The sequence below is a fragment of the Sarcophilus harrisii genome, chromosome 5 (assembly GCF_902635505.1).
Source record: "Sarcophilus harrisii chromosome 5, mSarHar1.11, whole genome shotgun sequence".
Classification (NCBI taxonomy): Eukaryota; Metazoa; Chordata; class Mammalia; order Dasyuromorphia; family Dasyuridae; genus Sarcophilus; species Sarcophilus harrisii.
Window position 1 is genome coordinate 224,169,785 of NC_045430.1, and position 541,815 is coordinate 224,711,599.

The window sequence follows — 541,815 nt, forward strand, 5'->3', positions numbered from 1 at the left end:
TGCCAAAATATATATTTATGGAACTACTTGTTAATCCTCTAGAGAGTGTCTCAAATCCACATAGTACTCCTAAGTGCTTATGTTCCATGTTGAGGACTAAATAGTCAACAAATCATAGCCACTTTACAGATAGGTCATCCCCAAAGAGGTGAGGCCTGATACAAAGCTTCATCTGGACTGAGGAAGACCTTTCTGGACCTCTAGCTATGGCTTTTCTCAAGAATTACTACTACTAAATAATAATTCTCTCATACAAATACAAGGATAGCACCTGGCCCTGGTAAATGGGTGCCAGACCAGGGGTTGGAAAGATTTTCAATCAAATTTTTCTTTAGATGCTTTCTAGCTTATTAAGCATGTTATTTAACTTTTGAGTCTGTTCCCTTATCTGTAAAATAGGAATAATAATAACTTTTCCCTCATAGGGTTGTTGTGAGGATCAAATAAGATAGCATATGCAAAAACACTTTGCAAACCTAAATAGATGTTAAAATAAATATGTTTATAATATATTTATATATTAGTATACTTCTTATTATATATAAGTGTATATATTATAATATATGTGATATAAGAATATAATAAAATAATTATAAAGTTATATAAATATTGTAGATATTTGTTTATACAACATAAATGTTGGCTATTATCATTAAATGAAAGCTTTGAAGAAGGGACAGGTTGGAGAATTTATTTTGTCCTAAACCTATTTGCCATCTTGTGTTGTTGTTATTGTTTGTTCTTCATTTTTGAAGAAGACCAATGACATCATGATGGACTTGACTTGCATGTGAATCGGATTTAAGTGAGGCAGAGTTGTGCAGAGCTGTCAGCCTCACTCTCTCTTCCAGAATCATCAAGGTCCAATGGCAAGACAAAGTCCAGAGTGCTGGCGATGGCCTGGGATGCAGTGGAAGACTTTGCACCTTCCTCATCTGACCAAACTCCAGATGTGCCAGAGCACCTGCTTTCTCGGAGCATGTTGTTCTCATCCTTCCAGTTCGCCTGGAGATCTTGCATGCTTGGGGGGGGAACATCCCCCCTCAACCTGGCTCAGCCCATCTGCCAAAATGGCTCCTATGCATGACTCCTATGCATGCTACAAGTCACAGGTGAAAGCTGGGCGAGGGCACTGAAGGACAGTGATCAGTCTTAAAAAGGGCTGGGCGCTCTTCCTCCCCGACACCCGATGCACCTGGAAGGACCCTTCCACAGCAGGCTGAAATATCTTGCTTTCTCTGTGAAGAAACCTTTGGGGTTAATGGTGCATCTCAGCCTAGGCACTTTTGGGAAAATCCCCATATTATAGAAACTATTGCTATAATGGACACTAAATGGCCTCTTGATTGACAGTCGAAGAAAGAATTTGGGACCTAGAAAGTAAGTGATCTGCTGGCTTCTCCAGGGGCTAACACTTTAGATAGAAAATTGAGTGGGGCTACCCAAGCTTTTGTCCCTTCTGAGAACATAAAAAGAATGCCTTGGACTCCCAAAGCTGTCGGTGTAATAACTTTCCCCAAATAATTCATTCTGGAACAATCAAAGGTGGGCACAGGAAGTTACAACGTGCTAAGCTGAGCCTAAGTGTGTTTCCATGCTAAAATTCTCTTAAACTTATAATCAGGGAAAGAAACCGGTGAATTACTGTTGGTAGAAAATCGGATATGGTAGAAAATGAAAGAGCTAGTTCTCCTGATGGGAGACTGCTTGACTGTATTTCAGGAAAGGGGGCTGCCTCCTTTTCCTGCAAGTAGGTGGCTATAGGATGTTATTTTCAAGGACCTCATTAGTCTTAAGTAAAGCCAGTAGTTTCTGCCATGTTGTGATGTTTAAATTAAACCTTTCACAACTCCTACCTGCCCACCATCTGAATCACAGCCAATCGATTGCTAATACCTGCCAATTTCCCACTAAGTGCAATCTGGCATTACTGCCTATAAATCCAGGAGCACACTCTTAATTCATCTCGATATTTTCTGTCAAGTCTATCAGTGTTGAGGAGGAAATGTTTTAAATGGACAGTTCTTTCAGTAGGTGATTAATATAAGACATACACCAAAGAAGATCAGCAATGGGTGAAAAAGTCTCCTTGAACCCTAAAAGTAGAGGAGTTCTCTCCCCTTTTACCACACAATCTCCCTCTCCCTCCTTGTGGTTATTGGGTCCCTACTCTCACCCCCAATATAAAAGTAATCCACTGGGTTTTCCTTTCTTACCACCAACACTGCAAGATGCAGAATATCAAAAGTTGATTTAGTGGCTGTGTTAACCACATTTAAGACACTTCATGTAAGGATGCCCTAAAAGCAAAATATTTTTTGTCAAAAATCCTGTTCCCTTTATTTTGGGGGGTGACTTAACTCATAACTGTTATTGTCTTACTTATCCCCAACTTCACTACTTGAGTCTAATCCCTAGCAACATTCAGAATAATCCATGGATCCTGTAGGACCACAAGTGATCAAAAATTTAGTGGAATGGGCCAGTCAATGGTCTGATTGTTTGGATGAGGATAAAAATAATGATCCAGGGATTGTGGATTCTAGTATTTGGTGAAACACCAGATTATAGCCTAAATAAAAACCAGTTCTTATTTAAATAATAGCTTTGAGTTTGCAAAGCACTTTTATATACTTTAGCTCTTGTTGCCTTCACAATAATCCTATGAGAGAAGTGCTGTTTTTATAGACATTGTAGAGAGAAGAAAATTGAGGTTTAGATTGCTCAGTGATTGGTCTCGGCTAGTATCTGAAGCAGGATTTGTACTCTAGGCCCAGTGTTCTTATCCATTGTCCAGTACTGCCTAGGCTGCTGCTTGACTCTAGGACACGGAGTCCTAGAATGTTGAATTCTTTCTTCATTATCCAACAATGAATCCCTTGATTACTTTTTTTTTTAGTATAGAGGCAGTGTTTAGTGGTTCTTTTAGGGCTGTACATGGTTGACTTTGACTAACTAGGAAGAGGGAAAGGGGAGAGAAAAAGAAGAGAGATGGAAGGAAAGAAGGAAGAAAGGGGGGACAGAGGTAGGGAAGGAGGAAAGAAGGAAGGAGGGAAGAGAGGAAAGAAAGGAGGAGGGAAGGAAGGAGAAAGGGAGGAAAGGAAAGAGGGGAAGGAGGGAGGGAGGAAGGAAGGGAGGAAGGAAAAAGAGAAGGAAGGTAGGAAGGAAGGAAGGAAGAAGAGAAGGAAGGAAGGAAGAAGAGAAGGAAGGAAGGAAGAAAGGGAAAATTAGTTGAGTGATGTGCTTGGCTGTAGTAGTGAGAATAAGTCTAAACAAATAGGGTTGGTGAATTACTTAATAATTATTTAGCACCTGATATACTAGGTCCTCTGCTAAGTGTGATACAAAAAGAAACAAAAGAATTCACAATCAAAGAAACAATGAGTTTATAATCTAAGTGTCAGATTGTGGAGGATCTTGTATGTTATCAATCAACACTCATTTATTTAGCACCTACTATGTGTCAGGAGGCATTGTGCAAGTGCTGGAAATATAAAGACAAAAGTGAAACTCCTTGATTCAAGGCGCTTATGTTGGCAAGAGAATTTGAACTTTGCTTGGCGGAAGTGGAAACTACCGATAATTTTTGAGGAGAGTGATATGCCGAGATCTGTGTCATAAGGAAGAACATTCTAGCAGAGGCAGAGAGGACAGATGGCAGAAGTTACTGCTGTAGTCAGGGTGGGCGGTGATAAGGATCTATCCATGGGAGTGGCAGCAGAGGGAAGAGGTGGAGAGATGTTAGGGTCAGAATCAGAGGGCTCTGGGCATTGTAAATGAGAGGTGAGGGAAAGGGAAAAGGCAAATTCCAGGGTTTCGATCATAGGAGACTTCTAAGAAACAGAGAATAACATAGAAGAGCAGGATGGGGGAAGGTGGGGAGGAAGAGAGAGGGGAAATGATGAGTCCTGCCATAGGGCATGTTAAGGTTCCAATAGAATGTGAATTAGAGAGAGCCTGGAAGTTCTAAAAGATATGGGTTTGAAGCCTGGGAGAAAATGTCAGGGCTATTTTAGAGGATCCCAGAATCCTAGACCTAAAAGGAGCCTTAGAGATCATCTAGCTTTTTAATCGTAAGTCCATCTTTTCTGAAGGAATCAACTAGAGGAGGGGTTCTTAACCTGAAGGCTATGGACCTCTCCACAAAACCCATAATTTTGTTGAGAAAAAAAATTGCATTTTTATTTTCACCATCTTTAACTAGAATTTAGTTTTTCCTTCAGTTTTTAAAAGACATTATTGTCCATGAAATTCATCAGACTGCCAAATGGGTCTATGACATTAAAAAGATTAGGAGTTTCATAACTAGGGGATATATGATTCTGAACTAGATTTTCACCAACAAGGAAGAGAATCATCATCATTGATGATTATTGTCATTATCATTGTCATTATCATCATCATCGTCAACATCATCATTCCTCCAAGAATGACAACAGCAACATAATTCAAACAATAATGTGTCCACAAAGAAACCTCAAACAAATGCTGAATTCAGGCAGACTTATTCACGGAAGCAAAGAAGTTTTGAGAACAATTTAGGAATCAGATCATTTCCACACAAAAAAAAAAAATTACAAAGAAAAGGTAATTTAAGGAGAATAAACTTACAGGCTGATGTCGATGCAAGGAAGTACTAGGAATAGCACAACTTATCACAGCATTTGTGGAAGGATTTAGTACCTGCTACCTAGACAGACAAGATCAAGGGGCCAAACACATGCCAGAGGCCTGCTACCTTTCATATGCTATGAGACAACAAATTGCCTGTATTATTGATACAGATCCCCAAATAGTCTTGCAATTCAGCGAATAAACTACCCTGTAATATTTTCATAGACAGAACTGTTGCTCATAATCTTTCAAACATAATTTTATTCATAAAATGTAAGTACACATTTTGATATATGTCAAATGGAAAAAATCTCCAAACAAGATGGAATGAAAAGCTTTCAGAATATAGAAAACCCTAGGAAGAAATCAAGCCAAAGAGATAAGGTATCCATCCACATGTCATCCTATCTACTCCTGAAGTTGTTCCCAAAATGCTTTCAATGAGCCTACACAAAATGTACTCATAATCTAATACTGCTATTGAATGACTAAAAATTTTAACATTTTCTCCTCTTGCACAATAATTTACAAAACAGTCAACATAAGGATCAAAAACTTAACAGGAGAGCAATGTATTCTAGGACTGTAGAAATCTGAATTCAACTGAAAAAGAAGGAAAAAAAAACATTTAGAGAGCAATTTGCAAAGTTTGCAAATTACTTTCTGATGATAATCGTAGGAAATATATAGTGTCAGTGTAGTGCTCCCAAATGAGAAAATTAAACTGTTGAGAAGGGAAATGTTTTACTCATCATCCCATCACACAGAAATGATTGAGGTAGGATTGTAATTCATATTTGTTTGGAGGGATGTAACTCCTTCCAGCTTAGGAAATGTGGTGCAGGAGAGGGAAGTGTGGTTAGAGATGTACTCTAGCTATTTGTTTGTGATGGGAGCTTAGTAGATTTGAAAAAAATAATTTTGAAAAAAAAATAGATAGGGAACTCTGGACTAGAATTCACTAAGAATCACTCCAGGACAATGCTGAAGTCACATGGAGAAACTATTCCAAAAAAGAGGAAAAGAAGCAAGTGTTGAAAGATACCAACATAAATGAACAGAAAAGTCACCAATCAGCTTAGAACCAGTTAGAAGACATATGTGGCCAGTAGATCAAGCTCTAGGTTGCCTTAGATCAAGTTTAGTCTTAAGGAACTTCACACAAATCACTCTTTAACTTGTGTTCCCAACAATGTAACTTTTTGTAATAGGAAGCCAGATGGCACAAGAATTAAAGGCAAAACAGCATTCAATGAAACAGAATACCATGGTAATTACAAGGAATTGAATCACGTATTAAATACTCTTGGCACCCTTCCCCAAATGACTGCCATCTCCACATTATCTCCTGGGAACATTAGTTTCAGTTCTCAACTAATCACTCTATCTCCTCAATACAAGTGGATGAGGAAAATAATTTCCCCCATGGAAAGGTGGTGAGACTCTAGTTAATCATTTCTGCTTCCCTCCCAACACAGCAGCCACAAGCTAGGATGCGCTGACTGATCTCTCTGAGAATCTGTGTGTCTCCCCATCTCTGGGCTGTCACTCCTTCCACATCCTGCACTGGACCTGGTGTGGTCTTGCCGATGCTATTTCCTTTTCATCTTTCTCTCTCTCTTCTTATTCCTAATCTTGTGAGTATCTCATCCTCTTTTTAAACATTAAAAGTATGACCACCCAACCTGGAATCACAGAAAATCATACCCCCAGCTATATGCATAAAAGAGGGTAACTAGGAAAAATAATGAAAGAGGATTACAAAAGCATCGTTGATGCTGTCTGATGGATGGATATCAACATTGTGTAAGCAAAACAAAGTAATGAAGCAATTACTTTGTTCTGTAAAAATATTGATGGAAGTGTGGATGTTCTGAAGTAGCTGAGACTGACAGGTGAAGAAAGCTAAAAGGAAAAAAAGTAGTGTTTTGTTTTGTTTTGAACTATATTGGGAAGAAGAAGAGGATCAAAGAAGGATTAATATGATTGATTGTTTGGAATGAAATAGAGATAATGGAAAACAGAGAAGACAGAATTATTCACATCTTATTTTGCTCCTGTTTTGTCTGCAAAGAATAACCCCATGTCTAGGTCAAGCAGACATATTTAATCTAATAGGGAGCTAAATGCCTTAGTTAAGCAAAGAGATAGTAGAAACAGAGAACCCAACTTCTTTTGTATGAATTTAAGTTACCACACCCAGATAAATCATATCCCACTGAAGCAGCTAGTGTATGATTGCCAAACCACTGTCAGTGACCTGTGAGAGGCTGAGGAGAACAGGAAGGAGAAAGGCTGTATAACCCATGAAGGGCCAATGTTGTTCCAATTTTCAAAAAAAGGGAAGGGAATAAAGCATGCAAATTATAATGATCTTAACTTAGATTCCTGGTATAATTCTAAGACATGTTATTAAAAGGCTGGTCAGTGAGTTGCTAGAAAAGGAAGCAGCAATCACAAAGAATTAGCTTGGCTGCATAAATAACAGATCACATAAGTCTGACTTAATTCCTTTTACTATGTTCAAAAGCTCTCCACCTGAGCTCCATTGCTATGTTTTTTTTTTAGTTCCCTGGGGTCACCTTCATATCACAATAAGACATGCTAGGACTTTAGTCAAGTTCATTAAGCCTCTGCAAGTAATCAGTCTTTTGTTGTGTGTGAATAGATACTATTATTACTACTAAATACATACCATTTTTCTGAGCTAACTACACTCTCTTCAATCCAAGGACTCATTTACCCTGTTACTTTCTGCAAAGACAAATACAACAAATGTAGAGTTAGAAAAACCATGCATAAGTGAAACACCAACCTTCTTCTGTTTTAATCCCTGAACTGATTTCTACCAAGTCAAAGGTTGCTATATAATGGGATTAAACATGTGGATCATCGAAACATATAATTTTGCAGGACAATGAAAGTAAATGCATTTCAGGGTTACTGATACAAACCCATGCAATTCTACAAAATAAAGAGAGTTCTTGCATCCCCCCTGCTCCAGTCACTGGAGAGCCATATGAGAAAATTAGTGCTGCTTGTGATTTTTAGAGACACTAACTGTAACCAGGTCAGCTAGGAGCGCGCACAGGACAAATGGAAAATTGCCGATAGTGATTTATTAATGGAGAAAAATTTGGAATTGAACTTTACCAGTGGGATTTGCTTGCATTAGGAAGCAATGATGTTGGTAGTCTGTCTTTTGACACAGAGTGGGTTCTCCAACATTTTTACATCTTTCTGATGAATTAAGAGCTTATATAAGATGAGAGATTGAAAACATTAGCAACTGCAGCTCGTGGTATGTCTGCTCGGCAGATTTATCTGGATAGGAAAATACGGAAACCTATTATAGACCATTTCTATAGCAATTCATATCAACCAGAAATGCTGATTCTTTTCTAATCCTGCAATGGGCAGATAATATGAACTCCTTGACCTCCAACTCTGGGAACCATTTGGAACAAGGTCTGCTAATTGAATTCAGTTTGCAGTTAAAAATGTTCAGTGTTTTCTCTGAAGCAAGAATACATTACAATCACTAAGCTCACTTCATCTGTCACCTAAGAAGAATTAGAGCTTGTGTGTTTGTTTCCTGCTGCCTTGCATTCACCTTTATCCCAGATTTTATTTCTTTGAAATATCCACAATGTAGTAGAAAAGAATCCAGTTGAATTATACATTTTGGTCAGTCCCTCTTTTTTGTTTTGTTCAAAAGAGATGCCTAAGGTGCCCTCACTGCCTTCACCAGGGTAATTAATTGTAGGACTGCCCACCAAGAGCATTTTGTAACTTAACAATTCCAAGATATTATAATTATGTGTTCTCATGCTTTCCAGCATGGAAACGTAACACATGATTGTGAGGCTTGAATAATTTGGGCCTCTTAGAAGGGGCCTGGGCTTGGAAACAGGGTTTCTTGCAATGTGCCCCTCCAGGGAGAGCTAGCATCTAACTCTTGGAGTCAGAACCAATTAAACTCATCCATTCCTACCTTTCCTTTCCTCCTCTGCCGCGTTTAGATGAGTCACATTTTTCATGCAGCGTTCAACCGGGCTTGTCAGGTCTACAGGGCTCAATGCCTCCTGGGCTCCACAGACCCACTGTCAGCCATGAAAAATCATTCCCTTGGTGCAGTTACATACTAAAGCAAGAGAACCATAAATCGAAAGCAAGAAGGGGAAAATAAGGAATAGTGCTGCTATTTCCTCAGCCCTGGAGCAGGTCTGGGCCTAGTTCAGAAGGGGACCAGCACTGACAAAGAAGGCTTCTTCAAATTATTAACCCCAGTCCTTTTTCACCCAATGTGAGAGGAGAGAAACAGAACCGAGATAGTTTGGCTGCTCTTTTATTTTCTCCAGTTAACACTCGCCTCCTTTTAGCTAAGGGCAGAACCAGAACCTTTGAGCACATCCACTGTCAGATGGGAAGCGAGCAGGGAGAGAGAGGCCCTTGCATCAAAAACTTTTTATTAACAGCCAAAACAAAAGTTCATCCCAATGCCTCCACTGCCTATGTGGACAGAAAAGCCATTCTAGGGTCTGATTTCTTTTTCAGAAAAATTAACGTTTTCATTTCTCAGGTAGTAGAACACCAGCAAAACAAAGGCTATCTCTCCCATCCTTAACGGCGCAGATCAGTTGTCAGAAGCCTTTGGCTTCCATTTTCCTCTCAGGATGTTAGCTAATATGTTTGCTTCCCAAAAAGTTGATATTAAGGAGTTGACTGTGAGGGGATTGGAGTGTTATTTTTGGAGGAAGGGGCAATACTTTTTGTTGCCTTTCCCAGACTTTCAAAGGGTCCTGCCTTGAAGTGGAAGATAGATACCAGACTCTGCTAAGTCTAGAAAGCAATGGAATCTTCAGTGCCCACTGACAGAGTAGGAAAAAAACATGAATGGAGTCATTATAATACAATCTGAAGTAGCTTGTCATTCACCATTCAAGTTAATCTGCCACTCATGACAGCAGATTTCCTGGTATCCTTCTACTCTTCACTTGGCCACTTGGAGAAACAGGATGTGTTTCAATAAACCTTTAAACTTACATCTAAATCTTTCTAGATGGTTCCCCCAAGTCCAGCAAGAGGTGATGTGGAAGAAAATTGATTTAAAAAGCTGTCAGCTAATTCTTCCCAATGGATATCCAGTTGCTTGTTACTCAGAATGAACTACCCTACCTCCCTGTGGTTTCTTTTACTTGCCTATTGATGGAATTTTAATTTCTATTTCCAAACTAATAGTGGACTAGCAGAGATTCTAGCTTACCACTCCCCAGGCCAGTCTTGGAGACCTCCTGCCTAGACATGCTGGAACTCTGAAGACCACCCAAACTTTGCCTGAGGGTAGGAAGAGGCTGTACCAGCAGCTCTACTAAATGGCCCCATAATAACTACTCCTCTTGGTTTGGGTGTCCCAATTGAGAGTGCTCCTGAGTGCATAATAGCCACAGAAATGTGGCTACCTCAGCAATGAGATGCCCAAACCAAGACTAAAATACCACATGAGAGTCTGGGACAGCAAGCAAAGTAGAATGGAAATAATTTAAGCAGCCAAGAGAGCTTAAGTAGGTAGGCTATAATTTCTTAGTATAGAGGAGGGAAGCTTTAGATGGAAGAAAAAACCTTTCTGGGTTTTCAGAGATGCCCCCAAATCAAATAAACTCATTATCAGATCTCTGGTTTTATATCTCCAAGAATTCCAAGAGTACCCTGTTTTTAACGCTAGGTAGGAAAATTGGCTCCCTGTTCATGTGAATGATTTCCTCAGTTACTTGTGTCCATTTGAGTTTGATGTGTAGGTATACAGGTAACTTTATACTTGCAAAAAGCATGAAGCCAGTTCCTTCCAAACAGCCTTTTTTGGAGCATCTGGACGAATGGACCACCTCTGCACCCCTAGCACGGACTGTTTTCTCCTCTTCTCTGCCCTTGGCTCATTGTTGGAGGGAGTGCCCACACTGTGGGAATCTGTTTTGTGCCACAAGGAGGATTTTGTTCCATTTGACCCATTTGAATGAATATAATACCAGAACCAGAGCCCAAAGATCCGGGGTAACTGCAACCCAGCAAATAGGATAAAACCCTCTGGAAAATGATGGATGGTCCTTATGTAGACTACAGTCTCTGTGAATGTGTAGGTCTTTCCAGCTAAATTTTCTCACTTATTAAAATGGGTATAATTCTGTCCTTGGTGTTCTAAGACCCACACAGTGAGATGCAGCATGTGAGCAAGCATCAGGGAGTGCCGTGGTCCTTGTGATTCACTGAAAAGAACAGCGGCTCTGAGGGCCTGAGTAAAACCCAGCTCAGATGTTTGCTACCTATTTGACCCTTGGCAAGGTATTTAATGGCACTTGTGCGCGCACACACACACACACACACACATACACACACAAACCATGCCAAGGTGCACTGAACCCCAAGCTGTTTTCAAAGATGAGGAATCTTTGCAATAACACAAAATCCCCGCCATGACACTTTGGTTGAGAATCTCATTAGGATTTTTGAAGCCCAGGTCAATTTATGGCTGAGGAGGGCACAGATGAGGCAGGATTCAGCTGTTTATTATTGCTCCCACCCCCTCACCCTCATACATCCCATTAGATCGCGGTGCACAGGTTTAGTCTGAAAGAGCCATAGACTGCCCTGAAATGTACCTTGCTTGGGGCCTGTAAAGATAAAACAGAATTTAGAGGCAGGGCATTTTCTGCTGGGCAGCCTTATCTGAATTGATTGTGCCGGGTTTCCAGCTAAGTGTGAATGTGAAGGATAATTACTATCATGTGTTACCTGAGATTACAGGCTTGCTTTCCAACTAATGACGCCGGCAGAACCAAGCAGTTGTTAATATTTAATCAGACTCTTGGCTTAACAATTGGATAAATGAGGTGTGTAATTACACAATTATAAAAGACATTTCAGATAGAAAACTGTACTGTTATTAATGCTGAAGGTGAAAGCTAGTGGAAAGAGGGTTCCTGGTCATTTCAGCCCAGCTACCCAAGGAAAAGCTTTTGGAGCAGCATGGATGGATGCTCCTTATTAAAGGAGAAACAAAGGTTTCTAAGAACTGATCAAATACAGGGCCCGTCCACCTCACCCCAAGAATCCCAGACCGCACTTCAGACAAGACTAGGGATGGATAAGGGGCAAAGGGAAGTGACATTAAAGGGAGATCTGACAAGACACTGACTCCACAGGCTTCCCGTTTGTGCTTCCAGCATCACCCTTTCTGAGCAATCTCACACTTCATTTTCTCAGGCCTTTTTCTCCCTGCATTCAGGAGTGTCTGAGAAGCTCATACTCCAAGGCAAGGTGGTCCCAGTAGGCGCCTCGCAGCATGGGGGCCATTCCACCAGGGCCTGCATGGAGTGCTGCCCACCTGACTCTCATAAGCATTTTTTGTTTGCTAAGTAAAAATCGGGGGTCTATTTATTCATTCATTCATCCTACAGTGGTTCTGTCTAGGAGATGCCGTCGGCGCTCATGTCATTGCTTTTATTGCTTGATCTTCCATCTTCTGGGCACTTGAGCATTGTGGTGTGTAATACAATTTTCAGATTGGAAAGACCTTGGCAACAACATTAGCTGAATGCTCTTTGACTGTTAACGCCTAGATAATACAGTCAAGAGTGCATTAGAGGGACACGGCATGTTTTTAGCACCCAAACTGGAGAAGTTGTTGACCAGGATGATCACAGTTCAACTGCAGAAATCAGAATAATATTCTTGGAGGTTATGACAGAAAACTACATATCCTTCAAGAGCTACTTGGAAAGTGATAAAAGCAGTACTTCTTCTTATGCCTTTAAAATGGATGATATTACAAATTACCTTAACACAAGAATAGTGTCCTTCAAAATATCCACTTTCAGTAAGGACCCCAGCATACATCCCTTTTTCTAACAGTCCTGCCCAGGCTTTACAACCTTTGTTCCTTCCCAGAAAGTCAAGAAAAATTATTCTGATTTACTCAAGTATAAAGCATCAGGGTCTCTCAACATTTGTTCTTATTGATCAAAAAAAAGTTGTTCAAATCTTTACGAAAATCAGTAATCCTTCTTTCCTTCTTACCCTGGTGATTATGATGCATTTCAGAGAGTAAATAGTAAGGGGGGCAGGGGACGGGTGAGGACAGATAAAGTTTGTACATTTTTACATTGTTCTTCATGGCTCAGCTTTTTGTCTCTTCTCGAATGGATATTTAATTAGTCTCCTAACAATTAGGCCCAGAGGACAGAAATAAGAGAAATGGATGTAGGCTGCAAAGAGGTAGACTTGGGTTCATTACAAGGGAAAACTTGCTAATAATTAGAGCTATCAAACTATTGAACTCTTCTTCCAAAGAGGTCTTCAAGTAGAAACCAGATGAACATCTGCTGGGGTTGTTTCTTAACACTTTTATCATCTATTGGTCAACTTCCTTGTTGCCTGGACCAAAGTTGCCTGGAACGGACAATTAGAAAAAGGGGTGGGTCATTACTGAAAGTGGGTATTTTGAAGGGCACTCTTCATGTTAAGATGATTCATAATATTATCCATGTTAAAAGCAAAGGAAGAAGTACTGCTTTTGTCACTTCCAGACCAGCTCTTGAAGAATATGTAATTTTCTATGATAAGTTTCCAAAAAATGCTCTCAAGGATTTAATCCTTTCATCTCTAAAACTCCTGTCCTTAGGTCCCAAACCCCTGATTTGTGGACCACTATCAGATTTGGGGCAGCTGGATGATGCAGCTGGTAGAGTGTTGGCCTTGTAGTCAGAGAGACTCATGTTCAAGAGTTCAAATCTGGCCTCAGATGCTCAGTCGCCGTGTGACCCTGGGCAAATCACTTCACCCTGTTTGCCTCAGTTTCCTCAGCTGTAAAATGAGCTGGAGAAGGAAATGGGAAACCACTCCTGTCTCTTTACCAAAAAAACCACATATGGGGTCATAAAAATCACACATGACCAACAACTGAACAACCATTAGAGATCTTCCAGTGCTGAATAAGCTCTTGTTGGAAAGGTTATGGGGGTGATTTCTGTTGGGTTATAGGTTGAATTAGATAAGCTTTGGCATTTCATCCAAATCTAAAATTATGTGATTATAAGCATCTTGAGGACAGAGCTTGTGTCTTAGCTACTTTTGCATTCCCAGGGCTTTACATAGTAACAACTAAGGAGTGGTATTGAGCTTAATATAATTGAATTAGAGACTGGAAATTTCACTTAGTTCTGAATTGATGCGATGGTTAGACTCAGAAAGGGTTTTTGATTCAACTACCCCAACCTTCCCATGGTATCACTGCCAACTTTACAATATTTATAAACTAAAGACAAGACAATTAGTCATTAAACTGAAATTGGTTTTGCTCTGTTTGCTCGATGAGAACCTCACAATCATACTCCCCTCCATGACCAATAAGACTGAGTTATTGGTACATTGGGAGTATAACACAATCTTAAGGAAATTGAGACCCAGAGAAATTAAATGTCTTGCTCAAGGTTAAATGGTAGCAAGTGGCCAGACTGGGATTTAAACTTGGGTCCTCTGATACCAAATACAAAGGTATTGTGTCAAACTACTCCTCTATACAAATCTACAGTTTAAGGCAAAAGGCACTGGCACATCAGAATGAGGAAAGTTAGCCAGAGACTACAATGAATGGGAATTTAGTTTTGTGTATATCCCATAAGCTCAACAATTTTGTGTAGTTTCAATCACCCCCCACTGGCTTTGCTAGAAAAAAGGAAGCACTTTATTGAGTAGCTTATTAGGCGTTTAGGACCTGGATGTCTCTTAACACATTTACGCTTAGTTCCGTCTGCTGGCAGCAGCAGGTATTTAAAATATAATAATCATGATTAACTATTTGGGGAAAAAAAAAAGTAAGCAGGTGCCTTGAAAAGCTATGGCTACCTAATATTCCTGATTCTAGGTCTGATTATGTCGAACTTTAAACTCTCCAAGTTTGCCCTTGGCTTCAATGAGAGTTCTGGGGCCCGATGAAAAATACAGTATAGAATCATGTTCAATACCTTTTAAATGAACACTTAAACTGCCCGTGGCCTTCTTCTACCACTGTACCAATGCATATTCTCTCTGGCCTTTTTCACTAGGTTGGTGTTGAAAAGCAGTTCTGTGCAAGGTAAATCACCTTGATGTGATCCTTAAGCCCTGGGAAGTGAGCTCATTTGTTCCCCTACTAACAACCTCCACATTCTGGGTTTGTTTTCCCATCTGGTCTTTGGGTCTTTTTCATAAATGTTAATGGGAATAACTCACTTTGGCCAGCACCCATAGAGACCCAACTGTCTGGAGGTGATGGTCACACTTGTTAAGGACTAACTTCCTTTGGGAACATCAATAGCTGACCAGCCCAGAAGTTGATGGTGATTGCTATCTGTATGTATACATCTCTATGAATGAAAAGATTTTACATCCTGGGCATGTGGCCATTGCATCATTTGTAGCCTTGCTAGAATTTACAGCTCATTCTCTTAGAGTCAAGAGCTTCTGTAAGCCTTTGTTAAATAAATAATTTTATTATGAATTCACTTAAATTTAGAAAAAAGCTACTTTATGTAAATAGTTTATGTTTAAGCAAAAATGTTGTCCTTTACATCTTATTTCAAGCTCTGACTGAATATATACATACATGGATCTGTTTTCAAAATTTTGTCATAGTTGATGTAGCTCCTTTTTTTCCTCTTTATATTATTTTAAATGTTTTTTTATATTTGTGACTGACAATCTTAAAAGCAATATAATACTGCATCGCAGTAATCGTTTGAAATCCACTTAAGCATTCAGCCTCCCATCTTCTCCAGCAGATTGTCTCTATTATCATCCCCACTCTCTAATCTTCAATCATTCCGTCTACTTATTGCTTTCCTGAGTTTTCAGTCACATATATGTCTTTTCCTTCCTTAAACAACTTCTCACTAGATGCAACCATTCTTATCATCAACCTAAATCCTCTTCCCCTTCTGCCTAAGGTCTTTGAGGAAGCCATCTTTCCTCTCCCTTACTCACTTCTGCATCTTTGCCATTTGGCTTCCAGTCCTATCACTCAAAATAGACTATTCTCACTAGAGTTATCAAAGATCTTTTTCACTGCCAAGTTAAATGGCTTTTCCTTGATCCTCATCTTCTTTACTCTCTCTGCAGCCTCTGACATTGTCCATTAGCCTCTCCTGGATTTTCTCTCCTCTCTAGAGTTTCCTGACATTGTTCTCTCCTAATTATCCTATCCAACAGCACCTCCTCAGTCTGCTTTGCTGGATCTTCCTTCAGCTCCTATCCACCAACTAAGGATATTGCCCGAGTCTTTTCCAGGGGCTCTTCTATTGTCATTCTAGAACATCTCACCATCTCCCACAGATCCAAGGGCCATCTCTATGTAGATAACACCCAGATCTGTCTATTCAGTCCTAACTTCTTTCCATTGCTCCAGTCCGGAGATCACCAACGACCTTTTGGACATTTCTAATTGGATATTCCCCAAGCACATCAGACTCAACATATCCAAAATAGAACTTGCCAAATCTTCTCGTTTCCCCAACTTTGCTATTATTGGAACACCCCGACTCTTCTCATCATCTGAGGTCCGAATCTCGGTCATCCTTAACTCTTCACTTAACGCTCATCCCATGGTTTCAGTCTGTTATCAGGTCCTTCTCCACTTGGACAGGCTCTCCTCACTTCTCACCTGGACTATGTCAATAAATCAGCCCTATAATATAATATATCCTTGCCTCATTAAGGTATCCTAAGGCAAGGTTCTTATTCCAATCCATCCTGCATACAGTTGTCAAAATGACTTTTTCTAAAGTACACAACTGACCATGTCAACAGTACTTCCCCACACTCTCCCTCACAAACACCTACGCTACTCAACAAATTTCGGGCTTCCCTTTGTCTATTACCAGAGGTAGGACTAAGTGATGGTAGATAGAGAGAACCTGAGTTCAGCTGTGGTCTCAATCACTAGTTGTATGATCCTGGGCAGGTCATTTTATCTCAATTTGCCTTATCTGTAAAATGGGAATAATAGTCACACCTACTTCCCAGGGTTGTAGTGAGGATCAAATGAGACAAAAATTGTTAAGTGTTTCATATAATTTGTGGCATATAGTAAATACTACTTAAATGTTATCTATTTTTTATTGTTATTATTATTTAATCTTGACCTCAGTTTCCTAATCTGTTTAATGAGGATAATTATAGCAGCTACATAGCAGGGGTGTTGGGAGAATAAAATAAGACTATTTATAAAGTATTTTGAAAACTTTAATGTGTGATACAAATGCTAGCTGTGGTTATTTTTATCATGTCTAGGAACATGTGCATCTATAGATTATATATTTTGGCCTATATCTTTCTAGAGATAATGATGACAACAATAATTATATCTATGCACATATACATACATATTTAGGAGAAAGAATGAGATATTTACACAGAGACCAGCATACTTTCTAGTTAAAATCTGAAATATTTTCAAACAAACACTTCATGCAACAGATTGGCATTTTTTCCACATTTACATCATCCAGAAAGTTATTTTCAATGGGAAAATTGCCATAATTGGATCTCTGCTTAAAAAACAATGATGATGCACTTTTGTACCAGCCAGCAGAGAAGAGCTTGCGTTTTCCTTACTTTTCTTGGGTGGCTTGAACTTATGGCACTGATTAATATGAAGTGGGTTTTTTTTCTTCTGTGTCCCTTCTGTGATTTTAAAGCTCAAATTATAGCCAAGGACAGACCTTTCATTCTTGGTGCTTATAAATGAGATTACTCATGATGAACATAGAACTGAGTCATTCCACAGATGGTTATTGACTATCTATCTTGTGCAGGGAACTGAACCAAGGCTTCTGGGGGATAAAAGGAAGGTTTAGACATTGCCCTCATGAAGCCTTGAAAGCTTGTGGCAATCACAAGAACCATATCCAGAAATGGAAGAGGCCAGAGAAGTCCAACTTAATCATTTTGCAGATGAGGAAACGGAGGCAAAAGGCAATCAGATAACACCCAAAATCACATAAATGATAAGCATTAGTGGTTGGATTCAACTGATATATTTGAAGAGGGTTTTTAGGTTCCAGATCTAAGAGGCAGGAAAAGTGGAAGGAAGTTTAGGATGTTATTTGTTCAGTGTTTTCCAGTTTAGTTTTTTACTCTTTATGACCCTATGGGTTTTTTCTTGGCCATGATGCTGAAGTGGTTTGCTGTTTCCTTCTCCAGCTTATTTTTTAAAAATGAGAAACCGAGGCAAACAGAGTTAAGCGATGTGGCCAGGGCCACCCAGCCAGTAAATGTCTGAGATCAAGTTTGAACTTAGGAAGATGACTCTTCCTGACCTCAGCCTTGGCACTCTACCCACTGCTCTGCCTCAATGCCCTGTGTACACTACACTTTGCTGACTCAATCCACATTCACCAAATTGCATTTTACCAAATTAAAGAGAGGCGTTTTTGACCACTTCAGGATGCATGGGTGAAGACTGAGGAGAGAGCCCAGTCTCCCAGTAGCCATCCACAGGGCACAGGGTTTGCCTGGGAATCGGGAGGAAGGAGGGATTTGGAAAGTTCCAAGGAGAGTGTATGTATAGTTTGGTTCTGGTCATCAGTAGCAGTGGAAACCCCCCCCCTCCAGATATCCCTGTCTAGGAGGGGCAGCAGTTAGACTAATGAAGTTCCCTTGAGGGAGAATACCCTACAATGTGTCTGTCAGAAAGCAGTGGGACTTACCCAGCTCACAGCTGCTGGTGGCTGAGATCCAACCTCTTGGCAGACTTCCATCCCTTACTCCACCTGTTGGATGCTTTTCCCTCTCAGTTTGAAATATTCATTAAGCTTATCAAAGACCACTGGGGCCTTTTGAAATTCCCCCCTAGATCTCTGTACCTTGACAAAGCCCCTTTTCTCCGGGGGTATGTGTATGAGGCCAGTTTTCTGGCTCAGGGCATGTTCTCTGGGGCAGAGATCATACCAAAGCATGGAGACAGCATCTGACGCTTACGCTGGAGCTGAAAGAGGAATAGGGTGTGGTGGGCACCGAGAGCCAAGTCTATGGTGGGGCGGGAAGATGGCACAGCTGGGTATCAGGGCACTTACATCCCGGCAGAGATCTGTAAATCATTATTGTCCTGCAATTCAACAAGCATTTATTAAGCACCTATTAGGTGCAGGGCACTGTGCTTTGGGGATATAAAGACAAAACCAAACTAGTTTCTGCCCTCTAAAGCTTATGTTCTATTTGGTAGGGTGGGTGAGTCTCCAGGGTGTAAATAGATAAATTTCAGCATCATGATTTGAGGAAGAGAAAGAGAGGACCGATAGCTGGGGGTTTTAGAAAAGGCTTCCCCTACGAGCTTGTGTCTGAGACAAGCCTTAAAGCAATCCAGGATTCCAAGAAGTCTGGGCACATTCCAAGAATGACGGGCAACCGAGGCAAAGGTACAGAGATGAGAGCTATCATGTTGACCTGGTACCTAGAATTCAGAAACCTGACACAGAGGCCACAAAAGGGCATAATGTAGTCTAGAAAACCAGGCTGGATCCAGATCGGGAAGGGATTTCAATGCCAAACTGGATTTTACGTTATGCTTCGGGCAATAGGGAGCAATTCCTCACCTCCTGATGCTCTCAGTATCACCTGATTTCCCTTAGGCAAAGGTGCCATCTCAGTCCACGCTTGTGAGCAAGCTTGCAAGGGAAAGGGGCAAGAAAGAAATAGGCAGGAGGCAGCTTCATCTTCCCTACTCTTCCTCAATTAGTTCTTGCTTTGACTTTTCATCCCCAGAGTTTAGCCAGGGCTGGGTAGACAATAAGTGCTTAATAAATGTTTAGTTTGATGGAGGTAATAAAATAATAGAAATCAATGGACTGGTTCGGGGATTACTCTAAGCATCCTTGTCCCTGGCCACCTGGCTCATTCAGTTGTCAAAAAGATTGAAAATGGGTCTAGTTTTTCCATTCTTTTTATTATGGTAATTTTTTTTTTTTTTTTTTTACATCAGTTCAATTTTTCTTAAAAAGGGTGAGATTGGGGCAGCTAGGTGGCGCAGTGGATAGAGCACCAGCCATGAAGTCAGGAGGACCTGAGTTCAAATCTGACCTCAGACACTGAATACTTCCCAGCTGTGTGACCCTGGGCAAGTCACTTAACCCCAATTGCCTCAGCAAAAAAAAAAAAAAAAAAAAAAAAAAAAAAAAAAAGGTGAGATTTAAGATCCTTTACTTCTGTAATTCCCCCCTTTTTAATAGTTGACAACTTATTTTTTTCTTGAATTGGAAATTCAGGAGTTGCTGTGGTCATATGTGATATCATCTTATCTCTGTTGTTCTTTAGTTGTTTTTGGTCATGTCTGTTCTTTGTGAGTGATTTAAGGTTTTCTTGGGCAAAGACACTGGAGTGGTTTGCTATTTCCTTCTCCAGCTCATTTTATGGATGAAGAAACTGAGGCAGACAGGCTTACATGACTTGCCTTGCTTAAGATAGCAAGTAAATGTCTGAGGCTGGACTTAAACTCAAGAAAATGGATCTTCCTGACTCCAGGCCAGCATTCTGTGCATTGTGGTGCTACCTACTAATTTGATATTTTCACTTACTTTTGCTCTAACTGCCAGAGGATCTGACACCATATAGACAGCAAATTCTGTGCTGTTACCTCCAGAATCAGGAGTTTCCTGTCCATTGATATAATAATTTCCATCTTTCACAATGCTTTTTTAGTGCTCGCCACTTCTAATAACTTCTCTTTTTTGTGTTGTGGTTGAAAAGGAAAATATTTGTGTCAAGTAGGTAGAAAGCTTCTCAGGGATACATAACTGCTGTGGCCTCTTGCATCTCTTGATCCCTTGATTGACTGTGCCTATTTTCACAATGAATAACCCAGTATAAAGGTGTCTGTTAACTTATACTGGAAGATCTTGTCAAATTCTTTATTCTCCATTATGAATGGTATCAGCTGCCATTTTCTTCAGGGTCCACAAGATAAGTTGCCAACATTTGCATAATTCTTGAAAGATTTGCAAATCACTTTACATGCATTATACCCATGTGAAGAGGTAGGCACTAGGACTCTCATTTTACAGATGAGAACACTGAGGCTGAACTCAGATATTAAGAATCTAAGGCAGAACTTTAAAAATCAGAGACCATATAGTCTAACTGTCTCCTCTTACAGATAGGAAAAATAAGGCTAAGCCAAGTTAAGTGACTTGTCCAAAATTATCCAGGCACACCAGAAGTCTCAAGGGTAGGATTTGAACCCAGTCCCTCCAACTCCAGATCTTGTGCTCTTTCCTGAATAGCCCTCTGGTGATTTGTCTAATTATGCTCATGGGCTCTACAAAGTCAAATAACCCAGGCTATCATAACATAGTGGATGGAGATGTAGGGAATCCAAGTCTTGCCACTCCTTCATTTGGCACTTTTCCACTGAGCTGAAACTTCATGTCTTCATTTGTTGCAATAAAGGATGAGATTCTTCCATCAGAGAGTGTGCCTTGAGCACCACAGTGTCCAGAATGTCCCAAAACTATATGATTCTTTATATCTTCTCGGGCTTTTTCTCCACTCTGGTACTTTCACTGCAGAAACAAGATGGTACCTCACAGGCTGAGGGCAGCTGTGAGTATTTAGCTTAGGCTGCCAGGCTTGGGTCATTTATCTCTCAGGGAGCCATCCTTCCATAAAGGAGCTTTGCTGGGCTTAGCTGGGCTGCTCTTGGGGAAGCAGACCAGTCTTTAGTCGAGATCTTTTCATCCTGGTAGCTCTTGTAAGAGCTCCTGATAAGTAAGTGCAGGACACTCAGTTTACCCAAGCCTTTTGTTGGTCATCCTGGATGTCGGAAGGACATTTTTGTACCTAGCTTCCTGAGTGAGAAGGGGCCTTAGAATACAGCTCCTACCACGTGCATATTATCTCATACAGCAGTTATAGTGGTAGTATTAGTGTTTACCTTCAACCCTGGAATTTGGTTGTCTTTGTATCTATTAGTTGTGTCTCAGAGAAGGAAAAAAAAAACGCTACATTGATCAATCTGGGAATGTAGTTAGTTAGAATCAAATCAGGATCAGAATTCCTCCAAAGAAAATGGTCCTTATTTTCTGTCCATTTCCTCTAGGATTATATGTAAATGAAAATCCTATATATATTATGCATATACTACACATATTAAAAAGAAAATATGTCACAGAACTGAGAACTAGACTTGGATCTGGATTCAAATTCTGCCCTTGATTGGAACTACAATACAATATTTATTCTGTGATTTTGAGGAAGTCACTTAATCTCTCCCTGCCCCGAAGTAACTCTAAAGGCGTGAATGTAAAGATAAGTCCCCTTAAATATTCCTGATATGAGTATATAAAGTGAGAAGTCCTATGTTTTTGAATTATCAGATCCAGAGCAGAATAAAAGCTAAACACCAGTACCACCATCACCACCACCACCAACTACAACCACCACAGCAACTCCACATATACAGTGTATGGACACAACAATCCTCAAGTCTTACAAAGGCAGTAGTTAGAGAGCATCTCTTCATCAGCAAGAGAAGGATGTCATCTCTCAAGGCTGTGCTCCTCTCAGAGCAATGTGAAAGAAAGATCACTCTTCCTTTGGAAGTCTTCAGGATGGATTAGAGGAAGGAGAAATGGGGATCTGGGAGCTATGCTGGGAGGCCATTGCACTGGCCTATTTGTGTAATATAATAACTCATTCTGATTCTTTTTGTACAGCAAAATAATGTTTTGGTCATGTATACTTATTGTGTATCTAAGTTATATTTTAATATGTTTAACATCTACTGGTCATCCTGCCATTTAGGGGAGGGGGTGGGGGGGGGTAAGAGGTGAAAAATTGGAACAAGAGGTTTGGCAATTGTTAATGCTGTGAAGTTACCCATGTATATATCCTGTAAATAAAAGGCTATTAAATAAAAAAAATATATATATATATATAATAACTCATTAAAAGGTTCCATGACTCAGTTTCCTCATCTGTAAAATGGGGATAATTATATTCACCCTATCAACCGTCTAGAGTTATTATGATCAAACAAGATTATACATACATACATATGTAATACACATTACATGTGCATATAAAATCTATGTATGGAGAGAGAGAAAAAGAGAGAGGAAGGAAAGAGAAAAGAAAGAAAAAGGAAGAGAGAGAATAAGTGTACACACAGGCATACAAATTTAATTTAAAACAAACTAGTTATAATGAATACTAAATAAATTATTAAATAACAATTTCGCTGCCTCTAAGAATATTTACAGGGATTCATAGAGATGATTTGAACGAATTATATCATAAAAATAAGTTGTTCAAGAAGTTGGAATTGTACTTTTCCTTTCTATAAATTGCTTCATAAACAAACAGAGGAATTGACCATTTGTGTGTGTGCATATACAAAATGTCCATCACAAGACATACATGACTGAAGTCTTTGCTCAGGACTTAAGTCTTGAGAACTTAGAGAGACAAAGATCTGAAACTATCTTAAGCAAAATTGTTTGGGCTATCAAAATTGTTATTTTTATTTTAAGAGAGTCATGATCCTCTTCATCATTTTTTTTTCTTTGCTCTCTCCTCAAATAAAATATGACATTTTAAGGGGGAATAGAAGTTATAAAAGGACATTCTGGGAAATGGGAGTTAGAGTAAAGTGAGGTAGTTGGACAGGGAAGGAAAGAACAAGTTGGTGGTTGCTTTCATTTGTGGGATAGACATGGGGGGAAGGCTGGTTCAGTAGACAGAGTGCAGAGCCTGGAGTCAGGAAGATCTGAATTCAAATTCTACCACAGGTACTTACTATGTGGTTCCAAGCATGTCATTTAACCCTGTTTGCCTCAGTTTCCTCAACATTAAAAGGATCTGGAAAAGGAAATGGCAAATACTCCAGTATCTTTGCCAAGAAAACCCCAAATGGGGTCATGAAGAGTCAGATGGGACTGCACAAAAAGTCAAAGGCTGAATTTATTCAATTATCCTTTAGGCTTTTGAAATGCCATCAAGTAGCAGGAATTCTTTCCTCCTTACTCTCCCTTTTACTGCCTCCTTGAGGCACTGCCGACAGAGTCCTGCTGCAGAAGGAGTGGGCAAAGAGACTTGAGAAGAGAAAGAAGGGGAACCTGAGCTTAGCTGTAAAATGCAAACTGTCCCAAATCGAGGGGCTGTTTGTACTTCTCATACCCCTCAGAACCCCAGGAGTATCCAGCAGCTGACCAAAGGATGTTCATGGCACAAATGCATAAAACCTGTATTCAGCTGAAAAATGGACACTGTTTCAAGGATGAGGCTTCCTGTGTTTCTTGCTGGTTGGGCAGGGGAGTAATTTATCCTCTGTCTGGTTTTGCATGTTATATGTGGCTATTTACTTTTCATTCGCAGCAAGCTGCATAGCAACCCCTTCATTATTTATGCTCCTTCTGAGATACAGCGTCCTTCCCAAGGAAACCCACAGAGTCACAAATGTGGCAGGAGCACGGCTGCTCCCCAGACAAAGGGAGGTTCAAGGTTGGGCTCCACAGGAGGAAAAGATGGCAAACAGCCAGTGCTACCTTGAAACTGAGGAGTAAAAAACAAGGACAGAGCCTCTTCATGGATGGATGGAAAGACAAAATCTCCACTCCAGACTGGAATCAGTTAGGCTTGGATTTCATTTTCTGTTATTTCTTTTTTGTCATTCTTTTCATCCTTTCATCTCTCCCTGATCCTCTTCCTCCTCCTCCTCCTCTTCCTCCTCTCTCCTTCTCCATCGCTTTTTCTCTTCCCCTCTCTCCCCTCTCTCTTTTTTTCTCTCCCACTTGACTTTTCTCTTTTTCCTTTCCCCTTTCTTTTTCCTTCCTCCTTCTTTCTCTTCCCTCCCTCTCTCTTTTCCTCTCTTTCCTTATCTCTTTGCTTCCTCTCTCTCTTCTTCTCCCTCTCTTTTTCTTTCCCTCTTGATTTTTCTCTCTTCTCCTACTTTCTTTCCCTCTCCTCTTCTCTTTCTCTTCTTTCCTCTCCTTCCTTCCCTCTTTCTTTCCCCTTTCCTCTTTTTCTTCTCTTTCTTTCCCTTCCCTCCCTCTTTTCTCACTTTCTTCCCTCTCCATTTCTTTTCCTCTCTCTTTCTTCCTATTTCCTTCTCTCTCTTCCTTTTCTTCTCTTCCCCCTCTTTTCTTTTTTCTTCCCTCTTCTTCTTTTTTCTTTATCTTCTTCCCTCTTTCTCTCTTTCCTCTCTCTTTCCTTCCTCCCTCAAATCTTGGCTCTGCCACTTACTCCCTACAAGACTTTGGACAGATAACTTTAACTCTTTAGTCCTCAATTTCTTACTCTTCTGCCATGCTATGAAAATGTTTAGGGAACCTATTTCTGTTGGGACATGCTGACATGAGATGGAAAGATCCTATGTGAATTTAGCGCATCTGCAGATGTTCTGTGACTATATTATATTACATGAAGAAGAGCCTTTTTGTTAGCTGCTCAGCCAGATCTGAGGGTGCATACAAAAGGCTCCAATAGAGAAACTCATTTCCACCCCCTTTCCTGCTGGCCATGAGGTTCAAGGATTCCTCTCTGAGCTCCAAAGGGTTAGTAGTACACATGTCTGCGACAGGGCTGCCTCCTCCTCTTTGTGCCTTCTTTCCTTAGTGCAGGGCTTTGTGGGGTCTCCAAAGATGAGAAGAGCTATTAGAGGTCTCGTGATGACAGAAGCTGCTATAGAACCGGGTGAGATGTCAATGCAACCCTAAGGAGTCACCTGCTTGACCCAGCCCAGCAGTGAATTGACCCTTGAAGTCAACTAACATGCTGTGTTCTACAATTTAGGTAAAGACTACATTTCCTGGCAACATCACATTCAGAAATAAGCTTAGTGAAATAAATGTTTTTATTTAAAGTCTACTCTCCTCAAGAACCAAAGTTATTTAGAAAAGAATATTGCTTGCTTCTGAGGGATGTGGTTGTATTTCTAATGTTGCTGTATCCTTTCAGCAAATATCCCTTTGTAGAAGTAAATTTATGTAAATTATCAATATTAAGGAGATATCACCTGGCTAAATTGTTAGTGGAACTAATCACTGGTATCAATGATAATGAGGAAATATTGGATAGTGACCGATAGTGGGAAAAGCACACCGGAATGAGGCTAATGGTAGTATTAGAAAAGAACAGCAGTTATCTCTCCAGGGTACCCCTAGATCTCAGAGAGGAAGGTGTCAACAGCCAAATTGTGAAGACTTGTATTAGAGTGCATTGCATTGGGAGAGCAAGTCCAGAATCTTGCTACATCTATAAAATAAGAGATTTGGACTGGATTTATTAGGTTCTCTTCCAGCTCTGAAGGCTATCATCCCTTTCTCCCCATGTTCCCTGTCTTCTCTTCTTCCCATGTCACATTCCGTTCCTCTCTCCCTCTTTCTTATTGAAAGAAATCTGGACATATGTACCTTCATACTCTCTGGTTTGTCCTAGAGCTTTTTACCTGATGATCATAGATCTTGAGTCGAAAGAGACATTTTATAGATTAAGGAGCTGAGTTGCCCCACAGTCACAGATAATAAGTAGCAGAAATGTGATTGTAATTCACATCCTCTGCCTCCAAATTCAGCCCTCTTTCCCACTGTATCACTCTCACTCTGTTTGTTGATTTTCAATGACAAACATTAGAATTCTTCTCTGTTTAGTAGAAAAGGTCCATTGTCCTCTAGGACATAATGGACTGAGGGTTTGATTCAGTGTCTTTCTTATGACTTGCTCTTCAGACATTATGTGAGTCACCTTTTCTTCCCCAGGACTAGTTACAGAACTTTGCTAAATACTTCCAAGATCCCTAGTTTCATATCTGTAAGGCAATGCCTTCCATTGATGCAGCTGCCAACCTTTCTATTCCTTAGAATATAGGCCTCAGAATTCTATTGCTGAAAAATTCACCCCTCTCTAATGAGTCTCATCACACTTAACTAATCTGCTCTTTAGCCAATAGACATCCATGTAGCTAGTCATTTAGTCTCTTATCTGAGTTTACATTCATTTGGCATAAACTTTGAGAAGGTAGGATCAACTTCACTTTATTATAAAAGCATTGGAAATCCACAGCTGATAAATGGTCAAAACATATGAACAGGTAATTGTCAAGAGAAGAATTCAAAGCTATCAAAAGTCATATAAAAAAAAATGTTCTAAATCAGGGCTTCTTAAACTTTTCGCATCCCCTTTTTGCCCAAGAAATTTTTACATGACCCCAGATATATGGGTATATAAAATAAGTGTATAAATCAAACAGTTACTGACAGCAAATCAAAATTTCATGACCCCCACATTCAATTATGAGATCCTAAATGAGGTTGTGAACCACAGTTTAAAAAGCTGGGCTTTAAATTATTGATTTAAAAAATGCAAATTTTAAAAAACTCTGAGAAGACACTTCTTACTTATCACAGTGGCTAACATGACAATAGAAAAATGACAACTATTGAAGAGGAAGTGAAAAAATATAGATCCTGATGCACTATTGAAGTTGTGAACTGGTTTGGAGAACAATTTGGAACTCTTAGCATGAAAACTGCATACTCTTTGATACAGCAATACTACTACTTGGTCTGTATCCCAAAGACATCAAAGAAAAAAATAAAAAGGATCTGTATGTATAAAAATGTGTATATCAGCTCTTTCTGTGGTGGGAAAGAGTTGGAAATTGAGGAGATGGCCATCAATTGGGGAATGGCTAAATAAGTTGTGGTATATGATTGTGATGGAATACTATTGTACTATAAGAAATGAGGAGCAGGATAGTTTCAGGAAAACCTGAGAAGACTCATATGAACTCAAGCTAAGTGAAATGAACAGAACCAAGAGAACACTGCACACAATAACAGCAATATTGTAGGATGATCAATTGTAAAAGATGTTATCTACTCTGTTCAATACAATAATGCAAATCAATTCCAAAGGGCTCTGATGAAAAATGTCCTCTCTCCAGAGAGAGAGCTAATAAACTTTGAATGAAGATTGAAGCAATTTTTTTCCACTTTGTTTTTCTTGCTTTTTTTTTAAACAACATGACTAATATGGAAATATGCTCTGCATGAAAAATCAATATGTGAATGAATGAATTGATAAATAAATAATGACTTTTTAAAAAGCATTGGAAAAGCACTTAATCGACATAGGTGCTCAGTAAAAGATGGTTGAATTGAATTTGTTGTTCAGCCAATATCTTTTTTTCCTGATCTTGCTGGAGATTGAAGGGGAGAAGCTGACACCTTAATCTCCCATAAAAAGCAAAATCAGTTTGTATTAACCCTTTTAGCTGTTCATGCTTTGGAATTCACCTCATTACCCTCCTGTGGTTGGACAGAAATATACTTGGCAATGCAATGTATGAGTGTTTGCCAAACATCTGCAGTACATTCAACGGCCATTAACATGCCACATTTTTAAAAAGTTCATTCTGGGACCTCTATAATCACTCTGAAAACTTCATCAAACTTTAAATAGAGAAAGTCCCCAAAGAGAAAGGGCATAACTTTTGAAATCACTCAAGGGTTTGATTACTAATGTACAGGGAGACCTGCTAATGGGACCTTATTGATAGCAAAAAGTTTTGTTCCAGTCTCTTTGGTCATGTTCCTAGAATAACAACATCAAAGTTCAAAAAACAAAATCCTATAGTTCATATAAGTAAAACTCTGGAACAAAAATCAGTCTATAATAGCATCAAGCAAAATAGAATCAATTTCTGGTCCAAAGGCTGGAGGCCATACCCAGAGAGGCAAAATGGGAAAAGTGAATTTCAACTGGTACAAACCTATCCCATTACTGATTGCATCTTTCTTTGACATAAACTGATAGCAGAATAAGAGCAAGTTTTAGAACTCGATTCCCCTACCATGAATCAAGGGGTAGTTTTATTAATCTGACTTTCAATTGTTTATAAATGGGCAAATGTGATTCTGTCAGTCTGGGGATTTTTACATAATGCAACTTTTATTTAATAATCTAACTATAGAAAATGAGCTCATAGAATTTCAGAGTTAGAGACCTCAGAAGCCATCTAAGTCAACCCATAAATGAAAAGAATTGTCACCATAACATACTTAACAAGCCTCTTTTGAAAGCTCTCCAAGGAGGGGGGATCCCATAATACTTCAAGGCATTATAGTCCATTTTTAGACAGCTCTTATGGTTCAGAATTTTTTCATGATATCAAACCCCAATTTTCCTCTTTACTAGTTCCATTCATTGCATCTGACACTAACTAATTCCTCCTCCACCTGACCCTTCAAATGCTATGTCCCATCCCTATTCCTGAATCTTTCCTTCTTCAGGACAAATACCCCCACATCTTTCAACTGAAACTTATGTGAGGCTCTTCACTATGTTGCTTGTCCTCTTATACACACTCTCTAGCTTATGCTGTCTATCAAAATGTAGTGTCTAGAATGGAAATACGGTGCTGCAGGGGAGACCCGACATGAGCAGAGAACAATGGGATGATCACATCTGGTGATATGTTAGACCCACCTCAAATGAGACTCAAGAGAGCCACATAATCAGTTGTTAAACATTTATGAGCTCACCCCTAGTGACTCCCCCTATTCCTGAAAAATCTTCCCCTCTTAATATAGCTGAAGATTATTTGAGGGGGTTTTGGCTGTCATATCAACCTGCTGACTCATATTGTACTCAAATTCTATTAAAAGCCCCAGAGTTTTTTCAAAGAAACAGTTACCTATCTCTTCCCCATCTTTTTTTTTGAAGTTGATATTTTGTACTTAAGTGTCAAACTTTTCATTTACCCCTACTGAATTTCAACTTATTAAATTTAAGCCGATTCCCTAACCATTAAAGATTCTTTTGAAGCTTGCCTCTCATCTAGTGTTAGCTCTCTCTCCTACTTTATGTCTTTTCCTCTATACCTTTATCTACCCCATTGATCAAAATAGCCAAGCACAGCACTCTGGTGATATTCCACAGGAGGTTTCCTGCCATAATGATATTGAATAACTAACAATTAGTCTGAGTTTGACATGCAACCAATCCTGAATCCATCTGATGGTAACATAGTTTCAGCCTTATTTCTCCATCCTCTCTATGAGAGTAACATGATATATACTGTATCAGTAGTTCTTTTAAAATTTAGTATATAAATGAGAAATAAAATTAATTGGATGGGTACCCAATCAGATCATAGATTTTTGAGATGGACCATAGGTTTTGGAAGGGAATTTAGAAGTCATAACCCCACAATTTATGGAGAAGTTAAATTTCCCACTGTCATATAGTTAGTAAGTGGCAGGACCTGAATCCACATTCAACCCTTTTCCTATACCAAGCCTATTAAAACACAAATACAAGTAGATGTTTAAAAATCTTAATTGGGAAGGTAAGATAGTAAGCCTTTTAAATGGATGTGTTAAGAGGAATGGGGAGGAAATGGATTTTTTTTAAATGCTCTAATATTTCAGAGCTGTCAGTCATAAAAGCCAAGGATTTTCTTTCAGGGCTTTCTGAAGTTGGAAAGTATGAATTACATGTACTCATTAAAAACTTTTTCATGTTGAACTCAAAGAGCGAAATTAGAAGCTACATTAATGTTCCAGCCACGCAACAACTGGGCAACAGATGTTGGCGGCTTTATGGGGAAAAGATTACACGGTCCAAGTTGACCATTTACTGTATGTTTGCCTGGCAGAGAAGAAGAGGAACAAGCATATTGTCCAATTACAGAAAATGTGCTGCCTCTGAAAAGAGAGAAGGTTGCAAAACTGGCTGTGGTCATTTCTGAGCTGCACATTTTTTTCCATTGAGCTGTTATTTCAGAGGGTTGGGTGGTTTGGGGTTAGTTGCCTCCCCCCTCCTTTTTTTTTCCCTTAAAGAATGAAGAGATGATCTTGCCCTAGTCCACCGAGCCAGAAAGCTGTCAAATGAAATCCCAGGGAAGACTAGCATTCTTTCCAGTTTCCTTGCTCACATGGTGGGTAAGTTTTCCAGTGATCCACATGTGAACCGGCTGGCATTTAAATTAGAGCCGTTCCCCTTATTGCTGAAAACACTGGAATGCCCGAGCTGTTTGGCTTCCAGGGACTTGATGATAGGATCACAGATTTCAGGCTGGATCGTACCTGAGAGGCCATGGATTCCAGCCCTCTCCTTTTCTGGAAAAGGAAGCTGAAGCACAGAGAGCATTAGTAGGTTTGCCCTGAGTCACACACATGGTTCTAGTTTGGGTCCTTGGTTCCCTGGTATTTGCTGGGGACAACCTAGTGGAAATTCTTCCTTTCCTTTCTTAGAACTGGGGAGTAACAAAAAGTATTTTAGTATGTACATTGTGGGCGACTCTACTGGGGTGACTAGCTGTGTGGTTTTGAAATGTCATTTTCTAAAGAACCAGGTTTATAATGCTGTAGGAAAACCTGAGTTCAATCCCTTCTCAGACATAAGTTGTGTGATCCTGGACAGGTCACTTGACTTCCTTATATCTGCAGAATGGGGGCAGAGATCTGGAGGCCCCTAAACCTTTTCTAGGTCTAAGTCTGATCCTAGGAGCATTCATGAACCCAGGAGATTCCTAAGGTGTTAGATCTCTAGGCAAACTTTTCTGGTGGAGTTAAAGACCTCAAGTACCTGTTTTCTAGATAAAATAAATTTTGGGACATTCTGAAAAATGGAATAAACTGGAGAGTCTTGCACAGGTCATTAACCAAAACCAGGGTTTAATGAACCAGTTGCAGGAGTACTTATTTAAGCCCAATACCTCAAAGGGTCTTTTGCCTGCCCACAACATACTAAATACAAACTGCAGTAGCAGCTTTCTCTAGTTTCCTTCATCTCTATTTTTTGGAATGGCTCCCATTCTTCCTACTTTTCCATTATCTGGAGTATCAGGAGCCTGGGAAATTACCAGGGCCACCATTTTGGTTTGTCATTGCTGCCCTCCCTTGACTTCCCCCCCATGCCACATTTCTTTGGGCTCCTTCCTGCTTTGTTTCAGGCCCTCCTTCTTAAGACTTCTACCAGTTTTTAGAGCTTTGCTTTTTAATTAACTCCCAGAATTCAGCAAGAACTACAAACCACAGTGAACTTGTTAAACATTTTCCACTTGATGAAGCAATCCAGCCTGAGACAATAACTAGTTGTTTAATTCTGGGCAAATCCCTTAGCTTATTTCTGCTTCAGTTTTCTCATCTGTAAAAGGATCTACTTCCCAGTACCATCCTGAGACCTGAATGAAATGGGATTTGAACTGCAGTCGTCATCATCATCATCATCATCATCACCACTATCATAGATTTGGAGCTGTTATTGTGGTTCAGCCCTTTTCAATCACACATAGCCAACTCTTCATTAACCCAGTTGGCAAAAATACAGGACTGGTTTGCCATTTCTTTCATTTTACAGATGGTGAAACTTCAGCAAGCAGAGTTAAGTGATTTGTCCAGGGTCACAGACCTAGTATGCTTCTGAGACCAGAGTTGAACTCAGGTATTTCTGATTCAGTTTTGGCAAAAAGAGCAAAAATGGCAGGTAGGGTAGCCAATGAAGTACCCAAATGTTATCCAAGCTCTATCCAATAGTAGATAGGCAGTGGTCAGTTCTTTTCCAAGTTCAGTACTTGGATCAGGAATGTGACCCCACTGACCACTAACCATACATTTGCTTGCTTGCTTTTTTCTAGGAGTGGTGATGTATTTGTACTCTCTTGTCCCGTCTTGTGATTGGGGATACCAAGCTATGAGAACAGGGCCAGCCATGGAGCAGGAGCCCAGAACCTATCCTCATAATTCAAGGCAATTCAACAATCATCTGTTGAGTGCCTGGTACATAAAAGGCATTTTAACAGACTAATTTAAAAATCAAATATTAAAAATAAATGCCTATTGACTGACTGTACAAAGTCCTAGTGTTAGTGATATGTAGACAAAACTAAAGATAGTATCTGTCTTCAAAGAGCTTCCATTCTATGCTGGGATATAACATATAGCACAGTATCTTTTGGGATCAGAAAAAGCATTGTATTGGAAGTGGGCATCTCAGGTGAGCCATGAAATAGACATCTCCTGGTTTGCCTAAAGGCTCCAGCTTTGTGTCTGAATTATTCATTGGTTTGACACATTAATAATCATATCTATTTCTATTTGTTTCACTTCCACATCACTCTCTATTCTGAACCAAAGCACTTTCTCAGTTTTCCATGGGCCTCAGTCATCATTTTGGCAGGAACTCTCTACACTTCTTCATCTGAATTGCTTTTCCTAATCCAATGATAGCAATGGCCTAAAAGAGTTGGTAAAACTGCTAAGGGAATCAAGACAAGGCAGGTTAAAATGTGGACACAAATGTGCTAATAAACCTTGACACTTCTTGTTTCAATCCCAAGTCCTCCCTTAATTTCAGGTCAAAATTATTCTTCTTTTAACAACACACACCTAACCCTGAGGGTTCCTTTGGATTCTGCTCATTGGATTTCTTTTATCAACTTTCTGCCAAAGAGCCTGGAAAAGGTCTAAAAGAAGGTATTCTTTCCCTGTCCCTATCAGTCTCCACTTACTAAATCCTTCTCTATGTTCTCTGATCTTATTTTCTCCAAAAGCTTTAAGGCTTTTCATCTCCAAATGTCACTGTTTACAGAGCTAGTAGAGACTTCAAGGTCCCATTTCTAGAGGGATCCTATTGTTTTCTTAAACCTCATCACAGAGTACATTCAGGTGTGATACCCCAAGAAAGTCAAAGAGAGAAAGAAAGGGCTAATATTTAACAAAATATTCACAGGAACACTATTTTTGGGATCCCTCGGCATTGGAAATAAAGTGGTTGCCCATGGATTGAGAAACTAATGAACAAATGATGGTATATGAAGGTATTGTAATTTCATTGTGCTAAAAAAGACATTATGACTATGGGAAGTACAGAAAACCATTATGAAGATTGGTATGAATTGAGGTTATGGCATAAAGGCAACCAAGGAAATAATATTCACAGTGATTAAAATAATAAAAACATAAAGAACACTAAAAGGAATTCAAATGATGTATAATTGTAGTGACCAATTTTGACACCAGAGAAAAAAAATGAGAAAATACAGCTTTCTCCTTTCACTGGAGAGGTGGGAGACCAGGGGTGGAGAATGCTGCATATGCATATAAGCAGTCTGTCAGTCACACTAGTTAGTATTGCTCAGATGTTTTTTTTTTGTTGCTACAACAGATTCACTGGGTTGGAAAAGTAGGTATGGATCCAAAAGAAGCTATATTATCAAAATGGATAATAATTAAAATTTGAATTTAAAAGAAACTCAAGTCAGACTGGGGTCACTTTTGATTCACATGTGACTTGGGGAAAGAGTGTTTTAGAAATCCCTGTAGCCTTTTGGAAATCTCTTCTAATTAAATTAAAATGCCAATTGATAGTGCTAACATGCACATGTCTCATTATTTTGGGAATATGACTACCCAGGTTTCCCTTTGGACACATCTTATCATTAAAGTTCCTTTTTTTATCTCTCTTGCTGGGTTTTGTTAAAAAAAAAAAAAAATCAGCTCTCATTTTCCTTCTTGATCTGTTTTTCATTTTTTCTTGGAGTCTTTAGCGTCTTGCACATAGTAGGACTTTATTAAAAGCCTCCTAGATTGGATTATAATGGGTCACCCCTCCCTTTTAGTGTTAAGAGAATATTTCATAATATAGGGCAATTAAAGCTGACCTGTTCCTTCTGACAGTTCTTTACTCTGACAAGCTCCATTCACTGAAGAGACCCTCAGACATTTCTCCAGAGCTTTTGTGCTTGGGAGCAAAGAAACCCTTCCAGCTATTTGTTGGGAAAGATGGAAAAGCATCTGTTTTTGCACAGATGTGTGTTGCTCTCAGTTTCTTTGACTTTGTGGCTTTGAAGCCATATTCCATGTAAAGGAAATAGAAAGTTTTACATTATTAATAACTGACCTACTTGCATATGCAGATGGCATAATGTCTTCTTGAACATTAAAAGGTCAATTAGTTCCCTATTTCGGGTTAACTGAATTAGTTCTTTTATCTCTCTCATTATCAATAAAACTTTTTAAGTTGTACTTTGGAAACAGCTCCAACTAATATCATCTAGTCAAGAAAATTAAATACAGTATTTAGAATCTGAGGAGACAAATCACATCTGGAGAAGGAGGGAGTAGGATGAACAAAAACTACATATGTTCCTGTATTACTTTTCCTTGCCTGCTTTTGTTATGCTACTTTGGGCAGTGCTTCTGAGCTGATTCTGAAGAACTAGCAAAAATCCTGCAAGCTATGGAATGTGACCTGTGAAGGGAAGCATTTCCTTTGAAAACAACCAACACCTCTTCAGCAATGTGGGCTTTCAGAAGGGGCCCCTTAGACAAGTGGAGATGTATAAGATGGACCTCGAGATATTCATATTTGAAATTGCTTCCTTGACTCCTTCCTCACCCTCCCCAAGAAAACATAAAAAGAAATCTTTCCCCAAAAAAAGATCCCCAATCCTAATGGCATCCTCATCCAATGTATTCTGGTTTCCCAGACTTTAAGAATAGGAAAGGACCATGTGAAGTAAAAGAATTAGCAACTGACTAGGCTCCTCTTCCTTCTCTTGGTAAACAGGTGATCCAGTAGAAGTAGAAAGGGAGAAGATTCGGCCAATATGTTGATTTGTTTTACTGGACTATACAAATTTGTTACAAGGAAGGGCTTCTACTTAGTGGGGCAAATAGAGGCATGATAAAAAAAAAACCCTTTTTAAAATTTAGCTGAAAATATTAAGAATTTTTAAAATCTCGTCTAAAACCCTTTCTAGATTTTTTTAGATCAAATAATATTTGTAAAGTATTTAGCTCAATACCTAGCACATGGTAGGCATTCAATAACTGTTTATTCCTTTCTCCCTTTCCCTTCCTTTTCCTTTCCTTTTCTCTTTTAGGAGAATATGTTAAGGTAAAAAAACAAACTTTTGTCAATCAATCAATAAACATTTATTAAATGGGATCAATTATTGTCTTCTATACCCACTGAAATATTTGGGCTATTGATACATCTAAGGGCAATTTCCTCTTTCCCAGCCACTGCATTACTATAATCCACTTTCTCCAGAAGGGATTAGATTGTGAGCTTTTTGAGAATAAAGACCGTCTTTTGCTTCTCTCTGTATTCTCAGCTCTTAGCACAATGTCTGGCTCAGAGTAAGTGCTTTATAAATGTTTATTGACTGACTTACTAAGACTTTAGGGCACGTCTCTATGTCTATGTTTGTAACTACCTTATATATTGTATGTGGTAAACTTTAAATTATCAAGTGATGAGTGCTCACAATCTAATTTCCACACCTCTTACACCTGTTACCTTCTCTCTACTCTAATTCAGAGGCAAGCCTTCTTATTGATTGGTCTTCTGACATCCAGATTCTTCCCCTGTCCAAACTGACATCACTTTCATGATAATCTTTCTAAAGCATGGTCTATACTCCCAAACTCATCATTGTGGCTTCTAGGATAGGCTAGCAAGTCCTTACCCTCCCCCAATCTGGTTCCTTCTATTTTCTGATAGTATTTTACATTTTTTTACCTTCATCCATTCCACATTACACCCAAACCAGAATACCAACATTTCTCTGAACTTGCTGTATCTCCCTTCAGGTCAAATGAAAGTCAAATCCTTTGTGGCCAGAATAAACTCTCTTTTCATCGCTGCCTACCTTTTCCTTCAAGGCTCAGTCTAAGTGTATTTAGAAGGAATGAATCCTCCCCTCCATCCTGGAATATGTTCTCCCGCCTCCAATTTTCCTAGATCATCTTGTGTGTCTTTTCTTTATACCTACCTATGTATTGCCTATTTACATGCATGTTATATCACTCCAATAAAATATAAGATAGTCAAGGACAAGAGAGGGTATCTCTGTTTGTCTCTGTAACTTCCATATATTGAAGTGCCCTCCTATTTTGGATGATACTTAGTAAGTTATTGCTGAATTCAACTCAGAATATTTGGACTTTCCAAAGAAATTTCTGAAGTTTGGTACGAGTCAGTATATTCTACAATCACAAAATTTTAGAACTGGAAGGGATTACTTATTCAATTGTCATGGTTTTATGACTGAAGAAACTGAGATTCAGAGAGGGCTAGTTAGTTCCAGGAGGAGGCTAAATCATTAAGGGTTTTCCCTAAATCAGTGAAGAAAAGAGCCCCTCCTTGCTTTCTCATTCTTTATGTCATGACTTTCTATACATCCTCTATTTGCTGTAGGACTCTCCATTAATTATTTTTAGTATTGGTAATTGGTCGTTATAATCTTGAGAGATATTTTGGGATTTACAAGCTAGATTTCTTCTTTAAAGATCATGCCTTAAATCTAAATCATTATGGCTCTCATTGATTGGCCAACAATAAGTCCCAGGCTTGGTCAGTGTTTGACCTGATTGGCTCAGAGTGAGCTTAAATAGCAATTGTTTCTGTTTTGGCCAAAAACCCTGAAAGTGTTCCCCTCTCTGATTGGATTTTTTTTTTTTTTTTTTTTTGTAAAAGAAACCATTCTTGTCTCAGTCCTTACCTAGCTTTTAATTACTGAATGGTAAATGAATTATGAATATTGCATTAGTCAAACTGAGATCTGTTAGAAACCTTAGCTTAAAAAGGCCATGGTCTCCCATTGCATCCAGGGCCATTTTCAGTCATCCTGATCTACATCTGGCCACTGGACCCAGATGACTCCGGAGGACATTGTGAGGCTGGTGACTTTGCACAGCCCTCCCTCACTTAAATTCAACTCACTTGCAGGTCATGATACCACCTTTCTGATGACATGGTCTCTCTTCAAGCAGGAAGGACAAACAAGGAACAAGTACTGATATCAATGTACTACTTCTACCATCCATCTGTGGTTTCTAATTCTGGATCACTTTTCCCCACACTTTCCCCCTTAGGAATTAAGGCATTCATTGATTTAAGTCTCAAAATCATTGGTCAGGACACTTTCTGGCATTAAGTTGTTTGAAGACCAGATGTCTAAAGGAAACATCCCACAGATTCTGTGAAACGACAATCTCTTTGGATTGTGAACCCTAAAATAGGGAGTTCAGGGTTATGGATTCTCCACTCAACATTTGTGTTCTGATTATAATGATTAAATATAAATTGCCCACCAGTTTCACCAAATGTACCAACTTACAACTTGTATGCAATAGTAGGACGCTCAAAAGGAACTATAATTCATAAAAGGAAAAAAGTTCCTGATCTCACGTGAGAGTCAATAAGTAGAAGTAATGAGCTCCAGAAATAGAAGTTTTGTCTGTTTATGAATATCCTTTAAAAAGAATGAGGAAAACACAGACCACTGAGGCCATGTAAAAATATGTCTTTCTAAATAAAATGCCCTCAACGTTTCCATAAAGAAGCAAAGAGGTCATTGTAAGGCCAGTTACCCAAATGTGGATGTTGATTCTTCCAAGTCAGCAAAATATATAAATATAAAATTCATGTTTGGGAACAAAAATTTTCTTGCTTTGTAGCCAAAGAGGCTTCTGCCAATGTAACCAACCCCAAATTTCTTGAGTGTGGGATTTTTCTTCTGGAGTGAATGGCTAATGTCTGCTAAAAAAGATTCCCAAATTTCTGAAAATCAAGGGGCTTGAATAATTCTAGATCCCTTATCAGGGCCATCAGCAATATTTGCTGCTTTCCTACCCCACTGTTTAACTACTCTGCCTTTCAGATTATGGTAACTAATGGTACCCATTTTGATAGCATGTCCTTTTCCCTTTCCTTCCTAGAGATTGAAGGTAGAAGAAGATGGTGATCCAATTTCATTGAAATTAGTTGAACCCTGAGGAGAGCTTTGTGTGGTTATATCCTTTTTGGTGGGGGCAGAAGAAAGGTGGTAGGGAAAACTGAATTCTCTAACTGACTCAAACTTGATTCCAGTATTCTGGAGACCTATTTCTGTCCCAGTTTCCCTATATAATTTTCATATTCTGGAATATGCCTCTTGTCTCTGTTTTCTAGACATTCAGCTGTAGTTATTTCAATTAAAATTGCTGAATTTCTATATATATGAAGTGCTATGATAGCTTGCTAATTTAAGTCCTTTCAAAATAAGATTTCAACTGATTTTTCCCACCCTATTGGCTGAATTCATTTTATTGAAGTCTATTAGGTCAGTATCAATAGCAAGCAATTGATCACCAAACTTATATTAAGCATTTATTTTATGCCAAGCACTGTTTTAGGCACTGGAGATAAAGTCACAAATGAACAACCTTTCTCTCAAAGAGCTTCCTTTCTGTAAGGCAGTGATGTCCAAAGTAGGATAAATGCCTTCCAAGAGATATACAAGATAATTCACTGGGATATGGGAAGAAAATATTAGAATTTTCATCTATATTTAGCTTTAATTATGTGAATTAAATAAATTTCTTTTACTAAATATTTTATTTTTACTAAAGAAATTAAGATTTACTAATATTTATTATATGAATTAAAACTAGCACTCTCCTTTGGTCTGATTGTCACACTATTATGTAGTCAAAGTATTCCAAAGAAAAATTAGAATTTCTATCATATTGAAGGGTTAACGGAGGCACCCTCATCCACTTGTTTGCTTTCAGTCTAGTACAATATATTGCATTTGAACATGCCCCATAAAAGGGTTTAAAGTTTTTGTTTTAACAGATATTTCAATCTACTTAAAATTCTTCCATATGGAAAACCTCAATGTGTTTTGAATCCATTTGTTAAATATATAAAAACATGATACATTTTAAGCATTTTGAAAGAATGGCTGTTTGACATCAGAAAAGATGGAAATTTACTAACAAAATTCCAATAGAAACCTTTGTATAATTGGTGGATAGGACTAAAAAAATGAGCATCGTGATTAAATGGAGCTGACCATTGGACTGAAAGGTCTTTGTGAGGCATCTTTTCAGATGTAACAGCCATTTTTTTAAAAAGTACCAAAATAAATTGAACTGAGAACCAGCCCTTGTAATTACTACATGAAAAAGTGTTAAAGCAAAAATGTCAGCAGTGATAATGTATATTCTGCTCTCACAAAATTTTTTATCAGTAATGTTTTATTGAAAGCAGAAATGTTTTCTATTAATAAATAAAATGAAATGATTTATCAAAATGTTGTCAATTCATTTTCATTTCATTCATTTTTATGTCTTTTCATTTTCATGCATTTCATACATTTCTAGTGTATATAACATACCAATGCAAAAGTATAGGTTATAGTTTCTAAGTGAATAAACTTATATTACTAGTATATGCTAAGAAAACTTTTACAGAGAGAGCTATGAACAATCAAAAAACTTTGAAGACCACTATTATAGAGGAGACAACATGTAGATATTAAATATATTCACAATAAATGTACATAAAATATTTATAAAAGCAATTGAAGGTAATTTTGAAGAAGAGGCACCAGAAACTGGAGAGATTAAGACAGAAGTCATGTAAAAAGGTACATTTAAGCTCAACTTTGCTGTTTTAAATGCAATTTAAAAGTGATTGTATAAGCATTTATAATCATCTGTCCTTCCTACAGCATGCCTCTCCCCTCATTGAACAATAAAAACCACAAATAAAAACCTTCATTATCAACATGCATTGTCCAGAAAAAAAATATTCCCACACTGGACATGCCTGAATATGCAACTTTCTGTCTGTTTCCATTTTAAGTTCATTGCCTCTGTGTCAGGAGGTGAGTTGGAGTTTGATATTCAGTTTTCTGGAATGCACTTATCATTGCATTGATCAGAGTTCTTAAGTCTTTCAAAGTTGTTTTTCTATATGATATTGTGATATAAATTGGAATCCTATTTCTATTCTGTCACTCATTATCAGATCATAGTGTTCTTCCCAATTTTCCTTGAAACTCCTTTTTGTCATTTTTATGACATCATTACAGTCTGTTATGTTAATCCTTCCCATATAGATGAACAGCCCTTAATTTACAATTTTTGGTTACCATGAAAAGAAACTACTATAAATATTTTTGTATAGAGAAGCCCTTTTCCTTTTTCCATTATCTCTTTGGGAATATTGGTGTAATGCTTGGATAGCCAATTCAAAGAATATGCAGTTTGGTGACTTTTTGATTCAGTTGCTTTCCAGAATGGCTTGGATCTATTCACAGGAGCAGAATTTTGAAGGAAACTAGTGATTTCAAGAGAAAGATGTAAGGAAAGGCATAGGATGTACATGTGCAAAGATAGGGAGATAAGAGATGGAATTGTTTTGTGTAAGGAGCTGCATGATGACTGGTTTGACAAGATTTAAGAGTGTATAAATGGAAATGTATGTAATAAGATTGGAAAGACAAATCAGATTAGGTTATAAAAGGTTTGAAATGCAAGGAGTTTGTGTATATTCCTGGGGTAAAAGGGAGCCACTGATTTTTTATTAAGCAAAGAAATGAAATTCTGATGACAGTAAGAGGTATCCCTAGAGCCAGAAATCCTACCTGGAACTACAGGAGTGGTCTTTCATGCTCCATTAGAAAACTTGCTCTTTTTTTTTTTTTAAAGAGGTAATTGGTTGACTTGCTTAGGGTCACAAAGCTAGTAAATATGTGAGACTAGATTTGAATTCAGGTCCTCCTGATTCTAGGGCCAGTGCTTTATCTACTGTACCACCCAGATGCCCCAGAATTTACTCATTCTAAAGTTCAATTCCATAGAGGCTTTCAATGTTTGTTCATTCCAGTCATTCAGTAGTGGAACAAAGTATTCAATTCAACTTAACCAGTATTTTTAAAGTTTCCATTAATGCTAAGCATTATGATAGGGATCAAAAAACAAACAAAAAAACAAAAATGAGACAACTTCTACCCTCAAGAAGCTTATATTATACTGTGTGTGTGGAGGGGGGGGATGTAATACAACATACTCATGTATGTGCAAAACAAATGCTAATAAATTGACTTTAAAAGGCACTAAAGGGAACCTAAACACTGTATACTTATAATGATCAATGTTGGTGCTGAGGGACTCTGCCAACTGAGGAAATCCTACAGAAAGCATCTGAGTTAATCTCAGAAAAGAGCAAGCAGAGGTGAGGAGGGATAGTCATCCAGGATGGAGGTTGTGCAGAGATCCTGGAGGGAGAAGGAAACAAGTAAGCCTGTGTGGTCAGGGGTAATAATATGACATCCATCCATAAAGACTTGGTTGAACCTAACTGCAAAAGCCAGACAAAGTCAACTTAGAGGCAATAGGAAACCATCAAAATTACCTAAATGGTGGAGTGACATCAGTCAAATCAATTTGGCAGTCAGGGAAGGCAACCTGTCGTCTGGATGGCTGAAGCAAGGGAAACCTGGGACCTGAACCTTATTCTGTAATCAGAAGCATCCTCAGAAAATCTGACCGATAACTTTCCTTCCTTCCCTGTGTCTTCCTTCCCAACATCAGTGTAGAAGCCATATTGCAAAGAAACTAAAGTTTAGTCATAGATAGTCCCCCAGAGGCGCCATCACTAAAGACTGCCCAGTTGTTACATTATCGATGACAACTCTTTGAATACAATCATCCAACTTAAGGCATCTAGACCATTGTCTACTTCCAGGTCTGTAATGTTGGAATGGAGACAAAAGTTCAACTCCACTTGCTAGTCCCAAGAGAAATTTACCCACAAGGACAAGTTTATGATGATAATAAAAGGAGTTTTATATCATTTTTGCTCCAAGAACTCAGTATGTTACAGACATGATCTCATTCATCCTCACATCATATTCATGTGGCAGTGGTGGTAGGAGGGGTAGATATACTATTTCATTATTCTCATTTTATTGCTACTGATCCCCCAGGAATGGGATAGATTTTGAGGTACTCTTCAGGAAGACAGACCTCTCTCAAAGGAAAGAGCTCCATTCTGCAGAGGAAACTCCTATCTTTTACACAGGTGAAGGAAATACACTTAGTGATACAGATCTGATGGAGTTTTCCCATTGTCCTGGGACAAAGAATTGACCCTCACAGCCCAAAAGGGACTGATGTCCTTGTTTTGGAGCACTGGAACACTTGTTAGTTATTCCTGTTTTATTAATAGTGAATATCAAGGGACAAAAGATGTTTCTACCAAAGTTTCTCACTGAGCCAATCTACAGAGGAACTATGAACCAATCAATGCAATCGCCTCCTTCCAACTGGATGATGAAGGTGAAGGTAGAAAATCAGAACTTAAGAGTTCTGGTAATGTGATACAAAAGAAAGACTATCTGAATATACACAAGAACTACAACAATGTTGGTCAAAAGAACAATATTATGGATTGAATGGTATATATATAATGACCAAGCATAACCCTAAAGAAGAGATGCAAGAATGTACTTCCCTCACTTCTTTGTAAAGGTGGTGGACTGTGGATATGAAACATGGCATATAAGGTCAGCCTTGGCTGGTATGTTGGTAAATTTTGCAATCTGTCTTTTTCCCTTTTTTATTTTTTGTTATAAAGAATGACTCTTTAAATGGCAGCATGGGGAGAAATAAATTGGGAAATGTCAAAACAAATGATATCAGTATTTTTTTTTCAAAAAGCACTGGATATGTGCAATATCAACTGTGAAAGATTTGGTTCTTCTCAGTGATTCAGTGATCCAATGCAATCCCAATAGACTTTGAACAGAAAATGCCACCTGCATCCAGAAAAAGAACTATGGAGACTGAATGTAAATCAATGCATATCATGTTCATTTCTTTTTTTTCTGCTTTTTTTCCTCTCTCCCATGGTTTTTCCCTTTTGTTCTGATTTTTCTCTCCCAACATGATTTATAAAGAAATATATATGGAAATAAATTCATTAATTAAAAAAGAAAAACAACCCAAAGAGCATTGAACTAGGAATCATGAGGTGCTTGTTCTAGTTCTGGTAAGAACAAGTTAACCCAGTTAGGCTGTCTTGAGCAAATCAATGAACATTTCTGGGTTTCAGTTTCTTCATTCCCTAAATGGGGATAATCATATTCACATAATGTACCTAAGCTTTGGGACTATGAGAGAATAGATAATATAGTTTATTCATTCATTCAAAAGGCACTTACTGTGCATCAGGCACCATGGTTGACTTAGAGATACAGAAAAAAAAAGTAGGTCTATGCCCTCAAGAAGCTTACATTCAACTTGAGGAAGCAACATGTTAACTATTTTGAAAGGCATAAAGTGTTCTATAAATATGAAATATTATGATAATTTCTCAAGACACTAACTCACCCAGCTTTTCTTTCCACTGTTCTATAGCCAAATGAGGTAACCCTCACCCCCATTCCACCTGCTCAGTCTTCCCTCAATCCCTCCTCCCCCCCAAAAAAAACATGCACACAGAACAACTGCAACTGAGATCATCACCCACTTAAGTCCAAGTGGCCACATGCCAAGGTCTGTATCATGGCTTCCATAAGCACTCCTGGAGCGGCTGTGAAAAACATCTCCATGGAGCTTCTTGATGTAGACCAGATGCTGAGTGAATGTTCCCTAAAGTTACTCCTGAGGCAATTGGAAGATTGGGCCCCACCAGCCTTCCATGGCCCCATTGCCAGGCCATCTTGGGCACCCTGGGGAGGGTGCCAGGGATGCTTGGAGATTCTATTTCCTTTGCTCTTCAGGCCCCTCTGCAGCTTAGGCTATTTCTTGGCTCTGCTAACAATTTGATCTCAGTTTAGTGACTTGCTCTTATAAACAACAGCAGGGGGGAAAATGGAAAATTTATGGAAAGCAGCAACTGAGAATTAGGTCACACTAAGAAATTCTCAAACATCAGCAAAGCTCTTGTTTAACTTGATTAATTCAGTGACCCCTGACCAAAAACCGAACCTTGAATCTGCCAGCAGAGGATGAAAGAATCAAGAACTGAATGGGTAAAGAAGCTTGCAAGGTCAAGGTCAAAGAACTGGACCAGCACAGGAAGACAGCTTGGGAAGAACCACTTTGTGTTCTGATGCACGTGGCCCATTCCCATGGCTGCTGGAATATTAGGCATACTTATGTTCTTAGGGACTGAGACGCTTTGATTCTGAAGCCAGCTAATGTTCTTAGTCTAATTAGGTACCTGACTTTTCTACTCACAGATCATCCAAGCAAGGAAGTGAAATGAGACATCATTGCCCATCTTTGTCAATGTCATCCCATGGTTTGATTGTCCCAATTTTAAAAGGAAGGTATTATTTTTCCAGGAGGAGGAGCCCTGCTCCATCTCTTGGATTTGCCCTGGAAAGTCTACCTCTAATAAGGAAGTAGAATCTTCCACCCTGGTTCTAAGACATTAAGCTACTTAAAGCACTATTTTTACAATAAGCACATCTCTCTGTAGCTGGTCACTAACAGTCAGAGCACGATTACATTTTGGAGCAATGGAATGGATTTTTAATTGAGTTTATAAGAATTGGATGCAAATGAAGGCAGGAGTTTCCCTTTGATACTAATTGGAAGGCTGTTACCTCTGCACAGGACCCAGTGACTGGGTGGTATGTAGGGCACCACAAGCTTTCAGAGCAGGAGCACTGGTGGTTGCCAAGGGGAGGGGCTGGGTATTACACATTCAGGGCATAGAATGTCCACCTGTCTCTTAGCAGCTGAGGATTTGGTAGGGAAGAGGATTAAGAAGAGGCATTTGGATTTAAGGTAACAGGGAAGCATCCAAACAGCACAAAGACAGGTTAATACCCAATATCAGGAGAGCTGGACTATCCATAGAACTCGGCTATTTGTTCAAGGCAGCTAGATGGCACAGCAGATCGTGTGTCGAGCCTTGAGTCAGGAAAACCTGACTTCAAATCTGACTCCAGACACTTACTAACTGTGTGATCTTGGACATATCACTTCCCCCTGTTTGTCTCAGTTTCCTGAACAATGCCTCCCTTCCAATAGTGGTAGTATTGATCTGAATACTATTCCCAGAACCAGAGCTGGAAAGAGTGTAGGGTAATGTGAGTTGACATGGCATGAATTTGGTGGGTCTGTGTCCAGCTATATAAGGATGTTGCTCATCAGTCAGACAGAGCTAGAGTTGGAGAGGAGGTTGGAGGTGGAGGATGGAACACAAGAACATAACATGAAGATGATTAGGGAGCACTGTATCTATACTTAAATAAATACATGCACAATAAAGTTCACAGTGATCCTTTGCCCTTTCCAGTCACCAGAGACCTTAGTGATGTCTTTACCATCCCATTTTGGTAAATAAAACTTGGGAATCTACTTTGGAGCAAGAGCAAATGAGACACCAACATTAACACCTCTAATGTATCTTGAAAACACAATCTTAATGGTGGGACATGGTGGATTGGGGATGGACATAGTGGAATCAGGGGCAAGGTCTAGGTTCACATAGAAAGGCTGATTTTTTCCTAGCTGTGGGACCCTGGGCAAGTCACTTAACCCCAATTGTGAAAGAAGAAAGGAAGGAAAAGAAAGAGAAAGAAAAAAAAGAAAGAAAGAAAGAGAAAGGAAGGAAGGAAGGAAGGAAGGGAGAGAGAGAGAGAGAGAGAGAGAGAGAGAGAGAGAGAGAGAGAGAGAGAGAGAGAGAGAGAGAGAGAGAGAGAGAGAGAGAGAGAGAGAGAGAATGAATGAGAATATGTATGTACTACCACTCCATGAACTGGAGTCAAGAGGTCCACTGTTTAGAGATCTCCAGAAAGGTGAGTTGAAAGCCTCTCTCCACATTTTAGTCTAAACATCACTGAAGTTTAGCCTTTCTCTTAATAGACATCACTGTCCTGATGTCATTGGTCCTCATCAAGAACACAGGATAAACAACACAACCAGTTTTCCTTATGCCAAACACAAATGCCTCAGGTTGTAGCTTAAGCCCATTTCTCTTCTCCAGAGCCCAGGATAGAAAGTACCTGGTCACTGCTTCCTGAATTAGAACTAAATGAAGACAAGCATCCCGAGCCTTTTTTTTTTCCAAGTTGAATAACCCCATCAGCATTTCCTCATAATTTTTTTTAAATTGTGGATCATCAAATCAGAACAAAATATTCAAATATGGAGCTGTGTCTGAGCTCAGTGGGAGGAGTCTCTCCTGGCCCTGTTAAAGTACTGCTATAGATGTACTATACTGCTATGTTTGCACAAAAAGCAATAGTGTATAGAGGCTAGTTCAGTCATTCTTAACCTTTTTTTAATGCTAGACCTCATTGGCAGGCTGGTGAAATCTATGGATTCCTAAGAATAATGTTTGTTGCCCACAATCAAAATGTAAGGAAAGGCTAAATTACAGTTAGAATGTAGTGAAAATGAATATGTAAATTGTTTTCATCATCCAAGTTCATGGATCCTCTGAAATCTATGCATAAATCCTCTGGGGCTCAGTGGAGCCCATTGGGCCAGAGGGACAACTTTGGAGTCAGGAGGGCCTGGTTTAAATTATACTTCTTAGAATTGCTGGCTGTGTGAGTAAATGGGCAAATCACTTAATCACTCAGTGCTGTAGACAATTCTCCAAGACTGAACATTGCCGACAAGTTGGTCCCTATACAAATGAAATCATAGATCTGGACCCAACAATAAAAAAGTCTGTATCCTAGTTTCAAGCTGACTGCTTTCCCCTTAAACAACAGCATTAAATTTCCAGCTTCTCCATTAGGACACTTAGATTTCTGTTGATTTTACTAATGGCCCAACATTCTCCATCTTGTCTTAGAAGAAATCCTCCAGCCTTCATCAGGAGACAAAGCTGACAGCCAGAATCCCACACCTCAAGATTTAAGAGGGCAGTTAATCTACTTAATGAACTCAAGGTCCCCTTCTTCCTTTCTGTCACGGGCAAAGGTCTATGTCAGACCTCAGCTCGGCCCCAGAACAGTGATGGTTCCTTCCCTTTCACCATCTTTATTCACAGCCCTTTTATTCAACACCAGCAGGATTCAGACACTTTATGGCTTATAGGATTGGGGTTAAATGTAGCTCTCTGATCAGTTACCAAGATTTGGTGACTTTAGGATCACAGATTTAGTATCAAAAGAGACTTTAGATGCCATCCAGTTCAATACTTTTGTTTTACAAATGAGGGAATTGTTGCCCAGGGAAATTAATAGACTTGCCCAAAGTCCCATGGATAGGAAGTGGCAGAACTGAGATTTGAACCCAATTCTTAATCTAAATCTAGCTATTTGCTCTGTGCTACACTAAATCTCCACATTATCTTTTTCATTCATCATTATCACTTCATTCACATCGCCACTGCCATAGTTCATGCCCTCATTACTAGTCTTACAAGCCTCCTAGGTAATTCTACTGACTCTAATGTCACCAAAATAAGTCAGCCCAGGTCTATGTCATTCTTCTGCTCAAAAACATTCATATGTTCTACAGAATGAAATTTATCCTACTGAGCGTGGAATTCAAGGCCTTCCATACATGTACTCCAACCAGTCTTTCCATTTTATCCCACTGCAGTCACAGAATTATGAAATCTCTTTGAAGGATCACAGATTTAGAACAAAAAATAACCTCAGATATAAGTTAGTCTAATTCTGCTCCTGAACAGAAACCTCTCCAATGTTTTCAACAAGCAGCAATTCAACCTCTGCTTTAAGACCTCTTGAATTCCCCTTGCCACTTGAGTTAACCCATTCAACCTTTGGAAAGTTCAAATTATTGAGAAATACTTACTTATATTGAACTGATTTTTAATATCTTTCTGTAGCTTTTACCTATTTGTCCCAATTTAGAAGGTACAAATTTATAATATCTATTCCCCCACAAAAATATTTTTCTCTTTTCAAGCATAAATATTTCCATTTCCGTCATGTGATCCTCCTATACTGTGCTTTCTAGTCTTTTTTTCTGATCACCATCTCCTGGATGCTCTCCAGTTTATTAATGTTCTTTCTATAATTTAGAACCTAGAATTGAACCCAGATCCCTAGGGATAATCTGGCTAGAGTTCTCTATGTCCACATTGGGAAGATATCATTTCCCTCATTTGGAATATTAGATTCATGAGGTCCCTGGGCAAAACTATTGATTTAGACCTTCTCATAAGAACTCTTACTACCATGCCTAACCCATCCTGTACCAATGAAGGAGATTTTTAAAAACCCAAATACAGAACTTTACATTGAATCCTTTTAAAATTTAATTTCATTATACGTGCCCAATGTTACAGACTGATTTCATCAACCATCATTAGACATGTACATCCATTCCTCACCAGGGACTCACTGATTTTTGTATCACACTTTGTGGTTTAGAAATCCAAATCCCATTCACAGACATCATATTCTTAACAAGCTGTTCACTTCCCACATCTCCATTTTACTTTTGAAACCCTTACCTTCCATCAGTGAGTAGTTGTAATGGAAGTACCATCTGTGCCTCTTATGTCTTCAGTTTCTTGCCCAGGACATTGGTAATTCAATACTTTTGGCTTCCTTCTAGTCATTTAATCAATCCCTGAATGAATTGTTAAAAGCAGGTATTGGTTGTTTGGTTCAACACATCTTGAAAGCCTCAATCTATCTCATCATGTTTCTCTCTCTGTCTTTCTCCTTCTCTCTCTCTCTTCCTGTCCCCCCCCACCTCTCTGTCTTTTCTCTCTCTCTCCTCTTCCTCCCTCTCTCTCTCTTTGCTCTCCATTTCTCTGTCTCTTTCTCCCTCTCTCCTCTTCATCTCTCATCTTTCCCTCCTTTTCCCTCACCTCTCCTCTCCCTCTCCTTCCTGTCCTTCCTTTTCCTCTCTTTCTCCCTCTCTCCCCCCTCTCTCCCTTCCTTCTCCCACCCCCAGGAAAATAGCATACCATCCCCTGGTTCATCTCAGGGCTGTATTAATTTATCAAGAATTTATTAAGACTCTATATTTCAGACACTGTGTTAAGTTCTCAGGATTTTTATTCAGTCATTATTCAGTCATGTCTGACTTTTTGTGATTCCCTTTTGCAGTTTTCTTGGCAAAGATCCTAGAGTAATTGACCATTTTCCTTCTCCAGCTCATTTACAGATGAAGAAACTGAGGCAAGCAGACTTAACTGATTTGCTTAGGGTCACACAGCTAGTAAATGTCTAAGGCCAAATCCGAACTCAGGAAAATGAGTCTTTTGATTATATCACATAGCTGCCCCTATTTCTGAGGACACAAGGATAAACAACAAGAATAATACCAACCCTCAAAGACATATTTTACTGGGGAGTGAAGAAAAGCATCATGTAACTAGCAATGTCATGCAAAAATATGCAAAGTAAAGTGCTTTCTGGTGGAAGGGTACTAGTAGCAGGAAGATAGGCTTTCTATTGGAGATGGGACTAAAATTGGGTTTAAAAGAAGCTAAGGATTCTAACCATAGTCTATGTAAATAAATGAAGAAATGAGATTGGTGCTGTATAGGGCACAGTAAGAAAGGAAGGCAATGAACAATGATTCTGGAAAAATAAGCTGGGATGCCCCTGGAGAGATCTTGCACATTTAAGTATTTATTGCATTATATTAAATTTACTTTCTACTCTGAAAGTGATTATACTCTGATTGGAAAAATCAAATTTATATGACTTATGTAGGCTATATATATATAATCATTTAGAGATGAAAAATGCTTTACATATATTACCTTATCTGCTATTCACAATACTACAGTGAGCTATGTTACATAAGTATTAGGATTCCCATTTTATACACAGTAAAGTTGGGATTCCAAGTTAGGACATGGAGATTTATCTTATGGCTCTGAGTCCAAGCCTGGTGCTCTTCCTATTGCAGCACACGCCTGCCAAATAAAATTTTTAAAAAATCACATGAAAAAAACGACCGTATTGTATATTTCTTATTCATTTTATTAATATGTATAAAACAAACTGCTCAAAGATGGAAGGATGGGATAACAGGAAAGGAGTAAGCAGGAGTGAGATTAAAAGGAAGAGGACAAGGATATTCATAATGTGGCTTCAATTAAACTGGAGCTTTGGTGAGAGCCAAAATTGAAAGCTAATTCCTGACTGCCTAGAATATTTAATTAAAGTCAAATCCCATAGGCCACCTGTTATTTTAACCATTTGTCTCCGCTAGGGACAGACTCTGGGACAATTTGCTTTAGAGAAAGTTGGGTAATAACCAGTGATTTGATTTTGATGAAAGAAACGTGAAGATGAAATGAATGATAAATATCTTGTCTTCAGAACATCATAAAAATTTCAATACTTGGCCCAAAGTGATTAGATTTTCATCCTTAATTTGAATTCAGAAAAGCTAAGAACAGCACACTCCAGCTTGGATTCCCCACATGTGTGTTTTATTTTCTTTATGGGTTCAAAAAGGAAATCTGGGAAAACCTATCCCTGACTGTTTGCATCTGCACAATGTAACTGTCAGGAGGGCTTTCTTTGATTAAAACATTATCTCCTCTCACTTGGCTTCACCACACAACCTAGAGGCTATTGGGACACAGATCAAGTTTTCCAAGCTCTCATAAACAAAGTGAGAATTGCCTGTGGACAATACTTTGCTCTTTTCTCATCTTCAACAAGCCTGTGTCACAAGTGAAATGCTCACTACAGGTTGGGCCCTTTATGTCTGAAGTAAATAGATGGAATGAACACAGTGCAGATGGCTTTCCTGGAAGTGAAAGTTGGTGCCGTATTGTGTGACATGGTGGTACAATTTGTATTCTCCGAGTGTGACACCATCAACCAACAATTACCGAGTTCCTCCGAGAAAAGGACACTATGTTAAGCATTGTGAGTGTTACAGAATTAAGAGTCAACTCGCTAGAATTCCTAGAATTTACAAGTGAAAATAGCAGTCAAATGATTATTACTCTTCATAATTCTCAGGTGCGGATTATGATTTTGACTTAATCACAAATATCATGAATGTTACTGCAAACATTTCTTTCCCTAGTGTATATCAACTCAAAGGAGAAATCTGGCTCCCCTGGACCCCCTTACATGCTTTGGGGAGAGCCTTAGGGAATTTCAATAGTTCTATCCTGTTGCCCTAAAGAAATTCAAGAGAGTGGGACCAATTAGGAAAGGACTAGGATGCTCTCCTGAACCTCTAGACCAATAGTGTCAGATTCACTTAAGGATCCCTACAGGTCTCATATTGACTTGTTGTTTGGTGATTTCAGTTAAATTCAACTCTTTGTAATACCTCGTGAGATTCTCATTCTCTCTCTCATATTCTCATTCATTCTCCCTCTCTCCTCTACTTCCACACCTAGCTTCTCTATTGTAAGATTTTCTTAGCCAAGGCACTGTAGTATTGCCATTTCCTTCTCCAGCCCATTTTACAGATGAGGAAACTGAGGCAGTGAAATTACAAATCCTTCAAATATCTGAATATTCAGTCTAAAATGGTATTTACCAACTGATTTGGTTATTGTAGCAGATTATAACCAACTTTACTGAACTGATCATCATGGAGAGATGGGATCTTCTTGCTCCTTGCTTTCTTTGTGAATTATCCTCCAAAGTTTTGAAGGAAATGTCCCAGACCCAAGAAAGGTATCTGCTCATCTCTCCTAAGGGTTCTTCAACAACAAACAGTGGTTCAAAGAGCACCATTTCTTTGGCCTGTATCCCCATGATTAGAGTTCTGAGGTCAGTGATTTGTTGGAATGATACCAATGATTTTAAAAACAGTAGTGATACAAGGCACTTACAAATAGCATATCAAATACTGTGACATATTTAACATGAATAGGACTGCTTGCCATCTGGGGAAAGGAGTGGTGGGAGGGAAGGGAAAAGTCGGAACATAAGTGAGTGCAAGGGATAATGTTGTAAAAAATTACCCAGGCATGGGTTCTGTCAATAAAAAGTTATAATTATGAAAAAAAAGAAAAAAAAACAAATAGCATATCAAATTTGCAAGATATAAGGGGAAAACTCATGTCTATTTATTTCTCTTTGTCAGTTTGACTCAATTATTTTTCTAACATGAAAAGCAAAGAAGCAAGTTTTTTTTTAACCTGGGATCCATTCTAACTGGAATTTAGTGAATGTAAGTTACAAAATATGATTCTGAGATGGGATTTCATCAGTCTTTTAGAGGAGTCTATGACATAAAGGTTTAGAACTTATTAATTAAAATGTAATAGAATCTTATTGTGCTATAAGAAATAACAAGTAGGATGTTTTCAGAAAAATCTGGAAAGACTTATATGAACCGATACCAAATGAAGTGAGAAGAACCAGGGGAAAAAAACTATGTTATTCATAGTATTAGCCATATTGTAAAAGGAAGAACTGTGAATGAATTAGCTATTCTTAGCAATACCATGATCCAAGACAATCCCAAAGCATACTATCCAACTCCAGAGAAAGAACTGATATTGTTTGAATACAGAATTAAGCATGCTATTTTTCATTTACTTTATTTCATTCTTTTATTTGAGTCTTTTTCTCCAAATGATTAAGCTGGAAATGTTTTATATGATTATACACATATAACCTATATAAATACATGCTTACTATCTCAGAGAGGGATAGAAACTGGAACTCAAAACTTTAAAAAAATGTGGAACTTTTAAAGAGATTCTTAAAGATTTCTTCTATTTCTTTTGATTTTTATTTATCCTGATCTGTGACAGAGCCTTCTGAGCTCATATTAGTCTGATCAATCCCAGCTGGATGGTCACACATAGTGGGGTCATTTTGGATCTCTTTGAGAATGAAGAATGATAATTAATCTTTATTGTATGCACAAGGCACACAGAATTTGGTAAAAATGCTGCCTGGAAGCCCCTTGAAAGAGACCAAATGGAGATATCTTCTTGTATGTGTATATACGTGACTTCAAGTGCCAAGCTATCTGCATTTTTTACTTTTCAATTATTTGGTTGCTTTTGTGCATCCTGACTCATGACTTTCTTCAAAACACAAATGGGTGAACATGAATCATAGAATCACAAATCATAAAATTTGAGAGAGACCTTTACAATTATTTAGTCCAACCTCTTCCTTTATTACAGATAAAGAAACTGAGGATTAGAGAAATGAGATTTGCCAAAAAGCCACATAACAGTTTGTGTTCAAATCTAGGCCTTTCACAAACCCAAGAATACTATGGTAGAGTGGAAGGGTGGGGGGAAATTGTGTTGAAATTCTTTTATCAGAGGTCCTGGATTCAAATCCTCACTCTGTTGGTTACACCTGTGTGACCTTGGACAAATTGTGCAGCCTGTGACTCAATTTCCTCACCTGTAAATTGATAGTATTGGTCTACATGACCTCAGAGGTTCCTTTCCAGCTCTATACATATGATCTGTGACCCTCAAAACCCTGACTTTGGAGTCAGAGGACCTGAATTCAGTTTCTAGATTTCTAACTATAGGGAAGCTCCCTAATTTCTCTGTCTCATTTACCTCATCTGGAACATGACAGAGTTCTAGCTCAAAATCTTTAGACTCTTGGACTATCGTGCTTTAGAGTAAAGGGATCCAAGCCAGAAAACACACTTCTGTCATTCTCTTTGAATCTGGATTAAAAAAAAAAAAACAACTTTATAAATTTTGCTTCTTATTCACTCAGTTTGGTAACTAAAACAAGCAGTCATAAATATACCATAAGGTACTAAAAGAGCGAGCTCATATTTTTTATTCTTGAAAAATGTTTGCCTCCCTTCCTCCCCTCCTTCAAGCCTACTCCACAATTCAATCCAAGGGGCTCAGCTTCCAAAGGAACCCCTGTGGCTTTCATGGATGACAATGCATCCCCAGGAACAAAACAGCAGGGGAGAAAACACAGTGAAAGCAGCGGGACACAAAGCCCCCGAACAGCTCTTAACAACCACTAGAATTTATTGTGTCAATCTGGAATATGGAGATGTTAATGAAAACAAAACATTGTAACTGGTCTGATTTATGGGGCGAGCTGTCTGAAGGCTTGAATAAGCAGATCTTTGACACAAAACATTGCAATAGCCAGTTGGCTCTGTTGCAGTCCATCGTGACGCCCCTTCGTTGGGAGATGTTACAAAGCTGTTATGGAAACAGTCCAGATTCTGGGTTTACAAGTTTGTTGCCTAGATGTGCAACTGTGCATTAGCTCTGCTGATGCTCATGTTCAAGTCGATGGTTTTAGGTGGGGGAAAGATTAGTGTGACTATAAAACCACAAACTAAGTTCTCGGTGTATTATTGACTTAATTTGACGGCTGGATTTCCCCCTCCCCTTTTCACACACCGATTAAGAGACAGTAGTTTGCAGAATCGCCTGCTGTTTCTGTTTAATGCTTTGCCCTCATCTTTCAAAGGTTTTGTCTGTCTTCTCAAAGAGTTGTTTTCCCTCCTAACTCTCTCCAGTGGTGCTAGTCTAATGCCCTTTCTGGGCCTCTCTCGCTCCAGAGACTTGGGGGTGGACAGCTGTAGCCTTAACCTGGCTATTCAGTCTCTCAAGGTCCAGCCAGTGCCAAATCCCATGTCATCAAGGTGTTCAAAAGCTATTTCATTGATGCCTTTTGCCTTTATATTATAGTTATATCCTATCCTGCTCCCAGAATGGACCTTCTCTTGTAGAAAGAATAAAAAATTAAGTAAAAAGAACCAAAAGAAAAACTTTACTTCCAATATTCTATACTAAATGTCCCATATCCTTCCACTGGGAAAGAGGAGGTAGGGATTAATTATCTCTTTTCAGGCTTTTACTGATTTTTCCATTTTTCAGTGCTTTCTTTTAGGGATGTTTTCATTTATCTAGTGGTGTATGTCATTGTGTATGTGCGTGATTTTTTTCTGCTTCAATTCAAATACATCTTCCCACATTTCCTATTTGTTACTTTCATCATAATAGTTTATTACTTTCATGTACCATTTATTGCTCTTTCATCATTTTTTTAGTTGTGCCCAACTCTTAGTAACCCCATTTGGAGCTTTCTTGGTAAAGATACTGTAATAGTTTGTCATTTCCTTCTCCAGCTCATTTTACAGATGAGAAAATTGAGGCAAGCAGGAATAAGTGACTTGCCCAGGGTCACAGAGCTAGTGTCTGAAGCCAGATTTGAACTCAGGTCTTCTTAACTCCAAGCCTAGTGCTCTGTCTACTGTGCCATCTAGCTACATTTCATACAACCATAGTTTGAAAACAAACAACAACAAACCATCCTCTAATAGTGAATGGGAAAAACTAAACAAAGAACTCTTATAAGGATGTGACTTCAACCTATGTCCTAATTATGACTTGAGACCTTGCAATAACAAGTTGAGCTATTGCTTAAAAAGCTACAGGTGTTCAATTGTCTTGAATGAACATTTCCCTCCTGTTTCCCCCAACTCTTAATTAACTATTTCTTTTAAAGGCAATTAATTCTTTTTTTCTGGGACAACTTTCCAAGTTTAGAATGTAAGCCTGAACTCCCCCAAACAATAGAAGGAAAGGCCAGGCAGGGCTGGGGGCTTTTGTGTTCAAGGACAAAATCTTGTGTTTTGCAATTTGTGCTTTGTACTTCTTTACTGACAAACACCTTGTCAGATGGGAGTTGCCCTTTCTCCTGAGGTACTAATAAACTACTTTTTGCTTTTCTTACTCTGAGAGTCTCTGATTATTTTAATGGTAGCTATTGTCCCACACAATAAGGACACATATTCTTTCCAGCACTTTGCTATCACAAGGAATGCTTCTATGAATAATATGGGATATATTAGATCTTTGTTTCTGTCCTTGAACTCCTTAAGGTATATGTTCAATAGTGTGATTGCTGAGTCAAAGGATCATTTTTTAGATTAATTCACATTAAAATATAAAATGTTTACCTCAAACTTCATAATTCTGCCATTATATAAGTAGTATGTCTGGCTTCCCACAGTTCTTCCAGCATTGATCATTCCCATCATTTTTCTTCTTTGCAAACTCTGTACAGAATGAAGTGAAAATTCAGCATCATTTTATTTTGTATTTCTCTTGTTATCAGTGTTTTGAGACAATCCAAGAAAAGACCTTCATTTACCCCAAAAACATTCTTGTGGAAGGATTCAGAACATGGGAGATGTCAATGATGACCAAGGAGAGGTGAGTATCTTTGCTAGTCATATCCACATATATAGATCTAGGAATGTAATTATCCAAGTAAGAGAGATAAGGAAACTGGCACCCTGCTCTTTGTTTTGTTTCTCTGCCTACTCATCCACACAGAAAATGGGAAGACTTGAAATTAGGAAATTTACAAAGAAAGAAGGATGGAAGGGAAGGAAGAAGGAAAAAGGAATAAGGGAGGGGGAGAGCAGGGGAGAGAAGAAGGTAGGGTGGAAAAGAGGAAGGGAAGAAGGAAAGAAAGGAGAGCCTGAGTCCTTGAGTTATTTAGAAATTAATGGGGGAATAATTTAATTTACATGGATAATAACTGAGTAAAATCTGGCCTTTGTTCTGAACTTATTGTATTCTCTGAAAAACCCATTGGCTCATGGGCTAATTTAGTGGCTATCTATCTAGGCAGTTTCTCTGGAGGGCTGGTCCTTTGAATTGAAGTGAATGCTCAGGAAGTATGGAAACAAGAAATCAACTGTGTTTTCCTGATATATTATATGGATACGTATTTTTTAAAGATCAACACAGATCAGGAATGAATGGGAGAATAAGCTTTGCATTTAGAATCAGAAGAACTGATTTTGAGTCTGGATTCCATAGAGGAATTCTGTAAGACTAGAAGATTCAGAGAAGGTGTCTACTTACACTGGTAAAGAAAGATCCTCAGTAGGAGTTCATTGACTGATGAAATCAAAGGGTTAGATTTTTTTTTTGTCCTCTGCCCCTGCCTTCATATTCCAAAGTTTCTGTTTCAATGTTGGTTATTATTATTATTGTGATATAGAATTTGCTCAAATTAGGGTGTCCTGTTAGCTGCTCTAAATGTGATTATAGCAAATCAGTCTCTAATTCTGGGTTATCACATAGTTATCCTTTTTTTAAAAAAGTTAAATTGCATGATACTTCTAAGGTTCTTGCAGATTAAAAAATGTGTTGGCATAAGTTAGATCCCGTTTTAATTAATTCTAAGGACCTGACTGAAGAGAGCCAGAGCTCTGGAAAAATATACTTGAAACAAGGTGTTAACTCAGGGAGCTGCTCATACTGGGCATTGCCCTTCTGGTGGGTTATACAACCTGTCTGCCCGAGCCAGTGCATCTTTAGTGCAGGAAGCATGAGAGCCACCACGAGGATGATCAAAGATAGAATGTCTCTCTTCCAGTCCTTCTTAGCCCTTATATACCTTATTATAATTATATCATTTCAGCACACTCTATGTATGTGTGAACTTAAAGAACCATTACATCACCATGCTAAGTACTAAGTATATATGTGAACTAGATAATCATTGTCTCATCAATTCCACTAAGTTAACACCTTGTTTCAAATACGCTTCTCCAGAGTTCTGGTTCTCTGCACCTGTCCATATTCATTGGTTGTACCAGAATTCTGTCATGGGTATTTGAGTGGATCTGAAACCTCTCAAATATGGGTATGATCTCTGATGATGCAGAGCCCAACATATCCATATCTTCCTGCCTTGCAATTCTTATCTATGTCTTCTCCAAAGAGGATCTGTCCAACCTTCTGGACAGATTCATTTAAGGCTGTTTTTAAAAAGTACATTCCATGTAAACCAGTGCAGAACTTGAGTGTCCATCTATTTATCCCTCCCTCTTACAGGATGACTGGTCCTCCTCTTTTCCTAATGATACATTTCCTGGAAGGACTTCTTGTGCTTCTGGAGCCAACTTTCGCTCATGTTGCATCTTTCTGTCCTTTTGGTCAAATTTCTTTTGGAGGTTCTGATGTTCTAGAATTTGCTGACATTTAGCATCATGGAGAGAATAGTGATATTGAAAAGAGCTTACATGTCAAGAAACAGTTTGGATTGTGAAAAGTATTCTGTGCTTCCTCAAAAGCAACCAATCTCTTCAATTCTGGGCTTATTTCCAGACAATGACATGTGGTTGGGTGGGCAACCCTTTCACTTAGTTCATCATCAGTACATATCTCTCAACAGATACTATAGATGGACATTGGAATGGCTTTGATGGTTAGTTAGGTCATCATCTGGGGATGTGGATATTTTTTCCTATAGAGTTTTTTAAAGTATAATTGTTGCAATGGAATTTGGCCTGTATAGAAATAATAATTATATGATCACAGATTGAATGATAAGGGATTTTACACACCACAGTCTAACACCTTCATTTTACAGATGAGGGATCTGAGACTCAATGGGGTTAATGAGTTCCCCAAAGTCCTACAAATAATAAGCCTCAAAAGTTGAATTTGAACCCAAGACTTCTAGCTGTAGATAACAATGCTCTTTGACTTGGTCCTAGGATGGGCGCGAATTTAGGTTAAATGACTATTCTTCAAGTCCCAGTGCTTCTATGTTGTAACTTATGGAAAGCCTAGGTACTATCAGAAATAAAAATATTGGAGTTGTTGAGAATATGAAAAGTCATCCATTCAGACTCCCTTACATTGTTTTTGTTCAGTCATTTCAGTCATGTCTAACTCTTCATGACCCCATTTTAGGGGTTTTCTTGGCAGAGATGCTGACATGGTTTGCCATTTCCTTCTCCACCTCATATTATAGATGAGGGAACTGAGCCAAACAAAGCTAAGTGACTTATCTAGGATCATACAACTAATAAGTGTCTATGACCATATTTGAACTCAGGAACATGAGTCTTCCTGACTTTAGAACAGATAGTCTATCCACTATGTCACCTAGCTGCCCAATCCATTACTGAAGAATAAATTGAGACCTTTTTATTTGTAATTGGATAGCTGTTTTTTATCTTAAAATAGCATCCTCTACCAGAGTCCTGCCTCATCTACTAAAATGACCTTGGTTTTGATGAGGGACACTCATTCAATTTCAAGATTCTCTATTCTGATTCCAGCTCAAACTGCTCCTAGCCCCCACCAAGAGCTGCCCATAAAACAAGCTTCCTTCAGCTCAATCTCTTTCAGAGGACCTAATCATGCCATGGAACCTCTCTCTCTCCCCTTGGCATAGCTGCAACTCTCTGCCTGCTGAAAAGACATTCTCTTTTCAGTGTCCCTCTCTCTTTATCTCTCTCACCTATTTCCCTAACAGGACCCTATCAACCTTCCTGTTGGGATTTCTCTGCTAGAACCTTTCTCTGCTAAAGAATTTCTCTGTTATCCTGCCACTAAGGAAGTCAATCTCCTTAGCAAAAGCTGACTTCCCAGTGCCAATAAACTTCTTTTGCCAGTTTAACTTTTTGGATTCGTAAATTCATTTATGAAGGACCTGCGCCAGCCAGAAGGGGGTTCCCACAACTCCATGCCCTGCGCCGAACCTCATCAGTTTCACCAAGACTGTACTAGTAGAGAGCAAATTCTGCTAAGTTATACTAAACATAAAGGGACTTTGATTATGGGTCCAGAATGGGCTGTCTGACTCCTCTCTGAAAATCACTCTAGTGAAGTTCTGAAAGGCTCATCATCAGCTTTGCCCCCAAGATGATGAATTTTTCTCTCAAAGAAAGTTAACATAAAGTCAGTCTCAGAGGCATGAATCCCTGCATCTTGTTTATAACATGTATTAGTTATGTAAACCTGAGAAGCTCTAACCTCTTCGTGTCCCCTGGCAGTTCCGTAAGACTAAGTTAAAAATGGTCTGCATTTGTTGAAGGAGTTTCCACATCAGAAGACATGTGAGATCACGTCTTGATTTCACTGTTTAAAAAATAACACAAAAACAAATCCGTCCACTAGAGCACAGAAAGGTTACAGTCTTTCTTGGCTCAAGGAATAGTACCAATGAAATTATATTTGTTTGAAGTATGAAAAAGTGTAATCAGGGCTAAGATGACAGGAAAAAATAACGATGATTGTTGGAGGGGATGTGGGAAAACTGGGACATTGATGCATTGTTGGTGGAGTTGTGAACGAATCCAACCATTTTGGAGAGTAGTTTGGAACTATGCTCAAAAAGTTATCAAACTGTGCATACCCTTTGATCCAGCAGTGTTACTACTGGGCTTATATCCCAAAGAGATTATAAAGAAGGGAAAGGGCCCTGTATGTGCATGAATGTTTGTGGCAGCCCTTTTTGTAGTGGCTAGAAACTGGAAACTAAATGGATGTCCATCAGTTGGAGAATGGCTGAATAAATTGTGGTATATGAATATTATGGAATATTACTGTTCTGTAAGAAATGACCAACAGGATGATTTCAGAAAGGCCTGGAGAGACTTACACGAAGTGATGCTGAGTGAAATGAGCAGGACCAGGAGATCATTATATACTTCAACAACAATACTATCTGATGACCAGTTCTGATGGACCTGGCCATCCTCAGCAACGAGATCAACCAAATCATTTCCAGTGGAGCAGTAATGAACTGAACCAGCTACGCCCAGCGAAAGAACTCTGGGAGATGACTAAAAACCATTACATTGAATTCCCAATCCCTATATTTATGCCCACCTGCATTTTTGATTTCCTTCACAAGCTAATTGTACAATATTTCAGAGTCTGATTCTTTTTGTACAGCAAAATAAGTTTGGTCATGTATACTTATTGTGTATCTAATTTATATTTTAATGTATTTAACATCTACTGGTCATCCTGCCATCTGGGGGAAGGAGTGGGGGATAGGAGGTGAAAGGTTGGAACAAGAGGTTTGGCAGTTGTTAATGCTATAAAATTACCCATTTATGTAACCTGTAAATAAAAGGCTATTAAATAAAAAAAAGAAAAAAGAAAAAGTGTAATCAGTCTACATGTTGCCCTTTCCTTGAGTAAAAACTACATGTCAACCTCAGAATCCACCCTGTCCTTCATGATTTCTCATTAATTTATAGTGTACATTTTAATCATGGGAAGCACTATGGTTGAATCAAAGGTGTTGTGTCAGCCCAGTGGGCAGAAGCCAGTTCTACCCTTAGTCTCTTCCTTCACCTAATGACTATAAAGACTTTTTTATATGTTTCCCAATGTGCCATATGGGAACTAGATCCTTACTCCTTCCTCTGGGCATTCTACCATGCTGTTTTTTCCCTTGCCTTCAAAAGGTGTCAGTGATCCAGCAATTCTTTGCAAAGACCATAGCATACCACTTTTACCCCATTCTTCTAAATTAAAACATGGAATAGTCTTTGGACACATTATTTCCAACCTGGTTAAGGCCTGTCCTTTCTACCATTACCACTATTCCCTGTGGCTTTCTCTCCTCCCTCATCTTCCTGGTACTTTCCTCTACATACCTTGATATCCAGCACCAAATATTCCTCAGCAATGCAATGAGTATTTCATGTGCTGCAAAGCAGTATACTCTCCTGGCTGACTTCCTGTATCATTAGAAATTTCCAAGGCAACTCCTCAGGAACACCATTTCCAGGAACAACTTGCAGACAACATTCCATATGCCCTAGATTTTGTACTGGAAATATTCTATCTAAACTTACAATTATTCTAATAATCGCAGTAAGAGATGTCAGATACCTAACTTGGATAAAAGTAATTTTGAATGTAATTACTTGGCTTATTTCATATTTTTTGATGACAGAATAATTGTATTTTTCCCTGCTTGGCCTTTTTTTATATTTATTTTTCTTGAGGAATTCTTGTTTTAGATTATAAGTTTCCAGAGGACAAGAATTTATTATTGAACTAATCTTATAAAGGATTTGGCATAATACTATGTAAACATGTGTGCTTCATAAATAGTCTTTCTTTTAAAATGTGTTGTTTATTATTTGTGATAACATATTAGTTTAACATTCATATCATAACCATACTTTCCACCATTTCTCCATATACATACTTCATTCCAACCAGACTTTTCTAGTCACTGTCCCAGAAAACACTACATGCTTTCTTGCTTCTATTCACACTTTATCCTAAAGTTTACACGTCATCTTCTTAGGAATTTTCTCCTCACTGAACAAAACCATTACTTACAAAGCTATGGACCCAAGGCAAAAATCAGAGGTTGGGCTCTCTGCCAGACATACAATAGTCTGATGTAGATGAAAGTTGGTTAAAATTAGCATCAAGGATGCCTGTGAAAGAGGGGGGAAAGTCACAAAAGAAATGATAGCTTTAGGACACTGGAAAGTAGAAGGGGCAATAATAATGACACATTTGCATAGCACTTTACAGTTTTAAAACTTATTTATAGGCATCTGCAATCAATTAAAAATACTTGTGAAGTTTCTACTGTAAGATAGTAGCTGTGCTCAGCACTGGGGATATAAAAACAAAAAAGAAACAGTCTTTACCCTGGAGGAGCTTCCATTTTGTACTATGTTTGCACAGTTTCAAAATTGCAATTTGTTACCATCTAATTGGGGGAAAGAAAGACAAATGTAGTTTTAGTTTACTCCTTAATGAAGTGGCCCAAATGCAACAAAGTAAAAGGCAACAATGCTAGTTTAAATGTTATACATTATAACACTAAGAAAAATTCATCAGGATGTGAGGAATTCAGAGATACAGGAAAAATGTATAAACTGATGCAGAATATAGTAAAGGTGGCCAAGAGAACAATACACAATGATGTGAAAGAAAACACCATATTGAATTGCAATCACTAATCTTGGTCCCAGAGAATAAAAGATGAAACATGTCTCTCTCCTCTCATACAAGGCCCTATTAGCAGTAGTGCTAATGAGTGTTTCTTCTTCTTCTTTTTTTTTTTTTTTTGCAAAAAGAAGATTGACTGGCATAGCAGTTGGACACAAACAGTAATATGTGGGGGGAAAATTAACAAAACTTAAGAAATATGCCATTGTAGTTATTAGTGAAAATGTGCAATGAAGACTTTTTAATGTGTTTCTTGTGAAGATAATCTATTTTCTTGGATACGGTAAATTTTTTTGTCATTAAAACAAAGAAATTCTATATTGGTTACCAAATGAATGACTAAAAGGATCAATAATATAACTATAACTGATAAGAAATAAGCTGACCCCTTTAAATTTTGCCTTCTTCATCCTGTTCCCTTCTTGAGAACTGAGTATACTCTTATTCTGTGCTATTCACTATCTTTTTTTACAATTTGTCCTTGGAAAAGACTATATCAAATTCATTCACATAGATGGAAAGAGCCATCCACATCTAGAGAGAGAACTATGGATCAAAGCATATCATTTTTACCTTTTGTTGCTATTGTTTGTTATCTTGTTTGTATTTTCTTTCTGGTGTTTTCCCCCCCTTTTGATCTGATTTTTCTTGCACAGCATGACAAATGCAGAAATATGTTTAGAAGAACTGCACCTGTTTAAGTTATATTGGATTACTTGCTCTCTGGATGAAGGAAGAGGAGGGAGGGAGAAAAATTTGGAACACAAGGTTTTGGAAAGATAAATGTTGAAAACAATCTTTGCATGTACTTGGAAAAATAAAAAGTTATTAAAATTCATTCACATAGAGATGGACATGACTGATTGAGATAAATAGGTGACCTTTCTCAGGGGTTATTTTGCACTTTTGCCAAGGAATTAAGGCTGAATCAGCAAAGAATGTATAAAGAAAGAATTATATATACATACAAAAATATTTCTAGCAATTCTTATTATAGTAGTTAAAACTGGAATTCTTATTATAGTTCTTATTATTATAATTCTTATTATGTATTCTTATTATATATATATTCCCAATTTCCATTGGGAAATGGGTAAAATTCTAAATAAATGATGATGTATTTATCATGTATTGGACTACCTACCATCTAGGGGAGGGGATGGAGGGAGGAGGGGAAAATTTGGAACAGAAGGTTTTGCAAGAGTTAATGTTGAAAATTTACCCATGCATATGTTTTGTAAATAAAAAAATTTTTTAAAAGAAACTAAAAAAATAAAATAAATGATGACATATTAACATAATGGAATATTATTGAGGTAAGAAATAACACAATGAATAGTTCCATAGGAAACTGGGAAGATTTCTGTGAATGAAGATAGACTTCCTTCATGACCAGAGCCAAGAGGACAATACATACAATGACAACATTAAAAAGAACAATAACTCTGAAGGATTAATGAAATAACAAAGCATGATTTTAGAAGAATGAAGATGAAGCATGCTGTCCATCTCCTACCAGAGAAATGATGGACGAAAAATGCAGAATAAGACACATATTTTTGAATTTGGCCAATGTGGGTATTTGCTTCCTTTGATAATACTTTGTGTGTGTATGTGCATACATGCTGGCAATTGGGGTTAATTAAGTAACTTTGCCCAGGGTCATACAGGTAGGAAGCATTAAATAAGTATCTGAGGCTGGATTTGAACTTAGACTGCAAGAGCAGTACTCTATCTACTATGCCATCTAGCTGCCCCTGATGATACATATTTTTAACAAGGTTTTTCGTTTTCTGTTTTGATGTTTGGGAGAAGAGAGAAGAGAGAGAATAAAATAAATGCTTGAGTTAACTGGCGGGGAATAAAAGCAGAAGAAAGTTTTTTAAAAATAAATTTCTAATTTTGGAATTTCTAGTTAGGTATGGAGACAAAGTTAGTGAGTCCCTAAAATTTCACCAAGAAAGTCCATGGATCTGGAAGTAGCTAAAATCATCATAATTCTAAAACTATTTCTGGATATATTTAGTGAGAAGTCATCCTGGTCACTTTAGCTAGATGATATAGGATTAATAACCACTTCTTCCCAGTAAAAATGGAATCATGAAAAAATCCAGATTTCTTCTTAATGAGGAAAGGAGATAGAGGAAACTTTCCATTCAATTAGAGCAAAAATAAATAAATAAATAAACAAACAAAAAAAAAATAGTTAAGTCCCTGCCATCTTCTCTCTGTTTTCTTTCTTTCTTAGCAATTATGTGACATCTGGAGACATATCCATACACACGGTATACTGATTAAATGAACACTTGCTCCCTCCCCAATCTCTCCTCCCCTCTGCAAGAAGAGAGAAAGAATTCAATGGATATAATCCTCATTTATCCAAACACCATTTGCTGTTCATGCAGTTGGTTTCTCACTGATGTTAATCTGAGAGCAGATAGTCTGAATAGCAATCTCTTCTCTTAGCTTTCTCTGAAATGAATGTTCTAGACAAGTGGTCTCTATATCAAAAACTGTAAGGAAGAACTTTTGCACCAGGGGAAAATGGAGGTAGGGTGTGAAGGTTTCCCTTGGCTATGAAGTTGTGGGGAAGCAGGTGCTAGGCCTGTTGTTGGCAGTCTGTCTGGGACTTTGCCCCAGTAATCCCACACTAGTTACAGATTTTGCTCTGAGTACAGTCTGACAATAATTTTCTATTACTGGCAACCTAATTCTTCATTTATGGATCTCTCTCTGATATTATGAATTGATGTTACACTGGGCACATCCTCTCCTGAGTCTGTAGGACCTGGGGTTGATCATTACATGAAAACTCATTCATTAGAGCCTTGTGAAAACTACCAAACCCAAAATAGATTTCTAAATTGAAAGGAGCTCTGGGAGGAGAGCAAGCCTGGACAGAACTTGTACATTTTAAAAGGGAGAAAACAAAAGATGATAGGGAGAGGTTTTTTCTCAACTCCCTCATTTACTTCATTATTGAAAAAGAGATCTGACCTCAGTCTTCTATCACCTACTGAGTTTTATTGCTCCTCCTGCTTCAAAGTTGTCCCCAGGTGATGGCTTGGATGGATGACACCGTGGGTGTGTGATAGCATCTATATTGCACTGGTACCACCAAAGAATTTTCACATCCATTGTTAGTGCATTAGCTAATTACAATAACCCTATTTAGTTGGTAGGGAAGCAGCTAGATGGCTCAGTGGATAGACTGCTCAGCCTGAAGTCAGGAAGTCTCATCTTCACATCAATCACCACCCTGAAGCATTCACCTTCGGTTCTAATCTGAACTGCCTCATCGCTGTCCCATGATACCTCTTCCTTCCTTTCTCCTTCTTCTTTTGTTCTCCTCTCTCCCTTTTCTTTCCCTCATTCTTTCTACTTCCCTCCCTTTCTCATTTTCCCCTCTTCCTTTCTCTCTTCCTCTTCTTTCTTCTTCACTATCTCTTTTTCCTTTTTTCTTCTCTTCCCTCCCTTCTTTCCTTCCTTCTCTCTTCCTTTCTTCCTCTCTCTCTCTTTTCTATCTCCCTTCCTTTTTCATTCCCCCTCTTCCTCCTTCCCTCTTTTTCTTTTGTTTCTTCTTCTATCTCCCCCTCTTCCTTCTCTTCTCTCTTCCTTCCTCCCTTCTTTCCTCCTTTTGTTACTTCCTCTCTTCCTTCTTTCCTGTACAAATCTGGCCATTCCTTAAAGCTCAAGAACTCCTTTCTTTGTAAGATTCTTTCCTTTCCCTGTGAAGAGAAGACCAATGGTAAATGTAGCCAAACATGGAGTTCATTTAGATGTAATGCCCAAGAGGCCCATTCAGAATCAGTCATTTTTAACAGAATTCCAATGTCTCTACTCATTCCCTCTTGGCCTCCTTTTATGACGGGGCGGGGGGAGGCAGGGAGGTAGCATTTCTTAATTTTTCCCTGTGCCATTTCATGGGGCTTCAAGGAGAATGAAAATGATGAACACACTGCAGTTCTTCTGGAATAAATAGTTCTTACACAGCCAAACTCAAGTGAAGTGATTTGCAATATGGATTTTCTCCTCCAAGTTATTAGAATAAATTTGGTCAGCACATTCAGCCTCCGTCTTCTGTGATGCATTAAGTTAACACAACACTTACTTCTCTCCTCATTTAAAATTTTGGATGGAACCTTGAGTTTGTCTTGGCAACTTGAGCAGAGAGAAGTGGGGACACTGAGAGAGTAATTTTGGGATTTGTTTTGTTCAAGTGAGATGATCAATTTCAATTCCCCTGTCCAGTCAGAGGCTGACCCTGGCAGGAGACAGGATTTAAGTTGGATTTTGAAGCCACTGGACTTTTAGTAGTAATGATAGTAATTATCTTTTGAGTATGGAGTTGATCAGAGAACTCTTAATCAATAGAGTTCCCTCCCCCAATTCTTTTCGTGAACTTACGGGACATTACATCAAAATTATGGCATTTCCCTTAGCACTGAACATACACCCTAACTCAGGGCTAGAAGATAATGTACTTTGAAGGTGAAACAGCAATTCCTGATTAGTCTCCATGAACTAAGAGACTGAGTCATCCTATGGGGATAGAGTCAGAAACAATCTTTTCCTTTGGTTATCCATAAGAGAGTCCAAAAGACTTTACCATCTCCACTTTGGGCCCTGCCTCTTTTTGGATGAATCCAATGTTTCCTCTCCCTTGTAATTCCAGAAGAATGGGTAGAAGGTGTGTGTGAGAGAGAAAAAGGCATTTATTAAGCACTTACTATTTGTCGAGCATTATACTGATCACTTTACCAATATCATCTCTTTTGTTTCTCATAATATCTCCTGAAGGGTAGATACTATTATTATTCTGTTAATAGGTACTATTAATTTTATTAATATCCAGTTAATAGTTAATATTATGTTCAACTGAGAAAACTGAGGCAGAACAAAATTAAGTGATTTGTCTCGGGTCTTAACTCCAGGTTTGGTAGTCTGTCCTTCTACTCTATTCACTGCTTCCCCAGCAATTTCTATTCCTCCTCTCCTCTCCCTCCTAGTGGCAATGATAGCAACAACAGCATGGCAACAAAAACAGGGGCTTGTCTAGGAGAACTTGAATCTTTACCACTTGTTTTTGGATGTCAAAGTGAATGTCAAGGCAAATGTAAAACATCCATTCAATATTCCCACTGAGGGATTTAACTTTTTTTTGGTAGGGGTATGAGGGGAGGAGTATTAATACAATGGGCTAATTGAGATAAGTTTACATTTTTGTACTTTTCATGTATTCTTATGAGTGTTTTGTGCCAAGTATATTCAGTATTCAAGGAAACAAACTGCCATCCTATCCGGGACACCTGTGATGTTCAATGCTTACATTTTCTAAAAGTAACCTTGTGGGGATAGCTAAGTGGTGCAGTGGATAGAGTACCAGCCCTGAAGTCAGGAAGACCTGAGTTCAAATTTGATCTCATAGACTTAACACTTCCTAGCTGTATGATCCTAGGTAAGTCACTTAACCCCAATTGCCTCAGGGGGAGAAAGGGATTTATTAAAAGTAACCTTGTTTGTCCCTTTTGAGGCTAGGTGTTGTGTTAGAGATTTTCTCTGGAATCATTGTAGGGTGAGGGAGCAACAAGCTGGCACAGAGAGAAAAGTGATTGGAGGGGTGTGGTGGATCATGTCTACACTCAAAATGAGCTTGATTCTGTTTGATCCAATTGGGCATAGCATTTTGTGGTAAGGAACCTCCCTGAGGTGGGGATGCCATCATCACCATCATTTTCATCATCATTATAAATGAGATCATCATAGTGCTAATAATGATAATAACTGACATTCTTATAGCATTTTAAAATCTGAACATACTTCACATATATTAAATCACTTGATCCTCAAAACAAGCCTGTGGGAGAAATGTTATGGGCACCATTGTCTCAATTTTTAAAAAATTTAAAAACCAAGTATTTCTTAAGTGAGATGAAGTGATTTGTCCAAGGTCACTCAGTTAAAATAATGACTCAGGTAGAATAGAAACCAAGTCTTCTTGCCTGCAAGTTCACTTGCCCTATCCATGGTTTTCATTTGGATTCCCAGTGACTTGAATAGAAAACAAAGACAACAAGCAGGAGGGACACAGATGTCACCCAATAACTTGAAAAGTGGCTCCTTGTAAAGTCTTTATTCAACCTAAGAAGTCCCACTTAAGTGATTTATGTCCTATCTTTTATACATTATGTATACATTATATATTATGAGTGTTGGCCACAATGCTGTAAATAAACAATTTAGTGTATTATTTATACATGTCAATGAGAATCCCTGTATTACTGGAGCAGCTAACTATGGCCCATTGGTCAAATGTCCCTGATCCCTTTGGTACAGCAAAAGTTAAGAATTATTTATACATTTATGGCTACATTTAGCACTGGGTCTTAGTTTTCCGACTGACTCCTGTCCTAAGTTACCTCATGTTTATTTCCAAATGAACAAATAAAAAATATTAAGCACCCACCAACTGTATACCCCAAAACCACACTGTTTGCTGATTTAGAAGATATGCCATTGCCTTTGAAAAGTTTAAAGCTAGTTGGAAATAAGGGGAAAAAGCAGCTAGACACCCAAGCTATAATACAAGAATACAAAGATGTAGAAAATATTATTTATTATAAACACTGTAGAAATTTAGAAAAAGGAGATATTAATATGAATTTGAGAATAAGGAAGATTTTAGGAAGATAGTGAGATTTTTATAGAATCTTGAAGAAAATTTGGATTTCTGAAGATGTCATTCTAAGAGTTAATATGAAAAATACTTTCTCAGCCTGAGGGATGTTGCCTTTAGTTTTGCCTTGTTGATATAAGTATAGTGTGGCCTATAATGTTCTTATACAAAACTTCCCAACTTATTTACAATCAAACTCTAGATTTCTTATTTGAGTTTACCTAGTATTGATCCAAAACCAAGAGCATTCTCTTTGTCCCATGAACTTAATACATGAGCTGAGGCCAGATTGTAGTTGTTGAAAATGGAAGCATTTTGATGTGCATACATCATTAGAAGGGACAAACTTTTATTAAATATTTCTGATGATTGGTTCTATATGCTAAATACTTCAGAAAACAAATATAGAAAATAAGACAATACAAAAAATTCAAAATACAATGAGACACAAGATCTCTGCCTTTCAACAGTCTAGTAAAAGGATCAGGACATATATGTGAGCAGATATGGTGTGTTTTGCCCAGGTAGGTGTGTCCACATATGTCTGTCTAGTTATGGTTCACAGAGAGGAAGGAATAGCTGTTTCTAGAATCTCTTCTGTTTGCTTTTCTCCAAGTGAAACTGTGATTTTTCCAGGGGAGGAGGCAGAAAGATTGGCATCAGAGATTGGTTATTCTACTCTATTCAAAGAATTATACCTATCCACTCTACTAAATATTATAAGTCTTGTGGGGAAGGGGAAGAAATCATTTTTAGCTACTGATTACTGAGCTCCTAATCATTATCCCTTAAAAGGAAAGGGGTGCCTCAAGCTACAGACCCAGGGTCTTATTCCCTTTTTACTAAATACAGTTCTACCATAAACATACATAGCAAATCGCAAATGAACCCATTAATCTAAGATGATAGCAAACAGAAATTAAAGAAGGTATACAGATGAAAATATGTCAGATAACACACAGAGCAAATGGACTCTCTTTTGGGGAGTGAGATATCTGAGCTCAACCAAGAGAGAGTCCTAGAACTTACCCCAGAGAAAGTTTCCTGAAGTTTAGTTTAGTAAGCTGAGGAAAAGAACTTGATCAAGGTGCCAAATCCTCTTCATAATGGCTTCTCAAGTCCTTCTTTCCCTTTAAGGAACCTGAAGAGAGTATGGAACTACATGTCTTCTTTCTCAAAGCTGGAAACCAGAAGACCAGGATTTCTCTTCTCTTTCACACAGGTGAGGAGAATTGAGTAATCAGTTGCCAGTAGTGAGGAGAGTTCAAATGAGCTTTCAGCTGTGGATTACAAATATATAAAAAGACAAATAAATGAGCTTAAAAAAATTCAATGTTAACAAGGAATTCAATACTTTATAACTTAACTGTTTCTATTGTTAGACAATAAAATTGCTGGGAAATTCTTAGTTGAATTGAAATGTTTTTCTGTAACTTCTCTCTGTTGGACCTAATTCCTCTGGAGAAAGACAGAAAAAGATGATCTTTCAAGTATTTGAAAATAGCTATACCATTTCCTTTTGGTTTTCTTAAGGCTAAACACACTAGTTGCTTTAGTCATTCTTTATATGAAATGGTTTTCATCCAGCTCTTTCACCATCCTCTTTCTTAAGGGGTTCTTAATCTGAGCCCATTAACTATATATATATATATATATATATATATATATATATATATATACATACATACATACATCAACTATATATATATATATATACACACACACATATACACACAACTATATATTGATAATTATATTTCAATATAATTGGTTTCCTTTGTCAAATCAAATCAGTTATCATTTATTAAGCACCTACTATATGCCAGACACTGTGCCTGAATGCTAAGGACATAATCCTATATATTTTACACACTAAAAAAAATTAATCAACTGTACCAAGCCGAGAGCCTCTCCAAATATTATGGCTCCAAATCCTGAGCCAGGCAGCTCAAAATCAGGACTCTTTACATTATGACTAAATCATAACCATGATGTCACGAAACTCTACTATTAATGTCACGCTACCGATAACCTGAGACATGGCTCCTATATAATTATCTTTGGCAACAGCGTTTCACATAATGTAGACTTTTCATGGTATTTGTTTATCCCGTCGGTGGGTGGGGGTAGGTCTGAGCAACAGTAATACCAAAAGATCATTACAGACAGAAAATCCTAAAGGTGGTCAGATCACCATGCTTGATTATATTCTTTTCAGTTCTTGGTTATCCATGCTAATGGAGGAATCAATAATCCCAAACTGCCTACTTTCTTTTTTACTTTGGAATCTGTAACAAGATTATATCTGTTCTTTAAATTTGTCTTCCTAATTCTATTTTTGCACAGGTCAATATCAAAATGAGTTTTTGTCCTCTGAGCACAGATGGTAGGGAAAGACAGCCCAGATAAATAGGGAAGCCAGTTTGGGATTTAAGCATTTACTGTGGAAAATTCACATCTGACTAATCAAGGGTTAATCCCTTTCCCCTCTTTCTTTCCCCCCCCCTCCCCCTTGGATCCCTCCCATCTCTTTCCCTCTTCTCTTCTATCTCTCCCTCCCTCCTCCTTTCCCCTCTCCTTTCAATCAGACATTTTGTAGAATGTCAGCTAGCTTATGGAATGGCTAAAGGTAGGCAGCTGAGTACACAAAAACCTAAGTTTTGTAAAATGAAGGCCCTCAATAACCTTGATAATCAAGTTCAAATTCAAACAAGATCAATAGAAAAGAGAAAGCCCAAAACATTGCCCCTCTTCTCTAACCTACTCACCCTTGGGCAAAGTATAATCAACCCCACATACCTCTAGATAACCACATGCTTTACTTAACAAATAGCCCATAATACTTTTTTTTAAGTCTTTTTTTTTTTTCTGTTTTTCTGTCATGCCCATTTCCAAACGTCTCCTGCCCTGTTCCTCTCCCCAGCAATCTATCCCTTCCAGCAAAGATTTGATTTACAAGAGAACTAGAAAGCAGTTTAGCCAAACCAATCAACATAACAATTTGTGACTCAGTATTTATACTCTCTACACCTAATTCTCCCTCTCTGAAAAGAGAAAGGGGAGAAGCCATACCAGATTAGAATTACCCGGCACCCCCTCTCTTCTCTTTGCTCTCTCTCGAGTCCTGTCTCCATGTATGTTCTACTTTTACATGTGTAACAGTAGAAACTCAAACCAGTGGTGGTAACAACCCCTGGATAAATTTCAAGAATCCAGGGTTCTGTCTCCAACTATCTCCATGTGTCACCTTGGGAATGGCTTGGCCTCTGGGGCTCACTTTGCTCTAGAGGTGGGACTAGAGGGCCCCTTCTTGCTCTTAACTTCTGTTTTTTCCCCACTGCTTTTAGACCTTGCTGAGCTGTTTTGAACAATCTGTGTTTGGAGCGTAGTTTTGATCTTAGAAACTACACTCCATTGACAAGCAGGGCAATAAAAATTCACAGTGTATTTTTTTAACCTTTGCCTTCCCTTCTCCTCCCATCCTCCAGTCTCTCTCTGGTACATGTATGCATCTGGTTCTGGTCAAAGGAAAAGATGCTTTCCATTGTTCAGTTTACTACTGTATTTTTTTCTTGCTGATGGAACTTACATCTTTCTCCTTTCCAGATGTTCTAATGCACACTTCCCATCTGGAGCCGGAAAGGAAAAGGGCCTCCTTTAGACCAAGTCCTCAAGGTGGCTGACTGGGTGCATCCCCCCAAACCTCTCACTTTCAGCTGCCTGAAGTCTGAGAAAACTTTCCACTTTGATTCTGCAAAGGAACACCTCAGGAAGGAAGCCCTGGGGTCTGGAAAGGATCTGGGAACACCGAGGCAGAATCACCATGGTGATATGTCTCCCAGTTCTGTTCCTTTCCCACCTTTGCCCAAGCATCCAATTGCACTTTGTGGTTGAGGATGAGTGTGGGGGTGGCTCAGGAGGGGAGGCTCTTAGTGCTAAATCATTCCCTTAGAATGGGAGAGGTTGGGGGAAGGGAGTGAAGATGCTGGACAAACGTGAAGATCGAGGCTGTGGCTATCTACAGCCATTTGTTTTACTTCCTTGGGGGGGGGGCATTTTAGGGGGAATGGAGTAACTTAGCATTTTTTAGTAACTGTTTTTCCTCTTGTATAACTTTATTCAGTCATTTCAGTGTGCAACTCTTTGTGATCCCATTTGGGGTTTTCTTGGCAAAGATCCTGGAGTGATTTGCCTTTTTCTTCTCCTGTTCATTTTGCAGATGAGGAAACTGAGGCAAACGGAGTTTAGTGACTTGCTCAGGGTCACACAGCTAGAAAATGTTTGAAGCCAGCTTTGAATTCAGGAATATGAATCTCTATTCACTCCTCCACCGAGTTGCTCCCTTGTATAATTCTCTTGTGTATTAGTTTTACATGTTCCCTCTCCTTTCTACTCAGGAAGGGAAGATAATTAATCAGAAGTCTCTCACCCCTTCAAGGAAACAGTAGGTCCTGGGCTGGTAGTGGTCTTGTGTCTGTGACAGAGAGAAGGGAGAAAGGCAGGGAGATGCCTGAGACTTCTTCCAGCTTGTCTAGAAAAGGCAACATAGTCCCTTCCACACTGTGAGGGTTAGGGGTGGTTCAAAATCAGGTCTCTTTAAAAAGTCAAGTGATTTGATTAAGAAAAAGAAACCTGCATGCTCCTTGCCCCAAGGAAAACAGCCTAGTGTTGAGTTTAGAAGGAAATATACCTGAGGCCAAAGACCTATGGTAAACGTTGCTCCATCTTCCCAGCTTCCAGCTAGGAAAATGAACTAAGTATTGTCCCATAACAGGCCTTTCTTGGAGTCTGTTTTCTGGTGACTTAAAATTCTATGTCACGAGTGTGCTAATACTAAATATTGTTCATATGCATATGAACTTTCAGATCATCAAGATCTTGTGGAGAACCATGATACATTCATGTACACAAACATAAAAATACACACACAATATGTACAAACACATACATACCACCTCTAAGTAATTCTGCAAACCAAATATCACCGTAACTCTGGGAAGCTGTACTATGTTATTAATAGCACAAAAGGTCTTGCACTGTACAGGCGGGGTCCAGATTGTCTAGCCATTCTGCAAAACATCCAATTTTGAACCCTCCTCACAATACACATCCAGAAAACACATTACAGAAAACTGTAACATAATACGAGCATACGTTAAAGTGATCGCATAGATATGTATCTTGTTGTAAGTGGTCCTCTAAGAGTTGGCTTTCCTCCCCCCCCCCTTTCTCCTGGGGATACTTTAGAGTACTGAGTGTAGGGAGCATTATGTACAGTGATCTCTGGGAGAAAATAGATTTCCTTCCTTTTCTATCAAGAAAAAAAAAGAAACTAGAGAAATCAATCATTTTTAAAAGAGATTAAACTTGCAAGCTCACTGGTGACATTTGGGTAGTTCTAGAGAATTAAAAAGAATCAGAATGTCTTTCTGACATGCTTAGAGCTGGTTTAACAGCTCTGGAGACCATAGAAGAGGAGGTCAAGGTGTGGGGAAGGCTGTCCCTTCCTTAGCATCACACTTCCTTCAAACCTGAGTAGGGGGGAGCCAGTGGGATCCAGGATCCATAGCATCAGAAGCAGTGGTTTCTGTTCTTTATTCAGTGAGTGGACAAGTCTGTGGACTTGGGGCTGCTACTATAGCACCGTGTAGCTTAGTTTTTACCATCATTAAAATGCTCTTTTAAATCTATCAGCATGATGACATCTCATTGTTGTACAACATCCAGATCAAATCTATCGCTGGTGGAGCTTCCTAGGGTTGTGGCAACAATCTTGGTCTAATATTTTCACTCTGAAATCATCCCCTTTAGTCCTGCAACAGAAAACTTCGCTCCCACCCAAAAAAGGCAAAGCACATTTCATGAAATAACCCGTCCCAAAGAAATCAAGTGTTAGACTACAGAAGTAAGCCCATTCCCCTTTTTAGCCACAGGGACTGGAAGCAGTTCTAGTAGCTAACATGCTAAATGCTTGTTGCAAGACCCACCCCAAGACAAATGATGCAGTTAATCCTCATTGCTCAGGTGATCCCTTCTGCCTCCAGTGACCCATCTCTTCGGGTATACATGTACCCAGCCAACTCCTCAGGCTTCTCAGAGACAAGAATCCTCACCTCTTCTGAGCAACAATGGGGCTACCCTACCCAAGGGGAGAGTGGATGGACGCCCACAGCGTGCATATTCATAGTTAATTGAGTGTTATGAATATGGATGCCATTACCAATTTAATAATGTAGAGAGGTCTTAACCTGCCCTCTGTGAAGAGGGGCAGAGCCAAGGACTTTCCTCTCTCATCTTTGTCCATATTAGAAAGCCTTAAAGGGCTGTTAGGAACCTTGCTGTGGGTGTGGCCACTGATCCCATCCCTCTGAGCTGAGGAAACATTTATAATGGCCTCTTGCACTAGGTCTAAGTGGCCCTGCCTTCTATCAGCCATTATCAGTCATTTTAATTACCAGACAGGTATGTTCCCCAGCATCCAAATTGTAATCAGATTGAAATGTAGCTGCAATGATATCTGATCTGGGAATATATTCTGAAGCTTTCCTTTTCCACGATGGTTTTCATTTCCTGTAATTTAGCGCTGGAAGCATTTATGGAATATCACATGGTTTTAGTTTACACAGGAAACCAGCTGCAGTTGTGAGAAGATACTGACTTTATATTTTTTTAAGGGAGGGAGCAAGAAGAACTTGCAATGCTGGGGTTTTTTAGTTATTTTTGTTGTCCAGAACCTGTGTTTCTGCAGAGGGATCTGCGATTATGTAGAAACCAGCAGTTTATTTCGGATGTATGGTAATCAGTCTGCATGTGCAGAAAGCCTTGTTTGGGGAGAGGCCCCTGGGGAAAGCAAAGGTGAGAGGGGAAAGGGAGATTGCACATCTGGAATAAAAGATTCATATTTGGAGATGCGAGAGATAGTCTAAGGACCACGATGGCAACAGGGCTTAGAGAGACCAAACTGGATTAAAAACAGAAAGACATGTTTTTCTGACTTTCTTTTTGGCCAGAAACAGCTATCAGGATCTCATATTATCACAGTTCAAGGAGGAAACCAGGATCGGTTGGCAGAAGCTGCCCTACAATCAATCATGTTACCCCAAATCTTAAAACAAGAGTATCAACTCCTCCCTTTCCAAGTTCTCTGCCCACTCAAAATTTAGTATACATCCTCCCTCTTAGGAATTCTTAGTCACCCCTTTCTATACACATGTACAAACACTGAGAAATGGTTTTCATTGTGGGATTTTTTGAGTATTTTAATTTAGACCTTCAGGGCTAAAGAAAAAATAGATTCTGTGTCCTGCTTCTTGATCCTAACCAGCCAAGTATGGAAATCTTCTAGGTTACAAACACGTGATTTCCCAACATTCCTCACATGTGAATTTGGGGAGGTTAGTTTTCTGGCTCTCATCCCAACCTCCTCTACACATTGGAAAATAAAACAACCAAGCTGTCCTTGCCTAAAGACGCCATCTTATGGTCATCCCAGGGAGCCATTCGACTCAGTATTCCGTTCTTAGACCTCTAGTTCCCTTCTCCTATGAGAGATATTGAGGATTCATATGTTCCTTTTTCACCAATAATGGCTCTACTAATTCCATTTTATACAGCCTTTCTTGGATTATAGATTTAGAAGTTGAAGGAATCTCAGAGGCTTTTTTATTCATTTATATAAGTAATTAATAAATATATAAATATAAATAAATAGATATAAATATTCATTTAATAAATGAAACTGAGATTGATAGAGATTGAGAGACCTGCCCAAGATCACTCAGGACATATCTTAGTCAGGATTTAAACTCAGTTCTTTCTAAATCCCAGCCCAGCACTCTCTCCACTATACTACCTAATTATTTCTGCTACACATCTTCCTTAACTGCCCTCCCTTCTCCCCCTCCTCCAGTTCTTATTCCAAAGAAGATCTTTTCTTTACTTTTCTCACCAAAGAGCCTCAAATGATCCTAATTCTCACCGATAAATCAGACCTATAGGATTTTAAAGTTCAAAAGAACCTTTGAAGTCATTTAATCCAATCCCCACATTTTATAGGTCAGGAAACTGAGATCCAGAGTGGTTAAATGAGTTGCTTGTGGTCATATAGGTAGTCCAGTGCTAAAACTACCATTAGAACCTAGGCTTTAACTCCAATTCCAGGGCCTTTCACTTTGTCTTCATTTTAGAAATGGGTCAATGATATATAATTTAATCAAGGATATCACTTTATCGGGGAACAGTAAAGCCATAAATGAAGTTGGATAAAACAAAAACACGTTGTTATTGTAGAATGAATATTAGAAGAGATCCTAGAGATCATCTATTATATTCCAACTCTTTCATTTTGGGGAGGCAGAAACCAAGGCCAAGAGAAGTGAAATGACTTGTATGTAGTCACAGAGGCAGATCCCAGATCTCCTAGGACATAGAGAGAATTTAATAATTGGTGGATGATCAATAATCGATTGATGTCCGGTTCAGCACCCATTCCATTATACCATTGTTGCTTGTAGTCAGGAATGACTTTAGTTATGCTTGGATATGACTTTCAAAAGTTGACTGTTATATTTTCAGGGTGAATATTTAAACATCAGAAATTAGCAAAAGAAGTCAAACTGGAGCTTGGTTTATTGTTTTGCTAATTGTATAGACTTAAACAAAGTGATGTCGCAAACATTAATAATACAGATAAAATTTAAAGAATATGTCCTGCATACATTTTTCCCTCCTCCAGAGAGATGATTGTTAAACATTTACCAGCACATCCCTGCTTCTAAACCTCTTACTTTACATGGTTTCAAAAAGGGTAGTAAGGTTGCCTTAACAATGACAAATGACAACAACAAAAATTAAATCCAAAGTAAAATTATACACTCCATCAATGATGCATTTGTACTGGATACTCATCAATTTGAGAATGGCTAAATAACTTATGGCATATGAATGTAAAGGAATATTATTATTCTAGAGGAAATGATAAGCAGGTTGATTTCAGAAAAGCTTGGAAAAACTTACATGAATTGATGCTGATTTAAGTGAGCGGAACCAGGAGAACATCATATCCAGTAATAGCAAGATTATGTAATGATCAACTATGATAAACTTAGTTCTTCTCAGTAATACAGTGATCTAAGACAATTCCAATAGACTTGGGATGGAAAATGCCATCTGCATTCAGAGACAGAAACATGATGATTGAATGCAGATCAGAATACCCTATTTCCACCCTTTTTTTGATTTATTTTTTTCTCATGGTTTTTCGCCTTTTGTTCTGATTTTTCTTTCAAAGCATGACTAACATGTAAATATGTTTGAAATAATTGTAACTGTATAACCTATAATCAGATTGCTTACTGCCTTAGAAAGCAGGGAGGTAAGGGAAGAAGAGAAAAATATTTAGAACTCAAAAATCTTTCAAAAATTAATGGTGAAAACTATCTTTACATGTAATTGAAAAAATAAAGTACTATTGAGAATTTTTTTTAAAACAATGCATTTGCATCTGTAAAATTGTGTGGAGATATGTACATATATGTTTCTAAAGCAAATGTATGTGTATATATATATGTGTATGTATGTATGTATGTTTTGTGTATTCTACTAGATTCATGATACCTAGAATTATTTAATTAAAGCAGGTTCTTTAACTAGGGGAACCTGCACTTTTAAATATAATTTTGAAAACTGCATTTCAATATAATTGTTTTCCTTTGGAATTCTCTGTTTGGCTTTTTATGAATTTAAAAATATTATTTTGAGAAGGGATCTACAGGTTTCATCAGACTGAGTGACACACACAAAGACGTTAAGAAACCTAGAATTAGAGATTCATTTTTTACCTTAAAGCTTAATTTTCAGTTAATTTATCCCTGGAAAAACTTACAATTTAAGCCTCATTCATCATTCATTTAATAAGTTTACTAGATTTGCTTCTGAGATAAGATTTAGAGGTGGGGATTAAGGGACTTCCAAAGACATGAAGACACTGGATACCGTGAATGGGGAGAGGGCTGGAAAGGCACAGAAGGTGACTTCCAAGAAAAACTAGTTCCATATACCAGGCCTGTAAGAAAGCCTTTCATTGTCACCAAGATCCTGTTTGTTAAGTGGGATCACCACTTCTACTAATAAGCCTTAGACTGGACATGATGATAGTGACTGCTAACAATTTTTAGCTACCAGTACTGCCTCCCTTGTTTGGACAGGGTTCCTCAAATCCCATTCACTGTGAGTAAAGAAAGCTGACTTCCAAGGAGTCTTCTCTCTCTGCTCCCACAAAACAGCATCCTAAATATTTTAAAACACTGATCCCATCACATGGATGTTCCCTTTAATGGCTCAAGTCCCAACTCATCCAAGAATGACCATCCCATTGAGAACTTTTGAGTCTCATACAGCAGTGTATGGTTAACAAAACCCAGAAAATTACAGTGTTACATGGCCTTTTCAGACAATCCCCACCCTTCCATGTATCCTTTCTGGCCGACCACACCTTGCTTCTCTTAGTTCATTCCTCACAGTCAGCCCAGATAGGATTGGCCTGAAACCATTCCTGTGCTTCTATCTGTTTAAAGCTGAATGGACAATTCTAGCCTGACCTCAGACTCCATCCTCTTCAGAGAAAAAGTCACTGAAAATAGTTAGGGTCTTATAGCCCCCCCCAACCACCTCATTCCTTCCATCATGGAACTCAAACATGACTTTTGTATTCTTCCAAATGTGAGCCCTCTCAGGCTCCTCCCACCATGGTTCTTATCTCGGTCCTTATTCAATGCTCTGTTCTCATTAGTTAAATATTGCTGACAGGTAAGGAGCGAAGTTAAACTAGTATTCCTGCGGGGGGGCCCCCCCGGGGGGGCCCCCCCCATTCGCTTTAATACTTTCGCTTTGATTCTACTTTGATACTTTTGCTTTGATACTACTAGATTTCACATTGATTACAGAAAATATTTGGGAAATCACATGTTGATTTATCTCCCATAGCCCTCCTGCTAGTAGACAAGGCTGGTGTTCATCATCACATAAACTCTCTACAACATATTAGGGGTCAAGCTTTCTTGTAATCAGAGAGCTTTTGAAGGGTAAAGAGTTGGGGCTTTCCACGTCATGGCCTGAAGGTGAGAACTCTTTGCAAATTCCAGCTTGGAGCCTGACTAGGGCACTGGTACTGGCCCAGAGAGTGTTGCTCTAACTTCATCAAATGGGTCCAGGTCATCATATGTATCACAGGATGTCAGCTGGGCCTTCCAGCTCCATGAAAGGCTCCCTGTTCCTTCCCACAAAGGCATTGGGAATGTCTCAGAATCCCTTCTGTTTTTCTCCTAGGATTCTACATTGACTTCATGTCACTTATTACCTAATTGATGAACTATTTGAGTTTGTTTGGTGCTATTTTGAGATTTCTCTGCCCTGGCCCATAAGTAGGAATTATTTTGCGTTAAGGATACAGAGGAGAAGAATACATTTCACAGTGTAATGAATACTCTTGTTTAGCATGCTTGAAGATCTATTCTTTCCTCCCTCTGTTTCTGTTCCTTCCTTGTTCCTATATTCTTTCTCCATTCAAAGCAGGCAACATTAGTTAGCATAATAAGCAGAATCACAATCTTGACATCAAGAAGCTAATTTCAGATACTTATTAGCTATTAATCCTATAATCTCTCTCAGGTTCAGTGTCTTCATCTATAAGATGGAAATAAAAAATAGTACATCTGTTTCACAGGGTTGTTATAAAAATGAAATCGATCAAAAAGGAATCTATTAATCCCTGAACTATAAAGTCCTGTCCTAGGTACAAGGAACACAAAGATGACAAATGAAACAATCCCTAATCAAAAACTGATGAAGTGCTCATTGACAAGAGGACAGGTAGGGAATATTGTGATCTGTTTACTGGAATTGGTATTAGGAAAACACCCTGTTTTTAATCTTCCTTGGACACTTATCAGTTGTGTAATCCCAAGCAAGTCACGCCTCTTCCTCATGGATAAGATGAGGAGACTGAACTTCCTGCTAAGACACTTCTAACTCAAAGCCTAATCATATAAAATGTGTGTGTGTGAACACTTATCCCTTTCCTGTTGCACCTTTCCCCATCAGGTTTCAATATATCATGATTCAGCATAAGAAATTAAATAGGAATTCTGGGGAAGTTTTGCAGAAGCCACAGATGACATAGAAAAAATTCAAAAACTCAGAAATGCACAAAATTTGTGTATAGTATCACATCATATAAATATATTTTGCTTCTTAATACCATAATCATTCAAACATCTTCTCTGGTACAAAGAGAGGGCCAAAAAATTTATGTGAATTTTTCCTATCATGGGAGTGGATGATGTGGAAGGAATAACTCTGTATGTGTGTATATAAATATAAATTTATGTATATACATTTATACATGAATAAAGTACATATGGATATACGCATGCATGAATGCATACATATAGGCATATATAAACATATTACATATACACATAGATAGATAGATATGCATATATGTATTATATTTGTAAGTAATGTGTATGTATATGTATTTGTGTGTGTGTGTGTGTGTGTGTGTGTATCTGAGGCCATTTGAACTCAGGAAGACTGATCTTCCTGAGTTCAAATGTGGCTTCAGGCACTGATGAGCTGCGTGACCCTCATTTTCCTCATCTGTAAAGTGAGCTGGAGAAGGAAATGACAAACACTTCCATTTCTTTGTACAAGAAAACCCCACATGAAATCACAGAGTTGAACATGACTGAAAAATGACTGAGCTGAAAAAAATATTTATATATGTATGTGTGTATTTACATATGTATACCCATGTGTATAAACATAAAGATAATAAATCAAAAGTAGGAAAAGCAATAGGAACTGGGAATTAAGAAGTGAGGAAGAAGTGGGTTCCAGACATTGAACATAGCGGACTGAGGTAGAGAGAAGGAACATGGTCTATTGTGTGGAAGGAACAATGTGATAGCCTCTTTGGCTGGCCTGCAAGATGGATGACCAATGTACTCTCTGCCAGGGGGTCTCTCTTGCTCATTGGCTGGTTGGTCCAAAACCCTCCATTCAAGGGAGTTTCCCAGGGCAGCCTATTCTCTGGATATGTCCAACCCTTTTCCAGGTACTATGTTACCTTCATAGAAGACCACTGAGACTAAGAATTTAACTCACTTGCTTAAGGTCACATAGGGAAAGTCTGAAGCAGGATGCCAAGTTCATTGATCTATCCATTGCACTATTCTGCTTCTCCCAGACAAATGTCTCTTATGTAAAATAACTACCTGTGCAATCTTAAAGCTTAGCCCGTTAGGGACACCAGCATGTGATCTGGATTTGAAAGAAGATAGGCATTCTGCGCAAAGGTCAGAATAGGGAACAGCTAGCACACCTGGATGTCTGGAACAGAAAGCACATTGAGGAAAATGAGAGGAAATATAACTACAAAATATTGTGGCAGGGAGGGAGGGGATGAGCCAAATGGTAGAGGACTTTAAATGTCAGACTGAGAATTGTGTGTTATTTTAAGGGTAACAGGGAGCTCTTGAACATTTTAAAAGGGAAGAGTGACCTCATCAGATCTGTGTTTTGGGAGCATCCATTTGGCAGCAGTATGAAGGATAGATTGGTTAAAGGGGCAACTGGATATGTTATGCTTCAGGACTATAAGGGAGCCCTTTTGGGAAAACGTGGATTTTATTTGTTTGTTTGTTTGAAAGGAGTATCCAAAGTTGAGCTCCCTGCCATCTGCTCTTAACTCCTGCTCTCTCCTGGGATGCCTGGCTAGAGTACTCCAAAAGGGCAGGAATTCTCTGCACAGATAGCGAGCCTTTGCCCAAAAGCCTGGCCTGGCTGCTGCCTGGGTCAGGAGAGAGCTCTATAAGCAAGTGTCTCTGGAGAGCTTCAGTTCTGTGCAGATGTATTCCCCATTCTGAAGTAGATTTTAAACAAACTGACATTTTAATATGCATTTATTCCAGTCGCAATAGGAAAAAAAATCCCTAACCAACCTGCTGGTAATATGCCAGAACGCAATCTATAATGATGGTGTTTAGCAGCAACTGTGTCATTTGGTGTTGTTGACAGCAAAATAAATTAACATAATAAACACAATTTGCTCCAAAACAGCTAAGTAAAAACAGATGGTTAAAATACTTGGGCAGGACCTGCTGGTCCAGGCTCCCGCGTCTGTTTAGACGTGCGCACGATGTGCAACATATGCTGTTTCACGGCATCCCGTGCGACGCGCCCACCGCGCAGGAGCCCAGGCACCTAGAGAGCATCCCTTAATGAGCCGGGGAGGTGAGCTTGCAAGCGCCTAATTAAGGAGAAGCTTGCCCGGGGCCCCGCTCCTCCCAGGAATGGCCGCAGTGACTCCGGGACAGATGCGAGGCAGAGGGCAGGAGTCACGGCGATCTGGGCAAAACAAACAGCCGCCAGGTGGGTCTGCCCGGCCCATTTGTATTCTGACCGTCGCGGCTCTATTATTGGCTGTCGTGGCTGGGCTGGACAAACAAGTGATTTGTTGTCGCCTCTCCTAACCAGATTACAGTGCGTTCTCCCCGCCAGCTCAAACATTGTGTGTGTGTGTGTGTGTGTGTGTGTGTGTGAGGGAGAGAGAGAGAGAGAGAGAGAGAGAGAGAGGGAGGGAGGGAGGGAGGAGGGAGAGGAAGAGAGAGGTGGGAGGGAGAGGGAGAGAGGTGGGAGGGAAAGGGAGAGGGGGGGGGAAAAGGAAGGGAGGAGGAGAGAAGAGGAGAGGGAGAGAGAGAAGGGGATGGAGGGAGGGAGAAGGTGAGAGAGAGGGATGGAGAAGGAGAGAGAAAAAGGGGCGGAGGGAGGGAAAGAGAGAAAAAAAGGGAAAGGGAGAATTCCTGCTAAGCTCTCTCATCAGCGAGCCTCGGCCACAATTAGCATTCACATCTTGCCTTCTACCTAACACCTACCCCTTTGTGTGTCCTGGAACAAGGGCCCTTTTCTTCCCGGGGAGAAAAAAAAAAGCGGAGGATGGGGGGAGAGAGGCCAGACTGCATCCTGGGACTCAGCAGAAGGGGCCCGCGCTCCTCATTGGCCAGCGCCTGGGGCCTGGCATGCCAACGTGGACACTGGGGCAGCGTTTGGGTGTATTTCGGGGCAGGTGCTTGTGTCAGCTTGAAGGCAGGCGGTGAAAAAAAGTGGCTCCTGAGTGCATTTAGGGTTAGGGTTTAACCCTAACTTGGTGCAATGTGTTAAACATCCATGTTAAAGATTTGGGAAAAGAGATCTCAGAGGGGCAGATTTCCATTTCTTCCCAAGCTCTAGAGCAGGAAGCGTTCCTTTGCTGTCAAAATCCCCTTTTGACAGAATGCTAAAGCTTTAGATTTCTTTTCAGAATAATGGTTTTAAATGCATAAAATAAAATGTATTGGATTACAAAAGAGAACAATTATTTTGAATTTTTTTAAAAGAGAAAATGCTAAAAACCAAACCAAGTCCCCCAAAAAATCAAGTTCATGGATCTCAGATTTAGAATGAGTTTACATGGATATGATGATATATCTGAAAGCCTGATCTGTTTTCTACATGGCCTTTTGGGATTCTGAATATGCTCTCTGCTTTCAGGAGTCATTTACCTCTTTTCTGTTCTTTCCCCCTGTCTCTTCCTCACCATTCCCATGCACTCCCCACCATTCCCCCAGTAATCTCCTCCACTTTTCCCTTTGCCCTTCCCCTACCCTTCACCTGCCATTCCCCTGTCCCTTCCCCATAATTCTTCATATAGCCTCCCCCACTATTCTCTGTCCCCCCACCATTCCCTTTGTTCCCTCCTCCACCATTCTTACTGTTCTCTCCCCACCATTCCTCTGGTACTCTTTCCTTCCTTTCTCCACTCCTAACTTTTCTTAATTTCAGTGCCTTCCCTCTGAGATTGAGTTCAATACAATTTATATAGATCTTATTGGTACCATTGGCCTGTGAGCTCCTGAAGACAAGAGATTTTTTTAAAATCCCCTTTGTCTCCCCTGTGCTTAGCTTAATACATGGCTTAACAAATGCTTGTGGCAGTAATTTGACTTAACTCCCCCCCAGAAACTGTCTTGTTTGATCTGGAATCAGGCATCATCAATGGTGAAGCTTGATTGTCTCTGAGTCTGTGCTCTTTCAAAATGAAACAGGATAGAAGCTAGTCAGAAATGGGATGGTTCAGGCTCTGATTCTGTTATTATTCGGTCATTTCAGTCATGTCTGACTTTGTGACCTCAAAGACACAAGGATGGTTTGCCATTTCCTTCTCCAGCTCATTTTACAGCAAGGAAACTGAGGCAAACAGGGCGAAGTGGTTTGCCCAGTGTTACAGACAGAATAGTCTTAAAAAGATAAGTCTTCCTGATTCCAGGCCTAGGGTTCTATCCATTGTGCTGCAAGCTCTACTAGGAAAATCCATTTCATCCCAGGCAGAGATAAAATTATACAGGAGGCTGGGAGACTCCTGACAAGAAGGAAACTTTATTTTCAAAGTTGCTAAAATTATAGAGTTATAAAGTCCCTGTGACAACTAAATTCTCACTAAGATATAGGACCCAAGCTAGGGACTGGGCTGACAGGCCTGAGTGGTCCAGAGAGCCTCCCACTGTTGCCTGGACCCCTGGAGGAAAACATATGTTTCGCTCAATCCCCCCTTCACCTGCCAAGCTGGATAGGAGGCAAAAGTGGGAGGTGTCAGAGGGACAGCAGAATCCTGCTATATTTTCAACTAAGACACAATAAAACTGGTGTTAAAAGTGATACACTTAGTGTATCACTAAGCCACTGGATTACAGAGGCTACAGTGGGTGGGTGAATTCTGTGAGTCCTAACTAAAATTTGGAACAAAGACATAATGTCTAAGGTTCGCCTCCATTGTTACCCAGCCTAGTTAATTTATTAATTACTATAGGAATAATTAATCTAAGAAGCTTCAAGATGATAGCCCCCACCATGGCAGCTCCAACAGAGATTTGTACCAGTGGTCCAGGATCCATGGCTCCCCATGCCATCCCTATTATTCAATTTAGAATATCCTTATCGCAGGCACAAATATTCTTGGCCATGGTTCTGAACTAGATTGTGGCTTTCTGAGAACAGGGATTGTATTTTATTCATTTTTTGTATCCCTACAATATTTAGAAATACCTCTCATACAGTATGTGTTCAACACATTTGTTGAGTGAATTAATGGTTCTATTGTAGTATGTGTTCAGTCAAATCCAACTCTTTGTGATCCCACTTGCGGTTTTCTTGGCAAAAAAGCAAGAGGAGTTTGCTATTTCCTTCTCTAGCTCATTTTACAAATGAGGAAACAGGTAGACAGGGTGAAGTGACTTGCTCAAGATCACACAGCTAGTAAGTGTCTGAGTCCATATTTGAACTCAGGTCTTCCTCCAGACTTAGGGCTCAAACCCTGTGTCACCTAGTTGCCCTTCTCTGTCATATAATACAATTTTAGAAACCTTTTCTATATTTTTCTCATTTTTATAACTGAGAAAATTTACCTTGGAGGAATATTAAAAATGGGGCCCTGGCGATCTGGTTAGCATTATGGAGGAAACAGGAATAGAACACAAATTTCCTGTCCAAGGGTCTTTCTTGTACGATTTGCTGTTATCTTCATTGTCTGTCTCAGAGATGGATTCACATGGTAGAAATATAACTCAGAAGGGAAACTTGTAGGAGCTACCCTTGGGCAAGCAGTGTTCCAGCACCCTTCCTGTATTCAGGATTCAGTTTTGTGTGACTTAGCACAAGCCCAGGTACATGGCAAGCACTTAATCGTTTCTTGACTGACTGCCTGACCTAGATGATAACCTGGGTGATGAGAGCTTCATCCCTGCAGCTCTGAGGAAGAAATGTTTGAAAGGGCAGCTCTCTAGGACTGTCCCCATTTCAGGGGCCATACTAGCTGAGCTCCCCTATCACCACCTGCATGGGCCACATTTCGGTCTCATTCCCCAAAATTATATTTTTGCCGTAAGGGATGGGCTATGTGAAAGAAAGGTGAGATAAAGTTACAAATTCCTTCTCACCACTTGCAAGTTTCAAAACAGATTTTTCTCATCAGTGCCCCACCTGGTAATCTTCTCCCCACACTGCCTAGAGAAACAGCAAATGCCAATTATACCCAGTCCTTTTGGCCTGGCAAAATAAGCCCTTCTAAGCAGAGTACATACTGTACGAAAAATCATCACCAAACTATTTACAAAAATCCTCTTCCCAAACTCAGGCTGTGGCAGCTGAGGCGCAGATGTTCAGGACAGCCGCTAACGTGTTATTGAGTTTCACTAAATACTTAATAGGTATGGGATATGAAATATGTGGTGACCACGCCAGCGATGATGATGATGATACAGAACAATCAGCAAGTGAACATTTTCTTTTTCATGTATGATTTTTCTTTCTTATGAACTTAATGATCATTAGCAAATGCCAACAAAGTAATATACAAACCCCCAAAAGAGTGATTCATAAACCTGAGTAGTATAAAAACCTTGTAACATAGTTCTTTTAAATGAATATTAAATTTAATTAAAGTAGTAATAAAACTGCCCCATTTTGTGAATCAATTTAGTATCTTCTTTTTTAAAAATTCAGTTTTTTCAAATGAAAATCCACTTTCTCTCCCCCTCATCTCATCCCTTTCTCCTTGAGAAAGCAAGAAAAACATCTCTGTTACATACTTATATAGTCAAGATCTGAACTGGTCACCCCCCAAAAAAAAAAAATCATGCCTCAATTTTCACCAGATCTATCATTTCTCTACTTGCAGTCCTCTGGAATCATAATTGACCATTGTAGTGCTCGAAGTTCCTAAGTCTTTCAAAGTTGCTCATCTTTATGATGTTGGCTGTTATTGTATCCCAATTCTTCTCACTTCACTTTTCATCAGTGAATAATAGTCTTCCCAGGTTTTTATGAAACGATCCCTTTCATCATTTCTTACAGCAAAATCATATTCCATTACACTGATATACCATAACTTATTCAGTCATTCTCCAGTTGATAGGCAAACCTGTTTCCAGTTCTTTGCCCCCCACAAACAGCTGCTATAAATAATTCTGCACATATGGGTTCTTTTCTTCTTTCTTTGATTTCTTTGGGTATTAGACTTGGTAATGGTACTGCTAGGTCAAAGGATATACACTGTTTAATAGGTTTGGGGGCATAGTTCCAAATTGCTTTCCAGAATGGCTGGACCAGTTTGTAGCTTCACCAGAGTGCATTAATGTACCTGTTTTCCCATAGCCCTTCCAACAGTTGTCATGTTTGTGGGGGTTTTTTTGTCAGCTCTCAACTCGAGCTGATCTTCAGAGCTGTTTTAATGTTCATTTCTCTAACTACTAGTGACTTAGTTTTTTTTTTTAATATGGATATGAGTAGCCTGAATTTCTTCTCATGAAAATGCCTGTTCATATTCTTTGAATATTTATCAGTTGAGGTTTCAAGTGAATATTTTTAAGACTAATCCTCCAAAATGAAAGATTACATTTAATACAGTGTTAATTAGGTGTCTGGGCCCTAGTGGGCCACAGGTTTCATCTGAGTGCTAGCTGGTCAAGTTGCTTGTGGATATTGGATGTTGCTCACATGCTAAACCAGGTCAACCCAATTTGTGTTCTCCCAATCAGGGAACCACTCTCTGGCATTTCTTTTAAACAGCTGCCTCCTCAGATTGTGCAGTCCTGGTGGAACTCTGAGGCTGCTCCAAACCAGCTGTGATCAGCTCCAGATGTTGTCAGCTGGTCACAGCCAATTTAAACAAAATAAATCCCAAACTACATATAAATCCCCTGGGGCACCCAGTTAGTGCCCCCCTTTATGTCTCAGTCAGAACAAGCTCATCTATCAGAAAATACAAATCAGGTAAACTTAATCTGACTCACAAAACTCACCCCAGGGGTTTCTGGAAAGGAAAATTATAGAGTTAACTTTTTAATCCATAGAAGCACAAAAAAGAAAGGGGTGAAACCAATTTCAATGTGTCACAGAATCATGGGATTTTAAACTGGGAAGGAAAGTAAGAAATCCTCTAGCCTGATTCCATTTTTTTCCAAATGAGGAAATGGAGTCCAGAGTTTAAGTGATTTGCTTATGGTCACAGAGTGATTACTGTGACAGAATCAGGTCTAGAACCCAGATCTGATTCTCCGCCAAAGTTCGCATTTCATTGCTTCATCTAGCACTCACATACCAAATATTAGCACTGAAACTTCAATTTAATCACGGCTTGATTGTTCGCCATTCATTTAAAATGGTTCTCATTTGGGGTTGTTTATTACAGGTAATTATGTAAATCATCGATTCAAGAGAAATTCTACCAGTAACGTCTAACATTAAAACAAATGCCAAGATATTGTCTTCTAATGTAAACATATTTTCAGGGGGTACTTAAGGAATTAGATTACTAGCTCAGGAAGCTGATTCCTTAAATTGCCTGTTGGGTCTGTGCAGCCAAGGGGGCAGAGACTTCTTGTGAGTTTTATAAGAGGGGCCTACAATTAAAGCACTGCCAGTTGGAAGCAAGGCTTTGGTCATTATGATGTAGCCAAGTATCGGGGCATGTGATTGGAGTTTGAGAGACAGAGACTGGACTTCTTGCAAGCACGAAGAAGATGGTAACCTGAGAAGTCCTCCTCCATATATATATATATATATATATACACACACACACACACACACACACACACACACAGATAGATACAGATATATCAATATATAGAGATATAGATATTATGGAAGGATTCACTTAGTTCAATAAGACATCTGGGAAATGCGATAAGGGCAAGAGTGTCTTGTCTGGAAAGCTAATTGTTCAATTTTTGTGAACTTTTATACATTAGAAATTGGCAAATAATGTTTTTTTTAAACATATATTGGATTACTTGCCATTGAGGGGAGGGGGTGGGGAAAAGGGGGGAATTTGGAACACAAGGGTGTTTTGCAAGGGTCAATGGTGAAAAATGATGCATGTATATGTTTTGAAAATAAAAAGCTTTAATAAAAAAAGATAAAAATTTAAAAGAAAAGAAATTGGCAAATATTACAAATTACTACTTAGATTTTATTATTTAGCTGATTGTCAAGACTTAAGAAAGTGATGGAAAAAAGTAAACATTGCAAATGAAACTTAAAAGTATGTCCTGAGTACAGCTTCCCTCTCAGAAAACCAGTTGTTAAACATTCACCCAAGGGAGGATGTCTCTGTACCTGTGTCCCTTGGGAGAATGGCCACTGGTACTCTGTAAGTAGTCTGTGCATCAAGTTCTCCAAATCCAATGGTAATAAGACTGTCTACCCACTGGCCTGCTTATGGGTTGAGGGATCTTAGGGCAACAAGGGCAGCAAAAGCCTCAGGCCTCCTGACAAAATGGCAAAAAACCAACTGGGTTTAAAGGAGCTGAGTTTGAGATCGGCTCTGCTCACGCTCTGTGTCATCTTGCCCCCAAGACCAAAGATACAGAGCTGAAAGCCCTCCTGTTCTACTTCTTCATTTTATAGATGGAAACCCGAGGTCCAAGGAGCTTTAGTTACTTGTCAGAAGTCACGGAGGTATCATTACTTGTCGGATTTGGATGACAACTTTCCAGTTCCTGGGTACTTTTCATTTAACCCCACTGCAACCCCTTATTTCTCTGCTCCTTAATTTCTTTTTCTGTAAGTGAAAGGCTCAGATGTGGGCAATCTAGGGTTTCATCCAGCTTTGCGGAGTTAAGCTCTCAGGTTTCCTGGGAGTAGTTCTTAGGTGTGGCTTTTTAAGGGGGAGAGCATCGCGTGGTAGGTTGGTGGCTATGGGATCACAGCAACACGGATTTAGCATTGGAAGGGATCTCAAAGGGCATCTCCTTATTCTGCAGGTGAGAGACTCAGATATACACACGTGTGTGTGTGAAGGCATTGTGCACTATATAATGTAGGCACTGTGCATGTTATACTGCTGCTGTATGTGATATACCATACACACATGGGCTTGTGTTATTTACCTGTTGTGCAGCAATATAATGCACATGTATGTACAAATACCCACAGATGCATACACACACACACACACACACACACACGTTTATTTTCACTAAATTCTGACATCACCCCGGAGACATATCTGGTCCTAGCCTGTTGCAACCCCTTCTCAACACACCCTTATTTTGAATTAAAACTCAGATTTGGTTCCAAACCTGTGAATTTAACACATGGTCGACAAGTTCCCTCCACTCATGCAAATCAATAGCTCCTCCGACTGAAACTCTGAGAGAGCTGGATGAGGTACCGGGAAGTTAAAGGGCTTTCCTGGGGAGTCACACAGCTGGAATGTGCCAGAGGAAAGCCTCGAGCTCCCACTGTCCCAACTTCAAGGATGGCCAGGCTCACTCTGCGTTACCTCGCCCAGCATCTCAGACTCCAGGTGGAGGCTTATGATGATCAATACTTTTCCCTTGTACAGAGCATTATCCCTTTGCCCAGGATCTCTTTTCCACACAGCTCTTTAGCTCTAAAGAAGAGAAAGCCCTCAGTCTGGTCCCAGCCTGGTAGAACAGCCAAGGGGGAGAGAAGTCTGGGTCAACGTCCAACAAATACGGCACCCATCGATTTCTCTCCTTTGGAGAAGTTGTCCGGCATTAATTATACCTGATCATTCTTGACAAGTCTTCTAAGGGATGCTGCTGTGGTAGTGACTGGCCTCCCTTGCCCATCCCCCAATCTGATATTAAATCTTTGCTGAAATGTGGAAATGAGGCTATTGGGAGTTTTGTTTTATTTTGTGTGTGAGAGAAAGAAAGAGAATTACAGGATTTGCAGTCAGGGAAGGGGCGATTATGCAAAGTTCCTGTTGTAGAAAGAAATCACATTCCAAAGAGGCTAAGTCCCCAGTGGCCGTGGGAAGGTGGTTCCTGGGCCCAGAGAACCCTGAGAGCAGAATCCCAACAGCCCTGAACTTCAAGGATTACACACACACACACACACACACACACACACACACACACACACACACACCAAAAGAAATAAATTTGGGGAATATATATATATATATATATATATATATATATATATATATATATATATTGATGTACATATATCAACTCTCTCTTTTCATCTCCTTACCTTTTCCTATTTTGGACCCAGCAGTCTTTAAATATAGAGCTCAAATAAGAGGGTTTTGAGGCTGATTGGAATGAAATGGATCTTTACTGAGAAATCAGGGAAGCTGAACAGTTCTGCTGTATCTTAGTGACACAAAGACTGAAAGGTCACTGTACCCAGTATGCAACCCCCTTCATTTGTCAGCAGCTGCATGGGAGGGAGTGCAGAGTGATAAGGAGAGGGAGGGAGGGAGGAGAGAGAGAGACAGAGAGAGACAGGGAAGGGGGGAGACAGAGAAACAGAGAGAGACAGAGGGAAGGGGAGAGACAGAAGGAGACAGACAGAGAAAAAGAGAGGAAGTGACAGAAAGACAGAGAGATAGAGACAGAGAGGTAGAGAGGAGAGAGACAAACAGAGATACAGAGAGACAGAGACAGAAAGAGACAAATTGCAGAGAGACACAGAGAGAGAGAGAGAGAAAACAGAGATAGAGACAGACAGAGAGAAAGTGAAAGAGGAAGTGACAGAGAGGAGAGATTCAAGGAGAGACAGAGAGAGTCTGTGTGACTTTGGCTAGGTAAATTACTCAACTTCTTTAGGTCTCAGTTTCTTTATCTGGAAAACTGAAAAGGCTGGACTAGAGGAGCTCTCTGATGCCTTCTAGCTACAGACTTAGGATCCCATGGTCCTGTCTTAGGGACAAGAAAGGGACTTATCAAGAGCAAAATCAGAATTCATTTTTTTTTAAAAAAAAGACCAGGAGTAATTGGTCAGTAGCACTGTGTTTCTACCATCAGGTAACCTGAGTAGAGGCCAAGATAAAAGATAAAGAAAGGGGGTCTAAGGTCACAGCATCCTGGATAATCTTTAGCGAACATTCTGCCAAGGGACTGTCAGGGGAAAGCTTCAGCTTTCAGGGGAAATAATGGAGCCAAAGCCATTGTTGCTGATAACATGTGGACTGGTAGCCTGTATGGAGCAGAGCATGATGGAGCAGAATCCATTCTGTCTGCCTGACCTTGACCCTTGCCTTTCCTGTGGTAAAGTATAAGTGTGTATACTATGTTAGCATCCACTTCTTAGACAGGCTGGGAACACTGGTAAGAATTAAGAAACTGTGAATATGTGGAGTTCAGAGAAAGACTAATAAGAACTGATGCAGATGGAAGAAAGCACAATCAGGAGAACAAAATACATAATTGATAATGGATGATGATAATGGAAATGAATGCAATAATGAAAGTTAGCTAACCCCTGATTAATTGTAATGACCACTGGTTTTTTTTCTTTTTAACTAGATAAAAGAGACCATTTTCTGCTTCATTTCTTACCCAGCCTTAATGACTGATTAGACATTGCCTCAGTCAAACTGAGAACTGTGAAAGACCATTGCTTGGTCTCCCACTGCATCCAGGGACATCTCCAGTCTTCCTGATCTTGCCACTGGATTCAGATGGCTCTGGAGGGGAAAGTGAGGCTGGTGACTTTGTACAATGCCTTCTCACTTAAATCCAATTCACTTGCAAGTCATCAAATCAATTCTCTGATGTCATGGTCCACTTTGAAAGGACAAACAACCACCTCTGGATTATGTGATAATAAATGAAGGTCAGGATTTCACAGAATCTGTGTTGAATCCAAATCATACCTGAACAAGAATCACCTCTCTCACACACTTGACAAGTAGCCAATAAATCTTTCTTTGAAGTCCTTTAGTAAGAAAGAACTTTTGTCTCCAAAGGAGCTCTCCTTTTTGGGACAGTAATCATCAGGAAGTTTTTCTTTATAACAAGCTTAACTCCTTTTCTTTAGAACTATTACCCACCATTCCTAGTTCTTCCCTTTAGAGCCAAATAAAAGAAATCAAATCCCTTTTCCAGATGTTTAAGGACAACTATCATGTCCACTTCTCCCATTCTATTCAAATCTTCTTTTCTCTAGACTTAACATCCATATATTTCTTTAATCAATCTTCACCAGACATAGTATCACAATCTTTCACTGCCTAGTTGGGAACCTTGCCAACTAGAACCTATGTAGAACCTAGATTGCCAATCTAGAATCAGACAAGTTAAAGTAACACAGGGTTATGGATGTCTTAGCTTTTCTAGATTCTCCAATTTTAGACTCTTAGAACGGGAGTTCTCCAGTTAAGAAATATCCCTCATCACTGAGTAACTGCTCAGTAACTGTACTCTACACTCAGACTTACAGAGGTCTGTCTATCGAATGAGATGAAGAAGTTAGTCAAGGTCATGCTATGGCAGAAATGAAATGAAGTTGAGAATCCAAGGCTCTTGACTCCCAAAATCTATCCACTACACTATGAAACCTCCCGATGGGCCAATTAGAGAATGGCACAGGAGGATTATAAACAAATATTAGAATGACAAAGACAAAGAACATAATGATAATGGATTTACTGCTTATCTCCTACATGATGGTGGAGAAGCCATTGCTCCTTTCTGATCCTTTCTTTTTAAAATTTAGTTTATTCTGAACTTGAGAAATAAAGCATTTCTATAAGTGTAACATAGAAAAAAGATGATTGTACATGAAACTGCAAATCTATTATATACAATTTGCTATTACTTATATAAAGTTTTCACATAACTTTATTTTTTCCTTTTCTTCCCTCTCCCTTCCCCTACCCTAGAAATGGCTACCTAGACACAAATGTGTGTCTAAAACCATTATATTTATACTAATAGTTATAAAGTCTCTCTAGATACAGATATGTCCTTTGTAATTAATTTGGGTATCTATAATAGTCAAAATGACTATCCACTCAAAGTTGCTCTTAAAACATTATTCTTGTTACTGTATACAATGTTCTCTTGGTTCTTCTCATTTTGCTCTTTGTTATTTTGTGCAAATCTATCCATGTTTTTCTAAGATCATTGAGCTCATCATTTCTCATAGCAATTGTGAGCAATATTGCATCACAATTAAATTAAATTTTTTTTGTACAAATAATACAAATGTGGCCCAAATCAGAAGGAAAGCAGAAACCTGAGGTGGGGGAGGATTTTATAAAGATTCTAAGATAATGATCTCATATCTCAAATACATAAAGAACATTGTCAAATTAAGAATATGAGTCATTCCCCAACTGACAATTTCTTTCCAATGAAGAAATCAAAACAACTTATGGTTATATGACAAAGTGCTGTAAATCATTATTGATTAAAAGGCTAATCTTTCTGGTGACCAGTCTTGGAGTGAAGAATACTTGGGTTCAATTCCTGCTTTGACAGTTAATTAGCATCTCTAGGAAAGTCACACCCTCTCTCCATTAGTTTTCTTATCTATAAAGTAGGGATAACAACATATGTGATACCTACTTTATAGGGTTCTTGTGAGAAGTAAATAAAATAGTCAGTGTAAAGTTCCTTGTAAATTTAAAGAACTCTTTTTTCAGTTATTATTATGTAGGGTATGGATTTTCTCCAAAGTCTAAGAACAAGCCTCATGAACATAAATAGTTATCCAGTCTACCTCCTCCCCTAGAAACTGATTCTTACTAGCTGTGTCACCTCAGGCAAGTTGGTAAACCTCCCTGAGCCTCAGTGTTCTCATATATAAAATAAGAAACGCATATTAGATTGCTTCTGATGTCTCTTCTAGCTCTAGCTCTATGATTCATTATCTATTTTCCAAAAGAGAAAAGGCAGAACCAAAAAAAGTCAGAGTTGGAAGGAGACCTTACAAGTCATATTTAATCCAGATTCCACATATTTTACATTTGAGGAAACTGTAACTATAACATTGTACATTGATCAACTGGGAATGATTTAGCCATTCTCAGCAATAAAATGATTCAAGGCAATTTCAAAGAACTCATGATGAAAGATTCTATTCCCCTTCAGAGAAAGAATTGATGGAGTTAAAATGCAGATTGAAGCAGCATACTTTTAAACACTTTATATTTATTTAAAATTTTTTGTTCTGTTCTCTTTTGCAATAAGGCTAAATGGAAATATATTTTTGCATAACTGCACATGTATAATCTATATCAAAGTACTTGCTTTTTTCATCTTGGGGAAGGGGAGGAGGGAGAGAATTTGGAATTCAAAAATTATTTTTAAAAGTAATGTTAAAGTTGTTATTACATGAAATTGAGAAAAATAAAATAAAAACATTCTTTAAAAAAAAGAAACACATTCTGCTATTCTTCGCCCTGACTTGACAGAAGTGGAAGACCAAACTTCATTCTTAGAGCTCTCAGAAAGCTACAAATCAGTTTGCAATGATCAGCTGGCAAAGTCAGGATCCCCAAAAGTGACCAGGAAAGATCGGTGAATTAAACTGCACATGATGAAATGTAAAAGGGGAAAACGCAGAAGATTGACAGTTGCATTAAAAACAATCATCTTCAAAAGTACAAAGTGGGAAAGGCACAGTTGGATATACATGGATGGTTATCAGTTCACCTAAAAATAGCATGGATACCTCCATGGAGAGGTTGATGTTATCCTGAGCTGCATGAAAAAAGGCAATGTCCAGAATAAGGACACCCCGGAATAAGGGTGGTGATTAGTCCTGTTGGGTACTTTGTCCTGGTCAGGCCACACCTGGGATACCATGTTCAGTCTTGAGCACTATATTTTCTGAAGGATATTGACATTGGCTCCAGAAATAGGTAGGTAACCAAGATGGTGAGAGGACTGGGAACCATGTCAGAGGAGGATTGCCTGAAGGAAATGCAGATGTTTATCCTAAAAAGGAGATTTGAGAGTGATGTGGCATCTGCCTTCAAGTATCTGAAAGACTATCATTTAAATGACAAAGGATTTAGATTTTTTTTTTCTGCTTTTGTTCCTGCCAACCTAGGAGCAAAGTGTAGAAGCTGCAAAGGAGTAAACTGAGTCCTGATATGTGGCAAAAGCAGCCTAATAGAAGTTATCTTTTCCACATCACGGAGGTTAGGGTTGCAACACTTCCATGATCTATATAAAGTCTATATAAAATTTTTTGACCCTCCCTTTGTATCAGAGAAGAAGTCTAGTTTTTTTTTTTTGGGGGGGAGGAATGTTTATAGTACCTTATTGTAAAATTTGAGTATATTTATAGTATTAAAAATTAAAATATATGGATATTATACAATACTATACATATATTTTCTGCACATCTGAGTTTCTAAACTTTTTCTGTGTCATCTGTGGCTTCCACAAAACTTCCAAAAAATTCCCATTTATTTTCTTATGCTGACCCACAATATATTGAAACCTTGATGGGGAAAATTGCAATGTGGAAAGGATAACTAATTATAGCTGTCCAAACAGGAAATAGACTGGCTAAGAAGGTAATGAATTTCCTTTCCCTCAAGTTTTCAAGCCTGGGCTCTGAGAACTACTAACCAGAGCTGTCATAAAGGATGTAAAGGTGGTGTTGTGAAGGGTAGGGCTACTTTATATTTATATGTTATATCACCTAGGCAGCCAGGTGCATTGTGGATAGAATGCAAATCTGATTGTGAAGAACAATAAGACTATTTCCAGTCTTCCTGATTATATCTGACCAGCAGACTCTGGAGGAGAAAGTGAGGCTGATGATTTTGCGTAGCCCTCTTTACTTCAGTCTAAATCACTTGCATGTCATGGCATCCCCTTCTTGATGTCATGTTCGTCTTCAAGAATGAAGGGCAAACAACTGCAAATCCTGCATCAAGTTAAATTCCCATCAACGTGTAAATGACTGATAGCAGATTTTTTTCCTTGGAGAAGATTAAAAAAAAAAAGGAAAACCAGAGAAGGCTTTGAGAAGACAGAGGGCACTGGACCACTGAAGAGTGGGGAGGAAGAAGAAAGGAGAATATACCAAAGAGATCATTATAAAAAGGGAAAGACCTACATTGCAAAAATATTTATAGCAGCTCTTTTTTTTGGTGGCAAAGAATTAGATATTGAGGGAATGTCCATCAATTAGGGAATGGTTGACCAAGTTGTGGCATATGAATGTAATGGGATACTATTGTACTAGAAGAAATGATGAGCAGGTGAATTTCAGAAAAACCTGGAAAGACTTATATGAACTGATGCTGAGTGAAATGAGCAGAATCAGGAGAACACTGTACACAGTAACAGCAACATTGTATAATGATCAACTATAAGTAACTTAGCTCTTCTCAGCAATACAACGATCTAAGATAATTCCAAAGGAATCATAATGAAAAACGCTATCCACTTCTAGAGAAAGAACTGACATAGTTTAAATGCATATTTTCACTTTGTTTTTTTTTTTGATAGTTTTCTCCTTTTGGTTTCTTCCCTTTCAATATGACTACTATGGAAATATTCTACACGATTGAACATATATTATCTATATTAAATTGCTTAACATTTTTGGGAAGGAGAAGTAACTATAAGGGAGGGAGGAAATTTGGAATTCAAAAAAATTTTTTTAAATGAATGTTAAAAATTGTCTGTAGATGTAATTGGAAAAAATAAAATACAGAGGAGAAGGAAGAGTATGAAAAGCAGAGACTTGGAGAATTCTGAGTTTATTTTCACTTACTTTAAATCTCACCTAGAGCTAATCCCTGCTTTCTATAGATTCAAAGCCTCATTGAGGAAACATGTATCCCTCTTCAGGAAGTAGCATCTCTTCTCCATATTAATGTGTGATTCCTAGATTCCTTTGCAGTGGATGCTTACTTAGCAAATGGGGTTACTAAATGAATGAAATGGGACTTCCTCCTTGGGATTCTCCTTTGTCATAGGATTCTGCCTTTTTCCTATTCCCAAAATCAGGATATGTTTCCATAGCTCCCTAGGCTGTCCCAGAATTTAAGAGGATTCCAATGAGTGATCAGAATTATCATTATCATAAAGAATCAATTGAGAACACAGAGCACTGGGCTAGGTACTTGGGATGTATTCCTTTATGCACCCCTTTCCTAGTGCTATATATATATATATATATATATATATATATATATATATATATATATATGTCCTTGGATCATGGGGGACCCCTTGGAGAGGGGAAAAAAGGGAACTTCACCCTAGTTCTGTTTGCTCAGTGCCTAATTGGATTCATGGGATAACATTCCTTCCTGACCACAGTAGAAAAACATGGGCTTGGAAACCTGCAATTAAAGTAGACCCACAAAGGATTTGTAATTTAACCCTAATTGGATGCAGTGGCTGCTGCTCAGCATTGCTCTGTTGGTTTCATAGCTTTTGCTCATTGCTGCCATGAATAGTTTCACTAGGCATAAGTCTGTGGAGCTTCCAGATTCTGGTTTCATTTGGGGTCATTAGCCAACATTCAAGCTCTTCTTCAGAAGAAGAATAGGCTCTGCCATGCTCTTTAAAATGCTCAAGCTTTCTATAAATTTTAGCACAGAGAAGCCCTTAATATGCTCAGCTACTGAAGTTTTGTTTTTTTTTTTTTTTTTTGGGGGGGGGAATCTCAGAAACTTCATGGTTTTTCTTTTACCTATTTCTTTCAGAGCTTTACCAGAACAGAATTTCTCTAAGAATTAGGAAATCTGAATTCTACATCTGTCTCTAGCCATGAGACCTTGAACTCTCTCTGGTCTTCAGTTTTCTCAGAAGTAAAATTAAAGGGTTACAACGGATGACCTTTAAGATCATCTTAAGCTCCAAGCTTTTGGATAATCGCTCTGCAAATATTGTAAAGGATTTCTGTTTAGGTTTGTACTGGCTTAGATGACCTTCAAAATCTCTTCCTACTCTGAAATTCTGGGGTTCCAAATGAGCCTCTGAGGTTAAATCAATTCATTTCTATTTGTATTTTGCTCCCCAAAAGTTTATGGGAATTTCCATGCTCACCACCCAGCATGCTTTTCTGCCTATGAGCTCTCCATCTAGAAGGCTGTCTCTTGGCTCATTATTATCAGATCATGTGCTCGCTTTCCCAACTTGACGGTGATGCCTTGGTTCATACTCCTACTTCCTCTCTATCTGTCAGACACCACTTTGAGCTGCATGCTGTGTCACAGCTAGGGCTTAGTTTAAGATTTAGCACTTGATTGGCAGTCAGAAGACCTGGGTTCAAATTACAATTCTGCCACTTTCCAGCTGACTTTGAGTCACTCTCCACCTCTGTGTGCCTCAGGTTACTCACCTGCAAAAGGGCGATAATGCTTACCTACTCAAGAATTAAGGATCAAATGACATCATATACACATACAGGCACTCATGATACTGTGGGATTATTTGTGCATGTCTGACTTCCTTGCCCAGAATAAGCTCTAAGGAAAAAGATCATATCTTGTGCCTCATTGTACCCCCTACAAGGTCAAGCATATACAGTCTTTGCTCAGTATGGGAGCAAAATAAATGTTGAATGCATTTTCCAGAGAAAAGCTTACTGGAATCCTACTAATTTGTTTCGTTTGAGCAATCAACCTCTCTCATTTAAATTGGGCAATTAAAGCAAAGTACAAACTCTCCTGGATCCTCTCTTGCCCTCCCCCAGTGCCTCCTCCCCGCCCCGCCCCCTAACCTCACAAAAACACAAACCTCATCTCTGTTTCCTTCCCCTCACTGTGGAACAGTTTCTGGCCCTGCACTCAAACAGTCATATACACCTTGTATGGGGATCTAAATAATTAGCTTGGCTGCATTCTTAGGGTTTACAGCCCAGATTTAAATGTAAATGAAAACACTGCAGGTTAACCCGTGGGGTCCACAAATAATCCGTCAGCACTTCAGTTAGAAAAAACCAAAGTCTGGACTCCCAGGGATTAACAAATCAACAGCATTGCAAGGGAAAAAATAAACAATAGCAGCAGTAATCAGATTCTGAGCTTCTGTGTTCTTTGCATAAATTCCTTGCCCTCCTCTGGGGATCTTAAAGCACATAAAAAGAGACAAAATGGTAAAGTGGAAAAAGCGCTGGAGTCAGGAGACCTGGATTTGGATTCTAATTCTGATTTAACCACTAACTAGTTAAGTAATCCTGAGAGATTGCTTCATTTCTCTGGGCTAGTAAGTGTAAGAAGGCTGAACCCTGTCTGGGGGGCAGACTGCTGAAGCCCGCTTCTCAGAATATTGTTATTAAATGCACATAGCAAAAAACTAGAATTGATTATAAAGGAAATCAATTATATTGAAGTAATTATATCTATCCATCTATCAACTGTCTATATAGCTATCTACATATCCGTCTATCTATCTATCTATCTATCTGCCTGTTAATCTATATTTATCTGTCTGCCTGTCTAGCTGCCTATCTGCTCCTCTGTCAGACTAGCTGCTTACCTTTCTGTCTGCCTATCTGCCTCTCTGCCTTTCTATTTATCCATCCATCCATCATCTGTCCATCCATCCATCCATCTGCCTATCTATCTGCCTGTTTGCCTGATTATCTATCTAAATTAAAAAACAAGTTCATGATCTCCAGGGAAGAATCTCTGGACTACATTGTCTATCTTTAAGGATGGTTCCAACAGAAGGCAACATCTCTGTCTAATAATAGACATGCTAAAGTCCTTATATATCATTCCCCCCCCCATGCAAATTTGTCTGAAAGTCTATCAACAATAATAACTTTATAGTAAGGGAGCTGAAAACCACTGGGAAGGAATATGGCTGGAGCCATGGCTGTTGAGGAACAGATTAGGGCAAAAGGGACTTCTAAGCTATCCCCGTATTATCTGCAAATACTGTCCAATAGGTAGTCACGTGCAGACACAGGGAACGAGCCACATTCTGTGACAGCGGCCTATAGTTCCACATAGAGAAACGAGATACGTCCTGGAACTATGCACACAGTCAGTCTCCTAATAGCCTTGCAATTTCTCGGATCCAGAACCAGGGCAGAGTAACTGGGGCTTTGCTCCATCCAGCCTGTTTCATTTAGAGGGTGCTACTAGCACTTGAAATCACAGGGCAGCTAGGGGTTAAAGAACAAAGGCCTCAGACTTGGGGGGGGATCCCATGGGCCTGTCATACTCTCAAGTACCACTGAATCAGATTAAAATGTACTTGAGAAACATTTAACAAAATAAAACAAATTACAATCAGACAAAATATTAATTTATATTTTTCTAAGTCAAGATAGGGATCCATATGTATGAGTTAGTGGCCTTGGCCCAGTAGAGCTAGTGAATAGAACATAGGGCCTGGGATCAGAAAGGATCAGAAAGATTTAAAGATTTTTTAAATCCAGCCTCAGACACTAACTGTGAGACCCTGGACAAGTCACTTAAGCTCTGCTTGCCTCAGTTTCCTCATCTGTAAAATGAGGATGATAATAGCACCTCCCTCCAGGGTTATTGTGAGGATCAAATGAGATAATTGTAAGGCACTAAACAATGCCCAGAACATAGTAAACACAATATTAGCTATCATCATCATCGTAGTCATTTCTATTTGAGTTTAACATCACAGTATAGAGGATAGCGTAATATACTTGGACTCAGGAAGATCTGAATCCAAATCCTGCCTTGAATACTTAACTAGTTGTGTGAACCTGGGTAAGTCTCCCTCAGTCTAACTTCCATCTATGAAATGGGAATGATAATAGTATCTACCTCATGGTGCTACTATAAAGATCAAATGAGATAACCTATGAAAATTCTATTATTGTATTCTTTAAAGCTCTCTATAAATGGTACATATTATTATCATCATAAGAGCTACACCTTTCTTTCACAAGAATTTTCAGAAAGTTAAAGTGGTCCAATACCTTCATTTATAGAGGAGCAAACTTCGATCCAGGGCAGCCAATTAATTTACCTTCAGTTGTATAAGGAGTGGGTATCTAGTGCTCCTTCCAGGTAGCCTGCTGTCTCCTCAACTAACATAAAGACAGTGGACCTTTGTGTGTAGTGGCAAGAATAATCTGTGGAAAATGGAAGCTATAACTCTTTTTGTCGTGGCAAGGAACTGGACTGAATGGATGCTCATTAGTTGGAGAATGATTGAATAAGTTATGATATATGAATGTGATGGAACATTATTGTTCTATGAGAAATGACCAGCAGGATGATTTCAGAAAGACTTACTTGAACTTATGCTAAGAGAAGTGAGCAGGACCGGGAGAGCATTGTATACGGCAAGAACAAGATTATACAATGATCAATTCTGACAGACATGGCTCTTAACAATGAGATGATTCAAGGCAATTCCAATAGACTTGTGATAGAGAAAGCCATCTGTACCCAGAGAGAATTTTGAAGACTAAATGTAGGTCAAAGCATAGTATTTTCACTTTTATTGTTTTGGGGGTTTTGGGGGCTTGTTTTTCCCCCTTTCTCATGTTTTTTTTCTTTTGATCTGATTTTTTTTGCTTAATATGATGAATATGGAAATGTGTTTAAAAGACTTGTATAACATTTAACTTAGAGCAGATTGCTTGCTCTCTTGGGGAGGGAGAAGAGAGGAGGAGAAGGAGAATAAAACTGAAACTTGTACAAAGTTTTGTGACGATGAATGTTAAAAACTATCTTTGTGTGTTTTTGGAAAAATAAAATACAATTCAAAATAAAATAAAGTAAGTGGAAGCTAGTAGATCAGTTGTCGAGGGTTAAGGACTTCTAGCAACAGCCCTCTTCTCAGTTGAGGTTGCACTTAATGGTACCTGCCCTGAACATATAAAGTCCTAATGATAGATCTGGGGTCTGCTTTTACTGGTAGCTTAAAAAATATCTAGGTTTTCTGTCTTCATTACAGCTTCAGATGGATGTCTCATGTTTTTATCCTAAAGAGTTATTCTTATTTTAAAAAATTGTGTTGAAATAAGGCAATCGGAATTTTACTATTGGGAGATGACTGCACAGTCTTATAAAAGTAAGAACTCTTTTCCCCCAGAAGTTCTTTTCTCCTGTTAAATGATTTATATTTGGGGTTTCAAAAGGGAAAAAAAGAAAGAAAACAGCCTTTAAATCACTTGGCCAAATTCATTATGTTGTCACATAATTATAATTGCCTCAAGTTAAACAATAAAAAGTTTTACTGTTTTTTACAATTCAGTTATAAGGGAGAAAATAGAGTAAAGCAGACCAATGTGAGTTTGGAAATAAGGTTCCTTTGGGTGTGAAAGCTGTTGTCAGGCCTTCAGTTGATAGCCACAACTGTGATTCTCTATTGTAGAAACATGACAACTGATTGCTAAGGCAACAAAGACTGAGAGAGGCTGGAAGGGAGAGGATGAGGGAGGAATGGAGGAGGGAAAGCCGACTCTCACTCGGTATGTGCGTAAGAATTGGCTGTGCGGCAAAGTCCTTATTTTTTCTGGATAATTTTTTCCTAAATGAGCCCAAGCCCTGCTAGAGAAATGTCAAGCATTTTCCTAGTGTCTTTCCAGGTAGAATCAGTCAATTTGCCATTCTGAGAAAGCACTTAGATCCCAAACTTTGGGATGTCAAGGTTTCTTGGATCTGTCTGGGTTCATTAAAGATGCAGGTGTCTGGCTGGTGTGAGGCAAAGTGCCTGGGCAAATAACTGGCACCGTTGGTAGGTCTAGCAACTCATCATTTCCCCCAAAACACATTAATGAAGGAGAGTTGGGGAAAGATGAGGCATAAATTTAAAAAATACATATTTCTTAATCAAAATTAGGTGTGAATTCCAGTCATAAACAGAGACTAATAATCCCAAACCACGGACGTTACTTCATTCTCATGTGTAATGTGAGTATCTGCCAGATATAACATTTGGGGCCAGAAATAGTGTCTCTCGTTGTTTCACAGGTATGAAGCTATCCTACCCTGCTTACTTCCCCTTTTCCCCTAATCCCTCAATATTCTCCCTTTACACTTAGAAGCTTCTGCTACTTTGAGTTATGGCTCATGGGAGTGTCCGGTCCATAAGGCCCTTTGCACTGACTGATCCCCATGCTTAGAATGCTTTCTCTCTTCATATCTTGCCCTAGAATAACAGGTGATGAAAAGGCTTGGTGAAGAATTTTCAGCAGAAAAATCAGGCCTCCTTGGACTCCTAGTCAAACTACATCTTAAAAAAAAATAAATAAAACAACACAATAAAAATTGCTTCTTCCTCGGTTTTAGTTTCCTGATCTGTAAAATGAAGAAACTGAACTAAATGATTCATAGGTCCCCTTTGAGATTCCATGAAGCTTTCAAAGTACATTTTAAAACCTCCCAGGAAGACTGAACCCTTTCCCCAATTTGTCTTCCTCATGGATAGAAAATGGAATACTACTTGGGACGAGCAAATGTAACATGGATGAAATCTAGATTCTGTCACAGATAAGATCTAGGGCAGAAGGGACTCTAGAGATTTTCTGTCCCCAAATCATTTTACAGATCAGTAAATAGAGGCTGAGAGAAGGAGAACAGTTTGTTCCAAAATCACAGGATTATCAGGATCTCATTCAAATTCAGTTTTTCTAATTGTTCTTTTCATAACATTTTTTTCAGTTAGTCAATAAATTATGTTATTTAAATATCTACTACATTTGTTAAGCACCTACAATGTTTCAGGCTCTGGGAATACAAAAAAGAGGCACAAGCCCAGTCCCTGTTCAAGAAACTTGAAATAAAATGGTGAAGACAACAAGTAAATATGTTCAAAGAGGTTACATACATAATAAATAAGAGAAGGAAGTATGAGAATTGAGAAGAGATAGGAAAGGCTTCCTATAGAAGAGGGGATTTTAGATGGGCCTTGAAGGGAGCCAGAAAAACCTGAAGGTAGAGAAGAGCAGACATGGGATACAGCCAGAAAAAAAGATGTCAATAGATTATTAGAATGCTGGAAGGAAAACACAAAAGGAAGCAGTTTTTCATTTCCAAGTGGAAACGCAGAATTTTGGCCCTTTCTCAATTCTTGTCAAAGAATGTGACCCAAAAAAAGTCTCACTTTTTAAAAAAGTGGAGCCATCACCTAATGAGAAAATGGTTCATGACACATCTCCACCCACTGCTTCATAATCCCACCTGCTTCTCAGGTGCTCTGGTGTGTCTGATTATTCATGAACTGCTAATGAGCTAAAAAGTGAAGTTAGAAAAAGTAGACCACACTCACTACTGCTGAACTTAAGATAAACTCTACTGGGATGGTCTGTGGTCTACTTTCTCTCAGGACCAAGATTCCATGATTTGTCTTGTTCTCCGAGGCTCCATCCTGCCCTGTAATCCCTGCTCAGGTCCCCCAAACCAACTTTAAGTATTTCCTCTTGGTATTGAAGGCTTCATCACAGGAAAGTTACTTTACCTTTGTGAATCCTCAATTTCCCCACCCAGAAAATGATGGGATTGAACTAAATAATTTCTAAAGTCCCTTACAGTTCTATGGGAGTTTTTAGGATACTTACTCAATGATTTTGTAAATTTATCTCATAACTTGGAAATCCTCATAGGCCTTCCTTGTGAAGTATCATGTTATGGGCAGGATGTTGAATTTGGAGATAGTTATATCTGGGTTTAAATCCCAATTCTGATAGTTATTAACTATATTACCACATAGCCCTGACCCATAGGGTCCCTTTTTATCATCTATAAAGAAGGAGAAGTTGCCACCATGATTTTCCTGAGGCTTAAGTCTGGCCATCTTATCCCTACCACTCAATAAATTCCAGTGGCTCCCTTTTGGGGCTCCCTTGAGGAACAAACATGAATGGTGCTAGTTGGCATTTAAAGTCCTTGATGGGCCATTTTCTCTTTATCCTCCAGTTTTCTTATACTTTATTCTCCTTCACATACTCCATAATCCACTCGTACTGCTTATTTATAATTCCTCTTACACAAACTTCCATCTGTCATCTCTGGGTACTGCCTGTCCCTCAAGCCCTGAATGTTTCCTCTCTTCCAAGTCTGCCTCTTAGAGGGTGCTTAAAAGGCTCCCTTCAACCCTTATAATTTCAAATATGGTGCTCCAGATATTTCCTTCCCCACGATGATTATCTTATAGCTATTTTGAGTGTGTCTTACGTACCTAATTACAACAATATGTCTCCTCTATTAGAATGAAAGCCCTTTGAGGGCAGGCTCAGTTTAACTTTTATCTCTGTATTCCCAAGTGCCAGATGCTTATTGAATACTTTTGATTGGTTGATTGATTCTTGAAGGTACAAATTAGATAAGGGCTGTAAAGTATTGTATACATTTTAAGAAACTATACAGATCAGTCATTATTTCAGGAATGCTCTGAGGCTCACTCTGTCAATCATATAAATCTGGCAATCACCCTACAAATTAATCTCCTCCCCTCTTGGGACACATTTCTGTGTGCAAATGTGAAAATTTTCTTAATTTTAATTAGTGAGATGCAGTTCTCAATTGGCACCCTTTTTTGACATGAGTATGACTTTATTAGTCTAATTAAGAAGATCCTAAAAGCGGTTGTCTATTTTTAAGCATGCAGCCTGGAGAATTTTAAGAAGAGCTCCTCCCTCTGGATTTTCTAAATCTCTCCTTCTGACCATCCTCGATCTGGCATTTCGCCAGGGGGCAAAGAGATTGAGATTCACAGCCTGGAGACAAGGTCTAGTTCAGACTTTGCCACTTACCAGCTATATGATCTCGTACAAGTTATTTAAATCTCCCAGGTCTTTTGTTTCTTCATCTGTTCAGTAGGGACAAGAATATTTGGCGTATCTCAGGGGGATTATGAGGCTCATATGAAATCAAATCCATGAATGTTGCATAATTTGAGGGGAATAATGCAAGGAGCAAAGTAAGACTAGAGAAAATCACCAGCAGCATATTGGGACAAGCAATGGAATTGGATGGTTTGGGATTAAAACCAATGCTGACTGACTACATGTCCATGAATAAATCACTTCACTTGTCAAGGAGTCTACATCTTCATCAGAGGGCAAGAACAGAAAATCTCTATGGTTCTTGCTGGCTCAAGATGCTTTGAGCATCACAAAAATTTACCAACAACTAGATCTATCTAAAAGTGGATTAGACTCGGTTTCCCATTCTGGGAGGTTTTCAGAAGTTTGATGACCACTTGCTGGGGTACATTGTAAGGGAGATAATTGTTCCAGTTTGTGTTGGACTGGATCAGAGTGTCACACAGGCCATACTCCTGACTGCTGCCCTCACAGTTTAGTTAAGTTGGGAAATACTGTTCAAAATAAAATTCCAATAGAACATAGATAATGTTAACATGTGGTTTTCTAAGTTGATAAGCAACTGCTTAAATTTGTTTTGTGGTTCTGATTCTCTCTAATTTTGACTCCACAGGACTAAATGACCCCTGAATCCCTTCAATTATGAGGTGCTATGAGCTTGTGATTAAAATCATCTGTGGCTGCTATTATCATGATTATATCTTACATTCTGCCATTCTAAATTTGCAACAAAGATATCGTATATTTTTGTGATAAATAGGACAAACGAATGCATATTTTCAATTGTTCCCCAACCCCACATCAAGCTTCCTGATTTACATGCATTGCTTAGATTTGCCCAGTGTTTTGCTTTCTTGGTTTTCCACTTGACCCCATGGGGTCATTTACCAAAGGGTTTCCTTTTTGTTTTTAATCCTAGGGTGAATGGGGAGGAATTAATGAATGTGGGATATGTTAGAAGCAGATATGTGCTGGAACTATGTTGAGAGAGGTAATTTTTAATTTTCATTATGAGCATTTACATCTCAGAAATCAGCAAAAGCTACAACCGGATCTTTTTTTTTTTTTTTAATTATTGCTTTGTGGATTACCTAAACTTAAAATAATGGAGGAAATGTCAATAATGCAGATTAAATTTAAAAGTGTGTTAGCTTGTACATTTTTTTTAATCAGACAGCTCGGTGTTAACCATTGATTGGGAACTACTAGTTAAAGGACTTATTCTGTAACCTTGATTCCTCAATATTTTATGAATTCTCCAAAGATAGGAGAATCAGAACCAAAGTTCTACCTTGCATCCTCAAGTCTTTTTGTACTTTCTTTCTGTCAATAAATTTCCCATTTACTCTGCATAGAAATTGTACGTACTAGTTTGCTTCTTATTGATGTCATTTGATTGTAAGCCTCTTGTGAGTAAAAATTGTCTTTTACCTTTCTTGGTATCTCTAGCATTTGGCAAAATGTCTGACATATAGTAAGCATTTAATACCTGTTTTTGACTGATAGTGTACATGTCATATTCTTCTTCTCCTTAATCCATTACACTGTAAATCCCTTAAAGACTTGGATTTAGCCATTTTTTGCCTCCCCTGGACACTGCAGAATGCCTTGAACATATCAAGTATTGAAAATTGTGTTGAACGGAATTCTTAAAATGGAAATGTTTAAAAAATGAAGGCGGCCCATACAAAGCATTTTTTTTTCACAGACAATAATCACATGTCAAAGTAATAGGGCCGCATATTCTATACATTTTGGGCAAAATGTTGGTCTTCTTTCAGGAATTCCAAGGCTATTCCTTTTGTCCCATACTAATTGCATCTGAGTTTGCTGCTTTGGACCCTGTGGAATAGAACTGAGATGTCTTTAATTATTGGGAACAGAAGCAAATGTTTAAAATTGTTTCCTATGTAATTAGGGAAAAACAAAATATTATTTTAAATATTTGAGGCAGGAACTGGGTCTGGAGTTAGGAAAATCTGAATTTAACTCCAGACTCAAATACTTACCAGTATATCACCCTAAGTGTGTCATTTAAGCTCTGCCTCAGTTTTCCCATCTGTAAAATGGAATTCACAGGGTTGTTGTGAGGATCAGTTGAGACAATATTTAGTACTTAGTACCAAGATAATAAATATAATATATATGATTATATATGTAATATAATTATATATATATTATAATTAAAGTAATATAAATAAATAATAAATATAAAAATAATACTTAGATAATAAAAAGCACTTAGCAAAGTGCTAGGCACATAGTAGGTGCCAAATAGATGCTATTATTATTATTTGAAAGATGGTCATGAGGAAGAATGATTTGATATAATCTGCTTGGCTCTGTAGAGCAGAGCTAAAAGTGGTGGTAGAGAAGTGGTCTTGATGTAAGGAATAACTTCCTAACAATGTTAACCAAAGGCCAAGGGGGCTTTCTCTGCAGGGTGGTACGCGCCTTTTCACTGGTGTTGGAGCAAAGGCTGGATGACTACTTGTTGGGCACGTTATTAAGGGTATTCTTGTTGGGCTGTAGATTTGTTTAGATGAACTTTAAGGTTTTTCTACTCAGATTCTGTAATTCTTCAATTCTTATTATTTTGATTTCACTTGATCCCGTTTCTTGATTCATTTTGGCCACTATTATCATTCACCTCACTCCCATAAGATGGATTCTCTTTCCCAATTAAAGCCTATGAAACTCACCTCTGGTTCAACTGCCCATTAAAAAGAAGCAATGTAAAGATCACTAAGTTTTAAGTCAGATTTGAGCTCTGATGCTATCTCTCCAGGTGTCAAATAAGCGGTTAGATCAATGATCTCCAAGGGCCTGGGCAGCCTGAAATCTTGTGATCTTCACATTTAGGATCTGGATGTTGTCAACAAGTTGGGGGAATTGGAGGGAATTCTTAGTGAGGGAATTCTTTGTCCTTTTCTGCAGCTTAGACTGAGTTTTAGAAAGATATCAGAGGCAGGATTTAAATTCAACTCTCTGACTTCAAGGTTGGCTCTCTACTATACGACACTATTAACAAGTAAACATTTTCTCCTGTTGTGTGAATAATAAATCACATGGGGGAAAGAATTTCCTAGGAGGAATAATGCAGTGATAAAAAGATGGTGGAGTATTGTGCTTAAAAAAAATCTACACCCTGGAGAGATTCGTTATAATAATCCCTTAGAAATGGGCCATCTAGTCTAGAGATTCTTAACCTGGAGTTCACAAAAGAATCTAGGGAATCTTAACTTGGGGTTCATGACCTTTTTTCAGACATAGATCGATAAATTTATATCTGTGTGTTTATGTATATACATATATAAAAACTATTTTAATATAACTTTTTATATTTAAAGCAAAAATTTCTTAAATTTGGTTTCCATGAACTTAAAAAAATAGTATGACTATTTCAATATAATTATATCTTTTAATTTTCTATGTATTTTATTTTCAGTTTTTGAATTCAATAAATTTGTGTGTGTATGTATGAGTGTATACATTTACATATAACTATTTCAATATAATTTTATAAGCCTTTAAAGCAAAATTTCTTAACTTGGTTTCCATGAACTTAAAATAACATTATGATAACTCTATTTCAATATAATTATACCCTTTGGTTTTCTCTATATTTTGTTTTCAGTTTTTGAAAACTTTATTCTAAGAAAGGGGTCCTTATGCTTTACCTGACTATTTCCACAAGGACTCACAACATAAAAAAAGTTAAGAATCCTTTTTTTCTTTCCAGAGGCTATTTAATTTGTCCGTTTCCCATAGTTTCCCTGGAATATAAACAATGATCATTAAAAATCAATCTGGGGGATTGAGCTTCTAGCCAAGAGTTCAGGGTTGTGACCCCATCATTCACAGATCTGGGCAATATTAACAATACGGGAGAGGTTCTAAGTAAGATCAGGTTGGCTCATTGGGAACCAGTAGTCGTGGAGAACTCTGGCGAAGTAATTTGAAAACCGTCCTTTGGGGGTCATATATTTTAATGTCAAGATCTTAATACATGAGAAAGTTTGTTTAATAAGGAACAGCCATGGGAGATACTGAATTCCACTGAGCTAAGGAAAATTGTCCACTTTGCCAACTAAACCAACTTTGTATACAAAATACTCAGTGTGGTTCAGGGGCTGTGTATGTTGGGTCCAGAAGAAAGCATGTGACAGCTTTACTGCTTGCTTTGGGTATGTATAATTGGCAGTGGGAGGGGAGGAGGGGATGCTTGCTTCTGCTTTCACTCAGCTTGATTGATTTTTATTTCCCTCCATAATTATTAAAAACCTCATGTGAGCATTTTAGAAATTCTGGGGCTCAAGACTGTAGAATATGAAAACCCTTGAAGACTGAGTAGGGAATCCTTCCCTCCATTCTCCTCTCCCCAAGCAATTATTTGTCCCCATGAGGGATGAGCTTCTAGATGTGGCTGTAAGGGAGCAGGCAAGCCCACGGTAGTTAGAGTAAAAATAGACCAAACCAGATTGTGTTTATGTTGGCAAAGAGAACAGGAAAACCTCAGAGATGGCAAGAAAGGATGGCAGTGGGGGAATGTGAGCAGAATTTTCATCCCCATGGCTAATTACAAAGTAGAGTAGTTCACTTAAAATAATGTTCATAGGATCTTAAGTATAAAAGTTACAACCCAACCAAAAGCCACTATCTTTGACCTTTGAAAGCCAACTGGAAGGCAGTTTCCAATAGCAATCCCAACCTCAAGAGGTCTCCAAAGTAGACATATGGCAAAGATCTGTATGTGTCTGTCTCTATGTCTTCACTTTTAGCATTCATTCTTTGGCAAACTAATCATTCAGAAAACAGCCTATTTCTCGGTTATTACTTCAATCTTATACCTTAAGTATTTCAAGTAGAGATTCTATGACTCTTTTAGAGTTGGAAAATTCTATGACCCTTTTATGGAATCAGAAAGATGTCAGCTTGAAGACAATGCTTTGTACCCATTTTGTGGATAACCCTAGTTCTTAATTGACTGCTGGCAGATCTTGCTGGGAATGTAGGATTGAGACTATAATCCTCAACCATTCTCAAAATGGACACACTCAAAATGGCAAGTTCCTTGTTCCTCAAAATTTCTGAGTGGGTGGAGGGCTTGGCCAGTGACAGGATAACTAGTGACTTAAGGACCATATTTAGTAGGGATTAATATGCAAAGAATAGTGACCAGCTGTTCCCTATTTGCACCAAGAGCTAACTAAATAAGCAGTAACGGACTTAAGATTCAGCATTAGTGCTTTCAGACAAAAAACAAGAGGTGACTCCCATGCATATATTAAATTCATATAAAACTACTCAAAAGAACTGAAATAACTTTGTTCAGTAACCCATTGATTATTGATATTAAATGAGACATTAAAAAAGACATATATTTTTGAACCGTGTCAGTCACTGTCATGGAAGGTGCTTGGTCCAAAGTACAAGTTGAAGGTTCCCTAAAGATATTAAGCTGCTTTCAGATGCTCCTATTTTTGCAAATGACACCGTGGTGATTTCATCATAGTCCCAAATGCTCCAGAACTTCCTAAAGAAGAGTCATTACTGTACTAATCTCTAAGTAAAATTTAATATTTCCTTCAATTACTTAAAAATATCATTCTGAGAAAGGGTCCATAGTCTTCATTAGACAACTAAACAGTCCACAAGTGTTAAGAACCCCTGAATTTGGTGGACAATGCACAGAGCTTGTTTATCAGTATGTCTGTATGAATGTAATTGCATCTATTTATTTAAAATTAGATCTAGAAGATGGACAATGAACTAGGCCCATAATTGTAGAAGCAGAGAAGAAAGAACAAGATAACTTCAGGAATATTGAACAATTATTTTATGACCCTCAGGCTTCTCCCTGGAACAAAATCCCAGCTTTATAAACACAGGCATCCATTCTCCCAGTAATGTGTGCCTGTGAGTCATGGATTATTACAGTCTCTGAAGAATTGATATTGAGCTTAAATCAAAGGGCACTGGAGAAGTGCATGATGGATATGAGCAGGTTGCAAGACATTACAAACAAGAAAATGTATAGGAAAAACCATATAAAGATGTTATCAGAGAAATGTATGACTAGAAACAAAAAAGATGGGCTGGTTATGTAGCGAGAGTAAGGGATTACTGATGGACTGTCTGTGTTTCTCTGGTATCCACATCCTGTCAATAGAATGAGCAAAAGGCCCCCAGAATGCTGGCTAGATTCTTCTTTTTAGAGGACAGAAGTTTCACAGAATGGACACGTGGATGGAATACAGTCCGCATCATGGGTGGGAATCCTTACAGTAGAAAGATCATAGGGTCATCAGAATATTATAGAAGATCTTTAGAAGGACTGGAATTTAAGAATATTTGGAAGGACCAATCTGCTCAAAGGACCAATGAATCTGCATGAACTAGAATGGTTGGATGAACAATGTTCATAAGTTATATCTACTTGTAATTATTTGTATGTAAGGTGCATTTGTACAGATAAGAGAAATTGTAATAAGTTACATAGTAAGTAGGGTAAGTTGTCAAGTTCCCAAATCATGGTTTCACTGTCATATTTTTAAATTTTTGCAAAAATTGACACAATTACTTGGTCTATTTAATTTAAATATTAAGACCACTGAGGAAGGTCTTAAAATTCCTTCCTAGGAGAAAGCTCAAATCCTACTTTGAAGAGATATTCTCTGAAATCCAATTTCACTCACTTATTCATTCAATCAATAAACACTTAGTAAGTGCCTGCTCTATGCAATGTATTGTAACAGGAATAGGGTTAATATGATGAAAAGTTAGATACAGGCTCAATTGTTAAAATGCTTATAGTCTATCCAGGGAAACAAACATGTGTATGAAAGGACTATGAAGATTGTTAGGAACAAGAAATCAGGTCCAGTAAAGGGGGGAAAGGAAGAACCACCAAGAAAAGAAGGTGTCCCTGAAAGCTGTGTAAGATGTCAGTAGATATCCATGACATAGAAACAACATGGGCAGATGTAGAAAGCAGCATAAACAAAGGCACAGGAGATCTCTTATCATCTAGTTGTTCTGAAGTATAGAATGTTATGGGAGATAGCATAAAAGAGTGGGTGTCTACCTCCTCCCTCACATTTCTCTCCATCCCATATTATTGAATCAGATTATAAATGACCTTGATCGTTAGGCTTCAGAGTTTTGATCTTATAAAGGAAGCAGCAGGGACTCATTGAAGGTTTTTGAGCAGGGGAGTGCAGTGGTGTAGTGTGGAAGTAAAAGAGCCTAGAAAATGAGAGTGGAAAGATCTTGAGAGGTGTAATGTGGAAGGGGAGGAGAGCCTGGAAAATGAGAGTGGAAAGATCTTGAGAGGTATAATGTGGAAGGAGGAGACCTTGGAAAATGAGAGTGGAAAAATCTTGAAAAATCATCTGATTGTACTTATGGCATTTATTGTCTCATATTGTAGTTGTTTGCATAACTGCTTTGACTGGCCCTTAAGCTCTAAGTTCCTAGTAAATAGGAACTTCATTTATGCTTCTTTGTGTTCCTGTACTGAATTTTGAACATAAATATTTGTTGAATGGATTTCCTTAAGGCTTGAGAGCTAATGACTCATACTCAAAATTGTGCTCATGCCTTCTGTTTCACATGCATAATTAATAAAGGAATTATTCTGAGGACAAAACTAAACTCAAAACAAGGAAATTCTCAGACTTCTGCTAAGCTGATGAGTCTAATCACATGAAAAGAATTAACAGAAAAACACAAAAAGATAGAACCCAATATGATACTATCCCCAGAGAAAACATTAATATTTTTGGAAATAAAAATATCTTCTCAAATTCCCAAGTTATGGTTTCAATGTCATATTGTCTTGTTGGACTAACAACAAAGACCTTCCCCATGGTTTGTATTCATGTTTTGGTGAGTATCAATCAACAAACACTTAAAGGGGGACTATGTCCCAGGCACTATGTAATAACAATTATCCAAATGACAGTCCAACTATGTCGACTCATCCCGTGGGACTCACTCTGACCTGCGTATAAGAAATTGGCAGAGATGGGACTTTAACAGACTGAGCACTGCCAGTAAATACAAATCCTGACCTCCAAGGGGTGCCAAGGGGTGATTTAGGGAACATGGGTGGAATTCATTCAGTGGCATCTTACAATTATGAGGCTGATACCTGTCTCAGAAGAGGGGAGGGATCCCAAGTGTGATTGTGTTGGTTGTCACAGTGAAGGTGGGAGGCAATCTGCCTTTCCCTCTTCTGTATGGTTGATCATACAGTTCTTAGGGTCAGGGCAGGGAAAGCCAGAATACATTTAGAGCATCAATAGACTGCACATGGGTATAGCTTTTGGTATTGTGGTATAGCTTTTACACGTGTGGCTCTTTTCTCCCTAAGTGATAGCAATATCACATTTATGCAGGACTTCAGGGTTTACAAAATACTCTCCTCGCTCCAGTCCCGGGAGGTGGAGATTGCAAGTGTTATTAATCCGCATAATATATGTGAGGGATCTAGATGATAAGGTACTCAAAAGGCTAGAACCCATGTCTTCATCTTTTTTTGGATCCAATCTCAGACATGGACCACAAATGAACCCTCACTCTGGCAGGAGAATCAGGACTTTGTCCCAGAGCACTGAAATTATAGCAGAGGGTCCACCCAAATTTAAAATATTTATCTTAAAAGGTTTAAAAGAAAAATGTGAATTTGTTACATTTATGTTCTAACAGTAATTATATTTCTTTATCAATGTAGAAATGACTGTTAGTAAAAAATAATTAGTTAAAACAGTTGTTTGCTTAGTCAAGCACTCTTTCATACAATGGAGTTCCTTTCTCCCCTTTCCATCCCAGATTTTTTTCCCCCAATGGGCGCCATCAGGTTTTCTTCCCACCTAGAGGTGACATTTCAGGGTCTATTCTATCTTGTGTACTAGTACTCCCATAATTGTATATGTTGTAGAAACTTTTTATAATTATTTTCACATGACAAATTACAAAGTTAGTTTGAGGGCGTGTTTCATTTCTCTTGCCCCAGGCACCAGAATTTCTAATTATTGGTCTGCACAGCTACCATAAGGGAACAGTGACTCTTAATCATAATTAATTATATGCCTTTTTTTAATCAACTCTTATGACTGACAGCAGGTGTTAGATGCTCTTTAGCCTTTAGATAGCAGTTTATATTTCCTAATAGAATGTTTAATACCAATGTTTTTAGAACACAGAATGAACTGTGATTAATCTTTTGGTTGTTCTGACAACTTCTAAGCATGAGCCATAACAAGCTACATAAAAGCATAGAAATACAATTATTAATTATTCAGGATAGCTAGGAGGCACAGTGGTTAGAGTCCCAGCACTGGAGTCAGGAAGCCCTGGTTTCAAATCTGGCTTCAGACACTTCCTAGCTGTAAGACAGCTTGCCCTAGCTGGGCAAGTCACTTCACTATTTGCCTCAGTTTCCTCATCTGTAAAACAAACTGGAGAAGGAAATGGCCAACCACTCCAGTATCTTTGCCAAGAGAACCCCATATAGAGACACAAAGAATCAGACATGACTGAAACTGACTGAGCAACAATGTAATTAAGTGAGCAGAAATATAGTTATGGTACATTGGGAATTCCCTTAAAGGAATAAGTATTATACAATCCTCCTGCATGCTCCGTCCAAGCCCTTCGCTTCTCCCACCAACTTAAATGAAATGGCTTTGTTCCTGAGCATGGCTACAAAAGTTTATCTTCTCTCTGTGGCTAGGCTCCCGGCAAGATTCTTCTTGGTTTTCTCTGGTCCAGAGTTGCAGGATCTGAACCAAGCTGGTGGGACTTCAGTCCTTTCAGAGGCAGAGTTCAGGATATACTGGGATTTTGAGTGACTGGCAGAATTCTTGGAGGTCATAAAGCCCAAGGCCTGCTAATGGACCATCACTTTGTGGAAGTTCTAATTTTGTCATTTTGGAAAGCAATGAAACATAGAAGCAAAGCTGTTCTAGTCCTGTCTCTGACACATACTGGTTGTGGGACCCTGGGCACACCTCCCAGTGCTTTAGGTAGTTATCTAAGGCAAGTGGCTCTCTGGAGCAGTAGAATGCATTTCCTTGCCTTGCTGTTTTTCAGTCATTTTTCAGGCATGTCCAATTCTTCTTAATTCTCTTTGGGGTTTTCTTGGTAAAGATACTGTGCTTTGCCATTTCCCTCTCTAGCTTATTTTACAGATGAGGAAATTGAGACCACACTAAATGGCTTGCCCAGGGTGACACAACTAGTGTTTGAGGTGAGATATGAACTCAGGATGATGAATCTTTCTGACTCCAGGCCCTCCCTCTATTCACTGCACTACCTGGCTGCCTTCATTTCTTCACTAAGAGTTCCCTACACCAGTGAAATAATAAATCCAATTCAAAATTTCCTCATAAAAATACAAAGAATATTTGTTATGGTTATTTCTTTTGTTGGTGAGCATAGTCCTTAGAAATATCAGAAAATGTTAATCCATATTTCACAAACTTGATATCTCATCCATGTAGTTATATATACCAACAACACAGAGTGTTATCTCTTACCCTCTCAAAAGTCTGCCACAGAAGCATAACCCAACATGAAGGCAGACTTCCTCCATCATATGACAAATAATGTTATTTTTACTGGATCCAAATTTCATTGGGATATTCCTTAGGAGGTGATACCTGCCCCAGAACCTCTAATAATCTTAGAGAATTGGCTAAATCACCAAGAAGTTAAGTGATTTGCTCAGTTTACAGCTAAAATCCTTGAATTCAGATTTTTTTGCCGTCGCAGCTTTTTCTTATGATACTACATCAACTCATATGAGTTGAAGAAAATTATCACAATAAAAGAATCTATGTTACTACTCTTAGGCAGTCAAGTGCTCAATGATGAGAAGGATTTTGTTTCAGTTCAGTCAAAAATTTTAAAACAAAGATTCTTTGGAGATCATTTTATCCCATATCTTTAATTCACATTTGAGGAAACAGATTCATAGGGATTAAGTGAACTGCTCAAGGACATGCATCTGTTTAATAGCAGAGACAGGACTAGAAATCAGTTTTTTCTGAGTCCTTGCCCTGAGCTTTTTCCTCCTTTCCTAATTAAGATAATTAAAAACCATCACTGAGCTAAACAAAATAAACAAGACTTTGCTTTCAACATCAAAGCATCCTACTTGTCCTCCAAAGTCATGAAAGTTCTCAAAGTTTGAATACCACACAAGTATTCAATGAGTTCACAGTTTATTCTGCTGATTGTGCTCGAGAATCCAAGACATAGGGTGGAAGAGCTAGAAGGGACCTTGGAGAACTTACAAGACCTTGCTTTCAACATCAAAGCATCCTACTTGTCCTTCAAAGTCATGAAAGTTCTCAAAGTTTGAATACCACACAAGTATTCAATGAGTTCACAGTTTATTCTGCTGATTGTGCTTGAGAATCCAAGACATAGGATGGAAGAGCTAGAAGGGACCTTGGAGAACTTACAGACTAGGTCTCTCATTTTACAGATATGTACAAGTGGGAGTGGAGTGGTGAAAGGTCTGGGAAATGGATCAGAACTCTCCCCATGGAACCAATTGAGGAACCAGCTCCATGGGGGAGTTTCATAGATAAGGAAAATTGTCATTTGCATCACCATTTGCAAAATCATCAAGAGTGCTTTTTAAGCTGAAAGTAAATGAGGTATCATTTAAACAGGTAATGGTTGAGCAAATTATGGCATATGAATAAAATGGAATATAACTGGCACAAGAAATGGAAAATGCATTTATATAGTATTTATATAACACTTCCTATGTGCCATGCACTGTGCTAAACAGTTTATAAATATCTGAATTGGTCCTCACAAAAATCCTGGGAGCTAGGTGATATTATTATTCCAGTTTTATAGTTGAGAAATCTGAGGCAGAATTCCCTACACCTAGGAAATCAGGTCCATACCAAAAGCAAAAAAAAAAAAAAAAAAAAATCCAAAAAACTAAACTAAACTAAACCTTCCTCTTTCTGTCCAGAGCACTACCTCCCAAATTTGCAACCAAAGAGTCATCCTTGACTCTTCCCTCCCTCCCCACCCTAGAGCCAACCAGTTGTCATCTGCCCCCACAACATTTCTCACATCTCTTTCTGTCCACTCCCACTTCTGACTTTTAGCACCTGTTGCCAGGACTGGTTCAGTAACCTCCAAATTAGTCTTCTACTCTCCCCTATTCAATCCATTCTCCACATAGTTGCCATAATTATTTCCTTACAGCAAAGATCTGAATCTGTCACTCCTCTACTCAAAAACTTTCAGGGGCTCCCTATTGCCTAAAAAACAAAATATAGTCTCCAAAGTCTGGAATTCCAGACTCTCTATAATTTGTAAATAAATTCTATCTGTTTTTCTAGTTAAAAAGCATTTATCAAGTATGTTCTGTGTGCCAGGAAATATGCTGAGTATTTGGGATACAAAAAGACGCAAAAGACAATTCCTTCTTGTAAGGAATTCTCAGTTTGAGGTAGGGAGACAACATGTACAAACAATATAGAGACAGGATAAATTGGATGGAAGGCCCTAAGATTAAGAAGGACCCAGGAAAGCTCTTACAGAAGATCTTTCTCTTTCACCCCAGCCCACTTAAAACTGGCCTTCCTCCCTAGAACATATTCCCTCCTTATCTCTACCCTTCCAAGTCTAAGCTCAGTCACCACCTTCTGAGAAGCTTTCCTTGATTCTACCTTTCCCCATTCCCTAATTTTTAGCACTTTCTTCCTCCTCAATTCTTGTACTAGATACTTATTTGTACTCTTGAAGGCGGGGTCTTCATATGATCACATATATCATTTTCTGCACAGCAAGAGTTTAATTAATAAATAAAGAAAAGAAAAATAAGTGCTGGTTTTGCTCCATTAAGTTGAGCCCCAGCATCTAGTCTGGAAGAAATAGGTTCTCCCAGGCGGGCCACCCTGGTGCTTTCCCCAAATCTTAAGCAGGCTGGCACCGCAGGCAGGACAAAATCAGCCCCACATGGGAGCCGTGAGGTATGCTGGCCGGCCCCTGGCTGGAAACTGCTGTGATGTCAGCCGCAGGCCAGCTCCATCAGGCCCACACCTTCATACACATGAATGTTCTCCTGGCTTCTTTGGAAAGTAATTTTATACCAGTCCATCCAAGCCCAGTGATGGAGTTGAAATGTTAATCCAGGTCCTTTGGGAAATAGTGGGGAGGAAAGATCAAACGGCCTGGGATAATATACTTTTTACCTATTCCAATGTTGATTACATGGCCCACAGCTGAGATGTGTAGTGTGTCTCGGGCAGTGTACCCTCAAACAGCTGGAACTTATAATGGATAACATTTTAACCCATTGGCTCCAGGAGTTGGGATTTCCTGACCCAAAACACTAATTACTGCAAATTTTTTACCTTTCCTTTCTGCCTTTTAAGGGAATAGGGAGTATGTGTGGGCAGGGAGTCGGCTTGGGAAAGAGTAGATTGAGGCTCCATTTGCTTCCTGCCGTGAACTCAGAAGGCAGGAGAGAAAGGAAAATACAATTTAAATAGCCCATTTGTTTATTGTTCCTGGCAGGTATGTGTGGTTGCCATTACAACAGAGGCCACCATTGGCTTGTCCAGTCCAAGACTTTGCCTCCAGCCTTCCAAAAACAAAACTCTGAATAACATCGGTCCTCCCGCCCCACACAGAACCTGCCCAAATAAACATGAGTGTCGTGAGGTGAAGGGAGAAAATTCCTGCCTTCCCAGGAGGGCTGGTGAAGAAGTAGGGCAACAGAGGGCTAAGCGGGGAGCCTCCAAGGTATCTACAAGGACAGCCTATAAGTCAAGACCCCAGGAAGCAGATAATCCGACCTTACCGGTTCCTAGAGCCAAACCATAATTCTGAGCAGGCAAAGATGCCTGGCGAACAGCCGGCCAACTTCTGCACTTTCTGTCCATTAGCTTACTCCTTTTGTCTCCATTTCAGAGACCAAACTGTTGAATTGATTCCCCTCTGGCTGCTAAGCTTGTAGAGCAAAGAAGTCTGGGAAAGAAATCCCAGATGAATTGAATTGGAATTCTCAGCAGGTTAAAACTGTCTCTGGTAGCCTCTCCAAGCTCAGGGGATAGCCAGGAGCCTTCCAGGCTTATACAGGCTTTAGACAAAGGCTTATGGCTCCTTAGTACTACTAATATTAACACTAATGTCACCGTCACCACCGTCACCACCACCCCACCCCCAGGTATTGAGCACCTTTTTTTGTGAAAAGTCCTTTGCTTGAAGACTGAAGGAGAGAAACCAATAAATCAATCACAAGACCTACCTTCAAGGACCTATAATCAGGGCCATGCAAGTCACCATTGTTTAGTTCTGATTCTTCCTTTGCAGGAAAGCTCTTCAAAGGCTAAAGGGTGGCTAGATGTGCCCCCAACACTTCTCTTATCCAGGCTAAACATCCTTAGTTGCTTCAGTGGACTCTCTCAAGCCATGATCTCCAAGTCATTGGGAGGCAATAGGGCATTGGAGTTGGCCTTTGGAAGATCTGGATTCAAACCTTACTATACTATTTTACATATATATGTATGTATATATGTACACATATATGTATGTGTATATATACTATACTTACTATATAAACTATATAAAGCATATAAAATATGCTTATTATACTATACTATATTATACAAACAGATACACACTAGTTGTGTGACTCCAAACAAGTTCCCAGAAGCCCCCTCTCAGTTTCTTCACTTCCATAAATGAGGGGGGTCCCTCTAGGAACCCTCTGTTCCTACAGCTGCTTTCGTTCCTGGCTTTTTCCTGGGCATGTACTTGTTTTTCAAATAAGCAAAACACCCCTAAAATAAGACACCCCAAAATAGGACACGGTACTCCAGATGGGCAGAATACACCAGATTATCACCTCTCATTCCTTTTTATTTTTCCGACAACAACAAAGAAGGACCAGCAATTTGGGGAATTTTAGTTTGGGACTTTTAAGATTTAGGCCACATGAATGAGTGATGACTCCTGGCCAGAAGGATCTTAGAATCATGGATTTAAAGCTGGAAGTCATAACCCCTTCATTTTATAGATGAAGTTACCGAGGCACAGAAAGCTTGTGCCTTGATGTCCAAGTGAGTATCTGAGATGGAATCTTGAGTCCTGGTTACATCTCTAGGGAGCGCGCCAACATACCTGCCATCTCGGCGGGCCACCTGGCATGTATGTAAGTAATTGGGACGGGGAGGGACCTTCCAGTTGGGATGGGAGCATCCCCGAGGTGGGGAATTACAGTCTCTGTCTGAGGATGAAGAGAGATTTGAATATGGTGGGAAGTCCATGAGGCAGCTCAGAGGGGAAGGTGAGGGCATGTGGAAGGAAGAACAGCATCAAAGGCAAATACATTTGGGAGGAAGCTGGAGAATGAGGAAAAGCACATGAAAAGCGGTTTGGCTGGCCACTGACAGCAATATTTTTAGCTTTTGGACCATGATGCACTCTGGGTACATAGTGTCAGAGAGTTTCTCTGTGATTTACTATGCAGGAATGGGAGATTTTTGTTTGATCAGTGCCTGAAATCCTAACATTCTTGATCTGTTCCTATCATCTTGAAAATAAAAATATCTCTGGGAGGAGGAATCCCCTTGATCCAATGTGTGAATTAATTCTATTGGTCCCCTTTTTAAAGCATAAAGCTAAGTGTGATGGGAACAGGACTTGAGGGAGGGAAAAAGGCAGGATTCATTAATTTCCCATCCAACATTTTGCCTAGAATAGGGTCTTGAAACTCAGGGCAATAGCTAGGAATTCTTGAGACAAGGAGGTCAGTACTACTAGAAGTGCAGTCATACAGAAAGAGGGGGTGATCAGTCTCCCACAGAGCCCAGTCTGTTCCTTCTTGGAGTTTGGGAGATGGGTCCCAGAAGAGGAAGGGAGAGGATTCACAGAGATTGGATCCTGGGTTGGTGGCCCAGGGCACGGTGGTGAAGAAGTACTGAGCCTGGCATGGCTCCATGGCAGAAAAACCTGAGTTGAAATCTCTCTCAAACTTCTTAGTTGGATAACTCTGGGTAAGTCCCTTAACCCCAATTTCCTCGCCAAAAATAAATAAACAAGTGAATGAATGCATGAATGAACAAATAAATGATAAAATAAAATGGGGGTGTGTGTTAAAAGATGGTCTCTGTGGTCCCTTCTAGCTAAAATTATGAACCTAGGTTAAGATAAAAATATTGTTTTAAAAGGGCCAAGTCACTTTATGAAAGGACGTTTTAGGTAGAAAAGTTGTACCTTTTGAAAGCTAAATAATGAAGTGAGGAGCCAGAGTGGAAATTCAGGCTCTGCATCAAGAGCTGGGAGATTTGCCTGGAAAACAAATGCAGACTGAAGTAATCTCTGCAAGGCCTACAGTATCACAGGAGACAAAGTCAAAAAGCAAGGCAGGAAGGTCAGTGTGATGATGGAGAGAGACACACAAATGCCAACAAATTAAAAACCAAATCTGGGCTACCTCTTACAAGGTCTCAGTGAGTGGCTATAACTTCTAAAATATTACAAGCTTTATGGGCCTGCTGCGCCAAGGAGATATCTTGATCTTCCACAGAGAAGAGAGGTAGGGAATATTGAATTTCTGATTAGACCCGCTGCCTGGCGCTTATTGGGCCAGCTCAGATTCCTCCAGTGGGCCTGGCTGGCATAGAAATGACTGTTAGGTATACATAACCACACTCCTCCCGAAGGATTTGACCCGCTGACAGGGCTGGGCAGGTGGGCTGACCAGCCATTTTGCCTTTTGGAGCAATTCCTGAGCAGTAGATATCACCAGAGCTCATGTGAGTGGGTGCAGTGGTACCCGTGAGCACCTTTGGGGAAGGCCCTTACGTACTACAGGTGCTGCTGGGGCCTGGAACTTTATGGCCTCCAGCTGACCTATGGAGGATCCTAAGATCTGATTTGGAGAGATACGAACACATATACATCTTTTGGGGCACAGCAAGGGGGAATGTCTGCATTTTTTAAAAAAGCTTTTTTATTTTTAAAACATATGCATAGTTTTCAACATTCACCCTTACAAAACCTTGTGTTCCAAATTTTTCCCTCCCTGCCTCCTGCCTCCTCCCTTAGACAGCAAGTAATGCAATATATATCGAACATGTGCAATTCTTCTATACATATTTCCACAATCATCATGCTGCCCAAGAAAAATCAGATCAAAAGGGAAAAATGAGAAAGAAAACAAAAATCAAGCAATTAACAACAAAAAAGGTGAAAATACTATGCCATAATCCACACTCAGATTCCACAGTTTCTCTCTGGGTGTAGCTGATTCTCTTCATCACAAAATCATTGGAATTGGGCTGAATCACCTCATTGTTGAAGAGAGCTGCATCCATCAGAATTGATCATCGTATAATCTTGCTGTTGCTGTGTACAATGTTCTCCTGGTTCTGCTCACGTCACTCAGCATCAGTTCACGTAAGTCTCTCCAGGTCTTTCTGAAATCATCCTGCTCATTCTTTCTTATGGAACAATGACATTTCTTCTCCCTAACCCGGGAGAGCAGCTCTTCAGGCAAAAGAGATGGATGATATTCGCCACAGGTAAGGTGTCTACAATCCAAAACTTGGTGCCTTGGTGAAAGGCTTCTAATGGCTTTAAAGGTGGCTCCCAGATCTGACCACAATGTGAAGGCAGGCTGGAAAAATGGATTAATAAAATGAGGGGTTTTGTTTTTTTAAGGGACTTTCTGAATAATATGCTATTGAATACATAGCCTTCTTCCCTTAACTTACAATGCTTGTTTCGTTTGTTTGCTTGTTTTTGGTTTATTTTGTTCTGGTCTTGTAATTTGCATAAATATAGAAATTATCTCCACAGATGCAGGTAAACAACTCAGCTGTTGACTCAATCTTACTGTACACACCGAGTTAGACTTGTCCTTGATCACACTTAGCTATTATGTGTATAGAATTTGAATCCAGATCTTGTTGCCTGTGAGATGTGATTTTATTTTTTTATTTATGCTGAGACAATTGGGGTTCAGTGACTTGCCTAGAGTCGCACAGGTAGAAGTATTAAGTGTCTGAAGTCGGATTTGAAATCGGGTCCTCCTGACTTTGGGGCTGGTGCTCTATCCACTGTGCATCTAGCTGCCCCTGATGTGCAATTTTAAATTTACCTGGAGAAAAGAGAGATTTGATGATCTGTTTTAGTGTTGGAAATGGACTAGAATCCCTGTGTTTAACAATAGCTAACATTTATGTAGTATTTACTACATTCCAGGCACAATATTTCCAAATGTTATTTCATTGGTCCTCACAACTACCTTGGGAGGTAAGTACTCTAATGATCCCCATTTTACAGATGAGGAAACTGAGGCAAACAGGGTTTAAATGATTTGCTTAGGGTCACGTAGCCTCTAAGTGTCTGAAGCCAGACTGGAACTCCCGGTCTTCTGGCCTCTGAGCTGGTCCCAATGATCTCTCTCTCTCTCTCTCTCTTTTTTCCCCCTCCCTTTCTTCTGCTTTTTTCACTTTTTGGTTTTATTTATTTTATTTTTTGATGTCTCCTTTTAAACCCGCTTATTACATAAGGGGAGAACAACGGCCGGAGTCCCCCTTCGGTTTATGACCTCCAAGCGCACCATCTGAAGCGGGAAGCTCGCACCCTTCCTTTCTTTATTGGGCTCGTTTCTGCCGGGCCCAGGTTGCTTTGCAGCCGGAGCCACAGGAAGGAAGAGGTGCCAATACTGACCAAATGCAGCAAACATCTGGGATGAGGTCACATTCCATTTGTCTCTGGGCTCCTCGCTGAGCGCAGCCCAGGGGAAGCTTCCAGGCTCGGCCGCCCTCCTCCCTCGCTCCTTCCCACTCCGCCAATGACTCCTCATTGTGAAATCAGTGACCCAGCAATCAATTAATTGGATGAAGTCAGCAGAAAAGTTGCCAACTTGCCGGGCGCTCCTGGAACCCCTTTCTTTCCCCACCCAGGAGCACGTGGTTCGGGGGCTTTCGGGAGGAGGGACTACACGGCCGGATCCTCAGCCCTTCCTCGGAGGGAGATTGGCAGTGAAGCCCGAGGGAGGCAAGGCTGCAGGCTCCCCCTCCCGCCTCCGTCCTCCCTCCCCCCCCCCCCCCCCCCCGGCCGGGCATCTCTGACCGCGCTGTGCCCAATCAAAATCAATACTAACTAGCTCAGAGCCAGGCTCGCTCCCGCTCCCTGCCCACCTCTCCCTCCATCAGCGTCTTGCCGTTTTCTTCCTCTGGCTTCGAGGCTCGGGCAGCGCCGGCCACTTTCCATTGTGTGGGTCATAACGGGGGTCTCTGGGCGTCCCCCGGCCAAGTAGTTTTCTGATCAACTCGATCCCTTCTCCCGCTTTGTGGAAGGGCTGGAGCAGGCGGGCCATTACTCGGGCTCTGTGAGCGGCCGGCCGCCTCCTTAATTAGCCTGAGGCACCATCTGCTGGTGGGAATTGTGAGCATAGGGTCCCCAAAGTTACTTGACTTTTTATTTAAAAAAACAAGGTGTCCCCCAAATAAGCGAAAGATGGACAGGAAGGTGGACAGGGTGTTCCTAAGGGAGATGGCACAACTTGGTAAAAGCAGAGAAACAGTTGGACTTTGGGAGACCCGGCAAGTGCTGAATGATGGCAGAAGTCCGCTCAGAGGACCTGGGTTCCAAATTCAAAATGGAAACCACACTGGGATTTGATCGGTAACCTTTCACCTTATCGTACCAGGATCCAAGTCTCTCTATTAATTCCTTTGGGTGTCTCCATGCCAACCCATTATCTCTACTTTCTTCCTGCCAGAACATTAGACTCTGCTTTTGGAGACATCCTGAGTCCTATTTAGTGAGTTTTCCCTTTATTTTGCCTAGGTCTTAGGTCTTCACCTCACTTCTTCCACCTTCCCTTCTCCCATTAGAATGTAAGTTTTTGGAGGACAGGAATTGTCTTGAACCTTATTTGCTTGTATTTATATCTTCAATTTTTAGCTTGGCACATAGTAAATATTAATAACTGTTTTTATCTAACTAGTGCATCTGTTTATCTCCATCTACCTATTTACATACTGATGTATGTATCTACCTCTCTCCCTATCTCTCTCTACCTATTTATCTATTTACTTATCCACCTCTCCATCTATCTATCCATTCATTTATCTATCTATCCATCTGTTTATCTGTTGATCCCTCCATCCATCTATCTATTCATTTATCTATCTATACATCTATCCATCCATCTGTTTATCCATCTATTTATCTATCTATCCATCTGTTTATCCATCTATCTATACATCCATTTATCTATTTGTACATCCATCCATCTATCTGTCTATCTATCCATCCATCTATCCATTCTTTTATCTATCTATCCATCTGTTTATCCATCCATTTATATATCCATCTGTTTATCTATATATCTATCCATCCATCCATCTGTCCATCTGTCTATCCATCCATCCATCCATCTATCTGTTTTTCTATCCATCTATCCATCTGTTCATCCATCCATCTATTTATCTAGCATGAATATATCACAATCTCCATAGGCTTCTTTCTTCAGCTGTAAAATGAGGAAATGTTCCAGATGGTCTGGCAGTTCTTCCCATAATCTTGCTTATGTTTTCTGTGAGCACTGGGCAGCTTTGCCTTTGGGCACAGTTTGGTCTCTATCTACTGCCTCCAGGGCACTTGATTGAAGTTCCAGAAGATCAGACTTATTACAACTCCCTTTCATTCCAGCCCCCCACTTATCACCTCTCCCAGCCCACAATTCCCTCATGGAAAAGTCGATGAAGTTCTAGCTTCAGAATCACAAAATTCCAGTCTCATCTCTGACACTTACTAGCAATGGGAGAGAGTTGGCTTTTAACCCCTGTAGGCCTGACTTGTGAAACAGATTCAATAATACCCCGACTATTTCCCCCACAGTTTTGTTGGGAAGCTACATAAACTTCGAAGAATTATATAAAATGTCAATTTTTGCAAGTGTCCAAAGTAGAGATTGTCCCACAAGTCACCAGATAAATGCTCGGTTGCCTGCTGGGTAATGTGACCTTGTGCCTCTGATCTTTACTAGTAGCTTACAATGTAGAATCACTGATTTAGAGCCTATGAGAGGTTTTTTTTTTTTTTTTGCATTTTGCAGATAAGGAGACTGAGACCTGGGGTAACTCAGACAGTAAGTGACAGAAGTGAGATTTGAAGTCCCTGACTTCAAAGCCAATCTTCTTTCCAATGTACCACAATGCTTCTCTTTATTTAAAATATAATTTTCTTCTTCTGACCTTCCTCCATTGAAATTTTTTTAATCAACATGAATTGTCAAATAAAACTAATTTCCACATTGGCTGTATCCAAAAAAAAAATTAGGTCTCATTTTGTACCATGAGTCTATTGCCTCTCTGTCAGGAGCAAAGTGACCCTTTTCTCTTTACAAGTGGTTTGCTTAAGGGATGGGGGTGAGGTTGCCCAGATCTCATTATCCTTATTTTACAAATAAAAAGATAGTAACTCATAGGAGTTAAGGTTGGTTTGCCCAAGACAAAGCAGTTGCTAAGTGGTGCAGCTGGGACTCACCCTTGGGTTTCCTAAGGTCGGTCTCAGTTCTTTCCATTAACCCCCACTTGCCTGACCTTTGTGGGCAGCTGGAGCCCATGTCCGAGCTGGGAGATGGAAAAGCTGTTCCACAAAAAGACATTACATGTATCCCCAAAGGCTTCCCAGGAACCAAACACTCAAGGACCAAACCAGACAAAATGACCAGAGCTACCTTTCAAAAGAAGACACTGAATTTACTCAGGCTGGGGAAAGCACAAAACAATGACTAGGAGCCATTCACACCAGGAAATCCTGACTTTTCCCAACAGTGAGACAGATGAAAGCAAATTCCACCTGTTATAGAAGCACTTAAGAGGAGAAATATGTAATTAGCAAAGAGGCTCCTTTGTCTAGTAATTTTGGCTGCTACCGATGATAATGCAGCATTGCTAGTGCCCATCATGGGCAGAAAAGACAAAGCTGTCGTCTCTGGCGGGTGCTGGGAACGGAATTTGGAGAACTGCTGGGATAAAGTGCCCTCAAAACTTTGAGGTGTCATAGAAAAGGAATCCCTCAAAACTAGTGCTGGGGGTACTGGCTCGTAGGGCAGATCCAAAGGGGAAAACTCCTTCTCCCTTCCCCTGGTTATATCCAAATCACTTTATATGTATGTGTGTGTGTGTGTGTGTCTGTGATTTCCTTAGTAGGATATAAACTCCTTTGTTTTTGCTTTGATTTCTCCAGTGCCTTGAATAGCGTAACATCAAGTAGTCACTTATAAAATGCTTATTGATTGGTGATACACATCCTATAAATGAATCAACCAAACAAGAACATGCAGGCATATTCCAAATATGGGGTTTGTTCATAGCATTTTCTTTGTGATGATCTTGGTTGCTGGAAGGTATGGCAAAAATCACTGATTCCCTTGATCTTAGATGTGGGGGTACTACAGCCATAGTGCACTTAAAATTGTTCTGGCTAATATCATTTCACAAAAATGACAGCATATTACTAGTCCTAAACCCTACTTCACATCAGAGAAGTTGCCCCATCTTCCACCCACAACATTCAGCCAATAGTCTACTTAGCAAAATTATTCCCATGGAAATTGCAACCCTGTAACATTTTTTTTATCCAACAATGTTTTTTTTTAACAGAATTAATTAATGATTTTAGCTAGATTACACTCATTATATTCTTTGATAAAGGCCTCATTTCTCAAATATGTAGGAACTGAGCCACATTTATAAAAATAAGAGCCATTCCCCAGTTGATGAATGATAAAAGGTTACGAACACATAGTTTTCAGAAGGAATCAAAACAATCAATAGCTATATTAAAACATGCTCTAAATCATTATTGATTAGAAAAATACAAATTAAAACATCTCTGAGGTATTACTTCATACCTACCAGGTTGGCTAATATGACAGAAAAAGAAAAAGACAAATGCTGGAAAAATTGGGACACTCATGCAGGGCTGGTGGAGTCGTGAACTTATCCAACCACTCTGCTCCAAAGCTCTATGGGAGAGCAAAAACAACAGTTACCCAAGCACAATATTGGCTAGACTCAGAAGAGTGATAGTCAAGCAAATCAACCCAACACTTGCTGGGAAACCATGGTTTTCATGCAATAGCTTCATGTAAAACTTCTAGGATTATGCTCCCAAATGTAATGGGAAGGGGTTTGGGGACCCTTTGGGAGTAAAAGGACAGGTCAAAAAAGTGTCAGAGCCATCCCAGTGCAGCTGACAAGGTAATCAAGGTCAAATGAACTAAGAAGACTCATGGGCATGTCTCTTCTATTTTTAAAGCATTAGGAACAAGTCAAATTGTAAAGGCTTGTCCGTTGTGGCCCAGCTAGCTATTAGACAAATAATTGCTTGTCTCTATTCATCATTTCCCTTTTTGTTTGCTCTGTTTGCAAAATAAATCTAACATTTGTCTTGGGAGAATATCTGCAAAACTGTCCAAGATACCCTTATGAAATGGATGATGGGAATAGCCCTCAGCAGACCTATGTGCATTTTGTTTGAGTCTCTAAGACTAACAGAATTAACAAAACTCAGTGTTTGAATTACACTTAGGCAGTAACCTAGTCCTTTAGCTAGGAAAAAACATCAGTCCAATGAGAGAATAATATATTGTCCAATCCCTTATAAATAAAATAAGCCAGATCAGTTTCTCTTCTGCCTATGAGTGATGACCAATTTATCAAATACACAAGCAACAATGATTTTCCATGGAGACAGCATCTCTTAGGATAAGTGTTTCTGTACTTGCTACATTATTATAAACAACATCCAATTTATGGAGTTAGGGAGCATCTGCATTTCTCAGTCATGTGTTACCATTATCTAGAATGGGCAATAAAAATTTAGGATGTTTTATTTTTTCTGGCTTCAAACTTTAAACAATTAATATTCTTATAAGGTCATTTCAGCCACAAGCACAATTTAGAAATTACTTGTTCAATATGATGATTAAATTCCTGAGCTGGAAGCAGAGATTTTTGGACAAACTTCCCATAACTTAAAAAAAAAAGAATGGATGTAAGGCAGTTGGATAGAAACATTTTAAAGGCGACTCCTTCACCTTAAAAGACAGTTGTATTCACTCTCAGTCATATGGAAGATGAGATTCATCATCATTTCCCTATATTCAAATACATTAGGAGTCCCAAAACTCTGAGTCAGCCTCAGTGATTGAAGACAGACCTGATTCCTGTTTAGAACCAGAATGTTACCTCAATGGACTGCAAGAAGTTTGAACCATTCCTCACCACCTGAGGGACTGAAATGAGTCAGGTTGCCCTTTAATTATAAATAAATCTTAGAGAGATTCTTAAGACTTTGGAATATTAGGTGACTTGCTCATTGTCACAGAGCTATTTAAGTGAAGAGATGGGATTTGAATCCAAGTTTTCTTGCCTGCTACTTAGTTGGTTCTTAATAAATGCTTGTTGATTAATTAATTCCTGAGTTCAAATTCTTGATACAATTTTGTCTCATTGTAATGTCAACAAAATTTTAAAATAGATTAGTTGGCACAGTTAAATAGAGCACCAGCCCCGAAGTCAGGAGGATCTGAGTTCAAATCCAGCCTCAGACACTTACTACTTTCTAGTTGTATGATCCTGGGCAAGTCACTAACTCCAATTGCCTCACCAATATATATATATATATATATATATATATATATATATATATATATATATATATCAGCCAAAAAAATAAAAATAATAAATAAATAAAATGTAATAATAAAATAAATATAAAAATAAAAAATAAAATGATAATAACAATAAATAAAATAAGATAAAACAGTCATGGACAAATCAAGATATGGAATAACAAAACTCTACTCCTTATGTTTCCCTATGTTTCCTAGAATCCTTCAATACCAGCTGAAGCAGTATGATGAGAGTAAGAAAGAATAGAGAAATTCAGTCAAGAGGCAGAGCCACAATCTAAATCCTTTTCATGTGTCAATAAAAACACTAACATCCAAAGCTGTAGTAGGCCTAAATCTATTGCAACTTTCCTTTCATTTTTTCACTCAAACTTGTTGAGGTAGTTCCCTCTGTCATTTTCAAAAGGCTGCCCTTTGGGTCTCCATAAGTTGTTGAAGGATGATAAGATATCATTCTGGGATTTGAATACTGGATAAGTATTCTGACCTTGAGAAAGAGTCTTTTAAAGGCATTAAAAGAGTCATTTTTATTTTTTAATATCTTCATTAGCAGTAGCAACAGATATTTATTGAAATGTCTGTTTTATGGGTCAATGAGCTCTTGAAGGATACCACAAGTAGAATGAAGAGCCATACTATAGTGGTCTAGATATAAAGCTACCCCAAGGATAAAACATTCCCTTAAGATGAGATTTTTTTATAAGGGAAATAAAATGTAGGCATACATTAAAAATAATAATAGTATTTATGTAATGAATGATTGTTCACTGACTACTACAGAAGCATTTTAGAATTGTGCATAAAGTAAACATACCTAGGTTCTGAGAGTTTCTTTCATAAGCAAATATGTTTTCTAGTTCCTAGCTTCTTAAATTGTGGTTTGTGACCCCCTTTGGGATCTCAGAGCTGAAAGGGAAGGTTACAAAATTATGATTTATTATCAGTAAATGTTTTACTGGTATACCTGTTTTATATACCCATATACCCAGCATCACTTAAAAATTTGTTGTGTGCAAAGGGGTTGCGAGTGGGAAAAGTTTAAGAAGCCCTGGTCTAGTGTGATGAATGATGATGTCATTGGAGGACTGTTTAGTTATCTCTTTTTAGTGATTTCACATCTCTGTTCTTTAGGAGGAGATTGCTAGAAAGATAAGTTCCAGATAGGTAGTGGTTTCTGTACTTAGAAAATGGAACTAATTAAGAGAGTGACTAGAAAAAGATTCTAGATTATAAAAGGCAATTTAATTTCTTGTTAATTAATAATACTTATTTTTCTTACATAATGGAAATATATCTTTATTTCTTAAGTCCATCTTTAAATTCTGAACTGGAAAAGTAGAGTGTCTAATTACTTAGTGTGAACAAGACCCCAAAGAAATCAAAATTAATCTAATGAAAAAAATTTGACAGAGGGCCCAAAAGAAATGTGATAGATTTTAGTCCATTCCCCTTTCATTTAGTTTCCTTTGACAATAGTGTTGATAATGGTGTTTTGAATAAGAACACTTGTTCTTTTAGGTTAGTTGTGTGTGTGTGTGTGTGTGTGTGTGTGTTTTATTTTTGCAAAAGGGAGAGGGTGATACTGATAAATCAAAGGATGGTTAATGCACAAGTAGACTAAAATTTTTGTAGTCTAATTTGGAAAAATATTTGCAATGCAGAAAAAATGTCTGTCTTAGAAGATGGGGATATTGAATTCTGGCCTAACTCAGTCCCAGTGGTTCTGAAGGATTTTGGAATAAACATCATATTATTAATCAAATGCCAGCACTGCATTGAGATATGATTGGCAATGAACGGGGCCCAGAATTGGATGAGAGGAAGATGTTGGTCTGAATTACATTTGGGAAATTACACAAGGCTGTTAACAATCTCAAGGCTATTGCCCGACACAAAAAGCCATCCTCTGAATGTGAATGTTATCCCAGGGATGCTGTTGCGTGGTGAATCTTGAAATGCTACAATAGCCCAAGAATCGAAGGTGGCTAACTCAAAGGTAAATGCAGAGATGCATGGAAGGGTGCAAGAAGGCTGGAGGCTTTTTCTAGTGATGACTTATGGGTGAGAAATGGAATCAAAGATCCAGGAGATGCATAATTGATAAAGGAGGTGGGTATCAAGGTATATAGTGAGGAATAGAACAAATGGCTATGGTATTCCTGAAATTAAAGAAAAAAAAACAACTATTTAGATTTCTTGCTTGAGGGACAGATTCTTTTTGGAGGATCTGTAATAAAATATGGAAGGGAATCCCATAGGATGAGAAGGCAGCTCAAAACGACTTGTTTTTTAAGGAGAAAACAGATGAGTTTCTACTCAGGATCCCAAGTGATAAAAACAGTGTAATTTGCACTAATGGAATGAGTACTTACATTAATGACATCATGATCCACTGAGGTATTAATTAATTGAACATAAGCATCTATATGCCAGGCATTATGCTGAGTGCTAGGGACACAGACCCCAGTCACAAGAGTGAAACCGGTCCTGCCCCAAAGGACCTTGTATTCTAATAGGGTGAATTACATACATATATAATTTTAAGAGCAGGGTAGAACCCCTATTTCAATTAATTTAATCAGAAAAGGCCCAGATGCCTCAATTAAATCAATTACCTTTTAAACTAGACATTAAGGAATTTTCCTACAACCTGACCGTAATGTATGAATAAGTCATTCATCAGTTTGAGAGGATTGTAGGGTTTTAGCCATTGTATGAAGGTAGATGACATCATGCTGAAAACATGTTGTGATTCGCTGAAAGAATCAGATACACTGCTGCACCCTTATATAAACTAGCAGCCAATAGGAACCAGTTCCACAATGGACTAAGTCTGGGGGTTGAAGATTCCAAAATTGGAGATGGGCTGCTGAGAAGGAAGGATGGGGAAATGGGAGGAGTCTGTCTGTCTCTATTTCTATTTCTCTGTCTTTTCACACACATGCAGAGTCTCTCAGTCTCTTTCTTTGTTTTCTTTCCTTCCTCCCTTCCTTCCTTCCTTCTCCCTCCCTAATTACCATATCTTTAGAAAGATAGGGCTGCTTCCTGCTAGTGAATGGGAGACTGGATGAGTAAAAGAAAACATTTCTAGCCAGGAACAAAGTGGTACAAGGAGGACAAACAGAGGTAGAATGCTATTCATTCATTTTTTTTATTTATTCATTTATTTATTTTTATTAAAGCTTTTTATTTTCGAAACATATGCCTGGATAATTTTTCAATATTGACTTTGCAAAAAACGTTGTTCCAAATCCCTCCCCCCTTCCTCCTACTCCCTCCATTAGATGGCAAGTAATCCAGTATATGTTAAACATGTTAAAAATATATGTTAAATATTTAACATGTTTTGGTCAACCTGCCATCGGAGGGAGCGGATGGGGGAAAGGAGGGAAAAATTTGGAACAAAAGGTTTGGCAATTGTCAATGCTGTAAAATTACCCATGCATATAACTTGTAAATAAAAGGCTATAATAATAAAAAAAAGAAACAAACAAAAATATGTTAAATCGAATATATGTATCCATATTTATACAATTCTCTTGCTGAACAAGAAAAATCGGATCAAAAAGGAAAGAAAATGAGTAAGAAAATAAAATGCAAGCGAACAACAAAAAGAGTGAAAATGGTATGTTGAGATCTATAATCACTTCCCACAGGCCTCTCTCTGGGTATAAATGGCTCTCTTCATCACAAGATCATTAGAACTGGCCTAGAACACCATTTATCGAAGGAGGGAGGTAACTTTAAGGAATATGTACCCTTGGACCAGAGAAGGAGATCAGATAGTAATTCAAGATAGATTTCTAGGCCACAATGTGCCAGGAATTAAGTTTCTCTTTTGCCCCAAATGTATTTTGCATTAAGTACCTTACTACCATTGTGTTATATATTTAAGCCCACTTTTCCTATAGACATGTAGTTTTGTGCAAAACTATACCTTAGTCTTTTTAGGAAGTGTTTTGTACCATTTGCTCTTACTTTGTCATTTTAGGAAATACCTTTGCTGGAGATTACAAGAAAGTCATCCTCAGGATAATTACACTATGACCAAGTAAGATTTATACCAGGAATGCAGGGCTGATTCAGTATTAGGAAAACTATTAGCATAATTGATTATATCAATAACCAAATTAACAAAAATCATATGATTATCTCAATAGATGCAGAAAAAGCATTTGATAAAAAACAATATTCATTCCTATTAAAAACCTTTGAGAGTATAAGAATAAATGGATCAGTAGCATTTATTTTAAAACATCAGCAAACATCATATGTAAAGGGGACAAACTAGAACCATTCCCTATAAGATCAGGGGTGAAATAAGATTGCCAACTCTCACTATTACTATTCAATATTGTATTAGAAATGCTAGCTTTGGCAATAAGAAAAGAAAAAAGAGATTAAAGGAATTAGAGTAGATAATAAGGAAAATTATCATTCTTTGCAGATGATATGATGGTATACTTAGAGAACCCTAGAGAATTAACTAAAAAATTATTAGAAATAATCTACGACTTTAGCAAAGTTGCAGATTACAAAAGAAATCCACATAAGTCATCAGCATTCTTATATGTTACCAACAAAATCCAGCAGCAAGCGATACAAAGAGAAATTCCATTTCAAATAACTGTCAGTAATGTAAAGTATTTGCGAGTTTATCTGCCAAGGCAAAGTCAGGAACTTTATGAACACAACTATAAAACACTTTGAACACAAATAAAGTCAGATATAATCAGTTGAAAAAATATCAAGTGCTCATGGGTAGGCCAAGTGAATATTATAACAATGACAATACTATCAAAATTAATCTACTTAGTGCCACACCAATCAAACTCCCAAGAAATTATTTTACAGATTAAAAAAAAACAACAATAAAATTCATTTGGAAGAACAAAAGGTCAAAAATGTCAAGGGAATTAATGAAAAAAAAAATCAAATGAAGGTAGCCTAACTGTACCTGATCTAAAACTATATTGTAAAGCAGTGGTCATCAAAACCATTTGGTATTGGCTAAGAAATAGACTAGTTGATCAGTGGAACAAGTTTGGCTCACAGAACAAAATAGTCAATAACTATAATGATCTAGTATTTGACAAACCCAATGACCCCAGCTTTTGGGAAGAACTCACTATTTGACAAAAACTGCTGGGAAAATTGGAAATTAGTGTGGAAGAAACTAGGCATTGACCCACACCTAACACCATGCATTAAGATAAGATCAAAATGGGTTCATGATCTAGGCATAAAGAATGAGATTATAAATAAATTAGAGAAACATAGGATGGTTTACCTCTCAGATCTGTGGAGGAGGAAGGAATTTGTGATCAGGGTAGAACTGGAGTTCATTATTGATCACAAAATAGATAATTTTGATTATATTAACTTAAAAAGTTTTTGTACAAACAAAATCAAGGCAGATAAGATAAGAAGGGAAGCAATAAATTGGGAAATCATTTTTCCATTTAAGGATTCTGATAAAGTCCTCATTAGAAATGAGAGAATTGACTCAAATTAAAAATAATTCAAACCATCCTCCAACTGATGAATGGTCAAAGGATATGAAAAAAACAATTTTCAGATGAAAAAATTTAAACTTTGTAATCATATGAAAAGATGCTCCAAATCACTATTGATCAGAGAAATGCAAATTAAGAAGACTCTGAGGTACCACCACACACCTCTCAGGCTAAGATGACAGGAAAAGATAATGATGAATGTTGGAGGGGATGTGGGAAAATTGGCACATTAATATATTGCTGGTAGAACTGTGAAGGGATTCAGCCATTCTGGAGAGCAATTTGGAACTATGCTCAAAGAGTTATCAAACTGTGCATACCCTTTGATCCAGAAGTGTCACTACTGGGCTTATATCCCAAAGAGATACTAAAGAAGGGAAAGGGACCTGTATGTGCCAAAATGCTTGTGGCATCCCTGTTTGTAGTGGCAAGAAACTGGAAAGTGAGAGGATGTCCATCAGTTGGAGAATGGTTGGGTAAATTGGGGTATATGAATGTTATGGAATATTATTGATGTGTAAGAAACGACCTGCAGGACGATTTCAGAGAGGCCTGGACTTACATGAACTGATGCTGAATGAAATGAGCAGAACTAGGAGATCATTGTACACAGAAACAATAAGATTATACAAAGGACGTGGCTCTTCTCAATAATGAGATTATCCAAGCCAGTTACAATGATCTTGTTATGAAGAGAGCCATCTGCATTCAGAGAGGACTGTGGAACTAAGTGTGGATCACAACATAACATTTTCACTTCTTTTGTTGTTGTTTGCTTGAATTTTATATTTTCTCATTTTTTCTATTGATCTAATTTTTCTTGTGCAGCATGATAATTATATAAATATGAATACCCATATTGAATTTACATATATTTTTACCTGGTTTAATATATATATTGGATTACTTGCTATCTGGGGAAGGGGATGGGGGAAAGCGGGAAAAATTGCAACACAAAGTTTTGCAAAGGTTAATGCTGAAAAATTATTCTTGCATATGTTTGTAAAATAAAAAGCTTCAATTAAAAAAAAAAGGAAATACCTTTGGTAAAGATGATTGAATCTGGCTGAATAACTGTTAATGAAAAGCATACCAGTTGGGGCTTGAGTGACAATACTAGAAACCTATGGAGCAGTTAGGTAGTACAGTAGATGGATAGAATGCTGAGAATAGAATCAGGACAAATCATCTTCCTGAGCTCAAATCTGACACTATCTGAGTGATTCTGGGCATATCATTTAGTCCTGTTTTCCTCCTTTGTAAAATGAACTGGAGAAGGACATGGTGAACCTCTCCAATATCTTTACCAAGAAAATCTCAAATGGGATCACAGAAAGTTGGACACAACTGAAATGACTGAACAACTAGAAAGTTAAGTCTCTAGCCCTAAATAGGGTGCTACATAATCAATGAATCCACAGGCATTTAAGTCCTCTATGCTAGAAACTATGGTAGACTCTGAGCATACAAACAGAAAAAAATGAAGTAAACTAATGCTAAGTAATTTGGGGAGAGGAGGTACTAGAAGCATTGAAGTTCAGGAGAACAACTAAGGATTCCTGCAGATCCTCTCTCCTACCTGGCTTCCATTTCTTCCTCATGTTTGCCTTGGAGAATCTTTCTCTTTCTTCAAATCCTAAAGTCATTTTAAAAAAATTCTCTGTATCCCTACTTAGTGCTTATTATAATATCTTGAATATGTTCTTAATAACTGTTTAATTGAATTGAGCTATATGAATCACATTCTCATAGGAAGAAGTCAGGGGGAGGGACTCCTCTTAGTTTCAGTTTCCCCCAGCAAACATCCCATCAAAGAAATGGAAATAGGAACTTATTCCCAGAAACTTCCCAGAGCCAAATGGCAGTTTAAATCCTCATTTAAATCAGGCAGGCTTCATGGGCCAAGAAATGGCTGAGGGGTTGGTTCAATTCAGGTGTTTATGATAGAACAAAGGGATGAGGTGGATATTTCTCCCCAGTCTTACTATATCTGAATCTAACAGGAATCAGGTCTAGGGGGTGATAGAATGATTTCTGATTTGGGGTATTGTGCAAGGCAAAGTCTAGGTTGATTTCTACAGATTTCCAAAAATAAGAGACAAAGACTCGTATTAGGATGAGCTAACTCTGAGGCTTATTGATAATATGTAAAAATAACAAAAAAATGGAAGAGAGGAAGGAACCTCTGTTCATTTGGTTCAGCTCATGTATCCAAGCATCTCCACATAGGTAGTGACCCATCTCTCGCTTATGCTCAGAATCCCCAAATCCATATCTCTGTCAGAAGTGATGCAATCCTATTATACCACAATCCCCAAACAATTTGGGGATTATATAGTTGATTATATGTGATTATATTTCCCAGCAATGAATTCTAAAATTCTGAAAACCCTCACATGCAGATTAGCTGCTGGGAAACTACATTGTAGCCAGTATAATCAATCAGGACTTTTGTCTTTGTATTGCTTTCCCTCTGGTCCTCTCAGGATTTTTATCTGAGGGATTATTTTCTCTCAGGTTCTTTCATCATCATTTGCATTTCTTCAAACTGTTTTTCTCTGTTCCACAAAAAAAAAAAAATGTCCTTTTCATGCCCTTTTCCACAGTTAAAGTGTCCCTATAAGAAAGCAGTAATATCTTCCATAAATGTCTATCATTATTATTCTCCTTTCACTCTCTCCCTGTCTCAAATCCACTCTCTACTCAGCTACCAAATGAAAATTTTTCAGTCTGACCATGCCCCTCTCCAGTACAAATCTCATCAATTGCCTCTAGGATAAAATCTTTAAGTCCCCAGCCTCAATCCCACCCATGTTTCTAGAATCATTTCTTATTACTCACCTTCACGAATACTTCATTCCTGACAAATTGATCTAGTGGCTATTCCCTGAGCATGCTGGGATTGCATTTCCCCCTCAGTTCAAGGATCAATTCAGGTGTCCCCTCCTTCAAGCTTTTGCTATGCCTTGCGTTTGCCACAGATGATGGTATTTTCTCGATTCTCTTATTTCCTTATCTCTATCCTCCAGTATAAGATAAACTTCTCTTGGACTGGGGAAGGAGTGGGGGGGGGGTTCATTTTTTGTATCCCCAGCACCTAGCTTCAAATCTTACATTTTGTATGTTTTTTTTTAATATTTGTGGAATTCAATGGGGAACTTCAGGGTAAAGCAAACTTATTTTGTCTCCTGCTGGCAGGCTGCAGCAGGAAGATTCATTTAAAGTAAAACACCCGATCGAGATGAAAACAATTAACCAAGAAATAGAATCAACACCCTCCATTTGTACTCAGCAGATTCAAATCTCTTCACTGAGGAATAACAGGGGAAACTCTGGGGACACATTCCCCAGAAAGGCCGGCTTTCTTCAGTCTATGGTGCAGCCGAGCAGTACGTCTCCTGTGGTCCTTGACCCTCTGACTATTAGTTATCTCATTCAGCTCAGGATATTGTCTGTCTCTCAGCTCCTTAGTTTATTTTTAATAACAAGCAATCAGCTCCCAGCATCCTGTACCGCGCTGCCGTGAAAGCTGCTTTCATGAAACTCTGCTTCTAATCATGTCTCCCTCCACAACGAGAATCCTGGGCTTCTAACACCTGCATCTAGGTACCCAGTCCCCTGCAAAAAGGAAGTCCTGGAAGTACCTCCCAGTGATCATTGTGCTCTCTGGGAGCAGACGTTATGGAACAAGCAATCAGATCATCTTTTCATTGGTCCATGGACTTGCCATTTTAATGGATACCAAGTATGGTGTCACTATACAGCGATTTGCTTTAGTCAGTCTTTGTTTTCTCCCTTCTTCTAAATTATATTGTTATTTGTCACACTGAATTTTTGCATTTAATCATATACTTGCCCTATCTTGTTAGGGGTTTCTGGGTGTTTGCCCTACCTTCCCAGATAGACTATAAACTTTGTTGGGGTTTTTTTTTGGGGGGGTGCTTTTTCTCTTTTTTGAAGCAAAACAAGTTAAATGACTTGCTTAGGATCACATAGCTATTAAGTATCTAAAGACTGGATTTGAACTCAGATCCTCCTACTCCAAGGTTACTGCTCTATCTACTGTGCCATTTAGCTACCTCTAGGCTACAAGCTTCTTCAGAGGCAGAGACTATAACTCCTACTTCCTTATTATTCTACCTAGTATATACCCTATATACCCTATATACTATATACCCTAGAATATATAATAAATACTCAATACTTTAAAAAATATATATATATACTTTTTTCTTTTTTCCAATAACATGTAAGAACAAATTTTAATATTCACTTTAAAAAAGTTTTCAATTCAAAATTTTCTCCCTTCTTCTCTCATATCTCCCTTCCCTAAAACAATTTGATATAGATTATATATATTGAACATATGTAATGTTCAATCATGTAAAATATATTTTCACTTCAATCATTTTGTAAGAGAAGAAATGAACCAAAAGAAAAGAACCATGAAAAAAAGAAAGTGGAAATAGCATGTTTCATGCATTTGGACTCCATCAGTTCTTTCTCTGGATATGGATAGCATTTGAATCCTGCTCTGCTAGCTGCAAGACCTTACCTGTGTGTCGTTTAGTTCAATCCTTTTCAATCTTCTCTGACTCTTCATGATCCCATTTGGGGTTTTCTTGGCAAAAGATTCTGGAGTGGTTTGTCATTTCCTTCTCCCGCTTATTTTATGGATGAGGAAACTGAGGCAGACTGGGTGAAGTGACTTGTCCAGAGTCACACAACTAGTGAGTGGCTAAGTCAGCTGAGCTGTATAGAATACTGCATTCTCCCAGTAGAATGCAAGAGCTTTGAGGGCAGAGACTATCTCACTTTTTGTGTTTGTATTTCCAGAACTTCATACAATATTTGGTAAATAGTAATCGCATAATTATTGCTTTTTGGTTGATCAACTGATTTAAGTGCTTTCTGTGTGCCAGCCAGCTAGACAGCTCAATGGGTGTATCAGGCTTGGAGTCAAGAAGACCTCAAATATGGCCTCAGAGACTCACTTAAGCTCTGCTTGCCTTAATTCACTGGAGAAGGAAATGGCCAACCCCTCCATTATCTTTGCCAAGAAAATCCCATGGACAGCCTCAGACACAATTAAACAACTGAACAACTACGTGCCTTCTAGCACTATGTGAGTTGCTGCTGATACAAATACAAAAATGAAAAGACCCTTGTCCTCAAGGTGCCCCCTTCTGAAGGGGGTCAGGGGCAACAGGAATATATGTTTATATAAACTATATCTGGGGATTAAAAAGGCTTCATGTAGAAAGTGAAACTTGGGCTGAGTCTTTTTTTTTCCCTCAGTAGTATTTTATTTTTCCAGTTATACACTGTATTGCTGAGAAGAGCTAAATCTGTCATAGTTGGTCATCATACAATCTTGCTGTTATTGTGTACAAAATGTTCTCCTGGTTCTGCTCACTTCACTCAGCATCAGTTCATGTGAGTCTCTCCAGGCTTTTCTGAAATCAGCCTGCTTATCATTTCTTATAGAACAATAATATGATTGTTATGATATGATATTATGTTCTATATGAATATATAACATATATATTATGGTATGATATTAAGTGTTAGAAGTAATATTATATATTTATATAATATAGTCATATAACATAACTTATTCAGCCATTCCCCAATAAATGAACATCCATTCAATTTCTAATTCTCTATTGGGCTGAATCTTGATGAAAAGGAGGATTTACAAGATGTTTCAGCCCAGAGCAATGAAAGTAATGATAGTTAACGTTTATATAGTTCTTTGTAGAGAGATAAGAGAGTCTATTCCCGTGAGATAGGTGATGGAATCTCTGTGGATGAAAAAACAATGAGTGTGACTATATGTAAAAGGGAGTAAGTAAGGATCTAAAAAGATTAGGAAGGCAGGAAGGGGCCAGATTATGAAGAAATTGAAATACTTCTTGACTGGTTCCTAGATAGAAGAAATCCCTGATTAGAAACTCTATGTCATCATCTAAGGGGCAGACTGACATCACAGCATAGTAGGGAGTTAATCTTCTCTTTCCTGCTTTTCCTACCACCCAAACCGGCGTCAGACTACTCTCAGAATCCCCAGCAAGTTCTTTCAGTTGATTTCCTAGCTTAACTTTCCCTACCATGCTCATAAATTGTATTCATGATAATATTCAAAAGTTAATAACAGAAATGCTTCATTTGAGCTCAGAAATGCCCTGTGTGCTTGATACACAAGACTCTGTATATGGTATAAGCCTCTGCCTTCAGAGGAGAGCACAGCAAATGGGGCTTAGAGCCCTGAACCAGGAGATAACCAGTTTAGGGGCTGTTGTTGCCTTTGCTTCTGGCTCATGGAAATGTCTTGAAATTACCTTCCAGTCTGTGTTTGTGTGGTACCCTACACCTGAGAAGAGCACCCGGATGGCTCCCAGACATGACCTCATCTCTCTTCACGACATCCCCAGGGGCTGAGGGGCCAGACATTGGTCAGGCAGGAAAGTGAGGGGACTGGGGTACAGTGGGGATGAGAAAGTAGTTGCCAAACTGGAAGAGTGAGTCAGTGACATAGCATAAAAGGCCCCTGCCATTCACATTGGCACAGGCTTCTTTTTTCCACCAGACATTGCTACCCAGCTGTGAATAAATTCCTAAGAGGGGGTAGAATCCACATGGGACAGATGACGTCTGGGTGCCTGGAATTAGATTGGGGGCCTTTGTGAGGTCCCTCAGCCTTGGGTGACACATGGAAAGTTTTTTTTTTCTCTTTTCTTCAATCTTGGGAATTCTTTTTTTTTTTAAACAAAGCTTTTTATTTTCAAAATATGCACATGAATAATTTTTAACATTCATCCTTTCAAACCCTTGTGGTCTAATTTTTTCCCCTCCCTTCCTCCCCCCCTAGATGGCAGACACATGGAAAGTTTTAAAAGCCTAATTCCCCAATCATGGCCATGTATTCTATGAAAATCTCTGCCTGTCATAAGGTAGATGCAATCGATTTATTCCTCCTGATGGGTTATTCAATAGCTCAATAGGAGATATAGTGTTGATGAACCATCCCCAAATCCGGCTAATTAAACGTTGGATAAACAGAATTGCGCACTTTTCATCTGCAGAGAGCTTTACAGACAATTAATTAATTCTAAAGTTCTGAAATAGGCGTGTTCTCCATTTTGTAGATGGCAAAGCTGGCAGTAAGATGGGTTCAATTAAGGAAAGCCAGGGCAGGGAGGGGAGAAGGAGCTTCCAGGAAGGGGATGATGTGGAGCCCGCAGCGTGCACAAACCCTTGGCCAGTTTCACCTGCTCATGCAAATGGTTGCTGCGCCTCTCCCCGCAATGCAGAGGCCTCTGGGATGAAGCATTACCCGTGATTCAGCTCCCGGAGCTGCACTTCCCAGCTTAAGGTAAGCAGAGAGGAACAGCCTCCTGTGCAGGACTGCGGCAGGATTTAATCACCTCTCTTGGAGGTGAGCCAGAAAAACCAGAATCACTGCTCCCTTCTCCCAAAGCCAATCTGAAAGGAAAAGGGTGCCCGGGACCCCAGGCGCCCAGGCTCGCTCAGCAAAGCCGGGCCTGGGGGGGGGGGGGCTGCCCGCCGTCCCAGACACTCGCCTCACCTCTTAGGGGCTTGGCGGAAAGGCCGCCGTGGGGGCCCGAGAATGCGGCAGATCCGGGGATCTGTCTCCCACCCGGGAGGGGATGGAGGCGCAAGCTGGCGTCGGCCGCCAACGGCCGCATCCTCCGTCTAATGGGCTTGCTGGAAGGGGCGAGCAGCCCAGATGCGAGCTGGGGTGGGGGGAAGAAGGGAAGTCTGCTTGTGGAAGACCTTGAGCTCTACATGAAGACAACCGTGGGCATAATAAGAGAGACCCTTATTGGAGGTGTTAGCCAGCGGGATGAAGATGGCGCTTGGGCCAACTGGCCCGATCCCCTTCGGAAGCACCTGCTAAAATGTAGCGTGACATTTCAGCCCTTCACGGCCCCGCCGGCTTCGGGAGCTTCCTCTCCTCCGGTCTCACAATCCCGCAAGGCTCCCTTGCTTCTTGCCCACACGCGTCACCCCATCTCTCTCTGACTCAGTCCCTTCCTTCATGCTCTAAACGCTTCCCTGTTCACCTCAAGGCTCACTTCAAAACTCATCTTCTGTAAGACTTCTCCCAGCCCCGCCAAGCTGGAACCTTCCCTCTAAAACTAGCTTAGGTACAAGTAGGTACTGTGTGTATAATATATATATTATATATGTGTATATAATATATATAATGTGTATTACAGGTGTGTATATACACATATATGCAAACATACACAAATGGTAGTGGATAGAGCACCAGCCCTGAAGTCAGTAGGACCCCGAATTCAAATCTGGCCTCAGACACTTAACACTTCCTGGCTGTGTGATCCTGGGCAAGTCATTTAATCCCAATTACCTCAGCAAAAACAAACAAAAAAACATACACACATGGGCATATATACATACATGTGTATATAAAATATAAGTGCACATTTTATATATGTATATTTATTCATATTATATGTACACATGTATATGTATAATATGTGTATTGCATAATATATATATGTTTGTATATATAACATATACATATTTATATACATTGTGTGTGTGTGTGTGTGTGTGTGTGTGTGTATCACTTAGGTGATATAATGAATAGAATGTTGAGTCTAGGGTTATTAGGAAGGCCTGAGTTCAAATTGTTCCTCAGACACTTATTACCTGTGTGATTCTGGACAAGTTTTCTCATCTGTAAAATGATTGGAGAAGGAAACGGCCAATCATTTCAGTATCTTTGCCAAGAAAACCCCAAATGGGGTTATAAAGACTCAGACATAACTGGAAAATGAATGGACAACAAGATAAATACATACATATAGATTTATGTATGCATTTATAGAAAGACTATGACATCTAGACTATAATTACATATAATATATGTATATTTATGTATATTAATAGGTATATTTAGAAACTATTATATATAATATATGCATATTATGCATATATGCATGCAGTCTCTAAATATGTATGTCCATAGAAATGTAAATATTTATGTACATACATAAATATGTATGTAATATATGCATGCATATATATGCATGCAGTCTCTAAATATGTATGTCCATAGAAATGTAAATATTTATGTACATACATAAATATGTATGTAAATATGTATGTACATAGTCTCTAAATATGTATATACATTATGATCTATGAACTTCAAATATTAGAAATAATATATATTTATGCATATTAATATCTATTTAGAAATTATTATATAGAATATATATGTATTCTATATAATAGTCTCTAAATATTTGTGTATGTATGCAGAGAGACTGATATATATAGACTACAATTATTATATATGTATATTTATACATATTAATACGTGTATTTAGAAACTATGATTATTAAAAAGAATATACATGTGTTATATGTAATTGTAGTCTCTAAATATGTATGTATATTTAGACTAAGATATATATAGGCTGCAATTATTAGATATGATATATGTACATTTATATATATTAATAAGTATATTTAGAAACTATGATTATATATATATAATATGTACATATTATATATAATTGTAGTCTCTATGTATGTATATATAGAGACTACAATTATTAGATATGATATATTAACATTTATACATATTAATAAGTATATTTAGAAACTATGATTATTATATATAATTGTCTTTAAATATGTATGTATATAGAGAGACTATGATATAGACTGAAAATATTAGATATGATATGCTTATACATAATAATTATATTTAGAAACTGTGATTATTATATATAACATACACATTATATACAATTATATATAACATATAAGGCATATATATGTATGCATGTAGATCTATATAAACATAGCTATGTGTATACACATAGCTATGTATATAGAGCCAAATATATGGTATCTGTAGTATATAAATATATATATAATATCTATATATGTATAAATAAATAGATCAATATCTAGTTATAGTAATGTATATAGAGATGTGAATGGATGTAGACAGTTGTTTGCCATTAGGTCTTCCTCCATCCTCCTCCTACTCAGGTTCTTGATGTTTTTCTGTTTCAATTCATCCAAGAAAGTGCGTCCCAAATTCATTCGCCCTTAGGCACTTGTGACAGAGTGGAAAGAGGAGGCAGACAGAAGGTGTAATCCCGGATTGATCACTGGTGCTGAAGTCAGGAAGTCTGAATCCTGCCTCAGACATTTAGTAGTTATGTAACCCTGGGTGAGTCATTTAACCTGTCAGCCTCATAAATGGGCTAATAAATGAAAGACTTGAAATTGGGGATAATAAATAAAATGGGGTTACCAACACCACCTGCCATCCAGGGTTGGGAGGGTCAAATGGGATAATATATGCCTCATAAATCTTAAATGCCAGTAACTTAAAGAAATTCCCCTGGAAGGCAAAGAAAATGAGAGAGAAGGGAAACTCCCGTAGCAGGGGGCAAATTGGTATAGAGTTGTATTTTTAGGGAGGCAGAGGCCTTCTCAATACCCTCCCGATGACATCTTAAGTTGATGAAGGAGGATCATCAGTGGACACTTTTTGAATTTCTTATCCTACTGCTAACTTGAGACCTGTTCTCCGTTTCCCAAGTTTCCTAGACAGGTGTATTTTTGGTCCATAACTTCATCATCAGCTCCCTTCCCAGACTCCCTTCCCTTTGCCACAGAGAGAGCAAAGTCACCATAAGCCACATTCTGGCGCTCCGTTAGGGAACACAGGATGTTAGTGGAATTTTACACATATGGTACAGCTGACCGAGTCAGTTCCCAGCTCAGGGGCAGCCTCATGGCTACAGGCCAGCCAGCCCGCCAGCCTCGATGAGCCAGCCTCAGCCACAGAGGTCAGAGAATCTATAAAACTTGACTAAAAGAAGAGAAACAAAAGAGCAAAACAATTTCCAAAGAGAGAGCGGGTTGAAGTTCCAATTTTCCTTTTCACCTAGCAAGGAATGATTGTCACAGCTGGCAAGGTTAAGCCAGGAAGGGAGCTGTAGGGAAGCTGCTGTTGCCTCTCTGGCTTGCCTCCGTCTGTGCCATATGTGCCACCCAGGGTCGGGTGAGTCAGGATGGCATTCGGAGTCAGCTGGCAGAGGCCGGCCATCTCACAAGAATGGGCTTGTTGTGGCGTGCAGATGACGGGAAAGCTGGGCCAGCTCTCTCATCAGGGACGGGGGGCTGGCGCAAGAAGGCGGCTGTCATCTCAAGCTGGAGAAAGCCTCCTTGTCCAATCCGTTTCTACACGGATTCTTCCATTGCAATTCAAGTTGGTCCCTGGTTATTGATTTTAAGCTGAGTTTGAATACTGACTTTTTGCAGCTGGTGAGCAATCATCTTGAAGACCAGTGATCACTCCCTGAGACCACTGTTCCTGATTCTTCTTTTAGTAGATTTGAGGAATTAAAAAAAAAATAAAAAATAGTTTACCCCCACTTACATGTAAAGATAATTTTTAATATTCATTCAAAAAATTTTTGAGTTCTAAATTTTCTCTCTCCTTCTTTCATCTCCCTCCCTGAAACAGTAAGCATCTGTTATAGGTAATACATGTTCAGTCATGCAAAACATATTACCATATTAGTCCTTTTGTAAAAGAAGATATAGACCCAAAAGAAAAAAAATGTAAAAAGTGAAAAATAGTGTGCTTAGATATGCACTCAGATTCTACCAGTTCTTTCTCTGGAGCCGGGTAGCATTTTTCATCTTAAGTCCATTGCAGTTGTCCTAGACACTGTATAAGTGAGAAAAACTGAGTTAATCCTAGCTGGCATCACACAATGCTGCTGTTACTATAATGTTCTCCTAGATCTACTCACTTGACTTTGCATCTGTTTGTGTTCAGACTGCTCACTATTTCTTATAGCACGGTAATATTCCATTTCAGTCATATGCCACAACCTGTCCAATAATTTCCCAACTGATAGACAACCTCTCAATTCCAATTCTTTGCCACCATAAAAAATTACTATAAATGTTTTTGTACAAATAGATCCTTTCTGCTCCCCCCTCCTTTTCAAAAAACATCTTTTTGGGATATAGACTTGGTAGTAATATTTCTGGATCAAAGGATATACAGAGTTTGATTGCCCTTTGGACATAGTTCCAAATTGTTTTCTAGAATAGTTAGATCAGTTCACAACTCCACTAACAGAGTATTCCTGTTCCAGTTTTCCTGAGAGCTAGAGTTCTTGACTGCTTTGTAGCATAGGACATCTGGGCAGTTTAGGGAAACCTATGGACCTCTTCTCTAAATAATATTTTAAAAGGCATAAAATGAAATACAGAGGTTTACAAATGAAATCAATGACATCGAAATAATTATGAAAACCTTAAAAAAAGTTCATTGACTCTAGGTTAAAGAACTTTTTTCTTTTTTAAATATTAGCTTTTTCTTTTCAAAGTACATGCAAAGAAAAATAACTCTATTTTAGGAACTCCTGATGCAGTAGATCTCAAAATTCAGTTTCCAACTGCTAGATTTGGATTCCTCTCTGTAAAATGGTGATATTACCTGCCCCACTGCCCTCAGTCATCAACGAAGGCTAAATGAAACATATGAAGGTGTTTTTATAAATGACCAATGACAAAGCCCAATACAAATCATAATATCATCTATTTAGTGGTCTGGTATGTGTGGATCTTGAGAAGTGCTTTTTCTTTGGAGCTGGCTGATCTGGGCATGAAAATATACTTGGTGTGCCCTGGTATCCTTACTTCAGTTCCCCCACCTGTAAAATACATGAAGATAATAATATTTTCTCCATTTGCTTTGAAAAGTTAACATGAGGTAAACATTTGTAAATTTGAGTTATTTCCTTATGTACCAGGGAATCTCCCCTATTCCTCCCTGTGGATGGTCCCTCATCCTAGAAACACTTCAGTTTTCTTGCTTCCCATCAAATCTGTCAGGTGCAGATATTATTCTGGAATTAAAAGCCTCTTGATTTGTGGCTCAACACAAAAGTGCTTTCTTTTGTTTAGTTACTACCCAGATCTGCACGTATCATTATAGGCTGTACAGTGAAAGGGTGCCATTAGATTGAAGCTGTTTGATAATCTAGCAAGATTTAATAATTGCTAAATATCCATATACAGTACATTTGGAAGATAACTGGAACTTCAGCTATTATTAATTTTCAAGACTGGGAAAACCAGATGCTCCAGATACAGTTTTCTGCTTTTATAGTTGACTTTCTGAGGAGTTGTCTTTGGGCATTATTGTACAAGAGGGTTCAAAAGAAAGCTGGACAGAGCATGGTATTGTGTACTTATAAAACAAGTCAGCAGAGAGGCTTAGGCTGGTGGATCTCTTGAGCTTGGGAACTCAGACCTGAGATGGGCTAGACTATTGGGGGTCTGCACTAATTCTAACAACATAGAATGAGCCCCTGGTGGGGTTTGGGAGAATAAGGGTGGGCTAGGGTGCAAGGTTATCTGAGGAGGGGAGAGATGATCTAGATTTGAAATGAAACAGGTCAAAATGTTGATCAATAATGGGTTTGAGCCTATGAATAGTCTTAGCACTTCTAGGCTGGATGGGATGGAGAGATCCAGACTTTATTTAAAAATAAGTAAACAAATAAATAAAAAGATGGCAATTTGTTATTACAGAGGATGGTTCCGATCTTCTGAAGTTAAGGGTCCAGACCCTTCAGCTGATGAAGTGATTGGGTTGGATCAGGCTCTTCAGCTATCATCCAAAACCTTGTTTCTCTCAAATGGTTCCTACAATTAGGACTTGCTGGAATCTACCTAAAGTGGAATAAAGGAACTACAGTCTATGCTTCTGAATTTTTATCATTTGGTCATTTCTGACTCTTCATGACCCCATCCGGGTCTCCTCAAAATAGACCATCCTGGTGAGGGCTTTGTATTTGAATGTTATTAAGTGCCTATTATATATCAGGCACTATGCTAAGGACTAGGGGTACAAAAAGAGCAAAAGACAGTCCCTATTCTTAAGGAACTTCCAATTAATTCCTAAAGCAGCAAACACTCCCATGTTAAAATCAAGTACCCAAAATAGTCTTGGTTTCTGGGATGCATTTCTGTTTTGGTGTTTATGAAGAATGAGGCTGCAGGATAAGAAAGGAAAGGGTGGATAGTATTAGAGGTAACTTGAGGAACAGGGGAAAATAGCAGCTCTGTTACTCCTCCTTAAGTTGGTTATGGGGACCTAAGGGATTTGGAATAGCCAAGTGTCCAAATATCCTCCCCAGGAAGTCAACAGCTTTCCATTTTTTGTGTTGCTTGTGAGAGGACAGAGTAAAAAGAATTCTACTCCCCACCCTCTGAAGTTATTTTAAAATGAACCAGCCAAGTGCTTAGAATACATACAAAGTCTGATCTCCGGAAAGACATTGCTCAGCAACTTTAATGGAGATGCCGTTCCCTAAATGTCCATTCTCCCTTTTATCAGTGAAGGAAGGATTCTTAGTTCCCCAAATTCCAAAGTTCCAAAATAGCAAGCCTAAGAAATATCAGTGACTCGATGTTTGTTGTTCAAAGAGCTCTCTAAATGTGGTTACTCTGGGAAATGACTCCGAGCAGAGAAAGGGAGATATCTTAGGGGTTGATATATTCATAATTGGCTAAGTTTTTAGAATTTGCCAAATTCAGCAAGCGATGCTCTTTGTGGTTGGCTGAGACCTTTCACAGCAGCGCAGAATAAATAGCAACTAAAGAAAGGATAAGTATCAGCAGAGAATAGAAAAATAAGACCCACAGTTAGAATACTTGTGTTCTTTCCTTTACAAACTGCTTAGAAAGAAGCCAGCCCAATAAGTTAACTAGTCCAGCACCAGTATTTCTAATTCTACTTTTTCCCCAGAATCAAATCTCGCTATTTTGGAATCCATGATTCCTTTTGCACTACTTATGAGAGAAGGTTTGGGAGCAAAAGGGAATGAAGGAAAGAGAGGAAGGCAGGGAAAAAAGAATGGATAGGAAGAAAAAGTGGGGGAAGGAAAGATGGAAGAAATGAAAGGTGGAAGGGAAAGAAGAAAGAAAAGATGAGGTAAGGAAGGTAAAGATAGGGAGGAAAAAGGAAAGAAGGGATGAAAAGAAAGGAAGGAAAGGTGGGAGAAGAAAGGTAGGCAGGAAGAAAGGAAGAAAAGATGAAGAAAGGAAGGGAAAGGGAGAAGGAAAAAAGAAAAGAAGGGAAAGATAAAAAGGAAGAAAGAAAATGGAAAGATGGAAGAACAAGGGAAAAGGAAGAGGAAGGAATATTTGACACTTGAATTTTCTTGGTTCTCTTCTCTTTCTCCCTCATGAAGCCTTCTTTTCTCTTTTCTTTTAGCTATGGGCCCCAAGTTCTTGACCTTCTGCTCTTTTCACATTTATTTCCTTAAAGAGCTTAAACACAATGTGGACCACAACATAGCATTTTCACGCTTTCTGTTATTGTTTGCTTGCATTTTGTTTTCCTTCTCAGGTTTTTTCTTTCTAGATGAGATTTTTCTTGTGCAGCAAGATAACTATATAGATATGTATACATATATTGGATTTACCATATATTTTATCATATTTAACATATATTGGACTACCTGCTGTCTAGGGGTTGGGGTGGGGGGAGAAGGAGGGGAAAATTTGGAACAGAAGGTTTTGCAAGGGTCAATGTTGAAAAATTACCCATGCATATATCTTGTAAAAAAAAAAAAAACTTTATTAAAAAAAGAGAGAGCTTAAACACAATCCTAGCTTTGACCATCATCTCAGAATGGATGACTTCCCAATCTAAATGTTTCTTTTCTTTTCTCCTGTTCATATTCCTGGTTGCATAATTATCATTATATGTACCTTTATAACATGTTTACGGTTTTTCAAGGAATTTTTTTCTTGACCTGTACAGTGTCCCTGTGAGGTAGACAAAGAAAGCTTTGTCCTTATTTTGTTGATGAGGAAACAGGTGCAGAGATGAGCTTGCCCCCAGAATTACACAACTAACAAACGATGGAAGCAATGGAACTGAGTCGGGTCCTTGAGATAGCTGTCGTTTCAGCCTCTGTGCAATGAAGAGAAAAGATCATGATTTTGTTTTATTTGTGCATGGGTCTGAAATATCCAGTGTGGAAAAGTGCAATGGGAGCCTGCACTAATGCTGCAGGAGCTCGTGTACCACCTAGAATATAAGCACTGGCACCCAACCTGAAAACCTGATGAACCTGTATAACCATTCCCACATGTTCTTAGAAAATTTGGCAGTAAATTCTCTCTCTCCCCCTCACCTCATTTCTCTGTGCCAGGTCCCCTAAAAAGTGAAAGCTATAATAGTTAACTGTGGGATGTTGGTATCATGGGGCACTTAAACACAAGGAAGGACATTTCAGAAGCGTATTTTCTTGTAATTAAACAAAGGCCAAACAACTCATTGCCAAAGTTTTATTCTGAAGCTCTTACTTTGGAATCTTATATCACAAAAAGATGTGTTTACAAGTATTATAAACTGAGATGTTTTGTTTTTTTTTTAAACCTCGATCATCGTAAAGTAAAATTGTAGATACTGTTCCAAACCATCTTCAAAAACGCAGACCCAAACTTTTTTGTATATAAACTGTACACAAAACAAGGCACTATACATGTTTTTGTTTGTTTTTGGATATTAAGGTATGAAGGTCACAGAGTTTCTCCAGAGTCTCCAGCCCTAAGTATAAAAGTTTTGTTCCTTTAAGCACCGGCGGTACTCCTTAGAATAGCCCCTTGCCCATTGCCAAAGGAAACGTTTCAGAACGTGTATAAGATACATAGACTGTGGGATAGATAATTCAGTAGAAGCAACTCCATCTACTTCTCGGTATTGTTTTGACACCAAAAAAAAATTTTTTTTTAAGTGAATACATATTTTGTTTTGTTAAATACATACTTGAACTATATGGTGTTTATATAAATATAATTTTTTTTTTAATAATCCACAAGCTAACAAAATAACACTTTACAAAGAGAGCATCTTCAAAAAAGAATAGGCAAAGGCTGGATGGAGTCAGGAGGGCTGAGCAGCAGCTATGAGGTGCTACTGCTTTAAGTGCACGGGAGAGCCAAGTTTACAAACAGGAAATACCCTCTGAGTTGGGGGGGAGAAAGTTTTCAGAGAGTTCTCTTACACATTTACAAAATTACACAACTCCAGCTCAGGCAGTATCTAATAACTTCAAATCATTTCTACTTTGACTTTTAAACAATTTGAAGACCAGGACACATAGATGTCCATCTTCCTGGCCCAACGGTATTGAAAGTGACCACAGAGATTTCTCCAGCCTCATCTTCCACTGGCAGCATCGATGCTTAGAAGAGCCCTTTCGCTTTCTTCAGGTTCACCTGTTTCCAAGATGGCAGCATGTTATATTCTTCTCTGGTCATCTCTAGTGCAATCTGAATGAAAGAAAGAGAAAAAACCAATTCAGAATAAGAAAATCTTGTCTGGTTTTACAAAACTTGGCTAAAACATCTTCCACAAGAATTTTCTGATTAAAAACTTCTGCATCCTGGAGAAGAAAGGAGAATGGGAAAAAAAAATGTTTTTGAGCATATAAAAAAGGAAAAGTCAAGAACCAAAGCTTAAAATAAAAGCTGCTGCAGGGCCTGCCCTATGGGCGAAGACATTCCAAGTACCCACATCAGTTCCTTTCTTTCATTTGCTGGGACACCCCAAAGTAGTCATCCAACTTTGCAATGGATTCCAGGAGACACAGTGTGTCTGTATTCTCTTTCTGCTGAGGGCACTCTTAGACTTCTCATTTAGGTTTGCAACCTCAAAGGGTCCAAGCATCCAAATTTTGTCATTTCAATCTCTATAACTTCCCTCCAGATGGTCACATAGATAACATCCCAGTTCAGTCCTTTATGAACTCTTGCTTGGACTATTATTGCAAGAAGTTACTTTTTGGACAACCTTTCTTCCTCTCTCTCTCTTCCCCAAGCCTTTTTCCACTCTAGTCTGTCATCCATGTAGCTGCCCAAGTGATTTTCCTGAAGCAGAAGTCTCACCATGTTTCCCTCACCCTCCATAAATTCTGATGGCTCCCCATCACCTTTTATAATCAAATACAAATACTTGTGTGTTTGGCATTTAAAACTTTAAAATGTAGTCCTTGGCAATCTTTTCTGCGTTATTGTCTGTCTGCATATGCACTAGACGAATAAAACTGGCCATTTTGTTATTTCTCATTTGGGATGTTTCATCCCAAATCTCTACCCTTACAAAGCCAGCAAAATTCCTCTCTCTCCTCCTCTCTATTTCTTGGACCCCTGGTTTTCAGTTCAAGGGACTGAGGTCCCTCTACCCCTCCTCCAAGTACTATGTAGATTTTTAATGCATATTCTCTCTCCCATTTAAGCTCACTGAGAGCAGAGATGGTATTATGTATCTCTCCAAACACTGAAGCCGATTCTTTGTTGTTAATCAGTCATTTTCCAGTTATATCTGATTCCTCATGACCCCATTTGGGATTTTCTTGGCAGAGATAGTGGAGCAGGTCGCCATTTCCTTCTCCAGTTCATTTATACACATGGGGAAACGGAGGCAAACAGAGTTGAGTGACTTGCCCAAGGTCACACAGCTACTAAACATCTGAGATGAGATACTTTGAAGTCATAAAGATGAGTCTTCCTGCCTCTGGACCAGTGCTCTGTGCACCAGGCTGCCCACTGGCACTCAGTATATACTTAAACGCTTGTCGACCTACTTACTTCAAAGTCTTCGTCAGTAAGGTAGATTTCAAGCTTCAGAGGATCCACTCCTTCAGGGAGGGGCCTGGCTAAGAGATCAGCCAACGGATAAACGGTTTTACAAAGCTTGGCTAACACGTCTTCCACAAGAATTATCTGATTAGAAACTTCTGCATCCTGGGGAAGAAAGGAAAATGGAAAAAAATGCTTTTGAGTATATAAAAAGGAAAAATCAAGAACCAAAGCTTAAACTAAAAGCTGCTGCAGGGCCTGCCCTATGGGCGAGGACATTCCAAGTGCCCACATCAGTTCCTTTCTCTCATTTGCTGGGACACCCCAAAATAGTCATCCAACTTTGCAACGGATTCTAGGAGACACAGTGTGTGATAGACTGTGATAAATGCTGGGATTTTAGCTAGGTTAGCCACTTATATAATGATGTATATGTGTAACATGTATATATTTATGATACACACATAAGTATATTCCTGTACATACATGTGTGTAAATAAGTATAAGTACAGATATTCAGACATATAGGTGATCAGAGAAGAAAATATAGCTAGATTCACTGTGTGGAGACCCCGATAAGGTGGGAATAGGTTTCATTTCATACAAAATTTTGGGGGGTAGTGGGGAGGACAAGGGCCTGATGGGTTTTTCAGTGGTACAGAGAACTTCTTACATCATTGGCAAAAGCCACTTATCATTTGCCAGGGCACTGAGAGGTTAAATGATGTGTCTCCAGCATCCCACCATGTCAGAAATAGGAGCTAGATGGGAATCTCCTTGCTTCTCAGGCCAACCCACTATCCAGGAGATTTTCCACTGACCCTCCCAGTTTCAAAATGCAGCCCAGTGAGTTCCACTGAAAAAAAACTTGCAGTGGCAGATGGGTACAGACAGTAAACACTGCAGTTTTGCTGGCCTGTGTCTACCTTGGTCAACTGGTATATAGGTATATGCATAGGTAAATGACAATAAATGATGTTTGTTCAGTGCTTTTTAAAGTCTGCCAAGGGCAAGATATATAAGCGCAAAGAGTCAAGATAATAGAGAGAACCCTCGGAATTGCTGAGCTCTCCCCAGTTTCCCTTAGAAACAACATTAAATCAAGCCTCTAAATGGGATTCTGAAGTGACAGAATTCACAAAAAGACTGAGGGTGGAGAAAAAAAAACCACACAATGTGACTGTTAGTGTGTACAACATTCTCCAGGTTCTGCTCAAAATCACTCAGTAATAGTTCATTGCTCTCCAGAATGGCTGGATCAGTTTACAATTTCACCAACAATGCATTAGTGTTCAAATTTTCCCACAGCTTCTCTAACATTTATCATTTTCCATTTCTGTTATGTTAACCAAACTGATAGTGCATTTCTTTAATCAATAGTGATTTAGAGTATTTTTTACTATGCCTAGAGATAGATTGAATTTCTTCATTTGAAAACTGCCTATTCATAAGCTTTAACCATTTATTTATCAATTGGGAAATGATTTGTATTTATAAATTTGACTCAGTTCTCTATGTATTTAAGAATTAGGTAGGACCTTTCATCAGAACACCATCCCAACTTTCTGCTTTCCTTCTGATCTTGATTGCACTGATTTTGTTTGTGCAAAATCTTTTTCAAATTTAATATAACCATAATAATCTATTTTACATTTATTTCTCTCTCTCTCTTATATAGTCACAAATTCTTTCTTTCTCCATGTATCTGGTAGATAAACCATTCTTTGTTTTCATAATTTGCTTATTGTATCACACTTTATGTCTGAATCATTTTGACCTTTTCTGGGTATAAAATGTGATATGTTCGTCTATGCCATACGATTTTCCACTTTTTTGAGTTCTTTATCCCAAAAGCTGGAGTCTGTGGGTTTATCAAATAGGTGATTTTTAAAGTCATTAACTATTGTCTCATATAATTAACCTATTTCACAGTTACACCACTCTATTTCTCAGCCAGAAGCAGACTGTTTTGATGATTCTTGCTTTAAAACAGTTTTAGATCAGATATGGCTAGACTACTTTCCTTTGCATTTTTTTTCATTACTTCCCTTGATACACTTGACCTTTTGTTCTTCCAGATGAATTTTGCGATTATTTTTTTCTAGCTCTATAAAATAATTTCTGGTAGCTTGATTGGTATGGCACTGAATAAAATAATCTAGGTAAAATTGTCATTTTTATTGTATTAACTCAAACAACTACTCACGAGCAACTGACATCTTTTCAATTGTTTAGATCTGACTTTATTTAGGTGAAGTGTACAGAATTGTTTGCAATTGTACAGAACGGCCTGTACATTTTTGGAAAAAGTAGGAAAGTGAAAATTTGTTTGTTTGACTATGTAAAATTGTTTACAAAGGTGTGTATTTTTTTTTTTTTTTGATGGGGAGGGCATGTAGGGAGAAAAAATAAATGCTTATAAATTGGAAAAAAAAACTATCTCAAATGTTAAAGTCAAGAGTGTAAAAATCAAACCAAACACTTTCTTATATAGACTTCTTTTACATTTTTTTCAATCTAATTTTCCTCAGTAAGTGGCCTATAGGTATAGAAACCAATATATCACAGATTTCCCAGATATTTTTCTGATTTCGAATATTTTGTTCCATTCACAAATCAGGTGAAGATGCCCTTTATCAGACCAGGTGTCCTGACTTTTTGTTTAGAAAATATGGTGACTGTGTCTATGGCCATCCTGAAGAAAGTTAGAGAGAAAATTCAACAGAATAATTGGTATTTTCAGCTGGGATTAATATTCTCTTAGAGGGGAGTCTTGAGGGAACAGGATTGGGTTCTCAATTCCCTGTGTCAGATTTAGAGTAAACTGAAGCATCTTATATGTTATCAGCCTCTTTCAAAGTATATTATCTCCTCCTATCAGAACAGAAACTCCTAGAGGGAAGGGATTATCTTTGTTTTTGAATTTTTATCCTTAGTGCTTGCCATAGTGTTTCATACAATAGGAGTATAATAAATGCTTTTCATTGTTTCATCCATCCATCCATTCATTCCGTGAGCCACCACACTTCCTAGAGAGCCTTATTTTCATATTCAATATGATTTGGAAATGAAACAGCAAAATCTAGAAAATGTGAATGGAACTTCATTCTTGTAGAACTATTTTTTTTTTTAAACTTTTGGTAAGCAGGTGAAAAGAACCTTAATATTCAAAAGAATCTCTATAAATTTTTTAAAATAATCAGGCTTTCTGGGTTCTAGGAAGCTGAGTTACAATTGAAAATGAAGATGATAAAAATGATAAACATTTAAAAAAATTAATTCAGTATCATCCCTATGGGCTTTAAGATTTTTTTTCTGCAGAAGTTTTGTGTAAAGGACTGCCTCTGTAAACAATAAGTGTCACTAAAAATGGACCTCTTCTCTTTGAACTAAAAATTCACCCCTTACTCTTCAAACTTCCCCATTCCCAAGCCTCCTCCTCCTTCCCTGTGAACAACATCCCCAACCCTCATAAAGGGAAAGTACACATACCATTTCTGTGATTTCAGCAATGTCTTCTCTATGTTCCCAACTTGGAAACATATTGGTGAAGGTCAGAGGTTCTAACCCAGCATGAAGAAGGTAGGACTTGGGGGGTTTCTTAACATTTTTTCCTGTAATGACCAAAGACAAAAATGTTAGTAGATACTTCACAGAGTAAAAAGCATTTGTTTACTTAGTCATTTATTCTTAATCACTGTTGCTCATTAATGAAATATTTAAGGGAAAAAAGAACACCTTCAGATATGGGATTCCCGCCAAATGTCCATTGCTGTGTACTTTCTAGCTATTTCTCTAAATAGGGTATTAGCTGAGTCTCTGACTTTTCTGCCCCACAAAATCTAACATGCTCTTGGGCCTGATGGAGCCATGAAAGGGAGAAGGTTTCTGTTACATTCTCCAGTGCTTTTATAAATCTGGGAAGGGTTTCCTGTTATTCTCATCTAGACCCTGAGATTTAAGCTGTCCATTAAGGACTAAAATAAATGATAATGCTGCACAAATGCTTCTTGCATTTGAAACATGGAGTGATAATCAAATGAGTTCACTGATGTGGATCTCCTAGGAAGGAGAAATCACAATGAACAATGCAAATCAAAAGATCTTTGAGAGACTACCTCTTTTCCAACTCTACATAAAGGACAATGAAATGAGAAACATCTTACATCTTAGGTCAGCGGTCCTCAAACTACCGCCCCTCACCCAGGGCTATGAAGTTTCTTTATTTAAAGGCCTACAAAACAAAATTTTTGTTTTTACTACAGTCCGGCCCTCCAAAAATAGTCTGAGGGACAGTGAATTGGCCCCCTATTTAAAAAGTTTGAGTGTACTGGATCTCAGGTCAAGGAAACCTGAGTTCAAATTTGACTCTAGATACTAACTTGTATGACCCTGGACAAGTACCAACTTTTCTGCCTTAGTTTTCATATCTATAAAATAGGACAGTAATATTATATACCTATTTCCCAGGGTTGTGATGAGGATAAAATGAGATTTTTGTAAAGTTTTTTTGCAAACTCTGAAACTCTACTGAGACACTATTATTATTGTTGATGTTGACGGTTTAATTGTCACATAGATGATTTAATCCTGAATGCACAAAGGTCTTGACCACTTCAGAATACCTTACCATATGGATTTTGAATCTCTAATATTACAAATTGGATGCCCTCATTCCACACAAGAATAAATTTAAAATTCACAATCATGCTGGAAATATGGAATTCTCTAATCTCAAGAGAAATAAGCCTTAAAAAATGTAACAGAAAAAGTATTTTTTTTTTTTTATCATCAACTGTCAGATCTTATCAATGGTCTAACAGATTTATCCTCAAAGGAACTGAATAAGCCAATGAGAAGGAAGTTGATACTATGGACTGGTACCATGACCCAACGTTCCATAGAGCTGTTCTGGGATATTAACCAATAATTTTCACAGCTGAAGCATCGTTTCAGAAAGGAGCCCACCTTTGCAGTAGCGAAGCACCGTCTCCATGGCACACTTTCGGTCGTTGGCCCAGCGAATCCTGGCAGACCCCGTTATCTTGTTCTCAATTGGCCACCACCCTTGCCAGAGATACACTTCATGGTGGTTGTCGACGAGGAAAAGTGCTGTGGAGGAGACAAAAGGTCACCTAATGCATTTTTGAGGGTACAATTGATTTGCTTCCTCCCAAAATATATGATGGTTGAGAAGGAGAAGAGCATCCCCTTAGCAATGAGCGACAGAGGAGCCTCCTATGACAGGGTACAGCTTTTGCAGGGGTCAGGTAACTTAAAATTACTGGTGGCAGTCTATCAGTCCCCACCATTACTGCCGGCCTCTCCTCTGTTTCTTCCTTCTTCATCCAGTCTTTTCCTCTTTTTTTAACTGTGCTTTAGCCCTGTCAGTGGTAACCATGAGCAGTGCCAATCTACATTGATGGCATTCAGGGTTAAAGGAATTGCTGACTCCAGTTCTAATACATGACAGGGCCATTAAGATTTATATTCTGGGCTATTCTTAAGCAGTCTCTTTTTTTCCTTTTTAAACAAGATTGAGACCATGCAGGCCAAAGATATATTTTCAAAAAATAGTCTTTATCTTGCCCATCCCTTCCTTGCCAAAAACCTCCTCTCTCATTTCTCCTCTCCTTGCCCTCCCCTCCCCTTTCCATTAACAAGCTACTGAACTAAAAACTTTGCCTTTTCATTTTTTAGACAAAGAAAAGAGCTTATTCTTGTTGGTTCTGTACTTCAGGGATCTGAATACAGCTCACTTAGGATAATAGGTGTAGGGTTAGAATGGAACTCAAAGGAGAGCTGGTTTTCCTCTCTTGTCAGTCCAGACTGGGGAAATCATTTGTCCCAAATCACACAGGGAAGATGGGGCAAAGGTAAGTTCTGAATCCAAATGTTCTACCTTCACTACTTTGTGACTGGCTCACTTAGAATTTAGTTCTCCCTTAGATTTTTTTTTTTTTTTTTTTGCTTTGGATTGATTTTTAGTGATCTCTCCTAGGTCCAAAATCCATCCTGAAGAAAAAGAACAGATTTGGGAGGGGAGGGAGCGTAAAGTCTTTTTCTTTTTTGGACCCTCAATCCAAAGCAGGATTGGGAGGGTACCTTCTACTCACTATCTTACAGAGGTTCAATGTGTTAATGCTTCTGAAGAGTAGGGTGTGGGTCTATTTATGGATGTAACTTTGGGGAATGGGAGTGGAGAAGCGGCATGAGGTGGAGATCAGAGGAAAAGAAGTTCTTCCTGCCCCTTCCAGGAAAATAAGACTGTCCAGTTCCAACCAGATCCCAGGATGTCCCACCTTGTGGCTCTGTGACTGCCTGGACTTTTTTCTTTCCTATTGCTCTTCACAAATAGGTGGAGTTCCCACATTATCGTACCTGGCTGAGGGGCACTGTACAGGTCTTCCTGTAAGAAGGGCATGGAATTGACCACAGAAGGATCCCGGGCAGGATACATGAATTCCGTGGCTGAGAAATCTCCAGATGAACTACTGAGGATGAACAGGCGGGGCGTGAAATTAAACTTCCCAGGATCTTTGAAAGGAAAAGAACAACAAATGAATTAAAGATGAGAGATAGATATTGACCATTTCTGACTAATTTTCCCCCATCAGGGGACACCAGAGAGAGCCTAAGGCAAGAGGAACTGGCTCAGGCTGGCAGATCAAAGTGGAATCAGGTTTGTGAGAAGCCCCTGCATTCCAACTTGGGCAAGATGGGGGGGGGGCAGTTTTAATAAAATAAAATAAAAGGAAATGATTTACATTTCCTTTGAGTTTCAATAATCCTGCAAAGGAATTACTATACATTTTATCATGTCCATCTTGAGTAATGAGTAAACTAGGGTTCAGGAAGATTAAATGACTTGACTCAGGTGGACTTGAACCCAGCTTCTCCTAAATCCATATCTGATTCTCTGACCCTTAAGTTGATTCTTTTATGACATGGCTGATGTTCTTGAAAATATCATGTGAGCAAATGGGAAAAGCTCCACAAAGCCAAGTTGAATGATGAGCCTTAACAGAGTATCAGTGGTCCTAGAAGGCTCAGGGCATGAAGAACTCTACTCAAGCCCTTCAGGGGGTCCTGTCTGCTTGAATCTTTTGGCAATAATGAAAAATTATTGTGATAGATGGTAAGACTTGGGGCAAGGCTGAAAGTAATAGGAGTAAGAGTTTGGGTCAACTGCTTTATTTTGCTTTATTGTGTAATGCCACCCAAATTTTCCATTCTTGTTTCACAATCAATTACAACGCTGGGCACAGGAGGGGGCAGGAATACTGCCATCTTTGCTGCTGCTACTACTTCACCTAAAAGACTTTTCTTGCAGACAAGCCCGAGAGGTAGGGAGAGAAGGCTCTCCCCAGTTTGCTGACCCGGACACTGAGGATGCACTACCTTGTAGCATGCAGTCGTAGGCCTTCCGATCTTTCCTGCCTAATGCATCCCAGAATCCCAACGGCTCTGACCCTTCATCACACTCATGGATCGTCACCTTGCTGCTACTGTGCAATCCTGCTTCCAAGGGACATCTGTGGGGGGAAAAACCAACACAATTTTTATATTCCTTGTATGTATCAATAGCACCAATAATCCCCAAGTCCAAACCTGAGTTTGGTTTGACTACATCCTGGTCAGTCACATGATCCAGTTTTCCCTGACGAAAGGAATTATTGATCTATTTTGAGCTAACACTGGCTCTTGGACTTCAGCTTAGAAACGATGGTGAAACCTAAGGGAGTCTTTGGAGTATTTTATTCAAACCCTTCTCACTTACTTTAAAAAAAAACATTTTTTTTTAATTAAAGCTTTTTATTTTCAAAACATTTGCAGAGATCGTTTTTCAACATTGATCCTTGCAAAACCTTGGATTCAAAATTTTCTCCTCCTTCCCGCCACCCCCTCCCCTAGATGGCAGGTAGTCCAATACTTTTGATCACTTTCACTAAGAGATAGGGTTATAAGATAGAATAAGGTGTTAAAATGAAATATTTAGGGAAAACGTGTTTCATTCCATGTGACACCCTGAAAGAACAACAGCTTTAATCCTTCTCTCCCAAACCTGTCCCATGGAAAGCTAAGCTGCTTAGGTGTTCCTGGAAGAATGAAGCGGATCAGTCTCCTGCAGAGCAGGGTAATTTGGAAGCCTCCCCACTATCCTTTGGTCTGTAAAATCCTCTGGGTTCCTCAGCAGGTGACCATGACTCATCCTGGTTGATCCTTATTTGGAGTCAACCCTAATTGCCGTGCCTCTGTTCTTTTAGCCAGAAAAAGCAATTTTTTTCTTGGAAAAGGTTCATCTTACTGCCTGACAAATAAACTAGTTGCTTCATACTCTCTAGTGGGTGAAATACTTTCATGGCCCTGCTGCCTGAGAAAAGCTAGACGTTTTAAGGGCCTGAGCAAAAATCTTAGAATGTGATCTTTTCACCTCACTAAAAAAATAAATAAATCTCCAGTACTGGAAATGGGCATCCAAATGGGAATGGGTCTTACTCAAAAGACTAATCCCCAGAAAAGGTTTACTCTTTGTAAGTTCAGAGTGGAAGTTCTTTGCCTTTCTTTTGTGTGTGTATCGTGGAACCCTGTGTAAGTCTGGTAAGGCAAATGGACTGCTTCAGAAACTGCTGCTACAACTCCTACATCACTACCACAACAATATCTACTAACTCATATTGCTGCTGCTGCTGCTACTAGCATTCCTCTTCCTACTCCTACTAACTACTACTACTGTTATTACTATTCCTCCTCCTAAAACTAACAACTCTTCCTTCTCCTTCTCTTACAACTGACTACTCCTGGTCCTCCTCCTCTTCCTCCTATTACTACTATTACTAACTACCACTACTAATATCAATAACTACTACAACTATTCCTCTTTCTCTTCCTCCTCCTACTAACTACTACTACTACTACTACCACCACTAACTACCACTACTACTACCACTATTATTACTACCACCATTAACTACTACTACTACTATCACTATTCCTCTTTCTACTCCTCTATAGAAGTAGAAACTCCTACTATTACCACCATTAACTACTACTACCACCACTAACTCCTACTACTACCCCCATTAACTACCACTACTATTACCACTAACTACTACTACTAACTTCTACTACAACCACCACTACTATTACTACTACCACTATTCCTCTTTCTACTCCTCCTCCTACTAACTCCTACTACTACCACCATTAACTACTACTACTAACTCTTCCTCCTACTACCATTAACTACCACTACTACTATCACTAACTACTACTAACTCCTACTACTACCACTACCATTATTACTACAATCACTATTCCTCTTCCTCCTCCTCCTCCTCCTAACTCCTACTACTACCACCATTATCTACTATTACTACTAACTACTACTACTGCTACCACTACCACTATTCCTCTTTCTCCTCCTCCTACCAACTCCTCCTCCTCCTCCTGCTATTACTATTACTAACTACTCCTCCAGCTGCTACCAGAGCTTACCATCCATATGCCAGGCAACAACCTAAGCCTTTTATAGATAGTGTCTCATTTGATCCTCATAATTATCCTGGAAAAAAGGTGCTATTATCTCCATTTTTAAGATGAGGAACCTGAGGCACTCAGAAGTTAAGTGCCTTGTACAGGCTCAGAAAGCTAGTAAATGAGATCAACTTTGATCTCAGGTGCACGGCATTACCAGGATGCCCAATATTATTCAAATTCATGAAATAGAATACATAAGACCACAAAAGAAAATAACTGTAAAGACACATTGCTATCAAAATATGAAAAAGTTCAAAGACCCCAGGTCAAGAATCCTTTGTTTAATGGCTACAAATGAACCCTATATTGTTCTTAAAATGTAGGATTTTACTGAATTGCACAGGTCTTTGAAAGCACGCTGTCAATGTCCCTTGTTGAATATAAAAATAAACCCCCCCAAAATAAAAACTAAATTTGCAAGCAGAGAGGTACCAGCTACATCAATCTGAACCTGGGAATGTTGAGCCTGAAGAAGAGAAGCCTTTGAAGACCATGAAAGCTGTTTCTCTAAGGATCATTAGAACTATTATGGGAAAAAAAGGATTAGGCTTATTCTGAGACCTGACCTCAGAAAACTGAACCAGGAATAGTGGTTAGCAGTTGCAGGGAGGCAAATTTTTTCCTGATGTCAGGGAAGACTTTCTAATAATTAAGGCATCCATAAGAAGAATGGTCTATTCCAGGAGGTAAGAGATTGCCCATCATTGGAAATCTTCAGATGCGAGAGGACCTCGATGGGGATATTTTTTCAAGTGTGATTAGACAGCTTCAGAGGTATTTTTAACCCTGAAATTCTGAACTAGCATGGGTGTACCCATCAAAGTCTGTGGGCTCTCAGGTTGTTTTCTTGGGAACCCCCTCTTCCTCTCCTCCCTGCCCCAGGTTCAGGCCCACTAAGGCAACAGTTAAGCCTAGATACTCCACCAAGACTTTCATTTGGATAGATTCCTTCCCTCTCTCTCCTTCTCTCCCTCCCTCCCTCCTTCCTTCCTTCCTTCCTTCCTTCCCTCCCTCCCCCCTCCCCACTTCCCCTCTCTCCTCCCTTCCCTCCCTCCCCCCCTCCTTCCTTTCTTCCTTCCTTCCTTCCTTCATCTCCTCTCCTCTCCTCTAAAATGAAGTTATTAATTACTTACTGTTCTTTGATTTTATTTGCAGCAGTTCTCCCAACATCCTTTGTGTGGGCCTGTGCTTTGCACCCATGCCAAAGGTACATGAGTGCTTTATTGACACTAAGAACAATCATGGAAGTCCTGGATCTCAGGCTGCTACAGTGACAGGCAACTTCAAGCAAATTTCCTTCAATGGGAACTTCTCCTCGGACACAGTACAATCTCCAGTCACCTGTAGGGGACACCATCAATACCAAGTTAGCACTGGCAAAGTAATGAGTCCCAATCCAATCTCTACTAGGAGGTCAGCAGGAAATAACCATGGGCAAAGATGACAACTAACTGATGAAAGGGAATGTGGGACTAGGACTGGGCTCCTGTGCCTTTAGCTCATCTGGGGCTCTGAGGTTCTGTGTTCTCATTGGTCACCTGGCCAACGACTATCACTTTCTGGGGCTCCAAACAAAAAAAACCATAAAACGGAGAAACCATACTCATCCAAAAATGCTTAAAGGCATAGTATAATATATCATAAGTTTTTTTTTTTTTTTTTAAAGTACCTAAAATCTAAACAAAAAAAGGTAGAATGAAACGGAACTCTCATAGTAGTTGTTGGGTTTTGGGGAGAGAAGTCTAAAAAGGTATTGGTAAAGTAACTTTCTTACATCACTAAGCCCATTCCCAAACTTCACCTTCCCATGTAAACTTTCAGGAGAATGTCAAGTTTCCCATAAAGATGATTTTAAAGCCAAATTTTGTGAGATTTTCCATGGCAAGCAGGATGTTCCAAAATTCTTAGGGTAGTTTTAAGCTTTAATAGCTTAAGACTTGCCCTCAAGTCTCCCTTTCTTATAAAAAAAAGCTTCCAAGAGAAAAAAAAATCTGATTTCTAACAGTAAAAATGATTTACTTTGTGCATTTTCTTCTTCTTCTTCTCGCTTCCCTGCGTGTACAACCATTCCTCCTTGAAAGCACTGCAGAAAACATGGTGGCTCCTTTCCCTGAAGCACTTGAACCTGAAAATTAAATAAATTCTTTAACAACAACAAAAGAAGCCCTCAATAATTAGAATGACTGACTGCTAATTTAACAATTTTAGGGGAAAAAAAGTTTCTGTATTCATCACTCCAGAGGCCTGCATGCAACCGTATATCATCCACAAGGCTGCCTTTCCTTGCCTGTTAATGCAGTCCCTTCGATCAGGCATTAGCAGCACCATATATAATGTTCAGCTTGAGTCAATTCATTCGTGATTTTTGGCAAGGCTCTGCACACTTAAGGAGAAAATTGTTTATTGAGCCTGGGGGGCCTGGGAACCCTAAGATGGAGGAAGCATTTCTCACTCTGTGGTGGCTTATCAATTGCTTGCACCATTTTGCATAATCTAATGCTACTCTGTGGCAGTATTTAATATATCTGAAGTCTGATTCCCAATTCATGTAATTTATCAAAAACTAACACCCAAACTACAGTTTCGCATTCAAAATGTAAAAAAACAAAACAAAACCAAAAAACCAGTTAAAATGATGAAGTTGAGGGCATAAGTAAAATATTCAATTCTATTTCTCCCCAATACAAATCACCATCATCATCATAGCTAACATTAAGGTTTGTAAAATGCTTTACATACATTATCTCATTTAATCCTCACAGCAGTCCTGATCATAAATACAGTCACTCTTTAACACTATGATCAAAACCCTCCAGTGCAGGGAACAAATTCAAATGCAAACCCCTGCTAAAAACTATTTTTCACATACATTTTCTCAGTGGGAAATTCTCATCATTTTCAGCTTTCAGGGCACTATAACTTGCACATATGACTGCTGTAATCTAATGATGGTTAGGAGAGATATTCTTGGCTAGATCTAAGCCTTTAGAAGACAGGATGTACTTGCTAATCTACCTTGGTGGAAAATTCCTTTTCCCTCTTATTTCCCAGAAATGCCCTTCACTTGGCTACATATCTGTGATAGGAAAAAACATTTGTTTCATATTTTCCAATATATATATATAGGATTCACTTATAGGATACATACATATATGGATACACACATATATATGTATATATATAGAGGATGGAGATATATATATATATACATATATATATATATATGTATATGAAGTTGTTTTTTTTTTTTTTTTTTACTAGCACTAATGGTTGTGACTATTCCAAAGGGCATTTTTACTTGATTTTGCAACATATTCTGTGACTGAGGTCCCTTACAGCTCTAGTTCTGTGATCCTACTTTGGAGATTGATTTATTTCTCTATATTTATAACAGAAAATATGGATCACACATGGATAACAACATTAGCTTTACACATGGCTTGAAGTGTCCAGTTTGATCCTCCCAAAGTGGTATTCTCTTCCCCATTTTAGAAATGAGAAAATTGAACCCAAGAGAGGTTAAGTCACATAGTAAGAGTCTGGGAAAGGGATGAGGGGGTGGGCATCCCCCATACTGCCTTACCACAGTGATGTCAGTATTAAAGAGAGGAATCCTCTCCATGTGGAAAAGCTGGGTCACAGTCAAGTTAACAAGCATTGATTAAAGCTGTTATTATGTGCCAGGACTGTGCTGATCCTGGGACAGCTAACGCAGCTAATCGCAGGGGTATCCCGGGTGGGCTATGGGTAGCTGGTCCTTTGGGCAGACCCTTTGGGGGGTTTTTAGGGAAAGGCGCCGTAGGTTCCCAGGGGACGGGGCAGAGGAGAATAGAAGAGAAGAAGAGAACACTTTATGTGTCACTTTAGCATCAGGGCAGGTAGAAATCATCCTGGGGGCTCACCTGGGCCCCCCTCTCCTCGTCTAATTCCACAGTCATCAGCGCCGACGTCCCTTTCTCACTCACAGTCGAATGTCTGCCCTGCCAGAAAAAGTAGACGCACTTCTCCTTGCCGGCCGTCCTGACCGGGTGCTCGCCTTTCTGCCGACTCCCCACTGCAAATACACAGAGCAGAAGAAGTTCAGATTCTCAGCTGGCTGCCGAGGAAAGGGGAGCAAATCAATCGCCCCCGTCTCCGGGAACAGGAACTGATGACAAAGCCTTCAGACCCAGAGCTGGGGAGAATTCATTTACAACTGGAGGGAACTGTCTCTATGCCCAAGAGAGAGTATAAATCATAGTGTGGGGGGAAAAGCACCTTTTTTCTTGCTAAGTCACCCAGAGCCTCTAAACCCAAGAAAAATGATTTGGATGGCTTTCCTAATAGTCAAAGAAAAAGACCTGACATCACTTGAGGGGATCAGCACATGTACAAAATCCAGGCTCTTACCACAGCTCCAGCACTGTCCAAATAGATAGTCTTATACCCCCCTCTGGCAAAAGCTAAGCTAGCATCCAAATAACACTAGGAAGAACAAAAGCTGGGATGGTTAGAAGCCCAAAGGAACATCATCTATCCTTGAAGATGATATTAATAAAAGCCAAAACCAGAAGAAGTTTCCAAGTTCTCATCAAGAGGGAACAGTTATATTACTGATGCCATGATTTCATTAAAAGGTCCAGGATCCTTCCTTTGTAATAATGTGATTTTAAAAAATTACACAAGTAGCATTTAAACATTCATTTGAAATGGCAGTCATTACAACTTCACCACTTAGCAGTTAGTAAGAGGCTGCTGAGAATATATATATGTATATCTAGATATCTATATATATTCTATATATAGATATCTATATCTATCTATCTATCTATCTATCTATCTATATCTCAGCATTTCAGGCCTCCAGATCCCTCATTTTAATGAGGTCTTTAACTGTGCATTCCTTCTCCTTGGTGACACAGCTTCCTCCTCTCTCTTATTCAAGATCCAACCCCTGACAATAGAGGGGTGGGGGGGATGGGAAAGGAGACTCAAGCCATGTCCCTTCCCCTTACTACTCCCCACCCCGGAAATGTTCCCCTTTCTCATCTCTGCATCTTGGATACTGTGGCTCTCTTCCTTTGCATCTCCTACAAATGGCCTTTCCAGATTTCCTCAACCACTAATTCTGCATTTATTTTGTGGCTATCCTGTTTTTACTTACTGCTGGACGCATAATCTCTCAGGTAAAATGTAAGCTTCTCCAGGGCAGGGATCATCACTTTTGCATTCAGATTTCTAATGTCTAGCAAAGCTCTTAACACATACAAAGTACACAATCAATGCTTGTTGATCAAAGGATTGACAGACTGGTAAATGGTAGAGCAAGAAGATGATTGCATCTATGTGTTTCCATTATAAAACTAATAATGAAAAGTTATTTTTTTCATGCTCTCTTGTTATAATATTTGTACTTCTTCCCACCAATAAAAATGCTGAAATAGTTAAATATGCTATCTCTGTTGAGTTTTCGGTGAGAAAGTGAAGAGAAGTCCCATTTTACTGTAGGCTCCTAAAAAGCATATATCACAAGGGCTATCTATAAACTGGTGCTTCATAAATGATCAGAATGATGCTTTCTCAGAGCACTTAAAGCATGAATGAAAGATTAAGTAGTGCCAAGTGTCAAGAATCATCGGGGGGAATATGTCGATTTTTGTAGGCCAGATGAAACAAACAGCCCAGCAAAGAACTGACAAGACGTATTGCTGACTCTTAATAACCTGTATTTACTTCACTTGTTTGTCATTTCTGAATGCTTGGGTGGGGCTGTGCTAAAGTTGATTTAGCAAACTGTCTATTTATAAAGTTGGAAAATTGAGAATGTGTCAACAATACTGATATGGGGGTATTCAAAACAGGATTTTTCAATCGACCTCAAAATTCCAGAAGCAGTCATATTATCATTATCTTCATCATCATAAATATCTCTCATGTCAAAAGCCCTTTCATTGGCTCACATTTCTATAGCATTTTGGGTTTTTCAAAGGTTCCTCCTCCACATTTCTCTGAGAGGTAGGCGGGACAAACTTTATTATCTACTTTATCTGTCTGCTTATATCTGCATCTGTTTTATATATAGATGAAGAGACAAAAACTCTAAGAAAGAGCTAAGTGACTTGCCCCAGATGACAGGGCAAATACTGAATATATTTGGGACCGCAGTCTAAGTCCTAAAAACTTCAATTCCAGGGCTCTTTCCACTGTATATAATACAAGGGCCTTATGCCCAGGAATAGTTGGTTTGCTAAGTAAGGAGAGCATTAGAATTGGAATCAGGAGAATTCTGTCTCCCAACCATAGCAAATCACTTAATCTCTGTGAACCTCAGTTTCCACATCTGAAAACCAGAGATAATAATGTAGTACCTTACCCTCTGAGTTTGCTGTGGGAATCGAAGTAATGTATAGCTAGGGTTCAAAATGCCAGCTACTCCTTGGAGGAAGCTTGCCAGAGTGGGCATCTGACAGACATTGAACTTAGGAACAGGAATACCTAGATTCAAAGCCTGCCTGTAATGCTTATTAGTTGGGTAAACATGGGAAAGGCAGCTTTACCAGGCTCATCTATAAAACAGAGATGCTAATGCTTGAAGGATTTACACCTCACAGAGCTCCAAAGGAGACGAATGATGTATATGTATTGTCCTGCAAACCTTGAAGTATTATGTGAATGTATATTATTATTGTTGTTATTGTTAATAAATTAAAATGATTTTTATTACTATTCAGTGATACTTTATTAGCTTAGTTTGAGTTACTGAAATAAAAGTACTTTAAAAGGAAGCTTCTATAATTCAGAATTTTCAGTACTTCTAAATTGCTTCTCTCTCAAACACAACAAAACTTAGAGCTCAGTGTGAATTTATTCCTGATGGTTATATTTAAATATGTCTAATTTTATCAAATTCTTCAGAGGCAGACCTCCAGGATGCTCAAGATCCTTTATGGCAGGTTTTTAGTAGGATAGGAACCTTTAGTGGGGTATAGGATCCCTTTAGGGATCCCTGTAAGGAGGATCCTCATGGATGAAATCACAATTCCATGGAGGACATATGTAGGACTGAGCAAAACTGAATTTTAAAAGTTTTATTTTTTTTTTTAAATTAGGAAGTCATAACAATTACCATCTTTCCCAATTCTTTAGCACTTTAGGATTCACAAAGTCACATTTTCTATAATCTTGGGCCATAGGAAGGCAAAGTAGTATTATCCCCATTTTATAGAGGAGAAAACTGAGGCTTAGAAAGGCAGTGTCTTTTTGTCCATAATCACAATACTGGGAAGTGTGTATCAGGACCAAAATTCAACACCTTCCCTCTGGCACTCAATACCTTACTTCTCAAGAGTTTCAGAAAGGCTCAAATGATAGCAAAAAATAGTTACCAGTAATTTAAGCTATCCAAAAGGGAAAGGGGCTGCCTCAGGATAAAGTGGGCTCCCCTCCTCCAAAGATCATCAGGGGTATGTGGAGAGCATCTTCCGAGAAATAGAAATTGGTCTTGGAGGTCCTTTCTGTGGCTCTATGGATGTCCAGGGACACCCAGAGCACATTTTTAAACATGGATTAGAAGAGACAGCCTTTGAGGTCCCTTCCCACTTTGGGATTCTCTGATCATCCCAAAGCCATCGAGAACTGTAGGACAAACTTTATGGCAACAATCACATGTGTACTTGCAGGCTTTCAAATCATCATATGCATTTTCAAAATGTCTTCTGGGAAGTTTGATAATAATGGTAGAAAAACAGAAGCAACAGAAAGAGATGATGAATTACCTAGAGAGGTAATTTAGGAAGGTTTTAGGAAGGTCCTGGTAAACTGGAATTGTGTCCAGAGAAGGGTCACTAGGATGTTGAAGGAACTGCAGAACATTGGATAAGATCAGTTAAAAGGCACACACAAAAATCCCTTTTCTCCCAGCCCCCAAATCTTCCTAATGGTCCAAACAGAAATGTTTGGCCTGGAGAAGACTTGGGAAAGGAGAGAGGTTGCATGCTTGCTGTCTTCAAATATTTGAAGGGCTGTTGCACAAAAGAAGGATTAGATTTTTTCTGCTTAGCCCCAGGGATAGGAATGAGGGACACTGGGTAGTAGGGATGCACAGAAGCAGGTTTAAGTTCCTGCTTCAAAGCGGGATGGATTCTGAAGGAAGCTGTGGGTTCCGCTTCATTAAAGATCTTTGGGGTAAGAAGCAGATGGCTGCTTATCAGGGCTGTTGGAGAACATAGGTTTTTAACCAGGGATTGGTGAATTTGTTGTAAAAGATATTCTGACAAATGTATTTTTCAGTATAATTGGTTTCCTTTTAATTCTTTATATGTTACTTTATGCATTTAAGAACATCCTGAGAAGCTTGTTCTTCTAAGTTTCACTAAACTGCCAAAGAAGTTCATTTAAAAAATAAAAAAAGTGTAGTAGTATAGTAGAAATTCTCTAGTGTAGCAGAAATTCCTGTTCAGGGATAGAACAGATGAGACTAGATGGTATCTGAACTTTCTTCTCAGGCCTGAAATTTTCTGTGACCTGGGGAGTGGCAGAATTTGGCTATAATATTCCTGGGAGTTTTCATTTGGGGGTCTCTTTCAGGAAGTGATTGGTGAATTATTTCTATTTTACCTTCTGGTTTCAGAATATCAGGATAATTTTCCTTGATAACTTCTTGAAAGATGATGTCCAGGTTCTTTTTTGTTTTTGATCATGACTTTCAAATAGATCAATAATTTTAAAATTATCTCTCTTGGATCTATTTTTCAGGTCAGTTGTTTTTTCCAGTGAGATATTTTATTACTTTTTTCTCCCATTTTTTTGATTTTGCCCTGAAATTCTTTAATTATCTTCTACTGCTCCATTTGACCAACTTCTACCTTGCTGGAACAAGGAATCCTATTATCTCTTAGAGGAACCTAATGTCAGCTGTATTTTTTGCTATGTATTTCATTTAGTAAAAGAATAGTATCCCCCTGGATCCCTTTGAAAGAATATTGAACTTCCAATGAAGTGCCTTTGGCAGTGAGTGGATGATCCAATTATACCCTCTCCTTCCCCCTCAGATCCTAATGGCCAATATCAGCCCAAATGGATGGAGTGGAAGAACAACTGCTGCTTTCTGCTGACCCCTAGCAGAATTCTGTTCTCCCAGAAGTTACTAGAGTAGAAAGATATTGCTAGAACCATCTCCAATTGCCTCCACATGAGGGAGAGAGTCGATCCAGTGAATCAGGATTCCCCTGATGGTGAAATAGTCTGCAAATGCCATATAGTTGAATTTTGCTGTCCCCCAAAGGCACTTGTGGAAATCTGGATGCTTCTTGTTCCAAGTGAGTTCTCTAGCACCTGGAAATTTTCAAACTTGTTTACTGCTATGCAAAAGGATTTTTTTCAGACCTGGCTCTTTATAGGTGGACATCTGGTCCACTGAGAGGTGATAAAACTGGTCTGGGATGGAGCAGGTGGGATAATCAATATGGTTTCAGGTTGGTCCCCAACTGAATTGCTCTGATGGTCTGTGGTTATGCTGGAGAGCTTAGCTCCTTTCCTCCTCATCTGTCTCTACCGGGTAAGAGAATCACTACACATCTACTTATATTGCCCATTTATTTCTTTGTCATGCTTGTATTTATACAAACCCCCCCACACACATATAAATTTTATATTTGAGATTTACTCATTTGCATGGTGTATTCTTTAGTTTCCCATGCATCTTATAGCTCCAAGAGTCACCCATTACTTTCACATTTCCCCTATTTTCTTTCACTTCAGCAGACCAGCACAGAACACAATCTAAGATGAATCTCTATTTGGATAAGGGTTTGTTTACTTTGCTTAGCACCAGACAAAGCTGATGGGTTTTCAATGGCTGTCAATGGGTCCCCCAAGGCCCATCTGGCCAAGGGAAGAAGGGCATGTTTGCAAATGAACAGCTTTCTCTACACGGGTTGTAAGGAATATATTACTAGAAATCACATTCCCAACCTGCAGGACCTGGAGATTAAATAGAACTCAAACCTAATCTCTCTTAAGTAAATTGTCAAGTGAAATTATGTGTTCTAAAGTCAATGGGAGAGAGGCATCATATCCACATTTCTTTCTTTTTCTCCTCTTAGGCCTCAGATTTCTGTTTTCCCCCAGACTTGGGGAAGTTTTAGATATTTCACTTTAGATTTTCATTTAGATATGTGAAGTAGGGGGTCCAAAGAGGACAATAACTGAGGTGACATAAAAAGATTTAATCTTCTCTTCATAAAATTCTAAGTTTGGATTTTGTTACTATAGCTTTTTTTACTGGTTTCTCAAAAAATTATTAAAGCATGTATTCTTGGAGATGATCGCAACTAAGTAAAAGCAGTCATTGTACAAAGAATTATGATACCTAATTCCATATAAAAGCACCCCTAAAGAGAAAATTCAGTGTAAGTCTTCTTCCTTATTGCTATTTGTAGAACATAAACTTCACTCCGTACCTCCATTGCTTTTCTTCTTCCAAAGTCTGGGATTCCATTTCAACCTCACCCTCTGTATTTTGTTATTATTATCTACACATTTCCAGGCCCTTATCCCAACTTTTTCTGACCCCTGGACCTCAAGTCTTCCCCTCTCTCTATCCCAATCCCTGCCATCATCCTTACTGCTAGAAAAAGGCATGAATTCAAGCAAATTTTAACCACCATGAATTTATGTCACAGCACAGTGGATGGTGAACTGAGCTCCAAGTTAAGATGAGCTGGGTTCACCTGCTACCATTGACATCACTGGCTGAGCAACTGGTCACTCATCTTCTCAGTTCCCTCAAATCTCTAAGACTATAAGTTAAAGATCAGCTGCACATATGGATTGGTAGAAGATATTTTCTTCCTCACTGGGAACCTCCCTACAATGATGAAATGACAGGTCTGGGCGAGATAAATAAATTACATTTGTAACTTCATCTGGACCTTCTTGGATGCCCTGCAATCACCTTCAGGCAAGCGGACACAACCTCTGGCAACTCTCTGGCTCTGAGATTTTTAGCAGCAGCAGCCATTCTCTCCTCCTCTCCTTCTTCCTCAGAAAGGGGTATCTCTATACCTTTTAGGTAGCTTTCTAAGGCTAACTCACTTTTAGTTGTACTGTAAGATCTAATCCTCTGTTACCTCCTTCTAATCCTTGCTGTTGTAATTTTTACATAACCTCAACTTCTTTTTTTCTGTTGACTTCTTCTTTTCTACCTGGAAATGTTCTCAAGGTATAAAGCATTTAACATTGGCAAACAGTAGGTACTTGATAAATGCTGACACTGATTCCCTTTTTCCCTTCAAGTCTCTCCAATGCTTTAAAAAAGTTCCGTCTTTATCTTTTTACTCCATTCAGATGCTAATTTTCTATTTCTCATTTTTTCTTCTTTATTGAACTTCTTGTAAAAGCTGTTGACACTTGGGATTGCCCCTTCACCAATCATTCTTTCCTCAGAAAGTCACTTGCTGGTTTTGTTGCCCCCCACTATTTAGGTTGTTCTTTGGAGGTAACCCATGAGCCAGCCCTGAAGGCCACACACACTGGTCCTCATCCTTCTGAACACCTCAGAAATATTTGACACTGTTTATCCATCCCTTGCTTCTGAATACTCCCTCCTAATTTGGCTCCCATGTTTCTTCCACAATGGGACTCTGACCCAGCTGTTTCTCTTATGTCTCTGTTGGTTCTTTCTTCACTTTCCAAGGCTCTGAGGTCATCCACAATTAGATACCACCTTATACTTCCAACCATATTTCCTATTATGCTCTTCCATTCATTCTACACTACAACCAGATCTGACTTTTCTTTGCCCTAAGAATATGTCCCATACTGTCCCTGCGTGTCTATATTTTTTCCTCTTACTTTTCCTAAATCTGGAATGTCCTCTGTCTGTTTAATTCCTACTCAGTTCAACTCAACTTCCACCTCTTCCATGAAGCCTTTCTTCATCATTCCTTCTGCCATTCCACCCCAGTCCATAACCTTAGTCCTTCCATAGCAATTTGTTTCACACTTCTTTGATGCACACATCCTGAGCTATTACATATTATGGCTATGAGAGGTAGTGTCTCATTCTTTAACTAGATTGCAAGCACCAGGGCAAGGACCATGTCTCAAATCAACTTTGTGTTTCTTCTAGTATCTACCCCAGGAGGCATTCAATACATGTTTCCATTAAATGAAAGAAATAAAATGGGGAAAGATGACAAAAGTTTCAAATAATTGCTTCTGATGGCCATGAGCAAGTTACTTAACACTGAGCCTCAGCTTCTTTAGCGGTAAAATGGGGATAATATCTATAGAATTTATACCTCATGGGGTTATTGTGAGATTCAACTTAGATAATATACATGAAACATTTTGTGAACTTCAACTTGCTAATAATTGGCAGCAATTTTTATTGTTATTATTTATGTTTATTATTTTATTATAAAAATAACTATTTAGCAAAGCAACAAAATGTTGATATTATATCTCATCCTGAGAAAGGAAAATAGCACTATTATCCTTTTTATAATAACAACAATAAAACAAACTAGAAGTTATCATTATGCATATCTATATATATAGAAATGTGTGTAGTGCATGTACATACATATATGTATATATACATATACACACATGTTTATAAAAACACGCCATATAAGCATGTATTTATCCCTAGGTTTTTCTTTCACACATATTATTTCATTTGTTCCTTACAATTCTGAAAGTGAGATAATGAAAATACTGTTTCTGCTTTATAGATGGAGAACCTGAGTAAGTGATCACACAGGTAGGAAGTAGTAAGTTAGGACTTGAACCCAGAACCAAATCCCATGCTTGCTTTCCCATCCTCCTGTAGTCTTCTTCATCTGCCATGTTACCTTGCTCACAATATAGTTTCAATTTAAAATGACTTGAGTTTGATTTATCTCATTATGCTCTAAAATCTTTCTAGTAACAAACATGTAGCCACAAAATAAAATTCAATGATACATAATTTAAACCACATACAGAAATCCAGTGTTAAACAGAAACAAGAGGAGAGCCAAATACACAAGCTGAATTCTGCTTCAAGAGGGGCTTTGGAATAAGATCTTTGGCTCTGCCAAACTGCTGGAAATTTCACCTTCTCTGCTTTTAAGAGGTGAGGGAATGGCTCTCTACACAAATGGTAGGATTGTTACCCAGGATCTATCCAGTTTGGGATAGGATATCACACAAATCAGAAATTTCACACCCAAAGGTGCTATTTTCAACATCCGTGTTAGAGTGAGGGGACTTGAACAAGATGGGACAATTCACTAACCTGCAGTGCTCACCATGTACTTCCACTTCACCACATACGTATCTCCCTCGTGGAACTGCCCGATGCTCTGTTTGGGGAGCCTACTGTAGTCAAATTCCAAGATGTGCCAGACGTCCACAGAAACACTGGCAATCTCGAACTGCCTCCTGTCATCTCCTTCGATAAACCCATAGCCACGGCCGACGTTGACTCCATCCAAGATGGTGCCGACGGTCACTTGGGGCACGGGGACCATCAGCATGATATCGTAAGCCTTAACCTCAGACCTTGGCTCTTCCTGCAAGAGCAGAGACATTTACTTTCCTTTGTCCACATTTCTACAGAAAGTCACACTCAATACCATTTCACCTATTCTTATGCCAGTGTCTGAAGACATTTTCATACTTCATTCTAATATATCTGTTGTGCTACCTTGGTCTTTAATGAGGGAAAGCCTGGAGATGCATCCAACTACTAAAGTGCAAAGAGATAAAGCTCCTGAAGCAGTTTTCTCATTATAAGCTGAGAGAGCCCAGCAAGGAAACAGATTTCATCTCCTAGAATATGTACATAATTAGGAGCTGTTCTGCAGTTCTACAAGGATGGTCTGAGAAGGAACATTTTCAGCTTCAGTGCCCTCCCTTCCGCAATGCCAAGTGAGGACAAATGGAATACCTTCTGTGGGGTGAGTTCACTTGAGTTCTTTTCACAAGGCTTCTTCATTTCAGTCCAATCAAGAAATTTTTCTTTGAAGAGAATAGTCTCATTGTGCTCAGTAAGTCTCCCAAATATTGCCCAATCAGGTCGCCCTTGTCCTTTTCTGTGTAAGGAAGACAAAAAATGATGGTATGGGAGGAGGGAAAGAGGAAGAGAGGGAGAAAGGGAGGGAGGGAAGGAGGGAGGAAGAAAGAAAGAGGGAGGAAGAGAGAGAGAAAGAAAGAGAGGGAGGAAAGGAGGGAGCGAGAGAGAGGGAGGAAGGGAGAGAGGAGAGGGAGGAAGAGAGGAGGGAAAGAGGGAGAAAGAGAATATTCACTTAAAATACAGATTAAAGAAATCTTTATACCAATAATCCCACATCTGGATAATAAAAGCAGTCATACCCATATATAAACAACATTCTAAGTGTATATTTTCAAGACCCTATTCTACAAAATAAGAATTTGCTAAGCTACCATGTTTAACTTTTGAGTTTCTATAGAACAGTGACTACATGAAAGGCAGATGTCTTTTCCAGGAAGGGGGCCCTTTGGTTATAACCTAAAAATAGATCCAGTTTATAATAAATTCCATTTTCTATCATATTATACTTTAGTGATTCTCCAATGTACTTAAGACTCTAAAGTCTTTCCTTGCAGCTCTAATGCACTGTTTCACATTTTACAAAATGGACTTTTAAGGATTAAAATATTAATTTTAAAGGTCACAAGAAAGGCAATTTAAACAATAAGAATAGAGAGTTAAAACTAAGAAGAAAAAAAAAGATGGAAGTGAATTTGGGCAATTATAGCTTTCTTGGCATTTAAAAATTTGTTTTTCTTTACTTTCTTACCTTAACATGGGAAAGAGTCAGGCTGGGAAAATAAGCACTAACTCTCTCTTGAAAGTAGTAATTTTCCCAGTCTGATTCTCCCACATTAGAGCAAGAATGTAGATAAAGGACTGAAATATATGATGTGATAATGTGCACACTGGGTGATTTTCATGGCAAAATCAATGACCTGGCTTTAAAAAATTAGAAAGTCAATTATAGATATTTCTAATTCTTTTTTTTTTTTTTTTTTGGCTGAGGCAATTGGGTTTAAGTGACTTGCCCAGGGTCACACAGCTAGGAAGTGTTAAGTGACTGAGATCACATTTGAACTCAGGTCCTCCTGAGTGCTCTATCCACTGAGCTACCTAGCTGCCTCCATATTTCTAATTCTTAAAGCCAGGTCTTTGCTTAAGGCAAAAAGTGACACCTGCCTGTCTTCAATTCTTCAAAAGAGCTGGGATTTTATCCACTGAGTCAGATCTTAATCTCTCATCTTGGTAGATGGTTGCATGAATTCCCTTAGATATCAATAACCTGGTGACCAGGCTTCTGGTGAGGAGTTCTCTTCCCTTAGCTAGGCTGGCCTTCTCAAAGCAGGTTAAAATTTAACATTTTAAATAATATCTCATAAGCCCATATTCTCGAGACTTTCCAGCTTGATAAGGTTTATCAGATCTTATTTTTCTTTGGAATTCCTTTGAAATTTTTCCTTTGAAAACCTGGAGTCTCTAATTTTCACTATCTCACAAGTATAACTAATATCATATTGCTTGCTTTCTTGATGGATGGGGAAGGGAGTGGAAAGAGGGAGAGAATTTGGAACTCAATATTAAAAATAAACTATTAAAAAAAAAAAAAAAGAAAAACAGAAACCAATCCCAGAACATAATAAGGGGCTTCTGGAGAGGACTTAAGGGGACATCACTGATTCTGATGGTCTGTTTGAGATGGCTTGTGTCGCTACTGTGATATGGCATGATCAGTTTCCATTTGTTTCCAAACCTAATTTTCACATTCTTAGTGAATGGAGGAGACAAGTCGACACACATCAAGTTACCTGGGAAAAGAAGTCTTCAGAAGGAACCATAACTCATGTGTGTGGGCAAAAACAAGAATGCCAGAAGGGCTATTTTTTCATTGTAGTAATGTCCTTCAAATTTAAGATGTTCTGCAGACTTGTTAGATTGGCTCACTTTTTTAAAAAAAAGTGGCAAAGTTGTTTCTTAATATTTATTTCTCAAAGTTCTGCACTTGAAGCAGGGAAGAAATCACATGGTATGGTAGAATGACCCATTACAAGGAAAGAAATCTGGGTTTCAGTCTCAAACTTGCCAATAGTTAGATCTGTAACTTGGAGCAAGTCACTTAAGTTTTCTTCTTAGTTTCCTCATTCATCAAATGAAAGATTTTTATTAAATAATTTCTAAAAGTCCATCCTAAAAATGATATGTGTAACGGAAAAATTCAAGGTTAATTTTATTTGTAATTATAAACACAGTTTATACTGAAGGAGCCTACTTCTTTAATACTCCAAATGACTTTTACCCATAGGTTCATCACTTTAGGATATATAAACCATCATTTATTTTGTAATCCAAATTTTAATCTTGGGGGGAATAAAATCATAGTCTATACATTTAAATTAGGTCTCAATGTGATGCATGGATCACAGTTATAGGAATCAGATAACAGTGTATAAATAAGGAAAGTTGCAGATACATCTGTCACAATTTATCATCTTATTGTTGGGGTGATAGCACAAAAATAAGCAGCAAAAATAGAATGGTGAGTAATGTGTTGCGATGGAAAAATTGCTTCATGAACCCTTCTGAAATGACCTATGGAAATGGAGACTGGGGAACATGAAGTCACTTGATTCACAGACAAATTTAGTTTTTTCTTTAAAATAAAGTTAAGAGGAGTCATCTGACTCCTCCTATGCAAAGAGTAGGGTCCCTAAAAGTTTCTTCTTAGTTTACATAGCAAAAATGGAAATTATATTGGCAAACATAAGGCACAGCACTTATTGGTTATACACTGATGGATCTGTATAATCTTATTCTCTCTTAATGCAGGTAAAAGTCAGTTTATAACTTCTTGAATGAGGTTCATCTGTTACTTTTCACTATGGAGAATCCCCCTAACATAGTGGAAGCTGATACCTGGATCTCTTACAGGGGGTCTCTGAAAGTCTTATCATAATTTTAGGCTTTAGTAGCTTAAAATTATTAAAGTATTAAAACCACTAGATTTTAACCTGTATTCCGTGGATTCCAGTGTGGCATTCAAGCGAGTAGCACTGGCTATTTTTCCTTTTTCAGTCTTACTGTCCTTGATAATGTGCTTTTTGAAAGCCATTTTTCATGAGTCTATTAGCAATAGTCTCATTCTGCAGCTTCCATTGCCCTTTGGAAAAACTGAGATTTACTTCTCTAGGAGTGAGGTTTTCTATGATTTCTAGCCATATGATTCCACCAGGAGAATTCTGGTGGGTAAAACCCAAGGAGCAATGCTGGCCACTGAAAGTCCTTCAAAGTTCTCCACGTGGTATTTTAGTTAATTCTCCTCTCAATCCTATTTAATTTTGAGCTTACTGATCATTTTCAGTTCTAGATTATGCTCTATTTTTTTTCTCCAGGTGTACATTGTCTTTCTCCAGTGAGGCTGTAAGTATCTGAAAGGCAGGAAGCATCTACAAGAGCCAGTTTCTTTTGTGCTCCCAATTTAGGCTCACTAAAATACTTAAGTGGCATCACCTGCTGCTCCACGCTCTTTGGAACTTAGCTAGCACTTCTCAGTCCTCTACAGAGCTGTGATGCAAATGCCATTGGTGGAAATCATAAGTGTCCAGTCCTATGGCAATTTTCTTCAGGTTTTCATAGAGAATTCAAAACAAACAAAAATTTAACATTTTAAATAATATCTCTTAGGGGGAAAACCTCAATCTCTTGCAGTCTCAATTCATTACATATGGACACATGTGCATCTTCACACATACTTCTCTAGGTGCCAAATTTAAGAGTACATTTCAGCTGCTAAAGATGTAAAATCCTTGACTAACTTGACTAACTTTAGAAGACAATTTCCTCTTTAACACAATCTGGACAGCAAATGGGACAGATATGTATACTGAAAATAAAAATATACTTTACTTGATTTACTTGCTTATACCACATGCAAGTCTTATTTTTTTTTAAAGATCAAAAATATAGATGAAAGACATTAGAGGAACCCAGAGAAATCAGAGACCTAAAAGGTGGTCCCAGCTATCTATCTGTATTATCGTGAGAAAATTGTACCCATTCTCTGGTTCTCAGTGTTCTCATCTAAAATAAGAAGTTGGATTAGATCAACAATAATATTTTTCCTCCTCCTGCACCAAAATTTTATGGTTCTAAAAAACTTTGTTTTTTCCCTTTAAGATGGTATAAATTAGCACCATGAGGAGTAAATAAACTTGGGGGGAAAGAGTGATATGAAAGTAATATCTTGAGATAAATTAAAAAGAATATGTTTAAGAGGAAATTTACTTTTAAATTATAATACTTTAATTAAAATGATGTGTTGAGATAAATTGTTCTGAGATCAGAGCTAGAATTCTATAGAGGCAACAGAAGCAAAGTAAGAGAATGCAATTGGAAGTCTGAGAGCAAAAGGCTCAACGTGGTGTGGGAATCATGTGTACAACTCAAGGTACAAATGAAGCAAAGTTAGAAAATACTACAGAGTATGTAGTAGTGTGGAATAGTCAGTGACCGACAGTCCATCCCATTATAAGAATCAGGCAAAGACTGTGGCTGGCAGTGTTAAAGGAATTTCCTTGCTCACTAAGCTGAGGGCTTTGTAGCTGCAGGCTGGGGCAGATCGGCTCATCCAAATGGCTTTCTACTGTCCAGTGTTCACCAAGACAGAAAATGGTACTACTGTAAAACCAAAATAACTCATGGTCAGAAGGTCACTTGGTTACACTGAATCTTAAGTATACGAACAGGCCAGCTCTCTAGCTTTGAAGGCAGAAAGAATATTGTTAAACTCTCTCCTCTCTCTTTCCTTTTTATTCTGTTATCAAGGGTGACTTTGAAGGAGAGGGGAGGAGGAGAACACAGTAGAAAATGTCGATGATCATCTCATGTGAATAAAAAAATATGCATAAAGATTTTTTAAAAGGAATTAGAGAGAATCTTGACTTAGAGTAGCTTGTACTTCAGATAAAGAAGTCACAGTCACTGAATCCCAGATGCTGGAACATTTTCTTATCAGATGTGTTTAACCAGTACTATTCCCCGGCCTTCTTGACATCTGGAAAGCTGCAGGTGGGAAAGGCTGGTTCATTTCAACAGACTGAAAAGAGGTCATTAAACATCTTCCAGAAAACAATGAGAAATGATTGCCTGAAAACAGTGTTAGTTTTTAAAATCTCAAAACAATGCTGCCGCATAGTGATCAGGCTGTGATTTGCATACCACCTCCTGACCAATTGTGGGAAGGGATTGATGCAGAAAAATGGAACCCACTCATGACTGCATGCCCCTCTATAGCCAAGTCACCATGCTGCCACAGTACCTGGGTATACGAGGATTGCACTCTCCAGGATCTAAAGGATTTATGTCACAATTGGCATAGTCGAAGGTTCCATTCCACAAGTGTTTTGCCAATTGGAATGCTATTTTTCTCTGTGCTAATGTGACTTCCTTTCCATGCCATACATAAACTTCACTGCCAAAATCAAATACTAAGACCTGTGAAAATGAAACAGAAGATTCTGTTGACCCCTTCAGAGGACTCACTCATTCAGAGCTAAACCAATCATTTTCATTGTGTAATGAGACATAGTCTGGATGAACAGTCTAAACAAAACCCTAACTACTGAGAGCTGTTGTTGTGGGGCTAAGCTTATTCCCTCCAATGCACCCTATGTTTTCTTCTGACTCATCCCTTTACTCTCTCCTCCCACATTTACAAGTCATCTTCTCTTTTTTCAACCCCTATTTGACTTCACTTTGTTGCATCATGCTGATGGATGCATATGTATTTTTACTTTTTATCAGTTTATTTGTATTATTCTTTTTTCCTACTAGATAGGTCAGGAACCAGATCTTAATTTATCTTTGGATTTAGTAGAAGTGTTAGTTTGATGAATGAATAATGTATAAGTGAGTGAATGAATGAAAGAAATAACATGTGAATTGACATCTCTGTTCTACAGACTCATCCTATAAGCTCTTTTCTCTTCTGACATTACATACCCTCTTTCATTTTTAACAGTCTAAACTTTGCCCTTTATCATACTCTGTTCAAGCTACATTTCCTCTTGGACACTATTCCTGACTACTATAAATCACCCTGAGTATTCCGTTCTTTAACTCCTTAAGGTATCTGTATAATCAGGTCCCAATTAGTGTGAATAATGAATCCCATGAAGTGATTGCATGCATTTGGATTTGTACTATTGGAAATCATAATTTTTGCAAAATATGGTCATTCATTCTGGTCCAGTGGAAATATGCAGTGTGATTCTGAATAATATGACCACTTCATAGGATTCATTATTTGCATTAATTGGGAGCTTGCTACATCCTCCCCATATTAACTGACTTATCTTGTTTCTTAGCTCTTAACTTATCTAACTTCTGTATTCCTTCACTATATTTAAGGTTTTTGAGGGAAGGGACTGTGTATTCTCTAATAGATATCTGTTGATATGAAGGGGAAAAAAAGAGGAAAGTTGATAAATCAATTGGTCACACACATACACACACCTGCACATATACATATATTCACATATATGTGTATAAACAGGAGAGGCACTAGGTCACAGTACATTGAAAGCTGACCCTGAAATCAGGAAGAACTTGATTCAAGATGTGTCCCTGACTGGGATCAGCTGTATGATCATGGGCAGATCATTTAAACTGTTGCCCCAGGCAACAGTGTGAGATTAGAAGTTACAAATAGTTAGCCTTATATAGCACTTGAAGGTTTATAAAAGGCATTCCATATGTTATCCCACATGTTGATCCTCATAGCAACCTTATGGCACAACTGCTGTCATTAACACCATTTTAAAATCAAGGAAACTGAAGCAGAAATAGGTTAAATTAACTTGCCCAGGGTCACACAGCTAAGCTAGTAAAACAGAATTCAAGGTCTTCCTCATTCCAAGCACAACACTCTATGTACTATGCCACGTGCATCAGTGGACACTGTTTCAATATTAAATTTTCTACACTGATGAATGATCAGTGTGGCTGCTACCTCCCCAATAAATACATACATATAAAAATAAATATATATAATAAAATATATGTTAATAAGATGTATTTGTGTATATATTTAGTGCATGTATATGTATGTGTGTATATATGCACATGATATGTTTTCTGCCATTTTCTATTGAATAAAATATACTTTAGAAAATATTATATAAGCTGATAGCTAAAACAAGGAGCTAAGCTGACACATAATTAAGTCTTAGCTGAGTCAGAAAAGGAAAACAATTTCTCTTCTACTTCCCTGCAAAATAATATTCTTGGTTTCCTCTGCATTGGTTGTTAGAATCCAGAGGAAAACAATTCTGTAAGAAGTTTAAACATCATTTTACAAGCTGCTGATCTGGCCTATACAGATGGCCCGGTATTACTCCCTGTACCTCTTTTGGCTGCAGAAGAGAACATTTTGGTATTTTGCCCCAGTAGTAGTCATCAGGAACAAGTTTATCTTCCACTAAGCGATAAACACAATTAGTTTCTGTGATGGCAGTTTCATACAATTCATCTTCTTCTGGATTTCCGGCAGCTTTAGAAGGAGAACACATCATTGAATGGTAAATTTCAAATAAGAGTTATTTCAAAGAGAAGTTTGGGAGGATTACTGGGTGGCAGAAGGGGGAGGAGGAGAGAAGGGATTCCAGTCTGGTTAGAGTCTAAAATAGAATTAACACTTACACTGGTAACTTGTCTGGCCACCCAGGAGTTTCCAGAAGTCTTTTGCTGCATGGGTATGCGTATTTATTCCTTCTTCTATGGTCTGAATATAAGTAGCTCTACAGCCGAGTTCTCTCCTCGTCTGAATTAGAGTTGCAAGCTCTGATGCCTAAGAGATTAACATAATTATCCTGATAGAATAGGTCATTCCTATGGGTAATTGTACACACTGAGATCAGACCAAAGGCGAGCGTGTGAAAGGGCAATCTTGAGAGCAGAGAGGCCCTAAGAATGTTGGTCATTTAAAGCTATTTTCACTCAATACAACAAAAACTGGAGGGGTGGGGGGAGAAGTACCAGGTGTCCCAATTCTTTGGATTGATAGACATGCGTATTTCTCTTTTACACTGCAGTAAAGAGGAAACCCTACAATTCAGAATCCTACCTTTGGCATGAATGTGGAACATTTTTTGGAGGATGTCCTATTTATCTTATAACATTCCAGCTTTCATGCCTCATGGAAAGGGTTCAGGGAAACAGAACTTATCAAGCCTTTTCTGACTTAATGGGCCACTTTGTATCCTGGAAGCATTCTCATGATCCTACAAGGGCCAGACAATTCTACCTATATAAAAGAGATGCTTTGTTAGGATACTAACCTTAGCTTTCTCGATGACATTTGCAAATTCTCCTACCCACAAGAAGCAATAATGGGGAGTTAACAGGAGAAAGCAATCGCCGCCATTCAACGAGGAAGCTCGTGGCTCCACTAATCTTGTCTGCACGTTTCTTCTTCCTAAACATGAATTCAAAGTTCACTGTGCCTTCATAAAACAATATATCTTTGCAACGAAAGCATTCCTGATTATAAACATTCTTAGTTTTTTCATTGCCCATTAGTCATTGCCTCCCCCCACTCTCCACTAGAGGAGTGGAAACATGATTATATTAAAATGGCAGCAAGGTAGAATTGCAGTTACACTACATTATGTTCACCTGCGCCTACTCTATCATATGCTCATTTTTATGAATATCAGCATTTCTCTTCTGGAACATGACAGGAACATCATTTATGGGACAGTGCCATTTTCAATGGAGGTACCAGTCTGGCAGAGAAAGCCTCCGACTGTCTTCTCCGTTAAGGTTTTTGCTTCCTTTCTTTTGCAATTCTTTTAGTTGCCCCTCCATCACCACCTTTCCCTCAAGAAAACAAGCACAAAGTCTCTTTTCTTTCAGGGACAATGTAGCATATACTATCAGCAGTTAAGAGAATTGTTTTAAGAAGGAGGGGTCTGAGATGCACTGAACATAGAATCCCACATTCCTCTCAATTGTGAAGTTTCTCAGGAAGTGCTACTAAAGTATCAACTTCAGCAAGAAAGTAATTTCAAATCTCACTTCCTGAGCACAGTTAGTGTTTTGGCAAGAGTCAGGAGCTGCCTTCTCCAGGAAGCCCAGCTCCTTAATCAGCAATAGAACTGTTCCCTTCTCAAATTTCTCAAAGCACCTTGAACTTCTTCTTTTTAATTTTGCCTTGATTTATGGTTATGTGAGTAACTGCTTAAAGTTATAGTGAATGGATGTTTTACCCCTCTTTTTACTTTGTAATATCCTCAAGAGGAAGGACTGTTGAGATTTTTCTTCTAATCCCAAATATCTTGTATACAATAGATTTTAAATAAATACTTGTTTGATTAAAAATGATCAAATCTTAATTTTAAAAATAGTAAAAATTATGCTAATAATTTTAGGAGCAGGAACTCAGGAACAAAAGTCCCCTATCAAGGGCTGTCATCATGTCAGTTAGGCAAACCAAGGTGATGGTAATTGGGAAGAAAACAGAACCATTATAGATAACAACAATAATAATAGAGTATAATATATTTATCACATATATTATGTCATATTTATCATTTATCACAAATATATAAAATCTATCATATTTAATAAAGGTGATAGCTAACTGCCTATTTCTAGTAGCTAAAATTTCATGCTTTGTGGTTTGCAAAATGCTCTCTCTACAGATTATAGGAGATGATTTGGTGGAAAGAGGCCTGGACTTGGGGCCAAGAAGATCTGAATTTGAATTTTCACACTCTAAAGATACTTTCAAGTATCCTGGGCAAGTTGCATATCCCTTTCCATCTAAATTTCCTTATCTATAAAATGGGATTAATACTAGCACCTATCTTACATGATTATTTGGAGAAACAAATAAAGATGTAATATTGATGTCCCAGTTTAAGTTTTACAAAGTGCTTCATGTGCAATCTCATTTGATTCTCATAACAATCCTAGGAGACAAAGGATTGTCTCATCCTCATTTTATAAACCGAAAGGTGACTTGTCTGGAGTCACATAGCTACCAAGAATCATGGGGATAATTCAGACTCTAAGTGAGTCCCTCCATCCACAGCATCAGCTACTTCATGACATAACCATTCTAGACCCCTTTGGAAACCTTGAAATCTTATAGAAATGTTAGACATTAACTTATTTTTACCCTGTGTCCAACTGGGGGGAAAAAACCCCCAGACAAATCTTTGTGAGGCATTGGATAAACAAATATGCAAAGTATTTTACTTTATATTAGGTATGATGTTCTTCAACAGAGAGTATTTTTTCCCCATGATTTCCCTACTTCTTCAAATAATACTCTAAGAAGACTTTAAAGATTACAATCCTACTGACAGAAATACCCTTAAGGTACACCTCAGATTCCACAGCAACTACCAACGTTTTCTTTGCTATTGATAGTAGAATACTTTGGTCCTTCCTTTCCCTATTCTGCCATTTTACTATAATGACTAATACTTCCTATCCCCTTGCTGTGCCTTTCTCCAGATACTAGAACAGCCATTTGAAGAGAAGAGCCATCTAAATCTCCCTGGAAATTCAATCAATATTTGCTGACCTGGATGACAGCTCCTGCCTTGTTACAGATGAGAAGTAACTTCCTGAGGGCAGGCAAAGATTTGTAATACGTAGGAAGACTGACAATACAATTATCTTTCCAGGCTCACCATAGATACCTAGGTCCACCTACCTTTAATTTGTAGCAACATAAGTTTCTTGTAGGGCACAGCACTATTGTTGGAGTTTTGCTCTGTTAGGTTGACACTCCGTAGATTGACGCTGCTGAAATTTTCTTTACTAGCTAAACCAGCGAGGGCCACTTCTGAGAAATTTGAGTTGGCAGACACTGGAGGTGGAACATTAAAGAGGACAAAATGAAGCAAGGTTGGTGGTGGGTAGGTGGGGACGGGGCCATTTACATTTTAAAATCAAGTTAACATTTAGAAATGGTTCCCATTTAAGTCACTGCCTTTTTCTTTGAGTGTTGTCTCTGAAAAGCTGCCATCTCCATCTGATGGACTCTCTATTCTGATGTTCGACTATTAAGTTAAGAACTAAATAAGGTTATGAAAGCCTATGCTGCTGGTTGACAAGCATAACACTTCACCGTGTACGGTCAAAATCGAGTGCCGTTATTGGCCAATCACTACAACATAAAGTGGAGAGGGGCTAAAACTAATCTGCTCCAATTTCCCTGAAAGCTGTCATAACCATTGCTAATGGCTTTTAGATGTTGGAACAACATCTACAGGAAAGCTGTTGAATCTTTTTCACTGGAAGGCTTTTTTAATAGGAATTGTATCGGACAGTTTACTTGTGCTCTTTCCCAGAGGCAAAAGAATAGAATGATTTACCTTTTGAGGTCCTTTGTAATCAGACCCGAAATTTTAGTTTATAAGATGCTGAATTTTCTAGTGGAAACCAACACATTTACATGCCAGATATCACAGAGCAAGGGCTTATTTTAATCTTTTTTTTTTTTCCCTTAATGTACAGAATGGGTGCCAAGAACGCCTTGATTTCCCAACTCAGCATCATTGAGAATGACTTTTCCAATGTGTAATTCAGAAAAATACTTCCCTGGGATTCATGTCTAAAATTGAGGGAATATAGTAGTACTTGGCAAACAATCTATAGCACAAGCAGTTTTGAAATTGGCTTTCTATGCAGTTTAAAGAGAAATCTCAGCTCTTTCTCCTAATAATTTATTCTATGAAAAGCTTCATAAAACCAGGCATGTGAGCTTCAGAAAAATACATATACATCGAGAACACAGGCATGATGGGATGTGGTCCCCTCATTCTCTCCACCTGGACTGCCCATCCCACACCCCACCCAACAAACTTTCTCTAACCTTTAAGAACTAGCTCAAGTCCCACCTTACTGAGCATTATAGCTAGGAACAATCTTCTAAATTCTGAAGCCAAATATTTCTTTTTTTTCAAATATTTCTTATGTCAATTACTTTTGTACTGATTCGAGAAAGGAAATAATGTATTTTCATGCCTATCTCTTTTATCTCCCTGAATGCAATCTATTTATAATCAGGAATCATTTCTTAGCAAGTCTTAGCACACCTACCAGAGTACCTTGCATATAGTAAATAGTTGGTTGTTTTATGATTTTTTTTTGGTGGCAAATTTAAGTTCCAAGCTGGTTTCCCTTCCTTGCTCCCTTGGCAAGTTTATACCTATTTCATCCTTGCCCTATTATCAGTTAATATGTACTTACAGAATGCAAACTCCTAATCATAACAATGCTAAGAAAAGGCTATGCATATGTTCAGATGGCCAATAGATGAAAAACTGTATTCTATATAAGAAAAGGTAACCCATATTATCCTTCTATTCCCAGATGGTCAATAGATGACAATTGTATTCTATATAAGAAAAATCCTTTTACTCCATTTATCAAATAACTAAGACTATTAACTACAATAACCTGTTTCTCAAAAAGAAGCAGAAGTTGCATTTTTGTCTAAAGAGGCCCTCCTCCTTGCTAAAAGTTAGCTTCCCCACTTATGTGTTCAATTGCACCCCCTTCAGTCTTTTCTGACTGTTTCTACCCAATGTTCATTTCCCTTCTGTCTCACCTATTTCTCCCTCGCTACTTATTTTCTGCTTTGCAGCAAGTGCTTTTCTCTTTTATCCTAAAAATTCCTTCCCTTGAGATCCTGTCACTATAAATAGTAATTGACACTACTTTGAATTCATCACCATCTTCTTTAATTCTTCAAAATCTTACTTTCAGATCCACTATTCTATTCAAACAATTCTCATATTCAAACATCTTTGGCTGCTTTATTGGTATATATAATAGCATTTTTTTTTTCTCTTTCTTCATCCTCTTTCATCTCATGATGGTAACAACACTAAACAATCACATTTCTCTGGCTACTCCCTCTGCTTTTGGCCTTTTCTGTTCTGTCCTTCCTTTGCTAAGTACCATAATTCAGTACCTAAACTTTTCTCATTGCCAATTTAATAAAAAAAATTCTTCAGTGGTCTCCAGTCAATCCCATCTATGTTCGGCACTCATAGACTTGCAAACGTCATTTTCCTAATGTACCACCCATGATCACTCTTTTGAAAAACCTTGGCCCTCATTACCTAATTCCTGACCCCCATATTCAGGGCCCTCTACTACTTAGTTCCACCTAAGTGGAACTTCTTCTTACTTCTCTCTTACTATTCTCCTATCTCTTACTGGTTTGCTTTATGGCCAAATTGTACCACTCCCTGCTTACTCTTAACTTTCAGTCTACCTTCTTGCCACCTAGCTGCTGAAACCTCTTCTTTTAATTAAACTTGGTCAGTCAATTAAAGTGCTCAATCATTTCCTTGTTAAAGTATATTCTCTCAGGCCAGGACAAAATGTCCTATTACATCTTGAGTTTCTTATTCTACTTCACTTGCTCCTTTCACATTTTACCTCATACCACATGGATTCGTGTATTTTTCATATCCCCTTCTAATAGATCATGAACTGTACATCAGTTTTGAGCCATATTGTGCCATTTTTTTTCCACTTCTGTAACTCCATCATGTAATGGGGTACCTTAAAAATGGAAATTTAAGGAATGATTGTCGCATTGAATTAAACAATGTCAGTCAGCTACTTACTTTTTTCAACTTTCATCCGTTTTGACTCCATGAAAGCAACATTTAATCTCTGTTCAGTATATTCTTGAAGAATATCTTCTCTTGCTGCCAGCATTTTCAAGGGATTTCTTGAAGACTGAACCCTGCGCATAGGTCTAACAGCACGTTTGTGCTCTGCCACAGAAGATGTCAGCCTAAGAAGCAGAGGAGATGGAGCTATTTTGTTTGCAAACTACTATCACCCTCAATTTTTAATCAGGAAAACAATCTATTGAGGGTTAATGGCTTTACAAGTGGTATGTGTCTACCCTTTTGCTTCCTATCTTTCTTTTATAATTCCTACAATTTGGCTATTTTCCTGGAGCCATTTTATGAAGTAGTAGGATTATGGCATCATAAGTCTAAGCTACCAACCAATGTAGGAAAACCTTCCCTGTCAATCTTGATAACTAGTTCTTCATGTTCTGCTTGAATACAGCTGGTGAAAAGGAAAATACTATCTCACGAAGCAGACATGTTACTGTTGAACAAATTGGGATGAATATCCTTCTATCTTCCATGGGAATTATATTACTTCTTATGCTTAGGAGTCTGGGTTCTGATAGCTTGAGATTTATTTTAGATCTGGAACTACAAGACTCTAGCTCATAACTGAATAAGGAATTCTTTAAGGATTTCTAATTACTTGATTAAATCTGGTTTCATGAAATCCACTTTTTTCCTCTCCTACAAACAGAGACAGCATAGACTAGTGGGTAAATGGGTAGTGTCAGAAAGGCTTTGATCATATCCTGCCTCAGACCCATATTGACTGTGTGACCCTGAGAAAATCTCAAGATCCCTGGTTCTGAGGCTTTAGGTTATAGGCAAGTTGCTGATCTGCATTGGTAATGGGAATATCCATACTGGGAGTTCCTATCACTGATGAAATCACAGCATACAATATATCAACTGAAGATACCTTCAGAAAACTGTTTATTCCCAACCCCAATCTGAAAATAAACAACAAAGATCCCACAACTATGTGAATAATATTAGAAAGAACTCCCTTCTTCTGTTGATTGGTGCCAAGGAATGGGACTACTCTCCCTGGCTATCCTAAGTTAGGTAATATAAGGCTTTTTTTTGGCGTGTAGTTTTGTTTTGCCCATGCTATTATCACATACCAAGAAATAGAAAGCCATGTTACTAAAAGATCCTATTCTACTTAAAAGATTATCTTTTGATATGGTTATTTAAAATTCTTCATCCAGGGGAAGGGGCAAGAATGTGAAGAAGGGATAAAGAGGAGGAAGAGACAGAAAGAATGAAACTCACTTGGGAGCATAAGGATCAAAAATTGCATCAAAATCCTCATCCAACTCCACTCTTCCTAGAGGCACAGAATCCACGCTGCGGTAAAATTTGGAAAAGGTCTCATAGTCATCCAGTTTCATCACCTCTTTCACAGTTTTTCCAGTAACAGTGAGAATGGTTTCTTGCATACCACCGACTAAAAAGGCAAGAGTGGAAGTAGAGTTGATAAAGCGTAGAAGAACCAAAATATTGTTGGTTTAAAATTTTAAAGACTTTTTCCCCCTAAGATAAAGAAAAAAATGGATGTATGAAACCAATAACTAGCATTTATAGAGTACAGTATAATAAAGATATTATTATCTCACTTGGTCCTCACAGCAATTCTGAGAGGTAGATGCTATCTTTACCCCTATTTAACAGATGAGGAAACCGAGGCAGGCAGAGGTTAAATGTCTTATTTAAGATCACACAGCTAGATCTGAAGTTTACTTGCACCCCCTGAAACCTCAGATGGGGACAGATATGGGAGTGAAAGCTAAGGGCTTCCCACTGAACCTCTTTTACTCACCTTTGTTATTCAGTCTCCCCAGAAATGATTCTAACCTATCTAGCTTCAGATCCGACTCTAACTGCATATCGGGTTTGGCTTCTATATCTGAGAAAGGAAGAAGAAGGCACAGGTAAGAAAATATTCTTTGGCTGGCATTTTCATTTTTAAAAAAATCAGCAAATTTTGGTTCCTTACCTTCAAGGGGTTTGGAGATCGGTGTAGTGCCCTTCATTCGACTGCTAAAGGGGGAGCTTACTGGAGTTATGGCAGTAGGTGATGCTAAACCTAGTAAACAAGCAAATATCATTTTAATTTGATTAGCTTGATTCTTAGGAACTTATATGCATCAGTGACCTAATGGCCTGAGGCTGGATTGGAAGTCAGGTCCTCTGGATTATCCACTGTCCAGAAAGCAGCAGTGTGGTATGAGGAAAAGAGTGCTGAAGTCAGGAGACCTTATTTGTATCCTGGGTCCGGCACCTATTCCCTGGGTTAGCTTGGGTATGTCACTGAACTGTGAAGAATGAGGGGGTTAGTTCAATGATCACTAAGGTCTTTACTATCTATGTCTCCAACATACAAGTCGGCTTTTCCTCAGCAGAGACATGACAACATATAGAGAAAGATTAGTAGCATATACACAGAGAATATGTCTATATATATAGACATACATATACATCTATAGGGAATAGACTTTTAAGAACTTCAAGGGTCACAAAGATTCATAACCAAAATAAATGCAATTTATATAATTAAATAAAGGGCTATATGGATGGAGCTCATCTGCAAATGTAGCACTGTTTATACTTCATAAATGGCACTTACTTTTAAAATATTTAAAAAAGAGAAAACAGCCCCTCAAATGATTTCTAGTTCTTTATTGGACTGAAACCTACCATCAGCTGCTCTCATTTTATCCCTCCCTGACAATCCGGAGAGCACATTCCACAATTCAACTGATGTAAAGATGATTTCTGTTTAAAGGTTTTGTTCGCCCTCTCATGAAAGCATTTCTTCACATGTAAATATGTTCATCTGATATATTCAATACAAATCTAAAACAATACAAACCTTTTCCAAGTTCTAAGAAGTGTAAAGTACTTAGTTTACTTGGGGGGAGGCTGGGGGCAGGGGGAGAGAAGCTTTCTGGAAGGACAGGAAGGACCAGGGACCTTTAGAACTCTAGACCTGTCATATCCTGTAAATCTCTATGCCCCACGAGGAGGAAGTTTAGAAGATAATCAAAAGTGTTAATTAACGGGAAGATCATTAGCTTTGCAAATTGATAGAGAGGGTTGAGTTGAAAAGCAGATTTCCAGAGCAGCTGGAGAAATCTGTTCATTCTGAACTTGTATGGGATGAGAGAAAGTAAATCTAAACTGCTGATCTACCTCCCCCTACTGTCCAACTCACAAGGAAGCAGCTAGAAGGCACCAGCTGGTGGGTGTAGCCTGCTTTTCCAGCTGGAGATGAGAATTTTGTAGACAAGGGATAAAGATTAAAATTGTAGGATTTTTTTTTAAGAGAACAATAGCACAGATTAATAAGTCTTTAAACACCCCCCCCCCCCCCACACACACACACATACTGGTCTCTAACTTGTAGCATTTCCACACATTGTCTTATTTTAAAACCTCTCTTTATCCTTACAAATTCTGGTACACCTCCTCTCCCCTGCCCACTCTGTGTAAAGACTTTGGTCCCTATTTTACTGAGAAGATGTCTCCTACCCAGTGAATAATCACCAATGGTTGCTGTACCTGCCCATTCATATCTGACCTACCTTTACTACACTATAAGCCTCTTAAGTGTCTTATTTATGTCTTCTGTAGTGCTTCTAACACCTTATTACTCATGGTCAGTGCCAAAAAAATGAGTGGAAATTTTCTACTCTCATACTTCAAAACCTTCCCTCTTCTATACCTTATGTATTTCCTATTACATCATCTGTACTTCCTTCCTGTCTTATAGGAAGAGAGAACTCTTCTTCTAGCCCAAATAACCTCCTCTTTATTTGTTCCTAACTCACCCCTTTCAGTTCCCACAAGAGGTGCTTTATCAACAATCCCTTTGTTTTCTTGTAAAGTCAATCTCTTCTTCACTAGCCATTCACTAGTTGCTTTGCTTTCATTTACAAATATCCTTAGGTCTCTCCTAACCTAACTTTCACTTAACTCTAGCACTTTCTTAAGCTACTGTACCAATTTTTTCTCCTCTTATTCACTGTTAATTTTCAAAAAAGAGTAGTCTATATTCATTGCCAGTTCTTCCTCACTACCATCTTAGCATCAGTCTTTTGCAATATAATTTAACACTTCAATGAAATTGCTTCTTGACCTCTTTTTCTTTAAACACAGTTTCTAAATACCTGATTCTCTTCTTTTGAATGCTTCTCCTTTGTCTCCTATGCTAACTCCACTTATTTAGACCCCTAGCTGACCGTTATCCCTATACATTCTGTTTTGATAATATCATTTACTCCCAAAGATTGTATCCACCAACTCTAGGCAAATTATACAAAAATATACAAATATACAAATATTATCTATCTATCTATCTATCTATCTAAATATAAACACCAACTCCATCTGTTGTGCTGAAGGACCACATTTCTAACTATTTACTAGATCTCTCCTTACCTGGAGAGCCTGTGGCAATCCCAAACTCAACATGTCCAGGCCTGAATTCATTATCCTCTTCACAAAACACAGTATTCCTTTTCATTTTTCTGTTTTTGAAAGTAGTATCATCTGTCTCAGAAGCATGCAGGTTCAAACCTCAATGGTCTTTGAATCCTTATGTTCTACTGATGCTTCACAATTTGACTAAATAGTCATCAATTCCAACTTTATAAAATCTCTGTCGTTAATAAGTATTAATTGTATCCCAGTGCTTAGTATAATGCCTCCCATATCATAACCACTTAATAAATGTTTATTACACTGAGTATTTCTAGCTCTCATTTCCAATCTGTTGCCACAATAGTTAGGCTCTCATGATCTGTAGAGAAAGGGGGTAGGGAATCAGCATTCATTAAGCACTCACTATATGCAAGGCATTATGCTAAGTGCTCTACATTATTTTATTTGCCCTAATGGAGACTTCTGAATGAACTGCTATAATCTGTCTTGTATCTAGTCAGTCTCTCTTTCAATTCATCCTACAAACTGTTGTTAAATTAGTTTCCCAACATAAAGCCCTGATCACGACATATCTGCTAAAACAAAAACCCTCCAAGTGATGCTCATTGCTTACCAAATACAATCCAAATGGCTTTACCTTGCAAAATTGCAACAGTTTTTCTCACCACCTAGCATATTTCCCTCCCTCACATACTATAAATTCTAGCCAAATGGGACTATTCCTGGTTCTCTGAATATTTTCTCCATTTCTGAAAATTCTGATGTATGTGCCATAGTGACCTCCTTCAGAGGAAAGAGGAAGGTAACAGGGAACACTGAAGGTGAAACATTTCTCTGCACTGCTATGATGTTCAGAGAAGCTGGTTCTATCATTTATTTAGAAATAGGGCATGAATGATCAGTACATCACAATTACTCAATATAAGCAAATGTAGAAATAACCCACACATCCCACAAATGCACACAGTATCCAGGCGGAAGAGTAAGCATATATTTATTAGAAACATGGCAGGAAGATCCATCATCTGATGATGGACATCTTGCCAAACAATGAGGGGTTATGGCAAAGATCTTGATCAAATCTGAAATTGTGGAATATAGCACTGTTTCTAAACGGGCATCTTTTTTTCCCCTTTTCTTTAGAGGGACTTAATTCCATCTCGTGTGTTGATTCCAAAACTAATTAAACTTTCATTCAGAACTGGTTTTCAGGAGCCAATTCACTGATACAATCTAGATTACATTTATGTAGCTTTAGTTATGGGAAGTGGGAAAAAAGGAATTTATTTGAATGAACAAAGGGCTTCCTTCCCCACTGACCTTTCTTTACCATCCTGCCAGCAACGGTAAACTGGGTGGAATCATTGGCTGCTCCTTTTCCTCTGGTCTTCCAGGCTTCTTCTCTTACAGTAATAAGATGTTTCCTCTCTTCAATTGTCATTTGGCTTTCATGACTTTCTGCCATCCTCTGCTTAAGAGTTGTAAGAGGAAAAGGAAAAGGAAGAAAAATGAGTGCCCATACCAGCCTATAGAGTTAGCTCCCTAAAGCCATTCCCAACAAGGGTAGACATCTGGATATGGGGTTAGATTATGGAACTAGACCACTAGTAAAAGTGCAATGTCCTATTAAACCTTTGCTCTGCTTCTTACAGCTTTCTTCTAATTCTATTAGATTAGCTTTATCAAAGAGATCCTAAAATATTCAATGGATCTGCAATCTCAATGTGGAGGATTCTTGCTTCCCATGATGAAAGATCACAACCTAGCTCTGACCCAAAATGGAAGGGGCCACCTTTATGAAGTCTTCATGTTGTTTGGGCTATTCACTGGTTGGTCCTCATTCTTGATTGATTTAAGGCTGGTTCATGTATGAAGAAGCGTATCACAGAATTGAATTCATGATCCCATGTTACTCTTAGCAACTTTGTAAGTTTAGACACTGAAGATTTTTTTTTAACCATCCTAACCTAACCTAACCTGGTTAAGTTTGGCATTAATTTACTCCAGCCCAAGATAGGGAATGGATAAGATTAGACTTCGGATTCCATTACTATAGAGAACTCCCTGGTGAACAAACTCCTAACAGTGCAGGCTGGCACTGTCTCTGCAACAACAGTTACTTAGAGGATTATTGAGCTTTTTCCACTCATGACCCCTTTTTGTTGAGCTTTTTCTACTCATGACCTCTTATCACCTGAGAAATTTCTACATGATCCCATATATGTAAAATAGGTATACAAATAAAACAAGTACTGATAAAAAGTCATAATTTCACAAATCTCACATTCAGTTACACGACTCTATGTTGGGTTGCAACCCACATGTTTAGAAGCTTTAACTCAAGGTCCTCAAACTTTTTAAATAGAGGGCCAGTTCACTGCCCCTCAGACTGTTGGAGGGTCGGACTATAGTAAAAACAAAAACTTTGTTTTGTGGGCCTTTAAATAAAAAAACTTCATAGCCCTGGGTGAAGAGGATAATCGTCCTCAGCTGCTGCATCTGGCCCACGGGCTGTAGTTTGAGGACCCCTGCCTAATGCAGTTAAATATTAAGTGGTCTGTTCAGATTAATACTGCCAGTATGTGTAAGGGCAGAACTTGAACCCAGATTTTTCTGGTTTATTCAAGGCAGCTTGGCTGCCACACTGACTTCTCAGCATCATTTAGAAAGAATTCAAAGCATCAGTAATCTCTAAATTACAAAAAGTGCAAATTTTAAAGTTCTGTAGATCAGTTGTTTGGAATTAATGAAACATTTTCCCACATAAACAATGCCCCAATGGTGATTAGGGTCCTTGGTCAGCCCACAAAAACTTATTTATCCAAATGTATCGGGAAGGAACATGTTTTCTCCTCCCAGCTCCTAGGTAGCTCCAGCAGCAAGAAAAGGGCTGTTCTAGTTCAGTTACATGGTCTTATGGCCTGGGCAAAGGACCTGGCTAGGTAGGGACTAAAGAACCCAGCTTTTAGGATGAGGGCTCTGGGACAGAAAGAGGATAAGGGACTCTGGGATCAGGAGTAAAGAGTAGAGGGGGAAAAGGGGGTGAATGGTAAGTAAGATAAGCAGTGATGAAGGGAAGTGATAAGAGCTGGTGTGGAGGAGAACCCAAGACAAGAACTATAGGGATAGTAAAGGATTCCAGAAATGGGAAAGGGGGAGGTGGGAAGCATCAGGGGAAGACTTGAGACATCCATAGTTCACCACTCTCCCTCTGTGTCTTTCAGTTCCAATGGTCATGGAGAAAAGCAAATTAATTAGGGTACCAAGTATGGGATGTGCTCTCTTTTTGTCCCTATGCCTTTAAATGGGGGTAGGGTATACATGGGTAAGAAAAAAGGTGGCTCAGGGTGACTGTCCACAAATGACCTCTATCATTTTGGTGGAAAGATGAGTTGGCAAGAATGGCACTGAGACAAAATGAGACATGGAGACTTGGTAGTAGACTTAATGGGACAGAGGGAGCTGAAAACCCCAAAGCAGTAATACAGTTCTGAAGGAAATCATTCGTATTTAAAAGATATTGGATAAATTAGATGTACCCAAGTCAGGGTCTTGGGCAGCTAAATGACTCAGTAGATACAAGTACCAGCTGGAATCACAAATATCTGAGTTCAAACCTGGCTCAGACACTTACCAGCTATGAGACTCTGGGCAAGCCACTTAACCTTGTCTGCCATAAGCCACTGGACAAGGAAGGAAATTGCAAAACTCTTTAGTATTTTTGCCAAGAAAACTCCACTGAGTCTGCCGCATGGGGTCACAGACTCAGACAGGACCAAATAAATTCTAGCTCTGCCCATCCCCAATTGAGTCTCTATTCTTTGTCCTGCCCAACCTCTTCCTGAGCCCATAGCTTCCAGGCTTTCCACTCAGGAGCAGTTTTGTCTAGAACAGGTTCCTCGGAGCACCAACTGCTGCAGGAGATAGAATGTTGGACTTGCAAATCTTCCAAACCTGCCCCTGACACTTACTAGCTATGTGACAGCCATTTCCCCTCCTTTAGCCTCAGTTGTCTCATCTGTAAAAAAGCTTGACCCTCCCAGGGTTACTGGAGGATCAAATGAGATAAGATACATATCTTATATCTATATCTTTCAAACCAGAAAGCAGTATTTAAATGCTAGCTATTATTGTTGTTTTTGTTATTTTGGAGGTATTATAGTTTGTCTTTTTCTTTCAGCCATTATGAAAATGCTCCCAGTTTTTTATTCCTTTTATGTCTCATTTTTCTTTGGATGAAGGCAAATCTAAGAGTAATACTCAGTACTGAGTCAAATGATTAAAATGCCTTGGAGTCACACAATGAAAAGGAGGGAAATTCAGCGGCTACTGGGATGCCTGTGGTCCTTTTCCTTCCTAATATACCACCCTGCTGAGTCAAGCTAATTTCCCCAAATTAACTGAACAGGAAATGGAATTGAGATTTCTGGATGTGTATTTCATGAAACACAAAAGAACAACGGGACTAAAAGGTGGGGCAGAAGTTTTTTTGTTTTGGTTTTTTTTTTTCTTTTTAAAAGAGAAAGGCATTGTCTACTGATTTTTCTAAGTCTACAGGAAAAGGGTGGCTTGAAGAAGGTCCACCTAAGGTCAAGAATTTGGAATATCCCAACTCTTGCAACCTATAAATCTGCCTTTTACAGCTTCCTTCTACCCACTCCCATTTTGAGCATTCCATCTAAAAGCATAACAAGATGATATATCAGCCAGACATTCTTCATATACTGAGAGAGTCTTGGCAATTCTGATAGAGTCCAAATTTTGCCTTGCTACCCATTACAAGTGAATGGATCCTTTTCATTTCAAAACTACCCAGGATCTGTACACTTTGAAGCATGGGACCCCCTAGACACAATGCAGGAGAATCATCTTAGGGGATGGGGATGGCAGTGGTGTGGGCAGTTTGAAAATATACATCTAAGTTTGTAGTAAGTTAAAAAAAAAAAAAAGGTCTTTTCTCACTGACTTTTAGGGATTCAACTTAAAATCCAAGAAAAATTCAGATTCCTCTATCCCATTAACCCCACTACCAATGTCTAAAGTTCATCACAAAAGATCAAGATGTTTATTCTTTTTTGTTATGTAAAAAGTAATATTAATGAGTATCATGTCTCCCAGGTCCTAAGTGGGATGGTTATTGTGGTTGATGACTAAGAAAAATGACATCTATGGAGGCACAAATGTCCTTTTCTGGAGCAGGTGGATTTCCCCAGAGTTCTTCCATATGGACATGACCAAGTCTGAAGATATGTAGGTGACAAGTTAACATCAAATGATATTTAAGTATCCTGACTATAAAGAGAATCCAGAATTTTTAGGAACATCAGGTCTGACAGGGAATTGATCCATTTTAAGAGGGAAAAGTGTTTTGTTTTCCCTCAAGTAACCAGCTAAAATTAACTTTTAGACCACATTAAGATTCTTTTTTTCATTATTTTGCTCCTTTCTAACTTGTGATTTTATCCACATGAAGCATTTCTGCTAAGAAATGCCCTTTTCCAATCCAGAGCTGATATGTTTCTCAGGTTTTAGAGAACCTCTGGAAAATTTTACAGGCTAAGTGATTTACTCATGGTCACACAGCGAGTTTGTATCATCTTCCTGACCTCAAAACCAATTATCTATTCATTATGCAACCCTAATGTTGTTTATTATTATTTTGTTACCATCTGTTTTTCACCTGGAACTGTAATTTCTTTCATCCATGTGGGAAGAATTCCTTGGTCCACTAGGTCAACATTTCAAATATTCCTCTGGTAGATTGTAAGCTCCTTGAGGGCAAGAATTGTCTAGTTTTTGTCTTTGCCTCCCAAAACTGAGGATAGTTTCTAATATGTAGTGGTTGTTTAACAAATATTTATTGAATTAAATTGGGCAAATTTCTTTCTAGGAGAAAGTTTCAGGCCATACAATCCTAAAAAGCATTCTTCTAGAAATATAAAAACCTTGACAGTTTCCCCAAAATGCTTTAGCAAAAATCAAATGAATAATTTATCCACCAGCATAAAGTGCCATGTATTTTTTTTTTTTTTTTTGCCAATCTAAATCTATTATTATATTAGCATAGGGCCTTTCCTATGAAGATGCTCCTACCAATGGAGATCTGGAATTGCTATGTATTTATAGGTTTAGGGGGTTACCTGAGGCACATAGAGTAAATGATTTACTCAAGCCACATAACTGGTATGTATTTCAGGCAGTACTTGAATCCAGGACCTGTGCCTCCAGGTCTACCTATTGCCCTTCAAGTTCACAGGTGATGAATACAACCTATTGTTGCATCTAAGTAGACACAACAGTATGATGAAACCTCAAAGCAAATATAATTTGTATTTTTTATAAACCATGAGCATCTATGATAGAAAGAAAAAATGTGGGGGAGTTTATGAACATCTTGGGGTACAGACAGCAAGTATGGAATATTCTTTAGATACAGGGGTCCTCAAACTACGGCCCGTGGGTCAGATGCAGCAGCTGAGGATGATTATTCCCCTCACCCAGGGCTAAGAAGTTTCTATATTTAAAGGCCCATAAAACAAAGTGTTTGTTTTTACTATAGTCCGGCCCTCCAACAGTCTGAGGGACAGTGAACTGGTCCCCTATTTAAAAAGTTTGAGGACCCCTGCAGAATGTTCTTGCTTAGCACTATATGCACTAGAAACTATATATTTTCTTCTTCAAGGTTCACAATGGTGTTTTCTTAATAAGCTAATATTACCATAGAAAAGAAAGCAAGCTTTGTGTTCCTCTTGCACAAATTGACAATGTACAATCAAATGGGTTTTATCAAGATGACATATGTGAACAAAGTGTTTTGTAAATTTAAAGCACTATATGCTTATTATTATTAACAATAATAATAACTAGGTAAATTATTAAGGAAAATATTAACTTCTTTATGAGGGAAAATTTTTGTTTTGAAATTCTTGACAAATTGGAATAGATTTTATGACAATCCTCACAGAAGCCATAAGAAATTGTTTTTCCTGACAATTTTTTTAAAGTTGGGTAATTTGAAGTTTTTTTTAAACTTAATTTGCCTCTTTGGTATTCAAACTGGACTTTTACATATGATTTTATCTTCTATCTTTCAAGGATGACACTTCTAAGAAATCAGAGGATCTCTGTCCCTCAGTTAGTACTATTGACTCCATTAGAATGGCAACAAAAAGCAAAAGTCAAAGAAATCTCTGTGGGGCAGAGAATGAGGAAAGGAAATAGTTCACTAAGTTACCTTTCAGAAAGTTATGTAGGAATACTGAAGAGGAAACACAATGGGAAGGAAATAGCACCAAATCCATATGTGTCACAGAGCTGATCTTTTAAAAGCCCTCATCATTCATCCAAAAGTTCTATAATTTCTGCTTTTAGGACAGAACTTTTGACTTATTGAAACTATTTCTTGGACCATGAATTTGTTAATAAGCTGTTAATTCCTTGCTATATTAAACAATGTTAAGTCCTATTGGTGGGACACAATGGCTTTTACTTAACCTAAAAAGCTGAGTGATTAACATGGGGAAAAAAAACTGATAAAAAGTTCAGTACATACAAGTTATATTACCATCCTGCTGAAAGTTTTAGAAATAAATGAAGAGAAATAAATGGAGGCCAGAATACACCGGCAGAACTCTCACCCGAAATATCTGTGGAGCAGATCTCAAGAAAGAACAAACAACAAAGGAGAATCGCTTCTCCAAGTAAAAGAAAAAGAGCTTTCCTACTGGTCAGAAATTGCAATGAGATTTGTTGAGTGCGTGTCAGTTTTTCCTCACCTGATTAATGGGTACAAAAGACTGGTATTTATGGACAGCAGGCATAGCAGGAAAATAAGTAGAAGCGTATACGGGTTCCTATAGAGCAAAGCAAGAGGATTAGAGGTGAAAAAAGAAAAGAAGCAAAGGAAGAAAATCAGTTATTTTCTATCAGGAAGTTAATTTACTCATTGCAATTCCCATCCTCTTTCCAGGAAAGAGTTCTTCATGTTTAGGGAGAGAAAAAAAGAAACAGCTAAAAATAATTCCACACAAGCAGCCCAAATTTACCTGAGTGAGTATGTATAGTGATTAAGTGAGTTAAAGTCACTAATATTGCAATTTAATCATACAGTCAAATGGCAGAGAAAGAAAGGAAAAAAAAAAAAAGACTGGCATTGAACTGTTCAAGATGTTAAAAGTAGAACAATCTTGCTCTGAATGAAGGGGAATCTAGCAATGGTGTAAGATTGGCTCCTTATCACCACTGCTCTGGGGCTGGAAGGGACCTCCAGAGCCAATGAACTGAGCTTCTCGTTGGACAGATCAGGAATCTGAAGGTGAGGTCATGAGACTTGCCAGCGGATTCATTGATAATGAGCCATCAGAAGGAGGATTTGAACCAAGAGCAGCTGCTTAGGGGAGGCAACTAATCCTGCTTCCACCTTCCTGGGAAGCTGCCCTCCTCCAAGCATCAGCCCCAAACAGGAAAGGATTTGAAAGGGAAAAAACGAATGCACAGGATGTGAAAGGGAAATGGGGGACCTTTTGGCTAAAGCCTACAATTAACACCTCGGTTAGAGTTAGGCTTACCCAAAGCAGATTAGAAATGGCATTATCATCTGTAAATCCTCCTTCTTCCTACAGGTTAAAACAAATGGGAAACATTGCAGAGGGTTGGAAAAGAATAGTTCAGTTAGAGCATTGCATTCAATCTCTTCATTCACCAGTGCCTGGGGTCAATTAGCAATGAGCACAAGCAAGTACCCAGCAGGGTGGCTGGAACAAAGATTTGCAAAGGCTAGTCTCCCAAGAGTACTCTACCATTTTAATTAGAGGTCAACCACCCACCATTCTCCTCTCCTCCTCCCTTTGCTTCTCTCCTGTCTCCCTCTCTCTTCATTCCCTTCTCTCCTTTCTTCCTCTTCTCCTCTCTCCCTCTCCTGATTTTATCTCCTTCTTCTCTTTCTCAGTCCCATGTATGTCTCATCCTTCTCCCCTTTCCTTCCTTCTTCTTCTCTTCTCCTTTCCCTCTCTCCTCCTCCTTTGCCCTTCCTCCCTTTTTTAGGCCCTCTCCTATCCTCCCACCTCCACTGCTCTAAGCCATTTTACACGTACCACCCTCAGAACAATTCGGAATCTCAGGGACAGTGGGCAGTCCCAGCATGAACACAACAGATGTGCTGTCCTGTCCTTGAATTTATAGGCGCTTGCTGTGGGAATGTCATGGTGCTCAGCTTGATTCACTCTCCTAATGGCATTGCAGCACAGCTGGGGATCAGACACTAATCTGGGAGTCATAAGTAGGTTCGGGTTTTTAATGGCAAACCCTGTTAAGGGCTGATGCATTTGGTGACCGTCTTAACTAGAAAGAATGTGAGTCACTCGATATGCTCAATATGCATGAAAGCAAAGCAACTCATGCTTTCATGCAGAAGAAGCAAACGCCGGGAGAGGAACTTAAAGACTGGAGTGGGGTTCAAGGAAGCAGCAAATCCAGTAGCCACAGGCAGGCAGCTGGGAAGTTGCTGATGGCAGACATCCCTTCCTTTCTTGTCTGTCTCACTGACCCTTCTGAAGGAAATCCTAGGACCAGAGCTCATGCACCGAGGCACCGAATGTAGCACAGCACGTACCAAACTGACAGACTCAACAGCATCCCTTTGTGACTACTTTGGGGAGCTAAGAGGCTATTCTATCAAAAAAAAAAAAAAAAAAAAATCAAATGCTTCCCATTTTTGGCATATCTCTAAACAATAAAAGAAAGAAAGAAAGAAGCCCAGACTGTTATTCCAAGGGAATGCTATTAAGACAGCTGGACAAATGATTAGTCGTGTCCTTAAGCCCCAAATCCTCAATCCTACATTTAAAAAATGAAACTGGAAAGCAAACAGCTACCACCACATTACACATTCTCTTTAAAGTGATAGATCTCTTAATACTTGAATGGAAAATCTAACTTTGGTTCCAAAAATGTACTCATGATCCACAGAACTTTTTTCTTCTCCCCTGGACTGAAACTGAGGCTTGTCAAAGGAACATATTTTATTTGGAGTTGGGCTAGCTTCCTTGCCAAGATTTTTCTTTTTCTTTTTTTTTTTTTTCAATGCTATATCAGATTTCCTTAGTTCTCTTGGTGAACTCATAATGATTATAAAAGCTTAAGCAAACCCCAAAATTAGCTGCAGTGTTAATGATATCCCCTCAATTTCCCAAGGGTGTTTGGTGTTTGCTACCTTTCACATGATAGATGCTCTTTACCTACAAAGAATAATAAAATTCAGCTGATAAATAAGATATTATCACATTTCAAGGACTTAACCTTATCTATACCAGCAACATGAAGTATGGATGAGAAGTAACAGTGCTAATATACGGTTGTTGTTTTTTTTCAGGATTTATTCTGCCAACTTTGATGGCACTGGTTCATAATAACTAATGATAATATTTTAAAGTAGTTCCCTCATCTATTTGTTTATGTTAGTATATGTGATTATTCCTTATGGAATAATCCCATATCACAGTAATTCTATATAATGAAAATGACCTTTCCTCTAATTCTACATCTAAGAACTTCCTATTTAAGCACTGAGTATGGGGTTAGTAAGGAGCTATATGATTCCAGACCAAATCTGAACTTTCCATGTTCGATGTTTGTCAGATACTCGTCATGATAATTTATGTGGGCTGCTGGTGTTTGACTGACTTTTATTCTTTCTTTTCCTTCATCTCACTAGTATCTTGTATAATCAATTAACTATCATTTATTAAGCACTACTATATGCCCAATACTGTGCCTCCTGTTCTATAGAGGGAACATATAAACTGACAAAGATTTCATGATTTTTCACTTTAGATTTTCAGGTAATCACCAAGATCATAGGTTCCCAAACAGGAAACTTAACACCCTCTGGGCATTATATGGGCTCTTAAAGTACTGTGACCTGGAGTTGGAATTTTCATTCCTGGCTATTTCCAAGTTTTCATAAGTGGTCAAAATGGAAAAGTATGGGACCCTGTTTCCTAAATAAGAAAATGTGAAGGAAGGCATGAGGCAGCAAAAAAAAGCTTGGGGCTCCGGATGGGGTTTGGAAATGGTGGATCAGATAGCAAACCAACTCTTAATCCCTCGACTGGGAAGCCGGGCTATCTGTTCTGGAAAATGACGCGTCCCAGCCAGCACCTGTTGTGGGGAACAGCTTGCCATCCACTGGTGTAGCTCCCATGGAGTCCCCAGCAATGGCCAACACTCTCGTTTGGAGGGATCGTATATCACAAATATCATTTCTTTTGCTGGATAAATGGGGCCAGGTTTGTTATGTCCCAGCATGGGATGACAACTAAGTCCTTCTTAGGTGTTTCTCCTTCGGGGTTTGCTGGGGAAAGCCCAGATATAAGCATCTTCACAGGTCCTGTCTCAGTCCACAGTACGGCTGCCACAGGTCCTTCTGAAAGCACCGTGCCCATCTGGCAAGGGTGCCCGTGCCCGGGCAGGTGCCATCAGTTAGCTCCTTGTCCTCATAAGAACCTAACAACTTCCAATGGCTCCTACAATTGACCAAAATAGCTCAGCCTATTTTAACTTCAAAGCAGGGTTAGACTGAGTGGGGTCCACGTGAATGAGGTCTCTAATGAGCGGTAGGAATGGTGTGTTCACTATTGCTACAGAGTTAGGTCAGACGTTCCTGCCCTCGTGGATATAAAGCCCTGCTGTCCTGTCTGGCCTGAGTTGTCTCTGTGCCCCCGCCACTCCTTTCTCCCCATTTAACCTGATTCTCTCCATCTACCTAGAAATCTTAGCCCTTCTCCTGAAGTCACCTTGAGCCATTCCCAGCCAACATGTCCTTAGGTAACCTTGCACCCTTCTCGATTTCCTGGAGTAGTTTTCATTTGCTGAGATATTTTTCACTATGTAAGTAATGACTGGTGGGGGTCTTTCCTAGTTGTTTTAAGGCCACAGGGCTATAGAAACAGACACTTTAATCTCAGAGGCTACATTGGCCAACCACCTCATTTTACAGATGTGGAAACTGAGGCCAAAAGTAGCATGTGGCAGAACCCAGGCGTCGGATCTCTTCAGAGCCATTCTTTCTCCATCTCTTGTCCTGTCCTTCCCAGGGCTGCAACCAGCACACATCCCACCTCCCACAGGTGGGTACAACACTATCTTACACACAGCTAACTGCTATCTTGTGATGAATGGACTGAGCACATGGCAGATATTTGCTTTTACTAAAGTCTTGCCACTAAAATCCTGCTCCTGAGGAAGTGGAGGTGAGCCCTAAATTCTTCAAGTCAATGGGGTTCTATCAGGAGGGAATGACAGAAGGAGTATACCTGTCGGCTGTTGCTGAGCCGAGTCTAGTCTGAGCTCATCTATAGGCTAGGCTGGTTGCAGGTGATGAGTTCTTTAGCTATAGCTACTCACAAATTATGGAAGGGCTGTGAGCGGCATCAGTGAGGGAGAATGCAAGATAATGAAATCAGTAACTTGAGATACAAAATATTGGAAAGACAGAGATGTCAAGAAAGTGTCTTGGGAATAAGGAAATTTAACTCAAAAGCCTTAAATTACTTTCCCTAGGTGGCAAAAGGAGTGGGGAACCTGACAATCAGAAGAATCCCACATTTGATTTCATTATTGATAGAATGCTAATTCTATTTGAGAACAATTGAGTTAACTTAAAAAAAAAGTTCATACCTTTGGCAAAACTTGCACATGATGACTCAAAACACTTTTCTTTATAAATTTGTTGAATTTCCAATTTTATCAAATGGTTGACAATTCTATGTGAGAACTATTGAATTAACTCAAAAAATTATAGCTAGCCTTTATAAAAGCAATTTAAGATTTGTAGAGTGCTTATATGTTACCTTATTTGATCACAACAACCTTGATGAGCTAGGAACTATTATTATTCCTCTTTTGTAGATGGGGGAAACAAAAAAGGGGATAAGTGACTACCCTAGGGTCACACAGTTAGGTTGTGCAGTGAATAGAGTTGCAGGCCTGGAATCAAGAAAATGTGACTTCAAACCCAGTTTCAGACACTTGCTGACTGTGGGACTCTGGGCAAGTCACTTAACCCCATTTGCCTCAGTTTCCTCCTCTGCAAAATGAACTGGAAGAAGGAAATAGGAAATCCCTCCATTATCTTTGCCAAGAAAACTCCCAAAAGGGGTCATGAAGAATCAGACGTGACTAAAATGACTAAACAATAACAACACAGGAAACTGTCTGAGGCAGGATATGAATTCAGGTTTCCCAGACTCCAGGTCTATCACTATAGCTATGGGACCACTTACAGCTCAGACATGTTAGCCATTATCTTTGATCCTGTACATTGCTAAATGGACCTTCTCAGGCTAAAAGTTACCTTCCCAATTTACTAGTGAAGATACTGAAGATCTTGGCAATTGTTTTCTCTATGAATTTTCCTGATGCAGAATAGTTGCTTTCATACCTATCCCTTCATTGAATAATTTTTTTTTATTTGTTATAAGAACTAGAAGAGACTGTTGAGGTATCACTGCAATTGGAAATACATCCATGATCTTTTGTCTTAGAAAACTTATTTTTCCATATTCTCTCTCTCTCATCTCATATCAAATAATTGCCTCAGTTAGGAGACTAAATCGCTCCTTGGTGCTGAAGGTAGCCATGAAATATTAAAAAGCACAAGTGAATGATTAGTCTAATTTAAGCTTGTGGGAAACTGCCTCCACTGATGAAGAAAAGACTTCATAGTTTTCAAGAATTTCCTTAGCACAGAGACTAAGTGATTGGAAGGGTCATACAGTTGAACAAGCTAATTAACCATACAGTATTTAAAAAAAAAAAAAAAAAAAAAAAAAAAACTTGGAAAAAACTATAAAGAAGCTGTGATTAGTTGCTGAGTAAAATATATTTATATCCAGGTTTCTCTGACTCCAAGTCTGGACCACAACTCACAACTCCAGGTTGTCTATTTTCATAACATGTGAAAATGTTGCCTCTAAAATACTTACAGGTGTTGACATCTATGTACCGGTCCACTTCAAAATAACTTTATAGACATTTCACAAATCTCAGTACAAGGTAGGAATATAACTGACTACCCAGGAAGAAACCCATTAAAGATCGAGCTAAGTACTAACTGATGACAACTTTCTTATCTTGCAAGCTTTAAACTCAGGAGAAGAATTCCAAGTCCAAAGCTTTGGTAAAAGGTGCACATGATGACTCACTAACACTTTTCCTTATAAATAATTTATTGAAATTCCAAAGCTAGCCTTTTATGAAACAGATGCCGAACATCAAGGCCATTTTGAAAACTTCCAAGCTTGCTGAAGCGTGATACGATGCTCATACGGAATCCAGAAAACCTTAATGAGGCTACCTTTCTAGCTTAGTCAAAAATAGCTATTGTTGGCAGCCGGTGACAAAGTTGTGCTTTTCCACATGGGGCCCCAAAGCCAAGATGATGTGAATGCTTCTCAGAGCAGCAATTAGTGAGATTAGGCGTGCTTGTCTGCTTGATGCATTTCCAAGCACAGTCCAAAGCAGAATGCCTTTCCTAACTTGGACAACTTACCTTCTTCTTGAAGGACTGCTCTGCCTCTTGCAGCCGCGTGCTTCGTTCGGTGACACACACTTTGTTGTAGTCTTGCTTTTTGCTAATCCGGGTTTTCCAGTCTTCTTCTCCACTCTTTTTCAACAGTGCCAACCTAAGAGAAAATATACCATCTATGAGACTTCAACAGAAATTTTTTTGAAAAATTTTTTTTGAATTTTTGAAATTTTTGAAAATTTGAAAAAAAAAACACCTCACTCTATTTGCCCAATTATCAGTTACCCAATATTCCCCTCATTCTCCTAACATATATATATATATATATATATATATATACATCATAATTATCCTGTTTATACTTTGGACACAGGATACTGAAAAAGGTAAATCTTAAACTCAAACATCTTCTGTCCTACAGCCAGATATACATTTGCAAACACTTTGTAAACTCTCCATTTTTCTCCATTTTCTACCCCACTTCCCCCATTTTCTGAAAATGGGAAGATAAGAAATTAGGGAATGCATAATCCTATCCCCAACATGCATTACAAGATTTTTAAAATTTTTGAAAAAAAGAAAAGCTGGAGCTTGTTTGATGCACTTTTCCAGTTGTATCATAGAATTAGGCAAATCGTTAAGTTCTTTCATTGGCTGTAGGATGCAAATAGGGTGGAGGAAGTTAAAGTCTCCCCTAGGAGCGATGAAGTCCTTTAGTGACCCCTTCTGGCCAAGGAATGACACATGGTTAGGAAGCAAAGGCACGGTTTTCTGTTTAGCAGAGAATGCTACACAAATGAACTAATAAAGGAGGAATTCTTTCCATTTTTTTTACTAGTAGATAGCTATTAATGCTTCCTCTAATATTAATATTATCATTAAAAAATCATCACCTTTTAAGATTGTATTTTTCTTTCTGACCCCAGTCCATCTGTAGCCCTTCTGCCATTACCTACAAATATTGGTCTTTCATATTGATCTTTTCTCTATTAAAATCATTCTCCATAAATCCCCCTTTTTGTAAATAGTACCATGAAAAATATCTGTAGGAAAATCCACTGAGATGATCACAAGATCCACTTTGATCTAAAGTGGACAAATATATATTTGCATATAGGTAATGACAAACCAATCAACTGACAAAATAATTTTAAAGGTATTTTTATTAGCTATACTTTGTATTGACTAAACAACCAAAAAAAGCAGAGATTAAAAATTAAAGAAACTCAAGAAAGTCTTAGGCAGGAAGTTAAGCTCATTGACTCAAATCTCATCTAAATCAGGGCTTGAAATATTGATAGGGGAAAATATTTAAAACTGAAATTTTCTCCTTCATACCAAGTCTGTATGTTCATATTTGATAATGTCTTTATATGAACTTCATGCATTTTTAATTTATGAGCAGCTTCTTGGAGTAAAAAGATGAAAGGGTGAGGAAATTAAGAAAGTAGACGCTATTCTTAGGGTTTGTCGCTGACTAGATAGATGATTTAGAACTAATCACTGACTCAGTTACCTCATCTGTAAACTAAAGAAGTTGTAAGTAAGTGATCTTTCAGGCCAAAGAGTCTTTGATTCTATGTTTGAATGTGAATGGAACTTAGACTGGAATTTATTTTTATCCTATGATAACAACAGTGTTAATAGAAAAACAAAAATGTACAAATAAGATTTCAGGGGGTAACTTTTGCTTATTCAAAAAAGCAAAACATTTGTAAACTCTTAAAAAAGTATGCATTTATCCACTCACATGAAAACTTACAAATCATTTTTCCTTAGTCCCAAGGCTTTATAATACAATGTTAAGAGCCTCCTGCAAGGGGCAGAAGACCTGAGCAATAGTTTGATCTACCAGCTTAATATTGGTTACCTGATCCTGGACAAATCACAAAAAGCCTCTGGGACTGAACTTCATTATCAGTAAAATAAAATAGGGACTCAGATTCACTCTTTAAAATTCTATGATTTCTGTGACTCATTAGTTGGGAAATTAGAATTTGAGAAAATCACCAAACAACTTTGCAAAGGCGACATGATCTTGATGTCTTTCCCTCTTTGAGCATTTTAACCAAGACTGTTAGCTAGAAGGGAGTCATGCAAATAAAAATTTGGAAAGATTTTCATTCCTTTGAAAGCATTTATTTTATGTTTCTGACTTTTACTAATGCAGACTAACCTTCCCTTCAGTTAATTTGAATTAATAAAGCTTAATTCTTAGGTAGAAAAAAGAAGGGAAGAGCCTTTGAAAAGCACATAGTGAGTCATCATTGCTTGACAGTACTTTTCAGATTTAGAAGCCTTTTCTCATGGGAGGTATAATAATGCTTAAAAAAATGTTTTCTAGTTCCAAGTTTTAAAAGTCATTTCTAGTTTTTAAATGAATCTAAATGAGTATTGCTAATTAAGGTTACCATACCATGCGAAATTATAACCTTGTTCCAATGGTACTGCCCTTACTCCAAACCTACTTAAAACACTTTTAGGAGGCACAAAAAAATTGGCTTTAATATTCCTTTAGATCTATCCAATCTTGTGTGTGTATACACATGTACACACAGACACACATGTATGAATGTATGTTTTTGTGTTTAACTAGTGTTACATAGCTTGATAACTTACTTCATCAAATTGGCCTAAAAATGAAATTTTGGTTATTAAAAAGAAAAAGAAAATAACAAATTTTTCTCATTTGGGGAAAATGGAGGTATGTATGTTCAAGAACAATCCAAAGTATTTCCAAAAGACTTTTAAAATCATTCTAAAAGAGGAATTTTCTTTAAGGGAATCAGGGTTAAGTGATTTGCCCAGGGTCACACAGGGTCTGAGGCTGGATTTGAATCCTAGCTGCCCCATGACAACTTTTTGTGAAGATAACATGTATTTAAATAAAGAAGTTCTGACATGTAGTTTGATGTCTACATTTAGTCACATCTTAGTGGTAATAGTGTTTGATTTTCTAATACCCCATAATAGATTTTAAGTAATTTAACCAAAATTACATAGCAAGTGGTAGAGATGTAATTAGAATTCAAGTCTCCTGATTTCCACAATATGCTTGAGAAACTTTATGGCAAGGTGAAAAAGTTTTGGCCACAAACCCAGCAAAGTCCTGAGTTGAAATTCTGCCATTGTTACTTGTAATTTGTTTGAACATGTTCAAATCACTTTAGCATTTTTAAATGCTAAATCCAATTTTCTCATTTGTAAAACCAGGATAATACTGATAGTGTTTGCCTTTAAGATCAAATGAGATAATAAAGTGTTTTACAAACCTCAAAGTACCACGTAAATGTTGGTTATTATTGTTAAGACCATATTTTGTATTTTGTCCATTAGCAGTTATAATGTTCTGATTAGTTCATGTTTATAGATTAAACCAATTCTCAATGTAAGACTTGTTTCAGCCGGCTGACTTCCCCTCCCTCCTTTTTCTTGGAACGGCTTTCAAAGAATGCAACCCTTCCAAATGTTTTAAACATTCACTTGTGAATGTTCTAGCTAGGTTGTCACCACAGACTTCTAGGGCTATATCATAACTAAAATAACGTGGGGGAAACAGTGCAGAAATTATTAAACCCACATGGTTCTTTTTTCATCTATTTCTCACTAGCAGTCCCAACATGCAAGTGCAAATGAGGAGTTATTTTAAAATAACATGCACAGAAAACCCTAAATGTATTATTGCTGTCCCTTTAAATTTCCTACTTGTGGTTGAACAAGACAAGAAGAGGGCAGATCTTTCCAAATGTATTCATTCTTCTTATGATCTCCCTCCCTCCCCTCACCACAAACAGGAGAGGGGTGAGAACATCTCTCCCCACACATGAGATCCATTACTGCCCCTGCAATCCCAGCAACTGTCAGGGTAGTTGAGCCAGGCCAAATTTAAGTACTTGTTTGTGCATCTTGGGGTTAGTGAAAAGGCTGACTTGTCTGGGGCTGGGAGCGCCAGTGAATGACCTCTGAAAATCATGTCTAGAAAAGGGCTAACATCTCCTATCCCTTGTGTCTAATCAGGGATTAACTGGGCCTTTTTAAAATTTTATTTTTAAAATAACTATCCTCATCATTCTCATCATACTAGCATTTATATGACCCTTTAAGTTTTGCAAAGTGCTTTTCATTTTGTCCTTATAACAACTCTGGGCAGTGGATGTTATAATTATTTCCATTTTACTGAGGCAGATGTTGTGCCTTCCCTGGAGTTACAGAGTGCTACTATATGTCTGGAGCAGGATTTTAACCTGTGTCTCTCAAACTTGTAGTCCAGGGCTTTAATCACTATGCCATTTCACAGGCTCTGACGCATTTCTGCACCTGTTGATAGTTTACAAAACCTTTTCTTCACAACACCTTTGAGAGGCAGGTGGCAGAATTACATATCTTATTCTAAAGATGAGGAAATCAAGGATCAAAGAGACACTGAACATAGCTAATAATGGTTGAAGCTGGGATTTCAAATGCAGTCCCTCCTGAGTAGTGCACAGTTTTTCCCTGGCTCTTTGACAGTATATGAGAAACATTAAAGGGATAGAGAGAAGAGGTACCTTCAAAGAAAAAGAATGTTTTTATTTTCTTTGCTTTTCATCCTACTTCTGTGGAATATGTTCTTCTACTATCAGAAAAGGAGAAATGCTATGCTGCTAAGAAGGGTTGGCCCTCAGCATAGGGAAGTCAGTATGATTTATTCTCAGTTCTATCTATCTATCTAATATTTGTCTTTTTATCAGCCTGTAATTTTCCAGTTAAAAAACTACACAATCACCTGTCTGAAGGCTCTGTTTGAGCTTTAGTCCAATCATTGGAATATGCTTGCATATCAAGACTAGGTCAAGTGTGTGGTAAGTAAAACTCTTCAGTTAAACACCATTCCTTTATCTTTCCCCTTTCAAAATGTCCTAGGATCCCATTCAACAAAGGGTTCAGTTGGGACTGCAAAGCCTTGAATTTTATCTTAGCTTTGGGTGCTTTGGGGAGGAGGGAACAGGTGGTAGTGGGATGATTTAGTGTCAGTTCATGAAATAGAGAATGAAATTGGGCTCTAATTTATTATTATGCTAATATGGGGCCCTCTAGTGGCAGAAGGATCCAGTTGTATTACAATTCCTAGAAGCCCTATTTTATTCTAAGGTCATGTCCTCTTTCTTGATTCTAGGGTGTAAAGGGAGAAAGAGAGTTATAAAACCCAAAGTATTATCCAGAATTCCAATCTGTATCTATCATTTTGAATCCCATAGGTTTCCAAGAGCTAAGGTCAGAATGAGGATATAAGGGAACTTGAAAAAAGTTCTCTCTTATCCCAACTTTCCCTCCTAAAAAAAAGGATAGGTACATTGTCTCTTCTGTCCATTTAAAAAACTAGAAATGCAACTGTTTTTGGAGTCTTGAAGTTTCTTAAAAGCCTATTGTAACTTTAAAAATACTTTGAACACTGTCCAACATTAAATAAGTTAGAAATGTTTTCTTATATTATAGTGTAGATATCCTGGGATGGTCTACATTTAGGAAAAGAAAAAGGATTTTTAATATAGTTAAGCAAAAGAGACTTTATCAGATCATGGGCCCTGACTTTGGGTTTTAAAAATGTGATTTTCCTAGATATTTTTCAAAAAGTGTCCTATTTGAATTCTTACACACACACACACACAATTTGAAGAAATGAGAACTTAAAAAGGTTTTTAAAAATGATTATTCATTCAAGGGAAACAAAGTTAGTTATTTTCTAGCTGAAATTATGTGCCAGAAGTTGTTATTGTCTAAAGGTGAAAAATGAATAAAAAGGGACTATTGTTGGAAAATTACTAACACACAGCAAAAAGTGCAATTTATTGGACCTAAGTGGTAGATAGGAGGCAAGGGCTGGAGTCAGGAAGATCTGAGTTCAAATCCAGTCTCAGACACTTACTTACTAGCTTTGTGACCCTAGGCACATCATTTACTTATGTTTGCCTCAGTTTCCTCATTTGTAAAATGAGATGGAGAAGGAAATGGGAAACTACCCCAATATTTTTGGCAAAACCCCCCGAGGAGTCATGAAGAGTTGGACATGACTGAAAATAACTAAACAACAAAAAATTAGTAGATTCACATTTATCAGGTAACAGGAAGCTAAACCCAGACAGTTAACTCCATCTAAGGGCAGCAAATTGATCAGAATAGGGAAGAGGAGCAAAACTGAGCAAGTACTGATCAAGCAGTGAAGCCCAATAAGTTAGCATCATGGCTGCTCTCTTAGAAATTTGGGACCTGTAAGAAGGAAGTGCTACCAGGTCATTTGAAGACCTGATCACAGTCAGTGGGTTTTTCCACCATGCAAAATTCTCAGAAAACACTACCTGCAAAAAGTGATGTTGGGAGTTCACTTCCCAAATTCCGAATTTACTTCGTTCTCACCACTGACCTTTAAATTCACAAAAGGTAACTTCTAGAAAATTATAGTTTATTCTGCCTTTGATTACACATCCAAAATCCATCATCATTTCATTCTAATGCTTGTTTGGGGAACATTGGACTGAGAGGAGAAAGGCTCCAGTCTTAACTCTGCATAAATCAGTGCCTCATAGATAGGGGGCAAGGGGAAAGAATGAAGAATTGTTACTTTCAAGTATGCACACATAATACCATAGAAGGAGGAAAAGCTGGCTTCAGTAAAATAGGTAAGAATTAATGGCCACCCATATCAACAAATGTTTATTAAATGTCTATAGTTGACAAAGTACTGCCCTAGGCTAAGAGATATAAAGTATAATTAAGTCAGGGTTGATTAAACGCTTAATGTAACAGAAACACAATTATAATTAGAATCAGAAACTGTGGGTTCAAAATTCAAGTTTATGTCACTGCTACCCATGTGATCTTAATGAAGTAATTTCTCTCTAGGCATTTGTTCCTCATTCATAAAATATGGGCCTGGATTAGATGAGTTTTTAAGGTATTTTTCAACTCTAGACTTTATAATAGTGTGATTGGCCAAGGAGATTTATTATTGTCAGCTTTTAGGGGTCTGAATTGATATGCTTTTATTTGGAGAGGAGAAGAAAAAATGGCTTCTATTTGATGTTTTTGTGTATCTGATGTTAAAAGAAAAAAAGACCCATGAAGAAAGAGGTTTTCCTACCTTTTGAAAAATATGAACAAAAAGAAAAAAAAAGAAAGAAAAATAAGACCAGGGCAATCTGAAATCTGTCTAAAAGAAAGGAAAAGAGACCAACATGATTGACAGAGCCAATGAAAAATTCTGAATGGTGGGCTGTGATAAGAAAGTGTCCAGACTGGCAGAGCCATGGGAACAGAGGATTGAAGTATTTCTGATAATCACACAGCGAAATTAACTTGACCTTCTTTCACCCAGTACTTTTATCGCTATTAAATCTTCTGCTGTTTAATTCTACTGTAGCTGGAGGTTAAAAAAGGAAATATATCCAGAAAATGTTTAGCTCATTGTTCTCGATAACTGCCACCTTTAAATATATCCTCCTCAATCCCATTTTATTCTTCTGAATAAAATGAGGGTTTTGCACTTTTGCCACTTAAATGTAATCCTTCAGAGCTGTTGCCTGGAATAAATTGTCACTGTACACTACAGAAACTCATTCGCTCTACTGGCCCCCAAAATAAACAAAACTGAGGGTCTGATCCTATGTGCTGCATTTCTCATTAAGGATATAGAGTCACTGCCCTTTTATGCACACATACTTTCCATAGAATGAAAACAAAGCAGTGGGCGAATCCAGAATTCAAGCACCTTCCACCAGTATTTATTTAAGTGCTTACCACGTGCCAGGCAATGTGCTAAACTGTGCAACTTGGCTGTATTTTTGAAATATGCAAAAAAATTAAATTAAAATAAACAGTATTTAAATCACACAAAAATAGTAAGTCTTTATTGAACAAATTGTGCCCCTCTTTCCTGCATCAGACTCTTTCTAGGTCTGGCACTCAACATGTGGTTATTAGATCTACCATTGGGTAAATGTGGTTCGCCACTGAATAACCCCATCTCCTTAAAACATGCTAATATGACACCACATTTTTTTAAGTGATTTAATTGGTTATTTTAAACAATACCTCTTCATGAAGACAATCCAAGTAAATAAGCTCCAAACTTCTCAAAGGGTGGAGAGGGATGGGAGAAGGGAAGAGAATGGCTAAATCAGTAGATTGTTACCTTTCTTTGATGGACATGGTTTTGCTAGATGCATCAAGGGCATCCTCCGATAGTTTGCTCTCTCCACCAGCAAACATCCTACATGGATTCTTGGAAAGTCTTTCCTCCGACTGCTCTGAAGACTCTCGTCTACTGGAGACCAGGGCTGTGGTCTGAGAAACAGTTTTTGTAGCTATCGTGCCAGGAAGTTCGGACGTGGGCTCAGCAGGCTCTGCTCATTGAAAAGGAGAATGCAGCATTAGCACTTATGTCTTCAGGCTGGCATTCTCAGACCCATTAACTCTGTAACAATCAAGGGTGGCAAACTCAGACCACAGACATCACGTGGGAGACTGCCCAGCCAACTTTAGGAACTGATCATTTAATTCCACAAGTACTTATTAAGCTCCTACCATGTACTAGGCATTCAGAGACAAAAATGCAAAAGTCCCTGCTTTTAAAAGTTTCCATTCTACTGTGGAGAAAACAAAAGAGAAATAAATATAAAGTCAGTGGGTAGTTAAGGAGGGAGTGTGCACAAATCCCAGAAAGGGCTTCATAGGAAGTAGGACCCGAGTTAAACCCTTAAGGGCATTCAGGATCCCCAGAGGCCACAGTGAGAAACTACTTAGCATCAGGAGCTGTTTCTGTAGTAAAAATATTAATATAAAGCTTAAAGGTTTGCAAAGTGCTTCTTATACATGATCTCATTGCTTCCATGATCAGAGGTTTCTGTTTCTGGAGACATGTGATTTCACTGGTGAAGGACGCTCTCAGGAAGAAACTCTTGTTACCAGAGTAAATCAGCACCTCTGCTGCACCTAATAGTCTTAGAGAGTTTGGGGAGAGGGGAGAGGGGCAGTGCAGAGGGGCAGGAGGAGATGGGAAGGTGGTGCTAGCGGTGGGCTTGACGGGTGAAGGGAGAATCTGCCATATCTGGTCATAAAGCCTAGTTGCCAGGATGTCTCTTATTAAGGCAGGTCACATGGGATTATTATTCTTATTTTGGCATACAGGAAATTGAAATTTGGAGAAATGAAAAGATTGGTTCAGGATCACATAGCTAATAAATATCAGAAAAGGACTAGAACTCTAAGTCCAGCATTCTATCTACCACATCAAGCAGTCAGCTCTGTCTATGTTGAGCTCTATGAAAATATGCAGCCAATCAGGTTTTAAAAGCACAAATAAACTGCAGGACAAATACTTAATGACAATTGATACTATCCTCATAGATAGCATACAGGAAGTTAAAGTTAACTCTGGACCCTTTTAGATTTTCCAGGAGCAACTCTTTTGGCTTTGTAATTGATAATGTCAGCAAATGGGGCCATGTAACAACTAACAATAATAACAGCAATTAAATATGCCTTTGTTGTTTTGTGGTATTGCTTGAAAGGAAGAAAATCGCCAAGTGAAGGGGGAGTTTGAAGATAGGGACTCTTGAGCTCAAACTCTTGCTCTACTGGACTAAATAGAGTCAGTCAAGCTGTTATTTTTTTAGAATGGCTATTTTTTTTTTAAATAAAAAAAGATAAATAGCCTGCCCTCTGATTCATAGAATATTAAAAGGAGAAGAATAACAATGTAGTAAAATACTGACTAAAATTAGGAAATACCTTGTGGAATTTCCAGTATTAGTTTAAGAACACAAAGTTTTGCTTTTTAATACATTGAAAAATTGGGAATAAAAAGGAGAAATCTGAGTTGTCAAATCTGTTATACAGATTTTTAAAATCTCTGCTAGTTATAAGTACTTGTGATTTAAGAGGCAAACATAGCAAATCAAGTGAAAAACAATTGAACAACAACTAGTTTATAAAAGTAGAGGAGGAAAACCAAGTTTATAAAAATCCATTTTACCTCGTAGCATGAACCTGCTTTTTGCAACATTCTCCAAATCCATCTTTTCCTCCAAGGCTTGCATTTCCTTCAGGTCCTGTTTGCTCTGTCCAGTGCTTTTGGAGACTGAAAACTCCCGTATTTCTTCATGACATGGCACTAGGAGGTCAGCATGTTCCATGCTGCCTTTTCTTGGAGTATATTTTCTTTGGTTGTCCCTTTCCCCTGTTTTATTTAGGAAAAGGCAGGAACTCCCTTCTTCCTCAAAGGACCTGTTCTTTCTCATCTCCCTCTCCTCTTGAGCTAAGACTCTCTCAGTTTCCATCTCCCCAAATTCCCTTGATCCTCGCTTGCTTCTGATATCCTCCCCCAAAGGTTGCCACCCTTGTGGCTTTAGGATGCTCTTCACTGAACAGTCTGTATTTTCCATTGGTGAATGGAATCCAAGGTCAGCAGCACCTGCATTTTCTTCCACCGATGGCTTTGTTCGTAGATCCCCTGCATACATTGGAGCAACTGTCGATGCCACAGTAGATACAGATGTGTTAATAGTAAGAGAGAAAGGAGTGAGTTTTCCACTCTGAACCTATAAATGATTAAAAAAATACAGCTCACATAAGTCCAATGTACATATTCATACAAAAAGCCTTCATTCAGTAATAGCTTTCACAAGTCTTGACGAGAGGATAGAAAGAGTGTTTAAGGACTGGTAAAAACTACTTAATATAGTTACATAAAGTCTTCTTAAACAGAAAAAGGAAAGTTAAAGTTAAAGTTAAAAGAAAGGACATCCTTTTGTCCCTCTACAATGGGAAATTCTCTAATTTATTTTTGAAGAATAAAGAGAATAAATAAAAAGGAACTATAACTGGCGGCCTTCTTTCTTGGGATAAAATCACGGAAAGACCGACATTTAGAGGTAGGTCACCTAAACTCTCTAAATTAATAGCCAAAAGAAAACATTGAGCTCCTTTGTATTGTGTCTAAGGACAATCAGGGCACGTACACACCTGTTCCACTTCTCCAAGGGTGACTGGTTGAGTTTGGTAACGAGAATTCATCCTCCTCTGCCTAGCGTCCACTCTGTTTCGGGTAGAAATCGCTTTTGAGACTGGCTGGGACAATTTGTTAAACAAGGCCAGCTTCTCTGCTAAGCTCAGAGTGGAGGAATCAGGTTCACCTTGTTCAGCAGAATCTTTGGCCTCATTTGCCTGCTCTCTAGCTAGTGCCTTTTGGTGTGCCGATGCCTGCAAACTGAAAATAACACAAAGTCAGGTAAGAAACAGAAGGGGAAAACCCAACATGCCCACCTGTTTATGTTTAATGCCCCCAAATCACTGGTGTAAAAAAAAAAATTTAAGCATTTGCCATTTTCTTTTTGGTCACTAAACAAAGAAAGGGCAGGGGTAACTGTATGTAGTCATTCAGCAACTAAGTAGAACAGCCAGTGAAACAGTGATGAAGCTGACTTCTTCAGAACTCCAGGGCAACCCCAGGTAGACAGCAGAATTATCAAGTCAATGAAGAGCCCGGAGTGAGTTATGACATGATTTGTCCTTAAAACAATAAACAAAGAAACAATTCACTATCAAAAAAGGTAAAGGATGCTTGGGCTGCCCAGTCTTGTTTATAAGAAAAATTTGCATATTTCTAAGTGTCAGTAGCAAATTAGGACAAAGAAAACATTTTGTAAAATGCACACATTATAATTAACTTTTCCTCCCCCAGTTTATTAAAGAATGGACAACAGAGTAGTCTTGTTAAATATGGCCTCGTCTTCAACACCACAGACATGAGGATATTCACTAGGATGGCTCAAATGGATTTAGTTTAGCGGTTCTTCTCAGCTCTTCATCAGAATAATTTCTCCTTATAGTTTCTGTTAATATTCAGAATTTACATATATTTGAAAGGTCCAGTAAATGCTTAAAGAAGTTTTTAAGGAAGTAACATATTTATTTCATTTCTACCTGAGAATGGGGATTTATGATTTACATAATCACCCTCAATTCAGGAGTGTGTTCATAAAAGTGTTTGCCTCCTCTGCAAGACATTATCCCTTGACTATAATTAGTACAACTTGGCACAGATTAAATTAACAACAAAATCCTAAAGTGCCCAGACCCCAAAGCACTATCTCTGTTCTTAGTGAAGAATCCAGCCATTAATGGGAGTGTTGTGACACGTCTTTTTGGTTCAGGATGGCTCTAACTAGAGTCTTCAATACCCAAAGGGAGTCCTGATTCTGTACAGGTTACACCAGTTACATTTCTGTATCAGCATTTCACATTCTTTGATTGTTCTTTCCTCTGACTTTTACCATATTCTACTATCATGTGTTAACTGAAACGAGGAGACCATTTACAAAAACTTGAAAGTCATAGAATACAGTTTGGAAAACAGTTAAGGGTAAAAGCTGCCTATCTGCCTGTGGTTAGTATCACAGGTCATTCTGTCATATTGCAAGAGGTTATGAATTGGAAATATACAACAATCAATATATATATATGCTACCTGAAAAGGAAAGAGCTACTTTTTGGATTCAAGATCAAAAACAAAATAAAAATCAGGTGTTGCCATTAAAAAAAAAAAAAAAAAAAAAAAAAAGCAATCATGCAAGATTGTTAATTCCCTTTATTTCTGGGGAAGATACCAATGCAATTCTTTTGCACTGGGTTTCTTTATGGGAAACAAAAATGGTAAGTGAAGTTAGAATGATCCTAAGCCCAACAGTTAACATAAGCAAACAGGCTAAACTTCCTCATGCAAGACAAAATGAAGTTACCCGTACCTTACATTAGAACAAAACAAAATGCCACACGTTTCTAGAATTACTCATTGCACTGACTTGACAAGCATATGAAAGACATTCAAGATTTGAAAGCTGTGTCTGTTGCCCAGCACTTTGCATTCAAAGCCACATGCGGGTATTTCTCTCCAGTACCTGGTAGGTTGCACAGGGCTCTTAACTACAGTGGGATTAGGAATTCTTGCCATGACATTGTGGCTGGTCACAGAATGTGAAGCAGGGATAGATTCCCTTTAAAAGCAATTGCCAAAGATGGAAAATTCACAAGGAGAGAGAAGAAAAGAAGCATTAAGGAAAGCATGATTTTATGCACAGAAAAGATAAAACAAATAAACAGTTTTACAAAGCTATTTGCTAAGAACTTTTGTAAAATTACAACAGAATTTGAAAAGAAATAAATTGAAGACACAAACCCACAGATATGGAATTTACTTAAAAGTTATACTGCTGTAAACCACATTATTTGTAGAGATTCTTAGTCAGTCAGCCTGTCAACAAACATCTATCAAGCACTTACCATGTGCCAGGCACTGTGCTAGACAGTGATGATACGAAGAAAAGCAACAAACAGTCCCTACCCAATAGGAGCATACATCGGAATGGGAATGGGAACATTCTAACAGTTAAAGTCCACGAACCGCCAAATATCAATCATCAATTAAATAAATACCAGTGAATTAATATATTGTATCCTGGTCAACAGTTTTCTTTATCTAACATAACTTATAAGTCACTGCTTTATTAACTACATGGTAGAGGAATAGCAAAAGAAATGTTTCTCAAATCTTCTCTCTTTGATCTTTTATGCTTGAATTTACTTTTTCTTTCCAGAACTAATACCTGATTATTATTATTATTATTTTCAATACAAACCACAACATGTAAGAGAGTTTGAAGATAACTTAGTCCAAGACCACATAATTTTAATATATGGAAAAATAGGGGTATTATGATTGTCTCATTTTATGGCCATGAAGTTCATTGACTAACACATGACAAGAACCATTTAAATGTATCATTCACTCAAGTGTTCTATACTTCTATACACCAAATATCAAGAATGGTTTGCATAGGGGGCTAAAGTGGACAAATTTACAAGAGGCAACAACAACAACAACAACAAAAACCCATAAAATATTTTCTCAGGAAAAAATAACTCCTGAATGAATTAAAATTGTTGCTGCTGTTGTTAAATTAAGGCTAAATATAAGATCAGAAAATACTTCAAATTTTCAAGATCTGTTTTTTCATCATGGGTGGGAGCCTCCCTTCACCGATGCAGATCACACTTCCAATCCTTATTCAATTGCTCTCATGACCAAAAAAGTTTCCTCAGTGTCCAACCTTCTGATGAGTATATCTAGAATTGGTTAGTCTGGTTACACCATCCATTGCTATCCTCTCACTTTAAGCCCTTCCCACTTGGGAGGGCCTGCCAGAGTTTGACAGGATCTTCAGGTAACACAATGTTAAAGTTAAGAATTTAGTGAAGGAAGATCTGGTGACTGAAAAAACAAACAAACCAAAAAACAAAACACCATCCTTGAAGGAAATGAAATTGAAATTAAAGCCAATTTCTTGTATGCTGGGGTACAAATTACCTCAAGATTTAGGACCAAATCCCAAATTTTCCATTATACAAGAAGATTCCTGCGGGGTAATATTTCAGGTTTTAAATCCCTTTGGAAAAAAGTGCTATATTTTAAAAGTCATGGAGTAGAGAAAAGAAAGTCATTGGCTAAGCCATAAACTTTTACTTGATGATCTTCCTCACTGGCTCTTCCCTTCCAAAACAGGATCTTAAACCAAGTCCGACACAGGAGGGAGACTTACGTTGCTGCAATGACCACTTCCTCAGTGGTGATGGGCTGTGTGTGAGATCTGTCCTGCAAACGGCGCAGGCGTCGGTCCACGGCTGCATTTCTGGAACGTGGCTTTGGAATATTTTTTTCATCAAATGATTTTTCCATTTCCTAGGAATAGAAATATGTTTGAATGTCTGACCTGGGGAGGGAGGGATGGGGGGAAGAAGAAGACTGCCCTAATAAAAAATGTGTCTGTCGAGTTTCTCCCTGGTGTTTGTCTTCTTGAGATGTAGTCCTCATTACCAATGACATACTTTCACTGTGAAAACTGGCACCACAGAGGGAGTAAAAATATAGCCCCTGAAAACTCTTCATGGGGCACAGTTGGAACGTTAGAAAAAGACAGGGCTGCTTTTGAAATCTTGCATTTGACATTAATTGTAGACACCCATAAGCTGTAAATGGAAGGCTAAGTAGTGCTTTTAATTAAAGGAACTCAAACAGGGCCTGAATGTTGCAGATGGGGATTTATGCTTGGGGTATATGTTCGCCTGGATCACCCCGAAACCTCTTCTAATGGTAACATCTGTGAACTCTCTGTACTAAGATTTTTAGAAACATGCCCAGGCCTGGACACTTACCCTGAAAAGGAGCCTTTTGGCAGCAACACTCAGCTTGGCGCGTTCATCCAATTTTTCTTCATCTGCAAAAAGCAATGAATTAAAAATCATATTAAGTTTTACATTTAAGATATTTGGTCCTTTTAAACTACAATACTGTTTACTGAGAAAAATAACAATCAGTAACATTTTCATCTGGAATCAAACTTCAACAAAGACATTTTTATTTAAACTACAATACTGTTTACTGAGAAAAATAACAATCAGTAACATTTTCAACTGGAATCAAACTTCAATAAAGACATTTTTATTTAAACTACAATACTGTTTACTGAGAAAAATAACAATCAGTAACATTTTCAACTGGAATCAAGCTTTAATAAAGACATTTTTATTGCTGTCACAAGGAATAATAATACTTTTCTGGCTTTCTTAGTTTTCCTCTAAATGACTCTGAATAATTGTGCTTTAAGGATGGATACATTTTCCCAGAGGTACCAAAAATATTTATAACAGCAACTTTTGTAATTTGGAAGAACTGGTAACAAAGTAAATGTCCATTGACTAGGGAATGAGTAAATAAGTTGCAGTACATGTAATGAAAAATCAATATGGCATAAGATGTGGTGAATATATAATGACTACAAAATAACAAAACAAGAGTTTTATGAACAGATGCAACATGAAGGAAGCAGAACCAGGAAAATATACACAATGACGACAAAAGAAAGAACAATGACAAAACAACTGAATCCTGGAAAATTATGACCAAGCTTCCAAAAAATAGTTTTAAGAAGGTGCCTATCCCAATCCTCTTTGCAAAGGTGGGAAATTATGAATGTGGAACACTATGACAATGTTCCTTTTTTCTAGGATGTTGATTAATTTGGCTGTTTTTCCCCCTTTTTAAATTCTTTGCCAAAAGGGATGTTTCCCTGGAAGAGACATGGGAAATAGCACATTGGGAAATGTAAGTGATAAAAATCAGAATACATCAACAAAATTTTACTTTTGAAAAGAGAGATGAGCTTTATGAAAAGGACTGATAAATGCATTAATCACTTTCTTTTTTTTTTTTTACATCAACAAGAAAAACATCTCTTTTGTGTTTAAATCACCTTTTCTATACTGCTCACTAAAAATACTTCTGAAAACCCATGTCTAAGAATTCAGTGTGGGGAAGGGAATCCAAATCATTCTAAGTCTGGCAACTTAATTCTTCATTGTGCTGAAATATGTATCTGATAAAGAAAGCAGATAGGTACCTAAAGTCATGTGACAGTTTGTAATTATCATTTGTTCTAAAACTCAAATACTTTTTTTAATCTAAAGTTCAAAAAGAAAACATTATTATCAGTAACAGTATTATAGACATTCTTACCCTCAGCAGTTGGCATTTCTGAATTTGAAGTGGATCTAAAATAATAATAATGAAAATTAATTAGTTGGGAGTGGATGATACAAATGAATCACCATTTTAAAGTAAAAAGAAAAAGATTGTATTCTGATGAGGGAAATAATCCTGGCAGCATTTGGGTTGTGAGCAACTCATTTGCAGTCACTGTTGATACAGCAGCATATGTGGAAGCAGTTACAGCAAAACACAAAATTTGTGAAGGAAAATGAGGACCGAGTGCAACTTTTGAAACGTGATTAACATTTCAGGTGGGGGCCAATTCTCACCATTTCTGTCCAGCAGACTGAGGATATAACAACAATTTATTCGTTAAAAAAACTCATCAAAATACTACTAATGGCAATAGCTTCAATAAGCTGTGTTTTACTTTAAATGGAATAAAAGGTTTGACTATGACTGAGTTTATGTTATTTTTATAAAAGCATTACTGTCAAAAATTTTTACAATCCTAAGTAACTTCAGAATTGTATAATTTGTATTATTATTTTACTAAAAGAAACACTCAATCTGGAGCCCAACTTTCTTAAAGAAACATATTTAACATATCAAACAAATTTCACTCAAATTTTGTTTTGTTGGTTTTACTGGCTATAGAGTTAATAGAAACAATCAAAATTCTGTTTAAGTGATTTGGGACTATTGCTATTTGCACAATGAACTAAAATTTTCCCTGTTATCTCAATAAAACTCCACACACACATGCCTACCTATCCATCTCCTTTCGTTCTGCTGAAGTTATAGGTTGAGTTCTAAATCTCTCAGAAGTTTTTCTACTTTCGCCAGGAGAAATATACCGTCTTGGCTTCCGGGACCCTCTCTCCTGTTCCGTTTTGGTAGGCAAATCAATCCCTGTGGTTGACCGCTCAACCCGTGATTGACTTTTACAGTCAAAGGACAGAAAATGCACGGAAAAAGGAAAACAGGAAGAAAGAGAAATAGAATAAAAGCACAGACATATCATCCATTGATACTGTTAATTCACTCTGCATGCCTCTATCATGCGTAGAAATAAGGTAAAAAAGAAAACCACCAATTCCAGCTGATCAATATTATATTTGTTCCATTAGCAAGCAGAAGCAAAAGAGTAGGTTTGGGGCTACTTCCTTATCCAATTTGCCCTATATGTGTCTGTGAGCTAAGCTATATGCTTCAATGCAGGACACAACAGATGTTGAGATTGTGGGGGGAAAACTGCCAAGAACGTGCAAGTGACACACCAGGAATATTTTTCAAACGTCACCTACAGTTCAGATTTCTTGTTGGCACTGACAGACTCCAGAAAGGCATTTCGGAGCTGGGCAACAGAGACCTTTGTGTTCACTGTGCCAACTTCTCCAGGCAGTACCTCATCTCCTGCATGCTGAAATGGCAGCTCTTTCTTTGAAACAGTTTCCATACATTTGAAGACTTCTGGTTTGGGGTCCCCGGTGTGATCAGAGAGCGATCGAGTGAGGAGTTTGTGTTTCATTGTGGACACTTCCTGCTTCTGATGTTTGGATGAAGCAGCCTCAGAAACAGGTCGATTTTGCACATACATCACTGTTTCGTTTCTTCCAATTTTCTCAGGGGGCTGGTACTGGGCTTCAGATAGTTGGGCTTGGCTCTCGAGGTTCTGCCAAGGTTCCAAGGCACTGGTTCTCTGCTTGCTTGTGATAACGGAGCTAACTGTTAGCCTCCTTTGGTTACTGCTTTCTGAAGAGTCTTCATCATTCTTCACCTGTTCTTGAGCCTCAGGGTAGATTTTCCTGATTTTCCCAAATGCTTCTGTTCTAAAGGTATCTTCCTTGGTGTCAGATTCATAGATATGAAGCTCAAGGTTCTCATCCCTTCCTCCCTCTGCTATGGCACTAGGTACGGGAAATTTTGTTAAGTCAGGAGCGGCTGGTTCCACCTGGGTGCTGCCACAGAAACTCTCTAGTTTTTCAGAGGCTACCAGCTTAGCAGTGTGAGTGTGACCAGCCGGCTGAATGTAGCCATGGATTGGCTGGCGGGTGGAACTGACCGGCTTGCTCATCACCCTGTCAAAAGCAGATGTTTCTGACTGCAGAGACATGCAATGGCCTGAAGTTGGCTGGTGTTTCCTCTGAGTGAAAGGATCTGAGGCAATTTCAGGGCTGCTGCGAGCACTTTCCTCCTTCACCAATTTCTCTCTAACTTTTACTCTTTAAGAAAGAAAAAGGGTGAAAACCGTAAAACACAGTCACTCTTGGAGGGAGAAAAAACATGCATCAATTGTGGACCATAAAGTTCAAGAAAACCAACCCAATATTTTATGCTTCTGAATTTGAAGACATAAAGGGTAAAAAACACAACAGGCTGAATCAAAGGAACCTATTAAACTTCCAAGTTATTATATACTTCACTCCAGTGACATGTTTCCCAATTTCCCAGTAACCCATGCAAAATATTTTGTTTTGTTTCTGAATCTTTATAACAAAAATCCAGAAGTGAGGGTCAACAATTCTAAGTGTAATTCCAGGGTGCAGAGATCAGCATGCCTTTAGACATGCATGGTCTTAGCATAGGTGTTAACCAACATTTTTATACCAACACAAACTTCAAATAAACAAAATCATTGTCATTTAGAAAAAGATCCTAAATTTCAGGACTATTTTCAGGACAAAACAGCAAAGAGGGAAAAACTAAATTGTCTTTGGGAACTGCTTTTGCATGAGCTAACTGTTCATATTTTTCAAAGGATGCATGCTAAGTTTTAATCATTTCTAAAATAGGGACATAAAAATTCCTCTTCTCCAATGGGAATTGAAGGCAATAAAAAGCACAAGCACTCAGAGCGTGAGAGCTGCCATTTTGGTTTTGAGTGAAAAAATGAGAAAGGAAAATGATTTAAAAGACTATTGCTATATGATGGCACTGGGTGAAGAGAGCTATCATCAACTCTGCCACTAAATAGCTGTATGATGGGTCTCTGTTTCCTTGTAGGAAAAAGGAAAGGTTTGACGAGAATCTCTCTGTAGAATACATACTTGTGGGTTCTGATAAACTAAGAGTAGGAAAGAGAGGTAGTGTGTTGTAGTGGCAGCAACAATTTAAATGTCAGGCTGAGACAATCAGACACTTAACCCAATTGTGACACTTGTTGCTGATCTTTAAAGAAGTAGAAAAAAAGTGGCATTACAGTTGGCAAGAAAAAAACTCAATTAAAACAATAACAATAACAACAATAACAAACCTTTTGAAATATACCACCAATTTCTATGTTTCAAAATCTACTGAGGGTATGGCTACAATTTCTTTTGTTGTTGTTGAGGCAATTGGGGTTAAGTGACTTGCCCAGGGTCACACAGCTAGGAAGTGTTAAATGTCTGAGACCAGATTTGAATTCTGATCGTCCTGACTTCAGGGCTGATGGTCTATCCACTGCACCACCTAGCAGCCCCTACAATTTCTGAAATCATTTAAATGACCTGGAACAGTACAAAACTATTTTCTAAAAGTTACTAAAATCACTTCAAGTCTATCCTTTGTTCAAATATTCTGCATTAAACCAGAAGGAACACATACACATATGCATACATATACATCTACAAATAGGTAGAAAACATGCTTAGTTGCTTGATATTGATTTATTTTTTAAATGAAGAATTGGGATGACAAGGGAAAAAGTAATTTTAAAAAACAAATGGAAGAATTCATCAATATCAAGATTAATGAGCAAGGCCACTTTCAATTGCAACACATATGTTAAAAAATAGATTTTGTCTCAATAACCTGATTTTCCCAGCTGTGATTTTTTTTTGGACACAGGATGTGAAATGCCCATGATTACAATGTGCCTCTTCATTTTTAAAAAGCAAAGGCACACACAAAAGGCTATTTATTCCCCAAAGCCTTGGAAACAAGCACGGTCAGCTATTATTTCCTCCTAGAAAAATAGGCAATGTTGGAGGTTTTCATATTCATAACATTTGTTAATCAAAAAATGGCTGCAATGGGGCTTAAACTTCCCAGTGGAATGTGTGCTTCTAATTAGGGATAATTTGGATGCTGTCACCAGACTAGAGCATAGAGATTGCTTGAAATTTTGTATATGGGAGCTTTGTCTTTCTTACTCCTTCTCCTAACTTAAAATGGAATGATAGTGGATTTTAAAAATCTGTTTTTCAAACCACACCTTGAATTTGTCATTTCGAAGAGCTACTGAAAACAAACTGTTAGTTTGAATGGCAGAGGAAATGCAAACAGGTTAAGTTTGGGGTAGACAAGATGAGAAACATTAGTTAGTCTCAAGGGAAAACAACAAGGAGGGGGAAAAACCATTTAAAATGGTATTTAGTTCTTCACTAAACATGCAAGTACTTTATTAAATATTAGAGGGAGAAGGAGAGGAGGAACAGAAAAGGAACAACAGAAATAAAAAAGGAGAGAGGGAAGGGGGAAGAGAGAGAAAGGGAAAGAGGAAAGAAGAGGAGAGAAGAAAGAGGAGAGAGGAGAAAAGAGAGAGAGGAGAGGAGAGAGAAAAGAAGGATCAAGCAGACTTTTATGGAATGACTTCTTGAAGCCATTTATTAAACACACACTTTTCTAGAGCACAGACATTGAAGAACAGGAAAATTATGGGTGAGAAGAACCAGAAGCAACAACTAATCACACAGTTTCAAACTGAGAGATACCTGGAAGGCCAGTTGATAAGTGAAGGTGTGTCTCCTTCTGAATCTTTCTGGAGAAACCACTCATGTTTGGGTTTCCCTAGGCTACCATATACAAAAAACAAAACTTCAGATCATTTTCTATTAACAATTTTGAAAAACAACACAAAGATTTAAAACTTAATTGCCCTCCTCCCAGACAAACAAATAACAGTCCATAGATTTCAGTGAAGAAGAGAATTCCTAATTTTTGAAAAAAGGAAGAACTTTTCAGCTGGGTTGGTGCTGACATCAGCAGGGATTCCTGAAATAGAATCATCAGTTCCTAATCCCTAACAGCAGATTTAAGGAGCAAACGTCTTTGTTCCACATACAAATAATTACAAGAACCCCCCAAAATTCTACTAGAGGCACTGCTTGCCATCAGACATTAGGTATATCCCGAATATTTTTATGGTTAGAAAGCAGAAATATTAGCTACAGATAAATATATCTGGAAACTTGCATTATTCATTTTGCCAAGTTGAATAGGCAAACATCAAACTACTTTACACATGAAAGAAGTATGACTAATTTCTAGAAAGTGAAAATGATATTAAAACAAGTGGCAGAAATCCATAAGGCCATTCATTATCTGCTATGGTAGATTCTTGAGAGATTTTTTTCGATCTATAGAATTTTGGTGCTGGAAGGACTATTAGTAATCATTTAATATGAGCTCCTCATTTTGCAGATGAGTAGATTTAAGTTGGGAGGGAGAATAAGTGACTTGACGAGAGTCACATAATTAGTTAGATGCAGAATAGGATTAAAATTCACATCAGTAGGTATCCCAGCTAATACTCTTTCTCCCACATTTATTTTCCACCAGAATACTTTTTTCATTTACAAGTGGAAAAAGGATTATAATTTTTTTTTTAGTTCTACAGAAAAAGACGAAGACTAATGGATGGAAGCCCAAAGAGACAGATTTTGGTTTGATGAAAAGAAAAACTTGGAAATGATTAGAAATAGGCAAAAGGGAATTATATAGACCCAGCAATCAGGAGCCTCTCCCTTCACTAGAGGTTTTTGTTTGTTTGTTTCTTTTTGTTGAGGCAATTGGGGTTAAGTAACTTGCCCAGAATCATACAGCTAGAAAGTGTTAAGTGTCTGCAACCAGATTCGAATTCAGGTTCTCCTGACTTCAGGACTGGTGCTCTATCTACCACACCATCCAGCTGCCCCTCACTAGAGGTTTTTAAGGAAAGACTGGATGACTATTTTGTCAGGTCTATTCAAGAAAAGATCCTTTTAAAGAACTGCTTGGACTGCTGAGGTCATTTCTAAATTCCCAACTCTAAGATGTTGGTTAGTTCTATAATAAGGTATCAAGAAGGCACAGCATGAGACTAAGTGGGAAATGGGGAGGGGTAAAAGAACTGCATACTTCACATTATACTCAATTCAATACCCCCTTTATTAAAGACCTACTATGTGCCAGGCCAGATCCTAGGGATGCAAAGGCAGGAAAGGAATGGTCTCTTCCCTCGAGGAGTCTCCCATGAATTTTCTACCTAATATGATTTAGTCTTTTAAAGAGAAAATACAGCCAAGATCTTGTCAGCAAACAAATAATCAGTATGATCTTAATCCCAGAGTTCCTAGGACTGCTTAAAATCACCTTATTCTAAAAGTCTGGATTAACAACACTTCCAAAAAACTGGTAGAGATTTAGAACAGTTGTTCCCAAAGTTAGCTTGTATAGTCCTGAAGATTATCTGTGGGCTGGTCCAAAATGCATGGGAAGGTGTCTGGGACATGGGAGGAGTCTATTTATTTTAACTGTCTCCATCACAAGGAACCAAACCAGTGTACCATGAAATGATGGAACTTGGCTAAGAGGCATCTCTTGACTCTAGACCAAAGGAGGTAAGTTTATAAAAGCCTGCAATATTTGAGCTCCACCCTTTCTCTCTCAATTCCTTAAATGACTATTCACTGAGAATCCACAATGCCATCCCTGAGTTACTGGTTATCCCTATGCCTGGAAGTAAATCTCTCCTCATTTCTGCCTCTCTGAACCCTTAGTCTCTACAATCCAAGCACCACCTTCAACAGAAAGCCATTCTTGATCTCAGCTATAAGTGGTTTCCTCTCTAATTCACCTTCTGTTTACTATATACATTATATATATATATATATATATATATATATATATATATATATATATATATATATATAGAGAGAGAGAGAGAGAGAGAGAGAGAGAGAGAGAGAGAGAGAGAGAGACAGACAGACAGACACAGACACAGACACTCAGGTGGGCATCCTGTCAAGCTTGGTTAGACTGCAAAGTTCCCAAATGCAGAAAACTTTTCCCCTTTTTAAAAAAATCTGGCACATAGTAGGCATTTAATAAATGCCTGTTGATTGAAAGATTGAACTTTGATTTGAAATACCACATCTATTGGGCTCACAGCTCAAAAAGGAGAGGATTAAGTAGGACAAGGATAGTTTTGGTGAAAGTGTTAATTCTACAGAGAAGTTGTCCTTGCTTTGATGGGTGGGAACCAATGGCATACTTTGGAGGTCCATGGTATTTTTGGCCCCAAGGAAGTGGCTAACAAACAACCCAAAAGAAACAGTGGGAAGGGGAAAATTCATAAGAAACAAACTATAGGCTGAATAAACCAAATAGTTTTGTATTTTCATCTGTCCCTTTGATCCTATGTAAGGCAAAACTCATTTTATTGTGCTTCACTTTATTGTACTCCATAGATAATGCTAAAAAAAAAAACAAAAACAAAACAAAAAACAACAATTGAAGATTTGTGGCAACCATGCATTTAGTACATCTATCAGCACCATTTTTCAAATAGCATATCCTCACAACATAGCTCTTTGTCACATTTTGGCAATTCTCACCCTATTTCAAACATCTTCACTCTTATTATATCTGTTTTGATGAGCTGTGACCAGTGATCTTTAATGTTACCATTATAATTAGTTTGGAATGCCACAAACCGTATCCATATTAAACAGAGAACTTAATTGACAAATGTGTGTGTATTGACTACTCAGTAATCAGCCGTTTCCCATTTTTCTCCCTCTTGTTGGACCTCCAAATTTCAAGACGTATATTATTGAAATTAGGACAATTAATAATCCTATAATGGCCTCTAAATGTTCAAGTGAAAAGAAAAGTCAATCAATGTGGCCAACTTGATTGCTGTTTTAGTTTAAGAAATTGCCACAGTCACCCCAACTTTCAGCAACCATCACTCTGATCACTCAGTACCCATGAACAGTGAAGCCAGACCCTCCATAAGCAAAAATATTACAGTTTACTGAAAGCTCAGATGACTAATGTTAGCATTTCTTAGCACTAGAGTACTTCTTAATTAAGGCATGTACACTGTTTTTTAGACATAATACTATTGCATATTCAATAGACAAGAGTATAGTGTAAGCATGATTTAATATGCTTTATATGCACTGGGAACCCAAAAATGTGTGTGACTTGCTTTATTGCTATATTTTCTTTATTGCAGTGGTCTGGAACTGTACCCAGAATATCTCCAAGGTATGACTGTATTTGAACACTGCATGGGAAATGCTGTCGATGCGCTAAGGCAAGAAGAAAACATTTTGGTTGGTCTACCTGATAGTCTTGCATTTTGCACAGAAAAGGGGATAATGCAAAATGTGTAATGCATTTAGCAGTCTTGTAGTCTACCTGCCATTTCAGGAAAATTACACGGCCTCCAGGATGAGGGATTTTTCCTTCCAAGTTCACAATTCATAAATTGTCAATTGTTTATAACTCTGGCCCTCCTATTGTGATCACTATATTACCACAGGAAAAAAAAAAAAGAACAGGGTGGAAGATGGGTGAACCTTAGCCCAGGCGCTAATTGTTGATTAAAACACTGCAAAACTCTTAATCTAGTGTCTAAAAAAGCATTAAGAAGTTCAAAAAGAAAGAACAATATCATTATCTAGTCTATCCTGACTATTCCCAAACACTTCTGAAATTCTAAGTCACACAAATGCCTTGGAATACACTCCCAGACTTTATATGTTCAAGATTAAGTCAGTCTTCCTTTCAGTCCCTAATACATATTTGCTTAAACTATGACACTGGGTTCCCCCTCACCACTTTAAAGGTTCAAAAAGAGAACTTTTCTCACACTTTTTTTTTGGACATCACAGAAGCACAACATTTGAAGAATTTTTGATCATTAGAAAGAAAAAGATGTCTTGGGGCCCTTCCAAAGATCTTCTATTGTTAAGATGAATGTTTTGATTTTTCATTTACAGTGGGCAAAAGCAATTGTCCCAGTTAAAATCCTTGGGAACTGGGTGAGGTCCATGTTGAATCTGCTTAGCTAGGTTTAAAAATTAAAACATGTCAAACTTTTATTTTCTTTCAATGGACCACACACAATCAAGCAATCTGTCCCAGATTTTTTTCCCCCAAAAGTCAAATTCAACCCTTCTCCCACTGAGAAAAGCCCAAAGTGGTCAATCTTTGAATGTTTACATTGGTAGAAAAGCCAAAGCTTCTTTTTGAAAGCTGATTAAAAGCATATCTTGGCTCCCAGGAATAGTAAATCAAAATACAGAACTGATCTGGCTAATTCACAGGCGCCTAAAAATTGGGGTATGCAATGGAAATTCTTGGTCAGGCTTTTCCCCAGAGCTACAGCCTGAGTATAACTACTTAGGGGTGGCCAAATTCACCTCCGAGATTCAGATGAAAGAATATTTATGTCATTTCATTAAAATAACAATTTTACTTTTGGAGCTTTGGGAAAGGATTTGGAGAAGTTATACATCAGGTGAGTTTCCAAACTTATAAGCAAAAAAATGGAAACTCCTGAATGGGAGACAGAAAGCTGAGGTGTAAAGCAATGAGAAAGGCAGTGTCTCCCTGGAAGTGACCAGTTCAGCATCAGATTAGATTCTGAGCTCTGTAGGGGACAATTGATGCTCAATTACAGAGTGGAGGTAACAAGGGCAAAATGGTCCATTACATTTTATTGAGTTTAAAGGATGCTCTCTCCTTAGCCAAACCAAAAAGAGTGGAAACATAGAAACCCAAAGGGACTTAAAAAGGGTGTTTGGGGCTGCTTAAGTTGTGAGATCACCCAGATTTCTTCCAGCCTCTTTTTGAAGTGTCTGATCAAGGAATTTCTGTCTTAGTGTTATAATCTGAAGTCCTTTAGGAGGATTAGAATTGGGAGTGAGAGAGGACGTGTGTCAAGGAATAAATATGTGAGAGAAAAAAGGACTGCTGGAGGGGAGGAGAGAGGGTGTGGGAGCAGTCCAGACCTCAGTCATGTTGACTCTGAAGACTTTCCAGAAGGCCTGGGTCATTCTTGGGTCACTTAGAGGTTTCAAGTTCTTTCAAATGAATTGGATTTCCACGTACTCTGCTGAGATCTTGACCATTATGGGAGCACCTTAGAAGCTATCAAAATTACCTCAGATAAGGTAATTCATGGGACTAGAATGGAGCCAGACAGGCCTTTAGGAGTGAGAACATAGCATATTAGTTCTATAACCCCACAATGCTTACTTCAACAGGGGCAGGATGCTCTGAGATCCAATAGTTAGTTATCTGAATCACATAATTACATAATTAAAATAATTATTGGATTACAGCAGGGATTCTGAGGGTGACGGTGTTTCTCGGAACAGGTAACTTAATGTCCTTGTTGAAGGGATTGTGAAAGGGAAAGCAAATAATTGGGAAGCTCCTGGGAAATACAAAAGCCAAATGTCCAAACATAACTCATATAATCATGGAAACATAGACATTGGGCTAAGAAAAACAAAAAAAGGCACATGCAAGGAATGAACAAAGAATTTCACAACTGATCCTCAAATTAGAATATCCATCTTTCTTATGCTGCCCACTTCCATAAATACTTATAGGAGGAAATGAACAAAAGTCAATTAAAGGCATATTAAAAAGGAGGCTTATTTCAGTGGAGCTCAAATCATATTAGAGTACCACAACAGATCATCATACTATTAAGCCTACCTAATTAACAGATAAGGAGAAAGACAAGGGTTATACTTACAAATTCTTTAAGAGCAAAGATCAGAGCTAAAATTTGCTTCTCCCCCCAGGGCCTAGTAGACTGGCAGGTAAATCAGGCAACAAGCACTTAATAGTGCTTATCATTTTGCCAGGTACTATGCTAGGCAAACGACACAGAAAAAAATGTACATATAAAATATATATAATATAAACAAGATACTCTTAAAGGTAAGGTGTGAATGATGGAGTTGGGAAGGGAGGGATTTTAGACACAGGAGATATTAAATAAATATTTATTGTGTTGTGTTGAATAATAATTTGTCATAGTTCAGACGTGAAGAGCTACCCAGAAACATCACCAAGTTGGATAAAATCCCTAAAATTTTTCCCCAGAAGGGGAACAATAGGAAATCTCAATTTAACAAAGTTTGAGAAGAATATAGGTAGTTATAGTCAGCCTACCTAGAGGAAGAAGGGAAAAAGGAGTGGAAAGAGTTTTCTTGTTTATTCATTTTCTCCCCTTGTTGCTTATTTTATGTATATATTCAGAAACAGCAAAATAGAAAAGTGATTTACAGATATATCACTACACTTATACTAGCAGGCATAGCATAGGGAAAAATAGGGAAAGGGAAATATTTGAATGGGTAGGACAAATTTTATTTAATTGCCCATCTGGCCTCTACCTTCCCTATCTGCAAAAGGAAGAATTTGGTTAAACATATTTCAAAAGACCCTTCTAGAACTAATATTCAATAGTTCTAGGAAACTAAAAAGAAACCTTCAATATAAATACAGTAACTCTGTAGAAGCCCATAGTTTTTACTTAACTTCCATAAAAAGAGAAAGAAAGGAAGGAAGCTCAGTCAGTATCACAGTCAAGAGGAACAGCAAGGTTTCTTAAGATTTATTTTATAATTGTCACTCAATTAACACTTTATATTTTTGACTCACACAAGGAATTATCTTTCTCCAAGTTATAGAAAATAGCTGTGCCCCCTGCTTGGCAGCTACATTAGCTATTAGGATGATTATTAGAGAACCACAAAACAACAGAAAAGGCATTAGTTTTTAGTGAGTGCTAGAGTAGCCTGGAGAATGACAACGAGCTTATCAAGTGATGCACAATAGAGGAAAGTGTAATAACAACTGCTTAGAAGGATGCTCTTGAAAGAAGCAATGTTCCAACAGTGAAGATCATTGTCTTAGACAATCTTAACTGATGAAAATAAACAGAGCATGCAGAATAATGAAATACTACAGGATCAATGAGTAAAGAAGAAGAAATTCTCCCTATCTAAGGTGCTCCTATCCCTTTCCTACCTTACCACGTTATAGGTCTCTAGCTTCCTTGGCTATGGTCCCATGCTTGCATGTCCTTCTTGTCTCCAACTTCCTCCTCCACTCCCTGTCCCCTTCTTAGTTTTTGGTGGAGTGGGAAGATGAGGTTTTACATTCTAGAATCCATCTCCACACTACTCTAACAAGATCATATTTTCAAAATCCTTTGCATAATGGCAGGTTTAGCCCAAAAGTCCATTCCACCAGGGGGAGAACTAGAGCAACAACTAAGAGCATCTTGGAGTGAAAACCAGAAAACATTGTGACAGTCTTCTTTGTTTCTATCCCCAGCTTCCAATTTTGGAAGCTTCAACAACCTACAGGATTCACCTAGAAAAGGAGCAAGATGAAATGAGTGCCAGATTTGGACTCAGAGGAATTTCTGTTCCAGTCTTGTCTCTGTTAGTACTTCTTGTATAATAATGGATAAATCCTTTCTGGGACTTCATTTAAAATGAAGATGTTAGATGAGGTGACTTAAGGTGAGATCTTTTCCAGACTTACATCTATGACCGTATAAGCTAAGAAAAGAGAAATCCTTTTATTTCTATTCCCCCATCCATGTTGGATTTCTTCCTTAAATTGGTTAGAGCTAGAAGTGTATTCTAGGTCTTTTAAACCACAGAGCTTCCTAAATTTTTTCCATTCACTACCCCTTTTCATCCAGTATTTTTTTTGCTGTGACCCTGAGTATATAGGCATATAAAACAAGTATACAAATCAAACATTTACTGATAACAAAATATAATATTGTGACCTTCATATTCAGGTATGAGACCCTATATAGGGTCATAACCTATAGTTTAAGAAGCTGGATTCCAGACCATGTGGCTAGCAGAAAACAGTCAGTCAATAAGCATTTATTAAATATCTGCTATGTGCCAGACCCTAGAAATCCTAGACTCATGCTCTTTCTTAGGAAGAGTAATGTTTCACTATTAAACTAGTACCTAAGGGGTAAGGAGAACTTTATTAATGAAGATGCCATTTCCTAATGAGCTTTAGTAGTTCTTTCATTACAAAGGAGCCATAAAAAAGTAATCAAGATATAGAAAAACAACAGAAGAGTCTTAAAGCTCTATTTCCCATTGTGTGTTTATAGTCACAAACAGCTATAGCTTCCTTGTACTTGGATTTTGTAGGGCAACTAGTTTCACGAAAAGAAAATGTACTTTTAAGATTTTGCAAAAGGAATATAACCTTTGTGGGACATGTGAACTGGCTTTTTATTCTGAAAATATGGTCATTTTATACAAGACCTTCAAGAAAGCAAGTCCTCAGAAGCAAAAGATTATTCCAGACTATTAAGAGTTTTATTTATTTATTTTTAATTGCACTCCATTGGCTCTTTCTCAAAGATGAAGAGTAGAATAGGACATTGATAATAGTTTATAGCTACAAAGCTGATTCATTTTACCTCTTCCCCTCCTAGTTTATCTTCATTGTACTACATGAAGAGACTGGGAGTGGAGAAATAATAAGGAATCTCTTCTAAGCCAGCACACAAATGTGGCTTCCACACAACTCAACAATTAGATATTCACAAACTCCCCTCTTAAAATTCAAACATCCCGTAGGAGGATTAAGTTTTCAGGTCATACCTAATATAAATTATTTTAATTCCCTATTTTAGAAATCTAGGAAATGCTTTTAAACTCATGTTTAAGATGAGATTTTGGAGTGAGGTGGTTGTGCATTAGAGTAAAGAACATTAAGCAACTAGGAAGAGAAGGAAAAGTATACCACAAGAGCATGGAAAGACAAAAAAGACAAATTTTTAACTTGGGTTCCAACTAGTTTTGGAAAATTACAAACTTTACTCCACTTCAATTTAGTTCTAAATTCCTCTTGGGAGGACAATAAGTAGAGAGAAAGAATTCAAGAAGGGGAAAAGAGAAGAACTTTCATTCATGCCTGTCACTTTTTTTCCCCTCTTTAATTTAATTGATAAGTATCAATTACTACAACACAATCAGTATTTGTGGGATTTCCTAGTTATGTTGGTAGGGAAATACCTAAACTGCAGAATGAGGAATGTCTATGAGTTGAGGCAACACAGCACAGGGGTGAATGAACTACTGAACTGTGAGATTTGGGATAATTTGAAAATAGTATAAAATAAACTTAGTAGAAAAGGTGATAGAAGAGGAAAGGGCTCTGTCCTAGGTCCTGTCCTGTCTTCATTTCACTTCACTCACTCATTTGGTGACTTTATCAGCTTCGATTGTGTTTAATGATCAATTCTATTCCAGTTCAAGTATCTCTCCTGAATTCCACATCGGTCACCCCCTACTTGTTGGTCATTTCAAATTCAAGATCCAATATTTAATTCAATCTCAATATGTCTAAAACAGGAATTCACATTTTCCCTGCCTCCTGTTAACCTCAATCTTCCCTCTCTTTCCAAATTTCCTATTTCTGACAAGGGAACTCCTGTCTTTCCATTCTTCCAAGTCTGAAAGATCTGTGTATTATCCTCCACTCCTCACTCTTCTTCAACCCACATATCTAATTCTGCTACCAAATCTTGAATTTTTTCCTTTGACATCATTCCCCAACAGCTCCCTTTCTCACTAATCTCACGGCCAAAATCCTGGTTTCAGGCCCTCATCCCCCTTTGCTTGAACTATTGCTTGAACCTTCCAATTGATTCTCTTAACCCAAGTCTCTCTCTACTCTATTTTATGTCCACATAGCTCCTACACCCATTTTCCTTAAGCTTAAATTTGACCATGTTACCACGGAGGGGAGAAAATACTTGATAATTTATTATTGTGGTTTGAACCTAGTTTTATGTGGCTAGAAATTGTCTATTCCAAAACCTTAGGTTCATGTTGTCCTCAGATATTCTCCAGGGAAACTGGAGTGTTTGTTTTAGGTCCAACCATCCAAATAATATTTTTTCTTGGGGCTCCCCAATAGCCTGTGTTTTGACTTTATCCAAATTTTATTGAATATTTACATTTACCTGTTGACATATATCAAGCAATTTTGCCTGGCAAATGCCCCTTTCGGGAAACTGCCTAAGTGCCAATGTACAGCAGTTCCCTTGTTTGAACTCTATATAATGTGAGCCAGCATAGATTCAAGCAGAGGAGCCACTCCTCCCTTTTTCCCCCCTGGCTCTAATTCTTCTGCTAAAGGATTTGATGAAAGTCTTCCTAAATTTTTTTCAGGCTTTGTGTTTTCTTCTTGACCAACAAACTTCATTTGTCACCAATTGTCAGGCAGCTCCAGTCATGATTACTTCATCACCTCTGGCTTGATTCACTCTGCATTTTTCTACTTTCTCCCTGCCCAAAGATACCTTCATTCTGAGATTTATCCTCAGAACTGATGAATCCCCAGCCCAGATGACCATTTCAGAAGGGGTTCAGAAGAGCCCCATGCTCATTGTTCCTTTGGTTTGACTTACTCTCTGTATTCCTCCACCTCTTCACCAGCAGTCTTGCCCCAGGGTGGAAACCATCTCCTTCTTCCTTCTTCTGCCCTTAACGTGTTGTCTTCGCCCTTTAAAATGTAACCTCTTTGAGAGAAGAGATTGTCTTGCTTACTTGCCTTTCCATCCACACTGTTTAGCACATAGAAAGGGTTTAATAGATGTCCCATCTATTTATTAACTCTACAATAAAAAATAAGTTCCTTTAGCAGACTTTTAAAAGCCTTTGCAACCTGACCCAGATCTACCTTTCTAGCCTCTTTATAATTAACTTCCCTTCCAATAAGCTCCAGTGCAGCCAAACTGGCCCTTTGACAGCTCCTCCCAGCTGACATTTTAGTGCCCTTCATCCTGTGCCTGGAATGCATTTCCTCACCTCAGACTCTTCTTCTAAGCCTTTACATGCATCAAGCACCAGTGCCTTGCTACATGAAGCTTTTCTTGTTCTCACCAATGACTGGTACCTGCCTCTCTAGTCAGAAGATTATGGGTCCTGGTGAGGTCCTTGAGAATAGGATAGGTACTTTATAAATACTTGACTGACTGGAAAGGGGAAGGAAAAGAAGGTGCCAAAAATAAATGTTATCTGGATTTGGCTTTGCTTCTAACTGTACCCGGGGGCCAAGGCAGCTGTCATTTAAAAATAAAATACACATGTGGTTTGTTGTCTCATAGCTGTAAATACCACTAAGTGAAGACTTATTTGGCTTAAAAGGTAAAGTCAAGTGGATGTGACCCACATTCTACTAGTATTGGAAGTATGAGAAAATGATTATTAAAGTACCCAACAATTCTAAAACCAGTTTCCATCCTGGGAGGTGGGGAGGGTTTCTCTTAAATCGCTTTATCCCACCCATTTTGATTACTTATAATAAGCATTTGGAACTTCCAGGAAGATGGAGGAACCAGAGTCCCTTTGAGTCCATATCTCATAGTATTAGGAAGGGCTTTGGAACAAATTGCAGCTCCATTCAGTTCCCTACCCACCATCTATTCTCCTCATCTGACCCCCGGAGCTGCTTGGCTTCTTGTGTAAAAGTTATAGCGATTACTGTAATTTATGTGAATTGACTATCATTTATGTCTAATTATAATGCTGCAAAATAGTGATTATATATTTCATTAAATATGTGTCAATGAGAGAGGAAGCATGGTGTTGGGCAGAAAGAGAGAGCTGGTCCCAGTCAAGAAGTTCATGCTGCCTCACACTTATTAGTTATGTGGCCCTGGAAAACTCACTCTTTTAGAATCTCAGGAAGCTCTCTAAAACAATAAATGTAAATCACAGGAAAAGTGCTAATCTGCATTGATAGATCCTGTTTCCCTAACCTCAAGCATCACTGGCAATTTCCTTAAAAGTTGTATTTGATAATGATGATCAACCATGAAAGACTTGGCTACTCTGATGATCCCAGAAATTCCAAAGAATTCATGATGCTTCCAGATTCAGAGACAGAGAAATGAGAAATTCTAAATAAAGACAGAAGCATACTTTCTTCACTGTCTTTTCTTGGAGAGTTTTGATGTGTTTTCTTTTATAAAATGGCTAATATGGGGGAGAGGAAGAGATTCCATTTGATAAAACAATAAATTCTGTTCATTAGCTTAGTCTTCTTATTCCAAAATTAAAATAATTAGGAGGATTTAAAATCAGAATTCCAACTCTAGACAGAGTGGACGCACCCCTCCAGTTTGAACAAATTGACTTTAATTAGAACTCATACGTCAGAGTTCATTCAATCAACAAATACTGCTTTCTATGAAGAACTGTGATTTGATTTTATCTTGGTACATCCAGTGTCTAACATAGCACCTTGCACTTACTTAATGGATGATTAATATTTAAATACTTCTTGATTATCTCAAAGGTTTTTTTAGCTTTAACATTGACAACTTCTGACTGCCATAGGTAATTGACCACTAGAGATTGCTTTGGAGGATATAAAGAATGGTTTCTTCCTTCATTTAAGTGCTTTCCAAAAAAAAAAAAAAAAATGGTATTGTTTAGAATGAATTTCTATGAAGAAGATAGCTAACAGGTTTTGTTCCAAACTCCTGGTAAATTCCTTTCTAGGTCATTTAAAATTTTAATTAGTCTCTCAATTCAGTCATCCTTCAAAGTCACTGAAGTACAGATTCTAAGAGGTAAAGCAATATTCATGGCACTTCACTTGGCTTTGCTTTGTGTTTTGACCCAAGGGAAATAGGAGATGCCACTTTTAGAAAAATTGTTACCTTTCCAACTAAATGTCACTACTCTCTGGCTCCCAGCCAATTTTCAACTTTTGAACTTTTCTAGGAAAATGACCATCTTTTAAATCACAGGAAGAACAGAGAAGTTTAAGAAAATAATTTTATGTACTAAATGATAGTGAGCCAACTGAAAATGGCATAAATGTTAATGCTGGAAAGGAATGTTCCTCTACTGGTCAAGTGGAAAAGGATGACTCTTATGCAAAAAAAAAAAAATAAATAAAATAAAATAAAAGATGGCTTTGTTCTTATTTAGTACAATGAACACAAATTGCTTGAGACACTAAATTTAGGATGAGTTCTTAGAGAAAAACTGCTGCTGCTCCCTAGCATTCACACAGTGTTTTTTAGTTTGTAAAGTGCTTTACCAATTTCATCTCATTTGATCCTCACCACAACCCTGAGAGATTAAGTTCCCTTATTTTACAACTCATTGACGAGAAAACTGGGTAGACATAGGTTAAGTTACTTGTTTAGGATCATGCTATAAATTAGCTAAGAATGAAATCTTCCATAATACAGGTTGTCCAACACTTTATCCATTTCTAGTAAAATGTAGTCAACCATGTTGATAGAATTAAGCATTATTATGAAGGGAAAAAAAAAGAGCCTACTGAAGAGAGCACTGGGATCAAGAAAACTGGTTTTGAATCCCTCTCTTCAGTCAATAAGCTATGTGTATTTAGACAAGTTCTTTTCACTTTCTAGAACTGTTTCCTCTTTTGTAAAATAGAAGAGTAAATTGATTTCAAAGAACCTTTAATTATTTTACAAATCTTTGACAGATAATTTAACTCTCTTGATTTGAAAATAGAAAGCACCTCCTAAATTATCATTTCTTAGCTGGCTATTTTCTTGTACTTCATGATCTCTACTCATCCTTCTGGAAGAAGTCAACCTTGAAACTCTTACTTCCTCAACTCCCTCTGGTCCCTTCCTCCCTCCTCCCAGATCCTATGCTAGTTTAAGTCAGGACAATCACCTCATTACTTTCCACCCAACTGATTTTCCTGAATTCATCATCTCCAGAATCTCATTTTCTTCCAAGATAAAATCAACTCTATAATTCACACCTTCTCAGATCATTTGCCACCTCAGTTATCAGACTTCATCTTGCCCTCTTTTCAGCTTCTTTTTATGTGTTGTCTTTCTCAGATTGTATGCTCCTTGAAGGCAGGGATTTTCAAGCCTTTCTTTGTATCCCCAGAACTTGGCTCAGTGCTAAATCTTTATTGACTCTCTCACTCTTGATTTCCATCACATGGTTGGGATAGGACTTTGTTCTCACTGAGAAGACCATGCTGTTAAGTGCTCTACAACAATGACAGATCATTGCCCTTCAGATTCTGTGTTTTGTTCCTGGGTCCACTGTGCAGAGCATTTATGAAGAGATAACTGATTATAACACTTAGGATACCTTTGAGTCAACATATTCAAATCTATTAACTATTACAAAAGTAGAATAGAATAAATTTTAGTACAATATTTTTAATTGTGTGAGTGATGAAACCCAATTATAAAATTAATTGGGTTCTTTGTGATAGGAAGCACTGATTAGTTTTCTCTTTTCTTATTGTATATATAATTAATATGGATGACTACTAACCTGGTGCTGCTTCTCTCACCAAGATTAAAATTTAATTTCCTAAAAATCTGTCTGATGGGAAAACTATTAAACAGGAAGACATTTCTGCATGTTGTCTGACTAACTTCATGTTTAAATATTAACTTCCTGCAGCTTATAAATGTTTTGAAATTCATGCTGACAAAGAAAATTTTGTATTTATATTTTTTCTCAGGATAGAAAAAAATATTTTATTGAGGGCATGAATGACTTAAAAAGGTATATTGATCAATGATAATGAGAGAAGAGAGAGCCTGTGTTTCATTGTTTATTTCCCTGGCCTGGAGGAAGACCATAAGAGTTTTGGAAAAATATGGCATGGAGAATTTATGGAAGGACAAGGGTGAGAATTGAAAAGAATGAAAGGATATTATATGTTGTAATCTGCACTGTGAAAAGGAAATGATTCATGCTGATGAGACCAGAAATTGGTTACCCCTTCCCCCTCCCCCCAAAAAAATCACAGTCTGAGTCGGAATATTTTAGACTTTATAGGAAGTTATTTTTGTAGGAAGATATTTAATTTAGAGAAACAGGAATGGCAGATAAGGATCATGTTAAAAAGAAAATGAACTTGGGGGAACAACTTTCAATGTTCAGAAAAGAAAATTGATCATAAAACCAAAAGAAAAGTGTTCTTCGAGAAAAATAGGGCAAAAACAAGAGAAGCAGTTTCTAAAGGGCAGAGGTGAGAGGTTCTCCAACAGTAACAAACATCAAAAGGTAGGCTTCCCCAAGGACACTTGGTCAAGTCAACAGAATAGTTGAGCAAGAAGACAATCCATTCAACTTCTGCCTAAATACCCCATTTATAACTAACACTGTTAACATTATTTCCTCTTCTATAGGGCCAACTCCACTGTAGACATATGGCAGCCTTCTAATAATTCAGTCCTTATGTAGTGCCAGGAGAAAAAAAAAACACCTAAATATTTGAAATCATGAGCCTGAATTAGAAGTAGTTGTGGTCTCATTGTTGGGTCTGTATTGTAGATTATGTGTCCATGGACTTCACATGCCCAGCAGGTCAGATTTTAAATGTGGGAAAACATAAACATATACACATAACATGCATGTATACAAGCACACACATTTTTACTGATACTCTGCATGTGGACATGTCTATATTTGTATAGACAGTCCTTCAGATGAAATAAACACATTATATGTGTGTGTGTGTGTGTGTGTGTGTATATATATATATATATGAATACTCATACATATTTGTGGAGTTTGTGGAGTCATCTGGTAATGATAGATAAGAGAGCTTGGCTTGGAGTCAGAAAGAACTGCATTCAGATCTCACCTCAAGTGACTCTGAATTCTCCTATTTACTAATTTACCAAGGTCATAGTCTCAGAGATGTGTAATAAGCACTTCATAAATGCTTCATTGGTCACAGATCTAGACCTCAAAGGGACCTCAGTGGCCACTGAATCCAAACCCCTAATTTTGCAAACAATGAAGCTGAGACCTGTGACCTGTTTAAGGTCATCTGGGTGATTGTGATGGGTGTGGCGAATGGCAATTTGGTGAAAAGACAGATCTATCTCATATTCTTGCATGTATATGTATGTTTATACATGTGCCCATATATAATCTGTACTACAACATATGACTGAATGCTAAATCACTTGGCGAACAAATCTTCAATATGTCCTGCAGACAGCTTTTATGACAAAAACAATGGCCTATTCCAGTTCTTACTTAAGAAATAGAATTGCTTGGGCAACAGATAGTGAATTTTTTACAGAACATACACTGTTTTAGTATATAACCATGAACGTGAAATGAAAACTCTGTCAGATATTCAACTATGAATGAATATAAAAGTTCATCTTATGATATCCCAAGAATTTCATTCTCAGGAAAGATTTTCATTTTTGTTATATAACCCTTCCTCCTGCTTTCCCTCCTACACCTCTGCGTACTTCAGAAAATGCATTATATGTTTAGCTTAGTAATTATAGATATTTTAATGCAAATCTGACAGTAAAATAATGCCCAGGGAAGACTCGCAGTCTCGAATTGAGTGGCGTGGCTATGTTCCATATGAAGACTAAGGCTGGGGGTGAAAGCTAGTGAATGACAGAATGTCCCCCTAGGAATTGGCTTCTTAGGAATACTTGTAAAACTAACATGAAGTTAGTTAGCACAGAAGTTCACTGTCCTTCCAGAAAGGTAGGTAAGACAAATCCAAACCTGTGGATACTTACAGGAAGGGGAAGTTATTTCATCAAGTGTTATTTTAGTATTTTTAGATTATTTTTTGGCAGCTCTGATGTACTTTTGCTTTCCCTTTCTCTTTCTCTCTGATGGGTTGCTCTCAGGTGGGTTTTAGGATCTATCATCCCTAAAAGTTGTGGGGAAACTTCTTTGTGCTTGCAAACCAAAAGTAAAAACTAACAACAATAGCTAGCATGTATATGGCAGTTTAGATTTGTAAACTAAAGATTTATTTACTTATTAACTTATTTGATCCTCATTTGACCTAAACAATATCAGAATTACTTCCTAAGCCAGATAAACATTTCCCTAAATGATGCTATTTAGTTCAACAAGTTCATACTCATGGTTAGACATAAGTTCAAAGTTAATATTTTATTTAATTTATTACAGTGACTCTGAATTTCTCTCCTTATTGTATTATTTTATTCTTCATTTCTACAATATGTTTCCCAGGTTATAAAATGTTCTTTAAGACTTCAACCAGGAGCATTAGACTCACTGGCTCCACATGGGAGAGGACCCTTGAAATTGGCTACTCTGTCAAGTTACATAATTAGAATTTATGACTCTAAGATTTCTTGGCTCTAGATAAAGGGCATCCACAGTAGGATATAAATGTATTTTTATATCTGTTTTTTAGAACTGAACAAGCATACAATATAAAATTACTCTCAATTTATCTGCTGTCATAGGCTGGTCATCCTCTTGTATATAAATAATTCTGGTAGGGAATTTCCCTCGTTATAAATGTAATGTCTTTGTTTTTCTTTATCTGCAAATAACAGAACTGTAGAACTTGAAGGTACTGTGAGATCAAGACTTCTGCCTCTTCAGCAGCACTTTTGAAATGACTTCTTATACCAGGTCATGTTCAAGTAATTTCTAAAATCAGCGTGTCTAGAGTCAATGACGTTGAAAAGAGACATATTTACTAATTTTTCTTGGTTCCAGAAAATCTTTTATCTAATAGAGGAATTTGAAATGCTTTACGAATTAACAGTTTGGTTCTGTTACTAATCTGAACAAGCTGGAAACACTCCCATCCTCTCCTCCCCTTTTAAAGGGGTGCAAGTTATCAAACATTTTTCAGAGACTTATAGAAAAGGTTTTAAGATGAAGAATGTGTTTTACTGTCCTCTGCTTGTTGCATTAAAAAATATTCTTCATCACAAGGACCACATGTAGTGAACTAGATGACACTCAAAAAGGAAAAAAAAATTCTAAAAATTCAGCACTGTCATATGATGAAAACCCTTTGCAGTGAAAACTCAGTCCACAGAAATTAGACCTCATTTGTTCTTCAAAGGTTAAAGGCAACATGGAGTATCTTTGAATGAGTCACACAGAGACAGTGAGATTCCAACACTGTGACTTATAGCAGTCATGTGATCTGGAGTTAATCCCTTTACCTGTCAAGAATTCTAAGATTTCAAGTCACAGAACCAGGGATATTTTTTGACACCAGGATTTAATAATAGTAAACATTTATAGGATGCTTCTTATGTCCCAGATTCTGTACTAAGCGCACTGCAATTATTATCTCACTTGATCAGTTTTTCCTCATTTTGCAAACTGAACTGGAAAAGGAAATCCATTCTAATGTCTTGCTAAGAGAACCCCAAATCGGGCCACAAAGAGTGGAACCTGACTGGAAAACAACTGAATATAACCTAAGAGCATCATCTCCAGTCTTTTCTGCTGAGACAAATTCTATAATCCATTTCCCTCTATCATGTAATGTGACATGTGAAGAATCTGCTTTGCTAGACAATAAGACAATAACTAGACCAAGAACATTTTTTCCCCCCATCTCTGTGAGGTAATGCAAATTTCCCATGGAAAGACTAATCCTTTACTGGAAAATATGTAATACGACAATTTTGCTTTATATAGAACTCCTAGTACTTAAAATTTAATGGGCTAAGCAAAAATCTCACTAAAACTCCAACCTGATTCTTCAGTTTTTTTCTGTTAGAATAGCAAACAAGGGATGAAGGACATGTATCTAACTCGGTAAACTTCATTTCTGACTACCACGGTGTCTTTGGCATGTTTTGTTGCCAATTGGGGAGCGCCTCAAACATGCTGTAGCATTCTATCTGTGCCGGGATCAGTTTGACTCCTTACCGCCTGGTCTTGGAAGCTACTACACAGATGAAATGAAAAATATACCTTAGAAAAACTTAATAGCTAATTATATCATATCTTGAAAGAGGATGATTAAATAAATAAGCTTTAAATACACTCACCACTCATTCAAGAAACTCTCATCTTCAATGAAAAATAAAACCGGAAATCCACAGTATTTCTAGGCTAAAATTTTTATTTTACGGCCAGTTTTCCTATACTACCTCCTGGGTCTCTGTTTTAGCCGATTTCACAAGAAATGACTGTACTTGTTGCTTTCCCTCTTCCCTCCTTCCCTCCATAATAGGTTTTTCAATCAGGGACCACCAAAGGAAATGCTCTCCATTCCATGAGGTCCTAGTGGACCCTCATTAACATCATCATGCAATTTCTTTTTCCTCATTCACCATATCCCAGCACAAACTATTTAAATGCCAAGCCTTCTGTTTTGAGTGAGTGTGTGTGTGTGTGTGTGTTAAAAACACAGATGAGAAAAGCAAAACAAATAGCATGTGTCAAGAAATACTGTTGGAATAACAAAAGCAAGGAAAATCTTGGAAACTGAAAAAACAGAACCTGCTAAAAAGGAAATCTGAGAATACCAGAGTCCAATAATGAAACTTATTCCAGTTACTATTGGACTACTAAAAAAGCTGCATTTCCCCAAATGTATTTTGTCTTTCAGAATGTTCCAATTAAGGTGGGTTTGTATACTGCATCTCCAAGTCACAGAAATAAAAACTTGGAACTTTAGGACCTCTTCATGACTCTCACAGGATTTCTCTGCTACAACTGTTGATTTTAAAGATGCCGAGAATGAAGAATGGCATTATAAAAGACAATGACTACTATAAAAATATAACAACTCCATCTGCCTAGTTTGAGTGTGTGCAGACACACAACTGTGTTCCCACTCAGTTGGCTCCTTTTGTCACCTGACTCATTAGTACACTGATTGGCTCTAGATCACAAGTGTTCCTTTACATTGAGGTTTGTTTATGTGGGAGATAGGAGGAAGATGGAAACAAGGGAACAGATACCCATCATGAAGTAATCTGCGCAGCTTCAAGGACAGATGTGGGCAGGAGCTGATCTTTACCAGTTATGGAAAAGGAGTTGCTTCAGTCGCTTCTCTAGGGTAATTAGAATTCTTCCATTGGCCTGCTAGTAGATGGTCCAATCCTGTAGGGAATCTAAACTGCACCCTTTCCACAGAAGACCAAACCTTCTTCAATAAAGCAATCTCTAATTTCTTTGTGCTGGGTGACTCCTTCCCCCACGCAGATCCTAACCCTTTAAAGATTTTTTGGATCGACTTAGAGAATCACCATAGCAGAAAACCTGGTTATGAGTCTAAGCTTGTCTTTGGAAAACAAACATCACTGGGCTTATATTTAGAAAACCTATTATCACCATCCATACCCACAAGGAGATATAAGAATAAGATATAGTCTAAATTACAAAAATCTAAGATCAAAGATTTTGTTGTTGTTTTGGTGGACATGAGAAAAGAAACCTGAAATCTTACTTCTGACTTACATGAGAATGGTTAGAGTAATAAGATATCCTCTTCTTACAAGTCCTAGGAAAAATCAAATACTTACAATCCCCTTCTCTCCCCTTCAAAAAGGGGGAGAGAATTTAAGAAAGGAAACTTTAGAAAAAGTGATATTGTTTGAAGTAGGGTCCATAATGAGACATTCTTCTAAAGGCTCTTTTTCAAACCTATTTCCTCATTATTTCAGAATAAAAGGTAATACTTCTCTTTCCCCACATTGAGATTTTTCTAGTACACAGTGATACTATTTTAAAAAAACAGCCTTTCTTATTATCAATGAACAAATTCTTGTATCAAAAGACAAAGAAGAAACACTAATCAAATCCTATTAAAGAAGTAGCTGTTGTAAGACATGGAGTTGTGTGCTTACCTCGGTCTGGAATCACCGTGTAATGATGAGTCAGTAAGTGAATGACTTGGTGATGCTGGCTGCTTAGGTGAAGAAAGGGATACTCTGCGGGTCTGCTTGGGAGACCTTGGCACGTCACTGAATGAGGATTCTCGTCCAGAAAAGGAAAAGGAGGGGGAAGCATCAGCTGCAGGTGGCAAGTCATGGATCTGGCCAATTGCACTCAATTCTTGGGCTCTTCTGTGGTTTTCCACATTCAACAGTGCCTCCTTATCAATAACACCATCACTCCCATGAAAGCCATAGTCCTTGGATTCAGCTGTGGTGCTCCTGGGCTCCACAGTCTCAGTCCTAGAATAATGATAAGTCAAGTCTTTGCTCTCCTCCTCCTGCTTCTCACTTTTACCTCCCCTCCTCTCGACATCATGATCCTTTCTGGTCTTAGTATAACGCGACAGATATTCAGAGTCTGCATCGGAATCTAGAGTCAGCCCATATTTTTCAGCAAGCTGTCTCCTCCTTTCAGCCTTATATCTGGCTATTCTCTCAGCTTTGGAGTCCAGTCCCTGGGTGTCCATCATCACTGGGCTGTAGGATGACTCTGTATTGAGGGTGGAAGTTTCTATGCAATATCGGGATCGAGGTTGCTTCTCAACAGAAGAATCTGAAGTTTCCTCCTCTTCATTAGATCGACCTATAAGATTGACACATAACATAAAAATGATAAAAAATTCATGGGCAAAAGGCTATTAGAAAATTACTATATACAAGTAAAGACTCCAGTGGATCAAAACTATGATGTGTGTGAAAGAACACTGAAGCTGATTAGAATCCTACTTCTGTGTTCTTGAGACCATCACTTCATGTGTCTGTACCTCAGTTTCCTTAATTGTAAAATGAGGGGATTGGAACACATGACCTCAAAGATCTCTTTAAGTCCTAAATCCTACCTATCTCATTTTGGTTTCCATGTACCACTCCAAAAGTACAAACTCCTGAAAGGTTTCTTGCACCTAGAAATAGGCTGAATGGGGTCATGGAAAAAGAGCTGGATATGAAGCCAGGAAAAACTGAGACCTGAATCCTACCCCCGAACTCATTAGTTGGGTGACTTATGGAGACAAAGGATTTCATTTTTCTAAGCCTCAGTTTCCTCCTCTAGGAAACAAGATCAACAACATCTGGAGATCCAACCTTGGAGGGTTTTTGGAAGGACCAAATGAGAACATACATGTGAAATGGTAAGAAAATGTTCAAGTGCCACATAATTGCCAGTTATCTTCTTTCCCATCATTACATATGCATTACAAGTTCAGTGGGGATGCTTTCAGGATAATGGTCAGGATTTCAAAGAAGAGAAAAGAATGAGCTCATGCTCCTGGCACATTTCTATCCTCTCCAGATCCTCACCCCCTCACTCCTATATCCTGATTTACAACTCATGAAGAGATCAAGGAGATTTTAAAGAGGGAGGCAGACGTGAAGAAAAATAAAAACATGTGACTCATGGCAATAGGGAAGGAAGATTTGGCAAGATGTTTCACCATTTAAATGTTTAGTAAACATTAAAATGTAGTAGACATTAAAAGTCTACTACATACAATGTCTGTGGGTAACTGCTTGAATATTCTAGTCAAAAGAGAGAAAATGAGGTTTTATTTTTGAGTAAAATTTCTATTCTGAATCAACAAATTAATTTCTTTTTAGAATTTTTAATTCAAATGTCTTTATTTTTTATAACACTAAGAATAAAATTTTTTAAGTGACATATCTGGGGCAACTAGGTGGTACAAGGGATAGGACATCAGCCTCAAAGTCAGGAATTCAAATGTGGCCTAATACTTACCAACTGTGTGATCCTGATGGGAAAGAGAAAGGGAGGGAAAGAAGGAAAGAGGGAAGAAAAGAAAGAGGGAAGGAAGAAAGGAAAGAGGAAAGAAAGGAAGGAAGGAAAGAGGGAATGAAGAAAGGGAGGAAGAAGAAAAGCAAGAAGGGAGGGAGGAAAGGAGGGAGGAAAGCAGGAAGGGAGGGAGGGAGGAAGGGAGGAAAGCAGGAAGGGAGGGAGGGAAGGAAGGAAGGAAGGGAGGGAGGGAGGGGAGGAAAGCAGGAAGGGAGGGAGGGAAGGAAGAGAGGGAAGGAAGGGAGGGAGGGATGAAAGGAAGGAAGGGAGGGAGGGAAGGAAGGAAGGAAGGGAAGGGAAGGAAGGGAAGGAGGGATGGAAGGAAGGAAGGGAGGGAGGGAAGGAAGGAAGGAAGAGAAGGAAGGAAGGGAGGGATGGAAGGAAGGGAGGAAGGGAGGGAGGGATGGAAGGAAGGGAGGGAAGGATGGAAGGAAGGAAGGATAAGAGAAGGGAAAGAGAAGGAAGAGAAGGAAAGGGGAAGGAAGGAAAAGGAAAAAGGAAAAAGGAAAAAAGTAAAAAAAAGGAAATCTTTCATTTTATTTATAAGAGAGACCCTCAGACCTCCCTCTGAGTTCCACAGATTCTAAGGTTACAGAATTCCTAATCCACAATAGATCAGAAGCTTCCAGAAACAGCAAGAAAAACTAGAGCTGTAAAATATGTGAGGGAAGAAAAAAGAGAAAAGAAGCTCCAAGCTTATAAAAAGCAGATTCCCCAGGTGGCAGTCTGAAGGCAATTAGCTGTCCAGTCCCCAGCCACATTCCCTTAGCAGAAGGGGATTAGAGAAGGAAGGTCATGTTTGTGACTTAGTGTGGTACAGTAGATGGAGAACTGGATGAATCAATCCTGGCTCTGCACTAATTAGCTATAGAAATATAGGCAAATCATGTGAAAGTAGGAGAAGGAGGTGAGTTTGAAACATGATTTCTAAGGACCTTTCCACCCCTCTGTGCTGAAAAGCTGGTCACTCTATTATGGAAAGGACAGTACCTGGTGTCCATAAGGATGGCATGAGTCACTAAGAAAGTTCAGCATCATCAAATGAAGAAGTTATAAAAGAAATTAGGGGAAAGAGTGTCAAACATGGAGTCTTGGGTTCTGAGTTTGAATCCCTATGTCAGCCTGGCTTTAATCATTTCTATGCTTCTTTTTCCCTATGTGATCTTAGATCAGTTACTTAAGCTTTAGTTTCTTCTTCTATTCAATGAAGACATTAAATTAGGGAACCCATGAGTTTTCTTTTAAGTCACAGGATCACCTTAGAGGCCATATCATCCAACCCCCTCATTTTACTGATGGATAATGTGTCTAGTCTGAGTGTCTTAACTCCAAATATTTTCCCCTTATAACTGATCCTATGATATCTCTTAGTTTATTTAAAAATGGGTAAAAAAGATTTTTTTTAAACATTTTGTTAGCTAAAGGGGGTGAGCTATATTTGCCTTGGAAGCATATTTAAAATAAAGCACCTCATTCCTTAATAACATCAGAAGGGGACGTGTTGCCTGATCTGATAAGACAGCCAATGCTTACCAATATGGGGGCTGTAGGGGTCTGTAGCTCGCGTATATCGGGGAGTATCTTCTTCTAGTAATCGGTGGGTAACTAATCCTGTACAGCTCTGCAAGAGTATGGGCTGCGAATCATTTTCAATTCCTTCCAAGCGTCTGGCAATTCGTTCTTTTCTGTGAAAAACACACATACATACACAAAAAGCATAAGTAGCATACAACAAGGAGGAAGTAAACCCATGCCCAGATATTCTATCTCCTCATTAAAATGCCACAAAGTCTTACCTCTTCATTTCTAAAACTTCTTTTCTCTTTGGCTCAAAGAGTTTTCTTAGTTCTGCAACTAAAAACAGAAAATACAACTAAGTTCAATCTTTAACTCTTACTGATTACAGGATATGTGTTGAGATTAGGGTGACTCCTTGTTATATTATAGCAGAGATTTAACCATTTGGGGAGGGAGAAATCTTGCTTTGGGATGGAAGTACAGCAGTCGTACGCCTGACTCCACTGCTCATCAGAATGGAAGCTTTTGGACCTGGTTGGTTCACCCCCATTGGGCAGCCTTGTGATTGCCTGCTCCCAAGCAGCCCCCCATTTTGGTGCCAGACTTGATGTCCTCATAGCTTCAGACCTACCACAATTATTAGCCTCAGCCTCCCCAGTAGGAGGGATGGCAGGTATATGTATCACCATACCTGGTGAGAGTGCTTAAGATTTAGTGCAGGAGATGCAGTGATTATCAGCTATCATCATCCAATCAGCCTTGATTCTCTACATTATCATGACCCTCTGATTGGAGGATGGAGCTATGAACTCCAAAAACTCCACTGAAATTGGAAAACCAGGTCAGAACATCTCATTTCTCTCCTTGTCATACTTCTCTGGAACCTTCCTGGCTACGTCTTCATGCTATTCCCACATCAGGTATCTTCTCACAGCCTCGCCAACCCTACCTGTCCCTTCCCTCTCCTTTTAGCTTCCTTTTCTGTGTGGTTTTCCCACAATAGAATATAATTTCCTTGAGAGAGATTTTTTTTTTCTTCTTTGTATGTCTACTTTTGAGGTTTCAGATATTTATAAATGTTTATGGACTATCCCTTTGCATTCATTCATTCAATTATTCAATCAATGCAATGCAAATGCCTACTGTGTAAAGAGTACTATATTCAGCATTGGAGTGGAATAAAAGTTTAGATTAGTTAAATAGTTCTTTTTGATGATTACAGTATAATAGAAAGAGAATGAATACATACCAATGACTCATATACACAATATTACCTAACAAGTACATTAAAAGGTTACAAAACAAAATGCCATTTGGGAGAGAAAGATTATGTCCATCTATGGAGAGGGCTCAGTGAGGGCTTCATGGAAGAAATATTATTTAAGTTGAGGTTTAAAGATAAAATATTGCAGATAAAGATAATAGGTAGACAAAATAGTGCATTTGGTACTGAACAACATGTTAGGAGGGGAATAACTTGAGATAAATAAATATATAGACAGAATGAAAAGAGAACAGATGGAGAGAAAAAACAATACAGAGACAGAATGGATGCAGAGGTAAACAGAGGATAGACAGAATGGATAGATGGAAAGACAGACAATGGATAAATAGAACAGATAGAGAGGTGGGACAATGGATAGACAGAATGGATGTAGAGATAGATAGAGCAGAAGGATGTATAGATAAATATGGCACTTACTAGTCACTCTACTGCAAACAAGCAAGACAACTACTTTTCTCAAGAAGCTTATATTCTAAGGTGGGAAAAGGGAGACAACATAGAGGAGCTAGAAATCAGGAGTGGGTCAGCCATGAAGACAAAATATAGAGATGGCTAGCCAATACTTTGGGGGTGGTTCCCCATAAGAGAAGGTTGAATCTCATCTAATAAGACCCAAAGAGGTTTCAGAAGCAGAGTCTGATTTTACAATAAGAAGGTAGAGATGAGGGCTTGGGAGATGACCTCATGGTGCAGAGAGGCCAGGAACTGAAGTGACTTGTTCAGGATCACACAGGTGGCGAGTAGCAGAGTTAGAGGCAAGCCCAAATTTTTTGTATTATAAATTGAATGCTTTGAGCTGTCATATTGTCTCTTTAGCAAGTACTCACACATAGCAGAATGGCTATCAAATACCTCTAGTCAAACTATCAAATACCTCTAGTCAAACTGTCACAAGGAAGAATATTAACCTTTATTTCTAGCTTTGACTAAAATAATTGCCCATTATTCAAAACCCTTCACAATAAAACAGCTCCAAACCTTTCCAAATTTATTTTATGCCTACCCATCTCCATGCCATGAGATCTCTGTCCACACCCTCATGTCAACCTCCTCCATACTATTAAATTGGACTATAACCCTGAAATCACTCTTAGACCTTGATAGGTGTTCCAGCTTCATCTTGCCAGGATTCAAGTCTCCAAAGTATTTCCTAATTAGCCAGCTTGTAATGTGGCCATGTAATTACTGAACATTAGTAAGTCAAATGCTGATATTATATTAATTCAATGTACATTGAGAGGTGCCTCCAAACTGTTATCTAAATTACCCAGGAAATGGCCAAATTCAGTTAGAGTGAACTGTTGTTCATGTTTGGTTTATAAAGATGGATATATATCTAAGGCATCTCAAATTTGGAAAGTTCTTTAATGTTAAATGTAATGGCTGTCACAAGAGATTAAGGAAAGAGAGAGAGAAAAGAAAAAAAGAGAGAGAGAACCCTGACACAATCATTAATCTTGAAGGAATAAAAGCCCTGGGAATAAAAGCCACAGAGTATATTATAGAATATACAGGATTTTCCATTTTCATTTTGCTCTTTATTTGTAAGTACTCATTTTTAGAAATAAGCATCTCACTAAATACATCCACACACCCTCCCCCATACATCCATCTTCCATCCCCCACACTATATGATAACTTTCTGACTGTATACACAAATATATAAGACTCAAAAAAATTACCCAAGATTTTGATTGAATTGGTCATTTGTTAGTAAACTGGTTAGCAAAAAGGATCATTTTTTATTTACTTTCCTAGGAATTGGAGTAGTTGAAGGAAAGGAGTGTTTTCTCATAAATATACTGTTTATGTTCCCAATTAAGGGGAAAGGGCACAATTTGGCATTGTGGTGCTTTTTCCACAGGGAAGGGACTTTTGGCTATTGCATATACGGTTAAGGCTGGCAAAAAATTTAATGACTGGTAATTTGAAAACAAACTATTATTTTGAAAGGCCAAAATAACAAAGCCATATGATCTTAATTAGATTGTTTTAAAACTAAAGCAGGACGTGGTAAGAGTAATATTTTTAAAAATACTACAACTAGCTCTCCCCATCTCTTCCAGGCTGGAATTCAAGGGGTCCATGAGTAGTCCTCATGGACCCTTTCCCACTATTGATAAACAATGGTTTGAATATAATATAATAATGGTTTGAATAATATAAGACAATTATGATTCCAGAAAAATTTAGTGCCAAATAGTTCAACTTTAGGGCAGTTCATGTTGTGAAGCTTTGCTTTTTAAAAATATAAATAAAATAATGCTTTCTATTTGATAAGCAATTCTATGCCGGTGTGCAATTCCCTAGACAACTTCAATCTATCCACATCTACAGATAAGAAAACTGAGGCTGTGAGATCTGGCCAAGGTCACAGAGTTAATAATTGAACTTGATTCTTCCTGACTACAAATCTAGAACTCTATCTTCTCTACCACTTAAACTGTTAGTTATGAGCAAAGAGCTTGAAAAATCTTAAAGATCTTTATAAATGTGAACACAACCCTTGTTGGTAGTAATGGTAGTAATAAAACATTATTAATGATATGATCATATAATTTTTACCTCAGGTTGCTATAATAAATGAGTGTGTGTTTAAAGGGGATCCTCAATGATGGACAGAAGCAGCTACACCCAAAGAAAGAACACTGGGAAATGAATGTAAACTGTTTGCATTTTTGTTTTTCTTCCCGGGTTATTTTTACCTTCTGAATCCAATTCTCCCTGTGCAACAACTGTTTGGATCTGCACACATATATTGTATCTAGGATATACTAGGACATATCCAACATATATAGGACTGCTTGCCATCTAGGGGAGGGGGTGGAGGGTGGGAGGGAAAAATCGGAACAGAAGTGAGTACAAGGGATAATGTTGTAAAAAAATTACCCTGGCATGGATTCTGTCAATAAAAAGTTACTATAATAAAAAAATAAATAAATAAAAATAAAGGGGATCCTATGTTGAATTTGTTAAAGCTAAAAATTCTCTTGTAGGGCAAATATTCCTCATGAATCTTGTACATCTTTAGGTTTGCTTAAATCAAGGTCCATTTGTAGAAGAATGAGCAGAAAGGAACTGATTTCTCTTATTATCACTGTTAATTATCACTTCGATCAGGCCCACCACTTGAGCTTGGCTGATCAGGTTGTTGAGAAGTTAAAATTAGGCAGCAAGAAACAACTTTTCTGGTTTTGAAAACTGTTTTATTCCTATTATTTATTTCCTTTAAAAAAAGATAAAAACATAGATGTGATCTATTTATTACTACCATCTGCCACTCTGTCAAGGAGCAACCTTTTGGATATAAATTCCTTATTGTTTGGGCTTGATTTAGATTTATAAAGAAACCTACAGTAACAGTATTAGTGAATACTGGAATCTTAAATCTGAAATAACATTTGTGTTATTTATCTATAACATAGTATCAGGTTCTTCATAACAACATACTTAAATGGTTGAAGGCAAAAAAGAGTAACATCACACTCAAACTTGCTAGGCAAGTGTCTGCTTAAAAGGTCCAGTGGCTTTCATTTTCCAGGTGTTCTAAAATGCATTGAAATACACTGACACAAAAGGATCCTCCCTTCAAATGAAGCCCAAAGGTTGTTTTTAATGTAAGTGACAGCAGTGATAGAGAAATCAATTCCACTCAATTAAAAATTTTTTTTTAAACAGAGGTTTTTATTGCATCTTTTGTTTTTATATTCTTTAGATTTGCCCCTGAAAGAACAATTCCTTATAAGAATTTTAAAAAGAACAAAGGAAGAAAAGAAAAAAAAATCTGGTAAAAATGATCAATACTTTGAAAAAAATCTACTCTTCCATGTATTCTGTGTTCTACCCCCATGGACTCTCACTGGTCTCTGGAAGAGGCTAGGAGGGATCATCTCATGCCTACTCATTAGAGTCAAGTTTGTTTTTTCACAAAATTTTTCATATTAATTTTGAATTTCAACAAAAATGAAACTATTACTATGTGTTAGGCCAAACAGCTTTGAATAAAAAGACAAAAAATGAGATAGTCCCATGTAATCAAAGATAGTCACTTGTAGGAGAGGGACAGCTTTATTTGGGTAGAAAGGTACTGGGACTTGTCACATCTGGCATTTTATTGGCAATTCAGATGAAAATGTCCTCACCACCAGAGTAGTTTTGCACCTTCACTGTTCTGGGTCTCAGAGATTTGCCAAGGAAGCTAAGACTTTAAGTGAATTATCCAAAGTCACACAGTCAGTATGAATCAAAGACATGGCCCAAACCCAGATTTTCCTGCCTCCAGGGACAGCTCCCTGTTCACTACTACACAATTCTGGCTAGTGGCATGGTATACATTAGGTGCTTATTAATTGCTTGTTGATTAATGACATTCTACCAAGGTGGGAAGGGGAATATGTTTACTGTGTGCTAGACATTGTGCTAAATAAATCTTTTATGAACATTGTCCTACAATAATTCTCGGAGGTAGGTGTTTTTATTATTCCCATTTTACAGCTGAAGAAATGGAGGTGGACAAGAAGTTAAGTGAGTGTCTAGAGCCAAGTTAGAACTTAGATCTTCTGATTGTGAGCCAAGCACATCACCCACTGTATAATATAGTTGTCTGGGGGCCATGACTCATACATAGATAAGAAAATTTAAAATATGTTGAGAATAATATAAAGTATACATTGAATTGCTTGCCATCTAGGGGAGGAGATGGGGAGGAGGAAAAAATCTGAAACACAAGGCTGTGCAAGAGTCAATATTGTCCGTGCATATGTTTTGAAAATAGAAATAAAAAGGTTTATTTTAAAAAAAGAGAGAGAGAGAGAGAATAATATAAAGTGATTTCCAAATGGAGAGAAACTAGCAATTGGCAGGATTACAAAGGACTCAAGTAGGAGGCGGTTTCCTCTTTCCCATCAGAAACCCAGAATCTTAGTTTTGGAAACATTCTCAGGGATTACTCATGCTAACCTGTACTTGCAGGCACTCACCTAGCCTTGGCTTGAAGATCTGCAATGAGAGGAAAACCCACTATTTCCTAAAGCCGTCCAATCTTCCTATAATTAGGATGCTAATTGTTAGAAATTGTCTTCTTACACAAAGCCTAAATCTGCCTCCCTGTACCTTCTTCTCCTGACTTTTTTGATTTTGATTATATATCAAAAATTGAGAGGGAAAAATGTTGCTTTAAAAAAAATGAGTGAACATGTTTATATTCAATCTTAAAATGAAAGAAGCCATTTAATCAATGGAAGGAAAGAAAAATATCTCTCCTGACCTTTTCAAAATTCTACAAGACTACAGCAATTGCTTGTTGTAATTGAGAGGATCATAGGAGCACAGATTGAGAACTGGAAAGGACCATACAGGCCATTTAGGTCAAAGCCCTTCTCTCTACAGATGAGGAAACTAGGGTCCAGAGATTAAGTGATATAAATATCATACAGGTATCAAGAAAGAGAGATAGGTGCTCATTGTGGACAAACCCCTATCACCTGACTCCATGTCTGGTACTTTATCCACTACTGCAGTTGGAGTCAGAGAACTTTCATTTCTACCATTTCTCACAAAATCACTTGCCCAGCCTACAATCTTCCCCTTCTATATGATTCATGAAGGTCAGAGAGGGTCAATTCCCAAATTTCCAATTAAAAGATTTTTTGACTATCAAGTTTTTTTTCAAATTCTTCTACAGTAAGCCATGGACTACCAACAAAGACTTCTTAGCAATTCATAATAATGCAAAACAGATAACTCCATCTAAATTAGGAAAACAAACTAGATTTTAAAATGCACATGACCAAATTATTACATACAGCTAATTGGATAATTAGTGAAATCAGCCCCTCAATATGTGTTATCTTGGTCAGAAGCAACAGAGCTAATGAGAAAAGGCAGCATTCCATTTGGGTTATTGCTCAGTGGTCCCAGAACCCTCAGTTCTGCAAAACTCTATCATTTTGATACCAACATGGAAAAGTACATGATGGATATAAGCAGTACATTATAAATAATTTATGTGTAACACATAACATAAAAGGCAATTTTAGAGTTTAGATTTGGGAGTCTGGACACATAAATATAGTGAGGGAGGTGAAACAAAAACCCAAACAAAACCAAAAGCACATTGAGGTACTAAAGGAAGCAAGGCTTTCAGTGCCTGAAAGTATAGATAAATATTATATAAGAGATACAGGCATTTCTGTGTTTATTTTAATGTATGGTGGGTTGTCAGTGAAGTGAGCTAGGCGGTCCCTTTGTTATCTCTTATTTTCATTTTGTGATTATCATTTTTTTTTTACACAGTTTCTTACGTGCCAGGCCAACTTTTAGTAAATGTCCTGCAGACCATTCATTTTCACCAAGCCTGTTTCTATTTGTTCTTTGGGTCATCTGTTTTTATATTTTATCTTCTGAGATCATGGTGCTACATGATTCACCATTACATTGGAAAATGACTGATGCTAAAAAGATGGGCTTTTGCACTGAGGCGCATGTAGAGATCATTGAAAGCACAGCATCATTTTCCAAATGTCATCTGGACCAATTTCTTCTTCCTGTTTAATTCTAGATGTAGCTTATTAACTACCTGAAGAATTCGTTTAAGAAAAACATATTGATGGACTAATTCAGTTGCTTTTCTATCTATAAAATAATTTGAGGAATCAGTATTTGCATCTACTTTGTTTTTCCCTGCTTAGGGCTCATTTCTTTCAAATGACAGCATTTCACTGAAGAGCTTTTTGAAAAACCTACTTACTGATTTAAAAAAAAAAATCAATTCTACCATATGGATTCCATCCAAGCTACCCTCTGTGACTCTGTGAGCACCTAAGGATAACTCCCTATTTTATGTCTCAATGTTGGGTTACCTCTTATCAAAGATTTAGTCTGCTGTACTCTTAGTTGTCATTTAGTTTGGCAAGAATATTGAGTATTCACTGGCTGAGGCAATTGCTTTTTACGAGTTAAATTTCTCTAAGAAAAGGCAATGGAGTCACTGACCTCGCTTGTGTTCATTTTCTCATTTTTTTGGACGTGACTGCTTATTACAACCAGTCATGGTGAAGCCCGCTACAATTACATGCAATACCTTCTTTCTCCTTATTGACACTGACCTTGACCTTTACACTAATCAAATCATGCTATGACTACACAAAGCTAAATCTATAATGATTGCTGTGTTGGTAACTATTCAATTTCTGTCTGTTCAAATATAGTCAAATTCATTTTTTGTGATGTTCAATGCTTGCCAAATTCAGTACTTTTCTGAATGTTTTCTTTATGAAAATATTCATCCTATACGGATGAGCTTTCCAAATAACTAGTAAGCCTTTGGTCTCTTTCCTTTTACAATCCAAAAACATATTTTTCAACATTTTTTTTATACTCCTAACTCATGCCCATTCTCATACTGAAGTCACCAGGTAACAAGCTACATGTTACAATTCAAATCTGAATTCTATTTAGATTAGAGATCACCTTAGGAGCCCCAGATTCAAATCGTGACTCTGCTACTTACTACCTGTGTGATCTTGAGCCAATTAGACAATACTATGAGCAAGAAGACAACAGTCTATTTGCTAATGTCTTTCCCAGCTCTAAATTTATGATCTTGTCAATTTTTCCATAGCACGTATGGATATGAATATGGATAGAAAATGGTCTGCAAGTTCTCTCCATGGTAGTCTCCTTGTTTGTGATCTAAATGATCCTAAATATTGTAAGGTAAGATGACCAAGAGTCCCATGAAATGAAATTCTTGTTGTCTCTAAATACAAGCTGAAAATCACTCCAACAAATTTCTCCACCAACTTCTTTGATAAGAATTTACAATGTCATTCTTCCACTGAACTGTCATGTTTTTATGACTTCTTGGTTAATTGATAGCAAGATATCATTACTTAGATGGGTTTTGTTAGTCCAGGAATGTGTGGACAAATATTATACATTATGATGACCAAAAGTTAAATTAATGTTGGTAAAAACCTAATAGAGCTTCTCGGCCTGGCAATAGTACAAAGGAGTTGTGCTGGACTGGGGTCTGTTTTGTATTTTCATCTGTTTTATAGGATACTGCAGCCCCAAACCATCCAATTCTTAGAATCTAGAATTCTGTAAACTGCTTAGCTTGTAACATTTCTAAGTGAAAACTGACAGAGCTAGAGAAATGAGGGTTATCTATTATTATGAAGAAGTAATAGGAATTACAAAAAGCTAAATGTTTGTAAAAGAAATACTGGACTCCTCACTCCTCTTTACCGAGTAGAGAAAATCCCCATCCCATATTGTCTTTTCCTAGATAAAGCAGTTTAAAAAAAAACAAACCATGGAGAGATCATAAAACATTTATTGCCTTACAGTGGACTAAACCCAATCGTAGAATTAGCTGGCTAATGGGGGTGAAAATCATTACATTTCCATGTGGATAAAAATTTTTTCTCAATGTTATGAAAATTATTGAGAGATTTTCTTAAAGTAAAAGTTAACATTTTTCTTATTACTCCCATGGATCAGAAAGTGATAAATAATTCAGTGGGAACTCACCTTTGGGAAGTACAGTTAAAAGATTAGCATCGATATCTCTTCTATTATTGACAAGTTGTTCCTTTTCTTCAAGTGAAAATTCTCTCTGAAAACTAAAAATTATTCAATTAATCAAAGCCAAGAAAATTCTGAAAACCAAGATATTTGTGACAAAATGTCCAAAATTGTCTCTAGTAGGTATCAGCAAAAGTACTGGACAAAGATGTGAGAAAGTCCACAGTTTGTAATGTTGGACTTTCCTCTACCTGGTCATTTAATCAGAACTAGAAGTACTAAGTTCCTTTTAACCACTTTGGTCTTCAGTTTCTTCATAAACACAATGAGCAAGATGAGCAAGTTGGATTAGTTGGATACTGTGCCCTTTAAAAATAGGATCCACTTTTCTAGAAACTATCATTATAACCTGATGAAAATGTTAATGAAATAGGAATACAAGAAATAAAAAGAATATCCTATTCCTGTATTTTTGTCCCTAGGACCTAATCATATAATAATCATTCTTCTTTCAGAAAACATTGACTAAACATCTGCTATGTAGGAGGTACATAGACCTGGAAGAACAAAACAAAACCAAAAACAATCCCTGGATGGAGCTGACATTTTGCTGGGGATGAATTGACAAGGATCACATGACCTTTAAAGCTACAAGCAAATAGAGAAAATAAGAAGAGGGAGGACACACTGATTGCTAAGGGGATAAGCAAAGATTTCCAGAGAAAGGTGATACTTAAGATGAGTCTTGAGGGAGCTAAGAACTGGAGTTGATGAGAATCATTTATCTAGATAAATATCCAAAGGATCATTTATATAAAGATGGAGAGATTTGCTACAACTAAGGTCCAGGAAGGCAAAAGGATTGGCCTGAAGCCACAGAAACAGAAAGTTATAAAGTATTCCAGTTCTTTTAACTACATGTTTAACAGAATTTTTATACAACCTGTAGTACATTTGAGGAATATAGGACAGGTGGGAGAGAATTTTGAATTTAGGGAACTGTAAGAGATCCAGTATTGGCTGGAATAGTTGATGTCAAAAAGGATATAAAATGAAATAACTATGGAAGCCATTTGGTGATGGTCTTTAAATAACAAGCTTATTATCGAAGAGATAAGAAGTAAATAATGGATTTTTTCAGCAGGGGAAAGTCATAAGCCTGAAAAATCTTCCATGTAAAATTCTCTTTATATGTTCTATTTTTTGGTCTTAAATCTAACTAGGATGCAGAATACTTCTCAAAGGTGAAGAAACTCTAAGTGTTCTCTATAAATTGCATCCAAGTAAGACATTAAAACAATCTAAATATACATCAAAAGACCTCTCCATATTTCAGAATACTTAGGCAAAGAAATTATTTACAGCAAAGATATTAAATACAAAGGCTCCTGAGTGTTGCCCAAACCAGATTAAAATGTGACTTGGAAACATAAAATATGAATACAATAAAACAATAACATAAATATGCCATTTTCTAAGTCAATATGCAGACTGAAGGTCTGCAGGTTTAATTGTAGGGTTTAATTGTCCTTGTTTCTATTCGAATTTGATCTACAAAATTTTTTTTTTCTGATCTACTGCATTTTTTCTCTTCTAAGCACATAAAAAATCTGATTATTACATTAAAGAAAAATAAAAGATAAAGGCTTAGCTCTTGCCTATAGAAAAAGTAAAATTAGTGGTTATAACTGCTGGTTTTTAAAGTGTCATATAAATATAGCTAATTACTAACAATGAGAATGAATTATTATTAAATACTGTGCTTTATAGAGGAAGGGATAAGGTTTGAAGTCAAAGATTTCTGAAAAAGGAAAAGAGAATTTCTTGGCACTATCTCCTCACCATTAAAAAAAAAAAGCAGCAAAGATCCCTTTTAGATGCCTGACAGACCACAAGTGTTTTTTTTTTTTTAAAGAAAAAATTATAAAAAAAAAAATGTGTATCATTGGTAAAACTAGGTGTATTGTAACAATAATTTCATTTATCACACATATAGAATAGAGTTGAGATAATCAACAGAAAATACCCAGAGAGAAGCTTTCTATCTGACTCTGGAATAATAAGATCCTGTCTGGGAATGTTTTCTGTATTAAAATGAAATTCTTCCACCTCTAAAACATTGTACTTCCCACATCATTCATCTTCATAGTACACGCGCACTCATCTCAGCGTGCTGGCTGCTTACCCAGAAAGGAATTTTCAAAACCAAATGTCTGTACTTCTCCATCTCAGGCCCTCCCTTTCCTCTCTGTTCTTGAGAGGGATAAACAACATTTAAAGGACCACAGGAGGCAGGGGGCACCTCATCCCCTAATTGGACAATCTGCTGAATCTTTTCACAGCAGTATATATACTGGTACACTCTTTCACCATTCTAATATCTCACCACTTTCAAGTACACTTATTCCTGGAAAGCACATCAGTGTTCTTTACAAGTCATATTCCTAAGTATTATCATATTGGGAATGGCGCTAAATATAGGGCATTGATCTATAAACAGAAATGAATATTAACCCAAGATAAAAGCCTCAGGATTTAGAGCTGAAAAGGCACCTTGGAGATGATCTAAATGGAATTCTTTTATTTGGCAGATAAGGAAGTCAAAGTACAAAGAGGGAAGTAACTCAGACAAAACCAAGACCCAGAATTCAAACTCATGTCTTCTGTTCTTTTTCTTATACTAATTAGGTAAACCCTTCATCATCTTGAACGAATTAGACTGTAACTTCATTTTATATTTCAATCTAAACATTCACAGTTGTTCAGGGTATAATTTTTATACTGTCAATTGGATTAAAGTAGCAAAAAACAAATATTTCAATAATCACCAATTTCAATGATGCAGCAAATACTTATTCATTAGGCAAATTACTCTACTGTATATAGGTAGTGTGGATAGTCAGATGTTTTACTGGAGCTTTGATTTCATTGTTATGGACCATTGTTTCAATAATAGAAAGATAAATGGAACTCTCCCTGTCTTTAATTCAACCAGAAGCGGCAGCTTAAACACAGATTTTCAAGTCTGACATAGGTAGGCAGAAAGCAGAGCTCTGAAAATCTGGAAAATGTCTTTGCAGGCAGACAGCAGCAGGCACAGGATGACAGAAAGAGGCTTCATGGAGAAGGAGGCACAAGGACTTAATGGAACACAAGGATTTTAAAAGGCAGAAAGAAGATGGTATGCATTTCGAGCAGGAAGGACTTTTTATCCAGATGCAGAGGCATGAGATGACACATTCACTTGGAAAAAGCAATTAGTCAAATATGGCTGGAAACTAGAGGATGTGAAGTGGGAAGTGGAGATCTGAGATAGGTTACAGAGGCCATTTAATTTTAGGCTAAGGAGTTTGTACTTCAGCTTAACCAGCTGGGAAACAGTGAAACTTCTTGAGTAGAGGAGTAACACAACCTGTCCCTTAAGAAGATGATTTTTAGCAGATTTTTTTAGCAGGAAGATAGATTAGAAAGAAAAGAGCTTGTTGGTGGGAGTCAATGGGGAGGCTATTATTCCAATTCAGGCAAAATAAAAAAGGCCTGAACAGGGTGGAAGACTATACAAATAGAGGGAAAGAATAAAATACAAATAATGTTGTAGAGATGGAATCAGCAGGACTTGGCACTTGGACTTGGACAGGACATGTGGGGCAGGTAGGGTACATGGAGAAAAGAGTCAAGTATGACCCTAAAATTATGATCCTGGGTGATTGAGAGGATGGCGATCCCCCAGCTTTCAGCAGCTGCCATGTTGAGTTTGAGTCTGAGGTGCTGATCTAGACAGAAATGTCCAACAGGCTGCTGGATATATGGGACAAGAATTTACAAGAGATTGTGATTGGATATATACATCAATACATATATTGTGTACATATGTACATATATACACATGTTTGTGTATGTATATGCAAACACACATATGTCTATTTGAGAATCATTTGCAGAAAAACAATGAAATAACTTTATCCAGGGGAATAGATGAGATTATAAGGAGAGGACGCAGAGAGATAGGGGGATTGAAGATATGATCCTAAGTCGGGGACTAGAAATAATCTAAGACTAGAAACAAGATGATCCAGCACAAGAGAATGAAAATGGGTTAGACATGTAGGAGTGAACAGTGTTTCAGAAGTCAAAGGAAAAGAGGTTGTCTAGAAAAATGAATAGTGTTAAAAGTTGTAAAAAGATCATTGTGAGAAAAAAAGGTCAACATATTTAACAATGAAGAAATGCCTGTTAACATTTCAGATCCCAGTTCCAAAAAGTGGTGAGGAGTTCAACTTCAAGGGACTAGGAAGGGACTAGGGAAGTAGAAGTAGCAGAGGTGACTTTTTCCTAGTTGATCAAATAATAAAGAGACAGAGACAGAAGAAAAGAGAGAGATAAAAGGAGAGAGAAAGATAGGAGGGAGACAGAGACAGAGAGAAGAAGAGAGACACATAGAAGGAGAGAGAGACAGAGATAGGAGAAACAGGCAGGAACAGAAAGAAAACAAAGAAGATAATAGCTTAAAGCAATCATAGCAGGATCAAGTGAAGGATTATTATCTTAGGGAAGATCTGAACATCTGTATAGGAAGTAGGGAAAGAGGCAGTAGTTTGAAAAAATTAAAGGGAAAAGAGAAAAGGGAATGGTTGATTTCCCTCTCAAAGTGTAGCTAACTCTTAATTTAAAAAAAAAAAATCTAAACAGTGAAGGAGAAATTAAAATATAACTCAGGTCATTTGAAATACTTGATAACTCTGGATGACTTTTTGTTCTTTATTATCTCTATCTTCTGAGTAACCAATCTGCTTCAGTGATGAGGAATTTTTTTTAAAAATATATGTCCCATTAACCTACTTACATGCTCAGCAAAAGCAATAGGGGGCAATTTGATTCAAGTGCCAGGAGCAAAAATATTCTGCTATTATCCTGATTTGAAGTCTGGGGTCATTATTATGATTATAAGAAATATTAACCATGCATGTCGTGCACTGAGCTGCCTACAGTCTGATCTCTCATCTTGGATATTGTATATTAAAGGAACTAGGGAGAGTAAAATTATGGTACCTTCCTTTTCCAGCTTCTCTATGCAGAAGTGAAATACATTTGTAGTCAATTTTGTTCTTGGGTGTAAATTCCTATTTCTCCAACCCATTTTACATTAATAACATGAAAAATAAGTCATAATCTTTTATTTATATGTGTATGTGTGTGTGTGTGTGTGTGTGTGTGTGTGTGTGTCTGTGTAAATTCATATGTAACGAGTTTTGAAAAGTAACTTTCTTCATCAAAGCCTTTGTCCTCCTCTCATTATTTTCTTGCTTTGGAAAATGACTTGATTTTGCAGAAGAGAATTATAGAATCTTCCCTCTTTCTCTCTCAGTATTCCCAATTTTGGACAGCTGTCACAAGTCAGATCTCCTAGAATTAACTTGTTTTCTCCAGTGATTTGGAACTCAATGGACTAAAATTGCCCCATCATAACTGCAAAATTTTAGAAAGTGTTTCCTAAGAAGCAGGAAAGAGAAATTTCTTAAGATTCAGCTGAGTTGTATAATCTGCAGTAATTCTATCATGCTATTTTGTTTTCCTTTTTGCTTCTCTTGTATTGAGACAGTGAACATAGGACACCAACTCTTACAATGCAAAGAATTTTTTCATTCTGCATCTGTCACAATATATAAGTATAATTTAGCCCAGTGGAAATGAGTATTAGGCCTCCTTGTTTTCCTGCTGCCCAAAGCTCATAATGTGGAATTGTGGACAAACTCTCCCATAACTTTGTCTCCATTCATGCTTAATTGAGAAACCGGGCAGAAAACTTTGCCAGCAATATCCCCAAACAGACTAATCAATAGAAACCTACTAAGGTCATCTCTGTTTTTTTTGTTTTTTTAAATAAACCTGCTAATGCTTTAGCTTTGTGACCACCTAGATTTGAAGGTGCTCCATGGTTTTTCTCTCTTGGGATAGGTGGCTAATTATATGGTGGGATAACTGACACTACAACTTCAAAAGGACAGTTCTGAGGCAGACTAGACATGTTCCCCAGACTCAACAACCAAGAAAGGGAACACCCCAAAAGGAAGCATTTGCTGACTTAGCTATCTTTCTTGGCAGGAATATCTTTAAAAAAAAAAAAAAAAAATTTAAGAGCAGCCATTAGAATTTTAAGAACTCCAAGAACTTGACTGGAGATTTAAAATTCCTCTGGGATAGCACTGTCTACTCCCCTTTTTACAGATAAGGGCCTCTGGAGGACAGAAAGGATAAGTAGCTCCTCTTGTAAGTCAGAGAGCACCACTGTGTTCTCAGAGCTCATGCTGTCAAAGATTTGTCTCCTATGTTTCAAAGGCTTCTATTAAGCTTAATATCAAATAAGTTGAAGTGTTATGATCATTTTACCTTGATATTCTTCTTTGATGTGGTAGTTGGAAAAGGTCTGATCTTTTCTTGCTGAAATCTGTGAGTAAAAAAATAGGGTGATATTGAAATGAAAATAGAATGGGAAGTAAAGAAAAAACAAACTAGTTTAGTCAATGCATTATAGAAAACAACTAAAAGTCAAGTTAGCCTTCTAATCCAAACATGTCAAACTACACAGTGTCTAAAGAAGATATTTCTGTGGTGGAACAGAAAAGTAACAAAAAGTTCCCCCCCCCCCCCCACATGTATGTATGTATGTACTATGTATGTATAATTTCCAGTTTCAAAGCACTCTGATCACATAACCTAACAATCTAGGTACCCAGGGTATTAGCAAACTCATTTTATAAATCAAGAAACTGAGACTTAATAGTAATATTCCTGTGAACAAAAAACTCACCCCTAACCAAGCCTTTCAAAGAGAGTCAAAATAAAAACATTCACAAGAGTCATATATAAGATGACAGCATTTCCAGAAACCAATTTTATCCAAACATTTAATATTACTGCAGTTTTGAGACAAGACAACTTCACATTTGTTCTAGAACCAGGCAGTATTTCTCAACAATACACTGACAAGTTAGTCAAACCCTTGTAGAAATTTTAGTACACCTTCCCTATTTAAAGAGAAGAAAATGGACTAATAAGGAGAATGGCTTTATATAGTTTTAAACTTATGCCAACTTATACTTAGAAATGATTAAGTAAATTTTGGTAAAGATAGTTCAGAAATTCTGAAATCCCTTGTCTGCTAGGAAGTCCTGTTCCCATGAGTTCTGCTACAGTTTCTTTAGATTTTTTTTCCTTTTTAAAAATTAAACCTTAATCATAAAAGATTATCCTGTTAACCAATTACTTATTTTTGAAGATGAGATATACATTATGTAAGAGCAGCTGGTAATAATTCTTCACAGGAAAAACACATATATAGAATGAATTGGTTAATAAAAACCAGGCATGAGTAAAATTTATAACCATTCTAATGGTATGTAACCTATTTCACAGCTTTTGGCACAGTGATCATTGTCCACCCAGAAAACCACAAATAAACCACTTACAACAACTTTATCCCTCAGGAGATGAGCTTTTACTACCTAAAATTTGGGGGGCAAAGGGTCCGATGGGGAAAGAGATACAAGATGGAATAAATGCTGACACTCCATTGTCCATCAAAATATATACTTAAATCTGGCGTTTGTAAACTTTTCAATTGAAAAGGAACACAAAATTGAAAAGTTAAAAGCTTTTTTCTTCTCTTTTGCTTTGTGTCTAACACTTAATACTATTTTGACTATGGCTGGTTTAGGACTTTTTTTTAGCTGTTTTGTCTATGCTTTTGTACAAATCAACTGAGACTCCCAGCACAAAATGTTACCAAGGACAGTATAATACACGATAAAAACTAGACAGATGCCTGTCACTTCCAAATACTGAAGTTCTGTTAGGGGTCATTTTTGATAAGTGAGTCTGAAAGCCAAGTGATTTCAAGAGAATCTACACATTTCATTTTTGTTCAAGCAGTGAACGGAGTATTTAGTATATATTTCAGCAGTTCAAATTGAAAGCACATACTTTACTGTAAACTGAAAAAGAAGGCAATGAAAATGTAAATCCCTGCTCCAAATCGTGTTATGGGAAGATTTAATCAAAACAAACAACACACACATTGTAGGTAATTTAGTAAAGAGCATTGGGTCGACAAAAATCTGCTACCCAACTGATTCTCAATTTGATCAAAAGTTTAATTATTCAGGGGTCCGCAAATATCCTTGCTGAAAGATTTTAGGAGGCAGAAATACTTCTAATTCTTTAACAGGAAAGAAAAATCCTAAAATATTCATCCCTACATTTCCCACCCCCATTTCCCCATGCTTTAAATTGTGTTAAATGTGTTAAAACACATTTCTAAAATAGACTGATTAAAGGACTTGAATATTTAAAAAATATATATCTCCTCTGAGAGAAATATAAACCTACACAGCTTACTGGATACAGATAACTAGAATTTCTAGGAGAAAGTACCCTCATCAGAGATGTAGCAACAGAGCATTCAGACAATCAATGAAAAAAAAAAAAAAAAGTAACGGCTTTTTCTGTAGAATCTTTTGCCGCTTACCTTGCTCCTCAGAGAACTCAAAAGCTTCCACAAAGCTGGAAATCCAAGGATTTCTGAACATGGTTGCAGAAACAAAGGATTCGCTTAACAGAACTCCTCTAGCAGCTAATTCTTAACCAGACACAGCCCTAGGCCCATCTAAGCAAAACTGTGTTGAGATTTTTCACAGCCCAGGACCAGCGCTGTCAGGCACTCGTGTCCTGGGGAGTACAGTAAATGCACAGCAGCCGGCTGCAAGCTGCAACAGCTCAAACCAGTAATCAGATTACAAGGAGAAATTAGGCACATGAATACTAAACCAGACTGGATAACAGTGATTGGGAGATTTATAATATTACCACTTCAAAGCCGAGGCCAAATGACAACACAACTTTCTGGCCAAGTAGCCGAAGCAGCGACCCAAGGCTAACCATCTTCACAGGCACTGGAAAGCAATCCCTAGGCTCTCTCCCCAAAATCCCAAGGATTGCTGGGAGAATGAGGGAAAAGCAAAACCGTTCCCAGGCTCTTAACTAATATCATGAAATGAAGCATTTCACCTAAAAGGCAGCCAAAAAGAACACTGAAAATTCAAGATTTATGGGCCACATATGAATGAAATTGTGGGGGGGAAACAGCTATGACCACAAGCCCCCAAAATGCTAATCTGGGACAGAAGGTGTTTGCTAAGTTTTGTTACATTTGTCCTTTGCTGTTTTGGGCTCCAGTTCATTTAAAGAACAAATACAGAAATACTACTACAACACAAGGAGAAGAATACCCCTGAGAGAATCCCAGACGCTAAGAGTTGGAAGGACTCTGGGAGCATCCAGGAACATCACCGTGATTTTACAGACAGAGATGTTGAGACAAGAGGCTCCAAAATGCTCTGTCCATGGATAGGCTATGGCAGAGCTAGAGCTTTACTCTCAGTGTCCACAGGCTGACGCCAGTCCCCTTTTACCAGATTCCTCTCTCACTACCATGCTTGGACCTTGAGCAGGACTATGGCATGTGATTCTACCTAATTTAAATTTAAGGAGGATAACCTCAGTAGTTAGATGGTGCACTGAAATTCCCATTAAACCTGGAGTCAGGAAGTCCAGCCTCAGGCACTTTCTAGCTCTAAGCCCCTGGACAAATCACTTACCCAAATCTGTAAAAGGGAGATAATATCAGCACCAACTTCATAGAGTTAGGAAGATAAAATGAGACATTTGCAAAGCACTTGGCAATCTTAAAGAACTAAATAAAAGCTAGTTGTTGTTATTCCTAATGTCTTGAATGGGGCTTGTGTCATTTTATTGCTATTCATTTGGGACAATATTATCTGCTTGGCTCTTCATTTCAACTTGGCATTCCTTCAGCTCTACTCATTGTCTTTCTATCCCATTCCTCCATGGTGGGCTATTCCAAACCCTCATCCCTCAGAGGAGTAATTCCACATTATAGCTGATGACAGCCTACTACTTCGGTAAGAAGGGGCCATCAATGTGGAAACCCTCAGCTCTGCTATTCCATTCCCCCAAATTTCTTAGCACAATGACCTACTCTCACTTCTTCTCTGGCCATAACAAAGAGTTATCTCTCTATTCTCTAATAAGCTAATTCTTTTATAGGAATTCTTGAATTCTACTCTCTCACCTTTCTCAGGATCCACCTCTCTATTCCCTCCCCCTTCGTGCATCCTTAATCACGCTGGCCTGGAATTCTCTCCCTTCTCATTTCTACCTCTCAGATGGCTATACTTCCCACTTCTACAAGAAGCCTGATTCTCCTTAATATTAATTTCTCCTAATAATTTATTTGTTATAAGAATACATTGGAAAGCAATCAATAATTTATTCTCTCACCCTTTATTTTATAGTTATTATGTAGGACTAGTCGGTGTGTGTAACCTAGATATCTTGTTGGACATAGTTATTTACATATGTTCCCTTTAGAGAAGGCTTTTTTTGGGGGGGGGGGGGGGGGGTTGTTGTTGTTTGTTTGTTTTTATTATTTTGCCTTTCTTTGCATCTTTGGTGATTATACTGTCTGGCAAGTAGCAGGTACCTATATGCTTGTCTCATTGATTAACTTCCATTTCATCTTCCTCTTCAAAAATATTCAAAGGCTTCCATCGCTTTTTTGGATAATAAAAATCTTTAGCTTGCTATTTAAATCCTTATATAATCTGGCTCCTCCTTATCTTTCCAATTCTGAACTGATCCCCTTCCCAGCCTTTCCATTATAGTCACATTTAACCAGTTAGAACAATACTCCATTTCACTATCCCCAAGTCTTTACATAAGCAGTTCTCATGTCTAGTATGTATTTCTCTTGTTATCTCATCAAAGAATCCCCAAATTCCTCAAAAGCACAGCTCTTGTATTACCACATTTTCTGATTCTCTCCAACTCTTCCAATTAATTAATGCTCTTCCTCTAGAAATTATTTTGTATTACTTATTTACTTTGTATCAACTTATTTGAATATGTCTTATATCCTCTGAATTAAATATAAGTTCCTTGAAGGAAGAATTGATTTTTTTTCTTCTTTTTTAATCTTTAGTGCCTACCACTGGAATAGTAAGTTCTTAGCAGATATTTATATAGTAAAATTGATTACACATTAGTGTCCTTAATCCTATTTCTTTCATTCTCTTTTTTTAAACTTCTAAACTCTCTAAAAAGTTGTCTATAGTTCATAATTCTACTTCCCATTTCTCATTCTCCCCTGAAATCTGGTTTCCACCTCCACTATTCTATTAAAACTGCTATCTCTAAAGCTAATTAATCATTTCCTAATCATCAAGTCCAAGGGCCTTTCCTCCAGTCTTTATCCTACTTCATATATTGCAACATTTGACACTATTAAGTGTCTTCTTCCTTTTAGGCAACCTCTATCTACTGGCCATGGACATACCACAATCTCCTGATTTTCCCATTTAACTCTTTCCTGTTAAAATGACTATTTACCAAGAGTTTGAACTTTTCTGTCTCTCTTTATATTTTCCCTTTGGAATCTGATTTCTTAACTCAGACTATTAATTCTCACTTTCATACAGATTAGGGTCAAATCTATAAGCCCCTCTCTGGACTGATGTCTCTTCCCTGTCTATAGTCATTGCCACAATAATGTTTTATGGGCACCTCAAATCAGGACCATTGGGTTGTCCCCAAACCGGCTTCTCTTTCTGATCACCATTTCTATCAGTGGCACTCTCCTCCCCTCTGTCTCTTATATTTGAAACTTTAAGGTTATCTTTGACTCTTCTCTCTCTATCTCTTCATAATCAAGTTACCATTTCAATAAAATTTAACAAATATTTGCCAAGTAACTTTTGTATTCTAGATACAAAGACTGCAAATATAAACTTAACCCAGATTCTGCTTTCAGGTTTACAATCTAAATGGAAAAGGATGGAAGAGCGAAGAGATGGACACAGATAATCATGACAGGAGAGTATGATGAATGCCAAGGAGAACTCTGTCTTGGTAAAATATCATGAAAAATGTAAAGAGATAGAAATCTCTTTGTGGCTAATGGAATACTGAGGTGGTGGTGAGCAAGATTTAGGAAGTCTCTTACATCTGCTCCCTCCTCTTTTTCTCTCTCTACTGCCACCACCCTGGCAAAATCCTCCCTGCCAATTCTCTGGCTACAATAGTCTTCTGACATTTCTATTTCTTTTGCCCTTCACGTCTTCCGAGTTTCCAGGCTTAATTTCCTTATACAAAGATTTGGTTGTAGATTCTTCCACTTGCCTTAGAGGACCTTTATGATAGCTCCATCCTGATTTCATGCATGACTCTCCATAGACTCAACACTGTGGCCAAAATGGACTGTTTGCTGTCTCCATACCTGACCCACCATTTCCAACTTTGGTGCTTTTGCTCATACTCTTTTTTAAATAATGGAATTATTCTCCCCTATTCCTTAAAAACTCAATTTTCATCTCCAAAAAGTTTCTCAATTCTTCTCCCCTGCCACATACACACTTCACACAACAATCTGTTTTTTTCTGCTGTGATAGACTTATGGATTACTGTGCATTGCAAAGTCATATATCTACCATAACCCCCTCTCCCCTCCAGTCTGTAAGCTCATAAGGAAAAAGTATTTATTAAGTAGTTACTCTATGCTACAAACTATAAGGACATTTCCTTATTTAAATAGCATCTCCCCCAGCCATAGTGCTCTGTACCAAATGTTTCTTAAATGGAATGAAACCTCACCTTCGTGATGTGGAATGGCCCCTGAATTTGAAGGCTGATATTTGGATTTGAATTCTGCCTTTTTTCTAATCAGTTATAAAAGGATCACTCACTTCACATTTAGTTCTTTAAATGAAAAATCAGTGGGTTTAATGAAATGATTTTTTTCTAATTCTACAATATATATCTTTTAAAAAAGGAAGCAAATTCAATAATTATGTATATATCACCAGCAGTCCACATTTTCAGCCTCATTTTGATGATGAATTCAAATCCACAAGTATTTACTATCTACTATGCGCCAGATACTCTGGTGACAAACAACATGAGCAGCATCCATGATGGTTATGATTACTAACTTAACATGTCAGACGAGAAAAGAAGCGGGGTGGGGAGGCATAAGAATTCTGACTAGTTCAGTTGGAAACTCATTTCAAGATCAGGACTGATACGGAATGTTTCTAGTCTTCTTTTCTTTCTTTTCCAATGATGTTTGGTAGAGGGGGGGCATGTTTAGGGTGAAAGTAGCTGACTCTGACAGAAAATCATGAAATATGACAAAATAATTCAGCATCACTCCCACTTCTGTACCCTTACTCTGGAAAATGACTGTGTTTTGGCAGAAGTGATCACAACCTGAATAAACAATGTTTCCTTTCAATTATATTAAGCCTCCTGCTCCTTTCTGAGCAATATTCATTTTGATGAAATTCCAGCATAGAGAAAAACATCTGACTGTTCCATTAAAGTTTGATATGATAAGACTTTACCTGAATTGCTTTCTTTTAATCCTCCTAGTTGCTCTATGCTGAAGAAATAAAGCAAGCAGCAGATTTAAATGCAGTCAAAACTACCACAAGAAATTACTGAAATGCATCCCCAACTCCTGCCAATACTACTCCAAGCTATGGCTATATCATTTAATCTCCCTGCTTTGGAATCTTTATCCAAAGGAAAAACATAGTAGTCATGTGGAGAAAGCTACTTTATGTGGCAACAGACGGTTTCCAAATAGTTTGATAATGTTATTGGAAAGAAGAAATCTGAGCTCCTACAGAGAAGGAATCTGTAGAACAACTACCTACATGTCTCTTGACACTCACCTATGCTTTAACACCTTGAATTAAAAAGAACTTTAAGGAATTATTTGGGGTTCCCTCAAAATCAGGAGAAAATGTAGTATATTCACATATTCCCCTTCTAATAAAGTGGAAAAATGAGGGACACAAAATTCACTGCCACTGGGTTGACTAAATAGCATTAACATTTTCCACTTTAAAGAAACTATAGAGTCTTCACTGTGGGATACAGAAGAAACATTTCAAAGGTTTCATTTTTAAAAATGTTTTAATCATCAAAATTAACAAAAGCATTAAATGTTACTAAAATTGCTTTGGATGGAATAGTTTTCTTGCCATGAGACTTTTAAGAAATTGATGACTTCCTTCTGAGGTTAGATGCCAGAGGAGGCTAGGTGGAGTTACTTATTTCTTGCTTCTAAATCATATTTTGCAACAGTTTTTGTTTTTTTTGTTTTTTTTTTTACACTTGAGGGGGATGGTGAATCATAGTTTCCCTCTGCCCACTTATGAAATGAAATCATTAAATATCAAACTGTGTATAAATTAGTTTAGAAGAGTTTGTTGAGTTTTTCATAATACTTTTCTCCTGCATCTTCCTCAATGATTTCTGGTATATAAGGTACATTATCTTTCTTTTAACCTGGCTGCTTATTGTCCAATATAAGCAATGGCCAATGAATCCCATCCTGCCGGCATTCATTCTATTAGTTTTAACTTTGAAAAAATTAGTATTTTATTTTTTCAAAGATATTCAAAGAAGATCCTGCAAAACCTTGTGTTCCAAAATTTTCTTCCTCTCCCCCCTTCCTCTTCCTCTAGATAGCAAACAATCCTATATAGGTTAAAAGAATTCTTCTAATAATATTTCCATATTTGTTGTGCTGCACAAGAAAAGTTAGATCAAAATGGGGAAAACACAAGAAAAAAACAAACAAACAAACAAGCAACAACAACAAAACAGGTGAAAATATTATCCTTTGATCCAAATTTGGTCTCCATAGTTCTCTTTCTGGATGCAGATAGCACTTTCCATCACAAGTCTATTGGAATTGCCTAATTGTTGAAAAGAGCCAAGCCCATCACAGTTGATCATCATATAATCTTGCAATTACTATGGACAATGTTCTCCTGATTCTGTTCACTTCACTTAGCATCAGTTATGTAAATCTTTTCAGGCTTTTCTGAAATCAGCCTGCTCATCATTTCTGTACAACAATTTTCCATTATATTCATATATTATAACTTATTCAGCCATTCCCCAACTATGGGTAATCCACTCAATTTCCAGTTCCTTGCCTTTCTTTTAACTTAAAAAAAAAATTCTGTGTTAATTTTTATCAAGGACGTCAATATTTTTATGGTTTGGTTCCTCTCGAATTGTGTCAGTCCTGTGATTCCTAGACAAGAATCACGTATTACATTCCAATAGAAACAATAAAATTTCCCCTAGAATACTGGGTCCACAACATTTTCTTGAGGCATAAGGACTCTCAGACTTATAAAAATTATCCTCATGAGCTTCAAAGAATTAAATTAAATTAATGTAACCAATGGTAATTAAAAAAATAAAAAGCAACCCAAAAGCTATAGTGAGTCAAAGGAATTGTAACATGCTACCAATAATGGTTTCTGTGGGAACAGAGTGAAAGACATTCTTGAGAACACACATATACGTGATATTTTGAGAATGAGAAGCATCAAATAGAGCACATCTTAGCACTCACTAGACTTTATAAGGAAAAGGCTCCAGGATGTTGGGCACCAGCTCTTCTGGTGACATTTATGGTGAAATATGGATAAAACAGAGATGAAAGGCCAAACAAGGATTGTGGTCCACACTGGTAGAGGAGAACACATATTTACCCCAGATGCAGTTTTGTATCGTCAAGCCAATATAACATAACAGAGTGCTGAACTTGGAAGCAAGAAGATCTGGATTTTAATCCTGCCTTTTCCTAACTGGAAAATAAAGGAGCTAGACTTAATGACTCTGAAGGTCTTATCCAGTTCTGAATCTAGGATCCTACAAAGATAGGTTCACAGAGATGTAAATAATAAATGTAACAAATTCCAGGATACTACAGGATCCAAAATCATTTCTCTTTGATCCTGAACTTAGATCAACATATGAGCTCATTTCTTAAATGTGTAAAACAAAGGGAAGATGCACCTAACACGTAGCACACAAATTTCCTTTTCTTTCCTTTTCTAAAGACATGCAGGTAGAAAAAAAATAAATAAATGTGGATAGAATCATATAATGTGAGAATCAATATATATATATATATATATATATGAAGGGGATTTCCATTGTTCTAAAATATTATTAGTAATTTACAAGTAGGAAAAAACTATTTGAACTTAAGTATTTTCTAATTCCTGAAAGAGTGAGATAAAAAGGTATAGAATATTATGGCACAAAATTTTCTGGGGCTAGGAGCCTGGACCCATGGTGGGCAAACATAGTGATGCAACCATTTTAACACCACTGCTCCTCAGTGCAGCAAGAAACATTGAAAGAACCCCTGCAATGGGAATCAGTAGGAAACAATCATTATTTGGAGGAAGAAATGGAACAGAGAGAAGATTTTTGAGTGAAAATAAAATGATGAGGAAATAGTACAGGTCTAGATAGAATAAAGCACCTTTAAAGAGCTCACATGCCAAAAAAAAAAAAAAAAAAGAAAAGAAAAGAAAAGGCTCACAAAATCAAAAGCTCCCAAGCATGAGCTGGAAAACAATTGTAAATTATTCATCATAAAAATACATGTCAGCTGAACAAGCCAGCACTGGAAAATAAAAACAAAATCCCACAGAGATATCCTGACCCACTCTTAATGGGCACTGATGTCACATTAACAGACCCTGGGGGCCTCAGGGAAAGCAGACTGACCAGTATACTTGCACTAAGTTTCTCAGTAAGGCTTCATGCCATTGCCAGACTCTAGTTAGCAACTGCCTATTCAATTATTTCTAATTTTTTGAAATATGGGAAAAAACTTGACAGGGCCAGCAAGGCAGTACTCCCTAAAGATTAAGCTATTGATTGTATATATGCCTGCTACAGAAGAAAGATGTTCCTTGACTTTATACATTATCTGTCAATAAATTTCAAAAATTAAAAAGTGTCAGAGTCAATTCAAGTTACAATAATCTACCAAAAAACTTGCATGATTGAAAATTTCAGAATGAAGAATGTATTTTATAGTTCAGCTCAGAGTCGTGTATGTATATGTGTGTATAAGAGATATCTTTTTATACTCAGAATGATCATAAGTGGTATTCTCATTTTTGTCACTGAATGCTATTTATGCATGTACATTCCTAACATGGGGCAGAAATGGCTGACATTACACTATCCCTCCAGTGGGAAACACATTTAATCCTTTTGTTTCCCATTTATCACGTTATACAATAAATTCCAGATTCCTAACTTTACCATAATCTTTTTCCTGTGTGGACCGTGAAATGCTTCGTGCATTTGGGGTAGTGGTGATATTTTGGACAAGTCTGCAAATAAAATCTTTGGTTGTAACACCCCATAAGGTAATCTAAAACAGGCCAAGTATGTGGAAAGATTAAAAAAAAATCTTCAGCAGAAAGTGCTATTGCAAGTCTACAGCTATTTTAATATGCAATGTAGTGAAAAAAGGATATTGCCAACTTTGATGCATGGAAACAGCTTCTTTTTCAAAAAGGGAAAAAAAAAACTTACAACATCCCCTTAAAATTCTCCCCCACAAATTTAAAATGCATGTATGAAATTGTATTCATAACATTTCAAAATGAGAACCACATCTTGCTTCCCAGCACAAAGTGCAAATAAACTTTGAATATAACTAATAATTCTTAAAACGATTCAATTACTTGAGGTCTTTCTCAGGGAGGGAGATTACCAACAATATTCCAAAATCTAAATGCAAAAAAACCCATTTGAAACATTTAACATTTGAAAAATATGACATATTAAATTATAATAAGGCTGAACATTCATCCCAGAATGTAACAGTTGGGTCCTGCATTGAGTCCTTTAAGATGGCTAGAGACCTAGCTGCAGCATGGTATTTATTTATACTTTCCTCACACATCTGGAGAAGTGTTAAACTACTTAGAAGTCTTTTTAAAAAATTCACTTGTCCATTAACCACCATCACAAATATTTACTATATAGAATCAGCAATGTTCTAAACTGTCATAGTTTTTCTTTCCCAAAAAATGTTTTTACTTTATAAAAATCTACTTTTGAAATAGAAAAACATTCTAACAATTAACATCCATTAAAATTATGTAATGTTACCTTGATTCATAAGCAACTGTTCACATAGTGTAATATTCTTCTCTAAAATATAACCTGCTCTGAGAAAACATTATATTTTAGAGATTTCTTCTAGAACCAGGAAGTTATATTAGATGGCAAAAAGGTAAACATTATAAATTACCAGTAAATGATTTTTCAATTTAATGGAACCATAACCTTTTGTTTCTGACAAATATACCAAATCCCTTCGTTTGCTTTGTGCAATTAGTCAGGAAGCATGATGAGATATGAATGGAAACAGAAGTATGAGAGGGCAGTCTTCAATTTCACCTAGTTTTTCTAAGAACATGTTAGCCTGCTAAGAGATGTTAGAAGGGGTCTGAAAGAGAAATGTGGTGGAATTTTTAACAATTTTCTTGATAGTGACATTCTCATCATTTATTCCATTATTCCAAGAGGCATCAATTAAACAACTACTGTATTTATATTTAGTATAACTATATACTAAGTATAGCTAATGTTCAAAGAGCTTTGGGAGGGGAAAAAATAGATAATGAATCACAGAATTTCAGAATTGGATGGGACTTAAAAGGCTAACTATTTTCTCTTTAATTCTTAATAACAACCCCTTCTACAATATATGCAAAAATGGTCGTGCACAGTTAGATTTTAAATGTTGAACATTTGAGATTGATCTAATTGTTAAGAAACTTTTCCTCATATGATTACTTAAATTTCTCATTTGTAATTTCTGGCAATAGCAATGATCCTTCACTTTGAAGCCTAGCAGAAGAAATTCAAGACACTGCCTTTTGAGTAACCTGTGGCTTAGAGGGAGGAGAAAGAATGAAGTAACTAAAGATGAAAAAGACATAAACAAAAAATAAATGCATAGCAAGCAAAAAGAGATAATGACTAATAGAATTCTCAGAAAGGTAGAATGATGATGAAGATAGATAGATGGATAGATAGATAGATAGACGGATGGACAGACAGATATAGATAAATAGATGGATAGATAGATAGAACCTAGTATGTGCCAGCCACTGAGCTAAGTGCTTTCTAAATATAATCACATGTGATGCTGCCTCTTGAACTGGCCATAAGGATGAGGAGAAAGAGAAGGAGATGAGGTTGATGTTCCCAGTTTGGAAGGCTACCACCTCCTTTTGGGTAAACATACCTTTTACAAAGTCAAAATTAGCTTACATAAGTTCATAATAACTTTTTCAAACATCAGAGGTGCCATTGTGATTAATAAAATACAAATCTATTTTAAGAGTTATTGAATTAATAATGTATCACAGGGGACAGAGAGCCAGTTTCAAAGTCAGAAAGATCTAGGTCTCTTAAGTTCCCTCTGGGTGAATTAGGCAAGGAATTTAGCCTTGAATTGATCTAGGCAATTCTCAGATTTAGTTTCAGATGCCAGCTTCCATGGTTTGAGCCAGTTTCCTCACTCCAAAAAATTTTCCATACCAATGAAATCCCAGATGCAGTTTCTATCCCTTATCAATTCATAAGAGTATTTTTTCATGATGGTAGGTTTTTAGATGGAATCCAAAGTACAATGTAGGAGTCTGCCCCATCTTTTTTTTTTTTTTAATGCTGAAAGAAATTTAGAAACCACTGATGTAAGCCAGATGAAAGGAAGCTAAAATGATGAAGGCATTCTGTAAAGAGTAGCAAGGAGAGAGGCTCTGCCAGAGCTAGAGTTCAAAATTAGTAGAAACCCAAAAGAATGTTGAGCTACAGAAAGTATGTATATGGATTGGATTATTTTCTATCTAGGGGAGAGGGTGAAGAGAAGGGGAGGAAAAATTGGAACACAATGTTTTGCAAGGGTTAATGCTGAAAAATTATCTGTGCATAGCTTTTGAAAATTAAAAAGCTTGGGGCAGCTAGGTGATGCAGTGGATAGAGCACCAATCCTGAAGTCAGGAGGACCTGAATTCAAATCTGGTCTCAGACACTTAACACTTCCTAGTTGTGTGACCCTGGGCAAGTCACTTAATTCCAATTGCCTCAAGGAAAAAAAATAAAAATCTTTAATTAAAAAAAAAAAGAGCTCCCTATGCACATCAAAAAAAGACAGAAAGAAAGAATGTATATGGGAAAAGTGTCAGCTAATGGAAGATTTACACTGAATAACAAGGATGACTGGCAGTTGCTAGTAAAAACTTATATTTTTTTTCTAGATCTATGATTTCATCTACACAGATTTCACCTACACAGAAGCAGGTACAGGAATTCTCTCCAGGACAGAAAGGAGCAATATGCAACTTAAAGTATTTAAGTCTTAAGAGAGCTGCCTGGGCACCATTGAGATGTCGGGTGACTTACCAATATGAGTCAGAGATAGGTTTTGAACTCAAGTTGTCACAGTTCTTAGTCTGGCTCCTTCATTACCTCATTCTGCCTGTTTGAAAGAAGGCATTTCAAAAATCATCCCGATACTTCTGAGATCCAACAAGCAGATGGTGTGACACGGACGAACCTTCGTGTTGTAAGCTGTGAGGCAATGCCATTTATTAAAAGCAAAGGCTTTCACTGCAGAGCTAACCCATATTAAATATGAACAGAGATACAGAACAGCACTGGCTGGCAAAAGAGCTTGTTTATCCATGCGTCAACATACAGAATGATCTTGGTGATCTCCAAACGTGCCCAAGTTCGTGTTGCTGGCCATGTGGCATGAGGAATAAACTCCAAATCATGCCATCAATCATTTATGACAGAAGGCAAGGAGAATGTCACCCGAGAACCAGTGACAATGGTTCAACCCAACACAAGAGTTATGGGAGAATTCAAAGGGAAGAACGATGACAAGAACAGTAGTAATGGCTACCATTTATATAGCACTTTAAGGTTTGAAAAAGGTCTTACATATTAACTCACTTGATCATCATAACAAATCTGTGAAGTAAATGATATGATTGTCCCCATTTTGCAGGTAAGGAAAATGAGGCAGAGGGAAGTGATATGTCCAGAATCACACTGGTACTAAAAACCAGTGTTTCATAACCATCTTACAGGTATGGAAATTGGAGTAGAGAGAAGTGATTTGCCTGGGCTCACAGATGCCTGACTGTATTTCATACCCATTTTACAAACAAGAAAACTGAGGCATAAAGAATTGACTTGCCCAGGGTCACACAGGTAAGTATCTAAAAAGTTCAAACTCACATCCTTCTGACTCCAGGCCCAGTGTTCTATCTATAATGTTATCTACCTGCCAGAACAAGATTCATTCTTTAAACTCACTTCTCCCACTAATAGCAGAAATTTCTAGCTGGACTTCTTGAGTCCAGTAGAGAAAAGCCAAAATGTATGCCTACCAAATTTCTTTCCTCCCTTCTGACTGTGTGCTTCCATCTCATTGTCCTGTCCCTTGTCTTCATATCATGATTTCCTCAGTATTTGTTCAAGCAGGATGGAAGGTCCTTGGAAAGAAGAGATTCTTTTTACATCTTTATGTCACTAGGCTACTATCACAGGGCCTACCACATAACCAGTATTTAAGACATCTTTGAGGAATTGAATTAGATTTTTAAGAGGGCACACTGATCTGTTAAACATTTTCTTTTGCAGCAATAAAGTTCCCCATGTTGCAGAGAACTAACTTAAGAAGTCTTTATCTCTTTGCCCTCTTGGAGTTTAGCACATAAAAAGCTGTCAGCAGAGTAGTGAAAATGATGAAGATATTATGATGATGATGATGGTGATAAGGAGAAAAGATGGAAAAAAGAAGAGAAGGTCCACTCTTTCTCCTGAAACTCATCATACAGTTGTTCAATTTATTCTTTTTATGTTGTGGATTCTTGACTTGGAAGTGATAAAGATGAGTAGATAAAAGTAAAGTAAGATAGTATAGAAATGGGGAGGGAAGGATCAGGGAATGGGAAAAGGAAGGAAAAGAAAAGCAGAAAGGAGAAGACTAAAGGAAAGGGCAGTAATTGTCTGCACAAAGCTGGTGAAGGAAATCTAATGTAACGGCATCACACATAAGTGGTTTATTTGGTTAAGTGCTTGCACCTATGGAACAGCCAATAACCTTGCTAATAACACCACCAACAAAAGATTAATGAAAGGCAAAGAATTCAGGTATGCTATTCTCTCTCACCTTAGATATGTGTAATTAGCACAGGTTCAAGACTAATTCCTTGACCTAGGCTCAGGAACACTAATGTCAGTGAAAATACAAGGGACAATTTAATTGGGTAACTGGTGGACTGAAACATAATCATGAAATTTTTGAGACATGGATTTTCTCACTGAGCAGGACTGGTGCCATGTGTCATAAGAATTTAGACCTATCTTGAAAACACAGGCAAATAAATATACTTGCTCCTTTGTGGGGAATAAGAAACACCTGAATTCAGATAAGTCTTTTGATATATCCTCTTCCATCTGTTCCTCTGAAACAAAGCAACATCTGAAATTTCAGTTCAAGGATCTTCCTAAGAAATAAAATGAAAGGAACTGAGGGAATCGGAAAAAAGACAGAAGCTTTCCCTGACTTCCAGCAGCTTTCTAGCAATTCTATCATTTAGCCAGGGGAAGAAAACCTCCAGGGAAAAAGATGGATTCACAGTTTTAAGGATACATCAATAAAGTGCTTTTGCTTCAAGTGCTAAGTTATGCATTATGAACAACAAACTGCTCCCTGAGCTACCTTTATAAGAGTTTTCTATTGATTGACTACAGGAAAATAAAAGGGATAAGATAAAATGAAAAACTCAAAGCTCTTTAAGCCTATATTTGAGCAAAGAATTTTAAATCTTACTAAACACCATCATGATATGGCCAGAGCTTCTAATCTGCAAAGGAGAAAGCAAATGTATGCACAGAGAAGGTAGCTGAGAAGCCCAACATCACACAGCTCATATGTACCAGGCCAAAACTGGAATCCAAGGCAACCCATCCCAAAAGGCATCCCCTCTAACCCACCTTTCCCAGTGTTTCTACTCCTTTCCCTCTCTGCTACATATATATACACATTGTTAAGAACTAGTTCTTGGAAAATACTTTGTTACTAGAAGTCTTACATTTTAAAAATTATCTTAATTGTTCTGTTCATTTCCTAAGATAATTTGAGACATGGTTTTATATGCCTTCCCTCCCCACTGGGCTCTACAAAAACAGCACTAAAAAACAAACAAGAGGAAGGGAAATATCATTGCTTCCTTGGTCTAAAAGCAAACAGTCCTATGTTTTCTCTTACCTCCCCAACTAAACTTCAGCCTTCAAATATTATATCTGCACATGAAAATTCTAAGTGCAAAGCCCTCTCATCATAATGCATTATAATGAATGTGCCAGTATTGGGTCATGTCTCCCTGGGTTTGGACTCCAGCTCCCAGCAGCATGTTAGGTTTAGCTGCCATCCGGCAATGCTTGTCCCCGGACACCAATCTCAGCTACTTACCTAATATGGCAATGTACAAGTTGACTGGCTGGCTTATAGGTCACCCAGTGTTTACCTTGCAAGCTGTGAGCTTGCAAGACACCAGGGAGCCTACCTTTTGGCAGAGGAGAGATTACCCATTGCCAAAAAACTCTAAAAGGCTTTACTGTGAGGATATTTACATCATAATAGAAAATTTGGGGTTTGCAGTGATGAGCCAGACAGCAGCCACATATTCCCGGTTTAAGGCTTAGTCTGAGAAAGAAATCTTAATTGCAGCAATGACCTAGAACATACTAGGCGATTAAGGCAAATCTCTTTTTTATCCTTTTTTTTTTTTTTCAGCTTCAATACAGAACTTGTACAAAGTCACATCTTTGAAAGAGTTCACTTAGTATGCAAAATACTTTCCCCAGGTTCAAATTCAAAATAGAAATGTGCTACTTCCAAATAAATCCACTTTCTACATGATCACAAGTGATCCCCCGGTCAGATGCAGTCAACACAGCCTCAACATCCCACATGTTAGGTTATGTGCCAGCCAATAAATACACAGATAAAAGTAACTGCTAGCTCTCCAGCCAGAAGTACAGCTTGTTGGCTAAAGTCTGCTTGAGGAAAAAAACATTCATATTTTTTCTTTTTAAAATTCCATTAAAATCCAGGCACTGAGACTCCCAAAGTACATCCCCTCCCCTTTACATATAAGGAGGACAGTTGTGCAGAGATTAATTGCCAACTCATTTATCACTGTACAAATCTCCCTCTGCTTTTGTCCATTTTCTTATTGTCATTCAAAAGGCTTTCCCCCAGCAGGATTTCACCAGAATATGATACTTTCCAATTGAATTTTAAACACTACCAGCCTCTCCATTTTTTTTTAAACAATAGGCTAGTGAGATTGAACCAGAGTAAAAACCAGAGATTAGATAAAAAAATAAACTGATGATTTTAAATACAATAGGATGGAATTAACTTTATTTTTGGTGACCTCAGTCTGTCCTTCCTGACAACCGTCTGCTTTCCTTTCCCCATATGCTCCCCTTTCCCTGTGTACCATTTTTGATTGCTTACAAAAGCTAATAAAGCATCAACACAGCGCTTGAAGGGGAGCTCTGAATTTGGACACCAAAGTCCCAGGTTAATATCTTAATTCAGCCACTTACCACTTGTGATCTCACAATCGCCTATTTGTGATAATTTTGCAAATGGAGACACTGAGGTCAAAAAAAGGTAAGACTTGTCCAAGCTAATAGTATTTGCTTAATAAATTAGTTCATTGATTGTCTCCATTGCTAATGATTGGAACTCTGAACACATGAAGTTAGAGTTGTAAGAAAACTTTGTGTGTGTGTGTGTGTGTGTGTATGTTATATGTGCAATGAATAGAATTACATGACACTAAAGGTCATGTAATTCTATTCATTGCACATATAACACTGATCTATCCATGCAGCATTTTTAGATATCCAATTTAATGGTCAAGATTTCTCTCAAATCTAGTCTAAAAGTTCATGGTCATGTAAAATATGGGAAAAAAAAGATGTAATATTAAATATTCATTTCTGGTTCTTTAATTCTACTTAATATAAGTAAAAAATTTTTGGAAAATAAAAGTTACCACCTAAATTGATATTTTGCTGATTTTCTGTATAAATAGTGTGAATAAATAACCTGATTGTGAACCAAGCCCACCTGGATTCAAGTCTCACCTCTGACACATACCTGGGAGGTTACTTGCCCTCTTACTTCTTGGTATTCTAAGCAACTTGCTTTTGGTTGCAGAGAAGTTCCCAGGAGCTCCCTATATCAAGAAACCTCAGGTCCTATCCCCTATACCTGTCCCTTAGCCTAGCATCAAAAGAAACTAGATTCCTGTAGAAGGCCATGTCCAGACGGCATTGCAGCAGAGCTAAGATTAGCCTCAATAGTAACACTAATAACAGCTGACACATGTAGTGTTTTCCTGTTTATAAAATACCGTACACACAGAATCATATTTGATCCTCATGGCAAACTTATCAGGTGTTACTCCCACTTTACAAACAAGTCCCACAACTACAGGAATGGGTCTAAGCCAGATCTCTGGGGATTCTGAAGCCAGCACTCTTCTCCAAGCTCACCCTTCCACCCATACCCCATCTGAGACAATGAAATGGTTGGAACGCCAGCCTGAGACCCTCACGTTACAGGCAAAGGAGGAGGGAGGGTCCACATGTGGCAAACAGGTGCAGAAAGCATTTAGTCAGCGGGATGAGGGTTCTGCCAACTGGAAGGAGGCAGGGGGAGGAACCTACATACCAAACATTTTGTTGCTTTTTTTTTTTAACTGAATCAGAAGAAAACTACACATTACAGCTCCCAGTAAGCTATATCTAAATGGCTTTCATTAGCTAGTAAAATTAAAAATAAATAAAAAAATAAATATTCTTTCTTCCACAGTACAAACCCACCCAAGCTGTCAACTGTCCATTATTCAAGGTCTGGTTATCTAGTTTGTGCATCTCTCCAATTCTTGACTCTCCTCTCCCACAGCCCAGAGTCTTTTGACTGCTTCCTCGCTCATTAGCATCTTCAGAGAGAAGGCATGGGAAAGGGAAGGAGGTGAGACCATGCAGTCAACTGAGCTCTAAACTAGCAGTTTTTGCTAACTAGCTCTGACTGCTAATGGAAACAAAAAAATAAGGAATGAAGCTTGGAGTTAACATGAAGATCTGGGCATCGTGTTGGCACTTAACTGAATTCTACTAATCTCAGTTCCATGGGGGCTGTAATTTTAAGAGGTGCAGCTGAAAAACAAAGCAATTCTAAAAATAGTACCACCAAGAGCTACAGTTCATAACTTCATATGAATCAAGAAAGTAAAATAAATAGTCAAAAGGAAACACCATTTTACCTTTCTTCCTATTTCTCTGTCCCCAAACACAGTCTAAAAGAAACACTTATGAAAATGCTAAACTTTATCTTCTTACTGGAATTTCTTCTTCCTGAAGCTAGAAAGTTTCAGCATAAAATGGTCACTCTTGGCCTCTGTAATTATAAACCAGGAATTAAGGCACATGGTATGCAGTTCTGAAGATAGATATTGAGTCAACATCCAGAACCATAACTGTCTATTTTTGCATCTGAAGCAAGCTGGAGTTGATGGAGGGATACTTACTTGAGATTGTAAAACTTTGGGAGAAAAGGCATGCAGGAGTCACCAGAAGATTTTTGAGCTGTAAAGTACTCCCTGACACAAGGTTTTCCAGAACCCTTTTAATTCTTGCATCCTGGAACAAAGCCCTAACTTCCCCATCCAAGTTATGGCAATGTCAACATGGTAACATTGCAAAGTTAAACTCTGGAGCACTCAGCACTCCTGCTCTCATCCCTTGCTCCTGACAAATGCACATCCTATCTTCTTTCCTGTCATGCAATTTAAAACAACTAACGGGGGTGGGGGTGGGGTGGGTGTAAAAGTGAAAATCACAATAAAGAAAGTATCAGCTTGCAAAAGACACTTTGTATTTCCTAAGGTAGCATGACCATCATTGATTTGTATCCCAGGTTACCAACTCTGACATGATGCTTTTGTTCCTTCTTTCCATAGTGGGTTGTGTACCTGGAGATCCCCTGTGTATTTAGATTTTCATTATAGCAATCTCACTCTGACTCTCATAAGCTTCCACTGGGCACATGAGAAACCTGGGCAGAATTTAAAGCAGGAATAGAGGAGAGCCTACTGTGACTGGGGTCAGGTCTGTCACTCCAGCTTAATTGAGTAGCACTCCTGGGATAGAATCCTCCTTCCTCCAATTCATGTATGTTGCAAAATAATTTAAATGGCTTTACTGTCTTAATATGTGACACGAGAATGCAATATCGGAAGCACATGATTTTCATTTCACCAGAGTTCAAGAAATTTTTAGTGTAGGGCTAGACACCAAATGAAAAACTGGCCAGTCCTAAAACTTCCTAACATAGTGAAGCTCAAAGAATTGGGGAGGAAAAGAACAGCTCAGAGAGAGGAAGCTGAATAAACTTTAGTTCTACAAACTTAGAATTATAGGGAACACAGACTTAAAGGTGAGAAAGTGAAATAGTGACGGATTCAAAACTTCTCTCAGTCTCAGTTTGCTCATCTGTAAAATGGAAGTACAGACTAGCACCTACTTCACAAAGCTGTTGTGAGGTCAAATAAAACAATATATGAAAAGTGCTTTGCTTAAAATGCTATATAAATGTTAGCTATAGTTACATCATCTCACGCAAGGTCATAAAGGTAAAAAGAAGCAGGGAAAGGATTCAAACTGAGCTTCTCTGATTCCAGGTTCAGCACTCTATCTATTATATCCCACGCTACCTCTCATAATTTGGGACACAGCAGTAGTGTCTGTCACACAAATAAAAAGGAATTCTGCAGCTGTACAGACTTAGAAAACCACAAATTAATATTACCTATACTGCAGTTGGTATTTTAGTAACCATTTCCCAAATATATTTCAATCTGCTTCAGGCTTACTCAGAAATTTTTCAGGTGTTTCTGCAGCTCAGGTAGCAAATTTGACATTTCTGGTTCACATCATAGGAAATTCAAAGTATAAAAAGTACCAAAGGGAGAATTAGTTTAGTGATTCATTTTTATGTGTGAAAAGTTACCCTTTCTTATACTTTAAAAATTTTAATTTTGGCCAATATTGATGGAACAATACAGACTGGTACCTTCTCTGCCATTTTCCCTTCTAGAAAGTTGCTTTAGGTTTGAAGACTTTTTTTTTATGTATTAACTTCTCATCTAGACTGTGTTTTCACATTTACCTCATTTTACTTGATCATAGCCAGTCATACACAATTAACATTTCAGGAAGATAAGTTTCTTTATAAATATCAATGATTTTTACAGAATTACAGGACTAGGAACACGCTGATTTTACTCTGAAAGACCCTATTGAGCTTCATTCACTACTAGGAATTTGGAGGAATTCTAGAGAGGTCATTTATTCATTACTTTATTTATTGAGTACTTATAAACCAGTAAGGGCTATAAAACTAGCATACAAATATAGAATTAGGTGAAAAGACAACTGCTTTAAAAAAGAAATATAGAGTTATGAGAGTCTAAGGAAGGGGGAAAAAACTACATCCATTTGATATACTAGCAACTAGGGCAATACAACTGAGGCTTTATCCCAAGGCATTTAATTTAGAGAGCCCTTTAGTAGCACAGAAACAAAAATGAGCATGCTTACTTAGCCTGGACTGGCTCAGAACTGCCATATGCGCCCTTGATCTTGACCTCATTGTGTGTGTGGGAAGGGGGCATCATAAAGGGAGGCCATCCTTTGACTGTCCGTCCTAATTACCATAAGCATCTTGAAGGCAGTTTCACCTGTAAAAGCTGTTTGCATGATATGTACTTCTGCATGACCTCTGAACATTTCTAACTAAGGCTCCAAGTTGAGGAGAATTAGGGAAGGCTGTGAAGAGAAGGGAGCATCTGACCCAGATAAGACAGAATTGGGGTAAGGGGTATTCTAAGCAGAAGTAAGCAAGAGACCAGACTAGGAGTCAACAAGGCATGTGTCTAAATCCTAACTTGGACATAAGTATATAAGTATATAAGGATACCGATTTCCCTTAACTCTGTTTCCTCATCTATAAAATGGGAATAAGACTACCAGGAGTACTTAAATCCGAGTGATGGTGAGCTCAAATGAATTAGTGGATCTTCATAATAAGGTCATGGATTTCGAGACAGAAATGACTTTGGGAATCAATTAATTCAATCCCATTTTATCAATGAGAACTGTAGGGTATAGAACAGCCATTCTCCAGTTGATAAATGGTCTAAAAGATATGAACAGAGCTTCCAGGAAAAGAGACCAAAGCTTTATATAGCCTTATTTTAAAAATGTTCCAGCTCATAAATAATTAAAGAAATGCAAATTAAAGCAATTCTGAGATTCTACCTCATACCCATCAGAGTAATAAAAATGACCAAACAACAACAAAAAAAAAGATAAATGTTTGAAGGACTATGGGAAAATAGGCACATTGACACACTACTGGTGGACCTAGGAATGGATACATTTTGAAAAGCACTTTGGAATTATATATAAAAGGTTACTTAATAGTGTATATCTTTTGACCCAGTTGTAGCACTAGTAGGTCCATAATCTCCCAAAATAGCAAAGAAATAGAAAAAAGGTCCTTTATGTGCAAAATTTTTTATTGCAGCTCTTTTTATAGTGGCAAAACCCTCAGAAACTAAAGAAATGGCTGTTGGTTCAGGAATGGCTAGTGGAGTCAGCTTTACCTGGCTCTGGAGAGCAAATTGTTAAAATTTCAATGTAAGCATTTATAACCTTGGAAATCAGCAAAGGCTACAGGGTCACGACTTGATTTATGGTTCTGTTGAATATCTAGATTTCAGAAAGCGCTGAAGACATTAATAATGCAGATTAAACTTAAAAGTAGTTTGAATACCATGTCCCTATTTCAAAAAATGCAAACACACTATTAGAAAGCACAGTGAAAGGAGCACTGCAAGTCACTTAACCCTGACCTCCCTACCCCCTCCCAAAAAGTGGGTTGAATGCCATTTTTTTTTTCCTTCAGGGATCTTGTTGTTAAATATTTACCAGTACACCACTGGGAATGGCAGTTATATGTTATATAAATATAATGAAGCACTATTTTCCTTTCAGAAATTAGAAAGTAGATGATTTCAAAATGATAATTAAAGGCTGAATTGATAAACTAATGGCAACATGAAGTGAACAAAACCAAATAAGTTTATACCAGTATCTCAATATTATAAAAGTAAACAATTTTGAGGATTTTTATAATTATTAAAGAATGAAATGAGTAGAAAGAGGACAACTTGGGGAGTCAAGAATACTATAAAAACAAACAACTCTGAAAGCATAACAACTAAAGTAAATAAAATAGTTGTTTATGATTTCAGAGAACCAATGATGAAATCTGTTTATCTTCCTCCAGGCAGAGGTGATAAATAGGAAGGCAGAATGAGGATATATATTTTTGTATACAGTCAATGTGGGAATTTGTTTTGTATGACTATATACATATTTATTACAGCAAATTTGTTTTTCTTTTTCTGTGGGATGGGGGTGGGGTGAGAACAAGAGAAAATAGATTTCTATTAATTTTTTTTGAAAGGGGTGTGTGTGTGTGTGTGTGTGTGTGTGTGTAGGATGCTATACATGTGAAATATTGCTTGTACTTTTAAACAAAATCATTTATTAATAGTAGTTTTACTTTCTTACAAGAGACCTCTCACAAAGTGAGAATGATATATAAAAGTTTGCATTTTAAAAACAAAATGTACTAATAAAATTAAATTTTAAAACCCAACAATGATAAAAACAAACCTATATCCAGGAGAATAAGAGATTGAAAGATGGAGGGATTTAGATACTGTAAGGATGCTGTATGATATGGAACAAGGGGGTGACAATCTGATGCTAGTCTGACAGAGGATTGGAGAGGAGAAAGATCAGAGACAAGAACAACACATAAGAGACTACTGAAATAATCTATAGAAGAGGGAGAATTATTATTATTTTTAATGACAGCCTTTATGTTCTCAAAATCTTTCTCTCTGTCTCTTTCTTTCTCTGTATCTCTGATTCTCATTCTATCTGAGTCTGTCTCTATGTCTGTCAATGTTTCCTCTCTGTGTGTCTATTTTTTTCCCCTTCTCTATCTCTGTCTCTTTTAGTCTCTTTCTCTCTGTCTTTTCCTCTCTGTCTCTATCTTAAACTTTCTGTCTCTTTTTCTTTTCTCTGTCTCTATCTTATACTCTGTCTCTCCTTTTCTCTGTTTTTTTCTCCTTTCTCTCTGTCTCTATCTTATACTCTTTTGGTCTGTTTTTTTCTCTGTGTCTGTTTTTTTCCTCTCTCTCTGTCTCTGTCTCTCTGTCTCCATCTTAGACTCTTTTTTTTCTCTCTTTTTTTCCTCTCTGTCTCTTTTTTAAACTCCTTCTGTCTCTGTCTTTTTTTCCCCTCTGTCTCTATCTTAAAATCTTTCTGTCTTTTTCTCTCTGGTGTCTTTTCCCCCCTCTCTCTGTCGCTATCTTAAACTCTTTTTCTCTCTCTCTGTTTTTTTGTCCTCTCTCTCTCTCTGTCTCTTTCTTAAACTCTTTCTGTCTTTTTCTCTCTCTTTCACTTACTCCCTCCTTCCTCCCTCTTTTTTTTTTTTTTTTTTTTTTTTTTATGCCTTGTCTGTACCACTCAAAATGTAAACAACCTTGCAGGTAAGAACTGCCTTTTTGCTCCTGTGTAAATTTCTAACACAACACAGACTTGGCACATTAGAATTGTTGTATTGACTTGACTACCGATGAGTTGCTAATGAGCCAACCCATTGACTATACATGGAAAAGGAGAAGCAGCAAGCAGTGAGGACTCCGACATACCGAGTTCTCCCCTTCCCCCCAGCTGAGATTCCCCCAGGCACAAGAATTCCTAGTTAAAGCTCTGCACAGACACATAAAACTGCCTGGTATTTGAAGTATGCTTTGTGTGACAGTGAGCACACAGAGGCTCACATTATGTAGAAGGTAGAGGCTAGCCTCTTTCTGACTGTGACTGATGCCTGCTTGTCTGCCTGGCTCTCCCAAGAATCAGGGGACTGCTGAATTGTATTTGGTAAGGACTCTATGTCTAAGTCTGCACGATGGCTCTCCATAATACAGCAGCTTTAAACTAAGATTCATAGCTGGATTCAAAGCTGGAAGGGACTTCAGAGTTCTCTGGCTCATCACATTTTACAGATGAGGAAACTGAGGGACAGAGAAGCTATGTGATTTGCCCAAGACCACAGTTTTAGAGATGAGAATTCAAACCCAGGTCTTCTGGCTCCAGAGTCCATGTTCTTTCCAGTGTTCCCAGTTGCTTCCCACATCTGTACATGTCCAGCCCCCAGAACAGAACCAGTTAATAGAACCCAGAATCACCAATTCCAATAACAGAAATTACTTTAATTAGGTGACATGTTGCAGTCATAAAAATGGCTAGAACAAGGATCGAGGACTCTCACAGTCTTGAGCAAACTACCACAAGGGGAAGAAAGTCCTTGGCAGAGCACTCAGTCCCTGTCACATGATTGCAATCATGTCTCTCTTCTCAAGCTATTAAAGTGAGAGAAACTAAGTTGTTTTTTTCTCTTTCTTTTATTTGTATCCCTATCACCCACCCAGAGCCAAGAATGATGCATTATGCTTTAAATAATGATTTAATTCTGCAAAATGGAGCAGAACACTTGAGAAGGGTCATGGAGCCAGCTCTTGAAGCTGGGCACAGGACCCAAAATTTCATGTTTACCCGGACAGTCAGAATATATAGTCTCACTGCTTTGATAAAATAAACCTTTCTAATACGCTTGCTCTAACACTAGCATTCCATCAGGGGACCCTCTGTCCCCAGACAGAAGAACTGACATTTGTTTTCTTTCACACTTCCAATAGAATATATTATGGGTCTCAGAATTTGTCATCATTATTTCTTTTCTTCTCCAGATTTTCTTTCCTCTTTGAATCATGGACTTCTATAGACACAACACCCTCATGTCATAATCTCCATGGAAGCTAAGAACACAAGCAGACTTGGCTGTCCCCAGGTTGGTCCCTTCCCTCTTGCCCTGATCAGCTGACTTGTTATGCCAGGATCCAGTAATATATAACTTAGGATCTGCCAAAGAATGTCTGTGATTCTTAGAGACTGTTACTTCATTTCTTATCATGAAGGACATGAAGATCCTTTTAGTCCTAAACAATAGTTTTAAAATAAAATCAGAATCATTAGTTAACTACATAGAAGGTAGATTTAAGCCAACTGTAGAATGAATTGAGAAAGGAGACAAAATTGAAACAAGATTCCCAGTACATACTTCTACAGCTTGGGAACATGAGATCATGCTCACACTAACCCAGCCAAAGTAGAACTGCTATCTGCAATCGCCTTGGGGCATCTTCATTCCCCCGTCTCCACCCTAAACCTCTCAGAAGCTAACTTCTTCATGAGGACATGCATTCTTTGGAGCACTCTTTGCAAGCCAATCTGTCATTCTGATTCGTTCCATAAATATTCAATGATGCTGATTTGGCAGGAGTACTGCTCTTCCATCTGGGCTTTGGCCCATGGTCAGGTCACCTAAGATGGAAGCAACCATGTGAAAGAGTTGGAGGACTTTCTTCTGGAAGAAGGCAAAATCTTTCAAAGGGGCAGAAGAAGCCTCCTTCCATGAACCATGTGGCCAGATTCACTTGCATAGTGAAAGCTAGCAGATTAGGGCAGTCTCTCTTACTTTTTCTGGAGTTACCCAAGAACTCCGCCCCTTGTACCTAGAACTGAAAATGCCAAATGAAATATGACCAAAGTGCCCAAGTACTTTCCAATCGTGGGAGGGCAATGGGACCTAAAGGGAAGGGGAAAGCGGTCCTTCTCCTGCCCTGCCTATTGCACTGCATAGTGCTATGAGAAAAAGAGATCTTCAACTCAGGATGGCAAAGGGGTGAAGAAGCAAAGGCCTTTCAAGCCTTAATACTGTGTCTATTGGTCCAGCACACCTTGTAAGGAGAAATTTCAGGCTAAGAGACTGGCTAACAGCTTATTCCCCTTCTCTCTCCAGGAAGAAATCAGAGCAAGTTCTTCATTAGGCAAAGTGGTTTTGTTGTTTTTCTTTGTTTGTTTTAAACTCCTCCTCCTCTTTCTTTTGATTTTAAAAAGCATGTTCTAGGCTCTCAGGGGAAATAAGACAACAGCTCAAGGCCAGGAAGAGGTCAGATAAAGGAGATTGAATGTTCCTGTAAAATGCAAGAACTTTGGCTGCAGTCCTTTACTGATACATTTTAAGCCTGAAAGATGTTCTTCTAGGATATTAAGAAAGGAAGAATCAATCTGACTGAAAAATCAAAATAGAAATGGGAGGAATATGGGAGACCAAGCTGTGAGCCATGAACACAACATACCTGATCATCACATCACCTGAGCTATTACTTCCCTACCCAAGAAAATCATAATCTAAATAATAAGTGTGAGCAACATATACCAAGCCATTGACTAGAACTAGAAATAAAAAATGCCAGGAGATTGGGACCCAACTCAAATATAATAGAACAACTGGGCAAAGAGCAGTGTTTTAACATTTCTTAAAGTTATCCTATGGGATCCCCTCCCCAAAGCCCACAATTCTCACACCTATTTCATATGTGATCCTATGAGGTGCAGAACATCTTCTACATTTTTTAATCTCTGCAAAGTAGATATCCTTTCCCCTGGAAATGACAGAAGAAAATGATGACAGGGGAACTGATACGCAAGATGTGTACAGGGATAGCGAGAAAGAATAATCAATCAATCAATATTTGTTAAATGTCAATTCTGTGCTTAGTACCAGGACACCAAACTGCCCCTGATGAATCCAAGACCTCTAAGATCAGAAGATGGACCTATATCTTCAGGCTTTATTAACTGGCCACTTTATACTATGTGGTGTGCTCAGGCACTAGAGATGCAAAGAAAGGCAAAAACAACCCTCACTTGAAGGAGCTCACTTTTCAAAAGGGAGATGATGAGTAAATCATGGGGGACAATCTCCCAAGGAGGGTACTGGTCCCCCTACTCTCAGTGCCTCTCTCTTCTCTACCTATGCTGTGCATATTCATTGACAGTACCCCAAGCTTTAAATGCTTTTCCTTCTCAATTCCTGGGAAAATTCTACAACATATCATTAAAAAGATGATTGCTGAATTCTGGAAAAGGAAATGGTGACTATAAAAAGCCAATGTGGGTCAGGTCAGGAAGGTTACATCAGACTAACTCATTTCCTTTTTTGACAGGATGACTAGATTAATAGATAAGGGAAACACTGTTAGTATAATTTATCTAGATTTCATTAAAGCTTCTGATAAAGTCAGAAAAGAAGGAGATATAGTTCAGACAATAATACACATATGGATCCAGGACCAAATGTACAATCAGCATTAACATACTCACAAAGTAGTTAATAATAGTTCAATGTTAGCAGGGAAGGGGGCTTACCTTGATGTTGTTTAACACTTTTACAATGAATTGAATAAACAAACGCAAGGACAGTAGTTTGCAGATAACACCTCGTTAGAAGGGATGGATAGCTAACACACAGAGGCTGACAGGATGCAAAAGGACTTTGAGAGGTCTTTTCAGCACTGGGCTGCATCTAATAAGTCAAATTCATCAGGGAGAAATATAGAATTACCTGGCTCCAAGACAATAAACTTCACAAATCTAAATGGGTAAGGTATGGTTAAACAGGAACTGTTCTGAAAAAATGAGGGAGTTTTAAAGAACTCCAAGTTCCATGAGTTGGCAGTGTGGTATAATGAGATCTTGAACTACAGTAAGAGGGTATTTAATATACAATGAAATCCAGTACAAGTTAAATATTATTCCTATAAAAATCCCCAGCACAATAAAAAAAAGAATACCACCCCATGATCATGGGGATCCACATCCTAGGACCAAATTATAAAGTGGAACACCTTCCAGGGAGCTCCATTTGGTATTTTAATAACTGAATTTCCTCTAGACCATGCATTTAAAATCCATCTAATACTGAATCCAACTTTCTAATGTTATAAGGAGGTGCCAGGATATTTCCAGTCCCCAGATGGTGGGCTAATAATTAGTTCTAGATATCTGAGACCATGCTATTTCAGTATGAACAGAATATTTCAACACCCCTTGGAAATCTGCTTAATGTGATTTATCTCTTCCTTAAAAAAAATAAATAAAATCTCATTGATGAAGGAGTATATAGACCACGTGCTAACTAAGAAGATTGCTATTTTGTTGAGATTTTGTTTCCAAGACATGTTATTAGAGTTAAATAAATTTCTCATCCAAAGAAAATAATGATACACACATAAGTAAGTTCCTAGAGAAAAGATTTACAAAACATTTCCCTGGAAGCTTCACTAATTCTCTGTCTGTTTTGCAGAATGCCAGATCTCATGCTCTCACTTAAAGGAATTAGACTTTAAGCCCTCTGAGCACAGGGACAGACTGTCTTATCTTTCTTTGTATTCATGTCCAGGACTTGGCACAGCTCTTGGCACATGGCACGCATTTAATAAATAAATGCTTTCTGACCAAAGCTATGAGACCAGGATAAGCCAGTAAGGTAAAATTAACAGGAGCAAAGAAGAGTCACACTGAACAAAATAACCTTCCTTCATATTCCCATTCCCTGGCTCCAGCCTGACCAGTGTTCAATCCTATTTATTATTTGGTGACAATGAAACTAAAGAGATGACATTTCTGATTCCAGATTACCCAAACACACACATACACACGACTTTATCACTTAATCAGTCTGTACAGCCACCAGGATTCTTCACTCTCCTTTACTGTCCACTTTTTGATATTTTCAGGGCAGCTAGGTAGCCAGTAGATAAAACCTGGGCCTGAAGTCAGGAAGGCTCATCTTGGTGAGTTGAAACCCAGCCTCTGAGACACTTATAGCTACTATACGACCCTGGGAATCCTGTTTACCACAATTTCCTCATATGTAAAATGAACTGGAGAAGGAAACCACTTTAGTATCTCTGCCAAGAAATCCCCAAATGGGGTCATGAAGAGTTAGACATGACATGAAAAATGACTTTCGATATTTTCATTGTTAGTTAAAAGCTCACCAAAATCAATGTAGCAGATTATATGAATAGAATTAGTAAAACATATATCCTACTACCAATCGATTTCCAGGTTTATCTGATATACTTCAAAAAGTCCTTACTTAGATTCAGAGAGATATGGGGAAAGGGCTCCTTTCCCATTAAAGATCTATTTATAACTAGCAAGAAATAAAGGGAGTCACTTCCCAAATTTCCCAGAGATCAAAGAGCAAGAAAATAATGAAATCTTCCATTTCAAGCTCTGGTATATGATGTATTTGTTCTCCACTGCCCCATTCTCCATACACAAGAGGAAGAAGATTTCTCCTGAGCCTGCTGTTGCTCCACAAAAGTGGAGCTTTTTAATACCATAATCATTTCTGGAAGCAAAGTGTAATGTGCTCATACAGGACCCGAGGACAAACAAACCTGCTGAGGGCATTGCTGGTTACACGAGCAAAAACTTGTGAATTGGGAAACAGCACTAGTTAATGAATCTATAATGGATCTAATTTTAAACCATAAAGCTCTTCAACCTGCAAGATATTACTATTTAAAGACTTCATCTTCTAAGAAATAACACAAACATAAAGGCACCTTTGCCTAAAGCTGATTCATCCCCAATCAGTTCCCAGCAAGTCTGATAAGTGGAGGTAAACAAGTGAGCTTCCCCAAGTGAGCTTCGCATTTATTGAGAGACTAAGCAGAAATAAGTCAGTGTGAGGCGCTAGGAGCCAGCTGTTTTCATCAACTATATTCAGTCACAACTTTGTCAAGGGACTGGGAATGCAAATAACACAGCTTCTCTTGCACACTTGTCACACACATGTGAATTCATGCACAGTCAGCAACTATTTGGAGCTCTGCTTTGTTGACTGACAGGGATAACTGGGCTAAGATGAAAAAGGGAGAAAGAAAGAAAGTGAGATTTATTCCTGTTTTGGAAAGACCCTGAAGATGAAAAGCATATGTTTTTGTATAAAGTAGGAGTAAATCAGGCATAGTATCAAGTAAATAATTTAAAGTAAAAATGAAAAAGTAGTTAAAGACTCCCCTATGAAGCTACAGGTGCTTAAAGGAACACATTTCAACCAGCTCAGAGCTCCAGATGTTTTGATACAGAAACACACAATACACATACTCTCCAAAGGAGACAAAACATCTTTCACAGACAGGTGGTTAAATCAAATTTTATTGCCTGTTGTTTTAAAATATACAAAGCATTCATGTTAACTGAATAAAGAGCCAACTTGGGAGGAACAGGAAAGACTGACATAGGAATACCAAGAAAGAGACACAACACATTAAATTATAAAATTATGCATTTAGGTTCTATGCAGATTATATTTTGAACAAAATGTATATTGAAAAGGAAATTTAACGAGTAGTTATAGATTATGTTTTCAAATGACTTCATTGTTATTCTTGGATTCTTATTCCTTTCACATAAAACAAGAAAAGTACATTAAACTGTTAATAGTTCATAATACAAAAACCCAGGGCTTAGGCTCTCTGAGTGTCCATACATTCTGATTCTGCAATGGAGTGGTTGGACTTGTACGCTTGCTGAGACATAATCCTGCCTTGTGAGGGTATTTGTCCAAAATGTGGCTACCACTTTTATTCTAGGGTACTAATGAGACAAATGATGACGCCACGCAGAGAGGGTAAGACCAGTAGTATAAAACCCTGGGTGGCTAGGAATGCGGGGCAGCCATAAAGATACAAAAGCAAACTTGGGGAAGAAAAAATCTATATTTTCTTTTTGCTATGCACATCTGCAGATACCTTCTACCTTTTCTGAGGCAGACAAATGTTCTCCAAGGGATGAGGACTCTTTCCTTTATCTGGAGACTTATCTTGAGTACTGCAGCACATATATATCTATCTACTGGAAATGCTGAGAGCTTTCAAGAAAGGATTTCAATTAAAAACTGATCTTGGGACTCAAAAAAGCCTAGTCCTTGAGGCCTCCAATCAGCGTCAGGGACATACTTCCATTAGAGAATTATTTCTCTTCACTACTCTCCCACCCTCACTGATCATGCCCCTCAAACTGTGAATCCTTGGGATAGAGGCTAATTTTTTCTATCAGTGTCCCCATTGCTAAGCACAAGTTTAGCACAAAGCAAGCTCTTACTAAATGTTTTTTCATCAAACAATAGTCATTTATTAACCGCCTGCCATGTGCTAGACATAAGCCTAAGTTGCTGGAAACACACAAAAAAAGGTAAAAACAGTCTCTCCCTCTCAAGGAATTCTCATTCTAATGGGGAAGACAACATGCAAACAACTATGCACAAATTTAATATATATGGGTTTAACTGGAGATAATCTCAGAGAGAGGCCATTAGCTTTAAAAGAGACCAGGAAAAGCTTCTTGTAGAGGGTGAGATTATAACTAAGACATGAAGGAAACCAATCTTCATTCATCCATCCATCCATCCATTCATCCATAAACAATTATGTACAAACAAAATATAGATATGCTTAATCGGAGATAATCTCAGAGAGCAGGCAGCAAACTTTTGATTTTTTCTGCAAAAAAGCACTGAAGGATGGATACCTGATCTGACAGCAGGTATATATCTGGATGAGCCCATCTCTATATTGGAGAATATTAGTTAAAAGTATCCCACCCATTTCAGCATGGTATAGTGGCTAGCTACCTACACTTGGATTTTATTACATATTGACTACCATTATGACCTTAGATAAAACACCACTCTCCTATCTGGATCCTAGTTTCTTATCTGGTAAAATGAAAAGGTGAGACAGGAAGAGGTTCTTTGATTCCTAATTCTGGATCCTTTCAGTTTATTAAGGAAAGAAAATGTCACCTATCATCCACCTTGTCCTTTAGGACTGGGAGGTTTCTCTAAGTTCTTATTGGAATGACATCTGAAATTTCTTTTCTTCCCTAGCTTTAGATAGCATACACAAACCCAGTCAGAACTAATTTGCCTACTTAGAGAATAATTCAGATACAGCTTCTTGTCTTGAATAAAAGTGAGATGGGGTGAGAACAACTTCCCCAAGCAGTGTAACTGATTCCAAATACTTCCAAACCCAGGGGGGGTTTGATAACTATCTCTCTTTTATCTGTGGCAGGGCTGAGGGGATGACATCTTTTCTTCTTAAAAATATAAATAAATGGCCATTTTACAGCCTCCTCATGCAATTCCAATGAGGAAGGGGAAAGGACCTTTGCCATGTACTTGGGACACCTTTGGGTAAGGACAGCGGTTAAAGGCTCCCTTACAACAAAGAAGTTTAGGGAATTGAGAATTGAAAAATTCTAGAAATCCTACTGAGGAAACAGGGGAAATAGGAATTCAGAATAAAATAATCTACTCAGAGTCTTACCGCCTCAAGCTTATCAGCCCTTCATTGATATGACTAGAGGATAAAGGATCCCTTAGAAATGTATCCTCTGGTCTACCTGAAGGTCCAAAGCCTTCTCATGGTCAAACAGAGAAGGGGTACACAGGATTGCAGCCAAAATTATAATCTATCATTAGAGGCTTGGTGCTTGGCACGGGTATCAATCAAAAAGTTTACTGTTTTTCTCTTTATGTTTTTCTAGCACAGAAATATTGGTTGGGACAATTATAAACTCAAGGCTCCCTTTCTTTCTGGGTCTCTTCACAAATATAATGTCTATCTTTTTTTCAAGTGGATAACTCAAACATCAGTATATCTTGTCTCTTAGGTTACCTTAGGGAAATCAATACCTAATTCTTATCCATTAACAAATCAGAAGAGAATCTGTTTTGACTTCAAGAGATCTGTACATACCTAGGGAGCAGACAAGGTAATCAGAGATAGATCTCTAGGGAACCTATTATTCTATGTGGAAATAAAGAAATCCTCATCAGTTACTAGGGATCTTATTTTCTCATTTCTCCCCTATGTTTAAGCCATTTTTTAAGCAGAATTTTTATGGCTCCTTGCCCATTCTTCATCCCATAGTTGGTCTTTAGGAGATTATTAAGTAAATAATTCAACATAATGACTTCAGCATTTGATAGCAGTAATATAAATGGAATAATTTCCTCTGAGAACCAAAGTGTGTGACTGCTGAATTATTTGCAAACTATTTAGTTATTTCTATATGAAATAGGTGGTAGATTTGCAGTCCCCTAAATTTCTTCTTTCCAACTTGATTTAACACATAGTTCATAGTTCAAAAGAGAAGCTCAGTACTTTAAATTCTTCTGAGGTATACAAAGAAAATGTAAAGGGTTGTCTTGGTTTTCAAAAAGATAATCTATGTGATTTATATTGTATATAGGTAAGTTTGTTGTTGTTTTTTAAAGCCTCCTCTTTATGTTTACAGAAAACCCAACTTTAAAAGAGATGGACTAGATTACCAGACCTAAAGGATTCTGTTTAATCATTATATCTTACAGATAAATTATTTGGTCGAGATAACACATGAAATATAGCAGTAGAATCAGAACTAACACTCACTTTTCTTCAATTGCCATGTTAGGTTCTTCCTACCATATGATCCTTACTATTAATTCCCTGGTGATAAATAGCTATATACATTTTGACATGCCTAGAATAATTAGAAGTATCTTTCTTTAAAGTATCTAAATAAAGTAGTAACCTAGATTAGTTCTTCATCATCTTACTTTATTATTTTTTTAAAATGGCAATCTAATTTTTTAGGCAACTCTTAAATTTGTAACAAGACATATTGTACAGTTAGATCCTGATAAGTGTGAAAAATGAATTTAGGGAAGTAGTTGCATTATATAAATTCACACTAAATATCTCCAATGGATTACATCCATTGACCATATTTTATATAATCACAACTTCAAATAGTGATAATTCAGATTCATATGACCACTTCACGGGACCTATTATTTGCACTATTTGCCTATTTCAAAGGTGAAACACCTTCAGAATATAATGAACTCTCGATTTTATATATATATATATATGTATATTTCAGGATCTCTTCTGGTGAAATACTTGCCTTGGTCCCATCCTTTAATTTTTGTATATAGCTATAGCCAGGTAGGGGAAAAAGGGAAATCCTTTTAAAATCCTTTTAAAAGCAAAAACATTTAAGTACTTTCTTTCCATTTGGGTGAACATCATATCTTCAATCATTAATCAGAAATGGTGCTTTCTCTTTCTGGGTTGAAAGAAGATGTGGACAATGTAAAGATGGGGAATTGAAACAGCATTCTAGCCTTTCCTCTTCCCTGACCACTTCTCAGGGATGCTTCACTATTTTGCTTGAGGCAAATTCCCAAATATCAGATTTGACCCATCTCTAACTTACTTTCTCATATATTACTGCTCACCCTACCATCCCAGCTCCTCTTCTTCCCCAGACCCTTGACTTCTCTTTACCACAAAAATACTATATTGAACATAATTTTTGTGAGGGAAATGCATTCCAAACAACTTATATACCTGTATATCTGCATTCAAATGTAAATATAGAAGCAAATTCTATAGCCAAATGTTTTTACTTCTGCCATTTGAATAAATACCATATCCTTACTTCAAATAAGGCAAAAGCATCATTATTTTCAAAAAGATAGTACTATCTGGACAGCCAGAAGATACAATGGATACAGTATCAGGCCTGGAACCAGGAAGACAAAAGTTCAAATTCTGCCTCAAGTACATACTAGCTGTATGACCCCAAGTAAGTTATTTAATTCTGTTTGTTTTGGTTTCTTCATCTGTAAAATGAGATAAGGAACCATTCTAGTGTCTTTGCTACGAAAACCCCAAATGCGGTTGTAAAGAGTCAAACGTGACTGAAAATGACTAAATAACAACCAAATACCACCAGCAGCTCTCAGACTGCTTAGGGTAGATGTTGGGTTAAATTTCAAATGATTGCTTCTATTAACTTTACTTGTGCCCTCCTTCAAGAAGAATATGAGCATCTAAGAGTAGGTTTTTTTCACTTTCTTTATATCAAATCCAGCACCATGCCTTGATGAAACAATAAATGTTGACTGAATTGAATTAAAATGACTTAATAACAGATAACTTTACCATAGTTTTTTTTTTTTTCTTTAATTGGCCCAGTTTATTATTTAATAGTGGGTCATTTGGTCCAGGTTTATAATTTCATTGGCAGATGGAAATTCTCTCTACTATATTCATCTATAACTTGGGGTACAGAGAGCTGACTAGCCAATGATCACACAACCATTAGTTCTTGATTCCAAGACCATTCTACCATCCATGGCATCCTGCTGATCCTAAAGAGATCTTTCAAAGTATCTAACTACTTTGGTATTTAGTAATTAGTAACCCAGATTAGCACTTCATCATTTTACTTTGTAATTTTTTTTAAAAAGCTAATCTTATTTTCTAGGCAACTAGGAGGCCCAGTCTATTATTTAATCAAAACCATACTCACAGAAAGCACTTCATAAAGGTGGGTTAATTGAACTAACAAGTAGCTGCTTGAAACATCCTGACTGCTCTTTTTAAAAAAAAGTACAGAATCCTATCTGTCAGGCCAAAATTGCATGTACAATTTGTTCAAGCTACTGTAAAATGCAAAGTCCCTTACAGGGACTTCTCTTGTGTTTGCCTAGATTGCCTGATGCCTCAGTGGACTGATCAAATAGATTGATCTGGACCTGGAATTTCTTTGGTATAGTGATCAACCCCATGAAGAAACTCCTTCTGCCAAGGTAACTTGTCAATGAATCAATTAATTGATAAACATTTATCAAGCACCAAAATGTGTGGCACTGTCCTACACACTGAATTTATTATCTTATATGGCTGAGATTTCTCTGGTCTTAAGAGGTTTCTGGATCACAGTGAAGACAAGTGAGTGATTCACCCAGAAATTCAAAGTCAAGACAGGTAAGAAAAAGGTAGACCTAGAGACCAAGGTTTTTGACGCAGAAGTATACTCTTCATCTAGTCTTGCTGTCATACTTAAGAAATGATTATTGAGTTGAATTAAATTGTTCCATTTTAACTGAAGCACACAAGAAATCGGTGCATAAAATACCAAATAAGATGCATTGTGATGTTTTAAAATTTTATGTTAAAAGCATATGACGCATAATTCATACTGGCCATCTCTCAGGAAAGCTCTTAACAGGTACCTGAGGTAGGGGAAATTGTGGGGGAAAGAGCATGGAAGGAGAAGGATTCTTTCCTTAATTCTATTCCTAACTAAAAAATGTGAGAAATTCCTAAGCCCACCTCCTTCTTCAAATCTGACTATAAAATCTTATTGGTTTTGCTTATTCTTATCTCTGCAAGGGGCAAAAAACTTGAAGAGAAATGTCTTAGCATGATTTATTTACACAGCAACACTGAAATGTTTCTAAAGGAGCATGTTTTTGCCTGAATAGTCTGTGCTCTTTAAAAAATTCATGTCTTTTCAATAAAATACTATCCTGGTGATGACCAAGGCCAACAATGCTATCATCATCATCTTCGACCATCTTAAGTATATTTTTCATCCTGTAGCTCAGTTGCATTTGTGAGATAAGTCAAAGTACAGTTATTATTAAAAGCATTAGCCTGGAGAGCTAGGAAAGCTGGGTCTTAGTCCTGATTCCGTTTATTAACTAGCTGTGCAACAATCACCAAGTCACTTGACTCAATCAGACTTTATTTGAAAAAGGGGCAGTTTAAATTACCTCCAGAGTGCTTTCTTAAGGATACTTAGTATGTTGAAATTTTTATTTTTATGCTCATTTCCCCCAACCTGAAAATGTGAGAAAAGACATGTAACAGTGACTCCCAAATAAATTTTTTACTGGAATAAATGCTTTTCTCTACAAGATTTCACTCCCCTGCTCACTCTCATTTGAAGGGCTCCCGTGGGCTTTGTCAAAGGCAGAAGGGAGACTCTACAAGATGCTAACTCTGCCGGCTTGGACATCTCTTTGCCAAGTCCGTGATCCAGGTCAGGTCATTTGATCTCTATGAACCTCACTTTCCTCCTCCTTGACTTCTTTAGCACTTCATTAAGAGCAGAAAACCAGGTTTCACTCTCTGGAATCAACAAGTCTTCATATAACTCCTTTATCCGTGGCCAATACAATGACACAAAGATCTGGACACTTGGCTCAGGGAATTCTCATGGTGAGTATTGGATAAGCTATTTGCCATCTGTAAGTATCCACTGCCAAGAAAACTCTGGACCATCTCGTTAAAAAGGAGGTTCTATTAGAATGCAAATTTTATTTCTTCCTTTGGGGACAGTCTAGCAGCCAATCTATTAGTTGCTAGTTTATAATGAAATTTCCTCAATGAGGAATATGCCTAAATTCAACAGAATAAGCAGTTCCCCTGGGCCACTCTAGGAGATATTTTGGGGGTTCCCCTAAGAGTCTGGCTCAGAACATCTTCTAAAACAGCAAAATTATTCCAAAGCTGGATGATGACCTTTTCTAGAGCTGAGAGAGAACTGGGATGCCCTCCATTGCACTGAGGGGCAGCTAAGTGATACAATGGTTAGAGAACCAATCCTGAGTTCAAATCAGTTCTTAGGCACTTCCTAGCTTGTGACTTTGAGGGTAAGTCACTTACCCCTGTTTGCCTTAGTTTCCTTATCTGTAAAATGGCAAACCATTCTAGTATCTCGGCGAGGAAAATACCAAAGTAGGGTCATAAAGAATCTGAAATGATTGAACAACAAAGCATTTAAACAGCACATAAAGTTTATAAAATACTTTACATATGTTTTTAATTGACTTATGCAATTTAATTTGACTGAAAACAACTGAACAACTACCACTACCGCAACAGAATGAGATGTTTAAAAGAAAAAGAAAATAAACATTTATTAAGTGTCTACTTTGTGCCAGGTACTGGGCTAACCATTTTATAGATATTCTCTCACTTAGTGAAGTCATAATAGTCAGAGTCTCAAGTTATCTCAAAGGTATTATAATGCAGTAGCTTTCAAACTTTTTGATTTCAGAAATCCTAAAAATCATTGTTATATGTGTTACATCTATATTTATCATATTAAAAATTTAAATGTCTTTAACATGAAAATAGTTCTTATCTTGCAGACCCCACATTAAGAATCAGTTTCACTTGGAATAAAGATATAAGATCAACTCCAACCTTTGTTTAGATATCTGTGTGACTAAGGGCAATCCACTTAGCGTGCTCCCAGATTCTTCATATCTAAAAAGTGGTGGTTAGATGAGATAATGTCCCAGCTCCCAGTCTAGAAGCTTATATAGCTCCAAGATTGCCCTGGCTGTCTCTTCGCTCTGGAACTTCCCTAACAACCAGAGTCTTCTCATGCTGAAACATCCCTCTGTTCCTCTTTTCCCATTGCCAAGTTTCCTCCTGGAACTTCCATTTTGAAGAGGATCCAAGATAAAGCTCTTCATTTCCCTCCAAGTTGATTCTAACTCTTTGAACTTCATTGCCTTAAAGTGGCTGCCTTCTCACCATCAAAGTTCCCTTCCCTAGGTGCTACTGGCCATGAAGAGCTCTTCATGGTTAGGGAGGGGGGAAGAAAGCACTTCTACCCCTGGTGAGTTTTGAGATAATTTGGGGTCACATCTAGGCATTCCTCATGTTCTTACAGGTTTTACTTGTAACACACTTAAGATTTCACCAATGCCACCTTATTCAAAGCAAGTTCCTGCCTGCCGCATGTTCCCCCAAAATCTCTTCAGCCCTTTTAGTTCTTATTTTATGTGTGTTTTCAGACACAAACTGTATGGCCCTAATCAAGTTATTTAACCTCTGTCTTGGTTTCCTTCTCTGTAAAATAGGGATGATAATAATAGCACTTACCTCCCAGAGTTGTGAGGAAATCAGATACTATTTGTAAGATGTCCAACATACATTAGGTCCTTAATAAATGATTGTTCCCTTATCCATTAAGATGTAAGCTCCTTCTGTTTGTATCTGCACTTGCATAAATATTTGGTGACTGACTGGGAACTTCCACCAAAACAGATCCCAACTTATCTCTAAGTTAGATACAACTATGTAACTTATAGACAGAGCTCCCCAAAGCTCACTAAAGATCAACAATCCCTATCCTCAAGGAACTCGTATGTACCTAGTATATAGATTCAAGCTTTATACAAAATAAATACTCTGTAATTTTGGTAGGGCAAAAAGAGTTTGCCAGGTTCAAAAATCGAGCTTATTACCATGAAGGCAAGTAAGGGAAAATGGTTGGTCTTTTATAACCAAAATGTGTATTATGGCTATATGCAACAAACCTCCAAAATGCAAAAGTAAGAAGATCAAGCCCTTCCATACTCTGCTGAACCCAGCAGTATATAGAATAGGATGCAAATAAATGGAAGCTAAGCTTCTAGAGGAAGGAACTGTTTTCCATACACATCCACACATACAAATATACACGCACACAGAAAAAGATATAGATATGTATATATACATATCTATATCTTTACTTACTGTGTGTATGGTACTTAATGAAGGGGACAGCACAAAGTTGTTAAACTACCCCAAATATTTTCAATCTCAACTAAAGCACAAAACAATCAAAAATGAATGTTGAAAATCACCAGGAGCAAATATGGCCCCAAAGAAGAGAAAGGAGAAGAGATATCCACCCCACTCCTTTCAGAAGTGGAAGAATCGGAGGAACAGAGCACTGTGATTATTTTCTAAACTTTTTTGATGTAGAAATCAGTCTTGCTTATTTTTTTCCTCTTTCCTTAAAAATAAACCTCTCTAGGATGGTTCTCAAGAAAGAGTTGTTGAGAGGAAATTATTCCCAAGTGAGATTTTGTTTAAAAAAAAAAATTGTTTTAGAGCACTTAACAAAGTACCTGGCACAGGTACTATATAAATGCTTATTCCCTTCCCTTCTCTCCCTGTTTAAAAAACCCTGCAAGACTAAAAAGTCCTTACAGTATAAACCAAGTATCAACATCAAAGAATATTCCTTTTCACTGGATTCTTTAGGAATCTTAGAATTGCCAGGGAAAGGACCAGTAGAGGCCAAATCTCCATTTGATAGAAGAGGTAACTGAAGCCCAGGGAAACTTGGCTAAGCTCACACAGGTTCAAAGCAAAGACAATTTGAACTCAGATCTTGTGACTTTTTCCACAGTACCATGGCATTCTCTTTCTATTCTAGAAATTCTTGCTCATTCTAATGGAGAAAAGGAAAGGAAAAGAAGGGGGAGAAAGAGTAGGTGGAGGAATTTTACTTGGCTTTTTTATTTCCACTTCAAGTATTAAACTAACTTTCTGGATCATAAATTTGCTTTTCCACCTGTTAACAACTATACTCTATGTTAGAGCAGAGAGGGACTCTGGCCTGCAAAGACTTGAGAACTACTACAGCTGCCCTGAGAGCTTCTAACCAGGTTCATTTTATGGAAAAGTGTTCATTTCAGACTTTTCACTCCTTTGCCACTGTCCTCTGGGCTAGAAAAGGGATAATAACCACAGTCATTCTTGTCGGCAACCACTAACATTCAGAGTAGTCTAGAGGGCCATCTTTTCTCCATTGGATCACAGGTTTGGAGCTAGAAGGTCACCTGATCCAATTCCAAGTCCAATTACAGATGAAGTTGAGACCCCAGATGGATCACGCAAATAGTGAGTAGCAGAGCAGAGATTCAAATCCATCTCCTCTAATTCTAAGACCAGTGTGGTCTTTCCACCAAATCATATTGCCTCTTGTCAGCAGAGTTTTCCTTGGATGATGGATTTCCTTGGATGAATTTATGCACAACACACCCCTTTTTTTCCTAACCGCCTATCTGTTAGAAGCTGCTACTAAGCTATTCCAACTCGCCTTACCCTCAGTAGGTGCCCTGATGCTTTGGGGTGTAAAGTTCCACCCAGTTAAGCACCAACCATGATGCCCCACCCCCCTTTACTCCTTTTGCCCCAGAATCTTACCAATCTCCTCTTCTCCTTTTACCCAGATGAGATGGATTCTCCTAGCCTTATCCCTACTGGAGAGGACCCAGAATTTCCCCTCTGACACAGATCTACTCCCCATTCCTCATCCTGGTTAAGTGCTTTAATGGGGCAGAGACCCAATATATACCAACGACACAGGCACCACCTACAGTTGACATGTGTCTTGCCTAAATATGAGCAACCTGAAAGCAGAAACTCTTCTTCTTCACTTTGCACATAAGTGTTTAATGAACAATTTTTTCTATCCATCCATTTGTTCACCATTTAGCTAAGTACATATACTTGTATTTGATACTTAACGATACTTAAAATTCAGAAAGAAAGCTTTCCTGATTGGTTACAAATGAAAACTCAGACCCATTTAAGAAATACTGATAATGTACAGACCTTAATTTCTTTCATAATTTGCTGAGCCTGCCAGATCTTAGCAGCTCCCTGCCAAAATGATTGCTGTTAGCCCACAGGAACTAGACTTATGATAAATATTTACGGTCAGGGTCAACAGCTTTTACTCTTTGGCTGTTAAGTTTTAAAACAAAAGAGCTTTGAACTGAGACGAAGTGCTTGCAGTCATTGCCAGTATATAAAGTCCCAGGAACTTAGTCACATATTCACAGCTACCCTTGACAAGCCCCAGAAATTCACATGAATCACATGTGAATTTAGATCCTGAAGTTCATCTTGTTCTGGCATGCAATCAATCAATCAATCAATAAACAAATGAATATGTGAGCAAACAAGGAAATAAACAAATTATATGGATGGGTAAATAGATATATGAAAGGATAGACCCAAAAAAAAAAAAAATGGAAAGACAGACAGACAGATAAGCAAATAAGCAAAAAAAAACAAATCAGTAGCCCTTGGGGCTTGGGGGAATTGCAACATTTCTAAATTTAAATTGAAGATAATGAGCACCAAAGCAGAAGCTGATGTCTTATTTTAATTTTTACTCAACTATAATTAAACCAGTGTGTCATTCTTTATGACAGGTGACCCAAAGCATTGATAATTTTCAGGCAACATAAATTCAAATGTATAGTTCTGAATTCTTATTTTCATTTGTAATATTGCAAATTTTTTTAACCAAATTCATTTCTATAACCTTCTGTATAAAACCTGCCCTTCAGTCTGTTAACAATTTAAACTGGAATGGAGAGAGGACTTTAGCCAACAAAGGGCTAAATTAAAAGGAATCAATCTCAATTTCTCTCTCTTTCTTCCCCTTCTCTAGATCTCTCTCTCTCTCTCTCTTTCCCCCACCCCCTTCTTCCTACCGTTTCCCTCTCTCTCTCTCTTCCTTTCCCTCTGTTTGTCTTTCTCCTATAAAAAGTATTATAGAGTTAGATTTTTTTTTAAAGCTACTCCATTCATCCATAATTGTAGCATACATTATATTTAGGAAAACTTACAGATATTCATGAGTAGAGATCTTGATTTTGGTTTCAGAAGATGAATAAAGGTAAGAGAAGAGATAAGGAAAGAAAAACCACAAAAAGGGAGAGGGAAAATGAGGAAGAGAAAAATAAAGAAGATAGAAAGGAAACAGAAAAAAGGAGAAATCATGACAAAAGGAAGAAGAGTAGGATGGGAAGAGGAAAAAAGAGTAGAAAAGAGGAGGGAAAGGGGAGAAGGGTAAAAAGTGGAGGGGAAGACTTTCCTTTATATGATTTCTATATATGTACACCCTTCTAGAAAACCCAAATAAGGTCAGGAGGAAACTGAGATGGGTAGTCACCACAACTGGTTATTTTTAAATATCCATTGAGCTCAATAGTTCAGCTGGACTGTTTTTTATAGAGTCATTCAATCTGATTTAGTATATTCAGTTACTCTTGATGAAAGGGTTCAGTAACAAAGGATGGCTTTTTACCACTGGTATGTACATTGCTTAAGACAACTTAAGGAAGTATAACATATGCTTTTCACAAGAAAGGTAAGTCCTATTTTGTTCTTAGGATGAAAATTCAGGTGTTCCAACTGGAATTCATAGAATATTAGAATTTTATCTTATTTGACTAGATTAAGAATTTTATTGTATTCTATTATATTTATACTTGCCATAGGAAATCACTTTGACTTTGAGACCACCCTTCCACAAATGGGAGCGGGAATGCTTTCTAATCAGTATGAAATAGGAGCCAGACTAAATTTAAGAGTATAAAATGTCCAAGGTAACTTAAGGTCCTAAGAATTTGTTGTTATTCAACACAGTGAGAATATAAGTCCACCAAATGCCAAAACAAACAAAACTCTGTAAAGAGTTTCTTGGATTTTTCTATACTTTTGTATGTTTTTATTTCTTGTTTTTAGAAATAGCAAATCAATTGTGTTGATGAGCCTTACAGTCATCCTCTGTACCACGGATCAGTGAACTCCTCTCATAGGTTTATGAATTTTTGGTTATCTCAGCTATGCCAACTTGTCCACACATTTTTCCAGCAGGGTAAGAGCTGGGCTTCCTCTTATGGCATTTTCCATTGGCACCCGGTTCCACTGGCACCATATGTCTCTGGACCAATCTTTTGAGAACACACACATCCTTTCATAAATAGGATTAAAATCCCAGCTCTGCTTACTGAGTTCCTGTATAATATAACTCTTTGTGCCTTATTTTCCTTATCTGTAAAATGAAGAGATTGTACTTGATGGATTCTAAAGTATCTTCCAGTTTTAAACCTATGGTTCCATGATCCAATGTCTTTAAGACAATTACTAGCTCAGAAGAACAACTGGTGAGACCTTACATTAAAATGTCTGCCTGGCCTGATCACTCATCCACTCCAAATACTCCAGTTATTTCTCAAGTCTTACAAACCTTTAAATAGTTTGGTATTTCAATAATCTTCAAATGAATCTGTAATAATGACACCACAGCTGTGTAAAATTTATTATAGTTGTAAAATTAGTTTTATGCTTAATAATAATGATTGGGACCTACCTTAGTATAAAGAGCATGGGCTTTGGGGTACCATGAATACTGGTTCTACTACTATGACTATTTGTTGTTCAGTCATTTCAGTCATGTATGATTCTTCATAAGCCCTTTTAAGATTTTCTTGGCAAAGATACTGGAATGGTTTGCCATTTCTTTTTCCAGACCATTTTACAGATGAGAGAACTAAGGCAAACATGGTTAAGTGACTTGCCCAGGATCATACAATTAGTAAATATTTGAAGCTGGATTTGAACTCAGGAAGATGAGTCAGTCTTTCTGATTTCAGATCTACTACTCTGTGTACTATGGCACTACCTAGCTGTCCTTAACTATGACTACGAGCAAGTCACTTAACTCCTCTGGGCCTCAGTTTTCCTCATTTACAAAACAGGGATGATGATGGTGATGGTGATGATGATGATGATAAAAATCCTTATAATAGTATTTGCACTACCTGCATCACTGAGTTCATAAGATCACTGACTTAAAGCTAGAAGTGACCTTATAGTCAAGTCAGTCCATAAAATATGTACTAAGTGCTTACTACATGCCAAGCACTATGCTGAGGCTCTCCTTTTACAAATAAGGAATCTAAGGCTGAGAGAAGTTAAGGGACTTGTCATCCAGGGTCACACAGATAGCCCATGTCTTTGATGAAGAACTTAGACTCAGGCCAGTGTTCTATCCATAATTCTAACTGTTTCTGGGGTTATTATGAGAATCAAATAAAAAGTGCTCTGTAAACCCTAGAAATACTGTAAATATGTAACATGATTCCAATAAGAAGGTAATTATACCTATGGGATCATATTTCAAATGTCATCTAATTCAACTTCACAGTTTTCAGAAATCAAAACAGAGGTGTTAAATGACTTGTGCTATGGCATTCAGCTCAGTAGCAACAAAGCCAGAGCCAGAAATAGCTTCTCAGTCTTCTTCCAGAGTGCTTTCCCCACTAGTCTACTTTGCCCCGTGTGACAGAACTCCCTTCAGTGCTCAGACACCTTTGGGCTCTGGACTAGATCTGTTTCAAACAAGGAACTCATCAAGAGTTAGATGACTTGGGTCTGAAGCTTAGATCTACCATATATCAATCACTTTACTTCTCTGAGACTCAATTTTCTCATTTATAAAGTAAAGGAGCTGTTGAAGTGACCTCTAAAGTTGGCATAGTTCTAAGTCTATGATGCTCTGTTCTTCTAGGGGTTCTTAACTAAGAAGTCCAGTAGATTTCAGGGAGTCCATGAACTTGGATGGGAAAAATTACATCATTATTTTCAACAACTTTTAGTTTCCTGGATAATTCTATGTATTTTATTCTTTGAATTTATTCTGAGAAGAGGTTCAAAGAAAAACCCTTAAATGGTCTTCTGGTAAAAACCAGATTGTCAAAGGGAAACATGATCCAAAAAAAGGTTAAAAACCCCTGAGACCCACTACAAGATCTTTACAGAGTCCTTGCTGATTCATCTCCTTTCATGGGTCTCTCCACTTACAAATGGTCTCTGTATCTAACTTTTGAAATAACTAAAATTGTTGGCTGTTGGAAAGTTCTCCATGAAACTTCTTAAAACCTCTTGAGAAAAGATGCTATATAAATACAAATAAATTCCAGATGAAAGGGATTATCTCTCTTGTGCAGTGAAACATAATTTGGTCTTAAAAAGCTGAATCCTTCAAATTAAAAGCGCCCAAGAATTTTTTATCTAGTCATGATGATGGATTCTTTCCCCCAAGAATTCAACACAAATTAGTCAGAAGTCTGTGGATTAGCCAATTGGGTTATGTATGTGCAGCTAAATGAACATTTGGTGGTAATTAAAACCAATATAATAATGTTAAATTTCTATCATTTATAGCATGCACAGCTCTTTTTGATCTTCTCAACCTATTTAGCTTACTCAAGCATTTTAAGAAAAGAAATTTGCAAAGGTTATATGGATTAACTGTTGCAAAACTTTTCAGACTGCCTGGGCTTGTTTCTGCTAACTACACATGATGAACTAATATATTATTGTTGTTTTCTTTAATTTGCACTGAAAAAAATGACATGTATAGGTGTTTTTCCCCAATTTTTAATTTTATATTTTCTCTCTAGTCCTCTTCCTCCACCTCAATCCATCGAGAAAGCAAGAAAACTAAAATGCATTACAAATATGTATAGACATGAAAGACAAATTTCTGCATTAACCATTAAACCAACAAAGATAATGTTAAAAACAAATCAAAAAACATGCCAAAGCTATTTATTTATCCTATCTTTTATACTTACAAAGTTCCTATCACTCTGAAATTGATTTGGCTATAATTTGTTCCTTAAAATTTCAATTTTAGTTCTAAAATGGTTGCTTTAGCTAAGGTAGACCTCATTATTGAAGAAAACATGTTAACACATTGACAAATTGGTTGTTTTCCTACTATGTTGGTAGTGACAATGGTAGTACTTTTCCCATTCCCTCTTAAATTGAGTGTATTCTTTCTATTAATAATTTTCTATTTATCCATACATAACTTGTTTGTATATATTTGTTTGCATGTTGTCTTCCCCCATTAGATTGTAACTTTTTCAGACTTCAAGTGTCTTTGACTCTTCTTTGTATCTCCAAAGTTTATTATAGCCTGGCATATAATAGAAACTTAATAAGTGTTTACTGATTAAATAACTGACTGATCTCATTTTATCCTCACAACAACAACTCTGGGAGGTAGGTCCAATTATTATCCCTTTTTTACAATCAAAGAAACTGACTTTGCTTAGGGTCACACAGCTAGTGTCTGAGGTCAAATTTGAAATCAGGTTTCCTCACTCCATGGTGCCACCTACCTACCCTCCCACTACCCCAAAAGCTAGACTAATTTCTTTATCATTTCCCTCTATCCTGTGAATGTAAATATTATGTTGTGATTATTTCATTTTTCTACCTACTTGAATTAAGATATGCACCTGTTATTCAGCAAAAAATAATAAGGGAATAATTGAGTCTGCCCTCCTTTCTTAATAAACAATCTCTCTAGATTAAAAATACCTTACAGATTTGAAGTGTTTAGTTTCACCTTCCAACCTCAGCATTATATCTTCCCCATATTTGGTGCTTAATAAATATTTCCTGTATTGAACAAATCTCAATTTATATTTATTCATCTCCCATGGCTCACATCTTTTATATATTCAGACCAATAACTGATTTATCCTTTTTTTTTTTATTTCTGCTTAGCTAAATACAGGACATTTTCCCACAACATTCTATCTTCCATTTATGTTCTTGCCTTTCCACAGGCTGTCCCCAACTCCTTAGATACTCTTCCCTCACTTCTATAAATTTAGCGATTTTCTAAGTTCAGCTCAAGAACCTCCATGATTCTCCATGCCTTTCCCTCAATGTGGAACACTCTATCTTGATTTACTGTGTTCCTGTTGTTCTTCCTGACTATAAGTTCAAAGAAGGCAGAATCTCTTTGGATTTTTCTATTTATATCCCAATGACTGAAATAAAAATACTCGATTGACTGAAAGCCCCACATACTAAGACAATTGAGTCCAAAGCAAAAACCAAAGCCCAATTACGTAATATCATTTGTGCTATATTTACACACACCCTATATCCCTTTATTTATGAATCTTTTTATTAGATTGGAAGAACAACTAAAATTTGAATACACTTTCAGAATTAAAAGAAACATATTATAAAAACAAATTGAATCTCTCCCAAGCATGTCTCAATAGTACTTTGTCTATAACATACATTGGTTTAAAAATCAAGAAGCTACAATATTCCTCATCGGTCCTCAAGAGGGGGCAGCATATAGATGTGAAAAGGCAACATATAAAAGTGTTTAGAAGAATGTTTTACTCAAAAAAGATCAAGTGCAGTGCCTGATAAGGGCGCACACATATCAAATCACCCTAGTGGATGATGTTTCTTAATTTCAGGCAAACCTCCAATACTGAAATCATTCATCTTGTTGAATGTGCCTTAATTTCCTGTACTGGCAAAAGCTCATATACACAAACCCATTTATTCCATTCTATTAAGACAGCGCTCTATTCTTCTTACATAGTTTTTATTCCAATAGCTCCCCGAGTCCAATATGCCCTTTTCACATTGGATAAGAATATGGCAGAAATACTCTAGGGATTAATGCAGCTGCATTTTGGCATGAAGTATCATGTGTTGCTACTAAACAGGGGACCCTGGGGCTCCAAAAATAAAAATCCAAGTGTAGAAATTCTCTTACTTCAATGCAAACCTCACCAATGAACACACTTCTGCTAACATAATGGCAAAGAATACTTCAAAAACTAGGGACCCTTTCCTCTTAAAAGTGAGGCATTACTTCCTACTCAGCAAGCTGCTTTCTAGAGCAGACTTTCCCTTCCTAACCCATAATATGTCAAAGGCACTTCCCCACAACACTCCTTATGGTCCCAAAGTCCTTCAATGAATGTAGTTCTTTAAACATTTTGACAAACAGGGTGGAAAGATCAGGCAGTTTTCCAAAATAGAAAGGCAAATGTTCAACAACCATGGGGAAGAATATGTCAAACCACTAATAAGAGAAATACAAAGTAAAACAAGTCTGAAATTCCAAGAATTGTAATTTCCAAGCTGGACTTTATCACCTGGAGTAATTCCTCCCATTTTACAGATGAGAACAATAAAGCTTGGAGACACTAAATAATTTGGCCAAGATCACCCAAAGATACAACTCAAGGTCCTTTGACCCCAGAGCCAATGTCTTTAACCATCGCCACCCTAGAAATCAGAAATATTAAGCATCCAGAGAATCTTGGCAAAATTTTCATGAAAAGATAAAGACCATACCTCACCTCAAGGGGTGGAAGGAGAGGTCTCCCAACTCAGGCACTGGTAAGGAAGAAGACATATAATTTAAGACAGAATGAGTGTGATGAATTGATTTGCTTGACTATATACTTTATTTGTTGTAAAGGAGGGTTCAATTGACATTAAAAATAATTTTCTCTTCCCTATAAATATTCCTCTGAGAAATGATGAAATTATGACTATTTTTAGTCCATTTGAATCTATATAAAGAAACATCTCTGAAGGAAAAAAAACTTTAAAAATATGTGAATCATACCTCAGATAACTTATTATTACTTAATAAGAGTAATAATTGATATTTTATATAGCTCTATTTCTATAGAAAATTATAATTATAAATCTAAGCTTATAGGTAAATACAAATATAAGTTATAGCTTATATTTTATTTACATTTATAGAGTTTAAAATTCACAAAGTACTTTATCAGCATTCTCTCTTTTGATCTCAGAGCCATTTAAAGTAATTACTATTTTACAGATGAAGAAACTGAGGATGAGTTATCAAGTGAACCTGTTAGGCTCCAGTCAGGCTCAGAGACAAGGTTTCTCTTACTCAATAGAGGTTACATCTAACTACTACATTTCCAACTTAGAGAAAGGAGCAAATATTTTGAGCAGCCTCAGCCCCAAGTTCTAAAATGGCTCAGCAACAAAACAACTTTTCTCCTGAAGGGTAATTTTTAGTTTGGAAACTGAAGATAGAAGATGGAACATAAATACCAAAATACTGAGCGTGTGCTGCCAATAAATTCAAAGCTTTACACAAGTGATAAAGTTGTCTTTCCTCAAATTAAATATTAAATTGCAGGTAGAATTCTGATTTACTTATCTAAATACTCACCATTATTATGACTAATTTGCCCTTCTGGGAATGTTTTGTTCAGATTGCCAAAAAACAAGTTAGTAAAATACACTGGGCTGGAAGTTTATTTATAATTCTTAGATTACAGGTTTTTAGATTATGAGATTTGAGAAGCTAACATGTATACAGTTTACTACCCATACTAAAAGGTTGTTTATAGCAGTCTTCCTTCAGAATTGAACCCCAATGTCCTATCAAAAACAAACACCCTAGCCTACTCCCAAATACCTCCAGGGGGTAGACTCAAAGAAGGCTAAAAGTGCTAATTACACAGCATTTCAGATCCATACATTCCTAGAACACATGCTAGAATGACAATAAGTCTCTTAAGACTTAAAAGAAACAATTTTCACTTACTTCAAATTTCTAAGAGATCCTTGGTCTTCTAAGTTAAAAGAGGAAAAAGTAAAGACACACAAAAACCTCTATCCCACCAATAGACACAAAAAGTTAGATCCTCTTCATTCTATTTTTGATGGTCTCTACTCTGTTATTTCAGACTTGTTTCAACAAATTCAACTTCCAAGGATACATTCTACAAGAACACAGAGTCATACCGGTGAAGATGATTCAGAAGAGAGTAAATTTAGCTCGGGACTTTCCAATAAGCATGTATAGAAGCCAACTACATGAACAGGGCAAAAGCTATAGGTCCAAATCTCCCCTGAGCAAGGAGTACCGGAGCGTTTTGGGACAGAGTTTTCTTTTACAAGTCCTTAGCAGTCGGGAGTCCTCAAGGCTGCAGTTTGTCAGTCTGGCTTCTGTGCTCCCATCCATCACTGGTCTTATCCACACGAAGCTAGACAATCTCGGCAGCCTCTGAGGACTATGCCAAATGCAGTGTGGCAAGTTCACATAGGACCAGCCTTTTATGGGCTGAACAGTAGAGTGTTGATACCAGCTAATCTACCATAAATAGCTCTGGAAAGGCAGCCCAGGGATCAAATCAGCTGTTGCAACAAGCCCGGCTCTGCAGCTACTTCAAATTCAATTATACTGTCAACTTTATCTTTCCCTCTATTTTATTGTGAAGGTTGGAAACACAAAAGCACTGTGGAAGACACTATGCAAATGGTAGCTTAAGTCAGGAAAACAATTTGTAACATTTTCATATTTTGAACAGGAATAAAGAAAAGGTCCAAGTTTATTAAAGACTAGAGTGTCTGGATGTATCCTCCAAAACCTTCCAAAAAAATTACAACACAATAATAACAATAACACTAGAAACTTTTAATATATTTTGATCTCAAGTACAGTAATGTAAGCCTAGGAATTTTGAGAAGTTGAGGTGAATAGTTTGATACTTATATAAGTACAAAATGATGATAAATGCAAAAGAATTTTTAATTGAATTATTCAGAATGCTCTTCATTCAATCCTTTCTCCTTCATTCTACTTAAATAGAAAGAGCATTATAGCAAGAGGTGCAACCTGGTTTTTACTCTTGAGTTGATCAATAACTGAATGTATAACTTTGGACAAGTCCCTAACTATTTCGAGGAAAAGTTGTTAAAATCTAAAAATGATAGTTTTAAGTCAACTCAATAGGACTTACCTTTTGAATACCCATTATTTACCTTACTTGCAGACAAACTCCATAAAGAAAAATTAATGAACAAAAGTTAACAAAGCCATTTGAATTTTTGAAAATAAGTAAAAGATTTATTGTAAAGCATATCTGCACATGTTTGTTTCAGGCATGGAGATTCTAAAGTTTCACTACTAAACCCAAATTGCTTAGAACTTAAATTGGAGTATTACATACTGTTCTGCTAGGTGAATAAGCTACTCTAGTAAATTTTGTACATATTTGTATATTCATTTCTTCAGCAAAATTGAATTCCTTCTTCAGGATTTAAATCAGTTTGTGGTGTGGTATTTATTTTTTAAACTCTATAAGCTGTCTCTAGTTCGAAAAGGCAATTCCTTAGATTATTTTTATAAAAAGGCAATGAATCTACCCAAAAAGCACTAGGATCAAAGGATCAGAGCTGGAAGAGACTTTAGAAACCCGCTAGTCCAAATTCCTCTTTTAAAAGATGAGGAAACTGAGGTCTGGAGAGGTTAAATGACTTTCCCAGCTTTATGATTATGCTTTGCATTTAAAATACAATTGATATACTCACCTTCAAGCGAGAAAGAGGAACTAAAGCAGATTCCATTCCTTGTACAGGTTGTTTAATCTAGGCACAGAGTTAGAAGGTCCAAGATTTTCCATCTACTTTACATGCAAAAAGGCACTTTGCCCATAGCCTCCCCTCCTGCCTGTCACATTCTCAGGGGCAGCTGTGATTCATTCCACAATTCCTACTCTTTCCTGCCCTCACCTCACCCCATTCCCTCTTCAAAATTCCTATTCCAACAACCAGTAAAATGACCTGACCCCTCAATCACCATTAAATATCTGTCTCAGTCTCTTTTTCCCAATTATTCATCCTCAGAAGGAGAAGTCTAGCCTCCATTCCTCCCTTCTCCTTTGTTTGGTCAGTGTCTTTCCCTAGCATCTTTCTACCCTGATATTTCTCTGAGTACTCTCCCATCAAGTATACCATACTTGGAACTCTTTTTTGGTCTTCTCTTTTCTGTCTGTCACAGAAACTCCATAATCACAGATTTCCTCTGTTCACTGAGGATTTTCCTCATGTACTATGATTATTGCAACAGCCTTCAGGCTGTTAACCTAGACACTGATCATCTCACCTCCTTTTCCGTTATATATACCCTTGGTGCTATGCAAGAGGAGGAATAATAGAAGTATTGTGATAAAGAAACCCCCAAGTTGTACGTCTGTGTGGTTATATCAGTAGAAAACCTCAAGCTGTATTTTATTTCCTCTCCAAAACTGGCTGCTATAGGTAGAGCAAGACTGATGCTATCTTTAAGGAGACCTATCTTGGAGATTACTGAGTTTCATTGTCAAGGTAGAAATCTCCTTAGAGATTTTCCTACAATAACCACTTTTCTCTTTTAGTTGTTACTTTGTTTCTATGATCCACCCCCATTACTTCAGACCTGCTGAGGCCTGAGTTTAGAATGCCTTTTACTTCTTTTCTGCCACACTAAACATTGGCAACATGCTGTACCATGTGATAACTTGTAATTTTTTCTTCTTCTGAATACTATGTCCAGTAAGTCACAACCACATAGTATTGCCAAAAAAATATTAAGGCTAAAAAATGTTGTTCTGTTTTCTTTTGTATCAGGAGGCAACTTGAAAATCTTGAAAACATATTATTTCTCAAACTGTATACAGCTGAGTCACCACTTCAATCATGAATTCTCATAAAAGTTTGTCTATTCCCTTTTCATGTTTCATTGAGAGCATTTTACAATTCTCATGTTCCTAATGCTTTAGCCCAGCAGAACATAAACTCTTGGAAGGAAGAGATAGAGCATGTGCAGAAAATATAGTACTAGGAAAATTAAAGAAAACTAAAAGTAATATCTAATGATAGCTAGAAAATAGATAGTGCTTAAAGGTTTGCAAAGTACTTTATAAATATGACCTCACTTTATCCCTACTTTACAGAAGAAGAAATTAAGAGCATGGAGGAGTAAAGCCATGATGACAAGCATTCTGAGAGGCAGAAATGATGAGTTTGTATTTAAATCTGGTTTTAACTGCAGGTTGCCATGATTCTTCACTTGACAAAGTCAATTGTTTACTAGAAAAGCAAACCATACGCTGGCCCCTTCCTACTACTCTAGTCTTCTTATTCTTGACCATCACTGTTCCCCCAAATACACCAACCCATAACTCAGACATCCTCCTTGCCCTTCCCTCATACTAGACACTCCCAACTCCAGGAATTTTCATTAGCTGTTCACCAAATCTGGAACTCTCTTCCTCCTCACCTTCATCTCTTACCTTTTCTGGTTTCCTTCAAATATCAGTTATCTTTGTCTCTCCAATATATTCATTGTCCACTAGCACAGTGCCTGGTTCACAGTAGGTATTTAATCAATGTATGAGTTAATCTGACTTTTGGGTTGTTCAAGGTTAAGACACTTGTTAAGACAAGGAAGCTAAATCACTCTTGCTAGAAATTTAGCAGTGGATAAGTGGAGAGAAATAGGAGTAAAATATGGTAAAATGTGCAAGAGAAGATGTAATTGTTGGTATTTTTGTTTTGTTTGTTTTTGTCTGGTTGTTTTATCAGGATAAGGGAAGTCAGAGAAGAAGGTACAAAGACTAGTACAACACTTGCTAGAAGGATCCAAGGGGATGCTAACCGTGAATAAATAGTTCTCAAAAGAACTGAAAAGTAAATATAATCATACAAGTATGCTCCAAATAGCTAATAATAAGAATACAAATCAAAACACCTTGCAAATTGTTAATGAATTTTTTTCAATGTATTGATCAGTTGTATTAATTTGTTTCCTCTCTAAAAAAATATGATTTATGATATGCCATGACTCTCTGGAAGGGAAAGGCACACTTGAGACAGCCAAGATAACTTAAGAAACAGAAGACATCAACTAATATAAAAAAAGAAAAAAGAATGATTTAGTATTTTATGGTCCAAACAAATTGGCATAATTGTTGCACATATAATTCTCTCATCTCCTTGACTTTGCCAAGACTAAGTTCCCACTTTCTTTCTCTCACTTAGAATTTCTCATTTCTTTCAAAGCTTGGTCTAAGGGCTAGCTACTTCTTGAGGCTTCCTTTGATATCCCCAAGAATTAAATCCCAATCTTGCTAATCCTCTACCAATTTCCTTGTATTTATTTCCATGTGGTTTTCCACATAAATTGTAAGGTACTTGCAGGTAGATATTGGATTGCTTTTGTTTTTGAAGATCCAACAAAGAACCTATAGTAGGAGCTTCATCTGGGCTCATCGGTTAGTTGACTGATTGATGCCCTTGAAACCTATCTCAAGGTTTCCATAGCATAAGACCAAGATTCAAACACCCTCTCAACTGTCACTGAAGAGTCAAACTAATGTATGCTGATACTTTATTTTTAGAAAAGATTAGCTCTGGGGAATGTCATATAAAGCAGCAATTGAGACCAGGCACAGTCCTTTTCACAGGTTTGTTGAAGTGAGATAAGATAAAACATCAAGGACAAAAGACATCAAAATTGTATACCTTAGGTCTTTATCTCATTCATTCAATTCAAATCATATTCCCCTCTTGTTCCAGGTTCAAAGCCTTAATATTATTCTCTTCTCTTCCTTTTTCCTCTTCCTCCTCTCCCAAATCAGGACAAGAGAAGAATGGAAATAGTTACTCTTGTATTGGACCAGAAAACTAGTAAAGGGAATAGTTAAAATTGCCTTCTCAACTGCCTTAACATTAATCAATTTCTCTTCTTCTGAAGCATCTATTTCCATAGCAACAAGAAAGGATGATAACAATACTAGGAAAGGAGGACAAGAGTCACCAGTTCATCTGCTTCCGCTTCTAAATGTCTCGCTTTAATTCTAGATGTCAACTAAAGAAAGGAAGTGGTAAAAGAGTTTCTTTAGATTCCCATCTCCAATGTAGAAAAACGCTATTAGACAAGAAGCTGTGCACAGATGGGCTTTAAGTCAGCTCCGATATACTTCACTGCATAAGCCTTCGCTTTGGAATTTCTATGCCATTTAAGAGAAGGCAGTATCATGTACCTGGGTTTCCCTGCATCTGCCCCTAAATGATGGATCTGAAATGATCTCCTTGTTAAAAGAATGAGGTCTGATGCAACTGAAGAAGTTCTGGAACATGTGCATATTTGTATGTGTATATGTGTATTGGCTACATACATACATGTCTATATCTATACATCTTGAGAAAGTAAGCAAAAAGTAACATATTATTTGAAAATATTCCATTTTCTATCCCATATCCAACTCTATCAATTGGTTGTTATTGGAGTTTGGGATTTTTATTATTTTTTTTATATTAAGTAAAATTTTATTAGCTTAAAAAAAAATCTAGTTGAGCTGTGGGTGATCTTTAGTCCCTGCTTGGTCAGCTGATCAGAGTGCCAAACTCTTTATTCCCAGGCTATTACTATGGCAATGGCTATGTAGTAAAGCATGATGGAAACACAAAACTTGGCTTCAGAGTCCAAATGAAAAATAGGATTACCAAGGATAAACTTGCAGCAGTATTTTGTGATTCCTGGCACTAAAGAGGCTAACTTTACAATGCTGGATTGACATTACTAGGAGACTAATCTCAGAGCCTTGAAAGTAATGTGAGATGTATATACTGTGACAGGATCCATTTAGATTGCTATATAGATAGGCCTAATAATATAGAAATACTATCCTTTCTAAAATGGGAATTGATACAGCCAATACAGTCAATTGCGATTGTTTGGTGTTTCTTACAGCCTGAATATTTAAGTATAAAATATTATATACTTGATATAATAAATATTCTATATAAAGAACAGATTATCTGAAATCTCCTTGCATGCAAGCTTCCTTATGTTTCTAAAAGCACTTTTCTGGAACTCTCAAAATTTCAAAAAAGGATAGCTGAGATCCAACAAAATCAAGGGCAAGCATCCAGAATTTCTAAACCAAAATTCTGGCAACTTTGGGGTTAGTTCTTAGAAAACAAAACAAGAAAAAATAAAATAAAATAAAAACCCTGAATCTGGAACTATAGTCACTCTTTATTTCCATGAACCAAGAAATCAAAACATGGCAGTAGATGAAAGTACAAAACGGTAAGTAAGGTTGTAACACTGGGCCAAGACATGACCTCCACTTATAACCAGCTTTCCATAAGATACTCATCTTTTTGTTTGGAGTTCAGAATGGATTCTACCAGCCTCCTACCCCTACCTCAAAATTGGCTTAAAGTGATAGTTCAGTTCCTGGGCTGGATCAACCAAAATCCATTATGATGTTCAACTCTCCCACTGTATTTCTATTATAATAGGTGTCTCAGAGCCCTGAAGATTCAAATAAGAAGCCAGATATTGACTACGTCTGTCATTCAAGCCCAACCTAAGTTCAGAGACTTATCATTAGAGGGTTGGACACAAGATTATATAAAGCTAGCTAGTAAGGAAAAGAAAAGATTGTGTTCTGGTGGTGGAAGGAATCTCGACATGGATAAAATCATCACAGATTCTGGAAATAATAAAATTAAATAAGTAGCTAAATTTTAAAGCCACAACAATGTTTCCAGAAGAAAAATATGTTTGCTTCCCTTTGGGACATCAAAGACATAGCATGTCTTGTTTAACTCTTTTCTCCCCTATTCCTATCAAGTGAGGGCCCCCTGCTCCACCACAAAAATGTAAGACTTCATTAGCTCTGGCAGCATCACCAGTGGGATGATGGTCTGCAGGATCTAGGGACCTCATCCTCCCAAAAGCTTGAATAATAGCTCTGGCTTCATGAACAGTAATGAGAAGAGAAAGAATGATTCTAGTGGCAAGGAAAAAGTAAAGACTGGAGAAGGAATGAGGGTATTTGACTATATTAGAAGGACAAGGTAAATGACAAGGTGGCGGGAAGAAAAGAAATCCTCAGCAAAGAAAAGCAAATTCATATTGCCATATGGTAGATACTCCTCAGTTCCATCTAAGTTAATAATTGTCTGCACTGAATGTAATACTTCTTTGGCATTTCCCTTAAAATGACTAGATTTTAGAGACAGCAGGAAACCAATACATTTCACAGCATGGCAGAAGAGGTTGAATGGCTGGCTGGAGGCAGTATCCAGGCAATTCAGAAACAGACTCAGTCTCGGTCATCTTAATCACAATCTGAGCCTCTCCAAACCTCAGTCCCTGAAGGGGTTGTCCTGCCATATATCCCATACAAAGGAATCTCCTAGAGATCTGTCTGTGCATTTAGTCAAGCCAATAATTGATTTTTAGGCCCCCAAAGCCCTCATTTGTTTGACTCCACAGATACAATCAATGCTTTTAATCTCATCTAATTAGAAATTGTGAATCACTCCTAGACATCATCTGGTGTCAAAGTACATTTATAAACAGCAACACCTGTGAAGAGTGAAAAGGAGGAAAAGTTCAGAATATAGAGATATACTTCCAATCTACTCATTTAGATGAGTAGATTACCAAACAACTTTCTGATTTCACATTCACATGGACTCCGTGCTTCCATTCCAAATGGGACCATAATAAATATGGCTGCTAAGAGAAATACCAAGACAGAGATTTTAAGAGAATTTATTCTTCATACTTTCTCACTGTCCCTTGTCTGTGATGATTAATTTCTTATTCCTCAGCCTCTCTGTCTAGGTCTTACCATATGTGCAGTATATCCTAATGTAGCAGCCATTATTTAAAATTCAATTCCCCTGTGAAGCTGAAGCACAGTCTGCTCTCAGCATCCTAATCTTTCCCCTTAAAGGACATCTTTCTCTTAATTCAATTACAAACATATTTGTGGACACTTATGAAGAACTACATGCAAAGGTAAATTTATTAGCATTATCAGTTAGACATTTTTGTTTACTCATTTTTATATTGCAAGTTGTAAAGAAAGGATATAGTTCCTTTTCAGAATATATCTTATGGATGAGAATAGTCCTCATCAATATTTTTGGTGTTGCCCAAAGACTTTAAAATAGGCAGATTCAATCCCTTTCTCACCAGAAACCTAATACCACTTTCTCTACCAAACAAGCAATGATACGGATCCCCAGTGGGTGTCTAGCAAATAACAATTACAGTAATCTAATCCTGGGCAGGAAGAAACATGAATTATCATTTCAAGGTCTAACAGAGCAATGTGATTAAAAGCAGAACATCTTAGATGGCTTTCAACAGAAACCTAACAATGTCCCACCCAGCTAATAGCAGAAAAAGAGCAACTTAATTTTTATCAAAGCAGAAGGTGAACAGGGCTAATGTAGCCAATTATTTTTTTAAAGGTCACATTTAGAAGAAGGATACTACACCAAAAGTTCGGATGAGATAATATTTGTAAAGCACTTAGCACAGTGCTTGGCTCATAATAGGGGCTTACTAAATGCTTTCCACTTTTCCTCCTTCACTTCCCAAAGCAGAATCTATGTGTATCACACCCTTATCTGGGACTCAGACTCTCTGGCTAACTTCTACCCAGGTGTCCATGTGGTCTTTGGAAAAATCATTTATTTCACCCCTATTCCTCTTAATTGTTTAATTAAGAAAATGGGACTAGAGGGGTAGCTAAATGGCACAGTGGATTGAGCACCAGCCCTGAAGTCGGGAAGACCCAAGTTCAAATCTGGTCTCAGATACTTAACACTTCCTAGCTGTTTTGACCCTGGGCAAGTCACTTAACCCCAATTGCTTCAGTAAAAACAAAAAAGAAAGAAAGAAAATGGGACTAGATTGAAGCACCTAGGTGCTTGGTGAGGTCCCTTCTAGTTCCAATGTTGCGATTTCTAAACTATGTAATCTTTGACTCTCAGGAAGTACACTAAGCCTACAAAAGCATGGCAATCCTCAAGGAATGGCTCAAATTCCAGTGTGCCATATGAAGGCCACTAGGAGCAAGCAAAAAGATAGATAACAATTAGCATCAAGAAGTCCCCACTCCGCCATCCTGCCTTTTCAAAGAACCACATCACAGAAGTATGCAGGAAGTCCGATTTCTAATTCTTCTTCCAAACTTGAAAAAAAAAAAAACCCAACAACAAAAAAAAAACCTCTTCTCCCATCTCTAAGGGACCACAGCATGAGTGGGCTGGGAAAGTTGTACATGGCACTCCCAAAACTGAACTATCACTTGGCTTCATAATTCTTGTGCACAGCTGCATTCAATTTTCTGTCCTTGGGGTTTTTAAAGGAACATTTCTTCTATGGCCAGGATTCTCAAGTTTTATGGTTATACAACTCTCTCCCAGGGCCAAAGAATGCTCAAAAAGTCTTAAACCCGGCAAAAAAAAAAAAGTTAAGAAGAGTATCCAAATAAATGTGAACTCTAAAAGAAAAATCACCCCAATTCTTAGAACTATAGGATTATAGGTCTAGAGCCAGAAAGGCCCTCTAGTCCAAAAACTTCTCTATAGTTGAGGAAACTAAGGCTCAGGGAGGTAGTTGCTCTAATGTATTTTAACCCTCCCTTCCAAATCTCCTTCGAATCTACCTAGGATGACTTTTCTACTCAAATGAGACAAAAATGCAGAATTGGGAGTGTAGGTAAAAGGAAAATTGTCATTATATTCTTCTAAGATCCTTTATCTCCCACTTTAGAGTGAGTTCCACTTGAAAGAAGATGAACAACTCTTAGTCACATACTAAAATAAAAAAAGGAGGATTTCTACCCCCTTGCCCTCCAAGGGCAAAGTGCTACAAAGCAAAGTGCTATTTACTGGCACTGGTAGAGTAATAAGTATTAGTATTTTTTTACTTGGAGTCCAATTTATGTTATCTGTATTTGAAATGCTGCTGCCAAAACCCTCCAAAATGAGTGTTTGGTCATGCTAGGATAAACCAACACCTGACGCACTCCTTCTTTTGCCAATCTATTATCTTAGTCTAAAGGAGGTGAATGACTAAGCCCATTATAGGACTAGGACCAGGACCAGAGAAACCAGCTATCCTCTATCATTCCTTGGGACCCTTCTCTCTCTAAAGTAAACCATCTGGAATCGTTTTAGAAGCAGCAGAAGTTTCTTACCTGTCCTCTTCAAACTCTGGCTCCGTATTTCTCCTGCTACACCAAATTTCAAGGGGTGCTTGATCACAGGATTAGCCCGGGTGGCCCCCCAAACACCACATTCACACTTGATCTCCCCTTAAGTTCATTAAATCAGTCTCTCTCTCTCTCTCTTTCTCTCTGTCACCCACTGGATCAAAGAGACCACCAGAGTTCAAGCCTGAAGTTTGTGACATGTTGGAAGTCTGGCGGCATCGCAAGATAAATACCAAATCTTGGAGAACTGTAAAGCAATTTGCACAGATCGGCCCCAGGCAGAGAAAGGAATCAACACTATATCCCCAAGTTAAGTGAAAAGCTAAAGCCTGCCCAAGGTAGTGCATTTCTTGGAGATGGCCAGAGGAACACTTAAGCCTACCTTGTCCATCCCCAGGCATGATGAGCGAGCGACCCAGGAATGTAAGCTTTTCTCAGGGGATGCATCTCGAGCAGAAGAGACCAACAGGCTCCTGTTAACCACTTCCTATCCTTTGGAACCCAGAAAGCCAAGCTCCCAGTTCCAAAGTGCACTTTTTTCGAAATGCCCTTTTGCACCATCACCATTCCAAGAGGGCAGATTGATCTGATATTCACCCTCCTACATTTCCTGTGAAGTTAATTGGAGGTCCCTAACTGTGCAAGCACCATGCAGAAAGAAAGTCAGGGGTCTTCCACCAGGGCTGGCTCTTGACTTCAGAGAGCCTGTTTGGGCTTTTTCAGTCAAATGGGATTGGTTTGCACCTTTTTTTTTTTTTTTTTTTTTTTTTTTTTTTGGTATTCTCATAAGTGAGTATCAAATTCACTCTGCCTCATTAATCAGATACTTCTTAGAAGTAATGTCCTGATAAATATCAAACTAAAAACTCCTCCCAAGTCCCATGCCACAAAAATGAAACCTACCAAGAGCCTCTACCAGGGACTGAAAAACAAAGAAGCCCTATGATTTCATGCCAAGCCTGTAAGACAGCAAAGGATTTTGTGACTGTGTAGTTTTCACATAAAGAGGCAAGAGAAGTCTCCTTGTATATACAGCATTTGCTCAGTAAAAAAGGGGAAATTGCTGTAAAGACCTTGCACTGCAGAAGAAGAAAGAAATCAGATAACATCTCACTGTCTTGCTCAAAGTCATCTTGAGTGAGCTCTGTTAGGTGATGTGTTCAAACTCATGTTTGCATGAAGGAGCAAAACAAGTTTTGAAGGGAGTCTCCTTCCAACAATGTGTTAAAGAGGAGGGAAAGGGGTCACTAATTGATCACTAATTTTAAAAATATATGCTTTAATACTATAAAAATCAAAAGAACTCTTTAGGCAAATCTGTAATGGCCACAGTCAAATTACCTGTGCTCCATGCTAATATGTTTCAGTGCCTTGATTTACCTCTCTGGTCAGTACCTCACCATGATTATCATTAATAGGCTATGCTCCCTGAAAGTCTCCACAAGTATCAGAACAGATGCTAAAAGCACATGAAGCAAAGATAGAACATGGGAAGTCACAATTTGGCTTCACAGGGATCCGCTTTAGGAATACAGGAAGTGCTCCTTTACTCTGATCTCAATGGAGTATGCACGAACAATTCCACATAAACTCAGTAAGCATACCTCTAATAATCTTCCCTGTTCCTACCATCTCAAAACTATCTCTCAGTCTACATGATTTTGCAGCCCTTGAAAATTAAACCAGGGATGATGATGTTGTCATTTTTCTCTCCTAGACACACTGAAAAGATATGCCCTGAGCTTAGTCTACACGGGACTATTTTGCAACCTAATTATGCCAAGTGAGGGGTAGTGTAGGTAAAGGAGGAAGTCCCTATCATCTGGTTCCAAGAGAGGTGATTTAAACCCAAAACACCTCCAAAGTGGGGACTTTTAGACCTTTTGGGGGAATTCAACTCATTCTAGGGTATACCTACAGAGCTAATTGAAATGAAATTCCCTAGAATCTTGGATAATGGACCAAACAATTCCTAATATGAATTTCTGTGTTTGTCACATTGTTTCAATATCTTAAAGCTCTGGAATTAAGAATATAGAAACGCCCCCACTCCCACACCTCAATACCGCAATTTAGCTAATAGCTATGAAGAAGTCCACTTCACAGAGTTCTCGGTCTGGGAAGACTTCAGAGACCCCTTTCCCTTTTCACATGTAGAAAATAAAGCCCAGAGACATTAAGCCCCTTTCCTGAGGTCACATATATAATAAGGCAGGAATTAAGCCCTAGTCCTCTAACTTGAATTAGTGTGCTTTTCCCTGGACCAAATGCATCTAGAGAAATGACATCAGGGAACAATATAGGAACATAACAAATATATATATATACATATACAGATTAGAAAACTGAGGCTGAAAGACATTAAGTGACTTCCTCAAAATCAAACAGCTAGTGGGTAATAGAAAGAGGATTTGAACTCAGGTCCTGTGACTCTCAATCAAGTACTCTTTCCATTTAGAGGTTCTATGGAAAAACCCTAATTAAATCAAATAGCTTTTAAAAAAAGAGAGAGAGAGAGAGAGAGAAATAGTTACCAGTGGTTCACAAGGCAATCTAACAATTTCTCTGGATAAAGACAAAGTGAGTCAAGTATTAGCCACAGAACTATTATCATAATGGTTCCCCATTCCCACTTACCTCAATCTTTGATCTTCAAAATGTGGTTTCACTCATGAAGTGCACACCATCATTCTCCAGCTTCTCAAGGGAATCTGCGTACGCTCTCCTCTAAAGAGAGAGAAGAAAAAAACAAAACAAAACATAAGTGACTATTTTGCCAACTGAGAAACAATGCAGCAAATGAAATGACAACCTAGTAGATTCCCAAAGTAGACCAAGACTTTCTTCAGTGATTAATTTTCTGCTCCCAAAGCACTTTTCTCTTCTTTAAATTATTCACCCACTGTCAGTAGTGAAATTGAAGATACTATAGTTTATCTCATGTTAAAAAGAAGAAAAAAACAACCTATAAAAATGACTCCCTAAAAGGATGGCTTTTCTCTTTCACATAAAGCAAGTTAATTAATAAGCTCTACAATAACATACCTCATGAATCTTTGGTTTTATTTTTCTCCTGTGTGTTCTGTTTTCTCCATTGTCCCAAGATATGTATAATGTTGTTCTGAGCTTTTTGAGTGCAGACAAAAGTTATGTTATATAATTATAGTCACTACTCAAATGTAAATTCATATCCCATAAAAGTATTTGGCGCTTTGAAGGAGAATGGAATGTAAAATATTTTGGAATAGGAAGGTGAAAATTACTTTTTGCCTTTGCCCAGGAAAGTTTTAGACTAAAGAGCAGAGTGGAAAGGGCTAACTTGAGAAAGATGCCCAAATAAATGGTTCAAAATAATCTATGTGTAAACTTATCAACAGCTACAATAAAAGACTACAGGTCCTGGAATCATATCTACTGGCATTCAAAAGAATTAGGTCTGTGGCCAAAAATATCACATCCAACAAAATTCTGAATAAGAAAAAAAAAAAGGACATTCAATGAACTTGCAGATTTTCAGGAATTTTATCAACCAAATCTCAACTTAGCAGAAAATTTAAGATATAAATGCCAATATCAAAGATCAATTTTAAGGAACTCAACATGGACAAAATGTTTAAACATGTGGATATCAAGTTGAATAATCTATATAGGTGCTGGAGGGAGACAGGGAAAGGAAAAGAGAAAACCCAATTGAGCTAAGAGTGTAGAAAAGTAAAACTAAAAAAACAAATATTCACTAATCTGTTATCTCTATAATTTGCTTATCTGTAAACAACTTTTTCGTATTGTGTAATAAAATATGTTCTTGTACTTGACAACTAAATGGTTCAGGGTCTAGAGTGTTGGAATTAAGAGTCAGGAAAACCTAAGCTCAAACCTTGCCACAGAAACTTACTAACTGGGAAAATCAATTAACCTCTATCAACCTCAGTTTCCCCATCTGTAAAAGAAGGAAGACAATAGCACCTATCTTGTGGGATTGTGAAGATCAGAAAAGATACTCTATGTTAAATGCTTCATAAACCTTAAAATACAATAATATTATTGTTACTACTGATGCTACTACTCTAAGAGGCTGAAGAAACATAAGAACTTCTGTTGAATCTCTATGGAAAACAGAGGGATAGGGCCAAAGTCCAATTCTAAAGAGAAGTCCTCTTTAATTTTCTGAGTACTGGCAGTGGGCATAATGAACAATTCTAATTCAGAACTTCCAGTCTATTTCCTGGATATTTCTATTATAGTTCCTCTCTAACCACTGATAGTAAGCACTTGTTTACTATAAATTGCTTCTTTTTCCCCTTGTATTCTATTTTGGGAAACCACATTAAGATGCTTCACACAAGAATAAAGGAAAAGCCTCCCTGATCTGGCACATGGTAAAGGTGCTTGATAAGCACTTGTTGAATTGGGAGTTGTAAAATAGCTTGTTCTGTGGACAAAGGCCAACAAGAAAATTAGTCTCCTCATTCCACGGTCTGTACTCAGCTTCCAAAGCTCTTACTTTACAGAGCTTTGGAGTGGGGTGGAATCCATCTTCAACAATGTGATACCAGACCAGATTGCTCTCTCTCTTGTCTCCCACTTCCCTGCTGGAGCACCAAAGCCACCATCCAACTGGGATACCAATATGAGAAAAGACAAGATGCTTCCTCCCTTCTTTGCTACAAGCTAGTCAAAAGGGACCTTCTATTGAGATTCTTACCAAGTGCTCTGTTGTAGTATTATTATTATTATTCCTTAAGACACTTTACAATATAAAGTATAACCTGCCTAATTAATAATTCACTAAAATAAATGAAACAAGCTAAATCATAGAAAAAGTACACAGTTATTATATTTGCTTTACCCCCTTTCCCTCCTCCAACCTCCCCCACACACACTTGTAGAATCAGAGGTGCTTAATCAGTAATCCCAGAGAAGGACCATTAGCTACTCACCCAGTAGAATTCACAGCCAAAAGATGTTTCTCTACTTGGGGACCTAGACCTCTCCCCTCATCCCCGGAAAGAGTATTAGTCTTGGTTCTAAAGACATCAAATGGCAGAAAATATTTTCAGAATGTTTAAGCAAGTGAGGAATTTTCCCTTGATGTTCCCTGGTTAGCTGGATAAACGTTTCTTTCTTCACTCCCAGTGTTCACTGTATCTAATAAGCTCTGTCCCAGTACAGTTTGTTTTTTTGGGAAAAGAGTCCAAGCCAGGAGAGGCTTTTCGCCATCCTGAAATTCTCTGAAGAACTTTTTAAAAAGTGACCCACATTCTTTTGATCTGCCTGTGTGAGTGACCATGACTGAGTCTCTTTCCTGTTTCCTCATATGTAAAATGGATGTATCACACTAAGTGACTCTAAGATTACTTCCAACACCAAAATTCTACCTCTTCAAAGAATGGGCACCAAAGGGACTGAGAAGGAAGGGGAAGCAATCTGGTAAAGTAGTAAGAAGACTGGATTTGAAGCCAGACGACATGGGTTCCAATCTATTGCATACTATCTATGTAATCTTAGGAAAGCTATTCTCTGCACCTCAGGGGTGGGACCAAAAGATCTCTAGGATATTTTCCAGTTATACATTCATGATCCTAGGTCTTCCAGGAGAGGCCATTCTTAACAAAGTTCAGAAAAATGAATAAAGTTAATGCTGTCTGATCAGGGGAAGAGAAAGAAATTTAATAAAGCTATTCCCTAAGCAAAATTGTTTAAGTTCTATAGTATATTTCCCTACTAATACCCCAAATAACTGGTAGGACAGAGAAGTGAAGAGAGGTTTAAGGAGCAGAGAATTATGTTCCTAAATCTTTTATATTGCTGACTCACAACAAAACTTACTCTTCCTATGTCCCAATCCCTCAGACCCCTAATAATCTAGGGAACGCTAGAATTCATGTTATGAAACGTTAATGGCTGTTGATTACAATGCATTATAATAGTTCTGCATTTTAATGGGGGCCTTTAGAAGAAAAAACCTTTAATTTAAGGAAGGATATGAAAAATGACTATTTCAGGTGCCCGAGACTATAAAGAAATGCTATTTGTATTTTTTTAAAAGAATAACTCTTATAAAATAAGCCCACATAAAATCATCAGCATTTCTACATGTTACCAACAAAGTCCAGCAATAAGAGATAGAAAGAGAAGTCCCATTTAAAATAACTATAGATAATATAAAATATTTGGGAGTCTACCTGCCAAGACAAAGTTAGGAACTATATGAACACAATTATAAAACACTTTTCACACAAATAAAGTTATATCTAAACAAGTAAAAGAATAAAGTGCTCATTAATAGGCCAAACTAATATAATAAAAATGATAATTCTATCTAAATTAATCTACTTATTCAGTGACAAGATTTTATAGATTTAGAAAAAATAATAAGATGCATCTGGAAAAAACAAAAGGTCAAGGATTTCAAGGGAATTAATGAAAAAAAAAAAGGCAAAAGAAGGTGGCCTAGTTGAACCAGACCTAAAGCAGTGGTCATCAAAACCATTTGGTACTAGCTAAGATAGAGTAGTAGATTAGTGAAATAGATTAGATTCACAAGGCACAATAGTCATTGACTACAGTAATCTAGTGTTTGATAAACTCCAAAACTCAAGCTTCTGGCATAAGAACTCACTCTTTGACAAAAAAAATGCTGGGAAAACCAGAAAATAGTATGGCAGAAACAAGGCATTGACCAACACCTAGCACTCTATACCAAGATAAAGTTGAAATGAGTTCATGATTTAAATAAATCATGAATCATAGGTGATACTATAAGTAAATTAGGAGAACAAAGGGATAGGTTACCTCTTGGATCTCTGGAGAAGGGAGGAATTTATGGCCAAAGAATAACTAGAGAACATTATGAAATTCAAAGTGGTCAATTTTGATTATATTAAACTTTAACGTTTTTGTACAAACAAAACCAATGTAGCCAAAATTAGAAAGGAAGCAGAAAACCAGGGGAAAATTTTTGTATCCAATATTTCTGATAAAGGCCTCATTTCTAAAAAACATAGAAAATTAACTCAAATGTATAAGAATCCCAACTATTCCCCAAGGATAGGAATAGAAAATTTTCAGATGAAAAAAATCAAAGCCATTTCTATTCATATGAAAATATGTACACACACATACATTTTATAAATATAAAATGAAAAAAAGAATAAAGAGTTTGGGCATGTATAAAAAAAAAAAAAGAATAAAGAGAACAACCTTTTAGCACAATCAAATCCCAACAGGAAGTCTACTTCCAGGCTCCTTAAACTCACAAAATACAACTCTTTCAGAAACATGATTGTGCTCTGAATTATTCCTCCTAGCAAGTCTAATGACAAAAAGAAGTTATTTCAAAATGTTAATGGAAAATGTAGGCTTCTACATTTGGCCCCTCTAAAACTTTGCCTGATCTCTGGATGAACTCTTAGGCAAGCAAAGGTTGTTGGCATACTTTCTAGTAATTACCAATACCAAGAAAAAAAGAGGCAATAAAGTTGTGGTGAAAGGAATTAAGGAAGAGAAGAATTAAGTTTCAGAAGAATTTTATCCAGCAGGAGACATTTGTTAAGATATCTGAGATAGGAATTTAGTACAATGTAATTAAACATGTTGCTTTAACATACCTGTTAAGAGATTTTTATAAATGCTTACTGGCTTGGGAAGGGAGGGAAGAATAGAAGATAGGAGAGAGAGAATTTGGAACTTAAAATTTTTCTTAAAAGTTTAAAAAATTATTTTAACATATAAATAAGGAAAAAGAAAATGTATTTAAAAAAAAAGAAAGAAAAAAAAGGTTTAATAAAGTATTTGCCATCTTTTTTCAATGAGCCAATCTGTGCCAAAGCTATTGGACCTGCCTTACTAGTAACACACTCTCTACTCTGGCCAGTTTTCCTAAAAAGTAAAGTTTCTTTTTTTTTTTTTTTTTAAGAAAATTCTGGGAGGGATATATGTATTCTTACAAGCCAAAGAATTTTATTTTAATTTCTGATATCACTAGTCCCTTAATCTTCCTATGTATTGATTAGATCCTTTAAGGTCCTGTTTAAACTTAAGTTTCTCCTTGAACCTTTTCTTAAATATTTTGATTTCCAGGGCCAGAATTTCTACATAATTTCCTATCTCATTTCTAGATTTCACATATGTATGTATTATTTTCCCATTTCAAATTTCTTGTACACAGATTTCATGTTTTTGTGCATACTTTTAAGTATTCAACAGCCCCTTGTGGATAACAGTGGAATTTGGGGGTTATAATATTTCTTTCAAGACTCTGGAAAGAGCTTGTGTTTCAATCAGCAATCCTACCCCACCAGACAGATGGCCAACAACAGAAAGAAAGGTAGTGTAGCATTTAACACACACAGTCCTTAAAATACATACATACATGACATAATTTATAAACACACACACACAGAGAGACAATTCACGGCCAGCACTCTTTGTACTAACAATAAAAATCATAGCTAGTATTTATGCAGAGTGTCCCAAAAGTCTTAGAGTGTCTTAAGCTTTAATAGCTTATGTGCAATTAGAGCTTAATTGAAGCTATTAAAGCTTAGAGATGTACTGACTTTTGGGATACCCTGCAGAGTACTTTAAGGTTTGCAAATCACTTTACAAATATTTCCCTTTAAGGTAAATGTTCTTATAATCCTTATTTTACAGATAAGGAAACTGATAGTATGAGAGAGATTAAAGACTGGCCAAGGGCCATAATGCAAGTCAGTGTTTGAGGAAAGATACAATTCCAGGTATTATGCTGAGTCCAGCAAGGTCCACCAGCTAGCTATGCCATCAACTATGCCTGAGAACTGGAAACAAAATGAGTGCCCATCAAAGAAGCCACCAATCATATTCTGGTATGTGAATACAACAGAAGAGTATTGTATCAGAAGAAATGAAGAATAAGAAATTCAGAGAACTATGGGATAGAGAGGAAGTCATACAATGATTATAGTAATTTAAACAATAATATCAAAAAGTAATAAAACTGATGAAAGTGCTTTAGCACAGTGCCTGGCACATGGCAGGCACTTAATAAATGTTTGTTGATTAACTGATAAATGGTAAGAGATAATCTCAGTCCTGGAGAACTGACAAGAAAATAAATATACCTTTTTCCTCAGTATATGTGAGGATTATAGATGTGAAATGAGACATACAAGGTCAAATACAGCTTATCTTTTGGTTGCCTTGAGTGTATGTCTTTGTTACACAAGAACAAGTTCAAAATGGAATATGGGAAGAAACAACTGTGTTGTAATAAAAATATGAGTCAATAATAAAATTTAGAAAAGAAAAGAAATAGACTAAAGTGCTTCTTAAGACCAAAGCAAAGCAGCAACTCATTCTCCCAGGGACAGCATTTGGAGACTGGCACACCACCAGCTGCAGGAGGATGTTTTGAGACAAAACAGCAGCTGACGTCGATGACACATGAAGTTGATACATCTAAAATAAGCATCAAAGTTCTCATTGGGTAAAGTCAGAAACTCTCCAAGCTCCCTCAGGGTTTAGGGCTGTACCTGATCCTTTGTTACATTTTGCAGCTTTAGTCATTTGGAATTCCCATACTTCCTCCATTCAGGTATATAAATGATTAGGTTGTCTTTTCTCTCCCTCCCTCTCCATAGTTCGCTACTGCTTATAGGAAGGTCTCAGATTATAGGGTTGATTACCATGGGAGTGCCTAAAAAAATAAACAAACTCCCTTCACTGAAGTGAAGTTTCTTTTCCCCACAGTTGAAAGGTTGATTCTTGAAAAGGGCTAGGTCTTCAGTTTTGTTTGTCCTGTGTATTCGTGTATCAGCAGATCCTCATGGTCCTAGCCACAAGCTCATCTATCTTTCAAACTGTCACGTCTATGTCACACTTAAGTTGTTCTATCATCTATCTCTTTCTTGCATCCCTGACAAAATTTTAAGCCTTCTGAGGGCAAAGTCAGCATCTTAGATCTCTTCCTCATAGCTTACACAGTGCCGGGCACAGAGAAGGCAAAAAAAAAAAAAAAAAATAAATAAATAAATAAATAAAGACTTGTTGACTTATAAGCAAAGAGAGAAGGGGTAAGGGAGAGTAAGGAATGGAGAGATCCCAAACTCTTATTCCCAAGTCAGGCATCTACAACCAACCACTCCACCTAATCACCTCTGGTTATCTGACCCCTACAGTGGGTATGGAATTTTCTGGGTTTGTGTCCAGGACCATATACAAACACCAACCCCATTTGAAAAGGGGCCTCCTTATCTGCTTAAGAGATGGAGCCTCACAATAGGGTTGTCAAACCCTTGAGTACTAGCACTGGCAGCTCTTACACAGCCACAGAACCTGTGCAAAGTCTCAAGGGGGAAAATTTTGTCATAAATAAGGAGAAGAAGACATCCCAGTAAAGAAACATGGAATAAAATGGTTAACACATCTAAAAAAACAGTTTTCCCCCTCTAAAGTATGAAGGAAGCAGGGAAAAGAAAAAAAAAATGGACAGGAAGAATACCTGAAGGGAAGATGAAAGCATGTGCCAAAATATACACCAGCCCCAACAAGATGTGTTGCCCTAAGCCGGTAGGAGCAAGTGCCAATGCAGTCATCCAAAATGGAGGCATCTAAGGAAGAGGCAATTGTTAGTTCAGGACAGTTTCCACAGAAACTAAAGAAACTGAGCCCTTTAAGAAAAGAACTCAATTTTTCTCCTGAGTCATCATGTCTAATCAAAGAAGTGGCTAATGAAAGTCAGCAACCAAATACAAATTTAACATATGCATGCATGAATATAAAGGATAAAGGAAAAAATCATAAGGTTCAACTTTCTTTTTTTCATAGGTAGTATTTCAATTTTTTTAATACTATATTTTTATACTAAGTAATAAATTAGACCAGAGAATTCATTACTTAGTATAAAAATATAGTACTTAGTTTCTGAGGTCTAAAGTGGCAACACCATTTTTTGCATTTTGAAATAAACATTCATTTCATTTGTTAACCACTCTTGACATATGTTATGTACAGATGGAAAAAAATCTCTCATCTGGAAAGATCAAGTCAGTCATGTTCACAAAATCCTCACTCTTAAAAACTGATTGTATTTCACTCTATCTCTGACCATGGTTCTAGCACCTGTCAGCTGTAAAAGTACAGCAAACTCCTACAAGATTCTTGCTGGCCAGACAAAAGTATGCAAAACGACTGTTTCACTTTATGCAGAGATTTTTTTTTTAATCAGTTTTCCCTCCAAAGTTTCTCAAGCTTCAACAAACCACGGGGCTAGTGTCCAACATGTGTGAAGACAACACTAGTATTTTTAATAACAATAGAGAATTGTTTAAGAAAAACAAGTCTCCTGGAGCCTGGATATGGAGTGGTTGCAACACATCTGCAGGGAACTCAACAGTAAGAATTAATTTTCTCTCCAAGTTCTAAGAATTGCCCTAATTCTCCTTCCACTCCAAGTATCACCACCAGGGCAAAAGCCCAGCTCTGACTGCTTCCCCCAGACCCAAAGGTATTCATGACTTTGTTTAAATAATTCCATGTGTATCAATCGCCAGGAAAGCTCTAGGCCATCCCTGCTCTAAACCTTCCTTCTCAAAAAGAGGAATGTGAAGTACTTTGACAATAAGGGATTAGGTTTAAAATGAATTTGAATATAAAGGCTCAAATACAATTGGTTTGGAATTCAAAATTTAGGGAAGTGAAGAATCAAATATTCTCTAATCTAAAAAGAAACTCACTTTGGATACTTTTGATCATGCTTTTAAGCAAAAGTGCTCCCATCCTCCTCCAGTTGTCATGCCTTCCCAAGAGTATTTCCCCTCTGCTTTGTGTAAATCTAACATGGACCTACTAATTTTTTTTGTTGTTGTTGTTCATATTTGTGCCCTTCGTTAACATGGAAGCTCCTCTAAGGCAGGGACTGTTTTTGCCTTTCTTTGTATCTCTAGGGCTTGGCACAGGGTCTGACATGTAATATTCACTTTATAAATGCTTGTTGACTGAGAACATACAAATTTCAGGATTTTTTTTTTCAAAGCTCAGAACAATAATGATGACAAGATTACCTCACAAAACAGGCTATTATTATTTTGATAAGGATCCACAAAGTACTTATTCAACTTCCCTATTAATTCCCATCTCCTCTAGTTTCTTTCTTTTCTTTTTCTCTTTGTTTCTGTCTCTTAAATCTTTGCTTCTCTCTCTCTCCCTCTCACATTCTCTCTCCCCTCATCCTTCTTTCTCTTTCATTCTTTTTTCCCCTCCCCCAACACACACACACACACACACACACACACACACACAATTTCCAATTGGCTTATGGGCAGAAAGAAAAGATCCTTTAGTAATTCACACCTGAGTGTTTAGAAAATGATACACACTCTCCACTATCAAAATAGATTTGAGCATACAGCTCAGTCCTTCTATTCATCCTAAGAATGTATTTATGGATCACACAAGGATAGAGAGGATAGCAAAACACACAACTATTGTGATCAGCACTTGTTAAAATTCTCTATAAAAGATGCCCACAGAAAAGACAATAAATACAGCAAGGCTCAATTAACAAAGGTCAATTACATTAAACTCCTTCATTTTCAGATGAAGAAACAAATGAAGAAAGCAAATTTTGAGCATCAATGTGAGTACCCCCAGTATTTCAAATACAAATTTTTTTTTTTAAATGACTGAAGTACATACTAAACTAATTCTTTATTTAAGCTAGACCTGGAGAAAAATATGTAGTTCAGTGGAGATAGCACAGGCTTCAGTCAGAAGACCTAGATTTAAGTCTGCCTCTGCCATTGACTTGGTATCAGGGAACTTCCTCTCCCTAAGTATCATTTTCCTCATGTTTGCATGGAGCTAGATAGCCTTTTAATGCCCCTTTCAATAAAAGATTTATAACTATGATAATAGTGCCATATTGCTTGGGAGAGCATATAATGGAGCAGAAAGAACACAATGATGGGGGTTGCTAGAAAACTTAGTTTTAAACCTGGTTCTGACACTAAGCATCAGGGTGCTTTGGGCAAAGTACCACATTTCTTTGGGATGTAGTTCATTTTTCTGAAAAATAAGAGGGCTGTACTAGATGAATGGATTTCTAAAACTGCTTAATGATCTGGCTGCCAGAAAGGAAATGAAGGGAATCTTGGGGGAAAGTGAGTATGCCATATTAGATTTTATGATAGAGGAAAGGAAATTTGGGAATAGTCTGGAATACACTCAAGATTTAGAAAGAGTAAATTTCAAAGGGTTTTAGGAAAAGGATAAATGAACTAAAATAGACTAACATTCTACAGTATAAAACAGCCCAGGAGGGAATAGCAAACTCAAGAACAAAACTATGAAGTTTCAAAGAGAAATAAGTCAAGTGAAGAATAGAATTTAATGAGTGATAAAGTACAGAAGACAAATTTTGTATAGCCTTACTGACCTGAACCAGATTACCAGAATAATGAGGAAAAGCTTCATAGAGAAGCTGAGGGTTAAGTTGGGTCCTAAAGGATTTTTTGTTTAAACTCACAAATGACAGGTCAATAATCTGACATTGCTCCCTAAGTAAATTCTGAAAGATATTATTAAAAAGATGGCTAGTGAGCATTTACAACAGAAAAAGGCAGCCAATGTGTCTTCCTCAGGAAACACATCAAACTTAACCAGATTTCTAGCAACTTTTGGTCAGGAAAAAACAAACAAACAAGGTGTCCATCTATGGAAAATGATCAAATAGGGTATAACACAAGAATGAAATGAATATTACTCTGCAAAAAAACAATTTGGTGATATGAATGATTTCAGATAAACTAGGGAAAAGCTATATTAACTGATTAAAAGTAATACTATAGTACAACTAGGACAATTTATAAAATAATAATATTATAAAGAAAAACAAACCTAAAAGACCTGGGAACTCTGATTAATATAATGAACAATCAGATTTTAAAAGTTTAAGTAATGGGGCCTCAACTTGCAGAATGGCATACATTTTTAAATGCTGTCCATGTGGAAATTTGTTCAACTTGATTATATTATATATTTGTTATGAGCTTTTTTTTTTTCTTTTCTAATTAGGGTGGAATAAAGAAAAGAAGCCTGTGATAGGAAGGGCAAGAGAGAATAAGGTAAACTTCTCTACACCCCACCAAAATATATATATATATATATATATATATATATATATATACATATATATATATATATTGAAGCATGCTTTTTTAAAACATATATAGAAAACAAAAAGTGAGGGAAAAAGTCATCAAACAAGAAGGATAACTTTGAAAGTTTGATCTTGCTATAAACTTAAAAAGAGAAGCAAGCTTGAAATTTCATGTATAATTCTTCATACATTATGCATATGCAAATGTCCATTCTATTTCTATACTCTTTCAAAATTAAAAGTAAAAAAAATAATCAAAGTAATTTCATTTCTTTTTTTTTAAACAAAGTTATTAGGCTGGCAAATTCAGATATTTTGAGAAAGTTTTATCTAGATTTAAGCAAAGCATTTGTAAAATTGCTTTATGCTAATTTGTAGAAAAGATAAAAAGATATGGCCTAGAGAATAATATAGTTAGGAGAATTTTATTGCTGGACTTAAGAAATTGTAATTCCTGGTTCTAAAGAAACTGGGAAGCAGTATCAAGGGCAGGCTGCAATAATTATTACCTTTCCATGTCTAGAACATATGAATTCATTCCACCTTAGACATATTCTTAATGACACCAGAGAAACTGAGTAACTCATTGACACCTGTCAATCCCCCAGTCAACCCTCTAAGACTATTAGTCACAGAGCTATGATTGATTTATATTTGAGGTGATTATGATCTAGCTTGGTAAAAAGTATTTTTAATATTGCACATATTTAACCTATATCATATTATTTGTTATCCTGGGAAGGGGAAAAGCACTGGAGGAAGAAAAATTTAAAACATTATTTTTACATATATTTGGAAAAATAAAATACTACTGAAGTAGGGGAAGAAGTATTGCTATTAATGTCTATGAACTCGTGGATCCAACCAAAAACAAAATAAAAACAAAAAGTCCAACAATGAAGGTCTTTGGTGGCGTGGGCCAGGGATGCACACCTCCCTGTATTCTAGATAACATATTGAACCAATGACGTATACAAAAGAAAAGATTGTATATTTACCATTTTGTAAATGACACAAAATAAAATTAATTGCTATTAGATAATGATTGGGATCCAGAAAGATCTTGATGGCCTGGGTCACTGGCCTAAATCTGAAGAGATAAAATTTAAAGGGAAAAGCAGAAGGTTCTATACTATGATTTAAAAAAAAAATCAATTCCACAAGTACAATTCAGGGAACTTTCACTAGTAAGCAGTTCTTTGGGGAGAAAAAAGTTTTATGAGTGTCAGTGAAAGCCCAGACTCAAAGACTGTAATATTCACCAACATAGAGAATACTATTTTGTATTGATACTATTGTACCCTGCTCTAATGAAGCAAAATTTGAAATATGTCCAGTTTGGAAAGCCAGATTTTAGAAAACAAATCAACTAGTATTTTTTTAAATAATATTTTATTTTCCCCAGTTACATGTCAAGACAATTTTTAATATCCATTAAAAAATTTTCTTTGAGTTTCAAATGTTCTCTCTTTTCCTTCTCTCCCTTCTCTCTGAGATATTAATTTGTTACAGGTTATACATATTTAATCATGCAAAATATATTTCCATTTTTGTCAAGTTGTAAAAGACAAAACAGATCAAAAGGAAGGAAGAAACATGAAAAAATGCAGAAAAAAATAGTACATTTCTATCTGTGTTCAGACACAATCAGTTCTTTCTCTGAAAGTAGATTACATTTTCCACCTTGAGTCTTTCAGAATTGTCTCAGATTATTTTATTGCTGAGAAGAGCTAAGTTATTCACATCAACTAGTATTTATTAAGTTCTTACCATGTGCCAAGAAATGTGTGAGCTGGGGATACAAAAAAAAAAAAAAATGGTAAATGACAGCCCGTCTTTTAGAAGCTCACACTCTAAAAGGGGAGATAGATAGAATAAGAATAACTATATATTAATAAGATGGAAAGATATACCTTGTTTTATTGTGTTGCTTTATTTCATTTAAGGTTGTGGCAATGCTACATAAAGCAAGTCTACCAGCACTATTTTTCCAAGAGCACATGCTCACAGTTTCTGTGTCATATTTTGGACATTCGCACCATATTTCAAACTTTTTCATTATTATCAGATCTGTTATGACAGTCTGTGATCACTGATTTTTATATTACCATTATAATTGTTTTGGGGCACCGCAAAGTGTGCCCATATATGACAATGAACTTAATCGATAAATGTTACATGTGTTCTGACTTCCACTGATAGGCTATTCCCTATCTCTTTTCCTTTCCTATTACACTCTCTTTTCCTGAAAATTAGGTCAATTAACAACTTAGAAGAGTCAATCCAAGAGGTAACTATTTACTATAATCTTATTTTAGGAAATCACCACCTCCCCAATTGTCAGCAATCACCACAATCAGTCAGCAACCATCAATATTTGAGTAAGATCCTTCACCATCAAAAAAGATGAATTGTTTAGAGGAAGGTTAGGATTTGGGGAATAAAAATATATTTTTTAATTAAGGTATGTCCTTTTTTTTTTTAGATACAACACTATTTCATACTACAGCATAGTATAAATCTAATTTATTCCCTCATACAACAGCAGAGTTTAAGTTCTTCACAAATGCAAATGACACCTCCAATCTGAGTGCTTTTTTTCTATGCTCAAATGACTAAAGTACCCAAGGAGAAGAGAAAGGTTAAATGTATATTCATTTGAAATAACTTTGTCTAGCAGTGGATATTAAGTAAGGAAACATTACATTTTGCTAGCAATCTTTACTTGTTTGTTTGTTTTTTAGTTGTTGCAGCATTGTTAATGAGCATTTATTGTGTCATCCTTATTAAGAAAAGGCTTTCTGTGACGCTCAATTTGCAGCTGATTCCAGGAAATAGACTGACTTCCAGTGTATCTAATAAAATCTTCAAAGCTTTGTGAAATATTTTATATCAACAATGCTTTGAAGATTGCCCCTTCATTTAATCCTGGGGGAAAAAACAAAAACAAAGAAATACAGTAATATAATAGAGTCTCAGTGTTCTGTACTATATTTATATAACAAAAGAGCAAAGCTGAATGGAGGTACAGGAAAAGGAAATAGAAATTAGAAATACTCTAATTTGGTTTACATATTAAATTTTTCTGAAGCAATAGTGTTTATACAACATTCCACATCAAAGCATCATTAGTTGCTTACAGATTACTCTCTTTAATTGTTCTGTGATTTACATATAAAGGAAACCACCTTAAACATTTTATACATCTAGAAATGGCACTAAAGACAAAAATACAGGCTTGTGTGCTGGAGTGCACACACACACACACACACACACACACACACACATACACACACACCCCAAGACACACACAGACAACACACATACACACAACTAGCTTTAAAATTTGGATTCCTGTAAATTAGAATTTTATATATATATGTGTGTGTGTGTGTGTGTGTGTTGTATACATGTGTGTATGTGTTATAATTTAATATGTATGCATATAATTTAAAATATATAATATATATAGTACATATATTTTAATGTAAAGGTTGAAAATCTAGTTTTTAAATTATGATAACTTAAGGCAGTCTTATAATTACATTACAATTCTAAGACAAAACTCATAGTCAATACTTAGAGCTTAAGGAAAAATTTTCATTTGTTTTGGCTGGAATTAAGGAATCTGGCTTTTTTTTTTTTTTTTTAAACACACAGGTTCTTTCAAGATACCAACTTGACTATTTTTCTGCCCCTTTCTTAATCTATCTCTAAGAAGATCTAGTCTGAGTTTGATGGGGAAACCAAAGTAGAGTACACTCCCAAAATGAGGCAGGGCAATCCCTGGCGGCCATGGGCTTAGTCATCCGTTGGAATTAATTCCTTTTTGAGGAGAGAATATTTGGATCCAATTGGCTTTGAGCTTGAAAACAGCTTTTAAAACTTAGTCTGCTTTTGGTTTTTAAAACCACAAGTTTTACCCAAAGGGAAATGCATAGAAATCACCCCACAAAAGCAATTCTGCCGCCAATTTCTCCAGAGCATAATCTCCCCCTCCCTTCAGTACAGTGGGGCCAGGGTGTATATTTTTTTAAATGACTTCCTGTTGTATGAAAACACCAAAAACACCTTCTTCACTCTAGCAATATTTTCTAAGTCCCTTGATTGATTTTCCAGGTGTTTCTCTGCATTAAATATCTTAGGATACATTTTGGAAAGATCAGTTCTTTAAAAAAAAAAAAAAACTTCATTGTTTTACTTTCTAAATAAGATTATTCAAAAAACTTCTCCAAATTTAGTGATTTTTCCCACAGTATTCTTATTAAAGACAGGTTTTTTCCTGGCATATTGCTTTAAGATGTCAAGATGCTTTTAGAATCTGAACTTGGGATTTCCTTTTATACTAAGAGTTTGCAAGTGGTCTAACAAAGATTATCATCTTTACATTGCCCAGCTGTTTCTCCATCACCCCAGACAAAACATATTCTGGCCCTGCTAAGGTAGCTTTGCATTCTCAGTTTTTTTTAGAGGCAACAGTTCAAATATTTACCTTACTGCCTTTCAAAATGATTCAAAACCAGACAAATCTTGTGGAGGTGAAAAAAAAAAAACTTCTCAGAATAAAACAAAAATCTAACCACCTGCCAAGTTTAGATTAATATGACTGGCTCCTTGAATTCTATAATGGCCTCAAGACGTATTATATCTGGATTCTCAGATGTCTGTTAAATATTAATCATGGTGAAGTGGCAATGCTAGAAAATTGGGTCAAGGCTTAATCTCTCTTATTAATCCATTCTGCTCTTTGTGATTCCAGGACATATTCTAAAGACAAAATCCTCTAGGTATTGCAAGACCCTAGTTACCAAGCCCACTACTATAGAACTCCCCGAACTTTTTATCTACAAGAAAATCCTTCCATCCAAAAGATGCTAGGCTATCCAGAGAGAGAGTGAATGATCTCTAAATATTAGATCCACTATTGACACAGATAAATTATTGGCTGGAGAATACAAAAGAATATTGTTAAGTAGTGGGACATTAGTGTTCTTCATTATACTCTTTAATCACATTAACAGGCCATTTATTAAGTACCTAATATATATCTTGCACTGTGCTAAACACTGAGACACAAAAGGAAGGCAAAATGGTTCCTGTCTGCAAGGAGTTCACAGCCTGATTGCTGAAATAACATACATAAGTTAAAACTATGTACAAAAAAGATAAATACATGATAAAATGCAGATAATCAAGAAAGGGAAAGAATTAAAGGAGTTGAGGAAAGGTTTCCTGTAAAAGGAAGACCGTTAGCTGGGACTTGAAGAGAGCTAAGAGGTAGAGATCATGAAGAACAGTCCAGAGATGGGGTTCAATGAAAATGCCAAGTTAGTTGACAAGAGCTTTGAGGAGTAGTAAGGACAGTAGCTGTCACTAGATCAAAGAGTACATAGTGGGGTGTGGGAAAATAGAGTAAGGTATAAAAAACTGGAAAGATAGGAGGGAGGTTTAGAATGTCAAACAGGATTTTAGTACATTTTTTCTTTTAACTAAGCAGGCTATAGAATCCAAGACCTCAAATGGAAAGACACTTAACTCTATTTTAAAGAAAAATATATATATGCAAGTGAATTAATGAAAAAAAAAAATATGTATATGCAAACTCTTGAATCACAGGGCAAGGTGTTAGAATATTTTCAAATGAACAAATGAAATGACTATTCTTATGGATCAGATTACTCTTATAAAGAATGAGTTGGATGGATCAGAGTGGGAAGAGCCTAGAATTGCAAGAGTGCAAAAGAAATGTAATAAGGTTCAAACTAGAATGGTGACAGTGGGAAGGTAAAGACAAAAGATATGCATCATTAACTCACTGGTTCTCTGGAGTAAATTTAGGATTACTCTCTCTGGTAGTCATTTCACATAAAGCAATAGTTGGAGGTAGGGGTGTGGATAAGATTTAAAAAGGAGAAAACGTAGAGAAGAAAGACCTGGCATAGAGTGAGGCAGTAGAAATGTAGGCACTGAAGACACAGCACCCTAAGGTCAAATTACCCTCCATAAGCTTCCTACTATCTTTATGATTGGGCAAGTTGCTTAATGTGGGTCATTTAACTTATCTGTAAAAAAAGGGAATTTGATTTGAAATCCTCCAAGGTTCTTTCCAATTGTAAATCTATGATTCTAAAGTAAAGGTGGATGGAGATGAGGAGAAGGGGTTAAGAGATGGGAAAGGAGAGCCATAGAAGGAATGGTCCCAAAGTTAAAAATAAGGAAATGAAATGAAACCATCCATGGGAGACAAGAGGAGAAAGAATCAAGATGGAAGATTCTTCCATCATAATCAACAGCATAAATGGTTATAGACATGTCAAAGAAATTGAATACTGAGGAAAGACTTGAATTTGACAGTTAGGAGATTTTTAATTGCCTCTGAGAGTGCATCTCAATGGTGTGCAATTTCTGAAACCAGATCTCAAGGATGCAAGGAGCAAGCAAATAAAAAAAGAAGTAGAGGCAATAATCATGGACTATTCAAGAAGACTGACAAGTTAGAAGAGCATGATAAGGAAAGGACAGTTTTGAAATATAGTATGATGGAGGGAAGGGTTTATTTGTATTCAGGGATATAGAAATATATTTATACTGGCTGAAAAGGAGGAAATAGATGAGGAGGAAGAGTGAAAGGTACTGGAATAAGGAGATAGTTATTGGAGTAAGACTTTTACAGAAACAGAAGAGAATCAAGCACATAAGTGAAAAGATCTCTCTTACTTGGTTAGGGAAGAGTTGGGGAAATGTTCCAGAAAAGCTTAAATCCCATAGAGCTGCCTTTCTAATCCCCTCCATGAACACTACAATCCATCGGCACTAGTCTCCTACCTATTTGTCACACAAGTCACTCCATCTTCTAACTGTATTCACTGTTTTATGCTTGAGATGCCCTTTTTCCTTTGGTCTTCTTCAAGTCTCAACTAAAAATTCTACCTTCTACAAGAAGCTTTTTCCAGTCCCATTTATTATGTAGAATTAGCTAATGCCTCCCTTCCAAAACTATCTCCAATTTATCTTGTGTAGATAGATTTTTACATTGTTTCCCATTTTAGATTTTGAGCTTTGGGAGGCATCTCCACTGCTTAGAATAATAACCAAATCAAACTTTGAAGATACTATTAATATGCTAAAGTTCCCCAAACAATTAAACTGGTGTATGGCAATAAGGGTTACTGAAATTTGGAACATCAAAAGCACTGGAAACCATAAATTAAAAAATTGGCCAAGGCTAATTTATTCCTCCATCCATGATGAAGTCAAGATTATAGAAATTTTCTTTGAAATCTAGCCCTACTTATAGAATTGTTCAAAGCTGCACCAATTAGTATAGTTACCTGTTTACTCTCTATATTAAATCATCTTTCGATGATTTCCAGTGCCTTTTAATCATCTTACTCTCTGTTCATATCTTAAGTCTTCATTTTAAGAATGAATTTGATTTAATGATCTTTTTTGAAGACTTAAAGATATTATCCTTTGCTCTACTCCAACTCTAGTGAACCATAAAGTTATACAATATGTACATAAATGTGAAATACCTAGTTATTAGTTTATGATCCTGCCATGCTATTTCCTCTTAGTGCTACATAAATGGTAGCTTTCTGTTCTCATATCCACATATTAGTTGCCTTTAAAAAAAAATTATAAACTTTTATGCAGCATGGAATGTGTCTGACTTGCTTCCTTCATAATTTGTCCTATCTTCCCCCCCTCTCCCACCTTCATAAGTGGATACTTATTAAGTACCATTTGGTAATAAGAACAAGAACAATAAACTTTATAGGATTATACAATGTCTTATATGAATTTCCTAGACTAAAAAGTAGACAGAAAGCACTGTGTGGATTTTATTGGCTCTGTTAAAGAAGACAGGTCATATTGGGTCTTTGGATTATTACATGAGGTATCCTGAATTATTAAGGATGCAGGGCACGTAGTTCTTGTAGTCACAACATCACATTTCCAAAACCAACAGTTCTGGTTTTGATAATATCTTTTAGGAAGAATAACAATAAGGTTATATTTCAGTTGGATTTGAGTGGGATGCAGTATCCATTTGGCAAGTGGGAACAGGTTTTTTCCAACACTCATTTCCTATTGGCAGGAAATTATCCTCATTACAACAGTAGGTTCATCCATCAAAAACCAATTCTCTTGGCACAGAATCTCTTCTTGGGTCTTCTGAACCAACTGATTCCCTAGCCAAAAGGTCACTTATCTTTTAAACATTGGAAAGTATGATTTGAGAAAGCACCATGTACCATTTTTTAAAAATTAGAATACCCTATCTCTAGGTCTCAGGACTATCTTCTATAAATGATAAATGTTTTAAAAATTAGATCTCTAGGACCATTTCCAGTCCCCCAAATTTTATGATTCTGTTTTTGTATAATGCCAAATTAATATTAAATTATAACTCTTTTACTCAAAGAACCCACTACTCAGCAGACATAGACCTAAAGGAAGTCAAAGAGAGAAAGGTCTCATATATACCAAAATATTTGCAACAATATTTTTTTTAGTACCAAAGATCTGAAAACAAAATAGATGATCATCAGCTGGAGAATGACTAAACAAATTGTTATGTGGCAACATAATGGAATATTACTGGAATATAAGAAATTATGACTATGAGCATGGAAAGACTTTAATAAACATACAAAGTAACATAAGCAGAACCAGGAAAATAACATATATGATCAATGAAATAATATAAGTTGAAACAAAAGTTAATATTAATCATGGCTAATATTTATACAATGTTTAAATATGTTCCAGGCCCCATGCTAAGTGCTTTATAATTATCTTATTCCATCCTTAAAACTACCATGGAAGGTAGGCACTATTAGTATCATGTATATTTTACAGATGAAGAAAATGAGTCTATTTCTTGGGAGAATGAACCAACTTTGAATATAGAATTCCCCGCCCCCCCCCAAAAAAAATTAGTTAAAGAGTTCTTCAAGTCAAAGTCAAAGTTTAAAGGAAGCAATCTCAATCACCACTCCCTATTCTTATCTACACCCAAACAGGAACTGAAAATCAGCCCTAAAAGCCCTCCTGTTTGAAGGACACATCTACATGAGTGGAAAGTTTAAAAATGCTATGAGTCTAGTCCAAACTCTTTAAGCAGCTTATATAACAAAAGGGACAGGAAGAAGATACATTCTGAGGCACTCAAATATGACATCTTAGCATGTTAGCTTAATCATTTTCCTCAAACAAGGATGGAAGACACACACTTTTCCCTATCAGAACATTAAGAACATGACAAACCAGTCAGTTAAGGTTCATAATGAATGTTTTAAAGTCTTCTAAGCAATTTTTTAAATTAAAAATTATTTTATTATGAACTTGATAAATATTAACATTTTCCTACATAAAAAAGAAAAGGTAGATTACTTATGAAACTTTAAATTTTCACTAGGTAGAGCTTGAATGAACTATGTTTTATGTTTAACATGATAGTTCTTTTTGTATACAATTTTTTATTTTCAAAAAACATACATACAAGTGAGGAAGCCCTGCTGGCAAATACAAGAGTTTCTTGCCTGAGTAATTTTCCTTTTTCAAAATATATACATAGACAATTTTCAACATTACCCTTGCAAAAAACTTTGTGCTTGAATTTCTTTTTCTTCCTCCCTTCCCCTGATCCCCTCCCCAGATGGCAAATAATCCAATATATGTTAAATATGTGCAATTCTTGTATACATACTTCCACATTTAATAAGCTGCACAAGAAAAAAATCAGATCAAAAAGGGAAAAAATGAGAAAGAAAACAAAATACAAGCAAACAACAATAAAAAAGTGAAAATACTACATTGTGATCCACACTCAGTTCCTACAGTTCTCTCTCTGGGTGTAGATGGCTCTCTTCATCACAAGACTATTGATACTGGCCTGAATCACCTTGCTTTTGAAAAGAGCCACATCCATCAGAATTGATCATCATATAATTTTTTTGTTGCTATGTTCAATGTTCTCTTGGTTCTACTCATTTCACTTAGTATCAGTTCATAACATTTTAGCTCTAACACTGTCCTGATTGGCCATGTTCCCTTCTGATCTTTCTTGGGCTCTCTTCTGTAGATTTTTTAAAATGATTCATTGACATATTTTTCTTTACTTGTTTTCTTTTTCAAATAATGCCTCTACTACAAAAGAAAAGTACAGATATATGGTCTTAGGAGCAGGAAGACCTGTCATATACTGATTAGATAATTGGGCAAATAATTAGCCTCTCAGAACCATAAGAAATTATTCATAAGTTTTAGACAACAACTCTATATAAGACTAAGTTACAGAAGAGGTACCAACCTGCAAAAGCAGAAAGCACTTTCTCATCCAGAATTACCCTATGCTAATGAGATCACAGGTCCAGTCCCTATCCCTGTCAAATCCCAACTGCACCAATCTTCCCCATCCAAAAAAATCAAGTCCTTTCTTGCTGTCCATGTGTAAGATATTTTGTAGAAGAGGTTCTTCTTCAGGGAGATGTTGGAATAGAATGGGGATGATCTCTGAGGAACTTCCCATCTTGGAGATTCTATACTATCGTCTTCAGTCTGGGTGACCAATAGAGAAAGGATAGTGCTGAGCCAGGGTATATGTAGATGGTTAGACAATTCTACCAAGCAAAAAATCATTTGGTGAAATTGAGGATATTTAGCCTAAAGGGAAGCCCATGGACAAAATAATTGTTTTTAAAGAGGAATTAGGTTTACTTACTTTAGCTTGCTCCCAGAGGCAGAATTAGGAAAAATAGGTGGAATTTGCAGAGGTAAGTTTAAACTGACTGTAAGAAAAAACTTCCTTAGCATTAAAGTCAGAAGAGATCCAGTTTTTTCTCCCCAAGGTTTTGAACAGGGTATGAGTAACCATTTGTTAACATTATTGAAGGTATTCTTGGTCAAATGAAAAGCTGATCTAGGAAAAGTCTAAAGTCCCCTATAACTCAGATTCTGTGATTCTTTAACTCTCAGTGACTGCAAATCATATCGTAGTGTTAACTGAAACCCAGAAAACTACTATCTATCTAGAATTCCAATAAACAAAAAGCTCAGAAAACAAGCTTTCCACTCATATCATGATAAACATATTCACATCAATGGTACTAAGTAAGACATAAAATGTTAGAGCTTCTACATCACAGTCATTAAAAATTTTTAAATGCTTAGTGGTAGTCTCATATTTTATTACACTCTGAGTTTTTGAAAATCAGTATTGTGTGCACTTAGTTAACCAGAATGGGCAACTAATCAAACACATGATTTTCCTAAATTTTGTGAAAAACTACAAAGTTAGAAATGTTTAAAACTAACAAACTAATTTTATATTTTCATAGCATTGTTTGTGTTGTTTTAAATCTTACTTTCTATTCAACAGTTATGAAATAATAGTTATCAATAGATAATAGTTTTATCTAATAGGTAAATTAGGGACCTAGAGTAAGGAAAAAATTAAAAAGAAGTAAAGCAAAACACCTTTACCTAATTTCATTGTACAGAACATGGTATTATAGTAAGACTTGGTTTGTAATCAGAACGTGAAAATGGATGCTTCTCATAATAGTACAAAGCTACTTTAGAAAACTACTTTGGGACATGAAGAAGAAATTTAAAATGCATGTCCCTCACTTCATTGCAAAGATGGGGAACTATGAATATGGAGCATTGCATACATATCAGGGTCAGTCTAAGAATTAGGTAATTCAGCTAAGCTGCCTCTCACCCATTCTTACTTTAATTTTTCGCTCTTTCTTACAAACATAGTTTGCTGGATGGAGTAGGAGGAATGGGTTATACTCAAAAAATGATTCTGGACAAGTCACATAACCTTGTTTGCCTCAGTTCTCTCATTTGTAAAATGAGTGGGACAAGGAAATAGCAAACCTTTTCAATATATTTGCCAAGAAAACACCAAATGGGGGGTGTCATGAGTAGAAATACATGGCTGAAATCAATGAACAACAATGGGGGAGGGGAGAGACAGAGACAGAGAGACCAAAAGAGAGAGACAGAGATATTAAGATAGAGGGACAGTGAACCATATCTCATTATAAAGTTCTTGTGCTAAATTTCTACATGTCTTTTTCTCCATTCTGCTGCTATTCTACACTGTAAGCCTTCATTACCTTTCACCTGCATTATTACAATGACTCCCCACTAGTCTCTGTCTAATCATTCTCCTTGTGATATATCCAGCTGGCCAGATTTACTATCTTAAAATATTACTTTCATCATGTCCTTTCATCATGTCCTTCCTTCCCCACCCCACCCCCAACTCTCTTGCTTAAAAACATTTAGTGACTCCCAACTGCCTACAGGCTGAAATCCAAATTCCTTAGGCTGGCATCGATGGCACTCCAAAATCTGGCCCCAATTGACCTTTCCAGTCTTTTTTCTTACTAGTCCACTACAAAACTATTAAATCCAGCTTAACTAGTATACTCACTGTTCTCCAAATATGCATAACATTTTCTTACCCATTTACCTCTAGCTCTATTATGGATCTCTCCAGCCCCATCTACAATGAGGTCTTCCATCTTCTACAATTCTTACTTTTCTTTAAAGAACCAGTTCAAACTTTCCCCCATTTCCCACAAAGGCTTTTGTGACTCAAATGTCTCAAAGTGAGCTCTCCTTCCACTGAACCCCTATGGCATTTATTCTATGAACTATTCACTAAGCACTTGTTCATCACCTAGTATCAATAGTCACATTCTCAGGAGGTTATGTATCCCATTTCTCCAGTGAAGTCACTGGTTCCTTGATATGTGCTCTGCATTTCTCACAACATATATGACAGGACAAAGAGAAGATGGCCAAAAAAAAATCTATTTTGATCAAGGTAAATTAGGCAGTGCCCATATCATCTTTGAACAGTTATTTTTGTTTTAATAACAGATAGATCCATCATCAAACTCAGTTTTTACTCTTACCTTCCAAAAGAGTTGTCTAAATAGATAGTCCTACTTTGTCATCAGCTGACACACTGACACTATAAGACTTCCTTACTCCTATCAAACTGGCATTAGCACTAGAAAGCACTTTTCTGTGCCTTTGTGAGAACAAACCAAAATTATAAGCTTCCATCCTCTGACTTACTGGTCCTGTGCAATTAGAGGATCAGAATTAGATTTGACCCTTTCACCAGACTCAATTCTTCCCTGAGCCAGACTTCCAGTTTGCTTCAAATCAAATTATGCACATTTGAAATAAAAACTCATTTTCCCTGGGCTTCCTCAATTTCATCAAATTCTCATTTAGAAGGAAGCAGGGTTTCATAGATACTTGTGACCAAAAGGGCAAAAAAAAAAAACCTCTTGATCTCTTAATAGGAAAAGAAATACAGTTTCTTAGTGGTTTAAAAAACCTTCCCTTTTAGATCTGACCAAAAGGATATTTCCTCTTTTTCCTGTTGTGGCAACCCTGCCAACCTCCTATTTTTTTTTCTTGTTTTGCTTCAGAAACCCAACAGAGAAAGTTTCATTCAAGGGTCATGTCAACAAAGCTAGTAAATAACGATGCTAGGCTTCTGGGCCACTGCCAGTGCTTGTATTCCTTTCTTTTAATGAAAGTACATTTAGGGATAGGATTATAATATAATTTAACTCCCCAACATTTCAGAGAAGGCAAAAGTCTGAATTTTGTTTTCAACACAAGACATGAGAGGCAATGCTCTTCAATTTGTATCACCAATAGGTATTAGGCACCTCTATAGGTAGAGGCACTAGCAGGGTTCCTCAAACTTTTTAAATAGGGGGCCAGTTCACTGTCCCTCAGACTGTTGGAGGGCCGGACTATAGTAAAAACAAAAACTTTGTTTTGTGGGCCTTTAAATAAAGAAACTTCATAGCCCTGGGTGAGGGGGATGATCATCCTCAGCTGCTGCATCTGCCCCCCCTCCCCCATAGTTTGAGGACCCCTATGTCTAGAGTATATTGTACCAAAGAGAAAAAATGCATGCTTATTAATTGAATTTTAAAAAGATATTTGTTGGGAGTGGAAGTGGGATAGACAGGCTGCAAAAGTGACCCTTTTTAGGAGGTCTGGGAATAATCAGTCTAAAGTCTGGTCTTTATTTATACAGATTTAGAAATTCAACTCTATGCATTTACCCAGGACGGCTCTAGCCCTAGAGAATTATGTATACTAATCAAACTCACAAGTGACTGGTTTATAAACTACAATGCCTAATAATTTTGCAAGGAGGGAATATTCTCTTATTAATACCTAGAGAACTTTTGTGTTCATTATCTATGGCACCCTTTTCCTGTTATCAAGTTGTCTGGGAAGGTAGTGGTAGTGGTAATAATAGTAGTAATAGCAGCAAACATTTATCTAGCTCTTTGAGGTTTTCAAAACATTTTACACAAACCTGGTCCAGTTACTCTGGAAAACAATCTGGAACTATGCCTAAAGGGCTATAAAACTCTGTGCATACCCTTTGATCCAGCAATACCACTACTAAATCCATCTATAGTCTAAAGAGATCAAAGAAAAAGGAAAAGGGCCCTTGCTTATAAAAATATTTACAGTAGCTCTTTTTGTGGTGGCAAAAAATTGGAAATTGAGCAAAGCCCATCAATGAGGAATGGCTAAAGAAGTCGTTGTACATGATTGTGAGAATACTACTGTGCCATAAGAAAAGATAAGCAGGATGATTTCAGAAAAACCTGGGAAGACTTATTAAAAAATGATACAAAGTGAAGTGAGCAGAAACAGGAGATCATTGTATAGTAATAGCAATACTGTAACAATGATCAACTAAGAAAGACTTAGCTACTCTGATCATGTTCCAAAACAATTCCAATGGAAATTGATGCTCCAGAGTGCAGCTTGAAGCATACTTTTTTCACTTAGCTTTTGTTTCTTGCTTTTCATTTTTATTTTTTGGTGATATAGCTAATATGGACATATGTTCTGCATGACTTCCCATGTATAATTGATATCATGCTGCTTGCCTTCTCAACAGGTGGGGAAGGGAAGGAAAAAATTTGGAACTCAAATTTTTTTTTTAAAAAGAATGTCAAAGTATTTTACATATGTCACACACACACACACACACACACACACACACACACACACACTGCTATTTGATTTGATTCTCAAAAGAACCCTTCAAAATAGGTGTTATCATTACTCCCATTGTACTGATGTGAAAATGGAAAATAAGAGAGGTTTAATGAATTAGCATATAGTTTAGTGAGTGTGGGTCACACAACTAATAAATAAGTTTGAAGAGATCTTAGAAATCATTTAGTCCAACCTCATTTTCCAGTTAAGGAAGGTGAGACCTGGCTAAATTAAGAGACTGACCTAAGGCTGCAAATCATCGACATCACAGCCAGTATTTATACAGCACTTTTAAATTTTGTATAATGTTTTACAATATCATCTTATTTTATCCTCACAACAACTCTAGGAGTTAGGAACAATAGATAAAGAACCTGGGACAATGCTTAAGTGACTTGCCCAAGATCACACAAGTGGTTCTTGAATATAAATTCTCCTGACTTCCATCCAAGGCTCTCTATTCAAGAAATAAATAAGTGGAACCCAACCTCAGGCTGATAATCCTCAAGGAATTAATAAAGTTTGGGGGTAGAAAAAAAGAGGGGAAGTTAGAATAAAAAGTTGAAGAATCAGATGTCCACTTATCAATTAAGGAATGGCCAAATAAGGGTCTATGAATGTAATAAAAATACTATTGTGCTATGAAAAATGATAATGAATATGGTTTCAGAGAAACCTGGGAAGACTTGTATCAACTGATGCAGAATAAAGTGAATAAAATCAAGCAACAATTTATACAATAACAACAATAAAAGATAAACAATTTTGAAAAAACTCTGATCAACATAACGACTAAACAGGATTTCAGAGGCACCATAAGCAAGCTACCCATCTTCTGATGGAGAACAGAATGAAACATATTTTGGGGACATGGCCAATTAGGGGACTTAATTCACTTGACCATGCATAATGGAGCGAGTTAGGTGGCTCAGTGGATGGAATACAACAAAACATAGATAATGTGGTTTTCTAAGTCAATATGAGGGCAGCTAAATAGTGCAGTGGATAAAGCACTGGGTCTGGAATCAGGAAGACTTATTCTTCTAAGTTAAAAGCTAGCCTTCAGACATTTGCTAACTGTGTGGCCCTGGACAAGTCACAACTTCATTGTGCCTCAATTCTTTTATCTATCTATCAAGTAGGCTTAATAATAGTACCTACATTCAAGAGCTGTCATGAAGATAAAATGAAATAATATTTATAAACTGTTTTCTAAATCTTAAAATATTATATAAATACTAGCTATTGTTATTCTTATATTAGCTTGTTACACTGGTTTTATTTTTTTTACTTTTTATTTATAAGAGTACAATTTCCATACAGACTAAGATATTATAGTTGAAAATCAGGAAGAAAAGAACTAGCTTCATAAGAACTATGGAATTTAGGGAGAGTCAGTTGGCTTGGAGCCAGAACTACTTGGAATTGTAAAATGAAGACATGTTGTCTTATACCCTAAAAATCATTACATAATAACAGCAGATAGATTTTGTACTCCAAATGGCTGAGTTTGTGAGTTTATGACCCCAAACAGAAGTAGATATCTAGAAGGACTGAACTAGATTGAAAGTCAAAGGTTAAAGATAAAAGGAGACTCTTCCTTACTCTCAAAAATAGCAGTGATAGAATTAGACCAATCAATTCAATCAATCCAATGGGGCACTCAAATAGTGAAAGTAAGGAGAGCATTCTGTTGGCAGATACCAGGGGAAAATTTTACTACACACCAATACTTTTTTCCCCCCCTTATTAACTTGGTCTAAATAATTTCTTTATTTTCAACAAAAATTCTTCTTTTTAAAAAATTTATATTTCAGGTAATCAAGCAATTGTAAATTAGGAAACATATTTTGTTAAAATAAATATATTTGGTGATGAAGAAAAATATGTTGAAAATAAAACCTTTATTTTTCCAAGTTTTTGGTCTTCCTATTAAGTATATTAAAAATAACCTAAAGTAAATTAATTCTAGTGACTAAAATTAACCAAAATCATCACTAACTTCCTTGATAATAGATACAAACCTGAACTGGTATGCCTCCCTCCACATTTTGTGAGCAGCTTTGTTTAAAAAAAGGAATTGTCTCATGGCCAGTATCCTAAGGATGAGGTCTAGTGCATCAAGCTAAGTGTGACCCTGAAGTCATGGTGCCATTATTCATGGATTCAAAAGTCTGATAAAACCTACCAGATCATGCGCTTTGCTGGCATTGCCTTCTGGAACCCAAGGTCAGCTCCACACCACAATGGGGCTTCAGAATAGGGCTTTAATCGAAAAACTGCAAAATTAATCTAGAAAAATAAATAAATCTGTTTAAATTATTTGTGAAAGATTCACTTCCAAAAATGAAAATTCTACCTCTCCTTTAGTTTTAAAGAATATGCCTCAAGATTACAGTGTAAATTCCTAGGAGAGTACCGTTTTATCTTATCTTATATACTCTATATCCCACATCCTCCAAAGCATATAGTTAGTAGGCACTAAATAAACACAAAAGGACAAAAAGATAATTTTTGAAAATTTTGAAATTAATGAGTTCTTACTTGATGTTAATCAGTTCATCTAAATTAACTCTATCTGGACTCAATATAAGCTACAGCAAAAAATAGGATACTTCCAAATTTAGAAATGTGTGTATTTTCCTCTTTGGCAGTTCTTTCTTATTCAACAACTAATTAAAACTGTGCTAATATGATAATAATAAATTTAAACACCCATTCACCAACTTGTACATAGAAAATAATGATTTGTGGCAGATAATACTCCAATAGATCTGATCTAATAATCCTTTATCAGTTTAGCCTCTCTAATCATAGTTTAATCTTAACCTTCAGATATTTTGTATTAACTCTCTCCCAGCTTTAGTGTTCTAGAAGCATAACCAAATCAATACTGTTATAATACCTGGAAAGGATTGGTCAACCTACTCACCAGTCCAAATCATAATCCAAAATATAGTAATTATCCCAAATCACCACTTTTCTCCTTATTGTCTTCCTTTATTGGAACACTGGGTTCCTAATGGGCAATGCTCATCTTTACTGTCTCCGGTGATTGATACACAATAAACCTTCAATAAATGTTTTTTCAATCGTGGATCTCATCAAAGTTGGACTTTTCCTCCCAAGGACTAGATCCTGAGCCTTCACATTCTTTAAAAACCCCAATAGGGAGCTTTCCATCCAATGTACTAGGGGCCAGCCTAGCCTTAGGTCTTGTGAATTAGGATAATCACAAACTATGCATTTATAATCACTGGTTATTGATACATGATTAGTCTAGACCCTCATACTTTTTTGGTCATGAACATCTTTGATATCTTTTAAACCCCTTGTTGCTCAGAATTCCTAAGTGTTTATCTGATAGATTCTATGCATTGACAGATTGGACAGCTCAGACAGGATGTGTGTGGTAACCAAAAAGTAGCTGGGGTCCTTCCAGGAGATTCAGTAACAGGCCAGACTTCACCTTAAATAAAGCCCTTAACCTTTCTAGACTTCAGTTTCCTAATCCATAAAATGAAGCAGTTCAATCAGAAAGATTTCGATTTAGAACTGGAAAAGAACTCAATGATTAGGTCCAACCCCCTCAATTTACAAACGAGGAAACAGACCCCAAGAGATTAAATGATTTGTTCAAAAGGACATGCAAGTAGAAAGAACTGAAGCTGGAATCCAAATCTAGGTTCTTTGATTCTTGATCCAGCAATCTTTTCTCTGTAGTCTGACAGGACCAGATGAGGTTTTGAGATTCCTTCTAGACCAAGATTCTGATGCAGACAATATAGCATCCCAGGAGTCATTCAGAACAAAGCCTGCTAATTTTCCTTCATTTTCCTCTAATGTGTTTTTTTGAAGCTTCACTTTTCAAGATCTCTATTTGCACTACAGAGCCCAAACCCACAACCAAAGTTTTCAAAGCTTTAGTTTTGTTTCCCTTCTCTGTCCCTTTAAGTCAGGCACGGTCTCCTCTCAAGTACAAAAGTAAAAGGCAGCCACCCAAGGGCATAACTATCCATCAAATCCCAAATCTCTCCAAGCCTTGCTTCTCTTCAAATACCTTATGACCCAAAATGACCATGAAAATAACTCAGATTCATTTGGCATTTTACCAGTTAATAATAATAGCTAATATTTATATAAAAACACTTTAAGTTTGCAAATTACTTTTTAAAAAGTTATTCCATTCTGATTCTAGGTAATTACTACTATCTCCATTTTACAGATGAGGAAAGGAACTTAAAGAGAGATTATTTGACTTTTCCTAGGATCACAAGCTAATTATCTGAGGCAGAATTTTAATTAAGATGTTCCAAACTCCAATTGAAGTGATCTAAACACTGGGCTATATGGCCATAGTGCACCAATCATTTCCCCTACAACTATGAGAAGTAATGTAAGCTTTGTATTGTTATCATTCCCATGTTGCACATAAGAAAACTGGTGCTCAGTGAGCTCAGCTGAGTTGTCCACAATCACATAAATATTAAGTGGTAGAACCTGGTCTCCTGACTCTTGGAATGATGCATCTTTTCACAAATCTAAGAAAAACATTCAACTTGCATATGGCATGTTAGGTATATTATTTGCTCATCATGAGCAAGTGCTTTTGAAGATGACTAACAAAAGAAGGGTTGGCAAGACCAAGCATATCTTACTCAGAATAGATCACATTCTTTGCTTCCTTTATGCTTAAATAACACTACCTAAAACAAATACTGAATCAGTGGCCGAGCTGCCAAGCTCCCATTTTATATAAAAACAAGGGAGAAAATGTAAATATTGTTTTTTAAAAGGCAGATCACTATATCTGTCCCACTTTAGGTATCATTATATTATACAATTAAGTTTCTAATTATCAAAAGAACACAAGCTCTGGCACCAGAAGTCTTGGGTTCTAATCTTTTCAAATCAAATCAGAACCCTGATGCTTCTACCCAGAGTGCTGGAGAAGCAAATAACTTCACTTTCAAGGGTGGCCCCAGTCATCAGTAAAAAGTATTTAGAGTAGATGGTCTCTTGCATTCCTTTCGATTTTAGTTTACAATCCATGATGATTATTCTATTATATCTGTACAAAACCTACATATAGCAATGAATGGTTGAGAAGATTTACTGTTTGGCATTTTCAACCTGCCATATTTAGTGATCATCTATGATGAACCCAGGAATGGACTCTCCCCAGTTATTATAAATGAATGAAAAAGAATTTATTAAGTGCTTTCTATGTGCAAAGCCATGTTCTGAGAATACAAACAGAAAAGTAAGACAATCCCTCATCTAATGGGACAAACGAGACAGAGAGAAGACTTGAGATGCAAGTCAGATAGAAAGGTCTGCCAGTCTTTAAAGGTACAGGGGGCAAAGTGAATGGTAATGCCCCTTTGTCATTTCCACTGATAAAATCATATCAGTTTCTAATGCAGAAAGGACTAAGGGTTTGGGATGATCAGAACTTTCTTTTCTGGGTTCTGCTTGATCTCCTCAGGGGTTATTTCCCAGGATGACAACCGGCACAACTGAGCTGACAGCAAAACCAGTGGCCTGGGAGTGCTGCCATTTCCAGGGATCCTGGATTTAATATCATGGCTACTGGTCAATATTTGTTGGGAAAAGAAGTCTTCTTTTCCAAATGAATTTTTCCTCTCAATAATGGCTATAGGACCTGGGTAGAAGTGGGGACAATGGTATGTTGGGCATTACTATTTAAACATTCTTAGGCTCAGGGTCCTAAACTATCTCTAGGGGCTAGAAAGGATGTGATGGTCTCAGTGAATGGACTTGCCTGACACATGGCATTTCCATCTGCCCTGGCTCCTGGTTCAGTTGGGCTGGTTGGGCTGCCCCAGGAGTGGTGGTTGGGAGGGATCACTGGCACCTTATCCATAGGAGTAGCTTCCCTAAGGGAAGGCTGCAGGGTCTAGGTTAGAAGCAGGATAAGTGATTTGAGGGGAGCACTATTATTCCCAGACCTCAGAATTAATATAAAACTTAGATGAGAAGCTGGGGCCCAGGAAAGTTAAATGGATTGCCCAAGGCCTTAGACCTGCTGTATCTGAACCAAGGTTTCCTGATTACCACTGCAGTATTCTTTCCACTACAGCACCAAGTCATCTTACCAATATTTCAATTGGCTATATTTTCTTGAGATCAAAATGAATATTCTAATAAAATATTAAAAGGTCTGAGATTTATTTGGGATTAACTCCCCCATCCTCTGCCAAAGTCTATTCTAACATCACACTAACTAATGCTTTCCAAATGAAATGTTATCTCATAGCTTCTGCCCCCTCCAGAAGGGCAGGAAAATAGATCTAAGATTTCTGGGTTTTACATTAAAAATAATAGATTCTTAGTACTAGAAACTTCTAATAAGTAACAGCATAGGGAGTTTAAATGCCAAATAATGAATAGGAGAGAGCTCTGGAGAAAAATAAATTTGCAAATTTAGGACTTTCCAGTTTATGAGACTAAAGTCAAAAACATACTGAATCACAGATTATTTACTTCTTTCAGTTTCTAAGAATAAAGCTAAAACTATTGATTTAAACAGTGTCTACAATTTTTCCTTATCTCTTAAATGAGTGTAAGTTTATGACCCACTATTGCCAGAATGACCACTTCTTTTCCTTTCAGATTTCCAGTCAAGATGACCTCTTGTAACCCTTAACTACAAAAGGCAAAGGCAAAGCACACACATCTGACATTGTTTGCCTGATCATTCTTGTCCAGCAGCAGTAGACACCAAGGTTTAACTGACATTTGCAACAGGATGTGGGGTTTAGGCTGAAAACAACCAAACTACTCTCCTTTCCCAACCCAGCCTGTTCTTCCTCATCACCTCCCTCTTCCTGAGATAAAGCTAGCAAAAAGGGGGGGGGGGGGGGTGACTTGGCACATGGACCATTGAGCAGACTGGAAATTCAAGAGCCATGAGTAATCTCTGCTGTATGCTCATTTGGGCAAGTTATTATTACCTCAGTTAATGGTTTCTGCTTTCTCCATCAATAAAAGAAGTAGCCAAAGAGGCTGGGTCAAACCACAGGAGGTCACTAGTGAATTGGGCTCTTCTCTCCCAGAAAGGTGAATTAAGCAAAATGTTCCAGTTACTGACCATGCATTAAAAAAGGAATTTCTAATGGAAAGCACACATGAGGCTCTTCACTGTTCTAATAACTATCTTCCCAGTTTTATCTATGAAGTCACAGTGCAAATGAAGTCAAAGTCTCCATTCCTTATTGGAAAGGCAAATTAGACAGTTCTTTAACTTGTACTTTCCCCCTTTGCATCAGCTCTTCCAAGGCAGTGACAGAAATTCTTTAATCACTTTCTTGTTTTTCTCAATTGGTTGCTGGGGAAATACTTTCAAACATAATCTATCTCTAATCTATTTTAATTCATCCTTCTAAAATTCCTTTCCTAATGTCATGGTTTTAGCTTCAGTAAAAACTAGAAGAAAAAAGCTAAGGTAATAAAGGTGAGGAGATAAGGGTGAGGTGGAGGAGAACCTGGCTGCTGAAAAGAGTTCATACACAATGGAGTAGATCTGGAGAAAACATGAGTTTAAACCCTAGTCCTGACAAAGGACCACATGCATGGCTATCAACTAGCAATCCTTCCTTTTACAATGTAACCAGAACCTTACAAGTAGTGAGCATCACAGCCAAGATCTGAATTCATTTTCCCTCATGTGCTTTCCAATGCTGGGGGTGACTTCTGGCCAAGTCTCCATTTGCTCATCCTCAAAATGAGGAGGTTGAAGCAGACAATTCCCAAGGTTCCTTTCCAAATGGAAATCCTCTGATTCTCAGAAATTCGGTCTGTACCACATTAGCTAAAAAGAAGCAAGCCACCCATCTATCCTTATACCTGCCTCCCATCCAAGTGAATAATAATGGGTGAAAAAGCACCAGATTTTGCACACATTGTGGGAATAAGGGGAAGAGGAAAGAAAAAAGATTAAAAAAAAATACTTCAATCTGCACTCTGAGTCCATCAGTTCTCTATCTGGAGATGGAGAATATTTTATAGATGATAATATTAAAAGCACAACAATAGCACAACTAATTTAATTTAAAGTCTTTCCTTCCTTTCCAGAAAAAGTCTATGTCCAAGGAGTCAATAATGTCTCAAGGTGCCTTTCTTTTTCAACACAATTCCACTACCACTAATTACTAGAATAACTAACTAGAATGGTACAAATTACTCCAAAAGACCTATTGAACTGACTGGATAATATCACTTTTTATTCCTTTAAAAAGACCATTTTATCTATTACCTTCATGCCCAATACTATACTATTTATTGTTCCCACCCCAAAAGTAAACCAAAAGCTTTTCAATATAATTATTGATGATTACTGTTATCCCTGCAAACTGGTGTGGTGTGATATAAGAGAGAAAAAATTTAATATAAGCTGTGTGACCTTGGACAAATGATGGATTCAATTCAAGAAGCATGCTTGTTGAATTACCTCCTGAATAGGCAAAGATGAAAAATGACAAAAATCACAGAATCACAAATTTAGAGCTTGGAAGGACCATCTAGTCCAACTCCGTTCTACAGATGAGGAAATTAAGGTTCAAGGAGAATAAGTTCACATAGGAAGCATATGGCAGCATTGAAATTTAAACCCAGGGCCTCTGATGAGAAGTCTTATAGAATTATTCCAGTAACAAAGAAAATTAAATTTGTCCACAGTCAACTAGATATTGGGTGATGAAACTAAGGTATCAGAACTACAACCCCCAAACTATCCACTATGATACACAACCTCTAAAAGAGCATGGGCACTGCTCTCAAGGAGATTACAATCAGAGTGGAATCAGGAAAAAAAATCGGAAATAGGTAAAGTATGAAAAAAGGAGCAAAGGACAAATTCAGGAAAAAATACTTAAGAAAATCTGAAGGAAGAGAAATCCAATTTAGTTGGGGCCTCAGGAAAGGTTTCATGGAGGCTGGATCATAGAGAAAAAGAGGATTTCAATGGGCCAAAATGTAGATGAAGTTCATACTAGACAAGAGGCTAGTGAGAATACATAGCTGAGAAGATACAGGTTGAGGCAAGAGTTAGGTTTCCAGTATCACCCCAAAGAGGAAAGGACCCACATGTGCAAAAAATATTTGTATTAGTTTTTTTGGTGGCAAAGAATTGGAAATAGAGTAGATTCTCATCAATTGGGGCTGAATAAGTTGTGATATTTCAATGTAATGTAATATTATTGTTCTATAAGAAATGATGAGTAGGCTGATTTCAGAAACTCCTGGAAAGAATTACATGAACTGATGTTAAATGAAGTGAGCAGAATCAAGAGAACTTTGTACACAACTATAGCAAGATTGTGTGGTGATCAATTATGACAGACTTGGCTCTTCTCAGCAATACATTGATCCAAGACAATTCCAATAGACTTGAGACAGAAAAATGCCAGCCATATCCAGGGAAACAACTATGGAGAGTGAATGCAGAGGAAAACATATTATTTTTATCTCCCCCCTCCCTCCCTTTCTCATGGCTTTTCCCTTTTGTTTTATTTTTTCTTTTATTTTTCTTTCATGGCATGACCAATATGAAAATGTTTCTGGAACATAAAATCTTACAAAAATGAATGTTGAAAACTATCTTTACATGCTAATTAGGAAAAATAAAATACTATTTAGTGGAAAAGAATTAGGAGTTAATTTTGCCTGGAACGTAAAATCTGATAAAGGGTCATAATATAATCAAGGTTGGCTGAAGCTAGATTACAAGAAGGCTTTAAGTGCTCAATGAAAACTCTTTGTTTTCTATGATTGAAATTCAGGATCTTAAATATGAAGTTATTTCTGAATGATGAATTCCAAAGTATAATCACTCCAATAATTTGGCAGAATGGAGATAAAGTCAGGAGGTTGAGGAAACTGATGAACTGGGGTTAGGATGTTCATTCATCTAAATCCTGAAGTCCTCAAGGAAGACTATAATAGTTGGGGGTTCTGAAGAAAATATTCAAAGACATTGAAGAAGGCAGGAGCTTGGCTTGGAGGGTGGAAGATGACAGCAGAGGGTGGTATAATCATTATCATGGAGCATATTTTCTTACCTTTTCCCTACATCTCCCTCAAATTTCTCAAAAACAAACAAACAAACAAAAAAAACCAAACAAACCTTAATCTTCTCTTAATCCAAGCTTCATTTATAGATTTATGCATCTATTTGGGGTTAATTAAAACATTAAAGAAAAACTACAAATTCAAGCAGACATTTGAGAATCCAGGTAAAGTTTCTCTTTTTAACGTCCCCCAAAAAAGTCCTTGGAAAATTTTTACCAGTCTCATTTCTTTTTTCCAAAAATATGGAGACCAGATCAATTCTAGAACAATCAGTTACAACTAAAAAATTAAAACTATTCTATCATGTCCAAGGCTTGATCTTTGTCATGCATTGCTTATATTCACCAATCCTACTGTCTTTCTTTAACCTTAATTTCTGATTTGCCTACTTAAAATAAGGATAATGCCAAGTTAACACATTGCCTAAGGATACAGAAAATCTCTCTAAACTATAATTACAGATATTTCACTAATACCTCTCAATTTTGTGATTAGCTGCTTTCCCCCAAGGAGTGTGATGAGAGTACAATGAGTTTATGGTAAAAAAAAAAAAAAAAACAAAAAAAAAAACCTGTTTAAGAGGGGCTGGAAGATAGAACCCTACTTGGGCTGGAGTAAGTGATATTTTTGAGAAATAAAGTCCAAATTTTTCAAGTTGCAAAAGAGGAAGCTAAGGCCCAATTCAAACCAAAGCCATACACATTAAGAAATTTGAAGGTAATAGTGAGAGGTAATAGTAAGGAGGCTGTGTATTCCAGGAATGGGAAAGAATCTGTGCAAAGGTTTGGAAGAAAATGATAGAAAGGCATTGAATGCCCATCATGTGCCAGGTACCATGCTGGGGAATAAAAAAAGGCAAAAGACAGTGCTTTCTCTCAAGGAATACAAGTCTAATGGGAATATCAATTTGGCAGCTCTATGGAGGATGTACTGAAGAAGGGAGATACTAGATGCAGAGAAATCAATTTTTGGTTTGAACTAAGGGTTGATAAAGGCATAAAAAGATGCAATATATATATAGATGGAAGTAGAACTTACAAGCCTTGGTAACTGATTGGATATGGAGAGAAAAGATTGCATATGGAAAGAAGAGAAAATAAAAGATCAGAGAGGATGCTTCTTGAGAAGAATCTGGGTAATGGGAAAATGGAGGTGCCCTGCAGAAATTAAGAGCATGAGATGGGGACAGGCAAAGATAGAATTCTGAGTTTTAAATGTATGTGAGATATTCAATATCCAATAGACAGTTGATATTGTCCAACAGCCATTTTTCTTGGTATCCCAAGTAGTAAGCTAATCTTTGTGTTTCCAATGGTCCAGATACTATCTAACCCCAAAGTGTAGAGGATATATAAGCATAAAATGGTCTGGTGGGAAGAACACTGGACTTGGAATCAAGAAACCTAGGATTGAATTTTGCATCTGCCATTTACTAGCAATGTGACTTTAAGGAACTTCCCCTTCCATTTGCTTATAAAATAATAGATGTAGAACTGAAAAGGATTTCTAAAGCTTTGTATTCTAGCTCCCTCAAACAACATCTGAAAAAACTAAGATCCAAGTACTCAAAGTGACTCACCAAGATTATATAGGCAGTGTTAGAGGCTGGATTTCAACGAAAGTCCTTTGACTCTACAGTCAGAGCTTTTTCTGTTGTACCACTTTCTGAGTCTCAGTTCCTCATCTGTAAAAAACAAGAATAACAATCCAAAACAACTCTTTGAAGCTGTAGAAGGAGCACTAAATGAGATAATATATAGAAAGCACTTTGCAAACATAAAAATATCATAAAACACCAAGTTCAACATAATAAACTTAAAAGTCAGCTCTTTCTGAATGACCATTCTGGTTATAGCTATTATTTCTTGAAGGAAAGTTCCATCAAAACAAGTAAAACCACTAAAACCACCAGGATTTTTTTTTTTATCGTCTCCAAATGATCAATGGGATCCAAGCCAAAACTATTCATCTCAATCCAGTCATACTGAAACTTCCCACCCATTTCCAATTTGCTAGAGTTCTACTAAACAGATATTAACTATGAAAGCAAAAGCATTTTTATTTGCTGGTTATTCATTTATACTTGAGTGGATATTAAGTCCAAATCTCAGAAAAACTAGGAATTTATTTTCAGGTTACATATTGACTAAGTTTATCATTGAGACACACCTTGGTCAGACACTGTCAATTAAAGTTATTCTATTTCATGAATAATGCAAAGTTCTATGTACCTTGGCAACCACAAAAACTATTATGCTGACATTGAAACTTAATCCACCCTTATGCAAAATGAAGGCTGAGACATCTGTTTGGCTTTTTAAATTCTGATTATTATGTTCAATCTCACTATTAAATTATAAAACTTTTCCCTAAATGACGCATCTCTCCCTGTGCCTAGCACAACACACTGCTCACAGTAGGCACTTTAAAAATGCTCCCTTGTCTTCTTTTCAACAGCACTGGATGTGACTGAGTTAAGAACTGAATCATTTTTCCTTTTCTCTAAGTGAAAAGGACTTGGTTCACAAGCTCTTAGTCAAGGTATTTTGATTATTCCAACTTCCTGACCCAAGACTGTGATATGAAGAATTATAAGGAATTTAAACAACTTTAAGTGTGTTGGTAAATAAGCCAAAACAAAATCTAAGACCTTTATTATAAATTCATGATATATTTATTCATTATTCAAGGAATAGACATTACAAATATTGTTTGTTCTTAGATTTTTGTTTATCAAGTACTTTCTTAGCAGGAGGTTAATTGTGCCCTATGCAGGAAAGATTGATGGTAAATACCAAGGGCTCAGTATACCTGAACTCCTTCTGTGCCCAGCTGATGAATGGCATCTTAAGGGCTGTCAACCCTTCAGACATCACTGCCACCTGTTGTCAGAAGCCAGTACTATTATCTTAAAAAATGATCATCCTTCTACCTCAAATGGCTTTCCTTTCATCCATTCCATTTCATTCATAAAAGTACTGAAGAGGATCTCACCTAAGGGAAGGGGAGATAGAACAAGGGCCATTCAAGATTATTACTTAAATAAGAATTACTTAAATAAATCACCGAAGAATGAGGTCATTCACATAACTATCTCTCAGGTCTGAACAATGGATCAGAAGACTGTGGATTTACAGATGAGAGGATGCTGAGGAAATCTAGTCTAATGTCTCATTTGACAAATAAGAAATCTGAGGCCCAATTTAAGATCAGTAAATAGCAAATATTAGATTCAAACAAAACTCTTTAACAACCATCATTAAATTGCTCTTTCCAATTCATTGCACTTATGAGTCCATGTTGATAGGAGAAGTGCACTGACAAATGAAAACTTTAGAAAGAACACTTTTCATTGACAGGTTACAGAATGTCCAAGGAAAAAGTTAATTATACAATAGGAGAATTAGTTGAAGGAACAAGAAATATTTCACTTAGGGAAAAGAATTTAGGGAGAACTAGATCAAGTATCTTAAGGAAGGTCAAGAGGAGCAAGGATTAAATTTGCTTTGTTTGGCCCTAGAAGGTAGAACCAAAACCAATAGGTGATACAAGAAAAATCTTTCTAATAAATAGAGCTGTCCAAAAATGAAATAAGTTGCTGCAGGAAGTAGTGGGTTAACTATCACTAGAGGTCTTCAGGCACAGATGGGATGATCATTTGTAAGGGATCATAAAACAGAGGGATCAAAGATGCTATCTATAATACTTCTAAGTATGGTCCAAACCAAATAAAAATGTAAATTGAAAGGTAACAAAATGAACAAAATGCTATAAAAAATAGATCATATTATTTTTTAAATCAAAGTCAATATACATCCCTAGGGATACTTATTAAATTTGACACTACTGCTGTAGAGGGAATTCTTATCTGACTCCCTACTAATCTCTAGGGTCTGGGGTTTCTTCCTATTCTTTGAATCTGTGGTTCTAAATAAGCCAGCCCAGATACCAGCAACTGCAAAAGTAAGATGAACCATTTTTTTTGTGAGAGAGTTAAGAGATGCGTGAACATCTTATTGCTTCACTGCTTGTTTCAGCAAAATCCTCAGATATCCATGGCTGTAACCTCCATAGAATTTAGAAAATGAGAAACTTGAACGTAATTCTTATGAACTTTTAAGTTTACTACTATGTCTACCCTTTCATAAACCACTTCCCTCTTCTACCTTCCAATTCTCTCATTCTCAAAAGGAAAAATCATACATACCATCTTTCCTTCCTCGTCCCAAAACCCAATTTGAGTTCATACTACTTATTTATTACTATTATATTTTTATTGACAAAACATATGCATTGGTAATTTTTCAACATTGATCCTTGCAAACATTTCTGTTCCAACTTTTCCCCTCCTTCCCTCCACCTCCTCCCCTAGATGCAGGCAGTCCCATTCATATTAAACATGTTAAAGTATGTGTTAAATACAATATATATATATATACATATATATGTATATATATGTATATTTATACAGTTATCTTGTTGCACAAGAAAAATTGGATTTAGAAAGAAGGTAAAAATAACCTTGGAAGAAAGCAAACAACAACAGAAAGAGTGTAACTGCTTTGTTGTGGTCCACACTCATTTCCCAGTGTTCTTTCTCTCGGTGTAGCTACTTTTGTTCACTACTGATTAATTGGAACTGATTTGGTTCATCTCAGTGCTGAGGATGGTCAGGTCCATCAGAATTGATCATTGTATAGTCTTGTTATTAAAGTATATAATGATCTCCTGGCCCTGCTTGTTTCACTCAGCATCAGTTCATGTAAGTCTCTCCAGGCCTTTCTGAAATCATCCTGTTGGTAATTTCTTACAGAACAACAATATTCCATAATATTCACATACCACAATTTACTCAGCCATTCTCCAATTGATGGGCATTCGTTCAATTTCCAGTTTCTAGCCACTACAAACAGGGCTGCCACAAACATTTTGGCACATGTGGGTCCCTTTCCCTTCTTTATGATCTCTTTGAGATATAAGCCCAGTAGAAACACTGCTGGATCAAAGGGTATGCACTATTTGATAACTTTTTGAGCATAGTTCCAAATTGCTCTTCAGAATGGTTGGATCTGTTCACAACTCCACCAACAATGCATCAGTGTTCCAGTTTTCCCACATCCCACATTACTTATTTCTTATGGCAATCTTTACATAACTAATTTACACCTAATAAATACTTTCTGCCATCTCTGATGCTATGTTATCTTTGTTCTTTTGGTTTCTTCTTTTTTTTTAAAAAAAAAGTACATAAAATTACAAATCTGTACATACTTTGCTCTTCTTTCCAAGTATAAGAAATTCAACAAATTATTTTCAAAGTTGTGTCTATTTTCAGTTTCCTAACCTTAATTCCGAAATTTTATTAATTTTAAAAAACTTTTTCTTTATTATATTAACTTCATTTCTCTCCCAATTCCCTTCCCTTTAAAAATTAAAAAAAAAAAAGAAAGAAAATCCTTGTATTCAAATACAAGGAATATTCTTACAGAACAACAATATTCCATAATATTCACATACCACAATTTATTCAGCCATTCTCCAATTGATGGGCATTCGTTCAATTTCCAGTTTCTAGCCACTACAAACAGGGCTGCCTGAAATTCTCTCAATATTCAAGGAAAACAAATCCTCACATTAGGCATGTCTGAAAAATATTCATTCTTGTCTTTAACTGTCTGGAGGAGGATAGTATGTTTTATCACCAATACTTTAGGATCATGGTTGGCCACTGAATTTATCAAAAAAAGTTTTTAAATCTTATCAAATTGTTTTTCTTTATAATGCTGTTATTGTATAAATAGTTCTTATTCTTGGTTCTCACTTCATTTGGTATCACTTCATAAATTATCTGAAATCATCTCTTCCATCACTTCTCACTGAGAAATAATGTCCCATGGTATCATAATTTGTTCAGTCTTTTCCCAACTGTTTCCAGCTGTTTATTACCAAAAAAGTTTATATATATTTTTGCACAGATGGATCCTTTTGTTCTGATATTTTGGGGAGAATAAACTACCTACTGTTTATATTACAAACATGATATATGTACATAGTTTTCTATGTTGACCTTTTAAATAGACTCCTAAATGTATTATGCCTTTTGTTGTTATTTTGAATAGAAATGCTTTCCTGCTTTTCCAGTACTAAGCACAGTGCCTAGCATATAGTAGGTATTAAGGCTTGCTGATTTGACTTGTTCTTGGGTTTTATAGGAAATAGACTGTCCCACCATTTATGTGAGAACATTTAATATGCTGCTACTTTACTAAAGTTATTATTTCAAATAATTTTAGTTGTCTCTTTTTGTTCAATCGTGTTCAACTCTTCATAATCACACTTTGCATGGAGTTTTCTTGGCAAAGATATTGAAGTAGCTTGCCATTTCCTTTTCTAGTAATCAAGGCAAACAGCATCAAGTGATTTGGCTGGGGTCACACAGATACTACCTGTCTAAGGCTGCATTTGAACTCAGGGGCTTCCTGATTCCAGGCACAGAACTCTACTGATCTATAATTACACCATCATATTATCTGCAAAAACTGATCATTTTATTTCCTCTTTGCTTATGTTTATTCTCTCAATATTTATTACTTGTCCTATTGTTAGAATTAGTAGTAATAATAATCTGTCTTTACTTCTGAAGTGGTTTTGTATTGTTATCTGGTTCCCATACTATTATTTCACATTTGTGTTATTTGATATTTTTTGCATCACCCTATCTAGATTGTAAATTCTTTGAAAACAGGAAGAATGCTTTCTTGTATTTCTAATATAGTCCTTATAGCACCTCTCACAGTGGTGGTGAGATAGAAATGGCAGCAGGGTGTAGGGTAAAGAGCCTTGTCATGAACTAGTCCTGCACTTCAACTTGGCCAAAGATTTGATCATGATAATTGAGAAGAAAATAATTTATGAATCTTTGGTCACTATGTAAATAATGAATACATCAATTATAATTCAAACAATAAGATACTGCATATCTCTGCCACCAGCGGGGGTGGACAGTTTCTCACAACAGACAAATTGGTGAACTTGACATTGATTCTTTGCCAAATTCTAGACATGGTTTTTATTTAATGAATGGTTTTTGAAGCCTCAGAAAATTGAATAGCACAAATTTGTATACTATGGGTTCAATGAGTCATGGGAAAGTTTCTCTTTTTTTTTTCTTCTTTCCTTCCTTCCTTTCTTTCTTTTCTCCCTCCTGCCTCCCTCTCCCTCTCTCTCTCTCTCTCTCCCCCTCTCCCTCTCTCTCTCCCTCTCCCCCTCTCCCTCTCTCTCTCCCTCTCCCTCTCTCCCTTCTTTCCTTCTTTCTTTCAAAGATAATATATTTGAATTGGCAAAATCTCTCAAGGTAATCTTTGTAGACAAAATAGAGAAATAACAATACTGAGAATATTGTTAAGTGGATTAATACAGCCTAGTGTACTGTTCTATAGAACTGTACTATAGAAGTATTGATTAACTAATAAATATCAATCTGGAAGGAAGTTTTCAATGGTATGTCAGGGTACTCTGTCCTTGATCTGGACTAAAACTGGACAAAAAATTATAATTCAAATGAATGTTAATTACGTGCTTGCTACAAATAAAGATACTGTGCTAGATTTGGTGGATAAAAGGTTTTTTAAAAAGTCTCTGCTATCAAAGGGCTTATGATAATGACTCATATTTACAAAGTATTATAAAGCTTGCCAAGTACTTGCCTCAGAAAATCTATGAGACAGATAACATAAGAGTACCATTATCCCTATTTTTAAAAAGACCACAACAACAACAAAAAAAACAACCCTGAGGTTACTGGACTTTCCCATAATGAGAGAGCCAATAAGTATTTGAGTTGCTGCTTCTCGTCTAACACCCCAAAAAACCAAATGCAACACAAGGCAGAATGTGCTTAGTGTTAAAGGTCAGATAGGATATTATGGGAAATATGGGGAGAAAAGGGTTATTTTCATCAAAGGGGATCAAGAAAACATTCATGAAAGAGGAAGATGGAAATATAAGTGACTGTCAAATTTTCAGATAGAATAAAGCTGGGAAGAGCAGCTAAAATGAATAATAAAATATAAAAACAACAAAAATATTGAGCATATCTCAATATCTGCATTTCTGTTTTTTTAATTTCACTTTTATACAAGTCCTCCTCTAAGATTCATAAAATCAGGTGGCCAACCACAGAATAGGAAAACATAGCTTAACATTGAGTGACAGAAAGAAATCTAGCAATTTTACTTGACCAGAAGCTCAATAAAACACGATCAGGCTGCCAAAAAGCTCAACTAATCTTAGATCACATTAACAGAAATATGACCAGAACAAAGGAAATGACATATATTCTTTCCTGGTTAGATGACACCCAGTCTACTGTGCTCAAGTTTTAAGAGTACCAGACTCAAAACTGGAGAATGTCCAAGGATTATGTCAAAAAGATAGCTGAAGCAACTATATTAGCTTACAGGAAAATTTCAGTTGCAAATAAATGCTGCAAAATGGATGAGGAATCCTTTTCCTCTTTGACCTCAAGAGGGCAGAATTAAGATGGGCAGTTACAGAGACCAGATTTCAGTGCAATATAAGGAAGATTTTATTAGAAAATTCTAATGCTGTCCTGTAAGTACTTGAGAGCCGACATGACAACTAGTCTCTGGCCTTTCCAAATGATCGATTTTTGTACAGAATTAGGTCAAAACACCATGATCATGTTTAGATTAAGGTATTTGCTAGATTTGAACTTTGTTTCTTATTTTGAGCATTAATGTCTTCAACGAACTTAAAGTTAACTCTGGAGTTTCAAAGGTTATTCAAAGGTATTACAAGCTCCAGCAGGTCCTGGAAGGACTTCAAGCATAGGTCTGAAAATTAACTATATATTTGCTGAGAAGCAGCCCAGAAAAGTTCCAAAGGGTTCATCACCAACAGATTCACTCCAGATTATGAATTTTCTGAGTCATCACAACTTAATTTTCTACAACAGCAAAATGGTTTTGATTTGTATAAGTAGAGAGGGTAAAATGAATGACAAAACCACAAGTCCTTTAAAGTCTCACAAAATTATCACTTTTTTCCAAAATTTTTTTTAAAGATTACCAGTTTGTGGAAAAATGAACCAATTTAATATTTAATAAATATTTTACTTTTTCACTTTTGATATACATGCCTCATCTTAACAAGGTCTGAAATTGATGACCTACAGCAGGTTTTTAACCATGGTACAATGCCAACTTCAAGCAGAAGAATGGCTTAAAGGATATATATATACACACACACACACACACACACACACACACACAGAGAGAGAGAGAGAGAGAGAGAGAGAGAGAGAGAGAGAGAGAGAGAGTATGTGTGTGTGTGTCTCCTCCAATAGAATGTAAGTCATCTGAGGACAGGAACAGTTAGTTTCATTTTTATCTTTATAGTCCCAGGATCTAGCATATACTAGGTGTTTAATAAATGCTTGCTTGATTAAATTACAATTCTAAACTATAAATATAAATATTATCTATGCCCATAGGGTATTTATTAAGGGGAAACTAATAAATAATATGAACATGTAATTTGTATAAATTCAAACAATTTACAAATCTACTTCTGAAACAAATGAAAACTAGAGACAGTTAACAAATTTCTTATCCCTCAAAGGAAGGAAATTTTGACTAAGTCATTTGAGATTTCTGACATGTTAGAACATTCATGAAGCAAAATAATCTAAAAATGATGGAGACCAAACATATTCAAACATGTTCTTTCTAAAATAGTTTGGAGCTTTTATTTTTCCAAGCTTAACCTGACAGGATCATGAACAAAACAAAAAATAAAATATAGAAGAGCTTTATACACTTACAAGTCTCACTGAGTTCGGAAAGTCAGAATCAGTTTAACTTTTTATTACAAACTCATCAAATAGGAACTCTGAGGAACAGGAGAAAGAGAACAGAAAGCAGAATTATTAGCCTGGACTTATGCCTTCATCATTGTGGGGAGTTCCCAAAGTGGCAAACTCTGTAGTTTTAGAGAATTGGTGTGGGGAAGGGATACAGAGAAGATCAGGGAACAACTCTTCAGCTATTATATGCCACAATGCCTCAATATTACAATATAACATATTTTAATTATTGCTTTATTATTTATAGCAATAATAATTTTTAAAAGAAAGCATGTGATATAGCATTCCAATTTAAAATAACAATAACAAAAATAAAACAATCCAGAGTAGCACAGCTTTATATTTTGACTAAAATGAAAAAAAGTTGATATTTACTTGACAGTTTGGCTACATCCAAAAACAAATTTATAAAGTATATAAAAAGTCCAAGCAATTTTAAATCTTCAAAATTAATGTCAGAGTAGTGGGTGCCCAATAAGCATAAAAAGAACTTTTTTTTTCACTTGCATCATATTCAAAGGAATATTTAATTTGCTAAAACTTAACATAAGCTTAAGAGATTCCACTACAACCCCCTAAATATCTATGATTATGTTAAAGGATGAGGAAAATTATGGTGTTTAGTTATATCTTTGTAATGGGAGAAACCCTTTTATAAAATCCCAATCAAGGCCATTAATTCTTGTTGTAGGGTGCTGTTCTAGGGGGTAGGAGTTTGTTTTTGTTTTTTAAGATGGGGCAGTGTAAAAGGAAATGGGATGAACATGTTCTGGAGTACAGATAACACCATAATCTGTGTCCCAGCCCAGCCACTAACTACACATGTGATCTGGGGCAAGCCTCTTAACCTCCCCTGGCTTCAGGTTTCCTGTCTGTAAAATGAGAAGAGTGGAGGCAGTTAAACCAGTTAGGAGGCAACTGCCAACATCCAGGCAAAAAGTAATAAGAGGACTAAATTAAGGTGACAACCATGGGAATGGGGGAGAGTGGGCAGGAAGAACAAGGAGATTGGAAAGGAGAAATGTAGGTGAAAAATTTCAGAGGTAGGATTGAGAGGAGGTGGTAAATGAATGGATATGGGAAGTAGAAGAGGATTTAAATGATTTGTCAGTTCAGAGGGCCCATCTACAAATGTCGTAATTTAGTACTTTACCCATAATACCATACAAAAGGCTAACTACATCCAATTTTGAATGAACTAAAGCATTAAATCTTTATGTAGCACTTCCTAAGTGGGTATTTAAACATAGCCAAAAGTAATAGCAGGGCTGAGAAAATACTCCCCAATGTGAAACTTAGACATCAAAATCAAAGCTTGAGCTTACTAGTTTCAAGAATCACTATAAGGCAGAAGTATTGGAGAATGAGTTAAAGATTAGCCAGGAGTAATGTCCCAAATCAATTTCTATATAATCAAATATGTCTTGAATTTTAGTTTGAGTGTGTATCAATCAGGAGCCAGGCTACAACAGCTGTTAAATGAATCCCTAGAGTAAAGAGGAAGAAGCCTGTATTTGTGTTTAAAAGAAGGGGAAGGGGGAAAGAAAAAAAAGATCAGGGAGATTATGTCCTAAACTAGCAATTTGTCTCTTGGAGAGACAAAACAAACACATGAAACAAGCAACAAATCATCAAGCACACACATAGACATACAGTTTCAGGCTTGCTCTCTCTTTCACTCTCTCTCTCCTCTCTGTTTCTGTCTGTCCTCCCCCTCCTTTCATATTCATATTCATATTCATATTCTCTCTCTCTCTCTCTCTCTCTCTCCTCTTTCTCTCTCTCAATCTCTCTCTCTCTCTCTCTCTCTCTCACACACACACACACACACACACACACACACACAGCAGAGTGTTTTAGAGCTGAAAGGAGGAAGGGCAGAAGTATAATCCAGACTGGAATGGGATCAAACATACAATATCCCAGCAGCAGGAGATGAGAGGCAGTGTGGATTGATGGAAACAGCACTAGATTTATGGTTAAGAGACCTGAGCTCCAATTCAGACCTTCCTACCTCAAGTGATGCTAGCCTTTTAACTTTTAAGCCTCAGGTTCCTCATCTGTATAAAAAGGACTATCACACTATCCACTTCAAAAAATTGCCCCCCAAAATTCTAAGTATTTAACAACTGCATAAGTGTTATTTTTTATTATAGTTTATATGATTATAAACAACAGTCTGGATGACAGCTTGGTTTTTGAATTTCAGACTATGCTTATGGATCTGTCAATGTGTTCTGTTTTCATACTTATGAAAACCCAACTACTCTATTTTCTGATTTCTCCAGTATTCCTTAATTGCCCATCACTATTAATAGAGATCAAGTTCTAAAGCCTTCCTAGCCAGTTTAGTTAGAAAGCAGCTTCCAATAACATCTTCATTAGCCATTTGATAACAAAGTCTGTGCTTCTTCCAGAGCCATACAACAGACTATTGAGTAATGGGAAGTGGTTCTCCTGCTGCCAGGACTCAAGTTACCATAAGCTTGGAGATCTATTGCTCCAGAACTCCATGGGCTATCTGTCCAGTAGCCCGCAGCCTGCATTTCTCTGGGGAGGAGGAGGAGGAAGAAAAAGTTCAGTGATAGCTGAACATTGGCTTTGTGTTGATCATGCTTGTAATTCTACCTTTAGTTACATTATATAGGCTATCATCAAACCTCAGAAGTCTGGGCCCTGGAAACTCCAACTCTGTTTTGATGACTTAGGAATCTGCCCAAATCAGAGCCTCCATGGACTGTTGAATTTTTTGAAACTATTAGCATCTTATTTCTCTTAGCATATATCAGGCGTTCTCAAACTACGGCCAGAGGTTAAGATGCAACAGCTGAGTTCGATTATCCCCCTCACCCAGGGCTATGAAGTTTCTTTATTTAAAGGCCCACAAAACAGTTTTTGTTTTTACTATAGTCCGGCCCTCCAACAGTCTGACGGACAGTGAACTGGCCCCCTATTTAAAAAGTTTGAGGACCCCTGGCATATATGCACCACAAATTTCAGTCTCTATTAGACAGGCAAGGAAAAGAGGGAATAAAGAGAAATAAAATAATGCCATTTTGGTATAAAGTAAAGCACTTTGGATTGGGGTCCAAAGGACCTCCCTTCAAACCTTATCTCTGTGAATTTGGGTGATCATAAACAAGCCCCTTCCCTTCTCTAGCTCTTCGCTTCCTCATCAGCAGGATGAGGGCAGTTATATTAAATTATAATAAAAATAACTAGCATTTACTTAGTATTTTAAGGTTTGCAGAATACTTTAAATATTTTCTCTTATTTGATCCTCACGACAACCCAGTGAGTTAAGTTCTATTACTATCTTTATATTTACAAATAAGAAGACTGAGGCTCAGATAAAGTGTCTTGCCAGTTACACAGTATTAAGTGTCTGAGGCAGGATTTTGATTCAGATCTTCCTGATGCCAAGTCCAACCCTCTATTTACTACACAGCCTAGTTACCTAATAGAATAACGAACCCTGATAAAGCACCAACCATAACATTTATGATTTATTAGATGGAATAGATGCTATTATTACCTCTCTTTTGCAAATGGAAATTAGATGTTTTTATTATCCCCCTTTTACAAATGGGAAAACTGAGGCTGACAGGTCATTTAGCTAGTAAAAGTCTAAAGAAGGATTTGAAGGGAGCCCTTCTGAATCCAAGTCCAGTTTCTATCTTTTGGGCCATCTAACTCCCTCCACAGGATCTCCAAAATGTCTCCCAATCTATATCTTGCTGTCTGAAATTCTAGGAAGTGATTATATGACACTTCTGAGCTTCAGATATGGCCAAATCTAGGTTGTCAGAAGGTAGATAATTCATACTGAAGTTAAACATTAGCAAATCTTTTCAACCTCTCACTTTTGTGATTATTATTCCTGCTGGCTTCTATTTGGCATTTAGCCCAGACAGAGCCAGAAGTGAAGACCTTTTAAGCAGAAACATTTAATTACCTTCCTTCACTTTCCCCTATAGAAGGACTATCACTTCCACTAGAGAAAGTTGGATTGAAACTGGTACTTACCTCCAAAGGGTAGCTTTCTATTCCTAAAACAAACTATGGAACAAAGAGATAAAACTAGACACATTACAAAACCAAACCTAGGGCAGGGCAACCAACATTTTGACTAAGGGCTGCAAGATTAAGGGGAGCTGACAACTATACTCCTTCACTAGAAATAAATAAAGCACCTCTTTAGCAAGTTAAGTAGATTAAATAGGAAGTTACCAGATTGGACCATTATCCCCAGCTTCCTCCCCTCAAAAGCTGTCACAAACCACATGAGGAACTCTACCTGTGATTTCTCCTATGGTTATAGACTTCTCGGCATCATTTTGTCCTTCATAGGGCCTTGTATTCTGAAGATTAAATGCTCATTGCTCACAACTGAATTTCTCTTTAAAAACCTTAATTTATGGACACATCTCATGCTATTTGCCCCACTATCTTCTATTAAGTCTTCTGTGTGATTTTATTATGTTAAAGTGTTTCAAATTTCAAGAATTCAAAAACACACTCACAAATAAAGTTGCAAAATCAAATTTTATTTAGCATCATCCCCTAATCTGAATTATCCCAGCTACTAACCTACCATCTAGCATAATAAGACATAACAGGTACTTAATACTTCCTGAAACTGAATTGGGAGGGTATTCTTATTTGGATTTACCCATTATATTTAACCTATATCAAATTGCTTGTTAACTTGGGGAGGGAGGAGGTAAGACAGGAAGAGAGAAAAATTTGGAATATTAAATGAATGTTGAAAACTATCTTTACATGTATTTAGAAAAATAAAACACTACTAGTTATAACCCACCCAACCCCCAACCATCTCAAGGATTGTCTACCTGTATTATCAGCATAATATCTGGCACAAAGTAGATACTAGATAAATATTGCTAATTATTAACATGGAAAGGTAAATGCAGGAATTACTAAGCTGCTTCTCTGAACCCATCTCTTCCTCCTCCCCTTCTCAATACCCCCCAACTCCCCTCCCCCACTTTATATTTATTTCAAAACTTTAAGGATCCAGAATCTTGTCAGCATGGGCAATTGCGAATCCACCCACGTGGATCACAATGTTTTTATGACTTAACAAATAAACTTCAAGAACCAACGTGGATCAAGAAGTTCATCCAGTGGACAAACTTTGGTGATAAGTCTTTCCAAATTTAGCCAGGCTGATCCTCAGATAAGAAGTACAATCCTACTCAAAACCTCTTTAGGATTGGTAGGACCTGACGATACTTGATCTGTACCTGATGTCACCTTCGCATCAAGAAGAGACACTGAAAAAGGACCAATGGAGGTTTCTGCTTTACCCACATTGGGTTAGTGTCACCTAAATTTTTTTGGCTCTAATGAATCTCTTTAAAGTTCAAAAATCTCCCTCATTCAAAGGTTGTTAATTTTTTTTTAACTGTCCTAGGCTTTTAATATCTGGTAAAGTCTATAGATTCTTCAGAATAATTATGTTGTAAAATAAAATTTAGTATTAAAAAGTCAGTTAATTACATGTTAATAGTATGTATGCATATGTGTGCGTATATATATATATATATATAATATTTATTTATTTTAAAACAAGAATTCCACTTTAAGAACCCTCATCCTAATTAAATAAGCTTCATTATTACTTAATATATTTGCCTTTCCTTTCTACATCTATACAAATAAGCATTATACCAAGAAATAGACAAAATAACTTACTGGAGATCACCTTATGGGGCCCAAGAACAGAACTCATGAAAATCTACCTAAGTGAACCAAACTCCTCCCAAAGGCACTGCTGGAAAGTTAGGAAAATAGTGATAATGCTCATTTTCCTAGATTTTGTCAATTATGATTCTTTCCCCCATTACCAAACTAGATGTTGGACTGAATTTGGAGATGGATACACCCCACATTAAAGAGACCACATAGTATGTTTTCTATGAGCAATGTCCTGATCTGTTGCTACAACAAAATACCTTCCTCTCAGGTCTTCAGTCTTTGCTCAGAACTGATAGTACTGGAAATACCAATTTAAATTAGATGGTTCAGTCTCTGCAATTTTCATTCAATCAAATTCATTAACAACAAGGGAATTTTTGGAGGAATCTATTGGATTTATGGCATGTCCTTAGTTATGTCAACATTGCAAAGTTTATATAAAGTGCACATAGAAGAGTATCACATCTCAAGTTGTCATTTCAATTGTGATTTCCTGGTCTAAGTTCTTTTCTTTGTCAAATGAGACTTTCAATGCTTCTTATCAAAAAGCTAGTGAAGACAAGGTGGCTCCTTCCAGTCATATCCCCTGCCAAATTAAGTGTGCTTCAGGGAATAGCACTAGGTAGGAAAACAAGTTGGAAGTGGAAAGGTGAATAAGGGGTGCTATATATCAGCATGACTATACAACAGGTTTTTTTGGGAAGTATCACTTTCTAGCCTACACTAGCATTCATAGATAGAAACATTCCTCAAGCAGCAACTATGTGCAAAACCCTGAACTAGGTGCTAGAAATATGTAAATTAAAAAACAATCTTCTCTTTGACCTCATTGTAATCTGAAAGAAAGGATATGGGATATACAATTAAGCATGATACACTATATTATTTTATATATTGTATATATATAATATCCATATATATGGATATATAATATTTGTATTTTATTATATGTTCACATTTATATATCATATTGTTTTATATTATATTGCATACATATCATATACATATGTATGATTTTCATACTGTTGAAGAAAAATCTTCATTAACCATAAGAATTCTTAAGTCTACATAGGCAGAAATTCAGTTAGAAGAGATTTTTTACACCCTCTAGTCTAAACAAGCTGTTTAAACTTTTGGCCATAAGTTTCTTTAACTGTAAAGAAACTTATGGCCAAAAGTTTAAACAGCTTGTTCAAGGTCGCACAGTAAATATGGAGCAAGGAACATACGTGAAGCCAGTTCCTCTAAACACTATGTTCCTTGCATCTGAGCTCAATAAAACCATCTGCAACACATTCTTTCCTTCCCGTTTACTTTGGGATTAAAAAGAATAAGAAACATTGCTTAGCAAAAGCCCCCATTTTAAATTGAGGAATCAAGATCAAGTATGAAACTAGGAAAGTCAGTGGACACCCAAGCATTACATGTAAATTTGGCAGCTTGAAGTAACAGCAAAGAAGAAAACATACTGCCAACCTAACAGTCATTTTAAGATGACAAGCTATAGCCGAAATGAGAAATGATGGGTATATCTATTGACAGAAATAATAACACTAAATTATTCAGAAATCCCAATGGTGTCTGCCAATTGGTTTTTTAAAAAGCATATATGAATTTACATAAAGGGAAAAAGACATTTGTGAAGATCTATTGCATTTTATTATAATAGTTCTTCCCACAAACCAAACTGAACTACAATAACATTATACCAACCTTTGAATATGAAATGAAAGTGAAGTTTTCCACAAAAGAATTGTGGTTTTCTGCAAGGGGAAAATACAGAGCTATTGAAGATAGCAGAATAAAAATGTCTTTCCAAATAAAAGTTTAATGTACCAGAAAGCAACTGGTTTTGGTTTTTCCCTAAAACTAGAAAAAATTCAAGTGAGGAAAAAAAAATTTGCCATGCAACAAAAGGATGTTGTGTGTTTGTATATATGTGTGTATGTGTATGTGTAAAGTGACAAGGGAATATATTTTAAAACATATAGTCATTAAGTAGATAAGAGTGTTGATATAATCACAGATCTCAAGGTGACTCAGAATTAAGGAAGACATGGCACTGCTCCCACATATAAGTTTTTATATATTTTATATATTCACAAAACATTAGTTTTGCCCCATTAAAAGGTTGGCCACTCAATTGTTATAGGTGGTTCAGTGGATAGAATATTGGTCCTGGAATCAAGAAGACTTATCTTCCCGAGTTCAAATGTGGCCTCAGACAACAAGGGAAACAGGGTGAAGTGACATGCTTAGAGTCACATAGTTAGGAAGTGTCTAGGTCTAAGGCAAAATTTGAACTTGGGTCTAGAACTTTGCTCAACCACTGAGTCACTAAGTCTGCCCCTTACTGTGGTTTTGCTTTTTTTTTTTTTTTTTTTTTTTTAAAGTGACAAAGTAGTTTGTTTTAAAACACATTAGCCTCTGCTGAGGCAGCCTTGGGAAGCTTTAGGATTGCTGCTGGTTACAGGCTTCAAGCAGAGCTTCCAACAGGCACTGAAAGTTCAGAAGCAGAAATGCCTTCCTCGAACCATTAAGGCCCTCTGGCTTACATCAGGTCTGCCTTTTCATCAGAAGCCTACTGAGAACTCCAGTTTCTTCCCTGGATGGGGAAGACCTGCTCCTCTTCCTGGATACTAACATAATACCTTCTCTTTCCTGGAAAGATCTTTGTCCCTTCCCGATAGACTCCGGACATGCTCTAGTCAACTTTTCTAGCTCTCTGGCCTAGGGACAAGAGCTGTAGAGTCCTCTATATCTCCCCTAATGGAACATGCCGAGTTACAGTTTTCACAACCAGGGTCTTATCCAGATAAAGTAGAGAGAGCATTAAGATCTATGTTCCTGGATGAGAGAAGAAACGGGAGAGTTCAGAGTCATACTGTGTTTAATCATTTCACATGATTAAGAACGCCTTCCCAATGGTTCCCTATATTTTTAGTGAGAGATTTATTTTATCTCTCTTATCTCTTAGACCTCCAATGAAGGTCTAAGTTCTTTTAAACCTTACTTATAAAATTATTAAGAATACCAATTTTGCCTTCTAGAAAATAAAAAATATGTCCATCAAAGTTGATCCTGAAGAAGAGGGGAGAGAATGCACCTTACTCCTTTCTCTCCAAGGATGGAGGACTTCAGGTATGGCACACTACTTACATCTTAACTGATTTGCTCACTCTTTGTTATGATGGATAATTTTCTGGGTAGGAAAGTAGGGAGGAAATGTCAAAACAAAGATATCAATAAAAATCATTTAAAAGATAATACAGCTATCTTATTTTACAATTTTGAACTGAGAGTCATATCCAAAAGGGAAAAAAAAGATTTTCTTCCACACTTATAATAAAGAACTAGACTGCCATTCTGTGAAATATTATAAGAGATCTTCAATTCTGCCAGCATTTTTTGAAATTAAAGAAAGGAGAAATATATTTGTAAGCCTTCTGAAAAAGTGTAAGTTTGGGATAATGAATGCTTTCTCAGTTATAAATGATTCATAGCCTTGTGGATCAGGAAACACTACTGTGTGTCAGTGGGTGCCAAAGGGCACCGGTTCCGAGCCAAGCAGTAGTAGGGCTGAATGCTGCTGCCAAGCTCTGGCAGCTTCAGGTACTAGAAACCAGAACGCTGTCTTGTCCCACAGCTTTACAGCAGTTGTTCTCTTCCATCAAAAGATCAGAAGTTCCTGGGTGCTCCCTACCCAGTAGAGTACAAAGAACACCGGAATAGAAGTCAGTAAACAGGTTGGGTCATCATTACTGAAGATTAGAAAGACCACTTCTTCCACAGGGTTGCTGTGTGGACTAAAGGAAAATGGACAGATACATAGAAATGTAAGCTGCTAAAATCATTATTCCTATAGCCCAAAAGCTAATGAAGATGTACAAGAGTCATCTAAAAACTGCATGAAGTTAGTAACACGTTCCCCTCCCTACCCCTATAAGAGAGGAACATTCTTCACCCCATTGCTGCCTATTAGCTAACACATACTAACATAATCTGATTGTGGGTAAGTCATCTAAACATCTCTCTAGGATTATTCTATGTGGATCCAATCATGAGCCCAAAGGGGTGGTGGGGAGTAGAGATATTTACCAGATCTTCCAATGTCACAAGGCCAAATTATTGCAATGGCACTGGTGAAATTTTTGCTGCTGCAAAAGTTAGATATTAGGGCAGGTAGGTGGGACAGTGGATAGTGCTGGGTCTGGAGTCAAGAAAACTCATCTTCCCGAGTTCAAATCTTATTTCAGACACTTACTAGTAACAGTGTGATCCTGGGCAAGTAACAATCCTGTTTGCCTTAGTTTCCTCACCTGTAAAATGAGCTGGAGAAGGAAATAGCACATCCCTCCAGTATCTTTGCCAAGAAAATCCCAATGGGATCCTGAAGAGTTGGACACAACTGAAAAACAACTAAATAACAATTTAGTTATTATCGATATGTTTTCATAGTTATAAATAAAGTCCCTATTGGTGTGAGAGTTTGGTTTGGAAACAGAATACTTGATTTTGAATTTCAGCTGTGCCACTTATTACTCATCCAACTCATGGCAAATAATTTAATTTCTCAGGACCTCAGTATCTTCATCTGTTAATAGCAGGTCTATGTAACCTCTAAGTTTTTATTCTTCTAAATTTATTCTAAACCACTATGGAAATATAAAATTCCTCATCTGTAAAAACAGGAAGCAGGTAGGTGGGCTCAGTAGATAGAGAAAGAAGTCAAGATGAGTCAAGAAAACCCGATTTCAAATTTGGCCTTAGATACTTACTACCTGTGTGACCCTGGGTAAGTCACTTAACTCTGCCTAAATTTACTAGAGAAGGAAATGATAAACTACTCCACTATTTTTGCCAACCCCATGGGCAAAATGGTGCATAGAGTCTTGAAGAGTGAGAGTAAATGACTGAACAACAATATCTGCAAGACAGTAATAACACTTGTGCTACTCTTAATTCCTGGAGTGGTGAGAAAAACACAAAGTTCTATAGCAATGTGAGTTGTTATTTTGATTCATATTTTTAGGACTTCTAAGGGAAAACTAAAGAGAATCACCCATAAAATTAGAAGGGCCTTTCTGACTCTAATGATAGCGGAGTCTACAATGACATCAAAGTTAAATTTTGAAAGATCTCAAGAAATTAAGCTCCAGGATGTTTTTTGGTGGAGTTGGTAAGAAGTAATGTATATTTGCTTTTTAAAGTCAGAATACTATTAGAATCCTACCTTAAAGAGTCTTATGAAAAGGGAATGTGGCGTATTCTGATTTTTACTGAAAAGGTACTTGCTGAGACATGAAAAATAGGTAAGTTAGAAAAGTGCCAAAGCATTTCCCCTAGTAGATCTCAGAGTCATTAAAAAACAAAAAATATTCTCTTACCCATATACACAGATTCATTTTATGAGGGAAAAAAGATTATCCAAAATAAATTGACATTTCAGCTATTTTGAAAATTATTGCCAAAATAAATTTTAACCTATTTCTACTCAAAGTTCAGGATTTTTAAATGTCCAAATTAGACATCTCAGGTCTAGTGTTTCCAATTTTAAATATCATGGCACCATTTAAAAAAATTATCTCTTTTGACGTCAACCTTGACATGGGATTATTGAAATTTAATGATTATAAAAGCCAGACTAGGAATACTGGCATTTGATGCAATGATTATGAGCGTCAGAATGGTATAATGGAAAGAAAGCCAGCTTTAAAGCTAAGAAAAAAGTATGAGTTAAAGTCTTTAAAAGATGCTGATTGGATAACTCCCTTAATTTCTAAATGACACTTCTAGAAGACTAAATCACAAAAGGAGAATCACATTGGGAAAAGGAATTTCTTCGTCTGGTCCAGTACTTAGCACAGTGCCTAGTCTACAATAAATATTTATTGATGGACTGACTTCAGCTAGGAGTTTTCTATACCAATTAAAACATACATCTAGAGCCTTTCTCTATCTTGTTCCCAATACGATGATCATAATGGGGAAATAACTAAAGTCAAACATAATTGATTTAGGACAACAAGGAAGCATAATAAGAACATAGCTAAAGAAAAAAGTGGGGAAGGGACTTCTCTTTGAGAAGTAGCAGCAGAAGGGTGGAGGTAAGAAAGGAAGAGAAGGAAAAAGAATAGAATCATTTAGGATTGAGGCCCAAAGAAGTGCATATTAGAAGTCTTGGGAAACTTGATACAAAGGATCACTTGGCTATAGGGAGCTAAAATGGACATCTCAACAGGCAGAGCAAAGATTAGGGAATAATGACTAGAAGAACAGCAGAAATGAACATAGCTAAAGAAAAAAAAGTGGGGAAGGGATTTCTCTTTGAGAAATGGTGGTAGTAAAAAGTTATCAAACTGTGCATACTCTTTGAGCCCAGTAGTAGTTTGGCTTATACCCCAAAGAGATACTAAAAAAGAGAAAGGGACCTGTATGTTGCCAAATTGTTTGTGGCAGCCCTGTTTGTAGTGGCCAGAACCTGGAAAATGAATGGATGCCCATCAATTGGAGAATGGTTGAGTAAATTGTGGTATATGAATGTTATGGAATATTATTGTTCTGTAAGAAATGACCAGCAGGATGAATACAGAGAGGATTGGCGAGACTTACATGAACTGATACTGAGTGAAATGAGCAGAACCAAGAGATCATTATATACTTCAACAATGATACTGTATGAGGATGTATTCTGATGGAAGTGGATTTCTTCGACAAAGATTAGATCTAACTCAGTTTCAATTGATCAATGATGGACAGAAGCAGCTACACCCAAAGAAAGAAGACTGGGAAATAAATGTAAACTGTTTGGATTTTTGTTTTTCTTCCCGGGTTATTTTTACCTTCTGAATCCAATTCTTCCTGTGCAACAAGAAAACTGTTCGGTTCTGCACACATACATTGTATCTAGGATATACTGTGACATATTTAACACGTATAGGATTGCTTGCCATCTGGGGGAGGGGGTGGAGGGAGGGAGAGGAAAAATCAGAACAGAAGTGAGTGCAAGGGATAATGTTGTAAAAAATTACCCAGGCATGGGTTCTGTCAACAAAAAGTTACAATTATTAAAAAAGAGAGAGAGAAAATGGTGGCAGAAAGAAGGAGATAAGAAAGGAAGAGAAGGAAAAAGAACAGAATCACTTAGGATAGAGGTCCAAAGAAATGCACTGGAAGTCTTGGGAAACTGTGGGTACAAAGGATCATTTGAATGTAGGGAATTGAAATGGACATCTTAACAGAGGAAGGATTAGGGAGAAGTGATAGAAGAATAGTAGAAAAGAAAAGAAAAAGATGTGCACCAAGTAAAGGAACTAGCTGATAAGAAAAAGGAAGAAAGATAAAATGCAGAGAAGAGCATCCGAGACAAATATTCTAAACTGGTGACTATCAATAACCAGATGGATCCAAAACAACATAGTATGAAAATAACAAAGAAACCTAGACTTATAAGCAAGGGGACAGGGAGGTGGGTGGTGCTGGGGTATAGGAGTTGAGAGAAGGAAGGGGGAAAGTAGCTACACTAGAAAATGTCTAGGCCAAAGGGTCTACCAAGTGCTGCTCACACAGAGCTGAATTGTTAGTATTCTTTGCTCTGCAGGGAACAGTGTGTGGTTCCTAATCTCTTAGGTTCAATGGCATTGCAGAGCCAATGTGCTCCCCACAGGGAGGGAATACCTGGCTCATTTCCCAACAGCCCCACTGGGAAAGTGACAAAATGTGTTAGCTTTCCACCTGACTTTCAGACATGAACAGAGAATCTTTGTAGTATACCAAGCTGTGAAATAATTGCAAGCACTAGTCTACAAAAATGTTTTGATTATCTCCTAAAAGAGCTTGGAAGTTTGAAGAGACGTTATTACATGCTTAAAAACTTACATATATTTAGTCTACAAATTACTTACCCTTCACCTAGCACTATATTAAGTCTTATACATGTGAGGATGGGGGAGAACAAAGAAGAAACTTCCATCTTTGCCCTTGTGAAATAAGGCAAGTCACCTATAAAACAGTAAGAACAATTCTCAAAAATGTGTAAAGGACCACAGTGAGAACTCTGAATATTATGAGTATTTTATCTACTTCACAGGGCTGTTTGGGAACCTTAAATGAAAATGAATGCAAAGGTATCAGAAAACCTTTTTAAAATGCCATTTAAATGTCATTTATCATCATTATTGCCATTATCACAGCCTTCAGGAACAGGATATTAACCTGTTTGGACAAATGTAAAATGATTCTTCTATGTAAGAGAATTGGATGATATGGGCAGTGGCAGGCAGGGGGAGAGGGGAGAGAAAGGAAGAGAATGTAGTAAACGTTTTAAAAATTAGCCACTTGGCAAAGAATTGACACATGAGTGGATGCCCATCAGTTGGAAAGTGGCTGAGAAAGTTATAGTGTATGAAAGTAATGGAATATGATTGTTCTATAAGAAATGATGAACAGGTTTGACTTTAGAAAAGCCTGGAAAGATTTACATGAACTGATGCTAAGTGAAGCAAGCAGAATCAGGAGAACATCTTACACAATAACAGAAAGTTTTTATGATGATCCCTTATGACAGACTTGGCTCTCTCAGCAATTCAGTGATCCAAAGCAATTCTAATAAATTTTGGATGGAAAATGCCACCTGAATCCAGATAGAAAACTAAAGGGACTAAATATAAATTGAACTACACTATTTTCATCTCTTCTTGGTTTTTTTTTTCCCCTCATGGTTTTCTCTTTTGTTCTAATTGACCCATGTGGAAATACATAAAAGTACATGTACATGTATAACCTAAAAAATAAAAAACGAATTGCTAATCTATGAATTGTGTCCAATGCCCAAAGTCTTAAGATTTAGAGCTAGACAACAAGATCAACCAAATCATTTCCAATGGAGCAGTAATGAACCGAACCAGCTACGCCCAGAGAAAGAACTCTGGGAGATGACTAAAAACCATTACATTGAATTCCCAATCCCTATATTTATGCACACATGCATTTTTGATTTCCTTCACAAGCTAATTGTACAATATTTCAGAGTCTGATTCTTTTTGTACGGCAAAATAATGGTTTGGTCATGTATATTATTGTGTATCTAATTTATATTTTAATGTATTTAACATCTACTGGTCATCCTGCCATCTGGGGGAGGGGGTGGGGGGTAAGAGGTGAAAAATTGGAACAAGAGGTTTGGCAATTGTTAATGCTGTAAAGTTACCCATGCATATATCCTGTAAATAAAAGGCTATTAAATATAAATAAATAAATAAAGTGTCACTGCTTCAGAAAAAAAAAAAAAGATTTAGAGCTAGAAGAGGCCTTAGATATTATTTAGTTCAAACCTTCCCTATATTTTACAGATAAAGAAACTATGATTATATATATTGTGTCTGGGACTAAAAATTCAAAAATATGAGTGCCCCTGCCCTAAGAAAGCCAGGCTCAGGAAGACAACAGTTAAGTTGTAAATACAAGGGAAGGAGGAGAATGGTATGAGAAGGTGAGATGGTGGGGGGGAGGGAGGTGGATTAAGGAAACAACCAGAGAGATTTTTTATAAAAGGGAGGCATTGATCTGTGCTTTAAAGGACACTAAGAAGGTTTCAAAGAAGCACAGGTAAAGAGGCAATACATTTGAGCTATCCAGAAAACTTGTACTAGGACAAAACATGGAGCATCAGAGGTGAGAAAAGCAAGAAAGCCAGTTTAATTGAATCTGAAAATGAAGCAGAGGAATGTATCATAAGCCTGGAAAGAAAGGTTACAGTTAGGTAATGGGCAGATAAATTTGCATTTTATTTTAGAGGTAACAAGGGGGAACATGGCCCGACCTCTGCTTTAGAACCAACCTTTTGGCATTTATGTAAAGGAGATATTTGAGGCAAAAAAGGAGTCTACAGTCAGGAGGCTATTCAGTTCAGATAAAAAGTGATGAGGGCCAGAAGTAGAATGGTTGCTATGTGAGAGATGTTGTGGAGGTGAAATCAACAAAACTTGGCAACTGATTAGATTTATGTAGTGAGGGATACTAAAGAGGGGGTATGACTGCTATGGGGGCATGCAGGGTGATTGGAAGGATGCTGGTGTCTTCACCAGAAATAGAGAAGGCTGAGTGGGGTGAGGTTCATAAGAGGAAATATGACGCTGCTGTCCAAATAATTTACTATTAACACTACTAATAAACACTCCCAGGACCATAGATTTAGGACTTACGGGTTCTAAGAGATGGAAGTGAGGAGAGATGTAGATGGGTATCAAAAAGAATCACTTTGAAACATTCTGTGTACCAGATTATAACATCTTGGGTTAAAAAAATTCATATAGTAAAGCCTGCTGATTTATCTAGAAACTAAAAAAGTAGATATAAGATAGATATGCAAATATAATGCAAAACTTCACTAGATTTAAAATCAGATGATCTGGGCTTGAATTTCTGCTTTGCCATTTGCTAACCACAGATAAGTCAATTCCTACATCTGAACCTCAGTTTCCTTCTCTGCAAAAGGGAGCTAATAATACACATACTAAGTTTTTTTTTTTTTTTAAATAGAATTGCAAATTAAACAGGCCAGAGATTTCACTAAGTAGATAGTATTCCTAAATTGTTTAACATACAGACCACCTCGGCAGCATTTCTTTGAACATTTCCTTTTTAAGCTGTCCAGAATGGTGATCATAGGTTATAGCTGGCCTCACCCAGACGAAAGGACTTAAATTTGAACAGAAGTTCCCAATTTTACCTTGCTTCACTAATTGCACAGAAGCAGCCAGGGTCAGTGCAGTTGCTGTGAAGCAGCTGGTAGGCTCCTGCATGGAGAGGTTGTGGAACAGCTGGGGAATGCAAGATGCTTCTGAACAAGATGCGAGACGACCCCAAATAAGGCTACGTGTTGATCCGTTGTACAATGGAGGCGACAGGCAAGGGCAGGTCTGGCACATGGATTCCAGCTGCCCTTTCTTCATAGTCACAGAGCGCAACAAGTGGATACAAATGGTGCAGCTCTCATTCACAAAAACACTTGTGGTTTTGTTCCTAATCCTTTATAAGTAACAATTGAGTGGGGACCAAACAGCTAAATTCCTAGTTAGATTAAAAGTTACATGTTGCGTACCAACAAAAACATGGCAAGCCAATTATTAGCACCATGTATGATGATAGTTCTTGTTGATCCTCAAAGAATATTCGTTTTGGACTCAAAAGACCTGGTTTCAAATCACACCTTTGGCCATTACTATCTGTGTGTCCTTGGACAAGACATTTAACACCCCTAAACCAAGGCTCCCCAATCTGTAAAATTTGTGTGTTGTATAAATGTATGTGTTGTATTGAGGTCCATTCCAGCTCTACAGCTATCATTAAAGATCTAAATCTATAGCTAACTCCCACTAAGACAAGGCAAGAGTTATTCTGGCCATTTTATGGATGAGAAAATTGACTTAAATTATAAGTGAACTTGTTCAATTGCAGCCAATTCTTTGTGATCCTATTTGGCATTTTCTTGGCAAAGATACAGGAAAGATGCGCCATTTCCTTTTCTAGCTCTTGTATAGATAAGGAAACGAGGCAAACAGGGTTAAATAACTTGCCCAGGATCACACAGCTAGTAAGTATCTGAGGCCAAATTAGAACTCAGATCTTCTTGACTCCAGGCCCATCATTCTATCCAATTAGCCACCTAGCTGAACTAAAGGATAACTGAAGGAAATAGAACTAAAATCCAATATGACCTCTGATCTTGTGAGATCTAGTTCTGTGTATGTGAGCTATGAAAGAAAGTTATTTCCTAAAGCCCTAGTTAGCTTTAGTAGCTAGATAATGAAATTATGAAACTCCAGACATTCTATTCATGTGAATATAATTCTCTCCCCCACTCCTTCCTTTCTTTTTTGTTCTGATTTCACTGTATTGGGAAACTTTCAACTTGCAAAACTCTCTCTACCAATGCAGGATGACAACTATTCAACAACTTACAATGTTAAGGAATTACCTGGGGGCACCAAGAAATGAAGCCACTTGCTCAGGAATGTAACATGATCAGACTGTGCCAGAGGCTGGATTAGAATCCAGGTCTTTCTGCCCAGCAGCTGAGTCTTAAGGGATTGCACAAATAAAAACTTTTCTATCTGTCCTGCAGCTGAATCCTCTCACATGTGTGGTAGAGTTCCCCAAGTTCCCTGTTAGAATGTGAGTTCCTTGAGAACAGCAGGGATCCTCATTTTAAAATGTGTATCCTCAGTATATCAATAAATTTTTATTAAGCACCAGGAAGAATGCAAAGCATTAGGCTACCAAAAAAAAAAAAAAAAAGTACAAGACATTCCCTGCCCTCGAGGAGCTCACAATCTACTGGGGTAAACGACATAGAAACAAACCTATAGGAAACAATCGACATTGTTTTGTAAATAGGAAATAATTAAAAGAAGGAAAGCATTGGACATAAGAGGGATTTAGGGAAGGTTTCATATAGAAGGTAGGATTTTAGTTGGGACTTAAGGTCAGGGAGGTCAGTAGTGCAAGAGGAGGAGGGAGAGTTTTCCAGGCATGAGGAACAGCCAGTTCTCCTCATGAAACCTATAGCCTCAATTTTTCTAATTTTCTTTCTAAAAGAAACAATTCTTGAGCCCAAGGTCCGTCACACATTAGGTAAGCAGTTCCCTCCTAGCTCTGAACTTCGTTGATTCATTTTAATATTTTTAGAATTAGAGAAGTAGTCTTTCTTCCTCTAATATACCAGAAGTCATGGAAGGAAATTGCATTTACCCTCAGGTTCCTTCCTCCCTCAATTTCTCTCCCCCCTTCCCCCACTTGTGAAATTGAAAAACTTTCACTGATGAGCTAACACACTGGACAAAAGAGTGAAACTAGTTTCCTTCAATTGGCAATACCCCTGGTACACAGTGTCTATCATCTTAGTGGAGTTGGTTTAGCAGGTCCCAGACCCACACTTGTGTCCACACTCCTTACTATCACTTAGCTTACCTTGAACCAGCCAATTCACAATACAAAGCATTATGCAACAGGAAAATAGTCATTTGGCCAATGATTTACCAACAGGAAAGTGGATATACGAATGGGAGAGGCTTTTTAAAATTTTTTTTACTTTAACAGATCAATAAAAATATTACTAAATTTAAATAAAAGTACAGAATGAGAGAGCATGCTCATGATTTCTGGGCTTTTTCTTAATTATTCTAATTGTTTAGATAATGCTTCAGGTAAGAAATAATGCAAGTTAGAAGTAACCAGATATACTTAACATATTGTGTGTATTCTGAATGCATTCAAATGTCTTGTGTGTGTGTTGTATGTACATGGAAATTAAAGATCAAATATTAACTGTCTTTGCTGGTACCTCTCTAAGAGCCCAGAAAGGGGGAAAAAAGTAAATTAAAGTAGGGTAGAAGGAAGGGAAGAAAATTCAACACTTAATAATAACCAGGCACTCTCTTTCCCCTTCCCACTTTAACTTTAACTAGCTCAGCACTAAGAACATTTTGAGTCACCGGTTATAAGTATCATTCCAGAGTTTGAAAAAAAAATTTTTTTCCAAAAAGACAAACTTATTATGGGGCCCAAAAAACTACATTATACAACTCAATCTTAAAGTATAGTTACATTAACATATGAATGAAGCCCCATAGGCAAAATGAGGGGGATTTAAAGGCAAAGTCAATTGGTTGAGTCACATTCCTGAGGCAGACTTCTTCAACCAAGAAGGGAGGGGAGTTGACTCATCATAAGTTAAAATGATATAAAATACAACTTCATTGGATTTGGCTATGTTTTTGATACACTAGTGCAGTACAGCCCTGAGGCTCACTTTCCCAACCCAAGTCACTAGCAGATTGGGTTCCTATAGTGGGGATTGGCTGCTTGTCTAGGTTTGCCCTCCACTTGAATGCCATATTCTAGGATGGCTTGCTATTTTATACAAGCCCCATAGTGTGTGATTGTCTCCTCAACCAAAGCTAATGTATTTCCTGTGTTGCTTCATTTCATTTCAATGACTTTCATTCTTTTCCAAATGGTAAGGACTTTTTCACCTATTTACATACATTTGATTGATTAGAAGTTGATTCACAGGTCTTAGCAAATTGATGTAGATATTTTAAATTGACTCCCTCCCTTACACTAACAAAATGAACACTTTAAAAGAAGATATCAATTCTGAAATCTGCCATTACAGAATATCAGCCACCATATTAAGTAAGCAGATGCTATTTCTAATTCCATTGAATAATTCCATCAAGAAATTGGTTCCAAGGAGTTGGAGACATAGGGTCTCACGCAGTCCTTTTCTCGAATGCTTCATAGATGCCAGCTTAATTAAATCACGAGCACTTAACAATAGCCAGAGGGATATTGGGAAAGAAAGTTCATCAAAACCTTAGCATATGGACAGTCAGTCAGTCTCCACATGTGGTTGTATCGGGTTACTTGTACATAGATGACTAGAGTCTTAGGACAGCAACACGTGATTCCATTAGAAAATGTCAACAAGGCATTTGCCAAATCTGCTATTCCCAAACCCTGAAGCATTTGTAATTTCCACCACCACCACGCAATACATAAAAGAAAATGTTTTCTATCACCCCATTTCCAGAGTGGAAAGGGGAATTCATTCACTTCTTTCATTGATCTCAGACTGGGAGAGGATTTAAAAGTTGCGTAGAAGTTCCTCTCCCATTCCACCAGGCTCTTCCCTTCAGCTAAATCAGGTACTTAACGCACAAATTTAGAGAGATGTCGCCCCAGCACTTCCAAATGGGTAATTACAACCCAAGGAAGAAACAAAATAAGTTACTCAATTCCAATTCCTAACCTTCATCACCCTCCGGAGAACTTTCAGCTGCCTGACATCACTGTCAGACATCACAGGTGCAGTTCTTCCTACCCTCGAGGCTTTTAAGCAGGGCACATGACCCAGATTTTGACCTAGTCTCAATCTTCAGGCTGCCGTCATGGCCTCAAGCTGCCTCGTCGTAATACAATTATACCGATTTCTATCTGTCTGCTCTGCCTTTGCTAACCTGTCCTCCCAGTCCTAGCCAGACCAGCAACGTTGTTTGAGAAAAGTACTGGAAGCTTAAGGCTTTATCGAGAGTGGAGTAAAGAAGAAGGGGGAGGAATGAAAAAGGAAGGGAAGTGCTCTTTAAAAACAAAAACCAAAACAACTTTCTTAAAGATAGGTTATGTAAAAATGTGGTGGATACATGCGGAACTGATCAAGGGGAAACAGGGCAGGGCGGGGCGGGACTCCCAGTCCCGTACTCCAGGCTTTCCCGCTACAGAAACACTGAGCTGTCAACTGTGGCCTCCTCAGGGCTTGGATCGCACAGGGAAAAGCTCTAAGTCAGTTTAGTTGCTCGTAACGTCAAAGAAGGAAATGGGTAGTTTCTCTCATACGCAGACAAGCCCCGCCTCCAAACCTGAGACCCCTTTGCCAGTCTTGGAAACTCCTTCAGCTGCAAAGCTTCCCAAAACTCGAGAAGGAAAATACTGAGCTACCCTCCTGTGCAAGCACAGCTCCGGAAAAGAGCTCCCTGCAAATACTGCAGGGGGAAGGGCAGAGGAGGCAGGAGGGTGAGGATGAGGATAAAGGTGTGGGTGGGCGCTAGGGCGTGCAATTGTTATTCAAGTGAGACTCCCAGCTCACAGGTTACCCCCGAAGGTAACATCAAGCACTTCTCTACAGCTCACAAAATTGAACAGGCAATCCTCCATCTCTACAATTTCCCAATTTCTTTCGCCCTCCTGCTCTAACTCCGCAAGATCTTGAGCCACAAAAATTTCCTAGGAATATGGGTGGCCCCGCACCCACCCATTCCACCTCCTTGTTGAAAAAAAAAACATCTGTACAGGTCAAGGCATCTTTAGGCTTAACGAATCCCATTCACCTGCGGCGTTATTCAGACAGTATAAACAATACTGAAAAATAGTCACTCAATCCCTCATTTCCAATTTTTCCCCAATCATTTCCAATCTCTCTCCATCCCAGAAAACTGGTCCCTCCCTGAGCCATCAGTCGGCTCCCTGAGCCCCTTTCTAAGATCCCCGAGGGCAGGCCAGGCTGCTCATTTTCCAGGGTGCAGTAAGTTTCAACCCTTACCTGTCAATTAGCAGAGAAGTTCAACGCGGCCCCTCTCTCCTGTCCTCCCTCGCCCACTCCCCTCCCCTCCATAACAAGCATGAACTGGCGCCCTCTGCTGAGTCACCCGAAAGAGTGCCGGGGGGGTGGGGAGAGCGGGGGGACCTTGGAGAGGAGGGGAATAGTGTATGGAAAGGGGGCCAGTGGGCAGCAACAGATCCAGGAGCAGAGGTTAATGTGCAGTGACCCACGTTACTTCTTTCCTCTCCCTTCTCACTTACACACCACCTAGCAAATACCCGCCTCTAGGTTAAAGGAGGCAGGCTCCACCCAGCCTTTCCCAACGAGAAAGAAAGAACAGTCACTCTACAGTCAGCGCCCGGAGCCAGCGGCCAAAGCCCCGTACCCCGGCAGTCTGGCGAAGTACCCCCTAGGACGCTGACTCGAAGGGAGCCGAGCCAGAAGAAGAGATCCACCTAGCGGGGAGGGCGAAAGAACCCACACCCTGGCCCCGGGCGGCGTCCTAAGGGAACTGCCGGGAATCAGGCGGATGCAAATCCTATTTTAAAACTCCAGCAGATTTTTTTTCCCTGTCCTTGAAAATTGAGTGCTATCCAGTATTCCCAGCAGTTAGACACTGAAAGTGGCGCGGGGGGGATGAGAGGGGACGGCTTTCGGGGAAGTCCGACTTTATTAATTCCCTCTGGGTCCTAAGGAGAGCAGTCAGGGCGCAACTTCCACCCCAGAGCTCCGGTGCCCCTGAAGTTTAAAGGCCAACTAGGCAAGCCTCGGGCTCGGGGCTTGGTGGAAAGGGATCGAGCAAAGAAAGAGTTGGAAGCAGCGTTCTCTCTCCAGTTTTCACCAGGCTCTCTCTCACCTGTGCAAACATCCACAGCATAAACTGGTGGACCCCACGGAGATACTGGATTAAAACGGCCGTTTCTAGTAGAGTGGAAGGAGGTGTGTGTGTGTGTGTGTGTGTGTGTGTGTGTGTGTGTGTGTGTGTTTGGCGGGGGGGGGAGGGTGGGAAAGAGAACAAGTTTGGAGAAGAATAAAAGTTATCCAATTAGTGTAACATGCAAACCTCTCAATGCCAGCTGGCTGAGGAGTAAACTCAGAGATGAGAGGATCTCTCCAGGGACAAATAGAACTCGCGCATATCCATGCACACGCACACGCACACGCCTCCCGATCTTACCTTGCTAGGCAGTTGTGTCTCCCCAGAAAGTCCGGCTGGCCAGCAGCGCTCACACACCTGCCTGGACCCTCTCCTCCAGAGACAAAGATAGCGGTGGAGGAAAAACTTTCAGGGTGCAAGCCCCGGCACTGGATCCCAAGGAGAAGGGGCACCAAGCCTTAATGCTCCAGTCTCCGAATTACAACTGCAGCTCCCCGGGTGAAGCTGGATCCCAGGGAAAGGGGGAGGAGAGGGACAGAGGGTCTTGGCCCCGTAATCTCCCGCAGTACCACCAGCAACAGCCCGACACAAGTTTCGAGGCTTTACCCGAGTCCCCTGTGCGTCCTTTCCCCAGCTTCTTCAAACCTCCAGCCTGGAGCAAGGAGTGGAGTGTATTAATTATATAGCGACCTCAGCCGCGACCTCCCCGCGGTGTTATGTCCCCCTCTCCGACAGCCCCCTCCCCTCTCTCTCTCTGTCAGTCCACAGGCGCCGGGCTCTCTGAGTGGTCAGACCTCGTGCCAAGGAAACCCGGCTGGCTCGAGCCCACCCCCTGGGCGCGCGCCCGGCCCTCCTCCTCCTCCTCCTCCTCCTTCCCACTCCGCCCCTACTTGGTCCGGCTCATTTAGGCCCCGCGCGCACACGCTCCTGACTCTCGGGCAACCGCTCTGCGCGCCGGCACACCCCCCTGGCTACACTCGCCTTCGCCCGGCGCTTCCGGGGGACTGAACTGAGCTTGCCTTAAAGGGCCCGTGCAGTCAGTTTAGCCGCAGTTCGGCTCCGCCCCAAGTTGGCCTGGGCTGGAGATGAAAGCTGCGGATGCGACTCAGAGCTGGAGTCAAATCCTAGAAGGGCTTAATCACGTGTTCCGTTCTTATTTGGGGTTTGGTTGTCCTCTGCTCTGGGGTTCCTTCTCTACCCTGGCCTCCGGTCACCTAGTGCTGGTCTCATCCCTTTGTATTCAAAGGTGTATCTCTAACCAGGTGTGTACAGAAGATAAAAGCCTTAACCTACAATCTGGGTTAGCCTAAACTTCCCTTTGTCAATCAGCTCCTAACTCCAGCATCAGGAAGCATTTACTGAACATCTTCAGTGACTAATGCTCCTCTGTGTTCTGTCTTTTCTGTTTCTTTTTCTCTTTATCTTTCTCTGTGTCCTTCCGTTTCTTTTCTCTATTCTTTTTTGTCTCTCTCGTCTCTCCTCTTTTTCCCTCCGTCTCTCTGTGTTTCTGTCTAGTCTCTCCTCTTTCTGCCTTTCTCTGTCTCTGTCCTCTTCTTTCTCCCTCCCTCCCTCGAGAGACAGATGGAGGAAGGGAAAGATGAACTGTCGCTGTCCTCGAGAAGCTTAAAATATACAAGCTGCATACGCATGCTACTTTGGAACTGGTCCAAGATGTACAAATGACTGAAAATTAATATAGGGTACTAGAAAGTCCGGCTTGCCTTCGCTCCGGGCTCAGAATTGCCTAATATCATTTGTTAATTGCAAAATAAACACATCTTCAGATCCCCTGCCAGACCTGGGTTGACTTGGGCAGTATTTTACACCTTTGGTGAGAAAATAAAAAGAGGCAGCTGGCAAAAGTTGTCTGCACTTAACCTGTACAGATCAGCGGCATGTGAATAATTAACCCTCACAGCTTGGAAGAGGTGATCTTCCACTCAGTAATTAATTCTTGTAAATTTTAGAGAGTCTGACTAAAGTTTATCTTGTGTACCTAAGGTCTCTAATAACATTTTGTTAACATTCCCCCAGGTTAATCTTCTTTCTCAAAAAATTGAATATAAGGCTCAGCCCTCTAGTCCCATGCTTGGGAACTTTACCATATACTGATGTCCCTCCTGGACTCCCAGTCCAAATTCCTTCATTTCCATTGGGGTGAACTCAAACCCAAAGAAAACATCATACTCTTGATGGCACCATCATTTATGTACCTTCCATGATCCAAGGTCTGAAATTCTCTCAATCCATAATCCTTTCTCTCTTCCATTTCCCTCTATACCCTCATGCCTCTTAAAGCTGTCATGGTGGTTTCTAGTCACTGGATTCTGCATTATCAGTCAATTAGGCCTTCTATGGCACTTTCCTTCCCTCCTAAATATAGTTTTATAACTTTGTGCTGTTCTCTATCCCCAAATCTTACCTCACTAATATATTCTATTCATCCCTTTCCAAACCTTAGCTCTAGGCCATACCCACCACTTACCTGGCTAGATTAAGGAATATTTGCCTGCCCCTGAAGAAAGTCACATAACCACGTTGACTAGCTTCACTACAAATTTATGTTAATCTAATTTCCACTGGGGTTCCTTTTTATCTCATGAATCTTTTTCTTCTTCCCAGGTTGACTATTATCTTAATTGTCACCTTCTGTTCCAAATCACATTTCCTCAAAAACCACTTAGATCATTCCTCCCTATCACTATCCTCAAAACTTTACCTAGAAAACGGAAGCCACCCATTGTGAGCTCCTCCTCCCGAGCTCTGCACTTCAGAAAATGTCAACATTTCCCTATTTTCTTCTATGTTCTAATCTCTTAAAAAAGAGATAGTCTTTTTCTTTTTTTAAATTTTATTTTCATTTGAAAAAATTTTTGGTTATATTGAGTTCTTAGTTGTCTCCCTTTTTCCCAATCCCACATTAGAGAAGGCCAACATTTGATGCAGGTATGTGCTGTTATATATGCACATATATTATGGATTCTCACTCACACACACACACACCCATCCATAGCCTTTTTATTTTCCACATTACTGATTTCTCCCCCGCATCCTTTCCCTCAAAGCCTACTCCCAAGGGAAAGGAACTTCCAGGTCTAGGAAGTACCCTACCCTCCAAGGCAAGGGATGTTTTGTAGCAACTATTTTAAATTTTAGTCTACTGTCCCCAGGCACCAAGTATGTGGAGAGGTTTGGAGGGAGTCCCATCTGCAACCCCCCCCCCATATTTCTATACCTATGTATCATGATAAAAATTAGATGATATTGGAGAACAGACAGGATGAGAGTTCCTGAAAGAAAATAAAATATTAGAAACTCTAACCCCTTTACAATGAGAGAAGTAACTATTGGCTGATTTTTAAGGAACCTAATCTTGAGTAAAAGTTGGGAGAGAGCTCAAAGAAGTGCATAATCAAGAATAAAAAGTTCAGCAAAATTAACATATCAAAATTTAAGATTAGTGTTTTCAAAATATCTAACATCAAATTCAGTGTGCTATGATCATGTTCTTTGTAAGTCATTTCAGTGATTTCTGATTCCATGACTTCATTTGACGTTTTCTTGGCAAAGATACTAGAATTGGTTTGCCAAGTCTTTCTCCATTTTACAGATGGGGAAACTAAGGCAAATGGATTAAATGACTTGCCTTGGTTCACACAGCTGGTCATTGCCTGAAGCTAGATTTGTACTCAAGAAGAGGAATCTGATTCCAAACCCAGTGCTCTCTAGCCAGCCACATCACCACTTAGCTGCTTATTCCTTCTACAAAAAAGGTTCACATCTTCAAGAAAAAGCAGGAAGTGTGGTCAAAGGATATGAACAGACAATTTTCAGATGATGAAATTGAAGCTATTGCCACTCATATGAAAGTGTTCCAAATCATTATTAATCAGAGAAATACAAATTAAGACAACTCTGAGATACCACTACACACCTGTCAGATTGGCTAAGATGACAGGAAAAAATAACCACGAATGTTGGAGGGGATGCGGGAAAACTGGCCAAAATGTTTGTTGCAGCCCTGTTTGTAGTGACTAAAAACTGGAAAATGAATGGATACCCATCAATTGGAGAATGGTTGGGTAAATTGTGGTATATGAATGTCATGGAATATTATTGTTCTGTAAGAAATGACCAGCAGGACAAATACAGAGAGGCTTGGAGAGACTTACATGAACTGATGCTGAGTGAAATGAGCAGAACCAGGAGATTATATACTTCAACAATGATACTGTATGAAGATGTATTCTGATGGAAGTAGATTTCTTTGACAAAGAGAAGATCTAACTCAGTTTCAATTGATCAATGATGGACAGAAGCAGCTACACCCAAAGAAAGAACACTGGGAAATGAATGTAAATTGTTTGCATTTTTGTTTTTCTTCCCCAGGTTATTTTTACCGTCTGAATCCAATTCTCCCTGTGCATAAAGAGAACTGTTTGGTTCTGCACACATATTGTATCTAGGATGTACTGCGACATATTCAACATATATAGTACTGCTTGCCATCTAGGGGCGGGGGTGGAGGGAGAGAGGGGAAAAATCAGAACAGAAGTGAGTGTAAGGGATAATGTTGTAAAAAAATTATCCTGGCATGGGTTCTGTCAAAAAGTTGTTATAATATTAAAAAGAAAAAAAAAAAAAAAGGAAAAAAAAAGAAAAAGCAGGAAGTGGGGTCTTCTCCTATTCTTTCTTTTGGGTCAGACTTGATCATTAAAAACTTAGCTCAAGTGTCACCTCTCAAAGTTTTTTTCTGATTCCTGAATTGCTAGTACCTCTCTTTCAAAGTGATTATGTATTTTTTTTTTAATTTAATATCCTTTTATTTACAGGTTATATGTACGGGTAATTTTACAGCATTGACAAGTGCCAAATCTCTTGTTCCAATTTTTCCCCTCCTTCCCCCCACTCCCTCCCCCAGATGGCAGGATGACCAGTAGATGTTAATTAAAATAAATTAGATACACAGTAAGTATACATGACCAAACCGTTATTTTGCTGTACAAAAAGAATCAGACTCTGAAAAATTGTACAATTAGCCTGTGAAGGAAATCCAAAATGCAGGTGGACAAAAATATAGGGATTGGGAATTCAATGTAATGGTTTTTAGTCATCTCCCAGAGTTCTTTCGCTGGGCGTAGCTGGTTCAGTTCATTACTACTCCATTGGAAATGATTTGGTTGATCTCCTTGCTGAGGATGGCCAGGTCCATCAGAATTGATCATCATATAGTATTGTTGTTGAAGTATATAATGATCTCTTGGCCCTCCTCGTTTCACTCAGCATCAGTTTGTGTTAAGTCTCTCCAAGCCTTTCTGAAATAATTCTGTTGGTCATTTCTTACAGAATAATATTCCATAATATTCATATACCACAATTTATTTAGCCATTCTCCAACTGATGGGCATTCACTCAGTTTCCAGTTTCTAGCCACTACAAAGAAGGCTGCCACAAACATTCGTGCATATACAGGTCCCTTTCCCTTGATTATGTATTATTTTGTTTTATATTTTTATGCATGTGCCTCTCTTCTCCCATTAAAGCCATCCATTAAGTAATCCATTATTTACCCACGATAAGCAGATATTGGATTGAACCTGTGATCTCATTTCAAAATAAAGATTTTATTCTGAATGTAGTGACTAAGATTAAGTTCCACTTGATAGAAATTAATTTTCTTTGTCTCCTACTGTATTGTAACTTTAGGTCACCTAGGCTCTTGTGTTAGGGATGGAGCTTAGAAACCTCTGAGGGTTTTCTTCCGAGGGCCTCAATAGTGTTAGAGATTGCCCCAAGCAGGATTCTTCCTAAGGAATTTCTTCCATTGCCTCAGGGCATTCAAATTGCATCATTTGTAGAACCAGTCTGCTTTTATGTTTCAGAATTTGGATAGACTTTTTTTGTTTTTCTCCTGTCCTAAACTAGGAGAGGTTTATAGTATGTATACACACACACACACACACACACACACACACAGATCTTTTCCCCTTCACACAAATATTTATTTTGAAATAAGAAACATGTAAATAATAGTAGAATTTGAGAGTAGAAATCCAGGGACCAATTCTGCTGCAAGCCTCCCCCAGTCTGTGCTAGTCCCAGGGTCTGCTTACTAATTGGACCTATGAAACTAGGGGACTCAGATACACCTAGAAAATAAGTGGGAAGGAGGAAGGTCTCATGGTAAAGTAAGGTAGAAGTTAGGAGGAGGGAAGAAGAGAATAGGAAGGATATCTACAGGCGGCTGCAAACTTTGTCAGGTCTAATAAATTAGAAAAACTGGGTAGGTGGTTGAATAGGTGGAGAGAGGGGTGGAGTGACAAAGATAACATGCAGTTTTTTTTGTTTGTTTTTTTTTAAAGGTACTCATCGGATGGTGTACTTGTCCCATTTTTTCTCTGGGTCATAGGGCTCCCAGCGACTGGCTGGGAAAATATGCTTGTTCTTCTCATACCAGCTTCTCAGCACCACCTTTCCAGCATGCGACTCATCCTTCTCTACTGTGGCGTCACTGAGCAGCCGAACATCGTCATGGACATCAAAGTTAAAGAGTGGGCCGCTCTTCCCTCGGGCCTTGGTGATGATGAAGTCATAGAAGCTGTGATGATGAGGTATAATCAGATCCTCCTTGATGTACATGAGCTGCTCTACGCCTGCTGACCTCAGCTCACTAAAATCTTTCCGCAGGATCTCCATGGCCTTCTGCAGGAACTGTTGCATCGTATTGCCCTTCTTCATCTTTACAGTTCTCCGGTGCCCAGAGCCATCCCAGTAACTAAAGGTAATCTCGATTTCTTCGCTCTTGATTTTCTCCTGCTTGGCCTCCCATTCCTGTCGCAGCTCCTCCCGGAGCCTGTTTTCCTCTTCCTCTCGATCAAGGTCGGGAAGAAAGCTTGTATCCACATCTGGATTCTTCCCTAATTTTCTCTTCTTGGAAGGGATTCCTTCTCCATTTAGACTGTTAACTCTCTGAAAGGAGGAACCCTGTCTGCTCTTGTTCACGTCTCTGTTGCCTTCCTGTTCCAGCTCATTCTCATCCATATCTTCGTCTTCTTCACCAAAGGTGAAGGACAAGCTGGAGATCTTCCTCTTCTCCTCCTTCTTCCGTTCCTTTTCTCGAAGTTTCTCTAGCTTTAACTGAAGTTCTTTGGACTGTTCCTTTTTAGCCAGCTGCTTTTCCCGTTCTTTCACCAGGGCTTCCTGCTTAGCTTTCATGTCATTCAGGCTCACAAGCCCCACAGTGCTGGACTTGAGCTCAGCCTCTACCGTGTCATAATGAGCTGAGAATTTCTTGTCGATGTTTGATTTCATGATGTTCTCCTCCGTAATCCTCTGCTTCATCTGCTCCATTTGCTCCCGTTGCTTCTCCCGCTTCTTCATCAGATGCATAGCCCGGCCAGCCTCACTGACCGCACCCTTGTACTGAGCCATGGTGGGGGTGGGTGGCGGCCCTCGGACCCAGGCCGCGGAGCAAGAAGGCTAATGTCCACTCGCGGCCGCTGACCGACCTTAAATGAAGTCGGAGCGCTGCTGCGTCAGAGTCACGTTAGCGCTACGTCAGCGGCGGCAGCAGCAGGAGGGGAGATCTGTTCCTTCTAGGATCTCTTCTCCCTTAGGAGAATCTTACTTCTTCTTGCTGACAAATCCTACTCAGTCTTCCCTTCAAAGAACTTTCCCACCACTGGATCATCTAGTTAAAGAGACTAGCTAAGATTCTCGTGGTATTCCAAGCTGGAGAATTGTGTCATTGGGAATAAATTAAGGAAATGCCCTCTATCAGTGTAGGTTCGTCTCCACAACTTACAGGGTAAGTCAGAGTTGCTCAGAGCACTGACTCATTAAATGACTTGTCCAGGGTCACACAGCCATCATTTAACAACTGAGTGTTGAATTTAGGGATCGCTGCTTCCATGACAACGCTCTCTAAAACAAAACAAAACAAAGCTTTCAGTTCTGTCCATTTTCCAGAGAGAGTAGCAAAGGTATGGGAAGGGGATTCTCAAATGCTAAGGAAATCATAAACTTTTTAGAAACATTTATGTAACTGTTGATGCTCAGTATTTGATCTTTGTCCAGTCATGAACCACAGGAGGAACTTTATCCCCCTCCCACCTGCCCCACCCAAACTGACATTCACAATATAAATGAAAACAGACGACAAAAGGAAGTTGCCTCTAAATGGAAGAATCACTTAACACTTCATCTACTTTCAGTAACATCTGGGGTAGAAAAGAGGAGGGGGTAGTCAGGTTTGACAGATGAATGGAAGAACCAAGAGAGAGGAATGATGTATTTCGTGGTCATGTGGAAAGATCACTTCTAGGATATTAAAAAAACAACAACAACAACAACAACAACAACCAAGTGGCAAGATAAGGTTGGGGGAAATTTCTAGTGGACTCTGAGCCATCCTTACTTAAACTCCAGTATTCTACAAGTGATGAATAATTTGGGAGGGATAGGAAATATAAGCACACAAGACTTAGCCCAGTCACTGAACTACTTACCAGCCTGAGAATAACAAAAAGAAGCAATCAGAGGGAGACTAGGAGGTACAGAATTTACAAACAGAAACACAAAAATCTTGAGAGCCAGCTCTGACTTTGAGGAGCTGAACATTTGAGAACTATGTATCATGCTTTTTCTCCCTTCACTCTTGGAAGGTGGAAAGAATTCTGTGGGGCTACTACAACTGAGATGTGGCTTTCCTAGAACTCACTGGTTTGCAGAAGACTTAAATAATTGTTGGGGGCAAAGGAAGTAGTGTTGGTCTAGGAGAAATTGTGGTTGTACAACCATGTGGTAGATGTTCTATTATATATTGCTTTAATCTAGAAACATCTCACACAGTACCCATACAAATCAGTTTGTCTGGGTGGTCTATTCTGTTGTGCTCAGGTCATATAACTAAAGCTCAGTGAAATACTCAGGAGGAATTCATATTCATGGAGGAGCAAAGGAAACTTTTGGCGGGTGGAGATCGAGTTTATTCTAGTGCAAATGTACAATATCTCATCTCTTAGACTAAAAATATAAGTATAGTCACCAACACTTGTGGATAAAATGTCCCCCTTTCTCTGACAGAGCTTGATTGATCTGTAACACTTACTTTAGAGTAAGTTAAAGTACATAATGTGCAAGATAAGCATGGGACTTCTCAGTTCCTGGTCTTTGGGATAAATAGAGTCAAATTAACAGAAATATCAGAAGATGGTTTAAAAAATGGAAAAAAAAGAAAAGATGTTTCACAGGTTCTTCTGGGAGACGTAATTAAAGATAAATATTTTTGAGCTGATGTTCAAGGGCAACCTGAAATCAATGATCATAGATTTAGAACTGAAAGAGACCTTCAGCATCATCTAGTCTAACTCCCCATTTTGTAATTGATGAAACTGAATTAGCTATGGGGCCAGTAATTACAATATCCTCCCAAATGAAACTGATTGCTCCATTATACTCTATTAGAAAGGAAACAATTGGTCTATGTCAAGAGAGTCGTTTCAGTATCATCTGCCTGTGAATAGCCAGATCATAAGCTTATTAGAACAAAGGTTGAAATTAATATCAAATTATGGGAAAAGATAAAGATAGAAAAAAAAGATATGAAAAAAAAATCCACAGCCTCATCTGATTTTTAAAAGTTGTGGTGCTCTGACTTTTCAAATGGGAAAGAATAAAAGTAAAAATATTAACCCTAATACAATTTTAGAAAGACGTTTGATCAATCTTGTAAAACAATCACCCAAACAAGGAAGCCCCAAAAGCACAGAAACCATCTCAGCCAACAAACACTTCTTTTCCTTGCCAAGTAGAGAGATCTGGCAGCCAAAGGCAACACCATTTAAGAATGTATATTTATTTACAAACTATTATTGATCATGGAAGATCATGAGCTTTGTTATCTCTCAGATGTATAAAAAAACAAGGTAAGGGGTAAGGAAAAGAATATGCCAAAAGTATTTAATATCATGAGACCAAATTCAGTCATATCATGAACTTTTAAAGATAAAACTACAAGTAAAACAATAAATGGTAAAATAGAATAATTTTTCCTGAAGTGATCAATTTATATAATTGATTAAAGTGGGCCCACCATGTGAAAAAGAAAATAGCACTCAAGAAGACAAAGACTTGAAAATAGATAAATGAAAATATGAACACCAGAAATCTGAGCTGGAAGCAACATTAACTTTAAAGATATTTAGGGACTGATGATCAAGATACCTTAAAAAAAGGTGAGATTATAGTAGAATGGGAAAAATGTGACACAGAGTCATCATGTAAGGATATGAAAGAATGGTACCAACAAGATTTGCTGGACCTAGGATTACCATGAACCTTCAATTTATAAGGAAAAAAAAAGCAATATTTGTGAAGTGCAGTAAAGCGAAATAAAATGAGGTATGCCTATATACAAATGTATATGTATATAAAATATGACAAATTATGTTTGTACATAATTGTTTGCATATTGTTTCACATTAGCCTGTGAGCTCCTTGAGAGCAAGTTCTATTTTTTTTTTTTTTGACTTTCTTTGTATCTTCAGGGTTTAGCTCAGTACCTGGCAAATAAAGGTCTGTTGAGTTAGCTTGGAAAAATTAAGGAAAAGTGTTTCTTACATATAATGAAATTCTCCTAATCCTCCTGTTGTATATGCTATTATGCTGATTCCATTAAGCCCCAGAAAATCATAGTGCTATCTCGAAGAGATTAAATTCCATTCAAAAGGTTTCAGTCTAGTTATCCACATGGGAAACACAAAGTGGATGAAGAAAGTATGTTGCCATTGTCATGATATAATATATAGGTGGCTGAATAGTCTGTTGATTTAATCCATCAGAAGACACATCTGGGTCTATGGACAGCCAAAAAGGGCCCAGAATTAAACAAAAGGGAAAAAAAAAGTGAATTACATTTAGGAATCTGCATAAAGTTTTTATTGATCCCAAACTGCTTCCTGCCAATAGACTCTAGTTTTTTGAATTCTCTGAGTGATTCTATATGGCTATGGCTATGAACCATGGAAAAACCATGATCTCTGAAGAAACAAATTGGAAATGGCCCAAGGATAATAAAAAGGTACATTTTGGGTGGAAGTAGTCAGCAGCATGCTAATAATAATGATTTCTGCATGGGAAATGATGTAAAAGACATTAATGACATGAATGAACAAAAAAAGATGTGCTTTAGTCACGGAGCAATCCAGAAGGGTAACAGATGGATAAACTTAGTGGTCCTGTGTTGTACTGGCATCCTTTAAATATTAAAAGGCCCAGAAGGCTGTTAGCATGTTCTACAAATATTCCATAGGAGATTTAGTGAAAGACACTGACAATCTTCTCATTTTATGAGAAAGTACAGAGAAATTGAGATCAGCCACAAGTAAAAGAAGTAAAGCTAAAGAAATTACAGAATCTTTCAGTGAATACATTGAAGTCATATAGTATAATACATAGTAAGTACATGGCTTCAATGGCAGAAATCCTGGACATATTCTCCCAAATCTTTAGAAATTGATGGTTTCATGTATGGACTATGAATAACAATAACATATAACACTTTTTAAAGTTTGCAAGACTTGTAAGATTTTTGCCTTTGTTTTATGGTTTAGTCCTTACCATTAGAAAAATACTTTTCTGGCATCCTGAAAAGTAGCCTTGGCATAAGGCCTTAAAAAATGGCAATTAGGTGGCCCAGTAGATAGAGTACAGGGCTTGGAGTCAGGAAGATTCATCTTCCTGAGTTCAAATGCAACCTCAGATACTAGTTGTGTGACCCTGAGCAAGTCACTTAACCCTATTTGCCTAATTTTTCTCATCTGTAAAATAAATTGGGAAGAAAATTGGAGGCCACTTCAGTATTTTTGCCAAAAAGTCCCAAATGGGATCACAGAATTAGACATGACTGATATGACTGAAAAATAACAAGAGCCTAAAAAATTAGGCAAAAAGTTACATAAAAATGGAGAATATGAAGTGTTGACTATTAAATGGAGTGATTAATTTTAAAATAAAATTTAAAAACACCAATCTCAATGAGTGCTTTCACCTTGGAGTGCTGTCCATATATGTTAAGGAAGCCACCTTTGCTTACAATGTTTCTGGAAATCTTGAAGTTCCCTGTAAGTGTCTGCAGCAAATCCTTATGAGCATCCCTAGCAGGGGCTAAGCTTTACTTTTAAGGGTAGATTGATTCTGAAAGCAGAAAAAAAAGTAATTTGAAATCAAGTCCCATGAAGGAAGGAGGTGATCAAGCAGAATAATTTAGGAAGCCAGCATACCATTATAACACAATACTCCATTTCTTGGCTCTAGGCATTTTTACCAACTAGCCTCAATGCTTGGAATCTCTACTTCCTCCTCTCTGCCTCCTGGCTTCCTTTAAACCTCCTTGCAGAAGCCTTTCTCAGTCCTCAATGCTAGTGTCTTCCCACTGAAATGATCTCCAGTTTACCCTGTATTTCTGTTGTTTATATATAGTTGTTTGCATGTTTTCTCTGCCATTAGGATATGAGCTTCTTGAGAGCAGGGATCTGTTTTTTTTTTTTTTTTCCCATATTTCTTTGTATCCTCCATAATTTGTACACAGAAGGGACTCAATAGTAGCTTTCACCAGGGTTCTTGGGCTTAACTTTCTATGAAAGATGATCAGTAGTGGGTGGTGAGGAGGATGGATCTATTATCCATAGTGGTTGTGCTTTCCTCATTGTTGGCTATGTTGTTGAAGTAGAAGCAGAGCCAGGGGTCTGAGGGGCATTGCTAGTCCAGGGACTGTTGGGCTCTGTCAAAACCTAAGGGAAGGTAGCGATTCAGGGGCTAATAGTAGTACCTGTCACAAGACACTTCTAGCCTCTCTCAGGATAATTTATTGTTTCAGTTTATCTAGTAGAGGGAAAAACCCTAAACCAAAAGCTCTAGAAACCCTAACTCAAAAAAACCAGGAGTAGTTCATTTGAATCTAGAAGAAAGAGAAGGCTCATGAAAGACCAAAGCAGAGGATAAGGTACTTCAGGCATGGGAGATTGCTTGCCAAATGCTTGGAAGTAAGCAATAGAATGGTGAATTCTGGGAAGTTATTTACTTTGGTTGGTATGTAGAATTAAACCTATCCCACCATCACCACTGGACATCTTCCCATCAATTGGAAAATGGATGAACAAGTTGTGGTATTTGAAGATAATGGATTACTATTGTTCTATAAAAAAAAATGATGATCAAGCTGATTTTAAAAAGGCCTGGAAAGATTTATACAAACTGATGCTGAGTGAAACAAACAGAACCAAGAATATATTTTGCACAGTAATAGCAAGATTGTGCATTCATCAGCTATGAAAGATGTGTTTCTTCTCAGTGGTTCAGTGATCCAGAGCAATTCCAGTAAATTTTGGTAGAAAACATCTACATCCAGAAAGAGAACTATGGAGATTGAATATAAATCAATACAAATTATGTTCACTTTTTTGTTCTGTTTTTTTTTTTTTTCCCCTCTCTTGTGGTTTTTCTCTTTATTCTGATTGATCTGATTTCTCTCTCCCAACATGATTCATAAAGAAATGTTTATTCAAAAAAGTTAATATACATATATACCCAGAAAAAATAAAACAATTAAGAATACTAAAGCAAACAAAAAAACCACTGGGGATCTTGCAGCTACCTTACACCCTTTCTAGAACACCACCTTCTGAACCAGACTTCTAGATTAACTTTTCTCTGGAGGAGTTAATCCAGTCACTTTGGGCATCTTGATATCTGTCCTGCCCTTGGATCTCATTTCTTGATTTGGGAACAGTAATTCAGTCAGTATCATCATTGTTTCTCTACAGGCCCTAACAATAAACAGTCCTCTGGTTCCACTAACCAGTTTTGTGATACTCTAGAGCAAACTCCCCTTCCATGTGCTCTGTCCCCAATTAAAATACTTGATAAACTCCTTGAGGACTGGAATTGTCCATCTTTTGTCTCTGGGTTCCCATTGCATAGTTCAATGTGTGACAAATAGAAGGCATTTGATTAAAAAAAAAAAAAAACAACTTTTTACTTGGTCATTAATTCAGTCATAAAGAAGAATAATATGGAATAAAGCTGAATAGATATGTAGGGATCAAATAGTAGAGAGACTGAAATATCAGGCTGAGTTTACATTTTAATCTACAGATGATATGGGATTTTGAGAACAAAAGAATGATGCAATCAGATCTATTTATTAGGGCATGTGGGAAATGGATTCAGCTAGATGGTACAGTGGATAGAGTACCAGGCTTGGAGTCATAAAAACCCAAGTTCAAATGTGACCTCAGATATTTACCAGGTGGGTGACCCTGAGCAAGTCACTTAACCCTATTTGCCTCAGTTTCCTCATCTGTAAAATGAGCTGGAGAAAGAATTCACAAACCACTATACTATCTTTGCCAAGAAAAGCCCGAATAGAGTCATGAACAATTGAACAATAACAACAACTATGTGTCAGGCACTATGCTAAGCAAATGCACTTCTTAATTCCCCATTTGTGTCCATTAAAATTATGTTAGATTTGGCCCATTGCTCCTGTCTGTGGACATTTTTTGGGATGCTGATGGCTGTCTTTGTAATTAATTCCTTCCAGTTTCTTGTTGTCTGTAAATTTAATAAGCACGTCATAGAAGCCTTTGGCTAAATCAATAAAAAATGTTTCTTATCCTGAGAGAATGGGACACAGAACAGGTGGTTTGTGATACTCAGAAGCATGGAGATATTGACTTCAGGAAGTCCTGGGAATCAAAGAAATGAGTTTGGGCAATAAGACCGCTTTCAAGTTAGTTCAACTCAAATTGACATTGATCCAGTACTGATTCTATGGAAGGAGCTGTGGTTGATGGTGAAGATCAGATACAATAATAAAAGAGTCTCTGCATTCAAGGGGTTGGAAATGAAATACTGAGTTGGAGGCAAGAGTGAAGAGAATGGCAAGCAGGTGTGTGGAGCTGGGGTTGGCAGTGCAGACCAGATGGTAGGGAAGTAGGGAAACCACAAAGGTAAGGTCTGCCTACTTTGTGCTATTTGTTTCAGGAGCAGGCTTGGCTAGAGCTTGATATCCCAGAAAATATTCCAGAAGACAGTCTGACATTTGAAAACCTGTCTTTTCTAAGTAATTGAGCTCACCTTTTTGACATACACTGTCAGGATAGATTTTTTTATTTTTTTTTTTTTTGACTGAGATTCAGCCATATCTAACTACTCTGCCAAAGAAAAATTTGTATCATTCTCAGGCTAACCCACTTAACTACACAAAAGGAAAACCAGAGTTAAAATGGAGAGGTAATGTCTCCATTTGTTATTCACTCTCTCTTCTAAAACTGAGGCAGAAGAAGCCTCACACCTTTCCAGGACTAAATTCGATTCTTGCAGGGGACACAGGAAAGGAGTGAAAGAGAACAGAGCTGGAATGAAAGGGACTTCATGGAACAGCAATATCTGCGACCTTGCTTTGTGTTTTCATACGCTGAGAACCTTTGACAATCAAACATTTTGAAATGAAACTGGAAATCAGTTTAGTGAAAATCACATTATCTGAATAGGCCACAGACATGATTCTAAGGCTTTCATATCAGATTTGCTCTCTGAGATGTAAACAAATTACCTGCTCCCTTCTGTGAGAGAAAAGTTGATCCCAGAAAATCAGGGCCGACAGAACAATAAGACCAACAGGGCTTCCCAGGCTCCCGTGAACTACCAATACTTTGCCTTTCTTCTTAGAGGTTTAAATAATTTCTTAAAAGTCAACATGAGCTGGGCAGGTTGCAAATGCTTTGTGATCCCTGATACCAGGGAGGGTCTGAGGCCCTATTAAATCTGGCACCAATATGGTGAGCCTGTAGGATGGGGAACTATCGGGTTGCCTAAGGAGGGGCAAAATAGCCATATTAGAAATGGAACAGGTCAAATCTTCTGCCCCACTCAGTAGTGAGATCAGGTTGTGAATGACCATAGCACTTCCAGCCTTGGTAATATAGGGAGCTTGTTACTGTTCAGTCACATCTGATTTTTTGTGACTGCATTTGGCGCTTTCCTGGCAAAGATACTGGAATGGTCTGCCATTTTCTTCTCCTGCTCACTGTATAGTGAAGAAAGTGAAGCAAACAGGATTAAAATGGCTCACCCAGGGTCACACAGCTAGTCACTATCTAAGACACGATTTGAATTCAGATCTTCCTGACTCTCGGCCCAGAATTCTATTCTTTGTACCATCTTGCTGTCCCAAGGTAGGGAAACATATATATATATATATATATATATATATCTTATAGCCTCCTGCCTTTCTCTCCGTTTCCCTATACTCCTTCAGGGTTCTGCTATCCATTTTCCAAAAAGATTTGAGAAATTACTCCTTAAACTTTCAAAATCTCCAGTTATCTGTAAGATGGAGATAATAAATGAGCACTGCCATTTTGAAAACCTTGTAATATAAATGTGAATTCTCATCGTTATTGAATCTCTGTATTTAACTAGGATAGTTTTTATGAAGCAGACTCAGTTTGTTGTCAGGGTAGTTCTTGAGGATTTCCTGACATAGTGGAATCTTTCTGAATTTATATTATACTGCTAAAGCCTTTGAGAAAGCCACCTGCATTCTACAACAAGGCGTTGGAGAATTTACAGTAACAACTTACAGGAAGAGTTGAATGAAATGGGCAAGAAGGGATGAGTTGCAATCTGCATTGCTGGAGGGAATCCCAATTGCTGACATTGCAGATCCACATGGTTAATAATCCATTGAGTATTAAAGCAATGTATAAAAATATTATCTCATTTGATTTCACAACAATCCTAGGGATTAGGTACTATTTCACAGATGAGGAAGCTGAAGGAGAGAGAAGTTACATGATTTTTCCCAGGATCACACAGGTGGCAAGTGTCTGAGGTTATAGTTGAATTCAGGTCTGACTCCCAAGCCCAGTATGCTATTCATTGTACCATCTAGCTGGACAAATGTACTTGAATATTTGAATAATGTCATATCAATAACTTCAATTGTTTCTATTTTTGATGGACATAATGAGCAATGGGAAATAAGTCCTTTGCTTTCTTGTCTTTTTCTTCTTTCATTTTCTTTCTTCCAAAACTGTTGGAATCCCTCTCTTGTCTTATGGATGAACTCAAATGCCAAGGACACTAGAGTCAAACTAAAATAGAAACAGATCCCCAAGAGCTTCATGTTGACCTAGAAAACTAACTATAAATTGGTATTATTTAGCACCATAGTAAACAGAGTGCTGAAGATTCAAATCCAGCCTCAAATACTTAGGAGCTATGTGATCCTGGGTGAATCACTTGGTTTGCCTCAGTTTCCTCATCTGTAAAATGAGCAGGTAAAGGAAATGGCAAACCAGTATCTCTGCCAAGAAAATCTCAAATGGGGTCACAAAGTTGGACATGACTGCAAAACGACTGATCATCTATCCATCCATATTATATTGTATTTTTATTTATTTTATTAAACATTTTCCAATTATATTGTAATAATTAGGGTACAGTCAAGAGTTTTTCAGAATGTGGACCTCAATTTTGATACTTCTCAAGTCAAGGGATCTTACTCTAGTTTTTGTTATCTGAGTGATAGTTCAGGGCCTCAGTTACCTCATCTGTAAATGCAAGGATTCAACTAGATAGACTTTGAGGTCCCTGTTAGGTTCAGATCCTATGATCTTTCCCCGATTTCCTCCTTTTTTATTAAAGCTTTTTATTTATAAAACATATGCATGTGTAAAAACATATCTGCCCTCAGGGAACTCTTAGTCCTGGGGCAGAGGGAGAGGGAGGAGAGAAAAAGAGTCCAGAGCACCATGATCAGCTATGATCAAACAACTACAATCAAATAAGATGATTACAGGTCAGTGATGGATAATTTTAAAGGGAAAGCACCAGGATTGAGGAGACAGGCTCTTTGCAGAAAGTGGGACTTTAACTGAGACTCAAAAAATCCAAAAAGCTAAGAAGTGGGAATGAGGAGGGAGAGAATATTCAAAGGATAGAAAACAGCCAGTTAACATGCTTAGAATTGGTAGACAGAAAGAACCTCATCCTTGTTGAAGAAACAGCAAGGAAGCCAGTGTCCCTAGATCACAGAATATGTGAAGCAGTATAAAGTATAAGAATACTGGAAAGAAAGAAAAGGATCAGATTAAGAAAGGCTTGAAAGCTAAATATAGAATTTTATATTTAATTCTGGAAGTAATAGGGAGCCATTGGCATTTATTAAATAGAGTAGAGGAGGCAGTGATATGATCAGATTGGCATTTTAGGAAGCTCATTTTAACAGCTGAATGAATGATGGAACAGGAATGAGAAGAGATCTGAAGTGGACAGAGTAAACTAGCAAGCTATTTAAAAATATATGTTTTTATTTTTCAAAAATTCTGAACCTTGGAAGTAAAACAAGCATTTTCACAATGTAGCTGAATGGGAAAAAAAAAAATAATTGCCCATGAAACTGCAAATCTACTTGCTATTCATTTTAAACATATAATAAAATTATCATGTAACTTTCTCTTCTCCCTCACCCTCTGGCCCACAGATTGTGGTACAAATATATCTACATATCTATGTATATAGCTCTATACATATTGATATCTATATATCTATGTCTAAACATATGTGTAATTTACATATCTATAGCTATCTATCTACACACACATAAAACCATTCTACACAAACTTCTGTTCATAAGCTCTTTCTCTGGTTGTAGATAGCATCTTCCCTCAGAAGTCTTTTGTAATTAATTTGGGTATTTATAATAGTCTAGATAACTTAGTTGCTCAAGGTTGTTATTAATCCAGGTATGAAGGGCTGACAACCTGCAGTGTCTCTTGAGCAATGGCAGTGCCAGAGGAGAGAAGGGGACATGTATGAGAGAAATTATAAAGGTAGAAATGATGGAATTTGAGCACTGATTAAATATGGGGGCGTTGAGAGAGAGTAGAGAACTGAGAATGATACCTAGGTTATGAGCCTGGGTGACTGTGAGCATCATAATACCCTCAACAGTGACAGCCAACTTACGATGGGAACATTTTGTGGGGGAAAGAAAATGTTTTCCCAAAATGTTGGAAAGACAATATGTATCTTTACTTTACCTCTGGCAGACCTTTTCTTCTCTTCTTGTGAGAGGATGATGGTGATTCAAAGAGACTGAGAGGCAATTGCTGTTCTCTGACCTCCTTCCTCTTCCCTCTGCCTCCAATTTATCTCATTCTCATCCACAAGCAACACCTGTGTTAGCAAAGGCTGCCTTGCAATGTTTTCAGATGTTATTATCCATAGCTGTGAAGATTCTCGGAGAACTGACCTGCCCCTTACAGTGTACTTGGGCACAGTGCTTAACAGGACATGGTGAATTTAAGATGTTTATGAGATATCCAATGTGAAATGTCTAAAAAGAATCATAAAATTGGAATTGAGGAGAGAGTTAGGACTGGACAAGTAGATCAGGAAGTCATCTTAAGTGAAGCTATGAGAGCACCAAGTAAAAGAGTATTATAAAAAGGGAGAAAAGAGCATCATGATAATCTCAGAGGACCTCCATTGAGTGACCATTTGTCATTTTTTTACTTAGGAGAGAATGAAGAAATGAATTTTATATAGTTTTTTAAAAAAGATTAAAGCTTTTTTATTTAGAAAACATGCATGAGTAATTTTCCATTGGCTCTTGCAAAACCTTGTGTTCCAAATTTTCCCCTCCTCCTCATCCCCTTCCCTAGATGGCTGGTAATTTAATACATGTTAAATATGTTAAAATATATGTTAAATTCAATATATGTATATATATATATATATATATATATTTATACAATTCTCTTGCTGCACAAGAAAAATCAGATCAAAAAGGAAAAAAAAAACTGAGAAAGAAAACAAAACGCAAGCAAGCAACAACAGAAAGAGTGAAAATGTTATATTGTGATCCACACTCAGTTCCCACAGGCCTCTCTTTGGGGGTAGATGGCTCTCTTCATCACAAGATTATTGGAAGGAGTCTGAATCATCTCATTGTTGGAAAGTTGGAAAGTTGGAAAGAGTTACGTCCATCAGAATTGATCATTTATAATCTTGTTGTTGCCATGTATAATGATCTCTTGGTTCTGCTCATTGAAGAAATTAATTTAAACGGAAGGATCTAGGCTAAATAGGAAGAATTTATTGACTTTAGGATTGGTGAAGAACTAAAATTCTTTAAGAATAGAGTCACTTTTATTTGGGAGGGGGGATAAGTTTTATTTGTAGGCAAGATCAAATGACCAGCTGGGTTCCTTACAGTTCTGTGAATCTGTGACAACTAACTTCTTCACAATAGGAATCCTCTTAAGAAGGCTATTTTCTGATTAAAGGAGCATTGGTCAAGGAAACTGGTAAGGAAAAAAGAAAACAGCTCCCCATAATTACCCTCCCTAGGGCAAAGGATTAAAATTACAGACCTCATCAGCTCATTTAGTCCAGCTGGCATTGTCCTTGGACTGTTCATTTATTTGGGGAATAAAATAGGTAAAATTTATCATAAGAAAAGGCCCACCTTTGGCACCCTCTGAGTCAGGAACAAAATAAATGATGTTTGGTAACCGGAGCCGCTGCCTAAAATACAAATACACAAAGCTATTTTTTTTTTTCTGCCAAGAATCTTTGTAAGGAGAACAGAGGGGTGAAATATGTAGGAGTCTTATCCATTTATGACTCCCCAAGTGATACTTAGCCAATGTCGTGCCATATGTAAGCATGTCAGAGAAAAGCAAAACTAGAATTTTTCATTTAGTCTTTATTATGATCTAAATCACAGAAAACCCCACATTAAAATTGTTGCTTTTTCCCCCCATTGTCCCCTAGGGGACGGGTGGGGAATGTGAGCACCCCAGGTCTTCTGTAAGCAGAGTTGGGAAAAGCAAGCTGGAGCAGAATCTTCTCTGAGAGAGCTCCTTGCTACTTCAAAAGGAGAAAAGCTCAGGGAGATGTAACAATGAAGGAGACACCATCAATTTATTTATTAGTTCCTGGATTTGGTCCAGTGTAATTATGGTGCTGAACTCCAGATCAGATTCACTTGACATATGAGAAAGTCCATGGAAAAGAGTAATAATAAATGGATAATAAACCTTTCTGTCTCAAGCAGTAGAAAATAGAGGGGCTCCTGGGGAAGACTGGGAAACAGTCTTTCAGATGATAAAAGCATCTCTTGAGGTTCTTTATTTATTTATTTATTTATTTTTGCCATATTGCCCACAACCAAACCCCTCAAATGCACCCAGGAGGTGTGTGGGTCTTGTGCCTGTTTGTTGTTAAGAAGAAGGCTGCAGTAAAATTCAAATCTGATGGATTCTGGGAGATGATCCAGCCTATTCTAATGGCACCATTTTAATCATTTACTGAAAACAGTACAAAAACAAGTTATGTAAAAAGCAAAAGCAAATAACATTTGAAAAGAGGGCCTATTTTTATGAAACTTTATGGTTTTACAAAAGGGAGTTACAATCATTTTGATTCTCAAAATATTTCTTCAAGTACCACTTGGCTTTTGAGAAAACTCAAAAGAGGTTGACTGAGAGGTAAATAGTTCTCAGTGATTGTGTTGGGGGGAGGGAAATCTGGGGTTTAAAAGCAAGACCTCAGACCTTGATAGAAACCAAATATATATATTTTTAAAAAGAGTTATCTGTACAAAGATATTCTTTTGGGGGGGTTGTAAACAGTAGTTCTTTTTTATTATAGTTTTTTATTTACAAGATATATGCATAGGTAATTTTTCAGCATGTATAAAGATATTCTTGATAGCATTACAAATAATGAATAGCATAAACAAAACTCAAAACCACCTCATCATCCAATGTTAGGGAAATGATTCAATAAATTGTGGTACATTACTGTCAGAGAATGTTATAATGCAATTAAGACTAGCAGATGTGGGGTACACAAAGAAACTGAGAACCGTAGGAAATAATGCAAAACAAACATTTATAAAAACTCAGAGTAGAATCATGAAACCCATACTCACTATAACCATATATCAGGAAATGAGAATGAGAATGAATTGGTAAAGGAAGACTCTCATTGAGAATTTAAGGGTTAGGGGAACCAAAACGTTGTTATAATATTTTATACATTGAAATTCAGTCATTTAAAAGTCAATTTTTACTAAGCAAATTTAATTGTTTTAATGTCAATCCTAATAAAACAATTAGCAAAAAATGTCTACATATTTCATTTGACTTATTTAATGTTTTCCGGTTGTTACATAGAAGGCAATGATTAGCACTGGTGTTTTCCATAACAGAAACATCCCTGGTCTGTCCCTTTCTACTGAAGACACTGAAGTTGTAACCTGAGTGGGGGCAGAGCTGTCTGACATACACTCTGCTATAGCAGCATCCAGTTTTCATTTTTTGGTTGGCAGGGGCAACAGCTGTTTAGTTTTTCATTAGGGCCTGGATTAACACTCAGCTAACTTTCTTTTTTTCACTGCACCTGCCTCATTAGTGATCGTATTGGGTATCACAGCAGGACTGGAGATGTGATGAACATAAGGGGATAAGGGAAATAAATAAGGCACCATGTGTGGGGATTTCTAACTGCGAGTAGCATCCTTGGATCATCCTATTGTGTTCTCACTTGTTATTATGATGATTGGCTTATTATTGTGTAACTGCAGGTACTGTGGTTGCTGAAGAGGTTTATCTTTAAAATGATTTTTTCAGCCTTCTTATGATTATATAATTCATTCAAGTATGTCTTGGGGGTAGCACAAGATGGAAGTCATATTGTACAGGATTGAATGGTGTAGTGGAAAGAGCCTTGGGGTAAGAGTCAAAAGACATATGTTTGGCTCTGTTATTTATTCAAGTTCCTATGGAATTTGACCAAATAACAGGGCTTTAATTTCCTCACCAAAAAAAATACTGGATTTGGAATAAGGATCTTTCAAATTTTTCATCCTAGGATTCTAAGATATAAAATATGAACTAATTTGTTTGGATTGAAGAATACATATTTCATCTACTATATTAAAGTAGTGACTTTGGTTTAAGGATTGACAATCTATGGGCTGTGGACAGGATTTGACCAATTTGACCAAGATCCTGACCAATTGTCATCACTGGCTATCCTGAATAGTGGGAGATCCTGCATCAGTTCAGTTCAACGTCCTTGCAACCCAGGCCAATGTCACAGACCCTTCCAAAGTGCTTACCGTATTGCATCTAATTGTATACATTCTTAACAGTGCCTACCCAGTCCCTACAAATATCAGCCATTTGCAAGCTGTAGGTATACATATGACACAACTTAATGGTGTTCTGAATCTCATCACATCTTATTTTCACTATTGCAGCAGAGTCCTAATCAATCTCTGCCTCCAATCTCTCTCCCTCCAAACTGTCTCCACATCTACAAATTGATATTTTGAAAGCATTGATCTGACTCGGCCATTTCCCTACTCAAGAAGATTCAGAGGTTCCCTAATATGACTACATTTCCCATAATATTCTAAGTCTCAAGGATGAATACATTTAGATGAGGTCTATAGTTCCCATTATGTTGTACAACTGTGGTGCAATCTAAAAAAGAGAAGGAAGATGAAAGTCTTAACTGGGGCTTTGTGTTCATGGTAGAAGAAAAGACTGAGAGTCTTTAAAATTCTTTCGATGACTGAAATTAAGGTGACCAGTATCTGAGAGCACCCAAGCTCAGAATTTCAGGAAGAACAGAATGAGAGAGCAGACAGAGATTCTGGAGGGTAGCCTTTTTCCATATGTAATGGCAAAGTTACCTCTACTGATGACTTGAATCCTTCCTTAGACCAATATATAAGTCTTGGATGAGATGATTTCCAAAACATTCTGAGGACAAAAGGGGAAACTCTATTCAACCATAAAAGCATGTGAGATTATTTTCCTATTCAATATTTAGCTCTTCAAAGGCATGATTCTTGCCTCAGAGAAATGCAAATTGAATTTAATTAACCTTAGATTTTCCTAAGAAAATTAGTGAGGGCAAATAAGCTATATAATGTAAGTTACCTAACTAAATATCCTAACACTGAATCAAAATCTATAAATAATAGGTAAGTGGAACAGACATTACTTTGAAAAGAGGGTTCATATGGGATGACAATTTACCAGCTCAAGATGGTGGGAGATGTATCCAAGAAAGGATGAGAATGTGTTGAGCATATTTAACACAAGATGTTTCTATCTCAAGACGCTTGCCTTGAGAGTATAAGTAACAAGAGTTAGAGTTGGTATGGCAGATTTCTTATCTCTAAATGGGGAGAAGAACAACATGTGAAGCATCCTTGTGGTAACAGAGCACTTCACCCAGGCTTTCCCAAACAGAAACCAGAAGGCCTCCACAATAGGAAAAGTCTTGTGGAAGAAATAGTTCTCTATATATGTTTCCCTGCCAAGATTCACTCTGGTCTGGGTCAAGATTTTGAGAGAAAACTGTTCAAAGAGGTGCTATCTTTGGCAGGAGACAGGCCATCTGGAGCTGTTGTGTACCAGCCAGAGCTGAATATGTTGAAGACTCTATAGCCTGAATAGAAATTGAACTTTAATCAATCAATCAGTCAACATTGTAAAGCACCTACCATGTTCCATGTGCTAAACCTGGTTCAGTGGGGATAGCTCAAGATTTCTTGGCACAAGCATTAGGGATTATAATCCCACAGAATTCCCCCCATATATGTTGGCATTTGGAAGAGCCACAGCTTCCTGTTGTGGAAGGGATAATTAAGTTCATAATTAAATTGAGAGATCTATTGAAAGAAGCCTTAAGAACACATAGGCAATCCAATAGTATGATAAATTTGTTTTCAAGAACCCTGGTCAGGAAAGGGAGTCCTCCTATGAAATTTGGGTGTCGGGAAAGTACAAGACTAAACTGGAAGGTGAACTGAGTGGTTGAAAGAACTGGTTAAATGCTGGGATACAGACAGCCTGCAAATGGCCAAGACTATAAAATAAAACCAACTGCTACTCATAGGGGAGCTGCAAACTCTAGCAAATGTAGATGAGGACATTGTAGAACTGTGCATTCGGGCCCCAAGAGCCATCAGTGATTGCCAGATAGTGGGTGCCAGATGATACCTCATATGGGTGAGACTTGAATCAAACTCCAGAAAGAGATTTGAAGTCTCCTTTTGGTAAACTCTTGTGGATTGGGGACATCTGCCAACACTGCCTCATTTATTTATTTCTATTGGATGCCAATCCACCTCAAGGGAAGATAATCTCCTCTAAGAGGCTAATGGAAGAAAAAGAGAACAACCCATTGGACCTAGAGTACTGAGAACACAAACAATAAATCATCCCAGTAAGAAGAACCAGACTGAGACCTTTTTTGGAGAACAAGAGCTTGATACTCTGGCTCAAGGGATCATAAGGTTGCTGAGTGAGAGCTGACAGAGACCCCAAAGGCCAGGAAGAAGGCCAAAATTACCGTGAATGGCAACATTTGAGGTGGGAGGGGTGAAGAAAGTCTTTGATAGTCTCAAGCTAATTCATATCATGAACTGCCTCAGTATCATGTGGCCTTGAGGCTATCAGAGCAAAACCATGTTACACTCAAAGGTTTTATTGAGAAACAATTCTCTTTTTTCCTATCATGAGCCAACATGCTTTACAAATATTATCTCATCCAGTGCTCATAACAACTCTGTGAGGTAGATGCTATTATTATCCTCAATTTACAGGGGAGGGAACAAAATAGAGTGACTTGCTCAGGGTCACATGGGGAAAAGAGCGTGAGCCTCCTTATTCTACACATTGTTTCTTAAAGTCTCCATTTTCTTCACGTCTCTCTCAGTTATGGCCTTCAGTGGTCAGCTTACTATATTTCCTGTCAGTGAAACCATATCTAGAAAGGAAATATAGAAAGTTGACCACTGAAGGTCATAACAGGTATCAGTAGGTGGTCAAGAAGATTGAAAGGAGCAGGATCCAGGGTAATTTTCTCTTGCCTTTAATCTCTGAGTTTTAAACTATTGAAGTTTAAAAGTGCATTAAGGGGGTAGCTAGTGGGTACAGTAGTTAGAGCACTGGCTTTGGAGTCAAAAAGACTTGAATTCAAATCTAGCCTGGGCAAGTCACTGAATCCCTGTTATCTCAGTGTCCTCAATGAGAATGATAATATTAGCATCTGCCTTTCAGGGTTCTTATCCTACTTAATCTTAGTGCCTTCCCTTTGAGACAACACCAATTTAACCTATTTTTGTTTGCACATTGTTGTGTACCAGCTATTAGGCTGTGAAGTCCTTGAGAGAAGAAGCTGATGTGTGTGAGAGTGTGTGTGTGTGTGTGTTCTTTTGTATCCCATCCACTTAGCACAATGCCTTGCATACAATAAGCGCTTAATAGATTTCTATTGATTGACCGACTTTTCCAATAAGTCGGCATATCATGTTGTTTCTTTCCCTATAATATCTCTCATGTCTGTCCCCTGTGACATGTCATGTCACAAAGCCACAGTCCTAGCTCAGATTCTTATCCTCTCTTACCTAGACGATAGCAATGGCTTTTTCATTGATCTTCTGTCACAAATCTCTTTCCTCTCTTAGCCATCCTTGACATAGCTCCCAGAGTGATCTGCCTAAGTCATCCCTTGATTCCATAAACTCCAATGGGTCTTTATTATGTCTTGAATCAAATACAAACTTGTCTGGCATTTAAGGAGCACCACACCCCGGTCTCTTCCTATCTTTCTCTCCCTTATAGCCTGAACATACTCTGTGACCTAGTCATACTGGGATGCTATTGTCCCTCTCATGTTTGCACCACCTTCGGTCTCCTTGTCTTTGCACTCGTGGTCTCCCATGCCTGGAATGCTCTCACTGCTCATCTGCACTTCCCAGTTCGCCTGGTTCATGCCAAAGACCATCTCCAGAAAGCCCTCCCCTCTAAGGTTGCTCTGTTTTGAATCTGTACTTATCTTGTAGATATCTTTTCATTCCTCCATTTGAACATAAACTTATTTTTGCTTCTTCCCCCCAAAATCCATAGTACTTGGCACATATTAAGCATTTAAGAAATGGTGTTAATTTATTGATTGATTTGGGTACAGTATACTTCCTAAAAAATTCAAAAGAAAATGAAAATTAGTGCTCTTGTAGAAAAAGAGTTTTAAAAAGAAGAGGTTATAAGACTGAGAAAGGACTAGAATTGGCCTCGGCTGCTACTTCAGTTTCCAGTTAGATCTTAGTATTGTTATTCAAAATCTTGACAGCAAGAGAAAAAGGAAATGAAAATTTAAAGGAGCAGAAAGAAAGAGAGGATTAGCTGCCTCTCACCATATATTCTTTGATCTCCATTACTTCTTGAGTTTCTGGGGCTTAAAGACTTAACAGAATTAATTTTTTTCTGTTCAGTGAATGACACTCTACTAAATATCACATCATAGGATGATGCAAATCAAGGTCTGGATTATTTTGCCTTGTCAAATCTACCTCCCTCAAGCTATTCTCCTGGGGTCAGCTAATTTAAATACATTTTCAGGTTGACTATCTGGGGTCAAAACTTTTCTGGAATCCTTGAACCTCGTGTAATAAATTGCTTTGATTCTTTTCTTCACTGTCCAGAATAGGGGGATATACTCTTCTCGCCTTAGAGTAGGGCTTCTTAACATTTTTTCATGTCATAGACTTTCTTGGCAGTCTGGAGAAGCCTATGGTTCTCTTCTAAAGATAATGTTCATTATCTACATTAATGATTGAAGGAAATACGACATTTTGGTCCGAAATTAGCGAAAATGAAGATATAAATTTTTCCCCACCAAAGTTCATGGTCCCCCTGACATCCATCCATAGAATTTTTGAGAATGTATGGATGTAAAAGTTTAAGAAATCCTGCTCCAGAGAAACTTATAACTAAAAAACTTAAAATAACTTTAAAAAATGGGTTGATGGACAGAATAGTGAGCCTACTTAGTACTACTACTACTACTACTTCTATGACTACTACTACTACTACTATTACTCCTCCTCTTCCTACTACTACTGCTGCTATTATTACTACAACTACTACTATTATTACTCCTCCTCCTCCTTCTCGTCCTATTACTCCTCCTCCTCCTCCTCCTATTACTACTATTATTACTAATGCTACCACTATATTACTCCTCCTCCTTCTCCTATTACTACTATTATTATTACTGCTATTAGTATTATTACTACTGCTGCTACTATTATTACTATTAGTACTATTATTACTGCTGCTACTATTATTACTACTACTACTACTACTCTACTACTATTACTACTACTACTACTACTATTATTATTACTACTGCTACTACTATTACTACTGCTACCACTATTACTGTTAGTACTATTATTACTACTGCTACTACTATTACTACTACTACTATTACTACTGCTACTACTATTATTACTACTACTATTACTGTTACTACTACTACTACTACTACTATTACTATTACTACTACTTGATCTATAGATCAAGGGCTACTGAGAATCTGAGTAACTAGGAACAGTTAGTTAGGAATGGGAGAGCAGTATAGATTCAAAGGAAAATTTAGTCAAGGACAGAGAACAGACTGTTTCCATCCTTCTGACTTGCTAGCTCTCCATTTTATTTCCTCACTCTTTGCTGGGATATTTTCTTTCCTTCCACCACTCACAAAGTACAATAAGGTAGGAGAACTCAAAGCATAGGAATGGTAATCTGTAGACACTGTAGAGAGAAAACACAGAATCCCTCTTTGTGTGCCCTTTCTCCTGTATTGTTGTTCACCCTTCATTCTCAAAGATGACCAATGACATCATTTTGACTTGTAAGTGAATTTGATTGCAATGAGACAGAGCTATACATTCCTCTGTTTCACACTGTTCTCCAGAGACATCAAAAGAGTCCAGTGGCAAAACATAAGTCAGGATGACTGGTAATGACCCTGGATACAGTGGGAGACACTGGCCTTTTAAGTCTAGGTCTTTCCCAGGTCTTGGTTTGTCTAAGGCAGCATCCATCTTGGTTAATGCCCTAGTTCTGGCTATGTTTCACTAAATAATTGAAAGTAAGTGACTTAACTCCTCCAGACCTTCATTTACTTGGGAAATCGATACATTTCAGCTCCAAAATACTATAATAAAATGGAAATGTTCACATTAGCAAAAACAATATTTTGTCTATATTTTTCTCAAAAAAAGAGGAATGTGACTTCTTTGTATTCCTTTTCTTCATTTTATTATTATTTTGCTATTCTGAAAACCAACAAATATTTCATATTCATGTTCAAATAAGAAGAGAAAAACTGTATATTTCCACTATATTCAGCTTATTTCCTTTATTAAAGTATGTAGTAAATTCAACAGATAATTTTAAAGCTAAGCTATCTTGCTCTTCATTTCATCTTATGTTTTATCTTTTGCTATTTAATGCATTCCCAGATTCAAATCAGACTATACCATTTAGAAGAATGATTATAATCTCATTATAATCCAGTAGTCAAGGACTTGACTGGTACCAAGGGAAGTCTATTCAGCATGTTCTCATAACTATGGAGCCTAAAACTAAATCAAGTGAAATTGATTTCATTAAATTAGTGTTTATTTCTCCTTTTGCCATTATGTATTACATGGTACTATTACATAGCAGTTACTATGCTAAATACTGAGTATAAAAAAATTTTAAAAATAACATATACCCATACTTATGGAACTTGCATCTTACTGAAAGGAAGTCATATGTACACTAAGTAAATATACAGATGTACAAAAGAAGCATGAAATATTTTCCAGGACTTTTTGATATCTTGATGCGCTTTTTGCATCCTTGGAAATATACTACAGCCTACCATGCTTCTCTCCATTGCCCTACAAATCATCTACTACTTGGATCCCTTAAAGACTATGGTGTTTTAACTTTTATGTTATCCTTACTTCACCTTAAGCACCATTTCTATATTTTCATTATAAAAAATAGGACATTAGGGTTCAAATGTGATACTTCTGAAGTCACTGATGATGAAGAGGAATTGTCATAAATAATTGTTTTCCATTGACAAATGTTTTCCATTTCCATGGCCATTGGTTGTCCTTTCTGCATATTTTACATAAGAATGCTCTTGGGATCATTGAGCCTCACTGGGTCCTGGTCAGGAATGAAATCTTTATGGTTAGACCCCTACCATTAAGAGAATAATCCTTCAAATGATGGAAACAACCCAATTGAAAATGTGTAGCTATTTTAGAAAGAATGGTTATTCATCTGAAACATAATACGACTATTCATTTACTTTTTTTCAAATTTTTGAACTATTGAATAAAATAATCTCTCTGCATCTGGAGTATTTCAAGTTGCAGTCAAGATTTTTGGCAAGAGAAGAAACCAGATGTTTTAGAGTAGCCCATATCAGATCAGAATTTTCTTTCTAAAATCTGTATTCTTTTGACCAAGTATTGCCTCAAAGATCTTCCAGGATCTATTTGCCAGTTCAATCTACACAAAGGGCTCTGCTTTTTTCTTAAATCTATGATCTGATAAACCTGTGAATTTTACCAGGTCTCCCTTCTCATCTTGGACACAAAACATTTGACATAACACTTAGAAATAGACCTGGATCAATATTAACATAATCAACAATAACCATTTATTGATCCTCCCCTTATATATGCTTTAGTATATGAGTTTTCTAGACTCATTTTAGGGTACAGATTTGGGGTCAGGAACCAAATACTGTAACAGTAGGAAAAAAATGAGATCACCAGCTTCTGCCATCTCTATCCCTGCATTTCTAACTAATTGTTAATAAAGGATAGATCAAGACAATCACATAGTAAAGAATGCAAGGAAGAGCCCTACTAGTGATACATAAAAGTATGTGTTAGTAATGCCAAACAGTAACTTTTTCACTTATTGTGGGTATCATTAAAAAAAAAAAAAAAGGATAGTGGTCTATAAAATCCAGTAGAACTTTATATGTCCTCTGTCCTAAACATCAACTTATAGAGGCATTAAACCTTTTTAGGATTTTAGGATATAGTAATCCTATTTTTTTTCCTTTAAGATATATTAAGAGTTTCCAATTTTTAAAATTTGTTGACATTTCTTTTGCAATCTTTATTTGTGAAGTAAATGCATGTCTTAATTTACATCACTTTGTCTTCATTTGGATGCACATTTATCTACCATATCAAATAGAATGTTCTCATCCATAAAAAACTGATTTAGCTTAAAAACCGAAGACTCTTCCAATATTTAGGACACTGCAGTCAGGAAACTTTGATCATGGAAAATCAGAAATATGGTTTTCTGTAACATGAGGAGCATCCCTAAAGCAACAACTTAACTGCTTCAAGAAGTTAACCAGCTTTACTAGTCATCTGGATTGTGGAGGTGGTGAATTATTCCCTCAAGCTGGCTAAATTTAATGGGGAAAAGAACCAGGCTTAGAAGCCTCATTCAAAGCAGATTCCCTCCAGGGAGATTTTTGTTCATATTCCAGCCAAATTCAGACCTAGATATAACAAAAGAGCTCAAGATAAACCTTTTAAAAACAAATGAAAAATTTGTTTTCTACACACATTTCTTACATACAAGTAACATACATGCATGTATCTCCATGTACAAATACATGAAATTCTGAGACAGCAAATCAATTTTGAATACATTATAATATATAGCTAGGTGTTAAGTGGCATAGTGGCTAAAGCATGGGCCCTAGAATCAGGAGGATTTTAGTTCAAATCCAACATTAGAAATTTACTGGCTGTATGATCCTGAATAAGTCACTATACTCTGCCTCAATTTTCTCATCTGTAAAATGAACTGGAGAAGGAAATGGCAAACCATTCTATTACCTTTGCTAAGATAGTCTCCAACTGTGATTATAACTCTAGCCTATGGCCTGATTTGTTTCTTATAATTTCATACAATCTATTTTGAGATAGGTAGGTGATGTAGTGGAAAGAGCACTGGGCTTTGAGTCAAGAAGATCTGAATTCAGATTCAACCTCAGAAACTTCCAGTCTTATAAACTTGTGTGAAGGACACAATAATTTAGTCTCTGTTTGCCATTGGAGAAGGAAATGGCAAACCACTTTAGTATCTTTGCCAAGAAAACCCTTTGGACAGATACCCCACAGGGTCATAAAAAGTTAGACACAACTGAAAAGACTGAACAATAATAAGTCTGTTTTTTTTTTAACCTGGATCCAAGAAATTATAGAAAAAATATTTTTTCTACAACTGTATCTAAATACAGATTTCCTTGGTAATTCTATGAATTTTATTTAATAAAATTTAAAACAGTCTTCTGAGAAGAGGTTCACTGGCTTGGTTAAATTGATGAAGGAGTCTATGTCTCAAAAAAGTTAAGAACCCTGATTTTATTTTATCAAGAGTTCTCCATTTACTTTATTTTATTTTTACAATCCCCTTGTTTAATCAGTGAGGAAACTAATATAAAAAAGCAAAGGGACTTGAGATCACTTGCAACTGATGGAACTAGATCGGAGAGCTCCTGACCCCTACCAAGGCCAGAGTTCTTTCCACCTTATTATGTTGCTGCTACATAAGGGGAAAAATTTTCTAATAGAAATTCTGAAAATCCCTTGAGCAGTTGTTGATACCCAAGTAAGACAATAGCAACACAGTACCCTAAACATAGGTCTCATGCTGACATTTGAGATGTTTCACTCGCCTAGCCAGTGATTTTCTTCTCTCCCTTTTTGCCTCACCCTTTGAACTCAGTGGGCAGAAAGATGGATGGGGAACGAGAATTGGACTCTTGCCTGATAGTGAAGCATTTGAGTGGGCAGGATGAGTAGCATTGTGCCTTCTAGGATAGAGTGAGCTGTCAGAGCTTTTTAGATTGATGGACTAGGTCTCCACAGTTCAAGTGAAATGGAGAATTAAGATAGTTACCTGGGAAATTGAAATTTAAAAGATCTTATTTTAGGCATCAAATTAATTTATTTCAGAAGAATTCCATAACTATCAATAATAATAATGTACACAAATAGAAGTTGCATGCACCATGAAGACATGGGTTCAAATACTGCCTTCATAGTCACTATTAGTGAGAAGTTATTTTTCAACTTGCATTTCTTTTTTTTTAATGACATTTTATTTTTTCCCTATTTACATGTAAAGACAATTTTTAACTTCATTTAAAATTTTTTTCAGTTCCAGATTTTCTATCTCCCTCTCCCCTCCTTGAATGGATAATTTGATAGATTATATATGTACAATTTTGCAAAACATATTTCCATATTAGTCATGTTGTGAAAGAAGACACAGACCAAAGGGGGAAAAAATCATGATAAAAAACAAAAAGTGAAAAGTAGTATGCTTCAGTCTGCATTCACTTCCATCATTTCTTTCTGTGGAGGGAGACAGCACTTTTCACCATGAGTCCTTTGAAATTGTCTCAGAAAAGCTGAGTTATTCACAATTTATCATTATACACTTTTGCTATTACTGTGAACAATGTTCTCTTGGTTCTGCTCATTTCACTTTGCATCAGTTCATATAAATCTTTTTATGTTTTTCTGAAATCACCTGCTCATCGCGGCACAGTAATATTCCATTACAATTATATATCACAACTTGTTCAGTCATTCCTCAACTGATGGGCGTCTCGTCAATCTCCAATTCTTGGCCACTATAAAAAGAGCTGCTATAGGTATTTTTACAAATAAATCCTTTCCCCATGCATTTTGTTGTTATTTGTTTTGATCTCTTTGGGATAGAGCTAGACCTAACAGAAGTATTGCTGGAGCAAGGTAAGCACAGTTTTGTAGGCCTTTGGGCATACTTTCCAAATTGTTCTCTTGAATGGTTGGGTCAGTTCACAATTCCACCAATAATTCATTTTGCATTTTTTAAGGGATTTCCTCATTAACTTATCCTTAGTCACTAATATTAAAGAAAGGAGACGCGGGGAAGCCAGAAAAGGGCACAGTGTATAGAAGGGTACCATCATATCGATTACCAATGCCAAGCATAGTGTTTTGCATATTGTGGACAACTGACAGACGTTTGCTAAATTGTTGAAACTTTTCTTTAAATGCTCATTGGAAAAACCTAATTAGCTGCCTCCAGGGCTGCCTTTGCATGGGAAGCACCATGGTTACTCTGATAGTTTCAGTTCCTTCAATCAATTTTCTATTACTATTATTTATTCTTTTATTCCATTAACTATTCCAATTAACTATTATTATTTCTTTTCGTGTTGTCAACCTGGGTCCATTGATAAGCACGATATTATCACAAACTTAGTGAAACTGAAAGAGTTAAGATTTGAAATCTGGATTCAAAATCTGGTTCTTGCATTTCCCACCCATGTACTCTTCATAAAGTTACTTCATCAATTCTGAACTTGGTTTCATTTTCTTTTTTGCAAAAATCACATTGTAACAACCTCGCTAGCACCCAGGACACCCCAGAATCAGCTGGAGTCAGGATAAGCAAAAGTCCTCAGTTTTTATTCTTGGTCTTATTCACAGGATTGAACAGGATGGAAGCACAATCTCTGTGACTGCCTTCTCCTCGTCTACCGCCAAGAGTGTGTCCCTCGCTAGTCTTACTCCACCCCCTAGTCCCTCCTATAATCCTCTATTCACCAATCATTGAGCCAGTATGGATAGTGGAAAGGACCATTTTCCAAGCATATGCCCATAGAATATTGTCCAATCAGTAGTTAGCCTCAAGTGCTCAGCATTCCCAACCTCAGTGCGTCAAGGCAATAGTTTCAGCCCTCTACATCACATGCCAAATTTTTTTATACATACTTTAAAAAAAACAAAACCAAAATACACACAATCAAGATTCACAGTTTACCATATAATTCCATTTTCTGTTGTATTGTGTATATGAAAATGGAAAATTTTTTGGTGTTCTGTTCAGAATTTTCAAAAAGAGAAAGTTGAAATAAAAAGAGAAAGCTTACAGGCTGTAATTAAGGTTAGACTTTGTTTTTTTTTTAATAATGTTTTTCTTATTTTATTTTTTTTATTATTATAATAACTTTTTAATGACAGAACCCATGCCAGGGTAATTTTTTTTACAACATTATCCCTTGCACTCATTTCTGTTCCAATTTTTCCCTCCCACCCTCCATCCCCTCCCCTAGATGGCAAGCAGTCCTATATATGTTGAATATGTCCTAGTATATCCTAGATACAATGTATGTGCAGAACCAAATAGTTTTCTTGTTACACAGGGAGAATTGGATTCAGAAGGTAAAAATAACCCGGAAGAAAAACAAAAGTGCAAACAGTTTACATTCATTTCCCAGTGTTTTTTCTTTGGGTGTAGCTGCTTCTATCCATCATTGATCAATTGAAACTGAATTAGGTCTCTTTGTCATGGATTTCTTTGACATCCATCAAATACACTTAACAAATACTTGCTGGTTTGATTGGGCTAGACACTGCGAATTGAAAAGTGGGGATGACCCAGACCCTACTCTGAATGGAATGTTATAACCAGCATACGATTTTTAATTCAGGGATGGACTGCCTCCCTGAATACATCAGAACACATCTTCATACAATATCATTGTTGATGTATATAATGATCTCTTGGTTCTCATTTCACTCAGCATCAGTTCATGCAAGTCTCTCCAAGCCTCTCTGTATTCATCTTGCTGGTCATTTCTTACAGAATAATAATATTCCATAACATTCATATACCAAAATTTGCCCAACCATTCTCCAATTGATGGGCATCCACTCAGTTTCCATTTTCTGGCCACTACAAACAGGGCTGCCACAAGCATTTTGGCACATACAGGTCCCTGTCCCTTCTTTAGTATCTCCTTGGGGTATAAGCCCAGTAGTAGCACTGCTGGATCAAAGGATATACAGAGTTTGATAACTTTTTGGGCATAATTCCAGATTGCTCTCCAGAATGGTTGGATTCGTTCACAACTCCACCAATAATTATCAGTGTCCCAGTTTTCCCACATCCTCTCCAACAATCATCATTATTTTTTCCTGTCATCTTAAGGGCTAGACTTTGTTAAAAAAAAAAAAAAAAGATCTGTCTGTCATATGAGCAATTAATACCCAATGTAATAAATGTAATTCCATGATGAAAATGTTTTATTTTGATTTCTTCTATTGTAAAGTGAAGGATTTGGATTAGATGATATGAGGTCTGTTCTATCTCTCTTGATATGATCTTTGTTGGAGTTCAGCTATGGAAGTCTGATATTTGAAGGAAGAGAAGAAAAAAAATCTTCCTCTCCTTTTTCATAATCTTCCTCTCAGATAAATCTTATAATCAAATATTAGTTACTATGTTGGGTACTTAGAGCTTTCTGCTTCCCAGCATAGAGGGCAAGAGAACTCATCATGTTGAGAACAACTTGGAGGCAGTCCATCCCTGAATTAAAAATTGTGTGCTGGTTATAACATTCCATTCAGAATAGGGTCTGGGTCATCCCCTCTTTTCAGTTCCCAGTATCTAGCCCAATCAAACCAGCAAGTATTTGTTAAGTGTCTATTATATGCAAGCCACTATATGATGCACATAGATAAAAGACAAAATGAAAAATAGTTCTTGCCCTCAAGAAGTCCGCATTCTACTAGCATAGAACATGTGCTAACTAAATATAAAAGTGAATTTATTCAACTGAATTATACAACATATACTAATATTTTCCCACTAATGTCCCAGCATGGTGGAGACATGAACCTGGATTCTCTAAGGATATGACAGCAGAGAACAAACTCTTATGGGTCCTACCAAGCTGAAAAGATCTTGAATATGGTCCAGGGACACGTTATGCTTGTATGTCCTTTTTCTCAAAGAGGACCAATGACATTATGAAAGGGATATCTTGACTTGCTTCTGAATTGGGATTTAAGTGAGACAGTTCTACACCAAGTCATTAGTCTATTTTCTCTTCCAGAGTCATCAAACTTTTAGTGGCAAAAGTCCAAATAAAAGTCAAGATGACTGGACATGGCCCAGTGGGTAGCCTTGGGCTTTCTCGGGGACATAATACATCGGACATCCAAGAGTTAGTTGAATTAAATTGGAGGTGGTTTGGAACTAGATGATTTTCTTTTTAATAAAGAAACTTATAATACAGTGTAAAATAGGCTTGAGTCAAAGAGCTTGAGTTTAAATCTTGACATTGCACTTACTGTCACCTCAGACAAACGATTTCAACTATATACCTTAATTTTCTCACCTGTAAAAGGAAGGGCATTTTCAGCTCTAAATCCATTGTCCTATGGTCTATTAAATATTAAAAAGTATCTTTGTCAGGTCTGGGAAAGGCAGAACCATACCCAGATAAAATCACCATTCACACAGTTTTGAAATATATTAATATCGTTAATATGGCACAATATGTAACAGGATCAAAAAACTATGGATGAATCATTCTGGGAAAAAAATCATTGGGATAAATCTTACCAAAAAAGCATAATGACAAAGCCACTGAAAAACTAAATTAGAAACAGGAAAGTCTGGATCTTCTTATTAGGGAAAAACCTGTGACTGAAAGTATTTGGAGTAAAAATATTTGAAGATTTTCTACATAATAGCAATGGTAGACCCAAGGTATGTCAATTCAACTCACTTCAATTCAAAACTCATTTAAAAAAATTAAGTGATGACTATTTGCAAAACATTGTGTAACATGTTGTTGATTTAGCCTCTGTCATACAAATGGTCATTGTATTTCCTTTCACAAGGAGAACGATGAGAAGTGAGCAAAATAAGAATAGGTGGTGCCATCCCTTCCCACCTCTTCTAATCTCAAAAGTATACGGAAGACAATTTGGAGATTAGTGAGCCAAGATAAGTGTTACAAGGGTTTTGCTTTTATTTTTTCCCTAATGGAATGGGTGAAATGAGGGAAAAAAGTAGATTTTTCTTAACTAATTTTAAGTAACTATGGCCAGTTCCCAGCCTTATTCTGTTATTTTGAAAGAACAATTTTATTCAACTTCCATGAGTTTCTCATCCTCTAGATGAGAAAACTGAAACATGAAAAAAGTCATATTAGTGCCTCTAAAGCAAATGTTCTTAACCTTTTTTATGTGTAATGCACTCCTCTGGCAATCTGATGAAGGCTAGGGAGCCCATCTCAGTATAGTGTTTTGAAAACATAAAATAAAATACACAGGTTAGAGTTTAGAATCAAAAACATTTGTCAAGCACCTATTGTGTTCCAGGCACTGTGCAGAACACTGGTAATACAAAGAAAGGCATGAGTAAATCTCTTCAAGTTGCTCACAATCTAATGGGGATGACAATATTAGAAATAAACTGAAAAGTGGTGGTGTAAGGGGTGGTTATACAGTCCGAGGCATAATAAAGTCCTAGGAAAGGAGGTGATTGGAAGATTTGAGAGTTTAGAGCTTATTTCATCTTTCAAAATGATGATTTTCTGGAAACCACACAGTCCAGAAAACAAAAGAGAAGGTGAATTTTCCGAGAAGTCTTCTTATGTGGTGGAAGATCAGGGAAGAGATCTTCAATGTCTCTGGGCTCCACCCTTTCCAATAGGAGAAAGGGAGGGAAAGACCTAGGGCAGAGATCACTGAAGAAGCGTTTCAGAGTTGTTTTCCTCTTGCAAAATGATGAATTTCTGGAGATCATGCAGTCAGGGTGGGACTTTTAGGTGAGGTGAATTCCCAAAGAGCCTTCCTTACAAAGGAACCAATTATATTGAAATTCAGTTATTGGAATATTGGTATAATAGGAGGTACAGTGCATGTACAGACCTTATTGGCTTACTCAATTGACAACAACCTCTCCACATGGAAGATGCTGAGAAGATGGCATTCCAGTATAGAAGGAGAGACTGTGGACCATATAAAGGCATTCAGTAACTGGTTCCAATCATTTAATAATACAGTGAGGGTCAGCTAGGCAATGCAGTAGATAGAGCACCAGCCCTGAAGTCAGGAGGACTTGATTTCAAATATGGCCTTAGATATTTAACACTTCCTAGCTATGTGATCCTGGGCAAGTCACTTAAATCCAATTGCTCCAGCAAAAAAAAAAAAAAAAAAAAAAAAAAAAAAGTATAAACAATACAGTGGCTCTTTAACTTTTAACAGTGGCAATGGTATTTTAAAAGGCTTGTAAGTTTTAGCTACTTTGTTTTTGCTTTTTTAAATTCTAGAAAAACTTAGCACCTCATGGTGTCTAGTGATCGTCCGTAATATTAAGGGAGTATAGTTTCATGACTTAAATATTCCAAAATGCAATCATGAAGGTATTTCAGCATCAGGACATTCTAAAGTCTGAATTCTAGACACTTTGTTGCAGCAAATCCAGCATCAATGTCAAAGGAGAAGGGATTGATCTTTGGAAACAATCTTTTTCTACCTATGCCAATGAAAGGTGAAATGAATTTTTATAATTTGAGACATAATTTCTGGATAATTTAATCATTATATTAACAATGCCAGCATTCTTAAAAAACGGTGGTCATTTGGCCATCTCTCTCTTAGACCAAGGACAATCAAGGTGGTGGGCTCATTAATTATATGTCTGTTGGAAGAGGGGATGTTCATCATTTGGAGAATGGCTGAATAATTTATGGTATATGAATGTAATGGAATATTATTCTATAAGAAATGGTGACAAGGCCGATTTCAGAAAAGCTTGGAAAGACTTATATGAACTGATCCTGAGTGAACTGAGCAGAACCAGGAGGTCATTGTACACAGTAACTGCAAGATTTTGTGATAATCAGCTGTGATGGACTTGACTTTTCTCAGCATTGTGGTGATACAGAACAATTTCAATAGACTTGGGATAGAAAATCCCACCTGCATCCAGAGAAAGAACTATGGAGATTAAATGTGGACTGAAGTATTGTATTTTCTCTGCTGTTTGTTTTTCTTTTTTTTCTCTCATGATTTTTTTTCCTCTTTTGGTCTGATTTTTCTTGTACAACATGACAAATATGGAAATACATTTAATCTTTAACCTTTGTCAGATTACTTGCTCTCTTGGGGAGGAAGAAAGTGAGGGAAGGAGGGAGAAAAATTTGGAATGCAAAATGTTACAAAAATTAATGTTGGAAATTAATTTTATATGTATTTTGGGGAAAATATCTTAGTGGGGGGGAAGAGGAATATGGGGTGTTCCCAAGGTAGTAATCAAATGTTATTGGCTAATAATTAATGAGATTCAATATTTCAGTGAGAGCTGAACCTATTCAAATGAATTGTTTCATTTACTTCTAAATTATCACCCCTCCCCCAGTCTTGGGCAATCTATTTAAACAATATGTCCCTACCCAAATATGAGTGTAACACAATGGCATTCCCACTGGAGAGAGGAGAAGGTTAACTCAACATTCAGAGTCTGAGTTCTTGAAATAAGGATAAAAGAAAAAGAGAACTCTGAATCTCCCTGAATCATTGGTTATTAATAATTGTTTCTCTCAAGACTTATTCAATAGTGATGCTATCTTAGGATATGAACTTGGGAGGACCGTTACTATATAGGGACTAATCTAAATTATGAAACTAATTCTTTCTCCCCAGACTGAGGTGGTATAAGGAAGATTATGCCCCGCAAGGGGGTATACTGAGGAAAATATTTGTACATTTATTCTTGCTGTAACTTTGAAGTAAATATTTCTTTATAAAAGTTAAATGGTGCTAAGTGAGTCAATGAAATTAGGGTACTCATCACTTATAGTTAATAAAAAGGGGAACAGAGACAGTAAAAGCTCAAGCTAATGGCAGCAAAGTATTCAGAATTTTATCCCTTGGAGCCCACCTAGCTCTAAAAGCAGGGCTCACTGGGGCAGAGTGACATAACTACATGTTATGTCCATAACTACAGGTTAAGAACTCCTATCCTAAAGCAATAGTCATCTGGCCCACTGGTATGTTTCTTATGCAGTAAAATGTTATGGCTGTCATTTTTTTTGTGTGTGATTGTTTTGATCCTTTTTGTAGAATCAATATAAATAGTGTCCTAAAGTCACCCCTGCTTTACTACTGCCACTATAGAACCATCTGATAGACTACTGAAGATGTTGGATTACAATAAAGATTTATGAAGAAATATTAATTCTAACTATTAGCTGCAAGGAAGAGAGGATGCCTTCTCATATTAGGCAGTTTTTGATCCCAGAGTCCCAAGGTCTCCATTTTATCTTATCTACTTTGAGGAAGGCTTCTTTTCATTTCTCTGAAACTTTGAGAGTCCTGGTAAGGACAAGGGATATTGGAGTGGGGGTGGGGGCAATGGATAAGGACTACTGACAGCAAAGGTGACAGCTGGGGAGAGGGCTAGGAGTGCTGACAGTTAATTTCTTGGAGCGAGGAAGGTGGTATCTGCTACTAGCTGTACTGCTCATCCAAGCAAACTTTTAAAAAATAAAGCCTGTTCCAGTAGAAATGTGATGGCTAGGGCAAGCTTTAAAATCAACCATGTAAACCTAGCTTGATCAGTAGATCCTCATCTACTGACTGGAGACCTCGGTCCTAAGGTATATCTGCTTTATTCCTTTGTCTCATTTGTATACACTTCTCTGTGTATCCCTTACTACTTTGTTCATAAACCATGATTAAAATAATAAGGGCTATTCATCCCAGAACTGCAGATCCTCTATGGATATGAAAATGGAAAATAGAGATACATATATAGTTCAGTACAAGTGAAAGAAAGAGATAAAACAAAACAAGAACAACCAAACTTGTGTTTTCAAGGAGATGGATAAAGAGAGAGAAAAAGAGAGAGGGAGAAAAAAAGGAAGGGAGGGAGAAAGAGAGGGAAGAAGAGAGATACAATCACAGACAGAGAGGGAGAGACAGGAACACAGGGATAGACACATAGAAAGAAACAAAGGGACAGAGAAGAGAGAGAGAGAGGGAGGGAGGGAGGGAAGGAGAGAGAGAGAGAGAGAGAGAGAGAGAGAGAGAGAGTGTGTGTGTGTGAGAGAGGGTGTGTGTGTGTGTGTGTGTGAGAGAGAGAGAGAGAGAGAGAGAGAGAGAGAGAGAGAGAGTGAGTGAGTGAAGTGGGTAAGAGTGTTGGACTTGGTAAGGGGAAAAAGACTCAAGTTTGCATCTTGCCTCAGACCTTTATTGGTAAGCATTGTATGATCCTTGGCAAGTCACTAACCTCTCAGCTTTAGTTTTAACTATAAAATGGGGTTGTAATGAGAATCAAATGAGGTGATATAGAAAGCACTTTTCAGACCCTAAAGTTTTATGTAAACACTAGCTATTATAAAACCTCCACATCAAAAAGTATGTCCAGGCCAAAGACGTCTTCGTTTCTCTCTACATTGTGCACCTGACTCTCCATACTTTCTTTATCACACCTCCACATCATTTCTTCCCCTCTTCTCTGGCTCTGCTTCTCAGCTTTTAAAAATTTTCTGTATTGTATTCTCCAATTAGAATGTAATCTTCTTGAAGGCAGGACCTGTTTTTCTTTCTGCTTGTATTTGTATTTCCAATGTTTAGCACAATGCATGTACATAGTAAACATTTACTAACAACTTGTTGATTTGACTTGAATAAGTCCAAAGAATTAAAGAATGCTAATGGGAATGAGTCAGGGAAAATGTCTGTATGAAAACACATGACTGAGAGAGACCCAGCTATAAAAGTTTATTTGTTTTTTTCTCATCCTGACTCATCAGCTTCCATAGGGTTTCCAGCTGCAAGGCAGTACCATTCAGGGATGTAGGAACATGACTGTGAAGTAGGAAACTTCAAAACAGAAGGAGGTGAATTTTAAATAACAACAACAAACGATCTGGGAGAGAAGCTGACTGATTCATGGGGTCAAAATTTAGGCAGCAGGAAATCAGGACTAAAAGCACTTTGTAGTGGCCCAGGAGGTCAAAAATGGGCTATGAGCCCACTGTATTCCATTTGGAACTCAGTGGGGGCAGTTTCTATCTTCTCTGTATGAAAGCATCCCTTAATATAGAGATGTTGACTAGCACAATGAACTTGAGGTTAGGGAAAGTTCAACTCAAATTCAACTTCAAACACTTAGTAGCTATGTGATACTGGACAGGTCACTTAAATGTTGTCAAGCCTCAATTTCTTCGTCTGTAAAATAGATGTAAAAATAAAAATTTTATAAGTATTTTTTAAAATTTTCCCTTTAAAAAATATGAACATAACAAACATGAGCTCTTCAGTAAACAAAGACTAAAAGAAATAGAATGTATCTGAAGCCATATACTTCTTTTTCTTCTTTTTTTTAATTAAAGCTTTGTATTTTCAAAACATATACATGGATAATTTTTCAATATTAACCCTTGCAAAACCTTGTGTTTGAATTTTTTCCCCTCTTCCTCCCATCCCCTCCCCTAAATGAAAATAATCCAATATATATTAAATGCAATATAGGCATACATATTTATACAATTATCTTGCTGCACAAGAAAAATCAGATCAAAAAGGAAAAAAAATAAAGAAAACAAAATTTAAGCAAACAACAACAAAAAGAGTGAAAATGCTATGTTGTGATCCACATTCACTTTCCACAGTCTGGTACAGATGACTTTCTTTATCACAAGATCATTGGAACTGGCTTCAGTCATCTCTTTGTTGAAAAGAGCCACGTCCATCAGAATTGATCATCATTATAGTCTTGTTGTTGCTGTGTACTATGGTTTCCTGCTTCTACTCATTTCACTTAGCCTCAGTTCATGTATCTCCAGGCCTCTCTGTAATCATCCTGCTGATTTATGAAACCGTATTTCTGTAGATGGAATATATATTTTTTAATTTTAGAAATAACAAAAGTGACCTCTTTGTATACTTCTGAACTTTTTTGTTTTCTTTTGAATGTTTAAAAATGTTTAATGATATTCCATTCTTTCATCTCTATTACTATTCACTAAAACTCCCTTTTGCCTTACAACCAAGAAGGTCATTTAGGTCAAAGCACTTAATACATTTATAGATATTGACTATATCTTTAAATACATTGCTTGATTTCTAGTTTATCACCTCTGCCAAAAGGCAGATGGCCTATGTCACCATCAGTCCTTTGAAATTATTATGGCTTGCCGTCTTGATCAGAATTCTGTAGATGTTCAGAATTATTTTCCTTCATATTAATGTGGTCTTTTATGAATTTTATAGTTTTTTTGTGAGGATCAAAGAATATAGCATATGTAAAGCAATTTTCAAAACTTAAAATACTAGGTAAACTAACATGTTATTTATTGTTTATAGGTACTTATGAATATCCCACAGAATTTTGAAGGCAGAATACATTCAGTTGTGTGTTCTAAATATATAAGAAAGAAAAAGTGGATAACTCATGAGTATATTTGTTTTAGATTATATCTCCAAAGATTCTGAATTAGACGGTTGGAAGGGACCTATTGTCTGTCTTCAGGCATTTTTATACTTAAGCCTTCTTCTGGTACAGATGAGGATCTAGTCTATTTTTAAAGATTTCCAGAAAAGGATATACCATTACCAACCTCCCCACCCCCTAGTCACCCATTCCAGAGTTTAATAATCCTCTTTGGAATTTTTAAACTTCATACTACCTAAATTCCCCCATGTTGCTATCTAAGCCCATTCCCCCATATCCTATCCCCCATGGAGATAGGGAACAGGAACAGCTGCTGGTCACCATCCTTCCTGTTATAGTATTTCATATACTTGAAAAGCATTACCAGGTCATCTTACAAGTTAAATAATGTCAATTCTTTTCATCTTTCAGGATAAGAAATATTTTTTCTATTTCTGTAACTATAATTTTCTAGAGTTTTGTCCTGAACTGTGTCTTCTAGTCTTTAGCTGTACAGCCCAGACTTATACACAATTTATTGATGGTCTAATTCAGTTCTCAATATAATGGGAAATTTGCCTCGGATGTTCCCTTTATGCTTTCAGCAACATCTTCCCTACCCACACATCCTCACCTATGCTTACTATTATCTCCTCACTATTCTGAGTCCTTTTGTATGGGGTCCTGTTCTCAAATGTTTGATGTTGATTAATATTGATAGAAGTAACTAGTTGGTTCAGTGGTTAGAGTTCTGGTCCTGAGATCAAATCTAGCCTCAGACACTCTGGGGAAGTCAATTAGCCTTTATTTGCTTCAGTTTCCTGAATTGTAAAATGGTGATAATTATAGCACCTATCTCCCTTTATTGTTGTCAGGATCAAATGAGAAAATATTTGTAAAGTACTTAGCAGAGGGCCTGGCACTTAGGAAGTGCTATACAAATGGTAGCCATCATCATCATCATCATCATTATTGGCTTATTGTCCCCACTTTAGTAGGGGGGGAATCAAAACAAAAAGATCCTTCAGAATGTCAAAGAATAGATCTGTCACTATGCTAATCAGAGAAAATATCAGAAGGCAATTTTTTAAGAACAAACTTACTTTGAAATCTTTTTGCATTTTAAGTTATAGTGTTATGTTACTGATTATAATTGTCCATTAAAATATTAATTTTCCCCCTCTAATGCTTACATATAAAATCAATTCTTCCATTTTATGCCTTTATGATTATTGATTAATTAGCTTCACTCTGTTCTATGACTGTAGCCAGGAATCTAAACAATAACTTTTACTTGTCTTGAGAACATTAATGGGAGTATAAATGGTTCAGGTCTAATTCACCATTACTATTAGCAAAATGTCACCAAGTAAATATTCCATTGATTCTGGAAGTTTCACCTTTGTATATGGAAAAGACAGTATATATTCACACACACATACATACATATATATATATATATACATAATCAGAATTTTATATAATTATGTATCTACCAGAATATATGTACATATGCACATGTCAATTTTTTTTTTAAAATGTGATTGTTATTGGTCCTTCATTCTTGAAGAGGACTAATGACATTGTGAGGAGGATGTCTTGACTTGTGAGTGAATTGGATGTGAATGAGACAGAGCTATACTCTCTCCTTCCTTTCTAAGTGATGTATTCAACTTTTTGCCTTACTGGTCTTTGTTCATTTCTGGTGACTTTAAGTTAGAAAAATTAGATAATAGAGCTAGAAGATAGATAACATCCTGAGTTTTTGATCTTGAGCCCATAAACTTGTTATTTTTAAAAAATTGACAACTGTATTTCAATATAATCAACAATCATTAAATATTTATTAAGTTCCTATCATTTGCCAGGAACTGTGCTAATATGAAAAAAGAAAAATAGCCCCTGCCTTCGAAAAGCTTACAATCTAATGAGCGAAGACAACACAAAAGGAAGCTGAAAAATAAGAATTGGGAGGGGGCAGTGAAGGGGGAGGGGAAGGTATGCAATGAAAGGAATCAATTAGACAAGTCCTAAAGTGTGCAGTCAGGTGGGAAATGAGGAGAAGAATATAATTATTTTCCTTTATAATCCTATGTATATGCTATATATTTTATTTATATATACTACATCTGAGAAGGGGTTTATAGGCTTGATCAGACTTCTAAAGGGATCCATGACACAAAAGATAACACCTAACCAAATCCAGCCTTAGTTGTAGTAATGCAGTACCTGAAAAAAGACATGAGTGAATCAATAAGCATTTTTAAGTATCTATTGTGTGGCAGGCACTGATAAGTATATATATTAAAAAAAAATTTTTTTTTAATTTCAAGGGGCTTTCATTCTATCAGAGGAGATAATGTGTACATATAGAAATAGATACAAACATACAAAAGAAATTAATTCTTTTGGCTTAATTAAAAATGAATTTGCTATAGAATCTTGCAATAAGAAACAATTACTCCTGGGAAAGGTCACAACTTGGTGTAATTCAATTAACCAGAATGCTTTTCTCCATGTTAGGAGGGATCATGGTCATAGGTCCCCTGGGACCAGGAGTCAGAAGCATTTTATTGTAGCTATTTTTTAGCTGTGTGATTTTGGTGGTCAATATCTGGGGAAAATAGTTGAGATGAATGAGTTTCTATGAGGCAAAAGCATAGGAAAGACTAACTTTTCAGTTTTTCCTGAGTTGTTCTTCTCTTTTGTCCTTGTAACCATTTTAAAATCTCATGACAATCTGGCTTGTCCTTTTGCTTAAATGTTAACATCACGAGCTTCTTGGGCAGGGTCTCCAACATGGGTGTTCTCTACCTAAAAGCATTCTTTGCACTCATAGATGATGAATGACAATCATGGAAAACCAAATACCATTGTCTGGGGATTTCCCACTGTAGCAACTGAAAATGTTATACAAATACCACTTGTCCTCCATTAGGACCATGGGACAAACCTGATGATGTTATCTGTCCATCTTTTGGTGAAGAGATTAAGCTAAAAAGAAAGTAAAAGAATTTTCCTCAAGTCCAGAAATGAATCCTCCTTTTCCATAGAATTGGCTTAATTTGACATGATAGGGAGATTAGGTAGTCAAAGTCACCATCCCAAAATGCCACAAGTGGTTCTTAGATAGCCCATCTATTTATGTCCAGGAAGGACAGGAAAAGAGAAGGTCTTAGGGCACCTCTATAAAATGGGAATGTTGACTACTATACCTACTCCATTGGATCGGATTGCACAGATTAAGTGTGAACACTTGGATGTATTTTTTAAGTGGGTAAAAGCAATATAAAATGTTATGGTATTATTAATTATAACAATATCCCGGTTATTAACAGTAATAACGAAAGAGCTGAAGAAGGATTGTTCATTAGAAAGAGAAAATGCCAAAGTTCCATATTATCTCAGTATTAAGGGGAAACCAGAGTCTAATGTAATAGTCAAATAATGAGTTAGGTTGCCCCCTGGGATCCAATTCTCATTTCCTTTTTGCCAGATACTTAGAACTAAATCTGTTTAAATCTCCTATCCTTGTTAAGATATAGTAAATGATCTAAATCAAAATTATCAGCATATGCATAGACAGACACACAAATATATTTAATAATCATTAAAGATAATATATATATATATATATGCACAGGTACTATCATTGTCCCTCATTCCTCTTATTGATGACTTAATAGTAATAATAATAATAATAATTGCTATTATTATTATAGCTAGCATTTATATGGCACTGTAAGATTTACAAAGCTGTTTTCATAGGTTATCTCATTTGGACCCCATAACTACCCTGCAAAGTAGGTTCTGTAATGATTCCTGTTTTCAGAAGAGGAAACTGAGGCAAATAGGATTAAGTGTTTGGCTTGGAGTCAAACAGCTAGAATCAGAATGGAAACTCGGGTCTTTCTGACTTCCAACTTTATAATCAGCTAACTGCAATGATGGCATTCCTGGTGCCTCACCCAATGGATCAGAGGCCAGTCACTATTGAAGGCTTAATTTCAACATTGATGATCTCAGTTTGAGGTAGGAACTCTTTGTCTTATCCTGGGTGGCTTGACGCTGTATTGAGGATGACTAATTTATAGCCAGTTCATGTACTTGTGTTACGCCCTTGGATATATAGGAGACAAGAGACACAGGAGCATAAAGAACAAGAGTCAGAAGGTCAGACACAGAGAAACTGATGGGACATACATGGGCTTAGTCTCCTGCCGGGAATCCTGTTTAGCCATTGTCTCCTATAGTGAATTGTGGCTATAAGAGGATCATGTGTTCTAGGGCAGGGCTTCTTCAACTTTTTCCACTTGTGACCCTTTTTCAACTGAGAAATTTTTATGTGACTTCAGGTATATAGACTATAAAATGGGTATCCAAATTAAACATTTACTGATAATAAATCATAATTTCACAACTTCCCACATGGGGTTTTTAAAGGTCTCCCTTAAAAATTTAAGGGAGAAAAAATTTTAAGAAGCTGGGCTCTAGGGAATCAAATACATGTGTTTTCAACCAATTGATTTTCATCCAGTCTCCCAACTCTTCCATCTTCTTTCCTCTTCCTCATTTTCTCCTCTTCCTCCTCTTTCTCTTTTTTTCTCCCCCCTCTTCCCTCTCTTTTCTGTCTGTCTCTGTTTTGCTTTCTCTTTGTCACTGAGCAAGCTCCCTAGAGATAACTATTAGGGATAAAACAAAGTTCTCATCAGCACTGGGACATTGATAGTCTAGGATAAAAACCGGGCATACACTTTACACCAATAAGGTTTACCCCAACCAGAAAAAGGTTGACATCATTCTAAAATGATAAATTTAAAATGGGGTAGAGGACAACTCTTAAAGTTAAAGGAATTCTTAAATTACTGCACCAGTAAAAGACCTAAACAAACCATCAGAATGATTAGTAAAGAATAGGGTACTAGACACAAGTCATAGCTTCTTGAACATCAAGTACCATTTCTATATCCCAAGGAGATCATAAAAGACAGAAAAAGACCCACATGTACAAAAAGTTTGTAGCAGCCTCTTTTGTAATGGCAAGGAACTGAAAATTGATTGGATGCCCATCAGTTGGTGAATGTTATGGTCTGTGAATGCAATGGAATATTATTTTCCATAAGAAATGATCAGCAAGATGATTTCAGAAAAGCCTGAAAAGACTTATGTCTGCTGATGCTGAGTGAAGTGAGCAGAACCAAGAGAATTTTGTACACAATAACAAGATTATATGATGATCAACTGTGATGAACTTGGTTCTTTTCAACAATGTAGTGATTCAAAGTAATCCCAATAAACTTGGGATGGAAAATGCTATCTGCATCCAGAAACAGAACTATGGAGACTGAATATGGGTTGAAGCATAGTATTTTTACCATTTTTAGGTTTTTTCTTAAGTTTTTTTTTTCCATTTGGTCTGATTTTTCTTGTAAAACATGACAAATATAGAAATATGTTTAAAAGAATTGCACATATTTAATATATATCAGATTACTTGCTATCTTGGTAAGGGGGAGGTAAGAAAGGGAGAAAAAATTTAAAACACAAAGTCTTACAAAAATGAATATTGAAAACTATCTTTAAATGTATTTGAACAAATTAAAATACTAGTAAAAAATACACACACATATTTGTATTTAATGGTAGCCACCTCTAGGGTCAGAGACAGGAAAAAGGAGGGAAAAAATTTACATGATAATTTTATTAAATATTTAAAAGGAATAGCAAGTTGTATATAATATATTTGCAGTTTTCATGTGCAATCATCTTTTTTTAAGTTATACTATGTTATGGAAATGTTTGTTTTATTCTATAAATTATAATAAAATAAATAAAACATAAAAAGACATACCAATCAATCAATTAGAAAGATCAGGATGCCATGATTTTAAGTTTTGATAGGGCACATGGAGTAAAAGAGAAAGTAGCTGTGTGAATCGAGGGAATTGTCCACAGAGAAATAGGGATAAGACAGAGATACTCTGTCTATCAAAAATTTTGCCTCTTAAAAGCTATTCTAATTCCTAGCCAATGATTAAAAATCAGGAAATCTAAACTCTAGTAGTCTACCAGTAATATCTGTGTGACTATGGTGCAAGTAAATTAATCTCTTTCTGGTTCAGTGGTAAGGGAGGTACAATAACATTTTCTCTACTCAATTCATAGGATTGATGTGAGCATCTGTAAAATGGGGCAGCTGGCCTAGATGATTTTGAAGTTCCTTTCAGTCTAAATCTCATTATTCTATGAACAAATAAAACAGGGAAGCACTTAGATAGATACTAGATTCAGTGTAACTATCATATGCTATATATATGATATAACTGCTTCTTTATGAAAACAAAATTCTAGGAAGAATCTGACAAGATCCTCTAAGCAAAGTAGATATACGTCTTGATACTTGTTGATTTAGATACAAAAGTGGACCTGGGGAAGCTGAAGGACACGGTTAGGCCAAAGGTTTATGGATGACTCAAATACTATCTCGTGCTTGTTGATCACAAATACTTTTTATTAAAAGAACATCAGAAGAGGCTAGTGACAAATGACAAATACCTAGCAACATCACAAAAATGTAAACTGATTATATCTTTATATAAAAAAAAAATTAGCTACCATACACAGAAATCATTTCATAATCAGCTATACAGCTATGCATGGGAGTCAGTTCATCTATTGGTTAAAAGTCAAAAATCTCTGACAAATTTGAGGAAATAAAATTATGACCCTGTGTACAATTATGCAGCCATCAACAAGTTGTTAAACTTTGGAAAATAGGAAATGGACAAAACTTTAGGAGGGGACATGGACAAGAATTCCACATGATGGGCAGGCAAAGATGAGTTTCTATTTTCATTGCTGGAAAACTCCAAATCAGTGAGATCACAGATACATTTAAATGAAACAAAAGACATTTATTCTGCTTTTCAGAACCTCTTGGAGAGCTTTAGCAGATGCCATACAGAACTAAAAGAATCCATAAGTCACTTCAGCCAGTAAACTCAATCTCCTCACCACACACAGAGAAAGTAAAGGAAAACACTATTAAATATAAGGTCATTTGCAAAACCATTATGGAGAAGAAGGATGGAAAACTGAAGAAACATTGCCTCATAAAACTGTAAAAAGAAGGAAAGATGACTCTACAGAGGATGAAATTACACTGAGTGTATGTGGGGTTTATCCTCATAGTCTTTATCAATTAAGTAAAAAGGCAAAAGAGCATTAAGTGGCAAAGAGAATAGAACATAGGACCTGGAGTCAGGAAGATGTGAATTCAAATGTAATTTCAGACACTTATTAGCTGTGAACTCTGATCAAGTCACCTAACTCTGCCTCAGTTTCCTTATCTGTAAAATGAGTTGGAGAAGGACATGACAAACCACTCTAGTATCATTGCCAAGAAAACCCCAGCTGAGGTCCAGAAGGGCAACGAAGCAATATGAAATGGTCACTGACACTTAAGAAGATAAAGTCAGGGAAAGCAACTGGACCTGATAACAAGTAAAGCCAATCTGGAAACAACATCATGTTAAGGTTAAATAGTGAATAAATTTTGAGATATCCCAAAAAAGACACAGTTTAAAAGGAAAGGAGAAGGGGATCAACCTTATGTTTTTAGTTTATTACAGAATTGTGATTTCATTGGTGGAACAGAAAAACTGATGTAATAATGATTGTTCTGCAGTCTTAAAGAGTTACCTGGGCAATGAAGGGTTAAATGATTTGTCCAAAGTAACTCTGCAAGTATGTGTGTGTGTGTGTGTGTGTGTGTGTGACATGAACCTAGGGGTGTGGGTGTGTGGGGTATGAGTGAGTGGTGTGTGTAAAGATAGGGACGAGGGGAGAGAAAAAAACAGAGACAGAAAGAGAAAAAGAAACAGAGAGGGTGAGAAAGAGACAGAGACAGAATTGGAGAGAGAGGGAAGCAGAAGGGAGAAGGACAGATAGAGAAACAAACAGTAAAGAAAGACAGTAAGTAAATGCTAAACTACTTAAAGGTATCTGTGACCTCATTGATTTGGGGTTCTTTCCAACAATGAAGATAGAAACTTATCTGTCTGCCCATTATGTGGAAATCGGTTTACCGATTACATAGCCATACACCTAGCATTCCCCTTCAGTCACATGACCTAACCATCCCTTCTCTTCCTCTTCTTAAAAAGTTATCCCTGTGCCTTCCAATTTCTTATTGGTCATATAGCAGCCTACTCAGATTCACTATGTACCTCTCCTTTGTTCTTTGAGTTATATCAATATATCAATAAATATCAGTAACTCTTGGTAGGGGCAGCTCATACCAGTTAAAAAAAGCTGATTGTTAAATTTCAGTAGGAGTATTTGTATCTCATCACCGAATACCTCAAATAAGTCAGGACTTGAGCAAATAAATTGGACATGATTTATTGTTTTGCCGGTATGTCTAGACTTAAGAAAGTGATGGAGAAAATGATATTCATGTAGATGAACTATAAAAGTGTCTTGTATAGACATATTCCCCTGGAGAGTAAAAATTAAATTTAAATGATAAACATTTACTAGCATACCTCTTAAGCTTACCTTTATGTCTACTTTTTTATCTCAATAAAATCTTTATGAGAATGATCCAAGAATACTGTGATAAAATGCTTGATGAAACTATGAGAAGGGCACAATCAGACTTCTGCAGATTTTCTACAGCAGAACACTTTCTTGGCAGTGAAAAAATATGGAAAATATGGGATGTCAGATTTTTTATTGATTACCCCCCCAAAATGGAATTAACTTGCTAGGACAAAATGCAGCCTTAAAATAGCCTCCTTAATAAAGTAACTTGTATGCATATATTAAAATTATACAAGATTCCACAATAGCTATAACTTTGTTCAATAACCTACTGGGAAGCGCTCTCAATTTAGAGAATGCTACTGAATACTACTCCCTGTTAGTGATGATTGAACAACATTATTGAAGGGCTTTGATTTTATTTTGCATGACATACAACCGAATGGAATAAAACTGTTATGCAATTTTTTTTGAACCATTCAGAATTCCCTTGTTCTTTTGTGGCCACCTTTGAATCAGAGTTATTGAGTAAATAGTATTCTCCTTGTTTACCTAAGGTGTAATTCACTACAAGTCATTATGAGTCACAAAGTCCAAGTAGAAGAAGGATTCCATTTAGAGACTGAGATTTTCCCAGGTGCTTCCTTTTGCAGATGATATTGTGCTGATTATACCAGGTCACCCTAAATGAAATTAATGGAAATACAGAAGAAACTGGCATAGTCACCCACATTGGAAAAAGAAAGTAGACTGAGAATACAGAATATATAAATTATGACATGAAGTTGGATGAGCAATTCATTGAATTCATCCATTTTGGATTATTATCTAGGACAGACTCTAGAGATTGACAATGAACTAAGAATAGGATAAAGAGATTACATTATGGATTGCATTTGGAGAATCATGCAACACTTTCAGTGATAATAATCTTCACACTATTGCATAAAAGTATTTTTTAACTCCAATAATCCTCTGATGATGTGAAAGAGATGTAGACTAAAAGGTGACCCAAAAGAGCAATACAAAAGTATAACATATTGTTGTTATAAACAATGGCCTATGGATGAAAAATGATAGAAAAGACATCATCAAGCATATATGTAACTAGAAAAGGCAGGCTATCATATGTAAGATTATTTAAGGAAGATGTATAAAAAGACATGGATAAGAATAACAAAGAATGAGAAAGTGCAGGAGATAGTGATCGGCTCTAGTGGAGGGAGTATTTCCTGATGAAATCCACTGAAGGCTGAAATATACTCTTATACAAAATATATTGAAATACACTCTTGCATATTTGATCAGCATATTCATTTAATCAAATATACAACTTGTTACCTGGTAAAAACACCATATACAAATTATTGCTTTTATATTTGTCCAGGAAACCAATCCTCTCCAGACTTTGGAAATATCTTTGAATATTTTCTAAGTTCCTGCTTCACACAAATAGTAGATTCTTTAATAGTCTGATAAATGCCAAAGAAAGTATATATTCCATCCCAAATAATATCTCCAATAAAACAGTGAAGGAAGTTATTCATCTTGTTTCACCTTTGTTACTGTCCAAATAGAAACTAAAAATATCTTGTACAATGAATCAGGCACTGTTATTGTTCAAGAATCATCACTTCTATCATACCCTAAATGGTATCTTTAAAACTTGCTTTTCCTAGGTGGTTCTTACAGAGTCATCACCTTTATCCTTAGGCCTTCTACAATGCCCCGGGAGTAACGGGGCTATATTTTTTTCTGCTCTTTCCAGGGTATGGAAAGATCTTGGGACAGAAATCTTAGTTTGGCCAAAATGCCATCCCTGCTTAGGTTAATGATGTAAATAGTAAATCCTCCATTTAGGAGAAAGGGTCTAAAAAAGAGATTTCTGACCCAACCACATTCTGGAAAGGATCCAAGTTGTTAATTCATCTTCATGCTAAGTGGCTCACCCTCACTCTGAATTTAATGAGCCATTTCTAGAATTGGATGAGTATTCACAGGCCTGCGACATGAAGAATTGTTCTGAGGACTGATGTATGATGCTTGGCATTCCAGCTGAGCAGGCAAAAAAGCAACAACACTCCACGACTGTCAAAATGATCAACATGTGTTGACAGAAGTTCATTTCAGTTTTATGACTTATTTCCAAACTGCATCTAGTTTGGTCCCCATAATATACAAGGTATACTCCACTAGCCCACTGGCCTGTGAGACACTATCAACTCTTTTTTTCACTCAGCAGGGTTCTTTCCTTCATCCTGGGAAAGAAAGATTCCTGTGTTCCTTTGAAATTATGAGTGGACGATTAAGCAGTACCAGTTCCTAATAAGGCTGTTCACATTCTCACTGCTACATAATGAAGTCCATGTTCCCTACGCAAGGAATGCAGAGCTGCAAGACAAACATCTATTTATATGTTTAATGATAATGGTGTTTATCTACTATTTAATCATTTGTGTAAAGTCTTAGCAAAGGGGGGGGGGGGGGAGGAGGCTTGTGGTAATTATCCTGGTATGAACCATTCATATCCAAAGATACAGAACTGGAAGGTTGGGAACATTACAGTTAAAATAGCATATTCTTTATGATACATATTCTAACATAACCTAACTATTTTGAGGATGAAGATAAGGTGCATTAGCAAGTTTGATTAATGAGTGAGATTATCTTGAGATAGTGTTAGCTCGAGATTGAGTTGAGCCTGTCTGGAGACCGGGCACTTTGTCTCCTTTTAAAGAGTGGCATTTTATTATATTTGAGGGGAGTGTCCTTTACTATTTGCCCCAGTCTGAACTGAGAGTGGAATGCACTACAGAATAAAAGAGGACCACGCTGGGACAATGAAACCAGATGAGTCTATGGATAACATGCTGGAATGTTAGACCAAAGCTGGGTTCTGACTTGCCTGGAGGAGTTTGGGGGGCAAAGCCCTATTTGGGGATGCCTGGGTTGCTGCTGGAAGCTTCCCCCCACTCCAGTTACTTACATTTTTAGGAGCCCACAAGTATTCTGGGGCCCCTTTCATATAAGATTCCTGCATACAGCCTTGGGAGAAAGCTTTTTCAGTCTGACAGAAACATAAATGCAGTGACTATCCTTATTTCTGAAAAAAAATAGGAGTAACTCACAGGTCAGGTGGGCTTCCTCGCTTTGTACTACATTTTAGTTCATTCTAGTTTCCTGTAGGACTGAACTCAAGAGTCCACTGTCTCTCACACAAGCCTTTTCCATTCACTCGTCTCTGTGTATTTGGGTTCTGCCCCAGGTTTTTGTTATTTAGTTGATTAGTTGTGTCCTACTCTCCATGATCCTAATTGGGGTTTTCTTGGTAAAGACACTCAAGTGACTTGCTGGTTTTTTGACTCCAGTTCATTTTACAGATGACAAAACTGAGGCAAACAGGGTTAAATGACTTATACAGGATCATACAACTAGGAAGTTTTGAACTCAGCTGGTACTCTATCCATCCCGCCACCAGATGCCCTTTGTATTTATTTATCTGTAGCTAAGTCGTTTCTTCCCAGTAATATGCAAATTTCTTGAGGATAGATACTGTTTCATTACCAACTTTGGATATCTAGCACCTAACCAAGTGTCTCATGAATAAGAAGATGCATAATAAATTCTGATTAAATTTAATTCAATTCTATTTTTCTATTTGTTCCTCTTCTTCCCCTTGTTCTGATGCTTTCCTTAAATTGTTAGCTCCTTGAGAGCAGGGATACAGTTTTTGTTCTTTTTTTTTTTTGGTAGTCCCATCATTTAGCACAATGCCTGGTAACAGAGTAGCAGTGCTTAGTGTAATAAATGCTCATTGACTACCAAAGTATTCATTTTGTATATTATTTCTAATATTCTATACTCTATACTGTAAAATATATAGTACAATAAATACTATCTACTAATGTATGTTCATGCCTCTTCTGATAGAATGTAAGCTTTTTGAAAGCAAGAGATGGCACCATCTCTATCTAAATCTCTAGGAGCTTAATAAATGCTTGTTGACTATGTTTTTCCCTTATATATACTTCTTTTTCTCCCATGGAATAAAGGAATTGTTTAATTTGGGTTTTAATGGATGATATTTATGTACAGCAAGTAAATTAATAAGATATTTGACTTAACCCTTTTGATTTGGAAGTTATGCTTGTTTTATTTAGATGAAATGATAATGAATTTAAGACTAGGCAGAACAAAAATTGGTTTCAACTATCTCCCTGAGAAATGCCAAATTTTATGTGCATTATTTTTGAATTATTGTACTAGTAGCATATTTCAAATACAGAAGAAATTGTTGGCATCAGTAACTCCAGCATTCACTATACTTAAGTCTGTTTCTCATATTTACAGTACATGAATATTTGTGAAAAATGACAAAAGGTGTGTGTATGTGTGTGTGTGTGTATCTATCCCTTCCTTCACATACTTCTAAAAAATACAGGGTAGTTATAAAGTCAGTCTTCTAAGACCTAGGGATTGAAGAGGGACAATGTTATAGCAATAGCTATTCTCTCAGACTGTGATGCTTTTTTGACACTTAGAGTCAGGAAGGATCTATTGGACTTATTTCATAGATGAGGTACCTGTTATCAAGAGAGATCTTAGAATCAGAGATTTAGAACAGTATGGAACCTTGGAAATCATTTCTTCTAAGTCCCTTCATTTTACAGATCAGTAAGTAGAGGATGACAAAGATGAAAAGGAGGAAGAAAGGAATAAAGGTAACCCAGAAGGCCTGGGTACTTTTTATGATTCTGGCACCAAATGAGAAGTCATGTGGGATAGATAATTGACCACTAGTATTGCAGTCAAGACCTTGATTTGAATCTACTCTGGACACTTATTAGCTTAATGACCCTATATAAGTCACTTTGTTTTTTTTAGCCTCATTTTCCTTATGTGCAAAATGAGGGGATTGGACTCAAATCTGTGATCCTATAATCCAAAGCTTATTTAACTGTATGTTTTAATCCTACTTGAGGTCTTATAACTGAATGTGGGGATTGTGAAATTATCATTTATTACATGTATATATATGATATATATATATAATTATATAAATTACATATATTATATGTATTATATATGTTACATATATAATATAATATATAGTATATATAGTATTATGTGTATACAAACACACACACATATATACAAAAATGTATAGAGAATATATGCTTGATTTGTAAACCTATTTTACCTATGTATATACCTAGCGTCTCATCAAAATTTCTGGGGCAAAAAGGCATAGTGAGTGAAAAAATTTAACAACCCTTGCTAAAATTCATGAGTTAGCTGAGAGGAAGCTAATTGCATAGTGACAACAATCAATCAGAAGACCTGGTTTTGAATCCTGCTTCTAACACTATCTGAAATAAATAACCGTGCTTTTCTGAATCTCTGCTTTTCAATCCATAAAAGAGGCACGGCCTGCTGAGGAACCTTCTAGCTCAATGTATAGATAAGTTTATGCCCAGTTCTGGTGAGATCCTTGAACATATCTAAGCATCTATTTCCTCAGCTATGAAATGAGAAGTTTGGACTCAAAAACGCTTACGCTTCCTTCTAGTGCTAAACTCCTAATCTTTCTGTCTGTAGCCATACTTCTGATCCTGGGATACTTGAAGGAACAGGGCACACTCCCAACAGAAGGCAGCGTTCACGACTACAGACCCCACCTTGCTGATTGCTGCTGGAGCCCAAGCTTGGACCCCAACCCTGGTAGGACAGCTGCAGTGACATCCTTGGGGAAAACTGTGACTTTTCTTTCCCAACCTGAGCTTCTTGTGAAGTTCAGCCTTCTCTCCCCTGAATATTTTATAACTTCCAGTGAGTGACTGTTCTCTTTTCTGAATTCTTAGGACATTTAATATCCCTAAGGTATACTTATCTCATACTTTTCACTCACTGTTCAGGACACCTGTATTTTGTTACTTAGTATTACATATGTCTTGCCTTCTTAACTAGATTACAAATGCCTGGAGGATAAAGATTATTATTATTATTATTATTTGTTTCTTTATTATCCTTAAATCTTCAAACTTTATCCCAAATGATTCTGCTGTAAAATGTATGGGAGAGGCATATTGATCTAAAGTCAAAAAAACAATCTAATTGTCTCAGACACTTATTAAGCTGTGTGATCCTGGGTAGGTCATTTCTCCCAACCTCAGCATGCCCAACTGAGATAATAATAACTGTTATCTTTCAGGACTGACTTTAAGGATAAAATGAGATGGAATATGAAAAACACTTTTCAAAGTTTAAAATACTGTATAAACAATAGCTAAAAAACCCCAAAGTGTATAAAGCCAAAACAAAATTTATATATCTCATTTAATTCTCAGCAATGCTGTGACATAAGAATTATTATTATCTCCATTTTACAAATGAGGAGTGAGGTCAGGAAATGTTAAATAACTTGTAAATATTTGAAGTAGAATTTGAACTCAGATTCCTGACTCCTAAGTTCAGCACTTAAGAATATTTGGAAGAACCATAATGCATCAATTGACAATGAAGGTTTATTATTATTATTAGTTGTAGCAAAGAAAATAGAGATAGAAAGATGAAAATTTTTATTTCAAAGTAAAATTATAGTATTTATAATTATTAATCTTTAAAGTACATTTGCACAGATAGAAGAAATTGTGGTATTTAAATAAAAAAAATTATCACATCAATTGTCACATCTGTACTTTCATTTGTTAAGATGGAGGAACTCAAGGTTCTTCCAGTTATTACATGATATGAAGAGATAGTAGGTGCTATTTTTTCTCTTCCTTCCTTCCTTCCTTCCTTCCTTCCTTCCTTCCTTCCTTCCTTCCTTCCTTCCTTCCTTCCTTCCTTCCTTCCTTCCTTCCTTCCTTCCTTCCTTCCTTCCTTCCTTCCTTCCTTTTTTCTCTCCTTCTCCCCTCCTCTTTATTTCAACAATTGGGATTAAGTGACTTAACACTTTCTAGCTGTGAGAACGGACAAGTGTTTGAGGCTGGTTTGAACTCAGGTTTTCCTGACTTCATATTTTATTTTTTTTAAAGAGCGAAAGAGCGAATTTTTTTGGAAAACTTTTGGGAGCAAGGAGAGTAATAGATCAAACTTCCAATTCAACAATGAAGAGAAATATCTGATTATGGGAAGATATTCTTAGCACAGATCTTACTAGAGTAAATAAATGAAGCAGATAAAGAATCGGACAACAAAAATCTTAAAGAGTATCTAAAATAAACAATAGCTAAAAAGGAACCCAATTCTTTAGTATACAGCAAGATACAGTTCATCAAAAATTTATTAGTATTTTAAAGATGGACATTTTGATTATTTTAGTCAAACATTATATTTCCTTTCTAAGACTGATTCTATACTTACAAAACTGAAAACATTTTAACAAATCCATCAGGTGGTCTATTTTCTGTTTCTGATAAAATATGAGAGGATGCTTTGCCAACCAATTCATAAAGATAAACATATTTTTCTAGTTTTATTCTTTATTATTTTATAGTCGTTAAGCCTTTAGATTTGTTTCTTTTATTGAATTCAAGGTGATGATGGTTCTATCCATGAGAAAGAAGTGTGTTCACCATCCACTGATAAAAATCTTGGAAAGTTACCCTAAACCACAGAGGAAGCCTTTAAACAATAATAATTCCCTCAGGAATTCACTATGCTTTTCAATAATTCTCATTATCTACTCTATCATTTGAATCATGGGCCCATGAGTAAAATTTTCCTAAGAGGCCCACTGTGCTGCTTTCAACATGCTCACTCTAGATCCTGGAGGGGAATCAGGAGAGGGCCATAGGTAAAGAGAAATATGGAAGACTTTTTTTTTTTTAAAGAATATTAGATACTAGAGGAAAAGGGCAACTTATTAGCAACTTCATTGAAATGTCCCTTTATACAGCTCGCACCCACTTCAAAAGGCCCAGCCTGTGGGAAATGCACAGACAAATCCAATTCAGCCTCATGTTTTAAACTTTCCTTTCACTGATTCATCAATAAATCTAAGATGACATATTTTTCTAGAAATAATGAAAAGACTTCCTTCCTTCTTTCCTTTTTCCTTCCTTCTTCCCTCTCTCCCTCCTTCCTTCTTTCCTTCCTTCCTTTTCCATTTCCTCCATTCTTGCCTTCCTTCCTTCTTTTCTTTCTTAGTAGTATATCATATTCTTTTAAAAGTATTTATCATTTGTAAATAAAAAGCTATAAAAAATATTTATCATGATAAATTTGCCATTTTTACAAACATTAGTAGCATACAGAGTCCATTCTGTATAATAAGAAGAATCACTGAAATTTGGAGTTTGGGTTCCAACTGGCCTACCTGGTGTTTCCCATTTTGTTTTTCTACCTCACATTTATGTATTTTTGTCTGTGCTATATTGGATGCCTGGATTGCATCTTCTCATCTTTATAACTTTTTAAAATTCTTTGCCTCTTTCATGGCTCAGCTAAAATGTAACATTCTATGGGAAACCTTTCCTGGTTTTTCTAACTATTCATGTTCTCTGCTTCAAGTTATATTTTTAAATTCATTAGAATGTTGCACTCTTCCTACATTATTTCCATAGATAAAATTTCTAGAAGTATGTTGAATAATAGTAGGTATAATAATAATAGTAGGTATTTCTCTTTATGAGAAAGCTTTCATTATATTCCATTACTTTAATTACTTTCCATTGCAAGTAATCCTGCTTTTAACCTTAGAAACACACTTTTAGTCATATCAAAGAGGAATCCTTTGATGTCCATGCTTTTTAATTTCAATTTTTTTAAACATGAATGAGTGCTATATTGTCATAGATTTTTTCCTGTATCTATTCAGATGATCATAAGATTTATATAGTTTATACATTGTTATGCTATTTTTTTCTTAATGTGTGAACTCTTCTTCCATTCCTGGCATGAAACTCTCTTGACCAGAGTGAATTATTTTCTGCATATATTTCTATAGTCCCTTTGTTAAGATGCCATTGAAAATCCTTAGATGCTATGCCATTTGCTGCATATGTACTCAATAATCTTATTTTTCCATTGTCTGTGGTATTTTAAAGCAAAAGATAGCTTTTCTTTTTTATTTCTTAAAATTACCAGATTTTTAAAAGTAATTTTAAAGTATGGCAATTTCTACTTTTTTATAGTCATGGAAAGCATGAAAGATTTTATTCTATTCCTTCATTTTCCTTCTATATGTGTCTATGTTTTAAACAAGTTTTTTATATGCGACAAATTGTTGTGCTTTGAATTTTTAAAATACATCTCTTCATTTTCTTCCTTTTTATTGGAGAGTCTTATCCATTCATATTTAGGGATATAATTGTACATTTGTCTCTAAATTTTTTTGAAATATCTTTTCCTCTCCTCTTTTATGTTAACATTTAGTTTAAGTGGTTTATTTTACTTACACTAATCTGATCTTAGTCTCATTTGCTCCTTCTCTCATTTCTCTTTATTCCTTTTACAACTGATTTAATAATATTGTACCAATTCCTCCTGGCATCCTGTTACATCACCCCATTCTGACTTGCATGACTTTGATATACAAAGCTGCTTTCCAAGAAATATCACTTTAATTTTACCTTCTTCCTCATTTCTTCTTCCTTCTAGGATATGCCAGAATCTAATTTCCCATTCACAGATTCTGGACTTACACATTCCTGGCTAATGATGTGTCCTTTAAATTTATTGGGTTTTTAGGAAACAGAAGCTCTGCTCTTACTTCTAACCAGACTATCTACTAGCATGGTTATACAATTTTCTTCTCCACCTCACCCCCACGCTCATTCTTATCCAGCTTTCTCTTTACATGTTTTTGGAAGGATCTTCTTCTTGGAACCCTCTTTTTTAGGAATATTAATCCATGAAAAAAGCAGTAAGATGCAATAGGAAGTGTTTGATAATTCAAGCCGCAGAGGGCCCTGTTTTATTTCTTCTTTTACTTTTATGCTTAATCTTCCCCTTGGAACTATGTGCTTTTATCTGAGGTTCTCTGAGTGGGGCCCCCAAAACTGAATCTCTTCCCCATCCCCCTAGTTAGAGATAGTCTAAGAAGCAAAATTCCTGTTTCAAGAAGTTGTTTTCCTGAAATATCAGATTCATAGACTCTAAGTTAGAAAAGATCTTAGAGGCTATTTAATCTAATCCATATATTTTATGAATAAGAAAATTGAAGAATGGAACAATGAATTAATTTACCCAAAGACACAACTATAATAAGTCATAGAGCCGGGTTTCAAACCCACATTTTCAGAATCCAAACCCAGCAATTTTCTCACTGTATCTCACTTCAAAGGCTTAGGAAGAATATAATCTCTTTGAGTTCACTTTGTCAAAGACATGTCACTGATAATAAATTTGTCTCAAGGGAATAAGGAATAATAGTTTTCTATTAGCAGAAAACTAAGGGCAAACACTGGGGAAATAAGGCAATTAAAATAATATCAACTAGATCATTTAAAAAAGGATTATAATTGGTCTTTCATGTAAATCCTAACCCAAATCATGACAGAAAATTAATGAAAGCAATAGACTGCTGTATGAATCATGGAAAAATGAGTAAGTAAATCAATTGTTAAGTCACAAAGAAAATTTGGAAGCAGCTGCAAAAAGTATTTTCAGATTTGAACTGAAGAATATAAGTTTAAATCTTTCTGTGAAGTAAAAGAGTTGAAAAGAGATAGAGAACTGATGAGGTGCAAATCTGGAAGAAAGCTGTTCCAGATAAAGGAAGGTTGAGAAGAGAAGACTTTCCTTCCAAATGTGGAAAGAATGCTGCCTAGAATCTGTCCAGGAAATGCTAACTTCTTGTCATTGGCAAGCAATTAGTTATTCCTATGGAAAGCAATTGCCCCACAACAGTCAATTAGTTCCTTTTCTCTAATGTCAAGAGATTGGTCATCAAGAGAGATTGAATTAGGCTGCTAGGTGGCACAGTGGATAAGAGTACTGGCCCTGGAATCAATAGTACTTGAGTTCAAATTTGGCCTCAGATATTTGACACTTATTAGCTGTGTGAATCCTAAGAAAGTCACATTTTTTCCAATAGTGTTTTTACATATGTACATCTTTACATATGTAAAGAGAGTTTTCAACATCCATTTCTGTAAGATTGTATTCCTAATTTTTCTCCCTCCCTCTGTTAGTTAGCAAGCAATCTGATATAGGTTGGCACATGCAATCCTTTTAAATATTTTTATATTTGTCATTTTGTATAAGAAAAATCAGACCAAAAGGGAAAAAAACCTCAAGAAAGAAAGATAAAAAGAAAGAAAAAAGGTAAAAATACTGTGCTTCAATTCACATTCTTTCTCCATGGTTTTCTCTCTGGATGTGGGTGGAATTTTTCTATCCAAAGTCTATTGCAATTTCTGGGGAAGTCACTTAACCTGACTGGTTAGGGGGTGAGAGGAGGGGAGGGAAGAAGGGAAAGAGAGAGACAGAGACAGAAGATTGAACATGAATTAAATGAAAGATTCTCATTTCCTTTGGTTTGTAGAACCTAGAAGGCACATCAATCAGAATTCTTATGGAGAAAAGTCTAGAGGGAATTAAAAGATCACAGAACAAAATCTAAAATGGACATAAAGAAGGAGGGTCAAGCAGTGGAAGTAAACTGATTCATCATGATATGTTTCTGGAAAGGAGAAAAATGTGGAATATGTTAGCTAATGATAATAATAATAGCTAAGATTTAACGTCTATGAAGTATTTTATCATAAACATTCCCTTGCTGAAAGGGGAGAAGAGGATGTAAAGGAAAAAAGGAGAAGATGAAGGAAGATAGTTGGATCCAGTGAAGGAAAATTGTGTAAATTAGGAAAATATTTTTGGGGAATATGTTAACAGTAATAATTAGAGGAGATGACCTTTGAATTTGACTTTAAAAGACAGATACATTGAATAGAGTAGGAAGAATATTCCCATCACAAAGAACAATGAAAAGGAGGCTAATACAGAAGGTGGAGACTTTTTTTTTTTTTAATATTTGAGGGATCAGCATAAGAAATTAAATGTGAATTTGGGGGGCAGATGACACACAGAGGCTAGTAGATGATATAGATGATATATTGCCTATAACCAAACACTTAACCAAAATTTTATAGAGAAATCCAGACTTTTAATGTCAATGTTCTTCCACTGATGTTAATGTTCACATGAAATATTATCACAGAAGAATGAAAATTGTACATGATTCAAAGAACAATGGAAAGATACACAGTGACCACAATTAGGCTGCTATATTGTACCACTGATCATATATACATAAATAGTTGTGTAAAAGGCATTAAGGTACAATGACTAAGAAAGAGAAAAGATATGAAATATGGCCAGAGTAAGGGATAACAAGAAGACAAACTGAATTCTGTTCCAGTAGCCACAAAATATTAAAGAACTAGAGGAAGACTACTAGTATACTGTGAGATTCTCTATGGAAGATTTAAGGAAAGCCATGGTCAAGAATCATGTAGGATCAGAAAGAGATTGCAGTCAACCTTATTCTAATAAGGTTAGTTGATACACCAATGGGATCCTGGATTCCTTGAAAAAGGAAAGATGTTGATTATGTTGCAACTTGTTTTACTAATGTGCAGAATGCTTATTAATCTTCCCTCACATAAATGAATTCAGTCTGAAACTTAACTCATTATCTCTATCTTTAATTTGTACTTAGAAATTTTAAATTTTTAAAATGGTGTGCAAAGTTGTTTTGAAATTCCTCCTTCCCTGGAAAAAAAAGTTATCAAACTATGTCTTACTAGGAAAGAAATAGATTCCTTCCTCTGAACTCAACACTTTTTGTCTATGTTACTCATTTGGCAATTAGACTAGATAACCTTGGCTTCTCCAAATCTATGCTCCAATGACCCTGTGAGTCATGGGCTATCTTTTGATATTTCTCTTATTGCTACTTAAGCATTTCTTGCATTTGTATCTTATCTTTCCAACTATGTCATAAGCTTTTTGAGGACAGAGAACATGTCTTGTACATCTTTATCTTGGTTAGGACATAGAGAAAAGTAATTAGGACTGAGAAAGAACTAGGAGGGACTTTAGAAGATAGTAGTCCAACCTCTTCATTTGAAAGTTGAGAAAATAGGCTTTAGGAAGTAGAAAGATTTTACTCAAGGTCACATGAATAGTAAATAATGGAGCCAGGATTGGAACCCTCTCTCCAAGGTGCCACATTGTGGACTTTGTACATGGCAGGCACTCAATAAATAATTGGCCAATGTTGATTCATTTCACTGGGCTAGAAATGCCATGTTAGACTAAGAAAACTATGTAGAGTCGTTTGTTTACTGGCAACCCTGAAATAATTTAAAGTTATTTAAGAATAACCTTATCTTGTCAAAGAAATTCAAAGATTTTTTACTAGCTTATATACACAAAAATATAAATATAACATATACATACACATGTACATATATAATATATGTACATACACATATATGTAACATATATATACACTCATATATCTTTTATATAGCACATGTATACACACATTGTATAAAATTTATAAAAAATGTGTATATAAATATATACACATTTATTGTTCATAAATATGTAATAAAATAGAGCATACTCATTTAGAAATGAGGAAACAAGACATCATGCCATCTGCCTATTTACTTATGTTTTAAAATCATAGATCATAGTTCATTAAAATCACGCAATTGAAAAAGAAAAAAGATCACATCATCTAACTCATCCCCTTCATTTTATAGAGGAATAGAACTAGGACCTAAGAAAGTTAAAATGACTTGTTCAAAGTTGCTCAAGTAATATCAGAGATGAGAGTTGTTCTTTGCATAATTCCATAGAGAAGGAGTTAGTTAAGTGACTTACTACAGAACACATAGCTAGTTTTCAACAAATCCAGCCCTAGAATTCAGGCCTCTTGATTCCTAGTCCCAATTAGGTTTTTAAAATTAAACTAAACTAAACTTAAAAAAAAAAAAAGAGCTACAAGTCTTTCTTTGTTTCTCCCTCCTGGGCTACAGAGATAACTGCCACTCTCACTCCTCCACCCCCACCCCAATCCACTCACACACAGTCTACTCTTTACACAAAAGGTCTGGAAGGGATGATGCCCTACAGTCCCTTGATAAGGGACTTATTGCATATCAAATGTAATGTTTAAATAATCCTATTCTTGCCTTTCCCTGACACAGCTGTGTCTGAGAACTGACAGGCACTGTGGGAGGTAAACAAAGATAGCAGCCAATCAAAGAGAGGGGGGGTGGGGTGAGGCTTGAGTTGATGGGGCTACCAGAGGTCTTAGTCCAAGAGAACTAAGACTTTGAGATTAAAGAACCACAACATGGAGCACACATCTGCCAGTCAGCAGGGATGTAAGGACTGTTTCATTTAGTAAGACAAATCATTTGGATAGAGACATGAACATGAATAGATTAATACCAAATGTTTTGCTCCCATGGCATGGCAAAGAAATGGGGGGGGGGAGTGAAGTGGGGTTAAGGACAAATTGTTAAATGTCAATAAGCCAATTGCCAGCTGGAGTTCCAAATGATTTCTCCAATAACTTGACATTCAGTAAACAAAAAAAGAAAAAAAGAGGAAAATTAGGATATGGGATATCAGTTTTTCTGGACATACCAGGGGAAGACAAGTATATAATTTGACCGGTAAGAAAATAAATCAACAGAGCAGTGAAACTTTCCAAAGAATGCAACCCAGATGCTTATTTTCCTTATCATTACTTCAGGATAAAGAGAAGCATAGAATCCCGGGATTTGGGTCCCCAATGACTGCTGAGAGTGGTGTGATCAGAGACGTGCACATGTGGCAGTGGGCTGCAGCTTTGCCCATTCATGGGTCTCGTGCCGTGTTCAGTGGGCAGCTTTCCCTTCTCCCTTGTGGTACCATCGGATAGTTAGTTTCTTTGAGTCCCTGCCATTGGAATGATGATGTTCTGAATTTTTATATGGGCAGTCATCGCTCAGTGTTTTGCAAGTCATTTTCCTCGTTTCAGACCATACATGGTTAGAGTTTATGTCTATTTATTTTCAAGGTTCAGTTAGTTAGGTCCTGCAGGACTTCACATGCAACCCAGTGTAAACCTAGGGCTTTGGTATTCTGGGGAAAAAAAAAGTGACTAGAGGGTGGCTGGGAAAGTTACCCATCCAGAAGACTGACAGAAAGAGGCTATGAACTCTATGGGAATTTCTACAGGTGGGCTCTGGCAACATACTTTCCTTTAAAAACAATGTGTTCAGGCAAAGCCCTGATGTTTTAAAATGACACGAAGTTGGCAGAAAAATGGGCCTGAATTACTGCTCTGTTGATGGAATTTTACACTTGTCACTGCAATGTATTTGCTGTAGGTGAAAAAAGAGGATTGTGATTTTGTTCTGAGATAAGTACATTCAGAAAACACTGGATGATTTATAAGCATCATGGTTCAGGAAGAGTCCTACCCCATGGATCATTTACAAAGTCGAAAGAAAAATGGGGCACCCTAAAAACTTCAGGTGTGGGGAAAGGTCTGTGGACACTGGTCTTGTGGTCCTTTTTCTAGTACAGGCCCCAACCCACTTCACAAAAGAAAAAACATCTTATATTGGAATGGGATCATTGCTAAACAGCTTTAAATGTTATCACATATAAGGTCTGAATTTAGTGGAATTAAATCATTTTTTAAAAATTAAAGCTTTTTATTTTCAAAACATATGCATGGATAATTTTCAACATTCACTCTTGCCAAAACCTTGTTTTCCAATTTTTTCCCCTTCCTTCCTCCCATCCCTTCCCTTAGACAGTAAGTAATCTAATATATGTTAAACATGTGCAATTCTTCTATACATATTTCCACAAATATTTTGCTGCACAAGAAAAATCAGATTAAAAAGGAAAATAATGAGAAAGAAAACAAAATGCAAGCAAAAAAACAACAAAAAGAGTGAGAATGTTATGTTGTGATCCACACTCGGTTCCCACTGACTCCTCTTTCTGGATGTAGATGGCTCTCTTCATCACAAAGAACTGGCCTGAATCATCTCATTGTTGAAGAGAGCCACGTCCATCAGAGTTGATCATCTTATAATCTTGTTATTGTGTACAGCGATTTCCTGGTTCTGCTCATTTCAGTCAGCATCAATTCATGTTAACCTCTCCAGGTCTCTCTGAAATCATCCTCTTGGTCATTTTTATAGAACAATAATATTCCATAACATTTATATACCATAACTTATTCAGCCATTTTCCAATGATGGGCATCCACTCAGTTTCCAGTTTCTTGCCACTACAAAAAGGGCTGCCACAAACATTTTTGCCCAATCCAATTCCAAATGATCCTTACAATCTGGTTTCATGTTATTTTACTTCATGAGCAGTCTGTTCCAGCCAAATGGGATTTCTGACTTTGAACTCAATATTCTGTATATCCTGTCTCTCTGTGTAGAATGACTTCATTGTTGAAATTCAGTCCTTTCTCATCAATGCTTTTCAGAACCTTCCTTGAAGGCTCAGGTCATGGACTTCTCTCAGATCCCAGCTGACAATGGTCTCTCCCTCCTCAAATATTTCTAAGATACTTTGGTCCAATCACATCTTACTTTATATTGACTTCTTTGTTTATTCTGTCCTCCCAGTAATTGAGTTTGATGATTGGGCCATTTTTTAGTCTTTTAATCTCCATTGCCAAAAAGAGTTCTTTGTTCCTTAATAGGTACATAACAAGTGTTTATTGTTGAATAATCTTCAAGGATCAAGGGCAATGTAGGTACAAAGATTGATTGGTATAACTCAGAGCCTGAAATCAAGAAGACATATCTTCATGAGTTCAAGATGCTTGCTGTGTGACATTGAACAAGTCACTTTACCTTGTTTCCCTCAACTTCCTTATCTGTACAATGAATGGAGAAGGAAAGGGCTGACTATTCTGCTCCCTTTGCCAAGGAAGGCCCAAATGGGGTCACAAAGAATGGGACACAACTGAAGGACAAAAGGTGAAGAGATTAAAGTCCATTTTAAAAAGTGGAAGACTAGTCACATTTTACAGAGAAGAAATAAAGGCAAGCATATGCTGGTAAATATTTAACAACTGGTTCTCTAAGAGAGAGAAATGTCTGCATAACCCTGATTAAGGGAATCATTGAAATATAGAACCAGAGCTCAAAGGAACTTCAGAGACCTCTAAATCCAATCCTCTCATTTTATGGATAAAAAATTTGATGCCCCAAAGGGGAGAGTGATCTGCCCAATGTCATATACCTAGTAAGTATCTGCAAAGAAACTGGAATCCAGGTTTTCCAGAGTTAACCCAGTTTGAAATAAATACTCCCTTATATCCTAGAACTCCTTCCTACATTCAAATCTTTCTGGCCTTACAAGACTAAAGGACAGATTAAGTAAGGAGATGGCAAATTGGAGTTCTTAACTGGGGGATCCTTAAAGACAAGTGGGGGTTTACTGCCCTTTTGAGTCTAGATAGTTTGATCCACATTTAGCAGATGGAGCAGCAAATCTATCTCCATTCAGTTTAAGCCATGGGGATCTAAGGCAAATCCAGGGGAGATCTGTATTTAAAAATGTGATTATCAGTAGGGTGGGCTAGATGGTGCAATGGATAGAGAGCCAGCTCTGGAATCAGGATAATGAGTTCAAATCTGGACTCAGATATTTAATAGCTGTATGATTCTGGGCAAGTCATTTAGCCCCAATTGTGTCCCCTTCCCCCCCCACCAAAATGGAAAAAAGAATACAACATCATCTTCTTGGAGTGATCTTTGGCTTTTTTTCAGCTCACTCTCTCTCTTCCCCAGTCCCTGTCATTAATGACTGGTTTATTTCCTCTTCACCTCCTTAGCTCCATTCCATCCTCCCTTCTGTTTCCCTGCTCAGGTCTCTTTTGTCTCTCATCCTACTCTTCTGCTCACTCCACCCTGTCATCCTAGGATTACTCACCACTCAGGGAGTATTAGCATAATTTATGCAATGGAAAGACTATCATAACTATATAACCTCAAAAATAGATTAAATAAATGAAACTACATGTGATAAAATGATTCAACATTTATTTTTTTCAGAATCATAAACAAGATTTATCTTTTCTTAGCTTTGCATAAGTGAATAGAGGGTATTTGTATCCAAGTATTAAATAATCCTATTTGGAAGGTGATGGCAAGGAAAAATGTGGGTCATTTATGGAAATGGGGCCGAAAAAAGACTGAATTTAGTACAAATATGACTTAAATCAATTTCATCTCCCAAGTCCTCTGTCAATGGTACTTCATTCTCCCACTCATTTAGGTCTGAGAACTTGAAGATATTTTTAATTCTTCCCTTTACTTCATGTTTCAATTCTATTTAGTTAACAAGTACTGTGTCCTGCCTTTTCTTTCCTTCTTCCCTCCCTCTCTCTCTCCTTCCTTCCTTCCTTCCTTCCTTCCTTCCTTCCTTCCTTCCCTTCCTTCCTCCTTCCTTCCTTCCTTCCTTCCTCCCTCTCTCCTTCATTCCTCCCTTCCTCTCTCCCTCCTTCCTTCCTTCCTTTCTTTTTTCCCCTTCCTTCCTTCCTTCTTCCTTCCTTCCTTCCTTCCTTCCTTCCTTCCTTCCTTCCTTCCTCCCTCTCTCCCTTCATTCCTCCCTTCCTCTCTCCCTCCTTCCTTCCTTCCTTTCTTTTCCTTCTTCCTTCCTTCCTTCCTTCCTTCCTTCCTTCCTTCCTTCCTTCCTCCCTTCCTTCCTTCCTTCCTTCCTCCCTCTCTCCCTTCATTCCTCCCTTCCTCTCTCCCTCCCTTCCTTCCTTCCTTTCTTTTTTCCCCTTCCTTCCTTCCTTCCTTCCTTCCTTCCTTCCTTCCTCCCTCCCTTCCTTCCTTCCTTCTCTTGTTTCTTTAACTCCACTTTCTCCCCAATCCAATTCCTTCTATTTAAAAAAGTCAAGTAATAGTTTCTAAAATTGCTATCATAACACTCTTCTGCTAGAAAATAGAAAACAAACAAAACAAACATTCTTTTGGTTCTGTGTTTGCCACGACACACTTCTGCTGGACTTTTAAGGCCCCATGACCCTCCACAGTCTGACTACACCCTTCCCACAAACCTTATTTCTCACCACCCTCACTGTTTGCCATCCTTTATAGTCAAGATGGTCTTTTCAGCCCACAGCATGTAGTCATTTAATGCTGGGAAATCCCTTACATTTAAATCAAATCCCTTCTCAGCCTCATTTTCCTCAGCTATAAAATGAAGAAAATTATAGCACCTACTTTACAGGACTATTTTTGAGAACCAAATTTTTATACATGTAAATCATTTTGTTGACTTTAAAGCTCTATATAAATACTGGTTGCTATTATTATTAATCTGTATTGGAAGACATTCTAAATTGGAGTATAAAGTTGGCTTTCACTGAATGGCCAGTAACAGGTCTAGCTCACACCTCTGGTTCTTTAGTTAGGTTTTGATGGTTTGGAATGAATGTAAATAGCAATGGTTCTTTGTTCTGACCATAAATTCTGAAAGTTTTTCCTCTGACTGAGATCTTTGGCATAGTCAATTGGGCCATTTTTGGTCTCAGTTTTTACCCAGTCCTTAGTCATTGGATGGATATGACCTCAGACAAACTGACACCTGGGAAAGACCCTAATAGAGAAAGGCCAAAGTCACCCACTATATCCCGGCTAGTGCCAATCATCTTGACCCCTGTTTTGCCATGGAATTCAGATGATTGGAGGAGAGAATAAGACTGACAATATAGCACAGCCCTGCCTTATTCAAATTCAATTCATTTACAAGTCAAGATCACACTTGATTGGTTCTCTTCCAGAATGAAGGATGAACAATAACAACCTGGACTGGGAGTCAATCTAAATTGGAGTATAAAGTTTGAGGTCCATTTTGAGGAGAGTTTCCAGAAACAAAAATCCCTTCAAGGATCTTATATTCTAATGAAAGATGCAACTTATATATAATGCACAAAATAAATATATAATAGATGCAAAATATTTCATTTTATATAGTGAAGCTAGAGAATTTTTAGGATAATTCTGCTATGTACACACACCCTTGGCTTCCTATCTGACTTAAGGGGAAGAGGGGGATTGATACACCCTTAGATCATTTTCCATCTAAAAGTATGAGGGCACCTCAAAGATTTTTCTCCAAAAGATAAGGAAGTCTGTTAGTTTCACCATCATCTGTATTGGTCCATGGAATTGCCTATGGCTGGCAAGCTCTTCCCAGAGGCCTCCGGTGGACCCAGTAGGGGTGAGAGGAGGAGATGTCAAAAATTTTGATTGAGGGGTGCTGGCAGTACTCAGTGGAAAAGATGATCCAATTTTAAGCTTGAGGCATGACTTTGAGTCCCTTCCCACTTTCATGAGGACGAAATTCATGTTCTCATTTAGACAGGCACTCTAAACATTGCCTCTTAAATGTTCTGAACATTGCCATGGGGGCACTGTCTGCTAAGAGCCACATGATCCCTTGCTAGAGTGCTGTGAGGTTACCCTGGCTGAGGGATAAGTCTGTAATAAATTACAAGGACACTTTTTCTTTGTCATAGGAAGGGTTCAAAGGACTCTTCTCCCTTTAGAACTTCCTCCCTCATTTATTCATACTCTTTCATCTTAAAAAAAAAACACAAAGACTTAATAACCTTGAATAAAATCAAAATAAGCTAACAAAAAAAGGACAAAATCAAAAATAAAGCCATGAACTCCAAACTTTTGTGTGTGTTTGATAGCATCTGTGATTTTTGTTGTCTAGGGATTTCCCAATGGGGAAATTCTTACTACCAGTGCCAACTAGTTCCTAATCTGCAATTTTCAGTCTTAGGGAATTATTATGCGTTCAGGGAGGCAGGGAGTTCACTGACTTATTCAATTAGGGTCACATAATCAATGTTGGACATTGATCTTCTGCATTCCAGGGTCAGTTCTTTGTCAACTATACTATGATTGCTTCTCCCTTTCTTAAAAAAAAAGTCACATATAGGTATACAAATTTTAATAGTAACTCCCTCACATAACCATTGACTTCACTTGCCTCTCAGTTTTCTTCCAATCATTTTTTTGCATATGTGAATTTATCAGGGTTCTTTTTAAAATTGTCAAATGTTATATTTTTTAGTCTGATTCTGCTTTCTTTGCTTTGTATCATACATATTGAATCTTTTGTGAGTTTTAGCCAGATAGAACCTTGGAAATCATCCAATCCAGTGTCTTCTTTCTATAGATGAAGAAACTAAGACCCAACGAGTTTAGCCACTCGCCTATAATCACATAGCTCTAATAGATGTCATTGCCAGAGTTCAGACACTAGTTTTCCTATTCCAAATCCAAAAGTCTCCTTCTGGTTTCTAAGTGTGACAAAAGACTTCAAATAGTATTTTTCTTGGAGATTCTGGGGCTGATTGGAAATATAATATGTAAGGAAATTGAATGAGCAAGTTCTGGCTGCAATCTGATTGGATGGCATTCTGTGAAGTGTCAACATTATATTTCATCTCAGCTAAATACACTAGCATATAATCCACAGAACAAGGTAGATCAGAGTGCCTGGGGGTTCCCAAGTGAGGTTGCTAAAGAGTCAGCCTGTACTCTGTTGGAAAAGTTGGGTAGATACACATCTAGCCAATTTCTTCCCTAGACGACGGAAGCAAAAATTTTTGCCAAGATAATAACTAGGATGATTTCATTACTTCCTTTTGTTGACAGCAAAAGTCCTCACTATCTTAATTTGGGACATGGAAGAAGAGAGCCAAGAGAATTAACACTTGTAAGGTTTTTATCTATATGCCAGGACCAATGTGGGAGATATCTATATGCTATGAACTGCGGGATCCTGGGGAGGTCTTACCATTGATTCAATTACCATTCAGTATTGATTCAGATACCATTTATTAAGTGCCTGGATATCTGTAGACCAAGTCAAGTCAGCAAGCACTTATGAATTATCTATCATGCACCAAATACTGTGCCAAATGCTGGGGACACAAAGAAAGGCAAAAAAGTCCAGTCCCTGTCCTTAAAGAGCTCATAGTCTAATGGGGGGAAGACAACTTATATAATATATCTTAACTAATACTGATAATGTTAGAGAATCATTATGGTTTATTGAGTAAGGGAGTGACATGATATGGGGATATTTTCTACACAGCTTCACAGGGCCCTGGTATCTTAATGCACATTTAATATTATACAGTAAGTCCTTGTACAATAAGACCTTAACCAAGTTTGAGACTATAACCAAAGGGGGAAAAATATGTATGTCTATAGATAAAGCAGGTTGTGGTCCCTTTAAGAAACTGTATTTCCTTCTGATCTGTGATCCCTTTCAGATTCTTCCTGGGCATATCCCCCCTAGACTAGTTACCTTTTCAGGATGCCAGAGCCTTTGATTCAAGTAGAAATCCTGGTCAAAAAGCACCCCTTTTGAAGTGTTGTTAATTCCAATAGGATATCCGGGTTGATAAGAATCTAAGCCCGGGAACCTGGGCTGTTCCAGCCCTCACCAAGACACCCAATATAACAAGCCTTCCCTAAGTGAAAGTCTTTGCAGATGGACCTAAATGTCTCACTCAGCTGTCAGGACCCTTCTGTCCACTGAGAAAGCCTTCTCAGTGCAAAACTCCATTTTCTAATAGATCTGCCACTATAGAAGTCAGTCTCTTGGCAAACTGATTTCTATCCAATAGAATAACTTTCATTTTGCAACTAATAATTCGGGAATGAGTGAATTCTTTCACTCTAAACCAGCGGCCAATTTAAAGGGGATTCTTAACAACTCTCTTATTGCCACTAACCTCTAGACCACCAGTAATCTAGACCACTCAAACCACATCATATACACACATATGCACAATATACATAATTATATTCAAAAAGATACATTGTACAGGGTGAATTGGGAGTAATCCCAGAGGGAAGATACTATGATTAAGGAGGATCAGGAAAATCTTTGTGCAGAAAGGAGGATTTTATTGTTGTTGTTATTTGTCCTTCATTTTTAAGGTCAGGTTTTTTAAACAGGTTTTAGGATGATTGAGGCAACAACCAATCAGTGATTAAAGATAGAGAAGAAAAGGCAGAAAAAGGCGCTTTTACCTAATTAAAAAAAATCAGTCAGGGACGAGAAGACCCTCAGGGTTTCTGACCAAAACAGAAACAATTGATATTAAAATTCATTCTGAATCTGAGACCTATTCTGAGGTCTCTTTTGGCCAGTCAATGAGAATCAGAGTTATTGCGTTTAAGAACTTAGTCCTTAAAAGAAATCTGGCCTCATACACTTAATAGTTGTTTGATTGTGGGCAAGTCACTTAAACCCTAATTGTCTCAAAAACAAATAAATAAGAGATTCTGGGATTCTGAGATTTGAAATCACGATTCATAGGGAAGAGAGTTTCAGGCATGGGAGACAGCCATTGGAGGGTAGTCAGGTATAAAAAGACTGGAAATTTAGGATTAAAGACTTTGAAATCCAATCAAAGAATATTATAGTTAGTCCTGGAGATTGTAGGAAGCCATACTTACCATTGAACTCTGCAATTCTATTGGCACAACTAACTCATTAGAATATATGCTCTGAAAATAGTTTTCACAATGGAATCCAAGATACTCACTATGTGATACTATCCTGAAGGACCTCTGTCCACTAGGATTCTGGGACACAAACTTTCAAAAGTATTTTTTTTACATTCATTTCTAAGAATCATTTGGAAAAATCCAACCATTTGACACTATCATCTTCCCTTTACCCAAACTCTGCAATTAATATTTTCATGAGTGAGACAGAGCAACTGGGACTTTGTTCTAGTGTGCTAACATGGGGTGGGCATTTCCTCTCCATGGTAGTCATTTATTTTGCTGTCTTAAATCTCATGGTCTACTGTTCAACTTGTGTTATGCACTTCAAAAATCCACTACCTCACCTTGCCAGGGGCAAATTCTAGGTCTTTCATCCATTGACAAGTCTTCTAGAGTTCATCATCCTAGTAGCTGGAAGGTAGGAGGGGGGAGAGGAGGGAGAGAGAGAGAAGGGGTTGGACTGTTGGCTAAGCCACAGGAGAATAGGCCAGACTCTGAGAATAGTTTGCTCCTCCTTCCAAGAAATAACACCTCAAATAGACTATTTGTTGCATTATTTCCATCTCCTTCTGTTGCCCCCCTCAGACACACAAAGAGAAAACAACAGCCTGATTTTGTTCCTAACACTACAAATTATCAATAATTTATAAAAGTGGAAAGTTTCCCATTGTGATAAAATCTTAGGACTAATGAAAACAGACACTTACAAGCATGGATTTAAAGTAAATATGTAATATGCCTTCAAATATTTGAGAAGCTGTCATGTACAAGAGGAAAAAATAACAAATATGGAAATTGGGGTTATGTTTAAAGTTCCTTTGTTAGAGAGGGAAGATGGGGGAATTTTGTTCCTATTATCTTTTTTTTTTTTTTTTTTTTTTTTTTTTTTTTTTTTTACCAGATTAAAAAAACCAGTTGGTCTAGGAAGTTCTAGGGAAATAGATTTCAGGACAACAGAAGAAAGGATTCATTAAGAATTCTAGCTGTCTAAAAGGAGAATAGGCTGCATCAATAGAGCATAAACTCCCTATAACTAGAAGTCTTTAATAAGAGACCAGATGTTTACTTGCTGAGGATGTCCTTAGAATGTGAATTCCTAGAGGTCAGGGATTATTTTATTGTTGTCTTTTTGTCTTTAGTGCATAGTAGGGACCTGGTACATAGGAAGCATTTAATAAATGCTTGATGGATTGATAAACTGATAGTTTTCTTAAGATACCAGTGGGACAAGAAGACTTCTAAGGTCCTTTCCAACTCTGAGATTCTTATTTTAATGTCCTACTTTAGGGATTTCATGATTTATATACAAAATAATCACTCTAGACTGTTAAACCTAACCTAAATTTGGCTCAGAAATAGTTAAATAAGTCAAATGCATATAAAAAAATGCAGTCCATGTGAGAAGTGCACATATGCATTTTTGTATTATACATTATTTTCTTCTATCTTCAAAGAAAAGGAATTTCTATAAAGTGTATGTGTATGTATGTATACATGCACGCACATGTACTGTACATCTGGCATCAGATCTGTTCAAGATCACTATAAAAATATTATTTATAACTCAATAGCTACTTTTGTTTACTACATAGATTACATCATCATCCTGAATAGTTACATTAAACCACCATTTCCCACTTTTATTACCTTTGTTATCCAGCTTATGGCTCTGGCACAAAACCCTTATAAAGTTATCCAGCAGGAAATGAATAGCATTTGGTTCCAGTCGTCTAGTCTTCTAAGAGAATATTCTCTCTCTGTCTCTGTCTGTCTCTGTTTCTTTCTCTGTCTTTGTGTCTCTGTCCTTCTCTCTCTGTCTCTGCCTTTGTCTTTGTCTTTGTGTCTCTGTCTCTGTCTCTGTCTGTCTCTCTCCTGACACATTAGCCACAGAAGTGTTTCAAAATAATCAGTAATTATAGGGACTTAATTTGAACCTCCCAACAACTCAAGGAAGAAATTACTATCAATATTTTATAGATGAGGAAAATGAGACATAGAGAGATTGAGTATTTTCCTCAATGTCCCCCAGCTAACTAGTGCCAGAGCAAGAATTTAATTCTGTCCAGGATTCATTCTTTTATTCCACCCTTGTTTTTCTTCTTCATTCTGACATTTTTCATTTTTATTTGAGAGAAGTGGGGGGGTGGGGGGTGGGGAGCAAAAGTTCACATCTAAACTTAGATCATTTCCATCACTTCACAACATTAAGAATTGCACTGAGTACGGAAGTACAACAACAAGAGAAAAGAAAGGAAAATAATTTCATAAGAAAATAGCACTGGAAAAACACCAGAGAAACTGAATAAATAAGGCATTTAAAAAAGGTACTCCCAATAAAATTTAAAAATATATTTTGGGGTAGAAATCCATAGAATAACTCCATAGTAACTACAACCAGAGCTCAAGAAATGAGATGGATCAACTGTAAGAACCTCCTAGAATGAAAAACCTGACAAAAAAAGGAAGTAAAAATAAAAATCAGAACTCTTCTCTGTCAACTCAAAAGTGGGCAGTTTAGAATGGAATCTGTAAAATTTTCAAGAAGTTGTAGAACCCTGAAAAAGAGAATGGAAGAAATGAAGCATAAAAATTTAGAGATGCAACAAGAAATACGGGAGCAAAGTTTTTTTTCTTTTTTTTTTAAGTAGCAAAACTAGAAAAAGGATAAGATTCTTATAAACCAAAATAATTGTATTGCTAAATTACATTTTCAAAATCAAACTGTGGTATCAAAGAATTGAAATCAAAGCAGGTGCCCATCAATTGAAGAATAGTTAAACCAACTGTAGTATATGAAGAAATGGAATATTATTGTATTTTAGGATAAATAATAATAAAAATACAAAATAAAATAACACAAAAAAATTTAAAAATATAAACTTTGGAGAAACTTGGAAAGACTTAAACTGATACAAAGTGAATAAACAGAACTCGAAGAACAATTTACACAATGGCCACAATTCATAAAGGAAAACAATTTTGAGAGATTAACCAATGCATTAAAGAATATAATTATCAGTTTACCGACCAATTGTGGCTTCACAAGATTGATGAGGAAATAAGCCACTGCTTCTTGTCAGGAACTAGAGTTTTGAAAGGAAACATATTTTCAGACATGGTTAATGTGTTAATTTATTTTGTTTGACTTTACTTACATTATGAGGATGGTTATGTGGAGGTAGGAGTAATGGAAAGTGACAGAAATGCAAGAAGAAAAAAGAACAACATCAATAAAAGAGAAAAAAAATCAGAATAAAACAAAAAAATTGAGAAGTGGAGATAGGAACAAATAGAACAATTTTTTGTTGACTTTTAAAATTTAATATCTTCTTTAAAAAATCATAAACTAGTTTATGGTTTCACTCAGTCTTCTTTTTAGTTCATCTTTGTGTATTTGTATATCTTTGTTGATGATTAAGTTTATAATAAAAAAGAAAATATAAAAACAAATTAATGGAAATCTTATAGAATTGATGCCTCTAGGAATTTCCTTTGAGAAACTAAAGTAAAACAGACTATTTGAAACACAAATACAAGAGACAAAAAAGTTAAGGAAATCAGAAATAGCTTAGGTATAGCCCAGTGCTTAGATACCAGAAGGGAAAAACAACATGATTGCCCCTTAGGAGTCTCATCATTTCTATCCAATATTGAGGAAACAAAGGGAGATAAATCACAGACTTGCATATTCAAAGAGAAACTCTAGATCAGGGCTTCTTAAACTTTTTCCATTCTCGACCCCTTTTTGCTGGAGAAAATTTTACACAACTCTGGGTACATAGATATATAAAACAGGTGTATAAATCAAACATTTATTTATTTCTTTATTTTGTTGAGGCAATTGGGGTTAAGTGAGTTGCCCAAGGTCACATTGTTAGTGTCTGAGGTCAGATTTGAACTCAGATACCTCCTGACTTCAGGGCTAGTGCTCTGTCTACTGCACCACCTACCTGCCCCAAATCAAACATTTATTGATAAGAAATCATAATTTCATGATTCCCACATTCAGTTATGTGATCCCTTATGGGGTTGCCAGCCACAGTTTAAAAAGCTTTACTCTAGATGAGGTGGGGGAAGAGAGAGTTAATATCATTAATAAACATATGTATCAAATAGCTTAGCATTTATATCACAGGAATTTAATCTTTTTATATTCTACATTCCCTTGGTAGGCTGGTAATTTTATGGACCCATTCTAAGAATGATGTTTTTAAATGCATAAATTAAAACACATAGAATTATAAACAAATTATAATAATTACATTGAAATACAATTATCAAAACATTTAAAAACAAAAAAAGTTGTCATACCCTGGAATAATAACCCCTGATTTAAGCTGTTGATAGCTATCAAAGCTTAAAGTGCACTAAGACTTTGAGATACAATACTTAGAGATACAATCTTTCTAAAGGGAAAGTTAACTGAATTACAAAAAGATCTAATTACTAAGGCAATAGTTACATTGATTTCAATGTGTTTTTCTCACAGGTAAGACAAATTGAACAGAAATGAATGATGGTTGTTGACAATGTTAGAAAAAGTAGATATAGTGGAACTGATTAAATATTAGGAGAACACACAGAACTCAGAAAAATGCCAGGTAGGTCCTGGACAGCTCAAATTAATTCAGGAAGTCAAAAGAATTAAACATTTATGAACCATGGCTCTAGAATCTTATAATCTAAAAAAGAATGCCTTGATATAGATCATAAAAAAAAAAAACATGCAAATTGTTTGTGGGAACTAACTAGCAATATTTTAACCTAAAATACAGGTTGTGATTTGTGGGAGTGATCTATTTTTAGGACACATGAATCTTGGCACCCTTTACCTATCCCCATGCTTGCTCTCACAATGGCTGCACAGCCTGACCACACAGGGTCTACCCTGAGAGACGTGTGGCTACAATCATGCTGAGGGAATGACATGCTCACTTATTTCTCCATCTGAAAGTATTTTGCTGTAGTAGAGAAAACTAGGATTCTTGAGTTCTAGTCCTTTTTTCTTGCCCTGGCTATTGGTGTGACTTTGGATAAGTCATTGAAACGTCTCTGTGACTCATTTCTTTGTATCACGATGGGGCTGTATTAGGTGATTTCAAGTCTCTTTCCAGCTCTAAGCTACTGTAACATCATATTTGAGAACTTCCAACGTACTCTGAAAATGGACCACTGCTCTAACAAGAAGAGGGCTGAATTGATGCTCTGACTCACTTACAATGCTCTAGTCTCTTCTTAAAGTCTTTTGATCCTTTTTAAGAGGCTTTAAAATCAACAGCAACTGAAGAAAATCAATATTGATTGGCAGCTTTTGTCGTTAATGCCTTCTACTCAAACTTCATGACTATAATCATTGTTTCTGTACTTCCTGTTAACAACCTCTGACACGAATCCAGATGTTACCATGTGAATTTCCTCATATTGTTGTTTTCCTTCCTCCCCCAAACCTACCTTATTTAACTCAGGCTGTGATTCATGGCAGGAGCAGGAAGCTGGGGCAACGCAGAGGCCTCACTTATCTCTTTCATCTTTAGCTGCTCTAAGGCAAGAATAGCAAAGGCAAATCTTTGTCCTCCCAGTTCTAGCTGTAGAAACACAATAAAGCTCAGAGAGTCAAACATGAGCCATGGACAGAATGGAAAAGGAAAATAGAAATGTTTGATGGAACAGAAAACCACCAAACCACAAATCTGGTTTTGAATAAGGATGTCATTTAGACTCACGTCAAGCACCTTAACCATTCCAAATATATTTTCAAGTGGAAAATAATATTGTCTATTCACTGGAGTCAGAGTTTTTGATTGGCAAAGTATTGGACAGATAGTATGTAATTATTGTAATTATGTAAATATTGTAATTATTATTATTGTAATTTATTATTATTGGTCATTGTAATTTAAAAGCATTCAGTTTAGTTTGTCATTATTTTTTCTATATACATTGTTGTAGCAATCATGAATGTTGCTTTCCTGATTCTTCTTATCCATAGTCTTCCCATGCTTCTTTGAATTCTTTATATGCCTTTGTTTCTTGTGATGCTGTAACATTCTTTTTCCATTTCTGTACCATAATTTCTTTGGCTGATTCTCTTTAACTTTTTTTTTTTCCTGAGACAATTGGAGTTAAGTGATTTGCCGAGGGTCACACAGCTAGAAGTGTTAAGTGTCTAAGGTTGGATTTAAACTCAGGTCCTCCTGACTTCAGGGCAGACACTCTATCTGTGTGCCATATAGCTGCCCTCACTTTATTTTTACATAAAATTGTTCTGTGAGAGAGATCTTGTTCCAAAAGACCGATGACCAAGATTGTTGATAGAATGATATCGCAGAGATACTACTGTTATTCCACCAGACAGAGCCTCTATTTAAATCAGCTAACCTCTGGGATATAGTTCTCCTGCCTCTTGCTTGTTGATTACCTGACTTCATGAATAACAACTTAAAAAACTGGGAGCTAACCTCCCCCAATTTGTTGCCCTGAAAGAGCCTATGTCTTGCCATTGGATTCTTTTTGTTGATTTGTTTTATTTTGCTTTTTTTGGTCTGTTTCATTATTATTATCATTATAGCTTTTTATTTACAAAACATATGCATGGGTAATTTTTCAACAAGAGCCCTTGCAAAACCTTCTGTTCCAACTTTTCCCCTCCTTCCCTCCACCCCTTCCCTAGCTGGCAGGTAGTCCAATACATGTTAAATATGTTTAAAATATGTTAAGTCCAATATATGTATGCATATTTATACAGTTATCTACTACACAAGAAAAATCGGATCTAGAAACAAACAAACAAACAAAAACCTGAGAAGGAAAACAAAAATGCAAGCACACAATAACAGAAAGAGTGGAGAAAGAGTGGAAATGCTATGTTGTGGTCCATACTCATTTCCCATAGTTCTCTCTCTGGGTATAACTGATTCTTTTCATTACTGAACAATTGGAACTGGTTTGAATCACCTCACTGTTGAGGAGAGTCATGTCCATCAGAACTGATCGTCATATAGTCTTGTTGTTGCAAATGATCTCCTGGTTCTGCTCACTTCACTCAGCATCAGTTCATGTAAGTCTCTCCAGGCCTTTCTGAAATCATCCTGCTGGTCACTTCTTATAGAACAATAATATTATATAACATTCATATACCATAATTTATTTAGCCATTCTCCAACTGATGGGCATCCACTCAGTTTCCAGTTTCTTGCCACTACAAAAAGGGCTGCCACAAACATTTTTGCACATGTGGGTCCTTTTCGCCATTAGATTCTGATCTAATTATCTGATGACTCTGGAGGAGAGAGTGAGGCTGATGACTTTGTTTCACTTAAATCCAATTCACTGCAAGTAAGACATTGCCCGTCTGATGTCATTGGTCCTCTTCAAGAATGAAGGGCACACAACAATCTGTGAGTAGTGGTAGATGCTCCCTGGGGACCCAAGAGCCAGTTCTAATTGGGCAATGCTGCTAGTTCTTCCTCCTCTTCCTCCTCCTCCTATTTTTCTATGTGTGCAAGCTCTGTCCAAATGAATATCAATTTCAATCACTTATACTTTGCAAAGTATCTTGGGACTTGGGGGCTAGAAATTTTTTTTTTCCTTACTTGTTTATTGCTCTTACAATGACGTGCAGAAACCCTTCCAAATTCTATCTGGGACTCAAAGTAACCAGAGTAGAGAGAAGCAGGGATGGCTCCAGGCCAGATCTGGAATAATATTTGTCTTGATTTAAAGCAACTCATGGCCTGCTTTAGCACCTTTATTTATTTATTTATTCATTTATTTATTTATTCATTTATTCATTTATTTCTTGTACATGGATCCCTTTGACATTCTGGTGAACCCCACTGACCTCTTCTTAGAATAATGCTTTTCAATATAATATGTAGGATTACAGGGAAAATAAATTATATTGAAATACAATTTCCAAGATTTAAAAAAAAACAAATATGGTCATGTTCCCCACATTAAGAATCTTTGCTTTAGACTCTCCTTTCTCTAGGACTGATCCTCTAATTCCAGTTCACGTATTTTTGCTTAGTGATAACCATGTAAGTGAGATAAATATGTGTTGGTGACTTAATGCTAAAGTGATCTCTCCCAGGTTAATTATTTGTGCTGTAATAGAAATCATGATAGAAGGGATTATTTTGTTCCAATGAAAGAGATTAACAGGTTGATTATAAGGAATGAGGTCTGTGGTAGTTGATCTCTAAGTTCCAGAGAGTCAGACCTATGTTAAAAGTTTTGCTCCATTCAACTTTTGAATGCTGTAGTCAGGTGAAACAGAAATATCTGATTTCAACCTAGGTAACAGAGTGAAGGAGGGAGAAAAGAATGTAGTAATGCTTAGGCCAAATATAAGAAGGTTAAGGGGCTGATTGACATGTGTTCCGTCATACAAATAGCCATCTTGCCCTCAGGGAAGCTGGCAAAGAATTAGGATGAGCATAATGGGTGCTCGCCAATGTTTATCTGGTTTGAGAACTATTGGGAATGGACACTCGGTTCCTCTCCTTCCAAAGAAGAGAAGAACAGGAGATCCTCTGAGGGGATGATGTCAGGAAAGAAAGGCAAGCTTGCTACAGGAGTAATGAAGAACTCTAGAAGTCAGGCTATGGTCATGGAAAGCAATCATGTCAAAGGAAGGGGGAAGATAGAGGCAAGAAAGACTGTCTCCAGCCCTTCCCAACCTCCCAATTCTGTGCTTAATGGGCTGGGGGGTTGAGTGCTGTGGACCAAAAAAGGGAGGTGGGTGGAGTTCCTCAGGACCAGCTGCTGCTCCTGCTGCTGCCACTATCTTGAATGAAAGGTGCGGGTGGGTGGGAATGGGGGAGCTAAACTATGTTGAAGTTACTGGGGTCAATGCAGGAGAAACTATAGCTCTGTGTTTGTTGAGAACTAAGATGGTGATTTTTCCCTCTCCTGTCTGCGGAGGGGTGGGAAGGAGAGAGAGAGAGAGAGAGAGAGAGAGAGAGAGAGAGAGAGAGAGAGAGAGAGAGAGAAGAGGAGAGGAGAGGAGAGGAGAGAGTCAGAGAGAGTCAGTGAGACACAGAGACAGATAGAGGCAGAGACAAAAAGACAGATACAGAGAAGGAAAGAAAGGAAGAAAAAGAAGAGAAAGAGAAAGGAGAGAGTATTAAACACTGGGACATTTAGCAGAGAACTCAAATTAGGGAAATTTTTTATTGAAAGTCTCTTATTAAACTCCCTAAACAAAGAGCTTATATATGCACTATTTATTGATCTCCAAACAGATAATGAAATAATGATTAATAATGGTCACTCTTATTAATATCAATAATAAAGAGCTAGAGGGTAGGTTGTCACAGGGTCTCACATATATTTCCTCTCCATTATCCCATATCTTCTGCTGTTCAAGGAAACTCTCACCATTGCAGGGGCGCAGACAGGCTGGCATTAGAGTTGCCTGAGAGTCACTGAGAAAGAGTGGCCCCATTCATATAAGACAGAGGTGGGATGAAAGGGAGGGAGAAGGCAAGTCTTTTCATCCAAACCCCTCTAAAGGCAGGCATCTTTATGCAAGGCTATATTATTATGATTTCTATAGACTGGTGATCCCACCAAGGCCATTCCTTCTACCAATAGGATCGTGTTCAAAGCTTTCATTCCTCCCTAAAGAATCAACCCATTGTGCAGGGAACTCACTTTCACTACATGACCAGCACACCACTTTCTTTTCCAGTAATATATGGGAAGTAAATAAGAGGAGTCAGGAGAGACCTGGGTTCAGATCCAGTTTCTGTGTCCTTGTCTTTGAGATAGAGGATTTATCAAGAAATGATTTTGTGTCAGGCACTGAGTTAAGCACTGGGATGCAATTGCAAGCAAGTAAAACCATTCTTGTCTTCAAGGACCTTGCATTCTTTTTTAAAAATAGTATTTTATTTTCCCAAATACATGTAAAGATAGTTTTCAAAATTACTTTTTATAAGACTTTGTGTTTCAAATTTTTCTTCCTCTCTCCCTCCCTCCCTCCCTCACCTCCCCTCTCTCCAAGACAACAAATAATCTGACATAGGTTAAATATGTGTAATTCTTTTAAGAAGATTTCCATATTTGTCATGTTGTGCAAGAAAAATCATATCAAAAGGTAAAAAACTATGAGAAAGAAAAAAAAGCAAACAACAATAGCAACAAAAAGGTGAAAATACTATGCTTCAATTCACATTCAGTCAAGGAGCTTACAATCTAATGGAGGAAGACCACATATATAGGAGTGGCAGAAAGAAAGGAAGAAGGCTACGCAAGAAGGAAGGGCTATGCTGCAGCTAAAGAGCTGGAGACTTCCAAAGAGAGCCTTGTGAGAAGATGAAACATGGATGGATCCTTTAAAACACTCGTGGTGCTTGGGAGGGAATCATAAACAAGGAAAAGAAGATCCAGGTTGCAGATTTCTCAGGTGCAATGTGGCAGGTGAGGAGAAGAAAAGGATTCTGGAGAGTGACCACCTACATCTACCTCACAAGGCAATTGGTGATACTCAAATGACATAATGTTTAGAAAGCACTAGATCAATGTTAGCTATTATTATTGCATATACCTTTTACTCAACACCTCACAAGCAACTGTCAATAAGAAACTGCAGCCTGCTCACACCCACCATGAATCTTTGCATTGTCTTTGGATCGGTTACAACTTGGACTCTTCTGAGGTCATGGTGTTCCATGATTTGCACCCATCTAGCATTTGGGGCAATATGGGTGTTTTGAAAAGATGGACTTTTTGCAACAGTAAATAGCTTGAAATCATCAAGGTGTCTTGTGTCTTAGACATGTAATGGTCAGGATAAGGATGAATGATAGTCATGGGCAGCTCTCCATCCTGAGTCCTGGAAGAACTGTGGTAGGAAATAGTGATATTTATGATAATATGACTATTACATGTTATAGTAAGAGTTATATAGCTAGTGATAATATTACATATTATCAAAATTCATACTTGTAGTTCCTCCTTCATTTTGAAGAGGATTAGTGACATCATGGGGTAATGTCTTGACTTGTTTATGAACTGGATTTTTAAGTTCATGAGGTAAAATTACACAAAGTCATTAGCATTACTCATCCAGACTTATTAGAATACAGGAGCAAGACAAAAGTCAGGAGATTTGAGATGGCCCTGAGTGCATTGAATGACCTTGGTGTCTGGGATGCATTGAATGACCTTGGTGTCTGACCAAACTCTAAGTGCTCCAAAGTACCTACTTTTGCCATTTTCAGGACACTAGAAGTTCTCATCTGCCCATTCCACCAGGGAGTCTTCACATGCTTCGGGTAGACATACCCCTAAGTCACTGACAGGTCTCCTTCACCTGGTTTAGCTTGTCTGTCAAAGATAGTTTTACCAGGCTGTAGCTGCTGTGTATAATACAGCTTCTTGGAGCCTCAGGTGAGGGTTGGGAAAGGTGGACACCAAAGGTGGATGAGCTTACGTGGGGAAAGGCTCGACAAGCCCTCACCCCAGAGGTGCTGGTCTTCCCTAAACAATAATCCTAGAAGATAGCATGTTTATCATCTCACATCACAGATGACAGAACTGAGCCCTAGAGCAGTTAAGTGAGTCACCCCAGTTACACAGGTTGGAGGGATCAGAGGTAGAACTCAAGGCAAAGTCTTTCACATCTGCTGGTCCCATGACACCATGCTGCCTCAAAATTAAAAAAAAAGTCACAATGTGAGGAAAGATGATGAGTAAAAGCTGGCTAGTTAGAAGGATTGTGGGAGGAGATGTCAAATGTAAAGAGCAGAGACAGATGGGTCTGGAGTGAGGAGGTCAACAGCTGAACAGAGTCAACTCCCAGTCATCTGTGCCAACAAAGAGCTAGCATTGTACAGGAAATGGATCCCTTACCCCTTCTTCCCCCCTCCGCTCTCAAAAGGGGGATAATCCAAAATTAGTTTCTCTTTTGATTTGGAATGTATCTTATTTTTATATCCAAATATGGGGTGTCTCTGATGTTCTAGGAAAATATAACACTTCAGGCTAAATAATGGGGCCCCACTCTGAAGGGCTGACTCAGCCAATGCTGTAAAGCTGATCTCTTCTCCTTCCAGCACCTGTGAACATTTCTTCTTTTTCTAGTCCTTCCTGGGAGTGCAGTACATCACTTATTACGTTGATACAAACACACTGACCTAAGCAAAGCAGCCTTCTTGGCTCCATGTTGACTGCTTTCCTTATTTATACCTTCTCTTGAGATAATTAAATGTTTCAACAAGGTCTTTTCTTCCATCTGCTATTGGATGGCCTGATGGAACATGAATAAATAGAATAAAAGGTGTCAAGCAAGTGCTTAAGAAGGTGGGGGAAGATGTCTAGAAAAATGGAAATTCTGTGTTTTGCAGATTAATTGCAACAAGAAAACTCAGTTTACTCTTATAGAAAATGACAGGGTTTGACTAAATATTTTCTAAAAGCTTTGTAGCTCAAAAGTCCTGTGATTGTAGGGGAAGAAGTGATAGAAAAGGGTCATATTTATATGGAAATCTATGAACCTTTGTTCAGAAAGCATGGTAGAAAAAATTTTAGATAATGATTAAAAGCAAGAAGAAAAAAAATTTGTGTTGTTGTGGGAGAAAGCCAGCCACTTGGAGGATATGGGTAATAGTTTCCTAATAACAGATCATGAAACTGGCGCAGATGCAAGAATGATAGCAACTTTAAAAAATCCATATATGCAGGATAAGGAACCAGAAAGTCTGATTTTGTGAAAAGTAAAGTATCTGAAAATTACTGTTGACAATTTCATTTCTTAGGAAATGCAGAAAATATGTTCCTCATCAGATGAATAACTGGATGTAAGAAAGAGATGTGATCATCTTAACTTTGTAATAGCAAGGAAATGTTGGGCATAGTAAGCATGAACTTTTAAAGTGTTGTGGACAACAGGTGAAAGGTGGGACATACAAAACCAAGAGTGAAAATATGAGCATAACTTCAGAAGCCAATTAGTTCAATTCATTCATTTTATAGATGAAGAAACTAACTGTGGGAACTCTAAGGGAATAGTCCAAGATCACAGAAGTAGTGAAGTAAAGTAGTCAAGAATAGAATTTGAACTCAGATCCTCTGATTTTAGAGATTAGAAGAGAATTCTGTTGACTTTCCTCTTTGTGTTTTTCCCCCAGTATACAACACCAAGAATTGTATGAACTTATGAGAAGGGGCTTTGTACTTATGCTTCAGGAGAGAAAAATAGAGAGGGCCAGGAGGCTGAAATGGGACAGATAGTTTATTGATAATAAATGACAGAGAGAAAGTAGAACTATCCAATTCTTAATTTTTATTGTCTTCTACATCAAGAGATTTTACCTTGAAATTGGAAAGAGTGAAATGAGAATGATTAAAAAGAAATTAAAGCCTAAGATAGGTGAGGAGATGATAAGAGGATTTTAATATAGGTTCTGATCTTTGGGCCAAACACAGCAATCATTGAGCAAGCATTTATTAAATACTCATTATGGACACTGGGTCCTGGTGACGCATCAGAGTTGTTTAAAAAGAAGAAAAGAAAAGGGAGTCATTGAAGCATTTTTCAAAAATGCATAAAGAACAACAGAAGGAAATACAAACAAACCAGACAATTTTGAAAGCTTCATGTTCAAATAATTTTATATTTAAAAGGAAAAGGAAATTGTATATAATAGATTTATGATTTTGTCTAAAAACTCTCTTCTATTCATATTTGGAAATGCTCATTTTACTTGATATTTGTAAAGTTCAGGATAAAAATTAAACTAAATTAAATTTAAAATTTTAGTTGATTTTTCCTTATGAGCCAAACAATGTAATGTGGCTTCCAGAAATGCTAACAAAATTACTGAGGACTAAGACAGTCATCACAACAACCTAAGTACCTTAGGGACTTTGGTTTAAGACCATAGAAAGGAAGAGATAGTCACACCTCTAGAAAAGGTCAGAAGTAGGGATTTTTAATTTATTTTATAGCTGATTTTTTCCCCAAAAAATATATGCCTTGTTTTCAACATGTACCCTTGTAAAATATTGTGTTCCAAATTTTTTCTTCCTCCCTTCCCCCATCTCCCCATTCAGCAAATAATCCAATATATGTTAAACAGATACAATTGTTCTACACATATTTCCACAGTTATCAGATCAAAAAGGGGAAAAAATGAGAAAGAAAACAAAAAGCAAGCAAACAACAAAAAAGGTGAAACTACTATGTTGTGATCTACATTCAGTTCCCAAAGTCCTCTTTCTGCATGTAGATGACTATCTCCATCACAAGGCCATTGGAATTGGCCTGAATCACCTAATTGTTGAAAAAAAGCTAAGTCCATCAGAATTGATCATTGTATAATCTTGTTGCTATGTACAATGTTCTCTTGGTTCTACTCATTTCACTCAGCATCAGTTCATGTAAGTCTCTCCAGGCCTTTCTGAAGTCAACCTTCTGATCATTTCTTATATAATATTCCATAACCTTCATAGACCATAACTTATTTGGTCATTCTCCAACTGATGGGCATCCACCCTGTTTCCTGTTCCTTGCCACTACAAAAAATTTTGTGCATGTGAGACCTTTTTCCTTTTTTATGATCCTTTTGATACAGGCACAGGTTTTTAAATGATTATTTTATTTTCACATTTTGAATTTTTTTAATAATAGCTTTCTATTTTTCCAAATACATGCTAAGATGGTTTTCAACATTCATCTTTCCAGAACCTTGTATTCTAATTTTTTCTCCCTTCCTCCCCTAGAAAAAAAAGGAAGTTTTAGTTTGGAGAAGAGAAGATTTGGTGGGAGGTAAGACAATAGCTTTTTCAATCTTGTCTCTTTCATTTGGGCAGATAATTTCAACTTTCCGAGCCTCAGCTTCCTCATCTATTAAAAATTTAAAAGGAGATTCTATTCAATGACCTCTCTGGTCCCTGCTGGTTCTAACCCCAGCATTTAGCAAAGAGCCTGAAACATAATAAAGGCTTTAATGAATGCTTGTGGATTGATTGATGATCCTATGATGAGACGATTCAAATATTTGCAGAGGAATAAAATTTATCCTGGGTAACTCCAGAAGGTTGAGCTAGGACAAAGACAGAGGTAGAAGCTATAGAGGCGCCAATTGGAGCAGATCCCAAAAGGAATTATCTTGCCAGGTGAAGTACTGAGATTCCTGTTGCTAAAAGTATTCCAGCAGAAGGTGAAGGTCAAGGATATTGTAGAGGTTATTGAGTGGTAGGATTATATGTTTCCTAAATTCTCTCCCAAGTCCAAAATTTTGTGGTTATCTGATTCTATAGGGATATACAACATCATAAAACCAGGACATCTTTAAGGAGGATTTGGGGTGCTATTGCCAGATAGAAGAACATGTTTGGCCAGTGAATGTTCTGGTATGTCTCAAATCACACACTGAAAACACTACCATCTTGACCCTGTTGGAGACAGCCCAGTGCTCTGAACCCAAGAGTCTTGGGAACAACAGCCTTCTTGCAACCATCCTCCAGGGAAGATGGAGATAGCCTGGCAATTGCTCCTGAAGGCATTATGGCCAAAGTTACCAAAGACCTAAAAAAGAACATTCTTCCTGCTTTAATTCTTGGCACGGGGATAGGGTCCAACATCAGAAACTGATAGGATTTTGCCAGTGGAAATGTCATTAGAGAAAAGACATTAATATCTGCTTTGCCCCTGCATCCTAAGGATCTTGGGACTTTCTATATGACTTCCAGCTGAACCTTTCCATATGTATCGCCTCTCCCATTAGAATATGAATTTTCTGCTAGCAGACTTTGTTTTACTTTTCTATTTATATTCCCAGCCATTAGCACACTGCTTTGCACATAGCAAGTGCTTAATAAATGCTTTGTTTATTCCTATTTATTCAAACACCTGCCTATTCTGTCAATGCTTAGGCCAGCATCCATTCCAGAATTTTATCCATTTGAAAAAAAAAAGGTCTTTTTGAAAGCTTGTGATTAATCAGTGACCTTATTGGGCCCAGCCCAAGATTCTGGCTTTTCATATTGGCAACCACAACCTCACAGTCACTGGTCTGTAATGCAACCGGGGTAGAGTTAACTCATTTTCCATATGGTTGGGGGTGCAAAAAACTCAACTTTCCTGTTCATTTTTCCTGGAATGTTTGATCTTTTTCTGTCATGAACATTACACATCACATCTGGGCTATTCAGAGTAATAAAATGTCTTTCTCATTTATAGATGTGGATGATGAGATGTGTAGATGGTCCAGGGGCTGACTTTCTTAATACATTCCTCGAGTAGACTCACAGCACCTATAAAATTCTGGCCCTTTGCTAGCAGTTAGGCCTCTGTAATTTTCCACATATATGTTGGGGCACCTGCAAAGACATGTATGTCCTGAAGGTTTGGTCTGGCTACGCCTTTCTCTGCAAGGCACGCAGGCTTTTATGAAAATCAGATGGAGTTTGATGTCTTAAAGGATGGTTTGCCTAAGTAGGTACAGCTCAGAGATAGCCACAACAGAATTTGGTTGCGTCTGACTCTTCCTGACCCCATTTGGGATTTTCTTGGCAGACACTGGAAGGATTGGCCATTTCCTTCTCCAGCTCATTTTACAGATGAGGAAACTGAGGCAGACAGGTTTACTTGCCCAGGATTATACAGTTAGTAAGTGTCTGAAGTTGGATTTTGAATACTAGAACATAGATGATGCAATTCTATGGCTTTCTAAGTCAATATGCAGCCTGCAAGAATTCTTATGTACAATCAGTGACCCCTGAGTCTACTTAAATTTGACATTATTGGTATAATCTAGCCCTTCCATTTTTCAGATGAAGCAGCTAAGGACTAGCAAGATTGAGACTTGCCAAAGATTTTTCAGAGTAATCAATCAATCCATAAGTATTCATTAAAACATTTATTATGTTCCGGGCTCTTTGCTAAATGCTGGGTTTAGAACTAGTAGGGATCAGGGAGGCCATTGAATAGAATCTCCTTAAAATTTTTTTTTCTTGCTGAGGCAATTGGGGTTAAGTGGCTTGCCCAGCCAGAAAGTGTTAAGAGTCTGAGATCAGGACTGGTGCTCTCTCCACTTGGCCATCTAGCTGCTCCTGCTTTAAAATTTTTAACAGGATTTTTCAGAGGCAAATTTTGAACCCAGGTTCTCCTCTTACTCTAGGAAAAAGTGTTCTTCTCCTTGTACCAATGCTGTCTCCTCTCTTTGGGTCCTTCAATAGAGATATTAATATATTAATATATGCCAGAACACAGAGTTGAGATTTTCTAATTCCAAGACTATAGAATTTTTAATTACACTGTCATTTCTGGCTACATAAGTTTACTGGCTTTTTAAGGAGATGTTAACATATTAAAATGGTTTTTGTTCAGCTGGGCGAAATGATCATTTCTGCTTGTGTTTATGCTTTTGTTCCCAAAGCTAATTCTTAATGTTAGCACCTGTTTGGCATCCAAATTATCCCTAAGGAGGATACTCAAATTTCCTTTACTTACTTTAAAGTTTAATCTATAGTATTAGAATTTTTCCCCATCAGTTTTTCAAGCCAAACAACCAACAAAATAGTAAATCAAGCCCAGATTTGCCTTATTTGTACATTTCTGAGATATAAAATGTTCATACTGAAAATTGAACTTATTCAAACTGGCTCCAGGATACATAAAAATGTAACATAAATAACACACACACATATCCAGGGCTTTGGGCATGCAAGAACATATGGGTAGGCATGTATTTATACATGCACATTTGTATGCATATGCACATGTATGTATTCATGCATGTAATAGATTCACAATGTAATGTGTATAAATTTTCCATATTCCAATACAAGTTCATCAACAGTTTTTAATTTAAAAGATTTTTTTTTTTTTACTGTAAATTGCCTAGTGAAATTCTAGAACTCAGTTGTCATAAAATTGGACATGAAAAATGAATGGAAAACCAAGAACATTTTTCACTGAAAGCGAAATTTAATTACTCTGAGAAAATACCACGAGATTCCTGGATGGAAATTTTATTGTTCAGAACAACAATTGGGGAAGAAACATGTCCACCACCCTTCTGTACCGTGTTGGGCCTAGGAAAAATGCTCTAGGAAGGTCCCTCTGCCCTATTCCCTCCCTGTCCCCTATAAACTTCTCCCACAATCTGCTGATTTCCTGAAATTTCCCAATTAGAAATTCATTTATATGTTATTAGAGTTTTAAAAAGTAATTATTCCAGAGTGGTTTCAGGAAGTTTTCTTAGTCCCCTCATGTCCCCTAGCTGATGTTAATACTGTTCCCTTAGAGATTAACTTCCATATATTCTCTCTCTAGGAACAGCTATGTGTGTGCAGTGGATAGAGTGCTTGGTCTGGAGTCAGGAAGCCTAAGTTCAAATCCATCCTCAGACATTTCCTGGCTGTGTGATCTTGGGCTAGTCACTACCTAACCCTATTTACCTCATTTTTTTTTTTTTTTTCATTCTTTTAGAATGATCTGGAGAGGGAAATGGCAAACTACTCCAGTATCTTTGCCAAGAAAGTCCCATGATCAATAATAACATTCTACAGCCAGTGGAGTCATGAAGAGTCAGGAACGACTGAAGAATAACAGAATACTAGAACTTGGAGAGAAGTAGGGAATGCTATTCTGCTGTGAAAAGAAGAAAAGAGAAGTTTGAGTTGGTGGGCATAGCATGGGGATAAAGCATGGATTTTGGACAAAGGATTAAAGAAAACTTGGATTCAAATCCTATGTTAGATACTCTGAATCTGGACAAGACACTTAGCAGAATGGCTCCTATAAAGCTCATTTTACAGTATATTAGTGAAGATCAAAAATGAGAAATATGAAAAGTCCTCAGCAAACCTTAAAATTCTATATAAATGTCAGTTACTATGATTTTAGTATTTACTTCTTTCCCATCTCCTGTACACTTTGATGAAAAGGCTTTGGAAATAAAGGCAGTGATGAAGGTGGGGAGAGAAGGAAAGTGGGTGTATGTGGGGGGGTTGGGACATTAGGGAGAGGCACACTCCCTCCAATGGGTTTAAATCAGGGTCAAATGTATGTGCATCAGGGAGGCTTAGAAGCAAAATGAGAGGGGGAGGCAGGGGTAGAGGATGGGGGAGAAAAATGGGGGTGGGATGGGGGAGAAAAATGGGGGTGGGATGGGGGAAAGTAGGTGATCATCCTGTTTCCCAGGCTGAGCAAGCACTGGGAATGATCTTTTGTGCATCTTCTGGTGAGTGTGAATGTGAGTGTTAAGTATGGGAAGGGGGGCAGTAAGGGAGGGAGGGCCAGTGATACCAACAAAGGACTGTAAGTGCAAAGGGATTTGAGAAATAAAGAGTGGATTCTGACCCAAAACGCTAAGGATTATTCATTTGAGTCAGGCTCATGAAAGGGAAGCCTGTGGACCCCTTTTCAGAATAATCTTTTTTTCAAAGCAGCAAATAAAAAACGAGATTACAAAGAAAACCAATTATGTTAAAATATGATTATCAAAATTTTTAAGGTTTATAGACTTCTTATCAATTTTTAAAAGTTATATTAAAAACAATCATCAAGTTTTTAAAAGTTTATAGACTTTTTAATTTTTAGTTATATTAAAAATAATTATCAATTTTTTCAAGTTCATAGACTCCTTATCAATTTTTTGAAGTTATATTAAAATACAATTATCAGTTGTTGTTTTTTTTTTAAGTTCATAGGCTTCAGCTGGATATGAGCCTCTGATTTAAGGTAGGTTCTTTATTTGAGAATTACTTCCGAGTTGCTAAAACAAAGTCACAGCCACTGTTGTTTAACCTTGGGGATTAAGGAGCCTCCTTCCCTCTCTCCTACCCTCCTCCCTCCTCCTGATTTCTTGGCTCGGTGGGGGGAGGGGAGGGGAACCAGCGAATGCCCAACTGGACAGCCTTAGAAAGGGTGTGAATTCCTCAGACAAGTGTGTAGGGGGGCGGGGAGTGGGGGAGTGGGAGGGGTGTTGGGTGGAGGGCAGGATTGTGCTTGCAGATTTCCAGATCTGGAGTAAAGGTGCTATGCTCCCAAGGATGACCGAATAAGGCTTCTTCCCCTTTGTCCCTTAGGAGTGCTTAAGGCAGAGATAGGACTGTTCTCCCTGGCAGTCCCAAGAAGTCTGCACTGTTTAGCTTTGCTGAGCACCACTCCGAGTCCTGGCCAGAGGCCCCGAGAGAGGGCTGGGGAGCAGGGTTCCCATGTTTGTCTCCCCTGCCATGGAGGTGTCAGATCCAAGAATGATGGCACCAGAAGGCAATGGGAGGGGAACCATGAGGGACTTGGAAGGGTGGGACCTTCCAATACTCAATCTATGATCCTTTTTATAGTCTTAATATTTTCAAAGGCTTTCACATACACTGCCCTGTTTGATTCTTAGAACAATCTTGTGGTGTGGGTAGGACAGATGTGATTCTCACTTTATATCACAGATATAGAATCTTTGGATCATTGGTTCACAACTGGAAGGGAGATCAGAAGACACTCCCCTCACTTTATAGATGAGGAAATTGAGTCCTAATGGGGATTGGTCAAGTTAAATGATTTTTCTAAGTTCATTCAGGGTTAGCTTAGACTTCTATGGAGTTGTCCAATGTTATAAAAGATTTCCTTCACAATAAGCATGAATTATTATACAGGGAAGGAATCTGAGGCTTACAAGTTCAAGGAGCTAGGTTGCATAGTAGAGAAAATACTGGATTTAGAGTCACAAAGACCTGAGTGCAAATCCTATTGGAGTGTGACCGTGGACAAGTCATTTAAACTACCTGAGCCTCAGTTTCTTCATCTATAAAAAGGGGAGTTAATAATAGAACCTATTGCATGTGCTCATTTTTGTGAGGATCAAATTAGATCATAAATATAAAGTGTTTTGAAACTTTAAATATTATATAAACATCGTTGCTACTTTAATGTACTAGTTGTGCCCTACTCTTTGGAATGACATTTGGGGTTTTCTTGGCAGAGTGGTTTGCCATCTTTCTCTTGCTCATTTTACAGATAAAGAAACTGAGGCAAACAGGTAAATCATACAGCTAGTAAGTATCTGTGACTGCATTTGAATTCAGGAAGATGAGTCTTCTTGAATCAAAGCCCTATCTACTGCATCATCTAGCTGCCCACATAAACATTCGAAATTAATATTAATGACTCAGGTCTGATTACTCCCCCTTCCCTTCTCCCCCCACCCTAATCAATGGATCTTTCCACAAGCTGCCTCTTGTAGTTGGGTCAGCTATTCAGAATAATAAAGATAGGTTTGGGGGCTGAGTGCACTTTGAGCTTTGGAGGGGGATAGGGTGGAGTGGGTGGGGAAATTTAGGACTGAGATGAGCTTTGGAAATGGTCTTTTGATGACACTTTGAGATATCCAGCCAGGAGACTTGGGGTGTGAGTGGGTGTGGGAGGTATGAGAGGGAAACATTCCTGCCCCTTCCATTCCCCATCCACAATCCTTTGGAGGCTTGCTTATTAACAGAACTCCTGGCCAAATGTTCCCCTTGTCCTGATCGTTGCGTCCCGAATAAAGTGTCCTAAGACATCACTCTAAGGAAGAGTCGTGCCTTTGAGAAATCTAGACCTATTTTAAAATCTTAAGAGCAGACTTTTAATACCGAACATAGGGTTGCTCTGATAACTGTCTTAAATCATCCTCTCTTAGTCGGATGGATGAAGTCGACATCCAGCCTCAGCCAAGTTCGTTTTGAATATCCTTCTCTCTTCCAAATGACGTGATGGGTACAGTGTCGGGACTGGAGTCAGAGTGATGTGTTCAAATCCATCATCCTTAGATTCTTAGTAGCTGTGTGAGCCTGCATAAGTCATTTCCCTTCTGTTCCCTCAACTGTAAAATGGGGATTATAATAGCACGCAGTTTGTTGTGAGAATCGATGGTTGGCACATAGTAGGTGCCATATAAACACCTATTTCCTCTATTCCTAGAAATATTGACCCAGGACTTCCTGGGTCTTTGGTACTGCTTAACCAGACCCAGCTCTAGGAAGTTGTGATAATGCCTGTTGATTATTTTGTGAACCCTTCTAATGGCTGCTTTTAAATAATATTTTCTTAAATAATAATAATAATAAAAAAGCCACACTGCCTTTCTTAAAATATTAAAAAAAAAAATCCTAGTTCTGAGGAGTATTTTTTTTTTTTGGAGTGGGTGGGGGAGGGAATAGGAAGGAGCAGGACAAAAGAATGCCTGAAATATTATCTTCATTTGTAAAAATTTAAGAGACAAACTTTTATCATCTTTCTGAACCTTAATTTTCTTCTCTGAACTCTTTGATCAGGCCATGTCTAATTTTGGCCCTTAATCATACACTGCCCTTAGGTCATCTTTCATGTTCATGCCTTCAGTTATGTTGTTCAGTTGTTTTCAGTTGTGTCTAACTTTTCATGATTCATTTAGGGGGTTCTTGGCAAAGTTACTAGAGTGATTCATCATTTCCAGCTCACTTTATAAACGAGAAAATTGAAGTAAACAGGGTTAAGTGACTGCTAGGAGAGGTCATTTGCTAAATTTGAACTCGGGCTCAGCACTTTATCCACTGTGCCCCCTTGTCATCTTGTTCTTGTCTTTGACTTATATTGCTATTTAACTTCTCATGTTATATTTCTTCTGATGTTTGTCATGAGCTCTCCAAGAAGATCATAAGTGCTCTGAGGACAAGGACTTTGTACGTATTATTATTAATTCTTTTTCTTGCATCCCAAAGGGATGGAGAAGAGAAGGGAAAAAGTATTTTTTTTCTCCTATAGTACCTCCTATGTATATGCCAGACACTGTGCTAAGTGCTTTATAAATAATATCTTATTTAATAGGTCTTAAAATGGTGTTATTAAGTTTATGACGCTGTGAAATTGCATGCATGGTGCCTCTTGACTCATCAGCCAGACAGGCAGTAGAAAGAAGGGCAGTGGTGTCCGGAGACAATAGGTGTCTTTTAGGAGGGAGGTGGAGCCTTTGTCTGGCAGCTTTACTCAAAGAACTGAATAGAACAAGAATGACTGACTACTTTAAGAAAAATCAACAACCCCAAAGCCACACTGAACAATTCAAACTCTGTCTCTATGAATAGGACAATAGAAAGAAGCAGCCAATGAGTAACCACGTTACATTGCTTTCCCAGCCACACCAGGCATCTGCCCATTGCCAGGATTCTTTGTGGGAATCACAAAACACTTAGAACAGGGATTAGTTACCACCTGAGGTCTGTGAATTTGTCTTTAATATTTTGATAACTGAATTTCAACCCAACTGGTTTCCTTTCAATATAACTGGAGACAAGTTGGTGGTTCATTGGATAATATGCTGAGCTTGTCAAGCAGACCTGAATCTGACCTCAGACCCAAGCTGTGGGAGCTGGGTGGCAAGTCATTTAAACTTTCTCAGCCTCAATTTCCTTATGAGTAAGACGAATAATAATAGCACCTACTTCCCGTTGTTGTGAGAATCAAATGAGAAACACATGATGGAGGGGAGGGGGATGGAGAAATGGCAAAGACTCACTTGGACTCTCCCAAGTTCTCCTCCAAACAACTTTAAATAACACCTTATAAATTCTGGAGTGACAGAACTCACAAAAGATGAGGTTAACAGTTTTCCAGCCTAAGACAACCTAGAAGGTTGGCAGGAAAGGTTTGTTGCACCAGAGTGAGAGTGGAGCCCAGTCTAACTAGGGCTGTGCCAGTATAAGTTGCACTACAGGAGACCAGAAACAGATCTTGGGGGCAACTGAATCAGTGGCTACTGTGGCTGCTTTTGGAACCCTCAGTTCACAGATGGCAAGGCAGTCAGACAACTGGTCAGAAAGGAATTACAGAGGTCTTTTTTTGCACTTGCAGAGCTTTGTCACAATTACTCATTTTCAGATATAGATTACAGTCTCAGGGCAAAGGGAATCACCGGCACAGTGCCAGTTCTAGGGCTGAAAAGAGTGCTTATGGTCATCATAGACCACAGCACAGGGCAGGAGAGTAAAAAACACACATCTTCTTGGATCCTACTACCTTGGAAGAACTGAAGACTTACAGACTTACAGAATTAGCTCTGAAAACAGCATCCCAAAAACTCAAACTTGGGAAAGTACCCCTTCTATTGTAGAAGTAGAACTTAACTTCAATATAAAGTTAAAAGTCAAGAAGAGGCTAGAAAAATGAGCAAACCAAAAAAAAAAAAATCTTGATCATAGAACATTACTATGATTACAGAGAAGAGCAAAGCACACATCTTTTTGGATACTACTACCTTGGAAGAACTGAAGACATATAGATTTCCAGAATTAGCTCTGAAAACAGCATCACAAAAACTCAAACTTTCCCCTTCTATTGTAGCAGTAGAACCCAACTTGAATATAAAGTTAAAAGTCAAGAAAAAAGCTAGAAAAATGAGCAAACAAAAAAAAATCCTGATCATAAAGCAAAGAGAAGAGCAAAACACAAATTCAGAAGACAACAAAGGCAAAATGGTTATGTCCAAAGACTCCAAGAAGATTGTGAATTGGTCTTGGGCCCAAAAAGAATTCCTAAAAGAACTCAAAAAGAATTTTAAAAATCAAATAAGAGAGATAGAGGATAATTGGGAAAAGAAATTAAGAAATGCAAGAAAATTACCAAAAAAAAAAAAAAAAAAGAGTCAACAGCTTGGTAAAAAAGGAAGTATAAAAAATGCTGAAGAAAATAACACTAAAAAAACCCCAGGCCAAATGGTAAAAAAAAAAAAAAAAAAAAAGAAACAAAAAAAGAATGCCTTAAAAAGCAGAATAGGCCTATGTACAAAAATTCAATGAGGAATATAATTCTTTTTTAAAAAATTATTATAGTTTTTTATTTATAAAACATATGCATGGTGATTTTTTTCAACATTGACCCTTGCAAAACCTTCTTTTCCCCTCCTTTCCCTCACCCCCTCCTCCCCTAGATGGCAGATAGTCCAATACATGTTAAATATGTTAAAGTATATATTAAATCCAATATATGTATACATATTTATATAGTTATCTTGCTGCATAAAGAAAATAGAAAGAAAGAAAAAAAACTAAAAAATAGCAGAAAGAGTAGAAAAGCTATGTTGTAGTCTATACTCATTTCCAATATATGTATACATATGTTAAAGTATATATTAAATCCAATATATGTATACATATTTATATAGTTATCTTGCTGCATAAAGAAAATAGAAAGAAAGAAAAAAAAACTAAAAAATAGCAGAAAGAGTAGAAAAGCTATGTTGTAGTCTATACTCATTTCCAATATATGTATACATATTTATATAGTTATCTTGCTGCATAAAGAAAATAGAAAGAAAGAAAAAAAACTAAAAAATAGCAGAAAGAGTAGAAAAGCTATGTTGTAGTCTATACTCATTTCCCATAGTTCTCTTTCTGGGTGTAGCTGATTCTCTTCTTTACTGAACAATTGGAACTGGTTTGAATCATCTCATTGTTGAAGAGAGCCACGTTCATCAGAATTGATCGTCGTATGATCTTGTTATTGGGTGTAATGATCTCCTGGTTCTGCTCATTTCACTCAGCATCAGTTCCTATAAGTCTCTCCAGGCCTTTCTGAAATCATCCTTCTGGTCATTTCTTACAGAACAATAATATTCCATAACATTCATATACCACAATTTACTCGACCATTCTCCAATTGATGGGTATCCATTCAATTTCCAGTTTCTAGCCACTACATACAGGGCTACCACAAACATTTTTGCACATGTGCAACTCTTTCTCTTCTTTAAGATCTCTTTGGGATCTAAACCCAGTAGTGACACTGCTGGATCAAAGGGTATGCACAGTTTGATAACTTTTTGAGCATAGTTCCAAATTGCTCTCCAGAATGGTTGGATATATTCACAACTCCACCAACAATGCATCAGTGTCCCAGTTTACCTGCATCCCCTCCAACATTTATATCCTTTGACCATTTATCAATTGGAGAATGACTTGATTTCTTGATAACTTTTTGAGCATAGTTCCAAATTGCTCTCCAGAATGGTTGGATATATTCACAACTCCACCAACAATGCATCAGTGTCCCAGTTTACCTGCATCCCCTCCAACATTTATATCCTTTGACCATTTATCAATTGGAGAATGACTTGATTTCTTATAAATTAGAGTCAATTCTCTATATATTTTGGAAATGAGGCCTCTCTATATATTTTGGAAATGAGGCCTTTATCAGAACCTTTAACTGTAAAAATGTTTTCCCAGTTTATTGCTTCCTTTTTAATCTTGTTTGCATTAGTTTTGTTCGTACAAAAGCTTTTTAAATTTGATATAATCAAAATTTTCTATTTTGTGATCAATAATGATCAAAGAATATTTTGTGATCAATAATGATCTTTAGTTCTTCTTTGATCACAAATTCCAAGAAAGAGAAATCTTAATTCAATAAACAGGTTACCCACAGGTTACCTTCATATTTGGGAAGATGATATTTGTAACTCCTAAACAGAGCAGTTAGAAGGTGTATACATAGATAGAAGGCATAGATATCATTCAATATCTAAAAAAATGAATTAAAGAGTGATGTAACACCCTTGTGCTATAAGAAATAATGAACAGGATCATTTCAGAAAAATCTATGAATAATTGCATGAATTCACACAAAGTGAAGGGATCAGAAGTGGGAGAATATTGTACCCACTAACAGCAATACTATACCATGAAGAATTGTGAATGGCTTAGGTATTCTTAACAAGACAATCCCAAAGGACTCATGATTTAAAAAAATGCTGTTCTACTCCAGAGAAAGAAATGATGGAGTCAATGCAGATTAAAGTATAATTTTTTTTTTTTTTACATTTACCTTTTAATTGTTTTTTGTTCGGTTTGTGCTTGCTTTTACAACATGACATATAGAAGTATGCTTTGCTTGACTGAATGTGTGTGTGTGTGTGTGTGTGTGTGTGTGTGTGCATAAAGACTGGATGACCACTTTGGGAGGAAAAAAGCAACACAAGGGTGGGGAAATGGCATTTATTAAGCACCTACTGTATGCTAGGCATTATAAGTTAATCCTTTTTTACAAATATCTGTTAACAGAAATAACTTTAAACCTTAAAATATTATACAAGTATTAATTTAAAAAAATTATTAGTTCTTTGTATACCTACATATTTAAAAACATAACTCTAAGAAAGGTCCCTAGGCTTCACCAGATTGCTAAAAGGAGTTCATAAGACAAAAAATGTTAACATAACTCTAAGAAAGGTCCCTAGGCTTCACCAGATTGCTAAAAGGAGTTCATAAGACAAAAAATGTTAAGAACTTCTGACAAAATCTAACCTCTTCATTAATTTATTTGGAAAAAAAATAGTTAGAATATAATAACTAGCTTAAAAAGTTGCAAAGCATCCTGACAACAACCTGAGGAGCAAACATTAAATATTCCTATTTTATAGATAGGGAAACCAAGGGAGACCTGAGTTTAATGATTTGCCCAGCATTGTATAGCTGTGTGAGGCTTAATTTATATTCAATTTTTCCTGATAAGTTTTGTTCCATATTTAGATTTAGATCAGTTCTTTGGAAGAAGATAGCATTTGGATTGTCTTGGATCATTGTATTATTAAGTTATTCACAATTGTTCATTGTACAATATTGCTGTTACTACTACATACAACATATTCTTGGTTCTGCTTACTTCACTCTGTATTAGTTCATATGAATCCAGTTTTTTTTCTGAAATATCTTGTTCATCATTTCTTATGGTACAATAATATTCCATTGATGAGATTCTGGGTCACTAGGTTGGTCTGGTAGAGAAAGCCTGAGGCACTGAGGGAAGCAGGATAGGGCACTTTTGGGTTAAATTTCCCCCAATAAATCTATCTATGGCCCATACCATCTTTGATGAATCCCTTTTGAGTTAGCCCACCATGGTATTCTACCTCATGGTGACTTTTTCCTCAGCTATCCTTGCCTCATGGTGCCTTTTTCCAACTAACTAACTCTTAGGGTGCTAAATCCTTTAGGATTTAGCCTGCTAGTCAATGGTATATTTCCATCTCATGAGGTATTCCTTTTCTCCTGGTTAATTGTGAGTTCCACTGGGGAACTAATTATTATTTTTTATTGTTAATTGTTAAAACTATTTGTTAACTATATGCTCTATTTGATATTTACCACTCTTGGTACCTATTTTGCCTCTTCATTTTGTCTATAACCTGTTCTCATAAATAAATCTACCTTTTGCCAAAAAGAAAGATCATTGTGAATTCATCACATAACCGAACCCCAACATTTGATGCTAATTGCTCTCCTCAATCTCATCATTTGGAGCCTACATCAATCACATCACCATTACATCCATATACTACAACTGATCACCATTACATCCATATACTACAACTGATCAATCATTCCTCAATTGATGAGTATCCCCTCAAATTCCAGTTCTTAGTCACTACAAAGAAAGTTGACATATTTTTGTACAAATTTGAACTTTGCCCCTTTAAAAAAAAAACCTCTGAGTTACAGACCTAGTAATAATATTGCTGGATTGAAGGGTATGAATGATTTTATAGCCTTTGGGGCATAATTCCAAGCTTTGACTTTTGTCATTATTCATAAGTCTCAAACTGCACCCTTCCCACCCCACCCCCCCAAAAAAAGCAAGGAATTCAAGGCCTTAAATCAACATCTCTCTTGGCATTTTATCTAGAAGGTTAAGCAAACTAACTTGCCATAATTCTTGGTGCTAGTGACAATCCGAAAGTAATAGGACATCTGGCCATTGCTAGACTGGTCATTTCAGTGCATCTCATCCCATCAGCTTGTCTATTAGCACACATGTATTTAAAATGTGGCTTATGGACCTGCAGTCCTAACAAAGCAAGGCCACAGACCTTTGAGAAAACATTTGATCTAGGTGGCATTTGCCTTCCCTCCTGTCTTGTTTGGTTTCCATGGAAAGCTGTGTTTGGGCTAGAGCTCAGAGTATATTTGTCTCAGGCAGACAATCATTTTCTTTCAATCTCCCGATGTGGAGAGCAGGTGCTAGTATCTCTAGGAGGTGAAAAGGACTATGGACCCTAGTGGGAGGGCTCTAGGCTTTCCTGCCTTATATGCACAGGTCATCTTTCTGTGGGTGAGCCACTAGGACCATGCCCTGGATCTCTTTGCTGGCATTAGTGTATTTTGTGCAAACTACTCTCAGTTCAGATTGCTCCTCATTGCTTTGGGCCAAGTGCCTCTACTCCATCTTTAGGGATAAAGATGGGGGATTCAGGAGGACTAGATTTCTAGTTCTGCAAACCCATATGGCCTTCCTACATTATTTTAACTCTGTGTTTGTTTCCTCACTTGGAAAATGATAGGAATAATGCCTATTTCACAGGGTTGTTAATTGTAGGATTAGAGAGTCAGAGCTGTTTACAACCTTAAGAGATCATTGAGAACAACTTAATGTATAGATAAGGCAGCCAGGAGGCTATGGGATTTCTCCAGCTAGTAATCAATCAGGCAGAAGCCTTTATTAATCTGCCTATGTGCTAGGGGCTGCACTAGGCCTGGAGATACAAAGACAAAAATGAAATCGTCTCTTCTGTCAGAAGTAGGAAATGGGGTGGGGAGTATGTACATAAAACTGTACTAAATACATACATACATGTGTGTGTGTGTGTGTGTGTGTGTGTGTGTGTATAACCAAACATATTTTTTACCTATGGTAAATAAAGTGGAATTATTTTGTGGAAGGCACTTAATGCTGGTTTAATTAATACAAAAGTTAGCATTTGAACTGAAAAAAGTTGAAAAAGAAATTCCTATTTTATGTACTGCTTTAAGTACAGAAGCTTATTTGAGCTTTACAATTTTCTTAGAACAGTTCTCAACTTTTTAAAGTGTCATAGACCCCATTGAAGGTTTGGTGAAACCTAGGATGGATCTCTTTTCGGAGCTATGTTTTTAAGGAAGGGAAAGGGCAGGAAGGGATCCAGGCACTTTGGAGAGAGACATACTTAGGCTAGGCAGGCTATCATGAGGTAGATTTTACTTGGGAGTAGGAAGGGGGAGGAGGTCTGTAATCTTTAACTTATTTTGCTTCAAACCTTCTCCCCTCCCTCATTTTTAGCTTTTCTTTAGAATATAAACTCCTTATATTCTAGAATATGAACTCCTTATATTCTAGAGTTTGCATTGCTTATTTATATTTATATCCTCAGCAGAGTGCTTGGCACAGAGTAGTGCTTAATAAATGTTCCCTTCCTTTATCTACTTCTCTCCTCTCCTGCCCCTTCTGTCTGTCTTTCATATATGTATGTATTTATATATACATAGTTGGAAACTGTTGGAAACTGTTAACAGTAATGGTAACTTACATCATCAATACTGTATTCCGTTTATCTAAGCACAATAAAACTTCATGGATACATCATCAAAGCAAACATTGGCATTTAGACTATGTGATTGTAAGGAGAAGAGGCAGGCAGGATGCAGAGTGCTGTACTGATCATAGACTTATCCTCTCCAATCTGAATATTCACTTTCAATGAGCAGCAGCCTCAAGGCAAAAAGACCAGGAGAATTAATGTGAACAGATGAGAGGGAACAGTTTTGTTGCTAACTTGGAGGGTAAGTTGAACCAACATGTGGGTGGCAATAGAAGAATAGAAAAGGAGCTGGCAGCTTTGAGAAATATAGTGTATAGCACTGCATTTGCTTATCTGAGTCAGAATTTCTGTGTAATTAGCCACAATATTAATGTTAGCATTAAAAAAGAGTTTAGTGGCATTCTTGAATGTCACAGACCTTCATAGCAACCAGACTCGAAGACTAATATGGCCTTGGAAAAGGGGGGTATTCTAGATAATGGCAAACGATTTGAATTGGTTTACAATTGATGAGAGAATGAATATTACCAGAAGCCAATTCTAATGGACCTTGATTATATCATTTAATTACCTTCCCCATCCGTAGTCTAGGGAAATCTAATCAAAGAATTTATCCCTATCCAAATCTGAGTGGGGTTTGGAAGCACAATGGATTAATATCTTGTAAGATTGGAGGGGGGGTGAGGTGGGGTCTGAGCAAGACTGAAGAGAGTTCTGAGAGAGTAAACTTTAAAATAAGGACTACAGAGAAAAAGGGAAAACTCGATCTCCCCTGATCATTGAGACATCTCAATATATATGTATCATCTGTTTATGAATCTATCCATCTAGCTATATCTAGATATTCTGGAAAATTAGGCATCAATGTCAGTTGTCCTATGCTGAAGAAATTTGAATGCTGTGTAAATTTGGCTGCACTGGAACAAAGTTCTGATTCCTTGGTTACAGCTCTGCTCACAGCCCTGGAAACTTTGACATTCCAAGGAGGAGTCCTTCTTCCCTGAAGATCTGCTTCAGCTCCAAAAGAAGATAGGTCTGATGTGGCTGGTTCCTTGGGGCTCCAGAATATATCCTCTGTTGACTGATGCCCCATAATAAACTTGGTTAGACACTGTACTTTGTGTACACATGAACATAGCCTCTGATAAGCTGCCTTTCAAGGCCACACTTGCCTTCCTGAAGCAGTTTTCATCTCCTTGATGTATCATATGTCAGTAGCTCTCCTTGGAGAGGAATATATTTTCAGTTTTCTATGTCTGAGGAAGATTTTTGGTAGTCTAATCTCTTTCTATGGTCTCCTTTGGTTACTGTGCTATGTTTGTTTCACAAAGTGGTTTCTAATTTCTCTGAAGGTCTCATTTTTTTGTTTTTTTTGGTTTGGTTTCTTTTTTGTTTCTGCTTCTAGAACACAATTCCTACCATCCACAACCACCCTGTGGACCTTGGATGCCTTTCTCCCAAACTTTTGATGGAATTCATAGTGGCTTAGCTGGATTTCTTGAATCTGAAACAGGGAACTAACTGAGCTTCCCACATGGGATCATGGCTATTTCTGGTTTATCGATCCCTTTGATAGTCTGGTGAAATCTATGGTTCCTTCTCTGAATGATATTTTTAAGTATACTTCAGCAGTGAACAGTAGTCAGCACTAGCAGTGAACAGTAATCAGCAACAGCAGTCAACAGTGGTCAACAAGCAGTACTCAGCAGCAGCAGTCAGTAGCAGTCAACAGTCAAAAGCAACGTTGGCAGTGGTCAACAAGCAGTCCTCACCAGCAGTTGCAGTAGCAGTAGTCAAAAATAATGAGCAGCAATGGAAAGCAGTTAGAAAAAAAAACCCAGTCAACAGCAGTCAGCAGTAAGCTGCAGTAGTCAGCAGCAGTCAGCAGTGGTCAACAAGAAGTACTCAGCAGCAGTCAGCAGAAGCAATCAAAAGGAGTCAGCAACAATCCAAAGCATTCACTAGCAGCAGTAGCAGGTTAGCAATAGCTGTCAAAAACAGTGAGCAACAATCCAAAGCAGACAGCAGTCAAAATCAGCAGCCCCAGTCAAAAGCGATGAGTAACGAGTCCCCAACAGCAGTTAGCAGTAGTTAAAAGCAGTCAGAACTAGGAGTCAGAAGTAACAATCAAAAGCAGGGAACAACAGTCCAAAGCAGTGAGCAACAATCCAAAGCATTCACCAGCAGCAGTAAACAATAGTCAGCAGCAGCAGTCAGAAGTCAGCAGTCAATGGGCAGCAGTTAGCAGTGAGCACAGTCAGAAATCAGCAGTAGTCAGCAGTAGCAGTCAAAAGCAATGAGGAGTAGTCCAAAACAGTGCATAACGATATATATATATATATATATATATATATATATATTTCTGTTAGTAGTCAGCAATGGTCAAGAATTATATATATATATATATATATCACTTAGTAGTCAGCAATGGTCAAGAAGCAATATTTAGCAGCAACAGAAGGCAACAGCAAACAACAGCAGTCAGTAGTTGCAGTAGCATCAGTCAAAAGCAGTTAAACAAAACAAAGACCCAGCAGTCACCATCAACAACAAATAGTACTCAGCAGCAGCAGTTGGCAGCAGTCAGTAGTCAGCAGTAGTCAGCAGTAGCAGTCAAAAGCAATGAGGAGTAGTCCAAAACAGTGCATAACGATAGAGGAGTAGTCCAAAACAGTGCATAACGATATATATATATATATATATATTTCTATATATATATTTCTGTTAGTAGTCAGCAATGGTCAAGAATTATATATATATATATATATATCACTTAGTAGTCAGCAATGGTCAAGAAGCAATATTTAGCAGCAACAGAAGGCAACAGAAGGCAACAGCAAACAACAGCAGTCAGTAGTTGCAGTAGCATCAGTCAAAAGCAGTTAAACAAAACAAAGACCCAGCAGTCACCATCAACAACAAATAGTACTCAGCAGCAGCAGTTGGCAGCAGTCAGTAGTCAGCAGTAGCAAAAGTAGTCAAAAAACAGCAAAAAGAAAAATATAGTCAGCAATGGTCAAGAAGTAGTATTCGGTAGCAGCAATCAGCAGCAGTTAGAAGTCAGCAGTCAATGGGCAGCAGTTAGCAGTGAGTGAGAAGTTGGTAGTAGTCACCAGAAGCCAGTAAGGAGTACTCAGCAATAGTAGTCTGCAGCAGTTAGCAATGGTCAACAAGCAATACTCAGCAGCAGTAGTCAGCAGGAGCAGCAGCAGTCAGCAGGAGCAGCAGCAGTAGCAGTAGTCAATAGCTGTCAAAAGCAGTGAGCAATAATCTGGAGCAGACAGCAGCAATCAATGGATAGTAGTCAGTAGCAGCAGTGAATAGTTACCAGTAGTCAGCAGTAGTAGAACTCACTAATCAGCAATAGTCATAAGCAGACAGTAATAATCAAAAGAGGTCAATAGCAATCAAAAACAATCAGCAACAGCAGTAAGCAGCAGTCAGCAGTAACAGTAGTCAAAAGTAAAAGTAGCAGTCATCAGTAGTCAAAAACAGACTCATTAGTAGCAATCAAAAGCACCGGTAATAGTCCAAAGCAGTAAGCAACAATCCAAAGCCAGCAGCAGTGAACTACTCAGCTGAAGCAATCAGCAATGGTCCACATGCAGTACTCAGCAGCAGCAGTCAGCAGCAGCAGTCTAGCAATAAGGAACAGTTCAAAGTAGTTCGTAATAGTCCAAAGAAGTCAGCAGCAGTCAACAATGGTCAAAAGTAGTCAGAAATAGCAAGTCAAAAGCAGTAGTCAATACAGTTAGCAAAAAACCCCCAAAAAACAAACAGTGATCAGCAGTGGTCAACAGTAGTAGCAGGAAACAAGTCAGCAGTTGCAGTAGCAGCAGTCAAAAGCAGCAAAAACCCAAACCCCCCAAGAAACAACAGTCAGCAGCAGTCAGCAGGAGTCAAAAGTATCAAGCAACACTCCAAAGCAGTCAGTAGCAGCAAATAGTCAAGAGTAGTCAACAGCAACAGTCAAAAGCAATCCCCAGTAGCAGTACTTAGCAGTAGCAGTCAACAGCAACAATAGTCCAAAAACAGTGAGCAACAGTCCAAAGCAGTCGTTGACAGACTGTTTACCCCTGATGCTAATAGTCAGCAGCAGTAGTCAAAAGCAGTCTGCAGTCAACAACAGTCAGCAGCTAGAGGAGTTAGCAATTAGCAGTACAGGAATCAGCAGAAGTCAACAGTAGTGAGGAACAGTTCAAAGCAGTGAGTAACAGCAGCAGTAGCATGCAACAGCAGTCAGCAGTTACAGTCCAAATCAGTAACAGCAGTAGTAATCAGTCAGCAGTCAGTATTCCATAATGGACAGTGTCTGGAGGCATGCCCAGATGGGACTTATTATGAAAAGGCTTCTAAAAGCTGTAAAGGTTGCCCTGAAAACTGTAAGACTTGCTCCTCTTGGGCATGCACTTCCTGTAAAGAAGGCATGTCAATGACATGGCTGAGATCCTGTGTGTCCACCAAAGAGTGCACTGCTTCTGAGTACAAGGATGAGAAAATCCAGGACTGTAAACCTTGTCACATGAAGTGATTTCACTGTTCGGGATCTGCTGAAGATGAGTGCCTCAGCTGCCCCAATAATAGCCTCCTCGTGTAGAAAAATGTCCTGATGGCTATTATAGTGATACAGAGAATCAACACTGTTCTCCCTGCCATAATTCTTGTGAGATGTGTGAAGGGAAGCATAGCACCCAGTGTCAATCCTGTCACCCTGGTTGGTTCAGGCTGGAAAACAAATGTCTGCTATAATGTGAGGAAGGGAATCCATCTGTTGAAATGTCCTCACCCATTTTGAGAGAATTTTATTGTATAATAGAGAATTTTATTGTATAATAATTACAATTTGTAGAGTACTATTCACAGTTTTTTCCAGTAGTCAGCAGCAGTCAGCAGTTAGCAGAAAGCAAATATAGTAGGCTGCAGCAGTCAGCAACAGTCCACATCAGTGAGTAACAGTCAGCAGTAGTAGTCAGCAGCACTGAGCAGCAGTGAGAAGTCAGCAAGCAGCAGTCAGCAGTAGCAGTCAAAAGTAGTCAGCAGTTATAGTATTTAGCTGCTGCAGTCAGCAGTCAGCAGCAGTGAGTAGCAGCAGTGAGCAGAAAGCAGCTGTACTAGTCTGTAGCAGTCAGAAGCAGTGGAAAGGCAGCAGCAGCAGTCAGCAGCAGTCAGCAGCAGTGGAAAGGCAGCAGCAGCAGTCAGCAGCAGTGGAAAGGCAGCAGCAATCAGAAGCTACAGTAGTCAGCTGCAACAGTCAGCAACAGTCCACATGAATGAGTAACAGTCAGCAGTGGTAGTCAGCAGCAGTCAGTGAGAAGTCATGATCATCATCAGCAGCAGTTAGCAGCAGTAGTAGACAACAGCAATCAGAAGCTACAGGAGTCAGCTGCAGCAGTCAGCAACACAGTCCAAATCACTGAGTAACAATCAGCAGTAGTAGCAGCAGTCAGCAGCAATCAGCAGCTATAGCAGCTATAGTAGTCAGCTGCAGCAGTCAGCAATCAGCAGTTAGCAGCAGTAGCAGACAATAGCAATCAGAAGCTACAATAGTCAGCACCAGTCCAAATCACCGAGTAACAATCAGCAGTAGTAGTCAACAGCAGTCAGTTAGTAATCGGCAGCAGTGAGAATTCAACAGAATTCAACAGCAGCAGCAACAGTTAGCAGCAGTAGCAGACAACAGCAATCAGAAGCTACAGGAGTCAGCTGCAGCAGTCAGCAACAGTCCAAATCACTGAGTAACAATCAGCAGTAGTAGCAGCAGTCAGCAGCAATCAGCAGCTATAGCAGCTATAATAGTCAGCTGCAGCAGTCAGCAACAGTCCACATGAGTGAGTAACAGTCAGTCAGTAATCAGCAGCAGTCAGTAGCAGTCAGTAGCAGTAGTAGCAGCAGTCCACATGAATGAGTAACAGTCAGCATTAGTAGTCAGCAGCAGTAGCAGGCAACAGTTAGCAGGAGTCCACATGAATGACTACCAGTCACTGAGTAATCAGCAGCAGTCCACAGCAGCGAGAAGTCAGCAGCAACAGTAGCAGGCAACAGTTAGCAGCAGTCAGTAGCAGCAGTTAGCAGAAAGCAGCTATAGTAGTCAGCTGCAGCAGTAGTCAGCAGGAGTCACATGTGTAACAGTCAGCAGCAGACAACAGCAATCAGAAGCTACATACAGTAGTCAGCTGCAGCAGTCAGCAACAGTCCAAATCATTGAGTAACAATCATCAGTAGTAGCAGCAGTCAGTAGCTATAGCAGCTACAGTAGTCAGCTGCAGCAGTCAGCAACAGTCCACATCAGAGTAACAGTCATCAGTAGTAGCAGCAGTCAGTAACTATAGCAGCTACAGCAGTCAGCTGCAGCAGTCAGCAACAGTCCACATCAGTGAGTAACGGTGAGTAACAGTGAGTAATCAGCAGCAGTCAGTAGCAGTCAGTAGCAGCGGTGAGCAGCAGTAGTTAAAAGCAGTCAACAGCTATATAGTATTCAGCTGCTGCAGTCAGCAGTAGTAGCAGGTAACAGTTATTAGCAGCAGTCAGGAGGAGCATTTAGCAGAAAGCAGCTATAGCAGTCAGCAACAGTCCAGATCAGTGAGTAACAGTCAGCAGTATCAGTGAGTAACAGTCAGCAGTAGTAGTCAGCAGCAGTCATCAGCAGCTATAGCAATCAGTTGCAACAGTGAGCAGTTAGCAGCAGTAGCATCAGCAACAGTCCAAATCACTGAAGTAACAGCAGTAGTAGTCAGTAGTAGTCAGCAGCAGTCAGCAGCAGTGAGAAGTCAGAAGCAGTAGTAGACAAGAGCAATCAGAAGCTACAGTAATCAGCTGCAGCAATTAGCAACAGTCCAAATCACTGAGTTAACAATTAGCAGTAGTAGTTAGCAGCAATCAGCAGCTATAGTAGTCATCTGCAGCAGTCAGCAGTGGTCAGCAGCAGTGGTCAGCAGCAGCGGTCAGCAGCAGTCAGCTGTAGTGTGAAGTCAGCAGCAGCAGTCAGTCAGTAGTAATCAGCAGCAGTCAGCAGCAGTGAGAAGACTGCAGCAGTGAGCAGTCAGCAGCAGTCAGCTGTAGTGAGCAGTCAGCAGCAGTCAGCTGTAGTGAGCAGTCAGTCAGTCAGTAATCAGCAGCAGTCAGCAGCAGTGAGAAGTCAGCAGCAGTAGCAGTCAATCAGAAGCTACAGGAGTCAGCTACAAGAGTCAGCTGCAGTAGTCAGCAGCAATCAATAGCTATAGCAGCTAAAATAGTCAGTTGCAGCAATCAGCAACAGTCCACATGAATGTAACAGTCAGCAATAATATTCAGCAGCAGTCAGTCAGTAATCAGCAGCAGTCAGCAGCAGTGAACAGTCAGCAGCAGCAGTATCAGCAGCAGTCAGCAGGAGTGGGAGGGCAGCTGAAGCAGTATGCAGCAGCAGCAGACAATAGCAATCAGAAGCTGCAGTTGTCAGCTGCAACAGTCAGCAACAGTCCACATGAATGAGTAACAGTCAGCAGTAGTAGTCAGCAGCAGTCAGTAATCAGCAGCTAAGTAGCAGGCAACAGTTAGCAGGAATCCACATGAATGAGTAGCAGTCAGTAGTAATCAGCAGCAGCCTGCAGCAGCAAGAAGTCAGCAGCAGGAGCAGGCAACAGTTAGCAGCAGTAGTCAAAAGTAGTCAGCATCGACTGTCAGTAGCAGCAGTTAGCAGAAATCAGCTAAAGTAGTCAACTGCAGCAGTGAGCAATCAGCAGCAGTGCAGCAGTGCAGCAGTCAGCAGCAGTAGCAGACAACAGCAATCAGAAGCTACAGTAATAAGCTACAGTAATCAGCTACAGCAGTCAGCAACAGCCAGTCAGTAGTCAGCAGCAGTCAGAAGCAGTGAGAAGACAGCAGCAGCAGCAGTCAGCATCAGTATAGAAGCAACAGCAGCAGTAGTCAAAAGTAGTCAGCAGCAGTCAGTAGCAGGAGCAGGGAGCAGTCAGCAGCAGTCAGTGGCAGCAGTTAGCAGAAAGCAGCTATAGGAGTCAGCTGCAGCAGTGAGCAATCAGCAGCAGTGCAGCAGTCTGCAGCAGTGAGAAGTCAGCTGCAGCAGTCAGCAGCAGTATCAGACGACAGCAATCAGAAGCTACAGTAATCAGCTACAGCAGTCAGCAACAAAGTCAGTCAGTAATCAGCAGCAGTCCGCAGCAGTGAGAAGCAACAGCAGCAGTAGTCAAAAGTAGTCAGCAGCAGTTAGTAGTCAGCAGTAGTAGTCAGCAGCAGTCAGTAGCAGCAGTTAGCAGAAAGCAGCTATAGTAGTCAGCTTTAGCAGTGAGAAGTCAGCAGCAGCGAGAAGTCAGCAGCAGCAGTCAGCAGCAGTTAGCAGGAGTCCACATGAATGAGTAACAGTCAGCAGTAGTAGTCAGCAGCAGTCAGTAATCAGCAGGAGTTAGAAGTCAGCAGGAGTGAGAAGTCAGCAGCAGCAGTCGGCAGCAGTTAGCAGGAGTCCACATGAATGAGTAACAGTCAGCAGTAGTAAGCAGCAGTCAGTAATCAGCAGGAGCGAGAAGTCAGCAGCAGCAGTCAGCATCAGTAACAAGCAACAGCAGCAGTAGTCAAAAGTAGTCTGCAGCAGTCAGTAGCAGGAGCAGGCAATAGTTAGCAGGAGTCCACATGAATGAGTAACAGTCAGCAGTAATAGCAGCAGTCAGTAGTCAGAAGCAGTCAGTAGCAGCAGTTAGCAGAAAGCAGCTATAGTAGTCAGCTGCAGCAGTCAGCAACAGTCCACATGAATGAGTAACAGTCAACAGTAGTAGTAAGCAGCAGTGAGAAGTCAGCGGCAGCAGTGAGAAGTCAGCAGCAGCAGTCAGCAACAGTCCACATGAATGAGTAACATTCAACAGTAGTAGTCAGCAGCAGTGAGAAGTCAGCAGCAGCAGTCAGCAGCAGCAGTCAGCAGCAAGAATTCAGCAGCAGCAGCAGCAGTTACAGTAGCAGACAGTGAGGAGTCAGCAGCAGTGAGAAGTCAGCAGCATCAGTGAGAAGTCAGCAGCAGCAGTCAGCAGTAAGAATTCAGCAGCAGCAGCAGCAGTAACAGTAGCAGACAACAGCAATCAGAAGCTACAGTAGTCAGCTGCAGCAGTTAGGAACAGTCCAAATCACTGAGAAACAATCAGCAGTAATAGCAGCAGTCAGTAGCGGCAGTAAGCAGCAATCAGCAGCTAAAGCAGCTATAGTAGTCAGCTGCAGCTGACGCAGTCAGCAATCAGCAGCTAAAGCAGCTATAGTAGTCAGCTGCAGCAGTCAGCAACAGTCCACATGAATGAGTCATAGTCAGCAGTAGTAGTTAGTAGTCAGTAGCAGCAGTAGCAGCAGTTAGCAGAAAGCAGCTATAGTAGTCAGCTGCAGCAGTCAGCAACAGTCCACATGAATAACAGTCAACAGTAGTAGTACACAGCAGTGAGAAGTCAGCGGCAGCAGTGAGAAGTCAGCAGCAGCAGTCAGCAACAGTCCACATGAATGAGTAACAGTCAACAGTAGTAGTCAGCAGCAGTGAGAAGTCAGCAGCAGCAGTCAGCAGCAGCCAGCAGCAGTCAGCAGCAGTTAGCAGCAGTCAGTAGCAGTAGTTAGCAGAAAGCAGCTATAGTAGTCAGCTGCAGCAGTGAGCAGTCAGCAGCAATTAGCAGCAGCAGTGGGAAGGCAGCAGCAACAGGCAGCAGCAATCAAGTAACATTAGTCAGCTGCAGCAGTCAGCCCAGCTAACAGTCAACAGCAGTCAGCAATCAGCATCAGTAGTTAAAAGCAATGAGCAGTTAAAAGCAATTAGCAGTTAAAAGCAGTCAGCAGCAATAGCAGGCAACAGTTATTAGCAGCAGTAGTAAAAAGTAGTCAGCTTCAGCAGTCAGCAACAGTCCACATCAGTGAAACAGTCAGTTAGTAATCAGCAGCAGATAGTAGTCAGCAGCAGTCAGTAGCAGCAGTTAGCAGAAAGCAGCTATAGTAGTAAGCTGCAGCAGTGAGCAGTCAGCAGCAGTGAGAAGTCAGCTGCAGCAGTCAGTAACAGTCCACATCAGTGAGTAACAGTCAGTTAGTAATCAGCAGCAGTCAGTGGCAGTAATCAGCAGCAGTCCACAATAGCAAGAAGCCAGCAGCAGCAGTCAGCAGCAGTAGCAGGCAACAGTTAGCAGGAGTCCACATAAATGAGTAGCAGTCAGTCAGTAATCAGCAGCAGTCAGCAGCAGTCCGCAGCAGTGAGAATTCAGTAGCAGCAGTCAGTAGCAGCAGTCAGCAGCAGCAGTCAGCAGCAGCAGTTAGCAGCAGTCCACATGAATGAGTAACAGCAGTAGTAGTCAGTAGAACTCAGCAGCAGTCAGCAGCAGTCCACAGCAGCGAGAAGTCAGCAGCAGTAGCAGGTAACAGTTAGCAGGAGTCCACATGAATGAGTAGCAGTCAGTCAGTAATCAGCAGCAGTCCCCAGCAGCGAGAAGTCAGCAACAGCAGTCAGCAGCAGCAGTCAGCAGCAGTAGCAGGCAACAGTTAGCAGTCAAAAGTAGTCAGCAGCAGTCAGTAGCAGCAGTTAGCAGAAAGCAGCTATAGTAGTCAGCTGTAGCACTGAGCAGTCAGCAGCAGTGAGAAGTCAACTGCAGCAGTCAGAAACAGTCCACATTACTGAGTAACAGTCAGTCAGTAATCAGCAGCAGTCAGTAATCAGCAGCAGCCCACAGCAGGGAGAAGTCAGTAGCAGTAGTCAGCAGCAGTAGCAGGTAACAGCAGAGTCCACATGAATGAGTAGCAGTCAGTAAACAGCAGCAGTCCACAGCAGTGCACAGCAGTCCGCAGCAGGCCGCAGCAGTGAGAAGTCTGCAGCAGTGAGAAGTCCGCAGCAGTGAGAATTCAGTAGCAGCAGTCAGTAGCAGCAGTCAGCAGCAGCAGTCAGCAGCAGCAGTTAGCAGCAGTCCACATGAATGAGTAACAGCAGTAGTAGTCAGCAGAACTCAGCAGCAGTCAGCAGCAGTCCACAGCAGCGAGAAGTCAGCAGCAGCAAGAAGTCAGCAGCAGCAGAAAACAGTTAGCAGGAGTCCACATGAATGAGTAGCAGTCAGTCAGTAATCAGCAGCAGTCCGCAGCAGCGAGAAGTCAGCAGCAGCAGTCAGCAGCAGCAGTCAGCAGCAGTAGCAGGCAACAGTTAGCAGTCAAAAGTAGTCAGCAGCAGTCAGTAGCAGCAGTTAGCAGAAAGCAGCTATAGTAGTCAGCTGCAGCAGTGAGAAGTCAACTGCAGCAGTCAGAAACAGTCCACATGAAAGAGTAACAGTCAGTCAGTAATCAGCAGCAGTCAGTAATCAGCAGCAGCCCACAGCAGGGAGAAGTCGAGCAGTAGTCAGCAGCAGTAGCAGGTAACAGCAGAGTCCACATGAATGAGTAGCAGTCAGTAAACAGCAGCAGTCCACAGCAGTGCACAGCAGGCCGCAGCAGGCCGCAGCAGTGAGAAGTCTGCAGCAGTGAGAAGTCCGCAGCAGTGAGAAGTCCGCAGCAGCAGTCAGCAGCAGTCAGTCAGTAATCAGCAGCAGTCCACAGCAGCAGTCAGCAAGTCCACATGAATGAGTAACAGTCAGCCCTAGTAGTCAAAAGCAGTCAGCAGCTATCAGGCTATATAGTAGGCAGCTGCAGCAGTCAGGAGTCAGTAGTTATCAGCAGTCAGGAGTCCAGCAGTTATCAACAGTGAGAAGTCAGCAGCAGCAGTAGCAGACAACAGCATCTCAAAAGTTACAGGAGTCAGTTGGTAGCAGTCAGCAACAGTCCAAATCACTGAGTAATAATAGCAGTCGTAGCAGCAATCAGAAGCTATAGCAGGTATAGTCAGCTGCAGCAGTGCAGCAACAGTCCACATGAATGAGTAACAGTCAGCAGTAGTAGTGAGCAGCAGCCAGTAGCTATAGTAACAGTGGCAGACAACAGCAATCAGAAGCTACGTAGTCAGCTGCAGCAGTTAGAACAGTCCAAATCACTGAGTAACAATCAGCAGTAGTAGCAGCAGTCAGTAGCAGCAGTCAGCAGGAATCAGCAATTAGCAGAAATCAGCTATAATAGTCAGCTGCAGCAGTAAGCAGTCAGTAGCAGTGAGAAGTCAGCTGCAGCAGTCAGAAACAGTCCACAATCCACATGAATGAGTAACAGCAGTAGTAGTCAGCAGCAGCAGCCCGCAGCAGCAAGAAGTCAGCAGCAGCAGTCAGCAGCAGTAGCAGGCAACAGTTAGGAGCAGTAGTCAAAAGTAGTCAGCAACAGTCAGTAGCAACAGTTAGCAGTCAAAAGTAGTCAGCAGCAGTCAGTAGCAGCAGTAGCACCAGTTAGCAGAAAGCAGCTATAATAGTCAGCTGCAGCAGTGAGCAGATAGTAGCAGTGAGAAGTCAGCTGCAGCAGTCAGAAACAGTCCACATCAGTGAGTAACAGTCTGTCAGTAATCAGTAGCAGTCAGTAGCAGCAGTCAGCAGGAGTCCACAGCAGTCTATCACAGCAGTCCACAGCAGCGAGAAGTCAGCAGCAGTAGCAGGCAACAGCAGGAGTCCACATGATTGAGTAGCAGTCAGTCAGTAATTAGCAAGGGGCCACAGCAGTGAGAAGTCAGCAGCAGTGAGAAGTCAGCAGCGGCAGTGATCAGCAGGCAGTCAGTAATCAGCAGCAGTGCGCAGCAGCGAGAAGTCAGCAGCAGTAGCAGGCAACAGTTAGCAGGAGTCCACATGATTGAGTAACAATCAGCAGTAGTAGTCAGCATCAGTCAGTCAGTAATCAGCAGCAGTCAGCAACAGTGAGAATTCAGCAGCAGCAGTCAGCAGCAGTAACAGGGAACAGTTAGGAGCAGTAGTCAAAAGTAGTCAGCAGTAGTCAAAAGTAGTCAGCAGCAGTCAGTAGCAGCAGTTAGCAGAAAGCAAACTATCGTAGTCTGCTGAATCATTCAGAAACAGTCCACATTAGTAAGTAACAGTGAATCAGTAATCAGCAGCAGTCAGTAGCAGCAGTCAGAAACAGTCAACATCAGTGAGTAACAAGTCAGTCAGTAATCAGTAGCAGTCAGTAGCAGCAGTCAGCAGCAGTCCATATGAATGAGTAACAGCAGTAGTAGTCCACAGCAGTCCGCAGCAGTCCGCAGCAGTCCGCAGCAGGCCACAGCAGTCCCGCAGCAGTCCACAGCCATCCGCAGCACTCCACAGCCGTCAGCAGCAGTGAGAACACAGCAGTGAGAAGGCAGAAGTGAGAACGCAGCAGTGAGAAGTCAGCAGCAGCAGTCAGTCAGTAATCAGTAGAAGTCCACAGCAGCAGTCCACAGCAGTAGTCAACAAGTCCACATGAATGAGTAACAGTCAGCTTTAGTAGTCAAAAGCAGTCAGCAGCTAGAGCAGCTATAGTAGTCAGCTATAGTAGTCAGCTGCAGCAGTCAGCAGTCAGCAGTTATCAGCAGTGAGAAGTCAGCAGCAGTAGTAGGAGACAAGAGCAAGCAGAAGCTACAGGAGTCAGTTGTAGCAGTCAGCAACAGTCCAAATCACTCTGCTGCTACGACTGCTGAAGCTATAGCAGGTATAGTAGTCAGTTGCAGTAGTCAGCAACAGTCCACATGAATGAGTAACAGTCAGCAGTAGTAGTCAGTAGCAGTCAGTAGCAGCAGTAGCATCAGTTAGCAGAAAGCAGCTATAATAGTCAGCTGCAGAAGTGAGCAGTCAGTAGCAGTGGGAAGTCAGCTGCAGCAGTCAGAAACAGTCCACATGAATGAGTAACAACAGTAGTAGTCAGCAGCAGCCCGCAGCAGCAAGAAGTCAGCAGCAGCAATCAGCAGCAGTAGCAGGCAACAGTTAGCAGGAGTCCACATGAAACAGTAGCAGTCAGTCAGTAATCAGCAGCAGTCAGCAGCAGTCCGCAGCAGTGAGAATTCAGTAGCAGCAGTCAGTAGCAGCAGTCAGCAGCAGGAGTCAGCAGCAGCAGTTAGCAGCAGTCCACATGAATGAGTAACAGCAGTAGTAGCTTCGAGAACCAGCAGCAGTCAGCAGCAGTCCACAGCAGCGAGAAGTCAGCAGCAGTAGCAGGTAACAGTAGAGGATCCACATGAATGAGTACTGTCAGTCAGTAATCAGCAGCAGTCCCCAGCAGCGAGAAGTCAGCAACAGCAGTCAGCAGCAGCAGTCAGCAGCATACAAATTAGCAGTCAAAAGTAAAGCCTCAGTGCAGCAGTTAGAAGCAGCATAAGCGCTGTGCACTGAGCGGCAGAGTGGGTCAACTGCAGCAGTCAGAAACAGTCCACAACTGGAACAGCAGTGAATCAGCAGCAGCGAATCAGCAGCAGCCCACAGCAGGGAGAAGTCATGGCAGTAGCAGCAAAAAAGTCCACATGAATGAGACATCAAAGCGCGTCCAGCAGTCCACAGCAGTCCGCAGAGTCTGCAGCAGGAAGTCCACAGAGTCAGCAGCAGTCAGCAGAACGGCAGTCCAGCAGCAGCAAAGTCCACTGAATGAGAACAGTCAGCCTAAGTCAAAGCAGCCGCATAGCAGCTATATAGAGCAGCTGCGCAGCAGAGTCAGAGTTATCAGCAGTCGGAGTCAGCAGTTATCGCAGGAAAGTCAGCACAGCAGAGCGAAAAGCATCAAAGTTACAGGGTCAGTGTGCCCACGTCAAATCACTGGTATCAACTGTGCAGCTCAGAACTAGCATATATAGTAGCTCAGCAGCCAGCAACAGTCCACATGAATGAAACACAGAGTAGCAGCAGCAGTGTAGCTATAGAAAGTGGCACAACAACAACAGAGCTCAGTACAGCTGCAGCAGTTGAAGTCAAATCATGGAACAATAGCAGTAGTAGCAGCAGCTGCAGCTCAGCAGGAATCAAATGCAGAAATCACTAAGTCAGCCAGCAGAAGGTCAGTAGCGTAGAATCAGCCAGCAGTCAGAAACAGTCCACAATCCAGAATGAGAACAGCGTAGAGTCAGCAGCAGCAGCCGCAGCACAAGAGTCGCAGCAGCATAGCAGCAGTAGCAGGCAAGGCAACAAAAAGTTAAGGGAGCAGGGAAGTCAAACAGTCAGCAACAGCCCAGTAAGCAACATTAGCAGGTCAAAGGTCAGCACAGTCAGTAGCACATTAGCAGAAAAAGAGAGCCGAAAGCCTGGGCTGCAGGTAGCAGTCAGCAGCAGTGAGAAGCAGCAGCAGCGTAGAAACAGTCCACACAGTGAGTCAGTCGTCAGAATCAGTAGCAGCGACAGCAGTCACGGGTCACAGCAGTCTCAGCAGTCACAGCAGCGGGTCAGCAGCAGTAGCAGGAACAGCAGGGTCCGATGAGGCAGTCAGTATAACCAGCAGGGGCCATAAGCCAAGGCAGTGATCAGCAGGCAGTCAGTAACAGCAGCAGGCAGCAGGAGTCAACACAGGAGGAACATTAGAGGGTCCAGATGAGAACACAGAGAGAGTGCTTCAGTCAAATCAGCAAGTCAGCCGTGGGTGAGAATTGCGCAGCGTCAGCGCATGGGAACAGTTGGAGCAGATCAAAAGGTCGCAGGTCAAAAGTGCAACCAGCAGTCGAGCAGCAGTTGCGAAGAACCTGATCTGTGATCACAGAACAGTCCACATTGGGGACAGTGAATATAACGCAGCAGCGTAGCAGCAGTCAGAAACACAACAAACAAGTCAGCAGTAACGTACAGTCAGAGCAGCAGTCAGCAGCAGTCCATATGAATGAGAAATAGAGTGTCCCAGAGTCCGAGCAGTCCGCGCAGTCCGAGCAGGCCACAGCGTCCACAAAAGTCCCATACAGCTCCCAGCACCCACAGCCGTCGCAGCAGGAGAACCAGCAGGAGAAGGCAGAGTGAGAAGCAGAGTGAGAAGTCAGCAGCAGCACCTCAGTCATAATCAGTAGGTCCACAGGAGTCCAGCAGCAGTCAACACTATAGTCAGCTTTGCAAAGCAGAGCAGCAAGACTAAGAGTACTGGCAACATACAGCGTTCAGCAGGGAATCAGCAGCAGTAAGGAGACAAAGAAGCAGAGCGGGAAGCAGCAGCAAAGTCAATCACCAACATAATGCGTTCATAGCAAGAGCAGTCCAGAGCAGCAACAGTCCTGATGGGTACAGTAGCTTTAGAGTCAAAGCAGTAGCACTGGAGCAAGTAGCAGTATATAAGCAGCGCAGATAGCAGTATAGCAGGGGTCAAGAGTAGGACAACAGCAATGATAGAAGGAACACAGTAGTAGTCAGTCAGCCAGCAAGCAAGCAAAGCTCAGCAGCAGCAATCAGCAGCAGTAGCAGGCAACAGTCTAGTGGAGTCCACATGAAACAAGTAGCAGTCAGTCAGTAATCAGCAGCAGTCAGCAGCAGTCCGCAGTAGCGAAATTCAGTAGCAGCAGTCAGTAGCAGCAGTCAGCAGGAGTCAGCAGCGCAGTTAGCGAGTCCACATGGAATAGTAACAGCAGTAGTAGCGTAGAACTCGCAGCAGTCAGCAGCAGTCCACAGCAGCGAGAAGTCAGCAGCAGTAGCAGGTAACAGTTAGCAGGAGTCCACATGAATGAGTAGCAGTCAGTCAGTAATCAGCAGCAGTCCCCAGCAGCGAGAAGTCAGCAACAGCAGTCAGCAGCAGCAGTCAGCAGCAGTAGCAGGCAACAGTTAGCAGTCAAAAGTAGTCAGCAGCAGTCAGTAGCAGCAGTTAGCAGAAAGCAGCTATAGTAGTCAGCTGCAGCAGTGAGCAGTCAGGAGCAGCAGTCAGAAATAGTCCACATTAGTGAGTAACAGTCAGTCAGTAATCAGCAGCAGTCTCTAATCAGCAGCAGCCCACAGCAGCAAGAAGTCAGCAGAAGTAGCAGGTAGCAGCAGATTCCTCATGAATGAGTAAGCAGTCAAGAATCAGCAGTCCACAGCAGTCCACAGCAGTCCGCAGCAGTCTGCAGCAGTGAGAAGTCAGCAGCAGCAGTCAGCAGCAGTCAGTCAGTAATCAGCAGCAGTCCACAGCAGCAGTCAGCAAGTCCACATGAATGAGTAACAGTCAGCCCTAGTAGTCAAAAGCAGTCAGCAGCTATAGCAGCTATATAGTAGGCAGCTGCAGCAGTCAGGAGTCAGCAGTTATCAGCAGTCAGGAGTCAGCAGTTATCAGCAGTGAGAAGTCAGCAGCAGCAGTAGCAGACAACAGCATTCAAAAGTTACAGGAGTCAGTTGTAGCAGTCAGCAACAGTCCAAATCACTGAGTAATAATCAGCAGTCGTAGCAGCAATCAGAAGCTATAGCAGGTATAGTAGTCAGCTGCAGCAGTCAGCAACAGTCCACATGAATGAGTAACAGTCAGCAGTAGTAGTCAGCAGCAGTCAGTAGCTAATAGTAACAGTGGCAGACAACAGCAATCAGAAGCTACAGTAGTCAGCTGCAGCAGTTAGGAACAGTCCAAATCACTGAGTAACAATCAGCAGTAGTAGCAGCAGTCAGTAGCAGCAGTCAGCAGGAATCAGCAATTAGCAGAAATCAGCTATAATAGTCAGCTGCAGCAGTAAGCAGTCAGTAGCAGTGAGAAGTCAGCTGCAGCAGTCAGAAACAGTCCACAATCCACATGAATGAGTAACAGCAGTAGTAGTCAGCAGCAGCAGCCCGCAGCAGCAAGAAGTCAGCAGCAGCAATCAGCAGCAGTAGCAGGCAACAGTTAGCAGGAGTCCACATGAAAGAGTAGCAGTCAGTCGGTAATCAGCAGCAGTCCCCAGCAGGGAGAAGTCAGCAGCAGCAGTCAGCAGCAGCAGTCCCCAGCAGTAGCAGGCAACAGTTAGGAGCAGTAGTCAAAAGTAGTCAGCAACAGTCAGTAGCAACAGTTAGCAGTAAAAAGTAGTCAGCAGCAGTCAGTAGCAGCACTTAGCAGAAAGCAGCTATAGTAGTCAGCTGCAGCAGTGAGCAGTCAGCAGCAGTGAGAAGTCAGCAGCAGCAGTCAGAAACAGTCCACTATCAGTGAGTAACAGTCTGTCAGTAATCAGTAGCAGTCAGTAGCAGCAGTCAGCAGGAGTCCACAGCAGTCTATCACAGCAGTCCACAGCAGCGAGAAGTCAGCAGCAGTAGCAGGTAACAGCAGGAGTGCACATGATTGAGTAGCAGTCAGTCAGTAATCAGCAGGGGGCCGCAGCAGTGAGAAGTCAGCAGCAGCAGTGATCAGCAGGCAGTCAGTAATCAGCAGCAGTGGGCAGCAGCGAGAAGTCAGCAGCAGTAGCAGGCAACATTTAGCAGGAGTCCACATGATTGAGTAACAGTCAGCAGTAGTAGTCAGCATCAGTCAGTCAGTAATCAGCAGCAGTCAGCAGCAGTCAGCAACAGTGAGAATTCAGCAGCAGCAGTCAGCAGCTACTAGCAGGGAACAGTTAGGAGCAGTAGTCAAAAGTAGTCAGCAGTAGTCAAAAGTAGTCAGCAGCAGTCAGTAGCAGCAGTTAGCAGAAAGCAACTATCGTAGTCTGCTGCATCAGTCAGAAACAGTCCACATTAGTAAGTAACAGTGAATCAGTAATCAGCAGCAGTCAGTAGCAGCAGTCAGAAACAGTCCACATCAGAGAGTAACAGTCAGTCAGTAATCAGTAGCAGTCAGTAGCAGCAGTCAGCAGCAGTCCACATGAATGAGTAACAGCAGTAGTAGTCCACAGCAGTCCACAGCAGTCCACAGCAGTCCACAGCAGGCCACAGCAGTCCGCAGCAGTCCACAGCAGTCCGCAGCAGTCCACAGCAGTCCGCAGCAGTCCACAGCAGTCCGCAGCAGTGAGAACGCAGCAGTGAGAATGCAGCAGTGAGAACGCAGCAGTGAGAAGTCAGCAGCAGCAGTCAGCAGCAGTCAGTCAGTAATCAGCAGCAGTCCACAGCAGCAGTCCACAAGTCCACATGAATGAGTAACAGTCAGCTTTAGTAGTCAAAAGCAGTCAGCAGCTAGAGCAGCTATAGTAGTCAGCTGCAGCAGTAAGCAGTCAGCAGTTATCAGCAGTGAGAAGTCAGCAGCAGTAGCAGGAGACAACAGTAAGCAGAAGCTATAGGAGTCAGTTGTAGCAGTCAGCAACAGTCCAAATCACTCAGTAACAATCAGCAGTCGTCAGTAATCAGTAGCAGTCCACAGCAGCAGTCCACAGCAGCAGTCAACAAGTCCACATGAATGAGTAACAGTCAGCTTTAGTAGTCAAAAGCAGTCAGCAGCTAGAGCAGCTATAGTAGTCAGGTATAGTAGTCAGCTGCAGCAGTCAGCAGTCAGCAGTTATCAGCAGTGAGAAGTCAGCAGCAGTAGTAGGAGACAACAGCAAGCAGAAGCTACAGGAGTCAGTTGTAGCAGTCAGCAACAGTCCAAATCACTGAGTAACAATCAGCAGTTGTAGCAGCAATCAGAAGCTATAGCAGGTATAGTAGTCAGCTGTCAGCAACAGTCCACATGAATGAGTAACAGTCAGCAGTAGTAGTCAGCAGCAGTCAGTAGCAGCAGTAGCATCATTTAGCAGAAAGCAGCTATAATACTCAGCTGCAGAAGCGAGCAGTCAGTAGCAGTGGGAAGTCAGCTGTAGCAGTCAGAAACAGTCCGAATGAGTAACAGCAGTAGTAGTCAGCAGCAGTAGTAGTCAGCAGCAGCCTGCAGCAGCAAGAAGTCAGCAGCAGCAGTCAGCAGCAGTTTGCAGGAGTCCACATGAATGAGTACCAGTCAGTCAGTAATCAGCAGCAGTCCGCAGCAGTGAGAAGTCAGCAGCAGCAGTCAGCAGCAGCAGTCAGCAGCAGTAGCAGGCAACAGTTTGCAGGAATCCACATGAATGAGTAGCAGTCAGTCACTAATCAGCAGCAGTTCGCAGCAGTCCGCAGCAGGCCGCAGCAGTGAGATGTCAGCAGCAGTAGTCAGCAGCAGTAGCAGGTAACAGCAGGAGTCCACATGATTGAGTAGCAGTCAGTCAGTAATCAGCAGCAGTCCCCAGCAGCGAGAAGTCAGCAGCAGTAGCAGGAAACAGCAGGAGTCCACATGAATGAGTAACAATCAGCAGTAGTAGTCAGCATCAGTCAGTCAGTAATCAGCAGCAGTCAGCAGCAGTCCGCAACAGTGAGAATTCAGCAACAGCAGTCAGCAGCAGTAGCAGGCAACAGTTAGGAGCACTAGTCAAAAGTAGTCAGCAGTAGTCAAAAGTAATCAGCAGCAATCAGTAGCAGCAGTTAGCAAAAAGCAACAATCTTAGTCAGCTGCAGCAGTCAGAAACAGTCCGTCCACATTAGTAAGTAACAGTGAATCAGTAATCAGCAGCAGTCAGTAGCAGCAGTCAGAAACAGTCAACATCAGTGAGTAACAAGTCAATCAGTAATCAGTAGCAGTCAGTAGCAGCAGTCAGCAGCAGTCCACATGAATGAGTAACAGCAGTAGTAGTCCACAGCAGTCCACAGCAGTCCGCAGCAGTCCGCAGCAGTCCGCAGCAGTCCACAGCAGTCCACAGCAGTCCACAGCAGTCCGCAGCAGTCCACAGCAGTCCGCAGCAGTCCACAGCAGTCCGCAGCAGTGAGAACGCAGCAGTGAGAACGCAGCAGTGAGAACACAGCAGTGAGAAGTCAGCAGCAGCAGTCAGCAGCAGTCAGTCAGTAATCAGCAGCAGTCCACAGCAGCAGTCAACAAGTCCACATGAATGAGTAACAGTCAGCTTTAGTAGTCAAAAGCAGTCAGCAGCTAGAGCAGCTATAGTAGTCAGCTATAGTAACCAGCTGCAGCAGTCAGCAGTTATCAGTAGTCAGAAGTCAGCAGCAGTAGTAGCAGACAACAGCAATCAGAAGCTACAGGAGTCAGCTGTAGCAGTCAGCAATAATCCAAATCACTGAGTAACAATCAGTAGTTTTAGCAGCAATCAGAAGGTATAGCAGGTATAGTAGTCAGCTGTAGCAGTCAGCAACAGTCCACATGAATGAGTAACAGTCAGCAGTAGTAGTCAGCAGCAGTCAGTAGCAGCAGTAGCAGCAGTTAGCAGAAAGCAGCTATAATAGTCAGCTGCAGCAGTGAGCAGTCAGCAGCAGCGAGAAGTCAGCTGCAGCTGTCAGCAACAGTCCACATTAATGAGTAACAGCAGCAGTCCACAGCAGCAGTAGTAGTCAGCAGCAGTCCGCAGCAGCAAGAAGTCAGCAGCAGCAGAAAACAGTTAGCAGGAGTCCACATGAAAGAGTAGGAGTCAGTCAGTAATCAGCAGCAGTCCGCAGCAGCGAGAAGTCAGCAGCAGCAGTCAGCAGCAGTAGCAGGCAACAGTTTGCAGGAATCCACATGAATGAGTAGCAGTCAGTCACTAATCAGCAGCAGTTCGCAGCAGTCCGCAGCAGTGAGAAGTCAGCAGCAGTAGTCAGCAGCAGTAGCAGGTAACAGCACGAGTCCACATGATTGAGTAGCAGTCAGTCAGTAATCAGCAGTGGGCTGCAGCAGTGAGAAGTCAGCAGCAGCAGTGAACAGCAGGAAGTCAGTAATCAGCAGCAGTGCCCAGCAGCGAGAAATCAGCAGCAGTGCCCAGCAGCGAGAAGTCAGCAGCGAGAAGTCAGCAGCAGTAGCAGGCAACAGTTAGCAGGAGTCCACATGAATAACAATCAGCAGTAGTAGTCAGCATCAGTCAGTCAGTAATCAGCAGCAGTCAGCAGCAGTCAGCAACAGTGAGAAGTCAGCAGCAGCAGTCAGCAGCAGTAGCAGGCAACAGTTAGGAGCACTAGTCAAAAGTAGTCAGCAGTAGTCAAAAGTAATCAGCAGCAATCAGTAGCAGCAGTTAGCAAAAAGCAACAATCTTAGTCAGCTGCAGCAGTCAGAAACAGTCCGTCCACATTAGTAAGTAACAGTGAATCAGTAATCAGCAGCAGTCAGTAGCAGCAGTCAGCAGCAATAGCAGGCAACAGTTAGCAGGAGTCCACATGAAAGAGTAGCAGTCAGTCAGTAATCAGCAGCAGTCCGCAGCAGCGAGAAGTCAGCAGCAGCAGTCCACAGCAGCAGTCAGCAGCAGTAGCAGGCAACAGTTTGCAGGAATCCACATGAATGAGTAGCAGTCAGTCACTAATCAGCAGCAGTTTACAGCAGTCCGCAGCAGTCCGCAGCAGGCCGCAGCAGCAGCAGGCTGCAGCAGCAGTCAGCAGCACGCAGTCAGTAATCAGCAGCAGTGGGTAGAGCGAGAAGTCAGCACCAGTAGCAGGCAACAGTTAGTAGGAGTCCACATGAATGAGTAATAGTCAGCAGTAGTAGTCAGCATCAGTCAGTCAGTAATCAGCAGCAGTCCACAGCAGTCCGCAGCAGTGAGAATTCAGCAGCAGCAGTCAGTAGCAGTAGCAGGCAACAGTTAGGAGCAGTAGTCCAAAGTAGTCAGCAGCAGTCAGTAGCAGCAGTTAGCAGAAAGCAGCTCTAGTAGTCAGCTGCAGCAGTCAGAAACAGTCCATATCAGAAAGTAACAGTCAATCAGTAATCAGCAGCAGTCAGAAACAGTCCACATCAGTGAGTAACAGTCAGTCAGTAATCAGTAGCAGTCAGTAGCAGCAGTCAGCAGCAGTCCACATGAATGAGTAACAGCAGTAGTAGTCAGCAGCAGTTAGCAGCAGTCTGCAGCAGCGAGAAGTCAGCAGCAGTAGCAGGTAACAGTTAGCAGGAGTCCACATGAATGAGTAGGAGTCAGTCACTAATCAGCAGTAGTTTGCAGCAGTCTGCAGCCGGCCACAGCAGTGAGAAGTGAGCAGCAGCAGTCAGAAACAGTCCACATCAGTGAGTAACAGTCTGTCAGTAATCAGTAGCAGTCAGTAGCAGCAGTCAGCAGCAGTCCACAGCAGTCTATCACAGCAGTCCACAGCAGCGAGAAGTCAGGGGCAGTAGCAGGTAACAGTTAGCAGGAGTCCACATGAATGAGTAGCAGTCAGTCAGTAATCAGCAGCAGTCCCCAGCAGTCCGCAGCAGTGAGAATTCAGTAGCAGCAGTCAGCAGCAGTAGCAGGCAACAGTTAGGGGCAGTAGTCAAAAGTAAACAGTTAGGGGCAGAGTCAAAAGTAGTCAGCAACAGTCAGTAGCAACAGTTAGCAGTCAAAAGTAGTCAGCAGCAGTCAGCCACAGTCCGCAGCAGTGACAGCAGCAGTAGTTAGCAGCAGTAGCAGGTAACACCTGGAGTCCACATGATTGAATAGCAGTCAGTCAATAATCAGCAGCAGTTCGCAGCAGTTCGCAGCAGTCCGCAGCAGGCCACAGCAGTGAGAAGTCAGCAGCAGCAGTCAGCAGCAGTCAGTCAGTAATCAGCAGCAGTAACAAGAATTAATCAGCAGCAGTAGCAAGAAGTCAACAGCAGCAGTAGCAGGGCAAGAGTTAACAGGAGGTCACATGAATGAGTAGCAGTCAGTCAGTAATCAGCAGCAGTCCCCAGCAGTCCGCAGCAGTGAGAATTCAGTAGCAGCAGTCAGCAGCAGTAGCAGGCAACAGTTAGGGGCAGTAGTCAAAAGTAAACAGTGAGGGGCAGTAGTCAAAAGTAGTCAGCAACAGTCAGTAGCAACAGTTAGCAGTCAAGAGTAGTCAGCAGCAGCAGTCAGTAGCAGCACTTAGCAGAAAGCAGCTATAGTAGTCAGCTGCAGCAGTGAGCAGTCCGCAGCAGTGAGAAGTCAGCAGCAGCAGTCAGAAACAGTCCACATGAATGAGTAACAGCAGTAGTAGTCAGCAGCAGTCAGTAATCAGCAGCAGCCCGAAGCAGCGAGAAGTCAGCAGCAGCAGTCAGCAGCAGTAGCAGGCAACAGTTAGCAGGAGTCCACATGAAACAGAAGCAGTCAGTCAGATCAGCAGCAGTCCGCAGCAGCGAGAAGTCAGCAGCAGTAGTCAGCAGCAGTAGCAGGTAACAGCAGGAGTCCACATGATTGAGTAGCAGTCAGTCAGTAATCAGCAGCAGTTAACAGCAGGAGTCCACATGAATGAGTAGCAGTCAGTCAGTAATCAGCAGCAGTCCGCAGCAGTGAGAAGTCAGCAGCAGCAGTCAGCAGCAGCAGTCAGCAGCAGTAGCAGGCAACAGTTAGGAGCAGTAGTCAAAAGTAGTCAGCAATAGTCAGTAGCAACAGTTAGCAGTCAAAAGTAGGCAGCAGCAGTCAGTAGCAGCAGTTAGCAGAAAGCAGCTATAGTAGTCAGCTGCAGCAGTGAGCAGTCAGCAGCAGTGAGAAGTCAGCAGCAGCAGTCAGAAACAGTCCACATCAGTGAGTAACAGTCTGTCAGTAATCAGTAGCAGTCAGTAGCAGCAGTCAGCAGCAGGCCACAGCGGTCTATCACAGCAGTCCACAGCAGCGAGAAGTCAGCAGCAGTAGCAGGTAACAGTTAGCAGGAGTCCACATGAATGAGTAGCAGTCAGTCAGTAATCAGCAGCAGTCCCCAGCAGTGAGAAGTCAGCAGCAGTCAGCAGCAGCAGTCAGCAGCAGTAGCAGGAGTCCACATGAAACAGTAGCAGTCAGTCAGTAATCAGCAGCAGTCAGCAGCAGCAGTCAGCAGCAGCAGTCCACAGCAGCAGTCAGCAGCAGTAGCAGGCAACAGTTTGCAGGAATCCACATGAATGAGTAGCAGTCAGTCACTAATCAGCAGCAGTTCACAGCAGTCCGCAGCAGTCCGCAGCAGTCCGCAGCAGTGAGAAGTCAGCAGCAGCAGGCTGCAGCAGCAGTCAACAGCAGTCAGCAGCAGGCAGTCAGTAATCAGCAGCAGTGGGCAGCAGCGAGAAGTCAGCACCAGTAGCAGGCAACAGTTAGCAGGAGTCCACATGAATGAGTAACAGTCAGCAGTAGTAGTCAGCATCAGTCAGTCAGTAATCAGAAGCAGTCCGCAGCAGTCCGCAGCAGTCTGCAGCAGTGAGAATTCAGCAGCAGCAGTCAGCAGCAGTAGCAGGCAAGAGTTAGGAGCAGTAGTCAAAAGTTGTGAGCAGCAGTTAATAGCAGCAGTTAGCAGAAAGCAGCTAAAACAGTCATCTGCAGCAGTCAGAAACAGTCCACATCAGGAAGCAACAGTCAATCAGTAATCAGCAGCAGTCAGAAACAGTCCATATCAGTGAGTAACAGTCAGTAAAATTCAGTCAGTAAACAGTAGCAGTCAGTAGCAGCAGTCAGCAGCAGTTGACATGAATGAGTAACAGCAGTAGTACTCAGCAGCAGTCAGCAGCAGTCCACAGCAGTCTATCACAGCAGTCCACAGCAGCAGTCCACAAGTCCACATGAATGAGTAACAGTCAGCTTTAGTAGTCAAAAGCAGTCAGCAGCTATAGCAGCTATAGTAGTCACCTACAGCAGTCAGCAGTTAGCAGTGAGAAGTCAGCAGCAGCAGTAGCAGACAAGAGCAATCAGACGCTACAGGAGTCAGCTGTAGCAATCAGCAACAGTCTAAATCACTGATTAATGATCAGCAGTAGTAGCAGCAGTCAGCAGTTATAGCAGGTATAGTAGTCAGCTGCAGCTGTCAGCAACAGTCCACATTAATGAGTAACAGCAGTAGTAGTCAGCAGCAGTCCGCAGCAGCAAGAAGTCAGCAGCAGCAAGAAGTCAGCAGCAGTCCTCAGCAGTAGCAGGCAAGAGTTAGGAGCAGTAGCAGTGAGAATTCAGCAGCAGCAGTCCGCAGCAGTAGCAGGCAACAGTTAGGAGCAGTAGTCAAAAGTAGTCAGCAGCAGTCAGTAGCAGCAGTTAGCAGAAAGCAGCTATAGTAGTCAGCTGCAGCAGTCAGAAACAGTCCACATCAGCAAGCAACAGTCAATCAGTAATCAGCAGCAGTCAGAAAAAGTCCACATCAGTGAGTAACAGTCAGTCAGTAATCAGTAGCAGTCAGTAGCAGCAGTCAGCAGCAGTCCACATGAATGAGTAACAGCAGTAGTAGTCAGCAGCAGTCAGCAGCAGTCTGCAGCAGCGAGAAGTCAGCAGCAGTAGCAGGCAATAGTTAGCGGGAATCCACATGAATGAGCTGCAGTAGTCAGTTAGTAATCAGCAGCAGTCCGCAGCAGTGAGAAGTCAGCAGCAGTAGCAGGTAACAGTTAGCAGGAGTCCACATGATTGAGTAGCAGTCATTCAGTAATCAGCAGCAGTCCATAGCAGCAAGAACTCAGCAGCAGCAGCAGTCAGCAGCAGTAGCAGGCAACAGTTACCAGGAGTCCACATGAATGAGTAACAGTCAGCAGTGAGAAGGCAGCAGCAGTCAGTCAGTAATCAGCAGCAGTCCACAGCAGCAGTCAGCAAGTCCACATGTAACAGTCAGTC

At 38.0% G+C, this 541,815-nt stretch overlaps 1 protein-coding gene, 1 long non-coding RNA gene and 1 pseudogene across 23 annotated transcripts; 1 reads left to right on the forward strand and 2 right to left on the reverse strand.

Moving 5' to 3' along the window:
* Nucleotides 1-154,949: 154,949 nt before the first annotated feature.
* SVIL (supervillin) lies at nt 154,950-409,846 on the reverse strand. 22 transcript variants are annotated; one of them, XM_031939769.1, is made up of 45 exons: nt 379,275-380,192; nt 378,043-378,147; nt 368,560-368,663; nt 347,637-347,745; nt 342,094-342,180; nt 339,791-339,880; nt 275,281-275,338; nt 268,900-268,991; nt 259,358-259,415; nt 259,095-259,246; nt 255,683-256,355; nt 234,735-234,815; nt 231,345-232,262; nt 230,808-230,978; nt 230,065-230,099; nt 228,705-228,766; nt 228,092-228,231; nt 226,394-226,489; nt 224,460-224,703; nt 223,471-224,035; nt 221,629-221,839; nt 213,486-213,618; nt 207,505-207,552; nt 206,713-206,790; nt 200,258-200,408; nt 196,491-196,580; nt 196,314-196,400; nt 195,767-195,941; nt 194,471-194,643; nt 191,539-191,694; nt 189,152-189,288; nt 188,514-188,661; nt 188,219-188,364; nt 186,133-186,308; nt 180,714-180,858; nt 180,060-180,336; nt 170,701-170,852; nt 168,818-168,923; nt 167,932-168,139; nt 164,660-164,793; nt 163,640-163,795; nt 162,227-162,370; nt 160,751-160,872; nt 157,268-157,423; nt 154,950-155,950 (listed from the first exon to the last, which is right to left on the reverse strand). In XM_031939769.1, exons 9-45 carry the CDS (start codon nt 259,363-259,365, stop codon nt 155,864-155,866), a joined length of 6,741 nt encoding a protein of 2,246 aa, XP_031795629.1. In that variant the 5' UTR covers nt 259,366-259,415; nt 268,900-268,991; nt 275,281-275,338; nt 339,791-339,880; nt 342,094-342,180; nt 347,637-347,745; nt 368,560-368,663; nt 378,043-378,147; nt 379,275-380,192; the 3' UTR covers nt 154,950-155,863. The 22 variants fall into 22 exon arrangements, with proteins under 22 accessions (XP_031795629.1, XP_031795630.1, XP_031795631.1 ...); XM_031939770.1 differs by lacking the exon at nt 347,637-347,745; XM_031939771.1 differs by lacking the exon at nt 342,094-342,180.
* LOC116419454 lies at nt 391,112-395,322 on the forward strand. Its single transcript, XR_004229768.1, has 2 exons — nt 391,112-391,688; nt 395,121-395,322. It is a non-coding gene; the product is annotated as an uncharacterized LOC116419454 (long non-coding RNA).
* A 5,162-nt stretch (nt 409,847-415,008) lies between the features above and the next one.
* Nucleotides 415,009-416,542, reverse strand: LOC100917009 (annotated as a pseudogene).
* Nucleotides 416,543-541,815: the final 125,273 nt, after the last annotated feature.

Bases quoted from the DNA above. Each gene is read 5' to 3' on its own strand.
- SVIL (XM_031939762.1), bottom strand. From the start codon at position 277,478: ATGTTCAGAAATCCTTGGATTTCCAGCTTTGTGGAAGCTTTTGAGTTC. The intron at 234,816-255,682 runs GTAAGCACACAA...TGTATATGGTAG, and splicing joins CACGGTGATTCCAGACCGAG to CCTAGGGAAACCCAAACATG. The intron at 228,767-230,064 runs GTAAGAATGTCT...TGCTTTTTGCAG, and splicing joins AGAAATGCCAACTGCTGAGG to ATGAAGAAAAATTGGATGAA.